Source organism: Pleurodeles waltl, chromosome 8 (assembly GCF_031143425.1).
Source record: "Pleurodeles waltl isolate 20211129_DDA chromosome 8, aPleWal1.hap1.20221129, whole genome shotgun sequence".
In the NCBI taxonomy this organism is placed as follows: Eukaryota; Metazoa; Chordata; class Amphibia; order Caudata; family Salamandridae; genus Pleurodeles; species Pleurodeles waltl.
This window is the reverse complement of record NC_090447.1, coordinates 1,041,550,309-1,042,127,024: the sequence shown is the minus strand read 5'-3', so window position 1 is coordinate 1,042,127,024 and position 576,716 is coordinate 1,041,550,309.

Here is a 576,716-nt window from a genome sequence, read left to right as displayed (position 1 = left end):
AAAAGAAAACCCAAGGCAAGATTTTATTTTTGAAAATAAAACCAAAACCACTGCCCACCTAACCATGTGAGTTTCCTCCCATGTCAAGCGGGTATGGAGCACTTTTCACTCACCTCACCACCAGTATTTGTTTCTCGCAGTGAAGGGCATTTCAAACAGCTAAATTGGATGGGTGGACATACAAACAAACCTCTTGATGGTGCTTACTCTATCGGGCCATTGGAGGAGTTTGAAAACAGTGGCGGTGGAGTAGTCTCCGCCTGACATATAAATCAAACTTTCAGTTTCTTTTTTGGAGCTCCGAATCCTCCAGCAGGACAAGGTTATCACTTTGTCTCACAAGGGCTCCACAAGACTCTGGATACCTTCCGGACAAGGTCCAGCTGAAATGGATTTGCTTCTGCTGAGAAACTCCAAGTGAGAGAAACCTGTTTCACACTTTGAGCAGATTGGCTTGGCAGGTTTAGAAGGTCTGGAAGACAAAAAATGTTAATATCCCCAGTTTTCAGAGGTGATATGAGAAGTCCAGCTAGATGCAGGCAAAGATCACAGGACCTCAGGAACAACTTTTTGGGTTCAAGACTCCCCCAAGCTGAGATCATCAGCAGGGTCCATGTCAGGTCCAGTTGGACGCAGTCAGCCCTGTGGCCCTGTTGCTTATACAAGAAGTCAGCCAGCTGACCCTTGGAGTCCTGTTCTTTGCCCTGGGTATAGGTTAGAGCAAGCCCATCCCTTGAGATCTTTTCACAGGTCTCAAACAGCAGGTGCAGTTTTTCCTCTGTTAACTCACAGGTCCAGAATGTTCTGAAGACGGTGTCTAGGTGTTCCACATTTATGCCACAGGGTAAAATTCTTATTGGTACCCCTACCCAGGTTTGCAGCATTTCCTGTCTTCTCTACTGCAAACAATATCTCATTGTCTCTCACTTACTAAAGAGATCGAGAAGCCCTTTTCCCCCATGCCCAGAGCCTGTTATTCCACTAGCAGTCTGATCAGGGTAATTAGCAGCCCCTCCTATTCTGTCATTCCAAACCAGTACTGGAGGCATCATCATCCCACAAGGTTTGGTTCCTGACTGACAATGAGGACAAAGGAAGAGGCCTATTCAGGTGTCATCTGACATCTGCTAGTAACAGGGGAGGCCCCTTTGAAGTAAATAAGGTTGCTAGACTGAATCCAACTGGTCTTACTTCTAAAGCAAAAAAAATCTTCCCATACCCAGACCATTGACTCTGTTCTGGGACCAGTTGACACAACTAACTGGGGCTACTCACCAGCTGGATGACAGTTGGTGGGATAATGTAAAACAGCCTCCACGACTTTGGGGCAAGGAAAAGGTGATGTTCTAAAAGTATGTTTTCCTTAAAATTCCAAAGACCAACAACACCATTTAGTTGTTTAAAAAAAAAAAAAAAAACATAACAAATTGTAATTTAATCATTTTCTAGCTTTAGTTTCTGGTTTGTAGTGAACACTGAAATCTCCCAGGAAAAGGTTTGCGTTGGTTGGCATAAGAAGCGTTTAATATCTAATTGAAACAACAACACAGTTTAGATAGAAAGACCCACTTTATGTAAATCAGTACTGACGCTGCTCCTCATGGGAACAGTCTGTCCCAAATTCCAGACCAGGTCCCCTCTTAAAGTTACCACAAGCATTCCCAGACTGCTTTTAACCTACTTAGGTCTCATCAGTGTGTTATAGGTTGAGTCATATAGCACAGTGACCATGGGGGCATTGTCTAGGCATACTTATCACACTTAAGGCATGAATTAGAACAATAATAGAGTGATGGATGGTAAATTTGAATTAATCTCAGCCACTGGCAGTTGCTCGGGACGTGTTAAAGTCCATTGTTTTGTACCTAACATTGCACTCTAGACGAAGGCCCACGTTATGCAAATCAGTACCAATCCTGCTCCTCCTGGTAACAGTATGTTCCAAAGTGCCAGAAAAGGACCCCTGCAGAAACAAAAACAAGCAACCCAGCCTGGTCTCGACCTACTTAGGTCTCAACAGTGATATATATCTTGAGTCTTATTGTATAGTGAGCAGGGGTCCCATGTCTGGGCATACTCATGGCACTTAGGGCCGAATATACAAGCCTTGGACCCTCCTTGCTCCAAATTAGCATATTTTTTTATGCTAATATGGCACAACGAGGCAAAAATCACTGTGCAATATTTACAAATTGGCGCAATGCATGTCCTGTGCCACTTTGCGACCCCTTGCGCCACATTATGCCCATTCCAGGCATAATATATGAAAGGGGGTTCTGGCATTAGGAGTTAAAGATTTGAGTTGAATGAGATGGAAGGCATGAGTGTGAGTAGAAGTATTTGCTGTAATGGAAGGTGTAGTCGATTTTGATTTTAGATGACATGATGCCAGTGCACAGTGATTTCAATGAACGTCACCACCGTCTCTGACTAGGCGATTGCATAAGTGAATTAAATGTGGATATAAGAAAACACACCAAGACATATTTATTTTGCAAACTACTTTTTCTTGATTTTATGAGTTGAAACTTTCATTTGCACTAAAATGGATCAGCTAGCATGATACTTTACTAGAATATACTGATGTGAACAGGTTGTCTTTCTCGCATGCTGTGGGAAAATTACCTTTATGCCATCTGCTCCTGGTTATTATCCCTGTACATTAAATGATAGTTAATTGTTCCAATTCTTCAGTTGTGATATGGAAGTGCGCTAAGTATATCTTTCTTAAATTATATGGCAACTCACACGGTCTCTCTGCATGTTGTGGCATCAAAATTCAATGATCATTTAAAATATATAGACACCATTTTGAAGATCGAGTATTTCAATTCAACATATTTTGTTGTACTGTGATTGTTAAGCTTTGCTGCATTATTTGAATATTGTGAACTTCCTATATATTGGGCTACCATAGCTTGTAGAGCAGTTATCTACACATGAGATAGGTTAATCTTGTGTATTTTTTCGACATGACGTTAGTCTCTGTTTCTGATAATTGGCCATGTATGAGATCACAAGTCATACACGTGTAAATTTTGTTTGTGATTTGTTACATGAAAAAAGCTATATTTGATGATCGAAAGCACGTATAAGTTCTTGCAAACAGAGGCACCATTGGGAAAGAGGGATATTTGCAAAATAAAAGAAATCAGAAAAATAGTTGTGTAGCATTCAAATTTTTTAATCACCTACTATAAGCAGCCAGCACATCCATATTTACAAAAAAAGGCACGGAATGCAGTGCAGCAGACAAAGATATTGCACTGGGTGCGTGACAGGGAGGGAACAGGAGAGCGCCATATCTACAGAGATATGTCTCTCTCCTCACCTCTCCCTAGCACCAGTGCAGATGTTTATTGCTGTCGTGTGCCCCACACACAAACCTTTGTGCCATAGTGCAAGGGTGTGCTTGAGTCTAGCATAGGTTTTGTACTGGAAGGGTACCCTACCAGCACAAAATATTATGTGTAGACACACTTTAAAACTTTTCTCACTTGTATGTGTGCTGCACAGTGTAGCATGCATGTAAAGTCGGAAGAGAAAGGAAAAATGAAAACATTTAGGCCCTCATTCTGACCCTGGCGGTCTTTGACCGCCAGGGCGGAGGACCGCGGGAGCACCGCCGACAAGCCGGCGGTGCTTCAATGGGGATTCCGACCGCGGCGGTAAAGCCGCGGTCGGACCGGCACCACTGGCGGGGTCCCGCCAGTGTACCGCGGCCCCATTGAATCCTCCGCGGCGGCGCAGCTTGCTGCACCGCCGCGGGGATTCTGACCCCCCCTACCGCCATCCAGATCCCGGCGGTCGGACCGCCGAGATCCGGATGGCGGTAGGGGGGGTCGCGGGGCCCCTGGGGGCCCCTGCAGTGCCCATGCCACTGGCATGGGCATTGCAGGGGCCCCCGTAAGAGGGCCCCTACATGTATTTCACTGTCTGCTGCGCAGACAGTGAAATACGCGACGGGTGCAACTGCACCCGTCGCACAGCTTCCACTCCGCCGGCTCGATTCCGAGCCGGCTTCATCGTGGAGGCCTCTTTCCCGCTGGGCTGGCTGGCGGTCTGAACGAGACCGCCCGCCAGCCCAGCGGGAAAGTCAGAATTACCGCCGCGGTCTTTCGACCGCGGAACGGTAACCTGACGGCGGGACTTTGGCGGGCGGCCTCCGCCGCCCGCCAAGGTCAGAATGAGGGCCATATTCTCTTAAGGCCTCCTTTTAAATGTCAGTAGCTTTTGGTGCAAAATCTAGGGGGGAGATTCACTAATATTTTGGGCTCGGTTAGTGTCACAAAAATATTTTTTCTAATTTACTTTCCAGTACAAAACTTGTTTTGCATTGGAAAGTACCCTAAAATTAACGCAAAGAAGCACTAAGCACTGCATTGCATTACTTAGGGCCAAAGGGACTTTCCATGGGTGGTACTTGGGCATTCCCATGCAACCACCTATGCTGTTTGACGCAAAACTCATATCTACTAACATTAGTAGACAGGGTTTTAAGCAAAAAATTACCACCTCTTGAAAGCAGGTGTTAAATGGAGAAATGTTTTCATATCTGCATGCTTTTACATTTTTTCAGACTTTGCATGTGTGCTGCACTGTAGAGCACGCATACAAAGTAAGAACAGCTTTTAAAATTATCTAAGCAGAGTATTTTGTACAGGAAGGGTACCCTCCCTGTACAAAGCCTATGCTAGACTCACTCTGTGAGAAAACTGGGTTGATTGCAGAAGCACCCAGTAAGTTTTCCCCAGATTTGTAACTGATACTGGTGTTTTCTGACTGTGTCCTAAGCACTGCTGACCAGTCCCAGGACCAGTGCTCTGTTTAAAATGGTATATGCAGATTAGGCCTGATTATAATTGGCTCTGCCAACCTGCCTATAAGTCCCAAGATAGGGCAGCCATAGGTGCACTGCTGGAGTGTCCAGTGTCATTTTAAAGGCAGACCTGCCTTGCTGGTTGCCCCAAATTCGACTTTGGAATTAACACTTCCAAAGTCATAAACTACCTATTTTTTAACTCTAAGTCAGTCCTAAGGTCTGCCCTAAGTGCCTCAAGTGTTGGGTGCAGTTTTAATATAAGAAGGGACTCTATAAAAGGTGATTTATAAGCCCGGTTAGGGGAAAACAGACAACGTTGGTTTCCTCAGAGTAGTGCATTATCTATATATGCAAACATTGGAGACTTTATTTAATATTAATGAAGTCTTATTTCCAATAGAAAAGAGCTAAATCTATTACCTTTAGTATCAAAATAACATTAGTAGACAGGGTTTTAAGCAAGAAATTACCACCTCTTGAAAGCAGGTATTAAATGGAGAAATGTTTTCATATCTGCATGCTTTTACAATATTTCAGACTTTGCATGTGTGCTGCATTGTATAGCACACTTACAAAGTAAGAACAGCTTTTAAAATTATCTAGGCAAAGTATGTTGTACAGGAAGGGTAGTCTCCCTGTACAAAACCTTTGCTAGACTCATTCTGTGAGAAAACTGGGCTGATTGCAGACACCTCTTAATTTTTGTCCCCATTTGTAACTGATACTGGTGTTTCCTGACTGCGTCCTAAGCACTGCTAACCAGTCCCAGGGCCAGTGCTCTGTTTAAAATGGTATATGCTGATTAGGCCTAATTATAATTGGCTCTGCCGACCTACCTATAAGTTTCCAATAGAAAAGAGCTAAATCTATTAAGTTTAGCATCAAAATAAAAGTTAGAATAAATCCAGCAGCGTGCCAAGGTTAGATTTATTATAAACTAGTACAAAGAAAGAGTTTTAGAACTCTTTCTGAAAGTTACCAACATCAGCCCTGTAGTGCCCTTTCCTAACTGGTCAGTCTCTGGGAGGCTGAGCCAAGCTGCATTAATGAGGTGTGAGGTGGCCTGGGATGAAACAATGGGAGCATGTGGTAGGAGGAGAACAGCTGTAGCTGATGACAGAGCAGGATGGGGGAGAGTGGCCAAACTGGATTTCAAAGGAGAGAAAGCCACCTGGGACAGAAACTGGACCTCCCCCATTTCCTGTTGCCCCAGCCAGATGATGGCCCCACTAATTAGATTAGGAAATGGGATGATGGGGTGTGTTAGGGAAACGTGCCCACATCAGTGGGTGGGCTCAGCCAGATGTAACCTTCAAGGAGAGATTTCCTCCATGTTGTATTTTTACAGAATATTTCTTTCTGATATGGATTTTTTGCCACACTTCATAGGGAATGGTCACCTCAGAGGGTGGCACCTTTTCACCATTGGTCAGAGGCACCCCATCTTTACCAGCCCAGAAACAAGGATAAATATGGCAGAGCTGCCCAACAATTGAGATCATTACTAGAAGAAGATACTGGAGAAGGATTGCCCTGCTGATCCCCTGCTCGTCACCTGGAAAACTGCACTCACAAGGACTGCACCTGCTACACACTTTGGTCTTCAACAAGAAAAATGTTTTGATTTGCTTCTGCAAAATCCAGGAGTGGACTCCATGTAAGCTACAGGTACAAAGGGGATGACAGAGTCCCCTGCATCAAGTCCTGCAAGAAGAGCCTAGCTAACAAACGTCCAGTGGCCATTTGAGAATTCTGACCAAGTGCATTATGGGAACTGAGTCCCAACTTCAACGGAGCAACTCAGAGCTTCTGGAACCTTGGATCAAGTTTGTGGACATGTCAAGGACCTGAAAAGTACCTCTGGAAGAAGATTCAGACGTTTGAAGAAGTTTGGAGCATCTGCTGAAAAAGCTCTACAAGTTGAAGAGGTTGTAGTCCCAGACCCCAAGTTGCAAACCAGAGCCTCTGCACCCTTGACTGGTGCTATGGACCACTTTCCTGAATCGAGACACACTTCTGAAAGTAAGCTCAAAATTGTTACATTGTGGGTGACTTTGTCCCTGTCCAGTGCAACCTTTTTTAACCCTTTGATCGATATTTGCTTCCAAGTGCTAGTTTTACTTTTAATCTGTAAAAGACCATGGGGGTCATTCTGACCCCCGCGGGCGGCGGGAGCCGCCCGCCTGGAGGGAGCCGCCATATGGCCGCTCTGCGGTCGAAAGATCTGGCGGAGGCCATTCTCGCCAGACGGCCGCCCGCCGCCCGCCAGCCCAGCGGGAAACCCCTCCCCACGAGGAAGCCGGCTCCGAATGGAGCCGGCGGAGTGGGTATGTGCAGTGGCACCCGTCGCGTATTTCGGTGTCTGCAAAGCAGACACTGAAATACAAAGTGGGGCTCCCAGGGGCCCCACAACACCCCATACCGCCATCCTGTTCCTGGCGGGCGACCCGCCAGGAACATGATGGCGGTATGGGGTGTCAGAATCCCGCTGCGCCGCCATGGAGGATTCTGCAGGACAGTGGAAAACCGGCGGGAGACCGCCGGTTTTCCTGTTCTGACAGCGGCTGAACCGCCGCGGTCAGAATGTCCTGAGGAGCACCGCCAGCCTGTTGGCGGTGCTCCCGCATCCTCGGCCCCGGCGGTCCTTGACCGCCGGGGTCGGAATGACCCCCCATATCTCTGTTTCCCTACATTGGATTTTGTTTGTTTGATGTCATTTTAAACATACAAATATTTTCTATTTTTATCAATCAGTGTCCGATTTTTATTGTGTTTTGTGTTTTACTTGGATACTGTTTTGTTGATGTTAAATGCTTTACACACCTGTCTCCTAAATTAAGCCTAACTGCTCGTGAGCCAAGCTACCAGGGGTTGAGCAACAATTAACCTATTGAGTCCTTGACTGGATCTAGTGGGAGATTGTGGCCTACTGCTAAGTGTAGATTTATACCTGTCCTTACCAATAACCCACTTTCCAACACACGTTCACGGTGTATGCATGGCGCTTGGCAGCACAAATCTGTATCACCGATGGGAGAGGGGAGGAGAGTGACTGATATTGAATATGGCACTCTCCTGCTCTTTCCCTGTCACCCAATGCAGCGCTGCATCTTTGGGTGCTGTGCCGTCTTGCCTGAGAGCCTTGAGAATCTGGGCTCCTGCCTGCTGTTGTTTTCAGATAGGGTTTTGCATCAAAAGGCATGGGTAATTACATGGGAACATCCGCGTACCACTCATGTAATGCCTCCTTGGCGCTAAGTAATGCAAAGCGGTCTTTTGCACTACTTTTAGGATTCAGAAGTGGCCTCACCAGAGTCAGCCTTGTGGTGCTCTGATCTCAAAGCTGGCAACCCCTAATCCTAAACTGTTGACTTTTTCCACCTCATATCCCTCCTCTGGGGATTGGTACCGCCAGAAACCAGAACTGGTAGGATGCTTGTAGAAGCCACCTCCCCTAAGTTCTCCTGATACTGTGGGGCGTCCATCAGTGGATGGGCTCATGGTACAGACCAAGTCCCACTGTTTGTGCTCACTCTGAGAGCAATCTAAGCACTGGGGCTCGGAGCAGGGAACCCTGGGCCTCTGCCCCCATTCCTGGCCTGATTTTTGCAAAGGACATGTGACCCTTCCCTCCCTTTTACACCAGGACTTGCCTTGCTCAATAAGACCCTTCCCCTCACTCTGGTTGAGAAACTCTGAACCATCTTCTTTAGGATCACTTACTGAAGCCATCCCAGATACTCTGGTACTCACTCAGAGGTCTGCCTCCTTTGCAATTTCCTTGGGGTCAGATAATTTACAATTACCAAGGTGTTGGCATAGCTCTGGAAAACAGCAAGGGAGCATGTGCTCTCTAACAATCAAATTGTTCAGACCCTCAAAGTTTTCACCATACTTCCCTTCACCCAACCATCCAGTGCCCTGCAAAAGTGACCCACGAAGTCTCCCAGGACAGGTGAGGCAGTTTCTGACCCTTAACCTCTACCCACACTCTTCAGGGGTGAATCCATACTTCTTTACCAGGCCTTCCTTCATCGAGGTATACCTCTTTCTGTCACTCCCTTCTAGGGCCAGTAGAGTATCCCACTGATGTATGTCATCCCCCTCCTTGAAGGTAGGTACCCGGACTCTGGGTATGTTGACTGTATCTTTAACACTGGACACAACTATTTTGCTACCACCACTGGACTCTACTTGTTGTGCTTGTACACCCAAACAATTAAAACTATGCTCATGGGTAACTTCAGTCTCCTCAAGAGCATGCTCTTCAATGGTGAAGGCCCTCTCAGCTTCCACCTTCCTCTCCTCAGCCAAGTATCTGTCAGTCACAGCTCTCTCTTCTCATCTCTACACCCAGCTGAGCAAGCTATAGCTTCAGATCTCTCTTAGCCGGTCTGACCTTGAGCACCTCAGAGGACAGGGTTTGGGAGGTGACACTGCACCCAGCTATAGATCCAGCAAGGCACTCCCTTTCCATGGGGTCTCTTCTCTCCACTGGAGCCTCTGCCCTGTCATTTTTTGCCTCCTCCCCTTCCTTCTCAGTGACACTGTCCTCTGGGGCCTCTGGTTTGGGATTCAGGAGATTCCAGGTCTTTGGATTCTTTATGATTGCAAAGGGGTCCTCCTCAGAGTCCTCCTCAGATCCCTCTGCTGTTGCCTTGTCCTGGATCACCTCCTCAAAAGCGTACAGGGCTTCCAGAAGATCCAGTCATGTGGATCGCCTCAAGACCTTCAGCCCCCTTGCTTGAAGAATTATTTCAGTTCACTCCTAGTGCAATATGCCAGGAGATTGCGGTCTAGGATTGACCTCCTTCTGCTAAGGCAACACTGATGCATCAACAAGAGCCCCAGTGAAAGAAGATGAAGCAAGAGTAAAATTTAGAAAAATTACCAATTGAGAGAAAAAGGAGAAAAACTTTTATTGGTGTGAGCATACATCAATTTACTTTGAGGCACCCCACAACTACAAGTGTTATCCTCACCTTTAATCACCTATGTTAGAAATTGGGTCTCCAGTTGCCAGTGGTATGCACCCTGTCCATGTGGAGACCACAGTCCTAGTCTACACTCTGGTAGCTTGGCACAGAGCTGTCAGGCTTAACTTAAGAAGTAATGTGTAACGTATTTGTATAACACTTAATTAAAGTAACACAGTGAAAGGCACCACAAAAGACTCCATATCAGTTTAGAAACATAGAGAATATTTATCTGAGTAAAACGATACAAAACCAACAAACATCCAATAAGTAGAAGTTGAGATATTAATTTTTAAAGATTATGGCTCAAATGTAAGAAAACTGGTGCTGCATTGAATACAAAGAGGTGCTAGGCCTTTTTAAATCTGGGCCTAAATGTGAAAACAGTGCCTAAAAGTCACTAGCAGGCAAAAGGTTACTTGAAGTCACAAGGGACTAGTGCAAATCCAAAGTTCAGGTCAACCGTGATGGCGGGTAGGCGAGCTACAGAACCCACTAAGGTCTGCTGAAACAGTAATTGTGATGGAGCAAAGTGTCAAAGTCAAGAGCAGGATCTGTCAGTTTTTGCAGATACTTGCTGCAGAACCCACTTCTGAGGCCCATGACTGGAGGGGGCACCTCAGGCAAGAGTAGAACCCACATATGGCAGAGTCCAGCAGAACCGGAAGAGTTGTAGGCCATCTTTGATGTCCCTGAGACTGGAGAGAAAAGGGAGAAAGCCAGCATGTAAATGTTATACCCCAGTTCCCTGTCTATGTGACTGTCTGGAGGGAATACACAAAGCCCAGCTGTTACCACTCCCAGATGTATATTTAGAGACAGGCAGAAACAAACCATGGCTAAAGTAAAACAATGCCGACTTTTTAAAAGTGTCATTTTCAGACTTACAATTTAAAATTCCAGCTTCACCATAAGTTGCCATTATAAATCCTGAGACACCAAACACCACATTTCTTGTGTACTCAAATGAAAATTATACTTAAAAGATATTGATGTTTTAATGGGAGAGATAGGCCTTGCAACAGTGAAAAATGAATGCTTCACTACCTAGACATGTTAAACTTAAAAGTAGATGTTCATCTTTTTAAATACGCCACACCCAGTCCTTGGGGCTAACCAGGGCCTACCTTAGAGGTGATTTATATGCAATAAAAAGGAAGGTTTGGGCCTGGCATGTGGATGCACTTTCCAGGTTGAAATGGTAGTTGAAGATTATACACACAGAGGCCCTCATTATGAGTGTGGTGGTCTTAACACCCACACACTAGGGGTGGTGGTCTTACCGCGACAGATCTGGCACATTAGGAGTTCGGCGGTTTGGCTGAAGACAAACTGCCACAACGCCACTTGTCCCACCGGTGTGGTCAGACTAGCACAGCTGTCGGTGAGCTCCTCTGGACCGGAGGCATGCCTAAAACTGCCGGACGTATTACGAGGCAGCAATCTTTTGGGCTTTTTGCTGCTGTCTTCAGGCCATGAAAACCCTGGCGGTAACACACCCAGCGACAGGAATCCCCATTCCTGTTGCCAGCACACGCATCCCCACATATCCACACACTTGCAAACACATGTCCACATACTTTCAGACACACACTCCCACCAAACCACATGCATAAATAGAGACACCCCCACCCAACCGCATGCATACATACAAACAACCCTAGTCGCTCGCACACAGACACACACTCCTAGCCAACTGAACACAAAAAGACATGCACCCCCACCCAACTGAACACAGACATGTACCCCCACCCAACTGAACACAGACATGCACCCCACCCAACCAAAAACAGTCAAGCACCTCAACTCACTCGCATGCATATGCACCCTCTCCCTATACATTCACACACACACCCCTCTGCATATATTCACACACACACCCCTCTGCATACAATCACACACACACACCCTCTTCACATACACACACACCCCCTTTGCAAACATTCACACACACCCCTCTGCATACATTCACACACACACACACAAACACACCGCTCCGCATACATTCACAAACACCCCCTCTGCATACATTAACACCCCCCCCCTCTGCATACATTCACAACACACCCCCTCCGCATACATTCACACACACACTCCCTCTGCATACATTCACACACACACCCCCTCTGCATACATTCACACACACCACCACGCACGCATAGTCTCACACACATGCACACATGCACACCCATTCTGACACACACGCTCACACACATACATGCACACACCACACACATGCATTTACCACACTCACACACTCCCACTCCAGGCCTACCTGCCTGGTCTGCACAGCAGCCCACATCAAGGTGGTTGTCTGGGAGGGGCTGGATGTCGGCAGTGGGGCACCACAGTGCAAGGACCATCATGCCATACTACTGCTCATAATATGGTGGGTGCTGGAATTTTTTCCTTATGCAGGGTCATTCCCAATCTTTTGCCTCCTGCCTCCTATTTTTTAGGACCTGTTGCTGTTGGCTTTTGAACTCTGGGAACTTTACCACTGCTAACCAGTGCTAAAGTGCATATGCTCTCTGTGTAAATTATATTGTTGATTGGTTTATCCATGATTGGCATATCTGATTTACTAGTAAGTTCCTAGTAAAGTGCACTCAAGGTGCCAGGGCCTGTAAATCAAATGCTACTAGTGGACCTGCAGCATTGGTTGTGCCACCCACATAAGTAGCTCTGTAATCATGTCTCAGACCTGCCATTGCAGTGTCTGTGTGTGCAGTTTTAACTGTAAATTCGACTTGGAAAGTGTATCCACTTGCCAGGCATAAACCTTCCCTTTTCTTACATGGCAGACACCCCTAAGGTAGGCCCTAGGTAGCCCCAAGGGCAGGGTGCAGTGTATGGTTAACGTAGGACATATAGGTGGTCCTTACAACCCTGGCGGTCGGTGTTAAAGTGGCGGTAAGACCGCAAACAGGCCGGTGGTAAAAGATTTGCAATTACGACCGTGGTGGAAACCGCCGACAAAGACAGCCACTTTAACACTCCGACCGCAACGGCGATACAAACAAACAGCATGGCGGTCACCGCCAGCAGACAGGCGGGAGACAATGTACCGCGCACACTATTATGACAGGCCAATCTGCCACCTTTTCCGGGGCGGATTCACTGTGGATAAAAACAAGGCGGAAACAGGAATCCCAAAGGAAAAACACTCACCTCTACACACCCCACAAGGAACGAGGACGCCATGGACACGGAACTCCAAATTCTCCCTGCAATAGTCTTCCTGCTCCTCTACCAGGAGCATGAACGCCGGCGGCGAAAACCACGGTGAGTACTGCACCTACGACACAGGGAACGGGGGGAGGGAAAGAACAGGGACACACACACGCAACACCCCCACCCTCACCCACTACAACACACACACTAATGCATATCAATACATCACAGTTACACCCCCCAAACCCCCCGGAAGAATGCAAAGACAATAGAAAATGAGTGTAACCATTGTAATATATTAAAAGCAAGTAGGCAGAAATATATATATAGATACACCATGTACATGATATATACCAAGCATAGTAGTCCAGGTAGTGCTCTAAGAAAGTCCGTGGAACACTGGGACCACACGGTATGGGCGAGGCCCACACAAGATCCCCGACCATGATGAAGAGAACACTGCAGGGGCATCAGACAGCAACTAAACAGGCACCTCAGGGGGAGGGAAAGGGGAGGCACCTCAGCCGCATGAGTGCACGACGCAAAATCCACGAGGGGGCCACATGCCCACTGTTACATCCTGGGAGTGCAAAGCCACAGTCTCTCAAGTCTCTACAGTGGGTGGTTTGACCACTGTTCAATCCTGGGGAGTACAAAGGCACAGTCACTCAAGTCTCTACAGTGGGTGGTTTGCCCACTGTTCAATCCTGGGGAGTGCAAAGCCACAGTCTCTCAAGTCTCTACAGTGGGTGGGTTACCCACTGTTACATCCTGGGGAGTGCAAAGCCACAGTCTCTCAGGTCTATACAGTGGGTGGGTTGCCCACTGTTCAATCCTGGGGAGTGCAAAGCCACAGTCTCTCAAATCTCTACAGTGGGTGGTTTGCCCACTGTTCATTCCTGGGGAGTGCAAATCCACAGTCTCTCAAGTCTCTACAGTGGGTGGTTTGCCCACTGTTCATTCCTGGGGAGTGCAAATCCACAGTCTCTCAAGTCTCTACAGTGGGTGGTTTGCCCACTGTTCAAACCTGGGGAGTGCAAAGCCACAGTCTCTCAAGTCGATAACAGTCACCACTGGTTCTGGAGGGGGCATGGTGCCCAGAGTGCTTCATCCTGCTAAGGACAGAGGCAGTGGATGGATCTCTCCACTGGTTCTGGAAGGGGCATGGTGCCCAGAGTGCTTCATCCTGCTAAGGACAGAGGCAGTGGATGGATATCTCCACTGGTTCTGGAGGGGGCATGGTGCCCCGAGTGCATCATTCACCCTGTGACGGACTCAGTTGCATGAGTGCCCTTGCCGCCCACAGGTCAGCGGTGCTTGAGACGGCAGTGCCCTGTTCAGCGGTGCTTGAGACAGCAGTGCCCTGTGCAGCGGTGCTTAAGATAGCGGTGCCCTGTTCAGTGGTGCTTGAGACGGCGGTGCCCTGTGCAGAGGTGCTTGAGTTGGCAGTGCCCTGTTCAGCGGTGCTTGAGTTGGTGGTGCGCTATTCGCCGGTGCTTGAGACGGCGGTGCCCTGTGCAGCGGTGCTTGAGATGGCGGTGCCCTGGTCAGCGGTGCCTGAGAGGGCGGTGCCCTGTGCAGCGGTGCTTGAGAGGGCGGTGCCCTGTTCAGCAGTACTTAAGACGGCGGTGCCCTGTGCAGAGGTGCTTGAGTTGGCGGTGCGCTGTTCAGCGGTGCTTGAGACGGCGGTGCCCTGTTCAGCGGTGCTTGAGTTGGCGGTGCCCTGTGCAGCGGTGCTTGAGATGGCTGTGCCCTTTTCAGCGGTGCTTGAGTTGGCTGTGCTTGAGTTGGCGGTGCGTTGTTCAGCGGTGCTTGAGACGGCGGTGCGCTGTTCAGCGGTGCTTGAGACGGCGGTGCCCTGTTCAGCGGTGCTTGAGTTGGCGGTGCCCTGTTCAGCGGTGCTTGAGATGGCGGTCTCCATTGCAGGGTCTCAGCTGCTGGCGGTCCTTCATGGCCCAGCTGGGCTTTTGTTGGCGGTCCTTCATGGCCCAGCGGGGCTTTTGCTGGCGGTCCTTCATGGCCCAGCGGGGCTAGTGCTGGCGGTGGCCTCCTGGGCAGCTGGGCTGGTGCTGGCGGTGGCCTCCTGGGCAGCTGGGCTGATGCTGGCGGTGGCCTCCTGGGCATCTGGGCTGGTGCTGGTAGTGACCTCCTGGGCAGCTGGGCTGATGTTGGCGGTGGCCTCCTGGGCAGCTGGGCTGGTGCTGGCGGTGGCGTCCTGGGCAGGTGGGCTGATGCTGGCGGTGGCCTCCTGGGGAGCTGGGCTGGTGCTGGCGGTGGCCTCCTGGGCAGCTGGGCTGGTGCTGGCGGTGGCCTCCTGGGCAGCTGGGTTGGTGCTGGTGGTGGCCTCCTGGGCAGCTGGGCTGGTGCTGGCGGTCCTGTCCTGAGCAGCAGGGATGATGGCAGTCTTCTCCACCGTGCTGCTCTTCCCAGACTTGCAGGGTTTCTTGTGGCCCTTCCCCACCTTGGAAGGTGTCACAGCTGACTGCACACTCCCACCGGGACCCCTGGGAGCAGCTCTGGTGGCTGGAGTCTTCCCCCTCTCCTTCCGGGCACTGGCCAACTTCTGATGGTTCACAGGTGGGGGACTGTCTGTGCTGTGGCTCCGTGCCACACTGGCTGCCCTGGTGGCCTGTGAACTCCAGACTCCTGTGTCTACAGGCACCACTGGTCCTGGAGATGTTGTGGCTGAGGTGCTAGTTCGGGACCTATGAGACAGACGGGGTGGGGGAGGTGTGGGAAAGAGGTCAAGGTTGGACAGGAAAGGTTTTTTTGACACACTGGGACGGGTAGCTGGAGGGGGTTTGGGAGTGGAGGAAGAGGTTTTGGTTGTAGGAGGTGTACGTTTGGTGACTTTGGGTGAAGGTGCATGCGCAGGAGGCTGTCGTGAGGTGGATGGCTGTTGGGTGGGTGTGTGCCAGCATTTGTGTATCTTGGGAGGTGGCGTCACAGATACACTGGGAGAGGACACAGGGGTCGTGTGAATGGTAGTGGGGGTGTTGACTGCACGTGAGCGGGGTGTGGTGTTGGGTGTGCTGGAGAGGGACGTAGTGGCTGTAGAGGTAGTGCATGTAGGTGTTAGTGTAGACGAGACTGGGAGGGAGGAGGTAGATGAGGAGGAGGGGGGGACAGTGGAGGCAGTGGATGTTGGTGTGTCTGCATGTGTCTGATGCTTGCGTGAGTGCCTGTGGGATGTGTGTTGCTTATGTTTGCCAGAGCTTCCCTTGGGTGTTGAGGTGTTTGCATGCTGGTCTGTAGGTGTGCTTGGGATAGGCAGAGGTACAGGGGATTAGGTCTGCGTGGATGAAGTTGGAGGGGGGGAGGCTTGACACAGGGACAATGGCTACCATCAATGCTGAGGCCAGAGTCTGAAAAGCTCGCTGAAGGGCTGCCTGACCAGAATGAATGCCCTCCAGGAATGCATTTGTTTGTTGCAACTGCCTCTCTACACCCTGGATGGCATTCAAAATGGTAGACTGCCCAACAGTGAGGGACCTGAGGAGGTCAATGGCCTCCTCACTGAGGGCAGCAGGGTTGACTGGGGCAGGGCCTGAGGTGCCTGGGGCGAAGGTGATGCTCACCCTCCTGGGTGAGCGGGCACGGGGCAAAGGCTGAGGGGCTGCTGGGAGGGCAGTGCTGGTGGGGGGGTGGCGGCTGTACCTGTAGATGCGGGGGGCACAGATGTGGCCACCATCACAAGGGAGCTCCCATCAGAGGACGAGTCCGTTTTGCTGGTGTCAGCTCCTGTCCCTGCCGTGGCGCTCCCCTCGCCCTCCGTCCAACTGGTGGACTCTGAGTCCATAGTCTCACCCTCCAGGGCCATGTGGGATGCAGCTCCCTCATGCTCCGGTGCCACTGTTCCTCCGCCTGATGATGCTAATGCACACAAGAACAGGGAGACCACAAAAAGGGGGGAGACGACAGAAGAAAGACATGTTGAGTGCATGCATTACCGCTACCGTTGGCGGCCACAACAGACACAGAAGCCCCCTGCACTATGCCACGCTCTCGGGGTCCACTGTTCAATTCCAGGGAAATGGCCTACAAGGCTATGGATGACATCTGCACACATAGATGACACCGGGGCATGACTAGGTGTACTTGGCACTCTACAGAGGTGGGGTGGGGTGCCACATGGCCTGCCTTGCGGAGGGGCGTTGCCTATGGAACTCGCCCTGGCCTAGGGAAACCCACAGCCCACCTCCCCCACCCAGACACCTCCACTGCGTGCAAAGTCAGCAGAATGAGAGTGTACTCACCCCCTTGTGTCTGCTGTGATGCCCTCAAGCGCCCATCCAACTCCGGGTAGGCCACCGCCAGGATCCTGAACATCAGGGGGGTCATGGTGCGACGGACACTCCTCCCACGTTGGGAGGCCATCCCCAGCTGAGCCTCCGCCATCTTCTTGCTCTAGTGGCGAATGTCCTCCCATCTCTTACACCAGTGGGTGCTTCGTCTGTGGTAGACCCCCAGGGTCCGGACGTCCTTGGCGATGGCACGCCAAATATCTTTTTTCTGGTGCATGCTGACCTACATGAAATGTACAGGGGAAAAAGAGAAGTTATTACCAACTGCACCGTCAAAATGATTGGCCCCCATCCCTACCCTTGGCATGTGGCACATGCATTCACCGTCTTTCATGTACACAGCACTCTCCCCCCTTCCTTCTTACATCCAGCCCTCTCCACACAGGCATAGCCCATACAGCATGCTCCCTGTGTACTTACCTGTTAGTCTGGAGGACCGTAGAGTAGCGTGTACTGGGGGAGGATACCATGCACAAGCTTCTCCAACTCCTCCGATGTGAAGGCAGGGGCCCTTTCCCCAGACACTCGAGCCATTGTCTTTTCCAGACCGAGGTCACAGCAGCACTTGCAGTGTAGGTCCTCTCCTGTCGAAAATCAGGTATCGAGTGATTGAACAGATAGAAAATGGTGGTCACATCCGCGGCGGTGCGTACTGTCACCGCCGGTGTACATCGTCATTGTCTCCTGGGACCCATAGGGCCCAATGTTAACCAATGCAGCATTGTGCCGCGGTCTTCGACCGCCAACCGCAACGGTGTACAACGCAAGCGCAGTTACCTCACATCCCATTGTCCCACTTTACAGGTCAGGCAGCCGCCATTTCAGGGGCCCACATGGCTTAATTTTCAACTGCGTCACACATACCTAGGCCTAGACTCTACACACATACAGGCCATCTTTTGTGTAGGAATGGTGTTCGGTGTAAACTGTGGGTATGTACCTCTGAGTTGGTTGACTCTGTGCTTGCTGTTCTCCTTCATAGGCACCATCCGCTGGGACATTAGAGGAGATGGCGGCATCCTCCGGTGTACCGACCGTTGGTGGACCTGTCGACAATGGAGGAGCGATATGTGATAATCAAATACAGGCTTGACCGTGCCACAATCCAGGAACTGTGCACCCAGTTGGAGCCAGACCTGATGTCAGCAATCCGCCATCCCACAGGAATCCCCCCTCAAGTGCAGGTGCTGTCAGTGCTCCATTTTCTTGCAAGTGGGTCTTTTCAAACAACAATGTCCATAGCATCAGGGATGTCCCAGCCTATGTTTTCCAACGTATTGTCCAGAGTGTTGTCTGCCCTTCTGAAAGATATGCAGAGCTACATTGTTTTTCCTCAGGTGGAGGATTTGCCTACAGTGAAATGTGATTTCTATGCCGTGGGACATATCCCCAACATCATAGGTGCCATTTACGGGAGCCATGTGGCTTTGGTCCCCCCCCCCACAGCAGTGAACAGGTGTACAGAAACCTGAAGAGTTATCATTCGATGAATGTACAGATGGTATGTTTGGCCGACCAGTACATCTCCCATGTGAATGCCATGTTCCCTGGCTCAGTGCATGACGCCTACATCCTGAGGAATAGCAGCATCCCTTATGTGATGGGTCAACTTTAGAGGCACTGTGTGTGGCTATTAGGTGAGCACCTGGAAGCAAGACAGTGGAAATGGTTGTCTGGGTCTGGGGATATCCCTCCAGGTTAGTGTGTCTAGCAGTTGTCCCTCACCATTTGCAGGTGACTCTGGTTACACCAACCTGTAATGGCTACTGACCCCAGTGAGGAATCCCAGGACAAGGGCAGAGGAACGCTACAATGAGGCTCATGGGCGAACTAGGAGGGTGATCGAGCGGCCCTTCAGCCTCCTGAAGGCCAGGTTCCAGTGCCTCCATATGACAGGTGGATCCCCATTCTACTCACCAAAGAAGGTGTGCCAGATCATCGCGGCCTGCTGTATGCTTCACAACTTGGCTTTGCGACGACAGGTGCCTTTTCTGCAGGAGGATGGTCCAGATGGCAGTGTAGTGGCAGCTGACGAGCCTGTGGACAGTGAAGATGAGGAAGCAGAGGAAGAAGACATGAATAACAGGGACTCAGTGATCCAGCAATATTTCCAGTGAGACACAGGTAAGAGTACAGACCTGCCTACTATATGTACTTTAACACTACTACCTCTCTACTGTCTGTCGTTTTCACACAGTGTATGGTCACTGAGTTGTCACTTTCCCTTACGATTTAACAGATGTGGGTCCCACTGTGTGACATCTGCTTAGATTCCTCATGGACTAGAGCTGTGTGACATAGCTATGTTGAATTTACAATTGAAAGAACATTTTGGGGGTCATTCTGACCATGGCGGTAATTACCGCCATGGCGGAGGTCGGCGGTAGCACCGCCAACAGGGTGGCGGTGCACCGCTTGGCATTCTGACCGCGGCGGTTCAGCCGTGGCCAGAAACGGAAAGTCGGCGGTGTACCGCCGACTTTCCGCTGCCCGTCAGAATCCTCCATGGCGGCGGAGCGCGCTCCGCCGCCATGGGGATTCTGACACCCCTACCGCCATCCTGTTCATGGCGGCTCTCCCGCCATGAACAGGATGGCGGTAGGGGGTGCCGCGGGGCCCCTGGGGGCCCCTGCCGTGCCCATGCCAATGGCATGGGCACGGCAGGGGCCCCCGTAAGAGGGCTCCAAAAAGTATTTCAGTGTCTGCCCAGCAGACACTGAAATACGCGACGGGTGCAACTGCACCCGTCGCACCTTCCCACTCCGCCGGCTCAATTCTGAGCCGGCATCCTAGTGGGAAGGTTGATTTGCCCTGGGCTGGCGGGCGGTCTTTTGGCGGCCGCCCGCCAGCCCAGGGCAAATATCAGAATCACCGCCGCGGTCTTTCGACCGCGGTGCGGTGTTCTGACGGCGGTACCTTGGCGGACGGCCTCCGCCGTCCGCCAAGGTCAGAATGACCCCCTTTGTCACTGTAATTGCTAATACACTATTTTGAAATCACAGACAGACTCCAGATTGTTTTGTGCTTTAAGTGTGTTTATTTGAGTGCTCAATATTGGAGGGGTAGTGAAATGGTGAGGGGTGATGGCGGAGGAATGTCCATGGCAGAGTCCAGTCTATTAGTCACACAGGTGCATTGCCCATATGGGCATAGGAAGTGGAGCTGGGGCAGTTTAAGTATGGACGGGGTGACACAGTGGGACAGTAGGATGACAATCAGGGTGGTCTCATTTCTTGGCAGGGGGCTTGTCATCATGCTCTGTCTTTGTCCTGGATCTCAGGGACCGTTTGCAAGGTGGTTCTACATCTGCAGGGGGTGGGGTGCTGGTGTGGTGGTCCTGTGGTGGGGCGTCCTGTCCACTAGCGCCGGCGGAGGTGGTGGGTAGTTCATCGTCCATGCTAGTGTCAGGGGCCCCATGTAGTGCCACAGTGTCCCTCCTGGTGTTGAGTACTTCCTTCAGCACACCTAAGATGGTGCACAGGGTGGAGCTGATGGTTCTGAGTTCCTCCCTGAAGCCCATATACTGTTCCTCCTGCAGGCGCTGGGTCTCCTGAAACTTGGCCAGTACCGTTGCCATCGTCTCCTGGGAGTGGTGGTAGGCTCCCATGATGGAGGAGAGGGCCTCGTGGAGAGTGGGTTCCCTTGGCCTGTCCACCCCCTGTCACACAGCAGCCCTCCCAGTTCCCCTGTGTTCCTGGGCCTCCGTCCCCTGGACCGTGTGCCCACTGCCACTGCCACCAGGTCCCTGTTGTTGTTGGGGTGTTGGGTTATCCTGGGTTCCCTGTAGTGGTGGACACACAGCTGATTGACGTGTCCTGGGGACGGAGGTATGGGCCCGCTGGGTGGGTGCTGTGCTGGTGTTTCCAGAGGGGGGAAGGTCTGTGGTGGCCTGTGACTGGGTGAACGGAACCGACTGTCCAAAAGGTCCCCGATGGGCCGGGCTGGACATCTAGATCCAGTTGTACAGAGCTGCTGTCATCACTGTGGGCCTCTTCTGTTGGTGGTGTGGACATGTGTGGACCCTCCTGTCCTGTGACGTTGGGTAGGGGTCCTGCAGGGGTATAAAAGGATGTTTATTACATCTGTGTGTGTCATGGTGTGCAATGGGTGGGTGTCCATGTACCCCAGTGCTTGCATTACTGTGTGGGACCTTGTGTGATGATGGTTTAGGGGGGTGTATGGGTATGTGCAGTGGGCATGCTTTAGTTGACCCTGTCCACTATTCTTCGCCATAGCTCCATCTTCCTTGCTATGGAGGTGTGCTGCACCTGTGCTCCGAATAGCTGTGGCTCTACTCAGACGATTTCCTCCACCATGACCCTGAGCTCCTCCTCCGAGAACCTGGGGTGTCTTTGCCGTGCCATGGGGTGGTGTAGGTGATGTGTGTGGTGATAAGTGTGCTGATATGTAGTGGTGTGTTGTGTGAGGTGCGTGGAAGTTCTGTGGGTGATGGTGTTGTGTGCCTATGGATACTGTTGTTCTTGCTGGTGCTGTCTCTCTCTGGCCTTCTTTCGGAATTTTTTGTCGTAGGGGTTTGTGGGTGATGTGGGTGTGTGTTTTATATTGTATTGGGTATGTGGTGTGTGTATGTATATCAGGTGTGTGTATTTCGAATTGTCCAATGTGGCTGTCTTTTGTATATGTGTGTGTATTTTGAGCGCGACAGTGAATTCGTGTTTTGTGATAGTGTGGGCGTATTTCTGTTGGTGTGACGGTGGAGGTTTTGTTTTCACCAGTTTATCACTGACCTTTGGTGTGGCGGACTTGTGTGGGTGTCTGAATTTTGGCGGATTCTGAAATGTGGGTCATAATAGCTGTGGCGGAATTCCGTGGCCGCAGCGGTGTGTTGGCGGTCTTCTGCACGGCGGTAAGCGGCTTTTACCGCCAATGTTGTAATGATCGCCATAGTAATGTTTTTTTTTATGTCCTAACAGTAAAATCATACTAAATTAGTTTTTCACTGTTGCAAGACCTGTCCCTCTCAGAGGTTAACATGGGGGCTACCCTCAAATCTGATTAAAGTGTAGGTTACCTTTGGAAGCGGATGGACATGTGAATCTCACAATCTAAAAATACATCTTTTAGTAAAGTTGATTTTAAGATTCTGTGTTTGAATATGCTACTTTTAGAAAGTGAGCATTTCCTTGCTTATACCATTTCTGTGACTCTGCCTGTTTGTGGATTCCCTGTCTGGGTCAGTTTGACAGTTGGGCTGGTTGCACCTCACATTAGACAGTGACACAAAAAGAGCTGGGGTGTAGTCTGCATTTCCTGATAAGCCATCTGTGCTAGGAGGGAGCGGAGGAGTGGTCACTTACCCCTGAAAGGGCTGTGCCTGCCCTCACACAATGCAGTCTCCAACCCCATGGTGAGTGTCTGGGGCCTGGCCTGGTAAAGGCAGGATTTCACATTCAAAAGAGACTTTACTTTGAAATAGGCCTATTTCAAAGGGGAACTTGGGAATAAGAAGGGCACCCAAAACCACAGACTTTAGAACACTTATGGAAACCAAGAGGAACCTCTGCCTGGAGAAGAGCTGAGGAAGAACAGCTGCCCTGCCTGTGACTGTGCTTACTGGAGCTATCCTACAGTTGCTGCTTCTGCCAGAGTAAGAGGGCAAAGACTGGCCTTTGTATGCCTTCCATCTTGTGAAGAACTCTCCAAGGGCTTGATTTACAGCTTGCCACATGCTGTTTGAAGTCTCAGGGACATCAAAGACTTCTCTCTGCTGGCACCTGGAGTCTCTGGAGAGACTCCTGCTCTGCCTTGTGGTGCCCATCCAGTTCCTGGGTCCCCGAAAGGAGAAGCTGGCAGCCTAAGAGGGGAAAAGATCGACGTAACCCCGATCTACGGTTGAAGAAAAGACGTGCCGCCGGCTCCGCGGCTGAAAATCTATGCTCGCTGAAAACGCAACTGAAGAGTTGATGCACGGAGCTGGAGAAATGATGTGCAGCATCGCTGACAGAGGCTGGGAGATCGCAACCCGCGCTGCATGGTTTTCAGATCATCGTGCAGCTGGATTTCCGACGCAAGCACCGTTGGGTGTGTAAAAACAACACAAGGCCTGCCTGGACCTGAGAGTTTTGACCGGATTGACGCATCGCTCTACTGCAGAGAGAAGAAATGATGCACCCCAACCCGACGAAAGGAGACACAACGCAAGGTCTCACTTGTGAGTGAAATCGACGCATCACAAGCCCTTTTTGATGCACACTCTCCCGTGCTGGGCTATTTTTTATGCATCCAAGGCACATTTTCACGCTAACAGTATTAGTATGTGTTTAAAACTACATAAAGACTCTTTTCTCTTTTTAATTGATGAGTTAACTTGTGTATTGTGGATTTTTGACATTTTGGTCTTGTTTTGTTTAGATAAATGTTTTCTATTTTTCTAAAACTGTGTTATGTCATTTTGTAGTTTTTTCATTAAGTTACTGTGGGGGTGATTCTAACCCTGGCGGTCAGTGATAAAGCGGCGGCCAACCCACCAACAGGCCGGCGGTCCAAAAAATGGAATTCTGACCCTGGCGGGAACCGCCAACACACCCCGCCACATTAACACTCCACCCGCCACGGCGGTACAAACAAACAGCGCGGCGGTCACCGCCAACAGACAGGCGGCAGACAATGTACCGCCCACACTATCACAACTCACCAATCCGCCACCTTTTCCGGGGCGGGAGCACCGCCGATAAAAACACGGCGGAAACAGACTACGAACGGGAAAACGCGCACCTCTACGCACTCCATGAGGAAGGAGGACAGCATGGAACCCGAATTAAACATCCTACCTGCTCTCGTCTACCTGCTCATCTACCACGAGTACGAAGGCCGGCGCAGACGACAACGGTGAGTACTGCACCTACGACACAGGGGAGGGGGGAGGACGAAAGGTTACGGCACACACATATGCGACCCCCACCCCCCCCCCAAACTATGTACACACCAATGCAGAGCAACAAGTCACAGTGACACCACCCAAACCCCCTTGAAAAAAGCAAGGACATAATTAAATTGTGAATCGAAATTTATGGAAATAAAAAGCCACTGATAAGTCATGGTCAAATAGCAATAACAATTTTAAAAAATCAATTCAATATTTAGTGCATACGATAAACCGAGGCAATTAGTCCTGCACATCTAACGAAATACCAAGTGTCCGTGGGCCAAAGTGTATCAACACAAGGGCAAAGCCCACACAGGAGACCTGAGTCCTTTGGAGAGAACACTGCAGGGGCATCTGATGACAAAACTACAGGCACCTCAGGGGGAAGGGAAGGGGGAAGTCTCTACAGTGGGTGGCTTGCCCACTGTGCCATCCTGGGGAGTGCAAAGCCACAGTCTCTCAAGTCTCTACAGTGGGTGGCTTGCCCACTGTGCCATCCTGGGGAGTGCAAAGCCACAGTCTCTCAAGTCTCTACAGTGAGTGGCTTGCCCACTGTGCCATCCTGGGGAGTGCAAAGCCACAGTCTCTCAAGTGGATAACAGTGGGTGGCTTGCCCACTGTACCATCCTGGGGAGTGCAAAGCCACAGTCTCTCAAGTCTCTACAGTGGGTGGCTTGCCCACTGTGCCATCCTGGGGAGTGCAAAGCCACAGTCTCTCAAGTCTCTACAGTGGGTGGCTTGCCCACTGTGCCATCCTGGGGAGTGCAAAGCCACAGTCCATCAGGTGGATAACAGTCTCCACCGGTCAAGGAGGAGGCATGGTGGGCACAGTGAACCGTGAACAGTAGCTCGAGGCAGATCTGGCACTGTCATTGTGCCAGTGGTGCTTGAGACGGCGGGGCCCAGCGGAGCGGTGCTTGACAGGAAGGGCCCAGCGGAGCGGTGCTTGAGACGGCGGGGCCCAGCGGAGCGGTGCTTGAGACGGCAGGGCCCAGCGGAGCGGTGCTTGACAGGAAGGGCCCAGCGGAGCGGTGCTTGAGACGGCGGGGCCCAGCGGAGCGGTGCTTGACAGGAAGGGCCCAGCGGAGCGGTGCTTGAGACGGCGGGGCCCAGCGGAGCGGGGCTTGAGACGGCGGGCCCAGCGGAGCGGTGCTTGAGACGGCGGGGCCCTGTTCAGCGGTGCTCTTCTGCACGGCGGGGCCCTGTTCAGCGGTGCTCTTCTGCACAGCGGGGCCCTGTTCAGCGGTGCTCTTCTGCACGGCGGGGCCCTGTTCAGCGGTGCTCTTCTGCACGGCGGGGCCCTGTTCAGCGGTGCTCTTCTGCACGGCGGGGCCCTGTTCAGCGGTGCTTGTCCAGTAATTCAAGGGAGCCAGACCTGGCCTGGACTCCCTGCTCAGTCGCCCTCCGACCGTGCAGTCGCAGGACCCTTCGGTGACGGAGTCCTGGGCCCTTTGGTGTCCTTCCTTACAGCCGGGATGGGGCTTGTGGGGCCCTCCTGCTCCGCGCTCCTGCTGGCTGACTTCTCCGCCCTGCTGCCCTTTCGCTCCTTAGAAGAGGCTCTCTGGCCCTTGCCTCCCCTGGATGTTGTGGCAGGTGAAGTGGCCGAACTCTGGTCCTTGATGGCAGCCGTGTCAGTCCTCTCACGGCGGCCCTTGAATTTCCGGGTCTTCTTGCCTGGGGGGGGCTGGCTGTCCCCTTGCTGCTGATAGAAGTGTCACTGCTGCCAAAGGGTGGACTCCAGAACCATGCACCACAGTGACACTCGAAGCTGGGCTGGTGGTGGCTGAGGTGCTCTTGGGACTCTTAGCAGATGGAGGGGGTGGGTCAGGGGAGGGAAAGAGGTTAAGATTGGAGAGGTAAAGTTTTTTAGGACCAAGGTAAAGGGTGGGAGTAGTGGTGATGGGAGTGGAGGAAGAGGATGTGGTTGTAGGAGAGTCAGGTGTGCGGTCTTTGGGTGCAGGTGAATGTGACGTAGGCTGTCGTGAGGTGGATGGCTGTTGGGTGGGTGGCTGCCTGCGTTTGTGTGTCTTGGAAGAGGGGGTGACAGACACAGTGGGAGAGGACACAGGGGACGTGTAAATGGCAGTGGGGGTGGTGACTGCACGTGTGCGGACTGGACTGGAGGGTGTGCTGGTGATGGAAGCACTGGCTGATGGTGGTGTGCATGCAGGTGTGAGTGTAGACGTCACAGGGAGGGAGGAGGGAGACGAGGAGGAGGGGGACAGGGAGGTGGTAGTGACTGTTGGCATGTCTGCATCTGGATGTTGCTTGGGTGAGTGTTTGTGGGATCTGTGGTGCTTGTGTCTGGATGAGCTGACCTTGGGTGTTGACGTGTGTGCAGGCTGGTCTGATGGTGTGGATGGGATAGGCAGAGGAACAGGAGACAGAGACAGGCTGGAGGCAGTTAGAAGAGGGAGGCTGGAAACAGGGACAATGGCTGCCGTCAGTGCTGAGGCCAGAGCATTGAACGATCGTTGATGGGCAGCCTGACCCGAATGAATGCCCTCCAGGTAGGCATTGCTCCGATGCACCTCCCTTTCTACCCCCTGGATGGCATTCAAAAGGGTAGTCTGCCCATCAATGATGGTCTGAAGGAGGTCAATGACCTCCTCACTGAGGGCAGCAGGGGTGACAGGGGCAGGGCCTGAGGTGCCTGGGGCGAAGGAGATGCCCACCTTCTTGGGCGAGAGGGCACGGAGCGTAGGCTGAGGGGCTGCTGGGAGGGCGGGGCTGGTGCGCTGGGTGGCGGCTGTACCTGTAGAGGCGGGGGGCCCGGATGTTGCCGCCACCGCTAGGGAGCTCACATCCGAGGATGTGTCGGTGTCGCTGGTGTCACCACCGGTCCCCGTTGTGGTGCTCCCCTCGCCCTCCGGATCACTGGTGCCCTCGGTGTCTGTACCACGGCCCACCGGGGCCTTGTGACTTGCAGCTCCCTCGTGCTCCGATGCCAAATCTCCTCCACCTGATGATGCTAATGCACACATGCACAAGATGATCAAGAAAAAGGGTGGGGGGAGAAATAATAAAACAGGTTGAGTGCATGCAATGTCAACACCGTTGGCGGAGAGGACAGACACAGGGGCCTCATGCACTACGCTGCGCAATCGGGGTATACTACTCAGTACTTGTGACCAGGCCTACAGGTCTATGCACAACAAATACACACATGGATGATGCAGGACCATGGATAGCTGTACTTGGCACCCTACAGAGGTGGGGGGCGGGGGCACAGGGCCATGCCTAAAGGAGAGGACTACACTACAGAAAACGCCCTTGCCTAATTTCACCCACAACCCTCCTCCCCCACCCAGACGCCTCCACTGCGCAGAAAGATAGCAGAATGTGCTGATACTCACCCCCTTGTGTCTGCTGTGATGTCCTCAAGCACCCATCCAAATCAGGGTAGGCCACCGCCAGGATCCGGGACATCAGGGGGGTCAGGGTACGACTGGCACCCCTCCTAGGTTGGGAGGCCATCCCCAGCAGTGACTCGGCTGTCTTCCTGGTCCCGCGGCGGATGTCCTCCCACCTCTTGCGGCAGTGGGTGCCCCGTCTGACGTGGACCCTCAGGGCCCGGACTTCCTTGGCGATGGCACGCCAAATGTCGACTTTCTGATGGGCGCTGACCTATTTGATATGTACAGGGTGGGAAAGGAAATTTCATCATTTATCTGCATGTTAGACGTGATTGCCCCCCCCTCCCCAAATTTGCCATTTGGCACATGCTCTCATCTGGTCTGGAGGACCGTAGAGTAACGCATACTGGGGGAGGACCCCATCCACTAGTTTCTCCAACTCTTCAGACGTGAAGGCAGGGGCCCTTTCCCCAGTCGCAGCAGCCATTGTATCTTCCAGACCGAGGTCACAGCAGCACTTGCAGTATAGGTCCTCTCCTGTGGATGATCAGGTCTCGAGTGATTAATCAGATAGAAAATGGCGGTCACGCCCGCGGCGGTGCGTACCGCGACCGCCGGCGCACCTCGTCATTGGCTCCAGAAACCCATAGGCTTCAATGTTAACCAATGCGGCTTTGTATAGCGGTCTTCGACCGCCTACCGCCACGGTGTGCCACGCCAACGCATTGACCTCACATCCCATTGTCCCACTTCACAGGTCAGGGAGCCGCCATTTCAAGGGCCCACATGGCATAATTTGTACTGCGTCACACAGGCCTAGGCCTTGCATTGCCACACATACACGCCTTTCAATACATAGATAATCGTGTGCTATGCATGCTGTGGTGAACGTACCTGTGATTTGCTTGACTCTGTGCTCCATGTTGTCCTTCCTAGGCACCGTCCGCTGGGACTTGCGAGGAGAAGGATGAATCCTCGCGTGTACCGACCGCTGGTGGACCTGTCGACAATGGAAGAACGCCATATCATACTACGATACCGACTTGACCGAGCCACTATACATGAACTGTGTGCCCAGCTGGAGCCAGCCCTGATGTCCCCCATCCGCCAACCCACAGGAATTCCCCCTCTAGTGCAGGTTCTGTCAGTCCTCCATTTTTTGGCAAGTGGCTCATTCCAGACAACAGTGGCCATGTCATCTGGAATGTCTCAGCCTATGTTTTCAAAAATTTTGTCTAGAGTGTTGTCTGCCCTGACGAAACACATGCGGAGCTACATTGTATTCCCTGAGGAGGTTGATTTGGCCACTGTGAAGGGTGATTTTTATGCCCTTGGACATATCCCCAACATAATTGGTGCCATTGATGGGACCCATGTGGCTTTAGTACCCCCAAAAGACGATGAGCAGGTGTACAGAAACAGGAAAAGTTACCATTCTATGAACGTCCAGGTGGTCTGTTTGGCTGACCAGTACATCTCCCATGTGAATGCCAAGTTCCCTGGGTCAGTGCATGACGCGTATGTGATGCGTAATAGCAGCATCCCTTATGTGATGGAACAGTTACAGAGACAACGTGTGTGGCTAATTGGTGACTCTGGTTACCCCAGCCTGCCTTGGCTATTGACCCCAGTGAGGAATCCCCGGACCAGGGCAGAGGAACGGTACAATGAGGCCCATGGGCGAACTAGGAGGATCATAGAAAGAACCTTTGGCCTCCTGAAGGCCAGGTTTAGGTGCCTGCATATGACAGGGGGATCCCTGATGTACTCACCAAAGAAGGTGTGCCAGATCATCGTGGCCTGCTGTATGCTTCACAATCTGGCATTGTGACGTCAGGTGCCTTTTCTGCAGGAGAATGGTCCAGATGGTGGTGTTGAAGCAGCTGTGGAGCCTGCGGAGAGTGAAGGGGAGGAAGACGAAGAGGACGACACAGACAACAGGGACAGAGTTATCCAACAGTATTTTCAGTAGCACACAGGTAAGAATCACCCACGCCATTTAACATTTACTGAAAGCCCCCTGCATCTTTACTTTGTGTATTTCCCCCCAGTTCTTTTAAACTGATGTTTGATTTTCCCTTCCCTTTTCAGTGCTGTATGACCCACTGCGTGACTTCTGCTTGGTTAGCCCATGGACTAATGCTTATTGACATCGATATGTTGTCATCACAAAAATAACTGAACATTATTGATCAGTAATGTGTTATACATTTGTAAATAATACAGGCTGACTCCTGAATGATTTCAGTGCAATGAGTGATTTATTTTTAGTGCTAGATATTGGTACATGATATTAAAACGGTGATGGGTGAGGGTGGAGTTATGTCCATGGCAGAGTCCAGTTCTCAGTTTCACAGGTGCATTTTCCATATGCCTGTGGAAGGATGGAGCAGGGGCAGTTCAAGGTTGGACAGGGTGACAATGTGGGACAGTGGGATGACATCAGGGGGTATCTTATGCTGGCGGGGGTCTTGGCATCCTACTCTGTCTTCCTGTGAGATCTCAGGTTCCTCTTGCGGGGTGGTTGTTCTTCAGCAGGAGGTGGGGTTCTGGTGGCCCGTCGTTCTGTGGGGGCCTCCTGACGACTAGCGCCGGCGGAGGTGGTAGGCTGTTCCTGGCTAGTGACAGGGGCCCTTTGTGGTGCCACATGGTCCCGCAATGTGGTTTCTATCCGGTTGAGGGCCTGGACTATGGTCCCCATAGCGGTAGCGATGTTCCTTAGTTCATTGCTGAACCCCATGTACCGTTCCTCCTGCTGTGCCTGGATCTCGGTGAACCTGGCCAGTACCGTCGCCATCGTCTCCTGGGAGTGATGGTATGCTCCCATGATGGTGGTGAGGGCCTCTTGGAGAGTCAGTTCCCTGGGCCTGTCCTCCCCCCCCTGTCGCACAGCAGCCCTCCCAGTTGCCCTGTTTCCCCGGGCCTCTGTCCCCTGGACGGTGTGCCCACTACCACTGCCCCCAGGTCCCTGTTGTTGTTGGGGTGTTGGGTCAGCCTGGGTGCCCTGTAGTGGCGGACACACCGCTGCTTGACGCATCCTGGAGACAGAGGCATGGGCCCGCTGGGTAGGAGCTGTGCTGGTGTTCCCAGAGGGGGTTGGGTCTGCTGTGGCCTGTGTCTGTGTGTGGGGAACCGACTGTCCAGAGGTCCCCGATGGTCCAGGCTGGTCATCAGGTTCTAGGTCAACAGAGCTGCTGTCCTCGCTGGGGGCCTGTTCTGGGGGTGGGATGGACAAATCTGGACCCTCCGTGGCGGTGTGTGGGCGTTCGGGCCCTGCAGGGGTAAAGGAGTATGGTTATTGTTTCTGTGTGTGCCATGGCGTGCATTTTGAGTGCCCTTGTCCACCAGTGCTGGCATTCCCTTGTGGGAGGTGTTGTGAGGGTGGTGGGGGGGGGGGGATGGGTATGTGCAATGGTCATGCTTTGGTGGTGGCTGTCTATGGTTTGTCTTGGCATTCAGGGGTTGGTGTTGTTTAGGGTGGGTTGTGCTGGTGAGACATTGGCAGGGAGGTTGTGTGCTGGGGGGTTGAGATTGGGGGTGAGGGGGGGGTTGGCATGCTGGTGGTTGGGGGGGGGGGGTGAAGTAGTTGAGATTCGACTTACCAGAGTCCATTCCTCCGTGTACTCCAGCGAGGCCATCAGGATGCAGGATGTTTACTACCTCTTGCTCCCATGCTGTGAATTGGGGTGGAGTGGGTGGGGGTCCGCCGCCAGTCTTCTGCACAGCGATGTTGTGTCGCGACACCATCGAGCGCACCTTCCCCCGTAGGTCGTTTCATCGCTTTCGGATATCTTCCCGATTTCTGGGATGCTGTCCCACAGCGTTGATCCTGTCTACGATCCTTTGCCATAGCTCAGCCTTCCTTGCTATAGTGGTGTGCTGCACCTGTGTGCCGAACAGCTGGGGCTCAACCCTTATAATTTCCTCCACCATGACCATGAGTTCTTGGTCCGAGAACCTGGGGTGTCTTTGGGGTGCCATGGGGTGGTGTGGATGAGGTGTGGGGTGGTGTTTGTGGTGATGTGTGGTGATGTGTGCGTAAATGTGGTGTGGGTGATGAAGTTGGGTTCCTGTGTGTGTTGGGGTTTTCGATTGCTGTGCTCGCTCTCTCTATCTCTATCGCCTTCTCTCCGATTTCCAACTAGTGGGGGTTTGTGGGTGATGTGGGTGTGTGTTTTATAGTTGATTGGATGTGTGGGAGTGTTGTTTGTATGTGTCTCAGGTGTGTGTAGTTCAAATTGTCCAATGTGGCTGTGTTTTGGAGCTGTGTGTGTATTTTGAGCGCGGCGGTGTGTACCGCCAATGGAATACCGCGGTTGAAAGACTGCCGCTTGGATTCGTGGGTCAGAATGGCATGGGCGTGTTTGTGTTGGCGTGACGGTGGAGGTTTGGTCATCTCCAGTTTTCCGCGGCCCGCTGATGAGGCGGCCTACCTTGGATGTTTCACAGTTGGTGGTCAGAATGACCGTGGCGGTTTGCCGCGGCGGTAGAATGGCGGACTTCTGACCGGCGGTATGACCCCCTGTGTGTGTTGGTGCAAATACTTTACATCTAGCACTCTGAAGTTAAGCCTACTGTTCGGCCAAGCTACCAAGAGGGTAAGCAGGGGTTAGCTGAGGGTGATTCTCTTTTACCCTGACGAGAGTGAGGGTCCTTGCTTGAACAGGGGGTAACCTGATTGTCAACCAAAGACCCCATTTCTAACAGTGGGCAGAGTACTTCCAGCATGGCGGTGCTGGCGCAGGAACTGCTCTCACCGGCCGTAGGTCAGGTTCATGGTGTCAGATTTCTGCCTGTTTATGGGTGGAAATCCGTTGGTGACACCTAATACAGCGATCACTGTACCGCCATCACTGGTGGTCTTTTGGCCTTGCAAAAAGACCGGCAAAGTCATAATGAGGGCCAGACTATGCAGTGGCAAGCCTGAGACAAGTTTGAACGGCTACTGTAGTGGGTGTCACAATCAGCGCTTCAGGCCCACTAGTAGCATTTAATTTACAGGCCCTCTGCACATATAGTGCACTTTACTAGGGACCTACAAGTAAATCAAATATGCTCATTTTAGAGAAGCCAATGTTACTACATTTTAAGAAGGGAGCACATGCACGTTAGCACTGGCTAGCAGTGCTAAAGTGGACAGAATCCTAAAGCCAAGAAAACAAGGTCAGAAAATGAGGAGGAGGAAGGAAAAAAGTCTGGGGATGACTGTCCAGAAAGGGTCATTTCCAACAGAGGTCCAACTTTGTTGTAGGGTGCAGAGGTGATCTAAATTTGCCCTGACAGTATCTTGTATGATATCCTCTGCAGTTCTGGCCACTTTCTCTCTCTTTGTTGCTTTGTAGTGATAGTGGTGTGATGTTCATGTGTGTGTCTTCCAATCTATCTCCCACAGAGTCACTGTTTCTAGAAGCCAATATTTGATGCCCCATTTCTTGAGTTTTAGCCCCTAAGATGGGAAAGATTTCCTTTTGGCATTTGTGTCTGCTGAAAAATCTGCAGTAAAATAGACTTATTTATCCTTCTCAGTCATACAGTCCATGGGTGCATTTATCTAGCAGTATCTGTCATGCTTGTTCATGTAGGGAAAGCAACTTATGATTGGTGAAGACCTTTCTGTGTCTCTGTTGGATGGAAGTCTGTTCCAGATGTGATGATTTGCAGTTACAGTGGGCCGGGAGTTCAAGCCCCTGAAATGGGGAAGGACTTCAATCAAAAAGCCTTTCACATCATCCTTTTCCAACTTCTTTGATATCCCATATAATCTAACATTGTGATGTCTTTGTTGATTCTCAATATCTATCAACTTCTGTTTCATGTCCTTTGCACATGGTCTTCCTGTGATCCTTCCCTTCCACCCTCTTGTGGCAGATTCCCATTTCCACCTAGATAGTCTATATTTCTACCTCAGGATCTGTCATTGTTGTATCCAGGATGACCAACTGAGCTCCGATCATGGTAATTTTCTTTATTTCTATGTTGCTGAGGATCTGTCATCCTGGCACATCCCATCAGTTCAATGAAAGTAATTGCTGCAAGGCTGTACCAGTAGCCATTGCATTGATGGAGCAAGTGGTCAGTAGAAATACTTTAAAAATAGTCTGGGGAAGTTCAGGATGGGCCACCAGAAGGGGGAAGGAAATTACAAAATATGTATTGAATTTTTTCTCAGGATGTCAGAAATCTGCAAAAATTGGACTAGGGCCAGTGTCAGCCAAAAGAGGAGGCATCATTAAGCTGTTGACTAGGTTGAAAATTTCTTTGGCAGGATTTGGCAGGATTTATGCTGTTGCAAATTTTGTTGGACAAAGCTTCAGCCCTAGCCTTCATCATCAATTTGTGATATGTTTTTACCACTGACCTATACTGTGCTTTTGTGGAGGAAATATAGGTTTTCCTCCAAGCCCATCCAAGAACTTTGCAATGTTTTTAGCAGTAGTCAGAAGATTTCTTTTTGGTTGGACCTGGACATGCAGGGATGAAAACATCAAGAGCTGAGCTACGCCAGGATTTTAGCATGTTACCGGCAGCCTCCATATTGGAAGTCAACTGAGGATAGCTGATCTGAATGAAAGTACTAAGGGGCAGATTCATAGAAAGTGGTGCTGCACACAGTTCAGCACCACTTTCCCTGCACCCCTTAGCTCCACCCTACCGCCACCATGTGTGTGCTGTATTTAAAATACAACGCACCACGGCACAGGTTATGGGGCAATAGTGTCATTTTTTAGGATGCTATTGATGTACTTTGCAGGAGTAATGCCAAACTATTGGCACTACTTCTGCAGAGTACTCAGGGGCCCATTCTAAAGAATGGAAGCCCTCTTTTAACGCCTGCTCTTAAGGAGGCGTTAAAGTGCCGTAGAAAATGGTGTAAGGAAATCTCATAGATTTCCTTACTCCATTTTTCCAGCTCCCCTAACAGGGAAACGACACCTTCGCATACATAATGCCTGGCGTATGTATAATGTAGCATCAACGGTTGCATAGTGGCGCAATGCATGCAATGTGCCACCCTGTAAATAAGGCGCAGGGAACTTGGCCTCATTGGGTCATATTAACATACAAATAAATGATATTAATGTGGTGCAAGGTGATGCTAGGGGCCTAGAAATATGCCCCTAAATTCCAATAAGCATAGTTTGTGCCAAGGTTGTTTCAGGGTTGTGTCATGAATTGAGGTGTGATCCTGGTGTACAATGAAGATGAACATAGGGACCACGTAGTGATCAGTCCAGGTCATTGGCTAAGAAGTTAAGACCCAAAAATTACTTAAATTATGAAAAACAGGATCAAGAAAGTGGCCAGCAGAGTGTGCCTGTGACTAATTGAAATAGTTGCATGGCTTAAATGTCATCAAGAATGTTGCAAATGTCACTGTCAAGAACTGAGACGAAGTGAAGGTTCAGGTCAGCCATAATATTTAAGTTGTGGTGTTTTATAACTAGCAGAGCCAGGGAATTTGTAAGTGCTTCTCTCAACATTTTAGTGGGGCCTGGATGACAGTAAATTAGCAGCCCAGTGAAGGTGACATTTTTGTTGAGAGAGATTTTAAAAAGGGCACTATATTTCACAGTCTTGAATAAGACTCTGTATTAGACTGCAGTCTAATGATGTTTTAAAGATAATGGCTATACCACCTCCCCTGCCACTGGTTCTGTTGCAATTCTTAAAAGTGTAACCAGGTGGAAGTGTTAATGCAGGCTCTGCTACCTTAGACTGCCCTAGCCAGATTTCCATAACAAACAGTGGGGCATATTTATACTTTTTGGTGCAAAAGTGCACTAACGCAGTTTTGCATCAAAATGTTTTGCACCGGCTTGCACCATTCCTGAGCATCAGCGGGATACCATATTTGGGCACGGCCATTGCACCCAGTTCCTTGTAGGGGGGCCCATTTCAGGGACCCCAATGGCACTTTGAAAAATTAAATAAAATACTAACCTGTACTTACTTATACTTACCTGGGATGGGGTCCCCCATCCTCTGCTGCTGTCCCTCTGCTGTGGGTGGGGTGTCCCTGGGGCCTGGGGAAGGCACCTGTGGGCTTATTCCAATGGTGTTCCACCATGGATATAGGCCCACAGGCCCCCTAACACCTGCCCTGACCCAGGTGTTAAATAATGGTGTAAAGCAAGCCCTGCCCCAATTTTTTGACCCCTCCTCCAACCCGTGCATGATTTTAGCAGGCGGGGATAAATATGTTGCTAAGGTAATAGAGTCATTTTTTGTACGGGAACGCCTACCTTGCATCTCATTGACACAAGGTAGGTTTCCACGTTCAAAAAATGACTTTAACTCCATAACTTTGGCGCTAGACGGGTGTAGTGCCAAAGCATGAATACAGAGTTAGTTTTTCACCAAATTTACATTAAAAAATGACGCAAAATCGACACAAAACAAGTATAAATATGCCCCAGTATGTCAGGTAAGTGGTCATAAATAAAGTCCAAATTATCCATGTAGTAGTGACCCAAAGTACAGCAATTAATGGTGAATAACTTAAAAGTGATGGGGCATGTTTTGGGTGTGCAAACAGTTATTAGGTAGGAACTGCTTTTGGGAGCAGAGTTTAGGAGAAGAGTAGATTAGCCTGTACGAATTGGGAGGGGCAGGGTACCTGGCCCCTGGCCCCTGGTGCTGTTCACGCACAGATGGGCACAGACGGGCTTGCCTTTGGTGCACCTTCTGTGCTCCAGTGGTGCTTTTAATAGAGATAAAAATGATGTCAATATAAGCTATGATACATGTGCGCATAACAATAAACTTGCAGTACTATTGTAGATTCTACCCGATGTGACTTTCGCATCAACCTTGAGTCAGAAATACGTGGGCAGGCAGGCCCTGTGACCCAGGCCTGAAACTACTGATTGACAGGGTACAGGGGGGGTGACACATCAATCCCTTAGTAACATCACCACAATGGTCATACGAGATTGGCCCAAATAAAATACATTGGTCAGAGGGAAGTGCTTTCCCAAAACACCATAAAAGTTAGATGCCACATGAAGTTAGGAATCAGCACACAACACACACACAACATGCAGTGATCACGTGCTCCGTCTTGCTGGTTATCTGGACATGTTACCTACTGGCCCGCAATTTATCCACACAAGGTTGAGATCCACCTGAGCACTTTATCAGATGGTCAGATTTAAAACTCCGTGATTAGGCCTGGTTTCCTTTTTTCAAAGAATGCATAGAATTGTTTAATAACCCCTCAGGAATTGTTTATAAGAGCATTCAGAACTCTGTAACTTTGAGAGACAATCAATCACCCCCAACTCTGTATTGTGTTCTCCTGGCCACTGTGTTTAATTAAATTAACTGTTCCTGTTTTTTCAAATGCCTCTTGTCTTTCATTTCTTTAAGGTAAATCAGCATTTGAGCAACATTTTTGGTGAGGGAGACAAGAGGGATTGGTCCACTGAGCCCAGACTGGAGATGAAGGAAGAAGACCCTACCCATACGGATTCACATCTGTGCAAACAACAGAGGTGAGCAGATGCTGCAATTGTTTGAAAGTTCTCCTGAATCTGTGTGGCGGAGAGCCATCCTGAAGCTGCTGTCAGTGGGTAAGAGACAACACCTGATCCTTGGTCCCAGCATTTGGCTTATGGCAAATTTGGGCCCACTTGGACCACTGGGCAAAATACAGATGGTACACCTAGCACAGGGTGTGATATGGGGCTCTGCTTGGTCTTCTGGGTGAGATACAGATGGTGTGCATGACCTTAGGTGAGATATAGGGCTCATCTTGGACTGCTGGGTAAGATACAGATGGTACACCTGACCCCTGAGTGTGACATAGGGATGAGTCCTCAACTCTTGGACCACTGGGCTTTACGCAGTTGGTACACAAAGGCTTTGAGTGTGATATAGGGCCAACACCTAAATCTTATTTATTAGCCTAAAGCATTTTTCTCAGCACTACCGGTCTCTAAAACACTGGTGGTGTCTGAAAGAAGTGAGAGGTGTTATTTGCTTGGACCGCTGGCATAACCCTCTGGGATTCTGAGATGTAGCTTCCTTCAAGACTGGTTCCGTTTGCATGTTTTGCATCCAACGCATCTCCCTCGAGGGTGGCCTTTTTTAACTTACGTTGCACCAGGTTAGCAGTGTCTCTCTGGGGTTGCTCCTGTTTTTCCCCTTTCCCAGTGGGCTGCTGCATGGGGAGCATGGGTGGTGGCCTGCCCACCTCGAGCTCTAGGACTCTCTCCACTTGGTCATTGGGGCACCTCCTTAGGGTGTTGTTTTATGTTTGGGTGTTGTTTTATTTTTGGGGGGTGCTGAGTCTCCCATAACGGTAACTCACTTGGGTACTGCATTCAGCAGTATATAGAGGCATATCTGCTCTCTGTCTAAATTTGTATTATTGATTGGTTTATTCTTGATTGGCAGACTCAATATGCTAGTAAGTCCCTAGTAAAGTGCACCAGAGATAACAGGGCCTGTAAATCAAATGCTACTAGTAGGCCTGCAGCACTGATTGTCCCACCCACATGAGTAGCCCTGTCAACATGTCTCAGACTTGCCATTGCAGTGTCTGTGTGGCAGTTGTGAACTACAGATTCAACCTGACAAGTATACTCCTTTTACAGGCCCAAACCTTCCCTTTAACTAGATGTAAGTGATCCCTGACATAGGCCTGAGGGATCCCCCAGGGCAGGATGCAGTGCATCTAAAACATGGGTACTCACAAACTTTTTCTCGGGGGCCAAAATTGCAGTATGGTTTGCGGCCGAGGGCCGCACTGAAGTGACAGCGGGGGGCGGGGCTTAGAGGGGGCGGGGCTTAGAGGGGGAACAACCACCCCACCCCCTTTTTCAAAACAATGCCCCTACCCCAGTAACACACACAGCGCGCACACATACAGCGCCATCTGCTCTCACCCCTACCCCAGTAACACACACAGCGCCATCTGCTCTCACCCCTACCCCAGTAACACACACAGCGCCATCTGCATACAGCGCCATCTGCTCTCACCCCTACCCCAGTAACACACACTGCGCCATCTGCACACAGCGCCATCTGCTCTCACCCCTACCCCAGTAACACACACAGCGCGCACACACACAGCGCCATCTGCTCTCACCCCTACCCCAGTAACACACACACACACACAGCGCACACATACAGCGCCATCTGCTCTCACCCCTACCCCAGTAACACACACAGTGCCATCTGCTCTCACCCCTACCCCAGTAACACACACTGCGCCATCTGCACACAGCGCCATCTGCTCCCACCCCTACCCCAGTAACACACACAGCGCCATCTGCTCTCACCCCTACCCCAGTAACACACACTGCGCCATCTGCACACAGCGCCATCTGCTCTCACCCCACCCCAGTAACACACACACACAGCGCACACACACAGCGCCATCTGCTCTCACCCCTACCCCAGTAACACACACAGCGCGCACACACACAGCGCCATCTGCTCTCACCCCTACCCCAGTAACACACACACACAGCGCACACACACAGCACAATCTGCTCTCACGCCTACCCCAGTAACACACACTACATTAAAAACAAATAAATAAATAACCAAAGAGCCTTACCTGACTCAAAGCACTGTAAAGATGCCACAAATGTGGAACAGCAGGCAGGCAGGCGGGCAGCAGACGTGGAGCCGGTGACAGGAAGCAGACGACCAAAGCCCCATAAAAGTTAGCTGCGAGCGCTGACTTTTATGGGGCTTTGGCTTCCAGGATCGTCAGGGCAACGGCATAAACAATGGCCGCCGTATGTAAACATAGAGGAGGGCCGCGGGAGCATGCTCCCGCGGCCCTCTTCTATGTTTACATACTGCTGCCATTATGATATGGCGTTTGGTGTGCGTCTCGCGGGCCGCCAAGCTAGGTCCGTGGGGCCGCTGGCGGCCCGCGGGCCGTACTTTGAGTACCGTTGATCTAAAAGGTAGGACATGTACAGGTGTGTTTACATGTCCTAATAGTGAAATACTGCTAAATGTGGGTTTCACTATTACAAGGCCTATCTCTCCCATAGGGTAACATGTGGATTGCCTTTAACTATTGTTTAAGTGCAGTTTCCCATTGGGAGCAGATAGAGATTTGGAGTTTGGGGTTGCTGATCTCACAATTTAAAAATATATCTTTTGGTGAAGGTGGTGTTTACATTGTAAGTTTGAAAATGCCACTTTTATAAAGTGGGTAATTTCTTGATTAACCATTATGTGCCTTTGTCTGTCTGTGGAATGCACATATGGGTCAGGAAGACAGTTGGGTTGTTTATTAGTTCACTCTAGACAGTCACACAAAGTGAGGTGACTTGTGCCCTGCATATCCTGATGGGTCTTCTTGGGCTAGAGTGGTGGAGGAGCTCACACTTGCACCTGAATAGGGCTCTGCCTATCTTTACACTATGCAGTCTCTAACCCTCAAGCAAGAGTGTATCTGGAACCAGGGCAGGAAAGGCAGGGAATTGTGCACTACAACAACTTTCCTTTGAAGTTTGCCTAAATCAAAGGCAGAAATTAGTATAAGTATTGGAGCCAAAACCCCAGACATTTAGAACATGTTTAGATTCAACTCTCTCAAGAGCTGTGAGGAGGATTACTGCCCCTTTGCTGTCTGTGTTTTGCTGGATTGGCCTGCAGTTGCTGCTTCTGATTAGGAGAGGACAAAAACTGAACTTTGTTGTGTATCCTGCGTCCTCCCAGGGACATCATCAAAGACTTCAGCTGCCAGTGCCTGGGCTCTTCTGCTGAGAGTCATGACTTGCTAAGTGGTGCCACATCCATCGCCTGCTTTTCTGACACATCACATCTCCTGCAGATTTATTTTTGACGCATACCAGATTCAAACTAGCCTAGCTGATATAGGATGTTACATTGAAACTGGTTCCAGAATTCTTGTTTCTGGTTCTGGGAAGACATGGCCTGGAGGTTTGGGCTGGACTGCTCCCATGGGGAACATGATCAAGACTAATTTGCATGTGGCTGGGCCCAAACTGCAAAGGCATGCCATGGCAAGCAAAACAACTGATAGATTAACCTAAAATCTGTGATTGAGGGGTGAATGTTTGATTTGTTCTGCATTCTGTTCATCATCTGTTGTTTTTGCGTTTGTTGCTCCAAGTGGGAAGGGTATGCCCAGACTTGGGTCCTGTGCTTGCTAGACCACCAGATTCAAGCTATCCTGGCTGATGAACGGTGATACCCTGAAACTGGTCCCAGGATGCTTGTTTCTGGTCCAGTGAAGATGGGACCTAGCAGTTCAGGTTGGACTGTTCCCATACGGAACAGGGTCAAGACTGATTTGCACATGGCTGTGTCAAAACTGGAATAGCATGGCAAGCAAATAAAGTGATGGATTAAACCCAGATCTGTGACTGGGAGTGAATGTTTGATTTGCTCTACGTTCCGTCCATCATCTGTTGTTTTTACATTTATTGCTTCAAGTGGGAAGGGTATGCCCAGTCATAGGTTCCATGCTTGTTATTCCACCAGATTCAAGGTAGCCTGGCTGATGAAGGTTAATACTCTAAAACCATTCCCAGGATGCTTGTTTCTGGTTCAAGGAAGACGTGGCCTGGCAGTTCGGGCTGGCCTTTTCCCAAGAGCAACAGGGTCAAGACTGATTTGCACATGGCTGGGTCCAAACTGGAATGACATGGCAAGCAAAACAATTGATGGATTAAACCCAGATATGTGACTGGGGGTAAAAGTTTTAATTTGCTCATCATTCTGTCCATTACCTGTTGTTTTTACATTTGTCACCCCAAGTGGGGAGGGTATGCCCAGATGTGGGTCCCGTGCTTGTTATGCCACCAGATTCCAGCTAGCCTGGCTGATGAAGGGATATACCCTGAAACCGGTCCAAGGATGCTTGTTTTTGGTCCAGGGAAGACTCAGCCTGGCAGTTTGGGCTGGACTGTTCCCATTGGGAACAGGGTCAAGACTAATTTTTACAAGGCTGGGTCCAAACTGGAATGGCATGGCAAGCAAAAAGACTGATGGATTAAACCCAAATCTGGGATTGGGGGTGAATGTTTTATATACTCTGCATTCCGACCATAATCTGTTGTTTTTGCATTCTTCCGAAAATCTTGACATGATCCGGTTTCTAGGGCTTGCTTCACTTTTGTCAGCACAGTGTCCTCATTGACGGCCTCAATGATCTGCTTCAGGTTCATGGACTTGGGGCAGCTGGCAGTGACCAGCATTTGCACATGTGCTTCCCTTGCCTCGTCATTCTCTCCTGAGTGTTCATCAGCTGGCTCTGGGGAGTGCCGAGAAAGGAAGTTGGCTGGATTCCTTGCCCCCGGTCAATATATGACTTCCCTTGAACAGTGGATGGAGGTCTGTGAAAACTCTGAACGGCCTTCCACAGAAGTACAGATGGAAGTGTCCGCATGCCCACTTTATCATTAAGGCCTCCTTTTCAATCTGTGAGTAGCACTGTTCTGTCAGCGTTAGGACCTTGCTTGCATACGCAAGGGAGGACCACTGCCCCGGTCAGTCTCTTAGGTCACCACTGCGCCTAGTCTCACCAGACTGGCATCTACAATCAGCTATGACCTTTTCATCAGATTAAAGTATGCCATGGTGGTGTCGCACAAAAGTGCTGTCTTGAGTGCTTAGAATGCCTCCTCTTCCTTGTCTCCTCGTGTCCAGGAAGTTTCAGTCTTTGTGAGGGCTCGTAGGTGTTCCAATTGTGTTGCCAGGTTAGGTATGAATCTGCCACTGTAAGTGGCCATCCCTAAGAAGCTCCTCACTTCCATCATGGTTTTTCGAGCAAGGGCTTGTTTAATGGCATGTGATTTTCTCGAATCAACCTTGATGCCTTTCTGGTTGAACACATATCAAAAAAATATAATTGACTTTTGGAAGAAGGACCATTTCTTCCTGTGTAGTGTTTTCTCCACATCCTGACAGTCACCTAATGGTAGTTCCTCAGTAGTGGTGGAAAGTATCAGGATGTCATCACTGACATTCATGACACCCTGTAATCCGAACAGGGTCTTGCAGATGGTGTCTTGGAATATTTCCACTGCGGATGAAACCCTGAAGCTGAGGTGTTTATACCTCCAGAGCCCAAAATGTGTTGAAAACTTTGTAATGTATCTGCTCTCCTCCTCGGGTTCGATTTGGTGATACGCAGCATTTAAGTCCAACTTTGAGAACTATCCCGACCCATTCAGATCAGAGATTATGTCATTGTTATGTGCATCTCTCTCTTAATTGCCATGTTCAAAAGGCACATGTCTATGCATAGGTGGATCATCCCAGGTTATTTGGACTTTTCAGCAATAAGTGGCAACACTCAGAGAGTGGATCTGAAGTGGTTCAGCTTACCACAATTGGAACATGACTTCCCTTTGGCTGGACAGTCTCTGGCGGATGTTCCCCTCTACCGCAGTATTTACACCGCCTTCCTCGCATTATGAGTGCAAACACCAGAGACTTAATTTATGACTGTGCGTGTGTACTATGTCCGCCCTTTTCACCTTCACCACAGGAGTCTTATCAGACATTTGTGTGATTTGCAAGTCCATTTCCACTGCTCTAGGGGCCGACAGGTCATGCGATTGTGCCATGATCAAAATGTCCTCTACACTGATGTTGGGCTGACTCAGGATGAGGCCCCTCAGGGTTTTGCTTTGTCAGCTTGGAATGGTCTGCACCTGTATCTCCTTTGGTGGGTCATCTCCTATGCATGTGCTTGCAAGTTCCTGAGCCAGGCATAGAATTGATTGATGGACTCTCCGTCGCTCTGATGTGCCTGTCAAAATTTAATTCTCTCAAAGTCTGGGTTGAGTTGCTGGTCGAAGTGGGCGTTGAACACTCACTGGTGTATCATAGTCATCAACTTCCTCCATGTTGGGGGAATGTTTAAACAGCTTATAAATCTTGTTGCCCCCAAAGTATAGTAAAAGTGACCTTTTTACTGCTCTGTCATGTTCTTGTGTCACTATGAAGTAATTCTCCAGCCTGCCAAGCCATATCTTCCATAGCAGGGAAGCAGTCACCGGGTCTGCCAACTCACTGAAGGGCAGAAGGGCTCTGACAATGGCATATTGCTGTGGTGCCTGTATTGGGTTTGCTGCACATACTTAGTCATCTGCCTTGACGTCTTCCATGGCAGCCCTCACTAGGCAGACAGTTTGGGGCCCACGTGTGTTTTTAGACAATGAGCCGTGTAAATGTGTGTCCCTTTGATGTAGCTGCACTCACAGGCGTGATCTGCAGATGCTGTGTAGTATCTGACCTCAGCTTGTGGGGGAGGATGTCTTTTGTTTTTCTCTCCTGTTTATTATTTGTTTTTCTTTTGGTTCACTGTTACAGTTTATTTCAAGAAATCAACTCTCATACATGTCTGTAGTCACTGTTGTGACTGTCTTTATTTTATTGTTATTGTTTTCCTATCATGTCCTTTTTCCTTTTTGTCTTACCGGTGCAGACTGTGATGGCATTGACAGCCCCAATCCCCTCTTCCTCATTGCTGGCAGATGAGGTTGTTGGGATGGCACTGGCTCGTCAAGAAGTGCCTGGGGAGTCGTCGCTCATGGGTTGGGCCACAGTCAGCTGGGGTGGGTGTCTGAAGGAAGGCCCTTATCGTGGCTCTGGATATGCCCAGGCACGCCAGTGACAATCAGCAGTCCTCGGGCAGCGTCATCAGCGATCTTGCCAACAGTGCAGGATGCTTCATCTGGGTTCTTCAGGCAAGGTGTTGGGCCACAGCTGGGCCTGCGCTGGGCCATGTTGGCATGGGCAGGATTCACTGATGCTTCTGTCCATGGGTGGGAGCAAGCTCAGGCGAGACCCCTCATCCCCAGTGCGGCAGCCTATGCCACGCACTACATGCAGGGGCCTAGGCAGTGAAGTGACCACACACACACATGCTGGGTACTTCCAATGCAGAAGGGGTCACATGGGTCCCCTCCCCAATTTTTTCATAACTTTTTCACTCCATGACCACCGAACATGCTCCAGACATGTCCAGGTCGGCGCTGTCAGTCTCATGGGCTACTAGACCATCACAGAGTCACTACAAAGACTACATGAAAGGCCCCACAATCATAAGCATCCTTAATGAGGACTCAGACAATAGTGGGGACTCCTAATGACAGTCACTGGGGCATTTCGATTGCAGATGTAACACACTCAAATAACCCTCAAACACAACTAGCACCCACGTGCAGAAATAAAGGCCCATATTTATACTCGGGGTGCGCTGAATTAGCGTCAATTTTATAAGCTAATTCAGCCCAAACCTAACTCCATATTTAGACTTTGGTGCTAGACACGTCTAGCGCCAAAGTAATGGAGTTAACATTGTTTCATAGACCGGAAAACCTACCTTGAGTCAATGAGATGCAAGGTAGGCATTTCCGTCCATGAATGGATGATATGGACTTTGTGCCATATTTATCCCCTCATGCTAAAATCCAGCACAGGGGATGGGGGCCTTAAATAATGGTGCTAAGCTTGCTTAATGCCATTATTTAACACCTTGGTATGGGCAGGCGTAAGGGGACCTTTAGGCATATTTCCATGATCAGAGACCATGGAAATTGCCCCGAGTACCCTTCCCTGGCCCCAGGGACACCCCCACCCACCCTCACCCACACTAGGAGGACACCTAAGGATGGGGGACCCATCCCAGGTAAGTCCCGGTAAGTATATTGTTTTTTTCAACACCGCTCTGAGGCCCTGACTTGGGGCCCTGGCACGGCACTGTCCCCAATGGCCATGCCCAGGGGCATATTTGTACTTTTTGGTGAAAAACTGCTCTAACGCAGTTTTGCACCAAAAAGTTTAGCACCAGCTTGAACCATTCCTGAGCACCAGAAGTGCCATATTTATGGAATGGTTCAAGCCGGTGCAAAGAGGAACTAAAGTAAAACAAAATGACTTTAGCTGGCTGGGGCGGGTGGTATGGGAGAAGGGGGTTTTGCACCAAAAAAATGACATTAGGCTAGTTAGAGTAAAAAAAGATGACTCTAACCAGCTTAGCGGCATTTTCTGATGCAAAACCATCCATACCACATGACTCCTGTCTTAGAAAAGACAGGAGTTATGCCCACCAACCCAATGGCCAGCACAGGGGACCAGTGTCCCCTGGGCATGGTCATTGCACCCAGTGCCATGCCGGAGGCCCGGAGTTGGGCCCCCAGTGGCACTTACATTTTTTTTTATAAATGACTCACCTATACTTACCCTACTTACCTGGGATGGGGTCCCCAATCCTGCGGTGTCCCTTTGGTATGGGTAGGGGTGTTCCTGGGGTGTTTAACCATGGAAATGGGTACACAGGTCCCTTAACACCTGGTCGGCACCATTATTTAGCCCCTTCTCCCAGCCCGTGTGTCACTTTAGCACGTGGGATAAATTTGGGGCTATGAGGTTGACACCATTTTTTAGATGGGAATGCCTACCTTGCATTTCATTGACACAAGGTAGGTTCATGCATCTAAAAAATGGTGCAACCTCCAATATTTTGATGTTAAGACAGGTCTAACATCAAAATATAAATATGAATTAGCATTAAAAAATGACACAAATTTGGCACAAATGGGGTATGAATATGCAACCTATAGTTCCATTGAAACCAATGGGAGCCTCCTTTAAACTCCTGCTCTGAGTAGGTGTTAAAAATCCCAGAAAAAATGATGCAAGGAAATCTTTTAGATTTCTTTGTGCCATTTTTTCATCCCCTCCTAACAGGGGAACACCCCCTTGCATACATTATGCCTGGCACAGGCATAATGTGGCGCAAGGGGTTACAAGGTGGCATAATGCATGCATTGTGCCACTTTGTAAATATGATGCAGCGCTTTTTGGCCTTCCAACACCACATTAGCGTAAAAAAGATGCTATTATAGCATTAGATTGGCGCTAGGCCCTCTTAAATCTGGGCCTCCGTCAGTGCTTAATTTGTGCTTGTTGTTTCCGGTGCGAGTACCAGCACTTATTTTTCAGGGCCGACACTTATTTTTCTGCTTTAAGCATTTGCTGCGAGCAAAAGACATATATGGGAAAGACGGAGGAAGAGAAAAACAAAAAAGCGTCACAAAGGGAGAAAGCAGAAAGCTGCACGAGTGAGCTGGAGGGGCAGGGAGTGGCTGTAAATGAATTGAAGGGGCCCAAGATGGCTTCAGGATTACGCTGCCTTAGTATTCCGTGTTCGCACATTTAATTGCAGCAGCCGCGAGTTTAAGAGGAGGGCTTTGGGCACTTGCGCGTTTTTATTTACAAATCAAGAACTGGCATCAGTCTCATTCCAGAGGAAGTGACCCAGCTACTACCTATATAAACTTTAAAGAAGCATAACTCCCGCTAGCATTGAACCCCAGGCCTCATCTCATAGAGGACACATTTGGACAAGGCAACACTCGGTTTTGAATATATTATTGGTAAGATTACCAAAGAGTTGAGAGGATTTGGGGGTCCGTGTGTATTTTTAGAACAACATTATATTACGGTTCCTTTCATATGATACGTTCCTCGCCGACCAGTTGGTTTTAGGTGATGGTATGTGTTATGTCGACAACATTTAATAAAAGAGTTAAACCTAAAAGGGAAAGCAGAAGGACACCACCATGTATGTGCCTTTCTTTCAGAGGAAAATGATACACATATCACCCCAGTGCCTACTACACAGACTAGTGGGGTTTAGAAAATAAATTATTCGTCATTTATGTGAAACAATAAATCATAAGTGTTTTATAAACAACAATTTACGTTAATCTATCAAATGCTGTTTGATTATCTTAATTGATTAGTGCCATAAAATAATTGTACAGTTTTACAAGTGTAACTAGTCATTTAATATCGATATGTTTATAACATCTTTTTAAAGTACTCCTTTGGATACTTCATCAAAGTGAACAACTATTCTCCTTCCTAAATTTAGATCAAGAGATCAAAGTAAATATTAACATTTGGAATGAGTCTGTAATTTTTATACACATTTGTATATTGATCTATTTGTAAGACTAAAGATGTGAAGGGAAAATTCGCAGACTTGGGGTTAAATGTTTTCTTTCTAATTTCAGTACAAACTTAAGTTAGAAAATTAGCTATAATTGCACTGAATTTTCGGTAAACTTGTTAGAGAAAACATGCAGGTTCAAGACATAAACCAACAATAATAATTTATTTAAGGAGTTGTCAATGGTTAGAAAGTCACTGTAATGTTGAAATACGACAGACCTCAAGTTAAAAAAATGCCCATTTGCTAGGAGTGTAAATTAGCCCATTAAATTAACAGGCCATATACTAAAAACACAGATATAGCAAAAACAAATAAAAGTCCACTATTATACAAAATTAAAAAGCAATCAATGCTAACAATTCATCACAGAAATAGCCCCGACGACCAGCTCCAGTAAATCCCTCAACTCAAAAACAATGATTTACGCATATGTTCAGCAGTTTTTAAAAAGGCTCAAACTAAGGGCCATATTTATACTCCGTTTGCGCCGAATTAGCGTTGTTTTTTTCGACGCAAATTCGGCGCAAAACTAACGCCATATTTATACTTTGGCGTTAGACGCGTCTAGCGCCAAAGTATGAGTAAAGAGCGTCATTTTTTTGCGTGAACGCCTTTCTTGCGTTAATGAGATGCAAGGAAGGCGTTCCCGTCTAAAAAAATGACGGCGACGCAAATGCGTCGTATTTATACTCCCGGGCAAAAATCACGCCCGGGAGGTGGCGGGTCAAAAAACACCGCATTTGCGCCACTATTTAACGCCTGGGTCAGGGTAGGCGTTAAGGGGCCTGTGGGATCAAAATGAGCCCACAGGTGCCCTCCCCTGCCCCCAGGGACCCCCCCTGCCACCCCTGCCCACCCCAGGAGGACACCCAAGGATGGAGGGACCCACCCCAGGGACATTCAGGTAAGTTCAGGTAAGTATAATTTTTTATATTTTTGAATTTTTTTGTGTGGCATAGGGGGGCCTTATTTGTGCCCCCCTACATGCCACTATGCCCAATGACCATGCCCAGGGGACATAAGTCCCCTGGGCATGGCCATTGGGCAAGGGGGCATGACTCCTGTCTTTACTAAGACAGGAGTCATTTAAATGGCGTCTGGGCGTCGAAAATAATGGCGCAAATCGGGTTGAGGCGATTTTTTTGCCTCAACCTGACTTGCCCGATTTTAAGACGCCCTAACGCCATTTTCCCCCTACGCCGGCGCTGCCTGGTCTATGTGGTTTTTTTCCACGCACACCAGGCAGCGCCGGTCTGCTTGCGCCGGCTAACGCCATTCCATAAATACGGCGCCCGCATGGCGCTTCAGAATGGCGTTAGACGGCGCTAAATCTTTTTACGCTAAACTGCGTTAGCGCAGTTTAGCGTCAAAAAGTATAAATACGGGCCTAAGAGAGGCACAAAGGGGCATATTTATACTCCGTTTGCGCCGAATTAGCATTGTTTTTTTCGACGCAAATTCGGCGCAAAACTAACGCCATATTTATACTTTGGCGTTAGACGCGCCTAGCGCCAAAGTATGAGTAAAGAGCGTCATTTTTTTGCGTGAACGCCTTCCTTGCGTTAATGAGATGCAAGGAAGGCGTTCCCGTCTAAAAAAATGACGGCGACGCAAATTCGTCGTATTTATACTCCCGGGCAAAAATCACGCCCGGGAGGTGGCGGGTCAAAAAACCCCGCATTTGCGCCACTATTTAACGCCTGGGTCAGGGTAGGCGTTAAGGGGCCTGTGGGCTCAAAATGAGCCCACAGGTGCCCTCCCCTGCCCCCAGGGACCCCCCCTGCCACCCCTGCCCACCCCAGGAGGACACCCAAGGATGGAGGGACCCACCCCAGGGACATTCAGGTAAGTTCAGGTAAGTATAATTTTTTATATTTTTTAATTTTTTTTGTGTGGCATAGGGGGGCCTTATGTGTGCCCCCCTACATGCCACTATGCCCAATGACCATGCCCAGGGGACATAAGTCCCCTGGGCATGGCCATTGGGCAAGGGGGCATGACTCCTGTCTTTACTAAGACAGGAGTCATTTAAATGGCGTCTGGGCGTCGAAAATAATGGCGCAAATCGGGTTGAGGCGATTTTTTTGCCTCAACCTGACTTGCCCCATTTTAAGACGCCCTAACGCCATTTTCCCCCTACGCCGGCGCTGCCTGGTCTACGTGTTTTTTTTCCACGCACACCAGGCAGCGCCGGTCTGCTTGCGCCGGCTAACGCCATTCCATAAATACGGCGCCCGCATGGTGCTTCAGAATGGCGTTAGACGGCGCTAAATTTTTTGACGCTAAACTGCGTTAGCGCAGTTTAGCGTCAAAAAGTATAAATACGGGCCAAAGGCTCCTCAAGCTGTTGCAGAAAAATCAATGCACCTCAACATCTCGTAATGTTTTGTATTCGTAATAGAGGGATTAAGTACTGCTTGGTAAGGGGAACATAACATTTACAAAAGAAAACAAAGTGAAGTCGGGACTGAGGGGAGTTCTCATCACCGGGGCACAAAACGATATTGGCAGGAGTAAATTGCCGCAGGGGAAAGCAAAACTGCCACCTGATCGAACCTGTTCAAAACCGCATGAGCAGTGCCCGCTTCCAGGAATTCTGAACAAATGTCAAATATGGGGCAACAGCATTCAGGGCTTGGACAAGGCAAATGTCCCTGATGGATGGTTTCATAAGTTCCACCTACTCCTGATGGTTCCTCCTGAATGACAAAAACCTGATCCGCAGGTTCAGTTCTCCCATAAAACTAAGAAAGGTCATAATCAGCAATTGTTGGCTATTGACGATCCTGGCCAATAACACAGCGTTGTCTGCACAGAGCAACACAGGCATTGGTTTAAAACCTACAACTGGAACATCAGCGTGCCTAGAAAAAACTGAAGCTTATTAATGTAAAGCAGAAAAAGATTTGGAGCGAGCATGCACCCTTGTTGCACCCCTCGCCTAACAGCGAAGTTCGGGATGCACTCTTTCTCGCTACCAAATCTTTCTTCAGATTTCAGATCCCAATAGAGGTGGCGTAAAAATGCAATAAGGTCAACCTCCACCCCCAGAGCTGTCAGCCTTGCTTACAATTTGTACTGATTTACACAATCAAAAGCAGAAGACAGATTCATGAACGCTATCTCGATGGAAGCACCCTTTGCCACCTTATATTTTGCTACCAACAAGTGGAGGTTAAAACTCTGTTCTACTGTACGTAGGCCCTTACAAAATCCATACTTGGCAAGGGAAATAATAATATTGCACGAGACCCAGTCCAACAGGCGGTCCAAAGCAACTCGCCCAATTAATTTTGCTACTGAACCAAGAAGAAAGATGGGACGATAACATGTGGCATCATCATGCTTGCCCTCCTTGAATACGGTTACAATGATCAATTATTGCCAGGACTCGGGAATACCAATCTTACATAGCGAGTTAAATGCATTGATAGGTAAGGGTGACAGGAATTCTGTGACGGCCTCAAATAGGGCCATAGGGACCCATCCGGCTCGAAAGCCTTATTGGCCAGACTACTATAAAAAGCTGTAAGAACCTCCCACTCAAAAAGGTAATGCCCAGGGGCTGGGGGACACCTTGCAACCATTCAGCATCCTAATTTGAAAAGGATAGATAAATGCATCTGATATGTTCTATCAAGTAGTCAGGGCTGACACGGGCAGTTATTATATCAGGGGGGCCCTTGTGGCTGAAGAAGCCCTAATCATTTTTGCCACTTTTTCTCGACTTTATGGGTACTCCTGTTCACAAAATAGTAGTGCAAGATCCACTAGCTGACATATGAAGTTAATAAAACGTTTATAGCTTAAACGGTATGTTTTCAAGAATTTCCTGAACTGATAGAATAAGTGTGGTTTTTGATTAGTTTAAGATATAGAGTATTCCAAAATGTATCTCATCCAATGAAAAAGACTTCAGGGATTGAGACAAGTAATGTCTGTTCAAATTGCAAGTGACTCGCTGGTCTAAACCAAAAAAAATGAGGAACTCAGGATTATTTGTATAAAAGAGTTTGAAGCAATAGACATTGCTTTAGAATATTTTGGGGCATATTTATAATCCCCTAGAGCCACCTTGCGCCACTTTAGCGTCATTATTTTTTATGTTACTGTGGCACAACAAGGCTAAATTGCAAAGGGGATTTTAGGGGGCTGAAAAAAGTTACAAGGAAATCTATGAGATGTTCTTGCGCCATTTTTTAACGGCACTTTTAATGCCTGCTCAGAGCATGCCCCAGGAACACCCCTTCCACACCAGAGGGAGGCCATTGGATAGGGGACCCCATCCTGGGTAAGTAGAGGTTTTAAAAAAAAAAAAATTCTGTGCCATAGGGGGCCCCTTACAAGGGGCCCTCTGCCTGGCACTGGGTGTGATGGCCCTGCCCAGGGGACACTGGTCCTCTTGGCCGGCCATTGGGGTAGTGGGCATGACTCTTGGCCTTACTAAGACAGGAGTCATGTTTGGGTGGTAGTGCATCAGAAAAAGATGCTAGGCTGGTTAGCGGCATATTTATTGCTGCTAACCTGTTGTGTCATTTCTGTCCCACCAACACCTTTTCCCATCTCCCCTTTCCCCCCACCCCCAGCTAGCATCTTTTCTTTAGACTCTAATCTGGCTTATGTGCCTGGCTGGCACTATGGAATCTCGCTAGCTGGCGCTATGGATTTTGCTGTAAAACTGCGTTAGCCCAGTTTTGTGGCAAACTCCATAAATATGGGCCTAAATTTCTCTTGTGAATTACAGCATCCACTAGGCCAGTAAGGAAAACATGGATTCAAGCTACATGTTAAGGATGACTGCTATAGGTCTTACATCTGTAGATTAATATGTCAAAATAACCATTTTGATAGGTAGGAATTCTGGGCCAGATGTGTGAAACCTGTTTGCATTTCTTAAAGGTCCAAATCAGTATTTTGGGCCATTAAGAAATGCAAACTGGGCTGTTTTAATGTACAAAGCCCTTTAACTGCTTCTGTGCCGGGGACGTAATGGTTACGTCCCGCGGCACAGTGCTCCTGTGCTGATGGCGTAACTATTATGTCCCGGCACTGGAGCTCAGAGGGAACGCTAGCGCTCCCTCTGTGGGATTCCCTTCACCCTTCCAATCGCTTTCCCTTCCACCCCGACCCCCCCAATCCCCAGTGACGTCTGATGAAGTCAGCACGCAATCGCCTGCTGACCTCATCAAATGTCACCTCCCATTGCGCTGGAAGCATGATTCCAGCGTGATGCGGAAGAGAAATGCTCAGAATTTCTCTTCCACTCGGGAAGAGGGGGCAGGCAGAGGCATGAAAGGAAAGGAAAGGCCTTTCCTTTCATGTCTTTGCAAGCATTTCTGCTATCGGGCAGCAGAAATGCCCACTAGACACCAGGGTTTTCTTTTTTTATATTTGGGGAGTGACCCCTTGCCCCCCCGGGGCCCATATAATTAGGCTGATCAGCCCCCGGGGGGGCAGAAACCACTAGACACCAGGGATTTTTTTTATGTTTATACTTATGCATAAGGGGAGCCGCCCCTTGGGCAAATGCCGCTCCCCGGGGGGGGGGGGGAAATATTTTTAGGCCTTTTCTGTCCCCCCTGGGGGCAGATCGGCCTATTATAATTAGGCCGATCTAACCCCAGGGGCAGAAACCTCTAGACACCAGGGATATATATTTTTTAATTTACTTTATGTTTTTATGTATGGGGAGCGACCCCTTAGGCAAAGGTCGCACCCCGTAGGAAAATTGTATTTAGGCCATTTCTGCCCCCCCCAGGGGGCAGACCGGCCTATTTGTATTAAGCCAATCTGCCCCCAAGGGGGGCAGAAACCACTAGACACCAGGAATTTTTATTTTTTTGCATCAATTTCACACAAGGGTAAAGGCAAGGGTAGTTCCCCTGGGGGACAAATTTATTTTAGGCAATTTCTGCCCACCTTGGGGGCAGATCGGCCTATTTTTATTAGGCTGATCTGCCCCCAAGGGGGGCAGAAACCACTAGGCACTGGGTATTTTTTCTTTGTGATAATTTCACACAAGGGGAGCGACCCCTTAGGCAAGGGTCGCTCCCCTGGGGGGGCACATTTATTTTAGGCCAAAAAAATAGTGGGGTGGTGGCTACTAACCAGTATGGGCCTGGTTATGCCCCGTGCCAACTGAAGGGGGTAACTGTCTTTCAGCTCTCCCCACACACTAAAACATCTTATCCCATGGCAAGCAAGAGGACATTTGATTATTTTGGGGTTTGGTTTTACATTTGGGCCATGAGATCATGGCTAACTCTCAAAATCATCCCACTTGGAATGGTGAGGGCTGCACGTTTTGGACTTTGGGATGCTGCCATGTAGAAAAATCTGCAAGACCTGTGCACATCTGAAAACTGAACATCTGGTTGATTACAGAGTGGTGTGCTTCACATGCACCCGCACCATTTTCTTACCCACAATGCCCTGTAAATCTCTAACTTTGCTGGAAATCACAAATTTTTCCCATATTTTTGTGATAGAACTTTCCAGAATCTGCAGGAATCCACAAAATTCCTACCACCCAGCATTGTCTCATCTATAATGATAAACATTCTACTGCACTTGTCAGACTAAAAATGTTTTGTTTCAAACTGCCCTTTTGGACCTGCTTTGGGTCCCCCTCAATTTCAACATGTTTTTGGGTCTTCCCTGTCACAGGCACTTGGTCCACCTACACAAGTGAGGTATCATTTTTACCGGGAGACTGAGGGGAACATTTGGTGGCAGGAAATTTGTCCCGGTGCGGTGATCCCACACAGAAATGTACAAAAAATGTGATTTGTTTTAGCTAAATTTGAGATTTGCTGAGGATTCTGAGTAAGAAAACATTGGGGGATCCACACAAGTCACACCTGCCTGGACTCCCTCAGGTGTCTAGCTTTCAGAAATGTCTGGGTTTGGTGTTTGGTAGGTTTCCCTCGATGGCTGCTGAGCCCAGGACCAAAAACAGGTAGTTTTGAATTTGATAATTTTGATGTGTTCAGATAGTGTTTAGGGGCATTTCCTTTCGCGGGCATTAGGCCTACCCAAACAAGTGAGGTACTATTTTTATCAGAAGACTTAGGGGAATGCTGGATGGAAAGAAATTTATGGCTCTGAGATTCCAGAACTTTTTGTCACCGAAATGTGAGGAAAAAGTGTTTTTATGGCCAAATGTGGTTTGCAACGGATTCTGGGTAACAGAACCCAGTCAGAGTCCCACAAGTCACCCCATTGTGGATTCCCTTAGGTGTCTAGTTTTCAAAAATGTGCATGTTTGATAGGTTTCCCTAGGTGCAGGCTGAGCTAGAGGCCAAATTCTACAGCTAGGCACTTTGCAAAAAACACATCAGATTTCAATGTAAAAATGTGATGTGTCCATGTTGCGTTTCCAGTCGCGAGCATTAGGCCTACCCACACGAGCAAGGCACCATTTTTATCAGGAGACCTGGGGGAACACAGTGTTATTTCCCCTTGTCTTTCTCTATATTTTCCCCTTCCAAATGTAAGACAGTGTGTAAAAAGGACATCTATTTGCGAAATACCCTGTAATTTACATGCTCGTATGGGCACCCCGGAATTCTGAGATGTGCAAATAACCACTGCTTCTCAACACCTTATCTTGTGCCCATTTTGGTAATGCAAAGGTTTTCTTGATACCTATTTTTCACTCTATATTTTAGCAAATTAATTGCTATATACCCGGATAGAATGAAAAGCAATTGCAAGGTGCAGCTCCTTTATTGGCTCTTGGTACCAAGGGTTCTTGATGAACCTACAAGCCCTCTATATCCTGCAACCAGAAGGGTCCAGCAGACGTAACGGTATATAGCTTTCAAAAATCTAACATTTCAGGAAAAAGTTACAGAGTAAAATGTGTAGAAAAATGACTTTTTTCTTACCTCAATTTCAATATTTTTTTATTTCAGCAGTTATTTTCTGTAGGAAAACCTTGTAAGATCTACACAAATTACCCTTTCCTGAATTCAGAATCTTGTTTATTTTTTAAAAATATTTAGTTTTCCGGGATCCAGCATTCATTTCACAGCCATTTCTGTCACTAACTAAAAGGAGACTCACAGCACAAAAAATTGTAAAAATGGGGTATGTTCCAGTAAAATGCAAAATTTGTGTTGAAAAATTTGATTTTCTGATTCAAGTCTGCCCGTTCATTAAAGCTGGGAAGATGGTGATTTTTTAATGCCATTTTCAGGGGAAAAAACACAAGCCTTCTTCTTCAGCCCTTTTTTCCCATTTGTTTGAAAAAAATTAAGGCCCGTATTTATACTCCGTTTGCGCCGAATTAGCGTCGTTTTTTTCGACGCAAATTCGGCGCAAAACTAACGCCATATTTATACTTTGGCGTTAGACGCGTCTAGCGCCAAAGTATGGGCAAATAGCGTCAATTTTTTGCGTGAACGCCTTCCTTGCGTTAATGAGATGCAAGGAAGGCGTTCCCGTCTAAAAAAATGACGGCGACGCAAATGCGTCGTATTTATACTCCCGGGCAAAAATCACGCCCGGGAGGTGGCGGGTCAAAAAACCCCGCATTTGCGCCAGTATTTAACGCCTGGGTCAGGGTAGGCGTTAAGGGGCCTGTGGGCTCAAAATGAGCCCACAGGTGCCCTCCCCTGCCCCCAGGGACCCCCCCTGCCACCCCTGCCCACCCCAGGAGGACACCCAAGGATGGAGGGACCCACCCCAGGGACATTCAGGTAAGTTCAGGTAAGTATAATTTTTTAATTTTTTTTTTGTTTTTTGGGTGGCATAGGGGGGCCTTATTTGTGCCCCCCTACATGCCACTATGCCCAATGACCATGCCCAGGGGACATAAGTCCCCTGGGCATGGCCATTGGGCAAGGGGGCATGACTCCTGTCTTTACTAAGACAGGAGTCATTTAAATGGCGTCTGGGCGTCGAAAATAATGGCGCAAATCGGGTTGAGGCGATTTTTTTGCCTCAACCTGACTTGCCCCATTTTAAGATGCCCTAACGCCATTTTCCACCTACGCCGGCGCTGCCTGGTCTACGTGGTTTTTTTCCACGCACACCAGGCAGCGCTGGTCTGCTAGCGCCGGCTAACGCCATTCCATAAATACGGCGCCCGCATGGCGCTTCAGAATGGCGTTAGACGGCGCTAAATTTTTTGACGCTAAACTGCGTTAGCGCAGTTTAGCGTCAAAAAGTATAAATATGGGCCTAAGTTTTTGCTGTATTTTGGTTAATTTCTTGGTCTCCTCCAGGGGAACCCATAAACTGGGTATCCCTAGAATCTCTAGGATGTTGGGAAAAACGGACCTTATTAAGTTGCAAGGAACAGGTGAAGTACATCCATTCATGGTTGAATTTAAAATGAAACCTGGGAAAAAGAGATCTTTTAATCCCACGGCCAACTCTAGATAGGTAAATACCATCCCAAAAAAAGGAGATCTGGACCCAGAACATTTTTGTTTTGTTGAGGAGGGGAAGAATGCTCATTTTCCTAGACACATCCCTGGCGAGGATATCCACCCCAAGGGCTGAACAGTTATTTAGTGTCATTTTTCTGAAAAAAAGCTTAGAAATTGTTTTGGAATTTTTATTCTTTTGCATGTTAGTGCTGGTAACAACGTTAGAAATGTTTCCTTACTCTAAGTATGTTTTCTCTATGCTATAGATACTAGAAATTGAACTCAGGTTTACATTGATCTTGTTCTTTGACCCTGACAAGATTTTGGACTTGTTTTTACTTTGGAAGGACTCATATCCTTCCCAACTAATAGCCCAATTTCCAGCACATAATGAAGCAAAACTGGAAATCCCAAGAGTTTACAGTTGATCAGATGTGTAACTCTAGCAACCCAGCAGTGCCCTATCTGAAAGTTTAAATATCAGACTGGTGTGGATTGTGATATCATACCACTGTAATTGAACCTCTAAATTAAACTTCAACTTAAAAACAACAAAAAAGACCTTCCTATCTTAGGTTCCTCTCTTGAATGAATTGCCAAGCCAGCCTCTGAAGAGAAGAAAAACTCTATGAAGTTAGCTAGTCACAGCGATTATGCTCAGGACAGTATGGCCTCAAGGACAATATGAAACGTTGTACCAATAAGTGAACCAAGCATTTGTTGTATAAAGTCACTTATCAGAAAAAATAACTAGAAATGTCATGGTAATATAGCAATGTGATTGTTCTTCTCCAGATAGGTCCATGTCCCTATACTGTCCTAGAGTGAAAGAATTATCGCATGAGCTCTCTAATGCCACTGAAACACAACATGATTGTATGTTATAACGTGTCATTTTGTACTGGTTGGCTATGAGCACTTTTCGATCACTGAGACTTGCACTTTTTATTACTTTGTATGGCATATAGGGCTTGATTCATAAAGCATCATTTGCAAGTATAGTGAAGTTACACATATGTAAACTCATTGTGCTGAACATTACAAACAAGTTCTTAACTGCGTTTTTAATATATAAATTATGGATGAGCTGCTGTACACTTTAATTTGAGGTTAAATATTTTTTCGCGTAGGCTCTTATTATTATAATGAGACTACTGGATTTTGAGCAGTAAGATCGCCCACAGTGTGGGAGACTGAGTCCGACCCACGGTGGGTGACACCTGTCGCTCTAAATCCGGGTTTTGCTCCGGCTCCTCATCTCTACCAGAAGATAGGGATGATTGGGCAGCCGAGCGCATGACATATAAGGCTTCTCAGGGAAGTCGTGGTCACTCAGGTCACATCCAGTTCTCTCATTCACAATACAGTCTCATATATAAATGAAAGACAGTAGCAGTACGTTTCAATGATAGGTTTAAAAAAAAGACTGCATCTTAGATAGCAAAGAGTGAGCTGCAATTACCAGGATGACACAACATGACAGTTTTAAAATGGTGACGAGAAGAGTGAAGCATAAGAATAACGCTATCATATTGTCACTAGGATTGATGGACTATTTCCTATCTAAGTCATAATCTGAGCACAGCATGTTAAGCTCTAATTCTGCCTTTCAGGTTCCCCCTGGGAGGACATCAACCCTCATACCTGAGCAAAGGCCTGTAGTCTGCGTTAGCATCTGTAGCGAAGCATTCAGCAATCAGAATACAGTTGTGGTTCCCTGGCTTGAATCTCCCTCTTAATGTGTAATGAGACTAGGACGTGTTTTTATAATAACACAGCTGATGTTCTAAGAAAATGTCCCTATGTAAGGATGTGTATTTTCTACGAATGTTGGAGACTAAACTTCTACCATGTTCACCGGCAATGTACCAAACTGTAGCCTTGAATGAAGCACAGAGTGATCAAGAATGTCTTGTTTGAGAACACAGTGCTGAACTAAGCAAAAACTGTTAGATAGATGAAACTAAAACAAGACCATAAAACTGGTTATTGTAAAAATAACAATGCAAAGCCAAATAAAATATCTAGGTTAAAGTGCACAGCGGCCTAAGGTGTCAAACTAACATGCATGGAGCTATTTCTAAAATGGCTATACAACAATTTCAATTTAAGGGGAGGCCCCAGACTGCCTCGTTCCAAGAAGGCTGCACCTGTGTGAAGCTCATTGGCCTGGAGAAAAAAATCCATCATCTAAATCTGATGCTACGTGGCCCCCTTATAAGTTTATAACATGCCCACACTGTGATGAAACAGAAGCCCATGCTTTGTTAGAAAACTCAGTGCATATACCAGAGCAAATTTGTTGATTGAAGGGCATTGTTCTGGCTTTCTTTGGTGCCACAGTCTTTATTACAGGACCCACAGGAGCATCACTTCACCACTGCCTGTTTGGGAACCTCCCAGCTGGAAGGTGCTGGATGCTGGGTGATTCTTCAGTCATTAGAAGCACTCAAATCTCACACCAAAGCTATGTATCAGCAAGTGAGCTTTCAGAGGTTGGGAGAGCTTGCTGCTACCATTCTCTTCACAACCCACCTGTGTCCCTTCTTTTCTTCTTCTGCTCCGTAGCAGTGGTCATTCCTGACCTGGGGACACACAGACCTGTTTGTGACTCTAGTCACCTAGTGAGTGGCAGAGCAGTCCAACACTGAGTCTCTTTATCCGCCAGCCAGACCCAGCTGGCTCCAACAGGCATCCTGGACTATCTGGTGATTCAATAGACACAACTTGGTGGACCCTTCTGCCTGATCACACCCTAAGTAAAAGGGGGGAAAACATTGTCCTTACAATTAATAAATCACCTTTTAGACAGTTGTGCCCTCACCAGGTATGCAACACCAACTTGAGTTTCACTTTAAAAAGCGTTTAGGCAGCCACCATGCACTTTGAAACTCTGCTAAGCCACTATGGGCCAGATGTACCAAAATGCAATTTTGCATTTCGTAAACTGCAACTTCATAGAAATCACTATTTAGGAAATGCAAATGCTATGTACTAAGACCCATATTTATACTTTTTTGGCACTGCTTTTGCATCACTTTTTGATGCAAAAGCGGCGCAAACTTACAAAATACAATTATATTTTGGAAGTTTCTGCTGCTTTTGCGTCAAACAATGATGCAAATGCGGTGCAAAAAAAGTAGAAATATGGGCCTAAGATACCAATTTCCTAATAGTGATTCCTCCAAAGTAAGAATCACTATTAGGTAATTACAAATAAGAAATCCCATGTGTGACAGTGGCCCAGTTTTGCAGTTCCTAAATAGTGATTTCCTAATAGGAAATCGCTATTTGGAAAATGCAAAACTGAGAATCGCCATGGGATAAAGGCCCCCTAAAATGCACCCCCCAAAAAAGTGATGCACATGTAGTGCACACATATGCCCAAGGGGCATGTGTCTACTCTATTGCAATTTAAAAATACATTTTGGATTTTTTTTTTTTTTAATTGCACATGGTTACAATCAACTTAAATTCGATGGTAATTGCATTCCCTTTCGGAAATGCTTTGTACATCTGAAATTCCTATTTGTGATTTGCTATTCAGATGATTGCAAATGGCGATTTCTACTCAGTAGAAATGACAATTTGTGATTCCGTAAAATGCTTTGTACATCAAAAAAGGCCATTTTGCATTTCTTAATAGCCAGAAATAGTATTTGGACCATTAAGAAATGCAAACTGGCTTTGTACATCTGGTCCTATGTTCTCTAATGTAAAATCACACCACCAGCTTGGTTCTCTAACTTCCTTCTACTGCCTGTCATTGAATGGAACATGTGCATGTCTTCCTCCAGATCTCTACAATTTGCTGTGTGAGCACCACAATAACACATTTTCAGTGACAAACAGACTCACATGAGCACAAGGGCTGGGAGGCAACTAACAGCCCTTTGTGATTATAATAACAACCACTGTGCTCTGGCGGGACCTGCATGCTCCAGCAACTTGCAAAGCCCAGAAAGGCTAGAATTGAGCCTAAACTATCAATTAACCCCAAATACTCCACCATTATGAAAAAGGATAGCTCAGTGATTTCAGACGGAGCCCAAAATTCCCCTGCATCTCCAGAGGAGGTTGATGTCAAAATTCAATTTAATAAGTATGAGAAAAGGTTGCTGTCCATTGACAATAAAATCTACTCACTCACCAACAGAATGGACCAAATGAAGACACATCTAGAGAAGCAGGAATACAGACTTAACACAGCTGAAAAAGAATCTCACACCTTGAAGAAGACACTAACCTTAGGAAGAAAGATTGCTAAACATGAAAAAATGCTTAATGCCATTATTGCCAAAAATCAAGACCTGTAATCCAAGTTATTTAGGAACAATCAAACCATTCTGGGTGTGCTGGAATCAACAAACATAGGCAAGATGGAAGACTATATCTAAAGCATGGTATTTGTTGCTTCGTCCTGCACATCTTCTGACACCTCTTTACAGTGCAGCATGCCTATTGTTCTCTGGCCCTGCAAAGGACCCCCCCTTGATCCTCAAAGTGCTCCATCATTGTTTGTCTGCAGTGCTTCAAGAATCATTAAACAGTTCTCAAGCTTACAACAGAAATGTTTGACCTGTTTATGACAGCAACGCAATCTCAATATACCCTGACTTTACTCACATAGTACTGGAAGTAGGTTAGGAAGACCTACAGATAAAACACAAGCTGAAATAAGCAGGTGTAACAAATGCTATTTTCTACTCAGCACGCTTCAAGATGTTGTACCTCAAAAAACAGACATTGTTGCCAGCTTTCAAAATGCCTCATTCTTTCTTAAAACTTAAAAAAAAGTACTGGCTTTTTAGAATTGCCCAACACATGATTGAGAAATGTTGAAAGTCTCACTGACAGGAATTGCAAAAATGGGTTACCTTCTTTGATGCCAACAATGGATGCACTATTTATATGCATCGCTGAGGCAGGCCACTTTGATGTGTATGTTATGTTTGCCAGGGCACTTGTTAGAAAGTATTTGAGGATTAGCAGCACAAATATAACAACAAATGTAATTGTATGATCTGCTTTCTATTTAGCACATCACAAGTTGTGTATAAACCAATATTCACACCAGACAATAGAGCCGACCAGCTGGCACTAACTGTTAGATGGAGTAGCTAGGCCGGCACTGAGGGTTCCCCCCGGGGAAGGCTCCAGTTTTGCACTATGCAACTTTCTTTGTTCAGACGGCATGTTGTTTACAGTGGCAGACAATGATGGCTAAGAGGGGGGCATAGTTGCTATTCGTTTTTGGGGCAGCTAGTCTGGGTGGAATTTCCTTGAAGGCTAACTCAAGATGGAAACTTAGGGTACACATTACAACCCCAAATGAGAACATTACACATTTTGACAATTACTCTTCAGTACAACACTAGCACCTCTTTACCCACATCAGCTACATTTTGCATCATCAACTATCTCTATACCCAATTCTACTAAGGCCCACCTTTTTATAACCTATTATGAAAAAGGACTGAATAACCCACAAAAAGCTCTTAGATTCTAACCTACTTAGACTGCCACAAAGTGAATGTGACTTCACCATTGGAGACTCACATGAGTATTCAGAACAAGCAGAATGTTCTTAGCAAGTAGGTGAATATGTCCTCATACCCATCATATTCCAGAAACACAACGATTCTCTGTAGGTGAGGGCACATTTTAATTCCCTTCTTGCCATCAATGCCTCCACTAACACCCAGAGCAGATTTAACATCTTTCAGGGCATACTCAGGAATAGACACACAACTCTCATTAATATGTATGTGTCTAAGCTAGAGGACCTCTATTTTGTGCAAAAGATCTAGAAGTGGTATATCTACTTTCCCTCAGTCTATAATTTGGGGCAGGATTTTAATTTTTATGCTTGATTAACTTCTTGATCTTGACATACCCTGGAACTGCTGCATTATTGGTGTTGACTAATATACTTTTATGACACAATTTACCTGACAGGCGCTTGTCAGGACAAACTGTAACTCGAGATGGTCCTTACATTTTCTCAGTACACAATTCTGGATCAAGACTAGGCTACTTAGTTACTACTAGGAACATTAGCAGTTGGAAAGAATTTGTTTGTGCCTAATACCAGCACTCTCCGATCACTCACTAGTATCATTTGCTATCCACTTCAGACACACAGACTACAGCTTTCATTTGAATCCTTCCACTGGGTCCCTACCAGGCTCAGATTTTGAGGAGAAGATTATAAGCATGATTTCTAATTATTATTATTTCTCACTTAATCAACAACTCTTGCACTATAAGAGTAGGTTTCAAAACTATTGTTGGGGGTCTGAATTACTAATAAGTAGTGATATATGAAAGTACATAAACAAACTTTTTAACAGACTAGACCTTGTGAGCCACTTTAATGACATTACTTTCATGTGTTCAGTTGTTGTAGTTTACATACAAAGTAGAACCTAAGATTAGGTTGTCTCTACACTGTGGTGATTGTGCAGGCTTTATGGCAATTTATCAACTTAAAAGAGTAAACCTGGTGGATTGGAATCCTCAAACCACATTACATGAAGAAAGTGTGTTCTGGGTAATGACCAGCTCTGTGAGAACTGCAGGAGTATTTGTGGGTTCCAAATCTTTTTTTCACCATGAATAGATTCGTTCAACAATATATTTCATGGTTTTATTAAAATAAGCATTCTATCCTAGTGCAAACTGTGTATGGTTGTAGCTATAACAATAAACAAAGCAATGACACTCATTATAAACAAAATGTTAAACATAATTGCAACATTGTAACAGTATCTCAAAATTTCCTTGCATGACAAAGATGGAATAAGTCCCTTTTCTCAAACTCCCCCCTTCTTCTGTTAAGTTGTCTTGGCACCAGGAGGCCTACTCAAGTCTCTACAGCGGCATCTCACTTGGATATCTTAGCAGCACAGCAGGTGCTTTTGTTCTGTATTGAGAAATTTGTCTCTGAGCTTGTGTTTATAGGGTACCCAGCAACCTAATAAGACCAGGTTGCCTCCATGATGTCTGTGGCTTTCATAAAAATATTTATATTTGTCTGGACCCAACAAAAATACACAATTATTTTGAAAAAGACAGGCCTTATACAGAATGAAGTCAAATGAAAGAACGAACATATTATTTTGTTGCACCTTCACTAAATTATGTAAAAGAATATATTTATGTTAATACATAAATAAATAATTGATGCACTATCAAATATTAGAAAGCAAAGGTTATATACAGTATACGTGTGCAAGCAATACAAAATGTAACCGTGAATGCCATCTATCTTGGTGGGAACCTGAGCTATTCTATATGATACAATAAAAAAGTTCCAATAATATATGCAGTATGTATTTATAAATGTGAATTGAGCAGTTAAATAAATGAATATATGAAATACAGAACATGCAATGAGGGGGTTCCTAAGCAATAAATGTGAAGATTACATCATCCCAGCAGTGATAATGAATTATTCCCAATGACTGTGTGTGCATTATGTCTAAAATATCGTGTGCATAATTCGATCATACATTTTTGGTAAAAATTCAAAAATTAATCCAAAAGGTATGAAAAGCAGAAAAAGATAGCTTAAAACGGCTATACAAAGAAAGAGCAGCAAGGTCTAATTGTCTTTCTCTTGTTATTACTTAGTTCATATTATTACAAAAACAGATGGAAACTTTCAAACTTGCAACTTGGAATGTCTACTCTACAGAGTAAACAATAATGTTTTTCAAGTCTCACTTGTAACCGAAAAAGTCAGAAATATGAAACCTAAGTGCAGTGATTTTGATACTAACCGACGGGTGATTATGATGAAGACATTATGGTGGTCATCATGACATGGGCGGTGAGTGATACCAGGTCAGGCTTCAATTGGGCACATAGCTCTGTGATTGTGGCTACATTATATATGTAGTGTCCAAAGCACTACGTTCAGTTCATGCACCTACATGTGGAACCCGCTATCACTTAAGCACCTCCGTGTGTTTATTCTTTGTGAATAACATGCCCATTTATAAATAACATCCCTTTACAATACCAATTAGATACAAGTTGGAGAACTCCATGTCCCTATTTCCTGACTCCTCCGATAGCTTTGTATCTCTGGCAATATAATGAGATTACCAGTAAACAAAAACCTTGAGTGTAAAGCTTGAAATCTTACTAAGTTTCAGTATAGATTCGAGTGGTTGACAAGAAAAGATGAAAATCCTATTACCATTAAACTTACCCTTTAAGATTGTCTTAGTCCGTATTCTCAATTTTCTCAATTTATCATTCTCCCTTTGTACTCGGGCACTCACCCTGCAAAAGTAACCATTTAATATTACAATCTCCCGTTTGTCTATCTCCTGCCCTACCCCAGATAATCAACTGCCTATACGAGCTCTAAATAACACCGCATACCCCGTATACAAATAGCCCCAATGCTCACTATTATTCATGCTGCTTCCTTCTATCATTCCCAAATTCCATTTTGTCCAAGGAACTCATTCTCTAATCAACTATGGTCCCCTATATCCACTAACAAAATCAGTCTCAATTGAACCACCAAAATATCCTACCTCTTATGATCCCCTTTTTCAACAAGTAAGTGTCCCAGACCCCAAGCATTTCCCCTGGCAACTGACCGGTAAACTTCTGCTCGTGCAACATTGCCAGTATGCTTCCTGTAATTAGTTTAGTCTGTTTTCTACTTGCCCCTTAAACTGCATTAACCATGAAAGAGGACTATACCTAAACAATTCCAAAGACTTAAACGATCCCATGAAGATAGAAACAGGACAAGTTCCACACGTCAGTAATTAATATGACAAAACAATACTACCATCTTACAATAAATTATGCTGCTGGTAAAACAACACAATTCCTTCACTTTGACAGTAAATTATTCTGATTCTAAGTATTAATGCTAACAAAGTACCCATGAATCGCTACTCACACGCCAGCTTGCAGGTCCACTTACATGCTATCAGTTTTATCTGTTCCTAAGGAGATATATATTAGTATGCTGTTAAGGAGATATATATTAGTATGCTGTTAAGCACAAAAATACTTATTGATCCATAATGATAGTAAATATACCAATGCAAATATGATTTTAAAATCCACCTTATAAATGGAATCTTTACCGACAATTATCAATTTGTCAGGAAAAGGGCCTCTACGAAACATGTAATCACGCCCTACTTTTTGCCAAGACGACAATCCTATCCCAAGTAGGTTCTTTAGTGGTGGATCACTACTTGAATCATGCCTAACAAAACAATGTCAAAACATGTAAAAAAACAAATAAAAAAACGACATCGGGCCCATTTGCCATCTGACCCATGTACCTAATATTCTTACCACCAATCTCGTTATCCCCACTTACCCCTTCATACTGCTGCTGCTCAAACTATATTTCTTCTATATACGGTGATCAGAACTAATCATCATTTTAAGTCTCACATGTTGCCTCTATAATTTAACTTCACAGTTTCCTCATAATATTTCACAAACCAATGATTAAGTCCCCCAAAAATATTCCAACTCCTGATCAATGTTTAAGCCATACTCCACCACTCTCTCAACTTCATAATCCATAACGATTCTCTCTTTGCGATGTGTATGCTGTCTTTCCTGGAGGCACATATAAGTGATACATCTTCTATCATTCATCTTTTGCATGTCACTTACTTGCTCGGGATTTCAGTGAGATGTGACTGGTAAGTAAGAACCTTCCACACTAGGACTACATGTTCATCTGGGGGTGGAATCTCAAACATACTTATGAATCACTACAACACATTACCCTGATACTCATTGCCTGTATGACAAAAAAATGCATTCCATTTATAATCTAACCCTTACTATGAAATATTACTTTCTTCGTTGCAGGTGATGCTGGGAATGCTCTCTTTCCCAATTTCCTCACACTCGACGGATGTTCAATCATGCTACCTACACAATTTGACATATATTGGTGTCATGAGTCATTATTGAATGCACGGTTAGGATCCTCAGTGGCAATTCAGATGGCTTGACTGTAAAGGGATGGTGTTGGTGTACTCTCCTTATGTTGTGTGCAAGATCATTGTAGTCGGGTAAAGTACAGAATGGGGCACAGGGTGTACATAATAATATGGTGTGCTTGATCCCTGCTGTAGGAGGGCTGATTTTTGCTTCATTTATGCCGTTTTTAATGTGTCAGTTATTGTTAGGGAAATAATTTGGGCTATATGTGATATTCAACTGTTTGTGAGGAAAACTGAAAATAAATCCCTGCTTTCTTTTGTAAGAATGTTCTCTATTCTGTGATAAAACTGTTTTTTATTTGGCTCAGGTGACACTAAACGTATTGGCTCCTAGGAAGTGGAGTGCCATTTTTGATTCTTGTTTGGTGCGGCCGCAGAGATTGTATTATGGTAAATTAGCACTCAAGCAGCTGAGACAACCAGTGCCCTTCCTCCTTTCCCCTGATTTTCATTGGTATTTGATGCAGCTTCTGCCGCAGGTTCGCCACTGATGCACACAGCAGGCACACTCCTGGTGCACCAGAGGTACCCCAAAGGCAAGCTCATCTGCACCTGTCACCCAGATAGTACCTAACTCCAGAACTCCTGCCCCATTCATCCCACACCCCGTCCAATAATTAGTTATTCATCTGAAGAGCTTCTCTTCCTCTGCAAAATAGGTAAGGAAACTGCCTGTTCTATTTTTGACTTTAGTTCTACCAGTAATGTCGGCCCCTTTACCTGTAATGAGTGTTCTTTCTTAGGGACTAATAGCAGGGTTGAGGGAAATCCAATCACAGTTATCATGATGGACAATTTCATTAGCACTAGAGAAAAAGAAACGTGAAGCTCTGCAAGTATTCAAATAGTGAGGACAACTAGGAGTATAGATAAATAAATGGGAGGTAGTATAAAATGTGTACTAATGAATGCACATTCTCTAATTAGAAATAAATATGAATCTGCTGGCGTTATCTAGAAATTGCATTTGTCACTGAAACATGGGCTGATGCTATATTGGGCCTCGACCTAGTTTCTGCCATTCTGAATGCCTGTTCTATCCACATTGTAAACCGTATGCTCACATGGAGTAGGAGATTATCTGTCATCTATCACAGGTTTCTGGAGGTTGTATTTCAGACTGCGACCTCCACTGACTGTGAAAATTTGAGTTAACTAAGAATTACTCATTTAACGATGAGCTAATTTACACACATTCAGGCCCAAGAGCTAATTGTGTTCAAACAATTAGTGCACTAACGGAATCCTGTTTGCACTTGTCTAATTTAACTGTATTAGGGGATTTTAACTTCTTTCTTGATACACTGGGTGATAATAATAATATGCTGAATGTTGATTTTTTTTCATCTCGTTCACGCTATCATCCACTCGGCTGGCCATATTTTGGATGTCATTTTTTCTAATAACTCATTACATACAGATGTACCTCTTACTTGGTCAGACCACAATGCAGTCTGTTTTATTCAGTCACATCTGAGTACCTCCAAATAATTGATAACACTGTTAAATTATGAGTATGGCATAAAATCGATGCTGATATATTTAAAGTGACATATTTGGAAAAACATCCCAGCTTATCCAATGACCTGGGTCTGGCATCCTTAAATTGGCACATTGGTACACCAAATTGACTTTACAAAAAAATGAAAGTGTTATAGAAGCAAGCCCTCTGGCTCCTATAAAATAAGACAGCATGTTTAAATCCGGATATTTCCCCAGACACTTGCAAAAGGTTTTTTTATTAACTCTAAAAATGAACTCTGTGCTGAACCTGCTTGAGGTTAGCAGCTACTGTCCCATTTCTAGACTGCCATTTCCAACCACAACTGTTGAGAATGAATATGAAGTTCTCTTCGTTTTAAACACCAACAAAGATCTCAATCAATTGGGCTCAGAACAGTCACGGCATGGAATCTACCCTGATTGAAGCAAAAGAAGGAGTTGAAGCAATTGTGGATAGTGGGGGAAGTCAGCGCTCATCCTGTTACCTTAGCTGGCTGCATTCAAAATGGTTAATCAGTCATTTCTTTTAACCTGTTATTGATAGTACAGGGATGAAGGACTCTGCTTTGGCTTTATTCAGTTCCTTTCTCTCTGATAGAGAATAGTTAGTCACTCTTGGGGACCATAGTCCTAAACCTTTCACTATTCCCTGGAGAGTTCCTCAGGGCTCACCATTAAGCCCTACACTTTTTAATATGTATGTCATATCTTTGGATCAATTGATTTGTTCCTTTGGTTTCTCCTTAATATTGTATGGGTACAATGCCCCGATTGTGGTTGTGATTGCAATTGATCACTATGAGGTTGCTAATAAGTTCAATGATTGCATGTTAGAAGTTGGAAGAGCGACAAAAAAGAACTGCTTCAAACCTAATTTGGATAAAACTGAGGTTCTGTTGTTTAGTAAGGATGCACCCTTTGGTCTCCTTGATGGTGGCCTCAGAATGTAGGGCTTCTACCATCCCACTCCAAAAAGGTTAAGAATACTGGGGTAATGTTTGACAATACGCTGACTTTCTAAAATTAAATCAATCATGTTACCTCACCCTGTTTGTATGTCTTGAGAATGCTGGAGAAAAAGTTTCCTTGTATTCCTTTGGATCTCCAGAAGACACATAGTCACATTAGTTTTATCAAAATTCAATCACTGCCTTTCTCTCTACATCAATATTCAACCGAGATGGTAAATAAAAATAAAAAATCCTTTATAATCATACTGTAAACCTTTTTTAGGGATTCTAAAGTCACAGTATATCTGTTAGGTACTATATAAACTCCATTGGCTACAGGTTAAGAAGTGGACTGCTTTTAAATCCATGTGTATTGTCCATAAGGTTCTTCATGATTATGGTTCAGAATATCTCAAGCATGGTTTTCAGTTGAATGTCCCCACAAGAGGATTGTTTAATGAACACCAAGTCCTTCGGAATGCTGCTATACGTCTTATTTTTAGGATTCCAAAGTTTCAGTCCATCTCACAGGCACTATATGAACTCCACTATCTCTGCACAAGCACACTTTGTTCCACCTTTGCAAGTAATTTGATGGTACCTAAAATCAAGAAAGAAACCTGGCGGATGGGGAGGTAGGACAAGTTTTATCTTCACAACTATAAAGCTGTGGAATAGTCTGCCACTGTATCTAAAGACTAAAAAATAGCATAATATATTGGAAAAAATCACTTAAATTGTGGCTGTAGTCAAACCCCTAGTTCCAACATGTACTTGGCAAGATGTTACAGATCTATTTAATTTGACTATTGTAGGAAAGTCCTCCTTTTTGCCCTGGTCACCCTCGATCTTTTTCAAAAGATACTGGTGGTTATTGACTCTTGAATGTGCCCCGGGTACTGCTAACCAGTCCCAGGGCCAGTGCTCTGCATAAAATGGATTATGCAAATTAGGCTAATTATAGTTGGCTATACCAACCCACCTATAAGTCCTAGAATATGCCTGGGTATGTAGGTTTAGGGACGCCAGCATAAGTAGTGCAACCATAGGTGCACTTCTGAGGTGTTCAGCGTCATTTCAAAGGCGTGCCTGCCTTGATGGCTGCTTCTGAGTTAAAGTTAACCACAAATTCGACTTTGGAATTAAAAGTACCTCCAAAGTCTTAAACTATAATATTTTCACATATTAGTCACCCCTAGGTTCCCCCAGGGTTTGGGTGCATTATGACCTTTAAACAGGCAGTTTATAAAATATATTTTCTAAGTCCTGGTGAGGAAAAAAATAGCTACATTTGTTTTTCCACATTGTAGCAAATGGGCTCCATAGGATGACATGAGGAGACAATTTTAAAACAATAAATTATTATTTTCCTTAGAAGTAAGCAAAATATGGCATGTCTAGTATCAAATAAAAAATTATAATAAATCCAACAATGTTCTATTGTTGAATTTAATATAACCTGAGCCTAGAAAAAATTTTGGAACTCTTTCTAAACGTTACCAATTTCAGCTTTGTAGTGGCCTTCTCTGATTGGCCAGCCTCTGGCAGTCTGGCCAGACTGCCTTGATAAGATGTGAAGTGGTCTAAGCTGAACACAAAGGAAGTGCCTGGGAAAGGAGAACTGCCTCAGCAGATGGTGAAACAGGATGGGATGAGAGTGGTGAAACTGTACTTCAAAAGAGGGAAGGACATTTAGTCCACCAATTGGACCTCCCCCATTTCCTGCAAAACCAGACAGCCAGGTGCCCCCTGATTAGATTAGGAGAAGGCTGGATAGGGGTGTGCTAAGAGAAATTTAGCCACACCAGTAGGTGGGTTCAGCCAGACCAAACCTCTGAGATTGAATTTTTGCCATCTTTGTAAAATGTTGCTCCCTGTGATTGATTTTTGCCACACTTCCCTGGAAGTGGTCACTCAAGAGGGGACTGGCCTGCGTGTGATTGGACAGAGCCCCCACCTTGCTTTCCACGCAAGGAGCAAGGAAAAAACTGTCAGAGCTGTACCCCTCGTCAGATCTCTACAAGGAACATGACAAGAAGAAGGACTGCCCTGCTGGACCCCTGAGCTGCATCTGGACAAAGCACTCTGAAAAACTCCATTAGCTGCACAATTGGGCTTCACCACTAAAATAGATGACCAGAGTCCCCTGCATCAAGCCCCGAAGAAACTGTCCAGCTGAACCAGTGGTCATTTTTGGTTGTGAACCAGGTGTATTCTGGGAGTTGAAGTCCTAAACCTCAAGGAGCAACTCAGAGCTTCTGGAAAATTGAGGTGAGTGGTGGACTCTTAAAGGACCTCAAAGATCTTCTGGAAGAAGATCCAGAAGTATGGAGAGGTTTGTAGCACTTTTGGAAAAAAGCTCCATAAATGGACAAATCCAGTGTCATCAGTCAAACCAGCTTATGTAGACAGCGACACGGCCTGACTTGCAGTTTCATCCTGCTGAAAATCTACAGAGCCCCAGACTTTTAGGATTTGACCGGGGGCTCATGAAAAGACAATTCAATGACAGCGACTCGAAATTGACTTGCTGTGAAGGGTCGTCTGACATCAGAGAAAAAAAGCTCCAAAAAAGTTTCTAAGTCTGAACATAAAATTTGACTGTGACTTCCCACACAGCGTTTCTGAAGAGGGCTCCAGGGAGGTTGGCTTCAATATCAAGTTTGTCCTTGATCAAGATTTCCATCACAAAAATTAGACTAAGTACAAACGTAGAATTCTTCACCAAGGTCTCCTGCAACACGAATCTGAAAGGGCTCCAGGGTGGTCGGATCCAACATGTGACTTCCGCCTGGGGAAAAAAATCTTCCAGAAAAAGACTATGTCCGAAGGTAAAACTTTGACTGAGGCCTCCCGCTCACTGTAGACAAGCAGGGCTGCATCACGGTCGGCCTCAAATTTTGACATTGCCCCAGTCAAGTGGCACCAGATGTTCAGATTAGCGCTTTTATTTTCTATGAACTAAAAAACATTTAGGGACAAATGTACCAAGTATTTTTCTAGTCGCAAATGGTCCGAGTCGCAGAATCTGCCCGTTTTGCTAATAGAAAAATGCCTTTAGGGATGCATAAAGCCCAAACTGCGATTCAGTAACTTGTTACCAAATCACAATCTGGGTTTTTCAATTCGGTTTTAGGAAGGGGCGTGTCCATGGCGTCCCTTCCTAATACCGAATCTAAATATTATGTATGATCGTTTTGGGACCGTGAATGTGGTTGCAGAACAATTGCAGTTAGCACCAATTTCAAATTGGTGCTAACCCATTGGCAAAGGGGAAGTTCCTTTGTGAATGCATGCAAAAACATTTTTTAAGAGCAGGTAGTGGTCCTACATAAGTAGCAAGATAGTGTAAAACAAAACAGATAAATAACACAACAGACAATTAGAGACATAACGCCAAGGGAAATGTTTGTCATTAAAGTAACTGTGAGATTACAAATCCAGGGTGAACATCATGAATGACATGCTGCGCATTCTTGTTGCAGATGTTCCGGGCCCTAATGCAGCAGAAAGTGGAAATGGGGGAGTGACAAAAGTCAGCCATAGTCCGATTCAAACACCAGTGAGTCCATCATAGAAGCACCAACTAGACGCAGGGGAAGAGTGCTACCCTCTGAGTTTACCCTGGACTCCGATGAATTGCAGGAAGAAGATAGAAGCACTGACAAATAGCAGTCCCTGTTCCAGTGTCAGTCTACTCCCCTCAGGAGGGGTTGAGAAGAAGGCAGACAGTGCACCAAGGAAGGTGAGGCCCCATCACTTTTTGGTGGCCTTGAGGCATCCATGCTGAAAGTGCAGCGCCTGCAATGTGAAAGCATGAGATCAATGGACAGGCAGTTGGTGTCTATCGATCCCAACATGGAATCAATGCACAGGCAGTTGGTGCCTCTAAATAACAACATGTGCAAGCTGAATGAAGGACAGCAAGCTACAGCAGAACGCGTAGGGGAGATAACAAATGCCATTAGGGAACTCTGCACTGTAATGCAACAGGAGCATGTCAGCCACCGTAGGTGCCATCACCAAATGATGGGCAGGTTGGATGGGTTCAACAGATCTGTCAATCGGCTCACTACCACAACTGCTTTGGTATCACGATGTGCTGTGGGCATGCAAGTGGAGATGGCACATTGCAGTCAGGAAGTTGACCGAGGATTGGTGCAAATCACCAATGTATTGGAGACAATGCAGACAGTCTGGTGAGCTACAAACAGAGAACTGTGTGGTGGGCTTAGTGAGGAACTCTCTAGCCCTAGCAGTATCACAGCCCCTGTGATGGATCCTAGGCATCTCAGTTCCAGACACAGTACTGTCTGTGAACCCGCAACAAGAGGTGCCTCTGGGACCACTGAACACTCAAGTGGAGTGCATGGATGTAAAAAATAATGTGGAGAAGTACAGGGGACTTGCATATCATATAGCAATGCATTGATACTATGATATCTATACTGTAGTGTCACACTGTAACTGGGACCTGATTGTGTATTCTGTATATCCATGTCCTATTCACACATATATTACCTGAAGTCAAGGCAATAAATGTGATACCTACAGCAATAAATGAAAGTAGACGTGGTGTTGTCATTAGTTACATCAGAAATAGTTGCATGTAATCTCAGCAGGTCTTTGTCTGCCCTCTGCTACACTGGTTCTGTCTGCTGGGTGAAGGGATGGCAAGGTGTTGTCATCCTCATCGGAGTCTGGCTCTGTGGGTTCCACTGGTATACCTCTTGACGTTGCTATGTTGTGCAACATTGCACTTGTAGCCACAATTTTGCACATCGTTTCTGGACTGTAGTGCAGTGCGCCACAACTCTTGGGCAGGCATTGGAAATGACTCTACAGCTGGCTGAAGGTCCTCTCAATGATGCTATGTTTCCTCCTGTGTGCTGCATTGTATCTCCTTTCACTTGGTGTGACAGAATTGAGATAGGGTGCATGGAACTCAAGTAAATCCAGCCATAAGTATTTTTGATAGAATAACTCATTGTTTGACTTGTATGCCCTGGGCCTTGGCAATGTAAAAGCTTTTTAAGTATGTTATCCACATTTTATACGTTGTATTGTGAATCATGATCCTATGTGTGTATTTGCATTGCTTTTATGGTACTTGCTGCTGAAATAAAGCTCAAATGATGATGATGATGAGATAAGGTGCTAAGATGACAGGAGAGTAAAATGAGTTATAGTTATCTGTGACATCACATAGATGTTGTGCAACATTGTTCACTGTTACATTACCAAGTAGGTATCCTTCACCAAACTCCCCAGCAAGAAGTCTTCTGTATATTCTACTGTGTCTGAAGATGTAGGAATCATATGTGCTACCTTGGTATCTGGCCACAAGATCAGTTATTATGTTGGAGGCATTGCATATTACCATTATGTTCATGGAATATGTTCTCTTCCTATTCCGATACTCTGTGGCAGATGGTGGACAGATTGCTGCATGTGTCCCAACAATGCAGCAAATGACATGAGGGAATTGGGCTAATCAAATTTGGTTTGTTGCAAATCCTGTGGGGTGTTAGGTAATTTTATGTGCAGATGGATTTTGGTTAACATGGCATTTAGGAATGCATTAAAAGCACACTTTGAGATACATCTCCAACTGCTTCTATGACCCCTGATAGCTTCCTGAGGCTGAGAGGGGCAGGGAGCATAATACCTGCACATGAGTGGGTATGGCATTGGTTCTGTGTGTGTCGCTGCAATAGGGGTTGTAAATCAGCTACCAAGTCAAGTATTATGGCAGAGTTCAATCTGTACTTGTTGAAAATATCCTCCTCTGTCTGTTCAAATAGAGTAATGCGCACTCCAAAAATGTGCTCATGTCTCCTCCTCCCTCTCCTCAAACCTGTCAGGATCCTCATCCTCCTCGTCATAACGTAGACTGCAGCCATTGTTGAAAAGAGCTAATGCATCTTAGGCCTCTTTATATAGGTTTCACCTGTTTACCGCCTGATATCAATTCAAGGTAAATTGCACATGCAAAAACCTATTTTGTGACTAATCACAATTTGTGAATGCTAGATACATTGAATTGTGATTCGGTATTTGCGAATCACAGTGTGTGATTCGCAAAATCTACTTGCAATTTTAAGGAATCATTTTTTTTTGCAGCAATTCCCAGATGGGGCACCTCGGATGCGTGCAGAGTTGGGTTGACTTTGACCCCGAGGGACGATGCGTGGAAAATCCGGTGGCATGGTATCAGAAAACCATACTGCTTGGGGTTTGCTTCATTATCATCCTCAGTAAGCGGGTGTTGAGTGTCGTTTTTCCTGCGACGATGTATCGTTCTCCAAGCCGCCATACAGGTGGAGTTTCGATTTCAGCTGCGAAGCTGGCGGCGCGTCATTCAAAACTGCATTTCAGAATGTGCATTGAAAATTTCCCTTCACAGCATTCTGTGCAGGAATTTTCAGTTCTTGTCTTCCAACCTCACCTGTCAAGGGTCCAGGGACAGGATAGGTCACCACTTGGCAGTACAGGAGTCTCAGCAGAGAGTCCACATGCTGGCAGGGGAAGTCTTTGATGGCCCTGAGACTTCAGCAACAGTAGGCAAGCTCGGTTCAAGCCCTTGGAGATTCTTCTCAAGTAGGAATGCACAGGCAGAAGCAGCAACTGCAGGATAGCCCAACAAAGCACAGTTACAGGCAGGGCATCACTTCTCCTCAGCTCCTCAGCTCTTCTCCTTGGCAGAGGTTCCTCTGGCTTCCATAAGTGATCTCATTTTCAGGGGTTTTGGGTCCACTACTTATACCCCTTTCTGCCTTTGATGTAGGGAAACTTCAAATGAATGTCTCTCCTGTTTATAAGATCCTGCCTTCCCTAGGTCATGCACAGACACATACCAGGGGTTTGGAGACTGCATTGGGTGAGGGCAGGCACAGCCCATTCAGGTGTAAGTGACCACTCCTCCTCTCCATCCCAGCACAGATGGCTCATCAGGATAGGCAGGCTACACCCCAGCTCCCGTTGTATCACTGTCCAGAGGAGAGGTGCAAACAGCCCAACTATCAAACTGACCCAGACAGGGAATCCAGAAACAGGCAGAGTCACAGAATGGTTTTAGCAAGAAAATGCCTACTTTCTAAAAGTGGCATTTTTAAACACACAACCTAAAAACAAACTTTACTGAAAGATGCATTTCTATCTGCTCCCAAAGGGAACTTGCACTTTAATTATATTTAAAGGCCCCCCTCATTGTTAACCTATGAGAGAGATAGGCCTTGCACAGCGAAAACCAAATTTGGCAGTATTTCACTGTTAGGACATATACAACCCATTAGTATATGTCCTACCTTAAGCATACACTGCACCCTGCCCATGGGGCTACCTAGGGCCTACCTTAGGGGTGCCTTACATGTAAGAAAAGGGAAGGTTTAGGCCTCGCAAGTGGGTACACTTGCTAAGTCGAATTGGCAGTTTAAAACTGCAAATACAGACACTGCAGTGGCAGGTCTGAGCCATCTTTTCAGGGCTACTAATGTGGGTGGCACAACCAGTGCTGCAGGCCCACTAGTAGCATTTGATTTACAGGCCCTGGGCACCTCTAGTGCACAGCACTTGGGACTTACTAGTAAATCAAATATGCCAATCATGGAAAACCAATTACACATACATTTTACACTTGCACTTTAGTACTGGATAGCACTGGTAAAGTGCCCAGAGTTTCAAAAAAGCAAAAACAGAGTCCTGTACACATCAACAACCTGGGAAACAGAGGCAAAAATTCAGGGGAGACCACACCAAGGATGCCAAGTCTAATACGTGTCACCTCCAGCTGAAAGTGTGGAACAACTACCCAACCTCATGGTGAGTTCTCATCGCTAAGGGGGAGGAATCTGGACAGACCATCAGCATTGCCTTGTTCTGTGCCAGGGAGGTGTTTCATCATAAAGACCATCCCCTGTAAGGAAATGGACCACATAAACAGTTTTGGATTCTCACTCCTCATCTGCATTAACCATCTGAGGGGCCTGTGGTCAGTCTGAACCTGGAAGTGAGTCCCAAACAAGAAGGGTCTTAGCTTCTTCAGGGCCCAGATCACAGCAAAAGCTTCACGCTCTAGTGCACTCCACCTATTTTCAGTAGGAAGTAACCTCCTGCTGATGGAGGCTACAGGTTGATCTAGGCCCTCTTCATTAAGCTGTGAGAGTACTGCTCCTATACCATGCTCAGAGGTGTCTGTTTGCCCAAAAAACTCCTTGGATTAGTCAGGTGCCTTCAGCACAGGTGCTCTGCGCATGGCAGCCTTCAGGGCATCAAAAGATGTCTGGCAAGCCTTTGTCCATATCAACTTACTTGGTTGCTTCTTGCACGTCAACACATTCAAGGGGGCAACAATGGTGCCATATCCCTTGGCATACCTCCTGTAATAGCCAGTAAGGCCTAAAAAGGCCCTCACCTCAGTCCAGGTCTTGGGAGGCTCCCAAGCCAGAATGGTGTCAATTTTTGGCTGTAGAGGTGCCACCTGGCCACTCCCTACCTGGTGTCTTAAATACATCCCTGAACCCTGCCCTAGTTGGTAGTTACTGGCCTTAATAGCGAGGCCTGCTTTTTGCAGGGCCTCCAACACTCTGCAGAGGTGCTGCAAGTGTTCCTCCCAAGTGGAATTGAACACTGGAATGTCATCCAGGTAGACTGCACCAAAGTCATCCAACCCAGTAAACACCTGGTTGCCCAACCTCTGAAATGTGGCAGGGGCATTCGTCATCCCAAATGGCATCATTTTAAACTGGAAATGCTTGTCTGGGGTAGAAAATGCTGACCTCTCCTTTTTCCCCTCAGTTTGGGCAGTCTGCCAATACCCAGATGTCAAATCAAATGTGCTGAGGTATTTGGAACCTCCCATCTGAACAATGAGCTCATCAGCTTGGGGGATGGGGTGCACGTCAGTTTAAATGATTACTTTGAGACCCCGGTAGTCCATACAGCATCAAAGTTCTGGGGTGGCACCAGGAGTAGCAGCCTTTGGGACCAAGACCACAGGGGTGGCCAAAGGACTGCTATAAACCTCAGTTACCCATGGGGTTACCATATTACACATCTCATATTTGATGCTAGCCCTGACCTTATCAGTCACCCTGTAAACCTTCTCTTTAATAGGTGGACTGTCCCCAGTGTCCACATCATGTGTACACAAGTGTGTGATCCCTGGGATCAAGGAGAACAGGGAGGCAAACTGACCCATACCTGACCCAAAACGTGGTAACAGTCTATCTGTTGTTCTAAGGTTTGGGAAGGGGTGGGGTTCACTCCCTCCACAGACCCATCTTTCTCACCAGCAGACAGGAGGTCAGGAAAAGGCTCACTCTCTTCCTCCACCCCATCATCTGTTGCTAAGAGCATGGACAATTCAGTCCGCTCAAAGTGTGGCTTGTTATGGGGTTCCTGGGAGTCCGCATGTCCACCAGGTAGGTGTTTTCGCTCTAGCGCTCCACCACATCAAATGGCCCAGTCCACTAGTCTTGGAGCACCCTAGGCTTCACTGGTGCCATCACCCGCACTTTTTGTCCAGGTTGAAACTCAACCAGAGTGGCATTCTGGTCATGCAAACATTTCATGTCTTCCTGGCTTGCTTCTGATTTCTGAAGGCCAGCTTGTAACTAAATACATCCTGGGGAGGTTTACTGGGGGCTTACTCCAAGCCCTCCTTCACCAGACTCAAAGGTCCCCTGACAGAGTGGCCATACAGTAACTCAAAAGGACTAAATCCATGCCCTTTTTGAGGCACCTTTCTGTAGACCAACAGAAGGTATGGCAAGAGGATGTCCCACCTCCACCTCAAGGGCTCTGACAGACCCATGATCATGCCTTTTAAGGTGCGGTTAAATCTTTCAACCAGACCATTGCTTTGGGAATGGTAAGGAGTGAAGAACCTATACGTTACCCCACACTCCTGCCACAGAGACTTCATAAATGTAGCTATGAAGTTGGTACCCCTATCAGATACCACTTCTGTGGGGAACCCCATGTGGATAAAAACCCTCATCAATGCACAACCCACCATAGGGGATGTGATTGATCTCAGCAAAATGGCTTCTGGTTACTAGGTAGCATGGCACACCAAGACCAGGATGAACCTGTTGCCCATGGCTGTCTTGTGATCCAGAGGTCCAAAAATGTAAATGCCCGCCCTTTTAAAGGGGGTACTAACCACTGGAAAATGTTGAAGGCGAGCCTTGCACTTACCCCCACTCTTGCCACTTGCATGACAAGTCTGGCAAGACCTAAATTATGCATCTGAGGTCCTGCGCATTAGGGGCTAGTAAAAGTGGCTGACAAGGCTATCAAAGGTATTGTCTTGCCCTAAATGTCCATCTAAAAGCACGTCACGAGCCAGACCCAGTAGGAAGGCTCCAAAGCACTGAGGTACCACCAACACACTGGCTGACCAAGTCTCAGCAACCTTAAGCTCACTATACAGGAGGCTGTCCTCCCAATATGTCAGGTGAGATCCTGGCTCTTTGCCAGCTGCCAGGTCTGCAGCCTGCAGTTGCAAACCCTCAAGAGTAGGGCATACCTTCTGTGCCTCACAGAATGCCTCCCTGGTGGGTCCCCCTTCCTACTGCCACTGTGACAGCTAAGGGACCTCCCCCAGCTCAGCCACCTATTCCCTTGTAGCCTATGGGCTGTCACCTTCAGGCTTCATCTCCTCCCAGACCGTGGGAACTTATGTGGTCAGCTTCCCGCACCCCTTGCCCTTCCTCTTTTTGGCTGTCCCCTGGGCCAATGTTTTAGGCTCCAGGGGCTTCTGACCACACTGATGGGCTGTCATTGACCTGGTAGATATGCATACCCACCCAGGCAGACCCAACATCTCCAAGTGTGACCTGTGTTCTACCTGCCTCCAAGGGGAATCCTCCAGGTCATTGCCAAACAAACAATGCACAGGCATGGTTGGACTCAAAGCTACCTTCAAGGAACCTGAGACAAACCCCTCCCCCATTTAAAGAGAACCTGTACCACTCTGCACAGGCACTCTGAGTTGTCCACTGCAACAACTTGGTGAAGTACATGGCGGTATATCTAGTCTTCAGACACCAGGTGACTCCTCACTGTAATCACACTGGCTCCTGTGTCTCTCAGAGCCTCCACCCTCCATCCATTAATGGTCACCCACTGCCTATAGTTTTTAGTGTTCTCAGGCACTAGGGCTCTCTGGACCATCTCACTGTTCTCTAATGAGACAAGGGTCATCTCAGCTGGCTCCCACTCACCTGGAACCAACTTCTCCCCAAGCGCTACACTGGCCAAACCTTGTGACTGAGCACCAATGGGTGCCGGTTTATCCTTGGGACATTTGGGATCCCCTCTCACATAACCCACTTGGTCACATGCATATCACTTTCCCTTTGGAGAACCATGGTTTCTTTTTACTGGGGTACTTGGAATTCTTACCCTGGAAACTAGGTTGGGGCCCTTACAAGAAATCCCCTGTTTACCCTTACCCCCCCCTTTCTTCTGAGAGGGACCCTGCTCACCCTTGGCGTGGTCTCCCCTGTACCTCCTTTGGACTCCGGTGCTCTCCCAATAGTCTGCTTCCTGTGCAAGCTTCTGGGATCAGTCAGCCTGCTGTCAATCAGGTGCTGGCGCAGCTCTGGAAATCATAAACTGTACAAGTGCTCCCAAGCAATTAAACTGTAAACCCCCATATACGTTGTCACCTTACTGCCCTTCACCTAATCATCCAGTGACCTGCAAAAAGAATCAACACATTTCAACCATGTTTGGGATTCCTTATTCTCATAGGACCTAAACTTGTCCTTATACTGCTCAGGGGTGAGACTATACCTTGTGAGTAGGGCATACTTTATGATAGAATAAGTGAGCCCCTGAGGATCCCCTAAGGATGTCAGAGTATCCCTCCCATCTACCTCGAAGTGCTTCCACAGACCCGTCCCTCAATGAGCTTCAGGGACCAGATTCATATAGAGAGCAGACTCATACCCCTTGAACCACAGGAATATTTCATCCTCCCTTTTGTAATCCTTCATAAGGTCTTTAGGAATGTGCACCCTCCTCTCAGGCTGCACTCTGATATTGCTGCCACCATCCCTACTGGACTGGCTCCTCTGATCCAGATCCCTCAAGCTGAGCTCATGAGTCAACAGTATCTTCTTCTCCTCTATGGCCATCCTCCTTTCTTCCATCTCCTTTTGCATCCTAAACCTTTCCAACTCCAACTGGTGAGCCCAGTCTGCCTGTCTGTCTTGTAACTCTTCAGGAGTCAAAATCTTGGATGGCACACTGCTATCTGCCCTGGAGAACCTCTTTCTGGACATAACAAGTCCACCCCCTATACCATTGTGTATGGATTGCATCTCCTCATCCTCACCCTCATCTTCCTCCTCTGTGCGCCCCTCAGCTTCCTTGGCTGTCACCCAGTCCCTAAGTGCCTCTGCAGCTCCTCGTTCTTGGTGGAGCCCTTAATGAAACAGGAAAGATTCATGCAGAACTGCTTCAACTGAGCAGCTGTATATCTCTCCGGTTTCTCTAAGTCAAAAGTAGCTCCATCTAATGCATCTCCAGATTGAGACATGATGAATAATCAACAGAAGTGCAAAGTTCCAAGGCAGAAAAAGAGTTCTCAATGAAGTTCAAAAGTCAATCAAGGAACACCAACAATATAGAAGTAGGAAAAAAACATCCAAAAAGAGAAAAAGCAAAAACCAGCTGTATGTGGTCACGTAATGGTCTGCACTGAAAACAGTAGTGTACACTTAATCACTGTATGTCAAGTACAAATATAAGTCCAATCCCCACCACTTTAGAAGCAATGTGTGAAGTATTTGTACCAACACACACAGTAATACAGTGAAAACACTACAGAATGGACACCACACTAGTTTAGAACAACAGGTAATATTTATCTAAACCAAACAATACCAAAATGACAAAAATCCAAAATACGTATGTCAAGATTTGAATTTAAAAAATAATAAGTCTTAGGCCCTCATTACCACCCTGGGGGTCGGTGATGAAGCGGCAGTAACACTTCCAACAGGTCGGCGGTAAAAATGTAATCATGACCACAGGGGAAACCAACACATACAGCCACATTAACACTCTGACCTCCATGGCGGTAGCAAGAAACACTGCGGCGGTAACTGCCAACAGCCAGGCGGAAGACAATGTACCGCCCACAGCATTACAATCCACCCATACGCCAGCTCTTCTGGGGTGGTACCAATGCCATCAAAAGCATGTCGGGAACAGAACACAGAAGGGAAACAACTTACCTCTCGAAACTAAAGGAAGAACCAGAACACCATGAATTCCGAACTGCAGGTGTTCCTCATGCTGGTGTATCTTCTCATACACCAGGTACATGAATGCCGGCGACGATGACCATGGTGAGTACTACACCTAGCACACAAGGAAGGGGGGGGAAGAGAGTGACACACACCCAACACCCCCAACCTCACCCTCACTCTCAACACTATACACACACACACATGCAACAACATTACATATACACCCCATAACCCTCTGGAATAATGCAAGGACAAAAGGAATGGAGTAAAATGAGTGTAATATTAGTAATTCTTAGAAATACATTCATAAAGAAAAAATATTATGTACAATATATACAATATATACAAAAGGGGGGACAATGCCCACTTAAAAATTGTCTATGGCCCACTAGGCCAAAACACATTGGTCAAGGCCACACTTGACTCCTGCCTCAATACGGAGATAACACTGCAGGGGCAGCAGGTCGAAAACATACAGGCACCTCAGGGGGACAGGGAATGGGGGGCACCTCAGCCGGAAGATGGTACAACGCCACTGCTCCTGGAGGGGGCTCCATGCACACAGCTTGGCCCATGGGGAGTGCAAAGCCACAGTCTCTCAGTGGGTGGTTTGCACACTGCTTTGTCCTGGGGAGTACAAAGCCCCAGTCTCTCAAATGGGTGGTTTGCCCACTGCTTGGTGCTTGGGAGTGCAAAAACACAGTCTCTCAAGTGGATGGCTTCTTCCCCTGATTCTGGAGTTGGCCTTGTGCCCAATGTGGTTCATCCTGGCAATGAGGGGCTGAGTAGATGGCTTCTTTGACTGGTTCTGGAGGGGGCCTTGTGCCCAGTGTGCTTTATCCTGGCAAGGAAGGGCTGAGTGGATGGCTTCTTCCAGTGGTTCTGGAGGGGGCCTTGTGTCCAGTGTGCTTCATCCTGGCAAGGAGGGGCTGAGTGGATGGCTCATTCCACTGGTTCTGGAGGGGCATTGCGCCCTGTGATGCGATGTTTTGGAGTGCAAGGTCACAGTCTCTCACCTGGGTGCCACAACAGCTTTTGCAGGGGCAGAACGCACTGCAGCCCATGTAGTCACCACTACACACTGCTCTCCGGCGGTGACGGCTGCTCAGTGTATGCCAGTTGCGCTGCAGGTGGCGGTGCTGGCAGTTGTGGTGGTAGCCTCCAGGCCTTCACCTGCAGCCTTGGACGGCTGCCCACTAAGGCTGCTGCTGCTGCCAGTGGTGCTGCTTGCGGTGGGGCAGGTGGTGGTGCTGGCCGGGGTGCAGGTGGCAGTGCTGGCCGTGGTGCAGGTGGCGATACTGGCAGTTGTGTTGGTAGCCTCCAGGCCTTAACCTGCAGCCCCGGATGGCTGAAGTGCCATGGCTGCTGTTCTGTGCCCTCCACCCTTGGCAGATGGTGGTGCCTTCTTGCTTCTGCCAGCTGGAGTCTTTGACTTGGCATTGCTGGCTGGTTGTGCCTCCTTCCCCTTGTTGGATGCTGTCCCCTTCTTGCCCTTGACAGGTGGCGGACCCTTATTGGCCTTGGCAGGTATGGGTGGCACACTGGCTGGGCTGAAGGGTGCCTCCTTAGAGCCTCTTACAGCTGCAGAAACCACAGTGGCCGTGGACTGCGTGGCTGAAGTGCTGGGCTGGGATGTGGCCACCATGGCCCGAGTTGAGGGGCTGGGGGAGGGGTAGCGCATAGGTCAATGGTGGTGAGGAAAAGCTTCTTAGGGACACTGGGGCGGGAAAAGAGTGAAGGTTTAGGAGTGGTTGTAGGAGGTGTCAGTGTGCTGTGTTTGGGTGCAGGTGCATGGGCTGGATGTTGTTTTGATGTGGATGCCTGTTGGGTGTGTGTGTGCTTGCGTTAGTGTACTTTCGGAGGAGGGGTCACAAACACAGTGAGAGAGGACACAGGGGATGTGTGCATAGATGTGGGGGTGGTGACTGCCTGTGACGGGCATGTAGTGATAGGCGTGCTGGTGATGGAGGTAGTGGATGAGGATGTAGTACATGCAGGTTTGAGTGGAGACGCGACTGGGAGGGGGTGGACAAGGAGGAGGAGGGGGACACAGTAGAGGCAGTGGATGTTGGTGTGTCTGCATGGGGATGATGCTTGTGTGAGTGCCTGTGAGATGAAGTGTGACTGCTGGTCTAAAGGTGTGCTTTGATAGGCTGGAGTTTAGGGGATTGGGACTGGCTAGAGGAAGTTGGAGGAGGGAGGCTGGAGACAAGGACAATGGCTGCCATCAGTGCAGAGGCCAGAGCCTGGAATGCTCTCTGTTGGACCACCACGCCAGAGTTAATGCCCTCCAGGTATGCATTTGTTTGTTGGAATTGCCCTGCTACACCCTGGATGGCATTCAGTATGGTTGACTACCCAACAGTGAAGATTCTCAGGAGGTCAATAGCCACTTCACTGAGGGAGGCAGGTCTGACTGGGACAGGGCCTGAGGTCCCTGGGGCGAAGGAGATGTCCACCCTCCTGGGTGAGCGGGCATGGGAAATATGCTGAGGTGATGCTGGGAGGGCGGTGCTGGTATGGGGGTGGCAGCTGTACCTGTTGTTGGGGTGGGCACAGAGTTGTCCACCATGGCCAGGGAGCTTCCTTTGGAGGAGGAGTCGCTGTCAGTAGAGTCCCCTCCTTTCTCTGTTGTGGTGCTCCTCTTGCCTTCTGTCCTACTGGTGCCCTCACTGTCTGTGGATTCGGCCTGCAGGCCCATGTAGGATGCAGCTCCCTCTGTCGCCGGTGCCTCTGCTCCTCCGCCAGATGATGTTAATGCACACAAGGACAGGGTGACAAAACAAGAAGGGGGGGGAGACAGAGGATACACTTGGTCAATGCCAGCAACAACACTACCGTTGGCGTACACAACACACAGGGATCAGCCCTGTGCACTAGGCCATGCACTACCAGTTACAATGCTAGTCACCAGCCCATGGCATACAATGCCCTACATCATTAGCTGCACACCTGAAAGCCACAGGTCCCTGCCCAGTAGTAGATGCCCACTAACACTATTGGGGTTGGAGTGCTTCAGGGCCTACCCAACATAGGACTTACCCTGCCATGTTCACCCTGGCCTAGGGGCACCCACAGCCCACATCCCCCACCCAGGTAAAACCTTAAAACACATGCAAAGTCATGATTATGAATCTGTATGCACCCCCTTGTGGCTGCTGTGATTCCTTCAAGCGCCCATCCAACCCTGGATAGGCCTGTACCAGGATGCAGAACATCAGGGGGGTCAGGGTACAACAGGCACCCCTTTCTCATTGGGAGGCTAGCCCCAACTGGGCCTCCGCCGTCTTCCTTGCCCAGCGGCACAGGTCCTCCCACCGGTTGCGGCAGTGGGTGCTCCGCCTGTCAAAGGCCCCTCAGGTTCTGCACCTCCTTGGAGATGGCACCCTTTTTCTGATGGGTGCTGACCTGCAGAAAAAATACAGCAGAAAAGGTATTAGTCATACTGTCTGGCCTGTCACACTCATGGCCTACCATATACCTCCCATCCCCTAACGCACAGACATTGACAACCAGACATGCAGCACTCGGCCCAGGACCCCTCATGCCCCCCTACAAGAGGCTTCCACACACAGTAATCTATACATTCATGGGCCAGGCACCATGCTCACAGTGTACTCAACCTGTTTGTCTGGAGGACCATAGAGTAAAGCAGCACTTGCAGTGTAGGTCCTCTCCTGTTGAAGGTCAGGTAGCAAGTGAGTTAACAGATAGAAAATGGCGGTCACGTCCACGGCGGTGCATACCATCACCGCTGGTGTACATCGCCATTGCCTCCTGGAACCCATAGGGCCCAATGATAACCAATGCGAAGCTACACGGCGGTTGTCAACCACCGACCGCAACGGCGGAATTACCTCATTTCCACTTGTCTCTCCTCACAGGTCAGGCAGCCGCCATTTCAGTGGGGCACAGGCCATGGCACCTAACTGCGTCACAGCAGACATTGGCACATCAACTGACTCTCAAGTTCAAATACCTTTTCTGTAAAGGAAGAAATGCATAATTATTTTAACATACGTGTGAATATGACCCTCTGCTCACTGTTTTTCACCCTAGAGTTCAAACGCTGAGGATGAATAGGAGATGGAGACATCCCCCTGTGTACAGACCCCTGGTGGAGCTGGCGACAAGGGAGGACAGGCACATTATCCTGACCTACAGACTTGATAGGGCCACAATCCAAGAACTGTGAGGCCAATTGGAGCCAGACCTGATTTCAGCTATCCGCCACCCCACAGGTATCCCCCCTCTAGTGCAGGTCCTGTCATTGCTCCATTTCCTGGCAAGTGGGTCCATCCAAGCGACAGTGGCCATGGCATCAGGGATGACTCAGCCAATGTTCTCAAATGCGCTGACCAGAGTGTTGTCTGCCCTGCTGAAACAAATGTGCAGCTACATCATATTCCCCCAGGTGGAGGATTTGGCCACAGTGAAGGCCGACTTTTATGCCCTGGGATATATCCCCAACATAATTGGTGCCATTGATGGTACACATATTGCATTTGTCACCCCCACCCTGGGAAAAATGAACAAGTGTTCAGGAATAGAAAAAGCTTTCACTCTCTGAATGTGCAGATGGTGTGTTTGGCGGACCAGTACATATCCCATGGCAATGCCAAGTATCCTGGCTCTGTGCATGATGCCTTTATCTTGAGGAATAGCAGCATTCTATACGTGATGTTCCAACTCCAGAGGCACCAGGTGTGGCTTATAGGTGAGCCCATGGTCCCCACCCAGTTGATGTAGGTGTATGGGTGTGGGTTTGGCCTAAAGGGAGAATGTGTGGCTAACAGATATCCCTCAATATTTACAGGTGACTCTGGTTACCCCAACCTCTCATGGCTACTGACACCAATGAGGAATGCCAGGACAAGGGCAGAGGAATGTTACAATGAGGCACATAAGTGGACACGGAGGATCATTGAGAGAACCTTTGGCCTCCTAAAGGCCAGATTCCAGTGCCTCCATCAGACAGGTGGATCCTTGTACTACGCAACCAAGAAGGTGTGCCAGATCATCATTGCATGTTGCACAACCTGGCCTTGAGGCACTAGGTGCCTTTTCTGCAGGAGGATGAGCCTGAAGATGATCGTGTGGCAGCGGTGGAGCCTGTGGACAGTGATGAAGAGGAGGCAGAGCAAGAAGATGTGGACAACAGAAGTACACTCATTCGACATTACTTCCGGTGACACACAGGTAAGACACTGTAACCTCTATGGCCACTTTTGGCATCTCTATTCTCAGATGTCTGTGTCCCACTCTGGATCCTGGTGTGTTTACTGCTGCCCACTGCAGGATATACCTATGTTATTATTACAGTAGATTTGAAATACAGTTTGTGAAACTAATATATTTGTCATTTAATCAACAGACTCCATAATTGAATTTGTTCAAAGGGTGTTCATTTATGTGCTAATAAGTGTAGGGGGTATTGCAATGGGCTGGGTTGCTGAAGGAGGAAAGTCCAGGGTCCAGTCCAGTCTATTTGTATCACAGGTGCATTGTCCAAGGGGGCATAGGAAGGGAGCAATGGCAGTTCAAGGTGGACAGGGTGACAGAGTAGGACACAAGGGTGACAATCAGGAGAGTCTTATTTCCTGGTGGGGATCTTGGCAATGTTCTCTGGCTTATGCCTGCATCACAGCGACCGTTTGTGGGGTGGTTCTCCTTCTGCAGGGGGTGGGGTGCTGGTGGCCTGTTGGTCCTGTGGCAGGGCCTCCTTTCCACTAGCGCCGGCGGAGGAAGAGGGCTGTTCATCAGTGTGGCTAGTGTCAGGGGCCCGTTGGTGTGCCACTGCCTTCCTCATGGTGTTGGCCATGTCTTCCAGCACCCGTGTAATGGTGACCAGGTTGGTGTGGATGTCTTTTAGGTCCTCCCTGATCCCCAGGTACTGTCCCTCCTGCAGCCGCTGGGTCTCCTGCAACTTGTACAGTATCCGGCCCATGGTCTACTGGGAATGGTTGTATGCTCCCTGCCAGTGCTTCGTGGAGGGTGGGTTCCCTGGACCTGTCCTCCCCCTGTCGCATAGCAGTCCTCGCACTGTGTGCCCACTGCCACTGACCCCATGTTCCTGATCGTCTTGTGTCTGTGGGGTTGCCTGGGGTCCTTGTAGTGCTGGTCACAATGCTGATTGATGTGTCCTGGGGACAGAGGTATGGGCCCGCTGGGGGGATGCTGTGGTGGTGTTTCCTGAGGGGGATGCTCTGTGGTGGTTTTGGACAGTGGCTGGGTCACCGACTGTCCAGAGGTCCCTGATGGGCCAGGTTGGTCATCGTGATCCCGGCGTGCAGAGCTGCTTTCATCACTGTGGGCCTCCTCTGGGGGGTGATTGGATGTGGCTGGCACCTCCTCTCTGGTGACGTTAACTGGGGGTCCTCTGGGAATGTAAAAGCAGTGTTATTGTATCTGTATGTGCCATCTTGTGCATGGATATGTTTCCCTTTATGGTTGGTATTAGCAAGGCAGCTTTGGCTTGTGTGAGATGTGATTTGGTTGGCTAAGTGACTGTCACTAGTTTGCATGCTATGGTGATGGGTGTCCATGCAAGTCTGTGATGGGGTCCATGCGTTGGTGTGGCATGCAGGGCTTGGTATTGGGATGGGTGGGTTGTGATGGCGAGGTGTATGTGAGGTGGTGGAGTGATAGGGGTGAGGGTAGGGGTAGGAGTTTGTAATGGCATGCAAGTGGGGGGAAGTAGTAAAGATTTGACTGAGTCCAGTCCTCCTGCTACTCCTGCCAGGCCCTCAGGATGCATGATCGCCAAGACTTGCTTCTCCCACGTTGTTAGTTGTGGGGGAGGATTTGGTGATCCACTGTCAGTCCTCTGTACAGCTATCTGGTTTCTTGCAACCACGGAACGCACCGTCCCCCCGTAGGTCGTTCCACGTCTTCCTGATGTCATCCCTTGTTCTGGGGTGCTGTCCCACGGTGCTGACCCTGTCCACGACTCTCCGCCATAGCTCCATCTTCCTAGAAATGGACGTCTGCTGCACCTGTGATCCGAATAGCTGTGGATCTACCTGGTTGATTTCCTCCACCATGACCCTTAGCTCCTCCTCTGAGAACCTGAGGTGTCTTTGTGGTGCCATGGGTGTAGTGTGAGTGGTATGTGTGGGGTTGTGTGGGGTGATGTGTTAGTGTGTGTGCTGTGAGGTATGTGGATGGTGTATGGGTGGTGGTGTTATGTGGCTAAGATTCAGTGGGTGCTCCTGGCTTGTCTCTCTCTCAGTTGGCAATATTTTTTTCATTGTAAGGGGTTGTGGGTATTGTGGTTGTGTGTTTTATATTGGATTGGGTGTGGTGTGTGTATGTGTGTCAGGTGTGTGTAGCTTGAATTGTCCAATGTGGTGTAGTTTTGTTAGTGTGTGTGTATTTTGAGCACGGCAGTATGTATCGCCAATGGTCTACCGCGGTTGAGTGACCACTGCAATTATTCGTGGGTCCTGATGCTGTGGGCGTATTTCTGTTGGCGTAACGGTGTGGGTTTTGGTACCACCAGTTTATCACTGACCTTTGAGCTGGCAGACTTGTGTGGGTGTCTGTATGGTGGTGGATTTTTCTGTGTGGGTCATAATACCTGTAGCGGTATACCGGCACGGTCATGGTATGTTGGCAGCCGTCAGCACGGCGGTAGGTGCCATTTACCACCAATGTTGTAATGAGGGCCTTAATCCTTAGAAAACAGTGAGAATGCTGTTTTTACACAAAGAACCTGGTTAGCATAAAAAATAAAGCCGCACAGGGAGCGTGCATCAGAAAAGGGTAGCAATGAGTCACTTCCGTACTTGCAAGTGAGGCCGTGCGTCCTTTACTTCTCCAGTCAGTCAGGTTGGCAATGCATAATTTTTCACCCTCGCAAGGGAGCGATGTGTTGATTTCCAGACGGGGCACCTCGGATCCATGCAGAGACGGGTTGGCTTTGACACCCAGGGACGATGCGTGGAAAATCTGCTCACATGGTATCAGAAAAACGTGCTGCGCGGGGTTTGCCTCGTTATCAACCTCTGTAGGCGGGTGGTGCATGTAATTTCCCCAGCAGCGATGCGTCAAGCTACCAGCCAGGATGCAGGTGGAGCATCGATTCCAACAGTGAAGCCGTGGCGCATTTTTTATCAGCCGCATTGCAGAAGGTGCATCAAAAACTTCCCCTCAAGGCATTCTGTGCGTGGATTTTCAGTTCTTGTCTGCCAACTTCACCTTTCAAGGACCCAGGGACTGGATAGGGCACCACTTGGCAGGGCAGGAGTCTCAGTGGAAAGTCCGGGTGCTGGCAGGGGAAGTCTTTGATGTCCCTGAGACTTCAACAACAAGAGCCAAGCTCGGTTCAAGCCCTTTGAGATTCTTCTCAAGCAGGAATGCGCAACAAAGTCCAGTCTTTGTCTCCTTTCACAGACAGAAGCAGCAACTGCAGGATAGCCCAACAAAGCACAGTCACAGGCAGGGACAGCACTTCTCCTCAGCTATTCAGCTCTTTTCCTTGACAGTGGTTCCTCTTGATTCCAGAACTAATCTAATGTTCAGGGGTTTTGGGTCCACTACATATACCCCTTTCTGACTTTAAAGTAGGCAAACTTCACAGGAAAGTCTCTCTTGTTTGTAAAATCCTGCATTGCCCAGGCCAGGCCCCAGACACACACCATGGGGTTGGATACTGCATTGTGTGACAGCGGACACAGCCCATTCAGGTGAAAGTGATCACTCCTCCCCTCCCTCCCAGCACAGATGGCAAATCAGGATATGCAGGCTGCACCCCAGCTCCCTTTGTGTCTCTTTCCAGAGGAGAAGTGCAGCCCAACTGTAAAACTGACCCAGACAGGAAATCCACAAAGAGGCAGAGTCATGGAATGGTTTAAGCAAGAAAATGCCTACTTTCTAAAAGTAGCATTTTCAAACACACAGTCAAAAAACAAACTTTATTAAAAGATATATTTTTAAATTTTGAGTTCAGAGACCCTAAAATCTATATTTCTATTTGCTGCCAAAGGGAATCTGCATTTAAAGGCACCCCCCCCCATGTTAACCAGTGAGAGGCCTTGCACAGTGAAAACCGAATTTGGCAGTATTTCACTGTTAGGACATATAAAACACATTAGTATATATCCTACCTAAATCATACACTGCACCCTGCCCATGGGGCTACCCAAAGCCTACCTTAGGGATGCCTTACATGTAAGATAAGGAAATGTTTAGGCCTGGCAAGTGGGTACACTTCCAAGTCAAATTGGCAGTTTAAAACTGAACACACAGACACTGCAGTGGCAGATCTGAGCCATGTTTACAGGGCTACTAATGTGGGTGGCACAAACAGTGCTGCAGCCCACTAATAGGATTTGACGTACAAGCCCTGGGCACCTCTAGTGCATTGTAGTAGGGACTTTCTAGTAAATCAAATATGCCAATCATGGGAAGCCAATTACACATACATTTTACATAGGAGCATTTGCACGTTAGTACTGGATTGCAGTGGTAAAGTGTCCAGAGTATCAAAACAGCAAAAACAGAGTCCAGCGCACATCAACATCCTGGGAAACAGAGGCACAAAGTTAGGGGAGACCACACCAAGGATGCCAAGTCAAACATGTACAAATAAAAGAACCTTTAGGTATTCATATAGTATTTGCGAAAGGTGGTTTGAGGGGTATATATGTCGTGCATGTCTAACAACATAGGTATGGGGAAGAAAGATATGGGTGGGTGATTGAAGGTTTGTTTTTAGTGATAGAGGGTGATTCCAATCTTAATTGGTACCTCATTAGTATTGTCTAAAAGTGTCAGCCCCTATAGCAGGTGGTGGGCATTATGGAGACAACAGGTTTCTTGATGTGGAGTCAGAGATGGGATCTAGGAACCTCTCCAAGATAGATTTCTGCCAGATGTTTCCTGAATAACTTCTCCTTCACCGGCCTCCTTTTATCTGGCTACTTTATTTTATTATTCCCCTCACTGTGTGCCTCCTCTCCAATGCCTAAGTGGATTTTATCTTCCTTTTACAAATTGTGGTCTGCCTTTTTGCAGAAGAATATGGAGGCGGTGGGATATTAAAGATGGACAGGAAAATAGCACAGACTGTGGTGTGGCCACTGTTTGTGGTGTTGCAGGAAAAAGATTGCAGCTGTTTACAATTGGGGTCAGATGTATGAATTTTTCCCCTTCCATGTGGTGGTCTTCATCCAACATGTGGTTATCTCCATTGGGGTTGCAGTAGCATCTGCCCCATTTGAGGGGGTCCCCACCAAGTGTGTGGAATATAAAAGCTACTAGTATTACCTTTGTGGTCATAAAGTATGTTCATGCACACCCACAGGGTGGAGACATGCAAGTTAATATCCAGGTGTAATTTTGCACTCAGAAATGGTTCATAGCAAAAAGTAGTAGTTATTCCTGCGTGTAAGAGCAAATTTATATGTGAATAAATCTACATGTGTAAATTTACCTTTGTGAATATGGCATAAAAAGCACATTTATACTTGTTTTGGATGATTGTATATCTCACCCCAGTATCAAAGTGTGCATAGGGTCAAAGTATAAAATATATGCTCCATTCCATGATGCAAGTGTTTATTCATGTGACTCACCTAACCTTATTAGTTGTTTTACTCATTTGTGGTTGTATTCCTTTCAATTCTTTAGAAACTCCCAATATTTGAAATTTCCCAATCATTGATGGCATTTCCACTCGAAACAGCCCCCCTTCTTAAGCCCAGTTGAAATTCACACCCACTGAAAGTCTGCAGTTTTGATAGATTTCCCACATTTATGCAGGCGCATATCTGTAGGTTTGTGCTTCCTTCTGGGTGTTTTCTAAATCATAAAAACTCTACCCTTAAGCTACATATACCGGAGTTTCCAAGGTTTTTTAGGTACAGCACGTATTGCTTCTTTGTAGTGAAGACATATTTAGACATTTGTCTACATTAATGGCAGTCTTTATTCCCTTTCTCTCCCTTTCCATCTAACTGCAGCTTGTTATCCTCAATGAGGCTTAATTATTGCATTCCAGTGATTCTGTGCAAGTTAAAGAAATAACAAAGAGATAGTACACAGCATTCTGACTGGTGACTATTTATGAAAAAACACGGCAGTTTGTTCATTTTTCAGAAGGGACAACAACCTGTTACTCTAAATCATACTTTTTCTTTAGTTTTGCTACATACTCACAGTTATATAGTGAAACTTTACTGAAACTATTCTTGTGGCGACAAGATCCAGGCTACTTTCAAAGTACTTTTCGAGCTTCCTTAAACACCACCTATTATAGGTAAGTGCATGTGGTATATTATTTGCGTTCTCTTTTCACATCGGAAGTTAAAAATAATATGTTCACATTATTTTACTATAGAGCCGAAAAGCTTTTAGGACACTTACCAAAGTATTCCCATTAGGAACAGGGAATTTCAAATGACCATGAAGACACCGACATCTAAAACAGCTCAATATTCACTTCTGTTTTTCTGCAACAAATCAACAGAGTGAACAGAAAAACTGAAATACAAATGTGCAATTTTAAAAATCAAATACTACACAATGGCTAGAATGATCAAGATGTTCACACTAATTTACATGCAGGAATAATGCTCATTTTGTGTTTGTCGTTGTCAGTCACTCTGATGGTAATGTGTGGGTTTACGTTGAAATTATGATTCTAGTCACCTCAGTTAGATGTTCACTACATCTCTTTTAAAGCCCATTTATGAGAGCTTTCAAAAGAAACAGAATGTAGACTCTACAATCAATGTAAGCAACATTATAGGAGTAGTATAACCACATACAACCATTATTCCAACATTGAATATGGAGAACATATGAAGACGTTTTCACAAAGCAAATGACTGAATTGAACTACTTTGAAAAAAGGAAGAAACTAAGGGGCATATTTATACTCCGTGCCAAATTTGTGTAATTTTTTGGACGTAAATTTGGTGCAAACTTAACTCCATCTTTATATCTTGATGCTAGACCTGTCTAGAATCAAAATATAGGAGTTAACGTCATTTTTTGGATGCGTGAACCCACCTTCCATCAATGAGATGCAAGGTAGGCGTTCCGTCCACAAAATTGCTCTAAGCCCGTAGCACCATATTTACCCACCCCCCATGCAAAAATGATGCACAGGCGGGAGGTGGACTGAAAAAACGACATTAACCAAGTTTTGCATCAAATTTTAATGCCTAAGTCGGACCAGGCTTTATAATGAGGCACATACACCACTATTTAATGAAAATTAACAGAAGGAACGTTTGCTACCTCCGTGACAACTTGGTAGTTGTATTGCTCCAGCTAGGCACACACCACAGATGTCCACAACGACAGCTGCTCCCTCCACCTCCACAACAGAAACCCCAAACACCACCACAGTACCCACAAAGGCAACATAGAAGGCAGGAGAGGATATTTAGGCAGAAGACAACCCTTTTTGGCCTCAGAGAGCAACACATCATCAGGACTTACCGTCTCAACCGGGAGTCCATTCTTCATCTGCTGAACCAGATTGCACCAGACATTACAGCAAGGCTGCAAACTCCCTACAACATACCACCCATCACAAAGCTCCTCACTGTGCTGCCTTCTGCATATGCTGGCTTCTGGATCCTTTCAGACAACAGGGGCACTAGCGGTTGGTGTCTATCAGCCATCAATATCTGTTTTTCTGCCTAAGGTCCTAGATGCCATCATCAGCCTCACACCCCACCACATCTGCTTCCCAAATACCCAGCAACTGCAGCAGGGAGACCAAGCAAAGATTCTATCTGATTGCTGGGTTTCCACATGTGCTGAGAGCAATGGATTGCACCCATGTACGACTGGTGCTACCTGCAGCCACGGAACACCTATACCAGAACCGCAAGTATACACATTCAATAGATGTTCAGGCCCTTGTGGACCACCAATATCTCAGCCAAGTACCCCGGCAGCGTCCATGATGCTTACAAATCCCAACACTCCACCATCAACAAGCAGTTCCAGGATGAACAATGTGAAAATGGTCTACTTGTTGGTAAGTCAACCAACCAATCAATACACGAACAACACACCATCCCTGTTGGACAACAACATGTGACCACAACAAAGACGCATGGGAATGGAACAACAAATGTACTGACAACAACACATATGCAACATGCCGCAATACACCACAATGATTGGACATCACAAACGCAGACACCAACATGCACCTAACACAGCCACAAACTAGCAGCCACACCACGCGAAAGACCAGTAGAGCTATGTCCCATTTGCATACAGAAGAAGACCACAAACCACTGCAAGTGTCCACTGTTTGACTACTAAGTATACTTCACGCATAATAGACCAAACCAACAAGATCTCTGCCATGTTAATGGCCTATGGCATGAGCATGTAAAGAAAGTCACACCCAGGCACATCCCCACCTCATTCATGGTGTGCAAGACTCAGGCACAATGCACATCAAATACCACCCAAGTGGTGCCAACTACAATTTCATCCCTTCTACACATGCCTGACATACCTGTAGGCTGCACATACATCTGTTAAATGCATTGTATTACACACATTGGAAGACTAATGTACCTGCCATTATAGATAATAGGGCAGGCACATGAGAAATGATGCCACAACTACTCAACTGACACCTCACATGCCCCACTTAGCGTCCCCTAACACCATCATGCCTGTACTGTAGACTAACAATAGTACACCATGGTGCAGATTCACTGCTAAACTACAATGTACATGGATGCCATAGTAGGCCCCTGTAGGAGTATGAAGGACATGGCATTACATAAATGCACTGTACTAAGTGACACTTCAGAAAAATAGCTGGGCCCCCTCTCAATGTCTGCATTGTGCATGTGTAGTAAGTCTAGCTGAAAATCCAAATACTAAGAAGTTAGGACATACACCAGAACCAAATGTGATCATCATACTAATATGTGATACACACCCTCAGACACCTGGACACACATCACAAGTTTGTTGTCTGGCAGAGGCCGTTTGTGGTCTAAACCCTGCTGGCCCAATTAGGAGTTCACTGCCGGGCCTGTGGGCTGAAGCATTATTTTCTGTATGCCGGTCCAGCTGGGAAGGGGGCCGAAATATTGCAGCTTGTTCATGAGTGATCCAGGTGCAATGTGGCATTGGGGCAGATGCAGCAGCACCAGTTGTGGTTTTTACTGCATGTAATTTGTGCATTGGAAAGCACTACACGTCTGTCCATGTAGACTCCTGCATTGTCCATGTCAAGTTCATGGTCAGTGCAGGAGACCCCAGGGGCCACCTGACAGCCCCATTCCACCAGCACTTGCATGGCAGTGAAACTGCCATGCAAAGTCTGGCATATCTGGGAGTCGAAATCCAAAGGTCAGCGCTGACTTGGTAGATTAGGACCCCTGGAACTGCCAGGCAGCTGGCTGGTGGCAACCTGGCAATGTTGGCGGTCCAACCGTGGTGGGTCCACCACGGTCATAATGTGGCAGTCATACTGCCACAACAGCCGCAGTCCAACTGCCACTGTGAGTCTGGCATTCAAGAGACCACCTGATTTGTAATGAGGGCCATGATTGTTGACAAAATCATCATCTGCCACTAATGCCTACTAAGTGTTGCACTGCATGTGTAATGTCACATGGCTACATCAACAGAATAGTCTGGCTTTCTTGGCTACACATCTGACACCATTGTGCTGCAAGGAAGTGGTAGCTTCCATCTAATATGAGGAACCTGATACTAAAATGGACTACACAAAACATGTTACATACATGATGAGCATACGTATTGGAATCCAGATGGTCATATACAGGTCCCTGAGTCAGTACCCAAAAATGACATTGTTAGACATTTCATCCTTGGCGTGGTCTCCCTTAACTTTTTGCCTCTGTTTCCCAGGATGTTGATGTGTGCTGGACTCTGTTTTTGCTGTTTTTGTTACTCTGGGAACTTTAACACTGCTAACCAGTGCTAAAGTGCAAGTGCTCTTATACAAAATGTGTATGTAATTGGTTCATCCATGATTGGCATATTTGATTTATTAGTAAGTCCCTAGTACAGTGCACTAGAGGTGCCCAGGGCCTGTAAATCAAATACTACTAGTGGGCCTCCAGCACTGGTTGTGCCACCCACAGTAGTAGCTCTGTAAACATTGCTCAGACCTGCCACTGCAGTGTCTGTGTGTGCAGTTTTAAACTGTAAATTCGACTTGGCAAGTGTACTCACTTGCCAGGCCATAACCTTCCCTTTTCTTACATGTAAGGCACCCCTAAGGTAGGCCCTCGGTAGCCCCAGGGGCAGGGTGCACTGTACGGGTAAGGTAGGACATATAGGCCCTCATTCTGACCTTGGCGGTCTTTTCGCAAGACCGCCGAGTTACTGCCGCGGTGAAGACCACCGACCGCGGCGGTATGCCGCTGTGCGTATTCCGACCGCTGGGAGCGTTCCGCCGGGAAACCGCCAGCAGCCACACTGGCGGTCGGCGGGAAAGTGGAGACTGGTCAACCTCCACCGCCACGCCAGCAGAACACCGCCCACAGAATTACGACCCACATATCTGTGTGGTGGTCTTCTGTTGGCGGTGTTCTGTTGGCGGTCACCTCCCCATGGCTCCCGTCGCCTCCCGGAGGACCAACGCACAAGGTAAGTTGATCGTCCGTTAGGGGAGGGGGTGGAGGGGTGTTGTGTGATGTGTGCGTGCATGGGGGTGTGCGTGTGAGTGTGTAGAGGGGGTGTGTGAGTGCGTGTATGCGGGCGGGGGGTGCTGCTGTGTCTATGGGTAATGTGTGCAGTTCGGCGGGTGCGCATGTCTGCCTGTATGTGTGCGGGTATGTGTCCCCGTTGTGTATGTGTGTGTGTAGGGGGTGTGTGCATGTCGGGGTGCATGTATGTGCATGTCGGGGGTGGGGAGGGGGTTCGTACCACCTCTGGGCGGTGGCAGGGGGGTGGAGGGTGTGGGGGGAGGACTCGTGGGGGGTAGTGGGGGGTGGGGGAGACCCCTATCAGTGCCAGGGAAGGAATTCCCTGGCCCCGATAGTGCCTACCTCCATGGTTCGCATGGCGGTTCCCGACCGCCAGAAACCGCGGCGGTAAGCAGGGTCATGATACCGTTGGCGGTCTTGGGACGACCGCCGGGCCGGAGTGCGCAAACTCCAGCCCGGCGGTCATGACCGCCGTGGCGGTCGGAGTGGGGAAGTGGCAGTCGATCGCGGCGGTGACCGCCGCGGTCAGAATGCCATTTTTTTGACCGCTGGTCTGTTCGCGGTCCGACCGCCGCCTCTCCGCCGACCGCCAAGGTCAGAATGAGGGCCATAGTAATGTGTTTTACATGTACTGACAGTGAAATACTGCTAAGTTAGTTTTTCACTGTTGCAAGGCCTGTCCCTCTCATAGGTTAACATGGGGGCTACCTTTAAATATAATTAAAGTGTAGATTCCTTTTGGGAGCGGATAGACATGTGGAGTTTGGGGTCCCTAAGCTCACAATTTAAAAATACATCTTTTAGTAAAGTTGATTTTAAGATTGTGGGTTTGAAAATACCACTTTTAGAAAGTGAGCATTTTCTTGCTTAAACCATTTCTGGGACTCTGTCTGTTTGTGGATTCCCTGTCTGGGTCAGTTTGACAGTTGGGCTGGTTGCACCTCTCACTAGACAGTGACACAAAGGGAGCTGGGGTGTAGCCTGCATATCCTGATGAGCCATCTGTGTTGGGGGGGGGAGTGGTCACTCACACCTAAAAGGGCTGTGCCTGCACTCACACAATACAGTCTCCAACCCCCTCGTGTGTGCCTGGTACCTGGCCTGGGAAAGGCAGGATTTCACAAACATGAGAGACTTTTCTTTGAAGAAAGCCTACTTCAAAGGGCAAAAAAGGTATAAGAAGGGCACCCAAAACCACAGACTTTAGATCACTTCTGGAAACCCAGAGGAACCTCTGCTTGGAGTAGAACTGAAGAGCTGAGGAAGAAGAGCTGCCCTTCCTGTGACTGTGCTTTGTGGAGCACTCCTGCAGTTGCTGCTTCTGCCTGTACTAGAGGACAAAGACTGGACTTTGTGTTGCCTTCCTTCTTGTGAATAACTCTCCAAGGCTTGATGTAGAGCTTGCCTCCTGTTGTTTGAAGTCTCAGGGACAGCAAAGACTTCTCTCTGCTAGCAGCTGGAGCCTCTGCTGAGACTCCTACTCTGCCAAGTGATGCCCATCCAGTTCCTGGGACCCTGAAAGGAGAAGCTGGCAGCCCAAGAGTGAGAAATCCACGCACCGACCGCCGTGCGGGGAAAAGATCGAAGCAACTCTGATCTGCGGCTGAAAAAATGACGCACCGCTGGCTTCGTGGCTGAAAATCGACGCTCACATTCAACGCAACCGGAAGAAATGACACACAACATTTCTGACGGAGGCTGGTGAGATCGCAACCCGTGCTGTGTGGTTTTCGGATCATCTTGCAGCAGGATTTCTGATACAAACATCGCTGGGTGTGCAAACATTATGCAAGGCCGGCCCGGACACAAGAGTGCGGTTTGAATTGACGCATCACTTTCCTCCTGAGACAAGAAACAACACAAGCCGACTCGACTGAAGGAGAAACGAGACAAAGTCATATGGTGAGTTAAATCGATGCATCACAAGCCCTTTTTAATGCACACTCACCTGTGCGGGGTTATGTTAGACGCACTCAGAAACATTTTCACACTAACAACATTAGCATTGTGTTTAAAATTACATGAAGACTCTTTTTGGTTTTGAATTGATAACTTGTCTTGTGTATTATGGATTCTTCTCGTATTGTTTTCTTTTGTTTAGATAAATATTTTCTATTTTTCTAAACCTATGTTGTGTCATGTCATTTTATAGTGTTTTCATTAAGTTACTGTGTGTGTTGGTACAAATACTCTACACCTAGCACTCTTAAGTTAAACCACCAAGGGGGTGAGCAGGGGTTAGCTGAGGGTGATTCTCTTTTACCCTGACTAGAGTGAGGGTCCTTGCTTGGACAGGGGGTAACCTGACTGCCAACTAAAGACCACATTTCTAACACACATGTACATCAACACAGTCAAATTGTACCATATTACAAGACCTGGAACATACACAATACCACAAACAACTCTGATTCACAACTCAAACTGCAACAACCTCTGCCATTGAATATTCCAGATCCCTCTCAATTCTTCACTAAATTTCTCCCTCTTATCTTTGCAGCATACCAAGGTTACGGCATTCACCTGTGGGTCATGACCCCATTTGTAAATCCAACTACCAATGAATAGCGTTCCTACAAAGAAGCTCACCGAAAAAAAAACGCAATGTGGCGGAGAGTACATTTGGCCTTCTCAAATACCAGTTCAGGTACCTGGACATAACAGGAATAAGCGTGTATGCTTCCCCACTGGTATGCAAGAACATACTGGTATGTGCTATCCTGCACAACATGTGTGTCAGAAACAATATCCCCTGGGATGGACAAGTATATGTCCACAATGAGGAGGAGGAGGAGGATGTGGCTGAGGACCTTAAGAGGGACCAACTAAACACAGCGGCAGGAGTTCACAGGAGACAGACAATTGTTGACAACTTTTATACCTAGTCAACCAAAAAAATACTTTGTAAATACCTCAATAAATTCTGTTTAACAATGTAATCCTTGGTTTACTCATTGTCCAATACATATAGCATTGGAAAGTGAATCTAACCTCAGGGAGTGTCAGAAACACAAAAACAACAAGCATGGTATACACATCTTTGGTAATTTAGGTGGGGGGACTCCATCTCGCATATGTGAGACTCCATCTCACATATCGGTGACACCCAAATCCCTGGCATATGACTTCTGAAGGCCAAGATCCATGCACCAATGCATATATTGTTATATCATATGGGCAATGTGCAATTTCATGGGCCATTCACCAACACAACACCATCCCTAACAGGTTGCATGCAAGGAGGCCACACATAAGGTAGAGGTTGTCAAGAAATGGAGGTTAAGTAATGTCAGAACTGAACATTGTCACTACTCTGTTTGAGAGAAGATTTGCCTGCACCGTACACGTGTGTCAAGGGGAGGGCATCATAGGTAACATTGCTTCTTCAGTAATTGCCCATGGAATTTAGTCAATGCTGGAATCTGAGTCTGCACAATGTGTCCATGGGAATATGTACTGGCACTGCAATAGGCCACATCCCTGACACATGGAGGACTGTAAATCATGTATTGCACATATATACATTGGCTGGGGAATGGTCAGTGGCTTGGCAGTGACAGAAAGCACATGGGGTGTTGAGTCCATATACAAACACATAACACATTGTATGGTCAATGATTTTCAATAGGAGAATGCATCTGCTAAATGACAGTCTGGCTGGAATGTAGGCTGAGTGTGTAAGACACCCTATCTACATATGATGCACACCTGTCACAGAAATGGTCTTGATTCACACATGCCTTCTGCTAACAATGAGAAATACATGAAGACTGATGTTTGGGTGTCCATCGAAGATAGCAATGGGTGTGCCATTATCCACAATGATTGACCTGTGTCTGCATGTCTACACACTATGCCCCGTATAAAAACATTATACCTCACACAACAATACAAACCATTCATTGTCACTTACATGACAGATTCATTGCATGGTACCAAATGTAACTAAATAGCTTATACATGTACTGGCCTCCAATATCACAATCATGTGTGGCATGTGAGAACATGTGCAGCATTGTCCTATACTGTCAGAGACCCACATCACACTGAGTGGGAGTAGACACAGCAATATTGTTAGTGTTGGAAGTGGCCTTTTTGCAGGGTCATCCCCAGACTTCTTGCCTTCCTCCTTCTTTTTTCTGACCTCATTTTTGCTGGCTTTAGGACTCTGCACAGTTTACCACTGCTAATCAGTTCTAAAGTGCATATGCTCTCTCCTTAAAACATGGTGACATTGGCTCATACCCAATTGGCTTATTTAATTTATTGTAAGTCCCTAGTCAAGTGCACTACATGTGCCCAGGACCTGTGAATTAAATGCTACTAGTGGGCTGCAGCACTGGTTGTGCCACCCACATAAGTACCCCCCTAACCATGTCTCAGGCCTGCCTTTGCAGTGCCTGTGTGTGCAGTGTCACTGCAAGTTTGACTTGGCATTTAAAAGTACTTGCCAAGCCTAAAAAAAACTTTTGCTAAATATAAGTCACCCCTAAGGTATGCCCTAGGTAACCCATTGGCAGTGTGCAGTGTAGGCAAAAGGCAGAACATGTACCTGTGTAGCTGACATGTCCTGGTAGTGTGAAACTCCCAAATTTGTTTTTACACTGTTGTGAGACCTGCTCCTTTCATAGACTAGCACTGGGGCTACCCTCCTATACTGTTTGAGTGGCAGCTGCTGATCTGAAAGGAGTAGGAAGGTCATATTTAGTATGGCCAGAATGGTGATACAAAATCCTGCTGACTGGTGAAGTTGGATTTAATATTACTATTTTAGAAATGCCACTTTTAGAAAGTGAGCATTTCTCTGCACTTAAATCCTTCTGTGCCTCCCAATCCACGTCTGGCTAGGTTTAGTTGACAGCTCCCTTGTGCATTCAATCAGACACACCCCAAACACAGGATACTCAGCCTCACTTGCATACATCTGTATTTTGAATGGGTCTTCCTGGGCTGGGAGGGTGGAGAGCTTGACACTTCCATGTCAAAGGACGGCAGCCTGCCCTCACACAAAGGACTACCACCCCCCAACTGGGACCCTGGCAGACAGGATTAAATTGAAAGGGGACCTTGTGCACTTCTAAGCTACTCTTTGAAGTCTCTCACACTTCAAGGCACATTTAGGTATTTAAACAGGGCCTCTGCCCCTACCAACTCAGACACTTCCTGGAGAAGAGAACCTGAACCAGAACCTGCATCCTGCAAGGAAGAACTGCCTGGCTGCCAAAGGACTCACCTGACTGCTTTCTGTGAAGGACTGCAGCCTTGTTTTTGCCATACTGCCTTGCTGCTCTCTGGCTGTGGTGAGAAGTACTCTCCAAGGGTTTGGATAGAGCTTGCCTCCTGTTCCCTGAAGTCTCAGGACCAAAAATACTTGATCTCTACAAGAAGGACTCCTTGTGCAGCAAAAATCGATGCACAGCCTGCCAGAAATGACGCACGGTCTGTATTGCAGTGAAAAATTCACCGCACGCCAAACCGAAATGACGTAGCCCGACTTCGCAATAAGAAGATCAATGCAGTGCCAGCGTAGCGACCAGAAATTCAATGCACAGCCCACTGGATCGATGCACAGCCGAACCGGAACAACACAGCCCGACTTCCAGAGAGGAATCGACATAGCACCTGCCATGTGGTAGAAATTTCCACACAACGCCCACCGGATCGACGCAGCCCCTGTGACTTCATCCTGTCAGCACCAGAAATCCACGCATCGTCCCCGGGGTGTCCGAAAACCCCACAACCTGAAGAGGATCCACCATTGAGCACCAGAAATTGACACATAGCTGTCCCTGCGTGAAACTAAACGAAGCATCGCCGTGTGCGGCCCAAGATATCGATGCACACCCCCTTTATTTCCACGCATCTCCTCCTCTGCGGTTCTTTGCAGAGATTTTGCACGCAAACCAGGTACTTTGTGCTTGAAAGTGACATTTATTGCTTTTTAAGGACTAAAGACACTTTGTTTCACTTTTACAGTGATACCTTGACATGTACTTATTGCATTTTAATCGTTTTTACCTGTATCTTATCAGATAAATATTATATATCCTAAACCCTGTGTGGTGTATTTTTGTGGTGCGGTACTGTGTTATTGCATGATTTATTGCACAAATACTTTAAACATTGCCTTCTATGTTAGGGCCTGACTGCTTAGTGCCAAGCTACCAGAGGGTGGGCACAGGATTGTATGTGACTTACCCTGACTAGAGTGAGGGTCCTTGCTTGAACAGGGGGTAACCTGACTTCTAACAAAGACCCCATTTTTAACAGTTAGCATCTGGAAACGGATAAATACAGCAATAAGCAGATAACACACCTCAACATCAGTCAGTCATGGTAAGATTCAGCTAGGTTGTGACATGCTGGGAGAATTATATTGCCTTGTTCAAAGGTGGATGTGGATAGACAGATCTGAGATACCCACAAATTCTTGCTGATACAACACCCCGTATCACGTGGAGATTAATCAAATTCTGTGGCATGTGTAATGGCATGTGTGTCTGGCACTCATTACATCTCACTAATATCACCAATGGGAAATTGACTACTAGGTTCACAGTTGTAGGAGAAGGGAGTATCTCCACATTATACAAGTCACATGTTGTATCCTTTTCCAATATCACCTGACAATGTTGTTGTAGAAGATGTGTACAAGGTGCTAGCAGACAAAAGACTGGGAGCAACGAAGGACACAAACATACCTCACCAGTCATAGCCGATAAAAGAGATAATGACCAGAAAAACACCAAAACAGACACTGCAATACAACAATGTCTACATGTCAAACTTTAACGGATGCACAGAGAGGGTGGGCATGTTAATACATGACACAGACATATTTGCCACTACTATACCATGATATTTGCCCTTCACATGTTACCACAACAGGAGACAGTCACATAAACTCCACCTGTACCATGTCATTTGTCCAACTTCTATGTCACTACAGTTATGCAACTCCTAACAGGCTGAACAAACAGGCTGAACATGGACACAACTTTGGACCCCAAATCATCCATTCATGTCGTACATGTGTAAGCACATGATCTATGTACCTGAGAGGTGAAGGCTGACTTCTCGTACTACATTAGAATTCATTACAACCAGGTCTGTATGACCACATTTGTGCATGCCTCTTCTAGGGAGTGTGCATAGGCTGGAAATTCCAGCTTAATAAACCCACGCACCACTGCTCTGACAACATCAAAGTATGATAATGTCAGATGCTTGATGCACATGCACAGGGGGGAGAGTGAAGTGGACCACCATAAACCTGCACCTTCACATGCAACCATGGGTTTGTGTTGCCACAAAAACTCACATATTGAAGATGGGTAGGCCTGCCATCTATTCCACACTGCAACACAGTGATATGGCATTGTATGTGACAGTCATAACTGACATGATGTTGACAGATCTGAAAATACATCTGGAGGCAGGCACACATATCCTAAAGATCTCTGCAAATATATACCACCATAATGGGCCAACCATGGTAATGTGAATGGATTCAGTAGCAAAGCGAACCTCGCAGGAAAAAAATGGCATAGGTGTCACAAAACATGTGAGATTATAAATGTACCCATCAAATGTGTACTCACATACAGAACATAGGTGCCAGTGATATAACTACACAGGCAATAGTAAAAAAAAGACAACTTCTGACTATGTAGGAAGATGTCAATGTGAGCTTGCACATCCCCTTGACACATGTCTATACAGACACATGGCATATAGCATTGTTCACCGACACACGTGTCCATAACATCTGCAGCAACTAAGATGCATGGGAAAATCCATAGCACATGTGTAGCTGTCCTATAGCTAGTTCACTACGATAAGTAACCAGTGAGTAGACACACATGCACACTCAACTTGACAGGGGATACGTGATGCCAATGCAGTCCCAGTCCGCTGCATACTCTGAGTGCAAAATGAAATAGTTGACACATGCCTTAGCATCTGTTTGACACAGGGCCTAAATACAAATATGTTTGCAGGTATGTAGATATGTATTGTCCACAGATATAACTATGTACTCCATCTGCTACTCACTAGTCCTACACTCATGTTAACACATAGCACACATGTGCCAACATACATGTGGACACATGCACATATGCGCAAATTATGAGTGAGTGCTTACAGCTGAGTCATGAATACATATATTGGTTGCACATACCACTGACACACCAATGACATTCATTTATAGACTTGCATATGTAGCCAAAAAACATATACAGCATAGTATACCAGCCCATGTAACATGTGGAATGAATCAGGGTGCGTTCAAAGGCTACAAAGGAAAAAATGACGCAATTCCGATAGGCATTAAAACACTGATGCCAATGCATCAACACTACACCGCAATGTTGTGAAAATGACACCTGAGCTGTGAGTGGCAATTCAACGTTACCACTAATCGCATTGCACTGTGGGGAAAAATCGACGCGTGTACGACGCTAAAAACATTACGCACATGCCCAGGAAGTGAGGTACAAGGATATCCTGCCTGCAAGCATGGTACAGTAATGTAGTTTTACTTTCACTTCACAGTCTGTTCCCATGTGTCTGTGTGTGGTTGTGTTTTGGAGGTGCTGGTGGATTTGTGGTGTGTTTGGAGGTCTTGTTGTGTTCCTTCTGCTGTGACCTGTGTTTTTGGTGTCTAAATTGTCTATTGACTTATTTATATTAATAGTGTGCTGTTTTAGTCATTGTAGTGGCTGATGAAGTGTGACACCTTGAAACCGGTCCCAGGATGTTTGAATCCTGTCCAGGGAGGACCTGGCTTGGCAATTCAGGCTGGACTGTTCCCATAGGGAGCAGGGTCAAGACTGATTTGCATCTAGTTGGGTCCGAACTGGGGTAACCTGGCAGGCAAAATAACAATGGATTATACCTAGATCTATGATTGGGGGTGAGTGTTTGAAAAGTTTCAACAGTCCATCCATCGTTTTATTTTGTGATCTTGCCTTATGATACTTAAGTGGCTAGGGTATGCCCAGACATGAGTCTCTTGCTTGCTGCAACACTGGATTCAAGCTAGCCTGGCTGATGAAGGGTGATACCCTGAAACAGGTCCCAGAATGATTGAATCCTGTCTGGGGAAGACCTGGATTGGCATTTTGGGCTGGACAGCTCCCATAGAGAGCAGGGTGAAGACTGATTTGTATATAGCTGGGCCCAAACTGGGTTGACGTTGCAGGCAAAATAACGATGGATTACACTCAGATCTGTGATTGGGGGTGAGTGTTTGAAAAGTTTTAACACTCTATCCATCATTTTATTTTGGGCTATATCCCTGCATACCCATCACGAAGGGGCATATGTAAGTGCCCCTAGTGGAACATTTGGGCTGCCATAGTATTATATGATTGAAGGTAAGGCAGTGCTAACCTGCCATATACCCCGCTTAGTCTTCATAAAGTAGTGCAATGCATGTATTGCACCACTTTAGTAAGGCTTAGCACACATCATGGCAGTCCCAGCCACAATGTATGCAAGGAGGCCGTTCTGGTGCAAAGGGGTCCTCCATATTAGCAAAAAGAAGTCAGTGAAACTGCTGCACACCATTTGTGGTGGATTTCTTAATGTCTGCTCTTTGCAGGCGTTAAAAATATGCTCTCATCATGATCAATGGACCCTTGGGTGCTTAGCAGGACTCGGGAAACAAATTATGATGCTAATCCTGCAAAGCGCCAGACTACTGCCAAACAGTTTTGACCCTACTCCTCCTAACTACCACCATGGTGCACAGTCTATTTGAGATGCCGTCCACATGGTGGTATCAGGAGTACACTAGGACCCGCACTTCAAAAGGCCCAGCACAAGGTACTGCACCACTTCCATATAAATGGCCCCAAGTGTAGGGATGCATGCACAGTTTAACTTTTTAAATACATGGTTAGGAAAGACACCTATGCCATGAAACAGGCATGAAAGGATGTGTAAAAATTAGTTATGGAGGGCAAAATCCAGACCTCAGTGTCACGACAAATGGTCCAAAGTATGAATTCCAAAGACTCTGTAGGGCTTCTGAGGGAAGGTGTGAAATTTGTGAATAGAAACATTTGAGAAGGGCTCTATGTACTCAGCAGAAGTTTCCATGATCTGTAGCATCTCCTGCTGAGTCCATCATTGGCCTTCACATGTATACATGACATTGGCCCACACTGCCATCATGCTGTGACTTAATTATGACTACGCACACACATGGATATATATGAGTAAGGGGTGCACTAAGGCCCACAAGGACAGTATAGATGCACTAGGTGCTGCAATACTGTAGTCCTATCAACCTCTTGGTGTTATTATGCAAGGCAATGGTAGGGAGCCTGACCATGCGCTGGGTCCAGACCACTGGCAGCTCCATTTGACCTGTGCATTGTGTATCAGAGTCAGCCTATATGATCTTTATTACCAGACACATGTGCTGGGTCTGTTCCACTGGCCTGCTGCTCCTCACTGACAGTATGGGGCTGCACTGCTTCAGCTCCATCATTGGCACATCACTCACTAACCTGCAACACCATATGCTGACTCTGACCACTGAGCAAGTGCACGTGTGTTGAGCCATGTTCATATGCCTGTGTACTCATCTGTCACTGGTTCAACCATGGTATACCATGGCAACAATGGCAGGGCACACACCATTGGCAATACATTCATGTTTCAGATCAGTCAATGTGCAGGTAATTACAACTGTCTTCACATGAGTCCACTCCCATTGCAATTTTTATTGTGTGACTGCCTTGTGATGGCACACACATTTCACTTACTTCACTGAAGGATGTATGATGTCAATCCTCAACACCTTGGAAAACCCACTCAACCCCAGGGCAGACATTCATCAGTTTGCAACAATTATGATATAGATCTATACTACATCTGATGTAGGCTGACATGCTATGTGTGTGATAATGAGCCAGCAACAAACATACAATGGCCCTCAGGTTGCATATACATGTACAAGCTGTCCCAAATGGTAACGGAGGGGTTGTGCTAACAAACAGCTGCATGACAATGCCATGTACACATGGTGCTGTGAAATGCACCACATGAGTGTCATGGACAGTGATGGTTTGTAGATGTGTGGGTCTACCTCATCAGAGAGTATGTGTGAATGAGTGAACACAGTTGACTGTCAGATTCACTGGTCTTCCATTAAGATGACTTCATCACATAGCCTAACAACTTTACACCCAACTATGTTTTCCATTTGCATTAACTAGGATTTACACTAAGCAATGTTAAACATTCATGTCTTACTGATGGACCTGCCCCTTACACCATCGGAGAGGTGGCGAGATTTGAAGACCCGATGCATCCAGTAAGTGTCATTTTGTGGCTCCTGTCAGCTACTCCAGGGTTTGGTGTGAGTCAGTTAGAAGAGTGGAATGCAATGAGTGATGTAGTTTTCTGGGACAATGACCAGAAATCATAGAAGGATGGATGGTGACACCATGAGGCATGTGTAAGAGGTCCAAGCACCACCGGAGAGTCTATATTTGAGAGGTTCTGGGTATGCTATACCCTGCCCCGTTTATACATGGTGGGCTTAGGACACATTTTATGACTTGTCAATACGCCCCCTTCAGATGCAGTACTTTGCGTGAAAGGAGCATGCAGTGGATGTTGCAGTGGCTGTGCTATTGCAATACCCAAGGCAATTAGACGGTGTCCCAGATCTATGCATTTTCTTATAGTAGAGGAGGTAGCAAATCCTGAAAACACACCAAGTTGTGGCTTTAGCAGGCCACAACGAGCTAACATATATGTTATTGTGCCCCACATACTTTGCTCTTTCAGTGGGTGCTGCATTTGGCAGCACACATCAAAATTGCAAAGTCCCTGTGAAGATTTTGTTTGTGTAGGAAGGTATCCCTCCATGCACAATTACTATCTCCCCCTCAACGCAGCCAGCTAAGCACCATGGGGTAAGGGTGGCTAGGTCAAGTACTGGAAACAAGATTAGCGCCCGTGTAGGTGGCAACACAGTGATATGCCCTCTTCTATTCAATAGGGCTCATCCCTGCTTTGTGAATATGGCAGAGTGCTGTGCTTCCAATTGTCCGTCAGCATGGTGCTCCATCACATTCCCATCATGTATGTTGTGGGGCTGTGCAATGAGAATGGCTTGCATGAAATTGTGTGTAGAAGGACTAGTAATGGCTGACCACATATTTATGGATGTCTGCTATCATAGGTCACAGGCTAGCTATATATGCACTTAGCATGTCTGTTGTAAACAACCTTGTCACAGCACCATACTTAGCAATGTGTGCCATACATAGCTCACACTTGAAAACAAGATGCCACAGATGTAGGTTTCCAACTGCATTACTCTCTAGGAGGATTCTGTAGTAGATATACACACACCACAGGTGCCGCAATACCCTCCAGAGATGATGAGGTAGTGGACCAGCAAGAAGACATAATGTCCTGAACTGCAGTAATCAGTGTACACAATGTGTGGACAACTCCACTCAAGATGTTTCAGGTCAAAGTCGATTAATCTCCTAACACCAGATGTCAACCGTGTAACCAATAGGGTGCAGCGACCATGTAAATTGTGTCTGATGTAGGTCACATCACTGATGCATAAAAAGTCAATGCTGTGTGTGTAGCTGGTGCTGTGAGGATATTTATCATGCATCTGTTGATGATGTGACACACTCCTGGATACAGTTGCAGCATCCAAAGATGTAACACAATTACTGTGGCCTTCAGGGCTTCCATACAGCCACCATGTGAGTACTACTGAACACACGCAGGACTACATGGCACAGGGAAGGGGGCTCCACTGCTATCATGGCTTGACAATAGTGATGTGAAGGTCAGGGTTTGCCCAACCTTTCTCATGGCAAGATAGCATAGTTGTACATGTGGCCACTGCATGGGAAATGCAGATGGACCATAGTAAGGTAGGCTCAGGCCAGGCTTTACACCTGGACACATGAATGTAGATGTACTACAATATAGAATACCAGCTTTGTAGTTGGCAGCCCCCTAACAACTGGCCCACCCCCTCACTCCATGATGAGTGCTCAGGACTTGGTGCTTCACCGGGGGTGCTGAGATGATGGATTGCATGCCCAACCCCCCTTCTGCTCAGGGAGACAGGAAATCCAAACTTGTTGAGACACGTGATGTCAAAGTGTAGATGTGAGTGATGTTGAGCAGTCCATTGTAAGTTCCTATCAGCTGTGGCCCCTCTTGATTTACAATTGATTGACATCAACCTGCTGACATGTACAGCATACTGGTGATGTATGGTTGAATGTAGATGACGTGCATTTCAATTTTTTTGAGACATGTGTGTAGCACTGTATGTGTGATCAGCTGTAGCAGTGCAGGCTACAAATCTGTACATACACCACCCAATGCTGATACTGATGGTTGCTTGTCCTCATTTTACAGCTGCCAACATGACCAATGATGAAAGGCACCAGTTTAATCGGAGGTCCAAACGCTACTGCCACATCCTGGAGTTGCATGCAGGATACCACCGCATGACACACAGTTTCCGTTCCGAAAAAACCTCTGGGGAATGGCATGCATTCCCACATGGAGGACCCACTCACCCACCCAAGACAACGGATGGAGCAGGCACATCATCGTTGCAGGGGCTCCCAGCTGCACCCACCCCATCCACATCTGCAGCACCAGTCGCCACACCCACACCAGTTTTGGCACCACCAGCCGCTGGGCCATCACAATTTGAACAGGACTTACGTCAGGACATTAACCTGAAAATCGAGCATTTGGACAAATTGGAGGAGGCTCTGGCAGAGGAATGCAAACTCATCAAGTATATCAAGAAGAAAGTGAAAAAGTCACAGAAATTAACTTGGACTGTGATGGACTACCTCCCAGTTCTTTCCCCTCCCTTTTAAAGTTGTACCATATTTTAGTTTGAGTTTTATGTAGTTAGTGATAGGTTAATGTGGTGTAGCCATTGGTCATGATACGTGTAGTTGGGGGGTGGGTTTCTAAGCTTAGGTTTTCATTGGTGGGTTGTTGGCTGGGAGGTCATATTTGTTTTTTATAAAAAATAAAAAAATATATATATTTGTTTAGGCCATAGGATTAGTTAGCACATGTGTAATGGTAATTGTTGTCCTACTTGTTTCTTGTTTCTTAAAGAGGGGTGGGGGGCAATGTTTAGAGTGTGGTGTTTTATGTGTAAGTTAATTTTAGCATAGGTTAGATAGATTTAGTTGTATGATAAGTATGGTTAGTATAAGTTAGTTTAGGTTAGGGTAGGCTTTAGTTGTTTTTGAGTAGTTAATTTTTAATAGTAAATACCTTGTTATCATTACAAACAGTTTGTATAATTAGTGTGAGTCTCAGGATTCTCCCCATGAGTATACTGGGCAAATTGGGGAAGTGGCCTAGGGAATATGTCCTGCCTTCAAAAGCCTAATTTACCATGTGCTACCCCTATTTAAAGTGGAGCTGTGACATTGACTGCAACAGCAAATCTACTAGTCCATGCATCTGCCTTACAGTGTACCCACCACTCATGATGACTATGTATACTATGTATTGAACAGGTACGTCTAGTACTTCAGCTGTCAGTGTTGGGGCCTTGTTGTAGCAATGTTGGGAACTGTGACACATCTGACAACAGCCACAATTGGAACTCTATCCTGCAAGACTGACCGGTGGACATCACTAATGAGGTTAGCTACCTCTGTACCAAACCAATAAGTTCTTCTGGAACTCCCAGCTGACAATATTGCCCTATTCTTGCTTTTCTGTCATACCTACCATACATGGTGAGGGAACCATATCTGTGCCCTTCATTTGTTACACACTAAGGGGCATATTTATACTCCGCTTGCGCCGAATTTGCGTCGTTTTTTGCGACGCAAATTCGACGCAAAACGAACTCCATATTTATACTTTGGCGTTAGACGTGTCTAGCGCCAAAGTTCATGGAGTTAGCGTCATTTTTTTGCGTGAACACCTTCCTTGCGTTAATGATATGCAAGGTAGGCGTTCCCGTCTGAAAAAATGACTGCGATGCATATGCGTCGTATTTATACTCCCGGGCAAAAATGACGCCCGGGAGTGGGCAGGACTAAAAAATCCGCATTTGCGCCGGATTTTAGCGCCTGGGTCAGGGCAGGCGTTAAGGGACCTGTGGGCTCAGAATGAGCCCAGAGGTGCCCTCCCAAGCCCCCAGGGACACCCCCTGCCACCCTTGCCCACCCCAGGAGGACACCCAAGGATGGAGGGACCCACCCCAGGGACATTAAGATAAGTCCAGCTAATTTATGTATTTTTTTTTTTTGTGGCATAGGGGGGCATGATTTGTGCCCCCCTACATGCCACTATGCCCAATGACCATGCCCAGGGGACAGAAGTCCCCTGGGCATGGCCATTGGGCAAGGGGGCATGACTCCTGTCTTTGCTAAGACAGGAGTCATTTCAATGGGGGATGGGCGTCGTAAAAAAATTGCGCAAATCGGGTTGTGGCAAATTTTTTGCCTCAGCCTGACTTGCACCATTTCTGGACGCCCATACGCCATTTTCCCCCTACGCCGGCGCTGCCTGGTGTATGTCGTTTTTTTTAACACACACCAGACAGCGCCGGCGGCTAACGCCGGCTAACGTCATTCAATAAATACGGCGCCCGCATGGTGCTTCAGAATGGCGTTAGCCGGCGCAAATTTTTTTGACGCAAAACTGCGTTGGCGCATTTTTGCATCAAAAAGTATAAATATGGGCCTAAGTGAATTGCTTGAAGGTGATGAGACCAGCATACACATTTGTAATGTTAGGATGCTTGTGTGTAGTTTTTTTCCCCCACATTCCGGCACTCCTGTACTGATATTCTGTGACCAATGACATGGATTCACACATTACAATCATGTAACTGAGTCGATGGATCACAATAGACATAGACATGCTAATTGTGTACAAGGTGTTTATTTAACAGTGGAAATGTGGTAGTGAGATATTTAAAATAATCAGGTCAGTGACGCCATTTGTGAAATCCAGATATTTGTGAAACAATACAAGTCCAGGGGTGACGGCATGTCATGAGACATGCATTGGAGTAGTGTCGATAAGTGTGGAGGAACAGAAATTGCCAATTGGTAAGTGAGAGATAATGACAGTCCATAGCAGACAGGTCAACAGATGGTGGGTGAAGAGTGCAAATATCCTACTGTGACAACACTGGCATGATCTTTAGTCCAGAACTAAGGAGAAAACTGCCCATGTGGCATAGACTGGTGATACCAGGTACTTTTCCAAGCAAAATTTGTTTGTTCCACATCTTCATCCTCTTATGTGTATGGTTGCTCCTGTGCCATTGGTTTTGGTGGTGGAAAGGTAGAGGGGGCCACACACACTTCAGTGGTTACAAATATGGAGTCCCAATTCCAGGCACCTGCCATTTGTGGAATGACACATGGCATCACAACAACAAGGAGAAACTGCTGATTTTTCAAAATAGCTGCAACATCCTGGTGGTAGGGAGCCATGTCTTGCACCTTGCATTGGCAGTGCAGGAGCCCGCATTGCCAGGCCCTTTGTGCTTTCCACTGCATGATTTGCAGTGACAGTTGCAGCATGTTCTGTCATACCCAATTCACCCCTAGATTGGGGGTGGCTCTATTTGATCCAGCAGCAATATTGTGGTTGCTTCCCCACAAAGATTACACGAGGAAACAGATTTCCACTCGCCATCCCATTGTGAAACTCGCAATGCCAAACGCAGAGTGAAGACCACACTGGCAGTCTTACTAACGGCAGACTTGCCCATGCACCATGCCCTGCCCGTCAATATGATAATGTGCACCATGATGTTCAAGGACATATACCACATGTTGTGTTTGTGTGATTGTTTCCTCATTTCTATGTGGCTCACATGGTTGTGTCACAGTTGTTGTGGGTTCAGCCTGTATGTGTTGCATTCTACAGACTGCAATCTGTAGTGCAAATTTGTCTCTAGTGGCACAGTTCTGATCAGCGCCAATATGTGTAGCTTAACACTGCACCTAGTTAGTTATGCAGGGTAGTGCCAAGTTTACTGTGATACAGGACCACAGTAGAAGAAGAAGTAGAAGAAGAAGTAGAAGAAGTAGTGGCTGCCTTGTGGGGATGTCTTGTTTATATGCAGGGTGGTGTATCTTCCTGAGCATTTATGAGTAATGTCAGCTAAGGTACCATTTTAATTCATGTTGTAAAATGCAGCACACATGTGTTTTGGCAATGGGACATGGCAGTGGCAAAGCGTTTCTGCAAATGACACCACCATGACATAACCCCAGGAACGATATTGACTTTCTTCATCGTCTCTGATGTCCAGGTTGTGTATGTGTTATAGTGCATGGCACAACCAAGGTGTGTGTACATGTGTTGCTTAGGTTTGAATATTGCATCTTGATTCACGGGCAATGTGTCCCGCTGTACTCCTTTTGCATGCATTGAGTGTGTCCTAGGTGCCTATCCCTTCTGGAATTAGTACAAATGGCAGTCATTTTCTCCATGCAACTTACCCTGCATTTGTGGTGGTTGTTGGAAGTCTGCGCTGTCTTGTCCTTGTATTCCTGTGACCAGCTCTTCCGGGATGACAGCTGCAACCATCTCTTCCATGTCATTCAGGTCCTTCTGTGGTGTAGGACTTCCAACTCCAGTTTGCAGTGCTGCCTTTCTGTTCCTGGCCATTTTCTCCTTAGTTCTATGCTTACAATCATGCCTGTGCTTTTTGCACTCTGTGACAGTTTGCTTTACCTCTGCCAAACTGTTGATTTTGTCCACTATTTGATGCCATATTGCCTCTCTCTTACCAATTGGCAAGTTGGAGGTGATGAATAGCTGGTGTTGGTGCTCCGTCACCTCTCTGACAAGTATCTCATGTTCCTCCTCACTGAACCAACACTTGTGCTTTTTCTTTTCCTTCCCCTGGGACTTCTGTAAATCCTCCTGGCTGTTCCTGGGTTTATGGGGTCACCCTGGAGCCTGTCCTGGCCTTCTGCTTCCATCTTCCATTTAAATTGCAGTTGTTTCTGCTTTAACATCTAAAGTTGATGCAAATATGGTGTTAAAATGGGGCAAATCCGTTTGTGACATATTTATGTGCCGCAAAACGTGTTAGAGTCAGTTTTGCAGCATTAACGTCAGTTTGCCTTACGACAAGGCGCAAGGGTTAACGTCAACATTTTTTACTTTAACCATTTATTAGTGCCATTGTGAGTCATAGTATAAAGATGACGCCTAGATGGTGCTGAGAAATGGCACAAGCCAGAGCTAAACTTGTTGATGCAGAACTGCGTTTGCGCAGCTTTGCATCAAAAAGTATAAATATGGGCCTAGGTTCTGTAACTCTGTCTGTGAGAAAGGCGGTTTTTGGTTGAGTAGGGAGAAACCGTGCTCAAGCAACAGCCACAATCCCTGTCAGGATGAAACACTAAAAGTCACTAAATTGACCTGTCGGTTAACCATCTGGTAGCTTGACACAAAAGCAGTTACATTTAACTTAAAGACAATGTACAAGCTATTTATGCAATATATTGACAGGAATAAAGTGACAACACAACACAAGATAAATCCCACACCACTTTAGGAAAATTAGAGACAATTTTAATAAATTAAGTGACACCAAAACAACAAAAATCAATCAGAAGAACTAGAGACATGGAATTTTCAAAATGTATGGAAAAATAGTGCTTAAAAGTACAAAGAACCAACTGTGATTATCTGGTCCCGCCAAACTGGAATAAAGTCATATTTTCAGGTGGACCGCAGTGGATCCCAGGCAGATACAGGGACCAGGTTAGGTCCATTGAGAATTTTACTCTATATCGTTGATGTGGGTTGTTGCATCATGCAGTTGCGGTTTCAAACAGGGATGCAGGGTTTGCCTCGAGTTGCACTGTACCCCAGTTTTTTTGAATGAGGAGCTCTGACACCTGTAATGAGAGCTGCAGTGCACTGCATCAGTTACAATAAGCAGCTGCAAGGGCTGAGTTGAGTTGCATTATGCTGCATTAGTTCTGATGGGAACCACATCTAGGCTGGCAGAGCATCTTTATCCTTTATCCCCACTTCCAAGGGCCTGGTACCAGAGAGGCACCGCCTGGGGGGGTGGTTAGGAGTCACTTGCCTTCCTGCCATGGTCCCAGTCTGTCTGGGAAGTCCTTTGTGTGTGAGCTGAGCAAGTGTCTTTCAAATGCAACTGTGGTAGGTGACAACTCTGCCCCCTATCAAGTCAAAGACGGCCCATCCTACCAAATCCCAGGCTCTCTATTGTGATGCTGTCAAGGAAGAATACAAAAAGGCCGGCTGCCAACTATACACAGTCATTTGAGCCAGGAAAATTCTGCAGGTACCAAATGGTTAGGAAAAGAGACAGCCCACTTTCTAAAAGTTTCATTTTTAGAATTGTGACTTAAAATCGAACTTTACCATTAAAGAGGATTTGAAATTACAATTCGATAGGCACCAAACTTGACTTTCCTACCTGCTACCAATCAAATGTTAGCACTTATTAAATGTAATAAGGTAACCCAATGTTAGCCTGTGGGAAAGATAGCCCTGACAGTATGAAAATCAATTGTGAAGGTTTTTCACTACCAGAACATCCTAAGGCCAAAAAGAACATTTATTAGATGATCTTGGTACACTTAATTTGTTTGGATAGCCAAACCTATTCGATAATCTTGGTACCACTTAATAAGTTTGGATACCCAAACCTATTCGATGTTAGCCATATTACTTTTGGAAGCCACTAGACCACAGAGAAAAACACATAAATTGATGTACCTTAGGAAATTCATGTCACAACACTTTGATTAACAAGAATATCCTAGGAAGTGATTGTAAAGTGGGTGGAAATTTTTCAGTTTGAAAATAACATGCACTCCTGAGTAGTATTAACACAACTACTATCACTATCACTACTGCTACTGCTACTACTACTACTACTACTACTACTACCAATAAAAATAATAATAATAATAATAATAATAATAATAATAATAATAATAATAATAATAATAATACAGCAATTCACTTCTTAAGCGCAGATGTTAGACCTCCCCAGTGTGTGTGTCAGCAGTTGGCCTATACTGAGGAGGTATATAAAGGCCCCTCTGGTGGTTCATTTTATTTTATTTTAATGTCAGGCTGCTTGGGGCCGAGTTTCCTGAGCAACCTGGGTGTTTTTTACAGTAATAAATCTCATGACGCATCTGACTTTCTGCTCCCCTGGAGGGAGGATGGGGGTGACGACTCCGAATCTAACACCCCGGTAGGGTAGAAAGCGTACTAGACAGCAGGGTCATTTCGTAAATGGCCACACTACAAAAGGACACAGACATTCTTTCTGCCTCAAGTGGGGTAAAGCTGGGTGGTAGGAATGTTGTGGATTTGGGTGAAATCTGTAAGTATTCATCACAGAAATAGAGAGACAATTTGTGATTTCAGGTACCTTTTGAGGTTTTCAAGGCACTGTGTATAAGAAAACCTCATGGGGTTCACACAAGGCTCACCACCCTAGAATCCCCTCTAGTTAAAAAAAAAAATCTGTAGATCATAGGTTCTCATGGGTGGTCCCTACAATTTGAATCCTATTGATCTTTGCCCTTCTGATCCTCCTGGTCTTGTTCCTCCTGGCACCTGAACCAACTTCTGAAATTCACTTCCTAATCCTTATTTTCCTGTTTCAGATCCTCCTCATACTTCTCTTGCCTCCTGGTCCTCCTTTTCCTCTGTTTCGCCTTCTCTTCACCCTACTCCCTACTATCCTTCTATTTGAGTCTCCTTGTCCATGTACTTTTGCTCATCCTGGTCTTTCTCTTTCTGACTGTGTTCTGGTCCTCTAGGGCTTGGGTTATGAGAATGTGGGCTTCACTACCATAAATCCATTTTCATGCAAGATACTGTGGCCCATATTTATACTTTTTGACGCTAAACTGCGCTAACGCAGTTTAGCGTCAAAAAATTTAGCGCCGTCTAACGCCATTCTGAAGCGCCATGCGGCCCCGTATTTATGGAATGGCGTTAGCCGGCGCTAGCAGACCGGCGCTGCCTGGTGTGCGTGGAAAAAAACCACGTAGACCAGGCAGCGCCGGCGTAGGGGGAAAATGGCGTTAGGGCGTCTTAAAATGGGGCAAGTCAGGTTGAGGCAAAAAAATCGCCTCAACCAGATTTGCGCCATTTTTTTCGACGCCCAGACGCCATTTAAATGACTCCTGTCTTAGTAAAGACAGGAGTCATGCCCCCTTGCCCAATGGCCATGCCCAGGGGACTTATGTCCCCTGGGCATGGTCATTGGGCATAGTGGCATGTAGGGGGGCACAAATACGGCCCCCCTATGCCACCCAAAAAAATAAAAAAATATAAAAAATTATACTTACCTGAACTTACCTGAATGTCCCTGGGGTGGGTCCCTCCATCCTTGGGTGTCCTCCTGGGGTGGGCAGGGGTGGCAGGGGGGGTCCCTGGGGGCAGGGGAGGGCACCTGTGGGCTCATTTTGAGCCCACAGGCCCCTTAACGCCTACCCTGACCCAGGCATTAAAAAGTGGCGCAAATACGGGGTTTTTTGACCCGCCAACTCCCGGGCGTGATTTTTGCCCGGGAGTATAAATACGACGCATTTGCATCGCCGTCATTTTTTTAGACGGGAACGCCTTCCTTGCATCTCATTAACGCAAGGAAGGCGTTCACGCAAAAAAATGACGCTATTTGCCCATACTTTGGTGCTAGATGCGTCTAACGCCAAAGTATAAATATGGCGTTAGTTTTGCGCCGAATTTGCGTAGAAAAAAACGACGCTAATTCGGCGCAAACGGAGTATAAATACGGGCCTGTATATGTTAAAGACTTTTCAGTAAAGGAAAGACTTACGATCACTACAGAGTGTGGGTGCTGACTGGTTTCAAGCAATCTGTAGGTTTTGAATATATATCACAGTTGAACATTGTTGGTGAACAACTTTATAAGGCCACATAATCTTTTATCTGTCAGCTGATTAATACATGTACAATGCAGGAAAAATCAATTATCATGCAAGATCCATGAATATTTAAAAAACAAAAGGGCATTTATACAATACATTTTTCAATAAAATTATGAAATATAGCTGTACCTTACAAAGCATATAAGTCTAGGTTAATAAACGGTGCTTCTGGTGGTCTATCATCCATGATGTTTATAAAGACCCTTTTCGGCAACCTTGGATACTGCTATCGTACATTACAGGTATGATTAGCATGTTAGACCTTCATAGCAGTAACTTCCTCGGGTATGAGAGCAGCAATCTGGTACTGATATTAAAAATGTGGCCATTGTTGTAAAATCTGAATATCATTCAATATTCATTATTCAGTGTTCAGCAGTAGCGGGGTGGATGTGGATGAAGTTTAAAAACAGAATGGGAAAAAAAAACATGAAGTGAATGTGAAAGAGGCGACATAAGATCTACTGCAGCACATACTCACTCATTCTGGTGTTTACTCCCAATGTCCTTGCAATAGGCATCTGTATTTCTCCCAAAAAAGAGCGACCAAATGCCCTTAAAGTCCTCCATTTGGTCTTGTGAATTTCAGATCATTTGTTCATTTGAAACCACTTTATCACTCTTAGTTAACCATTCACATTGATTAGGCTGTTGCTGTGAGCAACAGAGTCGTAGGCCCTCATTACGAGTTTGCTGGTTTATTGGCATGACCGCTGCGGTGGCGGGCACACAAAGACCGCCAGTGTTGGTGGCATCCTGTGTACCCTATTAAGAGTCCTCAATGAAGACCACCAAAATAGAGCCACAAATCCACCACCGCCAGTCCCACCACAAGCACCGTCACGCCGAACACATTCCGCACTCCAGATTATGACCCACAAATCAGCACAGAGGTCATTGCATGGCAGAAAACCATTGGCAGTGCGAACCACCAGGGTCAAAAACTCACCTCCACCAGAACACAGCACCACATTGGACAGTATGAATATCCCACACTTGAGTCACATACACACATCACTCATCCTGCTCACTGCACTATATAACACATTCTCACCCCCCCACAATCCTTTGCAAACACAACTACTAACACACACAGCGAGGAGCACACTAATGGAGGACACTGCATGTCAATGCCATAGGCACCATTACACTTGCACCAGCAAAACAATACACACATTGCCACTGCATAAAAACACCAGATACCACGATCACACACAACCAAACACACCCCATCCCACCAACCACCCTACACTGCACACTTGCACACAACACACACCACCACCCACAATACAACCACCATGTCATGTCAAAAGCACCCACGCTTCACAGACGATGAGCTGAGGGTCATGGTGGATGAAATCGTCAGGATAGAGCCATAACTGTTTGAAGCACAGGCCTAGAAAACATCCATAGCCTGGAAAATTGAGTTATGACAGAGAACTGTCAACAGGATGAACTCAGTGGGCAACCATCTGCGCATAAGGGAGAACATCTGGAGCAGGTGGAACAACCTGCGGGGGAATGTGCTTTCTAGGACATCACAACTACAAATTGCTGTACAGAAGACTGGCAGTGGGCCCCCACCTTCTCCTCCTGTGTTTGCAATGTTGGTGGAGAAGATATTGGACCTCCTGCATCAAGAGGACTTGACTGGAATACCGGGAGGACTGGACTCTGGTAAGTGACTAACACTTCCCTGGCACCAAATACTACTCCCCAGTATGCTTTCTGACCACCCTATCACTCCACAAGTCACCCTATCTACCACTATTCCTCACAGCCAATCACCACACACCCCTCCACTGCATCCCACACCACCACCCAGCCACTATGCCCACACAGTCTCTCTCAAGTGCACGGATAGAACTGCCAACAACAATCACTACAAATCCCACAATTCACCACCCCATCTACAAATACACCTGCTATGTCCACTGCACAGGGCAACTCCTGCATGCATAACTATTGCACCTGCAGCACCAACTGGATGATTCGACTGAGGACCAACACATGGCAATGACAGAAATGCAATCCCCTTTGCTCAAACCCCAATGGAACAAGGGACCTACTTCACAATCCACTATCTAAACAATGCCTTCAGTGCTGCATCTGTCATTGCCATAACTGGGAATCAAGTCAAGCCACTGTATGCATGAGATAAAGAGACAACTAATCACATCTCCAGCAGGTAACACTCTTTCTCTCCATCCACAGATACCCCTGTCACTGCCACCATGGAGACCGTGGGAGAGAATGCCAGTCCTCCTCAGAATGAAGGCCCCAGTGATGACTATGCCTCAGGATGTCTGGACATAGACAACGTACCTTACCAGGGATGTCTGAACATTGACATCTTACCTTATTGGGGACACCTGGTCAGTCCAACACTCCAAGCCTCACCCTGCCACATCCAATACCCCCCACCTTGTGGCAATAACAGCACTGCCAACCCCTCAACCCCAAACCTGAGTTACAAGGACTGGTCAATCAGTAGTGTGTCCCACAGTACAGGGACCAGCGTCAACCCCTCAAACCCAAGACAATGAAGGACCTGGTGACACTGGGAGTGGGCACACCGTGCCAGGGGCACAGGCACAGGGGGCAGGGACCTGGCAGGGTGCCTGTGGGCCAGAGGATAGGGCAGCCAAGGGAGCCAACTGACCAGGACTCCATCTCCCAAGTCCTGGAAGCATACCAGCAATCCAAGGAAAAGATGGCCCAAATACTAACCATCTTGGAGGCAAACTAAAGGCTGCAGAGGGAATACCATCAGGAGTCCCTGCAGCAGTCTCATACACGCAATGCTTCCATGTTCACCATTGCAGGGGTGCTCAAAGACCTCCCCAAAATCCTGCGTCCCATCTCCACCCAGCAGCAGGCCCCTTTCACTAGCAACCCCTTATCTGAGCCATTTACATCAACAGCAGCCAGTGGATTGGAGATCCTTCCAGGGGAGCCACAGCCCACTGAAAGTCCTCTCTCTGTAGCTGAGGACCCCCACTGCAAGTGTGGTTGTCCATCCAAGCATCCGGCTGGAGCAGATGCCAAGACCAAACCCACTGCCAGGAAGTGACCCTCTCCTGGACATCCTCCCTTGTGTGCCACTGACACACCCTGTTGATTGTTCAATGTCATTTCTCCATGTTACCTATGGCCCTTGGATACTGGACCTGTATTACCTACAGCTACGCCATCCACTTTGATGATTTCATCCACCATGACTCCTCTCATCAACTATTGGACAAAATATGCAGAAATAAACTCTGTAGAATGCAGCAAATGCATTTGTGTCATTATTGTGTGATGCTAAAATGTGTGTTCAGCTAAATGTCATATGTAGTAGTACCCCTCAAACAACAGCCAGTGCAAATTACAGTAGAAGGAGGCATCCTCTGCAGGGGACCTCTGCAGAGGTGTCACAATAGTCAGTTGAACGAGAGACAGTAGTCCAGCCACACACCAGAGTAGATCCAGTATCAAATTTGAAAAAGGCACAACACAGGGACACAAATCAGGATGGGAGGCATGGTAGCACTCTAAGCACATATGGGGGGTTATTCTAACTTTGGAGGAGTGTTAATCCGTCCCAAAAGTGACGGTAAAGTGACGGATATACCACCAGCCGTATTACGAGTTCCATAAATCCGTCACAATAATTACATGACTAAATAGCTGTAGATGACAACTGTAATGGGCTCCACTCAACAACGTCAACTGTTAGCAAAGGCAACTTGAAATGAATGGCTCAGGCAACTGCTAGAAGAGGAAAGGATACACTGTACACAGTCCATGGCTGGACTCACATCTGGACATGGGATTACAGGACATATAGCACACTACAAGATTGTCCTCAGAAGATGTATACCTAGCATCCTGCAAAGGGGACATATGGCTAAGTTGAGAGCAATTACACTGCTCCTGACATACAATCAGTTGTCTATCACCACCCACACATAGGAATGGGCAAATGGTACATCTGCACTGATGTAAATGGCCAGGAGGGGCATTGTCATTAATCCAAATGCAAGTATATCACCTGCTACAACACACACAATACACTTGTATGTCACTGGAAGTACTGATTGATCAGCTGTGTCCTAGAGTGTGCTGCACCAACCTCATCTGCCTCCTCGTTACTTTCCGTATCACCTCTACCACCCACTGGTCCAGCAGTCACCTGCTCATCTGTCAGTAATGGTATGTGATGTCGTAGGGCCAGATTGTGGAGCATGCATTAGACAACTATATTCTGGCACACCTTTTGGGGATTGTAGAGGAGGGCACCTCCAGAGACATGGAGACACCGGAATTGTGCAATAAGGAGGCCAAACGTCTTTTCAATCACACTCCTCATTCTACCGTGGGCCTCATTGTAAAGCGTCTCGGCATCCGTGGCAGGGAACCTCACTGGTTTTAACATCGAGGGCAAGTTAGGATAGCCTGAGTCACCTGTAAGAATAACGGCAGGACATGTTACAAACCGGGGCAGCCACAGTAAAGAATGTGTTAAAAGGTGCTACAACAAAGACACACATCCATATTGATACCTACCAGTGAGCCAAGCCCTCTCTCTCTGTAGACGTGCCATCATGTGTGGGACATTGCTGTTCCTCATTATGTAGGCATCATGCTCAGATCCCGAAACTTGGCAGGCACATGGGAGATGTACTGGTCCGTCAAACACACCACCTGCATGTTGAGAGAGTGAAAGTTTTTCCTGTTTCTATATACTTGTTCATTTTGTTTACAGTTGGAGGAACCAAAGCAATATGGGTGCCATCAATTTTTCCTATGATGTGAGGAATGTGTAGAAGGTCATAGAAGTCTGCCTTTACAGTGGCCAAATCTGGAGTTTGGGGGAACCTGATATAGCTCTCTACATGTTTCACAAAAGCAGACAGTACATCCTTCAAAACTAAACTGAACATGGGCTTTGACACCCCTGAAGCCAAACCCACTGTTACCTGAAAGGTCCCTGTGGCAAGGAAGTGTAGTATCGTCAAGACTTGTACTGTGTGAGGGATGGCATAGAGATTGCGGATAGCAGGCATTAGATCTGGCTCCAACAGGGTACAGAGCTCCATGATGGTGACACGATTCTACAGATGATAGGTCTGGACGATGTGTCTCTCTTCCAAGGTAGCAAGGTTGACTAGCGGATGGTACACAGGTGCATTTCTCATTCTCCTCCTTACATGGTATCTAGGATGGAGAGGTGAGAAAGTAGAATGTGATTTGCACTCCACACATGTTAGCTGTACAAAATGTTGTGTCACATACCAAACTATGCATACATGCCTGCAAAGGTGACACACACTGCATTGTGTATGAAGGAGGGCCATTTCTACAATCCGTGCTGGCCATTGTTGGCCTTGCACATTGTTTGTGCCACACAACACATGTGATGTCCCATGTTGTGTGCACATTTGAGTCCTGCATGGACCATGTTTATAGATGCTACAGTGATCTCGGATGCAACACCGCGTACGAGGCTGCTAGTAGGTGAACATGCAGTTCATGTGATCTCCACCCATATTACAGCACTGTGCGTTGAATGTGAAATGTATGTGCCAATACATAATGATACAACATGGGCCTGTGCAGCATTCTGGACATATATGTACCATGATGCACTTATTTTTCAACAACAAGCCATTTACTGTACATAAAATGGCAGATGCCTGTCCTGCAGAACAGGACAGATGGAAGTGATGCAAGTCTGCCAGAGTATTCCTTCACTTCGGTAGGCGGTTGCCACCGCCTTGCAACATCTCATGGGTTATCAGTGTTGCCCAAGGGGGACTGGGGCTAATGATGATCACCGGTCATGCATGCGGTGGCGTGACCACCATTTTCTATCACCTAGCTCACTTGACTCCTGACACTTCTGCAAGCAATGCCTTCAGTATGTGAGCTGCTCTGTACTGTCTCTGGGAGCTATCATGCCACAACCTGCAGGTGATAGGGCCCTTGCCTTTACCCAAGAAGATCTGGAGAAGCTGGCTGAAGGGGTCCCACCTCTGTATGGACAACTGTATTGGGCCCCAGAGGAGCAGGTGAGCTTGATGCCATTGTCGTGTGGGGTAGGGGTCTATGTCATTCTGAATGGTATAGGCATACCATCGACAGAGTGCATGCATGATGAGGGCATAAGTATTAGGAGTGTGATCCATTACGATGGATGTGGATGTCAATGTGCTGTGTCTGATGTGTGTAGACCATTACTGTCTACTTTGTGCCAGTCCTAATCACTTTCTCCTCTTGTCTGTGTCACCCATTGAGGTCAGCAGGGATTTAGCATCCATCACCAAGCCAGTGCGGACCCTGGGGGTCCATAGCCGGTGAAGCACCCATTGTCGGAAGCAGTTTGAGGACCTGATTCGCTGGGCCCGGAAGACCGCGGGGTCCCAGCTGGGGCTGTCCTCCCAACGATGGAGGGGTGACCGTCAGACCCTGCCCCCCTAATGGCCCGAATTTTGGCAGTGGCCTACTCTGAGGTGGATGGGTGCTTGAGAGCAGCACAGCAGCCACAAAGTGGTGAGTACTGACTGTTACCTCGCCCTTGTCAGGCTCTGAGTTAAATTCAGTGGGCTGCTACTGGAATACTGTGATTGTGGACAATGGTAGACGCACAGCAACAATGGGTATTAGTAACCCGCCATGGTAAACATGATTTATGTGTGACAAGACAATGCTGTCACTGGATTGAAATGTCACATTTCCCATGGTTGGAGCTTTTTTATCAACATAAGGATTGTGTCTAATAAGCTGCACCCATCAGCATCAGTGTATCAGAGGTGAAAGTGCAACCTTCTCTGTGTTGGTCTCCTATATGAACTGAGAATATCTTGGTATTGTACAGTTGCTGCCATGGACTGATTGTGGATCTCTCTTCACAGTTCCACCACAAGAAGGGACTTAGTGGGACAGGAGTATTGCCCTGAGAGGTGACTATGCAAACATATGTCACCTTCAGAGTGTAGGGATGTGTATGGAAACAACAATGGGATACTGCTACATCAGATTACATGAGGGCAGATTGTACAGTAATTGCTGCTATTGTAGATATCATTATGTGGACTTGGCAGTACAACCATGGGATAGTACTTGATGTGGTAAGTGCCCTGGGAGATCTCTGAAATACCAACATTGTGTATTCATGTCATTTTTTAGATGTCACTGCCAATTCCTCTGCAGCACTGCCTTCTTCCTGTCCATATCTGTACTTGCATGAACATCTGATGTTCACTGTCCATTACAGCTTTCCAAGGGCAATAGATATTATCAGACTTGGGCCCATGTTTATACTTTTTTTGCACCGCATTTGCATCATTTTTTTACGCAAAAGTGGCACAAAGCAGCGCAAATGTGGCACTAAAAAAGTATAAATATGGGCCTTGGAGTGCAATTGCAATGGCATGCCCCGGCCATGAGATGTTATGTGAGACATGCACATGTTCATATGTGTTTATGGAAGTTATGTGTTGACCATTTTCCATCCCCTTTTCTCTCTCTCACTCCCTCACTTTCTTTCCCTTTATGTGCATCAGCATAATTTGGTGAAGGAGAACTGGCACAGGCGAGTGGGGAAGCAGCAGCCCATGGGATCCAGGAGGTTTATTACAGCGAGGCCGAGGGACCCAGTGGAATGGAGTGCGAGGCGAGTGCCACAGGGGATACCTGATCGTCTACATCATCCTCGGAATTGTCCTCCTGTTGACACTTTCTGGTGGTGGTGGACCTATCTGGGACCACCCCAGCACCATTATTGTCCACCACCCCCTTACTCGCACTGCCCTCTTTGTATCTCCCCACCCAGTTGCCCATCCCTGCTCACCCAGGAGGGTGGGCATCTCCTTCACTGCAGGCACACCTGCCACAGCCCCAGTCAGCGGTGCTGCCCTCAGTGAAGACGCTATTGACCTCCTGAGGTCCATTTTTGTAGGTCAGACCCCCATCATGAATGCCATCCAGGGACTGGCGGCTCACCTGCAACAGAGCAATGTATTCCTGGGAGGCATTCATGGTGCCTTTGCTGCCCTGCAGAAATCCTTTCAGGCTCTGGCCTCCTCCCTGACCGCAGCCAGTGTTCCTTTGTCTACCATCCCCCTTCACCTACCTCTTCCCAATCCCAATTCCAATCCCCTCTCCCCACACTCATCCAGAGCACACACATGCATCCACTACAACAGAGACGATTCCACATGACAAATGCGAGCACCACAAGACCCAGCAGCAGCATGCACACTTACAACATCGACCTGCAGACACAACATCCACTGTCAGCACAGACACCTCCACCTCCACCTCCCCTCCATCACAGATACTTCACCACTCACACCTGCTGGCATGACATCAACACTCCCTGATACACCACAACCTCCATATTACACGTAGTCACCACAATAGTTGACCCCCAGACATCCACCCCAGTCACTATATCCACACTCACCACAACCACTGACACCCCCAAATGCAGCACATCCACCATTCCTGAAGCCACCACCCCAACACACAGTCACCTATCCAACATGGGAATTCTCAGCACCTCCTCCCTGCCTCCTCCCAAGACACCTAAATGCCCACATTCACCCACCCAACAGACACCCAGCATACATAAGCATTCCACTCAAGTACCTGGACCCATGACACACACAGACACATCTGACAACCACTCTCACTCCCTCCGCTCCCAAACGCTTTTCCCATGACCGCCCTTGTGTCCCTAAGAAATGTTTCCTTTATGAGTTTACCCATCTCCCTGACCCTCTCTCACCCCATCAATCCCTAAGCACCCTCTGTCCCTGCCCAAGTCCAGCCCTTCAAGGCCCTCTGCCTCCTCCTGTGCCCCCTTGTGCTGCCCATGCTCCTTCCCCTACTAAGAGGTCCATCCCCCAAACCCAAAGTCCACCCTCCCAAAGCCAAACCTAAAGACCCTCCACCAAAAACCAAACCCAAGCCCCCCAACCCAAGCCCAAACCCAAGGACCCTCTCTCTAGCCCAACCCCCCGACCACCACCTCTTTACCCCAGAGGTACCTGCCTGCCCCCTTGGTGCCCCAACCTTGTGGATGTGATTTTGCAGTCACAAGTCAAGTTGGGGCACTGAGATGTGCCATTTGTGTCACAGCACGGAGACACATGGAATTGTCAATGGCCTTTTGCCTGTACATAGTTTTTTAATTATATTTCAAATTGAATACATCAGGGCCAACCTGACGTTGGTGTTGGTGATGATTTACTTATCCTGCCTTTCATTCAGCATGTCTGAATGGTGTATGTGGGCTTTGGTTTGTGGGTGTATGAGTTGTGTGTGTTGGTAATTCTGGCTGTGTCCCTGGAATGCATGTGTGTGTGTTGGGTCCTGCCATTGGTCCAGCTGCTGATGATGTTTTTTTTGTGTGTAATATGATTGTGTGGTTCCATGCATGTGTGCAGCTGAGTTGAGCATTGTACATGGTGTGATGTGTTGTGGTGGTGCTTTGTGCCATTGTGTGATTGTTGTATGTGGCCTTGTGTGTGTGGTGATGGCTATGCCATCTGCATTGTGTTTTGTGTGGGCATGGTGTGACATTTGGTACAGTGTGTGGGTTTGTGCTGTTGTTGATTGGTTGTGTGTTGTCTTTGCATGTTGTTGTCAGCATGTGTTGTCATGTGTAGGTGTACAGTGCAATGTGTTGGCAAGCATTTGGGTAACTGCAGTTATGATGTTGTGGGAATCGATGGTGTTGTGTAAATGTGTGTTGGTCCGTGGTAGTGATGTGTGTGTACAGGGTGGTGTGTGTGTGGAATGTCTATGTTGTGTGTGGTGTGTGCGTTGTTCATGTGCGTGTGTGTGTTTTGTGTGTAAGTTTGTATGTGTGTGTAGGTGTATGTGTGTGTGTGTTCATTGGTATGGGTGTGTGGTTGCATGTGTGTCCATCGCTAGCCGTTGATATGTATTGTGTGTGCATGTGTTCTAATACCTTTCCCTCCAGTGTGTGCTAGGTGTGTGTACTTGTGGTTGTTGTCCTCTTCTTCATCACTGTCACTGGTTCTGAAGACGCAAGGAGCATTGGGAAGACTCCAAGTTCTGATTCCATGGCGTCTCTGGTGGTGTATGTGCTCATGAAGGTGAGTCTCTCCTTTTATATGTTTTGTTCCCGTCAGGGTTTTGGTGGTGGTGAGACTGCGGCAGAAATCCTGGTGGTGCGCAACCTCATAATATCTTCGCCTGGAACATGGTCCCCGCCAGCCTGGAGATACCTACTGCCATCCGTCACGGCCCGTTCGCACTGGCAGTATGGCGGTCAATTGGATGTGCTCAGTTCAGAAGTCCACCATGTTCTTAACATGGCAGTCTTCTCCTCCGGCCTGGCGGCGGTGCGACTGCCATCACTACCATGGCGGTCCTCACACCGACAAATTCGTAATGAGCGCCTTAGTGTCCAAGGTTTGGCTATAAGTAAAGCTTTTATTATTAAAGATCTATTTTGGTCTGTCAAGGGAGACATATCTGGGTGTTGTGTGGCATGACTATCAGTTTTGCCATGGAAAACGGTAATTATAGTATTGTACTACATGTGCGTCTAATTCAAGACAATAGTCAGCTTATATGTGGGCAGTCATAGAGGATGTGAACCTCGGCCACATCTCCAACAGTTAAACATGTATCGTAAGCCTGTGGATGCTAGTTTCTGTGGTGCCCATTAACTGTCCTGGAGTGTTTTGAAGAGGCAAAACTTAATTCGAAATTCTCTGGTTCCTTTATCTGTACTTTCTGTCTGTTCAGCCTCTACATCGTCCATTTGCACTAGTCTCTACCTTTTAGTGTGTAGTTGTAATGGAAGAGGTCTGGAAAGCTGTTGATGTATCAAAAGATTAAAGAAGCCTGCTGCAATCCACTTGTGTAATCCCTAGTGCTATTTGCCGGTGCCAGTGCAAGTATTGTTGGATGGAGGAACCAGGCATACCCTTATTGTGCCCCCCCAATTTGCAAAATAGGAAGTGTCACAATTGTCTGTGTTTCCATCTTTGGGACTTGGTGAGTGAAATTCCTCCCGCAGCATCTCAAAGGATTTCGGTTTCAAGTGGCCTGATGTCAATATCTGATCTAAGGAGGGGATTCCTGTTTTTCTCCATACTTTCCATTGAATGTGCTGCCCTCCTACACATATACCTTGCTGTTCCATAACATTGAGTGAGCATGGAGTCTAGCATTGCTTTTCAGCAGTATATGGTAGTGATACCAGATTTGTATCAAAGGTTGAATCATAATATAAGATGATAATGAGGGTGATCTTTTTACCTTGGAGACTGAGCCATCCTTGCATTGTATCACATTCCAGTTTTTAACATCATTGTCAATAGTCTGCGACAGAGAGGTCTTATCCTCAAAACATGACATACCAAGTCAGGGGTACATAAAAGGACCACCCCTTTTTAATGGCTCATATGTACCCCTACATTGGCAAATTGAAGTGAGGCCATTTATTGTAGTCCAAATTCATTTTAGTTATAAGTGGGTCCGAGTTATGTGTAGTAGATATCCTCCGTTATAGACCCCTGTTAAACTCTTCTGATGAATATTTCCAAACAGCCTCTCTGCTTTTCTTGGAACTGATTCTCTATGATGTCAGCTCTGTTGTGGTCCATGACATGGGTGGAGCTTCACTTTTGTCCCAGGTGTCGTTTTCATATATAAAAAAATTCAACTAAAAGGTTCATCAGCACCAGAAGTGAGCTATCAAGATCTGTGAGTGTTAGTGGAATTTCATCTGCATTCTGCAATATCTGTAGGAAAATACCATCTTGCCTGGCATGTTACCCCCATTTTTACATGTATGTCAGTTTGTTTTTGCCTGTCCCACTGGGATCCTGCTAGCCAAGACCTCAGTGCTAATAATTTGTGGCCTGAATGTGTATACCTGTGTAGTGACTAACTGTGTAACTGAGGCTCTGCTAATCAGAACCTCAGTGCTTATGCTTTCTCTGCCTTTAAATGTGTCACTATAGGCTAGTGACCACTTTTACCAATTTCAATTGGCATACTGGAACACCCTTATAATTCCCTAGTATATAGTACCTAGGTACCCAGGGTATTGGGGTTCCAGGAGATCCCTAAGGGCTGCAACATTTCTTCTGCCACCCATAGGGAGCTCAGACAGACCTTTACACAGGACTGCCATTGCAGCCTGAGTGAAATAATGCACATGTTAATTCACATCCATATCTACTGCACTTAAGTAACTTATAAGTCCCCAATATGTCTAACCTTCACTTGCGGAAGGTTAGGTGCAAAGTTACTAAGTGAGAGGGCACCCTTGCACTAACAAAGGTGCCCCCACATAGTTCAGGGCCATTTTCCTGGACGTTGTGAGTGCAGGGACACCATTACACATGTGCACTACATATAAGTCAATACCCATATGTAGCTTCACCATGGTAACTCCAAACATGGCCATGTAACATGTCTAAGATCATGGAATTGTCCCCCTATGCCAAATATGGTATTGGGGAGCCAATTCCAGGAATCCCCGGGGCTCCACTACAGACCCCGGGTACTGCCAAACCAGCTCTCTGGGATTTCCTCTGCAGCTACTGCTGCTGCCACCCCACAAACAGGGTTATGCCCTCTTGGGATCTGGGCAGCCCAGTCCCAGGAAGGCAGAACAAAGAATTTCCTCTGAAAAAGGATGTTACACCCTCTCCTTTTGGAAATAGGTTGAAAGGCTGGGGAGGGGTAGCCTCTCCCAGCCTCTGGAAATGCTTTGAAGGGCACAGATGGTGCCCTCCTTGCATAAGCCAGTCTACACCGGTTTAGGGAACCCCCAGTCCCTGCTCTGGTGCGAAACTGAACATAGGAAAGGGGAGTGACCACTCCCCTGTCCATCACAACCCCAGGGGTGGTGCCCAGAGCTCCTCCAGTGTGTCCCAGACCTCTTCCATCTTGTTTCCAGAGGTGTCAGGGCACTCTGGAGGCCTCTGAGTGGCAAGGGCCAGCAGGTGACGTCAGAGACCCCTCATGATAGGTGCTTACCTGACTAGGTGGCCAATCCTCTTCTGAGGGCTATTTAGGGTCTCTCCAGTGGGCTTTTCCTCAGATAATGACTTGCAAGAATCCAGCAGGACTCCTCTGCACTTCTTTTCGACTTCTGCCAAGGATCAACCGCTGACTGCTCTAGGATGCCTGCAAAACTGCAACAAAGTAGCCAGAAGACTACCTGTGACAATGTAGCGCCTAATCCTGCCGGCTTTCTCAACTGTTAACTGGTGGGTCATGCTCTGGGGGCTACCTGCCTTCACCCTGCACTGGAAGCCACGAAGAAATCTCCTGTGGGTTGACCGAATCTTCCACTGCTTCAGTAGGCACCAAATTTCAGCGTTACTGGTACTCTGGGACCCCTCTCGTCCTGACGAGCATGGCCTCTGGAACAAAGGTGGTGGACCCAAGTGACCCAGACTGTCCAGAGGTCCAACTGTCTGAATTTGGAGGAGGTAAGTCCTTGCCTCCCCTCTCCAGACAGTAATCCTGTGCACCGCGTGATCTGCAGCTACAAGGGCTTCCGTGCACATTTCCAAGAAATCCTGCATGCACAGCACTTTGTCTTGCGATGTTCAGGTCCCTGAGTTGATCTCCGGTGTCATGGGGCCTCCTTTTGTAGTGTTGAGATGACCGCCATGTTCAGACTTCTTGAACCTGTGTTCAAGGACTTCTGCGGGTGCTTTCTTCTTGAGTGAGGGCTCGCTACGTTTCTGAGGGCACCCTCTGTCTCTTCTCCAAAGTGGCAACATCCTGGTCCTTTCTGGGCCCAGTCAGCACACTTTTTCTCTAACCGCGACTATTGCAGCCAGCAAGGCTTGCTTTGCGGTATTTTGACAAGAAAACACTTCTGCATCCTCCAGCATGCCGTGGGACATCTTCTGCACAAAGAAGAACTTCCTACCTCCTTTCGTTGCTGCAGAATCTTCAGCTTCTTCCAATCAGAGGCTGCCATTTTTCACCTGTATCTGGGGTTTAGTGGGCTCCTGCCCCTCCTGGACACTTGCGCGACTCTTGGACTTGGTCCCCTTCCTTCGCAGGTCCTCAGGTGCCGGAATCCGTCTTCAGTGCTGGGCAGTCTGAAGAAGTCCTTGCAAAATACTTTATCACGACTTTAGTGTGTTTCTAGGAATATAGTAGTACTTTACTCCTACTTTCCAGGGTCTTGGGGTGGGGTATCTTTGACACCCTTAGTGTTTTCTTGCACTCCCAGCAACCCTCCACACACTACACTAGCCTAGGGGTCCATTTCTTAGTATATGGTTTGTGTTGCCCATAGGCCTGTTGCATCCTATTGTATTGTACAGTGTTTGCACTACTTTCTGACTGTTTTTCTTACCTGATTTGGTTTGTTGTGTATATTTTGTGTATGTTACATACCTCTTACATACCTCTTAAGGGAGTACATCCTCTGAGATATTTTTGGCACATTGTCACTAAAATAAAGTACCTTTATTTTTAGTAACTATGAATATTGTCTTTCTTATGATATAGTACCTATATGATATAAGTGGTATTGCATGAGCTTTGCATGTCTCCTAGTTCAGCCTTGGCTGCTCTCCTATAGCTACCTCTATCAGCCTAAGCTGCTAGAACACTATTAATCTACTAATGAGGGATAACTGGACCTGTCACAAGGTGTAGGTACTACTGGTACCCACTATAAGCCAGGCCAGCCTCCTACAATATCTGATGGTGACAATGGCATAGATATACCAAGTATCTTGGAAATTAGTGAATGGCTCTTGCTAGTGGCTCCAGCACCAGTAGGGCAGGAAGGGTGATAGGTGGCATCCTTTGCAGGTTTCTCTATTTGCAGGAAATGGATCTGTTGTACTTTGGCAATGAACTCATATCCCAGACCTAGGGACTGATTTTGATCTTGGGAGATCTGTCCCTGACGTCACTTATCCCTTGGATTATCCATCCTACAAGACGGTCCACCCATACTATTTAGATGCTGGTGGGGCTACAGAAAATAGTCCACCCATGTACCTTCATCTCTGCCAGAATTGTCCACCTGCGTTGATAACGCAAATAGGTAAAAGTGGCTGTCAGAGGGAGTTCAACCGATATTTCTGCCGGCCCAATCGCAATGTGCCTTCCCGCTGACGTAACTGTGGCAGGTAAACGTCCACACCTGAGTTGCAAAGTTTCAAAGGGAAAATAGACACTTATCTTTTTTTCATTTGTCAACTTCCCTTTCTGCCATGAACCCAATCATCCAAATCCTTCCTTTATTGCTGCTACTTAACTAGGAAGCAAATTAACCCCGCTGTGGCCGGAATTGAAGGTAAGCGTCTTTTTTACTGGTTTTCTTTTGAATTGTCTGTTTACATTAGCTCTGGGCTCATGCAATTTTTACATTGTACTTGTAAGCAATTTACGACAAATGTGTAACGCATTTGTGTGCAATGTTGTTTATGGAATTTAAAATATCACACCTGTATTAAACTAATTTCATTATTGTCAAATTTGGTGCAAGTATCCTTCATGATAATGGACACCTACACAAAAAATGACATTAAACACAATTCATAATGTGTTCACACAATTGTGTTTCTTCATTTTTTATAAACTATCAACTTATAAACACGAGCTTTACACAATGTTGAATAATTTAAATGTAATATATATAAGTAATTGCACTAGACAAGGTAAAACGTTTTGTTTACAAATTTATGTAAAATCAATTTTAGTCCTAAACTATTTTATGTATTTACTTATGTAACATTTCTCCTTTTCTAGTGCCTTTTTTGTATCTCAGTAAATTTTAATTATCTTATTTTTTGTAAGGTGTAATACATATGTGTTTATGTATTTGCTTATTAAGTTTAAATAAACACCCCTGTATTGAAACTTAAAAACAAATATTTAATTTTATTATTGTTGTACCTTTCTATAATCGCGGTGAATGCTTGCACCAAAAATGTTGTGTCCATCACATTATTTTTTTACTAGTTCATGAACAAATAAGACATTTAAGAAAGGTGTATTTTCTATCATAATTGTAAGCAAAAATATGTCAAACATATTTTCATCATTAATATAATTATGAGTTAATGAATTGTAAATGAAAAAAATGTATGGACAAACTTTGGCAAATTAAAAATGTGTTATTAATAAATGAGATTCTTCTATCATAAACAGTTTAATCAACTCAAAACATGTAAGGAGAGCAGAAGGCTTTCCCATTACAACAGGCTGTGGTTGTGTTGCCCATAACTTGTCTGCTATACAGACTGCCAAAGGATAACCTTCTCAGGAAGGGGCATCTATTGGGCACAGAGGAGGCACTTCAAGGATCTTTCTTGGGAAGGGTAGGTTTAGGTTTGACAGGGGTTAAGAACAGATAAGATGTGAATTCTGGAGGAGGAGTACAGGTAGGACGAGTCAGGGAGGATTGGGTTTTGGAGGTAGAGGGTGCTGGAGTGTTTGGCAGTTGCTTATGGGTGTGATATATGTTGTGTATGTTTGCATGGGATTTTCTGGCAGGTGTTTGGTATTCGGTGTGTGTGCATTTGGTTTTGGTTGGGTGTTTTTGTCTGTAGGTGTGTGTTTGTGTCAGTGGGTTGGTTTGGATGAGTTTGCTGTTGAGGCGGTTGGTGTGCTTGTGGTGTGTGTGTGTCTGTATGGTTGACAGCTGCAAGTGGGCCTGGTATGTGTTGTGTGTTTAGATGTGCATGGTTTGGCTGTTGGTTGGCATTCTGGTGAGTGTGTGCATTTGGTTTTAGTTTGTGTTGGTTTATATGTAGGTGTGCTTTTGTATGAGTATGTTAGTTTGGACAAATGTGCTGTTGAGGTGGTTGGTATGTTTGTGGTGATTGTGAGTGGGGTGTGGTTGCTGGTGTGGTAGTGGTTGTGGTGTATGTGAGTGGGCTGGTGGTTGTGGGTGTGGTAGTGGCAGTGGTAGTTTTGGGTGTGCTGGTAGGTGTGGTGATGGTTGTAGGTGTGGGTGTAGTGGTAGTTGAGGTGCTTGTGGGTGTGGTGGTGGTTGTGAACATGGTGGTGGTTCTGGGCTTGGTGTTGGTTATGGTGGTTGTAGGTGTGATGGTAGTTGTGGGTATGGTGGTAGTTGTGGTGCTTGTGGGTGTGGTGGTGGTTGTGAATGTGGTGGTGGTTGTGGGCTTGGTGGTGGTTATGGTGGTTGTAGGTGTGATGGTAGTTGTGGGCGTGGTAGTAGTTGTGGTGCCTGTGGTTGTAGTGTCATTAGTGTTTATATGTTTGTGTATTTGTTTCTGTTTGCTTTTGTTTATGTGTGTGATTGTGCTGCTTGTGTCTGTTGGAGTGGGTGCCTGCAAAAACGTGAGTGTGTTTGGGACCTGGGTAGGAGTTTGGATTTGGGTTGACAAAGGAACCTGAGTTGGGACAGAAGGTTGGGCTGATTGGTGGGCTGTGGTCAGTGAGGAGGATATTTTTGCAAGCGATCTCTGAATGACAAACATTGAACTCTGAATGGCATCCAGAAATGTAAACATTTGTGGCATTTGGCAGTTAAGGGCCTGAATGGCATTCACTATTGCAGTCTGGGCTACAAAGATGATGCACAAGAGATCAATAGCCTCCTCACTCAGTGCAGCCAGGGTGATGGGGGAAGAGGGTGAGTTGCCGGAAGAGAAGGAGACCCCTGACTTTCTAGGGGGTTGGGTTTGGCCAATTGGGAGGGGAGCAAAAGGGAGGGTGGAGATGGATCTCTTGGTAGTGGACAAGGATGAGACTAGTACAGTTCCCATAGGGTCCACCACCACTAGGGATTGGTTGCTTGTGGAGGCCTCCAAAGATGATGACGAGGTGGTGGCCTTCCTTACAGTCACCTCACCCCCCATGCCACTGTGTCTATCGGTGTCAGATGTTTCACCACCAAAATCACAGTGGCCAGCTGCTTCCCAGCTTCCATGTCCCCTTCACCTGCTCTTCAAGATGCTGTAAAGACATTTACAGTACTTTTATTGCATATATGTAAATATAACTGATCATTAATTTTTATCTAAAATACTTTTCCAAATGTTCATATCTTATCTGTTTCGAGGCTTCTAAAATTTGGTTTAGTTTTGTCATTATCTCATGCATGTAGGGAACATCTTCGGAAAACATATGGTCACACTTTTGTTATTTCCCATTATTTTTTATCATTTCTCTTAACTATTTTCAGTTCAATCCAGGCATTGTTTAACACCTCCGAATGGTTCTGATTTGTTGTTTTGAATAGTGAACTAATGTCAAAAATCCCTTTGTACGTTGTGTGTACAAGGCAAGAAAAGCTGATGTATTTTTATTTTTTTTAAATAAAAATATGAATCAATGTGTGTTAACATTTTCTGCAATGTTGTGCCAGTATCTGCATAAACTTATGGTATATTTGTTTTGTTTTCTCTTTTCACCTTGCTAACACTTACTTAAAGTAACATAAGTATTTTTAAAATGTTACAATTTATTTAATGGATTCAGTACCTAATTACTTATTAATGTGTCTCACCCTATGTATTTTCTTATGTTGTTGAAGAAATTCAAAAATAATGTTGTTGGTATTTTCAAATTACTTCTGCACCATGAATAAATACATAGGACTTGATACATGTTCAATTCACTTCACTACAGATAGAAATATTTAAAATATGTTCTCTGGAATATCTTCATTTAATTATATTTCTGAAAACAATGTGAACATTTAAAAAAATTAAAACTGGTTTTCAGGTTACTCAAATATTGGTACAACATTATAGCAACATCTAACTTACATTCAGTCATAATAAATTAAAAAAGCGTACTGTAAAATATTGACCTTGGACTAGCTAGGACAAATTCTCTGTGTTCTATGTGATGGAACATTTAGGGGGTCATTCCGACCCTGGCGGTAAAAACCACCAGGGTCGGGGTCCGCGGGAGCACCGCCAACAGGCTGGCGGTGCTCCTTTGGGCATTCTGACTGCGGCGGTACAGCCGCGGCCAGAAACGGAAAGTCGGCGGTGTACCGCCGACTTTCCGCTGCCCATGGGAATCCTCCATGGCGGCGCAGCTTGCTGCGCCGCCATGGGGATTCCGACCCCCATATCTGCAAAAGTCCCTTTCAGGAATCGATTTTTCATCCTTAAAAATATTTCAGCATTAACAACAAATGTCACACATGGGTTCACACTCCTGTCAGTTATTTAGAAATCGAGTATGCCTATAAAATACATTGGGGGTTATTACAACTTTGGAGGAGGTGTTAATCCGTCCCAAAAGTGACGGTAAAGTGACGGATATACCACCAGCTGTATTACGAGTTCCATAGGATATAATGGACTCGTAATACGGCTGTAATAACCCCCATATTTCCAAAAACTGACTGACTTACATGCACATTGGTGAATGTGTAAGACATCTTTAAAAATTGTCACATTTTTAAACAAATTGGCATGTTTTCAACATTAAAAACATTTACAAAGAGTTAACATTCAAATGTAACCCATTTCTTCTGATGTTTCGATCATTTTGGTTTACATGTTTAATAGTGATCGCTCAAAATACTGACTAACAATTCAGAATTTTGAGACATCCACCGTATTGTAGGGGCATTTACTGCTATATCACTTGTAATGAGAGAACATACAAACATTCACAATTGTGAAGGAGTATCACACCTGACACAAAACATATTTTTGTCCTGTTTGGTACAACTGTCCTTCAGGAAATGGCGCTCTACACAGGGTCACCCCCAAACATTTTGCTTTCCTCCCCTGCTTTTTGCTGGATTTTTGCTGGTTGACCTTAGTACTTTGTGCACTTTACCTCTGCTACCCAGTGCTAAAGTGCTTGTGCTCACTGTCTTACACATGGTTTGATTGGCATATATCTGAATGGCGTATTCAATTTTGCATGTAAGTCCCTTGAGATTGGTATACCATATACCCAGGCCTGTAAATTAAATGCTGCCAGTGGGCCTTCAGCACCTATTGTGCCACCCACCTAAGTAGCACTTTAAAATATGTCCCAGGCCTGGCATTGTAGCCTGAAGTCAGTGTTCCGCTGCTATGTCAATTTGCCATGTAAAACCCATTGCTAACCCTTAAACGCCCTTATTTTTTTTACATATATCACCCCTAACGTAGGCCCTATGAAGTCCATAGGGCACTGTTCTGGGTAATTAAAAGGTAGCCCAAGTATGTTTGAGCCTTACATGTACTAGTAGTGAAAAACAAGTCAATTTGATTTTCACTACTGTGAGAACTACCCCTCCCATAGGATAACATTGTGGATTCTTTTCAACATTTAGGGGGTCATTCTGACCCTGGCGGCCGGTGGCCGCCAGGGCCACCGACCACGGGAGCACCGCCAACAGGCTGGCGGTGCTCCCACGAGCATTCTGACCGCGGCGGTTCAGCCGCGGTCAGAAGCGGAAAGTCGGTGGTCCCCCGCCGACTTTCCGCTGCTCGGGGGAATCCTCCATGGCGGCGGAGCGCGCTCCGCCGCCATGGGGATTCTGACACCCCCTACCGCCATCCTGTTCATGGCGGGAAACCCGCCATGAACAGGATGGCGGTAGGGGGTGCCGCGGGGCCCCTGGGGGCCCCTGCAGTGCCCATGCCAATGGCATGGGCACTGCAGGGGCCCCCGTAAGAGGGCCCCGCAAAGTATTTCAGTGTCTGCTTTGCAGACACTGAAATACGCGATGGGTGCAACTGCACCCGTCGCACCCCTGCAACTACGCCGGCTCAATTCTGAGCCGGCGTCCTCGTTGCAGGGGCATTTCCTCTGGGCCGGCGGGCGCTCTTTTGGAGAGCGCCCGCCGGCCCAGAGGAAATGTTTGAATGGCCGCCGCGGTCTTCTGACCGCGGTGCGGTCATTTGGCGGCGGTACCTTGGCGGACGGCCTCCGCCGTCCGCCAAGGTCAGAATCAGGGCCTTAATAAGCTATAATTTCTGAACCAGGGGTGATAGATATGTCATGTCCGGTATCTATGAACTTATGATTATCCCTCTTTAATAGTAAAGTTGGATTTACCATTACAACGTTTTGAAAGTTGGCATTTTCTTGCCCTTAGCCCACTGTGCCTCCAACTTGCCTTAGGTCACATGACTGGGTATAACTAACAGCTGAGACATTGTGAATTCACCCCAGAAAGTCACACAATAGTGGGATTAGCAGAGACTGAATAGCCCATTAACTGACATGATTGGGGTGTAGTGGATTCTATTGCCTTTTACTGGGAATCAGGAGGTAGCTCAGCCTTCTGGCTTGCAGGCCTGTGCCCCCGTCACCCATAGACTTTTAACCTGCTTAGCCTGCGCTGTTTTAGCACATTTATTTAATTATTTCTTCCAAAGTGGCTTATATGTTCATAGTTGAGAAGATGTTTTGATTTCACGTTATCAGTGCCACTCTGTGAAGGTGTCACTATCAGTGTCAAAGAAAAGTGATACACCTAGGTTTTCAAATCATGTCCCTTTCCCATTTACTTTGGAAAAATTGTTTATTTAATTGCCGCCCCAAGCATGCCTCTTTATCTATTGTTTGGGAACATACCTGTGTCAGGGGTCCTACAAGATCTGTATAAATACATCTCACACAGACAAATTTATCGAAAGGATTCCTACCAGATGTCATCACATTTTCTATGCTACACGTCGCCTTGTTGCAGTCCGAGCCTTTATTTCCCACTGGAGTGTGATCTAGAGATCTCATTCCAAGGTAATGAGGGTTGGGGGCTCCTCTCATGAAAATGGTACAGGCATATTAGGTTTAACACACCTAGCTCTATTTAGGTTATTGATTAGGTTAATCATGCTAGGGTACTAGGGCCTATTTCACATCTCATGTTATTGCATGATGGTGGGGACCTTTATACTCATCACTCTTGTTTTTCCAATTCTGTTTCTTGCATTGTTCATTATCCTAATTATTGCAGCCCATGCAATTTACAGTAGATTGCAGTCTTGTTATTAAAAGCTGCTGAATAGATTACTGCATCTCCTTTATTGACTGTGTGTGACTGAGACTCATTGCTAATGTGAGAAAAGGGTAATCTCAGTTTAACCACAACTCCCCCGAAATGTCACACTCTTGAGTCTATGCGTAAAGTCTACCACAAATCACCTTTTTCTGTTTGGGTATTTAGTGAGGTACTGCTTGTGAACCGGGAGGGTTGGGCCGACAGTTGTGACTTGTTGTAGGATTGGCCTAGTTACCTACAAACAAAAGTGCTGTCATCCCTAAACCATCAGTATTGCCTAGAGCAAGAGTCCAACTATGACAAGGATTCATGAATGATGCTTTTTTGGCACTAATATATAGATGCCCTGAGTATCTCTGTCTCACACACAACAGGTGCCCTAAGTACCATTATACAGGGACGTCTATGGTCTTTGGGATAATCCTCCTCAGCTGAACAGGGAATATCTAACTAGGCTGTAGATTGTTCAAGCTCAAACTCTTGAAAGGACTTACTCCCCATTTGGTGTTCCATCTGTTACCCATTTCATAATATGGCTGATGTCATAGATATTCCTGAACATGTCAGACATGCATTAACTCTCCATCTAATAGGGCATGGCTTGTCAGATGAGGGCAGGGGTGTTACAGTCATTGTAGAAGCTCATGAAGCATGCCAAACAGAAACATTCTATCCTGGGTCACCTTTCCTGAGGAGAACCCTAGAACATACACATTCCACACATACCAGTATCTTCAAACATTGATTACTTATCAAGAACATTAGAACTGGTTTAATGTCGCCCAACCACACGTAATACAACCCGTGAGACTAGGTCCTTTAGGGAATGACAGACCAATGTGGCCTATGTTTGTCACATATACACCGCACTCCGGTATACAAAACATGCATACAGCTGATCTGCGCAATCTTTACAATGAGCTAGTACGACTTGTTCAGTTCATAATTTGAACCTTGAACACAGCACCAGCACCTGCTGGATATCAAATGGCCACTACTGGGATTAATCTACAGAGAGTATATTCTATCTTGGGCAAATTGCCCACGGAGTGAGAGACAATCCCATTCTGGGTAGCCCAGAAAACTAATCAGATAGAAGCAGTGTTTTCCCGTACGGGGTCACAGGAAAAACATAGAACTATATTTAAACTTTCTTATGCAAAACTGCGTTTGTGCAGTTTTGCATCAAAAAGTATAGCACTGGCTTGTGCCATTCCAGGTCACCAGCCGGGTGCCAAATTTATGGAATGACACAATCCAGAGCAAAGAGTGGGCTAGTGTAAAAAAACAATGACTTTAGCCGGGTGGGGGTGGCGGTATGGCAGAAGGCGATTTGTGCACCCCCTACATCCGAATTATGCTTACTGGGAATAGGCCCATGTCCCAAAAACCGTAAAGAAACACTCAGATGCATAGCTCTAGCACTGGTGATGTACAGACGCCTCATAGCTATGCACTGGAAAGCTCCGGTCACTCCGGTATCGATCAATGGCGTGCTGAACTTCTGCGCTGAGCCAAGGCCGAGGCGCAGACGCTGCAGCTTCTCTTGGACAAAGGGGTCCCGGTCAAAGGCCTAAACACTTGGAACTCCTTCGTAATAGCCATAGAAAGCAAAGACGACGAGCGACCGCCCTGAATATTTGTCTAATCGACAACGCCCGTGCGAAAGAGACGACCAACACTTCAAAATAACCAGACATCACCACAAACACTACAAAGTCGTAATACATCACACACAATGTGACACTACCACATGTGAATGCCCAGTCACACTACCAGCAAATAAACATACAATAAATAAAAAAAAGGGGCACGCAATGACAGCACTAGAGACGAACTAACTAAGTGAGGGCGCATGCGCCTGTATTACCTGCCCTCCAGAGAGACCCGCGGCCTTGAACGTTCTTGCCTGCCTGAAGATAAGCCCGCCCCAACCCCCAACCGCCTGTGGACTTGATCCCCCTGGGGGCCTCTGCCTGCCCCCGGACAGCACGCCAGGCGGCGGAGCTAACGCTCAGGGATGGGATTGTTGGAACATGAATGGGGGTCTGTGGCCTCTCGCCCCTATATCCCACCCTCATATCCTCTCCCCTCCCCGTGCGCTCTCACTGGGCCCCCGGCCCTTTCACTGTGCTCTTCTTTTACACCCCCTTGTTTGTAGATTTTTATTTCACAAGGTGGATTAGAATAACGCTTTGCTCGGGCCCTGGCCCTTCGGCCTGGCGCGCACCCATGCGGGGGTTCCCGTGTTTGCGTGGGCGGTCGTGGGGAGTGGCACCAGCCCGGGAATGGTAAATGTGGCCGCCAAGGGTAGAGTCGAGTGTATTACCCCTTGTACCGCATCAAAATCACCTGTATCTTTCTTTTGTGTTTATCTGTTGAGTGATATAACAATAAAAATATATTTACAAAAAAAAGGGGATTTTTGCACCATAAAATGACGTTAGGCTGGTTAGAGGCAAAATAAATGTCTGTAACCAGCCTATCATCATTTCTGACACAAAACCATACATACCACATGACTCCTGTCTTAAAAAAGACAGGAGCCATGCCCACCACCACAATGGCCAGCACAGGGTACAAGGGTCCCCTGGGCATGGCCATTGCACCCTGTGCCATGCAGGGGGCCCCAAGTTGGGCCCCTGATGCCACTTTAATAAAAAAAGTACCTATACTTACACTACTGACTTGGGATTGGGTCTCCCATTCTCCAGTGTCCCACTGGTGTGGGTGGGGGTGTTCCTGGGGCTTGAGGAGGGCACCGGTGGACCCATCCCATGGTGTTCAATCATAAAAATGGGTCCACAGGCCCCCTAACGCCTCCTCTGACTCATGTGTTAAATAATGGTGCAAAGCAAGCTTTGCAGCATTATTTAGCCCCTTCTCCCACCCGTGTGTCATTTTAGAAGAGGGGGATAAATACGGGGGTATGGGGTTAGCACCATTGTTAGATGACGCAAGGTAGGTTCACGCATCTGGAAAATGGTGCAAACTCCAATGTTTTGACGTTAGACAGGTCTAGCGCCAAAATATAAATATAGAGTTAGTTTTGCGCTGAACTTGCATAAAACAAAATGATGCAAATTCAGCACAAATAGGGTATAAATATGCCCCACAGAATTCTCACAATGTGTTTGCCATTCGGAATGGTTCCCTTAGTGGGTGACTGTGCCACATGGGGTACAGACTTTGCTGTGATTTAGATGACCACACATGGTACCCTGACACTTGCCACTTTACCAGAAGTGTTGAAACAAATTCAGAATGAACATGGGCTGCACCAGCTCTAGATTTGGGGATGAAACTGATGCGTAACTTCAACACAGTCTCCTCAATCATACTCAGTAACTTTAAAGGGGAAGCTGTAGCATTGGCTATATGCCAGTGGCTCTGAAAGATTCCACACTTGGAACAGGAGAAACATCTACTGAAAATAATTTCCAATACCTATACTAGTTAAGGATGGGATAGTTTGGGAGACAAGCCGAAAAAACCTGAAACACAGTGTACCACCCCTAAAGAAGGACACAGGAGGTTTCTAAAAAGTGCTGGGATAAACAAAAGCAATTTAAAGACAGATGAAGTCAGAGAGCAGAATCTCCACACCCGGAAAACTCCGAAAGGAGATATAATCTCAGAAATAGAGAAAATATAAAAGCTCCTGAGAGATACACTCATTCACGTCCCTGTCTTTCCTTTCAGGACATAACGGATAGACGTATTGAGAGAGTGGGCCGGTCAGAGCAACATCCTGACTACATGAAACAGAAGAAAGACACACCAGGATCTTCGGACAAAAAAGAAGACAAGTCCCCACAACAAAAGCCACAGTTTAAAAAGTTGGCAGCACTTTCAGTTAAAAATGCCAGTAAACTTGAGGACATTGCTGAAGAACAAGATGTGGGCTGTGACACTGCTGGACAGCGCGCCAGAAGTCAAAATATTTCACCAGAGTCAGAAAGGTCATCTTATTGATGTGAAAGCCACTAGCAACTTAATTGCTGTTTAGACTGCGGACAGGCACGTTCTCCCGCCCGACAGGGTTTATGATTTAAACATTCAAATTGAGGGAGACATAGAGTGCACCATTAGTGTGTTATTCTGGAATGAACTTAGTTGGCCGGAAGGAACTGGCCATCTGAGCACGTCCGCGAGTTCCCACATGGGGAAGATGTAATTTTGCCTTCTTTCTCTGATCTTGTTCCAGAAGTGATAAAATATGCCTATGCTGTCAACTGGGCTTTAGCGTAGGCACCTGCGATATACCGCAACCATGTAAGTTGCGATAAGGATCCTTCTTAATATGTAATACCAACTAAGACTACACCCCAGCCTCAGCCCCCCCAATATCCCATTAAACACAAAGACAAAGCTCAAATGAGGGAGCTCCTCACTCAGCTGGAGTACCAGGGCTAATTGAGCCCCGTGTCTCTGCAATGAATAACCTGTTATTCCCTGTTGCAAACCCAGACCATTCATACAGAATAGTCTTAGATTACAGACACTTAGGGGGTCATTCTGACTTCGGCGGGCGGCGGAGGCCTCCCGCCAAAGTTCTCCCGACAGAATACCGCAGAGCGGTCAAAAGACCGCCGTGGTAATTCTGAGTTTCCCGCTGGGCCGGCGGGCGACCGCCAGAAGGCCGCCCGCCGGCCCAGCGGGAAACCCCCTTCCACGAGGATGCCGGCTCTGAATGGAGCCGGCGGAGTGGAAAGGGTGCGACGGGTGCAGTTGCACCCGTCGCGATTTTCAGTGTCTGCTATGCAGACACTGAAAATCTTTGTGGGGCCCTGTTAGGAGGCCCCTGCAGTGCCCATACCATTGGCATGTGCACTGCAGGGGCCCCCAGGGGCCCCACGACACCCGTTCCCGCCAGCAAGGTTCTGGCGGTCAAAACCGCCAGAACCAGGCTGGCGGGAAGGCAGCGCCGCCATGGAGGATTCCTCAGGCCAGGGGAAAACCGGCGGGAAACCGCCGGTTTCCCTTTTCTGACCGGTATTGGCCTGGATGCACCGCCAGCCTGTTGGCGGTGCATCCGCGGTCCCCCTTAAACAGCCATCCATGCACATACGCAATATGAAACTCCCACAGCACAGCACTAGTTTACAACATAGGGGCATATTTATACTTTTTGAAGCAAAACTGCGCTAATTCAGTTTTGCATCAAAAAGCTTAGTGCTGGCTTGCGCCATTGTACAGAGACAGCCAGGACCATATTTAAAGAAAAGTGCAAGCCGGTGCTAAGCTTGGGCTAGCATCCAAAAAAAATGCTAGTTAGGTGGGGGTGGCAGTATGGGAAAAGGAGGTTGTGCAACAGAAAATGAAGGTAGGCGGGTTAACGGCAAAAATAATAATGATAACTAGCCTAGCATCATTTCCTGAGGCACAACCACCCAAAAATGACTCCTGTCTTAGTGAAGACCGGAGTCATGCCCACCACCCCATTAGCCAGCACAGGGACCAGTGTCCCCTGGGCATGGCCATTACACCCAGTGCCAGGCAGGGAGCCACAAGAAAGGGCCCCCAATGGCACTTTAGAAAAATATTTAAAAATACTTATTTTACTCAGCTGGGATGGGGTTCCCCCACCCTATGGTGTCCCTCTGGTCTGGGTGGGGGTGGGGGTGTTCCTGGGACTTGGGGTGGGCCCCTGTGGGCCCATTCCATGGTACCTTAATGCCTGGTCTGACCCAGGCATTAAATAATGACGTTAAGCAAGCTTATCATAATTATTTGGGTCCACCTACCCTCGTGCATCATTTTTGCATGTGAGGATAAATATGGCACGAAGGGCTTAGAGTCATTTTTTGGATGGGAATGCCTACCTTGCATCTCATTAAGATAAGGTATGTTCATGCATCCAAAAAATGCCCATAAGTCTGATATTTTGAAGTTTAAATGGCGCAAACAAAGTATAAGTATGCCCCATAGTGCGTAAAAAATACAAAACAACCTTGGATATCTCCAATTTTTTTTTCTGCCAAAACGTAGCTTATAAAAATGTTTCTGTCGTTTGCCCAAGGGCTGTTCTCAGCCCGTGTAACATCAATATTGCATGATACTGATGCCAAGGCATTGTCCTATGTAGATGACATCTATCTCACAGATGACGACGTCAACATTCATCTTGCCTGGGTTGATCAGATCATTCTGGGATTCGCAGCCGTTGGTTGTAAATTTACAGATATGAGCTATCAAATGAGGGCAAGGTCCTAGCCCTTCACTTTTTACAAAAATGTGTTCAACTCCAGCCATTAAATACTATCAAGAAACTACACTCTTTACTTGGTTTCTTCAATTGTTGCAGAACATATATTCCTGATTATGCACAACGCATCAAGCCACTTTGGGGGTCATTCCGACCCTGGTGGTCATGGACCGCCAGGGCCGGGGACGGAGGAAGCACCGCCAACAGGCTGGCGGTGCTTCAGGGGCAATTCTGACCGCGGCAGTAAAGCCGCGGTCAGAAAAGGGAAACCGGCGGTTTCCCGCCGGTTTTCCCCTGCCCCAGGGAATCCTCCACGGCGGCGCTGCAAGCAGCGCCGCCATGGGGATTCCGACCCCCTTCCCGCAAGCCTGTTCCTGGCGGTTTACACCGCCAGGAAGAGGCTGGCGGGAACGGGTGTCGTGGGGCCCCTGGGGGCCACTGGCATGGGCACTGCAGGGGCCCCCTAACAGGGCCCCATTAAGATTTTCAGTGTCTGCAAAGCAGACACTGAAAATCGCGACGGGTGCCACTGCACCCGTCACACACCAGCAACTCCGCCGGCTCCATTCGGAGCCAGCTTCATCGTTGCTGGGGCTTTCCCGCTGGGCGGGCGGGCGGCCTTTTGGCGGTCGCCCGCCTGCCCAGCGGGAAAGTCAAAATGACCGCCGCGGTCATTTGACCGCGGTACGGTCTTTGGCGGTCTCCGCCCGGTGGGCGGCCCCCCGCCGCCCGCCGGGGTCGGAATGACCCCCTTTATGATTTAATACGCCCAGATTTTTCTACCAGACACTGGAGAGTAGAATACACATGCATTCTTAAAGGATTGCAACAGTACATGAAAGAAGCAAAACACTTACACACCAGTGATAACAAAACTAATTTGGTCATCAGAGTCATTGCTGGTACCAATGAGTTCACTCATGTCACCTTTCTGAAAGTGACACAGTGCCCATAGCATATAAATCACATTCCAATGCAGAACAACACTTTGAACCCAGAGAATTTTTTTTAAATGCGGGACTGATGTCTGTCATCAAGGAGAGGCCACTTGCCCAAGGAACTGCATTATTCTCGTTACCCCAGTGCCAGCCTTAGAGGCCATTACCAAAGCTAGTGTTCCTAACGCTAAAGCATGAAATTCACTTTGGATTCAGTGGGCAACTTCCCTGACTGCCACCAATGTTGATTACATCTGTGATCCAAAACTTCAAACACAAGAACTTTTCCAATATGAACAGGAATACCCTGCAACTCTATACATCTTGGCAGTTAACAGATACTATACTGTCATTTACAGAGATGGTTCAGCACTACCAGCTGTAGGTATTATTCATCAGTACTCACCCGCTTTCGCAGCCATGAGCCGATTGATGGATGATAGTATATTCCACCCTCAGAATACCTACAAGCAGACCCTGCAGGATTGCACAGCTCAGCTGGCTGAACTTAAAGCCCTCATTTTAGCACTGGAATGTACAGATCCAGGACAACTCACATTGATTGTTTGTGATTCGTACTACTGTGTCTAGTCCTACAATGATTATCTTAATCATTGGCGAGTGAACGGGTTCGGAGACTCCAAATGGAACACCGTAAAACACAAAACTATGTGGGGGAGGGTAGCTGATCTTAACGATAAGCTACCTAATGCTCATGTAGTCCATACATTGAGCCACCAAAGGGTAGGAGCACACATTATTGGGAACACTTTGGCTGATTAAGCAGCCAAATTTGCAGTAGATACGGCTTCTATTGCTGCAGTGACTCATTCCTAGACAATAATGGATAATTAAATATTGCCTGCAGTGAAAGCTTCAGCCGAAGGCAAGCCTCTCCCAAATGCATACCCTACAAAATATTCATACCACATCAGTGCACAGAATGTTGGGAGATCGAGTCATCCCGAACCATGACCAGAGATTAGATATAATCAAAGCAGCGCATGAGGGTGTCGCCTCTGCACATGTTGGTGTTGCGGCCACAATAACACACTTACAGAAATGCTTCTGGTGGCTAGGTCTATACAAATAGACCAAGCAATATGTTCTTTGTTGTGCCATTTGCCAGCAAATAAAGGGTTCAAATATTAAATGCCCACCACAGACATCCCTCTTAGTTTCCAATAGGCCACTACAATGTGTGTACCTGGACCATTGTGGTCCTCTACAACCTGATGGTGCATATAAATACATCTTAGTCGTTCTAGATTCTTGTTCTAGATTCCTGTGGGTATGGCCTCAGTGGTTGGCTGAGTCTGGAACTGTTATAAAAGACTTGCTTAGTCTCTTATAAGGGACAGTAAGGGACAGTACACTGTCCATCACTCAATTTCTCACATGCAGCACTCAGTATACAATTTATTTTCTGTAGTGTCCATGCTCATTTAGATATGTGGCCAGTATCATTTTTTATAGTAAAGAAATGGGTACTTAAGCGCATGATTTTGATCACTGTGATCCTCAGTATCCAGTGGCCAGGCATTTTCAAGAGGCACATTTTAGTTATTGCACCAAATCGAACTTATCTGCCTTTGAACATATTGCCCAGAACTCCATGGGAGGAGACTGCACATTCAGAATAAGGAAGAAAGAGTCCCCACTGATCATTGATCTAGGAACTATGGCGCCTAGTGACTAACCACAATTAGGATTTAAGTGTACATCTACGCAAAGACTGAATTATGCTGTAATAGTAGTGCTCTAGTTGTCCTTGATACTCTTTTGAAGATGCCTGTGCTGACTTTTGCAATATTCTGACTTGATGTACTAGATATATTGTTTAGCTCTTTTATCTCCTGGTTTTGAATCTGTTATGTTGTGTTTTGCTTACAGGAGGAAAGGAAGGGGCACCCATCTGGCTCTCACCAAGTGTCATCTGGAGCTGGGTACCCCTACACTTTTCTTCATTTTTACAGTGGTGGTGTTGTAGCACATCAAGATAAGATTTTGCACTTTTGATCTATGTATATTTGTGTTTTAGGTTGCCACACTATGCACATCTGCGGCCATATACAAGCAGTTAGCACTGATTAATACATTAGTCAAGCTATTAGGTTTTTGTGACCACATGTAAATCTTATTATTTTTTAACATTTTGGGGGTCATCATGACTTTGGTAGTCTTCCATGAAGACCCCCAAAGCCATGGGCACCAGAAGACCGCCAGAGCTGACAGTCTTCCGCCCACCATATCACGGGTGCTGCTGGATTTCGATCACACTTTGGGCAGAAATCCAGCAGTAGATGTGTTGGCAGGCAGAGGCGCTTGAGTGGTTCCACCACCTGCCCCACCCCACTAAAAGGACTCTACCAGCCGTATTAGGAGCAAAAATATGGACTGGCGGTGGCCTCATGGCGGGGCGCTGGCAGTGGTGAAAGCTCCCCTTTCTGTTCCCTGCCGGACGACCTCCTCACCGGACCAGATAAGCTGATCATCCGACAAGGGAGGGGGTGGGATGTGTTGTGTGTGCTTGTGTGAGTGTGTGGTGTCTGTGTGTGTGCATGAATAAGTATATGCGTGGTTATATGTGTGTCTGAATGTAGAAGTGAGTGCATGTGTGCATGTAATTGTGTATGTATGTAATTGTGTATGCAAGTATGCAAGTAGGATTGTTGTGGTGAATGCGTGTTTGTCTGCGTGTGAGTGTGTGTGTTTGGATGGGTGTGAATATGCGTGTTTTGATGGGTGTGAGTATGCGTATATCAGTGCTGAGGTGAATACGAGTATGGATGCATGTGAATGAATGCGTGTATGTAAGTAGGTAATTGAGTGTATGCATGGTGTGTTTGGGTGTCTGTGTGAGTGTGCATGTATGTGGGGAGGGTGGTGGGGGCCCTGTGTCTGGAGGGAGAGGGGGTGGGCAGTGCTGTATCTGGAGGGGGTGCGGGATGTTGGGATTGCTGGGGGAGGGGGAGTCGTCTACCAGTGACAGGGAAGAAATTCTCTGTCACCAGTATCCTTTCCGCCAGGGTTTTTGTGGCAGTGTTACCGCCACGGAAACCCTAGCAGAAAGGGGGCTGTAATACCACTGGTGGTCTTCTGTGGACCGCTGCGTCGGAGATACTCATCTCTGGCCCGGCGGCTTCGACCACCCTGGCAGTATGAGTGGAGATGTGGCAGATTGGCAGAGGCCAACCCCCACACTTATAATGTGTCAGTCTTCACTGCCAGCCTGTTGGCGGTGAAACCCCCAAATTTACCCTGGCGCTTTGAAGACCGCCAGGGTCATAATGACCCCCTATATTCTGCTTGATAATTTGCTTTGTAGCCTTGTACTTTTTCGGTAGCCTGATTTGCTGAATCTCTGAGGGCTGGATCTGGGGCAATCCCACGTTGTGTGTGTGCCAGATGAAATATGGCTATATATGTTTCTTGTGGTCACATGCTGTAGTCTCGGGGTACCTAAGCCACAAAAATTTTTTAATATTGATAATATGATATTATAGTACTTTATTCCCTTTCTTTTTGAGCTTGCGCACCCTCCCAATAACCAGGGTCACAGCTGTGATTTTCCATGTGTGGTAACAACTTGCAACATTTTATAGAATTAACGTCATTACAAGTTTGGCGATCTCAGGACTGCCATGTTGGCAGGGATGGTCATACTGCCAGCACTGCCACTACAGTCAGGGTGCACGGATGACAGAAGGCATCTGAAGGCTCCGCTGGACAGATTACGAGGTTAAACACCGCCAAGGTTTCCGCTGTGGTTGCACCACCACGGAAACCCAGGTGGAAACTAAGGGGGTCATTTTGACCTTGGCGGACGGCAGAGGCCGTCCGCCAAGGTACCACCGCTGAATGACCGCACCGCGGTCAAAAGACCGCGGCGGCCATTCAGACATTTCCTCTGGGCCGGCGGGCGCTCTCCAAAAGAGCGCCCGCCGGCCCAGAGGAAATGCCCCTGCAACGAGGACGCCGGCTCAGAATTGAGCCGGCGTAGTTGCAGGGGTGCGACAGGTGCAGTTGCACCCGTCGCGTATTTCAGTGTCTGCTTAGCAGACACTGAAATACTTTGCGGGGCCCTCTTACGGGGGCCCTCTTACGGGGGCCCCTGCAGTGCCCATGCCATGGACATGGGCACTGCAGGGGCCCCCAGGGGCCCCGCGACACCCCCTACCGCCATCCTGTTCCTGGCGGGAGACCCGCCAGGAACAGGATGGCGGTAGGGGGTGTCAGAATCCCCATGGCTGCGGAGCGCGCTCCGCAGCCATGGAGGATTCACAAGGGCAGTGGTAAACCGGCGGGAGACCGCCGGTTTACCCTTTCTGGCCGCGGCTGAACCGCCGCGGTCAGAATGCCCTCGGGAGCACCGCCAGCCTGTTGGCGGTGCTCCCGTGGTCAGAATGACCCCCTAAGTGTATAAAAGGAGACACCCACCTTCAGGAAGCCATACTCATTCAGAACCACCATGGAGCTAGAACTAGACATCATCCTGCTGCTCCTGCTTGAGCAAAGACTTCAAAATCTTTGCTGACGACAATGAAGTCAAAGGTAAGTACACAGACTTACCTGCTGTTGTATATTGTCAATATATGTACACTCATACAAACAGGAAGGGGGAGCGAGGGCCACACTCACATGTAACAGCACACTGACACACATACTCACATATGGACACACACACACACAAGAGCATACACATGACACACGCTATGGCCACCTCACACACACACACAGACACACACATGTTACAAACACACACATCTACACTGCACAGGCCCAGTTTCACACAGTACCACCCAACACCACAATACGTCACAATAAATCCACAACCTCACCATCCCCAGTGCATTGGCAAGCACTCACAATCGACACTACCCAGAGACACATACAACACAACTTACAACTAACAGGGAAGAAACACACATAATCACACAACCTTACAACTCACCAGTCGACACATACATCATTTCGTATCCATCAGATCATGCACAAAAAATGCACATAGTCAAAGCACACAAAGCCACACAACACACCAATAAACACATGTCAACGCAAACACCATTCAAAACCATGACGATGATATGTTTCAAACATACACATACCCATCACACAATACACCCTATCACATGGGGTCAAAAGCACTGCATGCACACACATACACACACACACACATATACTGCACAAAAAATACAGGAAGCACGAGCACCACACACATACAAATACTCACACACAAACATTGTCAGCCATGAACAACTGCATCTCTATGAAAAGAAATACAGGAGAAAGATGTAACCTCAAAACCAACAACTGGTTGGTCGTTTTGTATTCTGTAAGAAACCATTTAAAATTCTGAGGCCATAGCCCAGTCCAAATGGGCCATTAGTGTGCACACAATGCACATATGTGTGCACACTAATTTGACTCCGGACTGCCATATAACCTCCACAGATAGGGGCATCAAGGGGGCAGGCAGGCACCTCAGGGATTTTCTGGGGGCTGGAGGGGGGGTTTGGGTTTAGGCTTGGGAGGGGGCCTTTTGGGATTTTGCTTTGGGGGTGGGTTTAGGTTTAGGCTTGGGTGAAGGTTGGGTCTCCGTGGGAGGGTTAAACTTCTTGGCGGGGAAGGAGCATGGGTACTGGCACGGGGCCAGAGGAGGCCTTAGACGTGGAAGGGACAGACTTGGTGAGGGACACCGAATATTTAGGGGTTTCACAGGGGGAAGGGAGCAGTGAAAAGGGCAAACTCTGAAAGGATAACTTTTTTAGACACATGGGGATGGTCATAGCAAAAGGGTTTGGGTGGGGAGGGAGAGGGAGTGGCTTTGTGAGGTGTTGGTGTGGATGTCTTGGGTGCAGGTTTGTGGGTGGTATGCTTGTGGGAAGTGGGTGTCTGTTGGGTGGCTGAGTGAGGGTATTTATGAGTCTTGGAATGACGGGGTGGAGGTTCTGGGGATGCTCTGGTGGGTAGGTGACTGTCTGTTGGGGTGGTAACTGCAGGTACAGTGCATGTGCTGCAGGTAGGAGTATCTGTGGTTGTGGTGTCTGTGGATGTGGTGACTGGGGTGGATGGCTGAGGGTCTGCTGTGGTGCTGTCTGTGGGAAGGATAGGTGTAGTGGCTGGATCTTTGAATGTTGGTTTGGTGTCTGCAGGTGTGTCAGGTGTGCTGTCTGTGATGCTTCGGGTGATGGGGGTGTCAGGGCAGGTTATGACTGTTGCTGTGTGTACAGGCGTATGTTGCTTGTGTGCATGTCAGTGGTGTGTCTTGTGGTGCTTATATTTGTCTAGCTACCTTTGGGTCTTGAAGTGGATGCATGTCTGTCTTTGTATGTGCTTTGACTGGGTTTGTGAAGAGGGGTTTGGGATTGGGAAGAGGAAGGTGCAGGAGGGGGCAGGTGACAAAGGGTGACTGCCTGCCATCAGTGTGGAGGCCAGAGCTTGAAATTATCTCTGTAGGCCTGCCAGTGCACCATGAAAGCCCTCCAGGATTGCATTTCTCTGTTGATTCTGAGTTGCCAGTCCCTGGATGGCATTCATAATGGTCGACTGACCCACAGAGATGGACCTCAGGAGGTCAATAGCCTACTCACTCCGGGCATCAAGGCTAAAATGTGCAGGGGCAGAGGTGCCTACAGCAAAGGAGATGCCTACCCTCTTGGTTGAGCAGGCACGGCCAACTGGGTGGGGAGCTACAGAGAGGGTGGTGGTAGTAAAAGTGGGTGATGGTCAGAGATGGTGCTGGGCTGATCCCAGCTGGGTCCCCCACCATTAGGGAGTGTCTACTGAAGGAAGATTTTGAAGATGAAGACATGTGTCCTGTCTTCCCCGTGGCACTCCCCTCGCCCTCTGGGCCACTGGGTCCCTCTGTGTCGGTGGAATCTTGACTTGGGGTGTCGTAGCCAGCAGCTTCCACACTCGGCTGTGCCCCATCTTCTTCACCTGCTGATGCTGAGAAACAGAGAGAGAGGTAGGGTCACAACATTCTTTTCATACATATACATCACACTATACATAGCACTAACATGTTAACTATGTGTAATACACCCCCGGTTTAAACAGTTTTGTGTCAACATCATGTCACAACAACATACAATCCACAACCCTACTTGACAACAATGTCAAATACCACATAAGCCACCTATCTCACAACATCACCAACCTATCAGTACAGCTATCACACAAACAGTTCCAGCACAAGATGACTTGCCAACATGAAATTGGGTCCCTACCCACAGTATCACTGTTAATCAACAAACCAGCAATGGGAATTTGTGTTAACATTGATTTCTACTCAACACATACTCCAAATCTACACATACGCATTGCATTACCAGATGTCATTTTCCAAGATAGGAACCTCATCAAATGCCAATCACAAGTCAGCATGTTGCTTACAAATCAAAAACATTATATGTCAGTATGTTTATAACTTTCACAACTGAAAGTAGCTCAGATGCACCTACTCTATTTGTTATATCCGAATTTAGAGTATGATAGAGTCTAAACCCATATCACCAACACATGTAACAACTGTGTTGTAGAAAAGGATGATACAGACCTTGTAGACCTCCTTATCTTAGTCATTCTCTCCTTGAAAACAAAGTCACATACACTAACATGGGCCTACACAGCACACAGGAGTTACCCACTGACAATCCCAGGTAGCATAACAACATATAAACACTGGACACCTGTCAAACATGAGTAATCTTACATCTGTTAAGTAAATTTAATCTGACATAATCCACTTCTGAGGTAACCATGATAGAGCTATACTGATTGGGGCAAGCCTATTGACTCACAACATATACAATTGATTGTGAACTACCACATCTGCAACACAATTAAATCAGTGCATATTAAGGGTTGCCATACTAGAAGCCTTCAAAACATATCCGCAATAGCAAACATAGGTATGCTTAGGTTTAATCACAATGCAGATATGTTGCAGAAATTATCAATGTACACATGATGTTGGCTAAAACAGTATATATTGTATCCTCTGTAGATTTTGCCCTGCCCTATTTAGCTTGTTTACAACACATTGGCTAAGGGAATTGCTGGGTAGCCACTTACCTTTCAAATAACATGCACATGGTACTAATATTGGAAACTCTCTTGTCAATTGTTAGACCTGACAGTCTTAGGGTGGTCATTCCCCAACTTTTTGCCTGCCTCCCTTAATTTTTAGACACTATTTCTGCTGGTTTTAGGACTCTACACACTTTACTACTCCTAACCAGTGCTAAAGTCATGTGCTCACTCCCTTAAACATGGTAACAATGGTTCACCCCCCATTTGACATATTTGATTTACTTATAAGTACTTAGTAAAGTGCACTCCATGTGCCCAGGGCATGTACATTAAATGCTACTAGTGGGCCTGCAGCACTGATTGTGCCACCCACATAAGTAGCCCCTTAACCATGTCTCAGGCCTGGCATTGCAAGGCCTGGGTGTGCAGTTTCACTTCCACTTCGACTTGACATATAAAATTAATTGCCAAGCCTTAAATTCCCCTTTCTCTACATATAGGTCAACCCTAAGGTAGGCCCAAGGTATCCCATAGGAGAGGGTGGTATGTGGGTAGGCACTAGGTAACCCATAGGGCATGGTGCTATATGGATAAAAGGCAGGACATGTACATATGTGTTTTATATGTTATGGTAGTGAAAAACTCCTAAATTAATTTTCCACCACTGTGAAGCTTGCTTCTTTCATAGACTAGCATTAGGACTTCCCTTGGATACTTTTTAAGTGATAGATTCTGATCTGAAAGGGGTAGCCAGATCATATTTAGTATGCCCAGAATGGTAATAGAAATTCCTTCTTATTGATGATGTTGGATTTAATATTACTATTTTAGAAGTGCCACTTTTGGAAAATGGGCATTTATCTGCATGTAAAATATCTGTGCCTTAGACCCTGTCTCCAATCAACATCTGGCCTGTGCTGGTTGGTAGATCCCTTGTGCATTTCAGCCAGACAACCACAAACAAAGGACACATCTGCATTAATCTGCATACTGAATGGGTCTTCCTGGGCTGGAAGGGTGGTAGTCCTGACACTTACATTTCAAAGGCCAGTGGCCTGCCTTCACACAAAAGACTAATAATCCCGACTGGAACACTGGAAGACAGGACTGGGCTGAAAGGGGAACTTGTGCACTTCAAAACCACCTTTTAAAGCCTCCCCCACTTCAAAGGCATTTTTGGGTAAATAATCTGAGTCTCTGACCCCATCAATTTAGACACTTCTGGATTTATTCCTGAACTCTGTTAGAGGAACTGCCTGGCTGCCCAAAGGACTCATCTGGGCTGCTTTACTGAGAAGGACTGCTGCCCTGCTGTTGCCCTGCTGCCCTGCTGGCCTCTGACTTTACTGGAAGGACTCTGAATTCCCCCAAAAGTGAAATCTGAATGGCTTGGATTGAGTTTGCCTCCTGTGTCTGAAGTTTCAGGGCCAACAAAGACTTCATCTCTACAGGAAATTCCTTGTGCATCTAAAAATCAGTGCAACGCCTGCCGAAGTTGATTCAAAGCCTGCATTGTGACTAAGAAACTGCAGCACAGCCGACAGGAATAATGCAGCCCTGACTTCTCAACTAGAAATATGAATCAGCGCCTACCTTGCACCAGAAAATTCGACACAGTGCCTGTGCCTTCTTCCAGTGCATCAAGGATTTTCAACACATCGTCCTTGGGTGTCAAAATATACCCACATCGCAGTGAGGAACTAAGACTGCGTGTCAAACAACGGCCCAAACCCTTGCAGCATGGAAATAAACCAACCATCATCTGTGCTGTGTCAGAAAATCTGACGCAATACCTTATTGTTCCACGCATATCCTCTTTTGTGTTCTCCATGTATCGTTATTTTTGATGCATACCAGGTACTGTATTTAACAAAGACACAACTGTTAATTTCTAAGGATTTAGACTATTTAAAAAAAAAAAAAAGTGATATTTTAAATTGTGCCTACCGGATCTTTGTCTTTTTGACCTTATTTTATGCAGATCAATATTATCTATTTTTCTAAATCTGTTTGGTGCATTTTTGTGGTGTTTTCACTGTGTTACTTTATGATTTATTGCACAAATACTTTACACATTGCCTTCTAAGTTAAGCCTGACTGCTCAGTCCCAAGCTACCAGATAGTGAGCACAGGATAATTTGGATTGTGTTGTGACTTATTCTGAAAAGGATTGTGGCCCCTATTTGGACAAGGGTGAATACCTCTGCCAACTAGAGACCCCATTTCTAACATCAATTATGTGGGTTGCACTAGGAATCTAGTACTACCACTTTGATTTCCAACATGTGTTTTATCCATTCTGATGAAACATTACATGTGCCAATATTTAGTCCTCACTTGCCGATGGGGACACCAACTAACAGCTCTGTGTAAGTGTAGCAAGTATGGCAAGTGAAATATCAGACTGAGATCACAGCCTCACATTACGTTGACATTCATTTCACTACTCAGGATTAGTAGGACTGTGTTTAAGCTGTCAGACTCTATGTTGCACAAAGAGCTCAATCAAGGAGCGTTGGAATGGATATAGGCCAAAGACATGGACAACTTCCCATCAGGATATTGGGTCGATGGATCAGTAGGTAGCAAGGATCAACCAGCAGGGTAGATAGAGCCATATGGTGGTACACACATGACACAATCACATGTGCATCACCATACTCTTTTCTGTAGAAAGGATAACGTAGGTGAGTAACATATTCAAATACACAATAGAATGTGCATGCCTGTGAACCAATGTTATCACCTGTACTTCTAGGCATTCATAGGAAAGCCTTTACCTTTTGCACTTACAACTTTGCGTTAGCTTGGATTCCTACACATCATATACTGACCTTGCAGAGGGATATAAATCTGTCTAGCCAGTACTTATCCCCGTCCAACTCATAGTAGCCCACCACCAAAATGAACACAATTAGGGGGGTCCAGATCCTTCGGCCACCCCTCCCTCCTCAGGAGGGCATCCCCAGCTGGGCCCCTGCGGTCGTCCAGGCCCAGCATCTCAGGTTCTCATCCGGGTTCCTACAGTGGGTGCTCTGCCACCTGTGGACCCCCCAGGGTCCACACGTTCTCGGTGATGACACACTAGATCCCCTTCTTCTGATGGACGTAGACCTGCATGGATGACACAGACAAGAGGAGAAAGTCATGTCCACATGCATCATCCCAATAGAAGAAAAGGGAAAACTTGAGTTAGTGCAAGTAGCTCAACATACTCTTACTCATACTTCAAACTATTTTTCAAGTACTAATCTACAGTCAGGCCATGCGTGAAGTGGAGCCAGCCATAAAACATGCATAATCAGTAATGGCTGTTGGCTAGAAACATATGACAAGACCACAAGAATGTCCTTAAAATGGTATTGGACAAAAAATGTATGTCACACCACCATTAATGTGAATGCTGTAATGTAATTTTATTGATCAGGCAGCATACATCACGCACTACCTAATATGTATCGGACCTACTGATCTTTCTAAGCACGTCTGCACATATCCATCTACCCACACATAATAGCTGTTTCATCCATTCATGCACATTTTAACTATATCATGAGACACTCTACCATTCACACATTGATTTTGCATTTGACTCACCTGCTCCTCTGGTGTACCATAGAGCTGTTCATCCAGGGTTAGGACCTCCTCCACAAGCTTGTCTAGCTCTTTGGGAGAAAAGGCAGGGGCCCTATCACCTGCAGGATATGGTATGATTACTACCAGAGGCAGTACACAGCAGCTCAGGTTGTGGAGGTCTTGCTGGCAGCAGTCAGCAGTGTCAGGAGTCAAGTGAGGGATTGTACAGATGATGGTGGCCACGTCCACCACGTACACGACCGTCACCATCGGCAGACATCACCATTAGCCCAAGTCCGCCAAAAGCAGCAATGTGTTCCAATGTCAAGGTCCACCTCGGTTGTGACCGCCTACAGCCATGGTGACATCCGCCGGCGGAGTTAGGTCACTTCCTCCTGTCCAGTACAGTAGGTCAGGCATCTGCCATTTTAAGGCTTATATATGTACGGAAAGTAAAGGAAGGTGTGACATTTACTAAAAACTAGTGTCTATGATTATGTTTTAATTGCTGCCTTCATGTTTATATCTATCAATGTGCATGTGATTATTAAAGGATGTGAAAAAGAGGTATTCAGGGTTGTGGACATGAAAATGTGCTGTAAATATTCTAATATCAACCTAAATATAGTATAGGTGCAACTAATATGTCTGACACTCAAACTAGGTTGACAGTTCAATTACTGTCAGTGACATTTTTCTCCATGTAAAGTACATATGAGAGTTTAGGGGATCTGAATCAAGCAAACAGCATAACTATGTGCTGCAAACCAAATATTATATGTTTCATGTGACATGATATTGATAAATGTGTGACGTTTATGTGATCAGATTCATGATGTATATATTGAGTCATTCAAATACGGTCTGTAATTGTCCCACATAGTCTGTAAGTGTCCCACAGAGTTACCTTGGCATAGTTACCCTGGCATGAGGAGAATAGTTACCCTGGCATGAGGAGAGAAAGACAACCTCCAGTGGACCACTCAGTATCAGACCTGCAAACCATAGAGGAGAGACATGTAATCCAAATATATTGCCTTGATAGGCATAGAATCATGGATCTCTGTTGTCAGTTGGAGCCAGATCTGATGCCTGCCAATCGCAATCCCAATAGCATACCTCCCATCATTCAAGTCATGTCAGTGTTACACTTGCTGGCCACTGGGTCCTTTCAGAATATAGTGGCCTTAACTGCAGGGATGTCTCAGCACATGTTTAGGCTGGTTTTGAAGGCTGTACTATTTGCATTGTTAAAACACATGGACAGCTACATCAGATGCCCCCAGCGTCAGTATTTGGCCCACGTGAAGGCTGATTTTTATGTTTTGGGACACATTTCACATGTGGTTGGAGCCACAAATGGCACCCATGTCGCCTTGGTTCCCCAATTGCCAGTGAACAGGTATGTAGGAATAGGACAAACTTCCACTCCATCAATGTCCTAGTGATCTGTTTGGCTGACCTGTACATTTCACAAGTATGTGCAAAGTATCCTGGATCAGTCCATGATTCCTTCATCAAGTAGAACAGTAATATTCCATTGCTGATGACATGATTATACTGGTTGGTTGATAAGTCATAGATTTCATGTGTCTGCAACATTTGTTATGCTACAATATATGTGGATGTCTAAAATGTATGTTTGGCTTGTTGTACCTATTCCTTACAGGTGACTCTGGATACCCAAACCGTCCTTGGTTATTGACAGCAGTGAGGTACCCAACCATGCCAGGAGAAGTCTGCTTCAATGAGTCCCGCGGAAGGACAAGGCATGTTGTGGAGCGGGCTTTAGGGCCCCTGAAGGCAAGATTTTGCAGTATAGACAAATCTGGAGGAGTCCACCTCTACTCACCTAACAAGGTATGTCAAATTATTGTTGCCTACTACATACTCCACATCCTTGCCCTGGGACGTCAGATACCATTCATACCAGATTAGAGGGAGCCAGCAGATCCTGTGGGTAGAAATGCAGACTTGCCAAGTGCGGATGAGCATGATGAAGATAAGTTTGGTGACATCACAGCAGATCTCATCAATCAGTACTTCAACTGACTAAATGTATGTAATGGGATGTTACACTGGAAATTCCATGGGGTGTTAATGAGGTTATGCCTGACATGTCATGGTCTGTTATTCACCATCCGTGAGGCCTTAAGTGAATCCAATGTGAATGACTCAGATATGCATGCTGATTGTTACTTGGCATTGTGTACAGAACTGTTATGTATCTAGTCTAATGGTTTGTACCCGCACAAGCAAAGTCACATTTGTGCTCATGAATTGGCAATGTGATGTATGTGTTCTCTGTCATATATCTTATCTTTGTCAATCACAGATTTGCAGAATGGTTGTTTGGCTTATTCTCATTTGGAAATCGCAGACAGTGCCACATGCAGATACCTTTGCAGGCTGACATGAGAAGTGGACATGGATTAAGCCAGGTACTCTTTAGCATGAGATTTGTGGAATGTGAGTTCTATGCCCAGACTGTCAAGACAGTGGTATGGAAGTGTCCTTTTCCACCATGAAGACCTGTTTGGTATTGGAGCTGGTCAAATGGTACCATGTGTACATGTGTGTCTAACACATGTCATAATGTGGTGTACAAACCCTCTACCATTACAATGGTTTATGTTGTATGTGCACTACCTTGTACATAGCTGTTATTGTGTTTCCACTTTGCAGACCATTGTGCATGTGTCTGAAGACTGATATAGGTGAGTGGCAAACCTACAGCTACCTGATCATGGTAAGTGGAAGGTTCCAGGACTGGGGACATCAGTATGGATCCCTGTCTGGGTGATGAGCTGACAATACATTGAACCAATCTGTTTGTCTCCAGGGATGTGGAAAGACTGACATGTCCCTAACTTAAGTATTCTGTGGGTTGGTAGTGAATGACACCTAAGCTGAAACTCTGCACTCCACAGCAGTACTTCTCTCTATGTGCTGATTGCTATTCTCAAAATACATACGTGGAGATGTATAATACAGCTGATTTGTATCATGTCTATGTGACAATCTCAATTCAATATGTATTCTGGTTATACAGTATATGTGTGATGAGCATAACAAAGGTTTTACATTACAGCCAAAATTTATGCTACAATAGTCGTCATACATGACATTTGCATGTGGTTGATACATCACACTTGTACAGGATCTGTGCGTAAGTGGTATTTATTGGGAAGTACGCAGCATATGAGTGATTTGAAACAAAAATAATACAATGAAAACAGTGAAGGGTTCGATAATAGTGGATGAAAACATCAGGGTACCTGCTACACCACTTTGAGACAAGTTCAGTGTCCTTGCACCATTGGAAAATAGAGATAGGTTCCAGAACACTCAACAGGGTGTATCTGTGGTACACTAGGGGAACCAGTCAGTAAATGTTCACTTCCTGGCAGTGGGTTTTGTCTTGGCATCTGTTCCTCCTGGATGTCTGGTTGGACGTCCACGTTTGCAGGGGGTTTCTTCAGCTACAGACCGTGGGGTGTCAGAGGCATTCCCTTCCCGTGGCAGGGCCTCAATTCCAGTAGCAGTTGCAGATGTTGAAGGGCCTAACAATTAATTACTAGAGGAAAAGGATTGATGTTGGGTGAAAGACCTACTCAAGGTAGTGTAAATGCCCCTCAGCAACCCAGCAATGGAAGCCAGGATGGCATTTAGGGCCTGCCACTGCTGCATAACTTCCTGTTGGTTGTCACTCTGCAGGTGTTGGATTTCCCGCATCATGGTCTCAGTACCTGGCCCATCATGCCTTGGGAAATTTAAAAGGCTCCCAAAACTTGGGAGATGGTCTTCTGTTCAGTTGTGTCCCCTGGAGACCCCATACTCTGGCCCACACAGTCCCACCCACACACCCTACCCCCCCATGCCTGTGCCCCACTCTCACTCCCACTGGTGACAGCACTCTCAATGTCAGGGGTGACAAGAGGAGACTCAGGTACCTGTATTGGGGGACAAACAATGAAAGAGACTGTACTTGGGACACATGTTTTGGGGAGTGGATGTGGGCAGGGTAAGGTTGACAGTTGTTGATTGACCAGATGTCCCTGATGGGCCAGCTTTGTCCTCATTGTCCAAACATCCAGGGGTGTTTTCCTCACTGGGCCCTTCATCTTGAGGGCTAGAGGTAGTCTCTTGTGTCTTCTCCATGTTGAGAATGGCAAGGTTACCTGTAGGAAAAGTGGAAAACACAATTGTTATAAGTGATGCAACATGTGATGTTTAACTTTGACCACTAGACATGCTATGTGACATGCACACAATGCCTTCACATGAACCCCTGACATAACAATGACAGCTGCTTCTAAATCTTATTTCTAACAAAATGAGACACTGAGGCTTGTATTTAACAGAAAATGGTGCAACGCCGTGCTGTGCCAAAATTGGCAGCTCCCACGCTGCATCACTTTAGATACGCTGGGATATGTCCTATTTATTAGAATACGGCGCACCCCTGTGTCCCCCCCCCCGTGCTGGTGCTAAATTGAGCTGCCTAATGCCAATGCAGGCATACTTGCACCACTGTGCAAGGAAGTCTGCGTTAAGGGGTTTGATTGTTTATGTGAGGGAAGGTGTCCCTTCCTGCACATAACCAATCATTTATGGTGTTTTGGCACCTCTGTGTGTGCTGCAGAATTACACCTTCCTGCACATAAACAATAATTTCTGGCATTTTGTTATTTCTATGTATGCTGTAAAATGCAGCACACATAGAAAACCAAAAAAACGAAAGTGTTCCTCATCATGCCACTAATGCAACCCCTGGAGTGGAGTTAGATTTTGGCACTGCCTCAGGTTTATGAAAACACGTAAATCTGGGGCAGCGTCAAAATGCAATGGGTGTTGCTGTGGCATGCCCACAGCAACACCCATTGCATGCCCCTTTCACGCAAAGTGCTGCTTGTGAAGGGGCCATATTTACAAGGTGGTGTTAAGCTACAAAAAGTGGCTTAACGCCACCTTGTAAATACGGCGCAGGGCACAGCAGCACTGGAGCATCACGTAAAGTGACACTCCGGTGGCACTAGGGGCTCATAAATATGCCCTTGAGATTTCCAATTTTCTTCACCATGCTCCAAGCTCTTTCCGTATGCTAGTGTTTAGATGACTGCGGATGCCCTCATATCTTGCCTGACTAATGACATAAGTAAGTAAATTTTTTGCCTTGTAATCTATATGGCATCATAGATCCAACTAAAAGCTGAACAAAGCACAATGGTATGAGAGCTGGCACAGAGTACAGGAGTTAGCATTAGTCCTGGGCTTCTCTCTGGATGTACTGCATGTACATCCAGTTTTGCCTCTAGTTACCCCCCAATGTGAGTATATGACATTCCTAGGAAGCTTTTCTCAAAGGCCTGTTTGGTTGGGGACACAGTTGTGGCTATGTTGTGCTTGTAATGGGAATAGTAGTGGGCCATTGCATTGCTGTCATTGACATAACCTGTTACATATTTGAGCATTCAGGAATGCTTACAATGAAAGTTGGTTTTACATCCTAATCATCTTAAATTTAGTGCACTGTTCTGATTTTCTTCATGGGGAAATATTGCATTCTGGGAGTTGCAGTGATGTCAGTTTCCAGTACCTCACATGCCATTTCCAATGACTGTGACCCCCAGGTGAGTTTAATAGACATTTGGCATTTCAAAGAGGGGTATTTTGACATTTCGACAGAGTGGTGATTGGTGGTTTGGTCATTGAGGAGTGGAAAGGTGATCAGTAAGCATGCAAGACGTAACATTTTTTGGACATGTATGTTGTGGTGACTTACCTGACTCCGCTCCCCCAGGTATGCTTGTCAGGCCCCCAGGATACAGGATGTCCAGGACCTTCTCCTTCCAAGATGTGAACGTAGGGGAAGAGGTGAGGCCCCACTGTCAGTCTTGAGGACAGCTGGTGCCTGGCAGATATGGAATGTACTTTCCTCCTGAGGTCGTACCACATCTTCCTAACGTCCTCCCTTGTGCACTGATAGTTGCCTACAGAATTCACCCTGTTGACTATCCTTTGCCATAACCCTACTTTCCAGGGTATTGATGTTTGCTGGACCTGTGCTCCAAAAAGGTATGGCTCTACCCTGACAATTTTGTACACCATGACAGGGACTCAGGTAAGTCATTTACAATTAACCCATATCCATCACACCTGTAATGCATGTACCACCCCACCCCTCCAACAGCCACGAGGACCACTACCTCACCAGGGCCACATTCACAGCATCCAGTCACCCTGCATGCCCACAAACCCACTAACAGGCCCACATCCCTCCCTCTGTGCACAGCCACCTACCCCTGCAAGGAATCACAAAGGCACTTCACCACCCACAATACACCTCCACATCCTAAGCAAAATGCAATGGCAACCTCACAAAGGCACCCTGCTTGGCACAAAAGTGGAAAAACCTGCACAAAACAGCTCAGACCTGTGCACCCCATCCGATCATGCAATTGTAACAGACATGTCCATTCCCCCCAACAGGCACCACCACCCATGCCACCCTGATGGATAGGACAAGGAGTGGCAGTGCCCCACATGAAGACAGAGGCACCACCCAGGACACTGGAGAGGGAACCTTGGACATTGATGAACACCCTGGCCCCTCACACAGTCCTGGACACCCCTGACACCCCTACCATGTTGGGGCTGCCAGAATCACCTGAGAAAGGGGGCAAAACAGGATTGTCATTGACAACACTCAGTGGCAGACAGCCTGGCTGGCTGCTATGTGCCAAAAAGTGTCAGACACACCTAACTATGATCCATCCTCCATCCCCTTGTAGTTGTTCATTCTTGTGTGGCACACTACTGTTCCTCAGCACAAAGGAAACATGGACTGATCAAGGGATAATGGCATTCACATGTGAGATGTACTGGTCTGCAGTATACCCCAATTGAATGTTTATGGAGTGAAAGTTCTTCCGGTTTCTGTACACCTGTTCATTGACTCTTGGGGGGATGAGAGCAATGTGGGTTCCATCGATCGCACCTATCATATGGGGTATGTTGGCAAAGGCATAGAAATCCGACTTGATGGCAGGGAGGTCAGCACTTTGGGGAAACTTCACATAGGACTGCAGGTGTCGTACAAATGCATTCAGGAATCTGTACAGTATAATGCTAAACATTGGCTGTGAAAAACCTGCACCCATGCCCACTGTCATTTGAAATGAGCCCGTGGCCAGGAAATGGTGTGCAGAGAGGACCTGCACTTCAGTAGGGATATCATGCTGATTACGATTAGCCGGTCTCAGTGCTGGATCCAGTAATGCATAAAGTTCATGAATAGTAGCATGAGTGAGTCTGTAATTGCTAATGATTTGATGTTCAACCACGGTCTGCAAATCAACAAGTGGTCTGTACACCGATGGGGCCCTCCTTCGACACAAGTGTCTGTACCTAGGAGGAATATAGAACACATGTGAGGAACACACATATATCTGCCCACAATGTTTCCTATTCAACACAGCTGGCATGTTTGTCGACGACACATATGCATAGTAGGTGTCACACTGTAGTACCATCCTCAATGATACATCAGGACTGTTCGGGTGAGTAAATGTATATATTTGTTCATGCCTATGGGGGTTTGGGGATAATAGGGCCTGCATGGGGCAGATGAGGATTTAAAAACTGAATTGTTAAATCCAAAATGTCTGCCTTCAGTAATCCAGAAATGTTGTAGTGGAAGTGACCTCACACAGCTAGCGGTTGACGTAATAGCGTGAGGCGATGTTTACTGCTGTGCGCAAATTCATTGGTTAACATGGTTGTCAATGGGGATTATTAGTGTATCATAATCGCTGTCAGCGGTGACGGTGTACACCGCGGTGATGCGTGCGCTAACTCGTCACCCCAACTTCACTTGACTCCTGGATCTCGTGCATGCAGGTACTCCACTGACTGTGCTGCTGAGTCCTGCCTCTGGTCATGGAAATGGCATGTGTGGCAGGTGAAAGGGCTCCAGCCTTCACCAGCGAGGAATTGGAGAAGCACCTGGACGGGGTCCTGCCCCTGTATGTCAAGCTCTATGGTCGACCAGAGGTACAGGTGAGTAGGAGGATTGGGGGGCATGGATGTGTGTAATGGTGGTACATGGCTGTAAACATGTGTGCACGTTTGACACTGTGTAGTTCAGGGTTCCTGACATGCTGCATGTGTGTGTGCTGTTATACATGTCCGTCCTATAGGGGACGCATAGCCAGCTGTAAGTAATGGCCATTGTCTGACCTCTGTGTTCCTTTTTCTGTGTGTCCCATATAGGTCAGCGCCCATCAGAAATGGGGACTATGGCAGGCCATCGTAAGAGAGGTGCGGTCGTTGAGGGTCTACAACCGGCGGAGCACCCATTGCAGGAAGCTTTGGGAGGACCTGCGGCACTGGGTGAGGAAGATCTGCGAGGCCCAGCTGGGGAAGTCCTCCCAACGAGGAAGGGGTGCCTATCGGCACTGACCCCCCCTTATGCAACACATTCTGGCAGTGGCATACCCAGACCTGCATGGGCGTTTGAAGGCTGCACAGCAGTCACAAGGGGGCGAGTACAGAAACTATAGTATGGCTCCCTGATGGATGTGTGAATGTGTGGTGGTATGTATGCTGTCTAGTGGCAGGGACTCTGACTGATGTCCATCTACATAATGGCCCCTGTGGGGAGTAGGGTTATAAGGGTCACGTATGCAGTACTTCAGGCCCTTCAGTGCTGTGGGGGATGGCTGTAGAGCAGGGTTGTGGCCACTAGTCAGGGGCATAGCCATGTGTATAGTGGCAGGTGCTGCATGGTCTAAAGGTTGCAGGGTGGGTGTATGTGTGAACCACTTATGTACCTCCATTCAGCTATTTACAAAAGTCTCTCTTGTTTTGTCTCTCCATACTTGTTCTCTTGTGTTGTCTGTGTACATCAGCATCATCTGGCGAGGGGGCTGGGGCACCAGAGAGTGGGGATGCAGCGGTTCATGGTTCCATGGAGGCAGAGTCATCCGACACCAAGGGGACCAGTGAGTTGGGGAGGCAACTACCACTGGAGATAGTGACTCCGATAGCTCCTCTGATGCCAGCTCCCTGGTGGTGGCGGACCCTAGTGGGCCCACCCATTCTGTGTTATCTTCCGCCACCCCATGCCATCACCGCCCTCCCATTTGCTCCCCACCGAGTTGCCCATGCCTGCTCACCCAGAAGGATGATCATCTCCTTCGATCAGGCACCTCCTCCACTGCCCCAGTCAGCCCTGCTGCCCTCACGGAGGAGGCTATTGACCTCCTGAGAACCATCTCTGTAGGGCAAACAACCATTGTCAGTGCCATCCAGGAGCTAGCATCAGAGGTGCAGCAGACCAATGCCTATCTGGATGACATTCACGGTGCCGTGTCTGGCCTACAGAGATCTTTTCAGGCTCTGGCCTCCTCTTTGATGGCAGCCGGTGTCCCTAGACATTCCGCCCCCCCAACCACCTCCACCCCTTCCAGCACCCCACTCCCTTCACCCCTCCAGAGCACACATTCTGACACGCAGGAACACTCCTCAACATACAAGAAGCACACTTCAAAACACAAACACCACACCTCCCAACAAAAGGCATACACACAGCCAAAATACACATGCACACACACCAACTACCACTTCCCCCAGTGTGTCCGCATCTTCCTCCTCCCTGTCTGTCCCCTCCACATGCACACCCACATGCACTGCACTCTCATTCAATGTTGCTGACCCTCTTCTTGTAGTCACCACAAAATCAGACATCCATTCATGCACCCTAGACACCACACCTGCACTCACCACAACGGCTTTAGTTGACACATGCAGCACACTCACCAAACGTGCAGACACACAGACAACATACATTTACACTGCCAGCCTGTCTTGACCCACTGTGTCCACCCCCTCCTCCCAAGACACTCAAACACACCAAAACACCTACCCATCACACATCCACCACACCTCAGCATACTGTCCAGTCACCTGCAGCCATATCATGCACACCTACTCCTGTCACGACCACTCCCTCTACCTCCTCTCCCACACCTTCCTTGAGGTCCACCCCAATTGCCCCTAAAAAACTTTTCCTATCCCATGTTGACCTATTCGAACCCACTGGCCTACCCCGTCTCGTCCCTAAACGTGCACACCTCCTTGCCCTGTGCACTCCTCCAACGTCACAGCCCACCCCGTCCACCCTTCCCATTCCTGTGCTACCTCCCTTGTGAGCAAGAGACCCCATGCTGGCCCTGGAACATCTGCCGCACCCCAGGCCAAGTCCACTCCACCTGCTTCAAGGTCCAGATCCAAGCCCCCTCCACCTTCCAAATGTAAAGACAAGCCCCCCTCCCAATCATAAGCGCTCACCCCAACACCCCCTGCCCCTGTTCCCTGAGGTTCCTTGATGCCCCATTGTTGCCCCTTTGTGGTGAAGTACCTTTGCACTTGTGGGAGTCAAGTTGGGGCCAATTTGGCACATCGGACTACCTACTCTGGACTGGCCATTGACCTTGTGTTGTACCTATGTTGCTCATTGAGCTGAATTAAAAATCATGTGTGGCCAGTGTTGTTTATGGCACACTCAGGATCCGTGGTTCATCGTTTCTTTGGTTGGGGGTGTTGGACACATGTGTGTACTTTGGGCAGGTTGGATTTGCCTTTTGTTGGGTACGTACCTCTTGCTGTGGGGTGTATGGCTTGTGCTGTTGTGAAGGGTTATGGGTGCGTTGCGGGGTGGGTGGAGTGGGTGGGTATGTAACTGTGCCTTTTCTTCCCTTGTTTAGTAGGTTGTGGTACCTACCGTTGTATTTGTCGGCGGTCTCGTCGTGGAGGTATATGGCAAGAAGCAGGGCTGGCATGAGCTGCAACTCTCTCTCCATGTCTGCTTCGGCGTGTTATGTGTGCCTCCGGTGTCTGTTTCCTTTTATTTGGTTCATTTCCGCCTGGCTCTGCGTGGTGGTGGTTCCCGTCCCAGAACTGACGGCGGTCTAGTGCTTCATTATTTGATGAGCAGGTAGGGCCTTTCCGTAGGCCTGTGGGCGGGCTCTGCTGCTGTTGTCGGCACTCCTCTGCTGGCGGTGAGTAGTTTTCATGCTGCTTGTTTTAAGGTGGTTCATAATTTGGTGGTCCAGACCGCACAACTGTTGGTGGTTGTTACCCCCACCGGTGCGGTGTTTACCGCAGTGTTCATAATGACAGCCTTAACCTTTAGAAATTCACATTTCTGGTTTCTTACATTTGAGTTCTAATGTTTTGGTGTAATTGTAAATACAAAAATATTCTCTATAGTCATAAATTGGTGTTGGCTTTTTATTATGTGTTGTGTTTTACATATCTACTGTTTTGTGGATCTTATTTGCTTTGCGCACCTGTCTCCTAAGTTAAGTGTGACTGCTCGTCAGCCAAGCTACCAAGGATTGAGCAAGGATTAATATATTGAGACTTTGAATGGACCTTATTTCTGATTGTGGTGTTAATACTAGCTACTAACTGTAGGTACCTACCACCACCTAATAATAAACAAGTGTAAAAATGTTTTATTTTTATTTTAAATACGTCCTTTTTATATAATTATTGATGACAATAATTATGTTAGCAATATTATTGTAGTCAATATTGTGTGAATCAATATTTTTGACATACTATGGGGGTCATTATGACCCTGGCGGAAGGCGGAGAAGCGGCGGTAAGATCGCCAACAGGCTGGCGTTCTTTTTTTTTTGGGATTATGACCATGGCGGTTACCCCCATGGTCATCCGCCGGTTCTTCGTTCCGCCCGCCGGGCTGGAGACCTGGGTCTCCAGCCCGGCGGCCGTCACTATACCGCCGCCGGTATTTTGACTAGGCTTACCACCGTGGATTTCCTGCTGCTGGAACCGCCATGAAATCCATGGCGGTAAGCACTATCAGTGCCAGGGAATTCCTTCCCTGGCACTGATAGGGGTCTCCCCCACCCCCCCACCCAACTCCCTCCCCTACACCCCGCACCACCCCTTCCACCCCCCAAAGGTGGCAGTGCCCCCTCCCCACCCCGACCCCCCCCATCACATAACTCACACACACACGACACGCACGCAGGCACCACCAACACACACACGCACACACACCGACATACATGCCTACATCCACACACACAGTCAGACACGCACACCCACATACAAACATACACGCACACATCCATACAGACATACCCACAGACATACACGCACTCAGTCCCAAAATACGCAACACCCCCATAAGCATACACGCACTCACCCACCCCCTCTACATACACAGACGCACACCCCCATGCACCCACACAACACTCCCCCACCCCCCTCCCCTAACGGACGATCGACTTACCTTGTCCGCCGATCCTCCGGAAGGGGACCAGAGCCATGGGGGCAGCTCCGCCGACACCACACCGCCAACAGAACACCGCCACGGTGAATCACAGGACGGGATTCGCTGGGCGGTGTTCTGTTGGTGTGGTGGTGGAGGTGGAGCAACCTCCCCTTCCCCGCCTCCCGCCAGTATGGCTGTTGGTGACTCGCCGTCCGTAAATGGACGGAGAGCTGCCAACGGTCATAATAGGCCAAGCGGCAAACCGCCACCACTGGCGGTCTTCCGCACGGCGGTCTTGTAAAAAGACCACCGAGGTTGTAATGACCACCTATATGTTTATTTATGGTAACAGTATTTTTGTTTCCTACACGTGTGGGTTCGATATAAGTAAAAATTGCAATTTCAAACAATGATATTGGTGTCCTTGATATTTGAGGTTTTATTAGTTAAGTATAGTAAGGGCATATTTTTGTTAATTATATTTTTTGTATTTATTTATGCAAAATATATCCTTACTTTTTGCAGTTACATGTTCTATTCTCCTTACCCATTACATTGTAAATCATTGTGTGAGGAAGAATTTCAGTGCTGCTCTTTCTCTCTTTTTCTCATTATATGTTTTATTCGGAGATATCTTGACCGAGCCTCTTTTTCCTTCATGCTGTTCTAGAATTCTGAGTTATGTTGATAATCAGAGAGCATAGTTGGTTTGGAGAGTGCTGAGAGCGGGTAACTTGTCACCTTGTGAAAGGTATCTCTCCTCTACTAAATAACCAACGAGAGGTTCAGGCAATCAATAGTTTCTCTCATCAATCATTTTGAAAACTAAAGACCTGAGTATTAATAATGCCCAGCACTGTAGAGACTGCTAGCAGGTGTTTAACCGCTTATTAAAGGACTTGCATTGCCCTTATGTAACGCAACTCTTCACAAGGGATTGCAAAGTTTATGGTATTATAATGGTATTCAAAAGGCCTCGCAAGGGGCTATTTGCAGGACTATGTAAACAATGTGACGCACTGCAGCTGCTTGTGCTGCATTACCTTAAATATCATTGTGTTAATTGTGGTAGGCATTCTATGGGTGGAGCATGGGAATTGCCTCTCATCCACCCATGGAATCCGACACAATCTCAGATGTACTAAAGGTAGTAAACCCGGGATTGTGAAAAAGTGGTGAAGCTACCACAAAGAGGTATAACAAGGAGAAAGATCTTTATTTCTCCTTGTTATTTCCTCTTTCTGTATGTGCTGCATTGTGCAGCACACATGGAAATCGCCTTTAAGGATTATTTTTTTTGTGTAGGAAGGTATATCTATGCAGTTTTGGAGTCACAGAAGTTTTCTGTCCAGGAGGAATATTTTATAATATCTTGCTGATCCAATTGTGTTTCCTTTCTCTTTTTAACATTTATTATTTGATTTTACAAGCAAAAATAGACATTTTCTATCAAATGGGGTATGTTGGTTGTGTGATGACATTATGATTTTAAAGTGAACAACTGCACCTAGGAAACTGTTATCCCTTTCTCAATGGTTCTGTTCATTTGGCAAAAAAGAAAGAAGAGCAAAAAAGATGGCCATGATTTATTTAGCAACAAAAACGTTGTGACAGAAATCTACTTGCTTGATTTTAGTAATTGCAGCTCGCTTTTAATAGATTTTTACATTTTCCTGTTGTTCAGTAAAGGAAAGACTAGTAAATTATTTTACATATCTGTGTGAGAGATATATATATTTTATTTTCCATTGTATTTATCTCTAAATTATTCCATTATATTTTTATCCAATCAGAATATAAACTATTTAGCATTATTCTCTGGAAGAAAATGAAAATGAATATGTCTAATAGAAACCTTAGAAAGTAAGGAAAACATCACCTCATGAACACTTGAAAAATAGAAATGTTTCTAGAATCAAAAACATGGGGCCTGATAATGAGGCTGGCTGTCCAAGGACAGCATGCCTCGCAGTGATGGTCAGACTGCCGCAACTATGGTGGTCTCACCACCACATTACAACCATGGCTGACAGACCTGCCAGGGGACCACCATCTCCGCCGGGAACATGTTTCCTGACAGGTCAATGTCTGCCGGAGTTGTAATTGCTGAATTCAGTGCCACCTCGCTGATTACAACCGCACTTTCTGCCAGCCTTTCCATGGCGGGGACCCCACCATGGAAAGGATGCCAGAAAGACAGTGCAGGGAGTCATGGGGGGCCCCTGTACTACCCATGCCTATGGTATGGTCAGTGCTGGGCCCCCTTGCCAAGCACCTTTGAAATGTGCACTGTCTGCTTTGCAGACAGTGCGCATTCTGAGGGTGCAAGATTGCTATGATATTGGCCTCGGACCAATATTGTACCACTTTTCATGTCGGGCAACTGGCTGGAACATTATAATGCTCTTAGTGGGGGGGGGTCACTGCCATGGCATTGCCATCCTCCCAGCGAGTTTGGGGGTCCCTCAGTGGAACCACCAAACTCATAATGATCATCATGATTGAGAGATGATGCTCCCCAAGAGGGGGACAAAATATTTTTAGGGCCTTTCTGCCCCCCCCCCTGGGGCAAAAAAACCCTAGACACCAGGGATAAAAAAAAAAAATTGTTTATTTTTTTTATATGTGGGGAGCAACCCCTTAGGCAAGGGTTACTCCCTGGGGGAGGCAAATTATTTTCAGGCAAGACACCAGGGATTTTTTTTTTTTTATACTTACCCATAAGGGGAGCGGCCCCTGAGGGACAGAAAACCTCTAGACACCAGAGATATATATATATCATCATCATCATCATCATCATCAGCTTTATTCGATCAATTGACCATAAAAGCAACATAAAAACGAAGATAGTAGATAGTACATGAATAAATAAATACACATCTATAAATTAGTTTAAAAACATTAAAACAGTAATAAACTTGAATTACACATAAGACTCTAGAACTTATCTATAAGAGAAATGAAACCTTAGGTTGCTTTTTGGAGATGACATTGTATACGCCAAGCTGTTGCTAAATACTTGCTTACTGAAAGAATTACATCGGCTGAATTATGGCTTTTTAGAACCCGTAGAGCCAAGGAACAGTTCTTAAATCCCATAGCCCTGCAAGTATTGCGAATCCATTTTAATCGCGGAATCGCATAGGCTGGACAAAAGAACATAAAATGCTCAATGGTTTCTAAAGTGCTGCCACAAGCAGTGCATATATTGGGAAGATTGATCGGCCCCCACCTATGAGTCAATGACATCAAGGGCAAAGAGCCAAAACGAAACCTTGCATTTAAGCTTTTGCCCTGCAACTCCGGTATAATATCCAGATAAGATTCAAACTTTGGAGACCGTTTAAAATCATTAAAAGAATTGGTTAAACAACCGTGAGATTTGCAGGCTATATTGTTGTCCCTAACATAAGACCAATAAGTTAGCTTTAAAACATTTTTATGCCGTCTCTCTAGTTTGTGGGGATTTTCCCAATAGTCACCCAGACCCAACAACCGAAGCCAATGGGCCACATGACGAATCCAGGGAAGAGTTTTAGCATTTTGACATTTTAATAGGTCGAGTAATGAGGTCTTATATATATCTAGTTCAGGGGTAATCCATAACCTGATCCAATAAAGGAGGGGTCTTAAAATAGCTAGATCTGCTACTCGACTTAACCCCAAATCTAGAAATAATGGAAGCAGGGGTGTGGTGCATGGACATGCAATTAAGGCCCTTGCGAAATAGTTTTCCCCCAATAAGATATATATATTTTTTTATGTACTTTGTTTTTTTTGTATGGGGAGAGACCCCTTAGGAAAGGGTCGATTCCCTGGTAGGCAAATTATATTTAGGCTATTTCTGCCCTCCGTGGGGGCAGATCAGGCTATTTTTTGTTAGGCTTGTGGCAGAAACCACTAGATACCAGGGATTGGTGTGTTTGTATGTGTGTTTTTTGTTTGGGGGGCAGCCCCTAGGGCAACGGTCGCTCCTCATGGGGGCACATTATTGTTGTCCATATCTGCCCCTCCTTGGGGGCAGATCAGACTATTTTTGGAAGGCCCATCTGCCCCCAAGTGGGGCAGTACGCCCACCAGCGACCAGAGAAGATTTTTTTTTCAAAACAAGAGGGTGGGAGTATGGCCATACCCCCACCCCAAATAAATGGGGCCAAAGTTGTTCTGCCCACCAGTGAGAAGATTGGGCAATTACCCCTGATCCACACCCTGAGGGGGCAGAAAGTCTACTAGATGCCAGGGAATAAAAAAAAAATTGTGGAGTGGTGGCTACCAACCAGTATGGGCCTGGTTATGCCCCCACCCAAGCTGAAGGGGGTAACAGTCTTTTAGCTCTCCCCTTCACACTAAAGCATCTTATCCCACGGCAAGCAAGAGGACATTTGATTATTTTGGGTTTTGGTTTTACATTTGGGCCATGAGAGCTTGGTAACTCTCAGAATTGTACCACTTGCAATAGTGAGGGCTGCACTTTTTTGACCTTGGGATGCTGCCATGTATAAAAATCCACAAGACCTAGACACATCTGAAAACTAAACATCTGGTTGATTCCGGGTGGTGTGCTTCACGTGCACCCGCACCATTTTCCTACCCAAAATGCCCTGCAAACCTCTAACTTTGCTGGAAATCACAAATTTTTCCCACATTTTTGTGATGGAACCTTCTGGAATCTGCAGGAATCCACAAAATTACTACCAACCAAAATTGTCTCATCTATACCGCAAAAAATTCTGCTGCACTTGTCAGCCTAAAATACATTTTTTCAAACTACCCTTTGGACCTCCTTTGGTTCCCTCTCAATTTCAACATGTTTTTGGCTCTTCCCTGTCACTTGACCCACCTACACAAGTGAGGTATCATTTTTACTGTGAGACTGAGGGGAAATTTGGGTGGTAGGAACTTTGTTTCGGTGCGGTGATCCCACACAGAAATATGGGAAAATTAGATTTTTTAGCTAAATTTGAGGTTTGCTGAGGATTCTGGGTGAAAAAACTCAAGTCACACCTCCCTGGACTCCCTCGGGTGTCTATATTTCAGAAATGTCTGGGTTTGGTAGGCTTCCCTCGATGGCTGTTGAGTCCAGGACCAAAAACGCAGGTGCCCCCGCAAAAACAGGTAGTTTTGTATTTGATAATTTTGATATGTCTAGATATTGTTTTGGGGCATTTCCTGTCGCGAGCACTAGGCCTACCCACACAAGTGAGGTACCATTTTTATCATGAGACTTGTATGAACGTTGGGTGGAAGAAAATGTGTGGCTCCTTTCACATTCCAGAAGTTCACCGAAATGTGAGAAAAAAGTGTTTTTTTGGGCCAAATTTTGAATTTTGGGTAACAGAACCTGCTGAGAGCCCCACACGTCACCCCATCTTGGATTCCCCTAGGTGTCTAGTTTTCACAAATGCGCAGGTTTGGTAGGTTTCCCTATGTGCCGATTGAGCGAGAGGCCAAAATCCTCAGCTAGGCACTTCGCAGAGAACAGCTCTATTTTCTTTGGGAAAATGTGATGTGTCCACATTGTGTTTTCGGGCATTTCCTGTCACGGGTGCTAAGCTTATCCACACAAGTGAGGTACGATTTTTATCGACAGACTTGGCGGAACGCTGAGTGGAAGGAAATTTGTGGCTCCTCTCAGATTTCAGAACTTTCTGTCATCGAAATATGAGGAAAAAGTGTTTTTTGGCCAAAATTTCAGGTTTGCCAAGGATTCTGGGTAACAGAACCTGGTGAGAGCCCCACAAGTCACCCCATCTTGTTTTCCCTAGGTGTCTAGTTTTAAAAAATGTGCAGATTTGGTTGGTTTCCCTAGTGGCCGACTGAACTAGAGGCTAAAATCCACAGCTAGGCACTTTGCAAAAAACAGGTCCGTTTTCTTTAGGAAAATGTGATGTGTTCAGATTGTGTTTTGGGGCATTTCCTGTTGCAGGCGCTAGGCCTACCTACACAAGTGAGGTACCATTTTTATCAGGAGACTTGGGGGAACACAGAATAGCAAAACAAGTGTTATTGCCCCTTGTCTTTCTCTCTCTTTGTTTTCTCCTTCCAAATGAAAGACAGTGTGTAAAAAAGATGTCTATTTGAGAAATGGGCTGTATTTCACATGCTATTATGGGCACCCTGGAATTCAGAGATGTGCAAGTAACCACTGCTTCTCAAAACCTTATCTTGTGCCCATTTTGTAAATACAAAAGTTTTCTTGATACCTATTTTTCACTCTTTACATTTCAGCAAATCAATTGCTGTATACCCAGTATGGAATGAAAACCAATTGCAAGGTGCAGATCATTTATTGGATCTGGGTACCTAGGGTTCTTGATGAACCTACAAGCCCTATATAACTCCGCAACCAGAAGAGTCCAGCAGATGTAACAGTATATTGCTTTCAAAAATCTGACATTGCAAGAAAAGGTTACAGAGTAACAGGTGGAGAAAAATTGCTGTTTTTTTTAACCTAAATTTCAATATTTTTTACTTTTAGCTGGTATTTTTTGTAGGAAACCCTTGTAGGATCTACACAAATTACCCCTTGCTGAATTCAGAATTTTGTCTACTTTACAGAAATGTTTAACTTTCAAGGATCCAGCATTGGTTTCATAAACATTTCTGTTTTCTGATTCAAGTCTGTCTGTTCCTAAAAGCTGGGACGCAGGCCTGGCAGCAAAGGGGTTAAGCATGTGTCAGGCCTGCTATTGAATCCTGTGTGTACTGTTTTAACATTTTTCCAGGCCTAAACCTTCCTTTTTAATACATATGAGTTACCCCTAGGGTAGGCCCTAAATAGCCTACAGTGTAGTGTGCAGTGTGTTCTAAACTTTGGCCATGTACTTAATGTTTACATGTCCTAGTAGTGTAAAACTCTTACATTTTTTTTCACTACTGCAAGGCCTTCTATTCCCTTAGGATAAAATTGGTTTAACTTACTGCATTAAATAAGTGATAACTGTCCCAGAAGATTGAGTGAAGATTGCGGGGTCCTTTCCGGGTCTAATCAATGAATGCATCACAGGTCCCAAAGGACTGAGGGGGTCATTCTGACCCTGGCGGTCGGTGATAAAGAGGCGGCCAACCCGCCAACAGGCAGGCGGTCAAAAAAATGGAATTCTGACCCTGGCGGGAACCGCCAACACAGCCTGCCACTTTAACACTCCGACCGCGACGGCGGGACAGACAAACAGCACGGCGGTCACCACCAACAGGCAGGCGGCAGACAATGTACCGCCCACCCTATCACAACTCACCAATCCGCCACCTTTTCCGGGGCGGGAGCCCCGCCGATAAAAACACGGCGGAAACAGACTACGAACGGGAAAATGCTCACCTATACACACTCCACGAGGAAGGAGGACAGCATGGAACCCGAATTACACATCCTACCAGCTATTGTCTACCTGCTCATCTACCAGGAGTACGAACGCCGGCGCAGACGACAAAAGTGAGTACTGCACCTACGACACAGGCGAGGGGGGAGGAGGAAAGCTTACGGGCACACACATGCACCATACACCCACCCCACCACCACAACTACCTACACCCCAATGCCGAGCAACAAGTCAGAGTGACACCACACAAACCCCCCAGAATAATGCAAAGACACAATTAAAATAATCTATAAAATATATGTATAAATAGCTCCATTGAAGGTATGGGAAATATGCCATATAAAAGATACAAAAATAAGGAATGAACATATTCTACAATATCTACATAGGCAAAAAGTCCTGCACATTCCGTCAAAGTTCCATAGTCCGTGGGCCAATGTGCACAAACACATGGGCAAAGCCCACACAGGAGACCAGATACCATTGGAGAGAACACTGCTGGGGCATCAGATGATAAAACTACAGGCACCTCAGGGGGAAGGGAAGGGGGGGAACCTCAGCCACATGAGTCCACGACGCCAGATCCACGAAGGGCCTCCATTCCCACTGTGCCATCCTGGGGAGTGCAAAGCCACAGTCTCACAAGTCTCTACAGTGGGTGGCTTGACCACTGTTCCATCCTGGGAAGTGCCAAGCCACAGTCCATCAGATGGATTACCGACTCCACTGTTAATGGAGGAGGCATGGTGCCCAGAGTGCTTCGTGAAGCCCTGCTCGACACAGAACCGGCACTGTCAATGGGCCAGCGGTGCTTGAGACGGCGTTGCCCAGCGGAACGGTGCTTGACAGGAAGGGCCCAGCGGAGCGGTGCTTGACAGGAAGGGCCCAGCGGAGCGGTGCTTGAGACGGCAGTGGCCAGCGGAGCGGTGCTTGAGATGAAGGGCCCAGCGGAGCGGTGCTTGACAGGAAGGCCCCAGCGGAGCTGTGCTTGACAGGAAGGGCCCAGCGGAGCGGTGCTTGAGACGGCGGTGGCCAGCGGAGCGGTGCTTGAGATGAAGGGCCCAGCGGAGCGGTGCTTGACAGGAAGGCCCCAGCAGAGCGGTGCTTGACAGGAAGGCCCCAGCGGAGCGGTGCTTGACAGGAAGGGCCCAGCGGAGCGGTGCTTGAGACAGCGGTGGCCAGCGGAGCGGTGCTTGAGATGAAGGGCCCAGCGGAGCGGTGCTTGACAGGAAGGCCCCAGCGGAGCGGTGCTTGACAGGAAGGCCCCAGCGGAGCGGTGCTTGAGACGGCGGTGGCCAGCGGAGCGGTGCTTGACAGGAAGGGCCCAGCGGAGCGGTGCTTGAGACGGCGGTGGCCAGCGGAGCGGTGCTTGAGATGAAGGCCCCAGCGGAGCGGTGCTTGACAGGAAGGGCCCAGCGGAGCGGTGCTTGACAGGAAGGCCCCAGCGGAGCGGTGCTTGAGATGAAGGCCCCAGCAGAGCGGTGCTTGACAGGAAGGCCCCAGCGGAGCGGTGCTTGACAGGAAGGCCCCAGCGGAGCGGTGCTTGAGACGGCGGTGGCCAGCGGAGCGGTGCTTGAGATGAAGGCCCCAGCGGAGCGGTGCTTGACAGGAAGGGCCCAGCGGAGCGGTGCTTGAGATGAAGGCCCCAGCGGAGCGGTCCTTGACAGGAAGGGCCCAGCGGAGCGGTGCTTGACAGGAAGGCCCCAGCTGAGCGGTGCTTGACAGGAAGGGCCCAGCGGAGCGGTGCTTGACAGGAAGGGCCCAGCGGAGCGGTGCTTGACAGGAAGGGCCCCTGTTCAGCGGTGCTTGTCCCGGCGGGGCCCTGTTCAGCGGTGCTCCTCCCGGCGGGGCCCGTTCAGCGGTGCTCCTCCCGGTGGGGCCCGTTCAGCGGTTCTTGTCCCAGCGGGGCCCTGTTCAGCGGTGCTCCTCCCGGTGGGGCCCCGTTCAGCGGTTCTTGTCCCGGCGGGGCCCCGTTCAGCGGTTCTTGTCCCGGCGGGGCCCTGTTCAGCGGTGCTCCTCCCGGCGGTGCCCCGTTCAGCGGTTCTTGTCCCGGCGGGGCCCCGTTCAGCGGTTCTTGTCCCGGCGGGACCCTGTTCAGCGGTGCTCCTCCCGGCGGGGCCCCGTTCAGCGGTTCTTGTCCCGGCGGGACCCTGTTCAGTGGTGCTCCTCCCGGCGGGGGCCCGTTCAGCGGTTCTTGTCCCGGCGGGGCCCCGTTCAGCGGTGCTCCTCCCGGCGGGGCCCGTTCAGCGGTGCTCCTCCCGGTGGTGCCCCGTTCAGCGGTTCTTGTCCCGGCGGGGCCCTGTTTAGCGGTGCTCCTCCCGGCAGGGCCCCGTTCAGCGGTTCTTGTCCCGGCGGGGCCCTGTTCAGTGGTGCTCCTCCCGGCGGGGCCCGTTCAGCGGTGCTCATCCCGGCGGGGCCCCGTTCAGCGGTTCTTGTCCCGGCGAGGCCCTGTTCAGCGGTGCTCCTCCCGGCGGGGCCCTGTTCAGCGGTGCTTGTCCTGTGTGTCTAGGGAGCCAGACCTGGGCAAGACTTCCCGCTCATTCACCATCTGAACTTGCGGTCGCGGCGCCCTCCTGTGATGGAGTCCTGGGCCCGTGGGTGTCGTCCGTCACACCCGGAATGGGGCTGGTGGGGCACTCCTGGGCAGCTCGCCTCCTGCTTGACTTCTCCGCCCTGCTGCCCTTGCCCTCCTTCGCTGAAGCTCTGTGGCCCTTGACTCCCTTGGATGATGTGGAAGGTGACGGGGCAAGGCTACTGTCCTTGGTGGCAGACGTCTCAGTCTTGTCGCGCCGGGCCTTTTTCTTTTTTGTCCTCTTCCCAGGGGGTGGGCTGGCTGTTGCCTTGCGGAGCTACATTATTTTCCCTGAGGTGGGCGAGTTGGCTACAGTGAAGGGTGATTTCTATGCCCTTGGACATATCCCCAACATCATTGGTGCCATTGATGGGACCCAAGTGGCTTTGGTTCCCCCCAAAGAAAGTGAGCAGGTGTACCGAAACAGAAAAAGTTATCATTCGATGAATGTCCAGGTAGTCTGTTTGGCTGACCAGTACATCTTCCATGTAAATGTCAAGTTCCCTGGGTCAGTGCATGACGCGTATGTCATGCGAAATAGCAGCATCCCTTATGTGATGGAACAGCTACAGAGACACCGTGTGTGGCTAATAGGTGACTCTGGTTACCCCAACCTGTCGTGGCTACTTACCCCAGTGAGGAATCCCCGGACCAGGGCAGAGGAACGGTACAATGAGGCCCATGGGCGATCTAGGAGGATCATAGAAAGGACCTTCGGGGTCCTGAAGGCCAGGTTTAGGTGCCTGCATATGACAGGGGGATCCCTCATGTACTCACCAAAGAAGGTGTGCCATATCATCGTGGCCTGCTGTATGCTTCACAATCTTGCATTGCGACGCCAGGTGCCTTTTCTGCAGGAGGATGGTCCAGATGGTGGTGTTGTAGCAGCAGTGGAGCCTGTGGAGAGTGAAGAGGAGGAAGACGACGGGGACGACACGGACAACAGGGAGACAGTTATACAACAATACTTTCAGTAGCACACAGGTAAGAATCAGCCACCCCATTTTACATTTACTTAAGGCCTCATGCGTCTCCACTGTCTGTGTTTCCCCCCAGTTCCAGTTAACTGATTTGTGACTTTCCCTTCCCTTTTCAGAGCTGTATGACCCACTGCCTGACTTCAGCTTTGTTTGCCCATGGACTAAAGCTTATTGAAATTGGTATGTTGTCATCACAAAGTAACTGGACATTATAGCACTGTTATGTGTAATACATTTGTTAAGAATACAAGCAGACTCCTGTTTTTTAAGTGGAATCAGTGATTTATTTTAAGTGCTACATATAGGTACATGATTGGGAAACGGTGATGGGTGGGGGTGGAGTAATGTCCATGGCAGAGTCCAGTTCTCAGTCGCACAGGTGCATTGTCCATATGCCTGTGGAAGGATGGAGCAGGGGCAGTTCAAGGTTGGACAGGGTGACAATGTGGGACAGTGGGATGACATCAGGGGGTATCTTAGGCTGGCGGGGGTCTTGCAATCCTACTCTGTCTTCTAGTGAGATCTCAGGTTCCGCTTGCGGGGTGGTTCTTCTTCTGCAGGAGGTGGGGTTCTGGTGGCCTGTTGTTGTGTGGGGGCCTCCTGTCCACTAGCGCCGGCGAAGGTGGTAGGCTGTTCCTGGCCTGGGCTAGTGACAGGGGCCCTTTGGGGTGCCACATGGTCCCGCAATGTGGTGACGATCTGGGTAAGGGCCACGACGATGGTCCCCATTGCGGAACCGATGTTCCTCAGTTCCTCCCTGAACCCCATGTACCGTTCCTCCTGCAGTTCCTGGATCTCCTGGAACTGGGCCAGTACCGTCGCCATCGTCTCCTGGGAGCGGTGGTATGCTCCCATGATGGAGGAGAGGGCCTCTTGGAGAGTCGGTTCCCCGGGCCTGTCCCCCCCCTGTCGCACAGCAGCCCTCCCAGTTCCCCTGTGTTCCTGGGCCTCTGTCCCCTGGACGGTGTGCCCACTACCACTGCCCCCAGGTCCCTGTTGTTGTTGGGGTGGTGGGTCAACCTGGGTGCCCTGTAGTGGTGGACACACTGCTGATTTACGTGTCTTGGAGACAGAGGCATGGGCCCGCTGGGTGGGAGCTGTGCTGGTGTTCCCAGAGGGGGTTGGGTCTGGTGTAGCCTGTGGCTGTCTGTGGGGAACAGACTGTCCAGAGGTCCCCGATGGGCCGGGCTGGTCTTCTGGCTCCAGGGAGACAGAGCTGCTGTCATCGCTGGGGGCCTCTTCTGGGGGTGGGATGGACATCTCTGGACCCTCCGTGGCAGTGTGGTGGCGTTCGGGTCCTGCAGGGGTATAAGAGTATGGTTATTGGTTCTGTGTGTGGCATTTCGTGTGATGGGTGGGTGTCCGTGTACCCAAGTGCAGACATTCCCTTGTGGGGGCTTTTGTGAGGGTGGCTTGTGGGGGTGATGTGTGTGTACAGTGGGCATGCTTTGGTGATGGGTGTCCATGCTTTGTGGTCGCATGCAGGGCTTGGTGTTGGGATGGGTGGGTTGTGATGATGAGCCTTTTGCTAGGGGTTGGTGTGATGGGGGAGGGGGTGAGGGTGGGGGTATGATTTGGCATGCAGGTGGGGTGGGGGTGGGAAGCAGTAGTGAAGATTTGCCTTACCAGAGTCCATTCCTCCGCCTACTCCTGCGAGGCCCTCAGGATGCAGGATGTGCAAGACTTCCTCCTCCCACGCGGTAAATTCTGGGGGAGTAGGTGGAGGTTTGGTCATCGCCATTTTTTCGCTGACCTTTGGTGTGGCGGACTTTTGTGGATGTCGGGTTTTTGGCGGTTTGCCAGTTGCGGGTCAGAATGACCGTGGCGATTTGCCGCGGCCGTGGCGGTGTTATGGCGGTCTTCTGACCGGCGGTAAGTGCCTTTTACCGCTCAGGTCAGAATGACCGTCTGAATCTTGATAAATTAGCATAATCGAGAAACTGGGTATACTTGGTTTGCTCTTTTAAGGGTTCTGTACTTATTAGAATAGCTAGCACAGTTGGCATATATGATTCTTGTCACAAGTTTCTCTGGAACTACAAATCCCAATGAATTACCCTGAAGGCCACTTCCGGGCCAAAAAATGCTGAAGGTGTGTGCAGCTGTAGAGTCAGCTGTGCACAATGTAAGCCCTGAGGACAGTGAAGCATGGAACTATGCCAGGTCTATACTTGGAACTGAAAGCTGACAGATGTACTTTGCTCCACTATAGATATGTTATGTTTTGTTAGCAGAGTTGTAGAGCACTTCGTTACTCGGAGTGTACCTGCAGTAGTATTCCAGATTTACTGTGGTCCCATATTCCTAACTGAGGCCTACAAAATTTGTCTAAGGCGCCACATTATCAGCTTCCTACTAAATGGCTAATTCTAAATGTTCCTGCCTCAAATCATCAGTAAGAAAATTCCAAAGCACCTATTGGCGCTCTTTCTAATCTTGGGATCACAGTGAGAGCAGGTTCTGATGATTTAAGAGATCTACTAGGATGATAGAGCTCAAGCAAGAAGTGGAGATAGAAGGGTCCTTTCAGATTCAAGATCTTTTGGCAAGAGCATAGGGCTTTAAAAGAAACTCTTCACTTTATAGGAAGCCAATGCCATTTCGTCCGAGTGGGCCCCACTCGAAAAATCTAGGAATTTTCAGCAACAATCGGGCTTCCCTGGTTGGACCCCTTGGAGACTCTCTATGCTGCCCTGAGTGGCTCTCAAAACAAGTACATTGCACTAGTCCTGCCTCAACACCAAAATTGCTTGGGCTACAGTTTTCCTGGCAGCATCTGTGAGAAAGGCAAGGATCTTGTGGAGAGTGTTTAGAATACTGAAGCATACCACATCAAGAATGGCCATCCGGCTGTCAAAATAGAGAGTATTGTCAAACCAGATGCTAAGAATTTTAACTCTCTGTTTAGTGGTTGGAATTGGTCCCACAAGCAGAAGACCAAATTGAAGGTTAATTACCTGGAACCAGAACCTCATTCTTTTCTACCATTACTTTTAAGACAGTTGTGATCCATCTATTCCACTAGCCCCAGCAAACATGATCTAAAGGTGTCTTCAGAGGTTCCCTCATCTTTTGTCAGGGTGATGATTAGCTGAATATCATCTACATCTGATACAATTTTAATGCCAAAGCATTCAATCACATCAGCAAGAGGGCCCATATAAAGAATGAATAAAGTCAAGCTTAAGGCTGAAACCTGTGGCACGCCCTGTTGTAGATATAAAGCCTCTGATGACCATGGCTGTTAAGTCACCTGGAAGGTGTAATTTTTCAGAAAGCATGCCAATCACCTCAAGGCAAGACCACCAATACCGCACAGCCAGAGTCATTCAAGAAGAAGACTGGGGGATACAGTATTGAAGGCTGAACTCAGGGGTAGCATTACCAGAGCAGCCATCTTTACCTAATCTGCAATGCATCTTAGAGGCTCAGAGGTGAACAGCAGTGTGGATTCCATGCTGAACTAAGGGGGTATCCAGGTTCGATCTCATGCAGAAACTGTTTGTCTTCAATAAAGATCATCATTTGCAGATTAACATGTTTCTCCTCTGTCTTGGAAAAGAAAGGAAGAAGGGAGATAGGTAAGATATAATGTGGGTTTCCTCAACAGAGGTACAATGGTGGCATGTTTCCATTTGGAGGGGAGCAGACCTCATCAAAAGGACCAGTTAAGTAGTTTGCACAGAACTGACAGAATTGACTCCGTACTGCACTTCAATATCCTCAGCAGGGCTGTATCGAGATGTGACCCAGATTTTACTTTGGGCAGAAAGGCGTGTAAATCTGTCAAAGATAGACTGTTTAGACCTTCAGCCGACTTGGGCGGTGAAGACCAAATGACAGGACTTGGGGGCCTCACTCGCTTCCTTAGGGAAGTAAGCATAAAAGCATAATAGATGGTCTGACCTGCTCTAAAGAGGATAAAGAATTCACTATCTGGAAAACTTCCTGCAACAAATTCTTGGCTTGCTCAATCCTCTTGGCATAAAATAGACTCCGTGTGAAGCTGATGTGTTTTTGATAGTCTTTTAGCGACCTAAGGTAGTTAGCTTTATCAGAGGTACAATAGTTCCAATCAGTTATATGATCCAGGTGTTCACAAGACTTTTTCATAGCTAACAATTCAGCACTGAACAGTTCAACTGAAGGCTTAGAGAGAGCAATCTTACTGCTCTTTAGGGGGGCAATGCTGTCACAAGCCTCAATAATCCAGGTTTCTACCCGCCTATAGGCTAAGTTGAAGGAGTCTTTGAGAATCAGATGATTCGATCTGTAGGCCATCGTAAAGGCAGCTGAGGTGACCTTGGACCGTTTCCAAGTTATTGGGCTTTTTTTATGCTACAGTGGTGCAAACAGTTCCCAAAACAGTGCTGCATTTACAAACTGGTTCAATGGTACTATTGCATCAGTTTGTAAGCCTTGTGCCACATTATACCTGTGTCAGGTATAATGTATGAAAGGTAGGCATTTCCCAGTAAAAAGCCCAGCTGAAACGGTGGAGTGTAATCAGCATCATTTTTTTTAAGCCTGCTCAGGGCAGACATTAGAGTGATGATGTGCTGTTTGCAATGGGGTTCCCTTAGCATTGCTGGACTAGTGTAATCATTTTTGATACCAGTCCAGCAATGCTAAGGCTTAGCACCACAATTGCATCATCATTTTTGACATAGTTGTGGACACTGTGCAATGGAGCACTGTACTGTAAATACATTGCTCCCATGGCTTCATTAGGTGGCACCGGGCAGCACAAGAAAACTGGCACATCAATCACGATGCACCAGTTTCTTGTTAATGAGGCCCATAGCGTCTAAAATATTATCCTGTTGATGTGTAGACCCCTTAGATCAGTTGAGTGAACTGCAAATATTTAAATCTTCTATGAGGGACGCTGACAATTGCAGAGTAGTATATCCAAAGTGTAAGTTGAGGTTTCACAAAATGAGAATTTTAGAGTAGCATAGTGCATACATGGGTAAAATATCAGTGCAGTGGAGGACTGAGCCACTGGGCCCGGAGGACTATAAGTCAGGAAACCTGCTAAGGTGCAGTTCCTGGATAGAGATAGTGAGAAGGCTGCTTTGCAGCCACCAATTTCTATTTCAGATACAGTGCAGGGAATATGCTCTTTAAATATAACTGTAATTCCATCTCTGCTTTGGGAAAGGTCTATAATGCCTCATAATAGAACAATCTTGTGGAATGTTCTTGAGAATATCAGGGGCTAACTGGGATGTGAGTCTAGTTTCCACAAGAAAGAATGCTTCCGGCTAGTGGTCTAACAAGAAATCATACATCTCTAACTTGTGCTTTGGTAAGGAGCGGCAGTTCAGAAGAGAGCAGCTTGCTACTTGTGCATAATGACCAACATTACTGTCCTTAGTTCCCTTGGTAGTAAAGTTTGACAGGGTAAACCACACTTACCAAAATTCGATTCATCTTCGGCCAGGTCCATAGTACATTTACAGATTTCACCAATGACTGGGGCCAGTAGGCAGATTTCATTTGCAGTGAAGCGCAAGGTAGTGAAAACTGAACGGGCAGGGGCCCTGGCACCTGGCACCATCCAGGCACAGACAGATGCCAACTGACTTGCCTGTGCCACACCTTCAGTGTGCCATCGGCAGGTCCGCACACTTGTCATTATTAAGTAGCCTTCCAACAGGAGGGCATGGCTACAACATGACAGGATCTCTGAAGACTAGTGGAGGCAAATAAAAACTGAACAAAGTCCCGAAACTCCACTCCTACCTGGTAGACTACCCTGACAGGAGGAGAAACTGGGAAATAATAATGATGAGGTAAACATGTATAAAGAAACCATAAAACCAATGAAAACCAAAAGGATAGACCTAAGATGACCACCGACCAGGACAGGAGCCAGGCACTTCCCTGTGCCTAATACACTATAGGGAAACCAAAAGCAGACACAGGGTAAAAAAGCTGAAAATGTCGAGACCACTCGTAGGGACTTCTCAAGCTGAAGCCAAACAGCCCACCTAGAGGTGCGGAATCTGCTGTGTCCACGCAGCTTTCGTGATTAAGTAGCCCGTCTGCAGAAGTGCATGGCTAAGATGTGGCAGGATCTGTAAAGCTCAGGCAGGGGCAAAGAAAAACTGAACAGAGTCCGGAAACTCCACTCCTACCTGGTATGCTACCTGCCAGGCAGAGAAACTGGAAAAATAAAGTGAAAAACTAAAACAATAATGATAAAATAAAGATGTAGAAAGAAAGCATAAAAGCAATTAAAACTTGTGAGCCGACCTAAGATGGCTGCCGACCGGGACAGGAGCTAGGCACCTCCCCACGCCTAGTACACTACAAGGAAACCAAAAGCAGACACAGGGAAACAAAGCAGAAAATAGCAAGACCACTCGCAGAGCCTCCTCAAGCAGAAGCCAAACAGCCCAGCTAGAGGTGAGGAATCTCTTACTTGATACTTGATTTAGGCTGGTCCCACAGCAACATCTCACAGAGCGTGTAACACGCTGGTTGCTCAGCTGCATCCTATGGAGCTCATTTATCAACAAAGGAATTTCTTTTATCCAATGAGTGCCTTTAAACAGGTCTCAAACTGTCGGTGGAGGCCAATAGTGATCACCTCGTATTTTTTCTGTTTTAAGGTTTTCCCAGCAAAATAATGATGTGTCGGGTGATGTAGACCCATTACAGTAAAATGGGATATCATTAACAATACCAAGCTGAAGTAAACCTATACTTGAGGGGTGGCAGACATAAACTTCTCATTTCCACTCAAGTTCTCTAAACTTTTTCTTTTAAATGTTGTAATGTCCTGAGGAGACTCTAAAAGCAAGAGAGCTGAAACGCAACACTCTACCCTAGGGGGTTTAATACATTTATACCTTGGAGGAGTTAACTTTTTAAAAGTTGGAACCCTCGCTGTAAAAACAACACTCAACCTGTGTTTTTTAATGCTCAATAATGGAATATGGACGATCAGTTTTGGGACATCACCCGTCGCACTGTTTTCTTTAATGAAGCAAGTTGGAATAGAGTGCTGTGTATTTCACTTTAAAATGTTTACACATAAAAGGGCTTTGAGTGTTTAATTTTGAATCATGTGGGCTTGATGTCAAGTCATGTGTTGTCTTGATGTATTTGATTTAAGGTATTTCTTTTTCTAGATGCAAAAGTCATGAATAAGATGTTGAAATTACAAGTGGTGATAAATCTATGTTATCATGCAAATTGAATTCTTGATCATAAATAAAAATGTGTTGTGTAAATTGTTTTGCAGTAGGTACTTTCAGAAAGTTGGCATTTTCTTGTCCTAATCAGTTGGTGACCGCAGCCTGTTTCCTTTGTCACAGGACTAGGTGTAGCTGGCAGTTGGTCGTTGTGTATTGCTCCTTGATAGTAAGACAAAGGAGCACAGGTATTGGCAGTAGAGCCATCTCTAACTTGAAGAGGGGAGGAGCTGTCATCTACCACACTTGCACATCACAAAGGCTCTGCCTGGACACTCTCATAAAGGATTACATACCAGTCTATTGTGACCCCAGAATCTGGGGCCAGGGCAGAAAGAAAGGAAATTCCAAACACCTCTGGGGTGGAAGCCTCCAGAACCTTCTTCTGCTTCAAAGTGGCAAAACCAAATCGTCAGTACAACTCTCGACCTGTGGAAGACTCAGAAAAACTGTTGTGTTGCTCTCCAATAAGGATTGTTACTTTGTTGCCCTGCTGCTGCCTGCTGTCCTGCTACCTGAATGAAAGGAATGGACCTGTGTCTCGAACTCAGGACCACCAAAGTGGCTCTAAAAGCTAGTTGGCTGGCCTCATGATCAGAGTCTCAGAAACAGAAAAGGCTCCAAACAACTTGAACCCAGCACTTGAACACTGTCTGCCCTGAGTACTACTACCCAAGTGATGCCGCCCCAGGGCTGGACCCTTGTAAGTAGGCCTGAAACTGCTGTGACAGCCTAGTTGTGGTCCTATGAGCAGAACTGATGCAGCACAATGCATTCACTGGCAGCCTCATCGGAAGCACCACTGCACAACAAATCTCAGACACATAGGTTTTCATACAATTCTTTAATTGGTAGTGACCTCAAAGGGTCCAACTCCCAATTGGCCAGATTGTCCCCATCCCTGGAGTTACTGGTTCCCTAGCACAGGGAACTCTGGAGGTGAGATATAACTGTGCCTTATGATATAGTACAATATTATGCCACCTCAAGAGTTCCTGAGTGTTAGAAAATGGGTCTCTACTTGGCAGAGGTATGTACTGTGTCCAAGTAAGGACACAAATCCTATGCAGGGAAATCAAATACACATCCTATGGTAACCTGTGCTCACCCTCTGGTAGTTGAGCAGGCAGGCTTCACTTAGAAGGTAATGTGTAAAGTATTTGTGCAGCACTTATTTACAATAATTGTGAGAAAGTAGCCTCTTTGTAGCATGGTTACCCCCATTTTTGGCCTGTTTGGCAGTGTTTATCAGTGTGTTTTTACTGTCTCACTGGGACCCTGCTAGCCAGGACCCCATTGTTCATAGTTTTAGACCTGTTTGTCAGTGTATTTATACTGTCTCACTGGGATCCTGCCCACCAAGACCCCAGTGCTCATAGTTTGTGGCCTATGTGTGTTGTCAGTATGCTTGACTGTGTCACTGGTGTCCTGCTATGCTCTCTCTGTGCACCAAATTTGTCACTATAGTTTAATGGCCCCATATTCCAATTCTGATTGGCACACTGGACCCCCCTTATAAGTCCCTAGTATATGGTACCTAGGTACCCAGGACATTGGTGTTCCAGGAGATCCTTAAGGGCTGCAGCATTTCTTTTGCCACCCATAAGGAGATCATACAAACCTTTATTCAGGACTGACACTGCAGCCTGAGTGAAATATGGCACACACTATTTCACAGCCATTTTCACTGATCTGGTATTGGGGGGGGCAATTCCATGCACCCTGGTGCTCCATCATGGACGCCTAGTACTGCCAAACCAGCTCTTTGAGGTTTCCACTGCAGCCCAAGCATCTGCCACCACATAGACAGTTTTCTGCCCTCCTGTGGATTTAGCAGCTCAATCCCAGGAGAGCAGAACAATGCATTTCCTTTAGGAGAGGGGCATTACATCCTCTCCCATTGGAAATGGGTGTTAGAGGCATAGGAGGGGTATCCTCCCAGAGCCTCTGGAAATGCTTTGAAAGCACAAACAGTGCCCTCCTTGCATAATACAGTCTACACCAGTTAAGGGACTCCGAGCCCTTGCTCTGGCGTGAAACTGGACAAAGGAAAGGGGAGTGACCACTCCCCAGTCCATCACCACCCCAGGGTGGTGCCCAGAGCTCCTCCAGAGTGTCCCTGGCATTAGCCATCTTCGATTCGAAGGTGTTTGGACCCTCTGGAGACCTCTGAGTGGCCAGTGCCAGCAGGTGACAACAGAGACCACTCCTGATAGGTGCATACCTGGGTATGGAGCCAATCCCCCTCTCCAGGCTATTTAGGGTCTTTCCTCTCGGTGTTTCCTCAGATTCAGTTTGCAAGATTCCTCCAGGACTCCTCTGCATCCTCTGCTTCAGCTTCTGACTGTCAGATCAACTGCAGACTGCTCCAGGAACTGCTGTAACTGTAACAAAGTATCCAGGAGTCTTCCTGTGACCTGCAACTTCAGCTCCAGCCAGCAATTGCAACAGTTTCCAAGGTATGCACGCTCTAAGGACTGCCTGTCTTCACTCTGCACCAGAAGAACCAAAGGAATCTCACGTGGAGTGATGGAGTCACTTCCCTGCTTCAGCATTCCTCTCTCTGTAATGACAACCGGTGCTCTGGGACTCCTCTCCTGTCGATGAGCATGATCCCTGCAACACAGGTGGTGGACCGAAGTGACCAAGACTGTCCAAAGGTCCAGCTGTTCAAAGTTGGTGGAGGTAAGAGCTGGCCTACCCTTGTAGCGAGAGTACCCTTGAGCACCGCATCTTCTGCAGCTCCTTGGGCTTCTCTGCACTTCTTCCAAACGTTCTTAATGCACAGTGTAGCCCAGGTCCCCAGCACTCCATCCTGTGATGCACAGCTCTCTGAGCTGTTCTACAGAGGCGTGGGATCCTCCAGTGTAGTGCTGCGATGACCGCACTTTGCAACTTCTTTGTCCCCATGTTTTGGGACACCTGTGGGTGCTGCCTGGTCTTCTGAGGCTCTCTGAAGTGCTGAGATCCCCCTCTGTCTCCTCAGTCTGAGTTGAGACCCCCAGGTCCCTCCTGTGCTGGGCAGCTCCTCTTTGATGGAAACCATGTACTTGCGTGAACCAAGGCTTGTTGACAGAATCTAGAGAGGCAAACAGCCTGCATCCAACAGCTCGACGTGGGACATCTCTTGCACCAAGCATGGACCCACAGCTATCCTCTTTGGTGCATTTCTGTACTTTTCTTCCAAATGGAGAATCCACTTTTGCACCTTCTTCCAGGTGGGCAGGGGCTCCTGTTCTTCCTGGACTCTTCATCGTCTTCTGGACTTGGTCTCCTTTCTCCACAGGTCTTCAGTGTAGGAAAGTACCATCTTGCCTGGCATGTTACCCCCATTTTTACTGTATGTATGTGTGTTTTTGCCTGTGTCACTGGGATCCTGCTAGCCAGGACCCCAGTGCATATAAAGTATGCCCTGTATGTGTTCCTTGTGTGGTACCCAACTCTATCACTGAGGCTATGCTAATAAGAACCTCAGTGTTTATGCTATCTGTTCTTTTAAAATTGTCACTGCAGGCTAGTGACTAATTTAACCAATTCTCATTGGCACACGTTTATAATTCCCTAATATATGGTACCTAGGTATCCCGGGTATTGGGGTTCCAGAAGATCCCTATGAGCTGCAGCATTTCTTTTGCCACCCATAGGGAGCTCAGACAATTCTTATACAGGACTGCCACTGCAGCCTGAGTGAAATAACATCCACATTATTTCACAGCCATTTTACACTCCACTTAAGTAACTTATAAGTCACCTATATGTCAAACCCTCACTTGGTGAAGGTTTGGTGCAAATTTACTTAGTGTGTAGGCACCCTGGCACTAGCCAAGGTGCCCCCACATTGTTCAGGGGAAATTCCCTGGACTTTGTGAGTGCGGGGACACTGTTACACACGTGCGCTACATATAGGTCAACACCTATATGTAGCGTCACAATGGTAACTCCGAACATGGCCATGTAACATGTCTAGGATCATGGAATTGCCAATTCCATGCATTCCCGGGTCTTGGCACATGACATTCCCTTGGCTGGGCATTTGGGCCAAAGTAAAACTTGGGAGAGGCTTGTTCCCCTGTTTCACTGGCCTCATATGTCAGAGGACACAAAAGAGTTTTGTCGTTCTTGTGTGACCTGCCAAGCCAGTGGCAAGACTGGTGGCACTCCGAAGGCCCCCTTAATCCCACTTCCTGTTGTTGGGGTGCCCTCTGAAAGGGTAGGGGTTGACATGGTTGGCCCCCTTAACCCTCAAACAGCTTCAGGCAATAGGTTTATCCTTGTGGTAGTGGTCCATGCCACTAGGTACCCTGAAGCCATCCCCTTAAGCACCTCTACAGCTCCTGCAGTGCCAAAGGCCCTCCTGGGAATATTTTCAAGGGTGGGCTTCCCTAAGGAAGTGGTGTCAGACAGAGGTAGTAACTTCATGTCTGCATACCTCAAGGCAATGTGGAAGGAGTATTGTGTAACATACAAGTTCACTGCTCCTTATCATCCACAAACAAATGGTCTGGTTGAGAGGTTTAATAAAACTCTCAAAGGTATGATAATGGGACTCCCTGAAAAACTCAGAAGGAGATGGGATGTCCTGTTACCTTGCCTCCTTTTTGCTTACAGGGAGGTACCTCAAAAAGGAGTGGGTTTTAGCCCCTTTGAACTCCTCTTTGGGCACCCTGTGAGAGGTCCCCTTGCTCTTGTTAAGAAGGGTTGGGAACAACCTTTAAAAGCTCCTAAACAGGACATTGTGGATTATGTACTTGGCCTAAGATCACGAATGGCTGAGTACATGAAAAAGGCAAGTAAAAACCTTCAGGCCAGCCAGGAGCTGCAAAAGCAATGGCATGACCAGAAGGCTGTCCTGACTCAGTACCACCCAGGACAGAAGGTGTGGGTATTGGAGCCTGTGGCCCCAAGAGCACTCCAAGACAAATGGAGTGGATCCCATCTAATTGTTGAGAAAAAGGGTGAGGTTACCTATTTGGTAGACCTTGGCACTGCCAGGAGTCCCCTTAGGGTGCTCCATGTCAACCGCCTGAAACCCTACTATGACAGGGCTGATCTCACCCTGCTCATGCAACTGATGAGGGACAGGAAGAAGAGAGTGACCATCTCCCTGATCTCTTCTCCACCACTGAAGCAGATGACTTAGTGGAGGGAGTGGTGTTGGCAGATTATCTTACTGCTGAGCAGAAAGATAACTGTGTAAATCTTTTAAGTCAATTTTCTGAACTCTTCTCACTGATACCAGGTACAACTACTTGGTGTGAGCATATATTCGACACTGGAGACAGTTTACCTGTCAAAAGTAAGAGTTATAGACAGCCTGGCCATGTCAGAGACTGCATTAAATAAGAGGTTCAGAAAATGTTAGACTTAGAAGTGATTGAGCCTTCAGAAAGCCCATGGGCTAGCCCAGTGGTGTTTGTGCCTAAACCCCACAGTAAGGATGGAAAAAGAGAGATGAGGTTTTGTGTTGACTATATAGACACTAGCCAAGGTGCCCCCACATTGTTCAGGGCAAATTCCCCGGACTTTGTGAGTGCGGGGACACCGTTACACGTGTGCACTACATATAGGTCAACACCTATATGTAGCATCACAATGGTAACTCCGAACATGGCCATGTAACATGTCTTGGGTCATGGAATTGTCCCCCCAATACCAGAATGGTATTGGGGGGACAATTCCATGCATCCCCAGGTCTCCAGCATAGAGCCCGGGTACTGCCAAACTAACTTCATGGGGTTTTCTCTGCAGCTACCGCTGCTACCAACCCTCAGGCTGGTTTCTGCCCCTCTGGGGCCTGGGCAGCACAGTCCCAGGAAGGCAGAACAAAGGATTTCCTCTGAGAGAGGGTTTACACCCTCTCCCTTTGGAAATAGGTGTGAAGGGACTGGGAGGAGTAGCCTCTCCTGGCCTCTGGAAATGCTTTGAAGGGCACAGATGGTGCCCTCCTTGTATAAGCTAGTCTACACTGGTTCAGGGATCCCCCAGCCCTGTTCTGGCGCAAAACTGGACAAAGGAAAGGGGAGTGCCCACTCCCCTGACCAGCACCTCCCAGGGGGTGCCCAGAGCTTCTGCAGTGTGTCCCAGACCTCTGCCATCTTGGATGCAGAGGTGAGAGCACAATGGACAGCTCTGAGTGGCCAGTGCCAGCAAGTTACGTCAGAGACCCCTCCTGATAGGTGCTTACCTTTCTCTGTAGCCAATCCTCCTCTGTGGACTATTTAGGGTCTCTTCTGTGGGTATCTCACCAGATAACAAATGCAAGAGCTCACCAGAGTTCCTCTGCACTTCCCTCTTCGACTTCTGCCAAGGATCGACCGCTGACTGCTCCAGGACGCCTGCAAAACCGCAACAAAGTAGCTACAAGACTACCAGCAACATTGTAGTGCCTCTTCCTGCCAGCTTTCTCGTCTGTTTCCTGATGGTGCATGCTCTGAGGGCTGTCTGCCCTCACCTTGCACCAGAAGCCAAGAAGAAATCTCCCGTGAGTCGACTGGTACAGTAGGAGCTTTGCATGTCTCCTAGTTCAGCCTAAGCTGCTCTGTTATAGCTACCTCCATCAGCCTAAGCTGCTAGAACACCTCTAATCTACTAATAACAGATAACTGGACCTGGCACAAGGTGTAAGTACCACGAGGTACCCACTATAAGCCAGGCCAGCCTCTTACATTCGGTTTCAGGAATCCACCGTTGCTTGCTTGCAGTCTTGCTTGGTTCTTGCATAATTCTTCATCACAACTTGTAGTGTGTTCTGAGGAAACTTGCTCTACTTTACTCCTGCTTTGCTGGGCTCGGGTGGGTTACTTTACTTACCTTTGGTGTTTTCTTACACTCACTCCACCCCTCTACACACTACACTTGCCTAGGAGGTATTTTGATATTCACAATCCACTAGTTTAGTATATGGTTTGTGCTGCCCCTAGGCCTATTGCAATCTATTGTTTTTTCTACTATTTGCACTATTCTATGACTGTTTACTTACCTGATTTTGGTTACTAGTGTATATACTGTGTATAATACCTCCAGAAGGAGTAGTGCCTCTAAGATATTTTTGGCCTTGTGTCACTAAAATAAAGTACCTTTATTTTTGGTAGCACTGAGTATTGTCTTTTATTGTGTATACATACTGTGTAACTATAGTAGTATTGCAAGAGCTTTGCATGTCTGCTAGTTCAGCCTTGGATGCTCTGCAACAGCTACCCTAAGACAGCCTAAGCTACTAGACAGTGCCTATGTTTCACTAATAAGGGATAACTGGACCTGGTATAAGGTGTAAGTACCTTAGGTACCCACTAAAAACCAGCCCAGCCTCCAACAGTAATACAGTGAAAGACACCACAAAATAACTCAACACCAGATTAGAAAGATAGATAATATTTATCTGATTCAAACAAGACCAAAACAAAAAAAAACAATCATTACAAGCTGAGATATGATTTTTTAAAGATTAAATGTGAAGACGGTGGTTAGAAGCCCATAGCAGTAAAACAGCTACTTGAGGTCATAAGGGATCAATGCAAATCCAAAATCTAGGCTGACCGTCATGGAGGGTAGGATGGGTACAAAACCCATGCAAGGTCCACTGAACACTACCTTTGTTGGAGCAATATGTTGACAGTGAAGAACAGTGTGTCAATATTTCTACAGTGTTAGAGGCAAAACATCGCTTTTTGAAGTTTGTAGCTGAGGAACCCACTTCAGAGGCCCAGGATTGAAGAGGGACGTCTCAGGCAAGAGTAGGACTCACAGATGGCAGAGTGGGTCAAGACGCATCAGGAGAGTTGCAAGCTGTCTGTGATGTCCCTGAGACTGCAGAAGAACAGGGGGCAAGCCCTTGGAGACTTTTGGATTCAAAGATGTAGAGAGCAAGTCCAGTACCTCTCACTGCAGGACGAATGCAGCAGGCCAACACAGCAGAACAAACAGGAAAGAGGCAGTACCTCCTTCAGCATAGCACACAGCAGTAAGGCAACACAGCAATGCAGTTGCAGAGTGGCAGTCCCTCCTCGCAGCACAGCAGTCCTTCCTCCTTGCAGATTGTTCTTAGTTACAATAGAGATCTGATTTGGTGGGGTTTCGTGTCCAGTATTTATGCTGTTGTGCCCTGGTTCTGGAGGTGGGAGAACCTTCCAGGCATTCCTTTGAACTCCACAAGATCCCTGTCCTGCCCTCCCTGGCTCCAGACACTCTACAGGGGCTCATACAGCCCTTTGTGTGGGGAAAGGACCAGCCCTATTCAGGTGTAAGTAAGACAGTGCTAAGCTCTGAAGCCCCATCAAGCCAGTTTATGGTCCATAAAGGTCCATTAAGTCACACCTGAGCTCCCATTGTGTGACTGTCTAGAGGGAATGCACAAAGCCCAGCTGTCATCTATCCCAGACGTGAATTGAGAGACAGACAGAGGCACAGAATGGTTAAGGTAAGAAAAAGCCAACTTTCTAAAAGTGGCATTTTCAGACTTACAGTTTGAAATCTGATTTCACCATAAATTGTGATTTTAAATTGTGAGTTCAGGGTCACCAAACTCCTTATCTCTATATTTTCTATTCGGAAATTACACGTAAAAGATGATTTAAGGCACTCCTAATGTTATCCTATGGGCGAGATAGGCTTTGCAATAGTGAAAAACAAATGTAAGAGTTTTTCACTATCTGTAAATGTTAAACTTAAAAATACATGTCCAAGATTTTAAATAAACTGCATCCTGCCTTTGGAGCTGACTAGGGCCTACCTTAGGGGTGACTTACATGTAATGACAAACATTTGCTATGCAACGGGTCTCGTGTTTGCTTGAGTTAGAGCTGTTTGCGTTTTAAACTCCTAACCGGACTTTCCTTGCCACGTAAAATGAAAAGTAAAACAGTTTCACATAAGCGAGCCCACGGCCACCATGAAGTGTGAAGGAGACTTACAAAAGGAAACAGAAGTTCGCTCACAGTGAAACGTATTGGCAAAAGTGAAATCATCCATGTAACCGGCAAAATGGCAATAGCCATGTAAACGGCAAAAGTGAGATTAGCCATATAACAAGGCCGATGTCATGCAAAGTATGTGACTGCCGCCCAGCAAGATTGCGCTGCCTGCGAAATAGAGAGAACAAAGTAGTCCAGAAACCATACAGAAAATATGAAACCTTGTATGTTTTCAGTAGTTGGCCGGTGCTCTCGAAGTGGGATAAACACCGGAAAGGCATGGCATATGCACTAACCAAACTGATAGGCATGGTTAAAAGCCATAGAGAGATTACACCAGCACAGAGTGCTATGCGCTCGACCCTAAAAGGAAGCTTTGGAACTGACAAGAGGGTACACTTGCCAGGTTGAAATCGAAGTTTAAAACTGCACACAGGCTCTGCAGTGGCAGGCCTACGATACGTTTGACTGTTTATTTTAGTGGATGGCACAATTAGTGCTGGAGACCCACTAGCAGCATTTTAAAGGACCTGGGCACATATAGTGCACTTTACTAGGGGCTTACAAGTAAAGTAAATATACCAATTGTGAAGAAAACAATGTTATCATGGTTAGAGTACAGAGCACCTGGAATTTAGCACTGGTCAGCAGTGGTAAAGCACCAGGAATCCTATAAGTCGGCAACATTGAATCAGAAAAATAGGTGGAAGAAGGCAACACGATTGGGGATGACCCTCCAGAAAGTACATTTGCAATACTGAAAAATTGCAGAGAAGGCCAAAGTTGCACATCATTGTACTCAAAAGCACTCCCCACCAACAAACACCACCGGTACACATGTGAACCAGCACACGGCACGTATGTCTCAATTCACCAAAGTCGGTGCATTCCTCATAATACAGACGATGCATAAACTATTGGCAATCTCCCTGTCCTAAATTTAAACTGTAATTGAAAAAAAATAGTCACCCAGAAAATTACCAGAACTCTCCTCCTGAATTACATTAGCACAAACAAAATCAGATCAATCTGTGAAGGAAGGCTAAACAATTGTGGAAAGTCTTAGAAGTGTATACATTTCTAAACGGGCATACTAGAGCTAGAATGAAAGCCAAACAGATTCTGAGAATATGACACTGGTAAGAAGAAATAGTCATTGATATTTATGACAAGCTATGAGGTATGGATTTGCTTGAGAATAAGTACTTCGTTTGAACTCTGAAGTATATACTACCTCTATGAATGAAATGCTTTGACTAGCAAAAGGACCACCGGAAATCGTTGCAGTAAAATGCATAAAATAATTAAGGGTAATTTTATTTACGTTCTCTTTATTATGTACCCAAAAACTAGCATCACGGTAAATCGCATTGTGAAATCCAGTTTCTTGAAACATCAGTGAAATTCCTTTCAGATTATTGGCCTGTGTTATATATCACTTTTAATGGGGTGTATTTAACCTTGGAAGGTTAAGCTCCACCATAGAGCACTTTTTAAATGGAGTAATTAATAATAACTAGCATTTACAAATGAAGGCTTTCCTCTAAGCCAGCCAGGGATACGGAATAACAGTCTGACAAACGCACTATCTCGCACCTATTAGAACAAGGAAAAGTGCACGGTGAATTAACAGTGCCCAGAAATCGTTGCATACATTTAAAATGACCTTCACTTGGGAATTCCAATAATGCAGTGCCATTTAAAAAAACGACACCACATCCAAACAACATAAGTGTCAGATTGCGACCATGCTAAAACATCAGGGAACTAGAAAATATATTTTAACCGAACATTTGACTGAATACAAACCAGTAAATTGCGATATATTTATTCTGTCAGAAGCCAAAATGATGTATTTCTGCACTATTTCTGAGGTCTTCGCGGTATATTTACTAAGATTTTACGCTTTGTATCACAAATGTGATTCAAATGGACGCATTTTTTTTGCGTATTTAGGCCCATATTTATACTTTTTTAGCGCCGCAATTGTGCCGTTTTTTGACGCAAAAGAGGCGCAAACTTACAAAATATAATTGTATTTTGTATGTTTGCGCCGCTTTTGCATCAAAAAGCGGTGCTAAAAAATATAAGTATGGGCCTTATTTTCTAGCGCAAGATTTGTTTTATAGCTCTGCTGTGCGTTATTTAGTGCCAAGGGGGTGTGATATGGAAGGTACATGGATATTCCCATGCAACCATCCATGCCTTTTGATGCAAAACCCTATCTGCAAACAATGATACACAGGTTTTTGCACAAAAAGTTAATGCAATGTGAAAGCAGGAGTTCAAAGGTGAAACGCTTTAATTTCTTCTTTCTTTATTGACTTTGCACAAGTGCTGAACTGTGCAGCACACATACAACATAGTAAAAGTTTTAAAGTGTGTCTATGCATAGTGGCATTTTTACAAGCCCCTTGCACCTACTTATGCCACATTACTGTAATGTGGCGTTAAGGATGCATTTTTGTCTCTCCATATTTTAAAACTGGTGCAATGCATGCATAGAGCCACTTTGTAACCCCTTCAGCCACAATATACCTGCATCAGGCATAAAGTATGCAAGGGGGGCATTCTTCGTTAGAAGGCCCAGAAAAATGTCACAGTGAAATCTGTAGGATTTCACGGCGTCATTTTTAGCATCATTTTTTAACGTCTAAAAGTGACACTCCCATTGTATTCAATGGGCCTCCCTTGACTTTGGTGGATTAGGACCATAATTTTTGGTGCTAATCCACCAAAGCGTCACAATAGTTTCAACATTTTTTATGCTATTGGCCTAACATGCGCCATGGTGCACCATATTGTAAATACAGAGCACACATGGTGTTGGTATGGGGGTGCAATGGCAAGCAAGAAAAGTGGTGCATCATCTATGATGCTCCACTTTCTTGTAAATATGCCCAACATTCCCCTTCCAATACAAAACCAATGCTAGACTTGCACACACACTATTGTATTATGGCGCAAAGGTGTGTGCGTGGCATACAATAGAAAATGGCTGTGCCGGACCTAGGGAGAGGGGAGAAGAGTGACATATTTCTGCAAACATGGTGCTCTCCTGCTCTCCCTCTCCTTCTCACTCAGCACAGAATTTTGAGCTGCTGATTTGCAAAAGAACATATGAAATCTGGGCCTTTGTTAGTTATTTGTGTGCATAGCTGGCACAAATTCTCAAGTTGCAGTGTGCTTTAATCTGTTTATATTTGTCACTGGATCCCAAGTTACTGGCAGAATACTGGTTAATGGACCAATCATTCTTTGCAGTTTTTAAAGCTTTTAATGCCACAACAAGTGCACTATATCAGTCTTATTGAAAGTGTATCTCTGAAGATGACTACTTTGGCTCAGTGAAGTATTACAGCTACGTGAACATTGAGGCTGTTTCCTTTTTAGGTAATGCTGCCCACCTTGACTTTATAATGAAGAAAATTGAAAAGCAAATCCTTGATCTATTAATAGACCCATGAAATGAGTTAAAATAGATATTACATCATTAAGTAGAGGGTGACAGTAATTTGCTGTATAAAGACACGTCTAAAAGTGTGTCAAATGATAATAATGGAAGCATGTGAGGTAACCAGATGTTATGTTTAAGTTATTTATATGGTGAGTACTCTGCCGTTAATTTGCCCATGCTAAAAGAACAGATAATGGAAGTAATGTCGAAAAATGACAAACATTTACCCCCGGTCAGAAATCTGGGCCTAAATCCATTGATTTTCGCCCACCATTCCACCCCAGTTAGGACTCAGCCATATGCAAATCAGTCTTGACCCTGCTCCCCATGGGAACAGTTCAGCCTGAACTTCCAGGCCAAGTCCTCCCTGGACCAGAAACAAGCATCCTGGGAACTGTTTTGGGGGCTCATCCCTCATCAGCCAGGCTAGCTTGAATCCAGAGGCACAGTGAGCCTGGAGCCTACATCTGGGCATACTCAGCGCATGTAGGGTGGCAAATGCAAAAAGAGCAGATGATGGCCGGAATGCTGAACAATGTCAAATATTCACTCACAGTCAGAGATCTGGGCCTAAATACATCGTTTTTGTTTCTCACCATGCCACCCAAGTGGGGACCTATCAAAATGCAAATCAGTCTTGGCCCTGCTCCCCATGGGAACAGTCCAGCCTAAACTGCCAGGCCCAGTCCTCCCTGAACCAGAAACAAGCATCCTGGGACCGGTTTTGAGGTATCGCTCCTCATCAGCCAGGATTGCTTGAATCCAGTGGCACAGTGAGCCCAGAACCCACATCTGGGCATACTCAGCTCACTTAGGGGGCACATGCCCATATTTGACACTGTTCAGCATTCTGTGCATCATCTATTCTTTTTGCGTTAATTTGCCCATGTCATGCTAATAGTGTTCTCTATCACTTGCCTGGCCTCAATGAAGAAGAGATCTTTCAATTTCTCAAATAACCCCTTATGAATCTCAAAGATTAATCTCAAATGTTCTCTGGGGTCCCCTGTCAGGGACAACACTCCCTCAATACATTCTGCCACCAAGCCATAGATCTAGCTAATAATCTCCTAAGAGTTTTCCACACTACCCAATTTACCCCTAAATCTGTTGCTAGTGACTCTCAATCTTCTATCTAGTGACTCTCTTATGTTGTCAGATTGATCTTAAATGTTTAAGGTAAGCTTGGGAGTCAAAGAACTGTGGTCATTACCTTGACATAGAGGCCCATATTTATACTTTTTGACGCTAAACTGCGCTAACGCAGTTTAGCGTCAAAAAATTTAGCGCCGTCTAACGCCATTCTGAAGCGCCATGCGGGCGCCGTATTTATGGAATGGCGTTAGCCGGCGCTAGCAGACCGGCGCTGCCTGGTGTGCGTGGAAAAAAACCACGTAGACCAGGCAGTGCCGGCGTAGGGGGAAAATGGCGTTAGGGCGTCTTAAAATGGGGCAAGTCAGGTTGAGGCAAAAAAATCGCCTCAACCAGATTTGCGCCATTTTTTTCGACGCCCAGACGCCATTTAAATGACTCCTGTCTTAGTAAAGACAGGAGTCATGCCCCCTTGCCCAATGGCCATGCCCAGGGGACTTATGTCCCCTGGGCATGGTCATTGGGCATAGTGGCATGTAGGGGGGCACAAATAAGGCCCCCCTATGCCACCAATTTTTTTTTTAAAAAATAAAAAATTATACTTATCTGAACTTACCTGAATGTCCCTGGGGTGGGTCCCTCCATCCTTGGGTGTCCTCCTGGGGTGGGCAAGGGTGGCAGGGGGGGTCCCTGGGGGCAGGGGAGGGCACCTGTGGGCTCATTTTGAGCCCTCAGGCCCCTTAACGCCTACCCTGACCCAGGCGTTAAAAAGTGGCGCAAATGCGGGGTTTTTTGACCCGACCACTCCCGGGCGTGATTTTTGCCCGGGAGTATAAATACGACGCATTTGCGTCGCCGTCATTTTTTTAGACGGGAACGCCTTCCTTGCATCTCATTAACGCAAGGAAGGCGTTCACGGAAAAAAATGACGCTATTTGCCCATACTTTGGCGCTAGACGCGTCTAACGCCAAAGTATAAATATGGCGTTCGTTTTGCGCCGAATTTGCGTCGAAAAAAACGACGCACATTCGGCGCAAACGGAGTATAAATATGCCCCAGAATCACTATCATTTTCTCTAGTTGTGGCCATACATTAAGGTCCAGCAAAATGTAATTGTAGGAGGCTGACTCTCTATATACTGTACAAAAATGGCATACTCTGTGTAGAGAATCCAGGCAACCCCACCTTGCTATCCAGAGGTAAAAATCAGACCACCTAACGCTCTGTTTTTGTGGTAGTGTGGACACGCAGTTAGGCCTATCTTGGAGATGTGCCAAGCATTTGTTGTACTGATGGTATCAATTCAGGTGAACACACATACAGAATAATATCTCAAGACCAATATACAAAAATACTTCAGATTTTTATCAAATAGTCAAGACAAAGATCATCAAGTTATGTAACGTACTTCCTTAGTTATGATTTTTCAAAGTTTAGAAAATGTTCTGTTTTTGTGCATAATTACACACCATAGGAATCAATGAGAAAAACTTTTAAAAAAAAAAACTTATAAAATTAGGCAATGTTCCCAAAAGTGTCACCTTCTACTTTTAGGCCAAGGCCATCAAGTTGTCCTGTGGGTAAGCAAGAGAAGTTTAGTCAGTTCTCAGTTCAAGCCAGAACAGTGACTGAATTTCTTGGAGGTGGTGCACAACAGTGAAGGTGACCACTTGGAAATACCCTTCACAGATGGACTTCAAGGTAAGTCTGGTGGATGGCTGGAGGAAATTGGCACCCTGTTGCAATACCCCCCTAATTGTGTGCCTGGTTTCTGGATGCAACTAGGACTGGAGTGCTCTAGGATCCTGCTAACAAGGTCCCATGTCTCAGTGTTCTTTCCCTGAAATTACAAAGTATTGATACAAATGGAAAACCATTAGCTGCCACTATAAGTGGTACTTAGGTAACCATGGCATGGGGTACTAAGAGAAGGGCCCTGAGGGGAGCAGCACAGTTTGTCCCACCGTCATGGGCCATGCACCCAGATGCACCCTGCACTGCCATTGCAGGCTTAGTGTCTTAGTGCTATCCTAAAATGCAAACTCAACTTGGCCCACAACCTGTGTGCCCTTCCACTACACAGTGTGTGCAATATAGGTATGTCACCCCTCTGGCAGGCCTTCCAGCCCTAAGGCAGCATGCACTATACTATGGGCCTCATTATGAGTTTGGCGGGCTACAGAGGTGTTTCCGCCTGGTGGCCTGACGGGAAACTCACCACAACATTGACACTGGCTCGTAATCGAGCCAGCGGAAATGTTGCAGTGCGTCAAGTGTGACAGTAACTGTCACATTTTTCACTGCCTGTAAATCAGGCAGTGAAAAGCGTGACGGGCTGTCCATGGGGGCCCCTGCACAGCCCATGCCAAGTGCATAGGCCATCAGGTGGCCCCCAGAGGGACCCAACACCCCATCTCCCCCATCCTTTGCTTTGCAGTGGAACCACCATGCAAAAGGTTGCGGATATGGGATCGCAATCCCCAGGGTAGCGCTGCCCTAGAGGATTAAGACCATCGGCACCGCCAGGTTGTTAGCCGGCCTAAAAGTGGCAGTGTCCTCAGTCAGACCGTGGCACTTTCATCACGGTTGTAATATGGAGGTCGGTCCACCACTTTGGCGGCGGTCCAACTGTTACTGTGAGTGTGGCGGTCTTATGGCCGCCACACTTATAATGAGTGCCAAAATGTGTGGCCATAGATGCAAGAGCAATGTGACCCTAGTGTGTCCTTGCCAAACCTTGGACATAATAAGTGAACAGATCAGCCATTTTAAATGCATGTCCTAGGCACTGGTCAGTACAAGTTTCACATCTACATGATGGCTACTCTGAATCCTCGGTTGGTTGGTATCAAACGACTCAGAATGATAAATCCAATCTGGTACCAGTATTGGATTTATTTGCTAAATATACCCAGGTGCTGCCTTAGAGGTGACCCCTGCAAAGCTAACTAACCCTTCCATGGTTGCTGGATGGTCAGAACCAGCCTGCCACCTGAAGACAAGATTCTGGAACCCTGCAGTGAGGTCTCCTTTTCTATGGGTCTCAGAACAAAATTCTTCCCGGAGGGAGGTTTCACACCTACCTCCTCAGGAATATGCACTGCTCTGTTAGCAAGCTTCAAAGAGCTTACCACCTTTGAAACTCAACCCCCAGGCCTGCTACTAACAGCAGATGGCCGCCCCCATTGCAAGGCCTCACTTTTGGTGGGAGCAACATTGGGAAAACACACAAAGGACAGGAAGAGTGGCCACCACCAGCTTGCACCACCCCTGAGATGTTGCATGCAAGGTGACCCCTTAATTTAATTTTTTTCCATCTTGCGTGGTATCAAAATAGCCTATATGTGATAGGGAAGTGACCTTTCCCCATAGGAAGTGGTCACATAGTGGGTTTAGCCACCCTAAGGTAGATGACCCATTGGTCAATATTAGGTACTTCCCTAAATGCCCTCTAAATAAAGTATTTAGTGGGCACCCCTAGACCAGAGATTCAGATTTCAAATACACAAGAAGACCAGCAACAGAGAAGACTCAAGGCTTCTGAACTAAAATCCTGCTGCATCAGGAAAAATGTGCCAAATCATGCCTTCTAAAGCAAGGACTCGACAATCACTGTTGAGGAGTTGCTTGGACATTGGACAGACTCTAACAACCCCCAGAGGACCTCCACTCTTCTAAAAATCACTGAAGATCTCCCTTCAGAGTGACAGCATCACTCTTTTGCATCAAATACCCAGACACCAGTGAAGTCCAGTTCACGGACCGGCTGCTGACCAAGGAACTGGATGCCCCAGCCAGACCTAATTTCAGCCAACAAAGTCAGAGAATGAAACCTGCAAGTGTCCCAGTTTGGAGGGACTGCATCCTCCAGTGGCTGAACTGTGCAATAGCCTGTGATACTGGACCCCCAACATCGGACACCCAGACTGCAAAAGGACCAGGAGGAAGCCCCAGGACTTCTCATCAGAGTGACCCTATTGACCTGCAAGAGATCCTCAAAGAGACCCAACACCTGCTTTTGAGGGCACCTTTGCGCACAGCTCTTGGCTCACTTATTCACTCCGCACCCAGTCTCCATGTGCCCTGCATGGAAGATCCAGCTGTGTTCTTAGGGTCTCGCACCCCTTGCGACCTTGACACTCAAAGGGTACCCACTGGACTCACCTTGAAGTCCACCCGTGCAGTACCTTTCCAATTGGTCCCCCATAGCGGCCTTGCACCAGCTTCAAAGAATTTCCACAGCTGCTGCCACTGGAACCGGGTGTCAAAAACCATTGGGGAAGGCCCTTGTAACCCCACTATACCTGGGCTATCTAACAATACTCATATTTAAGTGGTATAGAGTAGGGAAAGATAGAAAAATACTCAACTCCACAGTGAAAACATTAATTAATCACTGGATTTTTATTTTTTATTTTTAGCAATCACACTTGCATTAATTTATATTTATCCCACTTTGCCTCACTATTCCTCCTAAAAAAGCATATGTTATATAGTGTTGACACAATAAGCATCACTAAAACATATATATATATATATATATATATACACATTACATCACAACAGAAATATATGCAACACAAATTCCAAACAAAAGGCCTTACTCATTAGGTGTGGTATACTATTGTATCTAATTCTTTCACTTAATACATTTCTAACACTCCTCGGGTTGTTGCTCGACGCGTTTTGCCCCTTCATCTAGGTGCCTCGTCAGGACATAGGAAGCGGTACCTATATAAAGAATATCAAATATGTTTTCAATAGTAGTGCCTATATTATCAGTGATACCACCAAGGTCATATAACACCCTGTTCAGCTACAAGTATATTCTTCATCTTGTGGGCAATTCCATATTTTTTTTTTAAACTAAAAACTCTTTGGAGCTTATTAAAAAATTAACTTGCAAATATATATATATATATATATATATCGTGCAATACAAGATTTTAGAATAATATGGTGTATATTAAAAATTGTATGGTGTGGTAAACACTACATTCCCAAAAATACTAAACCCAAAAAGTGGTTTATTAAAGTAAATCACCCAAGGTGAAGCATGAGCCCTGTGGAGAGGTGCGGACTGAACATCGATAGTGTGATATGGAAGCACCCACACTGACCTTTAGCTCGGTCACAGAAATTAATCTAACCATGAAGCATGAGCAAGACCACCCAAAATGCTTCCTGAACACATATCAATGTGAGCGCAGGGCGGCGTCTTTATGGCTCATGTTACGACGTGAGCTTCAAAGACTTTTAAGGGAACCTGTTGTACACATTAAAATAAACCAAATTATCCCATGTGTGGTTTCCATTATGCCTCTGGCTAGTATAAATTCCTAAGTATATCAGAACAAAAAAACATAATTCTTACTTCGATCCGTGTTTATGTAAGTCCTACAAGTCGAGAAGCCTCAGGGACGTCTGTAACTTGCTGAACAACACAGCCGTCATCCACCAGTCTGGCGTGGTACCGAGAAAAAGCTAATGGAGACAGAAACGCTAAGCTTGCGTGTGTGCATCGGCCATCATTAAATGCTCACGTAAATGCTCATGTGAAAGGGTCACTAAGAGTATTTACAAAGAATGACCCGTTTTGTGAAACTGCGGCCAGCAATTAGCTGGCGATGTTATGTCACTAAACAGATGGTGATTCGGAATGCAGAAAATGAATGCAAAAAGTGATAGTATTGAGGGAATGAGTATTGGCATCACCGGTATTTACGCCATCTCAACATACATGTACACAGAATGTATGTGCAAACCCAGGCCATTTGATTATTTTAAGATTCAAATTTCTAACGTCGTATCAAGGATCACATTTCGTTAACATCATTCAAACCATATCTGGCTGTGCCATACTTTTCAACGAATCTTGCTTCCATTTTCTCTAGAATAGATGTTACCCTCATTCCTTGGCTCTTTGTCTCTGCTACAATAGTACTGACCACCAGCTGTCTTCCTCTTTATGATCTCTACTCATATAATGTTCTATGGGGGTGGGGGGAGGGCGGCTCGTACAGAGCATTTGATTTTAGATCTATGTTGTAAGATGCATGATTTGACTGGTTGTACAGTTCGACCAATGTATGTTAGCAAACAAGTGCATCCTATGCGGTATATAACACTTTTTGTGTTGGAATTAGAAAAACTGAGTTGTTTATGTATTTTGCCATTAATCTCAATACTTTTGTATTCTCTGTATACGTACAGGCCATACATGTGTTGCACCTGTAATGTCCAACTACAGGGGGAGATTCAACATTTCTTTAGGATCTTTTTTCTTTGTATCTGGGATAGAGGCATGAACCAACAAATCTCATAAGTTAAGCCTCTTTTGAAAGAAAAAAGGGGTTTTGGGACACCAAATGGGGCTAGTATTTTCCAATTCCTCTCAATAATTGATCTTACTCTATTTGCTTTTAGGTTATATGTTAAGATGCACGTCCAAATTATTACGCTCCTTAGATGTCAGTAATTCTTCTCTAGTGGTGTACCATGCTCTCTTACAAGCTCCTTTTACTAGCTTCCTAGGATACCCTCTGTCAATCAATATAGACACCAAATTCTCAGCATTTGTAAAATAATCCTCCTTGTTTCTAAAATTTATTTTCTTGCAAATAAACTGACCATACAGTAAATTCTCCTTCAGTGTACGGGGATGACTGCTGGAAAAATGTATTCTTATCTGTACATTTTATGTATAAGTTTACTTCGATGTGACTCTCTCTTGACTCTATCCAAAGGTCCAAATAGTTTATATGTCTGAAATTACTGGTCATGGTAAATCTCAAATCAGGCGCACATTGTTTAAGCCACAAGAGGAAGGTGGAGAAGAGCTCCCTATCACCTTCTCATATCATAAAGATCTCATCAATATATCTGAGCCATTGCATGACATGCTTTTGGAAGGGATTATTGACATCATAAATCCATCGCCTCTCAAAGCAGTCCATAACTAAATTAGCAATCTCCAGGGAAAAACTACAACCCATCCTTACGCCTTTTATCTGTAGATATAAATCATTCCCAAAGTTTAAGAAATTTCTTTTGAGTCAATGTGAAGCAAGGGTCATAATGAATGATGTGGGTACCTTATATGGGGGCGGCCTGAACTGTAGAAAGGTTCTTCTTACATCCAGGACCTCATCTTGTGGAATGTTAGTATAAAGAGCTTCAGTGAATAGTGTTACTGGTATTTGTGTTTGCTCAGTAAAATTGGTTCCTTCAAGTTTATTTATCATATCCATGGAGTCCCGTATGTAAGCCTGAGTAGCCAAGACAAACAGTTTCAAGAAAATATCCACAAACTGGGCAAGTGGTTCAAGTGTAGATCAACATGCCGAGATTATTGGTTGACAAAACTGGGAGCTGCCCGAACTTCTCCAGCTTGTCCGCAGGGCTCCACGACGACTTCAAACTACAACCGAGAGGAGACATTGGTAAACCCCTTGCCTAATTATTTATGCATTTGTTTTATAATTTCTCTAAGTTATTCTTTTGAGTGTATGTTTTCCTTTATTGATACTGTAAGAACAGCAAATGTGTTGTGCTTCTTCAAGATTAGCCTAACTGCTTGACCAAGCTACAATAAAAATTAGAGCATTAGGAAATCTAGCTTACCTCTGTTAATAGACGTGTAGTTGTCAAAACCCTCTGCACAGTGTACTACGTTTTCCACACTACATAGAGGGCCAGCCTCCTACAGTCCCCTTGGAGGCTAGAGGTTGCAAGGGGTAAGAAACCCCTAGAGCACAAGTGGCTTGTCAATGTAGGTGATAGGAAGTCCAGATGCAGTGCAGATAGGTCAGCCAACTGTTTTGCATCTTAGGGTCCTTGGAGCCAGGAGCAGGTCACTTGGAGATTGGTTTGCAGATCGCATGGCCACTCTGGGGGGTAGTTCTTGGCTGTCCTGAAGTCCCTTGACAGGTGCTTGCATGTGGTTTTTATGGAGTACAAAGTGAAATTTTCATCTGGGTGTGAGACATTGGGGATCCAGTACCCCAAGTATTGATACATTTCAGGCCCTGAAAGTTCTCAGGGCCATCAAGCTTAGTACACTGGTAGATTTTAGCCTTTGGTTTTATCACTTGCATGTTGGTCAGGCTGCTGTGTTTGCTTCGTTGGTCCGCGGCAAGTCAGTAAACTGGAATTCACTGGTTCCTTGCCTGCAGGGTGCAGCAAAGTGATACCTTAACTCTGAGGGAGGTAATTGGTGACTTTTAGAAGAATGGAGGTCCTCGTGGTATTTGCAGAGTCTTTCAGGTATCCAGGCAGCACTTAAGCAGCGATTATCGAGTCCTAGAAGCAGCAGGCAGGGCTTGGTGTGTTTTTGTTAGTGCAGCAGGACTTCTGTTCATGTGCTTCTGGTCTTCTTTGTTCCTGGTCTTCTTGTCTCTGTGAAATCTGATCTGTTGGTCTAAGGATGACCACTAATTACTGCATTTAGGGGATGTTTGGAGGAGTACCTGGTAGCGGCTAATGGGAACCTACCTTAGGGTGGCTACACCCACTAAGTGACCACTTCCTGTTGGAAGGGGTTACATACCTAACCCTAATTGGCTATTTTCCTGCCACTCAAGATGGAGAAAAATGAAATGGAGTGGTCACCTCTTCTGCCACACCTGAGGTGTGGTCTAGGCTGGGATGAACACTCCTCCTAATCTTGCTAGGTTCCCCACCAGTTTTCCCATTCAAAGTGGGGGGGAGGGGGCATTGGGTGGCCATCTGTTGTTAGCAGCAGAGACAAAGGTAAACATTCAAAGGCAGTAGAGCCTTTGAAGCTGACCACTGATGGATAGTGCCTGCCTTGAGGAGGAGGGGTAACACTTCTACCCAGGAAAAGCTTTTTGTTCTGGCTCCTAAGACCAAAATAATCTCACCCCAGGAGTCCAGAATCCTATATGGTGGTGCCAGGGCAGTCAGGCCCAGTCATCAAATATGTCAGGGCTGTCAGGTTTTTTTGTGGGGGGCACCTCTAATATCCCCTCTGGGTACTTTTTATAACACATGCAATCTTGGCATTAGTGTGAGTTTATTATCTTGCGCTGTTTGAAACCAAACATCCCAGGGTTCAGAGAGACCATCATGTAGCTGGGCAACATGTACTGACCAGTGTCCATCACATGCATTTACTATGGCTCACCTGTACACTTACTATGTCTTAAGGTTTGGCAAAGACACAGTAAGGGCATATTTGCTCATGCACACATATGACCTCACATGCATTATTGTGTACCCTGCCTTAGGGCTGTAAGGCCCATCAGAGGGGTGACTTGTCTATATTGCATGCAGTGTTAGTGGGCATGGCACTCTGGGTGAGTGGCATGTTGAGCTTTCAATTTTTAGATTCACCTTCTCATGCACTTGCAATGGCAATCTGCTTGAGGTTGGTATGGGGCCTTTCAGAGTGCACAATTGGTGCTGCAGCTCTGGGGGACCCTCTTCAGTACCCATGCCCTCTGTATCACGGCTTCCATTTAATAGGAACTTACAAAGGTCACTGAAGGGCCAAACAAAGTACAGTTTTGGGAAAGGAGATCTGGCCCTAGGAACATGTTCAGCAGGGGCCCAAGGCACTTACAGTGTGGAAGCACATCATTTTCCAGGTAAAATGTGGGGGGCAAACATGTCAAAATAGGCTTTTTCTCCCAGTAATCAATAACATTTGTGGAGTTAAGGCAGTTAAAAGTGTATGACCCTCCCCTATCAGAGTTGGGTCTACCGTTGCAGGTTCATAACCCCTGGTTTAGAGTAAGTACATTCATTTAAACTGCAGTAGGTGTCCATTTCTTGATGGGGAGAATTTGAGAGCTGGGACTAACCATAGGTTGTCCTCTTAAGTCCAGATGGACATATCCTCTGTGCTCAGTGGTTCAAAGTGACAGTTGAAGTCACCCCCTACAGTTTTCTTGGAGCTGGTTGGCAATGCATCTCGGTGAGCATGAAGATATTCTAACAGTTCCTTGTTGCATCCCATGGACCTACAGTAAACATTGACAAGATAACAAGATTCACCGTTGGAAGTTGTTGAACAGACACGTAATAGGTATGGGTAATCCACCTAGATCTCTCTCAACACACTCAGCACTGTTGTCCTTACCCAGATGGTGAGTTCTCCTGATTGCCTTCCCTTTCCTGCTGTTACAGCTTCCTTTGAGAAGTTAACATAGCCTACATGGTTACGGAGTTGAAGGGACCATAAGCCAGATGTGCTAAAATGCTATTTTGCATTTCCTAAATAGTGACCTCATAGAAATTGCTATTCAGGAAATGCAAAAATCTATATACAAAGATACTGATTTTCTAATAGGGATTCCTATAATGTAGGAATAGCTATTAGGAAATCGCAAATAAGAAATCCCAGGCCATTTGAGACAATGGGCATGTTTTTGCATTTCCCTTGAGACGTTAACATAGCCTACCTGGTAGTGGGGTTGAAGGGACCATGGGTCAGATGTACTAAAATGCAATTTTGCATTTGCTAAATAGCGACCTCATAGAAATTGCTATTCAGGAAATGTAAAATGCTATGTACAAAGATATTGATTCCTACAATCGCAAATTTAAAAAAAATGCCATTAGAGACAAGGACCGATTAGGAAACTGTGTTTTGGGAAATGCAAAACAAAGGATGGTTACGGTGAAAGGACCTCCCTTGGTGCACCACAAATATAGCTGTGCACCAGTAGAGCACACATTTGCCCAAGGGGCATGTGTAGCTCCATTGCACTTTAACAAAAAGGATTTTGGGGTTTTAAAAAAAAAAAAAAATGCACATGGTTACTATTGACTTAAAGTCAAAAGTAATTGAATTTCCTATTTGTAATTTCCTATTCAGGTGATCGTAAATTGTGATTTCTACAGGGTAGAAATCACAATTTACGATTACTTAAAGGGCTTTGTACATCAGAAAAGCCCATTTTGCATTTCTTAATGGCCCAAAATAGTGATTCGGACGGTTAAAAAATGCAAAACGGCTTTGTACATCTGGCCCCATGGCTTTGGCTTTGAGTGGTGGGGCATAGCTCCTCCTCAGTGTCTGCACTGTGAGTTAAAATGCCAATGGCATTAATGTCCCCCTTAATATTTGGACCAGCTTGACTAGCACAATAGCCTATGCTGACAGTGAACTTGCCTTCCTCATTGTCTCAGTCCTGCTGACCACTGTAGAATATACTATGGGGAGATCAGTCGCCCTATTTTTCACTGATCTAGGTTTACGGTCCCTCTCATATACTCACCCTTACCCTGCACTGACCCACGTGCCCCCTTGCATTCTAGGGCCTGATCATCCCTACTATTGTTTGCATGAGGAGTGATTTTACTGCTAAATCCTCTCTCATCACAGGAAAAGGCCTATGTTTCATTGTGTAGCACATTCCAAGGCAATATCTTTTTGTCTGCTTCAGAGGAAGTTGATGTTTAGCCCTTGTATTCCCAGTCAGCGCTGCATTTCCAGTTATCATGCGTACCGTGTGGAGGGCACGGTGATTGGAAGAGTGAGTCTTTGACCATTGTTTCATGAGACTAGTCTCAGTCACTATTATTGCATATCTCACTGCATTATCTTCTGGTATTATTGTATACTCTTCTGTTTGTTTGTTTCTTGTTTCAGACTACCTGATTATTGCCTATTTTATTGATTTTGTCTGATAGATTTTGCTTCTCTTTGTGCATTTCCTCTCTAGGTTGTTTCCTTCTTGTATTTTTCCGGAGGAGTTTTCTTCTCACTTAGCAATTGCCTCTCATCCAAATTACATTGTATCTATTTTTACCTGATCAAATTGTAAACAAAAAAAAATGTGTTGAGCCAGTGAAAGCCAAAAAAATGGAGGATACGCTCCAAACTTGCAGTGCCTTTAGTAGAAAGTATTCCTAATGGTAACATACACTAATGCAATTTGAGCGCAAATGTACTCAGAAGTGCATACAAATCTCCACCACCTCAGTTTAAGGTTTGAGTCAGAATAATAATACATTATGACGCTAACGTTCTTACATGTATCTTACAACTGTATGTTACATCTGGTGGAATCTCTGCACTTGGACGGAGACTCCATATGGTAGTGAGTAGGAAATCTCTGCACATTGGGTGGAATCTCTGCTCACAGGATGAAGACATTTACAATGCAGTGAGTAGCAAACCTCTGCATGGCAGTTAATAGAAAAACAACATGGACCTGAAATTGGGCACTGTCTCCATTATTTTCTGTGGGAGGATTTTGCAGTACCAGTGGTTGTCCATTTGTTTTGCTGCACTTAATTCAGCTCTTAGCTTAAGTAATCTGATATTATTTGGGGTTCCTTTTTGCCATTAGTAACTTTAAAACTTTTGAAGTGCTGTTTGAGAATGACAGTGGACAGGTACACATTTCTCACTAAACCCATCCCACACCATCCCTTAACCTGTTATGTTAACCCTTCCAATGTTCCCCCTTTTCCAGCCACTCCATTCTGCCCCATCTACATTTACTACTAAAACTATGTATTTATGTTTGGAGCATCCGCTCCCCTGACAGAGATCTTCACACAGAAAGAGACAGGATAAGATGTAAATTTCATGTGTATGTTAGTGAAAAAAAAATATATTATGTTTCGTAGTAATGTGTCATATGGTAGTACTGCAGGGTGCCCGAAGTAATGACCTCCAACACCCTGGCATATGTGTAGGCTGCCAGCAAAACTCTACATTGACCCCTAGTTCATAGAAACATCACATTTTAACCGTGCATTGTTTTATCAGACAGCCAAGGTCTAGAAATAGAATTACATAGTCAGAATACTGACCCCAACATCATAGTAACATTCTATATTAATGGTACATTGTTTCATCAGATGGTCAGGCTTTTGTAAGCTAGAAATGAAAATACATAGTCAGAAAACTGAGGACCTCATTCACAAAGATAAACATACTCCTTTGTGTAAGTTTTTGATCATTTTGTATTGACAATATGAATTACAAGTAGTATCTTTACAAGTGTGTAGTCTCAGCACACAAAAACATAGGATTGTCCCATCTTTTTATGTGCAGAGACTCCACACACATAAAGATACCACTTGTAAATCCCTTTGTGAATACTCACACAAAAATGTAAGATATTCATTATTTTTTTTGACAGGGGCCCCATCTCCCGGCGCCCAGGCATGTGACCTGGGCCCACCTCATGGTACCCAGTGACAATGTTGGGGACTGTGTGGGGAGCCGGAAGGCTCCCACATTCCCATCTGACTCCCCACCTCCTGTGGGAGCTGACATTGCTGTCATAGAGAGGGAGCTGTTAAAGCAGCACAGATGCAGACAGGGAAACAGAGGAACCCTCCACTCACAGCAAGTGAGAACAGTTTGACAGCTCTCACTTGCAGCTTGTGGAGTGTTTTTTCTGACATGGCGGCAGCTGAAAAAGATTTCGCCAAGTCAGGGCAAACAGCTATGTCCCGGGTGTGGGCACCCTGGGAGATGTGTACATATATATAAATATATACACATGGAGAATCTTCACAAAATTTTCCACAAAAAAAAAGAGTTGCAGTGATTTTTCTTGCGCACAGAAGGTTTTGGGGTGATCTGCCAAGCAGGGGCCAAGAAAAAGGGTTAAGCCAAAAAGTTGTGTTTCCCATGTAAATTCCCATTGGACCGTTAGACACGTCTACAGCCCGAACCACTGGACGGAATTATACCACATTTGGCAGAAAGCTAGCTTTCGGTATGCAGATTATGCTTTCGCTTATTTTGTGTAAATACATTCAGTAGTTTTTGCGAAATTTAGGGACATTCAAATTTCATGAGCTTGTGCAGGGAAATGCACATCTCTGATTGGCTGTCAAAACGTCAAACCAGTGTTGGCAGCCATCATGGCACAGACTTGAGTCAAGTCCTAGAAAAAAAGTAAAAAAAAAAAAAAAAAAATGAAAAGGGGCCAGGGTACAGACACCCTGACCCCTGCAGTGAAAGGTAGGTCGTAAAGGGCATTTTCTTAAAAAAAAAAAATAAGGAGTCATGGTCTCAGATAGCTTATAAAGGGCTGAACATAAAAAAACATGTTTGGGGGTTTGAGTCCGGCTTGAGTCATTCTATTTTTTTTTAAAGTGGAGACAAATAACTCATTCTATGTATATCAGACATCTCTCTCCATCTCACTTTCTTCCGCTCTCACTGTCTCTCTTTTAAACAATTCTCCCATTCACACACCCACTCAGACACTTCTGCACCCACTCACAGAGCCATTCAGACACTTATGCATTCACTCACCCATCCACTCAGACCTTCACACAACCACTCACAGAGACACTGGTACACTGATGCACCCACTCACAGACCTGTGCACATACTGACGCACACACTATAACAATGATGTATGCACTCTCACAACCAGACAGTCTGAAAGCCACTTTTACCCCCAATACAGCCTCTCACGCCTATTCTCACACTCAGAGAGGCTACAACAAACATCTGCAATGCATGAGCAAAGGCTCGTGCACAGCATCAGGTTGGGTGGTTAGTGGGGTTGGCTGCAGGGGCTGGCTGAAGGCCATACTCTGCAAGGAGAAGGCTGGTATGGTGTAAGGTTGGGTGCTTATAGGGGGTTGGCTTCAGGTGCTGGCCGCAGATCAGGCCCTGTGGCCAACTGCCGATGCGTGTAGCCTTTGGCCGCGCACATCAGTGGTTCAATGAACATATAGCAATGAAGATTAGTATCTGTTAAAAAAGCATAGAAATTCAATTAAAAAAACAAAGGTTACAGGGATGTTATAGTTAGGTTCTGAAATTCGCACCCTAAGGTAACTATGACACGCACCTTCGCAGTGCACAGTTAATTAATCCACATATTGTGTCAATAATGATATATTCTATACCATCTTTCATAATCTCAATGCAACATTGCAATAAAATTATTGATGACACAACAGCACGTGGCGAGGGCAAAAGTTATAGCTACCTTGGGGTGCGAGTTTTAGTACTTTGAAAGAACTCTAACCATAACTGCTGAATTTCTATGGTTTTGTACGTGTAAATTCAGAACCTAAATATAACGTCCCTGTAACATTTGCTTTTTTTCAGTGAATATATATATATATATATATATATATATATATATATATCCCCAACACCAACAATTGCAAAACAATTGATTTGTATGCACTCCAGGAGAGTTTTATTGCTTCTATTCAAGAAAAGTGTAAGAAGACACCACCAACGCATTTCAACCTCTCGGTCTTGATCACAGTTTACAAAAAAGCCTTCCCATGAGTCTCTATTTATAGTTTGTTTTCCTACCACCACCCAAGTGCATTATGGACATGTAGTCCCCTATAAAAACTCATAACAATTACAACATAATCAGAATTCACTAAACTTCACTATTACTACTAAACATCAAAAAAGAAGTTGAATGATTAAATATTGAAAAATCTCTAAGTCCAAGGAAGATTAATGATAGTTTACATATTTACAGAGAAATAAATAATGATTGTGAGGTAGATGTTAACATACTTGTCATTTCAGTGGGATGTTGGGCTGATAACTAGATTTTATGAACAGTATATTGTTAGCAATATTCACATTATAAGATTAACAATGTTCCCCCAATTTACAGAACATTTATCTTCCTTGTGTCCATCAATCTACTCTGTATAGCTGGTATATTATTTGAAGCCTCATATTCTTTGCTTCATATATATCCCTCATCCAGACAGAATACTCATCTTAATACATGTGAATCCCTTCAATCTCTATACTTTCAGCCTCATGTTTCCCTATGGTTACGATGTCTATTACCTCACAAACATTAAGGGGGTCATTACGACTTCGGCGGTCTTTTTTCAAGACCGCCGAGGGACCTTCGTGCGGAAGACCGCCTGTGCATGCGGTTTGCCTCTCGGCCTATTATGACCGTTGGCAGCTCTCCGTCCCTTTACAGATGGAGAGCCGCCAACAGCCATACTGGCGGGAGGCGGGGAAGTGGAGGTTGCTCCACCTCCACCGCCACGCCAACAGAACACCGCCCAGCGAATCACGTCCTGTGATTCGCCGTGGTGGTGTTCTGTTGGCGGTGTGGTGTCGGCGGAGCTGCCCCCATGGCTCCCGTCCACTCCCGGAGGATCGACGGAACAGGTAAGTCGATCATCCGTTAGGGGAGGGGGATGGGGGGGTGTTGCGTGCATGCATGGGGGTGTGCGTGTGTGTATGCAGAGGGGGTGTGTGAGTGCGTGTATGCTTGCAGGGGTGTTTTGTGTATGGGAATGAGTGCATGTATGTCTGTGGGTATGTCTGTATGGATGTGTGCATGTATGTTTGAATGTGGGTGTGCATGTCTGACTGTGTGTGTGGATGTTGGCATGTATGTCGGGGTGTGGTCGTGTGTGTGTTGGTGGTGCCTGCATGCGTGTCAGGTGTGTGTGAGTTATGTGATGTTGGGGGTCGGGGTGGGGAGGGGTGCCCTTCCACCTTTGGGGGGTGGCAGGGGTGGTGGGGGTGTAGGGGAGGGAGTCAGGGTGGGGGGTGGGAGAGACCCCTATCAGTGCCAGGGATGGAATTCCCTGGCACTGATAGTGCTTACCGCCAAGGATTTCATGGCAGTTCAAACCGCTGGAAATCCACTGCGGTAAGCCGGGCCCAAATACTGCCGGCGGTATAGTGACGGCCGCCGGGCGGGACGGAGAACCTGTTGGCGGTCTTACCGCCGGTTCTCCGCCATCCGCCAGGGTCGTAATGACCCCCTAAATGTTTATTCATACTTCATAATGTCACTACATTGGATGGCCTCTAATTGCACTGATTGCTTTTATAGCCACAAGTCATCATAAATGGTAATGAAGTTCTTCATCAGCATTTAGTCCCCTCAGAGTATTTGTTTTAAGTGGTACCATCAGGCTAGACTCCAACTGTCTAAGCCTGAGCTCACGATCCCCTCCTCTTTCATTTTGCTCAATGGTCGCGATCCCGATGAACTTCATATTCAACCAAGTTTTTCCTTCATGTGTGACTAAATGTTTAGCCAGAGCATAGTTGACATCCTTGTTTTGCACAGCCCTGATGTGTTCAAGTATACTTTTTTTAAAGGACAGATTCTACTTCCCACATAGCGAAGACCACATTCACATTCAATTATGTATACCACGTGAGTAGTTTCACATGTAAATCTCTTTGTTATTCTTATTGATCTTCCTTTAGAATCTGGGTATTCCTTCGTATTTACACCTATCCGACAGGCCTTACACTTCCCACAGCATGTAAACCCTATTGTCTGAGTCTGTAACCAATTCAAAGGTTTGTTTAACTGGAAGTGACTGTTCACCAGAAGGTCTCGTATCGATGGCACCTTCCTGTATGTTACCGTAGGTCTTTCCCCAATCAGTTTACCAATGTCGGGATCCTTCCTTAAAATCTCCCAATACCTATTAAGTATTTTTAAGATCAAATGATTTTCTTTACTATATGTCATGATCATCCTAATAATGGAGTTCTTGTTGTCCTTCTTGAAATTAGATTTGTTCAAAATTTCATCTCTCGTTTTAGATCTAGCTTTGCGTTCTCCCAAATTTATCTCTTTTAGTTCATATTTCCTCTGTACAAATCTTTGTCGAGTTTCTCTAAATTTCAGTTCCATCCCATTGTATATATATGTGTGTGTGTGTGTGTGTATATACAGTATATATATATATATATATATATATATATAAATATATATATATATATATATATATATATTACCTAATGGCAGTCACCACTAGGTAGTTATAGTTAGGACCATGTTTCTATAGACAAAGCACTTTTTGACTTGCCAATATCTTTGGCACTATTCACCATTTAACAAACCTTCACAAAATATTCCCCCAAAAATGTACAGGGGATTTTTGTTGCACATGGGAAGTTTTGGGGTGATCCGTCAAGTGGGGAACTGAGAAAAACAGGGGGCAGGGAAGTCAAAAAACATACATTCCCTCACCATGTTTCTCATCAATAATTTTACTGCAAAAGTTATATTGATATTATCAATGATATATATATATTATTTATGCATAGCTTGCGCCCCAACCATGCACACTTTTTTCATGAAAACATTTACTGCAAATATTACATAAATATTATCAAAAATGTCAAAAGAGAAAAAGGGAGGGTCTCTGTCCGGGTATGAGAGTAGGTGTGCAAGGGTCTATGTGGGTGTGAGAGTAGGAGTGAGAAACAGGGTGTATCTGGGTATAAAAGTGGCTGTGAGAGTGTCTATGTGAGTGGTTGTGTGAGTGTCTGTGTGAGTTGTGAGTGGATCAGTTAATATCTGAGATGGGTCTGTGAGTGGGTGCTTGACTGTATACGTAGGTCTGTCAGTGGGTACAAGAGTGTCTGCGTAGGTCTGAGTGGGAGCATGAGTGTCTCATTGGTTATGTGAGTGGGTGCTTGAGGGTCTGACAGGGTCTGTGATTGGCTGCACCAGTGTATGTGGTGTCTTTATGGGTCCTTGAGTGGATGCGCCTGATGGGTTTTTTGAGTGTGTGCGTTGAGTGCCTCTGTAAGTATGTGCATGACTGTCTGAGGAGGGAAATGTGTGTGTGAAAAAGAGCCTCTTTTTACATGGGCAGCCTTCCACTTTTTGCCTGGAAAATGATGTGGTTTCAAAATTGGAAGTCCCCTATGTCCCCGCTAAACAAGTTCCCAGGGCCAGATCTCTTTCCCCAAAAACGGTATCATGTATGGCATTTCAGCTACCCTTGTAAATCCTTAGTAAATGCTACCCCTGGTACCCATGGTATGGGTACTGATTAGGGTCCCCCAGAGCTGCAGCACTACTTGTGCCACTCTGACAGACCCCACACCAGACCCAATGCAGAATGGCATTGCAAGTGCATGCCAAGGTGTAGTTAAAAGTTGCATACTCAATATGGCACTCACTAAGAGTGCTGTGTCCACTTTCCCAGCAGGCACTATAGGTAAGCCAACCCTCTGGCAGGACTTCCAGGCCTAAGGCAGTATACACTAAATGCATGTGAGGGCATATGTTTAGATGAGCAGATATATCTCTACTGTGTCTTCACAAACCACAAAGAAATAGTATGTATATAGGGAAGCCATAGCAAGTACATTTGCTGGGCAATGCTCATTATGAGTTCCCCAGCTACATGATGCACTCTCTGAATACTGGGTTGTTTATTATCAAATAACTCAGAATAATAAACCGAAACCGATGCCAGTGTTGAATTTATTATAACATGTACCCAAAGGGAATCTTTGAGGTTCCCCCTTCAAAACCTAGTAGCCCTGGCATGGTTGCTGAACTGCTTTTTACTAGCCTGCCACCGCCAAACACAAATCTGGACTCCTGGGGTGAGAGCCTCTGCTCTCAGGAGCCAGAAGACATAGTCATTCCTGGGTGGCGGTGTTATACCTCCTCCCCTAGGCAGGCACCCAGGCCCACTGGTCAGCTTCAAAGGCTTTATGGCCTTTGAAACCTGACCTCTGGCTCTGCTATTAGCACTTCGAGTGGGAAAACCAGTCGGAAAACTTGGTCACAGTAGAAGGAGTGGACCCCTGAGCCTGCACAACCCCCCCAGATGTAGTGGGCAAGATGATCACTCCATTTCATTTTCCTCCATCTTGGAAGGCAGGAAAATTGTCTATCACGGTTAGGGATGTGACCTCTTCCCACAGGACGTGGTCACATATGGGTGTAGCCACCTAATGTAAGTGGCCCATTGTACTCCCCTAATCACCCTCCAAAATCAGTAGTTAGTGTGCCTCCTTAGGCCTGCAGATCAGATTCGATAGTCATGAGAATGCCAGTGAAAAAGAAGACTCAAGGCTCGAGAACCGAAGTCCTGCCGCAACAAGAAAAAGGTGCCTCACCCTGCCTGCTTGTACAAAGAACTCAACAATTGCTGCTGAGAGGTTGACTGGACATCCAATGGACTCTAAGAAACCCAAGAGGTCTTCCAACCTCCAGAGTGATGAAATCACTCCCCGCACCCAGCAAGCAAGATCCAGTGAAGTCCAGTTCACTGACCGGCCACTGACCAATGTACCAGACAAAGAAGCCAGACTAAATTCTACAAGATGGACCCAAGGATAAACCCTGACAGTGTACCAGTTTTGGTGGCACTGCAATCTCCAGTGGTTTGGATGTGCCATAGCCTGGTGTACTGGACCCCCAGTGTCAGACACCCAGAGGAAAAGTACACTCTGAACCGTCCAAGGATCAGAAGAAAACACATGTTGAGGGACTTCTGGACACCCAAGAACTACCCACAGGATGGCCCTGCTGACCTGCAATTCACCCCCCAAGTGACTTGCACCTGGCTCCAAAGGTTCCTTTATGCACAGTCCTTGGCTGACCAATCTGCACCCAGCCTCTGTGGCCCCTGCATCAGAAAGCCAGCTGTGCTCTAGGGGGCCATAACCCCTTGCAACCTTTACACTCCAAGGGGTCCCACCGGACTTACCACTAAGTCCTCCTGTGAAGTGTGTTTCCAAGTGGCCCCTTCTTTGTTCTGCTCCAGCTCCGAGAATTTCAGCCACTGCTCCCGCTTCAACCCGGAACCTTCTGAACTTCTCCGGCTGGCCCGCAGGGCCTCTCAATGACCTCAATCTAAAAACAGAAGGTGAAACTTTTGAGTGAGAGCATTGCCTGATTTTATATGTACTTTTTAAAATGTTTCCCATTGATTCCTATGGTACACAATAATGCACAAAAATATTATTTTTTCATAAACTTTGAAAAATCATAACCTAAGGCATGAAGCCTTTGTCCTGAGGAATAGCAGCATCCCAAATGTGATGGTCCAACTACAAAGGCACATGGTGTGGCTAATAGGAGAGCCAGATCCCCCACCCACTTTATGTCAGTATATGCTTCAGGTGTTCTCCCCATAGGATTGTGTAAGGCTAAATGTTGTCCCTCAATACCTGCAGGTCACTCTGGCTACCCAAACCTATCGTGGCTGCTGACCCCTGTGAGGAATGCCGGGACACGGGCTGAGGGCCGTTATAATGAGGCACATGGGCAACCAGAAGAATAACCTAGCGGACCTTGGGCCTCCTGAAGGCCAGGTTCAGGTTCCTCCATCTTACAGGTGGATCCCTGTGCTATTCACCCGGAAAGGTCTGCCAGATAGTAGTGGCATGCTGCATGTTGCACAACCAGGCCCTCAGACGAAATATGCCTTTTCTTCAGGAGGAGGGGACTGGAGATGACCCTGTGGCAGCAGTAGACCCTGAGGACAGTGAGGATGATGAGTTAGAAGATGAGGATGAGGACAAAAGAACGGCAATACTTCCAAAGACAAACAGGTGAGATAGTGGAACTGACCATTACTCTGACTATTGATTTGTCTGTGTGCCAGTGGCATGATGGCATTCACCTCCATTGCATCTCAATTTACTGTCACCTATGGCTTCTTATTTTTCAGATGTTGGTGATATGACAACATTGTCCTGATGTGATCACTGCAGACAGTTCCAGGTCATTATTTGTCAGCTATCACAGTGTTCAGCTCATTTGCAGTGGATGTGACTGTTCCCACAAATGCACATTTAAGACACATAAAACGGTGTTACTCAAATTGTGTTCAAGGGTGTTTATTGTAGTGCTATAAAATTGGTGGTAAAATGCAATGGAATGTGGTGATGGTAGAGGAAAGTCTAGGATATTGTTCCAGTCTGTTCTTAGCACAGGTCTGGTGTCCAATGAACCATAGGAAGGGGCGCAATGGCAGTTCAAACTGGACAAGGTGACAGGGTGGGACACAAGGGGGACAATCAGGAGAGTCTCATTTCCTGATGGTGGTCTTGGTCTTGACAAGTTTCTCTGGTTTCTGTCTGGTTCACCGGTAACGTTTGCGGGTTGGTTCACCTTCTGCAGGGGGAGCGGTGCTGATGGCTTGTGGGTCCTGTGGCAATGCCTCCTGTCCACTAGAAGCAGTGGATATTGTGGGATGGCCAATAGACTGGCTAGGTGTAGTGGCCCGCTGCTGTGCAGTCCATTCCCTCGTGATGTTGGCCACGTCTATCAGCACCCCTGCTATGGAGATCATGGTGGTGTTGAAGGCCTGCAAGTCCTCCCTGATATCCTGCTGGTGTTCTTCCTGCAGCCGCTTGTTCTTTTGCATATTGTTCAGGATCTGGCACTTTGTGTCCTGGGATTGTTTGTAGTCCCCCAGGAAATTGGTGAGTACCTCCTGGAGAGATGGTTCCCTGGGCCTGTCCTCCCCCTGGTGCACAGCGGTTCTCCCAGTGCCCCTGTTGCCCTGTGCCCCTGTCCCCTGAACGGTGTGCCCACTGCCACTGACCCCAGGTCCCTGATTGTCTTGGGTATGTGGTGTGGACTGGTGTCCCTTTACAGGTGGTCACACTGCTGATTGACGTGTTCTGGGGACAGAGGTGTGGATACACTGGGTGGGTGCTGTGGTGTTGGTAACTGATGGGGGAGGCTCTGTGGTGAACTTGGAGTGGAATGACCAATGTTCCTTGATGGGCCAGGTTGTTGATCCAAATCCTGGAGTCCAGAGTTAGTATCATCACCAGGGGCATCTTCTGTTGGGGGACTGGATAGTCGTGGCACATCCTTTCCACTGAGATCGGCTGGGGAACCTGTGGGGATGTAAGTGATGTATTATGCTTCATGCCTGTGATATGTTCTACATCTCTAACTTCCCCTCTATGGTTGCTTTTGCCCTGCCACCTTTGATTGTGTATAGTGATGTATTATGGGATTGTTAGTTCCCCTATGCTGTGCATGATTTGGTAATGGGTGTCCATGCATGGCTGGGAGGGCTGTCCATGCATTTGTATGGCATGCAGGACTTGCATTGTGGTTAGTCATATGTGTAGGTGCAGTGTGTGGGTAGAGTGGAGTGATGGGAGTGACGGTGAGTGGGTGTGATGGCATACAGGTATTAGGGTGATAAGTGGCAAATGTTGACTTAGAAGGGTCAGTCCTCCAGCTACTCCAGCGAGTCCCTCAGGATACAGTAATGCCAAGACTTGCTCCTCCCATGCTGTGAGCAGTGGGGGTGGAGGTGGGGGTCCACCGCCAGTCCTTTGTATGGAGAGTTGGTGCCTTGCTGACACGGAATGTACCTTCCCCCATAGGTCATTCCACCTCTTCCTGATGTCGTCCCTTGTTCTTGGATGCTGTCCCACGATGTTCATCCGGTCCACGATTCTCTGCCATAGCTCCAACTTCCTTGCAGTGGATATTTGCTGTACCTGCGCTCCAAACAGCTGTGTGTCTACCCTGACTATTTCCTCCATCATAACCCACAACTCCTCATCTGTGAAACTGGGGTGCCTTTGTGGGGCCATGGATGTTGTGTGGTGTGTGCAAGTGTGTGGGTGTTGGGTGGTGTGATTGGGAGTGCGTAGTGGAGTGCATGAGAGATCTATGGTTGTGGGTGTATATGTCGCAGTGGTCTTGATGTCTGTCTGGTGGCAATGATTTGTTTTCATAAAGGGTTGTGCGTAATGTGCGTGTGTGTTTTATTGTGGTATGAGTGGGTGTGTGTGGTGTGTGTATGGGTGTCAGGTGTGTGTTGTTTGAATTGGTCAGTGTTGTGTAGTTTAGTATTAGGGTGTCCATACTAAGCCCGGTGGTGTGTACCGCCAATGGTTTACCGTCGTTGAATGTCTACCATGGAGATTCGTGGGTCATGACGTGGTGCGCGTTGTTCTGTTGGCGTAACGGTATAGGTGTTGGTACTGACAGTGTATCACTGACCTTTGGGCTGGCGGATTTGTGTGTGTGGCTGTATTCTGTCGGTTTGTGTGTGTGTGTCATAATATGCAATGGCAGTATGCTGACGGCCATCAGCGTGGCAGTTTTTACCACCAATGTCATGATGATGGCCTTAATCTTTCAAAAGTAATATCTTCAGTTTCCCTTATCCGATTTTATTAGTTTTGGTGTCAAATTGAAGATAACAATATAATCAGTTTTTATTAATTGGTTTTGAATTTTTAAACTGTTTACTAGTTTTATGATTTTTAAATATTTTACACACTCTGGCGGTCATTATGAGTCTTTCGGTCTCTTGATCACTAGATGTAGGAGGCTGCCCTGGTTTGTAGTGGGTAGTTGCACCTTATACCAGGTCTAGTTATCCCTTATTAGTGAAATGTATTAGTGTTCTAGCAGCTTAGGCTGATAGAGGTAGCTGTAGCAGAGCAGCTTAGGCTGAACTAGGAGACATGTAAAGCGCCTGCAATACCACTATAGTTACACAGTACTGATACACAATAAAAGACAATACTCAGTGTTGCCAAAAATAAAGGTACTTTATTTTAGTGACACAAGGACAAAAATATCTTAGAGGCAATACGCCTTCTGGATGTAAGTATTATACACAATATACACTAGACACCAAAATCAGGTAAGTAAATAGTCATAGGATAGTGCAAACAATAGAAAAAACTATAGAATGCAATAGGTAGAAATAGGCCTAGGGGCAACACAAACCATATACTAAGAAAGTGGAATGCAAATCACGAATTGCCCCCTAGGCAAGTGTAGTGTGGAGAGAGTGTAAGAAAACCACAAAGGTGAGTAAAATACCCCACCCCACAGCCCAGGAAACCAGGAGTAAAGTACTGAACGTTCCCTCAGGACACATTACAAGTCGTGATTACACTTATTACAAGAACCAAGCACGAATGCAAGCAACAAATGGTGGATTCCTGGGCCTGAAGACCTGTGAAGAGAAGAGACCAAGCCCAGAAGTCGCAGAAGAGTCCAGGAAGGACAGGAGCCCCTGCCAACCTAGAAGATGATGCAAATGAGGATTCTCCATTTGGAAGAAGTGTTCAGAAGAGCAACAAAGAAGATGGCTGCGGGTTCCTGCATGATGCAAAGGATGTCCCACATGGAGATGTGTTGCAGTGCTGGATTCATCCAACAAGCCTTGGTTCAAGCAATGTCGCAGATTGCATCAAAATGACTCTGCCAGGACCCAGGAGGGACCTGGGGGTCACATCTCAGACTGAGGAGGCAGAGGGGGCTCCCAACATTGGAGTGAACCCAAAGATGACCAAGCAGCACCCACAGAGGTCCCAGGACACGGGGACAAAGAAGGTGCAAATTGCGATTGCTGCAGCACTACAAAAGAAAGTCCCATGCAGCTGGAGAACAGCTCAGCGAGTTGAGCATTGCAGGATAGAGTGCTGGGGACCTGGGCCAGGCTGTGCATGAAGGATTCTTGCAAATAGTGCAGAGAGGCCTTAGAGGGTGAAGATGACGGGGTGCACAGGGGTACTGTTGCAAACGGGGAAGGTAAGCTCTTACCTCCTCCAAATTTGGGCAGCTGCACCTTAGTACATTCTGTGTCGAAGAGGTCCACCACCTGTGTTCCAGGGAACGCACTTGTTGTTAGGGGAGGAGTCCCAGAGAACCAGTCATTGTCTTAGAAGTTGCCTGCTGGAGCAGGGAAGTGACTCCGTCACTCCCAGGGGATTTCTTTGATCCTTCTGGTGCAGGGTGAAGACAGGGTGTCCCCAGAGTGTGCACACTGTGGGAACTGTTGCAGTTGCTGGCTGGAGCTGAGGTTGCAGAGTTGCAGTAGCCTTTCTGGATACTTTTTTGCATCCTGGAGCAGTCTACGGTTGATCTGTGGTCAGAGGATGAAGCAGGAGCTGCAGAGGATTCCTGGTGAAAACTTGCAAGCTGAATCTGAAGAGGAACCCACAGGAGAGACCCTAAATAGACCTGAGAGGGGGATTGGCTATCTAACCAGCTATGCACCTATCGGGAGTGGTCTCTGACATCACCTGCTGGCACTGGCCACTCAGAGATCTCCAGAGTGCCCCCCACCTTGGAAAACAAGATGGCTAACTCCATGGACACACTGGAGGAGCTCCAGGCACCACCCCTAGGGTGGTGATGAACAGGGGAGTGGTCTCTCCCCTTCTGTATGTCCAGTTTAGCTCCAGAGCAGGGACTAGTGGTCCCTGCACCAGTGTAGACTGGCTTATGGAAGGAGGGCACCATCTGTGCCGTTCAAAGCATTTCCAGAGGCTATGAGAGGCTACCCCTCCCAAGCCTGTAACACCTATTTCCAAAGGTAGAGGGTGTAATACCCTCCTCCCAAAGGAAATGCTTTGTTATGCCTTCCTGGGACTGAGCTGCCCAGACCCCAGGAGTGCAGAACCCTGTCTGTGAGGTGGCAGCAGCTGTAGCTGCAGTGCAACCCTCAGAGAGCTGGTTTGGCAGTACTAGGGGTCCATGGTGGAGCCCCATAGGATGCATGGGATTGGCCCCCAATACCAGATTTGGAATGGGGGTACAATTCCATGATCTTAGACACCTTACATGGCCATAGTCAGAGTTACCATTGTGAAGCTACATATAGGTATTGACCTATATGTAGTGCATGCGTGTAATGGTGTCCCCGCACTCACGAAGTCTGGAGATTTGGCACTGGGCAGCGTGGGGGCACCTCTGCTAGTGCAAGGGTGCCCTCACACATAGTAACGTTGCAGCTAGCCTTCAGTAAATGAAGGTTAGTCATATAGGTGACTTATAAGTTACTTAAGTGCAGTGAAATGGCTGTGAAATAGTGTGTGCACTATTTTACGCAGGCTGCAGTGGCAGTCCTGTGAAAGGGTTTGTCTGAGCTCCTTATAGGTGGCAAAAGAAATGCTGCAGCCCTTAAGGATCTCCTGGAACCCCAATACCCTGGGTACCTAGGTACCATATACTAGGGACTTATAAGGGGGGGGCTCCAGTGTGCCAATTGGAATAGGTAAATTAAGTCACTAAACTATAGTGACTAATTTGGAAGCAGAAAGAGCATGAGCACTGACATTCTGGTTTGCAGAACTTCAGTGACACAGTTATTCACTACAGATAACACACACATTAGGCCATAAACTATGAGTACTGGGGTCCTGGCTGGCAGGATCCCAGTGAGACAGACAAAACACACTGACCAATAGGGTTTTAACTATGAGCACTGGGGTCCTGGCTAGCAGGATCCCAGTAAGACAGTAAAAACACACTGACACACCCTCACAAACAGGCCAAAAGTGGGGGTAACCATGCTAGAAAGAGTACGGACCGCCGCCAAATGTGGTCGTCCAAACAGTACATTATGACTCTGGCGGTCGTGCCACCGTCGGACCACCAGGATTAGTTGTCCTGGTGGTCTGGCGATTGTGGCAGTCCTAATCTGCAAGGGCAGCGCTGAAGGCTATGCTGCCTGGGGATTGCGACTTTGTTCTCTGCCAGTGATTTCATGGCTTTAACACCCATGAATAGGTTGGCAGAGAACGGGTGCAGTCAAGAGACTGCCAGACTCATAATGACTGCCTTTCTCTGTGGGTTAAGCCTTGCTGCTCATTGCCCAGCTACCTAGGGTTGGAACTATTTGGGGGAGTTGTGACTTATTGCTAAGTGTAGGTACTTACCTTCCCCTACCAATAATCTACTCTCCTACAAATATATATACATTGAAGATAAGTCCAATGTTTGTGGTGCCCTGGAGTCCACCGAGACTCCTTGATTGAGAAACTTCAAATTTTAAAGGACGCTTCAGGCAATGCATTTCATTTGTAGTCCACACTGTATTCTTTCTTTAAACAATTTGTCTTTCATACAAGCCAAAACCTTTTTCTTCAAAACAATTTCTATTTTATATGCCCAAGCCAACACATGTTTCGTCAATGCTGCATGTGTAGCTGCTGAGTTCCCCAGGGCTAGAATAAATCAAACAGTTTTGCTCAACTATTCTCATCTCAAATTGGATACAATCACCATTGTGACATAAGGTAAGGAAGGGACTGTAAGTTACAAAATGACACACACTGAGATCCTCTATGCCATGTCCGTAGTGATATATACACCTGTTCTTAGTAAGTCACTCATATCTTATTGTGAATATGAGTAACATATGATCTCCTCAGTGATTTTACAATTTGATTTCCAAATGTTTTGGACATATTACCCATAATAGCCCACATGCCACAGTACAAGAAACTAATGTACAAGACACTTGAATATATAAGGAAAAAATACTTTAGGGTTATTACACTTGTAAACACTAGGAATGCTTACTGCCACTCAGGTTGGTGAGCAGGTTGGTCCTAGTCTCCTCCTGGTTTTCAGAGCGCTCTTTGGTCAATTTTTGTTTGTCCTCAGTTTTGGAAAATGGCCATCTGGACACCTCTACTACCACAGCCATGGATCCAGGTGTGGATGGATATCTCTTAGGGGTTCAGGACTCATTCAGGCTGGGTCCAGGTCTGGTTCAAGATGGTGGGAGCCTGTTTTGTCTCTGTGGCTCTGAACTGAATGCCAGCAATTAACTCCTGGGGACATTCTTAAAGTCCTAGGTGCATGTGTATATTTATGACTCAACAGCAGGGCTGGCATTTGAGCGTTCAAGCTAGGGTCCAGGCACCAAAGCAGTCCTTTCAGGTACAGCAGCAGTCTGGCAGAATGTACATCTGGTCACAGCAGCAGACAGTCCTCCAAGAGTACTTCTTCAGGTCCAGTAGTGAACTGAAAAGTGATTCCAGGTGCCCCGTTTTTATTCCCTGGTGTCCTTCTCCTAGTCTCAAAGGTTCTATGAAGTTCTAGAGAGTTCCTTCCTGCTGGCTTCACTGACAATACAGTGTTGTTAAGCCTATTGTGAGAAGACAGGGCACAGCCTTTTCAGGTGCACAAGGAGCTGTTCTCAGCTTCATCTGTCCATTCTGCCAGTTGATGGCTCATTGAGTCTCATCTAATCCGACTGTTGTGTGACTGTCTGGGGGAATTCACAAATTCTAAATGTGAACTATACCCAGTCGTGTGACCCAAGACAGACTGATGGCAAAAAGGGCTGAGTACACGGAATTGCCAACAGTCTAAAAGTGGCATTTTCAAACAAAATTGTAATGAAACATTGACTTTACCATTACAGAGGGTTTATCATTACATTTCAGTAGGTACCAAACATGACATAACTACCCTCTCTCATTTAGGGAAGACAGATTATTAACTGTAATAAGGAATTCCCTCTAACAGGATATATATAACTTAAAAGTACGTGTCCTACCTTTTAGTTACATATCACCCTGCTCTTTGGGCTACCTAGGGCCTGTGTTAGGGCTGAATTATTTGTGACATTTAGAATTTGTATAGTGAGTTTAAGCTTGGCAAGGAGGTTTGAATGTCAGGTAGACATGGCAGTGTGATATTGCATTCAGGATGCAAAGGCAGTCATGAGACATTTTTTAAGTATAATTTAGGTGGGTGGCACATTGAGTGCTGCTTACCCACCAGTAGCATTTAATGTACACTTATACCACTCTACATGATTAAATATGACAATCTGGTTTATGCCACTCAAACCACATTTAGGAGAGTGAGCACAAGCACTTTAGCACTGGACTAACAGAAGTAAAAATCCAGAAAAATTGAGGTAAAAAGGCAAAACGTTTGAGGGAAGACCATCCTAAGGTTGGCAAGTCTAACACTTATCTAGTAGCAAATTAACAATTTCACTCAGCGAAATGGGACTGTTCATGACCTTACAAGAAGCGGTAATTAATTTGTTCCAATGTATCTAGCCTTTACTATACTCCAAGTTGTTTGAGAAAACCTCTGGTTCTATCACAAGTGTTGCGAGTGTTTCACTAAGGCACACTTAAACTCTATACTTGAACAGAGCGGAAATATTTCATATAATCTGATCTCAACCTGACCTAAGGAATGCACATAAATCTAGCACAATTTCCAGGTAATTAAATTTCAGTTTATAAATATCCTTTATCTAAGTAGTTACTCCCATGCCCATCAGGAATAATATCTAAGTCTTTTACTTCGATCTTTGTGAACCGTTCTTGATCAAAGACTCCACGAGATTCCAAAGTAAACACTGTATCTAAATTGATGAGTAAAATTTAACACAGTTCATTGTTCCCCTATGCTTTAGATCTGTCTCTAAAACCATCAAAATGCAGTTTTCCTCTATTTTAATATAAAAAAAACTTATCACATTGATTTTTGGAATTGTTTTTACCTGACAGTCAAAATTTGGCAAAGTGGCCCTTCTTATTGCCCAGTCTACATATAACATTCAATGAAGAATTATCTTTATACCTAGCCATGTGCCTGACCACTCTGTACCTATAGCAAATACTCATAAAGGTAGAAAAGGTGGATTTACTTTTTTTTATTTTGATCAACTTCCTTTGTCTCAACTTTATTTATATTAGAATTTTTCATCTTTGTTCATTTCCATTAGACATGATATAGAGTGTTCTAATTGTTTAGCAGCTGACATTACTTCATTGATTTTTGGATCGTCTTTCAGCCATATCCCCTGTCTGACCTTGTCAAGGCGGAGGTTTAGTATTAATTGCTCCCAAATGTGTTCCTCTGAGGGCTGGCCAAAGTTTCAAGAAGAGACTAGCTCCTTAAAGCAGTCATATAGTTATTCAGACTAGCTTCCTCATTCTAAAGTGATACCTTTCTAATATGGTGCTAGCCTTGAGGAGTAAGTGGTTTTCCAACGTTTTAATCTACATTGTAGGAAAGTGGATTCATATTTGAGGTGATTGATCATCATCTTCAAGGAATAGTAATACTCCTTTTCAGGGTGAACCCACAAAGTTACTAAATTAGCCTAAGCTCCTCCTACTGGTAGCTGTTGCACAAAACCTGCAGACCTAACTGAGAGCAATCTGAGGAGCATATATACAGTACAAAAATAATAATAAATTAAAGATACTAAGCTATACAGATGCCAATCCAAATACGAAAAATAGATATAGGGCCAAAAAACATCAAATTCCAATGATAGACTACTGAAGCGGTAGACAAAGACCTACGTGTGAATTGATGGCAACTGTGATGGAGCCCTGTTCTGCTAGGTCTACAGATTTGGTCCAGAAAAAATCTGGAAGGGAAAAAGGTTGAGAAAAAGTTTTGAGCCTCTCTTCAGAAAGGGACTTTTTCATTTCTTAAGAAACTTTTTTCCATCTGATATGGCGCACCACTTAAATATTAGTAATTGCTGTGGAACTGAAGGCCAGGTTCCTGAAGCAGGTTGGTCCAGATGGAGCTCTGGAACTTTGGAAAATTCTCACAGAACATTTTTTAAGTTCCAGCACAGAGACGTTTTGGGGGTGCAGAGACATTTTAACAGGGTGAAGATGAAATCCAATTCAATGCTGTGGATATACCTGTTGAACACTTTAAATTATTTGGGTCTTGCTGAAGCTGTGAATGAAAAGTTTTCAAAAGTTTACAGACAACCTTCTAGTGCCCAAACAACCACAAGACTATAGTTGGAAGACCGACCCGGACCACATAGAAAGGGACTTAGAGACTCAAAGGGAGTCAGCCAGAAGCCAATAGCAAAGCCCTGTACAAGTCCAATTGCCACTATTCAGCTGGGCACTTCAGAGAACTGGCCTGCTGCAGCTTGTTGTGGTCCTGTAACTACACAAGATTTCATTCCTTGGACACTTGGAGACCTCTTGATTGTCCTAGCTGCAAGGAAGAGCAGGGACAGTACTTCAGGGCTACTCTCAGGTCAGGGAGATTATGTCCAGTCTGCTTTTGATCTTTTAAAGAGCAAGGAAGTATTTAGGGAGAGTACCTTGGTGTGCCACCCATAAGGTTGACACTTGTCAGCAGGCGAGGGTGTTACTGCCTCATCCTTAACCAATTGCTTAAATGTTCCTGGGGGCTACCTTGCCCTGTTTTTTAACAGTTCCTGTTTGCCACAGCACAAACAATTCCCCAGCGCCCCACAGTCTTGAGATTCAAAATGGAGAAAACCTTTCTCCCTGCTGGAAAGCCTGTGTCCCTAACCAGAACCGTGGCCAGGGTGATGAGCAGCCCTCTCCTCTGTGGTCCCTCAAAACTTATTCTGGTGGTAGTTTTCCACCCACTGGGTTTGATGACAGCTTGACTAAGGGGAAAAAGGATAAGACCTTTCCAAGTGTCACCTGGAATTCAGCTTTGACAATTAAGTCCCAAGGCACACCTAAACTGGTCCTCCTGCCACAGAAATCAGAACACCTCCCCATGCCCATGCCATTGTCCTTTCTCGAGAAGCAGTTGACACACCTCTTTCATACCTTATTCAGCCAAGTACAGACAAAGTAGTCGCAAGAGAGTTAATGCAATGAGGTTTTAGCAACTTTAGGCTGCGTAAAGGTAAGTTTATCATGTGGAGTTAAACTGGCAGTGCTGGCGGTCCGACCCTGGCGCAACTGCCACAGTCATAATGTGGCAGTCTGACCACCACATTGGCAGCAGTCCAACTGCCACCATGACCCTGGCGTGTCTTAAGACCACCAGGGTCGTAATGACCCCCAAAGTGTCACCCACACAAGACACCCCTCAAAACATGTTCCAAGACAGACATTGCAGTCCAAATGCAGTATAAAACCCCAAATTTGACTTGACAATATAACCCAGTTGTCAAACTTTAAACTTCCCTTTTATTGCATATATGTCCCCCCAAAGGCAGGCCTTAAGATAAAAGCGAGTTGCCTTATTATATTCAATACATGCAAACATTTGATTGAGGACAGATAAGCATTTCATCGTTTTTATCTATAAAATTGTAATAAAAAATCCTACTTTTAGAAAATTGACATTTGCCTGCACTTAGCTATTTGGTGCCTGCAGTCTCACCTGGTTTACATATTTGGGTGAAACTGACAAACTTTGTGACTCCCCCAGACGGTCACACAATAAAGGGTTACATGTGGCCGAATGGGCCAGAATAGGCCATCTGCTGGTGTGATGGGGGAGGAGCTGAGCACAGCCTCGCTAGCAACTCAATAGGCTGTGCATTGACTGCCACAAAGGGCTTGTCACCTTCATATTGTCTCTGCAGAAATTCTAAGTAATTCACAGGGAAACCTCTATACATTTTTTTCCAACTTCAAAGAAAGCATTGAATATAAAAGTAGCATTCTCAGGCACACTTTTCATTTTACTCCTGGATCTGTGGAAGGTCTCTCAAAGCACTGCTTGCTGCTGTGATCTGATGTGCATGTGGCTTGACTGCTTTACTATACCAAGATGTACTGCTTTGCTGCCTGAAACTTGCCTTGAACCCTCAGAGGGCAGCCTTGCTGTTTGATACCGGCATCTTCACCTGAGCCAAGGACTACAAGAGTGACTCCAAGGGGCATATTTATACTCCGTTTGCGCCGAATGTGCGTCAAAATTTTGGACGCACAATCGGCGCAAACCCTGCCCCATATTTATACTTTGACGTCCGACCCGAGGGCGTCAAAGTTCCACCATGTGCATCATTTTTTGGAAGGGGGAACCAGCCTTGCGTTAATTATATGCAAGGTAGGCGTTCCCTTCCAAAAAATGACTTTAAGGCCTGTGCCCCATATTTATACTCTGACGTCATTTTGACGCACAGGAGGGGGCAGGCCTTAAAAAACGGCGCACAGCCTGATGGGTGCTGTTTTTTAACGCCTGGGTCAGGGCAGGCGTTAAGGGACCTGTGGGCTCAGAAGGAACGCAGAGGTGCCCTCCCATGCCCCCAGGGACACCCCCTGCCACCCTTGCCCACCCCAGGAGGACTTCCAAGGATGGAGGGACCCATCCCAGGGAAGTTGAGGTAAGTTGGGGTAATATTTTTTTTCGTTTTTTTTTTTGTGGCATAGGGGGGCCTGATTTGGGCCCCCCTACATGCCACTATGCCCAATGACCATGCCCAGGGGACATAAGTCCCCTGGGCATGGCCATTCGGCAAGGGGGCAAGACTCCTGTCTTTGCTAAGACAGGAGTCATGTCAATGGAGGTTGGGCTTAAAAAAAAAATGGCGCAAATCGGGTTGAGGCCTGAATTTTGCCTCAGACCTGACTTGCCCCATTTTTTGGCGCACAACCCCCATTTTCCCATACGCCGGCGCTGCCTGGTGTGAGTCATTTTTTTTGACGCACACCAGTCCGCAGCGCCGGCTAACGTCATTCAATAAATAAGGCGCCCGGATGGTGCGTTGGAATGGCGTTAGCCGGCGGTAAAATTTTTGACGCACAACTGCGTTGGCGCAGTTGTGCGTCAAAAAGTATAAATATGGGCCCAAGTTTGCTAGTTTGCTGATCTCCTGTTCAGAGCTAAAGGGATATAAAAAGCTCCCACCTTTTTTAATCTGCACTTTGTCCCAGCCTGAGTGAGTAGTGAACACCCAACTAGTTTCCCACACTTTCTGGACACTTGGTTGTGGTGCTAAAGGTACCAAGATAGCTAAAAGCTAAACTTGAGAACATTTGTGGCTAAAACATCTCTGAGAGCTGAGGAAACACCTAGACCAACCTGCTTTTTGATCCAACCAAGGTGCATCACTGGTCTGTGTGTCTTTGCAGCTGTTCCAGATACCTTCTTTTCCACAGAAGCAAATCGTTGTCAGCTGTCCTTACCCAAAGGGTTGTTCAAACTACTGGAATTATCGTTGGCTACAGCCTCCTACCTCATCCAGCTCAAAATCGCTGACTTCTAAAAAAAATTACTAAGTCGGAACGTAGAAATCTTCACTGCGACTTCGTCCAGAGGCTCTCTGACAATGATACTTCTTTCTCAGACATTGCCTGCAGCCTTGACCCGCTGAACATTACCTTCTCTGAACTTTGTTTTCTTGAAAATTGTTCTAAGTCCGAAGGTAAGCACTGGCCCGTCCCAATTCTCTTCTTGTATCTTAACCGCACTCCACTCCAGTCAGTCGTATTTTTTTACTTTGACCCAGTCCAGCATGACTAGATGTCTGTGGTTGGCATTTTGATCTTTCAAGAGCCCGTTTGTACTAAAAACTTTAAAAATTCATAACTCCTATTCTACAGATTTTTTGTCAATTTACTACAATATACTGTTCTAATTTGGTGTGGATTTTTCCTTATGTTATGTTTTCACATTGTTATTGTTTGTTGGCTGCACAACTAAATTACAAGTTGTCTCCAAGTTAAACCTGACTGAATCTTGTTCCAAGCTACCCAGGGATAAGCACAGATTAGTTGGTGACTTTTGTAGTTCACTCTTTAAAGGACTGCGGCTGTTGCTTGAAAAGTGTTCACACCACACTCAACCTACAATCACACATCACACAACCACTCCTAATATTTCTGCAGTTCCCGAGAGCTCTACTTCATTTCTAATAGTATGCTCCATGATTTTTCAAAGAAAACAGTCTGAAGGCATGACTGGTCTCACATCTACTTTAAGAGAACTAGAGACACTATCCCACCAGAGGGAAACAATTCTCACAGGATGATGACCGACCTGGTCATCAGCATTCAGCACTCTGAGGAGCACATTTCTAATGATCTGCTCTGCAGATATCAGTTGACATGTCACTGTAGAAATGTTGGCTCCTTTGTCCTCCACCCTATTCCCATTGATAGAAGGCCACTGCCTGTACTTTTTTGTATTATCAGAATTTGGTCCATGGGCTGCATCTCTTTTTTACAGAGGGACATTAGGGTAATGTCTGACTACTCCCCAGTGCTCACTGGGGTAACTTCCCCCATCCCTAAATTGGAAATTCTGAGGTCTCCCTACCTACGGCATGTTTTTTTTTAGAAAAACAGAATATCCTTTCTTATGCCTTGTCTATAGAAAGTCATAACACAATGGGATTCATTGCACCAAATCCCCCTTCCTTGGCTTTGATGCAAAATGGGAATCACTCTCATTAAAACTCATTTGGGGCCTTTAGAAAACATGTTTGTATTATCCAATCTCAACCATCTTTTTGTGGACCCCCCAGCTACTTTTGTAGATGCTCTACAGAGACACAGGCTATCTTCCTTCCCTAACTCTCTGGAAACGGTGAACTTAGATTCAGGATGTGTTCCTTCATAAGCAAACTATATAGGCCATTAGAATTGTGTGTACCTTACTGCCCTTCACCCAAAGATCAAGTGCCTTATTTCATAAGTTTACAAAATACTGCCTAGCCTATTGTAGCTCTTTCTGGCTATCTCCGAATGTTAGGCAATATTTTTCTGGGGTTAGAAGACATTTTTGTTCAAGGGTGTCTTTCAAAGGGGCATGCCTAATCTCGTAAACTGCATCTAAGGCCAATAGAGTATCCCTCCAAATAATGAGCATGTGCTTCCACAGGCTAAACTCCAAGTCTTCTTCTGGGATATTATGCGTATGCAATAAGGCCTCATATGCTGCACACCATTTAGCAATATCCCCCCTTACCATATAATTGCCATTGTGTCATTCAAGGCAATGCAAGGCAATACTAAGGATTATATCATATATAATCCCGCCCCCCTGATATTACTCATAAAAAAAATGTTGTCCGAAGATTTTCATTTTTGATTTGTATTTTTGGATCATTAGTGAAGCTTAGGTAGACATTGCTGATCCGAGCCATATTGTTCTAGATGACATTTTAAAGAATGGTGGATGTGTTGCAGTTATGATGTAATATTTCAGGAACCATGAGACATGAGACCTATATACATAATTTTGGTGTCGAAACATAGGTTTTGAGGGTCAAGCAGTTTTATAGAGACAGAAAAGAACTCCTTGGAGCAAAAATTTCGCCATTTTCCAAAAGGGCAGCTATAATAGAGGAAGAAGAGAAATATATAGAAAGGAAACAAATAATAATGTTTTTTAATCATGCTATGTATGTTTATGATCTGTATATGAAAAAAATTATGTTTAGCACTCCTGTTTCAGACACATTTTCATGATTAACTTTATTTATTTGCTTCAGCAATCATTTGTGGTACATTGCAGAATGTTGAACATTTGAGAAAAGTATATCGACAGGGACATTTTTTTGTAGCATGAGTTCCATGAGTAGAGGCTTTAGAAATTGTGGAGGTTTCATCACCCCATCAATATCTTCCTAACCAAATTCATACTTATCTTTCTCTACATATGAAGATCCAAAATATTTACACATCTCCTGATCAAGTAGAATGTTCTTTTAATGTGATCATGAACAGAATATGACATCAGGGAAAGGGCACTTAGGGGGACTGATCTCTTGAACTCAATGTAACGAAGATTGTCAAATGTGTGTCAGTCAGAACTCATTTTCCACACTCACAAGGTATTTTTCCATGTCTTTAAAGCCATATTCTTCTTCTGTCTCAGCAAATCCTTTTAGAAACTTCACAGGTTTATCAGTTAGAGCTCCAAGCTTTGTTCGAATTTTGCATACTGTCATCAGTCGTGAGGATAGGCACCTTGATAATAACTCTGGGCACCTCTAGGTCAAGCTTCTTGTACAGAATATGAAGTGGGAATAAGGCTTTCATTACAACCCTGGAGGTAGGTGATAAAGAGGAGGTACTACCGCCAACAGGCTGGTGGTAATTACTGCCAAATTAGGACCATGACGGTGATATCTCCCATAGACAGCCAATATACCACACCAACCGCCAGGGCGGAAGCAACAGCCACCACAGCAGTAGCTGCCAACAGCCAGGCGGAAGACAAAGTACTGCCCGCCATATTTTGACACAGGAAACCACCAACTTTTTTGGGGAAGTACCAACACTAACAAAACCCTGGGGGAAACAGAGCACAAAAATCAAAGGACACACCAATGGAGATACACAGAAGAACCACACTGCCATGGAACCCGATGCAAGTCTTCCTGATGAGCTTCTACATTATGCTCCACCTGGAACACCAGCGCCAGTGAAGATGACGACGGTAAGTACAGCCACCTAGCAAACAAGGGAGGGTGAGAGGAAAATGAGAGTGACACACACGCTGTAGGAAGGTAGCCTCTTTCTAGTCTTGTTACACCAACTTTTGGCCTGTTTGTGAGTATATGTCAGGGTCTTTTTACTGTCTCACTGGGATCCTGCTAGCCAGGACCCTAGTGCTCATGGTGAAAACCCTATTTGTCAGTGTGTTCTATATGTCTCACTAGGATCCTGCTAGCCAGGGCCCCAGTGCTCATAGTTTGTGGCCTGAATGTGTTCCCTGTGAGGTGCCTAACTGTGTCACTGAGACTCTGCTAATCAGAACCACAGTGCTTATGCTCTCTCTGCCTTAAAAATTGTCACTGCTGGATAGTGACCATTTTTACCAATTCTGATTGGCACACTGGAACACCCTTATAATTCCCTAGTATATCATACCTAGGTACCCACGGTATTGGGGTTCCAGGAGATCCCTATGGGCTGTAGTATTTATTTTGCCACCCATAGGGAGTTCAGGCCAGTCGTACACAGGACTGCCACTGCATCCTGAGTGAAATAATGTCCACGTTATTTCACAGCCATTTTACACTGCACTTATGTAACTTATAAGTCACCTATATGTCTAACCCTCACCTAGTGAAGGTTAGGTGCAAATTTACTAAGTGTGAGGGCACCCTGACCCTAGCCAAGGTGCCCCCACATAGTTCAGGGTAATTTCCCCGAACTTTGTGAGTGCGGGGACACAACTACACGTGTGCACTACATATAGGTCAATACCTATATGTAGCTTCACAATGGTAACTCCGAATATGGCCATGTAACATGCCTAAGATCAAGGAATTGTCCTCCCATGCCAAATCTGATACTAGGGTGCCAATCTCATGCATCCCCAGGACTCCAGCATGGACCACAGGTACTGCCAAACCAGCTCTCTGGGGTTTTCACTGCAGTTACCGCTGCTGCCAACCCACAGACAGGCTTCTGCCCTCCTGGGGTCTGGGCAGCCCAGTCCCAGGAAGGCAGAACAAAGCATTTCCTCTGAGTGAGGGTGTTACATGCTCTCCCTTTGGAAATATGTGTTAAAGGCTGGGGAGGAGTATCCTCCCCCAGCCTCTGGAAATTCTTTGAAGGGCACAGATGGTGCCCTCCTTGCATAAGGCCAGTCTACACTGGTTCAGGGATCCCCCATCCCTTGCTCTGGCATGAAACTGGACAAAGGAAAGGGGAGTGACCACTTCCCTGTCCATCACCACCCCTGGGGTAGTGCCCAGAGCTCCTCCAGTGTGTCCCAGACCTCTGCCATCTTGAATGCAGAGGCGTGAGGGCAAAATGGAGGCCTCTGAATGGCCAGTGCCAGCAGGTGACGGCAGAGACCCCTCCTGATAGGTGCTTACCTGACTAGGTGGCCAATCCTCCTCTGAGGGCTATTTGTGGTCTCTCCAGTGGGCTTCTCTTCAGTTAACGAATGCAAGAGCTTACCAGAGTTCCTCTGCATCTCCCTCTTTGACTTCTGCTAAGGATCGTTCTCTGACTGCTCCAGGACGCCTGCAAAACCACAATAAAGTAGCAAGAAGACTACCAGCAACATTGTAGACCCTCATCCTGCTGGATTTCTCAACTGTTTCCTGGTGGTCCATGCTCTGAGGGCTGTCTGACTTCACCCTGCACTGGAAGTCAAGAAGAAATCTCCCATAGGTCAACAAAATCTTCCCCCTGCTACCGTAGGCACCAAACCTCTGCTTCAACAGTCTTCTGGGTCCCCATTTCATCCTGATAAGCATGGTCCCTGGAACACAGGAGCTGGATCCACGTGACCTCGACAGACCAGTTGTCCATCTGTTCAAACTTGGTGTACATGAGTCCTTGCCTCCCCACGCCAGACAGTAATCTTGTGTACTGCGTGAACTGCAGCTGCTAGGGCTTCTGAGCACTTTTTCAAGGAATCCTTTGTGCACAGCACAGCCCAGATCCCCAGCACTCTGTCCTGCATTGCTCAACTCGCTGAGTTGACCACCAGCTTCATGGGACCCTCCTTTGTAGTGTTGAGACGACTGCCGTGCTCAGTTCTCCTGGACCCATGTTCAAGTGCTTCTGTGGGTGCTGCCTGCTTCTGCATGGGCTCCCTCTATTGCTGAGAGCCCCCTCTGTCTTCTCCTCCAAGGGGCGACCTCCTGGTCCTTCCTGGGCCCAGGCAGTGCCCATGTTCTTCAACTGCAACCTTTGCAGCTAGCAAGGCTTGTTTGCAGTCTTTCTGCGTGGAAACAACTCTGCATCCTCCAGCATGCCATGGGACATCTTCCTTGCAAAGGAGAAGGTCCTGGCATCTTCAGTTGTTGCAGAATCTTCAGCTTCTTCCACCTAGTGGCAGCCATTTTTTTACCTTCATCTGGGGTTTAGTGGGCTCCTGCCCCCCCTGGACACTTTTGTGACTTTTGGACTTCGTCCCCTTTCTTTACAGGTCCTCAGGTCCAGGAATCCATCTTCAGTGCTTTGCAGTCAGTTGTTGTCTTTGCAGAATCTCCTATCACAACTTTAGTGTGTTTCTGGGGAAGTAGGGTAACTTTACTCCTACTTTTCAGAGTCTTGGGGTGGGGTATCTTGGACACCCTTAGGCCCGTATTTATACTCCGTTTGCGCCGAATTAGCGTCGTTTTTTTCGACGCAAATTCGGCGCAAAACTAACGCCATATTTATACTTTGGCGTTAGACGCGTCTAGCGCCAAAGTATTGGCAAATAGCGTCATTTTTTTGCGTGAACGCCTTCCTTGCGTTAATGAGATGCAAGGAAGGCGTTCCCGTCTAAAAAAATGACGGCGACGCAAATGCGTCGTATTTATACTCCCGGGCAAAAATCACGCCCGGGAGTTGGCGGGTCAAAAAACCCCGCATTTGCGCCACTATTTAACGCCTGGGTCAGGGTAGGCGTTAAGGGGCCTGTGGGCTCAAAATGAGCCCACAGGTGCCCTCCCCTGCCCCCAGGGACCCACCCTGCCACCCCTGCCCACCCCAGGAGGACACCCAAGGATGGAGGGACCCACCCCAGGGACATTCAGGTAAGTTCAGGTAAGTATAATTTTTATATTTTTTAATTTTTTTTGGGTGGCATAGGGGGGCCTTATTTGTGCCCCCCTACATGCCACTATGCCCAATGACCATGCCCAGGGGACACAAGTCCCCTGGGCATGGCCATTGGGCAAGGGGGCATGACTACTGTCTTTACTAAGACAGGAGTCATGAAATGGCGTCTGGGCGTCGTAAAAAAATGGCGCAAATCGGGTTGAGGCGATTTTTTTGCCTCAACCTGACTTGCCCCATTTTAAGACGCCCTAACGTCATTTTTTCCCAACGCCGGCGCTGCCTGGTCTACGTGGTTTTTTTCCACGCACACCAGGCAGCGCCGGTCTGCTTGCGCCGGCTAACGCCATTCCATAAATACGGCGCCCGCATGGCGCTTCAGAATGGCGTTAGACGGCGCTAAATTTTTTGACGCTAAACTGCGTTAGCGCAGTTTAGCGTCAAAAAGTATAAATATGGGCCTTAGTGTTTTCTTACACTCCCAGTGACCCTCTACACACTACACTAGGCCTGGGCTCCATTTGTGGTTCGCATTCCACTTTCTTAGCATATAGTTTGTGTTGCCCCTAGGCCTATTGCATATTGTATTCTACAGTGTTTGCACTATTTTTTAACTGTTTACTTTCCTGATTTTGGTTTGTGTGTATATTTTGTGTATTTTATTTACCTCCTAAGGGAGTATATCCTCTGAGATATTTCTGGCACATTGTCACTAAAATAAAGTACCTTTATTTTTAGTAACTCTGAGTATTGTGATTCTTATGATATTGTGCTATATGATACAAGTGGTATAGTAGGAGCTTTGCATGTCTCCTAGTTTAGCCTAAGCTGCGCTGCTCTAGCTACCTCTATCAGCCTAAGCTGCTAGATCACTACTAATCTACTAATAAGGGATAATTGGACCTGGCACAAGGTGTAAGTGCCATCAGGTACCCACTACAGGCCAGCCTCCTACACACGCACAACACACACCTGACACACACACGCCATACACACAACCAGCTGCATTACAAAAAACAACTTGTCCCCAAAAGTCTGCAGAACAATGAAAGGACAATAGGAATTGACAAAAGTGATTGTAATCAGTTCAACAAAAAATGAGCAATAATCCGATTTGGCCATGAAATAGATGTGTACACTTGTATAAAAAAGAGACACTGCCCAGTCCATAGTTCAAAGGGCCCACATGGTCACAGGGCACAGTCCAATGCCCGATTCAAATCCTGCACCAATCTGGATAGAACACTGCAGGTGCATCAGTTGTCAAATAGGCAGGCACCTCAGGGGGAAGGGGGCACCTCAGCTAGATGCAGGAACAAGCCTACTGGTTCTGGAGGGGGCAACGTGCCCATTGCCTTGTCCTGGGGAGTGCAAGGCTACAGTCTCTCGAGTGGGTGTCTTCCCCACTAGTTCTGCAAGGGGCATCATGCCCATTGCTTTGTCCTTCTGAATGCAAGGCCACAGTCTCTCAAGTGGGTGACTTGCCCACTGGTTCTTGAGGGGGCAACATGCCCTGTGCTTTGTCCTGGGGAGTGCAAGGCCACAGTCTTTCTAGTGGGTGGCTTGCCCACTGGTTCTGGAGGGGGCAATATCCCCTGTGCTTTGTCCTGGGGAGTGCAATGCCACAGCCTCTCGAGGGGTTGACTTGTCCACTGGTTCTGGAGGGGGCAGCCCGCACAGTAGCCCCAGAGGGTGGAGTACATGGTGGGCGCCGGCGGTGATGGCCAGCCCCTGCACTCTGTGATGACTGCACTGTGGTGGTGGTTGGGGGAGGCTCCTGGTTAGCCCTTGGACTCTCTGATGGCTGCACTGTGGTGGTGGTTGGGGGAGGCTCCTGGTCAGCCCCTGCACTTTCTGATGGCTGCACAACAATGGCTGGCGGTGGGGACCCTGTGACATCTGGTGGTGGTGGCAGTGTTTGGCTGGCAGCTTCCGCTGGGTAGATTTCCTCTGCTCCTCCTGGTCATGGGTTGGGGATCCCTTACCCTTCCTGGTAGGGGTGGATGGGCTCTTCCCCCTCTTTCTGGTGGTACAGGCTCCTTCCCCTTTTATCCAGCTGGCGCAGGCTCCTTCTTCTTCGGTCCAGCTGGTGCAGGCTCCTTCCCCTTCTTTTCAGCTGGTGCAGGCTCCTTCACCTTCTTTCCAGCTGGTGCAGGCTCCCTTCACTTCCTCACAGCTGGTGCAGGCTCCTTCCCCTTCCTCACAGCTGGTACAGGCCTCTTCCCCTTCTTTGCAGCTGGTGCCAGATTCTTCCCTTTAATCCTAGGTTGTGCTACCTCCTTCCCTTTCAGTACTGTTGGTCTGGTATCCCTACCTCCATGAGTAGGTGGTATTACCACTGTCCCCATGGATGTTTGGGTGAGGTGCTGGGCTGGGTCCTTGCTACCCTGCCCAAACGTGCTGGACGGGGATGGGAGGGGGAGGGAAGAGGTCAATCATGGAAAGGAAAAGCTTTTTAGGCGTGAGTAATGGGAGTGGAGGATGAGGGAGTGGTCGTTGGAGGTGTTTGTCTGCTGGATTTGGGTGCAGGTGCATGGGCTGTTTGCTGTTGTGAGGTGGATGAATGTTGGGTGTCCGAATGCTTGAGTTTGTGTCCTTTAGGAGGGGGACAGACATGGTGGGAGAGGACACAGGGGTCGTGTGCATGGAGGTTGTGGAGGTGTCTGCCAGTGAGGTGTGTTCTGCCTGGTGTGGTGATGATGATGGTTGTGCATATTGATGTAGTGCAGGCAGCTGTGAGTGTACATGCACCGGGGTGGCAGGTGGAGGAGCAGGAGGAGGGGGAGACAGTGGAGAAAGTGGATGTTGTCATGTCTGCAACTGAATGGTGTTTGTGTGAGTGCCTGTGGGATGAAGTGTGGTGCTTGTGTTTGCCTCTGCCACTCTTGGGTGTTGTCTTGTGTGCATGCATGTTTGTGTGCTTGGGATGGGTTGGGGTTGAGGAGAATGGGACTGGGAAGTGAAAGTTGGAGGGGGGATGGCTGAAACAGGGACAATGGCTGCCATCACAGAGGAGGCCAGAGCCTGTATTGATCTCTGTTGTGCTGCCAATCCACTGTGAATACCCATCTGGGATGCCAGCCCCTGGATGGCATTCACAAAGGTTGACTGCCCTAAAGAGATGTATCTCAGGAGGTCAATAGCCTCCTCACTCAGGGCAGCAGGGCTCACTGGGGCAGGGCCGGAGATGCCTGGGGCGAAGGAGATGCCCACCCTCCTGGGTAAGCGGGCATGGGCAACTCGCAGAGGGGCTACTGGGAGGGTGGTGCTGGTATGGGTTTGAGGCTGTACCTACAGCTGGGGTGGTCACAGAGGTGTCCACCACCACCAGGGAGCTCCATTCGGAGGAGGTATCAGAGTCTGTGTTGTCCCCTCCAGTCTCCGTCGTGGTGCTCCCCTAGCCCTATATCCCACTGGTGCCCTCAGCATTCATGGACTCTGTCCTCCAGGGTCCTGTGGGATGCCACTCCCTCTGTCAGCAGTGCCTCTGCTCCTCTGTCAGATGATGCTAATGCACATAAGGACAGGATGACAAAACAAGAAAGGGGGGGAGAGACAAAGATACACAAGGTCAATGACTGCACCAGCACCACCGTTGGTGTACACAGCACCCTCACACACAGGGAACAGGCCTACGCAATATTCATGGCACTACCAGTGAAATGACTCGTCACCAGGAATGAGGAGGGACACACACCGCAAACTGCAGCACACACCGACGCAGCCCTGCCCAGAAGTGAATACTAACAAGCTAGATAAGCAGTATTTTACATTCAAACCCTTAGCCACCAGAGGACCTACGCTGCTATGTCTGGCCTGGCCTAGGGGCACCCAAGAACAGACAACCACCACCCGGATATTACCCTATGTAATGTTAGCCACTGTACTCACCACCTTGTGGCTGCTGTGATGCCATTAAGCACCCATCCAGCTCAGGGTAGGCTACTGCCAGTATGCGGGTCATCAGAGGGGTCTGGGTCTGACAGGCACCCCTTTGTCATTGAGAGGCCTCCGCGGTCTTCCGTGCCCAGCATCTCAAGTCCTCCCACTCCCACTGTTTCCAGCAGTGGGTGCTCTGCCGGCCACAGATCCCCAGGGTCCACACCTCCTTGGTGATGGTACGCCATATTCCCTTCTTTTGATGGGAGCTGACATTTATTAGCAATAAACACAGGGGAACACAATTAGACAAACAGTCCAGCCTGTCACACAAATGGCTCACCATACCCGTTTGTTTCAGCATTGTCACACACATAGCCCAGCCCACAACATGTACACCACCAAGAGGACATCAACCCACCCCCTTACACGAGGCCTTCACACACAACTCCATGCATTCATGCCACATGCATTGTGCCCAAGGTGTACTTATCTGTTGGTCTGGCTTTCCAAACAGCTGTCCGTACTGGGGTAGAACCCCATTCACTAGTCACTCCAACTCCTCAGAAGTGAAGTCTGGGGCCCTTTTCCCAGTCTCACGGGCCAGGGTAGGTTCCAGACACAGGTCACAGCAGCACATGCAGTGTAGGTCCTCTCCTATGGAAGGTCAGGAAACACGTGAGGAATCAGATAGAAAATGACGGTCACGTCCACCGCGGTGCATACCTTCACCGCCGACATAGATCCCCAGTGGCCACTTTCCCCCATATGGCCCAATGTTAACCAATGAGGAATGGCACAGTGGTTCACGACCTCCTACCGCCACAGTGCACAACGTCGCGGTGTTAACTCACTTCCACCTGTCCCTACACACAGGACAGGTGCTCACCATTTAAAGAGGGGTGAACAGGCCTATTGATAATTACTGCATCACAGGATCAATAGGCACATACTTTATAAATTACACTGTCCCATAACATGGTTTCACGATGTGGACTGCTGTTGTGGCTCCATTGTTCAGGTTGTGACAACTACTCACTCTTGTGTTCCTTAGATACCTACCACTCCGGATGAATAGGAGATGGAGACGTAACCCCATGTACAGACAACTGGGGGACTTGGCTTCGCTGGAGGACAGGCACATAATACTCACCTATAGACTTGACAGGGCCACAATCACAGAGTTATGTGTGCAGAATTGGAACCTGACCTGATATCAGCTATCCATCATCCCACTGGAATCCCCCTCTTGTGCAGGTTCTATCAGTGCTCAATTTCCTGGCAACTGGCTCTTTCCAAGTGACAGTGGCCTTGGCAGCAGGAATGTCACAGCCAATGTTCTCAATTGTGCTAGCAAGAGTCTTGTCTGCCCTGATAAAACACTTGTGCAGCTACATTGCTTTCCCCCAGGTTGAGGATTTGGCCATGGTGAAGGCCGGGCTTTATGCAATGGGACATATCCCCAATATAATTGGGGCAATTGACGGAACACATATTGCATTTGTAAACCCCGCCAGAATGAACAGGTGTTCAGGAATCATAAGAGTTTCCACTCCAGGAATGTGCAGATGGTGTGCTTGGAAGACCAGTACATCTCCCACATCAATGCTAAGTATCCAGGGTTGGTGCATGATGCCTTTGTCCTGAGGAATAGCAGCATCCTAAATGTGATGTACCAACTACAGAGGCACTGGGTGAGGCTAATAGGTGAGCCCTGGTTCCCACCCAGTATATGTTGGGGTATGCCTATGGTGTTGGCTATATAGGATAGTGAGTGGCTAAATGTTTTCTCTCAATATTTGCAGGTGACTCTGGTCGCCCAAACATATAATGGCTTCTGACCCCTGTGAGGAATGCCAGGACAAGGGCTGAAGAGTGTTATAATGAGGCACATGGGCAAACCAGAAGGATCATTGATAGGACCTTTGGCCTCCTGAAGGCCAGGTTCAGGTGCCTCCATCTGACAGGTGGATCCCTGTGCTACTCACCCAAGAAGGTCTGCCAGATAGTAGTGGCATGCTGCGTGTTACACAACCTGGCCCTCAAACGGCATGTACCTTTTCTGCGGGAGGAGGAGACTGGAGATGCCCCTGTGGCAGCAGTGGACCCTGAGGACAGTGAGGATGAGGAGGCTGAGGATAAGGATTTGGACAAAAGAACATCAGTGATACATCAGTACTTCCAATGACACACAGGTGAGATGGAGCAACTTCACGTTTCTATGAGTATTGGTGTATTCTGTGTGGCATTAGCATGCTAGCATTACCCACTTCTTTGCCCTACTTACTGTTACCTATGGATATTCATTTTGCAGATGTTCGTGATATGACAACAGTGACCCCCTGACCTGCCTTAAGGCCAGGAGTACAATCGACAAGGCAGACAGCTCCACCAGCCTGCATCTGTGACCCAAGACCCCGCCCTTGCTGCTGTAGAAGTTCGAGGACCTCCACCATCCGAAGGCAACTGCCTGCGCCTCATCCCTGGTGCCTAGTGGTAGGCGTACTCTATTTTGTATTCTGTTTTTGCATTTAGTTTTTTTTTGTACGGTTGTGCTGCTGCTTATTTTTGTGCTTTTCTGCCCGTTTTTGCCTTTATTTCTGCACGGTTTTGCTTTTCCTGCTCTTGCCGGTTTCCCTCGTCCCTGCCTCCCAGCTGCTCCTCCCTCCCACCTCCCCTTCTTAATGGCGCCTGCTGCGCTGTGCCGAGTATGACCCCCTGACCTGCCTTAAGGCCAGGAGTTCACTCAACACGGCAGACAGCTCGACCAGCCTGCCTCTGTCACCCAAGTCCCCGCCATTGCTGCTATAGACGTTCGAGGCCCTCCACCACCCGCAGGCACCTGCCTGCACCTCCTCCCTGGTGCCTAGTGGTAGGCATATCTTTCCGTTTACTGTATTTTGCATTCTGTTTTTGCATTTAGTTTTTTATTCCGTACTGGTGTGCTGTTGTGCTGATTTCTGTGCTTTTCTGCCCATTTTTGCCTTTCTTTCTGCCCGGGTTCGCTGTTCTGGCTCTTGCCGGTTTCCCTCGTCCCTGCTGCTGTGTCCCCTGCAGCCCTACCCCCCACACACCCCCATTTGCCACTCCCTCCCACCTCCCAGCTGCTCCTCCCTCCCACCTCCCCTTCTTAATGGCAGCCGGAGGCGCGCCAGAGGCAAGCCCGTCTGCGCCCGTCCGTGCCCGGACCGTGCACAGCACCCGTCTCCCTGATCCACGCACCTCCGGCACCCCCATGTGCCTCTACTCCACCACGGAGCTCCTTGCTCTCAACCCCTGCCAGCACACCACCTGTGCCTAGGCCGACCCCAGACACACCCAGAAACCTTTCACATGTCACTCATGCCACTTCTCCTGCACTCAAGCCAACAAGCACCACAACAACACCAAACACCCCAATCACCTCAGCTGCATCCTCCTCAACACCCGCTTCCACAAGCAAGCCATCGAGCTTTGGGACCTAATCACAACAGCCTCTTCCGACATCGCCTTCCTCACTGAAACATGGATGAACCCCTCATCGGAACCCGACATCTCCACAGCCATCCCGGAGGGATACAAAATCACCCTAAGCGACTGTATCAAAAAACCAGGAAGAGGAATTGCCATAATACACAGAAATTCCATCAGGATTTCCACCAACAACAACGACACCCTGGACGCCCAGAGCACCTACACTTTCAGAAACACATCAACGCCAACACCATCTTGGGAGAAACCCTCATCTACAGACCACCAGGCCCATGTCCCTCATTCTGTGACACCATCGCCGATGCAATCAGCTCCCACGGACTACCTGCTCCTCGCCAACCTAAACTTCCACTTGGAGAGCACTAGCGACTGCAACTCAATTTCCCTGCTGGACAACCTCGGCCTCAAACAACTGGTCACCTCACCCACCCACTCAGCCGGTCACAGGCTTGATGCCATATTCTCCTCCAGCAGCCACATCGCCTTCACTCACACCACCAAACTCCACTGGACTGACCACCACTGCGTCCACTTCTCCTTCCTGAAGCCCACCACCCACCACCAACAATATCCTATCCCTTACCGCAAGTGGAACAAGATCTTCAAGGAACAACTGATCTTCAACCTCACCCAAGCTACACCACCCACTACCAACGACCCCAACGCACTGCCCTCAACCTCACATGATGGCTCGACGTATGCGCAAACTCCCTCGCCCACTCATAAAAACCAACAACACCTGCATCAACAAGACAGCTTCCTGGTTCACCACAGAACTTCAGACCTCCAAACGAGAATGCCAGAAAATTGAGAAAGCCCGGTGCCAAGAACCATCAGAGAGCAACTTCTCCGCCCTCAAATCAGCCATGCTCAAACACCACCAGCTCATCCGGACCACCAAACGATCCTTCTACAAAGAACGCATAGACAACAACGCACACAACAGCAAGGAACTTTTTACCATCATTAAAGAACTCACCAAACACAAATCCTGCGCCATCAACCCTCCGCACTCGCAAGACCTCTGCAACTCCCTCTCCAGCTACTTCCACCACAAGATCGCAGACATACACGAAAGCTTCATATCGTCGCCACTCACCATCACCACCACTGACGCAGCCAACCCCACAGCACCCTGCTGCACCAACGTGCAGAACACCTGGACCTCCACCAACGATGAAGAAACCAGCAAAACCATGAACTCCATCCACTCAGGCTCCAGAACAGACCACTGCCCCCTCCATGTTTTCAACAAGGCCAGCCAAATCATCGCTCCCCAGCTCCAGGCCATCATCAACAGTTCCTTCGAGACCGCAACCTTCCCAGATATTTGGAAACACACCGAACTCAACACCCTGCTCAAAAAACCCAAAGCAGACCCCAAAGACCTCACAAACTACCGACCTATCCCTCTACTCCCCTTCCCTGCGAAGGTCATAGAGAAGATAGTAAACAAACAACTGTCCCACTTCCTGGAGGACAACAACATACTCGACGTCTCCCAGTCTGGATTCCGCAAAAAACACAGCACAGAGACCGCCCTCATCGCCTGCACTGACGACATCAGGACCAGACTGGACAAGGGTGAAACCGTTGCCTTCATCCTTCTAGACCTCTCCACAGCATTCAACACCTTATGCCACCAAACCCTTTGCACACGTCTCTTCGATGCCTGAATTCACCACAAAGCCCTGGACTGGCTCACCTCCTTCCTCTCTGAAAGAACCCAAAGAGTTTGCCTCCCACCATTCTGGTCTAAAGCTACCAAGACCATATGTGGAGTCGACCAACGATCCTCACTCAGCCCCACCCTCTTCAATATCTACATGGCTCCGCTTACCAGCATCGTCCGCCCCCACGGCCTCAACATAATTTCATATGCCGACGACTGCCAGCTCATCATCTCCCTCACGAGGAACCCATCTACTGCCAAGAACAACCTACACGCCGGACTCCTCGCCATCGCCAGCTGGATGAAAGCAATCCACCTCAAACTGAACTCAGTAAAAACCAAGATCATCATCTTTGGACCCAACAAGACAATGTGGAACAACTCATGGTGGCCTACCACCCTAGGACCACCCCGGACACCCACCACCCACGCACACAATCTCAGCATCATACTAGACTCGTCTCTCTCCATGACTCAGCAAATAAACACCATATCATCCTCCTGCTTCAACACCCTCCGCATGCTACGCCAGACCTTCAAGTGGATTCCAATAGAAACCAGAAGAACGGTCACCTACGCCCTCATCAGCAGCAGACTGGACTACAGCAACGCCTTCTACGCAGGGACCACAGCCAAGCTTCAGAGAAAACTCCAGCGCATCCAGAACCCCGTCACACGTCTCAACCTCCCCACCACAAACACATCTCCACCCACCTCAGATCCCTACACTGGCTGCCCATCAACAAAAGGATTGTCTTCAAAATCCTAATTCACGCTCACAAAGCCCTCCACAACACCAGACCGGCCTACCTCAACAAACGAATCAACTTCCACCCCAACCCGCCAGCTCCGCTATGCCGACTTCATCCGCGCAACAGTCCCCTGCATCCAACGCACCACCTCCGTCGGCAGATCCTTCTCCATCCTCGCAGCCAAAACCTGGATCTCCCTCCCCACCAACCTACGCAAGACCCAGGACCTCCTAACTTTCAGAAAGCACCTCAAAACAAGGCTCTTTGAGCAGTAACACCCCCCTCCACCCGCAGCGCCTTGAGACCCTACCGGGTGAGTAGCTCACTTAAGAAATTTGATAGATTGATTGTCCTGATGTGTTCACAACAGCCAGCTACAGGTCATTCATTCTATGCTCATACTACTTACAGTTCATTTGCAATGGCTGTAGCTCTTTCAATCAATACAAATTAGCAATACATGAAATACTAGTAGTCGAGTTTAATCCAAGGGTTGTTTATTGTTGTCCTAATATATAGGGGGGAAAGTGCAATGGAATGGGATGATGATGGTGAAAAGTCCAGGGTATTGTTCCAGTATGTTTGTACCACAGGTGCATTCTTCATGGGCACATAGGAAGGGGAGCAATGGCAGTTCAAGGTTGACAAGGTGACTGAGTGGGACACAAGGGGGTAAATCAGGAGAGTCTCATTTCATGGTAGTGGTCTTGGCAAATGTCTCTGGCTTCTGTCTGGTTTGCAGGGAACGTTTGTGGGGTGGTTCACCTTCTGCAGGGGAGGGGTGCTGGTGGTCTGTTGGTCCTGTGGTGGGGCCTCCTGGCCAATAGCAGCAGCAGAAGTGGAGGGCTGTTCAGATGACTGGCTAATGGCAGGGTCCCACTGGTGTGCTGTTGCCTCCCTCATGATATTGGCCATGTCTTCCAGCACCCCTGCTACGGAGATGAGACTGGTGTTGATGGCCTGCAAGTCCTCCCTGATCCCTTGATACTGTCCCTCCTGCAGCTGCCTGTTCTCCTGCATGTTGTCTAGGATCTGGCCCATCGTGTCCTGGGAATGTTGGTAGGCTCCCAGGATCTCAGAGAGTGGCTCCTAGAGAGTCTGTTCCCTGGTCCTGTCCTCCCCCTGGCACACAGCAGTCCTCCCAGTGTCCCTGTTGGCCTGTGCATCTGCCCCCTGAACGATGTGCCCACTGCCACTGACGCCAGGTCCCTGATTGTCTTGGGGGCAAGGTATGGCCTGGGGTCCCTGTTCAGGTGGGCACACTGCTGATTGATGTGTCCTGGGGACAGAGTTATGGGGACGCTGGGTGGGTGCTGTGGTGTTGGATCTTGATGGGGAGGCTCTGTGGTGGTCTGTGAGAGGGCTTTGGTGACCGGCTCTCAGTGGTGTTCGATGGGCCAGGTAGATCATCCAGATCGTGAAGTCCAGAGTTACTGTAATCACTGTGGGCCTCTTCTGTTAGGGGACTGGACAGTGGTGGCACCTCCTCTCCAATGACATTGGCTGGGATACCTGTGGGGATGTAAATGATGTATTATGCTTCAGGTGTCTGACATTTGTACTTCTGTAGCTTCCCCTCAATGGCTGTTGTTCCCCTGCAAGCTTGTACCTGTGTATGTTGGTGTATTGTGGTCATGTTAGTTCCACCTATGCTGTGCATGCTTTGGTAATGAGTGTCCATGCAGGGCTTGGAGGGGTGTCCATGCATTGGTACAGCATGCAGGGCTTGGCATTGGGATTAGTGAGATGTGATGGTGGAGTGTGTGGGATGTGGCGGAGTGATGGGAGTGAGGGTGATAGTGTGTGATGGCATGCAGATATGGGGAGTGATAATTGTTAAAAGTAGACTTACCATTTCCTATTCCTCCTCCAACTCCGGCGAGTCCTTCAGGATGCAGTAATGCCAAGACTTGCTCCTCCCATGCTGTGAGTTACGGGGGAGGAGGTGGGAGTCTACCGCCAGTCCTCTGCATGGCAAGCTTGTGTCTTGCTGCTACGGAACGTACCTTCCCCCGTGGGTCATTCCACCTCTTCCTGATGTCATCTCTTGTTCTTGGATGCTGTCCCACGGCTTTGACCCTGTCCACGATTCTCTGCCATAGCTCCATCTTCCTTGCTATTTATATCTGCTGCACCTGTGCTCCAAAGAGCTGTGGCTCTACCCTGACGATTTCTCCCTTAATTCTCTCTCAGTGAAACAGGAGTGATGTTGTGGTGCCATGAGGGGTTGTGTGATGTGTGTTGGTGAGGTTGTGCTGGTTATTCTGTTGGGGTGTGTGATGTGGAGTGTGTGAGGGGTGTATGGGTGTGAGTGGTGTGTGTGTCTAGTTGTCTCTGTGCTGTTCGTGTCAATCTCCTGGCAGTAATTGTTGTTTGTAAAGGGTTGTGGGTACTGTTGGTGTGTGTTTTATAATGTTGTGGGTGGGTGTGGTGTGTGTATGGGTGTCAGGTGTGTGTTTTTAGTAATGGCCAATGTAGTGTTGTTTTGTATGTGGGTGTCCATTCTGAGCGCAGGAGTGTGTACCGCCAATGGTTTACCGCCGTTGAATATCTGCAGTGGTGATTGGTGAGTCATAATGTGCTGGGCGCTGTTCTGTTGGCGTAACAGTGTGAGATTTGGGACCGCCAGTTTACCACTGACCTTTGGTTTGGCAGATTTGTATATTTGGCTGTATTCTGTCCGATTGGTGTATGTGTGTCATAATAACGGATATTCACCAGTGCGGAGGTAAGTTGGCGCCCGTCAGTGCAGCGGTATGCGGCATTCTCAGCCAATGTCATAATGAGGGCTTAAATGTTTTCTAGTGCTTAGAAATCAAAAACACCACTCTGGACCTCTGGTTGCTCTGCACTGGGGCAAGGTCAAAAGATTAGGCCGACTGCAATGGAACCCTGCTCTGCTACACTGATCGTGAGGCCTTGGTTAAAGTTTTACCTTCACACTTGGAAAAATGTTTGTAGATTTCTTACTCACCAGACAATGTCACAAGTGTAGGCTGACCTCGCTGGAGGCCTCTTTTTTACGCATCGCTGGAGGCCTTGTTCAAGTGCTCTACGTTCAGATGTAGAATCTTTTTCAGGATGGCAATCTTCACCCAGGACCAAGTCGAAAGTTGAAGCCAACATCAATAGAGCCCTCTTCAGATACACTGTGCGGGAAGCCTTGGTCAAACTTTTACTTTCGGACTTAGAAACGTTTCTGGAGCTTTTCTTCCTCGAAGACTGATGACCCTCCTCAGCAAGCCAATTTCGATGCAACATTGGCAGATTGCCTTTCCATAAGCTCCCTGTCAAATCTTTGAAGTCTGGAGCTTTTCGTGGGGATATAGCTGCAAGTCAGGCCTGGTCGCAGTCGATGTTGGTTGGCTTGACTCACAACGTCGGGTTGGTCTTCTCATGGAGCTTTTTTCCAAAGTTGCTCCAAACTTCTCCACATTTCTGTATCTTCTTCCAGAAGTAGTTTCAAGGTCCTTTAGGTGTCCACAACTCACCCCAAGGTTCCAGAAGCTCAGAATTGCTCCTTGGGGGTTAGTACTCTGATTCCCAAAATGCACCTGGTTCAAATCCTTAAATACCCATTGGTCAGCTGGTCTAATTTTGCACGGCTTGATGCAGGGGACTCTGGTCACCTTTTTACTATCTGTAGTTTACAGGGAGTCCCTTCTTGGAGTGGTAGAAACCCGGCAAAGTCCTTTTCTTGGTGAAGCCCAAAATGGTGCAGTCTTTCTGAGTGCAGTGTCCAGGTGCAGGCCAAGGGTCCAAGCGGGGAAGCACTTCTTCTTGTCATTTTCCAGTAGGGATCTGAAGTGTGGGACAGCTCTGCCATATTTATCTGTGATCCTGGGGTGGCAAGCAAGGGGTGCTCCTGTTCAATCACATGCAGGCCACCACCCTCTTGAGTGACCACTTCCTGGGAAAGGTTGGCAAAAATCAATCCCAGGAGCATTAGGTCTCCCAATTCCAAGATGGCATAAATTCAATCTTAGAGTTTAGATCTGGATGAACCCACCCAGTGGTGTGACTAACTTTCCTTTAACACACCCCTTTCCACATGTCTCTTTATCTACTCCGGGGGCACCTGGTTGTGTGAGGCTGTAGGAGATGGGGGGTGGAATTGCTGTCCAAAAATTTCTTTCCCTCCTTTGAAGTCCAATTTGGCTGTCCTCCCCATGTACTGTTCTACCATCTGCTGAGGCAGATCTCCTCCCACCAGATGCTCGCTTTGTTTCAGCCTAGGTCGCTCTATACCTCATCAAGGAAACCTGGCTCAGTCTGACAGAGGCTGACCAATCAGAGAAGGGCACTACAGGGCTGAAGTTGGTAACTTTTAGCAAGAGTAATAAAACTCTTTCCCTGTTCAAGTTACATTAAATTCAAAAGTGTCAAGTTATTAGAATTGTTACAACTTTTAATTTGATAATGAACTTGCTGTTTTTAGTTCCTTCTTATGGAAAATAGGACTTTATTATTTCAAAATAAAGTCTCTCCATGTTAACCTATGGAACCCATTCACTACAATGTGGAAGACAAATTTGGCAATTTTTCCCTCACCAGGACTTTTAACTTCTTCAGCTCACGCTTCAGCCACTGGCCAACGCACGCACCCCCTCCCTGGTACGGGTCATGACCAGTAGCTGGTGCCAGGGAGGGGTTTTAAAAATCCCTTGGGAGACAGGGCTGGAAAAGGCCTCCCCAGTCTTCAGGAAGTCGTCATTTGAAAGGGGAGATTCTCCCCTTTCAAGCAAGGCCTTCCTAAAATGGTTTACTGGGTGTGGGTCACAGCCGTGCTGGTATCCACAGCCAGGAAACCCCACTAGACACCAGGAATTACAGGGGGGGCAGCCTCCTCTTAAATCAGCCCTTCCCCCCAGGGCATATAAAAAAGTAAATAAATATATATAGATATTTTTTAAATGAAACTGACAGAGGGTCGCCCGTGAGCAGAGCTGACCACCTTTGGGGGCAACTTTTTTTAATGATTGCCCCCCATGGAAACCATACAGCTATTAAAAAATATACATAGAGCTATATATTTATAGATCTATATATATACAAGAGATTACTTTCGTCAATGTGTGTGGTTTATTAATATAAAAGTATAAAAGTGATCTCTTTTTATATGTACATATTGCATATTCTTCTGAAGTGAAGAATATTGTGACCCAATATTGGCATTTGGTACGGGCGGACAAGGTGATTGGTCAGATAGTCACCCTGCATCCGAAAATAACATATAGAAAGAGCAGCTCCTTACAGGATATGTTGGTGCGTAGTTATCAAACAAAAAGTAGGGAGACCCTTTCAGATAAGTAATAAGGTTTCTATAAATGCGCTAAATGCAAAGCCTGTAGGAATAGTGTGAGCTGCAAAACGTACATGTTACCTACAGGAAAGGAAGTGAAAATTAAGAAATTCTTGAATTGTAATTCAGATTTTGCTATGTATGTTGTCACTTGTTCATGTGGGTTTCGGTATGTGGGCAGCACGATTTTTCCAATTAAAAAACAGATTTTGGGTCATTGGCATGCCATCAAGAATAATGATGTATTTTATCCAGTGACCCGCCATTGTAATTTGGTGCATGCAGAAAAAATTGATGCAATGTCATTCTTTGGATTAGATGGAGTGCTACCAACCCTGAGGGGGGGTGAGAGGGAGTGGCGACTCAGAAGAATGGAGTCTAAGTGCATAATCAGATTACATAGTAGATATCCGTGGGGTTTGAAACACGATGAGGAACTTTATGTGCATATTGGTTACATTTTTACAGCGTGCAATAATGCATTAACTGGTCATCTATGGAACTGAGCCATTTGGGATTTGTAATTTCAACTTGCTTTCGAGTATTGGTCTTTACTCCCGAAATGATATATGAACATGATGTCCATTAGATGTTTTGAAAGTAAAAAGACAATGTGTGGACTTAATCTTAGGTGGTCACCAGTGGTGGATCAATAGTAATGCTACCACTGGATTTGCCAAGTCATTAAATGTATATTGAATTGTTCTTTTGGAAATTAAAGGTTGTAATTTAGAATATAGCATTTTGGTTAAGATTTTTCGTTCCACACATTTGTTTGGGCTATTTTGATTTATATGTTGGATTTATTTAGGATTTCTTTCATGTCTAGCAGAGCCAATGGTATATTTTCTACAGGAGAGGGGGCTTCTGTAATAACTTGGGCTAATGAAGAAGACCAGAATGGTTGAAATGTGTTGTCATTGCAAGTTGTTATTCTTACAAGCCTTAAGTAAACATCGAAGTTTGTTTGGAGTGGCATTTTGCTATTGAGTTGTTTATAATTAATTGTGGGTCCTGCGCCCGTAGCGGTGCACTGACTTCGTGAGGCGAAATCAGGGAGAACGGCAGGAATTGGTTTGCACATATATATATATATATATATATATATATATATATATATATATATCCAAACGTTGTCAAAACTTCACAGAAACGAATGTCCCACGATGAAGAATAACAAGCCGTGATTCAAAGTTGAAAAGAGCGTGCTTTATTAAATAATCCTAACGCGTTTCGAAGCAATGGCTCCTTGCTCACAAGTCATATATATATATATATATATTCTCCACCAGTTGTCTTGCAGCACGCATCTTCAAAGCATTGCACATACTCCAACCGACACCTTTCAACCTTAGCTTGTAGGCAGCAATAAAAAGGTCAAGCTAACTCTTATGATTATGTTTCTGCTAGAGAAGGATCAGACTTCTGACTAGTGGCAGTTTTGATGCCATGAAGTAACACAGAAGGTTTATATGCCTCCTGAAACAATCACATCTGTATTTTATGTGACTAGCTGAGTGGATTAGTAAAGCCACCCATTACCTGAGCAATAATACAAATGAAATGTATGTCCGAGGGGGGCTATGGAGAGATGAAGGATACTTTTGCTGGATGGTAGTGAGGGAATCCAAGGAGGAGGTCATGGGAGTGGGAGCACCAATAATTATTGTCGGACTGGGAATCACAGGTGCTAAAGACTGTGAAGATGGGTAAGTCACCAGGTGAAGTAATAGTGTGTCTTTTTTGTTTTCTTGAGTGTCTTGAGAGAAAGTGCTGATTAAGGGAAGAAGTGAAGGTAAGGTGACTGACCTTTACTGTTGCACACATCACACACAAACCCACCAGCAATTTTGTGACTGTCTACATAGGCTAGTATTTTAGAAGGACAGTTTAGCCAGTAGCAGAGATGGCGTCTCATTGGATGACTGCTGCTGAAGCCCTAACTCGGGTTGTGGAGGACAGATCTGACGTAGGATCAGAAGCTGAGACATCAGATACTGAGACAGCATCTGAGGGATAGGACAATGGAACAGACTCGGAGAGTGATTTTTCAGTCCGAGGAGTCTCATCCGACAACTCCTGTTCCAATGATTCTGAGGGAGGTGATGAGGACAGTAGTGCTGTCCCTTCGCAAGCACAGTCTGTACAGCGGGACAGTAGCAGGTTAGCCCAACCCAGAGAGCAGGTGCAAGCGGCAGCAAGCACAGAGAGAGTGCTCTCTTGGAAGCGCCCCAATTTAGTTCAGTCCCACCACCCAAATCCTGTTGGGGAGACATCAAAATGATCTATCCCAAAGCAACCTGGTTTTGTGAGGCAGGCAGCTGCATTTTTGGTCTTGGTGGCCACATAGGAAAACCTACCAAACCCAGACATTTCTGGAAACTAGACACCTGGAGGAGTCCATGGAGGTGTGGCTTGTGTGGATTCTCAAAGTTTTCTTACCCAGAATACTCTGCAATACCCTGTGAAAAGTTGAATAAAAACTATAGTTTTTCTTGCATTTCTGTCTCACAAACTAGAGGAATATGCTGGGATTCACAAAATTCCTACCACCCAGTGTTTCTCCACCGGTCTTGATAAAAATGCAACCCCACTTGTGTGCCTCTACCTAGTGCCTGCATCAGGAATGGATCACCCCAAGGTCAACAACTGCCCTCATATAAGGACTAACATTGAACGTTCTGTGATCCTTTCCTGTCAAGGACACTAGACAGAAGTAAGGAACCGTTTTTATCGGGAGGCTTGGATGATTGCTGGGTGGAAGTTTGTGACTCCCCTCAGCTTCCAGAACTTTCCATCAGCGAAATGTGCAGCAAACGTGTTTTTTTTAGCCACATTTTGAGGCGCTTGCAAAAGATTCTGGGTGACAGAGTATGATGAGAGCCCCACAAGTAACCCCATTCTGGATTTCCCCAGGTGTCTACTTTCCATAAATGTATAGTTTTGGTAGGTTTCCATAGGTGCTGGCTGAGCTACAGCCCAAAATCCATAGCTAGGCACTTTGCAAAAAACAACATTTTTCAATGGAAAAATGTGATGTGTACATATTGCGTTTTGGGGAGTTACCTGTTGTGGGCACTAGGCTTATCCACACAAGTAAGGTGCCATTTTTATCAGGAGACTTGGGGAACAAAGAATAGAAGAACAACTGCTATTGCCAATTGTCTTTCTCTAAATGTTTGTCTTCCAAATGTAAGGCAATGTGTGAGAAAGAAGTCATTTTCAGAAATGCCCTGTAATTCACATGCTAGTATGAGGACCCCCGGATTCAGAGATGTGCAAATAACCACTGTTTCTACACTCCTTATCTTGTGCCTATTTAGAAAATACATAGGTTTTCTTGATACCTATTTTTCACTCATTATATTTTACCAAATGAATTGTTCGATACACGGTATACAATGTGAACCCCTTGCAAGGTGCAGCTCATTTATTGACTTTGAGTAGCTTGGGTTCTTGATGAACCTACAAGACCTATATATATATACCCGCACCCAGGAGGGTCCAGCAAACATGACACTATATTGCTTTCAAAAATCTGTCATAGCTGGAAAAAGTTACAGGACAAAAAATAATCAGAAAGGTCTGGTTTTTTCACCTCAATTTCAATATATATATATTTTTTCACCGGAAACTTTCTGAAGTAAAATCTTGAAAAATCTACAGAAATGACCCCTTGCTGAATTCAGAACTTTGTCTGCTTTTTAGAAATAATTAGCTGTCTGGGATCTACCATTGGTTTCACACCCATTTCTGTTGGAAGGAGGCTGAAGCACGAAAAATAGTGTGTGTGTCCCAGTAAAATGCCAAAACTAGTTTGAGAAATGTGTTTTTTATTTAAGTCTGCCTGTCCCTGAAAGCTGAGAAGATGGTGATTTAGCACCGTAAGCCCTTTGTTGATGCCATTCACAGGGGAAAAAAACAGATGCTTTCTTCTGTGGCACTTTTCTCCCATTTAAAAAAAAACATACTTTAGTTGTATTTTGGCTAATTACTTGGTCTCATCCAGGGGAACCCACACACTCTGGGCACCTTTACAATTCCCAGAGTGTTGGAAAAAAAGGATGCAAATTTTGTGTGGATAGCTTATGTGCACAAAACGTTATAGGGGTCTAAGCACGAACTACTCCAAATAGCCAAAAAAGTGTTCAGCACTGGGGGAGAGGCAGAAAGACCCAGCAGCTAAGGGGTTAACACATCTTTTATAAAGTCCATGGTTACAGTTACACAGCACCCAACCCTGGGGACACTTAGGGCATACCTTAGGAATTACCTATATGCAAAGGTAAGGTAGCTCAGAACTTTGGAAGTACTTTTTATTTCAAAGCAAATTTGGGGGTAGCTTTAACCTAAAAGAGCAATTGTAAATCCTTTCCTTCTAAGGTGAATTTAAAGTGGTGTGCTGTCGCACTCACAAAATTTTACAGCAGGAGCTGCTTACAAGTTCCTGCTCCGTGCTATGTCATTATAACTTGTTGCTACACCTGTCCTATTCACTGAAGGTATTAGCTTTCTACTTTTGCACTTGTCATAAATTGCACAGACAGTCATGATATGTAGCCAAGTTTTCTCTTTGCCGCAATGTAGTTCATAAAACATGATTTGGAAAAGATAGGAGATTTGCAAAGCATAAATCTGTTGTTTCATAGGACTGTCTTCAACTTGTTCGCTTATATCTTCAAAACCATCATCAATGTTGACAGCTTCTATTCCTGACTTATGAACTTTAGTTAACATCAGGCATTCTTGTTGACTTCCATGATTTGTGGAGCTCTGGGGCATCACAACATTTGCCAATGTTTATTTTAATGGTTACTGTTGATTTTACTGCATTTTGTGATCTTACTTAGGCAGCAAGATGTCAAATCAGCTGAAAACACCATATGTGGCTCATTCTTTTTGACTGAAAAAACCTAATTCTATCATTTGGATGGGCATACACATCTGCTGCAAATATATTCACCTCACAGGTTAGATCAGCTGCTTGGCAGAAAACGTCCTCTTGGAAGAAATAAGTTGCAGATAAAAACATGTTTGCCCTTTGAGATTCACAGACTCTGTACTTTGTTCTTTCATCAGTTTGTTTTGTCCTTATTCTGGCTAAACTGCAGATAACACATTAAAGATCCTCTGCATTCTGATCAGCTGTTGGAGACCGATGAGTGGTAGCCATTGATCTTTTAAATGGATGGGCATTAGGTTTGGTTGTTGTTCCTTTCTCAGAAGACTGAGATTCTTGTTGTGATTCACTGGTCTCTGCTATTTTCTGACTTATTTTTTCTAGGCTTTTTCCCTTTGTACATGCCTTTTAGCACTTGTTGATACAATAATAAAATATTTGATCCGCTTCACCCATCAGTTTCAGTTCTGCACCATCTCAAACTCTCTTCTGTCCAGCCATAGTTGATGTCAGCTTTTCTTTTGGATTAATTTGGCATATGACACATTTTTCTTTGTTGAAGGAGTCCTCAGGTTTTGTAGTTAGCAGCACCCTGTCAGAAGGTAAAGATCATCTGCTACCACCTGCTTCACTCATGTTTATGAATTTGAATCAATGGAAAACCTGAAATAAGAATAATATTAAAATGAATGATCAATATGATGGCAAAAACACATTATAATAGAGCTGCCATTTTGAAAAATGGGAAAGGGTTGTTCTGAGGAGTTATTTTCCATCTCTATAAGACTACTTAACCACAAAAATGTTTTGACACCAAAATGAAATGTATAGGCCTCTTGGTTCCTGAAATACTACATCATCACTGCAACACATCCGCCATTTTGAAAAATGTTGTACAGAAAAAAATGGCCTTGATTAGCAATCTCTACCCAAACTAAATTACTTCTCTAATGATACAAAAACACAAACCAAAACTGATAATCTCTGGACAACAATTTTTTACAGAGATATATCAAGGGGCCAGGGCTAATATCCTAAGCCACTCAAATTCACCTTGTGTAGGTCTGAAAGGGTTAGTAATTCTGAAGTAACACAAAGCAACGCAAATCACTTCCTTGTTTTAGTCTACATTCAGAAGACTGTCCATTGGTGGAGTCTAGGTATTCCCACACATCCATCAATGAATTTTGGTACATTCACAGTTTTAATAAGGATAGCAAACCTGGGAACATGTCAAAATGCTATGCCATCCCAATAGAGGTGTAATGAGGACAAAGATGTTAGTTCTACTTGTTGGTTCCTCTTCCTACATGTTCTGAATTTTACACCACCGATAGAAAGAGAAAAATGCCTCTGAAGATGGTTTTGTGCAGGAAGGTGGCACTTCCTGTACAAAAACATCCTGCTTGCAATGCAGTCACCCTTCTACCATGGCACAAGCGTGTTTATGTTGGTACACATGCAGAGAGAGAGCAGGATTATGCCATATCTTAGTTAATGTGGTGGATTCCTGCTCTCTTTATTTGATGCAGCACAGCAAGCTGTCTGCCTCTAGTTCTTTTGGAATTCAGACTTGTTGTCTACTTTCCCATGACATGTCTGAATCATTGCCTCCATCATCACTGGACCATGATGCACTTGCAAACCTCAAGTCCTTCTTTGCTGGCTCCTCTTTGGGTCCTCTCTTAGCACAGCATAGACTTTTTCTATTCTAGGAAAACCTTTTTCTAACCAGTGCAAGTGCGTGGCTGCATCATTTTATTCAGAAGTAAAGGCTGTTGGTGCCTTCTTTTCTTCAGCAGTCAGACCAATTTTTTCTCCTTAAGGAAAAGGATAGCTAGCTGAAATGTAAGGTCCTCTCTGACTGGCTGCTAGCTAGCTCTGATGGGCACAAACTGTGAGACAACAGACTGATCCCTGCCTTGGACAATACAGGTGATGCTGCTTCATGTAGAGAATCCCACTCTGGCACTGGGGCCCCATGAATGTACTCTATTTTTCTTCACAACTTCATCCTCATTATTCTCAGACATGGACTTTAGCTGACAAACCTCTCCCCATGCTCTGAAGGCAATATGTTAATCCTCTTTTGTGGACTCCATTTCAGCTTCAGCCCTCAACAACTGCACATGGTCCTCAATCCTCCCATGCTAAGGCTTTCCAGCTTAGCCAAATCTACTTTCATGTTTCCAAAACCTTAACATGCAAAACGTTAGTAAAAGAACCATTTTATGAATAATACAAAATGACACAATAAAAAAACAAAAACAATAGGCAATTAAAAATCCCCCCAAAAAGCCAAATTTGGCTCACAATTTAAAATAGATTTTTTGCTTTCAACTTGCATTACTGTGTGGTACTGTACAACTCAATTCACTGATCCCACCACTGAAAATAAATGCAAGAATTTGGATTGTTCTTTGGATTGAGTGACTGCCCACCTAAAAGAATAACATCACTCCTTGTCAGGGTGTACGCTCAAAGTCACTAAATTAACGTGAGTTCAACCTCATGGTCCCTATGGTGTATGGAACAGGATCGCTTTTTATCAGAAAGAAAATTACCAAATACATCCAACAAAGAACCCTCCGCTCAAGACTGGCAGCCCGCCTTAGAACACCACCATACAAGAAAAAGACTGTAGGTGGTACATCCTTCTCCGTCCAAGCAGACAAACTATGGAATTCATTACCCCCCAACTATAAGAGCCACAGATAACTTTCTTGTCTTCAGAAAACTACTCAAGAGTTGGCTCTTTCCTTCATAACCACCTTTTTCAAACAACTATGAACTGCACATGCCTATGTGGATAAATATTTTTTTCAGATTATATGTATATTTCTATTTATTTATAGTTTCTTTGGAAAATATGTATTGCTACTGTCATAAGAATAAAATACACACACACTCTTTAAACCTGTCTGACTAAGTATTTTTTTACCCATGATTCTAATTATGTATTGTATGTGCATATGTGTGTGTATTCATGAGTGTGTGTGTGTGTGTGTATATATATATATATATATATGTGTGTATGTATGTGTATATGTTGTTTCTGTGCTTGGCATGTTCATGGATCATTGCATGGCTCCTGGTTTTGGGTTGTTATACTAGATATCTATGAATTCCTGCTCTCATCTTATCACACTTATCTACTCATCACTCTTATGTCATGTCTCTATCAAACTATCCTCCATTCTCACTCTGACTCATCCCAAATCCCTTCTACCACTTTCATCTCCTAAATATCGCTGCCTAAGCTCTTCCCTCCACCTCCACATCTAACTCACCAAACCTCACTCTACCTCTGTGACCTCCCACACAACCCTACTAAATTCTCCTGCATTCATCTCACCCTGCTACTATGCTCTCCCTAACCCTTCCACATACTCTTCCCCCTCCGCCCCCCTTTATTCATCCCAAGCCTTTGGGTTGAGTACATGAAGGATATACTCCCAATTAACACTTCTGGATTTCTTTCCTCCTCCACCCCTCCATTAATCCAGTCAATCTAACTAACAAACTCTCATATCCGCGGCTCAAATTAACTCATAATAATACTAAAACTGTACTCATTATTAAACGATACTAATCCATCACTAATTCTTGTTGGGTTCCGGAGTAGAGTGCTACTCATCGAAAAGCGCTTTGATGCCTCGTCAGGGGTAGTAAGAGCTATATAAATACGATTACAATACAATACAATACAATTATTGATTGTTTATATGCAGGAAGGGACACCTTTCTGCTCATTCCCATGGTGCAAGGGTGCCTGTATTGACTTTAGGCAGCAAATGTTAGCACCAGTGCTGGGAAAACACATGGGAGTGCCATATTGTATTAAATAAGGCACATCCCCACATTTTCCTGCATTTCTGAAGTGACGCAGAAACTCTGGGCAGTGTGGCCCGATGTTTAAAGGCTTAGGGGTGAATTAATTAATATATAAAATCATATTTTTTATACCTATTGGGGGGTTGACAGGTTCCTGCAGCAGGTTTAGAATGACTGCTGCCAGGCTACACAGGATAGGTGTGAATCCATGTTGCTACTATAGTGAATGGCACAATAAAAGCTGACGTTCAGAGGTGGCATTTACCTTTTCATGCCAGGGGTATATTTATGCACTGTTGGACCTGAACCTTTTTGCAGGCTCATCCCCAGACATTTTGCCTCCTTCCTCCTATATTTTCTGACCTCTTGCTGTTGGCTCTAGTACTCTGAGCACTTTACCACTGCTGATTAGTGCTAAAGTGCAGGTGCTTTACCTTCTGAAGTTGGTATAGTTGACTTATACTTAACTGGCACATTTAATTTACCTATACAGCCCTTGTCCAGTGGTATCTCTATAGCCAGGGCCTGCAAATTAAAGCTACTAGTGGGCTTGCAGCACTGCTTGTACCACCCACAGAAGTAGCCTTTCAGACCTGTCTCACGCCTGCTAGCGCAGGACCTACTTGCACAGTTTACTGCCACAGGGACCTGACATCTAAATTTAATTGCCAGGCCCAGAACTCCCCTTTTAATACATGTACGTTACCCCTAAGCTAGGCCCTAGGTATCCCTATGGGTAGGGTGCTATGTATTTAGAAGGCAGGACATGTGCCTGGTTGTGTGGAGCGTCCTGGTAGTCACAAACAACCTATTTGGTTTCTCACTGCTGTGAGTGCTGCCTTCTCATAGGATTGCATTGGAAATTCCCTGCTTTATGTCTAGGGGTATTGCCTCATTTATGAGGAGTAGCGTAGGCATGTTTGGTATGGTTGTAATGATAGTTAGAAATGCTGCTTACTGGTGTAGGTGGATTTTTATTATCATCACAGAAATGCCACTGCTAGAAAGTGAGCATTTCTCTGTGCTTATGACTCTGGTGTTTTGCAGCTTGACTCCAATCCAGGTCTGGGCAGAGTGACAGTTGGGCTTTGTTCATACTTTTCAGACAGTCTGTAGACAGGGAGGGTGGTGGTGTCACAGAGGTGCATCAACATTTTGAATGGTCTTCCTGGGCTGAGAGAAGGGGAGGCCAGGCATTCCTGCATTTGTAAAGGTTGTGCCATGGCTTCACACAAAGGGTTTGTTTACCCCCAACTGATGTCTAGAGCCTATGCTGGAGGAGAGAGGAGACACTCCTAGAACCAGTTGTAACTGGTTGGAACCTACTCTCCTCCTCTTTGTTAACCCTTTGCAAAACAGAGTATAAGCACAGGGGCTTTTCCCCATGAAAGAGAGACACTCTGGATTTTAACATGCTTGTAACTGGACACAGAATGCTGCGGGAGGGACACAGCAGCAATCACCTTAGACTGCTGCTGCTGTGCGGACCTGTGACCTGCTTGGTCACTTGGAGGAACTGCAACTGACTGCATGCCTTTATCCTGGCCTGTTGCTGAGCCCTGCCACCCTGTGCTCCATCCTTGTGTCCTCAGAGGCTGAGTGCTGTGTCCCCTGCCCTCTGCAACCCTTGAGCTGCTGTAGAAGTGCTTTACTTTTGTGAAAATAGCACCTGGAGAAGCGCTCTGCCTGCTGTTTTGGCACCTGGAGAGCACCTCACTTTGTTGGTTAAAAGCACCTAAGCAGTGCTTTTTTTTAATCTGTCCCGCATTTTGGAAGGGCTTATCGGATGGCAGAAATCACTGTCATGACCCGGGCATTTATAAAACAAGAGCGCACCAAAAGCACGCCATGTCCTCTGCCCCGGGGCACCATTTAGTGAAAGACTAGAGCGAGCGGGCTGCTAGTGGTGCCCCTGGGGCACCAACTGGACCAGATTGTTGCCAGATCTCACCGCCGCAGCCCAGAGCAAGAGGCACACTTGTGTACCAGGATCAGGCGCGGGCGTGCCGTAGAGTGAGGCGTCGGGCTCAGAAGAGCTTGTGGTGTGCCTCCTTCTTCTTCGCCAGTGGAGGAGATTAGTCTTCCCCTTCCCAGAGGAGCCATCAGCCAGACTCCCGCCCGACTGCAAACGAGGTACCTGTGGCCGGGTGGGAGCTTATTTTCAGAGCCCGCATGCTCGGTGGGACCGGGCCCTCCCTCTGTATTGCCAGAGGGCCCCTGTTTTTGCTGGGCCCCCACTAGATAATGTGGACTCGCACGCGGAGCAGAGGCCTCATCGGAGGCCCCCACACCGCTGGGCCCCTATTTTCCTTATTGCCCAGCTTCCCTTCCCCCTTGAGGGCCAGTCGTGGCCCAGCGGGGGCAGCAGAGATTATCAGCAAGGGCCCTTGTGTAAAAACAGAAGGGGTGCGTGTCGCCCCCTGCCACAAACACAAAAATGGCCCCCGTTGTAGTGCAGAGGAACGCAGCCCCCTCCCCCATTTTTCTTCATGGCACTCGAGGTGCCTTCATCATAAAAGCAGGTACTTTAAATGACCAAATGTTCATTATGAATTCTCTGGTAATGTGATGCTAACCTTTTTTATATAATTTGCAATACATTTGATAATGTTCCTTTTATGGGCATTCTATGTTAATACATTTTTATGACTTGCTACGTATTTCCTAATGTTCCTGGTATGGGCATTTATGAGAATTTTATGATGTGCATTATTGTAGTAATGTTTTTTTCTGACAACTGCTTATGTTGCAGACTAATGAGCAACCTGTGTGTTATATGTGACTATTGCAGATTTCTTCAGAATAATAGTACTGTGTAACGTTCTGAGCAGGGTATTACTGACATGTTGTGTTTGGTCTAATGATGTTGTGTACAATACAGTTTACTTTTATATAACTTTGTGATGTATTTCCTTTGTGGTGGGGATAGTGCGTCACACGTATTGTGCGTGTATGTTGTACAAGCACTTTACCCATTGCCTCATAGGCCTGACTGCTCGTGCCAAGCTACCAAGGAGATGAGCAGGGGTTATCTAAGGTGTGTAACTCCCTTGTGGTGACTAGAGTGGAGGGGTTCTGCCTGGCTTAGGTGCATACCCTAGCCAACACGAAAGTTAATTATACCAATTGGGTTTAGAACAATATGTTTAAAGGGCTAGGACAGGCTCTATAATAATGGATCACAGAGTAAAGTGAACAGAGTTCTAATGTCAGCAAACAGAAATTGGAGGGGGCATCACCGAAAAGATAGTCATTTTCTACAAACACTTCAAATTTATTTAAACATTCTGCCTCATCTTCATCTAAATGTGGCTAAAGCATCTTGTTACTTGACACTTAAACAGTGTTGGTGTAAATCAGTGTTCCTTTCAGCTGTGAGATTAGACACGTGGAGAAGTGTGGCTCAATGGTTAGAGCAGCAGACCTTGATGCAGAAATCAGGTCCGGGACCAGGATTCAAATCCCGCCTTGGCGGGTCTTGGGCTCAATTTCCTCCGACCTGATAATTCTCGCATTGGTGCCTAATCTAATTCATGGGTCCCACTCTGTAACTCTGGGCAATAGCTTGCTTAATCTCCACAACGGCCCCAACAGCACTGGGATGCCTGGCTTCACCTTGGAGGTTGCCCAGGAGTGGGCACCTCACAGGGAAAAGCCAGGAGGGGTTCCACAGCATTATGCGTACAGCGCCTTGAGACCCTAACGGGTGAGTAGTGCGCTATACAAGTACGAAGTTTACAGACCCACAAACCTTATATTAATACCCGAATATTTGTTTCCACTTTACCCCCATAAATGAGCAGTTATCCAAGCACGGAGAGTCAAAAAAGTGGAACTATAATGTCCTGCGTGTCTGGGGCAAGTCAAAAAAGTGAGCAGAACAAAGAGAATGGTAGAATATGTATAGATCACAATAGAAAAATTGAAGTGCAACAACCACTGTAGAAGATCTTAAGCACAGTTTTATTGGGCTAAATCATAGTATACACATTGTTAAACGAAGAGTGAAGAGAGAAGGATCACTCTGCAATTTAAAAAAATACAAATAATATAAATTGCTGTCTAAGTTAAATCATTTCTTCTTCCTTTTCTTTTGTTGCAGTAGTAGTTGAGAGCAATCACAATAATATATGATCTGGAAATCTGACACACAAAGATTGCCAATGGAACACTATTGCTGCCAAATTATTATACACCGCACTGCTCTATAACATCTTGGTATCATGTCACATATTGTAAAGTGTCATTTATATGCAGCAAGTGATGCAGTTCTCCATATCTAAGAGCAAGTGTCTGCTTCTACTTAGCATTCACTCAGGGATCAGCAAAAACTAAGCAGGGCCTTCCAGACTGCCCGCAAGCACCCAATCATTCCTTTGTGCTCACTCCAATGTTGAAAGGTATGAATGCAGATGCACAATGCATGTTTACTGCTGGTTTAAGATGATGAGTTATACTGTAATTTCCCATTATGAAAGCTCTAGTTCTATACAAATAAGAAACAAAGTTAATTAAGTGAGTGGAAACTAAATGTGCACTTGAAACTAGAATGTAAGAGTCATGTTGAACTTGTAATTTGTGTTGTGCTGCAGAAATAACATTCAAATGTGGGGACAGTTTGATGCCACATGGTTGTACACTAGTGACTCTTACCACAGTACAAAGTAGAAATATACTGGTGTATCATTAACTGCACTGTAATACTGCACTCTGATGAAGAGCTGGGTATTTTAATTCTAGTAAATTTCCAAGGTGGATTCAGTTTCAAAAATGTGTTTGTTTGGTGTTCTCTCCAGAGTAGAGGTCAAGGATGAACTTTATTCAATAAGCATTCATCTACCTTTGCTTAGTTCAAAGTTAACTTCAAATCACTTGTGGAACATTCAAGTCCATCCAGGAGATGCACTTAACACAGCAAACACATAATTCATTTGTTAAAAATACAGAACGTTGGATGTGTAGTGTACACAATACCTTTAGATAACACAAGCTGTCACTTCCATTTCTTCAAAAATACTTTGCAGCATGTGTATTGCATATTCAACGGGTTACACAACATGGTTACATTAATAATGGGTCAAGATTCAGCAGGCTTTTATTAGGTGGTAACTGGGAACATGGCATTGCTGTGTGCTGGGCTGAGGCTGTGGGGGATTTGCAATGGGTCTTGAGCAAGGTAGGAGTATGCTATCTATGTTTTCCTTGCAAAAGGAAGAGGGCTTGTAAAGGGTAGAGGTGCTCATGGCTGCTGTCCCTGCCAAGTCCTTCTCCAATTTAACTAGTCAGATATTTGAGTCTATAAAATTGTTTGTGTGTTCCTGCAACGAAAAAATATAAGCGTTGGGGCACTGGGTCTGTTGTAATCTGGCAGAGTGGGTATTTCCCTCAGAGACACGGCACTGTCATAATTGGGACATAGTAAACTAGAGGCTATAAGGCGCATGAGTTTTATTTAGTCAGGGTTGGAGACATAGGGGGTCATTCTGACCTTGGCGGTCTTTTCGCAAGACCGCCGAGTTACCGCCGCGGTGAAGACCGCCGACCGCGGCGGTATGCCGCTGTGCGCATTCTGACCGCTGGGAGCGTTCCGCCGGAAAACCGCCAGCAGCCACACTGGCGGTCGGCGGGAAAGTGGAGACTGGTCAACCTCCACCGCCACGCCAGCAGAACACCGCCCACAGAATTACGACCCACATTTCTGTGTGGCGGTCTTCTGTTGGCGGTCTTCTGTTGGCGGTCACCTCCCCATGGCTCCTGTCACCTCCCGGAGGACCAACGCACAAGGTAAGTTGATCGTCCGTGAGGGGAGGGGGTGGGGGGGTGTTGTGTGATGTGTGCGTGCATGGGGGTGTGCGTGTGAGTGTGTAGAGGGGGTGTGTGAGTGCGTGCATGCGGGCGGGGAGTGCTGCTGTGCCTATGGGCAATGTGTGTAGTTCGGCGGGTGCGCATGTCGGCATGTATGTGTGCGGGTATGTGTCCCCGTTGTGTATGTGTGTGTGTAGGGGGTGTGTATATGTGCATGTTGGGGGTGTGTGCATGTCGGGGTGCGTGTATGTGCATGTCGGGGTGGGGGTGGGGAGGGGGTTCGTACCACCTCTGGGGGGTGGCAGGGGGGTGGAAGGTGTGGGGGGAGGACTCGGGGGGGCAGTGGGGGGTGGGGGAGACCCCTATCAGTGCCAGGGAAGGAATTCCCTGGCCCCGATAGTGCCTACCGCCATGGTTCGCATGGCGGTTCCCGAACGCCAGAAACCGCGGCGGTGAGCAGGGTCATGATACCGTTGGCGGTCTTGGGTCGACCGCCGGACCGGAGTGCGCAGACTCCAGCCCGTCGGTCATGACCGCCGTGGCTGTCGGAGTGGGGAAGTGGCGGTCGGTCGCGGCGGTGACCGCCGCGGTCAGAATGCCATTTTTAATACCGCCGGTCTGTTCGCGGTCCGACCGCCGCCTCTCCGCCGACCGCCAAGGTCAGAATGAGGGCCATAATCTCTATAAAAGCCTAAATATTGCCACTGCCTTCCATTCCCGTCTATGCCTGAAATTGTGAATTAGCCCATGAATTCTTGTCTAGCTGGGCTGTGGTGAGGGAGATAATGGTGCAGTGTTGGACATCAAAATGACAGTGCAAGCACTACCATGCTGGAGTCCATGTTTCCCTTGTTAATTTTACTGACCCTGCTGACTGCAATTCTGTAACTTGGGATATCAGATCATCTATGGAAAAGTATCTGTCCTTTGTGCTTCAGGTCAGAAACAGGGTTGTTGGTCGAGGAGCTGAAACCCCGTTCAATCAACAATCACAATCTTTGTTAAGGTGAACCAAAAAAAGTCACTAAATCAACCTGTGTTTGACCCTCTGGTAGATCTAAAAAATCAGTCAGGATTAACTTAGAGGAAATGTGTAAAGTATTTATGCATTATCAAACAATTCTCACACAAATCTAGAAAAATAAAGTACAATTTAAAAATACCAAAACAACAACAAATCAATCAGTAATAGTGGAGATATGCAGTTTCAAGTGTGAAGGTAAGTTTAGTACCTAAAAGCACAAAGTGCCACTTGCGGATCTCTGGTTATGCAAGAGTGATTTAAGGTCACAAGTTCAGGCCATCTGTTATAGAGGATGGGCCGGATACAGGGACCAGGTTAGACCCACTGAACGATTTACCTTCTCAAGTCTAGTGTGAAGGGGACAGTCCATGGTGGAGGAAGCTGCGAGTAGCAGGTAGAGTGTTGTGGAAGGTCATCTTTGAAGTGTGAAGAATAGGCTGGTCTTTGTGGACAGCACAAAGATCCTATCAGGCATCATGGGCAGTTATAGAAGGCTAATGTGGAGTCCTTTTTCTGTGAGTTGGGCCAGTACCTTTGAAGTGCAAGTGTGTTAGCCAACAGCTCTGCCCCACCATTCTGCCAGGGAGGGCTTATCCTACCAATTCCCATACCCTTTTTTTGTGATACTCTCTGGGAGGAATACACAAAGGCCAGTTGTGTCAGGATATAGGCTGCAGGCACCAAATGCTCAGGATAGGAAGATGACAGCTTTCTAAATGTGGCTTTTTTTTAAAACTGTGACTGAAATCCAAATTTACCATTAAAGAGGGGTTTAAATGTTTCCTCAAAAACCAAACATGAAATTCTTAGCTGCTCCCACACAAAGGTTACTACTTAATAAATGTAATAAGGTAACTTAATGTTATCCTATGGGAGAGGTAGGTCTTGTAGTAGTGAAAAGCAAAGTTAGGAGTTATTTATACCAAGACATGTGAAACATGCCCAACTATTTAAATGTAATGCATTCTGTACTAAGGGTTGTTTGGTGCCTGCACTAGGCGTGACATGTGTATTAAAAAGGTAGGTTTAGGCTGGCAAAATATGTATTTTACTTGGTTGAAATGCCATTTTAAAACTGCACAGATATGCTTCAATGGTATGGCTGGGATATAGTTTAAAGGTTACTAGTAGCATTTAATATATGGACCTTGGGTGCCTATAGTACCACTTTGCTAGGGAGTTATAATTAAATTAAACGTGCCAATTAGGTGTGTGTCAATTTCACCATGTTTAAAAGAGAGAGCACAAGCATTTTAACACTGGTTTAACACTGGTTAGTCAGCCGTAAAGTGTACAAAGTCCTAAAAGCCAGCAGAACTGGTTTCAGAAAACAGGAGAGATAAAGGCAAAAAGGTAACCCTGCAGAGAGAAGGCCAAGTCCAGCAGCAAACGAACAATTACAATTGTTTGTTATTCATAAAGGTATTTTATAGGTAGTATATTTATGAGTGTGCATTTTCTGTACATATAGAACAGTGCATTCTTTTAATATGTGTAGACTCCATAATCGTAAAGATGTTACTCATAAAATACCTTTGTGAATAGCAATCAATCATAAACTTAAACAAAGTGTACATTTATCTTTGTGAACCACACCCTTGATATATATTTCTTGTATAAATTACAATCTTGAATCTCAATTCTTGGATTTGCAATTCCAGTTTTTGACTATTGAGCTATTTCTTCTGTGCATTGCACATCTTATAAAGACTTTCATCTATTCTATGCTCAATGTCACAAAGGTTAGTGGGTATTGGCTTTAAGGTTTACCTTTAAATTAATTGGATTTTTGCATCAGACTCTCTCATGTTTTCTTTTCAATCTCTCACAAAGACCAACAGTACTAATAGTGTCTTTTCCAGCATATTTGCATTGAAGGATTTGAACTTATTTTAAAGGTGCACTTGCACACGCCTCCACTGCGACTAGTTGAGTCTCTTCACAATAATCAGAAATAGAATCATAGCACATCTTTGGAGGTTCTCTGTCTTGTAAATATAATTTCATTGAGTTGGTGATTACCTAAAAGGCAAAGATAAATTTACAGATTTACCAACAAAATGCTAACTGAAGTGCATTTCTTTGCTTCTCTTATCATTCGTTCTTTGATTTAGCTTTTAATATCTTATATAAGGATTTTAGGGTGCATTGCTTCACTCTGGTGAACTAATCATTGCTACTTCTTCTCCAAATATTGCAATCAATTGTACTGCAATATAATTTGTTATGCATCAGATCACACATTTAGGGGAGTGCAGAGTTCATATGCTTTCCCGGAGTTGGATGCAGAAGAGTTACTTATATTCCGCATTAAGTTAGGGGTCATTTGTAAATTTGAAGCACATTTGAGGTATGTAGAGGGGAAAGAACAACTTCTGATACATAAAAACTTATGTCTACTACATTATACCCTCTACTTGTCTCTTCTGTTCCAGCTCTATGAATAAATTTCATCATAGCAACATCATCTGATCATAGCAACATGCATGTGTCATCTGTGTCATGCATTTCCCGTAACTAAGAAGCTGACAATAGCATCAGGTAATAAACTTGGAACGTTCTTCACTAAGAGTTGCTTTGAAATGTGATTTGGGGATTCATTGCAATAACTGATCCAAGGAACTATAGATAAATTGGTATCATTACGGTTGGTTACTAGAACACCACAAGTTTATCACCTTCTCATTGACAAGAACCTATGCAATGTAATCAATCTGAGTGGTCCTGATGATATAAAGACTGATTTAGATTTCAGTGAACGAGTTACTCTGTCTGCTGAAATCTAAATATTATTGTTTTCTATGATCTAAATCAGGCCCATTGTTTGAAGGTCCCTACTTAGTTGGAAGGAAGTGATACTTAGCCTGTTCTAAGCTGTTTCTGTGTGGCTGAATTTTTGGTTTACTTAATTTAAACTGTAGTGTATTAATCATTTTCTTTTACAACTGTAGTGTACATTTCCTTAACGTAACCTGACAGATATGTCCGGCAAGGTTAATAACTTTACAGAATATCTGCACAGCAGAATATACCCTGGGATCAAAAGAGACCAATGAATGAATGCATGCTTGACGCTCAAGACATAATGCACGTGAAATCATAGAGGACATCCTGCGCTGAGCTCTCTCAGGTCCTAGATACAATATCTGCTCACATTTGCAACTGCATATTATATATAGATTTCTTTTGGTTCACATCTCCTCTCAAAAGGGCCCACACTATCTTAATCAGGAGCACTAGTTTATCGTGCTCCAATATTCTACCAACTTTGGGATTATTGAAGTGATATTTTCTAATCAATGCAGTCTATTCAGCTTCATGTCAGTGCTGTAACATTTGAAACCAACTAAAACAGTGAACCCATCTACTTGCTGCTGTTCTGACCATTCATGGTTTCTTTGATCTTCTCGTTAGAGACTGCTGCATGGATCTTGTTGGTCCATAATGAAGGAGGAAATCAAACAAAGAGCAGGAAAAAAGACTAATTTTGTTTAGATTTTCTAAAGGCTGCTCTAATTTCAGTGACTTCTTACGAATGATTATGTGTAAGACAGGAAAAAGGTGATGGAGCACAAAAGTTCTAGAACAGGCTCTTCACGGCATGCCAATACATTCGCTAAGTATTAATAACAACATTTAAGGATTAAGCTTCTAGGACCAATGTTATGATTATTCCTAGAAGTACCACTAGCGCATGTATCATTAATTCCCAGATGCAGATTTAGAACATCATTAAAAGTTATCCCATTCACATAGCGAAGAGAAATAAAAGGTAAAAATTGATGTGTGATTTCATATTTCAAGGCCCTTTTGCTTGGACAAAATCCACCAAGTTTAACCTGGTGGATTTGTCTCCTATATAGTGTTATTACTCCATCCCTTATAATTCTGATATGGTGGACAAAATTCACATTGGCTTCTCATCCATTTCTCATCCTATCCCTTACCACATGCACTTCATGAGGCAAGGCCTCATCACTACCAGACATATCAAGCACACTCTAAGTGAAGAAATAACAGTTCCACCCCCTTTTACTATGAAAGTGAGATAAAGGCAAAGCACACCCTTACATACCAAACCTCCACAGCCACTCTTTAAAAGATAAAGAGGGTGGACGGAAAGAACATAAGTATTAAGACGAGGAACTAAGAATCAGAGTAATGAAAGTTACCGGAATATAATTCAAACATTTCTCCCCAATTGGTATGAAGTGGGAGCAAAAATATTGCAAGACTAGATCAAATGGGTTTCTTGATTGACTTTATTTTATATCATTCAAAGTGAAGGTAGGTTATGTTTTCCTATCCTTTATAGATTGTATCATGGAAGTCTTTCTAATCATATAATTCATGCTTAAAATAGTTAAGTTATTGCTAGAATCAAGAAATTGATTTATAATAAGTTAAAGGTTGTGCATAAAATACACACAAATTGAAAAAAATCTGGATTTAATATACCAAAGAAATATTTGCCAGCAACTTTCCACGAGCCAGTTGAGAAGATCTGCTTTGATAAATCTGAAACTTATTGACATGAGACCTTTAACCCCCTCACTTCTAAGCCTTTTCCCCGGTACTAATCATTTATTTAGTTATTTGGTGTATTTTGAGCATAGGCCTCCATAGCCTTTTGCCCACATAGGCTATCCGTGCCAAATTTGTGTCCACTTTTTCCAAACATCCTAGTGATTCTCCAGCTTTTGTAGATTTTGCTAGAGGGGACTACGAAATTACCTAAAATATGGTTACATTTAGTTTTTTGTGGGGAAAATGTGAGGAAAGTGCTGCAGAAGATAGTGTGTATTTTTTCTGCAAATTACATCAACAAAAGGATTGTGGTGCTAAGACTCCCTCTTCACAGCTTTCAGGAAAAGGCATATTTGATGAAAAAACTAATTTTCTAACACAGTTTTGGTGTATGATGGGGAGATAGCCCATTTTTAACTATTTTTTGTGCCTTCAACCTCCTTCTGGTTTGTGGTGGAAATGGGCATGAAACTGATGGTGGATCCCAGAAAGTTACACATTTCTAAAAATTAGACAAAATTCTAAATTCAGCAAGGGGTCATTGTGTAGGCCCACCAAGGTTTTCCCAAACAAACCAAGTGCTGAGATAATAAATAAAATATTAAAAATGAGTAAGAAAAAATGGGCATTTGTGACAACATTGTCATTTGTGATTTCTCATCACGATGGCCAATTCAAAAAAGCTATATACCATTACACCTGCCAGACTAATCTAGTAGTGGGGATATATAGGGCTTTAGGTTTTCCAAGAACTAAAGGTACATAGAGCCAATAACTGAGTTGCACCTTGCAATGGTTTTTCATTGTGTACCCGGTATAGATCAATTCATTTGTTTAAACATAAATAGTGAAAAATAGGTATCAAGGTAACCCTATTTATTTCCAAAAGGGCACAAGAAATGGTCTTTAAAAGCAGGACTTATTTGCACATCTCTGAATTTGTATGTACTTATATTACCATGTGAGTTAGAAAGTTTTTCTCAAGATCACTTCTTTCTTGCACATTGTCCTACATTTGGAAGGTGCAATTGCAAAGAAATAACAATTGATAATAACACTTTTTCTACTATTCTTTGTTCCTCTTAGTCTCCCAATAAAAGTGGTACCTCACGTGTGTGGGTAGGCCTAGTGCACGCAGCAGGAAATGGGCCAAATCTCAACATGGATACATCACATTTTTCTACGCAAAACTGATCCTTTTGTTGCACAAAGGGTAGCTGTGGTTATGGGTCCTAGCTGAGCTGGCACATATGGAAAATTCTGTAATCTACACAGAGCCACACACCTCTTTCCACCCAGCATTCTCTGAAATCTTCTGATAAAAATAGTACCTCACTTTTGTAGGGAGGCCTAGTTCCCACTACAGGAAATGGCCCAAACCTCAACATGAATACATCACATTTTTCTACACAAAACTGATCCAGTTTTTTTCAAAGTGGGTAGCTGTGGTTTTTGGTCCCTAGCTCAGCAAGGACCCAGAGAAACCTAGCAAACCTGTACATGTTTGAAAACTAGACTCCTGGGGGAATCTAGGATGCGGTGACTTGTATGGCTTTCACCAGGTTGTTTTACCCAGAATCCCTTGCAAACCTCAAATTGTGACTATAAAATATATTTTACTCGTATTTCTGCATTGAAAAGTTCTGGAATCTCCACAGACACAAACTTCCTTTCATCTAGCATTCTCCTAACTCTTCTGATAAAAATGGTCACTCACTTGTAAGGGTAGGCCTAGTACCTGCAACACGAAATGGTAAAAAATGCAATACGGATACATCAAAAAAATTTACGCACAATGGGCTCGTTTCTTGCAAAGTTCGTGGCTGTGGTTTTTGGGCCCTAGCTCATCTGGTACCTAGGAAAACTGAGCAAACCTGCACATTTCTTAAAACTAGACACAGAGGAGAATCTAAGATGGGTGACTTGCATGGATTCCATCAAGTTTTCTTACCCACAATGCCCTGCAAACCTCAAACTTTACCTGAAACCAGACATTTTCCTTATATTTCTGTGATGGAAACTTCCAGAATCCACATGAATCCACAAAATTCCTACCACCCAGCATTGCCCATTGATGGAAATGATGCACCAATTATGTGTATGGGTCTAGTGCCAGTGACAGCAACTTATCAAACCAATGACAGTGGAAGCCCTAGCTTGGTGACTCCTATGTTATTCATTGGATACGTTCCTGTCATTGGCACTGGGCTCTACCACACAAATGATGCAGCATTTTACTGACAGATGGAGGGCAAAGCTGCGTGGTAGGAATTTTGGGGATTACTTTGGCTTCCAGAAGTTTCCATCACAGAAATGTGAGAAAAAATGTCTCACATTTTAAGGTTTTCAGGGCATTGTGGGTAAGAAAATGGTGTGGGATAGGTGTGAAGCATGCCATCATGGAATCCCACAGATCTGGGAAGTGTTTCCAGGTGGCAGCCTGTCCAAGGCCAAGATGTGCAGCTGTTCACCATTTTAAGTGGGATGATATCGGGAGTTAGTCAAATATTCCTTGTTCATTTGTAAAAAACATCACACAAAAGGAGCAAATATTTTCTTGCTTGCCATTGGCATGGTATGCTTTAGTAGGCAGAGGAGCAGAAAAAACTGTTTCCCTACTTTTGAGGGGGGCATGCCTAAGCCCTTGCTGGACAGGCCCCACTCCTAATAAAAAAAGTAATCCCTTTAAGCCTAGTGGGTATTTGCCCCATCTACCCCATGAGGGGAGGAAAACTGTACCCTTTTTTTAGGGGGTGGGGGCAAGCTATGCCCTTGCTGGGCAGCCCTCACCGATACAAATAAAAAAATAAAATAAAATGTCTAGTGGGCTTTCTGGCCCCTATGGGGTCAGGTAGGGGTAATGACCCCCATTTGCCTCCCCCCCCAGGGGCAGAAAGACTTTTTCCTTTTTTGGGGGGCGGTGACAGCATGGCCATGCCCATGCTAGGCAGCTCTTGATAATACAAATAAAAAAAGTAATCCCAGGGGTCTAGTTGGCTTTCTGCACCCTGGTGGCAGATGTGGTTATTGCCCCCATCTGCCCCCTGGAGGGCAGAAAGTCTGTTTCCTTATTTAGGGGTGGGGACATGCCCATGACCATGCTAGGCAGTCCCCACTGATAGAAATACAAAATATTAATCCCTGGTGTCTAGTGGGCTTTCTGCACCTGAGGGAGATGGGGCAGAAAGACTGATTCTCTTTTTAAAGGGGCATGGCCATGTCCATGCTGGGCAGCCTCCATGATACAAATAAAAAACATCCATGGTATCTTGTGGGTGTTCTGCCCCTACTGGGGGACAGATCAGTTAATTGCCCCCAACTGCCCTCCTGGGGTGGCTTAAAGACTGTTTCTCTTTTTTTTGGGGGGTGGGGACATTGCCATGCCCTTGCTAGGCACACCCCACTGATATAAATTTAAAAAAGTAATCCCTGGGATGTAATGGGCTTTGTGCCCCCGGGGGTGCAGAGGGGGTAATTGTGCCATCTGCCCCCAGAGGGGCAGAAAGACTGTGTCCCTCAGAATGGGGCATGGCACCCATTCTGAGCAGCCCCCACCCCTGCAAATATTAAAAAGTAATACCTGGTGTGTAGTTGTTTTCTGCCCGGGGGCAGATGGGGTAACTGTCCTCACCTGCCTTCTGAGGGGCAGAATTACTGTTTCCCTTTTTTGGGGTGTGGTGGCATGGCCATGCACATGCTGGGCAGCCCCTCTCCTACAAATAAAACAAAAGTAATCCCTGGTACCTAGTTTTCTACCTCCCATGGGGGCAGATTGGCCTATAAATATAGCTGATCTGTCCTCCAGGGGGTGAAAATGGCCATATTGATGCCCCCATAATGGAAAGCAACCCCTGCCGTAGGAGCAGCTCATGACATGTTATATACAGATCCCTGGTGTCTAGTGGTTTTCTGCCCCCCTGGGGTCAGATTGGTCTAAAGATAGAGCCACTCTGTCCTTGGGGGGTGCAGAAAACAGCCAAAATAGCTCCCCTGTAAGGGGAAGTGACCATTGGCCAAGGGGCCACTCCCTAACATATATATTTTTTAATCCCTTGTGCCTAGTGGTATCCTGCCACCAAGGGGGCAAATTGGCCTAAAAATATGGCTGGAAATTACCAAAATTTATTACCAATTGTGGAGAGTGGCCCTTGCCTAAGGGGCCTCTCCCTGCCACAAAAAAAAACCCCTGGGGTCTAGTGGAGTGGATCCTTGCTTGGGGATCACCCTCCTTGGGTCATCCCTAAGCAGGGGTCAACTTGGTAAAGGAACCATTGGAAAGGGGAGAGATTCATCCCTTTCCAACTTTACCTCTCCTGTGTGCTTCGATGCTCAGGGGGACGATATAGCCCTGCGCGCACTGAAGCAGTGAAAGTGAAATGAGCCAATTGGGTCATTTTCTTTCACTTTCAATATAATTACGTCAGTACGACATGCACTCCCATCGTCAATACAGTGAAAACAAAGAAATGCCCCAGGCAGCCAGGGGATGTTCTTCCCCTGCTCCAGAGGCAAAAAAAATAATCTCTGCTGTAAACAGCAGGTGGATTTCCTGCTCATGTGCAGAGAACAGAATGGTTCCATCCGCAGCACACGCCCACTGTGGCTGAGGACGGAACCATTCCGTACGCAATAAACAAGTGGATGAAACACATTTGTTTTGGGTATCAATATGCACTGTAATTCTTTTCATGCACGCATAATAATTCCCTGTCAGAGCATTCTCACATAGAAATGATTCTCTGTCATGCCGGTGCCCCTTTGCTATGCTAATGAGGTGAAAGAGAGTGAACAAATGGAAATGTGCAGTTTCTTTCCTGTGACCTTTCTCTTTGTGATTTGTAGATCTGTCAGTTTTAACCTTTCAGTGATACAATGGCTTTTGTCAATAAAGCAGTCCTGGCACTACCATTTTAATTGAAGCGTTTGTATCAGACATGATAGAAAAACATAAATAGAAAATAGCTACTACTCATGTGACTAGCTTTGTGATACAAATAAGAATGATAACTACTATCCCTATAATGTATCTAACCATTTATATCCCAGAATTTTATTAGAATACAGAACTACTTGCTGAAACTAATTGTATAAATTATGCAGAAAAGACTGTCCTGTCACTCTACTTGTTTCCTTATTTTTTTGTTACTGTAATGACCAAAGTTAATTAAATAAAGGAAACACATACCCTTCAGCCAGTTGGTGTGTGTATTAGTTCCTAAAGAAACACTCTCAAGGCAGCGCATACTGCAATTCCCCAAGACAATAACAAGGTAATTCTCTGCTATTTTTGCTATGTACATACTAATAGATAACAATATTTTTACACCTTGTTTCCTGCATGTGGTTTGCCCTGATTTTTTTTGCCTTTTGGCCATGTTTTGCTGACTTTAGGGCTCTGGGCACGTTAACACTGCTAACCAGTGTTAAAGAGCAGACGCTCTCTACTTAAAATATGATAATATTGTAACATTGGCTTATCTACAATTGCCATATTTAATTTGCTTACAAGTCCCTAGTAAAGTGAATACATGTGCCCATGGCCATTACATTTACTGATACTAATGGGCGTGTAGCACTGATTGTGCTACCCACTTCAGTAGTCCCTTTAAACATGTCTCAGTCCTGCCATTGCAGAGGCTGTGTGTGCAGGTTAAATTGCCTCTTGCCAGGCCCCATCCTTACTTTTAAATATATGTCACCACTAGGATAGGCACTGGACAACTTAAACGTAGGATGCAGTGTATTTAAAAAGTTGAACATGCCTTTTTTAGATTTACATGTTCAAGTACTGGAAAACTTGAATTTGTTTTTCACTGCTGCATTTCTCCCATAGGTTATCATAGTGATTAGATTATTACATTTTATAAGTGTAATGTCCAATTGGGAAGAGATGGTGCCACCAAGTTCGGTGTGTCTGGAACCACACTTTAAAATCCCAACTTATTGTGACATTGACAAATTCAAATTCAAAAAATTCCACTTTTATAATGTTGAAATTTTCTCACTTTAACAATCTGGGATAGGTGGCAGTTGGGCTTGTGCATTCCCTCTATACATCCACACACAAAGAGAGCTTAGGTGTGAGTGAGGCCATCAACATCATGATGGGTCATCCCGGGCACAATGGGAGGGAGGAGCTGACACTCCTGAATAGGCTGTGCCTATCCCCACACAATGGGCTGCATAACCCACCTGTAGTGAGTCTGGAGCAAGGGCAGGAGAAGAGCAGGGACCCTGTGCACTTCAAAGTCCTCTCTTTGTAGTCTCCCTCACTTCAGAGGTGTGACTTGGTATAAGTAATGTACTTCAGATACCACAACCTCAGTTTATCTCTGGACCTGAGGATGTTCTGTCAGGACTGCTGTGCTATTGAAGGACCTGTCACTCTGCTGGGAACTGCTGGTCTCTGCTGGACTCTTGCTTTGTTCTGCCTGCCCTGCAAGCTGCATCTGCACATTCTCCAAGCCAAAGTGACTCCAAGGGCTTGCTGACTTGCCTCCTGTTCTGAAGTCTCAGGGACATCACAGACTTCTCTGCTTCCTAAATAGCACCTGGCCTTTGCTTGCTGCAGGTCTTGCTCTGCCAAATGGTGCCTATCCAGTCCTGAGCCCTGGAAATTGGTATAAAGTGCTGCAACAACCATAACCTGCATATTGATGCCATTGTGTTGATCAGAACCAACACATCTCCTTCATTTCCGATGCATCACCTGCTTCGAGGACATTACATTACTGGCTGTGCTGCTCGATAAAGATGCATCACCTACATCAGAGGAAAGCTGCCGCCTCGGCATTTAGATTTGCTTGAGTTGGAACCAATGTATCACCTACATCCAGCTGGATCAATGTTAATGTATTGCCTCCTCTGCTAGCTGCATTTGGTCACCTTGGCAGTGCAACAAGGTACTTTTTCAGCAGGAGAAGTTTGGTCCCTGTAACCAACCTACGTTCCATCATGGTTGGCCTGAATGTTTGGGTTTACCACAGCCAAGCATGATTGGTGAGCCTTGGTTGGCACTTTATGATTTTAATAACTATATTTGCATATATTCTTTAAAATACATGTATTGACTTCTACTTATTGGATTTTTGTTGTTTTTTTGGTCTTGTTTTGTTCATTAAATTAAAATCTATTTTTCCAACATGGATTATGTTTGCGTTGGATTTTCATTATTTTACTGCTTTAAGTGGTGCACTAATACTTTACACATTGCCTTCTAAGTTTAGCCTGTTTGCTCCGTGCCCTGCTACCGGAGGGTTAGCACAGTTTAATTTATGTCATGTAACTGATTTACCCTGATTAGGATTGTGGTTTCTTCTTGGTCCCTGCTTGGACAGGGTGCATACCTCTACCAACTAGAGACCCAATTTCTAACAAATATCTTCCATGTTTTAATGTAACAATATTGACAGTTTTTGAGGCAATATAGCCCTTGTCTGATAACCGAGAGGGAGTCAAGCATTGTTTTACTCCTTGTTTACCACTGTGCAAATTCTTGTTAAATTATCAAACATAAGCAAATCATCTTTACTCTTTTCCTCATGATGTAAGCAGCATTTTCAATCAACTTACAGAAACAATTCATGTTTTTTTCGACCTAGTGCCTTCTTTACATAGACTTTACTATTCAGCCAAACTGTTGAAAAAATTCAATAACATCTATATAGACACCATTGCAAAAAATTTATTTCAGTGTATGTTTTACATGATATCTTGAAGGTGGTCATTCATAAAGGGTTAAAGTGTGCTCCTTTTTCTATGAATTAGCGATTTTTAAAATGCATTAATTTAACGTGGAATTCCAAGTTTGGGCATTAGCTGCAGAAAGCCATTTCAGAAATAGTCAGGCTGGCCCATAGGGTGATCAGGCAGTGTCTGGTGGGCTGGTTTGACATATCAGTGTGTGGGCTGTTTTTTTTAGAAATTTGTGGGCCTATGTTATGACCAAGCGAACTGGCTTTTAATTTTGATGTCTCTCATAGTACAACAAGGATTGCCTGGAGCAAACACAAATCCATACAGTCTGCCAAACCATGCAGAATACCCATTCTGAGTATCTTTCCATGTTGAAAATTGGCCTGATTTGCAAATGTGGGCCACTTTTTCTGCTACCTGGTCAGCTAACGAGGGCTACTATTAATTTGGTGCTCCAGCCTATTATTTTTACAGCCCGACACTGGAAACAGCGGGCAGATATTGCATCTCTCTTTCTGCGATCTTCTATCTGCAGCATACACAATAATTTAGAGACATTGTCAGCTATATACATGCACTTTAATAAGTGTAATGTAATATTAATGTAATTTATAACATGCACTGCTCCCTAAAAGGTGTCCTAGCACTACGAAAGTAATGATCAACAGGGAGCAAGATTAAGATTAAGATTTGCTGGAAAAAAACAAGTATTTCAAACTGTCCAGAAAAAGAGCAGCTGATTGTGTGTCAAAGTTGGACAAGTAGGTAATTTAAAGAGGTATATGATATAACTAAAAAAGCAGAGCCACCTTCTTAAATGATACCTAGGTACTAAAAGAAGAAAGAAGTTGGACATGGGCAGTAGGTAGTAGAGAAGACAAGAGTTTGACCAGGGTAGAAGTCTAAATCTGTGGTTCTAACTTTGACTTCTGTCAACCCCAACTTAATCATTACTGGATCGCAAGATACCCATTGAATCATTATTGGAATATTAGGACCACATCTGAATCATCGTTAGAAATAGCAGACCCCTGATTAAGCATTTTTGAAACAACATATAAAAATACATTATGGCACTTTCATCAAACAAATACACAATTGATGAACTGGTTTATTTAATTCTCAAACAGATATAAAAAAAAATAATAATGGGAAGGATGAAGATTTTCTAAATTTAATTGAGGCTACTCATCCTCCATATGATAATCTTATTGATGCACTTGCACTGCTCTCATAAATTAATCTGGGGATACAAACTTAACTTTTAGCCTCCAATTCTAATTCCTTTTTTGTAGAGTTTTTTTTTCAATTTTTCAATTTTTAATTTTGCTTCTTTATTTACATACACTTTATGAATCTATTCATATTATTTTATTTCCCAAGCAGTTGTATACCCCTAGATCACAGGTTAAGAGCTCCTGATGTGGATAACTAAAAATAGATGCCTACACACAAGGGGGGGGCAGGTATGTTCAGGGAGGCAAATAAAACATCTATGGAAATGTTTTAACAAAATAAAGCATTGGAAGAAATTTTATTAACCTGGGCTGAAAAAAGGATAGGTCCTGAACAAACGGGAAAGTGAGGTCCTGAATGGAAGGAGATGACGAAGGAACAGAGCCTAATTGAGTAGGCCAGAAATCATCAGGTGGTGCATTAGGAGAATTGCAGTCAGAAAGTATTAGGATGTATATCTTGGCAAAATTTAGCTTATTAGAGTTGATGTCCAGCCACACAGCTAATGCTCTTATAGAGTTACAATATCTGTGGGCAGACACCTGCATGGTATCAAGAGAGTCAAAGTAACACATAAATCCGAGAGCAAAGAAGCCAATGAGCTGAGCCAGTGGATGTACACAGAGGTTAAAAAGAGGAGTAGTCAGCAAGGAGAATTTATGGACTCCATGTGGAAGAGATTTCAAATCAAGGAAACAGAGAGCTAAGTAAAATGAATGAGCTCTTTAAAACTACCAGGACTTAAGTCATGCAAGCTCTAGAAAGTGCAATTGAATAAAAACAGTTATGCAGCTGTGCTCATCACAAATGCACAGCTTCCTGATAAAGGCCCTCATTACAACATTGGCGGTATTGACCGCCTACCGCCATGGTGACGGCAGCCGACATACCGTCGCATTGGCTACCAGCCGCCCACCTGCATTATGAACATAGATGGAAATCTACCAGAAAGCTGGCGGAATACTGTCAGCTGTCATGGCAGCGGACAGTGGTCTGGTGATGCTGCTGTCAGCAGCAGCACCACACTAGCAAAACACCGCCGACCATATCATGAGCAAGCACCACATCCTGGCTCCTGCTGGAGGAACCCCTGCAAGCAGGTAAGTCAGGTTCTCCGACAGGAGAGGGGGTGGGGATGGTGTCTGCGTGTGTGGGGGTGTTGTGTATGGAGGGGGTGTGTGTGTCTGTTTTTGTATGCGTAAATGCGGGTGTGAGTTGCATTGAATGAGTGCTTGAAAGATTGAATGTGAGTGTATGTGTATATTGTGTGTTGTGAATGCGTGTGTTCAACAATATATGTTGGTGTGTGTTGGAGTGTGTGGGTATGTATGTGTGCATGCATGGGTGGATGTGGGTATGCGTGTGTGTATGAGTGTGTATGTGTGCACGTGAGGGTGTGTAAATGTGCACTCATTATTACTCTGGAGGTAAATCCCGCTTGCCGCCAAGCTGACGGCCGCCAACTTTCCTCCACAGCGGCAGATGTCCGTTCACTAAATTGTGACACACACACACTAATCCAACAGAATTCAGCCACAAACACAAATCTGCCAGCCCAAAGGTCAGTGATAAACTGCCGGTATCAAAACCCACACCATTACGCCAAAAGAACAACACCCACCACATTATGACCCACAAATCACCCCAGCAGACAGTCAACGGTGGTAAACCATTGGCAGTACATAGCACCGCGCTCACAATCGCCACCCACATACAAAATAAAACTACATTAGACAATTCAAACAATGCATACCTGACACCTATACACACACCACACCCACAACACTATAAAACACACACCTAAATTACCCACAACCCTTTATAAATACAATTCATTGGCACAAGACTGACACCAAGACCACTGACACAACTACATACACATACCACATACACCTACACATCCCAACACATTACCCAACACAACCTCACAAACACACATCACATAACTCCCAAGGCACCACAAAGGCACCCCCGTTTCACTGAGGAGGAGTTAAGGGTCATAGTGGAAGAAATCATCAGGGTAGAGCCACAGCTGTTTTGAGCACAGGTGCATCAAATATCAATAGCCAGGAAGATGGAGCTATGGTGGAGAATCCTGGGCAGGGTCAACGCCGTAGGACAGCACCCCAGAACAAGGGATGATATCAGGAAGAGGTAGAATGATCTACGGGGAAGGTACATTGCATAGCAGCAAGACACCAGCTCGATATCCAGAGGACTTGCTGTGGACCCACACTCCCTCCCCCACAACTCATAGCATGGGAGGAGCAAGTCTTGGCAATACTGCATCCTGAGGGTCTGGCTGGAGTCAGAGGAGGACTGGACTATGGTAAGTCAACTTTCAACAATTATCACCCCCATACCTGCATGCCATCACATACCCTCACCCTCACTCCCATCACTACGCTACATCCCACACACCCCACCATCACATCTCACTAATCCCAATATCAAGCCCTGCATGCTGTACCAATGCATGGACACCCCTCACAGACTTGCATGGGCAGCATAGAGAACTAACAATCCCACCATACACCAACATACACAAGTCAAAGCTGGCAGGGCAACACCAACCATAGAGGGGAAGCCAGGGATGTATAATATGTCATACAGATTAACAATAACACATAATTTACATCCCCACTGGTACCCCAGCCAATGTCACTGGAGGGGAGGTGCCAACACTATCCAGTCCCCCAACAGAAGAGGCCCACAATGAAGACAGTAAATCTGGACTTCAGGATCAGGATGATCTACCTGGCCTATCAGGGACCACTGGACAGCCGGTTACCCAAGCCCAGTCACAGTCCACCACAGAGCCTCCCCCATCAGGAAACAACACTACAGCACCAACCCAGCATACCCAAACCTCTACCCCAGGACAGGTCAATCAGCAGTGTGCCTACCTGTACAGGGACCCCAGGCTACACCTCGCACCTAAGACAATCAGGGACCTGGGGTCAGTGGCAGTGGGCACACGGTTCTGGGGTCAGAGGCACAGCCCAACAGGGACACTGGGAGGACTGCTGTGTTCCAGAGGGAGGACAGACCCAGGGAACCACCTCTCCAGGAGGCACTCTCTGAGATCCTGGGGGCCTATCAATACTCCCAGGACCCGATGGGCAAGATCCTTGAAAATGTGCAGAAGAATAGGCAGCTGCAGGAGGGACAGTACCAGGGGATCAGGGAGGACTTGCAGGCCATCAACAACAGCCTTATCTCCATAGCAGGGGTGCTGGCAGACATGGCCAACATTATGAGGGAGGCAGTCTGACACCAGCGGGCCCCTGCTACTAGCCAGTCATCTGAACAGCCTTCCAATTCCACTGCCACTAGTGGCCGGGAGGCCCCGCCACAGGACTCACAGGCCAGCAGCACCCCTCCCCCTGCAGAAGGTGAACCACCCCACAAACGTTCCCTGTGATCCAGACAGAAGCCAGAGACATTTGCCAAGATCCCACCAGGAAATGAGACTCTCATGATTGTCCCCCATGTCCCACTCAGTCACCCTGTCCACCTTGAACTGCTATTGCCCTTCCTATGTCCCTTTGGACAATGCGCCTGTGCTACAAACAGACTGGGACAATACCCTGGACTTTCCTCCATCATCACCCCATCACATTACACTTTCCCCTCTATATATTAGCACTTCAATAAACACCCTTTGATAAAAATGTTGAGTATTTCACATATGTATTGATTGAAATAGGTACAAACATTGCAAATGAACTGCACATAGAATGAGCATACAAATAATGACCTGTAGCTGGCTCTTGTGATCACACCAGGAGCATTTGTCAAATCACCAAAATCTGCAAAATGAATAGCAAAAGGGAACAGTAAATGGGCATAGAAGTGAGAAATACCAGCATGGCAATGCCACACAGAATACAATCAAGTCATTGAAATGTACAGTTACACTGTATCACCTGTGTGTCATTGGAGGTACTGACGGATTACAGATGTTCTGTTGTCCTCATCCTCATCCTCTGCCTCCTCATCCTCACTGTCCACAGGGTCCACTGCTGCCACAGGGGCATCTCCAGTCTCCTCCTCCTGCAGAAAAGGGATGTGGTGTCAGAGGTCCAGGTTGTGCAACATGCAGCATGCCACTACTATCTAGCAAACCTTCTTGGGTGAGTAGCACAGAGATCCACCTGTTAGATAGAGTCACTGGAAACTGGCATTCAGGAGGCCAAAAGTTGTCTCAAGTATCCTTCTGGTTCACCCATGTGCCTCATTATAACGTTCTTCTGCCTTTGTCCTGGCATTCCTGACAGGGGTTTTCAGCCATGATAGGTTTGGGTAATCAGAGTCATCTGCAAATATTGAGGGGAAATCATTTAGCCATGCACTATCCTATATGGCCAACACCATATCCATACACCAACATATACTGGGTGGGAACCAGGGCTCACCTATTAGCCACACACTGTGCTTCTGTAGTTGGGCCATCACATTTGGGATGATGCTATTCCTGAGGACAAAGGAATCACGCACCGACCCAGGATACTTCGCATTGACGTGGGAGATATACTGGTCCGCCAAGCACACCATCTGCACATTCATAGGGTGGAAACTCTTACGATTCCTGAACACTTGTTCATTCTGACGGGGGGACAAATACAATGGGCCTGATTACAACTTTGGAGGACGGTGTTAATCCGTCCCAAATGTGACGGATATACCACCTACCGTATTACGAGTCCATTATATCCTATGGAACTCGTAATACGGTAGGTGGTATATCCGTCACATTTGGGATGGATTAACACCGTCCTCCAAAGTTGTAATCAGGCCCAATATGTGTTCCGTCAATCGCCCCAATTATATTGGGGATATGATCCCATTTCATAAAACTCTGACTTCACTGTCGATAAATCCTCAACCTGGGGGAAGGCAATGTAGCTGCACATGTGTTTTATCAGGGCAGACAACACCCTTGTCAGCACTATTGAGAACACTGGCTGCGACATTCTTGCTGGCAAGCCCACTGTCACTTGGAAAGAACCAGTTGCCAGGAAATGGAGAACTGACAGCACTTGCACAAGAGGGGGATCCTAGTGGGATGACGGATAGCAGATATCAGGCAAGGCTCCAATTGGGCACACAGCTCTGTGATTGTGGCCCTGTCCAGTCTATAGGTGAGTATTCCATGCCTGTCCTCCAGTGTATTCATCCACAGCGGTAGGAATCTAAGGGACAAAAGAGAGAAGAGGCTGCCACAAACTGATCAATGGAGCCACAACAGTAGTCTGCAATCTGTAAACATGTAATGGGTAAGTGTGATTTGTCCAGTATGTGCCTATTTCTCCTGTGACGCAGCATCATTCCTTAGGCCTGCCCCACCCTGAAATAGCATCCACATGTCCTGTGTGGAGGGACAGGTGGAAGTGAGGTAATGCTGCTGATGTTGTGCATCGTGGGGGGAGGCAGTCGGGAACTGCTGTGCAATTCATCATTGGTTAAAATTGGGCCCTATGGGGTACAGTGGCCAATGGTGATCTACGCCGGTGGTGACGGTATGCACCGCAGCGGATGTGACTGCCATTTTCTATCTGATTCCTCATTTGTTTCCTGACCTTCCATAAGAGAGGACCTTCACTACATATGCTGCTGTGACCTGTGTCTGGAACCTACCATGGCCCATGTGACTGGGGAAAGGGCCCCAGCCTTCACTTCAGAGGAGTTGGAGAGACTGGTGGATGGGGTCCTACCCCAACACAGACTGCTGTATGGGCCTCCAGACCAACAGGTGAGTACACTCTGGGCACTAGCATTGTGGCATAAATGTATGGAGATGTGTGTGAAGGCATCATGTAAGGGGGAGGGATGTCCTCCTGGCTGGGGGCACATTGAGTGCTGGGCTATGTGTGTGCCAATAGTGCTGAAAACTGGTATGGTGGGCTATTTGTGCTAATAGCTGGACTGTTTGTCTAATGGTGTTCTCCTGTCTGTATTGCCTCTGCAGGTCAGCGCCCATTAAAAGAAGAGTACATGGTGTGCCATCGCCAAGGAGGTGCGGACCCTGGGGGTCTATGGCAGGCAGAGCACCAACTGTCAGAAAAGGTGGGAGGACCTGAGACGCTGGGCACGGATGACCACAGAGGCCCAGCTGGGGATGGCCTCCCAATGAGGAAGGGGTGCCCGTCGAACCAAGACCCCACTGATGGCCTGCATACTGGTGGTGGTCTATCCAGAGCTGGATGGGCACTTGAGGGCATCACAGCAGCCACAAGGGGGAGAGTACAGTGGCCATCATTGAACAAAACTGCTGGGGGTGGTATCCGGGTGGTGGGAGTGTGTCAGTGGGTGCCCGAAGGCCAGGCCAGACACAGCAGCATAGGTCCTCTGGTGGCTAAGGGTCCGAAGGGGAAATACTGCCCACCTCGCTTGTATGCATCCACTACTGGTGAGGGTTGTGTCGGTCCTAGGTGTTCTGCAGTTGGTGGTATGTGCTTCTACTCATGCCTTGGTGGCTAGCAATATCACTGGTTGTACAATGCATAGTGCGTAGGCCTGTACCCTGCGTGTGAGGGTGCTGCGTACACCAACAGTGGTGTTGGTGCAGTCATTGACCCAGTGTATCCATTGTCACTCTCCCCCCTTTCCTTGTTTTTTCATCCTGTCCTTATGGGCATCAGCATCATCTGGCAGAGGAGCAGAGGCACCAGCGATGGAGGGAGCAGCATCCCACAGGACCCAGGATGCAGAGTCCACCGACGCTAAGGGCACAGTGGGACAGAGGGCATGGGGAGCACCACGGCGGAGACTGATGGGGACAATACAGACTCTGCTACCTCCTCCGATGGGAGCTTCCTGGTGGTGGAAGGACACCTCTGTGACCATCCCAGTTACAGGTACAGCCGCCACCCTCATACCAGCACTGCTCTCCCAGTAGCCCCTTAGTGAGATTCCAGGAGGGTGGGCATCTCCTCCACACCAGGCACCTCGGCCCTGCCCCAGTGAGTCCTTTTGCCCTGAGGGAAGAGGCTATTGACCTCCTGAGATCCATCTCTGTAGGGCAATCAACCTTTGTGAATGCCATCCAGGTGCTGGCATCCCAGATGCAACAATCTAATGCATTCTTGGAGGGCATTCACACTGTGGATTGGTGGCCCAACAGAGATTGATGCAGGCTCTGGCCTCCTCTCTGATGATAGACATTGTCCTTGTTTCAACCGTCCCCCCTCCAACTTTCACTTCCCAGTCCCATTCTCCTCAACCCCACCCCATCCCAAGCACACAGCCAGACGAACATGCACACAAGACAACACCCAAGTCTGTCACAGGAAAACACAAGCACCACACTTCATCCCACAGGCACTCACACAAACACCATTCCGTTGCAGACACAACAACATCCACTATTTCAACTGTCTCCCCTCCTCCTCAACCTCCCACCTAGTTATGTCCACACTCACACCTGCATGCACTACATCATAATCCACTATCTGCATCATTATGACACCAAGCAAAACACACACCTCACTGGCAGACACCTCCACAACATTCATGCACACGTCCCATGTGTCCTCTCCCATAGTGTCTGCCCCCCAAAGTACACAAACGCAAGCACTCAGACACCCAACAGCCATGTACCTCACAACAGCATACAAACCATGCACCTGCACCAAAATCCAATGGACAAACACCTCCAACAACCACTCCCTCATCCTCCACTCCCATTTCTTCTCCCTCTTCCCACACCAATGTCCCTAAAAAGCTTTGCCTTTCCAGCATTGACCTCTTCCCTACACCTCCCATCCTCCACGTATGGCCAGGGTATCAAGAACCCAGCCAAGGACCTCAGCCAAACAGTCCACAGGCACAGTTTCATCAGCACCTACTCAGAAAGGAAAGGATTCCAAGTCACAAATACTGAAGGAGAAGGAGCCTGCCCAGCCAGTAGAAAGGGGAAGGAGCTTGCACCAGTCATCAAAAAGGAAGAAGGAGCCTAAACCAGCCATCAAAAAGGGGAAGGAGCCCGCACCAGTCAGCAAAAAGGGGAAGGAGCCAGCACCAGCCATCAAAAAGGGAAAAGAGCCTGCACCAGCCAGCAAAAAAGGCGAAGGAGCCTGCACCAGCCAGCAGAAAGGGGAAGGAGCCTGCAGCAGCCAGGATAAAGGAGAAGGAGCTTGCACCAGCAACTGTCACAGAGCCCCCACCGCCAGCCGCGGTTGTGCAGCTATCACTGAGTGCAGGAGCTGAGCAAGAGCCTCCCACTACCACCACCACCACAGTACAGCCATCGGAGGGTGCAGGGGCTGAGCAGGAGCCTCCCACTACCACAACCACCATAGTGCAGCCATTGGAGGGTGCAGGGGCTGAACATGAGCCTTCTACTACCCCCACCACCACAGTGCAGCCATCAGAGGGTGCAGAAGCTGAGCAGGAACCTCCCACTACCACCACCTCCACAGTGCAGCCATCGGAGGGTGCAGGGGCTGAGCAAGAGCACCCCACTACCACCACCACAGTGCAGCCGTCACCGCCAGCGGATACCACATCCACATGATCCAGCCTCCATGGGTTGCTGTTCAGCCTGCCCCCACCAGGACCAGTGGGCAAGTCACCCACCGAGAGACTGTGGCCTTGCCCTCCCCAGGATCAAGCACAGGGCATGTTGCCCCCTCCAGAACCAGTGGGAAAGTCACCCACCTGAGAGACTGTGGCCTTGCACACCCCAGGACCAAGCACAGGGCATGTTCCCTCTCCAGAACCAGTGGGCAAGTCACCCACCCGAGAGACTGTGGACATGCACTCCCCAGGACAAAGCAATGGGCATGTTGCCCCCTCCAGAACCAGTGGGCAAGTCACCCACCCGTGAGACTGTGGCCTTGCACTCCCCAGGACAAATCAATGGGCATGTTGCCCCCCTAGAGCCAGTGAGCAAGTCACGCACCTGAGAGATTGTGGCCTTGCACTCCCAAGGACCAAGCACAGGGCATGTTGCCCCCTCCAGAACTAGAACTAGTGATCTTGTTTCCCTATCCAGCTGAGGTGCCCCCCCCCCCGGGGTGCCTGCCTATTTGCCAACTGATGCCTTGCAGTGTTCTCTCCGTATTGGTGCAGGGAACGATTGGGGTCTTGGACTTTGCCATGTGGCCATGTGGACCTTGTGAACTGAGGAATGGGGTGTGTCCCTTTTTTGTACATTTGTACATATCTGTTGCATTGCCAAACTATTATTTTTGATGTTGATCTTTTTACAAACACTTTAGTCAATTCCACTTGTCTTTGCATTATTCCTCCAATTTACGGGGATAATTTATTTTCTTGTGCAGCTGGTTGTGTGTGTAGGGTGTGTGTTGTGCATGTGTGTGTTACTCTCCTTTTCCACCCCCCCTCTTTTGTGTGCTAGGCGGCTGTACTCACCGTCGTTGTCTTCGCCGGCATTGGTGTTTGTGGTGGAGCATAACGTAGAAGAGCATCGGGAAGACTTGCAGTGCTTGTTCCATGGCAGCGTGGTTCTTCCCTGTGTCTCCAATGGTGAATCCTTTACCTTCTGAGCTCTGTTTCCACCAGCCTATTGATGGCATTGGTACCGCCCTGGAAAAGGTGGCGGTTTGGCATGTCATAATATGGTGGGCGGTACTTTGTCTTCTGCCTGGCTGTAGGCGACTACAGCCTTGGTGACTGTTGTTTCCCCACTGGCGATCAGTGTGGTACATTGGCTGTCTTTTGGAGATATCACCGCCATGGTCACAATTTGGCGGTACTTACTGCCAGCCTACTGGCGGTATTACCACAACTTTATCTCCGACCGCCAAGGTCTTAATGAGGGCCATAATGTATGGTAACTAGAGAATTGTAATTTAGAATCATCTTTAATTGTAAAGTCAAATTTAAAGTCACAATTGTGAAAATGTCACATTTATAAGTGTGGAATTTACTTTTCCTTGCCATTTGGTGTCTGCAGCCTATGACCTAGGTCACATGACTAAGTATAGTGGGCAGTTGGCCTTTTTGTACTCCTCCCAGACAGTGACTCAACAGAGTGTCTAGGTGCTGGCAGGATGAGTCATCTGAAGAGGATGGGTGGGGAGGAACTGTCAACTACCACACGGGCACTTCACAGGGGCTGCCTCAGCACACTCACAAGGCATGTTACACTGGCCTGTTGGTACTCCAGACATCCTGGGTCCATGGCAAGGATGAAGTAAATTCCAGAATTATATGTGTGGATAAGTGTAGACATATTTCCCACTTCACAGCAAGCTTGAGGTCTAAATATTGGATTTAGAGACCAAATCTTCAGTACACTCCTGGACCTGTGAATGCTACGGAAGAAGACTGCCCTTCTGCCAGAGGACTGCCCTGCTGCTTTAGGCCTGCGCTGCTCTGAGAAAGAAGACTGGACATACTTCTCCATCCCAGGCAGAGTGACTCTAATGGTCAGTAGGCTGACGTTCTGTTCAGACCAAACGGAACATAATAAACTGCAGAGGCCTCCTTGCAACTGTCCAGCTGACCTGATGAATTGGACCAGCCTGGATCTGCAACTGGACCTGCATGAGCCATGCTGGTGTCACCAGGAGTGAGTTCCTGGTCCCAAAGAGGTACCTCCCTAGGTCCTGGGCCCTTGAATGGCATTAGAATCTGGCTGTGAAGCAAAGGAAAATTTTGAAGGTTTTGGGCTCTTCGTGCTAAGATGTGACAACCACCAATGTGAAGTTCTGGTGGAGCTGACTTTTTGTGCTAAAGCCACAGTCAGCGATGGCTGACAAAGTGAGCTATGTATTTCACACTAAAGCATCAACATCCAGCAGTGAGCTCCAATGCAAAGTTCCAGTGATGGCCACCCACAATACACAGCCTACTGTAAGTGCTACAGCAACGATCATCAGTGACTCTTTCTCTACTCCTCACTGTCTTTTCCACTACTAACTTGACTCTTCGGGCCACACTTTGAGAACTTAACATGTGGGACTGACCTGGTCCCAGTATTATATAGCTTGTACTCCATCTTGGTCAGCCTGAACTTGTGACATTCCTCTGATCTATCATGACCAGATACCAGGAGAGGAATTTTGTGATTTTAGGAGATATAATTACTGGAAATCTCCAATTCTACTGATCAGATTTGTGTCCATTTGGTCTCATTTCATTTATTACATTAACTCTATTTTTCTAAAGTAATTTGGAAGATCCTATATGTTTTACTTTATCGCTGTGCGTGTGCTGCATAAATACTTTACACATTGCCTAAAAGTTAAGTCTGTCTGCTTTTGTGATAAACTACCAGAGTCAAGCACAGAATAATTTAATGAATTTTGTGGTTCACCCTGACAAGGATCGTGGCTGTTGCTTTAGAAGGGCTCACACATCCTTCAACCAACAATCCAAATTCTCATAATCTCAAAGTGCTAATGACATTGTAAAATTGGAGCAGATACAGTGAAAATTGCCCTTCATCAACACACTTTCTCTAAGTGAAGTTAATTACAGGTAAAATGCTGGGTTGTGACACATTTGTTAAAATTCTTTCTAAAAGTAGGAGTACATCTCTATTGCTGATGAAAGAGTGTTTCCTTTGTAGTGGATCCAAAATCCTGGAAAAGCTCCTTATTGAAATTCCTTAAAGTCACTGGAATGGTATAGGGCTGTGGGGTGTCAGAAATGTCACAAAGAAGTATCATTGTTGTATTTATTTACTTTTGGTCAACAAGACACCTATAATGTGGATTTAATCATCTGTGCTAAGTGCTATTTTGTGGTTATACACAGGATGGGATGTGTAATGGTATGATATTTGAAATTTTTTGAAAATAGTTGCGAACTTTTAAATTTTTTAAATATATGTCTCAATAGTATAACATTGTCTACATTTTTACCTTTGTTTTAGATGCTCTTCCTTTTTCTACAGTGCAACCTGGATCTTTCTTAGCATCTTAGTAAAAGTGTCTGGTCTTGTTGGGTTGTTGACCTAGGGTTCCAAGATGCAGATACTATCAAAGCATGACCATAATTTAGAAATTAGCTTCAGAGAGTTGAATCTCCCTCGAAAATTGTGCTATAATTTGGTTGTAGTTCATCCACAGGGGGCATATTTACTATGGACTAAGAACCTGCACTTTCCTTGCATGATTCATGTCATTGCAAGGCAGTGGGTGTCCTTAAATGGGATTTACCAAACTACACAAGGGGCTTCTTGCACTGTTGCATTTCACGTCGTTTGAAACAAATGTAACACAACATAGCAGCTTGGTCTGTGATGAGCTACATTTCATTCTAGTAGGGGTTCAATTGTTGGAGCATGCACATTCTCATGTATTTACTTATGGAATGTTGACACAAAAAGGTGGTAAACCTAGGATTGTGCCAAATGGTGTGCCTGCCACATTTATTAAATATAACTAGAACCTTAAATTTTGATATTAAAATTCATATTTTTCCGATAAAACATTCACACTTTTGCATAGAATTGTACAGTACCTTTCATTTTAATAACACAATTCATTTTACACCACACCAAAGTGTGAGTTGATTTTACACCACTGTGATCTACGCAGTTTACAGTCTGACACTCCATCTTATGATACTCCATTATATGCCACTAAATTCAACATTAATTCACTGCATGTTACTCTAATTTACTCCACCCTATTCCTCTGAATGCCACTCCAGTCTCCATCACTATATTAAATTCTATTATACTTATTACCACAGTATTCTATTACACATTTTTGTATGCCAGTTGACTGGCCTACCCTACACTGTACTGCTCAGACCTGTGCACTCTTCAACTGTACATAATTAAATTTTAAGCTCATCCAATATATGTTATTCCACTATGCTCCACTTTATGATACACTACTGGAGTGAATGCTATTCCAGTGTATGCTACTCCAATGAATAGCACTCAGAGCTTAATTTAAAAGAAACTGATGCATAGTGATCAATGCACCAGATTTATTATGCCTGCTGCACATCCCCAAACGGCACCATGGATGCAGTGTATTTACAATACAGAGCTCCATGGCACATGTTTTCACAGATGCATCAGACATTCTGCTGCATCTGTTGGTGCTAATGTGGCACATTGTTGAAGGTGCATCATTAAACTAATATAACTCCAGCAATGAGGGGAAAGTCCCATTGGAAAAGCCCTGCATCAATTGTACGCCTCCTCTGAGCAGGCTGTAAAAGTGTGATACAGTCAAGTTGTAGAGTGACGCAGTCAAAAGTTGCTAATTTCACTGAATCAGTTCTATGTGGTTTTTTTCCCCCTGGTAACACCTACCCTGCATACATTATACCTGGTGCAGAGCTTTACAAACGACCAATGCCCCAGATTGTAAATATGGAGCCAGTGTGCACTATTAGCACCACTGCTGCATCAAAAAAAATGATGTGGGGTGGCGCAAAGGGCTTGTAAATGAGGCCCAAAATTCTACTAATTTGCAAGATATGTCACTGCAGAGTACCGCTATGTACTGTATGACATTTCACTATACACACTTTCTGCACCACTCCGCTAAATGACACTAATAGGGGTGGTGCAAAGGGCTTGTAAATGAGGCCCAAAATTCTATTAATTTGGAAGATATGTCACTGCTGAGTACCGCAATGTACTGTTTGATATTTCACTATACACACTTTCTGCACCACTCCGCTAAATGACACTTTAGTGTAGGTTACTAGGCTCTACTCTTCTATAATTCACCCTAGTTGAATTGTATGACATTCTACTGTCGCTGCTTCACTGTATGTTACTCCAATGCATGTCTCAAGACTTAACACCTGTGAACTCTACGTCATTACAGTAAATGCTACATAATTGTATTGTACTGCACTGTATGGCACTATACCTTAAGCTCCAGTATACCTGTACCCTATTGCATTGAACACCTCTGTAGTATACCCTTTTGCACTCTGCACCACTGCACTGTACGGCACTCCAATAAACACCACTCTACTTTACGCAATTGTACTCTACAACACTACACTGCATGGCACTCAACTTTACATAAGCCACCTGTACACCACTCAACTGTATGACACTCCAATGTATGGCACTCTACTGTACCCCCCCCTTGAATGTATGCTATTCTAGTTAATGCCACTCCACTGTACCCCTATCCACTGTGTGCTACTCCACTGTTTGCAATTTTAGTTTATGAAGTTCCAATATGTGCCCCCACACGAGATAACACTTCACTTTATAGCACTCCACTGTGTGCCACTACAGTCCTGAAGTATACAAATAAACACTAAACTAGTTGCAGGATCTAATTCCACTTTAAAACACTCCACTCTATATGATCCCGATGTGTACCACTGCACTGTAAGTTTCTACATTAATTGGCACTGCATAATACTCCACTCTACTGTATCCATCTTCACTGTACTCCACTGTCCTTATGCAACTCCACTTTACGCCACTTTGCTATATGTCATTCTCCTACTCTAGTGTATATAATTCCGCTTCCTTCCACTCCAGGATACCAAAATATACTGTTCCACACTACATTTTACAACACTATCCTACACTATATTCTACAATAACATTCAACTTTACATCACTGCACTGTACCAATAATATTACACATTTGTTACTTACATTCGAAACCATTGAAATTCACACAATAAAAAGGTTAAAGAAAAGGCTGCCTATGACCATCCATATGGGTGACTTCTATGTATTAAAAAGGATGTTTTATGTCTGGCAAAAGGTTTATTTTAATGAAATGGCAGGATGTGCACATGCACTTATCAAAAATTCCATTGAATGCTCGAAGGCGAAATAGTACCCTGCAGGCTCAGCACACAATCTGCCCCAAGCATGGACATATTACAAAACTGAAAAGGGTTATTTTGCCTGGTCAAAATGGCAGCTTAAAACTGCATTACAGGCTGCAATGGCAAACCTGGGGCATATTTACAAGAGCTACTTCAGTGGGTGGAGCAAAGAGTTCTTCAAGCCCACTAGAAGCATTCGTTTTCAAGCCCTGGGTACATATAATATCACGTGCTAGGAACATAGATATCATTTAAATATGTCAATCAGGTGTAAGCTAATTGCCCCATGTTTAGCACTGGTTAGCAGTGGTAAAGGAGGCAGAGTCCTAATGTCAACAAAAATCAAATTCAGAAAACAGGAAGGGTGAAGGCATAAAGTTTGGGGGTGACCCTGCAGAGAGGGCCAGGTCCAACAATGACATAGATCAGATGTTGTTAAAAACTCTCATTGCCATCTCTAAGTCTGTAGCAGTTGTTCAGTTCATGTCTGTTGCAGTTATAGATATAGAAACACGAATCGACATGCAAATTCCTCCGTAGCTTTTTCACCAACATTAGCCATTGTATACAATCACCACAATTCTTGTTACTACATATGTGTCTTGTCACAGTGATCATTAGCAACAGGTTTTCATGGATTGTTTATGCAGAAACACATCATTAAATTCTAAGGATATTGCTCAGTTAATCCTTCAAAATCTGACTGTGATACCTTCATATACCCCACGATTCCATACACAAACGCAAATATTATTTACTGAATAATAATACAGACTCTAGTGGTCACCCATGTTTTTACTGCCACGTTTCTTATTGTGGGCCATCATTCACATTTTAATCAATAGTAATAAGAGATAATTATCATGACCTTGTGGCTGGGTAGTGCATATTATATTTTACATGTTTTAAATGTTGATTTCTAATAAGGATGGAACGAAAAGGGGAATCCCTCTATTACATATACAATACAGTGCCCAGTGCTAAAACATAAAAGTGCTTTCAGTTGTTAAAAAATGTTTACATCATATATAGGTACAGACAATTGAGCTGCAATAGACAACGTCAGTACATTTTAAAGATGTACATGGGATTATTCACTGGCATTCATAGCCAAAGGTGTGGTACATCCTTTTTTTATTATGTACTTTGACTCTAGAATAGGTAGGCACTGATGTTATCACCACCTCAAGGGTTTTTAAGAACCATGGGCCAGATGTATCAAGCTTTTTTTGCATTCGCAAACGGTGCAGATTGCAAAAATCGGCAGTTTGTGAATGCAAAAATGGTCCCTGCGATGTATGATAGGCATTTGCAGTGTGAAAATACAGAATCGCAAAAATTTTGAATTTCTGTGCATATGACATGGTTTTGCGTGTTGCAATCAGCGTATCGCAAATAGGGACATGAAATGCCGAATCACTATGTGCAAGACACAAACTGCGACACAGTTTAGCGAATCGCAGATAGCGAACCACAAAATCATGGTGCAATTTGTGATACGCTGATTGTGACACGCAAAACCATGTCGCAATGGGATGCATCAAAAAGTCACAAATTGCGAAAATTCGCAGAATGGCCTTTTGCACATGCAATTTACCACTAATTGAAATCAGGTGGTAATTAGGTGTAACCTATATAAAGAGGCCCAGTATGACTCAGCCGCTCTTCCACAATGGCTGCACTCTACGTGATGGCGAGGAGGATGAGGATCTTGGCAGGTTTGAGGAGAGGGAGGAGGAGATAGGAGCACATTTTCAGAGTGCGCATAACCCTTTTTGACCAGACGGAGGAGGAAATCTATGAGAAGTACAGGTTAAGCTCAGCCATGATACTTGACCTGATAGCTGATCTACAACCCATACTGCAGCGCACCACACACAGGACCAATAGCATACCCACCCATGTGCAGGTATTATGCTCTCTGCACCTATTAGCCTCAGGGAGCTATCAAGGGGTCATAGCAGCAGCATGAGCAGTCTCACAGAGTGCTCTCTCACGATTCTTCCAAGCATTTCTAAATGCCATGTTGCGCAAAATACAAGAGCACATAAGATTCCCCAACAATCCACAGGAATTACAACAAACGAAAATCAATTTTCATCAGATTGCACAATTCCCTCATGTCATAGGTGCCATCGATGGGACACATGTAACAATCTATCCACCATCAGCCACCGAGTATGTTTATCGGAACCGTAAATACCGTAATTCCATGAACATACAACTGATTAGAAATGCCTCTAACATCATCGCTGATATTGTGGCCAGATACCCAGGTAGCACACATGACTCCTACATCTTTCGCCTCAGCGGGATTCATACAAGACTGCTAGCTGGGGAGTTTGGCAAAAGATACCTGTTGGGTAAAGTAATAGATGACTATGTTGCATTGAAGTAATAATGACGTCAGATTCCAATAGTACTCATTTTACCCTCTGTTCATTCCAGGAGACAGTGCCTACGCAGTGTGCACCTACATACTGATGCCCTACCTGAACCCTGAAACTCCTGCAGAGAGGAAGTACAATGCTGCACACAGGGCAACCCGCAATGTGGTGGAGCGGACTTTTGGTCTCCTGAAGAGCCGCTTTAGGTGCATCCATAAGAGTGGAGGGGCACTACAGTACAGCCCAGAGACAACATATAAAATAGTGGCCACATGTGCAATGTTGCACAACATAGCAACAAGAAGGGGCATACCAGTTGAACCAATGGAGCCGGACTCAGATGAAGAGGGTGATCCCTTATCCCCCCCATCACCCAATAGACAGGACCAGTGCAGCAGAGGGCAGGCAAAGATGTGCTGACATCACGTGCAACCATTTCTAATGTAAGCAATGACAACACTACTGCAATTTTATGTCTTTCTGCAGTTAGCAACTTTATTACCTTGACTTCAGGTAACATATGTGTCAATAGGACATAGCCATGAACCATAGGCTACCATGTGCAAATAACAGTGTCACACTATTAGCTTCATAGTATAATTGTACATGTTACGGTAGTCCACTGTAGGCCTTAACATCACTTTCTACATTAGCGCACTCCACTTGAGTGCTCAGCGGCCTCACTGGCACCTCTTGTAGCGGGTTCACTGGCAGTACTGTGTGTCTGGTACTGCGACGTCTAGGGTCCATCACAGGGGCTGTAAGACTAATGAGGCTTGAGAACTCCTCACTGTCTCCACCACCCAGTTCACTATTTGTAGCACTGCATGCTGTCTGCATTGCATCCAGGACATTGGTTATTTGCACCAATCCCTGTGCAACGTCCCGACTGCAGTGTGTCATCTCCACCTCTATGCCCACAGCACATCGTGACATCATGGCTGTTGAGCTAGGAGGCCGATTGACCAATCTGCAGAACCCATCAAACCTTCTCATGAATTGTTGATGGCACCTCCTGCTGAATCTCAGTGCCGAGGTCCCTAATGGCATTTGTCAAGTCCTTTGTGTTTTCAGCTGCTGTTTGGTGTCCCTCTTGCAGTGACTCCAAATGCTTGTTCATTGTGGCCATGTTCTGATTGAATGACACCAACTGCCTGTGTATTAACCTCATGTGTTTGCATTGCAGGCACTGCACTTTCAGCATGGAAGCTTCAAGCTTCAAAGATTGATGGTCCCTCTCTTTCCCCTGTGCACTGTCTGCCTGCATTGTGACACCTCCTGAGGGGAGTTGACTGACGCTGGGGCAGGGACTGCTGTGTTCCTGTGGATCTATCCTCTGAGGGTGGAGTGGGGAGTTCATCCGGCATCTCATCTGAGTCCAGGTTGTAGTCTGGGAGAGGTAACACCCTTGCCCTGCATCTGGTTGGTGCAATACTGAGAGACTCACTTGTGTTGGAGTCGGACTGTGGTTGTGTTTCAACATCCCCCACATTTCCACTTTCTGCTGCAGCAGGACCAGGGACATCTGCAACGATAATGTGCAGCATGTCATTAACATATATATCACAATAAGTAGCACAATATTAAAATTTCTACTCTGACCGTATCGCTGTGACGTGTGTGTATTATTTCTCTATGTGGCTTAACACCAAGTTGTTTTGAATGTGGTTTACTGACCTTTGGATTGTGGCCTATCACTCCCATAAGGCATTGTTGTGTTGTATGTAAGATGTAGCATGGACTACTTATCATGCTGCATCAGGCTAATAGCTATTTCTAGGAGGCATTTGTACATGCACACATGGGGATACACATCATTACTGCCCTTACCTTTGCTGGTGCTGGGTGTCCCTGAGGTGTCGATGTCAGTGACACCACTGCCGGCTTCGGGAAGCAGTGTGGACTCCACCATGTCTTCCATTGATGTGGACGGTGTCTGGATGGGTGGTCTTCCTGCGGTACTCCTTGCCTCCTTTAGCCTGGTGGCTACCCTTTCTTTGGCACGGGAACACAGGTCATACCATCTCTTTTGAATTTCCTCCACAGAGCGCTGCACAATACCCACTGCACAGATTTTGTCTGGATTTCCAACCAGAGTTTCCTTTTCTCACTTTCAGGGACCTGTAGTGAGTTCTTCCCAAATAGTTTGTCAAGGTTCCTGACAACCTCCTCAGTGAGCACCTCCAGTTCCTGCTCACTGAATTTGTGCTTGCGCTTCCTGTCTCCCTTGTCCTTCACCTTCCCATCAGTGGCCATGTCGCAATTTGGTCCTGGCTGGATCACAAGGTTGGCTCCCTAGTAAGAGCTGTGTCTCCCTGCCTGCTCCTGTGGGTGTGGCTCCTGGAAACAGCATGGGCTGACTCACTTCCTGATTGTGATGTCATCAGGCTGTTACAGTTTTCCGTTTTCACAATTTACGATTTTCAGATACCGAATCGCAAATGATTTGTGATTCGGTATTTGCTAATCGCAAATTGCATTTGCAAATTTTAAGAAATCGCAAATACCGATTTGCAATTTTGATACATCCCATTTTGCATTTCTAAAATAGCGATTTATTAAAATTCGCTATTTAAGAAATTCAAACCGGGAGCTGAGACACCTGGCCCTTAGTTCTTTCCAGTTACGGTTGTGTGACTCACAAAAATGTTTGTCTGTGATGTATGTGTTATACAGGTTGGTTCAGCATATATTTCTTTACCAGAAAAACTGTACTTCCAATATACTATTTAGTGCAGAGGCATATGACAACATATATATAACGAAGTCTGTCTGCATGTGATATGTTTTCTGATGTGATGTGTCTGTTTAGTCAATCGCAACACATTGCTGTGTCAGTTGTGTCTGAAAAAACTCTAAACCTGGGCTTTTAGCTCGCTCATTATTTACCATTTGTTGGCATCATTATCACTGTCCTTTGTTGTTTTCTACTTCAGCAGCATATTTGAGGCACCACCTCCTGCATCACTTCCTTTTCCTTCTGTGGTGCATGGAGCTCGAACATATAATGTTTCTAAATTAGTGTCCCTCCACTCCTCGTGCTGTGATTGAGGTATTGTTGATTCTTTTTTGGCATTTTTGTATAGTGCAAACTCAGCCCCACCTGTTGTAGTTTATCAGCAATTAGATTAACCATTAGCAGAAGACATCTTGTATTTAGCAACTATTGTGAACATTTCGCGGAAACCATTTTGTATTCATGACAGCCATTTTCTCTGCCACATGCTGCCATGTGCTCACCATGTGCTATGTCCTACCTTTCTGTTAACTACTCTTGAAAATCTGCCTAGTGACAAATTATATTTAGCATCTCCCACTTTCGCCCTATAAGGTCTGCAGCTGTTAGTCCTTGAAAGCTGTTAGCCCCTCCTACCTGTGCATTTCCACATGACCTTATATGTATAGAAGTCTTGCTTCTATAATTGTACCACCTCCTTTTAGCCCCTGCATGGATATAAAAGGACCATGCTCTCTCAGTTCAGTGTGCGACTTCAAACATTACCGAAGGGTGCTGTTTGAACTGTAGTACCACCTCATGAGGTTTAATAAACTTTTGCCTTTTATTTCAGTTTCTGTGCCAACTTCTTCCTATGTGGTCTGAGGACTTTGTGCAGAGAAGGGTGAACCCCTTGCACTAGCAGGCCTTGCTGAGGCTTACTTCAACAAATTGGCGCCCGAACAGGGACTCATAGGCGACTCGGACGCCCAACGGATTGGTCGCGATGAAGGATTGGGATCTCGCTGCGGACGATCAATGCCTGAGGAGACCCGAGTCTTGGCAACCACAGCGTTTTTCCCTTCCTTCTTACTTGACCATCCAGGTGGCACCGGTCCTTGACTGAGATCCTTTTTGTTCATTCGTCATGCAGTGACCATTTGTTCGATTTTAGAACTTGGCAGTTGGAACCTGGACACCCTGTGATTGGTAAGAGCCGTTTTACGGCACTTGCTGTACATTTTGATGCCTTTGTTTGGTAATGAAGTTTAGCACTACTTACTGTGGCTCTCGTGTTTTGGGTGACTAGTCATTTTGTGCCCTTTGAATTGATATATAAATTGCATTTTATATAGGCAGGTAATGAGGAGAATTTTCTCCAATTTAATTTTGATTTGAAAGGCACCTTAAGTGCTACTTTGATTATAATACTGCATATTCTGCACTATTTTTGGCATGCATGTTTTTAGCACACTTTGTAGGATGTGTTGCTTTTGTAATGGTACCAAATTGAGACTGGAAGAATCGCAACTGGCACCCTCAGAGGGGACGCCCAATAGAGATATGTATGTTAAATATGGTCTTTCTTCTATAATGTACAGCACATTATGGAATAAATACACTCGTGCGGATCCTGAGTTATGTTGGCCTACGCATGGGTCATTTGATTTTGCAAAAGATTGAGTATGTGGAACAATGTATGTGTAAGCGAAGTTCTAGGCAAGAGATGTTTGACTGTGTACGAATGTAGGAGAAAGAAGTGCGTGGACGAGTGAAGCGTGAGCAAGCCTTGCTGGAGAAAGAGCAATGGAAGAATGTATATGTGAAAGCATTGGAAATGAGAGAGAAAGAAAGAAATTACTTAAAGGCGATAGAAAAGAAAGAACGTAAATTACAGGTAACTGGCCAATACACTGTTAGGCAACCTCTCTATCCTATCCTTAATAAACCGCATGATGATTTTTTATTACTAGATCGCCCTCCACCTCTGTATGTCGTTCCTTCTGCCCCTCATGAGTTAGCTGAGGTCTCCGGTTCAGAGCAACAGAAGATACGAGACAGTCGCTCTATGTTGCCTGCTGACTGTGCGTCTGAGCTTAAATCTATTGCTCCTAAAACAATTCGTAGCGATGTCTTTGCTTCTGAACTTTTAGATAACATGAAAGGGTGGACGGAAAAGGAGCAGATATATTTTACTGAGGCATTTGGCACAGAAGTTATTGAACTATTTCGGAAATATTCTGATGAGTTAGAGCCCGATGATGTTGCAGCTGATCATAAGCAAATGTGTGATGGTCTTTTTGTCTTCTCCCAGGTGGCTGATGCAATCAGGCGTTTGGTGAAATTATGTGTTGCAGCAGACCGTTTGCGAGAGGAGAAAAGGGCCGTGGACGTAGTTGCACGGACATCTCAGACCGGCGGGGTGCCAGCTTCCATCTTTGGAACAGATAAGGTTATGATAGTTCACGCAAAACCAATGCGGGAGGCCGCGCCTTTGTATGTTCCTCCTAAAGGATCAGGTACAAGTGATGATAAAAACTTCTGTTGATGCTAAGGGTTATTGTATTTATAATTGAGTGTATCTCCTTGGAATAGGGCAGATGTAATGGCACTTAAAACAGCATTACCTGACCCGCGGAAAAATACAGCCGCCTTTTATGAGGAAGTTGAGGGAGCAATTAGTTCTTGTACTATGACTTTGGACAACTTGATTATTTTGTTTTGCCTGAAGGTGTGGCTCTCATACAATATGTCGATGATATTTTGTTGGCAGCTGATACCCCTGAGCAATGTGAAAAGTGCACTTTGTCCTTACTTTCTTTTCTTGCTTCACACCATCATAAAGTGTCCCGAAAGAAATTGCGATATTGTAGACCAAGGGTAACCTATTTAGATCACCTTTTGTCTAAGGAGGGCCGTGCACTTACATCAGATCATATTCAAGCAATTTTAGACACACCAGTACCCTCTCCTCAGAAAGATGTTCATGCATTCCTTGGGCTTACTTCTTTTTGTAGGCAATGGATATTAGGGTTTTCACACATTGTCAAACCTTTGCTAGCACTTTTGACTAAAGATAGTCCAATGCCCCTCCCATGGACAGATGAATGTGAGACTGCTTTCCGGCAGCTGCAACAAGCCCTTTGTACATCACCAGTGTTAGGTACTCCAGATTACATGAAGCCTTTTGCACTTTACGTACATGAGAAAGATGGATGTGCATTGTCAGTTTTAGTACAGGCACATGGCGATAAGCAGCGTCCCTGTGCATATTTTTCAGCAGTACTTGATCCTGTCGCTTGAGCGTTGCCTGGGTGTTTCCGTTCAGTTGCGGCTAGTGGGGATAGTTTTGTCACATAAGCTGTTGGTGTTAATACCCTATGTGGTTGATGCTCTTTTAAATCAAACAAAGACGTAACATTTAACTAGCGCTCGCCTGATAGGATATGAATTGACATTGATGGCTCCTCACATTACATTGAAGAGATGTGCAACACTAAATCCAGCCACTTTGTTGCCATATCCGGTGACTCAGCCTCAGTCACAAGAAACACATGATTGTATATTCCTTACCGAAGAACAGACAAAGGGTCGTATTGATTTACAAGATACGCCCCTTCCAGATGTAGACGGGGAATTGTGGGTTGATGGGTCTTGTTTGAAGTTGCCAGACGGTACTACCTCAGCTGCATATGCAATCACCACAATACATACGGTCGTGGAGTCAGCTTGTATACCACAGAAGTCAGCTCAAGCAGCTGAACTAATAGCTTTGACACGAGCATGTGAGCTTAGTACTGACTTATGTGTGAACATTTATACAGACAGCCGCTCTGCTTTTGGAGTGGCTCATGATTTTGGTTTGCTTTGGAAGGAGAGAGGCTTTCTCACATCCCACGGGATGCAGATAATGCACGGAGAATTAGTGCATAACCTCTTGACTGCATTGATATATCCAAAGAAAATAGCTATTGTGAAATGTAGTGCACACAAGAAAGTGATCAATAAGATAGGACAAGGTAATGCCCTTGCGGACCCGTAGCATGTGAGACTGCGATGCAGCGAAGCACTACTTCTATGTATGGAGTGAAGTCACAAGCTGAACGTTGGCATAATGCTAGACAAGATGTATTAGATATACAGAAATCTGCTTCTGTGAAAGAACGTGAGCAATGGTCTGAAGAAGGAGAATTGGATGATGAGGGCTGTTGGCGGAATAAGCAGATGGATAAATGGAAATTGACTATAGCTTTTGTACAACCTATGGTTCAGATGGCACATGGGCTGGCACGTGTTAGAGCTTCAACAATAACGAAGTTGCTTACGCAAGTTTGGGAGCATCCAGAAATTTCCAGTACAACTAAGAGATTAGTACAGTCTTGTTTGATCTGTTTACAATACAATCCTGGAAAAGGGACACGAACTTCTGCGGGAGGGTTTGCTACACCAACTGAACCTTTTGAAGTTCTACAAATGGATTATATTCAGCTTGAACACTGCAACAATTTAAAGTATGTCTTGGTGGTGGTATGTGCCTTCAGTAAATGGATAGAGGCGTACCCCACAATGCATAATACTACCATTACCACAGCGAAGGTGCTTTTGAAATAATTTTTCCCTAGGTTTGGTGTTTGCAGACTTTTATGGAATGATAACGAACCTCATTTTGTTGGGGAAGTTATTAAGTATGTCCTGAAAGGATTAGGGATCAAACAGAAGTTCCATCCGGTTTTCCACCCACAATCAGCAGGGTTGGTGGAAAGGTATAATGTTACTTTGAAGCTGAAGTTAGCGAAGATACAGGCTTCCACATCCTTAACTTGGACGGATGCATTACCATTGGCATTATTGTCTATTAGGTCAGTGCCATACTCTCGAATTGGCCTTACTCCCTAAGACAGTGGTTCCCAAACTGTGCGCCGCGGCTCCTTGGTGCGCCGTCAAAATTAGCCAGGGGCGCCGCACACAGTCTGGAAACCACTCGGAGGTGCTTTTAATCGGTAGCTTTTCACCGTGGTTTTGGAAACAAAACCCCCTGCATTAATTATTGTGACCAGCGGAGGGCGCCAGAGTACCATTAATAATATCCCTATGACAAAAGAAAAGAAACCATTTAAAATAAATGGTTTTCAGGAACCTGAACGAGAGAATTAAGAAGTCAAACTGTAAATAGTGTAGGTACAGGTACAGGCTGGGATTACGTTCCCCCACCCGCCAAAAAAAAGTAACATAATGGGGAGCCGTGGCCAACACGGCCAATAGGTCAAAGGAGCCGGGGATCGAAAAAGTTTGGGAACCACTGCCCTAAGATATAGTGTTTGGAAGGCCAATGAACATTTGGGGAGTTCCTAAGCCAAATTCTGTACATGATGTACCTTGTGTCCTGATGGATGATTATTTGGCACAGTTAACCGACAATTTGGTTTCTATTCATCAACAGGTTCGAGAAGCACTTCCTGACAGATCTACAGGTGAAGGCCAGGAACTCCGACCTGTTGACCAGGTGATGATTAAGTCCTTTGAAAGATCAAGCAGCTTGGAACCAAAGTGGCGAGGCCCAGAACAGGTGCTCTTTGCAACAAGGACAGCAGTTCGAGTGACGAACCGAAAGAATTGGGTCCATAGTACTCACTGCAAGAGAATGCTACCTACCTTGGTGGAACCTGCTGTGCTGACGATCATCGAGAGATTTTGACTACGGAGAAAGTCCGTGCTATATCACCTGACGAATCTGCGGAGTTCTTCCCGGACCATACGACTTCTGGAGTGTCGCGATATAATTTGAGACCGGGAAAGAATCTGATTTTTTTTTTTTTAAACTGGTTGAGCTACTGCCCTGGGTTAGTGAAACGGAGAGCCAATGTGACAAGGGGGGGATCAGCCATGCATTAGAGTAGTGACACCCGTCTTGGCCCGTGGTGAAGAAATCAGCAGCTGCCCAGGGATAAGAGCTCCGACGATTGTTTTTAATTAATTTCTGAAATAATAAACTGATCATTAGTACTATGGGGTTTGTTGTTGTTTTGGTGGTTATAGCAATAATCACCTGGTTTGTTGAAAAGAAGTCTCCTGCTCGTGAGTTTTTTGTTGCCACTACTCTAGTACCAGAGGATCACTATTACTTTACGCTTCCCTATCAGGAGCAGAAGCACCGTCAATCGTACTTCAATAATACTTTCATTCAGATGTTGCATCATACTCATAATGCTACAAATACTACTAACTGTTGGGTATGTGGAATGATACCTGCGCATCAAAAGAAAGGAGGAACACCTTTCATTCCTCTCCCTTTTTCACACAATGGTTCTTGTCAAGCTTGGTACACGCTTTTGTTTGCATCTGGAAAATGTACAGAGGGCGGACTTTTTTTTTTTTCGCCTTAATAAAGTATGCTACCAAGACAAAGATGGGTATCCCCAAGCCAAAGGAACTAAATGGGAATGGGAAGAGTATCAACCGTACAATGTTTCAACACCATGGCGGTCATTCTGACCCTGGCGGTCAGTGTTAAAGCGGCGGCCAACCCGCCAACAGGCTGGCGGTCCAAAAAATGGAATTCTGACCCTGGCGGGAACCGCCAACACAGTCCGCCGCTTTAACACTCCGACCGCCACGGTGGCACAAACAAACAGCGCGGCGGTCACCGCCAACAGCCAGGCGGCAGACAATGTACCGCCCACACTATCACAACTCACCAATCCGCCACCTTTTCCGGGGCGGGAGCCCCGCCGATAAAAACACGGTGGAAACAGACTACGAACGGGAAAACGCTCACCTATACACACTCCACGAGGACGGGGAACAGCATGGAACCCAAATTAAACATCCTACCAGCTCTTGTCTACCTGCTCATCTACCACGAGTACGAACGCCTGCGCAGACGACAACGGTGAGTACTGCACCTTCGACACAGGGGAGGGGGGAGGAGGAAAGCTTACGTGCACACACATATGCGACCCCCCCCCCCAACTATCTACACACCAATGCAGAGCACCAAGTCACAGTGACACCACCCAAACCCCCCGGAATAATCCAAACACATAATTAAAGTGAGAATCAAAATTTATGTATAAAAGAGGGTCATTGAAGTCATGGTAAAATAGCAATATGAATTTCAAAAAATCAAGTAAGAACCTTGCGAAACCGATAAACATAGGCAATAAGTCCTGCACAGTCACTTAAATTTCCACTGTCCGTGGGCCAAAGTGTATCAACACATGGGCAAAGCCCACACAGGAGACCTGAGTCCGTTGGAGAGAACACTGCTGGGGCATCAGATGACAAAACTACAGGCACCTCAGGGGGAAGGGAAGGGGGGGCACCTCAGCCACATGAGTCCACGACGCCAGATCCACGAAGGGTCCACCATGCCCACGGTGCCATCCTGGGGAGTGCAAAGCCACAGTCTCACAAGTCTCCACAGTGGGTGGTCTGCCCACTGTGCCATCCTGGGGAGTGCAAAGCCACAGTCTCACAAGTCTCTACTGTGGGTGGTCTGCCCACTGTGCCATCCTGGGGAGTGCAAAGCCACAGTCTCACAAGTCTCTACAGTGGGTGGTCTGCCCACTCTGCCATCCTGGGGAGTGAAGAGACACAGGCCATCAGGTGGATGACAGACTCCACAGGTAATGGAGGAGGCAGGGTGCCCCGAGTGCAGCGTGAACACTAGCTCGACACAGAACCGCCACTGTCAATGGGCCAGCGGTGCTTGACAGGAAGGGCCCAGCGGAGCGGTGCTTGAAACGGCGAGGCCCAGCGGAGCGGTGCTTGACAGGAAGGGCCCAGCGGAGCGGTGCTTGAGACTGCGAGGCCCAGCGGAGCGGTGCTTGAGACGGCGAGGCCCAGCGGAGCGGTGCTTGAGACGGCGGGGCCCAGCGGAGCGGTGCTTGAGACGGCGAGGCCCAGCGGAGCGGTGCTTGACAGGAAGGGCCCAGCGGAGCGGTGCTTGACAGGAAGGGCCCAGCGGAGCGGTGCTTGAGACGGCGAGGCCCAGCGGAGCGGTGCTTGACAGGAAGTCCCCAGCGGAGCGGTGCTTGAGACGGCGGGGCCCAGCGGAGCGGTGCTTGACAGGAAGGGCCCAGCGGAGCGGTGCTTGAGACGGCGAGGCCCAGCGGAGCGGTGCTTGACAGGAAGGGCCCAGCGGAGTGGTGCTTGAGACGGCGGGGCCCAGCGGAGCGGTGCTTGACAGGAAGGGCCCAGCGGAGCGGTGCTTGAGACTGCGAGGCCCAGCGGAGCGGTGCTTGAGACGGCGAGGCCCAGTGGAGCGGTGCTTGACAGGAAGGGCCCAGCGGAGCGGTGCTTGAGACGGCGAGGCCCAGCGGAGCGGTGCTTGAGACGATGGGGCCCAGCGGAGCGGTGCTTGAGACGGCGATGCCCAGCGGAGCGGTGCTTGGCAGGAAGGGCCCAGCAGAGCGGTGCTTGACAGGAAGGGCTCAGCGGAGCGGTGCTTGAAACGGTGAGGCCCAGCGGAGCGGTGCTTGACAGGAAGGGCCCAGCGGAGCGGTGCTTGAGATGGCGGGGCCCAGCGGAGCGGTGCTTGAGACGGCGAGGCCCAGCGGAGCGGTGCTTGACAGGAAGGGCCCAGCGGAGCGGTGCTTGAGACGGCGGGGCCCAGCGGAGCGGTGCTTGAGACGGCGAGACCCAGCGGAGTGGTGCTTGACAGGAAGGGCCCAGTGGAGCGGTGCTTGAGACTGCGAGGCCCAGCGGAGCGGTGCTTGACAGGAAGGGCCCAGCGGAGCGGTGCTTGAGACGGCAGGGCCCAGCGGAGCGGTGCCTTTCTGCCCGGCGGGGCCCTCTTCAGCGGTGCCTTTCTGCCCGGCGGGGCCCTCTTCAGTGGTGCCTTGCTGCACGGCGGGGCCCTCTTCAGTGGTGCCTTTCTGCCCGGCGGGGCCCTCTTCAGCGGTGCCTTGCTGCACGGCGGGGCCCTGGCAGGGCCCTCTTCAGTGGTGCCTTGCTGCACGGCGGGCCCTCTTCAGCGGTGCCTTGCTGCCCGGCGGGGCCCTCTTCAGCGGTGCCTTGCTGCCCGGCAGGGCACTCTTCAGCGGTGCCTTGCTGCACGGCGGTGCCCTCTTCAGCGGTGCCTTGCTGCCCGGCGGGGCCCTCCTTAGCGGTCCTTGTCCAGTCAATCAAGGGAGCCAGACCTGGCCAGGACTCCCTGCTTAGTCGCCCTCCGGCCGTGCAGTTGCTGGACCATTCGCTGACGGAGTCCTGGGCCCGTGGGTGTCCTCCCTCACACCCGGGATGGGGCTTGTGGGGCCCTCCTGGTCCGCGCCCCTGCTGGCTGTCTTCTCCGCCCTGCTGCCCTTGCCCTCCTTCGATGAGGCTCTCTGGCCCTTGCCTCCCCTGGATGTTGTGGCAGGTGACGGCCCAGGACTTTGCTCCTTGGGGGCAGCCGTGTCAGTCTTCTCGCGGCGGCCCTTGATTTTACGGATCCTCTTTCCAGGGGGGGGGCTGGCTGTCCCCTTGCTGCTGGCCGATGTATCTGTGCTGGGAAAGGGTGGACTCCAAAACCCGTGCACAATGCTGACACTTGAAGCAGGGCTGGTTGTGGCTGAGGTGCTCTTGGGACTCTTAGCAGATGGAGGGGGTGGGTCAGGTGGGGCAAAGAGGTTAAGTTTGGAGAGGTAACGTTTTTTAGGACCAATGTAAAGGGTAGGTGTAGTGGGTATGGGAGTGGAGAAAGAGGATGTGGTTGTAGGAGAGTCAGGTGTGCTGTCTTTGGGTGCAGGTGCTTGTGACGGAGGCTGGCGTGAGGTGGATGGCTGTTGGGTGGGTGGCTGCCTGCGTTTGTGTGACTTGGAATTGGGGGTGACAGACACAGTGGGAGAGGACACAGGGGACGTGTAAATGGCAGTGGGGGTGGTGACTGCACGTGTGCGGACTGTACTGGAGGGTGTGCTGGTGATGGAAGTACTGGCTGATGGTGGTGTGCATGCAGGTGTGAGTGGAGACGTCACAGGGAGGGAGGAGGGAGACGAGGAGGAGGGGGACACAGGGGTGGTAGTGACTGTTGGCATGTCTGCATCTGGGTGTTGCTTGGGTGAATGCTTGTGTGATCTGTGGTGCTTATGTCTGGATGAGCTGCCCTTGGGTGTTGAGGTGTGTGCAGGCTGGTCTGATGGTGTGGATGGGATAGGCTGAGGAACAGGAGACAGAGACAGGGTGGAGGCAGTCAGAAGAGGGAGGCTGGAAACAGGGACAATGGCTGCCGTCAGTGCTGAGGCCAGAGCAGTGAACGATTGTTGATGGGCAGCCTGACCCGAATGAATGCCCTCCAGGTATGCATTGCTCCGATGCACCTCCCTCTCTACCCCCTGGATGGCATTCAAAAGGGTAGACTGCTCAACAATGATGGTCTGTAGGAGGTCAATGACCTCCTCACTGAGGGCAGCAGGGGTAACAGGGGCAGGGCCTGAGGTGCCTGGGGCGAAGGAGATGCCCGCCTTCTTGGGCGAGCGGGCACGGAGCGAAGGATGAGGGGCCGCTGGCAGGGCGGAGCTGGTGCGCTGGGTGGCGGCTGTACCTGTAGAGGCGGGGGGCCCGGATGTTGCCACCACCGCTAGGGAGCTCCCTTCCGAGGATGTGTCGGTGTCGCTGGTGTCACCACGGGTCCCCGTTGTGGTGCTCCCCTCGCCCTCCGTATCACTGGTGACCTCGGTGTCTGTACCATGGCCCACCGGGGCCTTGTGACTTGCAGCTCCCTCGTGCTCCGATGCCAATTCTCCTCCGCCTGATGATGCTAATGCACACATGCACAAGAAGATAAAGAAAAAGGGTGGGGGGAGAAATAAAAACAGGTTGAGTGCATGCATTGCCAACACCGTTGGCGGAGAGGACAGACACAGGAGCCTCATGCACTATGCCGCGCAATCGGGGTACACTACTCAGTACTTGTGACTAGGCCAACAGGTCTATGAACAACAAATGCGCACATGGGTGATGCTGGACCATGGATTGCTGTACTTGGCACCCTACAGAGGTGGGGGGCGGGGGCACAGGGCCATGCCTAAAGGAGGGGACTACACTACAGAAAGCGCCCTGGCCTAATGTCACCCACAGCCCTCCTCCCCCACCCAGACGCCTCCACTGCGTGTAAAGATAGCAGAATGTGCTGGTACTCACCCCCTTGTGTCTGCTGTGATGTCCTCACGCGCCCATCCAAATCGGGGTAGGCCACCGCCAGGATCCTGGACATCAGGGGGGTCAAGGTACGACTGGCACCCCTCCTACGTTGGGAGGCCATCCCCAGCAGTGACTCGGCGGTCTTCCTGGTCCCGCGGCGGATGTCCTCCCACCTCTTTCGGCAGTGGGTGCCCCGTCTGTTGTGGACCCCCAGGTCCCGGACTTCCTTGGCGATGGCACGCCAAATGTCGACTTTCTGATGGGCGCTGACCTATTTGACATGTACAGGGTGGGAAAGAAAATGTCAACATTTTCTGCATGTTAGATTGGATTGCCCCCCCTCCCCAACCCTGCCATGTGGCACATGCTCTCATCTGTCGTGCCTTGCACTCCTCATTCGCTCCCCACCCCACCATCTTACATCCACCATACACAACCCAGGCATAGCCCATTCAACGTGCACCCAATGGACTTACCTGTTGGTCTGGAGGACCGTAGAGTAGCGCATACTGTGGCAGGACCCCATCCACAAGTTTCTCCAACTCTTCTGAAGTGAAGGCAGGGGCCCTTTCCCCAGTCGCAGCAGCCATTGTATCTTCCAAACCGAGGTCACAGCAGCACTTGCAGTATAGGTCCTCTCCTGTGGATGATCAGGTCTCGAGTGATTAATCAGATAGAAAATGGCGGTCACGCCCGCGGCGGTGCGTACCGCGGCGGTGCGTACCGCGACCGCCGGCGCACATCGTCATTGGCTCCTGAGACCCATAGGGTTCAATGTTAACCAATGCTGCTTTGCGCCGCAGTCTTCGACCGCCTACCGCCACGGTGTGCCACGCCAGCACAGTGACCTCACATCCCACTGTCACACTTCACAGGTCAGGCAGCCGCCATTTCAAGGGCCCCCATATCTTAATTTCTACTGTGTCACACAGGCCTAGGCCTTGCATTGCCACTCATACAAGCCTTTCAATGCATAGCGATTCGTGTACTGTGCAAGCTGTGTGAACGAACCTGTGGGTTGCTTGACTCTGTGCTCCATGTTGTCCTTCCTAGGCACCGTCCGCTGGGACTTGCGAGGAGAAGGATGAATCCTCCCGTGTACCGACCGCTGGTGGACCTGGCGACAATGGAAGAACGACATATTATACTTCGATACCGACTTGACCGACCCACTATACATGAACTGTGTGCCCAGCTGGAGCCAGACCTGATGTCCCCCATCCGCCAACCCACAGGGATTCCCCCTCTGGTGCAGGTTCTGTCAGTACTCCATTTTTTGGCAAGTGGGTCTTTTCAGACAACAGTGGCCATGTCATCAGGGATGTCTCAGCCTATGTTTTCTAAGGTTTTGTCCAGAGTGTTGTCTGCCCTGATGAAATACATGCGGAGATACATTGTTTTCCCTGAGGAGGGTGATTTGGCCACTGTGAAGGGTGATTTCTATGCCCTTGGACATATCCCCAACATCATTGGTGCCATTGATGGGACCCATGTGGCTTTAGTACCCCCAAAAGACGATGAGCAGGTGTACAGAAATAGAAAAAATTACCATTCGATGAATGTCCAGGTGGTCTGTTTGGCTGACCAGTACATCTCCCATCTAAATGCAAAGTTCCCGGGGTCAGTGCATGACGCGTATGTCATGCGAAATAGCAGCATCCCTTATGTGATGGAACAGCTACAGAGACACCGTGTGTGGCTAATAGGTGACTCTGGTTACCCCAACCTGCCTTGGCTATTGACCCCAGTGAGGAATCCCCGGACCAGGGCAGAGGAACGCTACAAAGAGGCACATGGCCGAACTAGGAGGATCATAGAACGGACCTTCAGGGTCCTGAAGGCCAGGTTTAGGTGCCTCCATATGACTGGTGGATCCCTAATGTACTCACCAAAGAAGGTGTGCCAGATCATCGTGGCCTGCTGTATGCTTCACAACCTGGCTTTGCGACGCCAGGTGCCTTTCCTGCAGGAGGATGGTCCAGATGGTGGTGTTGTAGCAGCTGTGGAGCCTGTGGAGAGTGAAGAGGAGGAAGACGACGGGGACGACACGGACAACAGGGACACAGTTATACAACAGTATTTTCAGTAGCACACAGGTAAGAATCACCCACGCCATTTTACATTTACTTCTGGCCTCCTGCATCTCTACTTTCTGAGTTTCCCCCCAGTTCCTTTTCACTGATTTTTGACTTTCCCTTCCCTTTTCAGAGCTGTATGAGCCACAGCGTGACCTCTGCTTTGTTTGCCCATGGACTAATGCTTATTGACACTGGTATGTTGTCATCACAATGTAAATGAACATTATTGCACCGTTATGTGTAATACATTTGTAAAGAATACAAGCAGACTCCTGACATTTGAAGTGCAATTGGTGATTTATTTAAAGTGCTGCGTATAGGTCCATTATAGTAAAACGGTGATGGGTGGGGGTGGAGTAATGTCCATGGCAGAGTCCAGTTCTCAGTAGCACAGGTGCATTGCCCATATGCCTGTGGAAGGATGGAGCAGGGGCAGTTCAAGGTTGGACAGGGTGACAATGTGGGACAGTGGGATGACATCAGGGGGTATCTTATGCTGGCGGGGGTCTTGGCATCCTACTCTGTCTTCTTGTGTGATCTCAGGTTCCGCTTGCGGGGTGGTTGATCTTCAGCAGGAGGTGGGGTTCTGGTGGCCTGTTGTGGTGTGGGGGCCTCCTGTCCACTAGCGCCGGCGGAGGTGGTAGGCTGTTCGTCGTCCGGGCTGGTGACAGGGGCCCGTTGGGGTGCCACATGGTCCCGCAATGTGGTGACTATCTGGTTGAGGGCCAGGACGATGGTCCCCATTGCGGTACCGATTGTCCTGAGTTCGTCTCTGAACCCCATGTACCGTTCCTCCTGCTGTGCCTGGATCTCCTGGAACCTGGCCAGTACCGTCGCCATCGTCTCCTGGGAGTGGTGGTATGCTCCCATGATGGTGGTGAGGGCCTCTTGGAGAGTGGGTTCCCTGGGCCGGTCAACCCCCTCTCGCACAGCAGCCCTCCCAGTTGCCCTGTTTCCCCGGGCCTCTGTCCCCTGGACGGTGTGCCCACTACCACTGCCCCCAGGTCCCTGTTGTTGTTGGGATGGTGGGTCAGCCTGGGTGCCCTGTAGTGGCGGACACACCGCTGATTGACGCGTCCGCGAGACAGAGGCATGGGCCCGCTGGGTGGGAGCTGTGCTGGTATTCCCAGAGGGGGTTGGGTCTGTTGTGGCCAGTGTCTGTGTGTGGGGAACCGACTGTCAAGAGGTCCCCGATGGTCCGGGCTGGTCATCAGGTTCTAGGTCGACAGAGCTGCTGTCATCACTGGGGGCCTGTTCTGGGGGCGGGATGGACAAATCTGGACCCTCCTGGCCGGTGTGTTGGCGTTCGGGCCCTGCAGGGGTAAAAGAGTATGGTTATTGCTTCTGTGTGTGCCATGGCGTGCGATTTGTGGGTGCCCTTGTCCCCCAGTGCTGGCATTCCCTTGTGGGAGGAGTTGTGAGGGTGGTTTGTGAGGGGGGATGGGTATGTGCAGTGGTCATGCTTAGGTGATGGGTGTCCATGGTTTGTGGTGGCATTCAGGGATTGGGGTTGTGTTGGGTGGGTTGTGCTGGTGAGACATTGACAGGGAGGATGTGTGCTGGGGGGTTGGGGGTGAGGGCGGGGGTGTGGGTTGACATGCTGGTGGGTGGGGGGGGTGAAGTAGTTGAGATTAGACTTACCAGAGTCCATTCCTCCGCCTACTCCAGCGAGGCCCTCAGGATGCAGGATGTTCAAGACCTCTTGCTCCCATGCTGTGAATTCGGGTGGAGTGGGTGGGGGTCCGCCGCCAGTCTTCTGCACAGCGATGTTGTGTCTTGACACCATCGACCGCACCTTCCCCCGTAGGTCGTTCTAGCGCTTTCGGATGTCTTCCCGGTTTCTGGGATGCTGTCCCACAGCGTTGACCCTGTCGACGATCCTTTGCCATAGCTCCGCCTTCCTAGCTATTGTGGTGTGCTGCACCTGTGTGCCGAATAGCTGGGGCTCTACCCTTATTATTTCCTCCACCATGACCCTGAGTTCTTGGTCCGAGAACCTGGGGTGTCTTTGGGGTGCCATGGGGTGGTGTGGGGTGGTGTTTGTGGTGATGTGTGTGGTGTGTGTGGTGGTGTGTGGTGTTTTGTGCGTGGATGTAGCGTGGGTGATGATGTTGTGTTCCTGTGTGTGTTGGGTTTGTCGATAGCTGTGCTCTCTCTCTCTCTCTCTCTCTCGCCTTCTCTCCGAAATTCTAGTAGTGGGTGTTTGTGGGTGATGTGGGTGTGTGTTTTATAGTTGATTGGATGTGTGGGAGTGGTGTATGTATGTGTATCAGGTGTGTGTATTTGGAATTGTCCAATGTGGCTGTGTTTTGTAAAGGTGTGTGTATTTTGAGCGCGGCGGTGTGTACCGCCAATGGAATACCGCGGATGAAAGACCGCCGCGTGGATTCGTGGGTCGTAATGGCATGGGCGTGTTTGTGTTGGCGTGACGGTGGAGGTTTGGCCATCTCCAGTTTATCGCTGACCGCTGATGAGGCGGCCTTCCGTAGATGTCGGGTTTTTGGCGGTTTGGCAGTTGTGGGTCAGAATGCCCGTGGCGGTTTACCGCGGCCGCGGCGGTAGAATGGTGGACTTCTGACCGGCGGTAAGAGCCTTTTACCGCCGAGGTCAGAATGACCCCCCATATGTCTTCACAAATATAAGAGACTCTGACAAGAAAGAACAATTTGTGATTTCTGTTACAAAAACTAAAGCAGATTTATGTATACGTAGCATTGGGCGAATTCCAGTGGGGATAAGCGAATGCACCTTGATTTTAACTATTGAGGGTGTAAATAATAGTAGTTTTACAGCTTCACATAATACATTTTGTTTGTGGTAACTATGGATATCACCAACTACCTGTTGGGTGGTCAGGTGTGTGTAATGATTGCAATATTTTTCACATGCTATATCTGTATTCAGTGTGGTCCAATGTTCTGCTCCATGTGTATTACTGCTTGTATGCCTACCAAAAGAAATATTACAGAAATGAAAGCACAACACATGTTAGATAAGGAAATAGCTGAAATGATGAGCATAAATATACAAGATGAATATTTAGATTATCCCAGACAGACTAATGTCTTCAGCTAATGCTGAAAGGGTCGTCTGTTGTAGTTTAGGAGTGATTAGATTAAGCATTAGCAGAAGACATCTTGTATTTAGCAACTATTGTGAACATTTCGCGGAAACCATTTTGTATTCATGGCAGCCATTTTCTCTGCCACATGCTGCCATGTGCTCACCATGTGCTCTGTCCTACCTTTCTGTTAACTACTCTTGAAAATCTGCCTAATGACAAATTATATTTAGCATCTCCCACTTTCGCACATGCCCAGTAAGGTCTGCAGCTGTTAGTCCTTGAAAGCTCTTAGCCCCTCCTACCTGTCGACTGTGCATTTCCACATGACCTTATATGTATGGAAGTCTTGCTTCTATAATTGTATCACCTCCTTTTAGCCCCTGCATGGGTATAAAAGGACCATGCTCTCTCAGTTCAGTGTGCTACTTCAAACATTACCGAAGGGTGCTGTTTGAACTGTAGTACCACCTCATGAGGTTTAATAAACATTTGCCTTTTATTTCAGTTTCTGTGCCAACTTCTTCCTATGTGGTCAGAGGACTTTGTGCAGAGAAGGGTGAACCCCTTGCACTAGTAGGCCTTGCTGAGGCGTACTTCAACACACCTAAAGGAGCTGGAACACTTTACAAGCTTTTTTTAAGTCACCGGAAGGTTAAGCGATTTGCCCAAAATCACATGGTTTTTAGCAGATGTCAAGACTCAAATCTTTTTCCCCAGTTCCAAAGTTGGCAGCTTTGCCCATAACGCCAGATCCTTCCTCTTTCTTAATTTAACCTACTTGTTTCTTTTTTGGTCTCCTCATTCTTTTGGATTTTGGGTTCCACAACGCCTCTGCGAACATCGGTTGTATCAGACAAACTCTTTCACATACGCTCTCTCCCTCTTATTGAGACACACTGATGCATGCCCACAATGTTCATCCATCATTGTTTTGTTCTCAGTTTTGCATTCATTTGCTAATTATGCAGCTTTCAGTTTGCAGAAATTCCTGGCTCTCTGAGGCATATACAAATTGTATACACAAAAATGTGCACACCCAAGACGCAGCCTAGAAATTAATATTTTACTTAGCCTGTATAGTATTTTTTTTCCAGCAAGTTGTTATGTAGTTTGCTTTGTAATAGTTATTATACAATCTGTGCTGAAGAACAGCTCAGCATGTGGACCATGTAGATTGAATACATACACATAAGTGTGTGACAACAGTGTCAGTGTAAAAACAACACTAGTTCCTTGAGGCAAAGGGGTTTTGTGCACCTCGCAGCATGCATACCAGTTCGAGCAGGGGAGATTCCCGGCAGCTGCCATCTGTGGAACTATATATGGAATGACTGCAGCAAAGAGGAGCTGCTGATTATTGAGTATGGCAGCAACATCCCTGTGGTAGGCAGCCATGTCTGCCCTGAGGGAGTCCAGCTTGTTGTCATTCATGCAGCTGCAAGATTGGGAGGGCAGGTGTTGTGGCAGCTCCCTCACAGCAGTGGTGAGGCCCCTCACACAATGTTGGACTCCTTGCAGTTGGGATTGTGTGACTTATATGGCTGCTGACTGTTCTGCAGGCATCATCATACACATGTGCATCCCCTCAAGGCTGGCAGCCATAGTTTGCATCCTCACCCGCACCTCCTTGGCCAGCTCCCCTGCACTCCGACTATTGTCCTCTCAAAGGTGGTCCCTGTGTCATCCGAGTCCTTAGCTGTGTTTGAGCTGGCAGGTCGTATTATTGGGGTGGTGGGTGGGTACTCTGGGATGGCTACTACATGTGTGCTCCTCCTTGCAATTGGAGGTGGGGTCTGGAAGGTTCCCAGGACATCTTGGAGGGTTTCCTGGCAGATGGTTGTCAGCTCATCATCCAGGTCATCAGGGTAGTCCAGGACAGACAGGTCTACAGGAGAGCCATCATCCTCTGCAAAGAGATATTGTACATTTAGTGTGTCTGTGTTGTGCCAGTTGTAATGTGACGTCACTGACTTGCTATTCGTGGTACATTGTTGTCTTTGTTCCCATGCATTGTTCCTGTCACTAAGGTTTGCAGTCTCTCAGCCCTATGCCCCACCTGCATGTCACATGTAGTGTGAGCAGTTTGGGCAATGGTCTCCATCACATCCTCTAAGTGTGGTTTCTGTCCAAATTGTGGCTTGCCACCTTCTTCTCCTCATCAACCCTCCCTCTGCTTCCATTAGCATGGTGAGGCCTTGCAATGATTGTTGGTGTGCTGATGTCATGTGCACCACATATAACAATATGGCCCTGTCTCAGTCTATAATTTTTCACATACACCTATATGGTGCTGAGACCTAGCACCATACAATGTATTGCATTTCCAGGAAACGATACAGGGGTCACCATTGGTAGTTTCGCATGTTGATGTTTGCATATGTATGCTACATTGTATTGCACTGATGGGCCTTGCAGAGTTCCATTTCCTCTTATGACTGTGCAGGAGTGTTTGCCTAGCTACACACATATGTCCTCCCCTTCAATGCTGTTGTCTTAGCACTATGATACCTGAGATGTTGGATGGTGGCATTGCAGCTATTGTGACACAGGCACAGGGGTAAACCCTGGAATGGGTAGCATGTGTATGAGATTACTACTGTGTACATCACAATGTATGTGACAGTGCCTGATGGTTATTGAGTCTATGGACATTAGCAGTTGGCAGGAGTTGCACTTGGATAGGGATTGACGAGGATTGATCACATAGTCATACTGAACCCTCATTTTGAGTGTGCTTGTGCCATGGGCATCTAACTGCCATTTCCTAATTGACCAGCGCACACAGCACAGGTAGTAGTGGCAAGTGTTGTCAATGGTAAATGCCGCTTAAGTCAATGGCCTGAGACTGAGCATTGTCCTCTAGTTTACATTCTGACAATACCAGCTGTCCTGTGACAGCAGACCAGTTTTACGTTCTACTCTACCCTCCTGGTCTGCATCAGCATTTCCAGCAGCCTTGACATCGCGGTGTACCCCCATGCAAAGGTTTTTGGTGTTGTGTTGTGCTGTGCCCCTGGATGCCTCTGCACAGCCCATGCACCTGGCATGGCAGTGCAGGGAGTCCCGTGATGTGCCTCTTTGCCCTTTCCACTGCTTGATTTTCAGGGCTTACATGCATTGTGTAGTAGATATGTGCCTAACCCTTCTTGCACTTGACATTTAGGCATTTTTGTCCCCCATGCAACTTACCCTGCTTATGTGTTTTTTCCTGGTAGTCTGCGCTGTCCTGTCCTGCGATACCAGTGATGATTTCCTCCGGGATGACAGCTGCAACCATCTCCTCCATCTCATCCTAGTCCACTTGCGGTGCTGGACTCCCATCTCCGGTCTGCAGTGCTGCCTTCCTGTTCCTTGCCATTTTCTCCTTTGTCCTGCGCTTGCAGTCATGCTAGCGTTTGTTGCACTTCGTGACAGTTCTCCTGACCTCTTCCACACTGTTAATCTTGTCCACAATCTGTTGCCAAATTGCCTCTCTCCTCCCAATTGGCAATTTAGAGGTGATGAAGAGTTGATGCTGGTGCTCCATCTCCTCTCTGACCAGGTCTTAATGCTCCTATGTGCTGAAGCGATACTTCCTCTTCCTCTTGTCTCTCCCCTGGGTCTTGTCTGTGTCTTCCTTGCTGGTTTCTAGTTGTGTGGGGTCTCCCTTGGCTCTCTCCTGGCTTCTGAGATCTATTTTGGGGCTCCTTAGCACTGTTTGCTGCATTTGCTTCTCTTTTTGATGCTATTGGGGTGAAAAATGGCACATATCGGTTTTGCGACGTTTTACCATGTCGCAAACCGGAGTCATTTTTCCTGCAATAAGGTCATTTTGCCTTACGACTAGGCACAATGGTTAGCATCAGGAAAAATGACTTTAACCTGTTCTTAGCGCCACCCAGCGTCAAAGTATAAATTTGACGCCCGGGTGGCATTAAGAAATTACGCTAGCCAGCGCTAAACTTTTTGACTCAAAATTGCATTAGCGCGGTTTTGCATCAAAAAGTATAAATCTGGCCCTAAGTATGTCTATGAGTGGGTGCATCAGTGTCTGAGTGGGTCTGTGAATGGGCGCGAGAGGGTCTGAGTGGGTCTGTGAGTGGGTATATGAGCCTGACTGGATGAGTGAATGGATGCAAGAGTTTCTGGCTACATCGATGAGTGACTGATTTAGAGTATGAATAAATCTTTCAATCGTTTTTTTGTTGTCACCTTTATAAGCAAATTTGTCATGAATTTACATGGGGGTCACTCTCCGTGTTGTGAGTTAATTGTGAATATCACGCAGAGTGAAAAAAACATTCTAAGTTAATAACGTGACGTTCAAACACTCCCATATCCCAGACAAGGGGTAAGGGTAACTCCACCTAGACCTTTTATGACAGTTTTCATTTCAATTTTCAGCTTGTGCACTGTGTCCCATTCCCAAAACTGGCAGCTGCAAATTCCTACTCTAGTTGCAGTCAGCCAGTCACTGCATTCCTCTTTGCAAGTGCATTTGCAAATACGTTGTGATCCTCACAAAAACATCACAATCTCAGATGCACCATTTTGATTTCTCTTTAATATCTCAATAACTATCAAATAACCAAAAGCACAATTTGCATACCACAGCAAGCTTTTTGCCAAATTTGGTTGAATTCTGTCCAGTGGTTTGATGTGTAGGCATGTTCAAAGCTTCTATGGTAATTAACATGGGAAATGCACATTTTTTGACCCCCCTCTTTCTCTTAGAACCCGCTTGATGGATCACCCTGAAACTTTCCAGGCACACTTTATCTTAAAATTTTGTGAAGATCCATCAAATGAGGCCAAAGATATAGGCAAGTCAAAAAATGTTTCTTCAATGGAAGCATGTTCATAACTATAACTACATAGTGGCAACCACCAGTCGGTAGTTATAGTTAGGACAGTGTTTCTATAGGAAAAACATTTTTTGATTGCAGGAGGCTGGCTCTCTATACAGTGTACAAAAATGATGTGCACTGTGTAGAGAATCAAAGCAACCCCACCTTGGTATCCAGACTTAGAAAGCAGACCACTTAATGCTCTGTTTATGTGGTAGTGTAGGTGGGCAGCTAGGCTTATTTTGGAGATGTGTTAAGCATTTGTTGGCTCACAGTATCAATAAATGTGGACAACACACTCAAAAGAAAAAACTAAAATGTGAAAAAAAAACTTCAGCTTCCCCTAATCTGTCTATATGCTCATCAGTTATTGTAATTGGGTGTGCCTCAGTTTTTCTTATAGAGTTGAGAACCCTTTCCTCCACAAAGAACCTAATTTTCTTTATCTCTCCCTTGGAGTGAGGTTTGGGGATAAAACCTACTGCATATTATTATCCCAGGCAGCACAGGATAACGCTACCCCTCCCTCTGTGACTAATGTTGCCTCTGTGGGTTCACTGACATAGTCAGGGCACACCTGTGATCCCATCTAGAGATTGGCAACTGCATTTACTGCAGGTGAACTTGAGGCATGTTTCTTGTTTTTCCAGTGAGGGTCTCCAGTTTGCTGCCCTTTGTTTTTGCATTCATAACACCAAGCCTTGTTGAAGTGAATTTAAGCGGCGCAAATGCGGTGCTAAAAAAGCATAAATATAGGTCTGAGTATTTTATTACATGTGTGTGAGTACTGTGTGGCTACAGTGCTATTGCATGAGCTTTGCATGACTTCATTTACCAATTTTAATTCGCACACTGGACCCCCCTTATGAGTCCCTAGTATATGGTACCTAGGTACCCAGGGCATTGGGGTTCGAGGAGATTCATATGGGCTGCAGCATTTCTTTTGCCATTCATAGGGAGCTCAGACAAACCCTTACACAGGACTGCCACTGCAGCCTGCGTGAAATAACGCACACGTTATTTCACAGCCACTTTCACTGCACTTAAGTAACTTATAAGCCACCTATATGTCTAAACTTCACTTGCTGAAGGTGAGGTACAAAGTTACTAAGTGTGAGGGCAGCCTTGCACTAGCAAAGGTGCTCCCACATAGTTCAGGGCCATTTCCCCAGACTTTGTGAGTGCAGGGACACCATTACACGCGTGCACTACATATAGGTCAAGACCTATATGTAGCTTCACAATGATAACTCCAAATATGGCCATGTAACATGTATAAGATCATGGAATTGTCCCCCCATTCCAAATCTGGTATTGGGGAGCCAATTCCATGCATCCTGGGGGCTCCACCATAGACCCCTAGTACTGCTATACCAGCTCTCCGAGGCTTGCACTGCAGCTACAGCTGCTGACAGCTCAAAGACAGGGTTCTGCCCTCCTGGGGTCTGGGCAGCCCAGTCCCACGAAGGCAGAACAAAGCATTTCCTCTAAGAGCAGGGTGTTACACCCTCTCCCTTTGGAAATAGGTGTTACAGGCTGGGGAGGGGTAGCCTCCTCCAGCCTCTGGAAATGTTTTAAAGGGCACAGATGGTGCCCTCCTTGCATAACCCAGTCTACACCGGTTCAGGGACCCCTTCTCCCCTGCTCTGGTGGGAAGCTGGACAAAGGAAAGGGGAGTGACCACTCCCCTGTCCATCACCACCCCAGGGGTGGTGCCCAAAGCGCCTCCAGTGTGTCCCAGACTTCAGCCATCTTGCTTTTCAAGGTGTGGGGGCACTCTGGAGGGCTCTGAGTGGCCAGTGCCAGCAGGTGACATCAGAGACCCCTCCTGATATGTCCATACCTGATAAGGTAGCCAATCCCCTTCTCAGGCCTATTTTGGGTCTCTCCTGTGGGTTCTCTTCAGATTTGGCTTATAAGTTTCCTTCAGGAATCCTCTGCGACAACTTCAGACTCTTCTGACCTCGGATCAACCGCAGCCTGCTCCAAGAAATGCTGTAACTGCAACAAAGTGTCTACAAGAGACACATTTCTTCAGCAACCTCAGCTCCAAGTCAGCAACTGCAATGGTTGCCATGGTGTGCATGCTCTGGGGATTCCCTGTCTTCAGCCTGCACCAGAAAGACTGAAGAAATCTCCTGTGGGGTGAAGGAGTCACTCCCCTGCTCCAAGCAGGCACCTTCCAAGGTGATGACCAGTACCGTGGGACTCCTCTCACGGCAACAAGCATGCTCTTAAGGACACATAGGGTAGACACCATCGACATAGACTGTCTTGAGGTCCTGCTGATGCAATTTGGAGGAGGTAAGACTTTGCCTTCCCCAAGAATGACGGTACCCCTGTGCATTGTGTCTTCTTCGCCTCCTTAGGCCTCTGTGCACTCTTTGCAAAATTCCTTCATTCACAGCCTGGCCCACACCCTAGCACTCCACCCTGTGACAATCAACTTGCTGAGTTGTTCTCCGGTGCTGTGGGAGATTCTTTTGTTGTGCTGCATCAACTGCATTTTGCACCTCTTTGAGCCAAGATCCTGCGGCTTCTGGGGGTGCGGGCTGGCATCCTGAGGGATCTCTAAAGTGCTGAAAGCCCCTTCTTCCTCCTTACACAGAGTTGAGGCCATCCAGTGCCATTTTGATGAGAAATGCACTTCTGTCATAGCAAAGGCTTGTTGGCGCCTTTCAACACGAAATCTCACCTGCAACGATTTTCACACCACGGGACATCTTTTGCATCATGCAGGAACTTGCTGACATCTTCCTAGAGTGCATTTCTGCAGTCTTCTACTAACCAGGGACTCTTCTTTTGGATCCTTTTCTGGGTTGGCAGGGGATCTTGTCCTTCCTGGAATTCTTTCGCCTTCTGGACTTGGTCCTCTTCCTTTGCAGGTCTTCAGGTCCAATAATCCACCAGTTGTTCTTTGCAGACTTGGTTGGCTGTTGCAAAATCCCCAAAATGAGGTGTAGTGTGTCCTAAGGAAACTTGCAGTACTTTACTCCTGCTTTTCTGAGCTCTGGGGTGGGGTAATTTACTTACCTTCACTGTATTCTTAATCTCTTAGCGATTCTGCACACCCTACACATGTCTAGGGGGGGAATTTGTGATTCACATTCCAGTTTTGTAGTATATGATTTGTGTTACCCCTATTTCTATTTTCTCCCATTGCATTCTATAGGATTTCCTACTGTTTGCATTGTTCTATTTACTTGTCTAACTTTGGTGTTTAGTGTATATAATGTTTATAATACTTACCTCCAGAAGGAGTATTGTCTCTAAGATATCTTTGGTACTGTGTCACCCAAATAAATACCTTTATTTTTGGTAACATTGAGTATTGTCTTTATTTGTGCATAAGTACTGTGTAACTATAAGTGGTATTGCATGAGCTTTGCATGTCTCCTATTTCAGCCTATGCTGCTCTGCTATAGCTACCTCTATCAGTCTAAGCTGCTAGAACACTACTACTTCACTAATAAGGGATAACTGGACCTGGTATAAGGTTTAAGTACTCAAGGTACCCACTACAAACTAGGCCAGCCTCCTACACATAGTCACTGAATAAACAAAAGTTTGCAGGGACATTATAGTTAGGTTTTGAATTCACTCATACAAAACCATGAGAATTAGCAGTTATAGTTAAAGTTCTTTCAGTTCTAAGCCCTAAGGTAACTATAACTTGTGCCCCTGCCATTCACAGCTTTTTCTTCAAACACTTGACTGCTAATGTTTCATTTATAGTTTTAAGGATGTTATAGAAGTTATCATAATTTCTGTAATATCTGTGGTAAATAGCAGTGCGTTACGAGGGAGCGAGTTATAGTTACCTTAGGGTGCAAGTTATAATTACTTGAAAGAACTCTAATTGTAACTGCTGAATTTCCATGGTTTTGCGCCAGTAAATTCTGGTTCAGTGAATTTTAAGTTTTTTTTTTTTTTTAAATCAATTTCCTCACTATAATGACCGTTTAACCTTTGTTTTTTTCATTGAATTTCTATGATCTTTTAATGTAAAGTAATTTCATTACCATTCATTAATCCTCTAACAACCCAACACTACTGTGCACAGTCTTCGGCCATGTGACCAACCCTATAGCCACCCAATTCTTCAGCCCTGTGCAGCAGTGGGTGGCCAAAGGGTCTGGCCTGTGACTAGTCCCAGCAGCCAACCCCTATAACAACCCAACCCTGCATGGCCCCCCTTCCCAGACCAATCCCAATCCCCGGGGCTCAGCCTAAAGATTTCATTTATCTTTTTGGGGAGGCAGACACATGGTCCCCTTCCCAGGATTATTTATGTGCTGGGGATCCCATTCCCCACAGTCCGACCTAAACATTTAATTTTTTTAGTGGGACGAGGGTCACACGTGCCCCCTTCTCCAGGCCGATCTTTGCCCTGAGGACACCACCGCCCAGGATGCTGCCTAATTATTTATTATTTTTTGGGGGGCTACCTGGGCTGATCTCAGCCCCAGAGACCCCTACCCATGGGCTGTGTGGTCCCCAAGAAATAGCCCCATGGAGGTGATGCTTCCCCCACTCAATTAGAAATTTGCCCCAGGGAGGTGGCAGTCTCAGGGGCTGCAGGGGACCATGTGGCCCCCACACTAAATTTGAAAAGAGCCCCAGGGAGGGGCCAGTCCCCAGGACTGCGGGGGCCCATGCAACCCCTGCATCCATTTTAGCAAGTGCCCCGGGGAGGTGGTGGTCCCCTGGGCTGTGAGGGGTTGAGGAGCTTCCAAAATATGAATGCCCATGGGATGCGGCCCACCTGGGGGTTCTAAAAAATATTTGTTCTTTTTTGGGCGGCCATATGGGCTGATCTGGGCCGTGGGGACCCCTACCACTGTGCTGTGTGGTCCCCCTCCAAGGAATAACCTGGTGGAGGTGGTGCCTCCCCTACTCAATTAGAAGTTTGCCCAAGGGAGGTAGCAGTCTCAGGGGCTGCAGAGGACCATGTGGCCCCCACGGAGCCCCAGGGAGGGGGCAGCCCCAGGGCTACAGGGGACCAATCACCCCCTGCACCCATTTTAACAAGTGCCTCAGTGGGTGGTGGTCCCCTGTGCTGTGGGGGGGCTGAGCAGCTTTCAAAATATTAATGCTCCTAGGATGTGGCCCATCTGGGGTTTCTAAAAAATAATTGCAGCAAAATTTGTTTAAAAAAAGTTTTTTTTAGCCAGTGGGGGTTCCCTCTAGGATGCCAACACCAGAGCTAAGGGGTCAGGGTGACTCTACCCTTGCCCCTTGTCTTTTTTTTCTTTTTTTTCTTTTTTGTAGGACTCAGCTCAAGCCCAGTCCCAAGGTGCCTGCCCATACTTCCCGGTTGAGGTGTTACCAGCCAATCAGAGCAGTGCATTTGCCGTGCACGAGCTCTTATTCTTCACAAAAGTCATTGTGACCTCAGATATACAAAGTTATTTCATTTTGAATACCTCATAAACTACTCTATGGATTTAAAGCAAATAAGCAAAAGCGTAATCTACGTACCACAAGCTAGCTTTCTGTCAAATTTAGTTAAAATCCATCCAGTGGCTCACGCTGTATCCTGGTTCAAACGTCTTATGGGAATTAACATCAGAAACACAACTTTTTGACCCCCGACGCTTTTTCTTCGCCACCACTTGACGGATCACACTGAACAATTCTGTACGCAACAAGAATCCCTAGGATCTTTTTCGGGAAACCTTTATGAAGATTCGTCAAATGGTGCCCAAGATATAGACAAGTCAAAAAATGCTTTTTCAATAGAAATATGGTAGTTGCCGGTAGATAGCTATGGTCAGGACAATTTTTTCCTGAGACAGAATTAATTTTGTTTTGCCAATAAATTTGGCGCCATTTGTGAATCTTTACAAAATGTTCAAAACATATACTTTGTTCAGCTGCTCTCTTGAAAGTTTCAGGGTGGCCCGTCAAGCAGGGGCCAAGAAAAAGGGGAGGGGGTTCCAAAACACTTTTTCCCCATTTTACATCAATGGGATTTTTTCCAGTGTTTGAACATGGCTACAGCCAGAACTGCTTAACAGAATTACACCTACTTTGGAAGAAAGCTAGCTGTTGGTCCCCAAAGCGTGCTCTTTGTGATTTGGTGTTTTTTTAAGAGATTAAAGAATATTGCCAGCTCAGGATGCAGATCCTCTTCAGATTCAAGTGTGCCCATGCAGAAATTTGATTGGCTGTCTACACTTCAACAAGGAAGTGTTGGTAGCCACTTTGGGACTCAACTTCAGCAAGCCCCATAAAAAAGGGAAAAAAAATAGAAAAGGGCCAGGGTAAGGTCACCTGAGCCCTTAGCCTTGGTCTAGGGGTCCCTCATGGACCACATCACGTCTAAAAATCATTTTTATTAAATATCGGGAAAAATCAGAGGATCCGGATCTGTAGATTTTCGCAACATTTAAGAGCAGTCTCCCACCCTTTTTAATTTATTTTCAACCTCTGGTGGGCCAGGTCCTGTGGTTATTAGGGGCTTTAAAAAGGAGGAGGGCACATGAAGCCCCCCTCCTAGGACTTGTATTAGCCTCAGAGACCGCTCCTTCCCTGGGGTGATATCTGAGAAATATGCGGCGGCTCCGGCCTCGCTATGCACAGCTAATTGGTCCAGATATTACAGCACTCATGACAATTTTTATAACTTTTATAACGTCAGTAAAAATATCAATGAAACATTAGAAGTTAAAATATTGAAGAAAACCCTGTGCATGGCAGGGATGTGAATTATAATTACTTTAGGTCTTGAGTCATAGTTACTTGAAATATCTCTAGCTATAACTAGTGAATTTCTGAGGTTTTGTGTCATAAATTCAGAACCTAATATAACGCCCCTGTAACATTTGATTTTTTTAAAGTAAATTATTAAGATTTGTTAAGGTGTTTTAAATTATGTTTCCTAACTATAACGTCCCTATAACTTTGTTTTCAGTGTTTTTTTTAAATTTCCATCAGATCCACGTATGTGCCTCGACTCATGCCAATTTTGTTCTAAACAAAAGTAATTTTAAAAATGGCTGACAACACTTCTTTGTTAAAGTATTGGCAGCCAATCAGATCTCAGCACAAGATCGGGAGGATTCGCTAAGCCTTTGTGCCCCTACACATACAAATTTGAATATATCCTGATAACACCCATCTCCCTGCTGCAAATTCCAGGTGCATTCCCCATTAGCATTGATGCTGGTACATGGGTTCAGGAACACCGCATTATAGATCCACTCTCTCTGCTTCAATTATGTGAACACGAACCAGCACTCCAGAGTGGCTTCAAAACAAAATGTATTTAAGCAGTTCCAGAACTAACATGCTCGATAAACACCTTCATGAAACTAGTGCACCCCAACACTCCACAGAAACAATTAAAAACAGCTCCATTGAAATAAAAGACATACTACCTGAAATTGGCAGCCACGTTCAAAATGGTACAGCACTGATATTTCAAAAGTGAGTGTTAATAGATTACAATGCTATAACCACAGCTTCCTAAAACAAATATACAAATGTCCATTAGCATTAAGTACTTCACTGAAAATGAATACAAGTACAATAATAACTAATGCATCACATGATCAAATACTCCAAAAAGAAATAATTAGCAACTCAAAATTCATAAATATTTCTGTAAATGCCTAAATAGTCTACATGTCCTTACAATGTCAATGATATTTAAAATGTATCCCTGAGTGTCCCGGGGCAAAACATAAGTAGAGAATTACCTGTCAATCCACGTATAAACTGTTATACAAAAGATTCCCAGTTCGTTGCAAATAAATTTAAAAGTGCATACATGCAAACACATGATGATGGAATATAGTAATTACCTGCATTATTTCACTGATGACAATGGATGGACATCCCATAACAGATATTGGCTCTGTTTTTTATTTTTTTCACCTTAATACGCCAATGAGCGAGTGGACGATTGCTGATGAAGCTTTCCTCAGTACATGATAAGTGTCAAAGGAAGAAAAAAAAACAAATGATGTAGGCCAAAGAGGAATGCCATTTACCAAAACAAATTATAACAATCTGGCAATCCATTAGAATTGAATCTGAAAACATACAAAAATGATACACAAACACATTGGAAAGTCTAACAAAAAAGATTATTAGAAAGCAGACAGTTCCTCATCTTCAGTATGACCCTTCATGTACTTTGCATCCAAATTCAGACTGTATCTGCACTGCAACTGTCTCAGGATTTTTTTCTGCTACCTCCTCCTGCCTTTCCTTATACCCTGTAAATGCCAAAAAAATGTAAAAGGCCAAGGTTCTGGTTATTTTGTCTATCAAAAACTTTCACTAAAAGACATGCATTATTGCAATTATTGCAATTTCTTATTGCCCGTATATTTTCTAATTATGTCTACGCACTGGAAAGATGGTACTTCCTACATGAACACTTTCACAAGGAGAGTGGATTACATAAATGCAAGAATTACTAGCACATGTCAAATGTTGCTGAATCTCTTTAAACTTTCCGGTAGGTAACTTGAAGTTCTTAAAATTTAAACCGAACTTACAGGCCTTGCAATTGTTGCATTTAAAAAAGAAAAGTTCTCGATTGTAACCAACTACTGTCATCTCTGGGTTGTATATAATTAGATGTCAGGATGTCCTTTAACGATCCTGCCTTGTGGTAAGTAATCCACTGATTACTAGGTACTTATGCACCCAAAATTGAATCTGTGTAACTAGATGCCAGTGTTTACTCGTAATTGTATTGCTCTCTTTACTTGCCTTATTGTATTTACAAAAGAAACAAGAAGTGCCATCTTTTAACTTCCCAGTCTGATCACAAGAAAATCAGCAAGGTGAAATAATCATTTGTTTGTGATGCGATTCTTTGAATATTGTTTGACAGCAATACTGCAATAGAACTGTGCATTAAAGTAAAAGAAAATTGTCAAATGTAATCATCTGTGCACCACTTAAACAGAGTATTTATTTCATTCTCAATAAAATGTAAGGGCTAAGTAACTGGAAATCAGTTTTCCACTACCTTTTATGTAATGTACTCATGAGATCTATGCAGTTTAATGAACATATCATTTGAGTCCCTCTGTCTTCTGATTCACAATTCTTTCATTCAGATAAGGGTTTCAAATAACAATGTTGATCTCGGATTTTCCTTATTTGTCCATATATTTTTATATTCCCACCCATGGTGGAAAAAGCAGATTAGAATGTTGTGATTTGGAGTGGCATTTAAAAAAACTAGTGAGATAAGATTGTTATGCTTTTCAAGCTCCTTTACCTACTCTTTTCATTTGTGACTTTCTTTTTCTATATTGCCCACACTGAAAAAGTCATAAGAACATTGCAGATAAAATAGAATGCCCTAGTCACACCCTCAAGGTGCTACTTCCATTGCACTAATTCAAATATTTGATTAATTGAGGACCAGTATTATACATTTATTATTATAATATTTTGAGAAACAGTTTGTGGAATACAGTAATACGCCAATGACTCTATTACTATTTCAGAAAGTTGAATCTGTTTAACTAGATGCCAGTGTTTATTCGTAATTGTATTGCTCTCTTTACTTGTCTTATTGCCCACACTGAAAAAGTCATAAGAACATTGCTGATAAAATAGAATGCCCTAGCCACCCCCTCAAGGTGCTACTTCCATTGCACTAATTCAAATATTTGATTAACTGAGGACCAGTTTTATACATTTATTATTATTATATTTTGATAAACAGTTTGTGGAATACCGTGATACGCCAATGCCTCTATTACTATTTCAGAAAATGTGTGACTTTGTAGTGTGGTTAGTTTTACGTATCTTTTGCGCATTAGCTTCAGGCTTTAGGCCTTTGTGCACTTTGCCCTGAATGTATTTTATTCATTTGCTGACAGCTTAGAGCCTCTGTGCACTTTGCTCTAAATGCTTTTTATTAGGCTTCGTACTGTTATTTTTCAAATAGCCAGTTCTACAGTGTTGTTTTTTATTCATATCACACTGTTTTGCCTACTTCAGCACTGGAGTTCTCCATAACATATTCACTATGTGCTTCAGTCAAGGATACAGTCTGGTACATTGCCGATAGACGTGGTAGGAGTTTAGATTTGGCATTCCTGCGTAGGGACATTTTGGGGGTTATTCTAACTTTGGAGGAGGTGTTAATCCGTCCCAAAAGTGACGGAAAAGTGACAGATTTACAACCAGCCGTATTACGAGTCCATTATATCCTATGGAACTCGTAATACGGCTGGTGGTATATCTGTCACTTTACCGTCACTTTTGGGACAGATTAACACTCCTCCAAAGTTAGAATAACCCCCTTTGTGATCATGATGACATGTTGGTTATAAAATCACTTCCTTGTCCCAATACACGCAAGAGGGAGATTTCGACCAGGGAACCACAACTAGACGCTGACTGCCTTGTTGCAGATGCTGAACCAGATCACAGGCCTTTGCTCAGGTATGAGGGCTGATGTCTCCCCAGTGATTCGGAAAGGCAAGCTAGAAGCTTAACATGCTGTGCTCGAAATAGAACAAGCAGAGGGAGAGTAGAAACTGTTAGGCACTATGATAGCTTTGTTCTTATGTTTTACTCTCCTGGTGACTATTTCAATCCTACTGTGTTGTATTGTTCTGGTTATTGAGGCTCACGCCTTATTATCTAAAATACAGTCGTTTTATTAAAACATTATATAAAACTTATACTGTCTTTGTCATTTGTATATGAGATCATATTGTAAATGAGACAGTTGGTTTGGATCTGAGTGACTACGACTTCCCTGAGAAGTTCCAAAGATGTCATGCGCTCAGCTGCCCAATCATTTCATCCCCGTGGGAGAAATGAGGCACTGCTAGTTAGCCGGAGCAAAAACCGGATTTAGGGTGACAGAGTTCCTTACACGTGGGTCAGACTCAGTCCCCCACACCGTTATCGATCCTGCTGCCTGGAAATCCAGTAGTCTCATTTAGGATAATGAGAGCCCACGCGACAACTTAGCTTGCATTACATGTTACATTAGAACCCTTAAGATACCTAGTTAGTTGAAGGTTAAACTTAGGGGTTTCAAGATGGTGCTGATGAGGTGGTGTATTTACACATCACAGACTGTCTACATAATTACGTAACCACAATTTTGTCAAAGAGTTTTTATAAAACCTTTTGTTAATAGCCCACATCTTAATATTTGAGTTTCCTACAGCTTTACTATAGGAGAACTCTGAGAAGCAGTTCAGCATTGCAAACTGTAAACTGGTGGATGCACAGGATATCAAAGAGAAAGAAAAAACATGCTCTGGTGATGAGTATTCCAGTTTTGTCTGTCTGTATATCTGCATGTGTGGAAAAAGAAACCCCCATAGGTTCAAAATCCCTTAGAAATCCATAAATGTATGGACTTCATAGACTTAGGACTTGATGCATGATAGTGTTGCATCGCTCTTGCACCATGCAAAGGGGCGTAGGGGCAACACAATACTATATTAGATTTATCAAACCATGCAAAGCCACTTTCCCTGCCTTGCATTAAACTGCCCCGATAAGGCATTCAGTGAGTGAAGAATGGGTATTCCCACTCATTCACTCATAGATTTTGTCACATTCCCACATTTACTTTTAGTCATAGACCTGGCAATGCGTCAAAATGCTACATCCCCTTGGAGAAGATGTAATGAGGAGAAATATCTTTATTCCTCCTACTTTTTTCCTCTTTCTGTCCGTAATGCTTTCTGCAGCACACACAGAAAGACATGAATGCCTCTGAGGATTGATGTTGTGCAGTAAGGTGTCCCTTCCTGCATAAATACAATCATTCCTGCAATGCAGCCACCCTTGCATCATGACATAAGAGTGCCTGCATTGGCGATAGGCAGGAAGAAGTACGTCAGAACAAGAAAAGGACAGGAATGCACATATAGGTGGTCATTCCAACCCTGGCGGTCCATGACCGCCGGGTTGGAGGACCGCGGGAGCACCGCCGACAGGCCGGCGGTGCTCCAATGGGCATTCCGACCACGGCGGTAAAGCCGCGGTCGGACCGGCAACACTGGCGGTCACCCGCCAGTGTACCGCCGCCCATTGGAATCCTCCAAGGCGGCGCAGCTAGCTGCGCCGCCGAGGGGATTCCGACCCCCCTACCGCCATCCAGTTCCCGGCGGTCCGCCCGCCGGGAACCGGATGGCGGTAGGGGGGGTCGCGGGGCCCCTGGGGGCCCCTGCAGTGCCCATGCCACTGACATGGGCACTGCAGGGGCCCCCGTAAGAGGGCCCCTAAATGTATTTCACTGTCTGCTGCGCAGACAGTGAAATACGCGACGGGTGCAACTGCACCCGTCGCACAGCTTTCACTCCGCCGGCTCGATTCCGAGCCGGCTTCATTGTGGAAGCCTCTTTCCCGCTGGGCTGGCGGGCGGCCTGAAGGCGGCCGCCCGCCAGCCCAGCGGGAATGTCAGAATTACCGCCGCGGTCTTTCGACCGCAGAACGGTAACCTGACGGCGGGACTTTGGCGGGCGGCCTCCGCCGCCCGCCAAGGTCAGAATGAGGGCCATAATGTTAAACACACCACATTCCTGCCCTTGATCTTTCACACAACGCAGCACAGTAAGGTGGCTTGCTGTGTTGCGCTGAATTAAAGTGTGATAAATCTTGGCCCTGATGTTTTGCTAGGATTCACAGTGCCTAATATTAAATAAGTGTTCCTGATGACTCATTGCAAAGGCAAAAAGAGATGCATCAGTGCTTGTCACGTAGAAGGCACCAGATGCGTTCACAATATTAAAAGTTATAAAAAATATGTCCAGCTCATGGGTTTTTAATGAGTAGCTGTGTTTTAGTATTGACGTATGTTAGAAATGGGGTTTTTGGTTGGCAGTCAGGTTGCCCTCTGTCCAAGCAAGAACCCTCACTCTAGTCAGGGTAAGTCACACACAATCCAAAATCAGCCTGTGCTCACCCTCCGGTAGCTTGGCACGAGCAGTCAGGCTTAACTTAGAAGGCAATGTGTAAAGCATTTGTGCAATAAATCATACAACACCATAGCATAACACCCCAAAAATACACCACACAGTGTTTAGAAAAATATAGAATATTTATCTGGGTAATTGCAGGTCAAAACGATCAAAGTTGCAATAAGAATTTGTAAGGATATCACTGAAAAGTGATATTAAGTGTCTTAAGTCTTTAAAAAGCAATAAAGTGTCTTTCAAGCACAAAGTACCTGGTTTCTGGTGGAAAATCTCCTCAGAGGGCCACAGGAGAAGAGATGCGTGGAAAAAGGGTGTGTGCGTCGATTTCTCCTCAGCACACAAAGACTTGCGTCGTTCTTTTCCACGCGGGGAAGTCGGGCGTCGTTTTCCGGCGCGCAGACAGTCTCTTTTCGTGGATCGCGGGGATTACCAGATGTCCCGGGTATGTGCGTGGATTCTCCTGCTTGTTTTCCGGCTGCGCGTCGTTCTGCGGGGCTGCGCGTCGAAGTTTTGATCTCACGGTAGGTGTCGCGACGATTTCTCCTCGGAAGTCGGGCGGCGTCGTCCTTGCGAGGCCGTGCGTCAAAGTTTCGCGCTCACGGTAGGCGTCGCGTCGATTTCTCCTGGAAAGTCGGGCGGCTTTGTCCTTGCGAGGTTGTGCGTCGAAGTCTCGATCGTCCCGAGGGCGTCGCGTCGATCAGCGTCGGTGTGCGGCGTTTTTCTCGCCGCGAAACAAGCTGTGCGTCGAAATTTTCGGCGCACGGAGCGTCCAAGTGAAAGGAAGAAGTCTTTTTGGTCCTGAGACTTCAAGGAACAGGAGGCAAGCTCTATCCAAGCCCTTGGAGAGCACTTTCACAGCCAGACAAGAGTTCAGCAAGGCAGCAGGGCAACAGCAAGACAGCAGTCCTTTGTAGAAAGCAGACAGGTGAGTCCTTTGAGCAGCCAGGCAGTTCTTCTTGGCAGGGTGTAGTTTCTGGTTCAGGTTTCTTCTCCAGCAAGTGTCTGATGAGGTAGGGCAGAGGCCCTGTTTTATACTAAGTTGTGCCTTTGAAGTGGGGGTGACTTCAAAGAGTCTCTAAGAAATGCACCAAGTTCCCTTTCAGCTCAATCCTGTCTGCCAGAGTCCCAGTAGGGGGTGTGGCAGTCCTTTGTGTGAGGGCAGGCCCTCCACCCTCCCAGCCCAGGAAGACCCATTCAAAATGCAGATGTATGCAAGTGAGGCTGAGTACCCTGTGTTTGGGGTGTGTCTGAGTGAATGCACAAGGAGCTGTCAACTAAACCTAGCCAGACGTGGATTGAAGGGCACAACAAGATTTTAGTGCAAAGAAATGCTCACTTTCTAAAAGTGCCATTTCTAGAATAGTAATATTAAATCCGACTTCACCAGTCAGCAGTATTTTGTATTACCATTCTGGCCATACTAAATATGACCTTCCTGCTCCTTTCAGATCAGCAGCTGCCACTTCAACAGTGTATGAGGGCAGCCCCAATGTTAGCCTATGAAAGGAGCAGGCCTCACAGTAGTGTAAAAACGAATTTAGGAGTTTCACACTACCAGGACATATAACTACACAGGTACATGTCCTGCCTTTTACCTACACAGCACCCTGCTCTAGGGGTTACCTAGGGCACCCATTAGGGATGACTTATATGTAGTAAAAGGGGAGTTCTAGGCTTGGCAAGTACTTTTAAATGCCAAGTCGGAGTGGCAGTGAAACTGCACACATAGGCCTTGCAATGGCAGGCCTGAGACAGGGTTAAGGGGCTACTGAGGTGGGTGGCACAACCAGTGCTGCAGGCCCACTAGTAGCATTTAATCTACCTGCCCTAGGCACATGTAGTGCACTCTACCAGGGACTTACAAGTAAATTAAATAGTCAATCATGGATAAACCAATCAGTAGTACAATTTACCCAGAGAGCATATGCACTTTAGCACTGGTTAGCAGTGGTAAAGTGCCCAGAGGTAAAAAGCCAACAACAACAGGTCAGAAAAAATTGGAGGAAGGAGGCAAAAAGTTTGGGGATGTCCCTGTCAAAAAGCCAGGTCCAACATGACCCCCTACCAGCCTAAAGCCAGGGGAGAACAATCACTATCCTGATGTACTTCCCTGTTTGAGGCGACAGAACAAGGACCCAGGCCCACAACAGCAGGGGCATGCTCCAGTTCTTCGCCTTCCTGACTCCAATTGGATCACTCTGCCCATACTCTCAGGGCCCACTAAGCCAACCCATGGGGAACCTTTCTCCTTACCTGCGGATCCCATCTGTGCAGCACCTAACCTTACTTTGCTCACAGATGTATCCCAGGAGCAGGATAGTACCACCATGACCAACACAGTGGTGTTGCCCACTCTACCCCTGGGGTGTGACACTTGTCCCCTCCCCAGGGATAACTCTGTCCACCCGGACAGCAAGCCACAGTGGTTACTGACAGTTGCCAGGGATGAGAGCCAGGCCCCAGGCCTCTCAAAGCTCTCCAACCACTGTGGCTGTGGAGAGTGGGGGGTGGTAGCCCCAGGTGCTGGGCACCCTTTAACCACTCTCCCCTTCACCAGGTCAGGGATGACAGCCTGAACCTGGTCCTCCCCTCTGGGGCTCTGTACCCTCCCTCCTGGAGCGGTACCCCCAGAGTCCAACATGGTCAGGGTGCTTACAGAAGTCGCCCTGTACCATTCCTCCACCAGTGCAGGGCTGTTAACCTGCAACTGACCCTCCAACCTGGGGTCTGTACCTTCAGGTTGGACTAGGGCCCGGGGTGAGGCTTCCCTCCCCCTGCCCTCCCTTCTGGGGTCCAGCACCCTCCAACTAGGAGTGGCCTCCTCAGAAGACAACATGGTAGGGGCACTGTTATCAGTAGCCCCTCCCTCCAGGTCTGGGGGGACACCCTGAACCTGGTCTTCCAGCCCAGGGTCTGTACCCTCAGACTGGATCACTGCCTGGCAAACCAGGACTTCCTGGGAGGCACACCTACCCCCCACCAGGTCAGAGTTTAACCTCTGCACCTGACCGTTCAACTCAGAGTCACCACCCTGAAGTTGAACAACTGCCTGGCATGCCAGGACTTCCTGGAGGGCACACTGACCCTCCACCAGGTCAGAGTTTAACCTCTGAACTGGGCCATTCAACTGAGAGTCACCACCCTGAAGTTGAACAATTGCCTGGCGCACCAGGACTTTCTGGGAGGCACACCTACCTCCCACCAGGTCAGAGTTTAACCTCTGAGCCTGGTTCCCCAACCCAGGGTCAACACCCTGAGGTTGGGCAATTGCCTGGCACGCCAGGACTTTCTGGGGGGCACATCTACCCCCCACCAGGTCAGAGTTTAACCTCTGAACCCGGTTATCCAACCCAGAGTCAGCACTCTGAGGGTGGACCACTGCCTGGCAGGCCAGGACTTCCAGGGAGGCACACCTACCTCCTATCAGGTCAGAGTTTAACCTCTGAGCCTGGTTCCCCAACCCAGGGTCACCACCCTGATGTTGGACAACTGCCTGGTACACCAGGGCTTTCTGGGGGGCACACCTACCACCCACCAGGTCAGAGGTTAACCTCTGAACCTGGATATCCAACCCGGAGTCACCACCCTGAGGTTGAATCTTTGCCTGGCATGCCAGGACTTCCTGGGAGGCACACCTACCCCCCACCAGGTCAGAGTTTAACCTCTGCACCTGATTAGCCAACCCAGGGTCACCACCCTGAGGTTGAACCATTGCCTGGCATTCCAGGACTTTCTGGGGGGCACATCTACCCCCCACCAGGTCAGAGTTTAACCTCTGAACCCGGTTATCCAACCCAGAGTCCCTACCCTGAGGTTGAATCTTTGCCTGGCATGCCAGGACTTCCTGGGGGGCACTCTCACCCCCCACAAGGGACACGCCGTCCCCAAGGGCCACACAAGAGTCTGGTTGGCGCAGGTCTCCCCATCCGGCAGAGTCTGGGTTTCCCCCAAACCAGAAACGGTCTCACCTGGGTCATTCCTGGGGGGCTCTGCTCTCAGAGCCGACCCCTGACTTTCAAGATCCTCCCCTGGGGTCTGCCACCCCCTCTCAACCCTATGTCTGGACTTCTGTACCCCCTCACTAGGAGTGGTACTGCCAGACACCAGAACTGTTGGGATGCTGTCTACAGTCATCCCCCCAAGTTCTTCTGACACTGCGGGGCTTCCCTCAAAAGGTGGCCCTACGGTACAGGTTAGGCTCTGAGACCTACCTGGGACACTACAATCCTCTCCCACCTCACTTGGTCGGGAACCACCTAGACCACTCCCCTCAGGAGCACCCCCAAATGCCTCTTCAGACTCTCTGGTACTCACCCAGAAGTCTGCCTCCATTGTAAGTTCCCTGGGGTCAGAGAACTCACACTCCACCTGGTGTTGGCGTAGCTCTGGAAAATAAGGACCAGACATATGCTCTCCAGCAATTACATCACTCTGCCCTTCACGTGTATTAACCACAGTACCCTTCACCCAACCACCCAGTAACTCAGCCTTGGAAAAGCACTCTACATCACCCTCCTGAGACTGGTGAGACAGTATCTGCCTGTCCCTGACACTCAACCCATACTCTTCTGGGATGTCTCTACACTCTATATCCAGGACGTCCACCAGGGGGGAACCCTTTTCTCTGTCACTCTCTGCTAGAGTCAGTAAAGTGTCCCTCCCCCCAGTAGGAATATGACTCCCTGTGCCAGTTCCCCAATCCTTCTCAGGGACCCTGTGCATAACGGGAACTACCTCATACTCTTGAACCACCTGGGGTGTGTCAACTCCCTTCTTCAAGTTGGGCCCCACATCTCTGGGCTTGTGCCCTTCTTCAGCAGTACTGGATGCAAGATTTTTGCTGCCACCATCTGAACTGGACTCAGCCCTTTCGGCCTCCAGTTTCAGCTCTTTACAGCTCAGCTCTTGAACTGCAATCTTTTCTTCTTCCAGGGCTAAGAGACTTGCTGCTTCAGCCCTTTCAAGAAACTCATCTAGTTCTTCCACCCACCGCTCTCGAGCTCGGAGCCATTCTGCTCTCACTGGATCTCTTTCCTCATCTGAGTCGTCATCCTCCTCATTTGAGTAGTCCCCCTCCTCATCTGAGGGGTATTTAGTCATTTGGTTTTTTTCTGCCTCTCTCTCTGCCCAGACTATGTAGGCATGTAGCATTTCCATCTTAGTAGATTTCCTTGATACAGGAAGGCCCCATTTTCTGCAAAGCCTCCTTAAGTCAGCCTTAGTGAGGTGGTCAGTAGGCACAAAGAGTGAGTAGGTAAGCAATCTCATTGCTGACAAGCTCTTACCGGCAAAAACCAAAATCCAAAGTCCAAAATATCAATAGTATATCCAGGAGGACATCAGAGAACCAAAAGCAAAAAAAGATGAAAGATCAAGTTGACCTTCAACTGTGGGTAGGTAGTGAAATACTTAGCTACTGTATGTCACTGCACAAACACAAGTCCTATCCTCACCGCTGATCACCAATGTTAGAAATGGGGTTTTTGGTTGGCAGTCAGGTTGCCCTCTGTCCAAGCAAGAACCCTCACTCTAGTCAGGGTAAGTCACACACAATCCAAAATCAGCCTGTGCTCACCCTCCGGTAGCTTGGCACGAGCAGTCAGGCTTAACTTAGAAGGCAATGTGTAAAGCATTTGTGCAATAAATCATACAACACCATAGCATAACACCCCAAAAATACACCACACAGTGTTTAGAAAAATATAGAATATTTATCTGGGTAATTGCAGGTCAAAACGATCAAAGTTGCAAAAGGAATTTGTAAGGATATCACTGAAAAGTGATATTAAGGCCCTCATTACAACTTTGACGGGCGGCGGAGGCCGCCCGCCAAAGTTGCGCCGCAGGAATACCGCACCGCGGTCTGAAGACCGCGGCCGGCATTCTGAGTTTCCCGCTGGGCGGGCGGGCCGCCGCCTTAAGGCCGCCCGCCAGCCCAGCGGGAAACAACCTTCCCACGAGGACGCCGGCTCGGAATCGAGCCGGCGGAGTGGGAAGGTGCGACGGGTGCAGTGGCACCCGTCGCGTATTTCACTGTCTGCAATGCAGACAGTGAAATACAAAGTGGGGCCCTCTTACGGGGGCCCCTGCAGTGCCCATGCCATTGGCATGGGCACTGCAGGGGCCCCCAGGGGCCCCACGACAAGCCATACCGCCATCCTGTTCCTGGCGGCCGAACCGCCAGGAACAGGATGGCGGTATGGCTTGTCAGAATCCCCTCGGCGGCGCAGCAAGCTGCGCCGCCTTGGAGGATTCAAACGGGCCACGGGAAACTGGCGGGAGACCGCCAGTTTTCCTGTTCTGACCGCGGCGTTACCGCCGCGGTCAGAATGCCCTGCGGGGCACCGCCAGCCTGTCGGCGGTGCTCCCGCGTGCCGCGGCCCTGGCGGTTCTATACCGCCAGGGTCGTAATGAGGGCCTAAGTGTCTTAAGTCTTTAAAAAGCAATAAAGTGTCTTTCAAGCACAAAGTACCTGGTTTCTGGTGGAAAATCTCCTCAGAGGGCCACAGGAGAAGAGATGCGTGGAAAAAGGGTGTGTGCGTCGATTTCTCCTCAGCACACAAAGACTTGCGTCGTTCTTTTCCACGCGGGGAAGTCGGGTGTCGTTTTCCGGCGCGCAGACAGTCTCTTTTCGTGGATCGCGGGGATTACCAGATGTCCCGGGTCTGGCCGTGGATTCTCCTGCTTGTTTTCCGGCTGCGCGTCGTTCTGCGTGGCTGCGCATCGAAGTTTCGATCTCACGGTATGTGTCGCGTCGATTTCTCCTTGGAAGTCGGGCGGCGTTGTCCTTGCAAGGCCGTGCGTCGAAATTTTGGTCTCACGGCAGGCGTCGCGTCAATTTCTCCTCGGAAGTCGGGCGGCGTCGTCCTTGCGAGGCCGTGCGTCAAAGTTTCGCGCACACGGTAGGCGTCGCGTCGATTTCTCCTGGAAAGTCGGGCGGCTTTGTCCTTGCGAGGTTGTGCGTCGAAGTCTCGATCGTCCCGAGGGCGTCGCGTCGATCAGCGTCGGTGTGCGGCGTTTTTCTCGCCGCGAAACAAGCTGTGCGTCGAAATTTTCGGCGCACGGAGCGTCCAAGTGAAAGGAAGAAGTCTTTTTGGTCCTGAGACTTCAAGGAACAGGAGGCAAGCTCTATCCAAGCCCTTGGAGAGCACTTTCACAGCCAGACAAGAGTTCAGCAAGGCAGCAGGGCAACAGCAAGACAGCAGTCCTTTGTAGAAAGCAGACAGGCGAGTCCTTTGAGCAGTTAGGCAGTTCTTCTTGGCAGGGTGTAGTTTCTGGTTCAGGTTTCTTCTCCAGCAAGTGTCTGATGAGGTAGGGCAGAGGCCCTGTTTTATACTAAGTTGTGCCTTTGAAGTGGGGGTGACTTCAAAGAGTCTCTAAGAAATGCACCAAGTTCCCTTTCAGCTCAATCCTGTCTGCCAGAGTCCCAGTAGGGGGTGTGGCAGTCCTTTGTTTGAGGGCAGGCCCTCCACCCTCCCAGCCCAGGAAGACCCATTCAAAATGCAGATGTATGCAAGTGAGGCTGAGTACCCTGTGTTTGGGGTGTGTCTGAGTGAATGCACAAGGAGCTGTCAACTAAACCTAGCCAGACGTGGATTGAAGGGCACAACAAGATTTTAGTGCAAAGAAATGCTCACTTTCTAAAAGTGCCATTTCTAGAATAGTAATATTAAATCCGACTTCACCAGTCAGCAGGATTTTGTATTACCATTCTGGCCATACTAAATATGACCTTCCTGCTCCTTTCAGATCAGCAGCTGCCACTTCAACAGTGTATGAGGGCAGCCCCAATGTTAGCCTATGAAAGGAGCAGGCCTCACAGTAGTGTAAAAACGAATTTAGGAGTTTCACACTACCAGGACATATAACTACACAGGTACATGTCCTGCCTTTTACCTACACCGCACCCTGCTCTAGGGGTTACCTAGGGCACCCATTAGGGATGACTTATATGTAGTAAAAGGGGAGTTCTAGGCTTGGCAAGTACTTTTAAATGCCAAGTCGAAGTGGCAGTGAAACTGCACACACAGGCCTTGCAATGGCAGGCCTGAGACAGGGTTAAGGGGCTACTGAGGTGGGTGGCACAACCAGTGCTGCAGGCCCACTAGTAGCATTTAATCTACCTGCCCTAGGCACATGTAGTGCACTCTACCAGGGACTTACAAGTAAATTAAATAGTCAATCATGGATAAACCAATCAGTAGTACAATTTACCCAGAGAGCATATGCACTTTAGCACTGGTTAGCAGTGGTAAAGTGCCCAGAGGTCAAAAGCCAACAACAACAGGTCAGAAAAAATAGGAGGAAGGAGGCAAAAAGTTTGGGGATGTCCCTGTCAAAAAGCCAGGTCCAACAACGTAGCTGTGACTTGTTTAAAATTTTACAGAACTGTGACACACACAGGTTCAGTGGTAGTCTATTAGTTAGGTTGATGGAAGACATTATGGCCCTATTTATGAGTTTGGTGGATGGAAAAGCCCATCTGTCAAACTCCCTACAGGGTGGCTGTTGCCTTAGTGGCTAGCCCCCAACCCGCTTATTTCTGCCCCTTAAGACTAGGTGGAAACAGGCGGCAGCATCGTCTCCAGCTTGAAATCGAGTCGACAGCAACGCTGTTGCCTGCAGGGTGCACCAGCCCCCCAGCAATGTTCACTGTCTGCACAGCAAACAATGAACATTTCAAGGGTGCTGGGCAGGGGGACCCCTACACTGCCCATGCCAAGTGCATGGGCAGTGCAGCCCCCCGTGGCACCTGCACCTGTTTTCTGTCAGCCTCTTCATGGCAGTAAAACTGCCATGAAAAGGCTGGCGGAGAACAAGGTCGTAATCCACAGGGCAGCATTGCATGCAACGCAGCCCTGGTGGATTATGATCTCCACCCACCGTTAACCAGTCAGGATCACCTACAGACTACTGCTTGCAAAATGTAGAGATCACTGCTGGCTCAACTGTGATCTCTGTAATTTCAGTGACACCACAGTCATGATTGTTCCTCTGAAGGTAGAAAACATTTGGTGTATGACTGCTGTATGTTTGACTTTGACAGCCATCCAGCCAATATTTTTTTTCAAAAACAAACTCCCAAGGTGGGAATTTATTTTTAAAAAACAAATAACTGATAACCCCCAGTGTAAATGTGTTTAATGGCAAATGATGAATTTGATGAGTCTGATTTTCTACTTTTTATTTTTCTAGAACTTGCAATACCCATTAACATTTAAGTTGAGCCTGATTTAGCCTAATATATGCCTTAAACTTAGCTACAACTGTAGAAGCACAGGCCCAGATTTATGAAAAAGTGGTGCATCAGCTCTGATGCGCCATCTTTTTTTGCAGCCCACTACTGGGACCTAACAACACCATTGTTGCACCATATTTAACATAGGGTGCACCATGGCAGTAGTTAAAACAATAGCATAAAGATGTTTTTACGCTATTGGGGGGCTTCGCTACACTAGCGTCAAACATTTTCACATTAGTTTAGCAAAGTGCAAGGAGGCCCATTGATTTAAAAAGGTGAATCATTTTAATGCCTGCTCTGAGTAGGTGTTAGAAATGAATGAAAGAATGGCTCAGTGAAATCTTTTTTTCAGGCATCCTAGCACTGGAACACCCCCCTTGCATACATTATGTCTGACGCAGACATAATGTGGGGCAAGGGGTTACATAGTGGTGCAATCTATGCATTGCAGCACTTTGTAAATATGGCACGGGGAAAGGCCACCTGAGCATGAAAAAAATGGTGCCAAGATGGTGGTAAAGCGGCGTAAGAGGCTCTTAAATAAGCCCCGTGTTTTTTTCTTTCTTATTAGCTGTTATTTTATACTTTAACAGCTATTTTGAATTTTGAAAAAAACCTCAGTGAGACAGGGATATGCTGGTAAATGTGTCTTACAATCTCAGGTTTTTAGAGAAAACAATTGAGAAAAGTGTCAACATCGAACATTAATAACATCTGTCAAACTACTCTCCAGTGGGAGCTCTCAATCTCCTGGATAACGTTAATCTGCAACACAATGTAAAATGAAACAATTCAGCACGAGTCTTTGCATAGCAGCTGATTATTTACATTTGTTTTAGAATATTTGCTGATTGTTCTATAGTTGTAAGGAATCCTTAAGTATTCCTAAATTAATCTGAATTTCCCTTTAATGAGGGTTTTCCGGCATAGCATCACATTTCCAACAGCCTCTGTTTTATAGCCTTGTATGCGTTGATTAGTACGACGTCTTGAACTGGAAGAGTATTCACTAGCCACCAACATTTTTGAGGAGGTCTAATTTTGAAATTTCTTGGCTTCTACATCAGTTTGATAATGATTTAAATTGAGAAATTCAGAAACATACATTGCTATTAAGAGCCAATACACAAAATGTACAAGAAATGGGTTGTATTGTCATTTTTTCTAATCCACACTACCCACAGATCAGTTATTATGACCAGTGATATGACGTAATTTCCAAAATGATAATTATCTCCGGAAGAACCGGATGAAGAAAAATACTCCAACAGAAATACTTCACAAATAATAATGAATCGGATATGATAAAGTTTTTAGGTAATACTTTAAGCGGGCATCAGATTTCCTCAGTAGTATGATTCCACAAATGGGCGGGAGGTAAACTCTGTTCCTCCAGCAGAGTTCATTGAGTTTTGCCCCCTCTGCACTCCACTTGGAACGCGGAGGACCAGAAAAAATTCAGCAACCGCCATGGCAGAGATTTTTCTCACACCCAGGTCGCTAACGTTAAGAAGCAGGGACCAGATGTAGCAAACATTTTCGAGTCGCAAATGGCCGGAATCGCTATTTGATACCTCACAAAATTCAAAATGGGATGCAAAAATCTAATTTCCGAAGTGCAAATAGCGATGCAAGCCATTACTGACTCGCAAAATTTGCGACCTGATTTTGCGACCCGCAAATAGGAAGTCGCAATTTGCGAGTCGCAAACCATATGAAAAACACAGTCGCCATTCGCGACTAGTCGCAAAAAGCCCATTTTGCACATCAAGATTACCACTGATTTAGAGCAGGTGGTAACCAGAACCAAAGAATAAAAGGAGACCCAGAAGGCATCTGGGTTACTCAAAATGGCTGAACTGTATGTCATAGCATGGAGGAGGAGAGTCCACACCGCCCAGCAGAGGAAGAAGAGGACGCAGAGACAAGAGAGGGTATACCGAACCAGGCAGACACTATTTCAACAAACTGAGGAGGAGATTTATGACAAATATAGACTGAGCAGTGCTGCAATCTTAGAATTAATTGAACTACTCAAACCGCAGCTTTAATGACAATGTGCGGCAGTGCCATCCCTACACATGTGCAAGTGCTATGCTCACTGCACCTCTTGGCCTCAGGTAGCTATCAGGGGGTGATTGCAGTGGCAGGTGGGGTATCCCAGAGTTCACTCTCACGATTCTTCAGATCATTCCTAGATGCCATACTCACATAGAAGTCCAGATATATATACCTACCCAGGAATGAGGCAGAAATTAACAGCACCAAGTTGGACTTCTACAGAATTGCCAACGTCCCCCATGTAATAGGGTGTGTGGACGGTACACATATACAAATCTGCCCTGCTGCAAATCTGGAATATGTGTTCTACAATAGGAAATGTACCCACTCACTAAACATCCAGGTGGTATGTGACGCCCAAAATGTCATTACTGACATTGTAGCTAAATTTCCAGGGAGTACACATGACTCATACATATTCAGGCACAGTGGGATACACCAATGTCTAGAACGTGGGGAGTTTGGAGACAGATATCTATTAGGTATTGGTGACTACACCCTGAAGCCTTACATACAGGTCACTGTGGAAACCATTCATGCCCTGCTAACATTGATTATTTTTGTCAAACAGGTGACAGTGCATATGCTCTAAGACCATGGATACTTACCCCGTACCTAACACCTGGCAATGAGAGGTGTTATAACGGTGCCCATCGGCAGACCAGAACTGTCATCGAGAGGACATTTGGATTGTTAAAGGCAAGACTCGGGTGCCTCCACAAAAGTGGAGGTGCACTCCAGTATGTCCCAGAAACAGCATTCAAGATTGTCTCCGCCTGTGCAATCCTACACAAGAGTGGGCTACATCTCACCCCTGAAGACACAGATTCAGAGGATGAGGAGAAAGAGCTACCACACCAATAGCCTGGGGATAGAAGCATTGCAAATCAAGGCAGACAGAGACAGAACCACATTGCAACCCAATACTTTGGCAGGTACGTGGCAACCGTCACCACACTCACTAATGTCAGACACACATAGCCCAGTTGTGTAGTGAAACAAACAAAACCTTTTTATTTCTAAGCTATATGGGGAAAGAAAAGTGCTGTCTTGTCCAAATGTGATGAGGACACATTATACGTCATGTGCCTCATGAACCGTGCTGTATGGTGGCTCACACCCTCCTCCTTGAGCGCCCAGCATGGCTCATCCCTGGTGGGTCCCCTGACCCCTGCCGTGCACTTCCACTCCGTAGCACACAGGACTTACTGGCAGACACGCTCCACATCGCCAGCAAAGTGCCCAAGTTCAACTTTCAGGCTTACTGTCCGTCTAGACAGGTCAGTTGTGTTGGTTGCAAGACGCCCAATGGATGCAGCCATGTGGTCAAATCGTGCCACTGTGTGGCGCTCCCTGCGCCTTGCATACTGTCGGTCTGCCACTAGTTCTGTCACCAGTTGGCGGATGGCCTGTGTGAGGTCCCCCAAATGATCGTTCATCCTTGCGAACTGACTGTTCACATCAGCCAGCCCAGTGGTCATGCTGCTCTGCATCCTGTTTAGGGTTCTTGATATTGACCTCAGTTGTCTGTTTTGCAGGCGCTGACCATTGATGAGGGATGCCTCCATTCCTGCGAAGCCTGCTTCCCCTACCTCCTCCTGCGGCACCGCCAGAACTCTGCGTCGCCGTCTGCGCCTTTGTCCTGCTGCTGGCTCTGATTGACTCGCTGTGGGGCTGGGCCCTGGGGTTGTGTCAGCTGCCCCCATTTCCTGTTCATGTTCCTCAATGGACCCTGGTGGTGTTCTGCTGGTCCCAGGAATTTCAGCAGCAGCCTCCTGCAGTGTCTCTGGCCCATGCTCTCCTACCTGCCTGGTGTAGCTGCTGGTGGTGTCTTGTGGGAGACCTGTGGGACATAGGGAATACACTGTCAGTCTCTCACATCTGTTGTATGCCTCATAATAAACATTTGCCTATATTCTGACTACTGTACTACATTTCCAAAAATGCACTATTCTAGAGGTTGCTAGACTGGAATGGAGCTACTCTGGTGGTGCCTGCTGCTGTGTACTGGGAGAGTGTGTATACTGCATTTGTAGGTATCATAGCATATCTCATGGTACTCACTTTTGGATGTCCCTGGTGCAGAACTGTCCACTTCTCCCATTCCAATGATGACCTCTGGCTCCAGGGTCTGCTCAACCATTGCCTCCATGGTTGTGGGTGGTGGGACAGTGGATGGGCCTCCTCCGGTGACCCTCATCTCTCTCAGCCACTCTGCAACCCTCTCCTTCGTCATAGAGCACAGGTCACACCACCGTTTCCTGATTTCCTCAAGGGTGTGGTGGCTCACCCCTATGGCATTTGTCCTTTCCTGGATTTGCTGCCATATCATTTTCTTTTGAGTGTCTGGGACACTCATGGCTGCCTTCCCAAATAGTTGGTCGTGGTGCAGGCAGCATTCCTCTGTCAGCACCTCCAGCTCTTTATCAGAAAATTTGACCTTCCTTCTCCTTCCAGCACTGCCCGTCTTTTCCATTGTGGCAGCAGCTCCTCTCTCCTGGGTGTGGCACAGCAGATTGGAAAGGGTGTGGTCCTCCCTCCGCCCAGGTGTATTTGATGACTTCCTGGTTCTGATGTTTCCAAACTGTTGTGCAGCACCTGCAGGCAATTTGCGAGTCAGTCCCAATTTGCGACACCCTTTTCGCAATTTGCGACCTCGCTAGAAACGAGTTCGCAAATTGTGGTGCGACACCTATGCGACTCGCAAATTGGTATCGCAATTATTTCTTGGATTTCATTTTGCGAGTCGGAAATAGCGATTCGCATTGAATCACTATTTCCAACTCGTAAATTTTAACCTACCTACATCTGGCCCCAGGAGTCAGAAAATCTAGTTCTAGCCTGCCTTCCAGAGAGATTTCTCAACATGGGCAGTCGCTGCAGGCCTCTTGTCTTGAGAAAGCTCCCACTCATGTTGAGAAAGCTGCCCAAGCAGCAGAAAGAAGTAGCACCCTGTGGCATCCCACGTTGTTCTGTTTGTGAAAAGTGTTTAGCCTAAGAAAAGCTCTCAGTGCTAAAAATCCGCACGTGCAGCGCTATGTATTGAATTCTGCCACTTGCTGAACATCTTAGAAACTTGCAGAGTTTTTTTAGGTAAGCTCGCGGAATTCTGCGGAGTGAAACTCAACGAGTTCTGCTTCACTCTACTCATTTGACAAATTCGGTTTCCTCTGAAAATTTATAAAACAATCATTTTTACGTTTATCTGTGGAAATGCAGCTGTATCAGTAACACCAAGATTCTGAAAGCAACATGTTAGTGAGATCCAGAGCATTAGTTTCCAGTAATCCATTTCACAGCCTCTTTTTCACATTACCTTCTGCGTGTGAATTGCTGAATCTTTTGTTCCCTTCCTACAGTGTTTCCTTGCACATTACTGGTGAAGCTAATTTTCTGGGCAAAAACAGAACATTTTGGCTGTGTATTTTGAGATGACTTCTATCTCTCTGTTGCAGAAAGACATCTAGTGCTCCAAGAGATTACCTTCCATTAGGTATGCAAACATTCACTTAATAAAGGAAGTACAATGGATATGCTCTTATTTACCTCAGATGTGCATGATGTAAGCCAAGTAGTCAATGGAAGTCTCATTTTGTCAGCATTCTTGCACCCTTGAGGAGCATAATTCAAAGGACTTTCAGGATGATTTAAAACCCATGGAATTCCTGAGATATTCCCAAGGCCATGGGCTTTTGACTAGTAACATAACTGCCTTTTGATACTTCGTAGCCAGTAGAGGGAACAGGAACATCATTGTGGTGTTGTTTGGATCATATTGCCACCATACCACCATTATTGCAGTAACACCATCCCCTCTAGCTAGAGGCCATAGCAGACACCAGTGCTAGGGTATCGGGAATTATGCCTAGGTGAAGGCCGTACCTCATTTAGGGATCATTGTGAACCTAAATATAATTACTATAACTGCAGCAAATGTGATGAAACAGCTCTGGTTATATGTTATTGTCTTGTCATAAAAGAGGGACTGTTGTCCAACTCACCACCTGGGTATAACTTTATATGGATGATTGTTATGAGATTTAAAGTGTTTAATATTGGTTTCAAAGCTACTAGATTACATGACTCTATTATTCTGTATTTGCTACAGTTTAAATAAACATTTTAAAACTCTAAATGATAAGGATCAACACTAGCTTCACATTGTAAGAAAGAAGTACCATCTTGCCTGGCATGTTACCCCCATTTTTTACTCGTATGTATGTTTGTTTTTGTCAGTGTCACTGGGATCTGCTAGCCAGGACCCCAGTTGTTGGAAAATGGGTTATTGGTAAGGGCAGGTTTTACCTCCACTTAGCAAGAGGCCACTAACCTCCCCTTAGGTCCAGTTAGAGCTCAGTAAATTAAACCCAGCTCAACCCTTCGTAGCATGGCAACGAGCGACAGCAACTTAGGAGACAGAGGGGGTGATTCTAACCCTGGCGGTCGGTGTTAAAGCGGCGGCCAACCCGCCAACAGTCTGGCGGTCAAAAAAATGGAATTCTGACCCTGGCGGGAACCGCCAACACAGACAGCCACTTTAACACTCCGACCGCCACGGCGGTACAAACAAACAGCGCGGCGGTCACCGCCAACAGGCAGGCGGCAGACAATGTACCGCCCACACTATCACAACTCACCAATCCGCCACCTTTTCCGGGGCGGGAGCACCGCCGATAAAAACACGGCGGAAACAGACTACGAACGGGAAAACGCTAACCTCTACGCACTCCACGAGGAAGGAGGACAGCATGGAACCCGAATTAAACATCCTACCTGCTCTCGTCTACCTTCTCATCTACCACGAGTACGAAGTCCGGCGCAGACGACAACGGTGAGTACTGCACCTACGACACACGGGAGGGGGAGGACGAAAGGTTACGGCCACACACATATGCGACCCCCCCCACCCCCAACTATGTACACACCAATGCAGAGCAACAAGTCACAGTGACACCACCCAAACACCCCTGAAAAATGCTATAACATAATCAAATTTGGAATGAATATTTATGTACAAAAAAGCTCCTGAAAATTATCGTACAACCATGAAAGATATTTACAAGAAAACAAATGATATACACATCCTGCACATCCTACGAATTCATCATGTCCGTGGGCCAATGTTCTGAGAAACAAGGGCAAAGCCCACACAGGAGACCTGAGTCCTTTGGAGAGAACACTGCAGGGGCATCAGATGTAAAAACTACAGGCACCTCAGGGGGAAGGGAAGGGGGGGGCACCACAGCCACATGAGTCCACGACTCCAGATCCACGAGGAGCCACCATGCCCACTGTACCATCCTGGGGAGTGCAAAGCCACAGTCTCTCAATGTCTCTACAGTGGGTGGGCTGCCCACTGTACCATCCTGGGGAGTGCCAAGCCACAGTCTCTCAATGTCTCTACAGTGGGTGGGCTGCCCACTGTACCATCCTGGGGAGTGCCAAGCCACAGTCTCTCAATGTCTCTACAGTGGGTGGGCTGCCCACTGTACCATCCTGGGGAGTGCAAAGCCACAGTCTCTCAATGTCTCTACAGTGGGTGGGCTGCCCACTGTACCATCCTGGGGAGTGCAAAGCCACAGTCTCTCAATGTCTCTACAGTGGGTGGGCTGCCCACTGTACCATCCTGGGGAGTGCAAGGCCACAGTCCATCAGGTGGATGACAGTCTCCACTGGTCAAGGAGGAGGCATGGTGGGCACAGTGAACCATAAACAGTGCTTGAGACGGCGGTGCCCAGCGGAGCGGTGCTTGAGACGGCGGTGCCCAGCGGAGCGGTGCTTGAGAAGAAGGGCCCAGCGGAGCGGTGCTTGAGAAGAAGGGCCCAGCGGAGCGGTGCTTGAGATGGCGGTGCCCAGCGGAGCGGTGCTTGAGAAGAAGGGCCCAGCAGAGCGGTGCTTGAGACGGCGGTGCCCAGCGGAGCGGTGCTTGAGACGGCGGTGCCCAGCGGAGCGGTGCTTGAGAAGAAGGGCCCAGCGGAGCGGTGCTTGAGACGGCGGTGCCCAGCGGAGCGGTGCTTGAGAAGAAGGGCCCAGCGGAGCGGTGCTTGAGAAGAAGGGCCCAGCGGAGCGGTGCTTGAGATGGCGGTGCCCAGCGGAGCGGTGCTTGAGAAGAAGGGCCCAGCGGAGCGGTGCTTGAGACGGCGGTGCCCAGCGGAGCGGTGCTTGAGAAGAAGGGCCCAGCGGAGCGGTGCTTGAGAAGAAGGGCCCAGCGGAGCGGTGGTTGAGACGGCGGTGCCCAGCGGAGCGGTGCTTGAGACGGCGGTGCCCAGCGGAGCGGTGCTTGAGACGGCGGTGCCCAGCGGAGCGGTGCTTGAGAAGAAGGGCCCAGCGGAGCGGTGCTTGAGAAGAAGGGCCCAGCGGAGCGGTGCTTGAGATGGCGGTGGCCAGCGGAGCGGTGCTTGAGAAGAAGGGCCCAGCGGAGCGGTGCTTGAGACGGCGGTGCCCAGCGGAGCGGTGCTTGAGAAGAAGGGCCCAGCGGAGCGGTGCTTGAGACGGCGGTGCCCAGCGGAGCGGTGCTTGAGAAGAAGGGTCCAGCGGAGCGGTGCTTGAGAAGAAGGGCCCAGCGGAGCAGTGCTTGAGACGGCGGTGCCCAGCGGAGCGGTGCTTGAGAAGAAGGGCCCAGCGGAGCGGTGCTTGAGAAGAAGGGCCCAGCGGAGCGGTGCTTGAGACGGCGGGGCCCTCTTCAGCGGTGCCTATCTTCACGGCGGGGCCCTCTTCAGCGGTGCTCTTCTGCACGGCGGGCCCTCTTCAGCGGTGCCTATCTTCACGGCGGGGCCCTGTTCAGCTGTGCTCTTCTGCACGGCGGGCCCTGTTCAGCGGTGCTCTTCTGCACGGCGGGCCCTCTTCAGCGGTGCCTATCTTCACGGCGGGGCCCTGTTCAGCGGTGCTCTTCTGCACGGCGGGCCCTGTTCAGCGGTGCTCTTCTGCACCGCGGGCCCTCTTCAGCGGTGCCTATCTTCACGGCGGGGCCCTGTTCAGCGGTGCTCTTCTGCACGGCGGGCCCTCTTCAGCGGTGCCTATCTTCACGGCGGGGCCCTGTTCAGCGGTGCTCTTCTGCACGGCGGGCCCTGTTCAGCGGTGCTCTTCTGCACCGCGGGCCCTCTTCAGCGGTGCCTATCTTCACGGCGGGGCCCTGTTCAGCGGTGCTCTTCTGCACGGCGGGCCCTGTTCAGCGGTGCTCTTCTGCACCGCGGGCCCTCTTCAGCGGTGCTCATCCAGCAGGTCAAGGGAGCCAGACCTGTGCTGCACTCCCTGCTCAGTCGCCCTCGGACCGTGACGTTTCTGGACCCTTCGGGGACGGACTCCTGTCCTCTTTAGTGTCCTCCTTCCCAGCTGGGATGTGACATGTGGGGTCAACCTTCTCCGCGCTCCTGCTGCCCTTCCGCTCCTTTGATGGGGCTCTCGGGCCCTTGCCTCCCCTAGATGGTGTGGCTGGTGAAGTGGCCGCACATTGCTCCTTGGGGGCAGCCCTGCCAGTCCTCGCACGGCGGCCCTTGTTTTTGCGGGTCCTCTTGCCGGGGGGGGGGGCTGGACGTGTCCTTGCTGCTGATCGATGTGTCACTGCTGGCAAAGGGTGGACTCCAGAACCCATGCACAACAGTGACACTCGAAGCTGGGCTGGTGGTGGCTGCGGTGCTCTTGGGTCTCTTTGCAGATGGAGGGGGGAGCTCATCGGAGGGAAAGAGGTTAAGATTAGCCAGGAAAAGCTTTTTAGGTCCAAGGTGAAGGGTAGGAGAAGTGGTGATGGGAGTGGAGGAAGAGGATGTGGTTGTAGGAGAGTCAGGTGTGCTGTCATTGGGTGAAGGTGCTGGTGCTGTAGGCTGACGTGAGGTGGATGGCTGTTGGGTGGGTGGCTGCCTGCGTTTGTGTGTCTTGGAAGAGGGGGTGACAGACACAGTGGGAGAGGACACAGGGGACGTGTAAATGGCAGTGGGGGTGGTGACTGCACGAGTGTGGACTGTACTGGAGGGTGAGGTGGTGATGGAAGCACTGGCTGATGTTGGGGTGCATGCAGGTGTGAGTGTAGACGTCACAGGGAGGGAGGAGGGAGACGAGGAGGAGGGGGACACAGAGGTGGTTGTGACTGCTGGAATGTCTGCATCTGTGTGTTGCTTGGGTGAGTGTTTGTGGGATCTGTGGTGCTTGTGTCTGGATGAGCTGCTCTTGGGTGTTGAGGTGTGTGCAGGTTGGTCTGATGGTGTGGATGGGATAGGCTGAGGAACAGGAGACAGAGACAGGCTGGAGGCAGTCAGAAGAGGGAGGCTGGAACCAGGGACAATGGCTGCCGTCAGTGCTGAGGCCAGAGCAGTGAACGCTCGTTGATGGGCAGCCTGACCCGAATGAATGCCCTCCAGGTACGCATTGCTCTGTTGCACCTCCCTTTGCACACCCTGGATGGCATTCAAAAGGGTAGTCTGCCCAACAATGAGCGTCCTCACCAGGTCAATGAGCTCCGCACTGAGGGCAGCAGGGGCAACAGGGGCAGGGGCTGAGGTGCCTGGGGCGAAGGAGACGCGCGCCTTCCTGGGCGAGCGGGCACGGAGCGTAGGCTGAGGGGCTGCTGGGAGGGCGGTGCTGGTGCGCTGGGTGGCGGCTGTACCTGTAGAGGCGGGGGGCCCGGATGTTGCCGCCACCGCTAGGGAGCACCCATCCGAGGACGTGTCTGAGTCGCTGGTCTCACCACCGGTCCCCGTTGTGGTGCTCCCCTCGCCCTCCGGATCACTGGTGCCCTCGGTGTCTGTTCCTGGGCCCACCAGGGCCTTGTGTCCTGCAGCTCCCTCGTGCTCCGATGCCAAATCTCCTCCGCCTGATGATGCTAATGCACACATGCACAAGAAGATGAAGAGAAAGGGTGGGGGGAGAAAAAAGAAGACCAGGTTGAGTGCATGCAATGTCAACACCGTTGGCGGAGAGGACAGACACAGGAGCCTCATGCACTAAGCCGCGCATTCGGGGTACACTACTCAGTACTACTGACTAGGACAACAGGCCAAGAGACGTCAAACGCGCACATGGGTGATGCTGGACCATCAATGGCTGTACTTGTCACCCTACAGAGGTGGGGGCCGGGGGCACAGGGCCATGCCTAAGGGAGAGGACTACACTACAGAAAGCGCCCTGGCCTAATGTCACCCACAGCCCTCCTCCCCCACCCAGACGCCTCCACTGCGCAGAAAGATAGGAGAATGTGCTGATACTCACCCCCTTGTGTCTGCTGTGATGTCTTAAAGCGCCCATCCAATTCAGGGTAGGCCACCGCCAGGATCCGGGACATCAGGGGGGTCATGGTGCGACTGGCACCCCTCCTAGGTTGGGAGGCCATCCCCAGCAGTGTTTCTGCGGTCTTCCTTGTTCCGCGGCGGATGTCCTCCCACCTCTTGCGGCAGTGGGTGCCCCGTCTGTTGTGGACCCCCAAGTTCCGGACTTCCTTGGCGATGGCACGCCAAATCTCGATCTTCTGATGGGCGCTGACCTATTTGACATGTACAGGGTGGAAAGGAGGAAATCATCAATGACCTGCATGTTAGATGTGATTGGCCCCCCCCACCAACTTTGCCATATGGCACATGCTCTCATCTGTCGTGCGTTGCACTCCTCATTCGCCCCCCACCCCACCAACTTACAAACACCCCAATCCACACAGGCATAGCCCATTCCATGTGCACCCGGTGTACTCACTTGTTGGTCTGGAGGACTGTAGAGTAGCGCATACTGGGGGAGGACCCCATCCACGAGCTTCTCCAACTCTTCAGACGTGAAGGCAGGGGCCCTTTCCCCAGTCGCAGCAGCCATTGTCACTTCCAGACCGAGGTCACAGCAGCACTTGCAGTATAGGTCCTCTCCTGTGGATGATCAGGTCTCGAGTGATCAATCAGCTAGGAAATGTCGGTCACGCCCGCGGCCGTGCGTACCGCGGCGGTGCGTAACGCGACCGCCGGCGCACATCGTCATTGGCTCCTGAAACCCATAGGGTTCAATGTTAACCAATGCGGCTTTGCGCCGCGGTCTTCAACCGCCTACCGCCACGGTGTGCCCCGCCAGCGCATTGACCTCACATCCCATTGTCCCACTTCACAGGTCAGGCAGCCGCCATTTCAAGGGCCTACATGGCTTAATTTTGACTGCGACACACAGGCCTAGGCCTTGCATTGCCACACATACACGCCTTTCAACCCATTGCCATTCTTTAACTGTGCAAGCTGTCTGTACGTACCTGTGGTTTGCCTGACTCTGTGCTCCATGTTGTCCTTCCTAGGCACCGTCCGCTGGGACTTGCGAGGAGAAGGACGAATCCTCGCGTGTACCGACCGCTGGTGGACCTGTCGACAATGGAAGAACGCCATATAATACTTCGATACAGACTTGACCGTGCCACTATCCATGAACTGTGTGCCCAGCTGGAGCCAGCCCTGATGTCCCCCATCCGCCAACCCACAGGGATTCCCCCTCTGGTGCAGGTTTTGTCAGTCCTCCATTTTTTGGCAAGTGGGTCATTCCAGACAACAGTGGCCATGTCATCTGGAATGTCTCAGCCTATGTTTTCAAAGATTTTGAGCAGAGTGTTGTCTGCCCTGATGAAACTCATGCGGAGCTACATCATTTTCCCAGAGGAGGGTGACTTGCCTACAGTGAAGGGTGATTTCTATGCCCTTAGACATATCCCCAACATCATTGGTGCCATTGATGGGACCCATGTGGCTTTGGTACCCCCAAAAGACGATGATCAGGTGTACAGAAACAGGAAAAATTATCATTCGATGAATGTGCAGGTGGTCTGTTTGGCTGACCAGTACATCTCCCATGTAAATGCCAAGTTCCCAGGGTCAGTGCATGACGCGTATGTTATGCGAAAAATCCCCTATGTGATGGGGCAGCTACAGAGACAACGTGTGTGGCTAATTGGTGACTCTGGTTATCCCAACCTGCCTTGGCTACTGACCCCAGTGAGGAATCCCCGGACCAGGGCAGAGGAACGGTACAATGAGGCTCATGGGCGAACTAGGAGGATCATCGAAAGGACCTTTGGCCTCCTGAAGGCCAGGTTTAGGTGCCTGCATATGACAGGGGGATCCCTGATGTACTCACCAAAGAAGGTGTGCCATATCATCGTGGCCTGCTGTATGCTTCACAATCTGGCATTGCGACGTCAGGTTCCTTTCCTGCAGGAGGATGGTGCAGATGGTGATGTTGAAGCAGCTGTGGAGCCTGCGGAGAGTGAAGAGGAGGAAGACTCAGAGGACGACACAGACAACAGGGACAGAGTAATAGAACAGTATTTTCAGTAGCACACAGGTAATAATCACCCATGCCATTTTACATTTCCTGAAAGCCTCCTACATCTCAACTTTGTCGATTTCCCCCCAGAACTATAAACATGATGTTTGATTTTCCCTTCCCTTTTCTGTGCTGTATGAGCACTGCGTGACCTCGGCTTGGTTGGCCCATGGACTAATGCTAAGTTACCTCGGTATGTGTAATTCACAATGTTAAAAATACGTAATTGATATGTAATGTGTCATACATTTGTAAATAAGACAGGCTGAGTCCTGATTGATTTCAGTGCAATGTGTGATTTATTATTAGTGCATAGATATTGGTACATGATAGTGAAACAGTGATGGGTGGGGGTGGAGTAATGTCCATGGCAGAGTCCAGTTCTCAGTCTGACAGGTGCATTGTCCATATGCCTGTGGCAGGATGGAGCAGGGGCAGTTCAAGATTTGACAGGGTGGCAATGTTGAACAGTGGGAGGACTTCAGGGGGTATGTGATGCTGGTGGGGGTCTTGACATCCTACTCTGTCGGTTTTTTTGATCTCAGGCTCCTTTTGCGGGGTGGTTGTTGTTCAGCAGGAGGCGGGGTTCTGGTGGGCTGTCGTTGTGGTGGGGCCTCCTGTCCACTAGCGCCGGCGGAGGTGGTAGGCTGTTCCTGTTCCTGGCTAGTGACAGGGGCCCTGTGTGATGCCACATGGTCCCGAAACGTGTCCTCTATACGGTTCAGGGCCTGGACTATGCTCCCCATAGCGGTTGAGATGTTGGTGAGTTGGTCGCTGAACCCCATGTAGCGTTGCTCCTGCTGTGCCTGGATCTCCTGGAACCTGCCCAGTACCGTCGCCATCGTCTCTTGTGAGTGGTGGTAGGCTGCCATGATGGTGGTGAGGGCCTCTTGGAGAGTGGGTTCCCTGGGCCTCTCCTCCCCCTCCGTCGCACAGCAGCCCTCCGAGTTGCCCTGTTTCCCTGGGCCTCTGTCCCCTGGACGGTGTGCCCACTCCCACTGCCCCCAGGTCCCTGTTGTTGTTGGGTTGGTGGGTTACCCTGGGTGCCCTGTAGTGGTAGACACACCGCTGCTTGACCTGTCCTAGAGACAGAGGCATGGGCCCGCTGGGTGGGAGCTGTGCTGTTGTTCCCAGAGGGGGTTGGGTCTGCAGTGGCCTGTGTCTGGGTGAGGGGAACCGACTGCCCAGAGGTCCCCGATGGTCCGGGCTGGTCATCAGGGTACAGGTCGACAGAGCTGCTGTCATCACTAGGGGCCTGTTCCGGGGGTGGGATGGACATTTCTGGTCCCTCCTGACCGGTGTGTTGTCGTTCGGGTCCTGCATGGGGTAAGAGGGTATGGTTATTGTTTCTGTGTGTGCATTAGCTTGCGTTTTATGGGTGCCCTTGTCCCCCAGTGCTGGCATTCCCTTGGGGGAGGTGTTGTGAGGGCGTTTTGTGGGGGGGGGATGGGTATGTGCAGTGGTCATGCTTAGGTGATGGGTGTCCATAGTTTGGGGATGGCATGCAGGGGTTGGTGTTGGGTGGGTTGTGCTGGAGAGACATTCTCAGGGAGGATGTGTGCTGGGGGGTTGGGGGTGAGGGTGGGGGTTAGCATGCTGGGGGGGGGGGGTGAAGTGGTTGGGCTTGTACTTACCAGAGTCCATTCCTCCGTGTACTCCAGCGAGGCCATCAGGATGCAGGATGTTTAGTACCTCTTGCTCCCATGCTGTGAATTCGGGTGGAGTGGGTGGGGGTCCCCCGCCAGTCTTCTGCACTGCGATGTTGTGTCGCGAGACCATCGATCGCACCTTCCCCCGTAGGTCGTTCCATCGTTTGCGGATGTCGTCCCTATTTCTGGGATGCTGTCCCACCGCGTTGACCCTGTCCACGATCCGCTGCCAGAGCTCCGCCTTCCTAGCTATCGTGGTGTGCTGCACCTGTGTGCCGAAGAGCTGGGGTTCAACTCTTATAATTTCCTCCACCATGACCCGGAGTTCTTGGTCCGAAAAGCGTGGGTGCCTTTGTGGTGCCATGGGGTGGTGTGTATGAGGTGTGGGGTGGTGTATGTGATGATGTGTGTGTTGGTGTGTGGTGCTTTGTGCTTCTATGTGGTGTGTGTGATGTTGTGGTGTGCCTCTGTGTGTCTGGCTCTCTATTCTCTGATGTGTCTCTCTCTCCTTCGTCTCTGGTTTTTGTTGGTAGGGGTTTGTGGGTGATGTGGGTGTGTGTTTTATATGGTATTGGATGTGTGGGAGTGGTGTGTGTATGTGTTTCAGGTGTGTGCCTTTCAATTTGTCCAATGTGGTAGGGGTTTGTAAAGGTGTGTGTATTTTGACCGCAGCGGTGTGTACCGCCAATGGAATACCGCGTTTGAATGACCGCCGCGTGGATTTGCGGGTCATAATGGGATGGGCATATTTCTGTTGGCGTGGCGGTGGAGGTTTGGTCTTCTCCAGTTTACCGCTGGCCGCTGATGTGGCGGACTGCAGTGGAGGGCGGATTTTTGGAGGTTTTGCAGTTGTGGGTCAGAATGTCCGTGGCGGCTGACCGCGGCCGCGGCGGTATTGTGGCGGCCTTCTGACCGGCGGTAAGCGGCTTTTACCGCCGAGGTCAGAATGACCCCCAGAGTGTAAAGCATTCAAATTTAAAAAAACAGTAATTTGAATAAAACACAGGAAACTGTTTAAAAATCTGAAACCAATTTATAAAAATAGATTATATTTTTATCTTTAAAATGACACAAAAACGAATAACATCGGATAAAGGGAACCAGAGATAATTTTTAAAGAATTAGGCAGTCATTACAACATTGGCGGTAAAAGCCGCTTACCGCCGTGCAGAAGACCGCCAACACTCCGCAGCGGCGGCGGAATTCCGCCACATCTATTATGACCCACATCTCGTAATCCGCCAAAAGTGAGACGCCCACACAAGTCCGCCACACCAAAGGTCAGTGATAAACTGGCGAAAACAAAAACGACAACGTCACTCCAACAGAAATATGCCCACACTATCACGATACATGAATCCACGTGGCGGTCTTTCAACTACGGTATTCCATTGGCGGTACACACCGCCGCGCTCAAAATAAACACACTTTTACAAAACACAGCCACATTGGACAATTCTAAATACACACACCTGATACACATACACACAGCACTCCCACATACCCAATACAATATAAAACACACACCCACATCACCAACAAACCCCTATGACCAAAAATTCAGAAAGAATGCCAGAGAGAGGCAGCACCAGCAAGAACAACAGCATCCACAGACACACAACACCATCACCCACACAACTTCCACGCACCTCACACAACACACCACCACATATCACCACACACTCCACCCCACACATCAACCACACCACCCCATGGCACAGCAAAGACACCCCAGGTTCTCGGAGGAGGAACTCAGGTTCATGGTGGAGGAAATCGTCCGGGTAGAGCCACAGCTATTCGGATCACAGGTGCAGCACACCTCCATTGCAAGGAAGATGGAGCTATGGTGAAGAATAGTGGACAGGGTCAACGCAGTGGGACAACACCCAAGAAATTGGGAGGACATCAGTGTTGGACTTTTGCTTATGCAGGGTCATCCCCAGGCTTTTTTGCCTCCTGCCTCCTATATTTTTCTGACATGTTGCTGTTGGCTTTTCAACTCTGAGCACTTTACCACTGCTAACCAGTGCTAAAGTGCATATGCTCTCCTGTTTAAATTGTATGTAAGTGGTTTATCCATGATTGGCATATTTGATTTACTAGTAAGTCCCTAGTAAGGTGCACTAGAGGTGCCAGGGCCTGTAAATCAAATGCTACTAGTGGGCCTGCAGCACTGGTTGTGCCACCCACATAAGTAGCTCTGTAATCATGTCTCAGACCTGCCACTGCAGTGTCTGTATGTGTATTTTTACACTGTAAATTCGACTTGGCAAGTGTACCCACTTGCCAGGCCTAAACCTTCCCTTTCCTTACATGTAAGGCAACCCTAAGGTATGCCCTAGGTAGCCCCAAGGGCAGGGTGCAGTGTATGGATAAGGTAGGACATATAGTAATGTGGTTTATATGTCCTGACAGTGAAATACTGCCAATTTCGTTTTCACTGTTGCAAGGTCTGTCTCTCTCTCATAGGATAATATGGGGGCTACCTTTAAATATGATTAAAGTGTAGATTCCCCTAGAGAGTAGATGGACATGTGGAGTTTGGGACCCCTGAACTCACAATTTAAAAATACATCTTTTAGTAAAGTTGATTTTAAGATTGTGCGTTTGGAAATGCCACTTTTAGAAAGTGAGCATTTTCTGCTTAAACCATTCTGTGACTCTGCCTTGTTTGTGGATTCCCTGTCTGGGTCAGTTTGACAGTTGGGTTGTTTTTCACCTCACACCAGACAGTGACACAAAGGGAGCTGGGGTGTGATCTGCATTTCCTGATTAGCCATCTCTGCTAGGAGGGAGGGGTGGAGTGGTCACTCTCATCTGAAAGGACTGTGCCTGCCTCTGACAATGCTGTCTCCAGCCCCCTGGTGTGTGTCTGAGGCCTTGCCTGGGCAAGGCAGGATTTCACAAGAAGGTGTGAGTCCCCTTTGAAGAAAGGTGACTTCAAAGACTAAAATGGGTATAAGAAGGGCACCCAAACTTACAAACTTTAGAAACACTTCTGGAATCAAGAGGAACCTCTGCCTGGAGAAGAGCTGATAGCTGAGGAAAACGTGCTGCCCTGCCTGTGACTGTGCTTTGTGGAGCTTTCTTGCAGTGCTGCTTCTGCCAGAGTAAGAGGGCAAAGACTGGACTTTGTGTGCCTTCCATCTTGAAGAAGAAATCTCCAAGGGCTTGATGTAGAGCTTGCCTCCTGTTATTGAAGTCTCAGGGATAGCAAAGACTTCTTCCTGCCAGCACCTGGAGTCTCTGGAGAGACCCCTACTCTGCTCTGTGGTGCCCTTCCAGTTCCTGGGACCCTGAAAGGAGAGGCTGGCAGCCTAAGGACAAGAATACACGCACCGAGCGCCGTGCGGAGAAAAGATCGACGCGAATCCGATCGCGGCTGAGAAAACGACGCGACGCCGGCTCCGCAGCTGAGAAACGACGCCGCAGGAAACGCGACCGGAGAATCGACGCCCGGAGCAGGAGAAACGACGCGCAGCATCGCTGACGAAGGCTGAGAGATCGCAACCTGCGCCGCGGGACTTTCGGACCGTCGCGTGGCTGGCTGTTTCGACGCGCATCGCCGTGCCGAGTTGTTTTCGACGCATATAACCGTGCAGGGTTATTTTCGACGCACACCGCCCGTGCAGGGTTATTTTTGCCGCAAACCAGGTACATTTTCACGCTAGCAGCGCTAGTGTGGTGTTACAACTACCTAAAGACTCTTTTTATTTTAAACCTTTAAAAAATCATAACTTGACTTGTGTGTGTTGGTACAAATACTTTACGCCCAGCACTCTGAGGTTAAGCCTACTGTTCTGCCAAGCTACCAAGGGGGTAAGCAGGGGTTAGCTGAGGGTGATTCTCTTTTATCCTAACTAGAGTGAGGGTCCTTGCTTGAACAGGGGGTAACCTGACTGTCAACCAGAGACCCCATTTCTAACATTGGTGACCAGCGGTCGGGATTTGGACTTGTATTTGTACTTGACATACAGTAATTAAGTGTACACTACTGTTTTGAGCTCAGACCACTACGTGACCACATACTACTTGTCTTGTGATTCTGCTTTTTGTTCTCTGATGTCCTCCTGGAAGTATTGCTAATATTTTTGGACTTTGTTTTTTGGTTGTGAAGCCTTTGCAGAATGGAAGTCAATTTCTGGCACCTATTTATGTATAAAAAGTGGCAGCTTAAAGCATTCTGCATGGAAAGGGGACTGGCTGTGAACAAGAAATCCAGAAGGGAGGATCTTGAGTCAGCCCTGTTTCAGTATGAATTGAAACGTTGTCAGGCAACACCACCAAATGAGTCGGAGGAGGATAACTACTCTGAGGAGGAGGACTACTCCAAAGAGGAGGGCAGTGGCCCTGAGGAGGGAACAGAAAGAGATGATTGGCTCCTAGCTCGAATCCGGAGTCTGGAAGAGCTAGATGCAGAGCTTAAGAGGGCTGAGGAGAAGAGAGCCTTAGTCCTGGAAGAAAGGAGGAGGGACTTAGAGATTAAAAAAATGATTTATGCTTACGAGCTTAAATTGAAAGAGCTGGAAGTCATGAGGGCTGAGTCCAGCTGGAATGGTGGCAGCAACAATTGTATATCCAGTGATGCTGCAGAAGTGCACATGCCCAGAGAGGTGGTGCCCTACTTGAAGGAGGGAGTTAACACACGCCAGGAGGTTCAGGGGTATGAGGTAGCTCCAGTGATGCACAGGGTCCCTGAGGTGGATTGGGGAACTGGCATGGGGAGTCATATTCCTACTGGTGGGAGGGACACTCTACTGACTCTAAGTGAGAGTGACAGGGAGAGGGGTTCCCCCCAGGTAGAAGTCCTGGTTATGGAGTGTGAAAACATCCCAGAAGAGTGTGGGTTGAGTGTCAGGGACAGTCAGGTACTGTCTCACCAGTCTCAGGAGGGTGATGTGGGGTGCTTTGTCAAAGCAGAGTCACTGGATGGTTGGGTGAAGGGTACTTTGGTTAATTCATGTGAGGGGCTGAGTGATGTAATTGCTGGAGAGCATATGTCTAGTCCTTATTTTCCAGAGCTATGCCAACACCAGGTGGAGTGTGAGTTCTCTGACCCCAGGGAGCTTACAATGGAGGCAGACTTCTGGGTGAGTACCAGAGAGTCTGAAGAGGCATTTGGGGGTGCTCCTGAGAGGAGTGGTCTAGGTAGTTCCCAACCAGGTGAGGTAGGGAAGGATTGTAGTGTCCCAGGTAGGTCCCAGTGTAGTGGGATGGGTGAGGGACCCCATGTCCAGTCTCAGAGGAGAGGGAATGGGGATGGGTTGAGGCCCAAGGTGCCCGAGATCCGGTCCCAGGTCCTGGAGGGTTCCCTGCGGGAACACCAGGAGGGGAGCCTAGCCTGTACCATAGGGCCATCTGTTGAGGGAGACCCCACAGTGTCAGGAGAACTTGGGGGGGCCGCTGTAGCCAGCGTCCCACCAGTTCTGGTGTCTGGCAGTACCACTCCTAGTGAGGGGGTGCAGAAGTCCAGACAGAGGGTTGAGAGGGGGTTGCGGACCCCAGTGGAGAACCTGGAGGGTCAGGGGTCAGCTCTGAGAGCAGAGCCCCCCATGAATGACCTTGGTGAGACCATTTCTGGGTTGGGGGGAATCCAGACTCTGTCAGATGGGCAGAGGTCAGGAGGCCTGCGCCAGCCAGACTCTTGTGTGGCCCTTCGGGACAGTGTGTCCCTTGAGGGGGGTAAGTGTGCCCCCCTGGAAGTCCTGGTGTGCCAGGCAATGGTTCAACCGCAGGGTGGTGACTCTGGGTTGAATGATCAGGTTCAGGGGGTAAACTCTGACCTGATGGGGGGTAAGTGTGCTCCCAAGGAAGTCCTGGTGTGCCAGGCAATGGTTCAACCGCAGGGTGGTGACTCTGGGTTGAATGATCAGGTTCAGGGGGTAAACTCTGACCTGATGGGGGGTAAGTGTGCTCCCAAGGAAGTCCTGGTGTGCCAGGCAGTGGTTCAACCGCAGGGTGGTGACCCTGGGTTGGATGACCTGGTTCAGAGGGTAAACTCTGACCTGGTAGGGGGTAGGTATGCCCCCCAGGAAGTCCTGGTTTGCCAGGCAGTGATCCAGTCTGAGGGTACAGACCCTGGATTGGGAGGCCAGGTTAAGGGTGTCCCCCCTGACCTGGAGGAAGGGGCTACTGCTAACAGTGCCCCTACCATGTTGTCTTCTGGGGGGGCCACTCCTAGTTGGGTGGTTCAGGACCCCAGAAGAGAGGGCAGGGGGAGGGAAGCCTCACCCCTGGCCCTGGTCCAACCTGAAGGTACAGACCCCAGGTTGGAGGATCAGTTGCAGGTTAACATCCCTGCACTGGTGGAAGAATTGTGCAGGACTGCTTCTACAAGCACCCTGACAGTTTTTGACTCTGGGGGTGCCGCTTCTGCAGGGAGGTTACAGAGCCCCAGAGGGGAGGACCAGGGTCAGGTTGTCATCCCTGACCTGGTGGAAGAGAGAGTGGTCAAAGGGTGCCAGGCACCTGGGGCTACCACCCCCCACTCTCCACAGTCACAGTGGTTAGAGAGGCCTGAGGTCGGGCTCTCATCCCTGACAGTTGTCTGGGGCCACTGTGGCTTGCTGTCCTGGTGGACAGAGTTGCCCCTGGGGGGGGGAGGACGAGAGTCACACCCCGGGGGTGGAGTGGGCAACACCACTGTGTTGGCCCTGGTGGTACCATCTGCCCATTGCAATACATCTGTGAGCAAAGTAAAGTTAGGTGTTGCACAGATGGTGTCTGTAGATGTGGAGAAGGGTTCCCCATGGGTTAGCTTAGTGGGCCCTGAGAGTATGGACAGAGGGATCCAACTGGAGTCAGGAAGGCGTAGAACTGGAACATGCCCCTGCTGTTGTGGGCCTGGGTCCCTGTTCTATCGCCCCAATCAGGGAAGTACATCAAGGTATTGATTGTTCTCCCCTGGCTTTAGGCTGGTAGGGGGTCGTGTTGGACTTTTGCTTATGCAGGGTCATCCCCAGGCTTTTTTGCCTCCTGCCTCCTATATTTTTCTGACATGTTGCTGTTGGCTTTTCAACTCTGAGCACTTTACCACTGCTAACCAGTGCTAAAGTGCATATGCTCTCCTGTTTAAATTGTATGTAAGTGGTTTATCCATGATTGGCATATTTGATTTACTAGTAAGTCCCTAGTAAGGTGCACTAGAGGTGCCAGGGCCTGTAAATCAAATGCTACTAGTGGGCCTGCAGCACTGGTTGTGCCACCCACATAAGTAGCTCTGTAATCATGTCTCAGACCTGCCACTGCAGTGTCTGTATGTGTATTTTTACACTGTAAATTCGACTTGGCAAGTGTACCCACTTGCCAGGCCTAAACCTTCCCTTTCCTTACATGTAAGGCAACCCTAAGGTATGCCCTAGGTAGCCCCAAGGGCAGGGTGCAGTGTATGGATAAGGTAGGACATATAGTAATGTGGTTTATATGTCCTGACAGTGAAATACTGCCAATTTCGTTTTCACTGTTGCAAGGTCTGTCTCTCTCTCATAGGATAATATGGGGGCTACCTTTAAATATGATTAAAGTGTAGATTCCCCTAGAGAGTAGATGGACATGTGGAGTTTGGGACCCCTGAACTCACAATTTAAAAATACATCTTTTAGTAAAGTTGATTTTAAGATTGTGCGTTTGGAAATGCCACTTTTAGAAAGTGAGCATTTTCTGCTTAAACCATTCTGTGACTCTGCCTTGTTTGTGGATTCCCTGTCTGGGTCAGTTTGACAGTTGGGTTGTTTTTCACCTCACACCAGACAGTGACACAAAGGGAGCTGGGGTGTGATCTGCATTTCCTGATTAGCCATCTCTGCTAGGAGGGAGGGGTGGAGTGGTCACTCTCATCTGAAAGGACTGTGCCTGCCTCTGACAATGCTGTCTCCAGCCCCCTGGTGTGTGTCTGAGGCCTTGCCTGGGCAAGGCAGGATTTCACAAGAAGGTGTGAGTCCCCTTTGAAGAAAGGTGACTTCAAAGACTAAAATGGGTATAAGAAGGGCACCCAAACTTACAAACTTTAGAAACACTTCTGGAATCAAGAGGAACCTCTGCCTGGAGAAGAGCTGATAGCTGAGGAAAACGTGCTGCCCTGCCTGTGACTGTGCTTTGTGGAGCTTTCTTGCAGTGCTGCTTCTGCCAGAGTAAGAGGGCAAAGACTGGACTTTGTGTGCCTTCCATCTTGAAGAAGAAATCTCCAAGGGCTTGATGTAGAGCTTGCCTCCTGTTATTGAAGTCTCAGGGATAGCAAAGACTTCTTCCTGCCAGCACCTGGAGTCTCTGGAGAGACCCCTACTCTGCTCTGTGGTGCCCTTCCAGTTCCTGGGACCCTGAAAGGAGAGGCTGGCAGCCTAAGGACAAGAATACACGCACCGAGCGCCGTGCGGAGAAAAGATCGACGCGAATCCGATCGCGGCTGAGAAAACGACGCGACGCCGGCTCCGCAGCTGAGAAACGACGCCGCAGGAAACGCGACCGGAGAATCGACGCCCGGAGCAGGAGAAACGACGCGCAGCATCGCTGACGAAGGCTGAGAGATCGCAACCTGCGCCGCGGGACTTTCGGACCGTCGCGTGGCTGGCTGTTTCGACGCGCATCGCCGTGCCGAGTTCTTTTCGACGCATATAACCGTGCAGGGTTATTTTCGACGCACACCGCCCGTGCAGGGTTATTTTTGCCGCAAACCAGGTACATTTTCACGCTAGCAGCGCTAGTGTGGTGTTACAACTACCTAAAGACTCTTTTTATTTTAAACCTTTAAAAAATCATAACTTGACTTGTGTGTGTTGGTACAAATACTTTACGCCCAGCACTCTGAGGTTAAGCCTACTGTTCTGCCAAGCTACCAAGGGGGTAAGCAGGGGTTAGCTGAGGGTGATTCTCTTTTATCCTAACTAGAGTGAGGGTCCTTGCTTGAACAGGGGGTAACCTGACTGTCAACCAGAGACCCCATTTCTAACAATCAGGAAGAGGTGGAATGACCTACAGGGGAAGGTGTGTTCCGTGGTCTCAAGACACCACCAGGCGGTTCAGCGGACTGGCGGCGGACCCCCACCTCCTCCCCCACAACTAACAACATGGGAGGAGCAGGTCTTGGCGATTCTGCATCCTGAGGGCCTCGCAGGAGTAGGTGGAGGAATGGACTCTGGTAAGTCAAAGCTTTACTATTACATCCCCCACCCTACCTGCATGCTATCACATACCCCCACCCTCACCCTCACCCCCAGCACCCCTACTTCTCACAAATGTCCCAACATCACAAACCACACATCCCAACACCAAGCCCTGCATGCAACAACAAAGCATGGACACACATCATCAAAGCATGCCCACTGCACATACCCATACACCCCCCTAAACCATCATCACACAAGCTCCCACACAGGAATGCTAGCACTGGAGTACACGGTCACCCACCCATTACACACCATTACACACACAGATTTAATAAACATCCTTTTATACCCCGTGCAGGACCCCTACCCAACAGCACCGGACAGGAGGGTCCACACATGTCCACACCACCAACAGAAGAGGCCCACAGTGAAGACAGCACCTCTGTACAACTGGATCTAGATGACCAGCCCAGACCATCGGAGACCTCTAGACAGTTGGTTCCCCTCACACAGGCACAGACCACCACAGACCTTCCCCCCTCTTGAAACACCAGCACAGCACCCACCCAGCGGGCCCATACCTCTGTCCCCAGGACATGCCAATCAGCTGTGTGTCCACCACTACAGGGAACCCAGGATAACCCACCACCCCAACAACACCAGGGACCTGGGGGCAGTGGTAGTGGGCACACGGTCCAGGGGACGGAGGCACTGGAACACAGGGGAACTGGGAGGGCTGCCGTGCGACAGGGGGCGGACAGGCCAAGGGAACCCACCCTCCACGAGGCCCTCTCCTCCATCATGGGAGCCTACCACCACTCCCAGGAGACGATGGCAACGGTACTGGCCAAGTTTCAGGAGACCCAGCGCATGCAGGAGGAACAGTATATGGGCTTCAGGGAGGAAATCAGAACCATCAGCTCCACCCTGGGCACCATCGTAGGGGTGCTGAAGGAAGTACTCAACACCAGGAGAGACACTGTGGCACTACTAGGGCCCCCTGACACTAGCATGGACGATGAACTGCCCCCCACCTCCTCCGGTGCTAGTGGACAGGACGCCCCGCCACAGGACCACCACACCAGAACCCCACCCCCTGCAGAGGGAGAACCACCCTGCAATCGGTCCCAGAGATCCAGGACAAAGACAGAGCACGATGCCAAGACCCCCGCCAAGAAATGAGACCACCCTAATTGTCATCCTACTGTCCCACTTTGTCACCATGTCCATAATTAAATTGCCCCAGCTCCACTTCCTATGCCCATATGGGCAATGCACCTGTGAGACTAATAGACTGGACTCTGCCATGGACACTCCTCCGCCATCACCCCTCACCATTTCACTACCCCCTCCAATTTTGAGAATTTAAATAAAGACACCTAAAGCACAAAATGATCTGGAATCTGTGATTTCGAAATAGTGTATTAGCAATTACAGTGACAAAATGTTTTTTTTAAATAGTAATGTCAACATACCTATGTCACACAGCTCTAGTCCATGAGGAATCTAAACAGATGTCACATAGTGGGACCCAAATCTGTGAAACCGTAAGGGAAAGTGACAACTCAGTGACCATACACTGGGTGAAAACAACAGACAGTAGAGTGGTAGTAGTATTGAAGTACATGTAGTAGGCAGGTTTGTATTCTTACCTGTGTCTCAGTGGAAATATTGCATGATCACTGAGTCCCTGTTGTGCATGTCTTCTTCCTCTGCTTCCTCCTCATCACTGTCCACAGGCTCCACAGCTGCAATAACACCTTCATCAGGACCATCCTCCTGCAGAAAAGGCACCTGGCGTCGCAAAGTCAAGTTGCGAAGCATACAGCAGGCCACGATGATCTGGCACACCTTCTTTGGTGAGTAGAATAGGGATCCACCTGTCATATGGAGGCACCGGAACCTGGCCTTCAGGAGACCGAAGGTCCGCTCGATCACCCTCCTAGTTCGCCCATGGGCCTCATTGTAGCGTTCCTCTGCCCTGGTCCTGGGATTCCTCACTGGGGTCAGTAGCCATGACAGGTTGGGATAACCAGAGTCACCTGCAAATGGTGAGGGGCAACTGTTAGACACACACTAACCTGGAGGGATAACCCCAGACCCAGACAACCATTCCCACTGACTTGTTTCCAGGTGCTCACCTAATAGCCACACACGGTGCCTCTGGAGTTGACCCATCACATGAGGGATGCTGCTATTCCGCAGGATGTAGGCGTCATGCACTGAGCCAGTGAACATGGCATTCACATGGGAGATGTACTGGTCTGCCAAATATACCATCTGTACATTCATAGAATGATAACTCTTCCGGTTTCTGTACACCTGTTTACTCCTGTGGGGGGGGACCAAAGCCATATGGGTCCCATCAATGGCACCTATGATGTTGGGGATATGTCCCTGGGCATAGAAATCACCTTTCACTGTAGGCAAATCCTCCACCTGAGGGAAAACGATATAGCTCTGCATGTGTTTCAGTAGGGCAGACAACACTCTGGACAATACGTTGGAAAACATAGGCTGGGACATCCCTGATGCCATGGCCACAGTTGTTTGAAAAGAGCCACTAGCAAGGAAATGGAGCACTAACAGCACCTGCACTTGAGGGGAGATTCCTGTGGGATGGTGGATTGCTGACATCAGGTCTGGCTCCAACTGGGTACACAGTCCCTGGATTGTGGCACGGTCAAGCCTGTAGGTGATTATCAAATGTCAATCCTCCATTGTCGACAGGTCCACCAACGGTCGGTACATCGGAGGATGCCGCCATCTCCTCACATGTCCCAGTGGACGGTGCCTATGAAGGACAACAGCAAGCACAGAGTCAAACAACTCAGAGGTACGTACCAACAGTTTACCCAGAACACCAATAATGCACAAAAGGTGGCCTGTATATGTGTTGAGTCTAGGCCTAGGTATGTGTGACGCAGTTGAAAATGAAGCCATGTGGGCCCCTGAAATGGCGGCTGCCTGACCTCTGAAGTGGGACAATGGGATGTGAGGTAACTGCGCTGGCGTTGTACACCATCGCGGTAGGCGGTCGAAGACTGCGGCGCAATGCTGCATTGGTTAACATTGGACCATATGGGTCCCAGGAGCCAATGACGGTGTACGCCGGCAGTGACGGTACGCACCGGCGTGGACGTGACCGCCATTTTCGATCTGTTCAATCACTCGATACCTGATCTTCGACAGGAGAGGACCTACAATGCAAGTGCTGCTGTGACCTCGGTCTGGAGGAGACAATGGCTCGTGCGTCTGGAGAAAGGGCCCCTGCCTTCACATCGGAGGAGTTGGAGAAGCTCGTTGATGGGGTCCTCCCCCAGTACACGCTACTCTACGGTCCTCCAAACAAACAGGTAAGTACACAGGGAGCATGCTGTATGGGCTATGCCTGTGTGTTGAGGGCTGGATGTAAGAAGGAAGGAGGCGGAGTGCTGCGTGCATGAAAGACAGTGAATGCATGTGCCACATGGCAAGGGTAGGGATGCGGGCCACTCACTTTGACGGCGCAGTTGGTAATGACTTCTCTTCTTCACCTGTACATTTCATGTAGGTCAGCACCCACCAGAAGAAATATATTTGACGTGCCTTCGCCAAGGACGTCCGGACCCTGGGGGTCTACCACAGACGGAGCACCCACTGCCATAAAAGATGGGAGGACATTCGCCGTTGGAGAAAGAAGACGGCGAAGGCTCATCTGGGGATGGCCTCCCAACGTGGGAGGGGTGCCTGTTGCACTATGACCCCCCTGATGTTCAGGATCCTGGCGGTGGCCTACCCGGAGTTGGATGGGCGCTTGAGGGCATCACAGCAGACACGAGGGGGTGAGTACACTCTCATTCTGCTGACTTAGCACGCAGTGGAGTTGTCTGCGTGGGGGAGGAGGGCTGTGGGTTTCCCTAGGCCAGGGCGAGTTCTGTAGGCTAGGCCCCTCCGTAAGGCAGGCCCTGTGGAACCCCACCCCACCTCTGTAGAGTGCCAAGTACAGCTATTCATGCCCCTGTGTCATCTATGTGTGCAGATGTCGTCCATAGCCTTGTAGGCCATTTCCCAGGAATTGAACTGTGGAACCCAAGAGCGTGGCGTAGTGCAGGGGGCTTCTGTGTCTGTCTTGTCCGCCAACAGTAGCGGTAATCCATGAACTCAACATGTCTTTCTTCTGTCTCCCCCCCCCCCTTTTTGTGGTCTTCCTGTTCTTGTGTGCATTAGCATCATCAGGCAGAGGAGCAGTGGCACCGGAGAACGACGGAGCTGCATCCCACATGGCCCTGGAGGGCGAGACTACGGACTCGGAATTCACCAGTGGGACGGAGGGCGAGGGGAGCTCCACCGTGGGGACAGGAGCTGAGACCAGCGACACGGACTCGTCCTCTGATGGGAGCTCCCTTGTGGTGGCGTCAACATCTGTGCCCCCCGCATCTACAGGTACAGCCGCCACCCCCCCTACCAGCACAGCCCTCCCAGCAGCCCCTCAGCCTTCGCCCCGTGCCCGCTCACCCAGGAGGGTGGGCATCACCTTCGCCCCAGGCACCTCAGGCCCTGCCCCAGTCACCCCTGCTGCCCTCAGTGAGGAGGCCATTGACCTCCTCAGGTCCCTCACTGTTGGGCAGTCTACTATTTTGAATGCCATCCAGGGTGTAGAAAGGCAGTTGCAACAAACTACTGCATTCCTGGAGGGCATTCATTCCGGTCAGGAGGCCCTTCACCGAGCTTTTCAAACTCTGGCCTCAGCACTTATGGCAGCCATTGTCCCCATCTCTAGACTCCCCCACCCCAACTTCGTCCACCCAGACCCAATCCCCTGTACCTCTGCCTATCCCAAGCACACCATCAGACCAGCCTGCACACACCTCACCACACAAGGGAAGCTCAGGCAAACATAAGCACCACACATCACACAGGCACTCACGCAAGCAACACACACATGCAGACACACCAACATCCACTGCCTCCAGTGTGTCCCCCTCCTCGTCGTCTCCCTCCTCCTTCTCAGTCTCGTCTACACTCATACCTGCATGCACTACCTCTACAGCCACTACGTCCCTCACCAGCACACCCACCAGCACACCCTGCTCACATGCAGTCACCACCCCAATACCATTCATACATCCCCTGTGTCCTCTCCAAGTGTGTCTGTGACACCCCCTCCCAAGATACACAAACGCAGGGACACACCCACCCAACAGCCATCCACCTCACAACAGCCTCCAGCGCATGCACCTGCACCCAAAGTCACCAAACGTACACCTCCTACTACCACCACCTCTTCCTCCACTCCCAAACCCCCTCCAGCTACCCGTCCCAGGATCCCACTGCAAGCCCCAGCACAGCTGCCCAGGAGGCCACCGCCAGCCCCAGCCCAGCTGATCCATGAAGGACTGCCAGCACAAGCCCCGCTGGGCCATGAAGGACTGCCAACACAAGCCCCGCTGGGCCGTGAAGGACCGCCAGCACAAGCCCCGCTGGCCCCCATGAAGGACCACCAGCACAAGCCCCGCTGGGCCATGAAGGGCCACCAGCACAAGCCCCGCTGGGCCAACATTCCTCAAAAATGGCTGAAAGTGATTTTTGGAGGTTACATCTGGCTGAGCTCACCCACTGGTGTGGCTAAAAATCCTAAACACACCCCTCTCCTGCCCTCTCCTAATCTAATCAAGGGGGCACCTAGTTGTCTGGGGTTCCAGGATGTGGGGTGTTGCTGGGTTGCTCCAAATGTCCTTCTCTGCCTTTGAAGACCAGTTTGGCAGCCCTCCCCCTTCCTGCCTCACCATCTGCTGAGGGGAGATCCCCTCCCACAGGCACATCTCTTTGTGTGAAGCCAGGCCACTTCACACCTCATCAAGGTAGTCAAGCCAGGCTGCCAGAGGCTGGCCAAACAGAGCACAGCAGCAAAAACAATGCAGGACTGAATTTGGCAACTTTTCAGGTAAAGTTTTAAACTCTTTACCTGAACAAGTTATATTAAATCCCACAAATGGAAGCCTGCGTGAGATGCGGCTGAAAAGACGTGCCACCAGCTTCGCTGCAGAAATCGACACTCCACCGGCATTGCGGCTGGAAAATCGATGCACGGAGCTGGAAGAACGATGAGCAACACCCGCTGACGGAGGCTGTTAACTTTGCAACCCACACTGTGCGGTTTTGTTGATGCTGTGCAGCAGGATTTTCGATGTAAACTTTGCTGGGCATGGAAATACAACACAATGCCTGCCTGGACCTGAGTGCTGCCCGGATCAACGTATTGCTCCCCTGTGAGGAGAAAAAACGACACACGCCAACCCGATTGGAGAAGGAGAAACAAAGCAAATTGATGCACTGCTTACCTTTTTTGACGCACACTCGTCTGTGCGTGTTATTTTGACGCTACCCAGGTACTTTTCAATCCTAACAGTGTTTTTACTGTTTTCACAAGGATTTAAGACTCTTTTTGCTTTTTACTTAATAACTTGACTTGTGTATGTTGGATTTTTGTCATTTTGGTCTTGTTTTGGTTAGATAAATATTTTCTATTTTTCTAAACCTGTGTTGTGTCATTTAATAGTGTTTTCATTAAGTTACTGTGTGTGCTGGTGCAAGTACTTTACACCTAGCTGAGGGTGAATAGCATAGGCATAACGTATGCAAAGGCGGCATTCCCCCATTAGGGGGGGGCAAAAAAATCTGACAAATTTATTTGCATAATTTTTTTCCGGGACTTTTAACACCTGCTTAGAGCAGGTGTTAAAAGGAGGCTTCCGTTGGTTACAATGGGTCTCTGGGTGCTTTGCAGGATTAGCATCAGCATTTTTTACGCTAATCTTGTAATGCGCTGGACTAGCATAAAAAAATCTGGCAATAGTCTCCTAGCTACTGCCATAGTATGCTGTATTTTAAATATGACATACACATGGTGGTGTTAGGGGGGCACTAAGGGGTGCAAGAAAAGTAGTGCTGCATTGTTTGCAGTGCCACTTTTCTTAAATATGTCCCATAGTTCTGTTTTTTGTAGCAGGCACATTAACCCTCAATGTTACTTTATGTTGAGTCAAAGATGCCACTAGGCAAAATTCCCATCACAAGAGGTATCTTGACATTTTAATTGTTTCCTGATGTCTGGATGCACAAGAAACTTTTCAGCAGGTGCTTTTATATCGCATGTTTCAGACGTTATTGCTAAACACGGCGTCGCCTCTTTCCCCCCTCCCCGAGGTCAGCGCCCGTTGCAGCGGCACTGTTCACACCCTCCAAAAGCTGGCACTGCTCCTAACTGTTCCCACATCACATTACCTAGGAACTAAAAAACACGGGAAATACATATAAAAAATCCCTGATTAACGTTTACTTTGATGGCATTGTGCAGTTGTTCCCAGCAGTTCTTGTAGCAAATTCTTTTTTTCATTCGTTAGTGGTCCTGTATTGAGATACACAATTTTTTTTCATCCATGGAATTTTCATGAGCAGCACTTCAATGAGAAGAAATACTCACAGTTCACTGTGTTACATATACTGAACATACACTGACAGGCCACATAGAAATTCCGTCCGGCATGGACATTATACATGGACTTCATTTGGTGGGCGCCAGGGGTCACAACTGTGACCCCTGAAGTGTCCTTTGTGACCACGATACTGCATTTGCGACCCCTGTCTTCGGGGTTGGCAAAATCTGTGCTACAAACACATTGACAGGCAACCCTAATGAACGTCAGTTGGGGCTCCACTTTCCTTGTTTTTTTGTCATTTTATTTTACACTAATAGTGAGCAATATTATAATATTCTCTGCTATTGTAATAAAAATGAAGTACAATTAGCTTAAATAAGACTCTCCCTGGCAGCTGAGGTAAGCGAAAAATGCCTTTTAATGCATGTTTTGTGCATGTTTGCAAGTGAGATTGTGTTTATGTGACTTTGTTTATGTATGATTGTGTGCATGTGTAAACGTATGTGTGAGTGAGCATAATGGTCAAATGTCATGTGATGTCACTTCCGCTACCCCAGGTCTTTTGATGAATTAGCGCTCACGTTTCATAACCAATCATTTTGCTCATCTCAATGAGTAGGGTCGATTTCCAAAGTCCATTTAGCTGCAAACCTAAGTTTGTGGCTCAAAATGCATGGAATAGTGCCTGCTAGGCATTTAAAAAAGATTACATACCAGGAATACGTTCATTTACCCCTGTGGATTTGAGTGCCACAACGACTTAAATTCCGTGAGAGTAGCTTCAACTCAAGGGATGAGGGGCCTTATTTATACTTTTTGGTGCAAAACTGCACTAAGGTAGTTTTGCCCCAAAAAGTTTTGCACCGGCTTGCACCATTTTTTAGCACCAGTTGGGCACCATATTTATGGAATGGTGCAAGCCGGTGCAAAGGGTAGGCTAGCTTAAAAAAAAATTACGTTAGGCAGTTTTGAGTCAAAATAAATGATTCTGACCAGATTAGCATCATGTGTTGACGCTAAGGGGCATATTTATACTCTGTTTGCACTGAATTAGCGTCATTTTTTTTAACTCTAATTTAGTGCAAAATTAACTCCATATTTATACTTTGGTGCTAGACCCATCTAGCGCCAAATTTATGGAGTTAAAGTCATTTTTTGAAAGTGTAAACCTACCTTGCCTTAATGAGATGCAAGGTAGGCGTTCCCGTGCAAAAAAATGACTCTACGGCCTTAACACCATATTTATACTCCCATGTAAAAATGGTGCAAGGGAGGAAGGAGGGGTCAAAAAATGGGGCAAAGCTTGCTTTGCCCCATTTTTTAAGACCTGGGTCAGGGCATGCGTTAGGGGACCTGTGGCCCTATTTCCATGGTGGAACACCATGGAATAAGCCCAGAGGTGCCCTCCTTAGGCCCTAGGGGCATCCCCACCCACACTAGAGGGATTGCGAGGATGGGGGACCCCATCCCAGGTAAGTACAGGTAAGTGCATTTTATTTTTGAAAGTGCCATAGGGGGCCCTGAAATGGCCCCCCCATACATGGCACAGGGTGCAATGGCCATGCCCAGGGGACCCCTGTCCTCTGTGCTGGCCATTGGGGTGGTGGACATGACTCCTGCCTTTTCTAAGGCAGGAGTCATGTGGCATGGTAGGTTTAGCACCATAAAATGAAACTAATCTGGTTAGAGTCATTTTTTTTTACTCTAACCTGCCTAAAGCCATTTTTTGGTGCTAAACCCTCTTCTTCTATACTGCCAGCCCCACCTGACTAAAGTCATTTTTTAAAACTCTAGCCTACCCTTTGCACCGGCTTGCACCATTCCATAAATATGGTGCCCGGCTGGTGCACAGAAATGGTGCAAGCCGGTGCTAAACTTTTTGGTGCAAAACTGAGTTAGTGCAGTTTGGCAGCAAAAAGTATAAATAAGGGCCATTATTTTGTAAGTTTGCGCAACTTTTGCGTCATAAAATGACGTTAATGCGGTGCAAAAAAAAGTTTAAATCAGGGCCTTGGTGCTAGATGGGTCTAGCACTAAAGTATAAATATGGAGTTGGATTTGCACCGAGTTAGAGTAAAAAAAATGACTCTAATTCGGTGCAAACAGAGTATAAATATGCCGCAGAGTATAAATATGCCCCTAAATATGGCGGTAAGGCCATAGAGTCATTTCTTGCACGGGAACGCCTACCTTGCATCTCATTAAGGCAAAGTAGGTCTCCACTTTCAAAAAATGACTTTAACTCCATACATTTGGTGCTAGAGGGGACTTGCACCAAAGTATAAATATGGAGTTAGTTTTGCACCGAATTAGAGTAAAAAAAAAATGACACTAATTCAGTGTAAACAGAGTATAAATATGCCCCGAGATGTTTGTTTTAAACGCAGGATTAGTCATATTAGTCTGTGAACACCAACAAGCACATTAGTTTGTAAGCCTTCACAAATTGTGTATAAATCTTTCCTACCCCGGAATGTGTCGGAAAATTACAGTGGGCAAAAATTAGAGTAAAACCCGGTCCAGGTTGAGAATGGAAATGGGGGAACTTCACGCGAATGTGAAGAAGGGGCTTTCTTGGGAAAAAGCAAAAATTATACTGTCAATTGCACATGAGGGCAGGGTTTCTTCCAATGGCGGCCTGTATTGTGTGTATAATTCTGTATTCTGGGGATGCTGAAATGTAAAAAAAAAATCACAGGTTAAAAGTCACATAGTAGAAGAAATGCAGGGAAGTTTTGTGAATTCACAAATGACGAACTTCTGCACTTGTGCAAAGACGTACTTATATGTGTGTAGAGGTAAACTTTTTTTCATAGGGTCGGTAGAATTTTATCTGCACAGAATATATTGCTGTTACCTGCTTCGAGTGCTCTTAATTTCAATTGCTGAGGGAGGAGAGGAAACTAAGGTGAAAAGTGTCATATGTCACAATTGCATGCCTGCGAACCAGCAGATGTTTCAACATTAACGCCTTGACTACTAAATATATTCTTGACATCCAGTATCCACGCCTTTACATCACATTTGTCGATACAGGCTACGGAATAACATTTGTTCTTAAAGCTGATTCCCTCGGAAAAAACACATATCTGATTGTAAGGAAAACATCTAATTTTGTTTCAGGTTGATCTAACACATATCGAGCAGTCTCTTCAAATGTCATCTGGGAATCATTCCCTGGGACAATTTAAAGTCAGATGTTGTAAAAATAATGCACCATGAAGCACTACCAGCCGCTGCCTGCATTGTAAGCAAAACTCATCAACACCTAACCTTTAAAATCGCCCTTGCTTTTTTTCAGCAGCTTAAGTAAACAGCCGTTCAAGGTGCAGCTTTTAAAGGAAACTGTAAATTGTGCCATCTGTGAAGAAATGCACCTGCTTGTTAGAGAGCTATTCTATCTAGTACGCTGTGTGATTTTTACTACTGTGTAATCACATCTTTCAGGAAGGAAGCGCTGCAAAAACGGCAGACGCGTCGCAGCAGAACAGGAGGCTCTCTGTTCAAGACTGTTGTTAAGTGCAGAGACACTGGATCAAGTGAAAGGTAAAATAAATAGTACCTGGAGGCAAGGTCAGGCATACTGTTGCGAGCTCGAACTCAGTCGAAATACTTAGCAAGCGCCCTCTGAGAGATGAGTGTTGCTCCGTGTTACTTCATGGTGGCCCAGATAAATTTTTTCGGTGCTAAAGTGCTGCGCTATGCCGCCGAGTTCACTGAGAGTAATATGGGACTTATAAAACAGCTGGTAGTACGATACCGTCTCCTAATCCAGAGATTTATACGAGGAGCTGCGCTGGCACAGTGCAGAGTTTGTGTTTGAGGCGTCTAAGGTTCCCACATATGGCTTGGAATTCCTCCGAGTTCACGTATGAACGTGAGACAGCGCAAGTCGGAAACAGAGAGGCATTCTCTAATCACAGTTTCAAACTTGTACTTTCTGCATTTTATGAGTTAATGCAGAGATTTTGTAAGTTATGTGTATTAACTTAAATGCAATGTTTTACTGCGGTGAAGTGTGGATAGATGATCTCGGAAATACAGCAGTGCTTAATTTGTGCTTGTTTTTTTTTTTTTTTTTTGTCCTCATTCACTTGTCCAGCCTCTCGATGAGGGAGATCAGTTCAACTAACATTCAATCTCCCCTAGAGACTCCTGTCCAGAACAGTCCGCATCTCTGATTAGCAAAGCCTTACCGGCCCGCCTTCAAAGCTGCCGGAAAACCCACCTTGGTGTAATCACAGGACAAAACCTCATTCTTGCGATTCCAACCATCTTTTCATTGGGTCCCAAAATTTGTACTTTTTATTTGCTTCCTCTTTATCCCTTACATCTAAAGTTAGATTATATATTAATGAATCCTTCCACTCTAGCACTGTCGGGGGAGAAGCACTTATCCAATTCTTACATATCTCCCGCCTTGCCAACAACATCATATAGAAAAGTAATTTGGCATTATCTTTTGTTAGATTCCTGGAATCCAATTGACAACCAAAAATAACCAAGAAGGGGCTTACCTGGCACTTTAAAGGTATAATTTTGTTCACTATCTCACCAACCTCTTTACAAAACAAACTGAGCTGGGGACACTCCCAGAACATGTGAATGTCGCCTGCTAGATCCATGCCACACTTTTTGCAGCTAATCGAGGTACCTTCCATCAATTTAGACAGTTTCCCTGGGGACCAGAAGGCCCTGTGAATGGAAAACAGATGATTTTGTCTTAGACAGGCAGTTTTAACTGTAGAATACAATAATGTAATAGATACTTACCATACTTCTCTTATCTGTACTCCTGGCAAGCATTCTCCCCAGATTTCTTCAGGCAAGAAAAATTCTCCATCCACCATTTCAATCAATGTCCAATACCATCTTGCAACTTCTTTCTTTCCCGAAAGGTCTTGATATAGTAATTCTTCCAATTCGTTAGAACCTCCCACCTCTTCTTTGACGCTCTTCACCCAACTCCATATTTGCAGGTATTTAAATTTGGAAAGCTATCCATCTACCTTTATATTAAGGTCCTCATAGGGGAGTAACTCCCCGTCAGTAAAAAGCTGTCCCCATTGTACAAGCCCAGCCTCCTTCAAGGGTTTAGCCAAGGCATCTCTAGTCCATTCCGGTGAGCCCAGAGCATCCCAAAGAGGCGCATATTTACCTTAAAACAGTAACTTGGTAGCCCTCCTTAGATCATACCAAACTTTAGCAGAGTCTTGCAATATTTTAAACCTCACCTTTTTGAAATATTTAGGATCCCCAAATTTATTGAGAAACCCTGACTGTGTATCATAATTGGATTCCACCATAACTTTAAGAGCCTGCCCCAACTCTGAAATCTTTGACCCATTCAATGCCCCTCTCATGTTCTTAATGAAAGCCGCCCAAGCATAATATTGAAGATCCGACAACGCTAACCCCCCCCATCTCCTTCCTCCGTCTCAATTTCTTCCATGCAATTCGCACACCTTTAGAGGCCCAAATAAAGCTGCTAATTCTACCCTGTAATTTACCCAGCCATTCTTTATTATATTTCAAAGAGACCGCATTGAAAATAAATAATAACTTGGGTAATATCGTCATCTTCACTAAATTAACCCTCCCGAAAATAGTAAGAGGTAGATTAGCCCAACTCTTCATTAATTTACTGACATCTAACATAACCCTCATAAAGTTAACCTCTGCTATTTTGTCTATATCTTGTGTGATCACAACGCCCAAATATTTCAATTCCTTCTTAATTAATACACTCTCCTCTCACATATTCCAGGTAATAATTTCAGTTTTTTCCTTATTAACCGGATATCCAGCAATTTCCACAAATTCCCTTGTCAGTTCTTCCAATGCCGGTAGGGTTTGCGGTAGATTCGCTGTGTACACCATCAGGTCATCTACATACAGAGCAACTTTCCTACTCCAAGCCCTACCTCTAAACGGGACAATCTTCTGTTCTCTTCTAATCTTGCAAGCCAAAGGTTCAATACACATGTTAAATAACAATGGTGATAGTGGACATCTGTAGGAAAGTACCATCTTGCCTGGCATGTTACCCCCATATTTCACTGTATATATGTTGTTTTAGTGTATGTGTCACTGGGACCCTGCCAGCCAGGGCCCCAGTGCTCATAAGTGTGCCCTGTATGTGTTCCCTGTGTGATGACTAACTGTCTCACTGAGGCTCTGCTAATCAGAACCTCAGTGGTTATGCTCTCTCTGCTTTCTAAATTGTCACTAACAGACTAGTGACCAATTTCACCAATTCACATTGGCATACTGGAACACCCTTATAATTCCCTAGTATATGGTACTGAGGGACCCAGGGTATTGGGGTTCCAGGAGATCCCTATGGGCTGCAGCATTTCTTTTGCCACCCATAGGGAGCTCTGACAATTCTTACACAGGCCTGCCAGTGCAGCCTGAGTGAAATAACGTCCACTTTATTTCACAGCCATTTACCACTGCACTTAAGTAACTTATAAGTCACCTATATGTCTAACCTTCACCTGGTGAAGGTTGGGTGCTAAGTTACTTAGTGTGTGGGCACCCTGGCATTAGCCAAGGTGCCCCCACATCGTTCAGGGCAAATTCCCCGGACTTTGTGAGTGCGGGGACACCATTTCACACGTGCACTATACATAGGTCCCTACCTATGTATAGCGTCACAATGGTAACTCTGAACATGGCCATGTAACATGTCTAAGATCATGGAATTGTCACCCCAATGCCATCCTGGCATTGGGGAGACAATTCCATGACCCCGAGTCTCTAGCACAGGCCCGGGTACTGCCAAACTACCTTTCCCGGGGTTTCACTACAGCTGCTGCCAACCCCTCAGACAGGTTTCTGCCCTCCTGGGGTCCAGCCAGGCTTGGCCCAGGAAAGCAGAACAAAGGACTTCCTCAGAGAGAGGGTGTTACACCCTCTCCCTTTGGAAAAAGGTGTCAGGGCTGGGGAGGAGTAGCCTCCCCCAGCCTCTGGAAATGCTTTGATGGGCACAGATGGTGCCCATCTCTGCATAAGCCAGTCTACACCGGTTCAGGGATCCCCCAGCCCTGCTCTGGTGCAAAACTGGACAAAGGAAAGGGGAGTGACCACTCCCCTGACCAGCACCTCCCAGGGGAGGTGCCCAGAGCTCCTCCAGCGTGCCCCAGACCTCTGCCATCTTGGATTCAGAGGTGTGCTGGCACACTGGACTGCTCTGAGTGGCCAGGGCCAGCAGGTGACGTCAGAGACTCCTTCTGATAGGCTCTTACCTGTGTTACTAGCCTATCCTCCTTCCTAGGTAGCCAAACCTCCTTTTCTGGCTATTTAGGGCCTCTGCTTTAGGGAATTCTTCAGATACCGAATGGCACCCCTCGCACAACTGGCCCGTCAGCACAACCTCAGCATCCTCTCCTACGCCAACGACACCCAGCTCATCCTCTCCCTTACTAAAGATCCACACACCGCCAAAGCCAACCTCCACGAGGGACTAAAATCCATCGCCGAATGGATGAGAAACAGCCGCCTGAAGCTAAACTCAGATAAGAAGGAAGTCCTCATCCTCGGACACTCCCCCTCAGCCTGGGACGACTCCTGGTGGCCCACCGCACTGGGACCCCCACCTACTCCAGCCAACCACGCACGCAACCTCGGCTTCATCCTTGACTCCGCCCTCACCATGTCCAAACAGGTCAACGCAGTCTTCTCCTCCTGCTTCAACACCCTCCGCATGCTCCGTAGAATCTACAAGTGGATCCCAACGGAAACCAGAAAAACGGTGACCCAGGCCCTCGTCAGTAGCAGACTTGACTAGGGCAACGCACTCTACACAGGCATCCCAGCAAACGACATCCAACGACTCCAACGCATCCAGAACGCATCCGCCCGGCCTGATCCTCGACATCCCCCGCCAATGCCACATCTCCCACCACCTGATGGACCTCCACTGGCTCCCTGTGGACAAGAGGATCACCTTTAAACTTCTCACCCACGCGCACAAAGCACTACACAACGCCGGTCCCGCCTACCTGAACAACAGACTCAACTTCTACGTCCCCTCCTGCCAACTCCGCTCTGCCAACCTCTCCCTCGCCATTGTCCCCCGAATTCAACGCAAGACCTCCGGAGGCAGATCCTTCTCCTACCTCGCCGCCAAGACCTGGAATTCTCTCCCGACTTCCCTGCGCCAGACCCAGGACCTCCTCACCTTCAGGAGACTCCTCAAGACATGGCTCTTCGACCGATAGCAGCTACCACCCCCCCTCATTCCCCCCAGCGCCTTGAAACCCTAACGGGTACATAGTGCGCTTTATAAGTTTAATGATTGTTTGATGATTGAAGAGCTCATAAGAGTTCCTCTGCATCTCCCTCTTCACCTTCTGCCAAAGGATCGACCGCTGACTGCTCAGGACGCCTGCAAAACCTCAACAAAGTAGCAAAGACGACTACTGCAACCTTGTATCGCTTCATCCTACCGGCTTTCTCGCCTGTTTCCTGGTGTTGCATGCTCTGGGGGTAGCCTGCCTCCTTCTTGCACCAGGAGCTCTGAAGAAATCTCCAGTGGGTAGACGGAATCTTCCCCCTGCAACCGCAGACAACAAAAGACTGCATCACCAGTCCTCTGGGTCCCCTCTCAGCACGACGAGCGTGGTCCCTGGAACTCAGCAACTCTTCCCAAGTGACTCCCACAGTCCAGTGACTCCTCAGTCCAAGTTTGGTGGAGGTAAGTCCTTGCCTCTCCACGCTAGACTGCATTGCTGGGTACCGCGTGATTTGCAGCTGCTCCGGCTCCTGTGCCCTCTTCCAGGATTTCCTTTGTGCACAGCCAAGCCTGGGTCCCTGACACTCTAACTTGCAGTGCACAACCTTCTGAGTTGTCCTCCGGCGTCGTGGGACTCCCTTTTCTGACTTCGGGTGGACTCCGGTTCACTCCTCGTCTAAGTGTCTGTTCCAGTACTTCTGTGGGTGCTGCCTGCTTCTGTGAGGGCTCCTTGACTTGCTGGGTGCCCCCTCTGTCTCCTCATCCAAGTGCCGACATCCTGGTTCATCCTGGGCCACAGCAGCATCCAAAAACCCTAACAGTGACCCTTGCAGCTAGCAAGGCTTGTTTGCGGTCTTTCTGCATGGGAGCACCTCTGCAAGCTTCTTCACGACATGGGAAATCCATCCTCCAAAGGGGAAGTTCCTAGTCCTCTTCGTTCTTGCAGAAACCAAAGCTTCTTCCATCTAGTGGCAGCTTCTTTGCACCCTCAGCTGGCATTTCCTGGGCATCTGCCCACTCTCGACATTGTCGTGACTCTTGGACTTGGTCCCCTTGTTCTACAGGTACACAGGTCCAGAAATCCACTGTTGTTGCTTTGCTGGTGTTGGTCTTCCTTGCAGAAACCCCCTATGACGACTTCTGTGCTCTCTGGGGGTTACAGGTGCACTTTACACCTACTTTTCAGGGTCCTGGGGTGGGCTATTTTTCTAACCCTCACTGTTTTCTTACAGTCCCAGCGACCCTCTACAAGCTCACATAGGTTTGGGGTCCATTCGTGGTTCGCATTCCAATTTTGGAGTATATGGTTTGTGTTGCCCCTATACCTATGTGCTCCTATTGCAATCTACTGTAACTTTACATTGCTTGCATTACTTCCTTTTGCTATTACTGCATATTTTTGGTATTGTGTAAATATATCTTGTGTATATTTGGCATCCTCATACTGAGGGTACTCACTGAGATACTTTTGGCATATTGTCATAAAAATAAAGTACCTTTATTTTTAGTATATCTGTGTATTGTGTTTTCTTATGATATTGTGCATATGACACCAGTGGTATAGTAGGAGCTTTGCATGTCTCCTAGTTCAGCCTAAGCTGCTCTGCTATAGCTACCTTCTATCAGCCTAAGCTGCTAGAAACACCTCTTCTACACTAATAAGGGATAACTGGACCTGGTACAGAGTGTAAGTACCCCTTGGTACCCACTACAAGCCAGGCCAGCCTCCTACAACATCCCTGTCTAGTTCCCCTCCCAATTTTGAAAGGGGCGCGTTAAAGTACCATTGACCAAGATTTTTGCCTCTGCATTCTGGTATATTATCTGCAATGCCTTAGTAAATTTCTCTCCCAAATTAAAAACCTCACAAAAGGTACCCAGATACGCCTAATTAACTCTGTCAAAAGCCTTTGTGGCGTCGATCATCACTAGGGCCAATGGTTCCTTACATACTTTAGCTATGTCTATGGAGCCTATCAGGCTCTGAGTCAACTCTTGCATGTATCTCCCCTATACGAATCCTTTTTGATCTTCCTGAATCAATTTACCTAAAGCTCCCCCCAGTCTCCTTGCCAGAACTTTTGTAAATACTTTATAATCGCAGTTTAATAGGGAGATCGGCCTATACGAGTCAAAGCTTTTGGGGTCCTTCCCTGGTTTTAAAATCAGAGTAATAATGGCCTCCTTCCAAGAGACGGGACACATACCCCTTTCCAATAAAATATTATTACACAATCCAGTTAGGAATTTTGTTATACTACCTCCTAATGCTCTGTAAATCTCAAAAGGTAATCCATCTGGCCCTGGGGCTTTCGCCAGCTTCCCTATCTGTATACATTGCTCCACTTCTTCTTGCCCGATAGGATCATTCAGAACTTTATTATCCTCCTCCTCCAGGGCAGCTAAGTCCAAATCCCTCAACCATGTTTTAACTTTCTATGATGACACTTCTAAGTCTTCTGTATAAAGCTCCTTAATGTGATTTCGAAAGACCTCCCGGATCTCGTCATTACTATTACTGATGAGTCCTGAATATTTATCCTGAATCCTAACCACGTTGTTCCTGCCTAGATTTGTCCTTATTTTCCAGGCCAACAATTTCCCACAATTCTCCCCATACTCAAAGTGGGTAGCTCTATTTGCCACACACCTTTCCTTAATCCTCTTAACCACCACTGCTAAAATGTCATACCTTAACTCTTGATGTAATTTAGCGAGTTTTCCAATTTTTCCTTCTTTCGGAGCCAGATCTATCAGCTCCCGCTCCAATTGTTGTATACGCTCTTCCAACCGACTAATCTCTTCCTTATACTCTTTCCTTTTAACACAGGCCGCTCTTATCAACCTACCTCTCAGGAAGGCCTTGAAAGCATCCCATACCATTGCTAATGACGATGACCCCACATTAAACGTAAAAAATTCCTCTGCATCTGCTCTTAATCCTGCAACTATATCATTGCCCAATAATAGGGTTCTACCTAACGTCCACCTATCCTGGGCTACTCTACCTTTTAACCGAATACTCAAACTAACTGCAGAGTGATCCGATAGATGAACTCCAACATGAACTATTTCCCCTACACAGTCCCTTATCCTCCCATCTACCAAAGCATAATCTATTCTTGATTGGTGACTATATTTTTTGTTATTGTATGTGCATCCCCGTTTTAATCCCATCCTTTCCCTCCGTACATCATGTAAGCCCAACTGCGACATCATGATTAGTAGACGGGAACGCATCTTTTTTATTGAATATCGATCTACTACCTGAGGATCTATCAAGTTGGTAGCTTAACACTACATTAAAATCTCCTATCCATATTATTGAATCGGAAAATTGAATCAACTGTCGAAATAGGTCCTCCAAAGGAGCAGGGTCATCTTTGTTAGGCCCATAATAAGCCACCAAAGTAAATGTAAAATCAAACGCTACCAGTTTTCCGATAACCCACCTTCCGGCCTTATCGACTGGTCCACACTGAAAGGAAATCTTAGCGTGATTTTTATTTATGATAGCCACCCCTTTACTTCCCCCGGCCTGAGTAGTACTCGAAATTTGCTGTACCCACCTACATGGTCTAAATACCTTAATGCACTCTTTGTTAGACAGATGTGTTTCCTTCAAAGCTAACACATTAAATTGGGCATCCCTAAAGTATTGCAACAGTCTTTTTTGCCTTTTTACTACACGGAGACCATTGATATTCCAGGACAAAAGTCTCAGCTCATTCTCACCCATCATCTAAACCGCAAAGGAATCTACTGAATGAGGATATATTTTTTTGATTTTTCCCCCATGCTCCCCACCCTGTGATTACCCCCACCTCTCCCCACCACCCCTGAGCTAACCCCCAACTCCACCCCCTACTCCCTAGGAGAACCCACCCTATTCCTTATCTAGGCGAAATCGCCTCAGGAGGACTCCCCGGACCCGTGGATATTAATTGTGAAAAAAAAAGAAATTCACTTTCCCCCTACCTTAGTCTCCTTTTTCCAAAGTTTTGATCAGCTCATCTACCTCTTTACAATCTCTAAAATTATAAATTTTGTTGTTCGCCATTTCTTTCAAGGTAGCTTGGGAATTTTAATTGGGCGGTGGCTCCAAGCCCCTTTAAAACATCAATTCTTCTCCCCAGTTCCCATTGCTTATTTAAAGTCACACTTGACTAATCTCAAAATTCGTGCCTTCCACCGTTAACAACTTCTTTCTTTTTAGTCCGGCAGACAGGATACGCTCCTTAATCGCATAAGTCTGAAAACAGACCAGGATTTATCTGGGCTTATCCTTATTAGGGAGTTTCTGAAATGGATCCCTGTGCACCCTTTGAATGTCTCTCGCGATGGCTTCTTCCGTATCTTCAACCTGTACTCCTAGCTTGATCAGGTGAATTACAAACCCTTTCAAGTCCCCGCCTTCCATACCTTCTGGTACCTTTAAGAACCTCAGATTATTCCTTCTCTGATTATTCTCCAGAGATTCCAACTTTGACAGGACACTTTCTTCTCCTGTTCTTAAACTCTGTATTTCCACCTTGGTTCCTTCCACCGCTGTCCTCAAATCTCCAACTTCCTCCTCCAGGGCAGCCGTCCTTCCTGCCAATTCATCTATCTTCTCTCCAAGGGTCTCACACAAACCTCTTATCTCCTTTTGATTAGCATTCGAGGTCTCAAAACCGCCCTTGACCTCCAGGGAAAGTGCTATCAGCATTCCTGTTATAGATTGCTCAAGGGGTTCCTCTGCCGAATCTCGCTCGTGGCCTCCTATACCCCGGGGAGGAATTCTCATGGGAATCTCGCGTCTCTGATCCACTAGCTGGTGCCCCCAATCCAAGCCGAGCTGCTGATTGCCCCCTTTTGGTCCTGGTAGATTATCCATATCAGATTCCTGCGATCCTCCATTCTGCACCCCATTGGTACAATGAACCACTGCATGCTGCCCAGGGGGCCTAGGGACTTCCAACTCGCCCCCATCTGTTCCTTCCAGAACTTGAAACCTATTCGAACTACATTCAATTTGCCCAATTCGAGTTGCCCCATCTTCCAGAACCCCCCGTTGGTCAGACTCACTCCCCTCTATACTTAAGGTACTGGGTAAAACTCTAAAATATGTTTTTAAGGAGGGAGTAATCCTGCGCTCCTTGTTCAGTAAATTCCCTCCTTTTAAACTCGGAGGGACCTTTCCACTCCTTCTATCTTAGCTCCTGATTTGATTCTCTTGGTCAACAAAATTTTCACCAGTATTCAAACCTTCTCCCTTAAACCCCGGGATCCTCTTGCCGCTCCTCAGAGAGTATGCTAGGCCAGGTTTACTTACTCCTGCTGCCCCTCCTGCTGTCTCTCCTGTCCTTTTGCTCAACCCCCTAGGGCCATGCATTCCGATAAAATTATTTTTCTTTACCTCTGTTCCTCCATGCATGAGCCTAGATGGGGCAGTCCTACAACTGGGGGGGCGCACATTACCTTGCCTGCCTGTCTCCTCTGCCGGCCAGGGGTGTACCTCCTGTCTGCTCTCTGAAGAATCTCCCGCCTCTAAGGCGTCACCGCGACTTGTGCTGCCTCTGCCTCCTCTTCCCCGGAGGGGGATCCTTGCCACTGCTTCCCTGCCGCGCTGGACCTCACGCTCTGCTTGGGACCACAGAGCCGTCGCCGCCTGGCTCAGGCTCCCTCTGTGCATCACCCCCTCCATTGTGGCCTGTCGCGTGCAAGTTCTGGTAAGGGAAAAAGAAACTGACGCGTTTTCCGCACCTTGTTTTTAATGCCACATAGTTTTCACCATAACAATGTCGGGCCCAGAGAGATCTTCCCGTGGCCCGCACTCTAGCCGGCCGCCATGTTCTCCTCCTCCTCCCTTCAAAAAGGGCCACATATGGCTTGGAATTCCTCCGAGTTCATGTATGAACGTGAGACAGTGCAGGTCGGAAACAGAGAGGCATTCTATAATCACAGTTTCAAACTTGTACTTTCTGCATTTTATGAGTTAATGCAGAGATTTTGTAAGTTATGTGTATTAACTTAAATGCAATATTTTACTGCGGTGAAGTGTGGATAGATGATCTCGGAAATACAGCAGTGCTTAATTTGTGCTTGTTGTTTCCGGTGCGGAGCACCGGCACTTATTTTTAAGGGCCGGCGCTTATTCTTCTGCCTCAAGCACTTGCTGCGAGCAACAGACACATATGGGAAACACGGAGGTAGTGAAAAACGAAAAAGCGACACAATTGGAGAAAGCAGAAAGCTGCAAGAGTGAGCTGAAGCTGCAGGGAGAAGCTTTAAATGGATTGAGGAGGCCCAAGATGGCTTCAGGAGTAGGCTGCCTTAGTATTCTGTGTCCGCGCATTTAATTGCAGCATCCCCGTGTTTCACAGGAGTTCTTTGGGCACCAACACGTTTTTATTTACAAATTAAGCACTGAAATACAGGGCAGTAATTACCTCTTTCTATGTTAATGCATGTGCACACAGACTTCTTTTGCACTGTATCAGCACAGAAAAGGGAAACAGTATATGGACATATGACCACTCAAATTTAAAAATACAGGTGTTTGGTATTGCATTGAGCTAAAGCACCTATTTCATGTCAGACCTTGTGGCATAACTATCGCTAGTCAAGTGGGTGCATTGACATTGGGTAACGAGGGGTGGATTAATGAAAAGTGGCACTGCATCTAGTGCAGAGCCACTTTTCTTGCACCCCTTAATGCCACCATGTGTGCACCGTATTTACAAAACACGGCGCAACATGGCGTTAGTCAGGGGACTAGTGTCATAATATTTGACGCTAGTCTGGTGCTTTGCAGGATTAGCATAAAAATTATGACGCTAATCTTGCAAAGCACCCAGGGGCCCATTGAAGACAATGGGAGCCTCGTATTAATGCCTGCTCTTAGCAGGCATAAAAAAATGCTGATAGAAATGCCACAAAGAAATCTCATAGATATCTTTGCGCCGTTGTTTTGCCCACCCTAGTGCTGGAACGCCTCCTTGTATACATTATGCCTGGTGCCAGCATAATGTGGCGCAAGGGGTTACAAAGTGGCACAATGCAAGCATTGCACCACTTTGTAAATATGACACAGTGTTTTTGGCCTTCTAACAACACATTAGCATCAAAATATGATGCTAATGTGGTGTTAGAATGGCGCTAGGCCCACATAAATCTAGGCCAAAGAGTGTCAGGAGTTGTTAGAAATGGGGTTGTTGGTTGAGTAGGGTGTTAACCCTGCTCAAGCAGCAGCCACAATCCCATGGTGAATTACAAAAGTCACGTAATTAACCTGTGCTTAGCAGACTGTTAGCTTGGCACAACAAACAGTCAGGCTTAACCTAGAGGCAAAGTGTAAAGTATTTATGCAGCACATAAACAGTGATAAAGTTTAAGGTAAAAGTTAGTAAAGGTCAAAGTGCCAACCAAGGACATCTAGTCGTAAGAGGCTGGGTCAATGTAAAAAAATTATTTACATCTGTGAGGGAGTATGGGTAAGATTAAAAAATTGGATTTGGCTCAGTTGCCACTTACCATCGGACTTAGATGAAATTTCAGCAAACATATTTTGACCCTGTTCCTCTTGACCTTGTTCCTGAAGGGAACAGTCCAGCCCGAACTGCCAAACACACCAAGAACATGGTAAAGACTGATTTGCATATGGATGGGTCCAAACTGAGGTGGCATGGTGAGTGAAAGAAAGATGGATTAAACAGTTCTGTGACTGGGGGTGAGTGTTTGCATTGTTCAGCACTCTGTCCAGCATCATTTTGTTTGGCTAATTTATAATAAAAGAGGCATTTAAGTCTTGGTGTTGGAAAGTGGATTATTGGTAGGGGCAGTTAAGTACCTACACTTTTGGATAGGACACTAACCCTCACTAGGTCCAGTTATCTCTCAATAACTTAACCCCAGATCAACCCTTGGTAGCTTGGCAATGAGCAACAAGGTTTTAGTTAGGAGACAAAGGTGGTCATTACAACCCTGGTGGTCGGTGTTAAAGCGGCGGTAAGACCGCCAACAGGCCAGCAGAAAAAAAATGGAATCACGACCGTGGCGGAAACCACCAACAAAGACAGCCACTTTAACACTCCGACCACCATGGCGGTACAAACAAACAGTACGGCGGTCACTGCCAACAGACAGGCGGGAGACAATGTACCGCCCACAGTATTACACCCTACCAATCCGCCACCTTTTCCAGGGTGGATTCACCCCAAACAAAAACACGGCGGAAACTGGACTTCGAAGGGAAAACGCTCACCTCCACACACCCCACGAGGAACCAGGACGCCATGGAACCAGAGCTTCACATTTTTCCAGCCTTTATCTTCTTGCTCCTCTACCAGGAGCACGAACGCCGGCGGAGAAGACCACGGTGAGTACTGCACCTACGACACAGGGGAGGGGGGAGAGTTAAAACAGGGACACAGACACGCAACACCCCCACCCTCACCCACGATAACACACACACTAATACAGCATGATCCATGACAGTTACACCCCCCAACCCTCCCGGAAGAACGCAAAAACAAAAGAAAATTTGTGTAACCATTGTAATCTATTAAAATCCAGTACACAAAAATGTATACACACTATAAACAAATATATACACCAAGAATAGAAGTCCAGGTATTGCACCATTTAAGTCCGTGGAACACTGGGCCCACACTGCATGGGCGAGGCCCACACAATGTACCCGAACATGACGGAGAGAACACTGCAGGGGCATCAGATAGAAATAAAACAGGCACCTCATGGGGAAGGGAAAGGGGGGGCACCTCAACCGGTTGAGTGTACGACGCCAAATCCACGAGGGGGCCACATGCCCACTTTTCAGTCCTGGGGAGTGCAAAGCCACAGTCTCATAAGTCTCTACAGTGGGTGGTTTGCCCACTGTACAGTCCTGGGGAGTGCAAAGCCACAGTCTCACAAGTCTCTACAGTGGGTGGTTTGCCCACTGTTCTATCCTGGGAAGTGCAAAGCCACAGTCTCACAAGTCTCTACAGTGGGTGGTTTGCCCACTGTACAATCCTGGGGAGTGCAAAGCCACAGTCTCTCAAGTGGATAACAGTTTCCACTGGTTCTGGAGGGGGCTTTGTGACCAGAGTGCTTCATCCTGCCAAGGACTGAGGTAGTGGATGCCTTACTCTACTGGTTCTGGAGGGGGCTTTGTGCCCAGAGTGCTTCATCCTGCCAAGGACAGAGGTAGTGGATGCCTTTATCCACTGGTTCTGGAGGGGGCTTTGTGCCCAGAGTGCTTCATCCTGCTAAGGACTGTGTGAGTGGATGCTTTTCTCCACTGGTTTTGGAGGGGGCTTTGTGCCCAGAGTGCTTCATCCTGCCAAGGACTGTGTTAGTGGATGTCAATCTCCACTGGTTCTGGAAGGGGCTTTGTGCCCAGAGTGCTTCCTCCTGCCAAGGACTGTGTGAGTGGATGTTTTTCTCCACTGGTTCTGGAGGGGGCTTTGTGCCCAGAGTGGGGACGGGTAGCTGGAGGGGGTTTGGGAGTGGAGGAAGAGGTTGTGGTTATAGGAGGTGTCCGTTTGGTGACTTTGGGTGAAGGTGCATGCGCTGGAGGCTGTCATGAGGTGGATGGCTGTTGGGTGGATGTGTGGCTGCGTTTGTGTACCTTGGGAGGTGGCATCACAGACACACTGGGAGAGGACACAGGGGATGTGTGAATGGTAGTGGGGGTGGTGAGTGGACGTGAGCGGGGTATGGTGGTGGGTGTGCTGGTGAAGGAAGTAGTGGCTGTAGATGTAGTGCATGCAGGTGTGAGTGGAGACGAGACTGGGAGGGAGGAGGGAGACGAGTAGGAGGGGGACACAGTGGAGGCAGTGCATGTTGCTATGTCTGCATGTGTGTGATACTTGTGTGAGTGCCTGTGGGATGTGTGGTGCTTATGTTTGCCTGAGCTTCCTTTGTGTGTTGATGTGTGTGCATTCTGGTCTGATGATGTGCTTGGGATAGGCTGAGTTACAGGGGATTGGGTCTGGGTGGCGGAAGTTGGAGGGGGGAGGCTAGAGACAGGGACAATGGCTGCCATCAGTGCTGAGGCCAGAGTCTGAAAAGCTGGCTGAAGGGCTGCCTGACCAGAATGAATGCCCTCCAGGAATGCATTCGTTTGTTGCAACTGCCTTTCGACACAATGGATGGCATTCAAAATGGTAGACTGCCCAACAGTGAGGGACCTGAGGAGGTCAATGGCCTCCTCACTGAGGGCAGCAGGGGTGACTGGGGCAGGGCCTGAGGTGCCTGGGGCGAAGGAGATGCCCACCCTCCTGGGTGAGCGGGCACAGGGCAAAGGCTGAGGGGCTGCTGGGAGGGCAGTGCTGGAGGGGGGTGGCGGCTGTACCTGTAGATGCGGGGGTACAGATGGGGCTCCTGTCCCCGCCGTGGAGCTCCCCTCGCCCTCCGTCCCACTGGTGTCTTCAGACTCCGTTGTCTCGCCCTCCAGGGCCATGTGTGATGCAGCTCCCTCCTGCTCTGGTGCCACTGCTCCTCCGCCTGATGATGCTAATGCACACATGTACAGGAATACCACAAAAAGGGGGGGGGAAGACATTAGAAAGATATGTTCAGTGCATGCATTACCGCCACCATTGGCGGACACGACAGACAGAGAAGCCCCCTGCACTACGCCGCGCACTTGGGGTCCACTATACAATCCCTGGGACATGGCCTACAATGCTATAGACGATATCTGCACACATGGATGTCAGAGGAGCCTGACTAGGTGTAGTTGGCAGTGTACCCAGGTGGGGTGGGGTGCCACAGGGTCTGCCTAAAAAAGGGGACTTAACTAGCACACTCGCCGTGGACTAGGGAAACATACAGCCCACCTCCCCCACCCAGACACATCCACTGCGCGCTGAATCAGCAGAATGAGTGTGTACTCACCCCCTTGTTGCTGCTGTGATGCCCTCAAGCACCCATCCAACTCCGGGTACGCCACCGCCAGGATCCTGAACATCAGGGTGGTCATGGTGCGACGGGCACCCCTCCCACGTTGGGAGGCCATCCCCAGCTGGGCCTTAGCTGTCTTCTTGCTCCAGCGGCGAATGTCCTCCCATCTCTTACGGCAGTGGGTGCTCTGTCTGAGAGAGACCCCCAGGGTCCGGACGTCCTTGGCGATGGCACGCCAAATACCCTTCTTCTGGTGGGCGCTGACCTACATGAATTGTACAGGTGAAAAAGAGAAGTTATTACCAACTGCACCGTCACAGTCATTGGCCCGCATCCCTATCCTTGCCATGTGGCACATGCACTCTCCGTCGTTTCATGCACGCATCATTCTCCCCACCCCTATCTTTCATCCTCACCACTCCACACAGGTATTGCCCATACAGCATGCTCCCAGTGTACTTACCTGTTTGTCTGGAGGACCGTAGGGTAGCGTGTACTGGGGGAGGACCCCATCCACGAGTTTCTCCAACTCCTCCGTGCTGAAGGCAGGGGCCCTTTCCCCAGACGCACGAGCCATTGTCTCTTCCAGACTGAGGTCACAGCAGCACTTGCAGTGTAGGTCCTCAGGTATCGTGTGATTGAACAGATAGAAAATGGTGGTCACGTCCGCAGCGGTGCGTACCGTCACCTCCGGCGTATATCGTCATTGGCTCCTGGGACCCATAGGGTCCAATGTTAAGCAATGCAGAATTGCGCCGCGGTCTTCGACCGCCTACCGCGACAGTGTACAACGCCGGCGCAGTTACCTCACATCCCATTGTCCCACTTTACAGGTCAGGCAGCCGCCATTTCAGGGGCCCACATGGCTTTATTTTAACTGCGTCACACATACCTAGTCCTTGCCGCAACACTCATACAGGCAAAATTCGGGTTATGAATAGTTTTCTGAGTAAGCTGTGTTTACGTACCTCTGAGTTGGTTGGCACTGTTTTCGCTCTTGTCCTTTATAGGCACCGTCCGCTGGGACATGTGAGGAGATGGCGGCATCCTCTGGTTAACAGACCGCTGGTGGACCTGTCAACAATGGAGGAAAGACATGTGATCATCACCTACAGGCTTGATCGTGCCACAATCCTGGAACTGTGTGCCCAGTTGGAGCCAGACCTGATGTCAGCTATTCGCCATCCCACAGGAATTCCCCCTCTAGTGCAGATGCTGTCAGTACTCCATTTCCTTGCAAGTGGGTCTTTTAAAACTACAGTGGCCATAGCATCAGGGATGTCCCAGCCTATGTTTTCCAACGTGTTGTCCAGAGTGTTGTCTGCCCTGCTGAAACATGTGCGGAGCTACATCGCTTTCCCTCAGGTGGAGGATTTGCCTACAGTGAAAGGTGACTTCTATGCCCTGGGACATATCCCCAACATCATAGGTGCCATTGATGGGACACATGTGGCCTTGGTCCCCCCACACAGGAGTGAACAGGTGTACAGAAACCAGAAGAGTTATCATTCGATGAATGTGCAGATGGTGTGTTTGGCAAACCAGTACATCTCCCATGTTAATGCCGAATTCCCTGGCTCAGTGCATGTCGCTTACATCCTTTGGAATAGCAGCATCCCTTATGTGATGGGTCAACTCCAGAGGCACGGTGTGTGGCTATTAGGTGAGCACCTGAAAGCAAGTCAGTCGGAATAGTTGTTTGGGTCTGGGGATATCCCTACAGGTTAGTATGTGTCTAACAGTTGTCCCTCGCCATTTTCAGGTGACTCTGGTTACCCCAACCTGTCATGGCTACTGACCCCAGTGAGGAATCCCAGGACAAGGGCAGAGGAACGCTACAATGAGGCCCATGGGCGAACTAGGAGTATTATAGAGCGGACCTTCGGCCTCCTGAAGGCCAGGTTCAGGTGCCTCCATATGACAGGTGGTTCCCTATTCTACTCACCAAAGAAGGTGTGCCAGATCATCGTGGCCTGCTGTATGCTTCACAACTTAGCTTTGCGACGACAGGGGCCTTTTCTGCAGGAGGATGCTCCAGATGGAGGTGTTGTGGCAGCTGTGGAGCCTGTGGACAGTGAAGACGAGGAAGCAGAAGAAGAGGACATCGACAAATGGAACTCGGTTATCCTGCAATACTTCCAGTGAGACACAGGTAAGAAAACAAACCTCCCTACTACATGTACATTAACACTACTACCTCTCTGCTGTCTGTCCTTTTCACAGAGTGTATGGTCACTGAATTTTCACTTTCCCTTACGATTTCACAGATGTGGGTCCCACTTGTGACATCTGCTTTGTTTCCTCATAGACTAGAGCTGTGTGACATAGGTATGTTGACATTACAATTGAAAGAGCATTTTGTCACTGTAATTGCTAATATACTATTTCAAAATCACAGATAGACTCCAGATTGTTTTGTGCTTTAAGGGTGTTTATTTAAGTGCTCAATATTGGAGGGTGCTGTAACATGGTGAGGGGTGATGGTGGAGGAATGTCCATGGCAGAGTCCAGTCTAATAGTCTCACAGGTGCATTGCCCAAAGGGGCATAGGAAGTGGAGCTGGGGCAGTTTGAAGATGGACAGAGTGACTAAGTGGGACAGAAGGATGACATTCAGGGCGGTCTCATTTCTTGGCGGGGGTCTTGGCATCGTTCTCTGTCTTTGTCCTGGATCTCAGGGACCGTTTGCGAGGTGGTTCTCCCTCTGCAGGGGGTGGGGTGTTGGTGTGGTGGTGCTGTGGCGGTGCCTCCTGTCCACTAGGGCCGGCACAGGTGGTGGGCAGTTCATCGTCCAGGCTAGTTTCAGGGGCCCCTTGTTGTGCCACAGTGTCCCTCCTGGTGTTGAGGACTTCCTTCAGCATCCGTACGATGGTGCCCAGGGTGGAATTGATGGATCTGAGTTCCTCCCTGAAGACCAAATACTGTTCCTCCTGCAGCTGCTGGGTCTCCTGAAACTTGGCCAGTACCGTTGCCATCGTCTCCTGGGAATGATGGTATGCTCCCGTGATGTTGGAGAGGGCTTTGTGGAGAGTGTGTTCCCTGGGCCTGTCCTCCTCCTGTCGCACAGCAGCCCTCCCAGTTCCTCTGTTTCCCTGGGCCTCTGTCCCCTGAGCTGTGTGCCCACTACCACTTCCCCCGGGGCCCTGTTGTTGTTGGGGTGGTGGGTTAACCTGGGTTCCCTGTAGTGGTGGACACACTGCTGATTGACGCGTCCTGGGGACAGAGGTATGGGCCTGCTGGGAGGGTGGTGTGCTGGTGTTTCCAGAGGGGGGAAGCTCTGTGGTGGCCTGTGACTGTGTGAGGGGAACCGACTGTCCGGAGGTCCCAGATGGGCCGGGCTGGTCGTCTAGATCCAGTTGGACAGAGGTGCTGTCATCGCTGTGGGCCTCTTCTGTTGGTGATGTGGACATGTGTGGACCCTCCTGTGCGGTGACGTTGGGTAGGGGTCCTGAAGGGGTGTAAAAGCATGATTATTGCATCTGGGTGTACCATGGTGTGCAATAGGTGGGAGACCGTGTATCCCAGTGCTTGCATTCCTGTGTGGGACCTTGTGTGATGATGGTTTAGGGGGGTGTATGGGTATGTGCCGTGGCCATGCATTGGTGATGGGTGTCCATGCTTTGGTGTTGCATGCAGGGCAAGGTGTTGGGATGGGTGGTTGGTGATATTGGGACATTTGTGAGGAGTAGGAGTGATGGGGTGAGGGCGAGGGTGGGGGTATGTGATGGCATGCAGGTAGGGTGGGGGATATAGTAGTTAAGGTTTGACTTACCAGAGTCCAGTCCTCCAGCTACTCCTTCGAGGCCGAATCGCCAAGACTTGCTCCTCCCATGTTTTTGGTAGTGGGGGAGGAGGTGGGGGTCCGCCGCCAGTCCTCTGAACCGCAAGGTGGTGTCTGGATACCACGGAACGCACCTTCCCCCGTAGGTCGTTCCACCTCTTCCTGATGTCATCCCTATTTCTTGGGTGCTGTCCCACTGCGTTGACCCTGTCCACTATTCTGCGCCATAGCTCCATCTTCCTAGCTATGGAGGTGTGCTGCACCTGTGATCCGAATAGCTGTGGCTCTACCTGGATGATTTCCTCCACTGTGACCCTGAGCTCCTCCTCAGGCAACCTGGGGTGTCTTTGCTGTGCAATGGGGTGTTGTGGGTGATGTCTGGGGTGGTGTGTGTTGTGATATGTGGGGTGATATTTAGTGGTGTGGTGTGTGGGGTGCATGGATGTTATGTGGGTGATGGTGTTGTGTGCCTGTGGATGCTTAGTTGTAGATTGTAGTGTCTCTCTCTGGCCTTCTTTCTGGATTTTTGTCGTAGGGGTTTGTGGGTGATGTGGGTGTGTGTTTTATATTGATTGGATGTGTGGGAGTGGTGTGTGTATGTGTATCAGGTGTGTGTATTTGGAATTGTCCAATGTGGTAGTGTTTTGTAAGAGTGTGTGTCTTTTGAGCTCGGCGGTGTGTACCGCCAATGGAATACCGCGGTTGAAAGACCGCTTTGTGGATTCGTGGGTCATGACAGTGTGGGCGTATTCCTGTTGGCGTGATGGTGGACGTTTTGTTTTCGCCAGTTTATCACTGACCTTTGGTGTGGCGGACTTGTGTGGGTGTCTCAATTTTGGCGGATTCCGAGCTGTGGGTCATTGACTGTGGCGGATTTCCGCTGCGGTGTGTTGGTGGTCTTCTGCACGGTGGTAAGTGGCTTTTACCGCCAATGTTGTAATGACCCCCAAAGTGTGTAAAGCATTAAAATATCATAAAACAGTAATTAAATAAAACACAGGAAACAGTCTAAAACTCCAAAACCAATTTATAATAATAATAAATATTTGTATTTCTAATTTGACACCAAAATTATTAAAATCAGATAGGGAGAACAAGAGATATTAATTTTTAAAGAATAAATGTTTTTAGCGCAAAGAAACACAGTGCTTGGGACAGGCTGAGTTACAGGGGATTGGGTCTGGGTGGCGGAAGTTGGAGGGGGGAGGCTAGAGACAGGGACAATGGCTGCCATCAGTGCTGAGGCCAGAGTCTGAAAAGCTGGCTGAAGGGCTGCCTGACCAGAATGAATGCCCTCCAGGACTGCATTTGTTTGTTGCAACTGCCTTTCGACATAATGGATGGCATTCAAAATGGTAGACTGCCCAACAGTGAGGGACCTGAGGAGGTCAATGGCCTCCTCACTGAGGGCAGCAGGGGTGACTGGGGCAGGGCCTGAGGTGCCTGGGGCGAAGGAGATGCCCACCCTCCTGGGTGAGCGGGCACAGGGCAAAGGCTGAGGGGCTGCTGGGAGGGCAGTGCTGGAGGGGGATGGCGGCTGTACCTGTAGATGCAGGGGGTACAGATGGGGCTCCTGTCGCCGCCGTGGAGCTCCCCTCGCCCTCCGTCCCACTGGTGTCTTCAGACTCCGTTGTCTCGCCCTCCAGGGCCATGTGGGATGCAGCTCCCTCCTGCTCTGGTGCCACTGCTCCTCCGCCTGATGATGCTAATGCACACATGTACAGGAATACCACAAAAAGGGGGGGGAAGACATTAGAAAGATATGTTCAGTGCATGCATTACCGCCACCATTGGCGGACACGACAGACAGAGAAGCCCCCTGCACTACGCCGCGCACTTGGGGTCCACTATACAATCCCTGGGACATGGCCTACAATGCTATAGACGATATCTGCACACATGGATGTCAGAGGAGCCTGACTAGGTGTAGTTGGCAGTGTACCCAGGTGGGGTGGGGTGCCACAGGGTCTGCCTAAAAAAGGGGACTTAACTAGCACACTCGCCGTGGACTAGGGAAACATACAGCCCACCTCCCCCACCCATACACATCCACTGCGCGCTGAATCAGCAGAATGAGTGTGTACTCACCCCCTTGTTGCTGCTGTGATGCCCTCAAGCACCCATCCAACTCCGGGTACGCCACCACCAGGATCCTGAAAATCAGGGTGGTCATGGTGCGACGGGCACCCCTCCCACGTTGGGAGGCCATCCCCAGCTGGGCCTTAGCTGTCTTCTTGCTCCAGCGGCGAATGTCCTCCCATCTCTTACAGCAGTGGGTGCTCTGTCTGAGAGAGACCCCCAGGGTCCGGACGTCCTTGGCGATGGCACGCCAAATACCCTTCTTCTGGTGGGCGATGACCTACATGAATTGTACAGGTGAAAAAGAGAAGTTATTACCAACTGCACCGTCACAGTCATTGGCCCGCATCCCTATCCTTGCCATGTGGCACATGCACTCTCCGTCGTTTCATGCACGCATCATTCTCCCCACCCCTATCTTTCATCCGCACCACTCCACACAGGTATTGCCCATACAGCATGCTCCCAGTGTACTTACCTGTTTGTCTGGAGGACCGTGGGGTAGCGTGTACTGGGGGAGGACCCCATCCACGAGTTTCTCCAACTCCTCTGTGCTGAAGGCAGGGGCCCTTTCCCCAGACACACGAGCCATTGTCTCTTCCAGACTGAGGTCACAGCAGCACTTGCAGTGTAGGTCCTCAGGTATCGTGTGATTGAACAGATAGAAAATGGTGGTCACGTCCGCAGCGGTGCGTACCGTCACCGCCGGCGTATATCGTCATTGGCTCCTGGGACCCATAGGGTCCAATGTTAAGCAATGCACAATTGCGCCGCGGTCTTCGACCGCCTACTGCGACAGTGTACAACGCCGGCGCAGTTACCTCACATCCCATTGTCCCACTTTACAGGTCAGGCAGCCGCCATTTCAGGGGCCCACATGGCTTTATTTTAACTGCGTCACACATACCTAGTCCTTGCCGCAACACTCATACAGGCAAAATTCGGGTTATGAATGGTTTTCTGAGTAAGCTGTGTTTACGTACCTCTGAGTTGGTTGACACTGTGTTCTCTCTTGTCCTTTATAGGCACCGTCCGCTGGGACATGTGAGGAGATGGCGGCATCCTCCGGTGTACAGACCGCTGGTGGACCTGTCAACTACGGAGGAAAGACATGTGATCATCACCTACAGGCTTGATCGTGCCACAATCCTGGAACTGTGTGCCCAGTTGGAGCCAGACCTGATGTCAGCTATTCGCCATCCCACAGGAATTCCCCCTCTAGTGCAGGTGCTGTCAGTACTCCATTTCCTTGCAAGTGGGTCTTTTAAAACTACAGTGGCCATAGCATCAGGGATGTCCCAGCCTATGTTTTCCAACGTGTTGTCCAGAGTGTTGTCTGCCCTGCTGAAACATATGCAGAGCTACATCGCTTTCCCTCAGGTGGAGGATTTGCCTACAGTGAAAGGTGACTTCTATGCCCTGGGACATATCCCCAACATCATAGGTGCCATTGATGGGACACATGTGGCCTTGGTCCCCCCACACAGGAGTGAACAGGTGTACAGAAACCAGAAGAGTTATCATTCGATGAATGTGCAGATGGTGTGTTTGGCAAACCAGTACATCTCCCATGTTAATGCCGAATTCCCTGGCTCAGTGCATGACACTTACATCCTGTGGAATAGCAGCATACCTTATGTGATGGTCAACTCCAGAGGCACCGTGTGTGGCTATTAGGTGAGCACCTGAAAGCAAGTCAGTGGGAATAGTTGTTTGGGTCTGGGGATATCCCTACAGGTTAGTATGTGTCTAACAGTTGTCCCTCGCCATTTTCAGGTGACTCTGGTTACCCCAACCTGTCATGGCTACTGACCCCAGTGAGGAATCCCAGGACAAGGGCAGAGGAACGCTACAATGAGGCCCATGGGCGAACTAGGAGTATTATAGAGCGGACCTTCGGCCTCCTGAAGGCCAGGTTCAGGTGCCTCCATATGACAGGTGGTTCCCTATTCTACTCACCAAAGAAGGTGTGCCAGATCATCGTGGCCTGCTGTATGCTTCACAACTTAGCTTTGCGATGACAGGGGCCTTTTCTGCAGGAGGATGCTCCAGATAGAGGTGTTGTGGCAGCTGTGGAGCCTGTGGACAGTGAAGACGAGGAAGCAGAAGAAGAGGACATCGACAAATGGAACTCGGTTATCCTGCAATACTTCCAGTGAGACACAGGTAAGAAGACAAACCTGCCTACTACATGTACATTAACACTACTACCTCTCTGCTGTCTGTCCTTTTCACAGAGTGTATGGTCACTGAGTTTTCACTTTCCCTTACGATTTCACAGATGTGGGTCCCACTTGTGACATCTGCTTTGTTTCCTCATAGACTAGAGCTGTGTGACATAGGTATGTTGACATTACAATTGAAAGAGCATTTTGTCACTGTAATTGCTAATATACTATTTTGAAATCACAGATAGACTCCAGATTGTTTTGTGCTTTAAGGGTGTTTATTTAAGTGCTCAATATTGGAGGGTGCTGTAACATGGTGAGGGGTGATGGTGGAGGAATGTCCATGGCAGAGTCCAGTCTAATAGTCTCACAGGTGCATTGCCCAAAGGGGCATAGGAAGTGGAGCTGGGGCAGTTTGAAGATGGACAGAGTGACTATGTGGGACAGAAGGATGACATTCAGGGCGGTCTCATTTCTTGGCGGGGGTCTTGGCATCGTTCTCTGTCTTTGTCCTGGATCTCAGGGACTGTTTGCGAGGTGGTTCTCCCTCTGCAGGGGGTGGGGTGTTGGTGTGGTGGTGCTGTGGCGGTGCCTCCTGTCCACTAGGGCCGGCACAGGTGGTGGGCAGTTCATCGTCCAGGCTAGTTTCAGGGGCCCCTTGTTGTGCCACAGTGTCCCTCCTGGTGTTGAGGACTTCCTTCAGCATCCGTACGATGGTGCCCAGGGTGGAATTGATGGATCTGAGTTCCTCCCTGAAGACCAAATACTGTTCCTCCTGCAGCTGCTGGGTATCCTGAAACTTGGCCAGTACCGTTGCCATCGTCTCCTGGGAATGATGGTATGCTCCCGTGATGTTGGAGAGGGCTTTGTGGAGAGTGTGTTCCCTGGGCCTGTCCTCCTCCTGTCGCACAGCAGCCCTCCCAGTTCCCCTGTTTCCCTGGGCCTCTGTCCCCTGAGCGGTGTGCCCACTACCACTTCCCCCGGGGCCCTGTTGTTGTTGGGGTGGTGGGTTAACCTGGGTTCCCTGTAGTGGTGGACACACTGCTGATTGACGCGTCCTGGGGACAGAGGTATGGGCCTGCTGGGAGGGTGGTGTGCTGGTGTTTCCAGAGGGGGGAAGCTCTGTGGTGGCCTGTGACTGTGTGAGGGGAACCGACTGTCCGGAGGTCCCAGATGGGCCGGGCTGGTCGTCTAGATCCAGTTGGACAGAGGTGCTGTCTTCGCTGTGGGCCTCTTCTGTTGGTGATGTGGACATGTGTGGACCCTCCTGTGCGGTGACGTTGGGTAGGGGTCCTGAAGGGGTGTAAAAGCATGATTATTGCATCTGGGTGTACCATGGTGTGCAATGGGTGGGAGACCGTGTATCCCAGTGCTTGCATTCCTGTGTGGGACCTTGTGTGATGATGGTTTAGGGGGGTGTATGGGTATGTGCCGTGGCCATGCATTGGTGATGGGTGTCAATGCTTTGGTGTTGCATGCAGGGCTTGGTGTTGGGATGGGTGGTTGGTGATATTGGGACATTTGTGAGGAGTAGGAGTGATGGGGTGAGGGCGAGGGTGGGGGTATGTGATGGCATGCAGGCAGGGTGGGGGATATAGTAGTTAAGGTTTGACTTACCAGAGTCCAGTCCTCCAGCTACTCCTTCGAGGCCGAATCGCCAAGACTTGCTCCTCCCATGTTTTTGGTAGTGGGGGAGGAGGTGGGGGTCCGCCGCCAGTCCTCTGAACCGCAAGGTGGTGTCTGGATACCACGGAACGCACCTTCCCCCGTAGGTCGTTCCACCTCTTCCTGATGTCATCCCTATTTCTTGGGTGCTGTCCCACTGCGTTGACCCTGTCCACTATTCTGCGCCATAGCTCCATCTTCCTAGCTATGGAGGTGTGCTGCACCTGTGATCCGAATAGCTGTGGCTCTACCTAGATGATTTCCTCCACTGTGACCCTGAGCTCCTCCTCAGGCAACCTGGGGTGTCTTTGCCGTGCCATGGGGTGTTGTGGGTGATGTCTGGGGTGGTGTGTGTTGTGATATGTGGGGTGATATTTAGTGGTGTGGTGTGTGGGGTGCATGGATGTTATGTGGGTGATGGTGTTGTGTGCCTGTGGATGCTTGGTTGTAGATTATAGTGTCTCTCTCTGGCCTTCTTTCTGGATTTTTGTCGTAGGGGTTTGTGGGTGATGTGGGTGTGTGTTTTATATTGATTGGATGTGTGGGAGTGGTGTGTGTATGTGTATCAGGTGTGTGTATTTGGAATTGTCCAATGTGGTAGTGTTTTGTAACAGTGTGTGTCTTTTGAGCTCGGCGGTGTGTACCGCCAATGGAATACCGCGGTTGAAAGACCGCTTTGTGGATTCGTGGGTCATGACAGTGTGGGCGTATTCCTGTTGGCGTGATGGTGGACGTTTTGTTTTCGCCAGTTTATCACTGACCTTTGGTGTGGCAGACTTGTGTGGGTGTCTCAATTTTGGCGAATTCCGAGCTGTGGGTCATTGACTGTGGCGGATTTCCGCTGCGGTGTGTTGGTGGTCTTCTGCACAGTGGTAAGTGGCTTTTACCGCCAATGTTGTAATGACCCCCAAAGTGTGCAAAGCATTAAAATATCATAAAACAGTAATTAAATAAAACACAGGAAACAGTCTAAAACTCCAAAACCAATTTATAAAAATAATAAATATTTGTATTTGTAATTTGACACCAAAATTATTAAACTCAGATAGGGAGAACTAGAGATATTAATTTTTAAAGAATAAGGGGCATATTTATACTCTGTTTGCGCCGAATTAGCGTCGTTTTTTTCGACGCAAATTCGGCGCAAAACTAACGCCATATTTATACTTTGGCGTTAGACGCGTCTAGCGCCAAAGTATGAGTAAAGAGCGTCATTTTTTTGCGTGAACGCCTTCCTTGCGTTAATGAGATGCAAGGAAGGCGTTCCCGTCTAAAAAAATGACGGCGACGCAAATGCGTCGTATTTATACTCCCGGGCAAAAATCACGCCTGGGAGGTGGCGGGTCAAAAAACCCCGCATTTGCGCCACTATTTAATGCCTGGGTCAGGGTAGGTGTTAAGGGGCCTGTGGGCTCAAAATGAGCCCACAGGTGCCCTCCCCTGCCCCCAGGGACCCCCCCTGCCACCCCTGCCCACCCCAGGAGGACACCCAAGGATGGAGGGACCCACCCCAGGGACATTCAGGTAAGTTCAGGTAAGTATAATTTTTTATATTTTTAAATTTTTTTTGTGTGGCATAGGGGGGCCTTATTTGTGCCCCCCTACATGCCACTATGCCCAATGACCATGCCCAGGGGACATAAGTCCCCTGGGCATGGCCATTGGGCAAGGGGGCATGACTCCTGTCTTTACTAAGACAGGAGTCATTTAAATGGCGTCTGGGCGTCGAAAATAATGGCGCAAATCGGGTTGAGGCGATTTTTTTGCCTCAACCTGACTTGCCCCATTTTAAGACGCCCTAACGCCATTTTCCCCCTACGCCGGCGCTGCCTGGTCTACGTGGTTTTTTTCCACGCACACCAGGCAGCGCCGGTCTGCTTGCGCCGGCTAACGCCATTCCATAAATACGGCGCCCGCATGGCGCTTCAGAATGGCGTTAGACGGCGCTAAATTTTTTGACGCTAAACTGCGTTAGCGCAGTTTAGCGTCAAAAAGTATAAATATGGGCCTAAATGTTTTTAGCGCAAAGAAACTGAGGGCCACATGTACGAAGCTAAAAAATTGCGAGTCGGAAATAGCGACTCAATGCGAATTGCTATTTCCGACTCGCAAAACGGGATGTAACAACAAATTGCGAGTCAATTTTGTGATTCAGTGCCGAGACCCATCGCAAATTGCGATTTCCTAAATTGCACATGGGTGTGTAACAGAATCCCAAATTGTGACTAAGTCGCAATTAGCGAACGGGTGCAGAAAAAAAGAGAAATAATACTTCCTGGTGCTGGATGATGACCTCAGAACCAGGAAGTACCCCCCATGGAAGTGGGAGGAGTCTAACAAGCACATACAGCAGAGACACACCCACCTGAGAGGAGCAACTGCAGCCATTGCAATCCAAACTAAGGAGGCAACCACTGTAGGGAGGAAGAGAAAGCTCAAATTCTCAAACAAAGAGTTGGAGGTCCTTACTGAGGAGTGCTGCCTACACCATGAGGTCCTGTTTGGGAAGGCAGCAATGAGTGTCCCTGACTCACAAAAAAAGAAGATTTGGCTAGACATACAAAGCAAGATAAATGCCATAGGAATTAGTCATCGCTCCATCTAAGAGGTTCGCAAAAGATGGTATGACCTCAGGTCCAGAACCAAGGAAAGGGTAGCAGAGCGTTTGAAGTAGATTCATGGAACAGGTGGGGGACCATCCACAGTACCACCACCCACGCAATACAGAGCATGGTGAAGACCACTCTGGAGCTAGAGACTGTTGTAGGATTTGGGGACCTGGACAGTTCAGCACCTGGAACCTCCAAAAGTAAGTAGCAAATCTCATTTATTTACACTATTCAAGGTACCATGCACACAACCGCAGTCCACAAAAGCATGCATCGTCCAAATTGTCCCATACCGATATGCCAACCTCAAGGTCAGTGCATTATATCTAATGTAGTACATTAGTCCAAATTTTGAGGAATATTTATTTTGAGAAGCCACACATCAGAGAGGCACTGACAGTGTATCCCCTGTGTCCCACAGGTCTCCCTCAAGTAACGACCGATGACCCTAGTGTGGAGGGAGATGATGATGCCACCATGACAGCAGACGAGGCAGTCAGCATTTCCGCAGGGGAGTGCAGTACCATACCGATTGTTCACCATGCAGTGAGACCACAGAGGGGACAGATGTGGACAATGAGGCAGTAAACCTGACACCGGGGCCACAGATAGGTGAGAGTCGGCCACTTCGAACAGCTGGGTATGGGCGTAGAAGGCGTCGTCTGACACATGATGCAGGTGAGGAGGATGTCATGACAGGACAATTCCTTGGACTGGAGGCATCCCTACTGAGCAGTCACCGCCTGCAAGACAAACAAATGTGGATGATGAACCAGAACCTGCACCGAATGCAACAGACCCTCACACAGGGATTTGGAAATGTAGAGAACCAATTATCCCACATGAACACCAACATGGTCAACCTCACCACAGCTATCAATGACCTGTGTAGGGAAATAGTTGCGGATCGGGCCCATGCAAGGCTCAGAGATCTTTACACAGCTGCATGTTTGGATCGGCTCAGTCAGTCCATTGGCCGCCTAACAACAACAACTACCTGCCTGTCAAGGCACATTGTCACACTCCAGGTAGAGCTAGGCCATTTTGCTGGAGATGTTGCAAGGGGACTAGGGCGCATTATTGCTGAAGTTCACCTCATTCATACCTCCCAGGCAGCATTAGGTATTGGTGACACCCCTCAGGACAATGAGGACATATCAAGCATAAGCAGCGTTTGTGCCTCAGATGCCTGCATCCCCCATAGTAGCAGTGCCCGCCAGACATCAGTGGACCAATCAAGAACAGGCCATGGTGGTCATAGCCGTAGGAGGGTGTGATGTTGTCTCCCTAGGTTTAGCCTAAGGCACATTAGTTTAATGTGTCAGACTTTGTTACATTATACTTCTTTACTGCTAGCTTTATGCCACTCCTGACATTAAAAGTTATTTTTGTTTTGCACAGCCTGGCTATGTGTGTCTTACATTTGTGAGAGCTGTTACGGTTGGCACTTACCTGCCAAAGTAATGAGTTGCTATGTGATTATGTCTCCGTCAGCCCTCCATTGCGATGCTACCGTCCCCAGGCTGTAGTTGTGGTGGCTCCTGCTCCTCATCCTCTGAATCTGTGTCATCTAGGGTGAGATGTAGCCCACGTCTGGCTGGTATGTTGTGTATGACGACACATGTTGCCACAATCTTGCGTGCAGTCTCTGGAGCATACTGGAGTGCACCTCCACTTTTGTGCAGGCATCTAAAACGTGAATTCAACATGTCAAAGGTCCTCTCAATCAAAGTTCTGGTTCACCAATGTTGTAGCACCTCTCATTCTGATTGGCAGGTGTTAGTTATGGGGTGAGTATCCATGGCCTCAGAGCATATGCACTGTCACCTGTGTAACAAAACAGCATATGTGAGCATGGCTTCACATGGTTATGCATTGAAATGTATTTCTGACATTGTGTGTACTACACAGTACCTAATAAATATCCTTCACCAAACTCCCCACGTTCTAGGCGTTGGTGTATACCACTGTGCCTGAATATGTATGCATCGTGGGTGCTCCCTGGAAATGTTGCCACTATATCAGTTATGACATTATGGGCATCATATTCCACCTGGATGTTGAGTGAGTGAGTACATTTCCTATTGCAGAACACATATTCCAGATTTGCAGTAGGACATATGGGTCCTGTCCACACACCCTATTACATGGGGAAAGTTTACAATTCTGTAGAAGTACAATTTGGTGTTGTGTATTTCCTCCACAGCCTGGGAAGGTATGTGTATCTGGACATGTGTGCGAGTATGACATCTAGGAACTTTCTAAAGAATCATGACAGGGCACTTTGGAACACCCCACCAGCAACTGCAATCACCCCCTGGTAGCTAACTGAGGCCAAGAGGTGCTGTGATCACAGCACTTGCACATGTGTGGGGATGGATCAGCTGCACAGGGTTTGGCGTTCTAGCTGAGATTTCAGCAGTTCTATAATCTCTAAGATGACTGCGCGGCTCAGTCTATATTTGTCATATATTCCCTCCTCAGTCTGTTGATATATGGTCTGCCTGGTTCTGTATATCCTCTCCTGTCTCTGCCTCCTCCTCCTCTGCTGGGCAGCCTGGACTCGCCTCCTCCATGCAATCACGCAGAGTGCAGCCAGTTTTAAAAACCCAGATGCTTTCTGTGTCTGCTTTTATATTTTGGTTCTGGTTACCACCTGTTTGGAATCAGGGCTAATCTGGGTGTGCAAAACGACCTATTTGCGACTATTCGCAATTTGCAAGTGCCTTGTACATTCTGTTTGCAACTCACAAATTGCAATTTTTTATTTGCGAGTCGCAAACTCGAGCCGCAAATATTTGCGATTCGGCAATTGGTCTGATCGCTATTTGGGATTCCAAAATGGCATTTGTACATACCATTTTGCATTTTGCACGGTCGCAAATAACACTGCAACTGATTTGTGAGTCTCAAAACATACGTAAATGTGGCCCTAAAAGCGCTAATCTGGACATCTGGTCTCCCTTGGCTGTGGCAAAGTCAAAATTTGAGGCCGACTGCGATGTAGCCCTGCTCGACTTCAGCAAGCAGGAGGGCTCAGTCAACAGTTTACCTTCAGACTTAGCCTTTTTTGTGAAGATTTTCTTCACTGGGACAAAGTCGCAGATTGGATCCAACCTCCCTGGAGCCCTCTTTAGATACATATCGCAGGAGACCTCAATAAAGAATTCTACCTTTGGACTCAGTCGATTTTTTCAGGATGGAAATGTTTGTCCGAGCCAAACTTGACATTGGATCCGATGTCCCTGGAGCCCTCCTTGGATACCCTGCGTGGAAGCCTCAATCAACTTTTTACATTATGACTTTGTCACTATTTTTTTTAGCTTTTTCTCTTGGACATCGGATGACCCTCCACAGCAAGCCGATTTCGAGTTGATGTTGTCGGATTGCCTTTCCAGGGCACCCCAGTGAAATGCTGCAAGTCTAGGGCTTAGGAGTTTTTTAGAGGGACAAACCTGCAAACCGGCCCGGTCAAGGTCAGCATATGCAGGCTTGACTCAGAACTTTGGGTCGGTCCCTTTATGAGCTTTTTGCCAAAAGCTCTCCAATCTTCTTCCAGGAGGTCTTTGAAGGTCTGTTAGGAGTTCACAACTCGCCCCAAGGTTCCAGAAGCTCTGAGTAGCTACTTGAGGGGTAGGACTCAAACTCCCAGAATGCACCTGGCACAAACTCCAAAATGACCACTGGACAGTGGTCAGTTTCTTCAGGCTTTGAATCAGAGGGCTCTGGTTAGCTATTTTCTATCTGTAGCAAACAGGGAGTTCTTCTTGAACCAGTTGAAGCCAGGCAAAGTCATTTTTGTGGTGAAATGGAACTGTGCAGCTGGTGCAGTCCTTCAGAGTACAGTGTCATGGTACTGGTCAGTGGTCCATCAGGGCAATCCTCCTTCTTATTGTCTTTGTTCCTGGTAGGGATCTGAAGTGGGGGGCAGCTCTGCATTATTTATACTTGATCCTGGGGTGGAAAGCAGGGGAGGAGGGCAACTGTCCAATCACAGGCAGGCCACTACCCTTTTGGATGGCCACATCCTGAGAAGTGTGGCAAAAATCATCCCAGGGAGCAACATTCCTCGATAATCCAATATGGCAGAAATTACATTTTGGAGGTTAGGTCTGGCTGACCCCACCCACTGGTGTTGCTACAGTCCCTTAGCCCACCCCTTTCCTGCCCTTTCCTAATTTAATCAAGGGGGCACCTGGTTGTCTGGGTTTGCAGTAAATGGGAGAGGTCCTGAGCTGCTCCACATATCATTCCCTCCTTTGAAGTCCAGTTTGGCTGCTCTCCCCCATCCTGTTTCACCATCTACTGATGCAGATCTCTTCCTCCAGGCACTTCCTTTTTCCTCAGCCCAGGTCACTTCACACCTCATCAAGTCAGCCTAGCCAGGCTGACAGAGGCTGGCCAATCAGAGAAGGGTACTACAGAGCTGAAGTTGGGAACTTTCAGGTAGAGTACTAAAACTCTTTCCCTGAACTAGTTATTATTACATTCAACAATAGTAAGTTGTTGGACTTATTGTAACAATACTTTTGACACCAAACCTGAAATAATTAGCTCCTTTTGAGACTTTATTAATTAAAAATATAGGCCCTCATTACGAACATGGCGGTTCAGCCCGCCAAGCCGGTGGTGGCAGAAAATACCAGCATGGAGGTCTGAACTGCCATATTATGAACAAGGGAGGGCTGCCACAGGCAGCCCTCTGCCACCGCGAGGCTACCGCCGACAGGCAGCCTGACGATAGCAGATTATGTTATCCGACAGGGCAGTGCTGCCCTCCTGATAAACAACCCTTGTTCCTCCAGCCTTTGGGAAAGGCTGGCAGAAAGGGTGCTCTGGGGCACCCGGGCAGTGCCCCACCATGCAGATCCCTCCCCGATTTAAGGGCAGTGATCTGTGCAATGGGTGCTGCTGCACCCGCCTCACAGCAGTATTGATGATGGCTCCATGTGGAGCCCTCAGCAATGTCCCGGCCCAGTAGAATGTATATTATTTGGCCAGCAGGGTCTCAAGGGGGCTGGCGGTCTGTGATAAGACCGCTAGCATGAACATGGCGGGATATCCTGCTGTTTTCATAGTGACCCCCATAGTCTCCATGTTAGATACTCATTCACTACAATGAGGGGAAAACTAATTTGGCTATCTTTCCCTCACCAGGGTTTATAAAACATCATTTATAAGGTCCCTGCTTATAGTTACATAACACACAGCCCTAGGGGCACTTAGGGCACACCTTAGGGGTGACTTGTATGTAAAAATAAGGTAGTTTAAGACTTTGGAAGTAATTTTAATTCCAAAGTCGAATTTGCATTTAACTTTAGTGTAAAAGCAGCCAGCAAGGCAGGCCTGCCTTTGAAATGACACCGGGCACCTCAGCAGTGCACCTATGGGTGCACCACCCATGCTGGCGTCCCTAAAACCACATGCCCTACCATATACTAGGGACTAAAAGTTAGGTTGACATAGCCAATTATAATTGGCCTAATTTGCATAATCACTTTACACAGAGAACTGGAACTGGTTAGCAGTTACCCAGGGCACAGCTAAGAGTCAGTAACAACCAGCATCTGTCCAAGAGGTTTGGAGGTGACCAGGCAAACAGGAGGACTTGCTTATACTTGGCAATGGGGTTATTTTGTCAAGTCAAATTGGCAGTTCAAAACTGCATACAGGCTGTTAAGGCAGTCCTGGGACATGTTTTAAGGGGCTACTTAAGTGGGTGGCACAATTTCTTCTACCAGCACACTAATCTCTTGTGCTCAGACTTCTCTTTTTTCCTACAAATTACTAATATAAGGAAAATACACTCATGAATATTACTTTCCTAATAAACAGCAAATGATTGGAATGTTGTGCCTGCCTTGCTATGTGCTTCAAACATCTTGCTTTCAGAACACTTCTGAAAATCTGACTTTTCAACCTTTACACTACTTCAGCCTTGTGCTTCTCAGCTAGATTTGTAGTATCTCAGTGCCTTACTATTGTGCACTTAATAATAAGTAACTCAAAAATGAAAACAAAATAGTAAAAGAACTACCCAATATTCAGAGTTAAAATATACAAATCACAATAAAAATAGCGTTACAATTTTATCAGATTTGTATTTGGAGCCTTGTGATACTAAGGGACCTGACTCAGTTAAGAGGACGGGCTATGAGTGGTCTTTTTCATCTGTTGATGTAGATTTGGCACGCTTTAAAAGTCAAGCTTCAGTATATAAAGAATTCCTGAAGGAAGTTATTTTACCAAGTTTCTGCATATCATATATATAACATCCCTCCCTACCCCCCCCCACCCAAATTGACACAGTGAGAGAATCTGTTTAGAGTTGAAAAGAAGGACATTATGGAGAGTTACTAGATTCTACCACAAGATATTTGGATATCAGGTACATTCTTTGGTTTTTGGCAACCATCTCCCTGATAGTTGCCTCTATCACAATATCGGCCTACTGGAGAGGCTTACAAGCAGAATCTAAGAGAGGTTACACATTCTCTAATGTGTTGTGTTGTACTGAATAGTGATGGATCCTAAAGCTCAAGCATTAAATATAAATCAACATAGATGAGCCTCACTCATAAAAGATCTTTCTTCCATTTTGTTTGCGACAGAATGGATAAAATGGGCCATAAGTTGTGGTTAACAGATACTAATTGCTGTATAACAAGTAAGGATCAATAAGCAAATGTAGTTGCAATTGAACTAATCAAAAAAGGAGATCACCACTGCCCGGAGTATTGCAATTTTCTATGAGAGGTGGAGAAATGGAGAGCACCTTTTAGCAAGCATATATAATGGAAAGCTGATTAGCAGACATTTTACTTTGATTGTATGGTAATCTAAAATTCAGCCGGAATGTCATTAAAATGATAACATTCTCTACCAGACTTGTATTACATCATAAGAATTATAAAAGCATAATATCCTCTGTGAGGTTAACCTAGTCAACAGAGGGTACAAATTAGTTAACCACCACAACATTCACCCCCAACTTTTTAACAAAGCTATCAAAAATATCATAAAGGAAAATGTTTAATTTTAACTATTACACCTAAAACATAACTAACCTTACATAAAACAAGCGCAAATACAGAAAACAAACTTCAGCAATTGAGAGAATTTAAACAAAAAAAACACTCAGTCAAGAACTGCTTAGGCACTTTTTGTATTATAGTATAGTACGACTTTTCCTTGTCATTGCCTCACCACTAGTTTTGTCTCTTTCTTTACAGTGCACATCTTTAGCTTGTTTATTACCTTATAATACAAACCCCACAGCATTTTCCACTTTCACCACACCTTCTACTACTAGTCACTCCTTACTTAAAATCATCACAGCATTATTTGTCACTACTAAAGTTTGAATCTCCTTCGGGAAAAACTAAAGGATATTTTACCTGAACCACTCGCTTACTCTGGCCTCCCCACCTTTCTCCTCCATTCAGTTCTTTCATAATATTATATCTGCGCTTCTCCTGCAATTTCTGAAATTCTGAATGTATCTTGGCATCCATTTTCTCTACCCCCGAAAACGTTTGCTTACTCATCCATGCCAGACAAAATATAGATCAAAGTGTCCCCCCTCTCAGTACCTATAAAGAACTGACACCCCTGACCAAATGCACACTGGTATTATATGTCTATAACATGATATCAAAAGCTTTTCTGATGTCCACCGTCCCTTTTCTGGCCCTCTGTGTATTTGTAACCAACTTTGCATTTTTGTGTTTGACCAAACTGTGAGTGATACAGTGCAATATATTGATATTCCAAGGTGGAGAAACCCTTTCTCACTTGTGCAGAGATCTTGTGGTCACCCACAGTACTGGCCAGGGAAATGAGCAGTCCCCTCTTTAGTGCCTACTTCAAATCAGTTCTGGGACTAGCTTCCGTCCCACAATGTTTGGTGCCAGCCAGGCTAGTGTAGGCCTTGACAAGTTTGCAACTTTAGGTCTCCCCTAACACTAAACTATGAAGGGCGCGCTTTACTTCTGTCCCTTTCAGGTTACTTAAGGTACTGGGACCATTCCAACTGTACTTCCTGAGTTGATAAGGATGAAATGCCCATACCCATCTCATCCTATGACCAGGCCTTAGACATTGTTCTGTTCTGGGAGCAGTTTTCATGCCACATTAAGCTCAACCACTTGTTGGCAGCTGCCGAAGAGCTAATGCAAATTAGCCTCCAGGAACTGATGTCTACCGTCCCTTTTCTGGCCCACTGTGTATTTGTAACCAACTTTGCATTTTTGTGTTTGACCAAACTGTTGTCCTGTGAGTGATACAGTGCAATATGTTGATATTCCCAGGTGGAGAAACCCATTCTCACTTGTGCAGAGATCTTGTGGTCACCCACAGTACTGGCCAGGGAAATGAGCAGTCCCCTCTTTAGTGCCTACTTCAAATCAGTTCTGGGACTAGCTTCCCTCTCACAATGTTTTGTGCAAGCCAGGCTAGTGTAGGCCTTGACAAGCAAGGAGTTTGCAACTTGAGGTCTCCCTTTACACTAAACTATGAATGGGCACGCTTTACTTCTGTCCCTTTCAGGTTTCTTAAGGTACTGGGACCATTCCAACTGTCCTTCCTGAGTTGATAAGGATGAAATGGCCATACCCATCCCATCCTATTACCAGGCCTCAGACATTGTTCTGTTCTGGGATCAGTTTTCATGCCACATTAAGCTCAAGCACTTGTTGGCAGCTGCCGAAGAGCTAATGCAAATTAGCTTCCAGGAACTTCAGCCAAGGAAAAGGTATGAATTAAAAATCTGACTTCACCAATGAAGAAGACTTTTAATAAATATAAAAAATAGCCTTTTCATATGACTATTTTAGCAGGATCCTATCAAACCTTACAGATTTAGGCCCGTATTTATACTCCGTTTGTGCCGAATTTGCGTCGTTTTTTTCGACGCAAATTCGGCGCAAAACGAACGCCATATTTATACTTTGGCGTTAGACGCGTCTAGCGCCAAAGTATGGGCAAATAGCGTCATTTTTTTGCGTGAACGCCTTCCTTGCGTTAATGAGATGCAAGGAAGGCGTTCCCGTCTAAAAAAATGACGGCGACGCAAATGCATCTTATTTATACTCCCGGGCAAAAATCACGCCCGGGAGGTGGCGGGTCAAAAAACCCCGCATTTGCGCCACTATTTAACGCCTGGGTCAGGGTAGGCGTTAAGGGGCCTGTGGGCTCAAAATGAGCCCACAGGTGCCCTCCCCTGCCCCCAGGGACCCCCCCTGCCACCCCTGCCCACCCCAGGAGGACACCCAAGGATGGAGGGACCCACCCCAGGGACATTCAGGTAAGTTCAGGTATGTATAATTTTTTATATTTTTTAATTTTTTTTGGGTGGCATAGGGGGGCCTTATTTGTGCCCCCCTACATGCCACTATGCCCAATGACCATGCCCAGGGGACACAAGTCCCCTGGGCATGGCCATTGGGCAAGGGGGCATGACTCCTGTCTTTACTAAGACAGGAGTCATGAAATGGCGTCTTGGCGTCGTAAAAAAATGGTGCAAATCGGGTTGAGGCGATTCTTTTGCCTCAACCTGACTTGCCCCATTTTAAGACGCCCTAACGTCATTTTTTCCCAACGCCGGCGCTGCCTGGTCTACGTGTTTTTTTTCCACGCACACCAGGCAGCGCCGGTCTGCTTGCGCCGGCTAACGCCATTCCATAAATACGGCGCCCGCATGGCGCTTCAGAATGGCGTTAGACGGCGCGAAATTTTTTGACGCTAAACTGCGTTAGCGCAGTTTAGCGTCAAAAAGTATAAATATGGGCCTTAATTCTCTAATCTGTGCTTTGCTGCTTTCTAGATTCTAGCTAGAGTCTTGCCATTGAAAATAACTTTTGGATCCCCATCACTGGAGGAAAGAGTCAACTTTAATTTTGCACATGATACACTTTTAAATGTCAGTTACTCTTCACTGTGGGAAACAAGGTGGATTTAGGAGTGACATAATATTTTAAATCAGGGTTTCTTACTTGTCAGAAAGGATTACTTTGACAGGTTTAGCAGCAGTTTTTAGGCTGCTACTATCAGGCTACGCATGGTAGTCTTGAAGTCATGTCTTAAAGCCAAACCTATTGGTAATACAGTATCCAGATGGCATTTAAATTCCAGTCCCTAAGTGTGTTTCCTATGCATTACACTAGAGACCTCTAGGCAAGGTAAACATGTCAATTAAGGATATTCCAATTTAACTAACTGTAAAGGACGAGTTGGTAAACTGAATGAAGCAAATGCTTACCTTGTGGTTTGTGATGTTTACTTGCAGAGACATTATGGGCCCAACTCATCACACCCTATCACTGCTGCAGTGGAGATGAAGAACATCAAGGATGATGGATTGGGACTAAGGAGGGGGGCCTTGTAGATTGATGGTGCAGGGAGGTTTGATGAGAGAGCTGTCGATAGGAGAGAAAGTTGGGAGACTAAATCAAATTGGTTTCCTACCACCCTTAGGTTCTTCAGAGCTCGTGCCTCCCACCCCCCATGTTCCTCAATGTACCTGCAAGTCAGCTTTCTTGATTTCTACACCCATAAGTAGTCACTTGTTCTTTGCCATTGTTGGTTCTGATACTAAGTAAGCAGTCGCTTTTTTCTTCCATATAATTGTTCATCGAGGAAATCTAGTGACTTTAGAAAATACACACAAATGTTAAACAAGGTCACAACATTATTTTTATATGATTATTAGACAGATTTATACAATTGGCAATTTGTATATCTATCACTAATACCTCTGAATTTGTGATTTGTTCTTATGTTTTCCTGCAAGTGTTTCGCCGCATTTGTGCCCTCAAAGTGATGCACTATTGGTTATTCTCTTCATTCAAGTTAGTTGTGAGCTCAAAGTCTCATCAGTCTTTTTCTGCACATGCTGAGCTATTGTGCACATAGTTCATTCCTTATTTGTTTGTTATTTTAAGCTTGGGTACCTCTGGTGGTAACTGTGTTTTCCTTTTTCCCTTTAAGACACTTTTGGATAAGATTCCAGTCTGTGAGACCAACAGATGATCTGGCAATTCCAACAATGATTCAAGGTGGGGCAAAGAAAATCCACAGATTCCAAGTGAGAGGTCATTCTTTGCGGTGGGGTGTTGCCTCTTCGATGTCTTGATACAAAGCAGGGCTCAGTTCCTTGGGCATGGTTTTAAGTAGTGGCCATGCCCAAGATGGCCCCTGAGATGTGTTGAGATCATATGAGATCTAGGCAAATCTCATTGGATACAGTGAAGAACCCAGTACAGTGCTACATGGGATATGATTACCAACACAAACCATGTGCAGACACTTAACACAATACTGCTCAGACCATGAAATGGTGATCAGTGGTATACTTCCAAACATTACGTATTGTTCATAAATTATGCATGTTTTGGAATAGATGGGAAGTCTAAAAACCCCAAAGTATGTGGGGGACTGAGATCTAGTACAATATAATATAACTCAATGTGTTCCATAGAGTCAGGTCATTATAGGAAAGGACTCACACCATAATGGCCACACTACTCCACCCTAGGTGTGTTTGGAGTGTTGGTATGACAGTAAGGCTTGAAGTGAAATGGGTAGCTAATGGAATCTGATTACTTGGGGGTAGTCCATGACAGTACACCATCCCAGAATTATCCCAACACTGGAAAAATGGGATAGGGCTCAGCAGTATTGTGCATGAGAAAGCTGTGAATCAAACGGGAGGCATTCCATTCATTAGACACAGGTTCCAAGGACCTTTCCTCGGGGCCATAGCACTTCCGGTGTACCTGAAAATAGAACGTATCCCAGGAATGTTTAAAATCAAGAATTGCATGCACCTCATATTCATGGTGACCTTCTATTTCGATGAAAGAAGGCATGTGTTCTTAACCTAGTGTCCAGTTGCTGTTTTTACTAAGGAGACATGGAACACAGGGTGGAAACCCATAGTGGGTGGAAGGGCCAATCGGAAAGATACAGGGTTTGGAACATGTGTGATGGAATAGGGAACTACATAGGGAGGCAGATTTTTTTTCTTTCCATGGAGGGCCAATTTTTATTTTTACGACAACCACACCCTGTCCTCTGTGACACTCGCAGTTTCTTGGCTGCATTGTTTGTCTGCTCCATTTGTGTAATGATTCCTTAGCTAGGGATGGATGATAACAAGTGTTCTGGGATAAGTCTTGAAGGATAGCTTGCAGTTCACAAACTACTTGGACTGAAATGTTTCAAAGCTTTCCCAGGGTATTGTGCATGAGTGATCTCCTTGTATATGATAGAATGTGGACATTTCTAGAGAGGCATGTCCAGAGTTATTATAGGTAAATTCCACCACACATAGGTAGGTGGACCAGTCCTTTCCCATAGTGAATACAAGACAACATCAGTGTTGTTCCATTTTTTGATTTGTTCATTCAGCCTAACCATCAATTTGTGGATGGTGGCTGATGGATAATCATGCATCCATGCCTAAATATCAACATAACAGGACTCAGAAGTGGGACACAAATTGTGAAACTCTATCCATGATGATGATGGATTGTAGTCCATGGTGGCAGACAACACAAGTCATAAACAGGAAATCGACTTCAGAAGCAGTAGAAAATGTATTTGACATTAATAGGTGTGCCAACTTGGACAAATGGCCAACTACTGTCAAGATTGTAGTGTAAGCAAGTTTAGTTTTAGGAAAATCCACTACAAAGTCCATTGAGTTGGTATGCCAGGGCCATAGTCATATGATAACTGGTTGTAATAGTCCAGCCAGGGGCTGGTGAGTACCTTTCCCTGAAAACAGGTCTGACAGGTGTCAATAAATCCTTTCTCATCTTTAGGTAAGGATGGCCACCAGAAATGTCTTTATTTTGTGTTTTTTATTGTTTAAGAATGTCAGTATGAGTATATTGTTACACAGCAGCAGTAAACAAAGATAAACAAAGGGCAATAGTTCACAAGTTCCCCACATTATTATCCATAGGGCATAAAAACTAGAGAATTCGACTCAGAGCAATCCAGATAGACAAAAACATAATCATGCTCAACAGTGCATTTGAACGGTGGCAAAGGAGACATAGGGAGAAGATGGAGGAAGCAGGGATAGATAGTACTAATAATAATGAAGATGAGATCAACACGATAGGGAGGGGGAGGGAAAAAAGGGCAGAGAGGGAGCACAGTGTTTAGGTCAATTTGCCGCTAGGGGGTATATCAGCCATCATGATTGGATCACGGTCTGAGATGAGCCCGCCATGCATGATCATTGAGCTCCTATGCGTTGTCTCTCCCACTGGTAGGAGTCTATATGGGTAGAGGATCTGCAGAACTTTCGCAAGTGTGAACTGTCCCATGTCTGAGCCTGCTGGATAAGGTATATTCAAAGGCAAGGGGAGACAGTAATCTGACTCTCGGTTGTCCCTAGAGAGAAATCTATGGAGGCCTTTGCAGAGAGAAGTGATATATCTCCAGTTTGTTCAGGGGTTGGGGGAAGGGGGGACTAGAGGTGAGAGAAAGGAACAGGAAGAGAGGGAGAGACGGGGGAAATGGGGGGGCTGGTGTCGTAGAGACAGAAGAGGTTATGGGTAATATATGGGGGGAGAGTGAGGGAGAGAGGGGGGAGGGATGGGGAAGAGGAGGTCAGGTGAGCAATGGCAGCATCTCCAGGATGAGGGAGAGAGGGAAAAAAGGAAAAAAGAGGAGGGGGGTTGTGGAAAAAGGAAGAGAAAAGAAGAAAGTTGGAGTGGGGGAGAGGGAGTGGAATGTGCGGGGAGTGATGGTGGCGGTGTGTCCGGAACGTTTGAGAGGTAGGGGGCCCACACCTGAGTAAAGATGACAGCCTGGTCTTGAAGATTATATTAGTAATCACCACTGTCCATTCTTCAAGCGTGGGGGAGGTGACAGATCTCCAGTGCCATAAGATACATATTTTTGCCGTTGCTAGCGCTGTATCTAATAGCCATTTTTGCGGTAGTGTTAAGACCGGGATGGAGTTCATGTCATGTAGCATGATAAGAGAGGGGGTTAAAGGAGTTGGGAGCGACATGGATTCTGTCAGGGTGTGTTCAACAACTGTCCACAGAGGTCAGACCGATGGGCAGCCACTGAGGACATGAAGCAGATCACAGTGTGTTTCTGTGCAACACCAGCATATTGCATGTGGAAGGAGGCCAGTCTTGTGTAGTTTTGCCAGGGTCCAGTACCAATTGTGTAGTACCTTGAAGAGACAGCCCCGTCGGATAGTGTCAGTGTGTTGGTGCATACAATGCTGGAGTTGTTGGTATCTCCATTCTTGTTCTCAAAGGGTTTAAGCTCACCGTCCTCTAGCACCTGTGCTAGGCAGTCTATTCCAGCTTCCCTCCATTCTGGCTAGTGAAAAGCCTTTCCACCTATGCACAGACCATCATTGTACCATAAAGGGGCCTGGGCGTGGAGGAAAGGGTGGATCCCCATAAGACGATGGGCCCTCTGCAATGCAACACGTGTCGCCTTCAATATTGGATTCAAATCACTAGAGGATTGGGGGGTCATGTGATAAAGCCCATCAAGGCCTCCATTATGGGAGAGTAGTGCCATCTCTACTGGAACCGACAGCGGCGATTCTGTGAGGCCAGGTAGGGTTGCAGCTAGTGGGGACAGGTGGAGAGCTAGGGCATAATGCTCCACCGAGGGGAGCCCCATTCCACCGTGGGATCTGCATGCTATTAGCTTGGCTGGCGCCAGCCGTGGGCACATAGAGCCCTACACAAAGAATCTGATTGCAGTGTCAATCGATCTCAACATGGTGAGAGGTATCTGAAGGGGCAGAAGACCCAGAACATAGGTGAATTGCGGCACTGTGACGATCAGTACCGCCTGCAACCTCCCCACATGGATTTGCCCAGTTGGGTCCATTTGTCAAAGTCCAGTCGCATATGTGCAATGAGGGGTCCAGATTGTCTGCCGCCATACATTCCAGGCCACGATTGCCTAGGACTCCTAGGTATTTGATGTGCTTCGGGGTCCAACGGAACAGGAAGCCCAAGAATGCTGCTTTGGTTGTCACCCGCCAAAGGGAGAGGGCCTCGCTTTTGTCCCAATTTACCCAGTATCTAGAGAGGGGTGCAAAGACATCTATAATCCCCATCAGGGCTGGTAAAGAGTGTTCAAGGTCGGTTAGTGTCAGTAGGACGTCGTCCGCATACAGATAGAGCTTGGAAGTACCTCCCGGCAGAGGGAGACCTGCTATCAGTGGGGAGGTGCGAATGGCAGCCGCCAGCGGCTCCAACGCTACAAGGAACAAAAGGGGGGATAGAGGACATCCCTGACGAGTTCCTCTGCGGATGGGGAAGGGATCCAAAAGAAAACCACTGCAGTTGACCTGCGCCGTAGGGTGCTCATACAGCAATCGGACTTTGTATTGTATTGTATTGTAATCGTATTTATATAGCGCTTACTACCCCTGACGAGGCGTCGAAGCGCTTTTCGATGAGTAGCACGTTACTCCGGTACCCAACAAGAATTAGTGATGGATTAGTATAATTTAAATAAGGAGTACAGTTTTAGTATTATTATGAGTTAATTTGAGTTGCGGATATGAGAGTTTGTTAGTTAGATTGACTGGAGTAATGGAGGGGTGGAGGAGGAAAGAAATCCAGAAGTGTTAGTTGGGAGTTTATCCTTCATTTACTCAATCCAAAGGCTTGAGATGAATAAAAGGGGAGCGGAGGAGAAAGAGGATGTGGAAGGGTTAGGGAGAGCATAGTAGCAGGGTGAGATGAATGCAGGAGAATTTAGTAGGGTTGTGTGGGAGGTCACAGAGGTAGAGTGAGGTTTGGTGAGTTAGATGTGGAGGTGGAGGGAAGAGCTTAGGCAGAGATATTTAGGAGATGAAAGTGGTCGAAGGGATTTGGGATGAGTCCGAGTGAGAATGGAGGATAGTTTGATAGAGACATGACATAAGAGTGATGAGTAGATAAGTGTGATAAAAAGAGAGCAGAAATTCATAGATATCTAGTATAACAACCCATGCAATGATCCACAAACATGCCAGGCACAGAAACAACATATACACATACATACACATATATATATATATATATATATATATATATATATATATATATATATATATATATATATTTATACACACACACACATGAATACACACACATATGCACATACAATACATAATTAGAATCATGGGTAAAAAATACTTAGTCAGACAGGTTTAAAAGAGTGTGTGTGTATTTTATTGTTATTGGTTTAGTTTCTGTAAAATGAGCATCGTGGCCTACCCAACCGGAGTATTTTATACGAGTATGTCAGTAAGCGTTACCTAGCATGTTTTATATGCCCCGTTTATATTGTACACTAAGGGTACGTGATGGGCCACGGGGTAAGCGTCTCCAGCAACCTTGTGTGCCTTTGGCAATGTGATTGTTACTAGTGCGTCTTTGTGGAGATGTCCTTGTGCTTCTGAGCATCAACAACGCACCACCGGAATCGGCGGTAAACGCATTGGGGTCGTTTTGGAAAGCTGTCCATCATCCTGGTAAAAGGCGGGAATTCCTTTACCTACTTCGAGGGTGGACAGGGCGTGGCTCAGCAGGTGGAGCTTACAGGTGCTTTATAAAGGGAGAACCTTCTACTCTGTGTCTCCAGCAGAGGAAGATAGAACCCGAGCGTCACAGTCAGATACAGATTACGCTACAGTACATCATCAGTTCACCTCCAGGAAGGATTCTAGATCTTTTCTGCTATGGGATCTCTGAGCGTACAGCCTTGCTTTATCTTTGCCAAGCCCAAGAGTTAGGGTGGCTTGTCCTTTCCAGAGGCTGAGCTTCAACTGCGGCACCTGCTACGTTTATATTTCTAAGTGCTTCCTGTTGAGGTTTAGTTTCTGTAAAATGAGCATCGTGGTCTACCCAACCGGAGTATTTTCTATGAGTATGTCAGTAATCGTTACCTATCATGTTTTATACGCCCTGTTTATATTGTACACTAGGGGTACGTGATGGGCCACGGGTTAAACGTCTCCAGCAACCTTGTGTGCCTTTGGCAATGTTATTGTTACTAGTGCGTCTTTGTGGAGATGTCCTCGTGCTTCTGAGCATCAACAACGCACCACCGGAGTCGGCGGTAAACGCATTGGGGTCGTTTTGGAAAGCTGTCCATCATCCTGGTAAAAGTCGGGAATTCCTTTACCTACTTCGAGGGTGGATGGGGCGTGGCTCAGCGGGCGGAGCTTACAGGTGCTTTATAAAGGGAGAACCTTCTACTCTGTGTCTCCAGGAGAGGAAGATAGAAACCGCGCGTCACAGTCAGATACAGATTACGCTCCAGTACATCATTAGTTCACCTCCAGGAAGGATTCTAGATCTTTTTCTGCTATGGGATCTCTGAGCGCACAGCCTTGCTTTATCTTTGCCAAGCCCAAGAGTTAGGGTGGCTTGTCCTTTCCAGAAGCTGAGCTTCATCTGCAGCACCTGCTACGTTTATATTTCTAATTGCTTCCTTTGAGGTTTAGTTTCTGTAAAATGAGCATCGTGGCCTACCCAACCGGAGTATTTTCTACGAGTATGTCAGTAGGCGTTACCTAGCATGTTTTATACGCCCCGTTTATATTGTACACTAAGGGTACGTAATGGGCCACGGGGTAAACATCTCCAGCAACCTTGTGTGCCTTTGGCTATGTGATTGTTACTAGTGCGTCTTTGTGGAGATGTCCTCGTGCTTCTGAGCATCAACAACGCACCACCGGAAATCGGCGGTAAACGCAGTGGGGTCGTTTTGGAAAGCTGTCCATCATCGTGGTAAAAGGCGGGAATTCCTTTATCTACTTCGAGGGTGGACGGGGCGTGGCTCAGCAGGCGGAGCTTACAGGTGCTTTATAAAGGGAGAACCTTCTACTCTGTGTCTCCAGCAGAGGAAGATAGAACCCGCGCGTCACAGTCAGATACAGATTACGCTCCAGTACATCATCAGTTCACCTCCAGGATGGATTCTAGATCTTTTCTGCTATGGGATCTCTGAGCGCACAGCCTTGCTTTATCTTTGCCAAGCCCAAGAGTTAGGGTGGCTTGTCCTTTCCAGAAGCTGAGCTTCAACTGCGGCACCTGCTACGATTATATTTGTAAGTGCTTCCTTTGAGGTTTAGTTTCTGTAAAATGAGCATCGTGGCTTACCCAACCGGAGTATTTTCTACGAGTATGTCAGTAAGCGTAACCTAGCATGTTTTTAAACGCCCCGTTTATATTGTACACTAAGGGTACGTGATGGGCCACGGGGTAAACGTCTCCAGCAACCTTGTGTTCCTTTGGCAATATGTTTGTTACTAGTGCGTCTTTGTGGAGATGTCCTTGTGTTTCTGAGCATCAACAACGCACCACCGGAATCGGCGGTAAAACACATTGGTGTCGTTTTGGAAAGCTGTCCATCATCCTGGTAAAAAGCGGGAATTCATTTACCTACTTCGAGGGTGGACGGGGCGTGGTTCAGCGGGCGGAGCTTGCAGGTGCTTTATAAAGGGAGAACCTTCTACTCTGTGTCTCCAGCAGAGGAAGATAGAACCCACGCGTCACAGTCAGATACAGATTACGCTCCAGTACATCATCAGTTCACCTCCAGGTAGGATTCTAGATCTTTTTCTGCTATGGGATCTCTGAGCGCACAGCCTTGCTTTATCTTTGCCAAGCCCAAGAGTTAGGGTGGCTTGTCCTATTCCAGAAAGCTGAGCTTCAACTGCGGCACCGCTACGTTTATATTTCTAAGTGCTTTCTGTTGAGGTTTAGTTTCTATAAAATGAGCATCGTGGCCTACCCAACCAGAGTATTTTCTACGAGTATGTCAGTAAGCGTTACCTATCATGTTTTATACGCCCTGTTTATATTGAACACTAGGGGTACGAGATGGGCCACGGGGTAAACCTCTCCAGCAACCTTGTGTGCCTTTGGCAATGTTATTGTTACTAGTGCGTCTTTGTGGAGATGTCCTCGTGCTTCTGTGCATCAACAACGCACCACCTGAATCGGCGGTAAAACGCAGTGGGGTCGTTTTGGAAAGCTGTCCATCATCCTGGTAAAAAGGCGGGAATTCCTTTACCTATTTCGAGGGTGGACGGGGCGTGGCTCAGCGGGCGGAGCTTACAGGTGCTTTATGAAGGGAGAAACCTTCTACTCTGTGTCTCCAGGAGAGGAAGATAGAAACCGCGCGTCACAGTCAGATACAGATTACGCTCCAGTGCATCATCAGTTCACCTCCAGGAAGGATTCTAGTTCTTTTCTGCTATGGGATCTCTGAGCGCACAGCCGTGCTTTATCTTTGCCAAGCCCAAGAGTTAGGGTGGCTTGTCCTTTCCAGAAAGCTGAGCTTCAACTGCGGCACCTGCTACGATTATATAGTACACTACGGGTTCGTGATGGGCCACGGGGTAAAACGTCTCCAGCAACCTTGTGTGCCTTTGGCAATGTTATTGTTACTAGTGCGTCTTTGTGGAGATGTCCTCGTGCTTCTGCGCATCAACAACGCACCACGTGAATCGGCGGTAAATGCAGTGGGGTCGTTTTGGAAAGCTGTCCATCATCCTGGTAAAAGGCGGGAGCGCGTTCAGCCTTGCTTTATCTTTGCCAAGTCCGAGAGTTAGGGTGGCTTGTCCTTTCCAGAAGCTGAGCTTCAACTGCGGCACCTGCTACGATTATATTTGTAAGTGCTTCCTTTGAGGTTTAGTTTCTGTAAAATGAGCATCGTGGCCTATCCAACCGGAGTATTTTCTACGAGTATGTCAGTAAGCATAACATAGCATGTTTTATACGCCCCGTTTATATTGTGCACTAAGGGTACGTGATGGGCCACGGGGTAAAAACGTCTCCAGTAACCTTGTGTTCCTTTGGCAATGTGATTGTTACTAGTGCGTCTTTGTGGAGATGTCCTCGTGCTTCTGAGCATCAACAACGCACCACCGGAATCGGCGGTAAAACGCAGTGGAGTCGTTTTGGAAAGCTGTCCATCATCCTGGTAAAAGGCGGGAATTCCTTTACCTACTTCGAGGGTTGACGGGGCGTGGCTCAGCGGGCAGAGCTTACAGGTGCTTTATAAAGGGAGAACCTTCTACTCTGTGTCTCCAGCAGAGGAAGATAGAAACCCGCGCGTCACAGTCAGATACAGATTACGCTCCAGTACATTATCAGTTCACCTCCAGTATGGGTTCTAGATCTTTTTCTGCTATGGGATCTCTGAGCGCACAGCCTTGCTTTATCTTTGCCAAGCCCAAGAGTTAGGGTGGCTTGTCCTTTCCAGAAGCTGAGCTTCATCTGCGGCACCTGCTACGTTTATATTTGGAAGTGCTTCCTTTGAGGTTTAGTTTCTGTAAAAGTTAGCATCGTGGCCTACCCAACCGGAGTATTTTCTACGAGTATGTCAGTAAGCGTTACCTAGCATGTTTTATGCGCCCCGTTTATATTGTACACTAAGGGTACGTGATGGGCCACGGGGTAAACGTCTCCAGCAACCTTGTGTGCTTTTGGCAATGTGATTGTTACTAGTGCGTCTTTGTGGAGATGTCCTTGTGCTTCTGAGTATCAAACAAACGCACCACAGGAATCGGCGGTAAACGCATTGGGGTCGTTTTGGAAAGCTGTCCATCATCGTGGTAAAAGGCGGGAATTCCTTTACCTACTTCGAGGGTGGACGGGGCGTGGCTCAGCGGGCGGAGCTTACAGGTGCTTTATAAAGGGAGAACCTTCTACTCTGTGTCTCCAGCAGAGGAAGATAGAACCCACGCGTCTCAGTCAGATACAGATTACGCTCCAGTACATCATCAGTTCACCTCCAGGATGGATTCTAGATCTTTTCTGCTATGGGATCTCTGAGCGCACAGCCTTGCTTTAGTTTCCAAAGAAACTATAAATAAATAGAAATATACATATAATCTGAAAAAATTATTATCCACATAGGCATATGCAGTTCATAGTTGTTTGAAAAAGGTGGTTTTGAAGGAAAGAGCCAACTCTTGAGTAGTTTCCTGAAAACAAGAAAGTTATCTGTGGCTCTTATAGTTGGGGGTAATGAATTCCATAGTTTGGCTGCTTGGACGGAGAAGGATGTACCACCTACAGTCTTTTTCTTGTATGGTGGTGTTCTAAGGCGGGTGCCAGTCTTGAGCGGAGGGTTCTTTGTTGGATGTATTTGGTAATTTTCTTTCTGATGAAAAGTGGTCCTGTTCCATGTATAGCTTTGTGGGTGATACAAAGCAGCTTGAAAGTGCATCTTCTGGCAACGGGTAACCAGTGTAGTGCTCTCAAGGCAGGGGAGATGTGGGCTTGCGGCTTTATATGTAGTAGTAGCCTGGCTGCGGAATTCTGGATACGTTGTAGTTTTTTCATAACAGATAGAGATGATCCATGGTAGAGACTATTGGCATAATCCAGTTTGGATAATACAAGTGAGATAGTAGCTTGCACCTTGTGTGGAAATCCGAGGTGAGGGAAAATGCATCGTAAAGTCTTTAAGGTGATGAAGCTTGTGCGTGCTAATTTTTCTACTTGGGCATTCATAGTTAGTTTGGAATCCATGGTGATTTCTAGGTTTTTCACTTCCTTGGATAATTGAGGAGGTGGTCCGAGATCGTCAGGCCAGACGCACAGAGGGTCATAATGTTTCCAGTCACCACATATGAGTATTTCAGTTTTGGAGGTATTTAGTTTGAGATGGCTCCAGGTCATCCACTGATCAACGGCTCTGAGGCAACTGAAGATTTGAGAGTTTTCAATGTTTTTGGGGTCTTCTAATTGAAGTAGTATTTGTGTGTCATCTGCATACTGTAGTTGCAGCATGTGAGATGGAAATCATTGATCAGTTCTGGTAAAGATATCATGAAGATGTTAAAAAGCAAAGGTGAGATGATTGACCCTTGGGGGACCCCTGTTTTTGTGAGGTAGGGTTCGGATGAGAAGGGGGGTGAGTGGATGATATTTGCTCTTTTTTGGAGATAGGAAGTAATCCAGTCGAGCCCAATCCCTTGTATGCCGGCTTCGTGGAGTCTTTGAGTTAGGGTGTCATGGTCAACCGTATCAAAGGCAGCTGAGAGGTCCAAGAGAAGTAGTGCAGCAACTCCATTTCGGTCAACTGTGTTTTTAAGATCGTCCCAGATTGCCATGAGTGCCGATTCAGTGCTTCTTCCTGGGCGGAATCCAGTTTGGAAGTCTGAAAGTATAGAATTGTCTTCAATGAATTGTGACATCTGGGCGAATTAATCTCTTTCTATCAATTTGCCCAGGAAAGGTCCATTTGTGATAGGTCTGTAGTTGTTGGGGTCTTGCGGGTCTAGATTTGTTTTCTTTAATAATGGTCGTATGTATCCCTTTTTCAGGTCTGTAGGAAAAGTTCCTGAAGTTAAAGAGTTGTTGATGATTCTTCTTACAGGTGTGGCAGCGGAAGTAGATAGCAGGATGTTCTTGAGGATCTGTGGTGGGCAAGGGTCAGAAGGGCAACCAGAAGGTCTGCTTGCTTTGACCAAATCCATAAATTCATCCTGGGATATTTGTTTGAAGGACTGTAGAGGTTGGGATGGTTTATTCTTAAAGGGTATTTTAGTAAAGGGGTTGGTGCTGATGGTTTTCTTCTGTTTTAAATAGGAGTCCAATGTCTCTGCCTTGGTTGTGTAGTGAGTTGCCAATTTGTTTGTGAAATCTTGAGTGGTGGGATGACTTCTTTCCATGCATGTGGGTTTTCGAAATTCATTGAGAATTTTGTAAAATTCCTTGGTTGTAGATTGAGCATTTAGAATTCTGTCTGAGTAGTATCTTTTTTTAGCTTTTTTGATTGATGATTTGTATATCCTGTTAAGTTTGTGTAGCTGCAGTTTGTCTTGACTGTTGTTTGTTTTGAGCCAGGTCTGCTGCAACTTTCTGATTTGTTTCTTTATCTTTTTAAGTTCTGTGTTTCTCCAAGGTGTTGGTTTTCTTTTGTCATGTTTAGTTTTTCTGAGTGGTATTAGGACATCAAAAGCTTCCTGTAGCCACTCATAAAGTTTAGGTACAGAATTGATTGTATCTAGATCTGTGTTTGCTGTTAGTTGTGTTTCTAAGTGATCCAAATTGAGTTTTCTCCATGGCCGATAGGTGTATGTATGTAAGTGGTTGTGGGGTGTGTTGATTTGTGGAGTTGTCTGTCGGAATGTTATCAGATGGTGGTCTGACCAGGTGGTTGGTGTGATGCTATGAATAGTAACAAGTTCAGGCTTAGCAAAAATTACATCTAGGATGTGACCAGCGATGAGTGTGGGATTGTGTACAATCTGATGTAGATTTAATGTGAGTAGGCCAGTGGTGATAGCTTTTGGATGGGGCATATTGGGTTTGTCAAACCAAAATGTTTAGATCCCCAAGAATGCATAGATTGGAGTATAGTGTAATAAGGTTTGAGACTATGTCAAGAAAGGCATCTGGGAAAGTGGAGTTGTTAGGTGGAGGTCTGTAAAGGAGGAGAAAGTTACAGGTGGAAGTTGGAGTAGGGTGGCATCTGGTAAGGGGGGCTTCACAACCTTGTATGGAGATGTTGTCTGTTTTACTGAGGATTATTGCCTGTTTGAATATAATAGCTAGTCCACCTCCTCTCTTGCCTATACGGTTTTGTGTGATGGTTTGATAGCCTGGAGGAAGGGCTTCGTGCAATACTGGTGCCATGTCATCTCCCAACCAGGTTTCCGTAATGAATAGTAAGTCAGGTTGTGTGTCTGTGTGCAGGTCGTAGATGTGGTGCTTGTTTTTTTAGAGTAATCGAGCATTTATGAGCTGGCAGTTTAGATAGGGTGTGTTTGTGGTAGTGTTGTTTTGTTTACTAGAAGGGTAAGTAGTATAATGTGAGCTTGAAGCAGGAGAGTTGCTAGTTGTGTTAACTGTTTGAGGCTCACAATAGTCTTGCTTTTCAACATAGTGTTCCTCTTCCAGCAGGTTAAGGAGGCATTTTGTTGGGTCTGTGTGTGTGGGTGGTGAACTTGGTGGCTGAGAGAGCCATGAGGAGTGTAGTGTTTTTTGTGGGGTAGTTTTATTATGAAACAAACAAGGGGATGCGAGGTTGCTATGAGTGGCCTGTTTTTTATTTTGTTTGCTTTTGTTTAGTGTGGATGGAGTATGGGTTAGGGGTGGTGGCGGAGCATGTGGATCATGATGTAAGGCTCTAAATTGTGCAATGGAGGAGAGGCGACTGAATGAAGCTTGCTGGGATGGGGTGCTTGTGGTAGGTGTTTGTGAAGAGTGGGGGGGTAGGGGTGGAGATAGGATGGAATTTGTATCCTTTGTGTAGTCTTGGGGGTGAGAGTGGGTATGATGATGAGTGTAATGTAAGTTTGTGTTGCTTTGATGTGCTGATGTTTGTGGTTGGTATTGTTTTTGTGGAATAATGAGAGGGGCTATTGGTGTAGTTGTTTTTGGTGAGGGACTTGTATGTGAGTTAGTGCTGTTAAGTGGAATTTGAGTGTTAGATGGGGTGTTGATGTGTTTTGGAGATGAATGTATGAGGTGTATATGAGGTGATGGATGTGTGTCAGGGAGATAAGTATTAGTTGAGATGACTGGAAGAGGTAATATGTGTGGTGGAGTGAAATATGGGGATTGTATGGTTGTGTGTAATTGGTGAGCAGAGGGGAAGAGTGTGTGTAGAAGATGTGTTTGAAGGCAGGGTTTTGGCATTGTTATGAGTTCAGGCGGTCTCTGTGAAGCGAACAGCGGATAGTGTTTTTGGTTAGTATGTGTAGAGAGTGTGTATCTGGGAGACTGAAACTGAGAGAATTGTATGTTGTAGTTTTGTATTCTGTGGGCGGTGGCAGGTAGTGTTAGTGGGAGGGGACAGAGTAGTGTTTGCTGTGAGTATGAAGGTGTTTGACTGTAGTAGTTATGGGGTGTATGTGTATATGTGTTGTATATAGGGTATTGTGTTGGGTGGTGGGGCAATGCAATATGTCTATGGTCAGTTTGTGATGCATGAGTTGGATATCTTTGCAGATAATGTGTTTGCATGTTGAGGGATGTGTTGGGGCAGAAACCATTCCTGGTGGAATGGGAATTGGGCAGCATTTCTGGCCCTAGTCCCTACCTGTCCCGAACAGACCCAAACAGACAGCTGCCTTTGTCCTCTCCGCCCTTTGCCTCGACGCCCAGGCTGAGACGCCCTGAATCCTAGCCTTTTATAGCCCTACTGGCCAATAAGAAGCTGGTCCTAACCCTAGCCAATCCAATTTTAAACCCTGATTTAGCCAATTAATGGGAGGCCCAGCCCTAATCACCAGTCACAGCCCTATTTCCTGACCCCCAATCACAGCCCCAGCCCTAAAACCAACAGCCAATCAGAATCCTAGCCCTATCCACCAATCACAGCCCTAGAACCAACAGCCAATCAGAATCCCAGCCCTATCCACCAATCACAGCCCTAGAAACCAACAGCCAATCAGAATCCTAGCCCTATCCACCAATCACAGCCCTAGAACCAACAGCCAATCAGAATCCTAGCCCTATCCACCAATCAAAGCCCTAGTACCAACAGCCAATCTGAATCCCAGCCCTATCCACCAATCACAGCACTAGAAACCAACAGCCAATCAGAATCCTAGCCCTATCCACCAATCACAGCCCTAGTACCAACAGCCAATCAGAATCCTAGCCCTATCCACCAATCACAGCCCTAGAAACCAACAGCCAATCAGAATCCTAGCCCTATCCACCAATCACAGCCCTAGTACCAACAGCCAATCAGAATCCCAGCCCTATCCACCAATCATAAAATGCATCTCTGGAGCTAGCAACTAATAAAACACCATCTCCCAAAAACCAATCACAACAGCATATGCAACAACCCCGAGGAACCTATATAAGGAGCAAGTTAACTAAAGTCCAGTCCCTGGGGCCTGGGGGGAGGCTATTGCTGCTCTATTCAGTATCTCCTTGGATACAGACAGGCTGAATCCACACTTCCAAGTTAGCAGAGTCTACTTTTCAGGTGAGGGGGAGATTGTTTAAGAGACAAACACTGCAATAGTTCTGGGCGCACACTCTAAAATTGAGCTTTTTTAAGGCAAAAAATACAGGGGGGCAGACAGCTTTTAAGCACAATTTAATTCACACAAACAGATTAAAAACAGTCTCCTAAAACCACACTCTGAAAGATTTATGTAGTCTTTTTACTAAGACTAGGGGTGAAACAAAAGGGGGGCGGGGGGGAAGGGGGCGGGGAGCCACAAACTAGCAAGGGAATTCACACAGTCACAGCAAAAACGATTTTGAAACAAACACCACTTTAAAAGAGGCCAGGCTGCCTGAAAACACAGAGAGTCCACAGTAAAACAAACACTTTTTGAACAATTAATACTATTTGACTAGAAAATATCTTTGGGCTCCTTACCTAGGTCTCTTTGCAATCCTTGAACACTGGGCTGTATCAGGACACAGGAGAGATGCACAGAGGAACACAAAATGGAGGTGCCTGTCTTTGGCCTTCCCTCCACAAACTTAAGGAGCCAGAGCAGGTGGGGGGGGGCGGGTCTCAGGTGCAGCAGAGACTCAGGGAGCCAATCAGCTAAGTCCAGTCCCTGGGGCCTGGGGGGAGGCTATTGCTGCTCTATTCAGTATCTCCTTGGATACAGACAGGCTGAATCCACACTTCCAAGCTAGCAGAGTCTACTTTTCAGGTGAGGGGGAGATTGTTTAAGAGACAAACACTGCAATAGTTCTGGGCGCACACTCTAAAATCGGGCTTTTTTTAAGGCAAAAAATACAGGGGGGCAGACAGCTTTTAAGCACAATTTAATTCACACAAACAGATTAAAAACAGTCTCCTAAAACCACACTCTAAAAGATTTATGTAGTCTTTTTACTAAGAATAGGGGTGAAAAAAAAGGGGGGCAGGGTGGGGAAAAAGGGGGGGGGGGGAGCCACAAACTAGCAAGGGAATTCACACAGTCACAGCAAAAACGATTTTGAAACAAACACCACTTTAAAAGAGGCCAGGCTGCCTGAAAACACAGAGAGTCCACAGTAAAACAAACACTTTTTGAACAATTAATACTATTTGACTAGAAAATATCTTTGGGCTCCTTACCTAGGTCTCTTTGCAATCCTTGAACACTGGGCTGTATCAGGACACAGGAGAGATGCACAGAGGAACACAAAATGGAGGTGCCTGTCTTTGGCCTTCCCTCCACAAACTTAAGGAGCCAGAGCACGTGGGGGGGGCGGGTCTCAGGTGCAGCAGAGACTCAGGGAGCCAATCAGCTAAGTCCAGTCCCTGGGGCCTGGGGGGAGGCTATTGCTGCTCTATTCAGTATCTCCTTGGATACAGACAGGCTGAATCCACACTTCCAAGCTAGCAGAGTCTACTTTTCAGGTGAGGGGGAGATTGTTTAAGAGACAAACACTGCAATAGTTCTGGGCGCACACTCTAAAGTCGGGCTTTTTTAAGGCAAAAAATACAGGGGGGCAGACAGCTTTTAAGCACAATTTAATTCACACAAACAGATTAAAAACAGTCTCCTAAAACCACACTCTGAAAGATTTATGTAGTCTTTTTACTAAGAATAGGGAGGAGAAAGAAGGAAGGAAAGAAGAAGAGAAGGTACAGAAGAGGGGAGGCAAACAAGATGAAGCTAATATGACAGTAATAGCAGAGCTAGTCCCAGTGCAGGGGGAGAGGGGAGAAATGTGGAGAAAAGAGGGGGAAGGGAAGGAGGAGGAAAAGGTTGGAGCAAAATTAGAGCCCCAAAGGTCCTAAACTGTAATCTGCGAGTCTAAGCCTGAACCCTAAGAGCCTCGACGCCTGACCAGCGGGACCCCAGCCGGGGAAGGGGGGAGCACGGTACGGAACCAGCTCCGCCCTTGAACGTAAACATCCCAGGGCCATGGGACCAGAGTTATTCCACATGATAGCCTCCGATATGGGCTAGTGCCGCTCGGTGCCACTGGAGGGCTAGCGTGTCAGAGAGTGCCGCTGCGATCCCAGCAGGCCTCCCGGGGGCAGGGTGGCGAAGGAGGGAAGGAGCGCCGTGGGGCCACTATGGCGGCAACGCTGGCGCATGCGCACCGGGGGAGGGAAAGGTGGGGCGGAGAGAAGCAGAGCATAAGCATTGCTACATTATCACACTTCACTTAATCACTTAAGGTACATGCAGGTGGCAAACAATCAAACAAGCAACCAATTATTAATGCAATATAGGATGACAGATTAACTAACTAACTGAGGGGTTGCCAAGACCACAGAGCACACAAGGTCTATTGTACCAATTGTCCCGACTGGGACTGGGCAACCCTATTAACTTATGTGGTGTATCTATGAGGCCCACAAAAAAGCATTGCGGTACAATTACAATTACACAACCAACATTATACAGCAAAGTGAATCGATACTCATCCAGCCATCAGAGCAGCAAAGTTTCTGTTGGTCCAAATCAGGGGGGGTCAGGAGCCTCCGTCCCTGTACCATCCTGTAGCCCAGCAGAAAACAGCAAGGTCAAGATGTGGCTGCAGGGGGCTCCAGAGGGGAGCAACACTTGTCCCTGTCTGCCACTTGTGTGTGGAGTGCCATCACATGCAGCCACTGCCCTCTGTCATCATGGCTGTTCATGAATCGTTCCAAGTCTCGTCCTCTGGGGTGGAAGACTGTAGGGTGGCAGTCTGACCCTGACCCTCCTGGGTCAGGGCCTTGAGGCAGTGCATTCTGGTCCGTTACAGGTGAGTTTTGAGGTGGAGTTGGGGTAAATTTGTCCATAGGTAGCAGGCCACCCAGGAAGGATCGTAGATCCTCAGGGTCATAGAAGTCTTGGGACACACCGTTTTTCGTAACCCACATTCTCACCGGTTCGAGCAGGCCATATTTCACCCCCATCTGGTGTAACCTGGGTCGGAGGGCCAAAAATGCCCTCCTGCGCTCACTGGTTTCCTTGGAGAAGTCCGCTGATATCCGGATCTCCTGGTCATCCATCTGACAAGGCCCTTGTGTGCGTGCTCTTTGTATGAGCTGTCGGGCTTGCATGTGAAGGAGGAGGCAGGCTATGATCGGTCGGGGACGAACAGTCGTGTCAGGTCTCTTGGGACCGAGCCTGTGAGCCCTTTGGAACTCCAGGGGAGGGTCGAAGGTTATGCCTGTGAGTTTGGGCAGCGTCTCCTGTAATAACGAGTGCATATCCTTGCCCTCGATTGCTTCAGGAAACCCTAGAAATTGAACGTTATCCCTCCGGCTCCTGTCTTCTAAGTCGGTCCCTGTCTTCTAAGTCGGTCAGCTTGCTGCGAAGGTACAGGAGTTTCTGGTCCTGAACCCGGGAGGTGGCAACTTGGGCTTCCACCATTGTCACCCTTTGCTCCAGCCCCATCTTGCGGAACTGGAAGTCTGCAATGTCCATACGGATGGATTTTGTTTCTGCCGTTAGTGAGGCTATTGCACTGTCCATCCCCTTCAGCCTATGACCCACCGCTGATATCTCCTGGAGGATACGGCCCATGGTGGACTCCTGAGCTGAGTCCGACATGGTATGGTTCCAGGCAGGCTGTTGGGTCACTGGGGCGGGGGATGAAGTCTTTGAGTGAAGTAAGGCCTCAGAAAAGAGCAGCTGCCTCTCTGGTTTGCCTGGGTTCTTAGCCGACAACCTGCCGCCTGGCATCTCTGGCCCCACTGATGAGCCTAGGTGCTGTGTCGAAAGAAGCCAAGGGAGCAAGCAGTCCTCCTCTACGGGTAAAGTAGGTCAGAATCTGCGTGCCAAGATGAAGGGGAGAGGAAATGAAGGGTCTCTGCCCTTTTAGCCAGACATCTAGTTGTTGTCACATCTCAGGCGGAACTCGTTGCATAGTCCGTGCTCACAGAGAAAAAATAGGTTTCAACCCAGTGAAAAGTATGCGTCTGTCTGCTTCAGTGGGGGTATGCCAACAAAGAGAGTTCCTTCCTCTGTGCTCGGGGGTTTGAGAACCCCGTGGGGCAGAGTTCACATGTCACCCAGTCCATTGTGGGTCTATTCCTGGCTGTTATTGTTGCACCCCTCTCCGCCTGTTGCGCTCAGTGAGGGGGGGAGGGAGGAAGGCAGGGGTCTTGTGTGATGGACGGTGTTAAAACAGAAGGCTTCCAATAAGGCCGGCGGGCCCTCCAAGAGTTGAAGTGGCAAATGGGGGAGGGCAGGGGATCAGACAAGGAAATGTCATCATAGTAGGCCAACCAATCTACGCCTGTGGTAGTAGGGATCCTCTCTGGCCCTGATAATGACTCTCAGCCCTCATCCCCTGACGCCATATCCTGCTCCGATGGGGACTATGCAGCCAAGGTCCCTTGGGCGACGCTGATAGTATGTAGGTGTGCCCCCTGCGGCTAACGTGCTGGCTCTGATTAGATTAGATGGGCCCCCCGTGCTGGGAGGGGAAGGAAGAAGAAGAGTCGTCCCCTCAGCCCAGCCGCCACCCCTCTCCTCCCTGTTCTTCGGCAGGCCTGTCCTGTGTGTTGCAGGGTAGTTCAGAGGTCTCCGTCACCGCCGAGGGAAGGAAGGAGCCCTCCCAGGGGTGAGGGTAGGATGAGTGAAGGAAGACAAGAGTGAGGCCCCTGGTGGAGGCGACCAACCTCCAGGCTCTCAGCGCAGCGCGATCTTCACCAGGCACAAAAGTATTGTGGCTCCCGGTGCTGACCCCCAATCCAAGCACTCCGGGGTGGCACCAGGAAGAATGGCACAGGTTACATGGAAGGCACGGGAGGGTGCCGCTCCAACTCCTGCCGTGGGCCGCATATTAGCGGCAGAGTAGTAGCAAGCCGGTGAGGGGGCTGCAGTGGGCGGTGCCGGGGTCATTGAGCGTGGGAGACCGCGGTCCAGAGTTGCACCGCAGGCTGCGACTCTGTAGCGCCGGGGTTCATGGGACCACATACCTGCTTCGTCCTGGGGATCGTCTCCCCCGCAGCGGCATCCTCCGCTAACTCCTCCATCGTCGTCAGAAAGGTCCTGTGCTTCCGCAGTGCTCCCCTCCCTGGCTCCAGTCCCGCTGTTCTGCCGAGCTCTCCTCTCAGGCAACCATCTTCATCCGTGGCCAGATCTTGCCCCCCAGAAATGTCTTTTGAGCAATGGCAGGGTTTTTTATCAGCCATAATGTACAGCTAATAAGTTATCATGACACAACTGCAAGGTTTGTCATTGAAGATCTCCTTCTGATGTAGAGAGACAGTCATCACACAAACGTAGCCTATCCTGAAATGTTGGATCAGTATTCTTTTCAACCATTGTTCCTTGTGCTTACTTTTTGTCATCGTTAGATAGAGAATTCTGAGGTTACTACTAGCCCTTGAAAGCAGGTAGTCAGCAAGATTGGTTTTGAAGGTTCCAGGGAATCAGAGACGTCCAGCTCTCTGCAGTGAAAAAGTGCATTTGCCTTGGTACCCTTCTTTCCGTGATAAGAGGTGATCACAAAGTTGTAATCATTAAAATGAATGTCCATCTCAGTTTTCCTGCGGTGAAGGCTCAGGCTTAGTTAAGAAGCTGAAGGTTCCTATGATCTGTAATGATTGTAACCGGATGTTTAGCCCTAACAGGGTTTGACACCATTCCTCAAAAACTGCCTTTATTGCTAACAGCTCCCTATCAGCAAATAGGTAATGTGTTCTGCTGGTAACAATTTCCAGGAATTAAATTATATAGTTTGTATCTGATTGTGACCTAGTTTCTCTGTGAAAGTATTCAACCCAGAACCCTTTGTGAAGCATCCACCTCTATTGTGTAAGGGTTTTCGGTGTTTGCATGTGCAAGCACAGGGGCTGTTGTAAATTTGATCTTTAGGGTCTGAAAGGTGAGTTCTACTTTATTTTTATTGGTCCAATTAGACATCACTCCTTTGCGCAGCAGTCAAGTGATAAGTGTAATGGTTTTTGAGAATATGTCAATAAAACAGAGATAAAACCAAATAGGAAGCACTGAATTTCTTTTATGTTTGTTGGTGATGAGCAACTTAAAATGGTTGCAATCTCTTTAGGGTCCAAGTCGATCCCTTCAGGACTCAGAATATAATCTGAAAACTCCACTCAATCTGTGTGAAACATGCTCTTTTGGTGTAAAGGTTATGTTTCCTGAGTTGTTTAAGCATGACTCCCACCTGCTGTATGTGTTCAGATGTGTATCAAGAATAGATGAGGATATCATCAATATACAGCAGGAAACATCAATTAATTCTCAAAGTAATTCATCTATAAAAAAATGGAAAGCTGCTGCGGCATTGCAGAGTCTGAAAGGCATGATTTGGTAATCAAAGAAGCAAACCTTGGTCCTAAAAGCAATTATCTATTTGTCACTCCTTCAGACTCTGACAAGATGATAAGCATAAGCCCCCTCAACTCCAGTCTTATATAGACTAGAGATTAGAGGTAAAGTATATATATATATTTTTTTTACTGTTATGTTATTTAAAACAAACACCTGTTTGCCTCCTGTTTTGTGGCATGAAAAGCAAAAATTATGAAACCAGAGAGTTTGAATGTCAAATAAAGCTGTTCTCAAGTTATAATTCAAGATGCGAGTAAAGGTGTTAATTTTCACTTCCAGTTAGATCATATATTTGACTATAAGGTAATTTAGTTCCTGGAAATAGATACATCTGACAATCAAAGTTACAGTATGGCTACAAGGTGTTGGCCACTTTTTTATCAAACACATCTGCAAGATTTTCACATTCTTCAGGAAGACCCTCTATTACAGAGAAACTGGGCTCATCTTACTGGGTGGGTGGAATTGTGTGGGTTTCATTCTGTAGAATTCCACTCTACTCTACTTCCACTCCACTTCCACTCCACTCCAATGCATACTACTTGGTGGTCTTACAGACTTTAAATTAATATATCCCTCCAATTAAAAATTCCACCTACCCTAGTTCCTGCATCACAATACCTTAAGCTGTAATGATGCTCTCTGGAACGAAGTGTTTTGAAGGGAAACAATGTTGTTGACAAAATTTAGATTGTGGGATTATGATTCCTGTGTTCCAATCTACATTGCGGTTGTGTTTCATGAGCTATGGTAACCTCAAGAAATCTAAGAACTGTAGAGCAGTGATCAAGTCAAATGCAATGGTTTCACAATCAAGATTGTTACACTTCATTGTCAAAGTCTCAGTGTTAGATTGTAGCATATCAGAAGTTAATTCCTTTCTATCCACTGCCCTGACTACATCAGGTTAGTCTTTTGGAAACGTTTTTATACCTAGGGAGTTGTAAAATGTTATTTCCATGAATGAGCCCTTCTACTTATCACGTAGCTCTGGCTTCAAAGGTCAGCACTTGAGGGATACTCAGATGGTAGGTGACTGGGGCAGCGAGGAGGTTGAACTCAATGACTAACCCAACAGGCAGACCTCATTTTCTACCAAGCTAGCTTAATTTCCCCTGGTTCAAGAGTGCTGATTGTTGCAGCATTTGAATATTTCTTAGGAAAGCTAGGTTTGTTGGTCTAATTGGGCATTCTTGTACAAAGTGACCAGTCTTACCACAGTAAAAACATTGATATCATTTTCTACTTTTCTTCCTTAGATAGGGAACATCTAGTCCCCTGCACTTGCATAGGTTTAAAGTGTTTATTGGTTTGGAGTTTTCAGTACGACTCCCATTTCAGACCACAAAAATTGTGTGTTCAGGTGTTCTTCCTGTTTCTGTTTTTTGTTTCCTTCAGACAGTGGTTTAATGTAAACACTAAGGGGGTCATTCTGGGCCAGGGTCGGCGGGAGCACCGCCGACAGGCCGGCGGTGCCCCGCAGGGCATTCTGACCGCGGCGGTTCGGCTGCGGTCAGATGCCGAAAACCGGTGGTCTCCCGCCGGTTTTCCGCTGCCCTTGTGAATCCTCCATGGCGGCGGGGATTCTGACACCCCCTACCGCCATCCTGTTCCTGGCGGGTCTGGCATGGGCACTGCAGGGGCCCCCGTAAGAGGGCCCCACTTTGTATTTCAGTGTCTGCTATGCAGACACTGAAATACGCGACGGGTGCCACTGCACCCGTCGCACCTTCCCACTCCGCCGGCTCAATTCTGAGCCGGCGTCCTCGTGGGAAGGATGATTTGCCTTGGGCTGGCGGGCGGCCTTTTGGCGGTCGCCCGCCAGCCCAGGGCAAATCCCAAAATACCCTCAGCGGTCTTTCAACCGCGGAGCGGTATTTTGGAGGGGGAAGTCTGGCGGGCGGCCTCCGCCGCCCGCCAGACTTAGAATGACCCCCTAAGTTTATGAATATTTTACAGTCATCTAGTATATGGTACCTAGGTACCAAGGGTATTGGGGTTCCAGGAGATCCCTCTGGGCTTCGGCATTGCATTTGCCACACATAGAGAGCTCAGACAATTGTTACACAGGACTGCCACTGCAGCCTGAGTGAAATAACGTCCACGTTATTTCACAGCCATTTTACACTGCATTTAAGTAACTTATAAGTCACCTATATGTCTAACCCTCATTTAGTGAAGGTCAGGTGCAAAGTTACTTAGTGTGAGGGCACCCTGGCACTAACCAAGGTGTCCCCACATTGTTCAGGGCAATTTCCCCGGACTTTGTGAGTGCGGGGACACCATTACACGAGTGCACTACATATAGGTCAATACCTATATGTAGCTTCACAATGGTAACTCCGAATATGGCCATGTAACATGTCTAAGATCATGGAATTGTCCCCCCATGCCAAATCTGGTATTGGGGTGCCAAATCCATGCATCCCCGGGGCTCCAGCATGAACCCCGGGTACTGCCAAACTAGCTCTCTGGAGTTTTCACTGCAGCTACCGCTGCTGCCAACCCACAGTCAGGCTTCTGCCCTCCTGGGGTCTGGGCAGCCCACTCCCAGGAAGGCAGAAGAAAGGATTTCCTCTGAGAAAGGATGTTACACCCCCTCCCTTTGGAAATAGGTGTTAAGGGCTGGGGAGGAGTAGCCTCCCCCAGCCTCTGGAAATGCTTTGAAGGGCACAGATGATGCCCTCCTTTCATAAGCCAGTCTACACCGGTTCAGGGATCCCCCAGCCCGTGCTCTGGCACGAAACTGGACAAAGGAAAGGGGAGTGACCACTCCCCTGTCCATCACCACCCCAGGGGTGGTGCTCAGAGCTCCTCCAGGTTGTCCCAGACCTCTGCCATCTGGAATGCAGAGGTGTGAGGGCAGTGTGGAGGCCTCTGAGTGGCCAGTACCAGCAGGTGATGTCAGAGACCCTTCCTGATAGGTGCTTACCTGGTTAGGTGGTCAATCCTCCTCTGAGGGCTATTTGGGTCTCTCCTGTGGGTTTCTATTCAGATAACGAATGGAAGAGCTCACCAGAGTTCCTCTCCATCTCCCTCTTTGACTTCTGCCAAGGATCGACCACTGACTGCTCCAGGACGCCTGCAAAACCACAACAAAGTAACAAGATGACTACAGCAACATTGTAGCGCCTAATCCTGCCAGCTTTCTTGACTGTTTCCTGGTGGTGCATGCTCTGAGGGCTGTTTGCCTTCACCCTGCCCTGGAAGCCAAGAAGAAATCTCCTGTGGGTCAATGGAATCTTCCCCCTGCTAACGCAGGCACCAAACTTCTGCATCACTGGTCCTCTGGGTCTCCTATTATCTTGATGAGCGTGGTCCCTGGAACACAGGAGCTGGATCCAAATGACCACGACAGTCCAGTGGTCCTTCTGTCCAAAGTTGGTGGAGGTAAGTCCTTGCCTCCCTACACCAGACAGTAATCCTGTATACTGCATGATCTGCAGATGCTAGGGCTTCTGTGCACTTTTGCAAGGAATCCTTCATTGCAAGCACAGCCCAGGGCCCCAGCACTCCATCCTGCATTGTTCAACTCACTGAGTTGACCACCGACTTCGTGGGACCCTCCTTTGTTGTGTTGAGATGACCACCATGCTCAGATCTCTTGAATACCTGTTTAAGTGCTTCTGCGAGTGCTGCCTGCTTCTGCATGGGCTCTCTGTGCTGCTGAGCGCACCCTCTGTCTCCTCCTCCAAGGGGCGACCTCCTGGTCCTCCCTGGGCCCAGGCAGCACCCATTTTCTTCAACTGTGACTCTTGCAGCTAGCAAGGCTTGTTTGTGGTCTTTCTGCATGGAAACAACTCTGCCTCCTCCAGCACACCGTGGGACATCTTCTGTGCAAAAGAGAAGGTCCTGGCTTCTTCTGTTGTTGCAGAATCTTCAGCTTCTTCCACCCAGAGGCAGCCCTTTTGCACCTTCATCCGGGGTTTAGTGGGCTCCTGCCCCCCGGACACTTGCGTGACTCTTGGACTTGGTCCCCTTACTTTACAGGTCCCCAGGTCCAGGAATCCCTCTTCAGTGCTTTGCAGTCAGTTGTTGCCTTTGCAGAATCTCCTATCAAGTCTTTAGTGTGTTTCTGGGGAAGTAGGGTAACTTTACTCCTACTTTTCAGAGTCTTGGGGTGGGGTATCTTGGACACCCTTAGTGTTTTCTTACACTCCCAGCGACCCTCTACACACTACACTAGGCCTGGGGTCCATTCGTGATTCGCATTCCACTTTTAGAGTATATGGTTTGTGTCGCCCCTAGGCATATTGCATCCTATTGTATTCTAGTGTTTGCACTACTTTTCTAACTGTTTATTTATCTGATTTTGGTTTGTGTGTATTTTGTGTATTTTACTTACCTCCTAAGGGAGTATATCTTCTGAGATATTTCTGACACATTGTCACTAAAATAAAGTACCTTTATTTTTAGTAACTCTGAGTATTGTGATTCTTATGATATAGTGCTATATGATATAAGTGGTATAGTAGGAGCTTTGCATGTCTCCCAGTTCAGCCTAAGCTGCTCTGTTATTGCTACCTCTATCGGCCTAAGCTGCTAGAACACTACTAATCTATTAATAAGGGATAACTGGAACTGGCACAAGGTGTAAGAACCATCAGGTACCCACTATAAGCCAGGCAAGCCTTCTATACTAGCTAGCTTAGAGTGCCTCACTTGAAGCTCTAACCTCACCAGAGTGGAAGGTGATTATGGCAACCTGAACATAACACTCTGATCCCCCAAGGAATTGTGGAAACATATCTTAACCTTTTGCTGTCTTACTCATGCATGCCCAGGGAGAACACAAGAGAACAGGGATCAACAAAAGTTCATTTTCTGCCCTCACCAACCTGGGGGAAACAATGTTGGTGTTTTTTAATACTTCAAGGGGTATTTCCTGTAGAAAGGGTTAGAGAACAACGTAGGAGTCCTCGTGGCCTACTGTGAAGGATTGGTTGCAATTTTACTTGGTCAATTGAGACAAAAAATTGTCTTTATAACTAGCAAGTAGTGGCAAAAATCACAGTTTTGATACCTTGAATGCCATGGACTGGCACTGATGCATGATATGATAGGCCAAACTCCTTCTCCACTGCAATCTTTTCTCGATGCAGATCCCCAATATTTGGAATCCAGCTGGAAGGTACTATTTGCTTCCTCAATCCATCAGTGTCAGAATATTTACTAGAATGTTTATCTCAGAAGTCTTGGAGTTCATGTAAGATAGCAAACCTTTATTTATCGGTCGTGACTGGAGTGCCCCTTTGACCCATCTGGGTCAGTGCATCATTTATATATTCACACTGTGTTAGAGGCACAGATGGAATGATAAATCTGGATGCAAGAAGCTCTCGCAGAATGGGCAACACAAGCACTAGAATATCTTACACTATGTTCCTAGCCTTGAACAGAATATACAGATTACGTGTTGAGGAAAGCTAACTCAAACAAGCAATTCATACAATGTATTTGTAGAAGAATATTGTGCAAGCTTAAGTGTGTAGAATGTCACTGCTAAAAGTGATGTCAGCTAAAGTATTTAAATTGGAAAATATAAAGCAACACTAAAGTGGAGAACCCACCTAGGTCCAAAAGGGCCTCACTACAGTGCCATATGATTATGAACACAGAGCCGTGCAGTGACACTTAACACAATATCTCACAGACCATGAAAGAGTGAACAGTGGTATACTTTCTACCATTATTACTATACATAGGTCATACATGTTTTGAAATGGATGGAGAGACTAAGGGGGTCATTCCAACCCTGGCAGTCATCGACCGCCAGGGTGGAGGACCACGGAAGCACCGCCAACAGGCTGGCGGTGCTTCCCTGCCCATTCTGACCGCGGCGGTAAAGCCCTTCCCGCCACCCTGTTTCTGGCGGTTTTTACCGCCAGGAACAGGATGGAAGGAACGGGTGTCGTGGGGCCCCTGGGGGCCCCTGCACTGCCCATGCCACTAGCATGGGCAGTGCAGGGGCCCCCTAACAGGGCCCCAGCATGATTTTCACTGTCTGCTTAGCAGACAGTGCAAATCGCGACGGGTGCTACTGCACCCGTCGCACCCCTGCAACACCGCCGGCTCCATTCGGAGCCGGCTTCTATGTTGCAGGGCCTTTCCCGCTGGGCCGGCGAGCGCTCCTTTGGCGGGCGCCCGCCGGCCCAGCGGGAAAGCCAGAATGGCCGCCGCGGTCTTTTGACCGCGGAGCGGCCAAATGGCGGTGACCGCATGGCGGGTGGCTACCGCCGCCCGCCGCGGTCAGAATGACCGCCTAAATGCCTCATTTACAAGGCTCTACAGACACACTGCTCCACAGGAGTGTCATTTTGTTTTCCATTTCTAAAAGGTCAAGCAAAGCCACCTTGCGAGGGTTTTCATGGCCTTGTAAATATGGGTCCTTTTCACACATAAAACTGCATGAAAGGGGCGTTCCGTGGGTGTTGCTGTGGGTGTTCCCATGTAACACCAATGGAACACAAAGGAATCTGATGCATTCTCTGATTTACAAGCCTTGGAATGCTTCAAATTCCTATGCATCTCACAGGTTTTGTAGAAGTGATGCAACAAGGAGAAATATCTTTCTTTCTCCCCGTTTTTTTCTCTTTCTGTGTGTGATACATTCTGCAGCACACATGGGAGGAAATCGCCTCCATTGATTATGCAAATGTGTAAATTGGAGAAAATAAGTGTGAAGGCATAAACATGATTAAGAGCTACCTAATTACTATTTTATTATGTTTGTGGGTCCTGTCATATATAAAACTAAGGAAGGAAATAATGTTCTTCTATATCTCAAGAGATCAATTTAAAAGGATGTCTATATGTTTCTTGCCAACAAAGTAGTTTCAGATGAGCTAAGGCAATTGCACAACATTGTAAATGGCTACGTCTAGTGTCTGTCTGGTGCAATCTCTCTCAGGGGCCATGCACTAGTCTCCTTGCACTTTATTAGGTAATGGTTAGCTGACCTTTTGAAATACTGTTTTAAAGACTCTTGGCTTAATTATGAACTCTTGGCCTCCATCCCTGTCATTAAAAGGAAACCAGCCATTCTACCGTGGCTGCCCAATGATGAAGCATGCCACCCAACTTGGTGGTTGAGGTCTCTTGCTACTGAATATTCATATTCCATTGACCTTTCTTGATGTGGGTGTGATACCTACTGTATCTCCCATTTGACGCATTTAGGAACTACATACTCTGTACATTGATTCACATAGGGATAGCCCTTAGTCCCTCTCTTTTTATAGACTTTTTTCCCAGTGCCAATGGTATTTTAAAATGCTTTCTCTGTACACATTTGGCACCCTTTCTGCAGTCTCATCACAACTAAAATATCTTAGAAGATCTCCGTCAAAGAACCCCCTCGAGAGGTCTGCTGGGCATTGCAGCTCTGACCCAACTAGGAGCTGCCCAATGATGAGTGCACCACAGAAGGAGTAGGTCTGTCCCTCAAGCAAAGAGATCTTGAGGCTCAGTTAGCCTACATAACTTTAGAGGCAGAGGTGTTGGCCCTAGAGAAGAAGTGGGGAAGGGGAGGAAAGAAAAGATGGTGGCAGTGAAGAACAGTATGAGGTGTCCAGAGGTGATGGATTTTACCCATGGCTACCCAAGGGAATTGTCTCTAAAAGCAAAGTGGGTGATGACATTGACAAATGGCTGACAGCATTTGAAAGAGTCCATAGGATGAACAGGATTAGCCCACAGTATTTGGGTTTACTTTTGTGGGAGTTGATTCCAGTAGCAGGAAGGTATACGCTTCTGACCATAGAGGTGGATGAGAGACCTACTCACACATGAAGAGATGTCCGGTCAGAAAGTTTGGCCTCACCCCAGAGCATTATAGAATGAAATTCAGAAACACCCAGAAAGTTAGCACCCAGTCATGGGTGGACTTTAGAGACACATCAGTTAAGGCACTATAGGGCTTGATACAAAGTAAGTACCTATGAGGGTCTATACAATGTAGTCATGAAGGAGCACATCTTGAGTAATTGTACCTCAGAGAATTGACACCAGTATCTGGCTGACTCTAAGCTATCTAGCCGTAGGGAACTGGATGAGACAGCTGATGAGTGGGTGGGAATCAGGTTATCAATGAAACACTAGAGGGGTGATTATAGAAAGGACGACAGGTTCCCTCCTTGAGGAAAAGCGCTGGGAAATCAAAATCAAAAATCAAAATAGTCCTCTAAAGATCCACAACAACCTGCACTAGGAGGGGGCCTGGGCCATTCCTCTTACAAGGGAAGGGGGTATCAGGGGAAACACTTTGACCCGCAAAGGCCAGGAAGTTATTTGACCCTTTAAAGGCAAGGAACTGTTCTGACACAAAAGAGGAGATGCTGTCTGCTCAAAAAAGACCCCAGTGCTTGGCAGTCCCAAGAGGTTGCTGATGTAGGTGTGAGGGTAGAAATTGGCTCAGAGATAGAAAAGGGGTTCACAGAGGTAACTTTAGTGTCTGTGGATGGGGTGGAAGTTGCAGACCTGGCAGCCTTACCTTCAAGCATGAAGAAGTACAGGCAGAGGCCTAAACACAACAGAATTAAGATTGAGGCTCTCAGAGATACAGGAGCAAGTGTGACTATGGTTATGGACGAACTTGTTTCTCTAAAGCAGATCAAACCCAGTGTATTTCACTAGGTGACCTATGCAGACAGCGGAGCCAAGGTCTACCCCATGGCTTGGAAAGAGGAGGTGTGACTGACCCTAAGAAGTAGATGTGTCTGCTTCCCTTGCTGTAGAGTGTGTACTGGAAAATGATCTTGAAGTGACTGAATGGTCAGGGGGGTGGAAAAGGAGGTCCATATACAGATGTTGGACCTCCTTTAGTTGGTATGTACTGTGACCAGGTCACAGACTGCACATTAGGGAAGTGTTGGACATTTGGACCCTTGAACAATAGACCAAGCTTCCAGAAGCAAGGGAAAGGGTACTGGGTCTCTGTGAGCCAGTCCAAAGAATTCCAGAGATGCAGGAGGAATTTAAACCTGAGCGGGAGGATCTGCCCTCTGAAGTAGGGACTCCACCACTGCAAGATCTGTACAAATGGGCAAAATTGCAGTGAGGTGGTAGAACTAACAGAGAAGAATTGCATCAGGGACAGATAGAGTGTCCTACTCTTGAGAGCCTGAGGCTGACTGCCTCCAGGCAAGAGCAAGTGATGTCAGTGGATTCTGCAGGGTCTACTGGAGAATAGAATCCTCTACACTGATGCAAGAGACCCCAAACCAAGGGTGACCAGAGAGTGTTAGACCCCCAGAAGTATTAAGAACTTCTCCCTACTTTGAGCCATGATTTACCCTTGGCAGGACAGTTGGGTCAGGCCAAAACCTGAAATAGGCTGGTTAATAATTGCTGTTGTTCTAACATGTCTGCAAAAGTAAAGGAGTTCTGTAGCTCCTGTGTCACCTGTCAGGCCAGTGGCAAGGCAGAGTGGAAAGTCAAAGACTCCGTTAATATCACTGCCACTGTTCAGGACTCCCTTTGAGAGGGTGGGGGTTGGCATTGTTGGTCCCCTAGACCCATACACTGCCTCAAGCAACATATATATCTTGCTGGTAGTGGACCATGCCAAAAGATATCCAGAGGCACTACCCCTCTGGAGAATTACTACTCCCACAGTGGCTAGGGCCATACTTGGTGTGTTCACCAGAGTAGGTTTCCCTCAGGTCCCTACATTTTATGTCTGCCTATTTGAAGGCAATGTGGGATGAATGTGGTATTACTTATAAGTTCACCACCCCATATCATCCCCAGACCAATGGTCTGGTGAAAAGAGTTAATAAGACACTAATGGCCATGATCATGGATTAGTCTGACAAACTCAGGGAGAGATGGGATGTTATCCTCCCATACCTGCTGTTTGTATATGTAGATGTGCCACAAAAGTGGTCGGCTTCAGACCCTTTTTAGTTACTGTTTGGACACCCTTTAAGAGGGACATTGTGTTTGGTGAGAGTGTCCTGGGAAGAGCCCCTCAAGGAATCAAAGCAGAATGTGCTTGGTTATGTGCTAGGTCAGCAGACTCACATGGCAGAGTGAGCGGATGATGAAACCAAGCAGCAACCTGGAGGCCAACCAAAAGCTCATGAAGCTCTGTTATGACCACAAGGCTATTATTCCTGAGTACCAATCAGGTCAGTTGGTATGCGTGTTGGAGCCTGTGGCTCCAAAAGCCCTCTAGGAGATGTGGACTGGACTCTACACTATTTTGGAAAAAAAGGTAAGGTCACCTACTTGGTGGACCTTGGCACCTCTAGGAATACCACTGGACCCTGCATGTCAATAGATTGAAACCCCACAAAGGCAGGGCAGGTATTATCATGCTGATGGTCACATATGAGGGAAGAAAGGAGGAGAGTGAGCATCTGCCATATCTTTCCTCTATCCATGTGCAAGATGGGTCAGTGGAGGGAGTGGTATCTGCAAAATGATTGCAAACATGTGATGAAGAATCTGCTGGGCTGTTCTCCATGACCCCAGGACTCACCACTTGGTGTCCATGACATTGGCAGTGGTGACAGCCTAACTGTCAAAAACAAGCTTTACAGATTGTCTGACCAGGTCAGAGCCAACATTAAGGCTGAAGACGCCAAGATGCTGGAGCTAGGGGTAATTCAGCACTTAAGTTCCTGGGCCAGTCCAGTGGTACCGGTACCCAAGCCTAAACTCCAAGGGGAGAAGACTGAGTTAAGATTCTGTGTGGACTACGGAGGTTTCAATGTAGTGACCAAACGAGATGTTCACCCCATACCTAGAGCTGATAAGCTCATTGATAGGTTGGGGCCTATAAAACGTACCTGAGTACATTTAATCAGACCTCAGCTAACTGGCAGATTGCCCTAAATCCAGGAGCAAAGGACTGGTCAGCATTTTCCACTCTGGAGGGCCACTTTCAATTCAAGGTGATGCATTTTGATTTGAAGAAGCCCCCTGCTACCTTTGAAAGGTTAGGGATTATAGTCCTGACTGGGTTGAAACGTTTTAGTTCAACATATCTTAATGGTATAGCTGCATTCACTTCCACCTGGGAGAATCACCTGGTCCACCTGAAGAAAGTGCTTCAGGCCTGATTATCAAGGTAAGCAAATGCAAGCTAGGGCAGAGTTCAGTGATGTACCTAGGCCATCTTGTTGGTGGAGACCATGTACTGCCTCTCTAGCCCTGAATCCAGACCATCCTGGACTGGGCGGCTCCTACAAGCCAGAATCAGATCAGTACCTTTCTTGGTCTGACTGGTTATTATAGAAGAGTTGTGGAGATTTATGGGACCATTGTGGCTCTCCTGACAGAATTCACTTCAAAGAAATAGCCCAAAAATGTCTTGTGGACCCCATAATGTCAGAAGGCCTGTTTGAGTAGCTCCCCCTTGCCCCTGCAGTGCCTGGATACCACTGTGGTGATTAGCGTGCTTTATAAAGTCTGATGGAAGGCCTTTAACAATCTAAAGGAGGCTATGTGTTCAGCACCAGTGTTACTGGCTCCTGGCTAAAATTAGAAGTTTATTGTACAAACAGAAGCATCAGAGCAAGGGATTGGGGCCGTGTTGGCACAAGTAAGTGGTGAAAGCCAGGATCAGCCAGTTGCCTTCATCAGCAGGTGACTACTCTCCAGAGAACAAAGATGGAGTGCCATTAAGAGGGAAAACTTTGTTGGGGTCTGGTCCCTGGATAACTTGAGAACATACCTATTTGATACTTATTTTCATGTTCAAACTGACCACAGACATCTCTGATGGCTCATGCAGATGACAGGGAAAAACCAAAGCTGTTGAGGCGGTCCGTTTCTTTAAGGGGGTGGACTTTACAGTGGAGCACAGACCTGGAAGTGCCCAAGCCAATGCATATTGACTTTCAGGCTCTCTCACATAGCTGATGAGGACTATGAGGGTTGAGGTTAGTTACCTTTCACCTTTAATCTGGGGGGTCAGTGAGAGAAAGCCATTGCTTATGTTCTGATGACCTCCATTTTTAATGGATAGTGGTGGTTACTAATTCTAATTATGCCCTGGGCTCTGCTAACCAGTACCAGGGTCAGTGCTCTGTTTAAAAGATATATGTTAATTAGGCAGAATTATAATTGGCTCTGACAACTTATATGTAAGCCCATAGTATATGGTAGGGCATGTAGGTTTAGGGACCCCAGTGGAGTTCAGGCACTTATGGGTGTACTGCTGTAGTCTCTGCACTCATTTTAAAGACAGCCCTGTATTGCAGGCTGCATTTAAAACAAAATTAAGCCAAAGTTCGACTTTGAAATTAAAAGCAATTACAAAGTCTCAAGCTACCGTTGTTTCTTACCCATGTCGCCCCTAAGGTCTGCCCTACGTTCCTCAAGTGTAGGGTGACTTCTAATTATAAGAAGGGACATTATAAATGATGCTTTATAAGCCCCAGTGAGGGAAAAACTGCCAATTTTATTTATCCATATTGTAGTATATTACCTCCATTGGCTAACACGGGAAGGCATAATTTAAAACTAATAAAGTGTATCTTTTGATAGGACTGTGCTAAAACCATGCTTCAAAGTGTCAAATTAACAGTTAAGATAAATCCAACAACTTGCCAATGTTAGATTTAAATTAACAATTGTAGGAAAGGAGTTTTAGAAGTTTTTCCTAAAGTTACCTAAAGTTAGCCGTTAGTAGCCTCTACTGATTGTTTAGACTTTGACAGGCTGGCCAGGCTGCCTGGATGTGGCACGTAGTGGCCTGGGCTGAGACAAAGGAACCATTGGGTGGGGTGAGAACTGCAGCAGCAGATGCCAGAGCAGGAAGGGGGCTGGGTGGCCAAAGGGGGAAAAACAGTTGGGACTGAAGCTAGACCTCCCCCATGTCCTGCACCCTGAGCCAGATGAGAGCCCCTGTAATTAGTTCAAAAGATGGTCTGAAAGGGGAGTGTAGGGAAAAGTTAGCCACACCTGTGGGTGGGTTTAGTCAAACCCAAACCTCTAGGAGAAATTTCCTCCATCTTGAAAGTTTGAGAAACAAGGCTTTCTGGGACACAAATGTACCACATTTCACAGGAAATGGTCACCACAGAGGGTGGCACCTTGCACTCCATTGGTCAAGGATGCCCCCCGCTTGCCAGTCCAGAATCCTGGATAAAAGTAAGTAAGCTGCCCAACAACTTAGATCAATGATGGAAGAAATGAAGGATTTTCCTGCTGAACCCCTGGTCTGCTCCAAGAAAGACTGCAACCTGAAGGGCTGCACCTGAAACACACTCTGGGCTTCACCGCAAAAATGACTTTGCCTTGCTTCTAAAGATATAGGAGTGGAATCCATGTAAGCAACAGATGCAAAGGAAATAGCAAGAGTCTTCTGCATCAAATCCTGTAAGAAGAGCCCAGCTGACAAGTGTCCAATGGATTTGTAAGGATTTGACTAGATGCATTGTGGGAATTTTAGTCCCAACTCTCCAAGGAGCACCTCAGAGCTTCTGCAACCCTTGGTTGGTGTTATGGACCCTTCAAAAACCCAAAGTTACCTTCTGGAATAAGATCCAGAAGTTTGAAGATATTTGGAGCATTTTTGGAAATAACTCCATAAGGTGACCCACCTGTCGGCAAGCGACAAGCCAGCAATGTCAGACCATGACCCATCCTGAATTTCAGGTTTGCCCCACTGAAGCTCCAGAGCTGTTTGCTGTTGACAACCAGAACCAAGACCTTCAGGCAGTCACTGATTCCTTGTGCTAAAGCAAGCTGCAGTCATTGGACCGCAAGCTTTTCTGCCAAGGAGCCTCACTTGACATAGAAGGAAAAAGAACCCCAAAAAATAATCAGGGCCTGATTTAGAACTTGGTGGAGAGGAAAACTCTATCACAAATGTGAAAGATATCCCATCCATGTATTATGATACCATAACATCCATTACACTGTGTACAGAATATCCGTTACATTTGTGATGGAGTATTCCATCTGCCAAGATTTAAATCTGGCCCCAAGTCCAAACGTAAATTTTTAACAGCTCAATTTATCCAACTTGGGTTCTATCGTGGTCAGCCTCAAACTTTGACTTTGACCTGGTTCATCATGACCAGATAGCCACAGCTAATGCTTTTCACTTTTAAGCACTAGAAAGCACAATTTTTTATTTATTCTTTGAAAATTTCATATATTCGGTTCCCTGTATTAGATTTTTATCGTTTTGATGTAATTTTAAAGCTATAAATTGTCCCTATTTAAATTAGTGTTGGATTTTTATTGCATGTTGTGTCTTACTTATTTATTGTTTTGTTAATAATAAATGCTTTACACACCTGTCTCCTAAGTTAAGTCTAACCGTTCGCGGGCCAAGCTACCAAGGGTTGAGCAAGAATTCATTTATTGAGACCTTGGCTGGACCTTTGTGATTGTGGCCTTATTGCTAAATGTAGGTACCTACCTGCCCTTACTAATAAACCACTTTCCAACAGTTGGAAATGTAATAAATATGTAGAACTGCTAGGTAACATATGTCTTGATGCAACTCTGCATATGAATGTGGTACTAAAGCAGTGATACACTTCTTTCTAATCATTTGTGTATATTCTTTGTTTTGTATTGATCGTAATAAGGATAAGTAGGTTTAGGACTAAGCAATGTCACTATTACATAAGCAAGGCATCACGCACCATGTTGCCTTTGCACTTGATGTCATGTAACAACTGGCAATCGCCCCAAAAGACAGAAGGGTTTCTTCCACTAATATGGCTTTTTCAGTGCTAGACACAAAACTGTGCAACTGGCTTCCTTGGTATTTGCAGTAGCTCTTGTTAACGTATTACCTATTTTGCTGGACATATTCTTTGTTTTGCTGACATTGGTCTTAGTTTTTATCTTAGTGGCAAGATGCCATTCCATAAACGTCCACCTAAAAAAAATAAACTTTTATTCATTCATTTAATCATGCTTGTTTTGCTCTGTTTGGTACGCAGTACAAGCACTTAGGACCTGTTTTAAGAAAAGTGGTGCTGCACTGAGTGCAGCACCACTTTTCTTGTGACCCTTATTGCCCCCCAACGCCACCATGTGTGTGTTATATCTAAGATACAGCACACCATGGTGGTAGTTAGGTGAACTAGCATCAACATTTTTGACGCTAGTTTGGAGTTTTGCAGGATTAGCACAAAAAATGTTGACGCTAATCCTGCAATGGCCATTGATGCCCATTGAAAACAATGTCATGCCTCTTTTAGGTTTCTTTGCACCATTTTTCAGCCCCTCTAATGGAGAAACGCCCCGTTGTATACATTATGCCTGGCACAGGCATAATGTAGGGCAAAGGGTTACAAAGTGGTGCAATGCATGCATTGCACTGCTTTGCAAATCTGCTGCAGCGATTATGGCCTCATTTGGCCACATTAGAGTAAAAAAAAAATGATGATGATGTGGCGCAAGGAGTCAGTAGGGGCTCCTAAATCAGCCCCTTAGAATCTATGGGTCAATTTTTTAAATAACATTTACAGACAGAGTTTTAGTATGTTGCAGATTTTCTCAGTTGTGAAAATCATAAAGGGTTGACTCCCTGCAATGAGAGATTTCTAGGCACATTTCTGTTGAACATTTGTGAAATCAATTTTGCATTCAAAAGCAAGTGTAGGGCACGGACTGTATTTTTTGTTCTTTCTCCCTCTAAGGGACACTTTTCCTATATCACACCAAATTTGTTTTTCTGCTTTTTTTCCCCTACTGTGCTATCTCAGCCCTGAGAACCAATTCAGATGGGCGAGGTGTTATTGGAAAGGGAGAATCTTATGGTAACTTTCACAAGTAGATCTCTGCTTTGAGATTGATTTAGGAGGTTCATCGCCATGAAGATATATACCCGCCGGACACCTTAGGGGGGTATCCCCTTGGGCAAGGGCTTGTGACCTCTACAAAAATGTAAACCTACACAGCCTTTCTGTCCTCCAGGGATAAATGGGGGCCATTACCCCATCATTCCTTTTTGGATTTGTAGGGGTGTGGGCTGCCCAGTGTAGGCATTGCCATGCCCCACCCCACCAGAGCAGGGACAGGAAGCCCACTAGGCACCAAGGATTACTTTTTTGTAATTATGTGTGGGGGCTGAAAGTGCACTAGATACTAGTGAGTATTTATTTTTAATTGTAGGGGTGGGTCCATGTCTCCACCCCCCAAAAAAGCTAAACAGTCATTCTGGGGTGCCCAGGGGGTAGATGAGAACATTTATTCCCAATTGCCCCACTAGGGGGGGGGGGCAGAAAGCCCATAAGATACCAGGGATTTATTTTTATTTTTTATTGTTGGGGTGGGGCAGTCCAACATGGGGAAAGTCATGCCCCACCAATAAAAATGTCCTCCTGCCCCCCAAGATTGGCAGATTGGGGCAATTACCCCCATCTCCACCCCGGGGGGAGGGGGCAAAAAGCCCACTAAATACCAGGGATTACTTTTTTTAAACCTTGTGTCCATCAAAGAGCTCAAAGCTGTCAAACACCACAGTGCTTGTGTGCTTAGGACGGCTCCAAGCCGTCCATGCACAGAAAAATACCTCTTCATAGGGCTATAGAGAGATTTTCTTTCTGCCAAAACATCCTGGGGAGCTGTGGAATAGCTTCCCCAGCTCCCAAGGCTGTTATGGGTTTTCAGTGAAATTACGATCAGCGTGCATGGTGCATTGACAAATTTTCACTGAAAATGAAAGTGAAATGAGCCGATTGGCTCATATCACTTTAACTGTCTTGGTGCTAAGAGGGCTCTCAGCCACCCGAGTAATGAGGCATATGAAGAAGTGTCATTGGAAAGGGGAGAGTCTCTCCTTTCCAATGGTACCCCTCTCTAGTGTATCCCTGCTTGGGGATCGCAAGAAGAGGGCAATCCCCGAGCAGAGATCTACCCACTAGGCACCAGAGAGAGGAGAGCAGGCCCTTAAGCAAGGGCTTTAGCTCCCCCCACATTTTTGGGGTCTATTCAGTTTTTCTGCCCCCTCCGAAGGGGACAGACAGGGGAAATAGCCCCTGATCTGCCCCCTGAGGGTCAGAAAACCTACTAGGCACAAGGGATCCTTTTTTGCTAATATTGTGGTGTGGAGGCTGCCACAAATGGACATACCAATGCCCTACAGGCCCTCAAAATAAACATGTACTGCCCTCCTTGAGGGTAGATGGGGTTATTACCCCCGATCAGCCCTCCCAGAGGGGTAGAAACCCACTGGACACAAGGGAAGATTTTTTTTCTTATAAAAGAAGGGTGAGGGCATGGCCATGCCTCCACCCCTAATAAATGGGAACAAATTATTTCTGTGTACCTGGGGGTAGATGGGGTATTTATCCTTGATCCAACCCCTGGAGAGCAGACAGCCCACTAAATGCCAGGAGCTGCCCACCACCATGGACATGAATATGCTCACCACCCCCAACCGAAGTATTTCTGCCCCCCCATTCAGTAAAGAATCTCATTCCAATGGCGAGCAAGAGGATATTTGCCTCCTTTGGGTTTTGATTTTACATGTGGGCCAAGTAATGTTGGCTAACTATCAATATTGTCCCACTTGCAATCTTGGGTGGCTATACTTTTTGAATTTGGGTACTCTGCCACCTGGAAAAACCAACCAGAACAAGATACTTCTGAAATCTGAACATCTGGGGGTAATCCAGGTTGGTGTGTTTCACATGCACCCACACCATTCTCTTATACACAGTGCCCTATAAATCTCTAAATTTGCCTGAAATAATGCATTTTCCCTACATTTTTGTAGTGGAAACTTCCAGAACCCGCAGGATTTCAAAAAAGTCCTACCACCCAGCATTGCCCCAACTGTACTGATCAAAATTCTTCCCACTTGTGTGGGTGCCTAAAGCAGAGTCAGCCTAAAAATGTATGAATTACAACTGCCCTTTTGGACACGCTTTGGTTCCTTCTGAAACTCTACATGTGTTTGACACTTCCTTCTAGCAAGCACTTGGCCCACCTAAACAAGTGAGGTATCATTTTTTTGGGAGACCGAGGGGAATGCCTGGGTGGTAGGATATTTGTGCCGGCATGATGATACCACACAGATATTTGAAGAAAATGTGATTTGTTCTAGCTAAATTTGAGGTTTCCAGGGGATTCTGGGTAAGGACACTTTGGGTGATCCATGCAAGCCACACTGACCTGTACTTCTTTGGGTGTCTAGTTTTTAGAAATGTCTGGGTTTGGTAGGTTTCCCTAGATGGCTGCCGAGCCCAGGAACAAAAACACAGATGCCCCCCTTGCGAAGAAAGGGAATTTTGTGATAGATAATTTTTATGTCTCCACAATATGTTTTGGGCCCTTCCCTGTTGCAGGCACTAGGCCTACCTACAAAAGTGAGGTAGCATTATTTTAGGAAACATGGGGAAATGTTGGGTAGTATGAAATGTGAAGCTCCCCTCAGATTCAAGAAATTTCTAGAAATGTTAGGAGAATATGTTTTTTTAGGCTTGCAAGGGATTCTGGTTAACAGAACCTAGTGAGAGCCACGCAAATTACCCCATCATGGATTCCCATGGGTGTCTAGTTCCAAAAAATGTATATGTTTGCTAGGTTTCCGTAGGTGCTCGCTGACCTAAGGCCCAACATACACAGCTAGGCATATTGCAAATAAGGGTCAGTTTTGGGTGGTAAAATGTGATGTCTCCATCTTGCGTTTTGTGCCAATTCCTGTTGCGAGCACTAGGCCTACCCCACACAAGTGAGGCACCATTTTTATTGGGTAACTTGGGGGAATGCTGGGTGGAAGAAAGTTTGTGGCTTCACTCATATTCCAGAACTTTCCATCATAGAAATATTAGTAAAATGTGTTTTGTTAGGCGAATTTTGAGGTTTGCAAGGGAGTCTGTGTAACAGAACCTGGTGAGAGTCACACTAGTCACCCCATCCTGGATACCCCTAGGTATCTAGTTTTCAAAACTGTACAGTTTTTCTAGGTTTATTTATGTGCTGGCTGAGCTAGAGCCCAAAATCCACAGCAAGGAACATTGCAAAAAAGGGCAGTTTTTAGTGGAAAAAATGTGCTGTGTCAATGTTACGTTTAGATTGTTTCTGTTGTGGGCACTGGGTCTACTCACCCAAGTGAGGTACCATCTTTATCAGGAGACTGAGGGGACTACAGAATAGCAGAATATGTACTATTAGCAATTGTTTTTCTCTGCAATTGGGCCTTCAAATGTAAGAGAGTGTGTAATAAAGAAGTAATTTCGAGAAATACCCTCTAATTCACATGCTACTATGGGTACTCCCAAATCTAGGGATGTGCAACTAACCACTGCTTCTCAACTCGATGGGCCTGATTCACAAAGGTAAACTTAAACTTTTGGTCTAAGTTTAGACTAAAAGTCAAGGTTTGTGGCTATTTGGTATTCACAAAGGAAAGTTGCGAGTCAGATCTTTCCATCCGCATTCGAGGCAGATGATCTGCACATTGAGTGAATGATCTGCACTCATGGTGGCTAATCTGCACTCGTGGAGTATCATCCGACTACAGGGTGGAACAGATAATCTTTCATACTGACATACCTATGTCAGCTCCTAGAATCACCCCACCCAGCACCAGGTAAAACACCTTAGCCCACACCCAATGCCAGCCTTGCTGCACACAAACAAACCATTTCACACCTTTGAACATGTCTCTGAATGTGTTTGTTTGCTTGGCTCTTGCTATGGACAGGATGGTTTGAAAAGAAGGAGGAGAGTAGAGGGGATCTTCAGGCAAAGGATAAACCTCTTCAGGATGTCCAATCAAGATGTCATAACTAGATACTGTTTTACCCATGATATTATCTTGGTGATGGTTTGTGAGTGGGAGCAGTATCTTGATTCTGTGACCTGCCACTCCCATGCAATCTCATCCTATGTCTAGATCCTAGCAGCCCTCTATTTATTTGCTACCGGGTCATTCCAGAGGGACTTTAGTGACCTTGTGGGCATCTCCCAGGCAACCCAGTCCAGATGCCTGCATTAGGTACTGAGTTGCATCAATAGGAGAGCCCATCACCAGATGTAAATGCCCCATATGCAGGTCAGAAGGCAAAGGGTAGCTAGGGATTTCTACCTCATGTACCACTCCCCAAATGTGCTGGATGCAATTGATTGCACTCATGTTGCTCTTTGGCTACCTCACCACAATGCACACATCTTCTGCAACAGACACCGCTGGCATTTCATCGCTGTGTAGGGTGTACTTGATGCAAGTGTTAGCTTCATTGATGTACAAAGAGTGTTCTCAGGCAGTACCTATGACAGCTATGTATTCCACAGATCACCCCTTGCCCGGTGGATGACAGTGGGACAATTTGGCAACATGTGGCTACTGGGTAACTACCAAGCATCACACAAGTAAGAGATGTATACTGTTTTTTTTTTTAATATGCACAGCCATTAGACAACACTAATCATCATGCCATATACATGCCCCCAAGAGACACAGTATGTACTATTTCATACATCACGTACTGTACAGATGCAAGAGGGACATTTACAAATATTACTTCACTTCCTTGCTTAGGGATGCTGCATATGCACTCTTCTCTCAAGCATGCAACCACTGTATATCAGCAGAGGTACAATAGGGCACACAGACGTACACGAGCCATAATTGAGCGCAGTTTTGGTCTCCTTAAGTCAAGATTCAGATGTCTTGACCACACCGGGGGTCCTGCTGCTGTACCCCCCTCAGGTTGTGTGCAAGATTATAGTAGCCTTTTGTGTTTTGCACAAGATAGTATTAAATCATGGCTCACACATGCCTCTGAACACTATATTTGGACAAGCACACATTTGTCCAAAACCAAGGTATGAATGTAACTGACCAGCTGGTTGACACATTTTTCACCTGAGCAACGTGTTGAGTCATAGCCTTCATTTGGTTTGCAGATTGTTGTCAATGATGATAGTTGGACCTTCAACACTCTGTCCATATTTTCCATTCCGAGACTACTTTGCAAGCCATACATGTTGTCTGTAAACAACAGCCATTGCCAAGAGTCAAAAGGCTGCCCATGCAATATGTTATGTGCACATTCAGGGATTAGTGTGCATGTGTGAGACCTCCCTGGACAGCTTCACAAGAGGGGTCTACTTCACAAAGGGCCTCTGCCCCCAGTGTGAAGGTGTCAGAGTCACCAGATCCTCGGGGTCTGTGCACGTTCCCAACACTTCCACCACAAGACAGCTCCAATACTCTGATTAGATTTATCACAGAGTCTAAGAGAGTCCAAGTGGGGAAAAGGGGATTAGGACGGGAACAGCTGGGAAGGAGACCTGTAGGAAGCAAAAGGTTAAAACACAACATCAAAATTACATCTCATGAATTCAGTACCATGCTATAACTCTAAGCTTCGTCTTTTCCAAAAAACATGAACAACCCTAGAATAGTCCTAACAATGACTAGGCTTTAGATGACCGAATACCTGAGGAGGAAACAGGAAAAGTTAAATAGGACTTTCAGATTCGAGTACTTTCTTTAGCATGACAATCAGGAAACACTCTGAGCAATTTCTAAACAACTATATGAATCTCCTTTTAAGAATACATATCAGGAACACACAGCATTACATCTAGAATTCTGGTATTGTTGTGTTCATCTCAGAAAAAACATTGGGAAGTGAATTGCGCACATTGCAGATGTTTATATGAGTATTAAACACCATAAAGGATTGTGCACCATGAAATCACACAAAGTAGATTCAAGGAATAAATCATGCAACGTGTCAACTTGAAATGCTACCAAGAAAATGTCTTAGAATAGTAGCGCACAGTAATTTACATTATTTATACACGAGGAAAGAATTGCGCGTCTTGCCGATTCAAATGCTACCATACAAATATCAAGAAATGGTAGCGCACAAAGAACAACATGAAAAGCACTCAGGGAAAGAATCACGCGTCTTGTCGATTCAAATGCCACCATGTAAATGCCAGAAAATGGAAGCGCACAATGAACAGCATGAATTACACACGAGAAGTGAATCGCACGTTTCGCAGATTCGAATGCCACCATGTAAATGTCAAGAAAAGGTAGCGCGCAATGAACAACAAAGTTAAATGCTCATGAAACGAGTTGCACGTCTTGCCAACTCGTAAAACATCATGTAAATGTCAAGAAATATCAGCGCGCAATGAACAACCATGTAATAACGAAGACAAATCTTTATGGAATAAATTGCGCGTCCTCCCTATTTGCAAACCACCATACAAATGTCAAAAAATGGCAGCGCACAAGTAATCTGTTATTCATTTAAGAATTAAAATCAAGAATATGAAAATTCTCAATTACGGTGTTGGGAAATGTCCAAACACCGTCTTACCGCCTGGAAACAGTGATCACAAATGAGAGATGAGTGCAGAAGACTGGAAAATCCAAATAGGCCGCCGGGACAGGAGCTCAGGAAGAAGCTGATGCTCTGCACCGGGACCTCTGAATAGTGAGCACTGGAAGTTGGGCTGACTCTCTTTTATAGAGTCTTGGCCCAGCCTAGAACCACGCCCAGGCATGTTGCAGGGAAAGTCTCTAGAAGGCCCTGGAAAGGGACCACACCCTAACACACTCTGAATGTCTGCAGCAATACATTGCAAATGTACAGTATTTATAAGCACCTTAAAAATGAATCTTTTGGATGGAATTCTGCAATGCAAAAGGTTAAACAATAACATATCATCACAATGCATAAATTACATTATCTTGCGAGTGTTGGGTTTTTGCATTCTAGATGCCCGTAGAGCGCGCACTGTCCTGGTGTTGACAGTACTCCCCTCTCCCAGGCGTGCTCTAGGGCCTGGTTTATCTGGATTGAGACGATGAAAGCGTCTCACAAGTACTGGAGCATGAACATCAGATGCGGAAACCCATGAATTACTTTCAGGGCCATAACCTTTCCATGAGATTAAGTACCATAGGTTACGCCCTCTCAGTTTAGAGTCCAACACTTTCTTGACTTCATATTCTTCTTCCCCCTGTACTAGAATAGGAGCTGGATGAGGGTGGACCTTTTGGACTGCCCTTTTTAAGAGGGAAGTATGGAACACTGGATGAATCCGTAATGATTTTGGCAATTGTAGTTTATGGGTCACAGGATTGATTTGCTGAAGAGCAGTGTAAGGACCTATAAATTTGGGGTTGAACATGTGCTTCTTCTTGAAGTCTATATGTTTTGTGGAAAGCCACACTTTGTCACAAGGTTTATACTGCAGTCCCTCACAATGTTTCTTGTCATAATGCTTTTTGTATTTTTTTTTTGCTTTTTCTAAATGTTGTTGAATCGATTTCTGAGTTTGATGCAAATGTTGAATGATTTCTGACACAGCTGGAGTGAGAGAACTTTCTTGAGGAATTGTGATGGGCAAGGTGTCAGGATGATAGCCAAACAAACCAAAGAAGGGTGTAACGCCAGTAGAAGTGTGGAAGGAGTTGTTGTAGGCTAACTCAGCTAACCAGAGCATTGATGTCCGTGAATTAAGTGCTTTTTCAGCGTAAGCATGTAGGTATTGCTTCAAAGTCTGATTTAGTCTCTCCGTTTACCCATCTGTTTGAGGATGGTGGCTAGTAGATAGGGTAGATGTCACTTGGAGTGTTTTACACCATGTCTTCCAGAAGTTGGAGGCAAATTGCGATCCCCGATCGGAGAGGATCACTTTTGGCAGTCCATGATAACGAACCACTCTATACAGTAAGATAGTTGCCAGTTCACTAGAGGTGGGTAATTTCTTACAGGCAATGAAATGTCCATATTTCGTGAGGCTATCTACTACCACCAGAATTACTGAATGCTGTTGAACCACTGGCAGACCTGTAATAAAGTCTAAAGAGATGTGTTCCCACGGACGACTTGGGGTTGGGAGTGGGTGTAACAACCCTTTCGGTTTTGAATGACTTGTTTTAGTGCGAGCACAGACTTCGCAGTTGTTTACCATTGTTTTTACATCCTTTGTAAAGGTAGGCCACCAAAAATAGCGTTGGATGAATTCAAGAGTTTTAGGAGTACCAGGGTGACTTGCTGTAGGTATAACATGCAACCAATGAAACACTATCTTGCGAAGTTTGGTAGTGGGCACGAACAAACGAGCATCGTGAAAGGGTAATCCTTGCTTGATTGATCTTTTCAGATCTGCTTGGGCCCACGCCTGCCATTTTTCAACAGTGAATGAATTGCGGATGTCTTCAAAATCTTCTGTTTTTATGATACATAGGACCTTGTCAGGAGCAATGATAGCTCTGGAGGTTTGAACTGCAGGCAATGTGGTAGACTCTTGGCAGGACAAGGCGTCAGCTTTGCGATTATCTCTACCAGGCCGGAAGGTTACCACAAAATCAAACTCGGAAAAAACAGCATCCAGCGTAATTGCCGAGGAGTCAAAAGTCTGGCAGAACTCATGAATTGAAGATTGCGATGATCAGTATATACTGTGACAGTATATATAGCTCCCAACAAATGATGTCTCCATTCTTTAAAGGCGTCACGAATCGCCAGAAGCTCTTTTTGAGCAATGACATAGTTCTGTTCGGCTTCGTTCAACTTCCGAGACATGTAAGCTACAGGATGAAGCTGACCAGTATATTTGTTTCGTTGTGACAAGACTGCTCCTATCGCCACATCTGAAGCATCAGCTTCCACTATGAAAGGTCGATCCGCATCTGGATGAGTCAAGACTGGGGCAGTGGAGAAAGCTTCTTTCAAAGTTGAAAAGGCTTGGTCTGCTTCTGGGGACCATACAAATTTTTCTTTCTTTCTTAATAACTTAGTAATTGGAGCCACTGTCTGGGAGAAATGATTGATGAACCTCCGGTAAAAATTTGCAAATCCCAGGAAATATTGTACATCACGAACAGTCTTTAGGATGGGCCATTCAGATATGGCTTTTACTTTCCTTTCTGCCATCACCATACCTTGTGGGGTAAGGATAACCCCTAAAAACTCAACTGTGGTAACATGAAACTCACACTTGGGTAGCTTGCAACATAAATGGTGTTTACGAAGGGCTGCCAAACATTTCTTGATGTTGTACATGATCATTCTCATTGTCTGAGTAGATCAAAATGTCATCAAGGTAAACTATGGCAAAGATATCGAGGTACTCTCTAAGAACGTCATTTAAGAAAAATTGAAATGCTGCTGGAGCATTGCAGAGACCAAAAGGCATGACAGTGTATTCAAAAAGGCCATATCTTTTTTTGAATGCAGTTTTCCATTCGTCACCCTCTCTCATTCTGGCCAAATGGTAAGCACCTCGAAGATCAAGCTTTGTTTAGATTTTTGCTTTCTTTACTTGTTCCAGTAAGACCGGAATTAGAGGCAAAGGATATTTGTTCTTGATGGTGATTTTATTCAAGCCCCTATAGTCGATACAAGTTTGAAGCTCTCCGTTCGCTTTTGGAACAAAAAACAAAGGAGAAGCTGTGGGAGACTTAGAGGGGCGGATGAAACCATTCTCTAAGAATTGATCCAATTATTTTCGTAAATATTAATTTTCATGTTCTGACAGGGCATACACACGACAGTTGGGAAGTATCCCCCCTGGGACTAGATCAATTTGACAGTCATAAGATCAATGAGGAGGTAAGTTCTCTGCTTCCTTCTCATCAAATACATTTTCATAAGACGAATACTGTTTGGGCAACTGAACTTCTTTCTCTGTGCGGTAGCTATGTAAGAATGGCGAACTTCCGATTCTTGAGTCCTTTGGAGACAATGTTCTTTACATAGCACTGATGAGAACACGATCTTTCGTTCTGCCCAATTAATCTCTGGATTGTGAGGAGTTAACCATGGCAAGCCAAGGATGATCCCATACTGGGGAGCATGGATCAAGTCAAGGATGAGTTCCTCTTTATGTTTCTTTCTTTGATTTTTACCTTCACAAATTATTGTCAAGGGGACAGTCTGAAGACTTATCGGACCTCCAGTCAAGAGTTTTCCATCAACTGCCTGGATGGTTTCTGGGGTCTTCTTTTCCATACATGGGATCCCCCATGCACGAACCAATTGGGTGTCAACAAAGTTTCTGGTAGCCCCAGAGTTGACTAGAGCCTTCTTGAAATAGGTCTTTTTCTTGACCTGAACTCTTATTCCCAATTTTAGATGTTTGGATTGTGAAGGATCCACGGTGACACCAAAGAGCAACCCTTCTGTGCAACTTGGGTGCTTTAGATTTTCCGACTCGACTGATGCATTGGTTGCAACTTTCTGAACTGGGCCTCGCTTGCTCTTTGTTTTGATTGGACAATCTTTGGCGAAATGACCTTTCCGCCCACAATAGAGACATTGCCCATTTTTTCTGCGTAGGTCCTTTTCCTCTTTGGTCAAAGGTCTCCTGATGGTTCCGTTTTCCATCGGTTCCGGCGTTCTTTTCTCTCGGAGTTCTTGAGTCTTTGTTATCATGAGCATGCCAAGAATGTTTTTCAGTCTTTTTACGCGTTCCTTTTCGTTCATTTAAACAATGATCAAGCCTCAAGACAAGGTTTATTAAATCTTGACAGTTTGCAGGTTGTGGGTCGATTTGCGCTAAGATGTCTTTTAACTCCTCTTTGAGTCCCCTGTAAAACAAGGCCGCTTGTTTTTCTTCAGGCCAGGATGTCTCAGTGACCAGCCGATTAAAGTTGGCTAAATATGACACTAAGGTGGTCATTCCAACCTCGGCGGTAAAAGGCGCTTACCACCGTTCAGAAGACCGTCATAACACCACCGCGGCCGCTGTAAACCGCCACGGTCATTCTGACCCACAACAGGCAAACTGCCAAAATACAGACATCCACAAAAGTCCGCCACACCAAAGGGCAGCGAGAAACTGGCGATGACCAAACCTCCACCGTCACGCCAACAGAAATACGCCCACACTATCACGACACACGAATCCACGCGGCGGTCTTTCAACCGCAGTATTCCATTGGCGGTACACACTGCCGCGCTCAAAATACACACACACTTTAAAAATACAACCACATTGGACAATTCAAAATACACACACCTGAGACACATACACACACCACTCCCACACACCCAATTAAATATAAAATACACACCCACATCACCCACAAACCTCCACTCCTAGAGATTCGTGAACACGCACCGAGAAAAGACATCCGAGCACCCAGATTCCCAATTCACTGTCACCCAGCAATATTTGCACGCACTTCACACAACACAACAATACACATCACCACACTTAGCACCACACAATCCACCCTACACATCACCCACACCACCCCATGGCACTGCAAAGACACCCCAGGTTCTCTGATGATGAACTCAGGGTCATGGTGGAGGAAATTGTACGAGTAGAGCCACAGCTGTTCGGGGCAGAGGTGCAGCACACCACCATTGCCAGGAAGATGGAGCTATGGAGCAGAATAGTGGACAGGGTCAACGCTGTGGGACAGCACCCAAGAAATCGGGACGACATCAGGAAGAGGTGAAACGACCTATGGGGGAAGGTGCGTTCCATGGTATCCAGGCACAACATCGCGGTGCAGAAGACTGGCGGCGGACACCCACCTCCTCCCCCAGAATTTACAACATGGGAGGAACAAGTCTTGAACATCCTGCATCCTGAGGGCCTCGCAGGAGTAGGCGGAGGAATGGACTCTGGTAAGGCAAATCTTAACTACTTCTTCCCCCCACCCCACCTGCATGCCAACTCATACCCCCACCCTCACCCTCACCCCATCACATCCTACTCCTTGCAACTGTCTCACCATCACAACCCACCCATCCCAACACATAGCCCTGCATGCGTCCACAAAGCATGGACACCCATCACCTAAGCATGCCCACTGCACATACACATACAACCTCCCCCCCAACCACCGTCACAACAGCCCCCACAAAGGAATGCCAGCACTGGGGTACACGGGCACCCACCCATTGCACGCTATGACACACACAGAAGCAATAACCATACTTTTATACCCCTGCAGGACCCGAACGCCATGTCACCGCGCAGGAGGGTCCACAAATGTCCACTCCACCCCCGGAAGAGGCCCACAGTGAGGACAGCAGCTCTGTCTCCCTGGATCTAGATGACCAGCCCGGTCCATCGGGGACCTCGGGACAGTCGGTTCCCCTCACATATCCACAGGCCACAGTAGACCTTCCCCCCTAAGGGAACACCAGCACAGCACCCACCCAGCGGGCCCATACCTCTGTCCCCAGGACACGTCAATCAGCGGTGTGTCCACCACTACAGGGAACCCAGGCTAACCCACCACCCCAACAACAACAGGGACCTGGGGGCAGTGGTAGTGGGCACACGGTCCAGGGGACAGAGGCCCAGGGAAACAGGGGAACTGGGAGGGCTGCTGTGCGACAGGGGGGGGACAGGCCCAGGGAACCCACTCTCCACGAGGCCCTCTCCTCCATCATGGGAGCATACCACCACTCCCAGGAGACGATGGCGACGGTCCTGGCCAGGTTTCAGGAGATCCAGCTTCTGCAGGAGCAACAGTATACAGGGTTCAGGGAGGAACTAAGAAACATCAGTTCCGCCATGGGTACCATCGTAGTGGCCCTGAATGAGGTAGTCACGACACTGTGGGACACTGTGGCACCTCAAAGGGCCCCTGACACTAGCATGCACCAAGAACTGCCTACCACCTCCGCCGGCGCTAGTGGACAGGAGGCCCCGACACAAGACCAACAGGCCACCAGAACCCCACCCCCTGCAGAAGGAGAACCACCCTGCAAGCGGGCCCTGAGATCCAGACAGAGTAAGATGTCAAAACCCCCACCAGCAAAGGATACCGCCCTGATTGTCATCCCACTGTCCCACATTGTCACCCTGTCCAACCTTAAACTGCCCCTGCTCCACTTCCCACAGGCATTTGGACAATGCACCTGTGAAACTGATAGTCTGGACTCTGCCATGGACAATCCTCCACCATCACCCCTCACCGATTTGCAACCACCCATCCAATTTAGAGCACTTGAATAAAAACAGTTATTGCACAAAACAATCTGGAGTCTGGCTGTGATTTAGAACAAATGTATTAGACATGACCGTGCCAAAATGTTCATTCACATTGTGATGCTAACAAACCGCTGTCACACAGCTGTAGTCCATGGGGAAACAAAGCAGACGTCACGCAGTGGGGCCCACATCTCTGAAAACGGAAGGGAAAGTCACAACACAGTTACCATACACTGGGGGAAAAAGTCAGACAGTAGAGAGGTAGGAGTCAATAAGTAAATGTAATATGCCGGTGTCTACTCTTACCTGTGTGTCACTGAACATACTGCTGTATTACTGTGTTCCTGTTCTCTATGTCGTCCTCTTCAGCTTCCGCCTCTTCACTCTCCACAGGCTCCACAGCTGCTACAACACCACCATCTGGACCATCCTCCTGCAGAAAAGGCACCTGGTGGCGCAAAGCCAGGTTGTGAAGCATACAGCAGGCCACGATGATCTGGCACACCTTCTTTGGTGAGTACATTAGGGATCCACCTGTCATATGGAGGCACCTGAACCTGGCCTTCAGGAGGCCAAAGGTTCGCTCGATCACCCTCCTAGTCCACCCATGGGCCTCATTGTACCGTTCCTCTGCCCTTGTCCTGGGATTCCTCACTGGGGTCAGTAGCCAGGACAGGTTGGGGTAACCAGAGTCCCCTAATAGCCACACCCGGTGCCTCTGGAGTTGACCCATCACATACGGGATGCTGCTATTCCGCAGGATGTAGGCGTCATGCACTGACCCAGGGAACTTGGCATTAACATGGGAGATGTACTGGTCAGCCAAACACACCATCTGTACATTCATGGAATGATAACTCTTCCGGTTCCTGTACACCTGTTCACTCCTGCTGGGGGGGACCAAAGCAACATGTGTCCCATCAATTATCACCTATGATGTTGGGGATATGTCCAAGGGCATAGAAATCACCCTTCACTGTAGGCAAATCCCCCACCTCAGGGAAAACGATGTAGCTCCGCATGTGTTTCAGCAGGGCAGACAACACTCTGGACAACACCTTGGAAAACATAGGCTGGGACATCCCTGATGATATGGCCACTGTTGTTTGAAATGACCCACTTGCTAAGAAATGGAGTACTGACAGCACCTGCACTAGAGGGGGGATCCCTGTGGGTTGGCGGATGGGTGACATCAGGTCTGGCTCCAGCTGGGCACACAGTTCCTGTATAGTGGCTCAGTCAAGCCTGTATGTCAGTATGACATGTCGTTCCTCCATTGTCGACAGGTCCACCAGCGGTCTGTACACGGGAAGATTCCTCCATCTCCTCGTATGTCCCAGCGGACGGTGCCTATGAAGGACAACAGCGAGCACAGAGTCAAGCAACCCACAGGTACGTAACCACAGCTTGCACATAACACGATTCCCAATGCATTGAATGGCTTGTATGAGTGTTGGTGCATGGCCTAGGTATGTGTGACGCAGTTGGTAACTAGGCCATGTGGGCCCTTGAAATGGCAGCTGCCTGACCTGTGAAGTGCGACATTGGGATGTGAGGTCAATGCGCTGGCGTGGCACACCGCAGCGGTAGGCGGTCGAAGACCGCGACGCTAAGCCGCATTGGTTAACATTGAACCCTATGGGTTTCAGGAGCCAATGACGATGTGCGCCGGCGGTCGCGGTACGCACCGCCGTGGCCGTGACCGCCATTTTCTATCTGCTTAATCACTCGATACCTGATCTTCGACAGGAGAGGACCTACACTGCAAGTGCTGCTGTGACCTCGGTCTGGAAGAGACAATGGCTCATGCGACTGGGGAAAGGGCCCCTGCCTTCACTGCGGAGGAGTTGGAGAAACTTGTGGATGGGGTCCTCCCCCAGTATGCGCTATTCTACGGTCCTCCAGACCAACAGGTAAGTACACTGGGACCATGCTTAGTGGGCAATGCCTAGGTTGAGTGGGGTGGATGAAAGATGGTGGTGAGGGGAGCGATTGAGGCATGCATCAAACGACAGATGAGAGCATGTGCCACATGGCAAGGGTGGGGATGGGGGGCCACTCACATCGAGCATGCAGAAGGTGATCACAATTTTTCTCTCCCTGTACATGTCACATAGGTCAGCGCCCACCAGAAAGTCGCGATTTGGCGTGCCATCGCCAAGGACGTCTGGACCCTGGGGGTCCACAACAGACGGGGCACCAACTGCCGGAAGAGGTGGGAGGACATCCGACGCTGGAGCAGGAAGAGGGCGGAGGCTCAGCTGGGGATGGCCTCCCAACGTAGAAGGGGTGCCAGTCGTCATTTGACCCCCCTGATGTCCCGGATCCTGGCGGTGGCCTACCCCGATTTGGATGGGCGCGTGAAGACATCACAGCAGACACAAGGGGGTGAGTACAAATACATTCTGCTGACTTTGCGTGCAGTGGAGGTGTCTGGGTGGGGGAGGAGGGCTGTGGGTATCCCTAGGCCAGGGTGATTTCTGTAGGCTAGGCCCCTCCGTAAGGCATGGCCCTGTGCCCCCGCCCCCCACGTCTGTAGGGTGCCAAGTACAGGTATCCATGGCCCTGTGTCATCTATGTGTGTAGTTGTCGTCCATAGGCTTGTAGGCCATGTCCCACGGATTGCGTAGTGGACCCCAAGTGCGCGGCGTAGTGCAGGGGGCTTCTGTGTCTGTCTTGTCCGCCAACGGTAGCGGTAATCCATGCACTCAACATGTCTTTATTTCTCCTCCCCCCCTTTTTTGTGGTCTTCCTGTTCATGTGTGCATTAGCATCATCAGGCGGAGGAGAAGTGGCATCGGAGCACGAGGGAGCTGCATCTCACATGGCCATGGCGGGCCATGCAACTGACTCGTATTTCACCAGTGAGACGGAGGGTGAGGGGAGCTCCACAGCGGGGACTCGTGCTGATGTCAGTGAAAGCGACTCGTCCTCGGAAGGGAGCTCCCTTGTGGTGGCGGCAACATCAGTGCCCCCCGCAACAACAGGTACAGCCGCCACCCAGCGCACCAGCACCGCCCTCCCAGCAGTCCCTCAGCGTTTGCCCCGTGCCCGCTCACCCAGGAAGGTGGGCATCTCCTTCGCCCCAGGCACCTCAGGCCCTGCCCCTGTCGCCCCTGCTGCCCTCAGTGAGGAGGTCATTGACCTACTGAGGACCATCATTGTTGGGCAGTCTACCCTTTTGAATGCCATCCAGGGTGTACAAAGGGAGGTGCACCAGAGTAATGCATACCTGGAGGGCATTCATTCGGGTCAGGCTGCCCATCAGTGATGGTTCAACGCTCTGGCCTCAGCACTGACGGCAGCAATTGTCCCTGTCTCTAGCCTCCCCCCTCCAACTCCCTCCACCCAGACCCAATCCCCTGTACCTCTGCCTATCCCAGACACACCATCAGACCAGCCTGCACACACCTCAACACCCAAGGGAAGCTCATCCAGACATAAGCACCACACATCACACAAGCATTCACACAAGCAACATCCACATGCAGACATACCAACAGCCACTGCCTCCACTGTGTCCCCCTCCTCCTCGTCTCCCTCCTCCCTCCCTGTCACGTCTCCACTCACACGTGCATGCACAACATCTTCAGCCACTACGTCCATCACCAGCACACCCAGCAGAACACCCCGCACACGTGCAGTCACCACCCCCACTACCATTTACACGTCCCCTGTGTCCTCTCCCAGTGTGTCTGTCACCCCCTCTTCCAAACTACACAAACGCAGGCAGCCACCCACCCAACAGCCATCCACCTCACGACAGCCTCCAGTCCAAGCACCTGCACCCAAAGACACCAGACTTCACACTCCTACAACCACATCCTCTTCCTCCACTCCCATACCCACTACACCTACCCATCCCTCTCTTTCCAAATTGCTTTTCCTTGCCAACCTTAACCTCTTTCCAACAACTCCCCCACCCCGTCCATCTCATAAGACTGCAATCAGCACCTCAGCCACCACAAAACCGGGACCTGTGAAGACTGTTGTCCATGGACTGTGGGGTCCCCCACCCTCAAGGGCATCCAGTTCAGCTAGGAGCCAAGGCACAGCCAGACCACCACCGGAAAAGCATCCTAAGATTGCCAGTGGCCGGCGCGAGCGACCAAAGAACCCATGGACTAAAATCCCTACATTGGCTCCGGCAGGAAGTCGGGTACCACCTGGCACACCGCCAATGGTGGGAAAGGGCCACAAGCGTGCAGGGAAGGGTAGGAAGGGCAGCACGCCCGACAAGTCCAGCAGCAGGCCAGCTGGCCAGGAGGGCCCCACTAGCCCCATCCCAGGTGTGCAGGAGGACACACACAGGCCCGGTACTGCAGCCCAGGAGGGCCCCGCAAGCCACATCCCAGGTGGGCAGGAGGACACCCACAGGCCGAGAACTGCAGCCCAGGAAGGCCCCGCAAGCCACCAGACAGATGGGCAGGAAGGCCCCGCCAGCCACATGTCAGGTGGCGAGTGACATCCATGCCTGGGCCGGATCCGCTGACCAGGACACTCATCTCAAGCACCGCTCCGCTGGGCACCGCCGTCTCAAGCACCGCTGAACATGGCCCTTCATCTCAAGCACCGCTCCGCTGGGCACCGCCGTCTCAAGAACCGCTGAACAGGGCCCTTCATCTCAAGCACCGCTGAACAGGGCACCGCCGTCTCAAGCACCGCTAAACTGGGCCCTTCATCTCAAGCACCGCTGAACAGGGCACCGCCGTCTCAAGCACCGCTGAACTGGGCCCTTCATCTCAAGCACCGCTGAACAGGGCACCGCCGTCTCAAGCACCGCTGAACTGGGCCCTTCATCTCAAGCACCGCTGAACAGGGCACCGCCGTCTCAAGCATCGCTGAACTGGGCCCTTCATCTCAAGCACCGCTGAACTGGGTACCGCCGTCTCAAGCACCGCTGAACAGGGCACCGCCGTCTCAAGCACCGCTGAACTGGTCCCTTCATCTCAAGCACCGCTGAACTGGGCACCGCCGTCTCAAGCACCGCTGAACAAGGCACGGCCGTCTCAAGCACCGCTGAACTGGGCCCTTCATCTCAAGTACCGCTGAACAGGGCACCGCCGTCTCAAGCACCGCTGAACAGGGCATCGCCGTCTCAAGCACCGCTGAACTGTGCCCTTCATCTCAAGCACCGCTGAACTGTGCACCGCCGTCTCAAGCACCGCTGATCTGGGCCCTTCATCTCAAGCACCGCTGAACAGGGCACCGCCGTTTCAAGCACCGCTGAACTGGGCCCTTCATCTCAAGCACCGCTGAACAGGGCACCGCCGTCTCAAGCACCGCTGAACTGGGCCCTTCATCTCAAGCACCGCTGAACAGGGCACCGCCGTCTCAAGCACCGCTGAACAGGGCCCTTCATCTCAAGCTCCGCTGGGCCCTTCATCTCAAGCACCGCTGAACAGGGCACCGCCGTCTCAAGCACAGCTGAACTGGGACCTTCATCTCAAGCACCGCTGAACTGGGCCCTTCATCTCAAGCACCGCTGAACAGGGCACCGCCGTCTCAAGCACCGCTGAACTGGGCCCTTCATCTCAAGCACCGCTGAACAGGGCACCGCCGTCTCAAGCACCGCTGAACAGGGCCCTTCATCTCAAGCTCCGCTGGGCCCTTCATCTCAAGCACCGCTGAACAGGGCACCGCCGTCTCAAGCACCGCTGAACAGGGCACCGCCGTCTCAAGCACTGCTGATCTGGGCCCTTCCTCTCAAGCACCGCTGAACAGGGCACCGCCGTCTCAAGCACCGCTGAACTGGGCCCTTCATCTCAAGCACCGCTGAACAGGGCACCGCCGTCTCAAGCACCGCTGAACTGGGCCCTTCATCTCAAGCACCGCTGAACAGGGCACCGCCGTCTAAAGCACCGCTGAACAGGGCCCTTCATCTCAAGCACCGCTCCGCTGGGCCCTTCATCTCAAGCACCGCTGAACAGGGCACCGCCATCTCAAGCACAGCTGAACTGGGCCCTTCATCTCAAGCACCGCTGAACAGGGCACCGCCGTCTCAAGCACCGCTGAACAGGGCCCTTCATCTCAAGCACCGCTCCGCTGGGGACCGCCGTCTCAGGAACCGCTGAACAGGGCCCTTCATCTCAAGCACCGCTGAACTGGGCACCGCCGTCTCAAGCACCGCTGAACAGGGCACCGCCGTCTCAAGCACCGCTGAACTGGGCCCTTCATCTCAAGCATCGCTGAACAGGGCACCGCTGTCTCAAGCACCGCTGAACTGGGCTCTTCATCACAAGCACCGCTGAACAGGGCATCGCCGTCTCAAGCACCGCTGAACAGGGCCCTTCATCTCAAGCACCGCTCCGCTGGGCCCTTCATCTCAAGCACTGCTCCGCTGGGCACCGCTGTCTCAAGCACCGCTGAACAGGGCCCTTCATCTCAAGCACCGCTCCGCTGGGCCCTTCATCTCAAGCACTGCTCCGCTGGGCACCGCCTTCTCAAGCACCGCTGAACAGGGCCCTTCATCTCAAGCACCGCTCCGCTGGGCCCTTCATCTCAAGCACTGCTCCCCTGGGCACCGCCGTCTCAAGCACCGCTGAACAGGGCCCTTCATCTCAAGCACCGCTACGCTGGGCCCTTCATCTCAAGCACTGCTCCGCTGGGCACCGCCGTCTCAAGCACCGCTGAACTGGGCCCTTCATCACAAGCACTGCTCCGCTGGGCACCACCATCTCAAGCACCGCTGAACAGGGCCCTTCATCTCAAGCACCGCTACGCTGGGCCGTTCATCTCAAGCACTGCTCCGCTGGGCACCGCCGTCTCAAGCACCGCTGAACTGGGCCCTTCATCTCAAGCACCGCTGAACAGGGCACCGCCGTCTCAAGCATCGCTGAACTAGGCCCTTCATCTCAAGCACCGCTGAACTGGGCACCGCCGTCTCAAGCACCGCTGAACAGGGCACCGCCGTCTCAAGCACCGCTGAACTGGACCCTTCATCTCAAGCACCGCTGAATTGGGCACCGCCGTCTCAAGCACCGCTGAACAGGGCACGGCCGTCTCAAGCACCGCTGAACTGGGCCCTTCATCTCAAGTACCGCTGAACAGGGCACCGCCGTCTCAAGCACCGCTGAACAGGGCATCGCCGTCTCAAGCACCGCTGAACTGTGCCCTTCATCTCAAGCACTGCTGAAATGGGCACCGCCGTCTCAAGCACCACTGAACAGGGCACCGCCGTCTCAAGCACCGCTGATCTGGGCCCTTCATCTCAAGCACCGTTGAACAGGGCACAGCCGTTCTAAAGCACCGCTGAACTGGGCCCTTCATCTTAAGCACCGCTGAACAGGGCACCGCCGTCTCAAGCACCGCTGAACTGGGCCCTTTATCTTAAGCACCGCTGAACAGGGCACCGCCGTCTCAAGCACCGCTGAACAGGGCCCTTCATCTCAAGCACCGCTCCGCTGGGCCCTTCATCTCAAGCACCGCTGAACAGGGCACCGCCGTCTCAAGCACAGCTGAACTGGGCCCTTCATCTCAAGCACCGCTGAACTGGGCACCGCCGTCTCAAGCACCGCTGAACAGGGCACCGCCGTCTCAAGCACCGCTGATCTGGGCCCTTCATCTCAAGCACCGCTGAAAAGGGCACCGCCGTCTCAAGCACCGCTGAACTGGGCCCTTCATCTCAAGCACCGCTGAACAGGGCACCGCCGTCTCAAGCACCGCTGAACTGGGCCCTTCATCTCAAGCACCGCTGAACAGGGCACTGCCGTCTCAAGCACTGCTGAACAGGGCCCTTCATCTCAAGCACCGATCCGCTGGGCCCTTCATCTCAAGCACCGCTGAACAGGGCACCGCCGTCTCAAGCACAGCTGAACTGGGCCCTTCATCTCAAGCACCGCTGAACAGGGCACCGCCGTCTCAAGCACCGCTGAACAGGGCCCATCATCTCAAGCACCGCTCCGCTGGGCACCGCCGTATCAGGAACCGCTGAACTGGGCCCTTCATCTCAAGCACCGCTGAACTGGGCACCGCCGTCTCAAGCACCGCTGAACAGGGCACCGCCGTCTCAAGCACCGCTGAACTGGGCCCTTCATCTCAAGCACCGCTGAACAGGGCACCGCCATCTCAAGCACCGCTGAACTGGGCCCTTCATCACAAACACCGCTGAACTGGGCATCGCCGTCTCAAGCACCGCTGAACAGGGCCCTTCATCTCAAGCACCGCTCCGCTGGGCCCTTCATCTCAAGCACTGCTCCGCTGGGCACCGCCGTCTCAAGCACCGCTGATCAGGGCCCTTCATCTCAAGCACCGCTCCGCTGGGCCCTTCATCTCAAGCACTGCTCCGCTGGGCACCGCCTTCTCAAGCACCGCTGAACAGGGCCCTTCATCTCAAGCACCGCTCCGCTGGGCCCTTCATCTCAAGCACTGCTCCGCTGGGCACCGCCGTCTCAAGCACCGCTGATCAGGGCCCTTCATCTCAAGCACCGCTCCGCTGGGCCCTTCATCTCAAGCACTGCTCCGCTGGGCACCGCCTTCTCAAGCACTGCTGAACAGGGCCCTTCATCTCAAGCACCGCTCCGCTGGGACCTTCATCTCAAGCACTGCTCCGCTGGGCACAGCCGTCTCAAGCACCGCTGAACTGGGCCCTTCATCTCAAGCACCGCTGAACTGGGCCCTTCATCTCAAGCACCGCTACGCTGGGCCCTTCATCTCAAGCACTGCTCCTCTGGGCACCGCCGTCTCAAGCACCGCTGAACTGGGCCCTTCATCTCAAGCACCGCTGAACAGGGCACCGCCGTCTCAAGCACCGCTGAACTGGGCCCTTCATCTCAAGCACCGCTGAACAGGGCATCGCCGTCTCAAGCACCGCTGAACAGGGCCCTTCATCTCAAGCCCCGCTCTGCTGGGCCCTTCATCTCAAGCACCGCTCCGCTGGGCACCGCCGTTCAGGAACCGCTGAACTGGGCCCTTCATCTCAAGCACCGCTGAACTGGGCACCGCCGTCTCAAGCACCGCTGAACAGGGCACCGCCGTCTCAAGCACCACTGAACTGGGCCCTTCATCTCAAGCACCGCTGAACAGGGCACCGCCGTCTCAAGCACAGCTGAACTGGGCCCTTCATCTCAAGCACCGCTGAACAGGGCATCGCTGTCTCAAGCACCGCTGAACAGGGCCCTTCATCTCAAGCACCGCTCCGCTGGGCCCTTCATCTCAAGCACTGCTCCGCTGGGCACCGCATTCTCAAGCACCGCTGAACAGGGCCCTTCATCTCAAGCACCGCTCCGCTGGGCCCTTCATCTCAAGCACTGCTCCGCTGGGCACCGCCTTCTCAAGCACCGCTGAACAGGGCCCTTCATCTCAAGCACCGCTCCGCTGGGCCCTTCATCTCAAGCACTGCTCCGCTGGGCACCGCTGTCTCAAGCACCGCTGAACAGGGCCCTTCATCTCAAGCACCGCTCCGCTGGGCCCTTCATCTCAAGCACCGCTGAACAGGGCACCTCCGTCTCAAGCACAGCTGAACTGGGCCCTTCATCTCAAGCACCGCTGAACTGGGCACCGCCGTCTCAAGCACCGCTGAACAGGGCACCGCCGTCTCAAGCACCGCTGATCTGGGCCCTTCATCTCAAGCACCGCTGAACAGGGCACCGCCGTCTCAAGCACCGCTGAACTGGGCCCTTCATCTCAAGCACCGCTGAACAGGGCACCGCCGTCTCAAGCACCACTGAACTGGGCCCTTCATCTCAATCACCGCTGAACAGGGCACCGCCGTCTCAAGCACCGCTGAACAGGGCCCTTCATCTCAATCACCGCTCCGCTGGGCCCTTCATCTCAAGCACCGCTGAAAAGGGCACCGCCGTCTCAAGCACAGCTGAACTGGGCCCTTCATCTCAAGCACAGCTGAACAGGGCACCGCCGTCTCAAGCACCGCTGAACAGGGCCCTTCATCTCAAGCACCGCTCCGCTGGGCACCGCCGTCTCAGGAACCGCTGAAATGGGCCCTTCATCTCAAGCACCGCTGAACTGGGCACCGCCGTCTCAAGCACCGCTGAACAGGGCACTGCCGTCTCAAGCACCGCTGAACTGGGCCCTTCATCTCAAGCACCGCTGAACAGGGCACCGCCGTCTCAAGCACCGCTGAACTGGGCCCTTCATCACAAGCACCGCTGAACAGGGCATCGCATCTCAAGCACCGCTGAACAGGGCCCTTCATCTCAAGCACCGCTCCGCTGGGCCCTTCATCTCAAGCACTGCTCCGCTGGGCACCGCCGTCTCAAGCACCGCTGAACAGGGCACCGCCGTCTCAAGCACCACTGAACTGGGCCCTTCATCTCAATCACCGCTGAACAGGGCACCGCCGTCTCAAGCACCGCTGAACAGGGCCCTTCATCTCAAGCACCGCTCCGCTGGGCCCTTCATCTCAAGCACTGCTCTGCTGGGCACCGCCTTCTCAAGCACCGCTGAACAGTGCCCTTCATCTCAAGCACTGCTCCGCTGGGCCCTTCATCTCAAGCACTGCTCCGCTGCGCACCGCCGTCTCAAGCACCGCTGAACAGGGCCCTTCATCTCAAGCACCGCTCCGCTGGGCCCTTCATCTCAAGCACTGCTCCGCTGGGCACCGCCGTCTCAAGCACCGCTGAATTGGGCCCTTCATCTCAAGCACCGCTGAACTGGGCCCTTCATCTCAAGCACGGCTCCGCTGGGCACCACCTTCTCAAGCACCGCTGAACAGGGCCCTTCATCTCAAGCACCGCTACGCTGGGCCCTTCATCTCAAGCACTGCTCCGCTGGGCACCGCCGTCTCAAGCACCGCTGAACTGGGCCCTTCATCTCAAGCACCGCTGAACAGGGCACCGCCGTCTCAAGCACCGCTGAACTGGGCCCTTCATCTCAAGCACCGCTGAACAGGGCATCGCCGTCTCAAGCACCGCTGAACAGGGCCCTTCATCTCAAGCACCGCTCCGCTGGGCCCTTCATCTCAAGCACCGCTCCGCTGGGCACCGCCTTCTCAGGAACCGCTGAACTGGGCCCTTCATCTCAAGCACCGCTGAACTGGGCACCGCTGAACAGGGCATCGCCGTCTCAAGCACCGCTGAACTGGGCCCTTCATCTCAAGCACCGCTCAACAGGGCACCGCCGTCTCAAGCACCGCTGAACTGGGCCCTTCATCTCAAGCACCGCTGAACAGGGCATCGCCGTCTCAAGCACAGCTGAACAGGGCCCTTCATCTCAATCACCGCTCCGCTGGGCCCTTCATCTCAAGCACTGCTCCGCTGGGCACCGCCGTCTCAAGCACCGCTGAACAGGGCCCTTCATCTCAAGCACCGCTTCGCTGGGCCCTTCATCTCAAGCACTGCTCCGCTGGGCACCGCCTTCTCAAGCACCGCTGAACAGGGCCCTTCATCTCAAGCACCGCTCCGCTGGGCAATTCATCTCAAGCACTGCTCCGCTGGGCACCGCCGTCTCAAGTACCGCTGAACAGGGCCCTTCATCTCAAGCACCGCTCCGCTGGGCCCTTCATCTCAAGCACTGCTCCGCTGGGCACCGCCGTCTCAAGCACCGCTGAACAGGGCCCTTCATCTCAAGCACCGCTCCGCTGGGCCCTTCATCTCAAGCACTGCTCCGCTGGGCACCGCCGTCTCAAGTACCGCTGAACAGGGCCCTTCATCTCAAGCACCGCTCCGCTGGGCCCTTCATCTCAAGCACTGCTCCGCTGGGCACCGCCTTCTCAAGCACCGCTGAACAGGGCCCTTCATCTCAAGCACCGCTCCGCTGGGCCCTTCATCTCAAGCACTGCTCCGCTGGGCACCGCCGTCTCAAGCACCGCTGAACAGGGCCCTTCATCTCAAGCACCGCTCCGCTGGGCCCTTCATCTCAAGCACTGCTCTGCTGGGCACCGCCTTCTCAAGCACCGCTGAACAGTGCCCTTCATATCAAGCACTGCTCCGCTGGGCCCTTCATCTCAAGCACTGCTCCGCTGCGCACCGCCGTCTCAAGCACCGCTGAACAGGGCCCTTCATCTCAAGCACCGCTCCGCTGGGCCCTTCATCTCAAGCACTGCTCCGCTGGGCACCGCCGTCTCAAGCACCGCTGAATTGGGCCCTTCATCTCAAGCACCGCTGAACTGGGCCCTTCATCTCAAGCACGGCTCCGCTGGGCACCACCTTCTCAAGCACCGCTGAACAGGGCCCTTCATCTCAAGCACCGCTACGCTGGGCCCTTCATCTCAAGCACTGCTCCGCTGGGCACCGCCGTCTCAAGCACCGCTGAACTGGGCCCTTCATCTCAAGCACCGCTGAACAGGGCACCGCCGTCTCAAGCACCGCTGAACTGGGCCCTTCATCTCAAGCACCGCTGAACAGGGCATCGCCGTCTCAAGCACCGCTGAACAGGGCCCTTCATCTCAAGCACCGCTCCGCTGGGCCCTTCATCTCAAGCACCGCTCCGCTGGGCACCGCCTTCTCAGGAACCGCTGAACTGGGCCCTTCATCTCAAGCACCGCTGAACTGGGCACCGCCGTCTCAAGCACCGCTGAACAGGGCATCGCCGTCTCAAGCACCGCTGAACTGGGCCCTTCATCTCAAGCACCGCTCAACAGGGCACCGCCGTCTCAAGCACCGCTGAACTGGGCCCTTCATCTCAAGCACCGCTGAACAGGGCATCGCCGTCTCAAGCACAGCTGAACAGGGCCCTTCATCTCAATCACCGCTCCGCTGGGCCCTTCATCTCAAGCACTGCTCCGCTGGGCACCGCCGTCTCAAGCACCGCTGAACAGGGCCCTTCATCTCAAGCACCGCTTCGCTGGGCCCTTCATCTCAAGCACTGCTCCGCTGGGCACCGCCTTCTCAAGCACCGCTGAACAGGGCCCTTCATCTCAAGCACCGCTCCGCTGGGCCCTTCATCTCAAGCACTGCTCCGCTGGGCACCGCCGTCTCAAGTACCGCTGAACAGGGCCCTTCATCTCAAGCACCGCTCCGCTGGGCCCTTCATCTCAAGCACTGCTCCGCTGGGCACCGCCTTCTCAAGCACCGCTGAACAGGGCCCTTCATCTCAAGCACCGCTCCGCTGGGCCCTTCATCTCAAGCACTGCTCCGCTGGGCACCGCCGTCTCAAGCACCGCTGAACAGGGCCCTTCATCTCAAGCACCGCTCCGCTGGGCCCTTCATCTCAAGCACTGCTCCGATGGGCACCGCCGTCTCAAGCACCGCTGAACTGGGCCCTTCATCTCAAGCACCGCTGAACTGGGCCCTTCATCTCAAGCACCGCTGGCCCATTGGCGGAAGGGGCAGGCCCGCGTCTGTGTCAGGAAGGGCTGCACAAAGCACTCTGGGCACTAGTCCCCCTCCAGTACCAGTGGAGACTGTTATCCACTTGAGAGACTGTGGCTTTGCACTCCCCAGGATGGTACAGTGGGCAAGCCACCCACTGTAGAGACTTGAGAGACTATGGCTTTGCACTCCCCAGGATGGCACAGTGGGCACCCCACCCACTGTACAGACTTGAGAGACTGTGGCTTTGCACTCCCCAGGATGGCACAGTGGCCATGGAGGCCCCTCGTGGATCTGGCGTTGTGGACTCATCTGGCTGAGGTGCCCCCCCATCCCTTCCCCCTGAGGTGCCTGTAGTTTTCCTATCTGATGCCCCTGCAGTGTTCTCTCCGTTGGAGGCAGGTATCCTGTGTGGGCTTTGCCCATGTGTTTTGGCCCAGTGGCCCACGAACAATGGCTGATAGACATATCGGACTGGACAATTTATGTATATAAAGTTATAGATGTGTGATATATTTTATACTCAGTCTTACAATATAATTCAATATTCATAATCATTTCCTTTTGCCTTTGCATTCTTCCGGGGGGTTTGGGGGTGTAACTGTGATGTGTTGCTATGCATTGATGTGTGTGTTGTAGTGGTTGAGGGTGAGGAGGGTGTGTTGCATATGTGTGTCCTCGTAATTTTTTGCCTCCCCCTCCCCTGTGTCGTAGGTGCAGTACTCACCGTTGTCTTCTGCGCCGGCGTTCGTGCTCCTGGTAGAGGAGCAGGAAGACAATGGCTGGTAGGATGTGTAGTTCGGGTTCCATGCTGTCCAGATTCCTCGTGGGGTGTATGGAGGTGAGCGTTTTCCATTTGAAATGGCTGTTTCCGCCGTGTTTTTATCGGCGGGGCTACCGCCCTGGAAAAGGTGGCGGATTGGTGGGTTGTGATAGGGTCGCGGTACATTGTCTCCCGCCTGTCTGTTGGCGGTGACCGCCGCGCTGTTTGTTTTTCCCGCCGTGGCGGGCGGTGTTTTAAAGTGGCGGTCTCTGTTGGTGGTTTCCGCCATGGTCGGTATTGCATTTTTTTTACCGCCAGCCTGTTGGCAGTTTGACCGCCGCTTTAACACCGACCGCCAGTGTTGGAATGACCCCCTAAGTTCTGATTCCCTTGGCGTAAGTCTAATAATTCACGATCTGCTGACTGTGTTACAGTTCTACGATCGAAAACTCTCTCAAATTCACGAACAAAATTTTTCCAGTTGTACAACAGGGGACTATTTTTACGCACAAGAGGAATAGCCCGGGTAGCTGCATCTCCAGACAGATATGACAACAAGAAAGCTACTTTACACTGGGCATCGGGGAAAGTATGTGGTCTGCAGGTGAAGTGAAGTTCCACTTGAACCAGAAAAGATTGCGCTTTCAAGGGATCACCTGAGAAGCGTTCTGGGGGAGCTAAAGGAATGGCTGAAGGAACATTGAGGGAAATGTTAGTCAGATTACCTCCAGAAGTCTGAGAAGAAGTACCTGGCCAAGACACACCTGTGGGACTTTGTTCTTTCTTCTCAACCTTATTCTGTAACTGACTCACCCTCTCAGCTAGACTATTTGTCAAATCCTTTGATGATACCACTTCTGACTGGAGCTGGGTGATAGCCTTGACTATTTCGTCCAGTGTGGCCATGCTGAGAACATACACAAACCAGGAGGATAATAATTTGTGGGCTCACTATTCTGTCAGAGTCACCAGATTCTCGGGGTCTGTGCACGTTCCCAACACTTCCACCACAAGACAGCTCCAATACTCTGATTAGATTTATCACAGAGTCTAAGAGAGTCCAAGTGGGGAAAAGGGGATTAGGACAGGAACAGCTGGGAAGGAGACCTGTAGGAAGCAAAAGGTTAAAACACAACATCAAAATTACATCTCATGAATTCAGTACCATGCTACAACTCTAAGCTCCGTCTTTTCCAAAAAACATGAACAACCCTAGAATAGTCCTAAAACTGACTAGGCTTTAGATGACCGAATGTCTGAGGAGGAAACATGAAAAGTTAAATAGGACTTTCAGATTCGAGTACTTTCTTTAGCATGAGATTCAGGAAACACTCTGAGCAATTTCTAAACAACCATATGAATCTCCTTTTAAGAATACATATCAGGAACACACAGCATTACATCTAGAATTCTGGTATTTTTGTGTTCATCTCAGAAAAAACATTGGGAAGTGAATTGCGCACATTGCAGATTTTTATATGAGTATTAAACACCATAAAGGATTGGGCACCATGAAATCACACAATGTAAATTCAAGGAATAAATCATGCAACGTGTCAACTTGAAATGCTACCAAGAAAATGTCTTAGAATAGTAGCGCACAGTAATTTACATTATTTATACACGAGGAAAGAATTGCGCGTCTTGCCGATTCAAATGCCACCATACAAATATCAAGAAATGGTAGCGCACAATGAACAACATGAAAAGCAATCAGGGAAAGAATCGCGTGTCTTGTCATTTCAAATGCCACCATGTAAATGCCAGAAAATGGTAGCGCACAATGAACAGCATGAATTACACACGAGAAGTGAATCGCGCGTTTCGCAGATTCGAATGCCACCATGTAAATGTCAAGAAAAGGTAGCGCGCAATGAACAACAAAGCTAAATGCTCATGAAACGAGTTGCACGTCTTGCCAACTCGTAAAATATCATTTAAATGTCAAGATATATCAGCGCGCAATGAACAACCATGTAATAACGAAGTCAAATCTTTATGGAATAAATTGCGCGTCCTCCCTATTTGCAAACCACCATACAAATGTCAAAAAATGGCAGCACACAAGTAATCTGTTATTCATTTAAGAATTAAAATCAAGAATATGAAAATTCTCAATTACGGTGTTGGGAAATGTCCAAACACCGTCTTACCGCCTGGAAACAGTGATCACCAATGAGAGATGAGTGCAGAAGACTGGAAAATCCAAATAGGCCATCGGGACAGGAGCTCAGGAAGAAGCTGCTGCTCTGCACCGGGACCTCTGAATAGTGAGCACTGGAAGTTGGGCTGACTCTCTTTTATAGAGTCTTGGCCCAGCCTAGAACCACGCCCAGGCATGTTGCAGGGAAAGTCTCTAGAAGGCCCTGGAAAGGGACCACACCCTAACACACTCTGAATGTCTGCAGCAATACATTGCAAATGTACAGTGTTAATAAGCACCTTAAAAATGAATCTTTTGGATGGAATTCTGCAATGCAAAAGGTTAAACAATAACATATCATCACAATGCATAAATTACATTATCTTGCGATTGTTGGGTTTTTGCATTCTAGATGCCCGTTGAGCGCACACTGTCCTGGTGTTGACAGAAGGTGCCACTTCAGATGGTGAGTTCCTGTACCAAAGGAAACAAGTGCTGCTATGATATTTCACAGTGTAGTGATCCTGCCCCAGATATGGAGACTCATCCACAACTTTGCGGCCTCTGCCACAAGGGCAGAGGCCCTTTGTGAACAAGGTCCCTAATATGTGTGTGTGTGACAAATCATGTGGCAGTGTGGCCATGTATCTGACATATGAACACCATGGAGCTAGGGGGAAGGGCAGAGAAATGGATACTCCATTCTCATAGCTGCCATTTTTGGCAGTTGCTCATGGGATGTGCCACTCCTGGCCTGTGGTTAATTATAGTGGAGCCTGGGATATTTGTTCCTGTTTCACCATGGAATGACAGACTACGGCACCCAGAAATTATCATGATCATCTGGCCTGGATAGCACATCATGAATGGACTTGGCAAATTTAGAAGGGTTCTAGGATCACAAACTGTCTTCCTCATTAATCAGACGAACACCTACTTGTCACATTCATATTATGAAGCCATTTTGTATTGTTTGTAATGGAGAATGCATCACACATGCAGCTCTCATGAACCCCTATGATGGCATGTCACTGTCTCTTGTCAACTCTATAGGTACTATGTGGGACAAAGAACATGGAGTGGCTGCCACAATATGGGCAGGTAATGTTATTCTAGCGCACACACCATGCTCCAAATGTACATCCAGGCCTATTGCAGGTAAAAAGATACACTACCTTCAGCACACAGAGAATAAACTCCATTGTCCGTATTCTACAAAGTGCCTCAGGAATGTGCAAACACTCTGTGCAAGGCACTTCTTTATTACAGAAAAGGCAGCAGATGCTCATGCTGCCCTTTCTGCAATATGGATAAATCTGGTGGACATATAGGGCCTGATTTATACTTTTTTAGCGCCGCATTTGCATCATTTTTTTACGCAAAAGAGGTGCAAACTTCCAAAATTCAATTATATTTTGTAAGTTTGCGCCGCTTTTGCGTCAAAAGATGATGCAAATGCGGTGCTAAAAAAATATAAATCAGGCCCATAATGCCTGCACCAGCAACAGCAGGTGCCCACTCATTAGTATGGCGGCATAGCCCAATGCTAATGATGGAATCAATTTGCCACTGCAGCCATGCCAAAGATTAGATATGGGTCCAGAGGCAAAGAAGCTGTCAGGAGGTACACTTACAGTGCACCACATGAAAGGTGGGGCATTGTCAGTGCATCCCCTGATGTGAGCCCTCTGTAGGGAAAAGGGTAGTGCTACGGATCCCACAGACATAACTTTCCAGGTGGGAGTAGTCACTCACTGCACCAGGCCTGCAAGGGCATCTCTAATCCCCCTCAAATGTGCATGTGGGTTGATTTATGTACAGTGCTGCATGGAGCGGCTGCACCGCAGGGCAGCTAAAGTGTGTGGCTGATCTGGTGGCAGTGCATTCAAAGTAATGGGACACTCATCCCCGCTATGTACCTGTTTAAAGCTCTGTCATAGTGCAAACAGAGAAAGTGTGTCCTATGTGTAATAAGGCCGTAGTTAATGTGGACAGCAGCATCGATATGTTTCATTCGGCCCACATAATGCTGGGTCTACCGAACAAACAACCCCTCTGTGTGTATGTCCATATCAGAATCACTGAATGTGTGGATGCCTCACCACTCATTCAGTCATGTTGTGTGAGGATGATTCAACAGTGCAGCAGGATAGTGAGACTAACTGAAAATTACCTTGAAATGGATGTCAGCCCCTCCATATATTGAAGGGGGTTTGGAGTGTTGCTCACTACTAACTTTGGACAAAATCCCCAAAAACATATATGAGCCTGAGTCACAATGGGGCCCCACACTTGGAAATTTCATTGTGGAGATTCTGCCCCAAGTGCAATGACTGAGGGGTCTCTGCCACTAGTGCATAGGTAGTTTGCAGGGCCAGATGGGCTATGGGGATATCTGGCATTTCCCCAGGTGCCAGCGGGGTGGGGACTGGTTTTGTTACAGTTTGTTCGTTCTGAACTGGTACTGCAATATGTGACCCCAGAAACAAAGCTGCATACCTTCATGATCCACACACGTGTGTTTCCTGTCTCTGTGTGGAGGCTGGTCTGACACAGTTGTCAGTGCTGCTATGAGTTTCCAGTTCTGCACTGGTCCTCTGGCCCTTTGTGAATCTGGCCCTATGTGTCCAGGGATAAACATCACTACCTGTGCCTACCTTGGTGAAACAATACAGCCTGCTTTGATGTAAGTGCCATAGGTTGAACATATGTGCCATAAAGGGCCAGACTGTGCTGGCAAGTATTGCAGTGTAGTGTGTAACTACAAACTCTTCCCTTTCTCCATTTGCCTTCCTGCCCTTCCTACACATGTTTGCATAGGTGACACTTATTAGACCATGCTTACTGCCTTGAGTGCGAATTCTACTTCCAGAGTGTAGATTCTACACCCAAGTGCAAATTCTAGACAACGGGTGCGGAGAGTATGCTCCTGGTGCAGATTATTTGCACTCAGGGCATAGATTCCAAAGATGGGCTGGAACCCAATGCATTTCTCAAGGAAATGTCATAGAGGAAATGCAAGATAGGAAGTTCATGACAAGAAGTTGTAGGCAGGCATTTTACTGTCATTCCCACCTGGATATAGGATCCTCTGCCATCTTGCTGCGTTATTTACCCTAACTGCCCCCTACATGCATCAGGAACTTGATGAGAGGGCACCCCCTTCAGTGAACGTGAATTGGACAATTTAGCGGGGGTGCCGGACAATTACCCTCAGCTTTATGGAGGGCCCGAGGACCAGATGTGCAATGCAGAGCATGCCTGACTCTGGGAGAGCATCATGCAGCACTGCATTCCAGTGGGTGTGTACCACCAGCAGGACAAGACAGGCACAAGCGCTAGGAGGACCTGAAATACTGGGCCATACTGAGGGCACCGGAACTATTGGGCAAGTCCTCCCAGCCCCACGTGCTTGGGTCCCTTCTCATGCCACTGTACAGGAGGGTCCTGAGGACAGCAAGGCCAACACTCCATGCCCAGCTGGATGATTTGGAGTAGCCGATACCTGGGATGTGCATGGGCTACATTATGGCCCTCATTATGACATTGGAGGTAAGTACCACTTACTGCCATGCTGACTACCGCCAACATACTGCTGTGGCAGCGGATCACCACTACCCATATTATGACACACACATAGCAATCCGTCACTATACAGCCACACACACATGTCCACCAGATCAAAGGTCGGTCATAAACTGGCGGTATCCAAACCCACACCGTAATGCCAACAGAACTACGCCCACTACATTATGACCCACGAATAACCACGACGGACATTCAATGGTGGTAAACCATTGGCGGTACATACCGCAGCATTAAAAATACAAACACACATACAAAACAACACCACATTGGAAAATTCAAACTACACACACCTGACACCCATTCACACACCACACCCACACACCCACACCACTATAAAACACACACACACATCACCCACAACTCTTTATGAAGTCAAACCTTTGCCAACAGAGAGAGAGAGCAAGAGCACCCACACAACCAGAGCCACATAACAACATCATCTATACACCATCCACGCAACTTACATCACACACCCCAACACATCACCCTACACACCCTCACCCACACAACTCACACTACACCCATGGAACCACAACAACACCCCAGGTTCTCAGAGGAGGAGCAAAGGGTCATGGTGGAGGAAATTATCCAGGTATAGCCATAGATTGTGGACAGAGTCAACGCCATGAGACAGCACCCCAAAACAAGGGATGACATCAGGAAGAGATGAAACCACCTACGGGGGAAGGTACGTTCCGTGTCAGCAAGACACCAACTAGCTATTCAGAGGACTTGTGGTGGACCCCCACCTCCTCCCCCACAACTAACAACATGGGAGGAGCAAGTCTTGGCAATCATTGCACCTTGAGGGCCTGGCAGGAGTAGGAGGAGGACTGGACTCTGGTAAGTCAAATCTCTATTACTATCACCCCCCTACCTGCATGCCATCACATATCCCTACCTTTACCCTCACTCCCATCACTCCACCACCTCCCACACACCCCACCATCACAAACCACGCATCCCAATATCACCCCTTGCATTCAACACCAATGCATGGACACCCATCACAGACATCCATGGAAACTTATCACTAAAGCATGCACACTAGAGGGAAACAGCTAGCCCACCAAATAACAACTCACACAAGGAAAAGCTGCTAGGACAAAAACAACCTTAGAGGGCAAAACACCCATGCACAAGATGTCACACGTAGAAACAATAACAATGCATTTACATCCCCACAGGTCCCCCAGGCAACGTCACCGGAAAGGAGGTGCCAGCAACATCCAGTCCCCTCCCAGAAGAGGCCCACAGTGACTACAGCAGCTCTGGATGCCTGGATCTGGATGACCAACCTGGCCCATCAGGGATCTCCCGGCAGTCAGTTACCAGGCACAGTCCCATACCACCACAGGGCCTCCCACCTCAGGAAACACCAGCACAGTACCCATCCAGTGGGCCCATACCTCTGTCCCCAGGACACGTCAATCAGCAGTGCGTCCACCACTACAGGGACCCCAGGCCCCCCCACAAACACAGGATGATCAGGGACCTGGGGTCAGTGGCAGTGGGCACACAGTTCAGGGGACAGAGGCACAGGACAACAGGTAAGCTGGGAGGAGTGCTGTCTGACAGGGGGAGGACAGGCCCAGGGAACCGACTCTCCAGGAGGCACTCACCGTGAGGGTGGGAGCATACCACCATTCCCAGGAGACTACGGGCCAGATACTGGACAAAATGCAGGAGAACCAGCGGCTACAGGAGGGACAGTACCTGGGGATCAGGGAGGACTTGAAGGACACAAACACCAACCTGGTCACCATTGCAGGGGTGCTGGCAGACATGGCCAACACTATGAGGGAGGCAGTGGCACACCACCGGGCCGCTACCACTAGCCAAACCGATGAAGAGCCCTCCACCTCCGCTGCCGTTAGTGTGCAGGAGGCCCCACCACAGGAACAACAGACCACCGGCACCCCTCCCCCTGCAGAAGGAGAGCCACCCTGCAAACATTCCCTGCAATCCAGGCAGAAGCCAGAGACTATTGACAAGACCCCCACCAGGAATAAGACTCTCCTGAATGTCACCCTTGTGTCCCACCCTGTCACCCTGTTCATCTTGAATTGCCATTGCTTCCCTTCCTATGCCCCCTTGGACAATGCACTTATGATATAAATAGACTAGACTCTATCCTGGACTTTCGTCCACCATCACCCCAGCCCATTGCACATCCCCCTCTACTTATTAGCACTTAAATAGACACCCTTTGAAAAAAATACACGTATGGAATATGTCAAATGATTTAACTATGTATTTGTTTAACAAGGTATGAACACTGCAATACAACTGTACAGTAATGTATACATAGGAATGTCCTATAGTTGGCTGCAGTCAACACACCAGGAGTGATAGTGGGGCACATATATCTGCAAATAGAGATACCAAAGGGTACAGTGAGTGTCCATAGAAGTGGAAAAATCAGCCTGCCAGTGTCAATGTCAAATACAATAACTGTCTATTAAAGGTGAAGTTACACTGTCTTACCTGTGTGTCATTGGAAGTAACGACAAATTATTGCATTTCTGCTGTCCTCATCCTCATTCTCTGCCTCCTCATCTTCATTGTCCACAGCCTCATCCTCCTGCAGAAAAGGCACCTGGTGACGTGAGGCAAGATTGTGCAACATACAGCATGCCTCGATGATCTGGCAGACCTTCTTGGCTGAGGAGCACAGGGAACCACCTGTGAGATGGAGGCAACAAAACTAGCCTTCAGGAGAACAAATGTCCTCTCTATAATTCTTCTTGTTCACCCATGTGCCTCATTGTAATGTTTCTCTGTCCTTGTCCTGGCATTCCTCACAGAGGTCAGTAGCCATGAGAGGTTAGGATCACCAGAGTCGCCTGCAAATATCGAGGGACACCTGCTAGACACACAGTAACCCTTAGGGCCCATACGATACCCATATACCAACATCCACTGGGTGGGAACATGGGCTCACCTAATAGCCACACCTGGTGCCTCTGGAGTTGAGCCATCACATATGGGATGCTGCTATTCCTCAGGATAAAGGCATCATGCACGGACCCAGGATACTTTGCATTGACATGAGAGATGTACTGGTCCGCCAGGCACACTGTCTGCACATTCATTTAGTGAAAGCTCTTTCGATTTCGGAACACCTGTTCATTTCTCTTGGGGGGGACAAAAGCAATATGTGTACCATCAAATGCCCCAATAATGTTGGGGATATGTCCCATTGCACAGAAATCAGCTTTCACTGTGACCAAATCCTCCACCTGGGGGATAACGATATAGCTGTGCATGTGTTTAATCAGGGCAGACAACACTCTGGTCAGCACTACTGAGAACATTGGCTGTGACATTCCTGCTGGCAAGCCCACTGTCATTTGGAAGGAGGCAGTTGCCAGGAAATGGAGCACAGACAGGACCTGCACAAGAGGGGGGATCCCGGTGGGGTGACGGATAGCAGATATTAGGTTAGGCTCCAATTGGGCACACAGCTTGTGGTCCTGTCCAGTCTATAGGTGAGGATAATGTGCTGTCCTCCATTGTTGCCAAATCCACCAGGGGTCTGTACATGGGGGCATGTGTCCATCTCTCATTCATCCACAGCAGATGCAATCTATGGGGCAAAATGTTGAGCAGCTGGTCAGTATCTCAGATTTCCAAAAACTACACTTCTTTGCATGTTGTGATTGTAACAGTATATCGCTGGATAGGTCTAAATGGTGCTTAAGTGTACTGGGACGCAGTTAGGTGCCATGGCCTGCCCTCCCACCCCCCGAAATGGCGTCCGCCTGTCCTGTATGGAGGGACATGTGGAAATGAGGTAATTCCGCTGAAGATGTGCGCCGTTGCGGGAGGTGGTCGAGAACCGCCGTGCAATTCCTCATTGGTTATCATTGGACCCTATGAGTTACAGTGGCCAATGGTGATGTACGCCGGTGGTGACGGTACGCACCACAGTGGACATGACTGGCATTTTCTATCTGTTCACTCACTTGCTACCTGACCTTCAACAGGAGAGGACCTACACTGCATGTGCTGCTGTGACCTGTGTCTGGAATCAACCATGGCTTGTGTCACTGGGGAAAGGGCCCCTGCCTTCACCGTGTCAGAGTTGGAGATACTGGTGGTTGGGGTCCTCCCCAGTATCGAATGCTGTATAGGCCTCCAAACCAACATGTGAGTACACTGTGAGCACGATGCAGGGGGCATGAATGCATGGAGTGCTGTGTGTGAAGGCCTCATGTGGGGGGGTTTGGTGAAAGAGCCCTGGGCAGCATGCTGCATGTATGTTTGGCCATGTCTGTGCGTAAGGGGATGTGAAGGGCTATGGTGGGCCATGAGTGCAACAGCAGGACAGTCTCACTGATACCTTTACCTATGTGTTTTTCCCTGCAGGTCAGCACCCATCAGAAAAAGGGTATGTGGCATGCCACCACCAAGGATGTGCAGACCCTGGGGGTCTACAGGAGGTGGAGCACCCACTGTCAGAAATGGTGGGAGGACCTGAGACGCTGGGCACGGAAGATGGGGGAGGCCCAGCTGGGGATGGCCTTCCAAAGAGGAAGATGTGCTCGTCAAACCCTGACCCCCCTGATGGCCCGGATATTGGCAGTGGCCTAAACAGAGCTGGATGGGCGCTTGGGGGCTATCACAGCAGCCGCATAGGGGTGAGTACAGTGCCCCAATACACTAATTGCATGTGGTAGGGTGGCATCCATGTGGGGGATGTGGGCCTGTGGCTGCCCCTAGGCCAGGCCAAACATTGCAGGGTAGGTCCCATGTTGGGCAGAGTCTGATGTAAACTTCCTCCAACCAAGCTAGTAGGCATCCACTACTGGGTAGGGGTCTGCGGGTCTCAGGTATGCTGCAATTGGCGTTAGGTGTCCATGTCCATGGGCTGGTGACTAGCTTTGTGACTTGTGACTGGTGGCGCCTTGCCTAGTGCGTAGGACTGTTCCCAGTGTGTGTGTGCGTGTACGCCAACGGTGGTGTTGTTGCCGCCATTGACCAAGTGTATCCTTTGTTATTCCTCCCTTATTGTTTTGTCACCCTGTCCGTATGTGCATTAGCATCATCTAGCGGATGAGCTGAGGCACCGGCGACGGAGGGACCTGCATCCCACAGGGCGCACCAACAGCCCCAATGGGCAGCCGTCCGAGGCTGCAGAGGAAGGGCAGGTGCCTCCAACCACCACTGCCAGCACCGCCATAAGCACTACTACCAGCACCACTACCAGCAGCAGCAGCCCGAGTGGGCAGTTGTCCAAGGCTACAAGGGAAGGGCTGGAGACTCGCCCCACCCCTGCCAGCACCGCCACCAGCACCATGGCCACCACTGAGCAGCCATCATCACCGGCGGATAGTGTATAGTCCTGCATCCATGGGCTGTTGAGCGACCTGGCCCCTGCAAATCCTGTGTGTCTGACACCCAGATGAGAGGCTGTGACCTTGCACTCCCCAAGATCTGCATCACAGGGCACATTGCCCCCTCCAGAACCAGTAGAAGAAGCCATCCACTCACCCTATCCTTCTCAGGATGAAGTACAATGGGCACAATGCCCCTTGGAGAACAGTTGAGAAGCCATCCATTCACCCCATCCTACACAGGATGAAGCACACTGGGCACAATGCCCCCTCCAGAGCCAGTGGAAGAAGCCATCCTCTAACCCCATCCTCCACAGGATGAAGCTCACTGGGCACAATGCCCCCTCCAGAACAAGTGGTAGAAGCCATCTACTCACCCCATCCTCCACAGGATGAAGCACACTGGGCACAATGCCCCCCTGGATAACCAGTGGAGAAGCTATCCACTCACCCATCCTCCACAGGATGAAGCTCACTGGGCACAATGCCCCCTCCAGAACAAGTGGTAGAAGCCATCCACTCACCCCATCCTCCACAAGATGAAGCTCACTGGGCACAATGCCGCCTCCAGAACCAGTGGAGAAGCCATCCACTCACCCCATCCTTTCCAGGATGAAGCTCACTGGGCACAATGCCCCATCCAGAACCAATGGAAGAAGCCATCCACCAGTCCACTAGAGAGACTCTGGCCTTGCACTCCCCAGGACCAAGCAGTGGGCAAAGCACCCACTTGGGAGACCGTGGCCTTGCACGCCCCAGGACAGCGCACAGGGCATGTTGCCCCCTCCAGACCAGTGGTGTTGTACCATCTTCCGGCTGAGGTTCCCCACCCATTCTTCATCCCTCCTGAGGTGCCTGTCTATTTTTGACCTGATGCCCCTGCAGTGTTATCTCCATGTTGTTACAGGAGTGAGGTGGGGCCTTGGCCTATGTGTTGTGGCCCTGTGGCCCATGGATATTGAGGACTGGTCAGTGTCCCTACATTTGTAAATATGTATATACTTTTGGATTTGGATGCACTTATTCATAGTATTTTATCATATTACACTCACTTTCTTTAAATCATTTTGTCCCTGCATTATTCCTGAGGGGTATGGGGTAGGTATGTTATGTTGCTGCTTCTGGTTGTGTGTATATTGTTGGGGGTGGGGGGGGTGTTGCATGTGTGTGTCACTCTCTTTTTTCCTCCCCCTCCCTTGTGTGCTAGGTGGAAGTACTCGCTGTGGTCGTCTTCGCCGACATTGGTGTTCGTAATGAAGCAGAAGGTAGAGGAGCATGGGGAAAACTTGCAGCTCGGGCTCCATGGCATTGTGGTTGTTCCCTGAGTCTCCACAGGTGAGTCCTTTGACTTCTGAGATCTGTTTCTGCCAGGCTTTTGATGTCGTTGGTACCGCTCTGGAAAAGGTGGTGGATAGGCCGGTCATAATATAGTGGGCGGTACATTGTCTCCCGCCTGGCTGTTGGTACTTGTTGATTCCACCCTGGCGGTCGTTGTGTTAAAGTGTCTGTCTGTCTGAGCGGTTTCCGCCGTGGTCATGATTCCATTTTTTTCACCGCGGGTCAGTTGGCGGTATTACCGCTGCTTTATCACCGACCACCAGGGTCGTAATGAGTGCCTATGTGTCTGTTAGTATGATGTGAGGGGTGACTGAGCCATAACGTCATGTGCCTAGAGCACATTTGATGCACTGACCAGGGGAAATCCTGGGAATTGCAGTGTCAGTCAAAAATAGTGGTCAGGGGATTGGCCTCCACATCCATTGGAATCAGGGCCTGATCTTCCTCCTCCTCTACTTCCTCCTCCTCCTGTGCATTTCTGGCAGCTGACAAGACAGCTTGGAAGAAGAGTGAATTCTCGCCTCGGATCGCCCATCCCCCACACTGGTGATGGTCCTTCCTCCTGACTCAAGTCAGAGTCTTCAGCACCTATAAGGCAGAGGTTGCAACAGGCAAAGTATTTGCCTTAGAATATCATGTGGTACACACACGGATTGAGTCAAATTATCTTTACATCAAAGGATGTTACACTTGTGAACTGGTTTGTGCACACCTACATGTGACAGCTCACACTGTAGCATTGAAGTGTTAAATGCATATGCAGAATTCAAAACCAAGCTCACCAGCTCCAACTGCATCTGTGTGTGGTATTAAGATCCCCCTTGATGTCAGCTGCTGGACCTGGCTCCTTGATTGTGTAGCCGAAGATATAATCCTTGGTCCAGCAGCAGATGTATTGCTGAAGTAGCTATTTCTGCTCATGCCCTTCCTCAAGGATTTGGTTATTGTTCATGGGTAGAGTATCAATTGTCTACAACACTATGGTGGTCATTCCGCCAGGCGGGAACCGCCATTTGGCCGCTTCACGGTCAAAAGACCGCTGCTGGCATTCTGACCTTCCCTCTGGGCCTGCGGGCACTAACTATGTTAGCGCCCGCCGGCCCAGCGGGAAGGAGGGCTGCAACACAGAAGCCGGCTCCGAATGGAGCCGGCAGTGTTGCGGCCGTGCGACGGGTGCAGTTGACCCGTCGCGCTTTTCAATGTCTGCTAGGCAGACAGTGAAAAGCCGGCCGACGCCTTGTTAGGGGGCCCCTGCACTGCACATGCCAGTGGCATGGGCTATGCAGGGGCCCCCAGGGGCCCCAAGACACTCGTTCCCGCCAGCCTCTTCCTGGCGGTGACAACCGCCAGAAACAGGCTGGCGGGAAGGGGGTCAGAATCCCCATGATAGCGCTGCTTGCAGCGCTGCCATGGCGGATTAGCCCAGACGGGGCAAAATCGGCGGGAAACCGCCGGCCACGGTTTTCTGACTGCGGCTTTACCGCCGCGGTCAGAATGGGCTAGGAAGCACCGCCAGCCTGTTGGCGGTGCTTCCGTCATTCGTGGCCCTGGCGGTCTTAGACCGCCAGGGTCAGAATGACCCCCTATATGTACCTGTTGGATGACAGTGGGTTTACTTCTGTGGCCAGAATGTCTCCCAAACCACTGGATGGTGTCATCTGTATCACTGAAGTAGTTCTGCAGCAGCTCTAATGTAACATACATATCCATAGCTAAGTGCAAAGGAAGATGATTCTACATGTACATGTCTGGGGTATGGGCCAGTGATCTACAAGTTGCAGGCAGCCCTCACATCAACCAGGTATCACACTTACAGGCAAATATGTATTTAGAGGCTACTGCAAGCTATAAGATGGAAATAACTAGGTGTCCTGCCCTATCTACATTTGGACACACCTTCATTTTTAGGGCATCATGCATCCTAAGTATGATGTGCTATCTTTTAATTTGTAAAGGAGTCTTCCACAAAATACAGATCTGGTTTATCTTTGCACATCAGAGTTTGCCTGTGCATTGCAGACTACATGTTTGAAATGCACAATTATCAACTATAGGAGGCTGGCCTTGTTTGCAGTGCGTACCTAAGGTACTTAGACATTATACCAGGTCCAGTTATCTCTTATTAGTGAAAAATAGGCAGTGTTCTAGCAGCTTAGGTTGTCTAGGGGAAGCTGTACCAAAGCAGCCAAGGCTGAACTAGGAGACATGCAAAGGTCCTGCAATACCACTATAGTTACACAGTAATTGTACACAATAGAAGACAATACTCAGCATTACCAAAGATAAAAGTACTTTATTTTAATGACACAAGGCCAAACATGTCTTAGAGGCAATACTCCTTCTGGAGGCAAGTGTTATAAGTAATATATGCACTAGTAACCAAAATAAGGTAAGTAAACAGTCATAGAACAGTGCAAACAGTAGAAAATACAATAGATTGAAATGGGCCTAGGAGCAAAACAACCCATATACTGAAATAGTGGAACACGAATGTTGAATTTCCCCCTAGGCAGTGTGTAGAAGGGTACTGGGAGTGTAAGAAAACACCAAAGGTAAGTAAAGTACCCCACCCCAGAGCCCAGGAAGGCAGGAGTAAAATAGGGAAAGTTTCCTCAGAACACACTACAAGTCGTGATGAGGAATTATGCAAAAACCAAGCAAGACTGCAAGCACCAAACAGTGGATTCCTGGGCCTGAAGACCTGTGGAGAGGGGAGACTAAGCCTAGAAGTGAAGAAGAGCCCAGGAAGAACAGGAACCCCTGCCAACCTAAAAGAAGGTGCAAAATTGGATTCTCTGGTTAGAAGAAAGGTACAGCAGTGTACCAACAAAGATAACTGTGGGCTTCTGCTTGGTGCAAAAGATGGCCCACATTCAGCTGTTGGATGAAGGCTGTTAGCATCTCTGGATTCTGCCAACAAGCCTTGGTTCAAGCAAGTACGTGGTTTTCTTCAGAGGAGCTGCCTGGACCCAGGAGGGACCTGGGGGTCTCAACGTGGATTGAGGAGACAAAGGGGGCTCTCAGCACTTCATAGAGCCCTCTGAAGACAAGACAGCACCCACAGGAGTTTCAGAACACTGGGACAAAAAAGATACAAAGTGCGGTCATTACAGCACTCCACAGGAGATTCCTTCGGTTCTTCTGGTGCAGGGTGAAGAAAAGCAGTCCTCAGAGCATCCACACCTTGGAAAGTGTTGCAAATGGTGGCTGGAGCTGACGTTGCAGGTCACAGGAGTCGTTCTGGATACTTTGTTGCAGTTACAGCAGTTCCTGGAGCAGTCTGTGGTTGATCTGATGGTCAGAAGCTGAAGCAGAGAATACAGAGGTGCCTTGGAGTAATCTTGCAAACCAAATCTGAGGAGAGACCCTAAATGGCCCTGAGTTGGGTATTGGCTACCTACCCAGGTATGCACCTTTCAGGAGGGGTCTTTGATGTCACCTGCTGGCCCTGGCCACTCAGAGGTCACCAGAGGGTTCCCACACCTTGGAATCCAAGATGGCTAATGCCAGGGACACTCTGGAGGAGCTCTGGGCACCACCCTTGGGGTGGTGATGGACAGGTAAGTGGTCACTCCCCTTTCCTTTCTCCAGTTTCATGCCAGAGTAGGCACTGAGGGTCCCTGAACTGGTGTAGACTGGATTATGCAAGGAGGGCACCATTTGTGCCCTTCAAAGCATTTCCACAGGCTCTGGGAGGATAACCCTCCCATGCCTGTAACACCTATTTCCAATCGGAGAGGGTGTAACACTCCTCTCCTAAAGGAAATGCATTGTTCTGCCTTCCTGGGATTGAGCTGCTCAATCCCCAGGAGGGCAGAAACCTGTCTGTGAGGTGGCAGCAGCTGGGGCTGCAATGGAAACCTCAGGGAGCTGGTATGGCAGTACTAGGGGTCCACGGTGGAGCCCCCACTGTGCATGGGATTGGCCCTCAATACCAGATTTGAATTGGGGGAGGTCAGTTCCATGATCCTAAACACCTCACATGGCCATATTCAAAGTTCCTATTGTGAAGCTACATATAAGTATTGACCTATGTGTAGTGCATGCTTATAATGGTATCTCCACACTCACGAAGTCCAAGGAATTGGCCCTGGACGAAGTGGGGGCACCTTTGCTAGTGTAAGGGGGCCCTCACACACAGTAACTTTGCACCTAGCCTTCAGTAAATGAAGGTTAGACATATCTGTGACTTATAAGTTACTTAGTGCAGTTAAAAATGGCTGTGAAATAGTGGGTGCACTATTTCACTCAGGCTGCAGTGGCAGTCCTAAAGAAAGGTTTGTATGAGCTCCTTATGGGTGGAAAAAGAAATGCTGCAGCCCATAAGGATCTCCTGAAACCCCAATGCCCTGGGTACCTAGGTGCCATTTACTAGATACGTTTAAGGTGGGTCCAGGGTGCCAATCAGAATTGGAATATGGAGTCACTAAACTATAGTGACAAACTTAGTAAGTAGAGAGAACATGAGCACTGGAGTTCTGGTTAGCAGAACTTCAGTGACACAGTCTAGCATACTGACAACATATATAGGCCTCAAACTATGAGCACTGGGGTCCTGGTTAGCTGGATCCCAGTGAGACAGGCAAAACATACTGACAAACTTGCAGATATTGGGAGTAACATGCCAAGAAAGATGGTACTTTCCTACATCAACCAAGATATGGTTAAAATTCATTCTACTTCCTCACCAGACAGGGCAGAGTTGCCCACTGTGGACTGTGAGGTCAGACATTTCTCCTGTCCATTCTTCTTCTGGCCTGCGTTCCCAATGTATGTGAACGACATCATGGTCAATTTAACCTGATCCTGGATATGGTTATGTACAGGCAACATCCTGAAGTCATGTTTTTCAAGGTTTACTAATGAGATTGTGGTGGAAGGGAAGCAAAGTGAAATAAACATTGGTCGATGATCACAACATTGTGTCAAGTGGAGTGTAGGAGGCTGGTCTGGTTTGTAGTGGGTACCTACTGTACTTATACCTTATACCATGCCCAGTTATCCCTTATTAGTGAAATGTAGGCAGTGTCTAGAAGCCATGCTCTCTAGAGGTAGCTGTGGATGAGCAGCCAAGGCTTATCTAGGAGAGATGCTAAGCTCATGCAATACTACTGTAGTCACACAGTACTCACCCACATGAAAGAAAATACTCAGTGTTACAAAAATAAAAGTACTTTTTTTTTGGTGACACAAATGCCAACAATACCATAGAAACTATACTCCCTTAGGAGGTAAGTAATGCACAAATTATGTACATTAGTATGTAGAAATAGCTGTAAAAACAGTTAGAAAACAGTGTAAATAGTGAAAATCACAATAGTTAGAAATGGCCAATATTCATGGTCATATTTGTGGAGTATCACAGACATTGCTTATTTGGTGTAATTGCAAGTATCATCACATATAACCTGGCACTACGTTGACAGCCCATGGAGCAGGTGGGGCTCTATGGTGGAAAAGAAGTCCCTCTTAAGTCAGGTGAGTTGGAGGTGGGGTCTAGTTGGAACACCAGAAAGAGCTCTGGCCACCTCTATCCTCCTATATTTCGCCATCACCATCCTCTTCTCATCTTGCTACTTCTTTTTTATATCAGTGACACTCTGTATATCTTCCCCTAATGCAGTGGCAGCCGCTGCCTAACTACTGCCATAGTGCATCCATCCGTGAAGAACTGTTGCTATGGGGGGGGGGGGAACAATGCAGACTCTTGTAGATGCTGACTATGAATTTGAAGATCATAGTGGTCTCCGCATGTGTGTTGTTTCTCTTCCTCCTTAGAGGTAGCATTTCTTGTGAGTATTCAGTATACCAAATACAGGAGCTGCCCTGCAAACCCAGAACTTGGGGAATTAAATGTATTATTAACCAGAGTAGCTCCAGGAGACTCAATGAATCCAAACAGATTTAAATAAAATTAAAGAAGGTGCCAACACACAATATAATGAAAAAACAAACACAATTATGGAGCAATCACTTATAAATCATCAAAAAATGGCTCCACGGATCCACATACATAATCAACAGGGTTTGAACACAGAACCGATGGATCTAGAATTCAAACAATAAAGACCATACTAAGTCAGTGCAAACAAAAAAATCCTAATGGCTCATATCCAATTGGCTTCAAGAATCGTGAAATGCATTTCAACCCCTAGCTGTGTACAGGGTCATCATCAGGAAATATAACTAAAGGAGTACATATGATAATCTACAAAACAAAAGAGTGAAACTCTGATAAGGTACCTTTAATTCAATAATCATACACTTAATTTAAGAAAGTAACAGAGGGCAAATAATTACATTAGGTCCAATTAATCAATCCTTTAACAAAAAAGAGAATTCAAATTTCACACCAACTAAACCCATTGCATCATAGATGTCAAAAAATCTAAGAAAGAAACTAACCACCAATTGTGAAAAAAGAAAAGGGAGAAAAGAATCACAAAGAAACTACTAGTATCCTAAATGTCAAAAATCAAGGTAAACTCCTACATACCACATCAAATGCGTAGACTGATCACCAAATGAGAAAAGGGGCTGGGGTAGAAAGAAAAGAATCACAAAAATACCTACTTGTGTCAGGAACAAAAACTTCAATAAAAACTCCAGAATAAACACTGCAATTCCTGAGTAGGCATGTTCAAGACCTAAATACCAGATGAAAACATAAAACTACCAACAATTGCTATAAACAAAGAGAAAAAAATTGCTGTGCACAAATACATTCATAATTTATAGTCTACTAAAAAGCAAACCAACAATGTGCCGCCCAAACAAGAATTAATTAAGATGCAAGCACAAGCAGGCTCGATTTTTTTCACAGCCTCATAACTGCTATTATAAGATAGAAACCCAGCCACAGTCAAGTTGGCATGTATATACACACTGATCACTTCCAGTGTGAGTATTCAGAGCATACAGGTTCAGTATTGTTGAAAAAACAGACCCTTGGTTGTGTGCTGGTTTTTGATGCAGGGTTGCAGATGGCAATGATATGGTGCAGGTGCATGTAATTACAATGATTCTGGCCCAAAGTCGGATGATCCGCCCCAAGTGCAAATGATCTGCCCCATGGAGATTACCTTTGTGAATAATAAATAGACGTACACTTAAGCTCAGTTTTCAAAAGAAAATGATGGAGCATGACGCTGCACCACATTTGGCAGTGCTGTGCTCCGTAGTTATCAAACTGCAGGGATGCGCAGTATTTAATCAAATATGGTACACCCCTATGTTGCCCCTGCACCAGAGCTAATTTTGCTGCCGAGCACCAAGGCAGCCACCCTTGTGCCATGGTGCAAGGATGGCTGCCTTGCGGGGGAGATTATTTTTGTGCAGGAAAACACACCTTCCTGCACAAAAACAATCTTTAATGGGATTTGCTTTTTCTATGTGTGCTGCAGAATGCAGCATACATAGAAAGAGCAAAGAATGAGGAGAAAAATAAAGCATTTCTTCTCCTCCGCCATGCCAAAGCCACCCTTGAGTTGGTGTTAGATTTTGGCACTGACTCAGGTTCACAAAAACTTGTAAATCTAGGGCAGCTTCAAAATACAATGGGTGTTGCTGTGGCATAGCCCACAGCGACACCCATTTCATGCCACTTCCACAGAAAGTGCTGCATGTGAAGGAGCTGCATTTACAAGGGGGTATTTAGCCACAAAAAGTGGCTTAACTCCACATTGTAAATATGGCGCAGTGCAATGCGCCACCGGAGTGTCACTAAAAGTGATGCTTCTGTGGCGATAGGGCCTTTCAAATTTGGCCATTAGACTTTTGGTCCACAGTTAGATGAAAAGTCTAAGTTTACCTTTGTAAATCATGGCCCATATCTTGTGCTCATTTCAGAAATACATAGGTTTCCTTGGTACCTATTTTTCGCTCTTTGTATTTTTCCAATTGAATTACTGTATACCCGGTACACAAAGAAAAAACATTTCAAGGTGCAGCTCAGTTATTTGCTCTGGGTACCTTGGGCTCTTGATGAATGTATAAGCCCTATATATTCCAGCAACCTAAAGTGTCCAGCAGATGTAATGTTATATTGCTTTTGGAAATCTGCCATAGTTAGAAGAAGTTACAGATGAAAAGGTAGACATAAATGGCTGGTTTTATTTCAACTAAATTTTATTCTTTTTTTATTTCAACTGTTCTTTGGGAAAAACCTTGAAGGATCTACACCAGTGCTTGAAATGGAAAAATTAAAGTGTAGGTACTCTGTGCCAGAGTACCTGCTTGTTTCTGAGAAGTCCCTGTACTCTCCAATTAAAAGTATTGCATTTTTCTTGAGATGTGCCGGTACTCTCCCTCTCAAAATAAAAAAGTGCCGGTACTCAGTACCGGACAGTACCGGTCCATTTAAAGCACTGATCTACACAAATGACTTTCTGCTGACTTTGAAATAGTGTCTACTTTTTAGAAATGTATACCTTTCTGGGATCCCCATTAGTTTCATACCTATTTCTACCATTAACTGGAAGGAGATTGAAGCACAAATACATAGGAAAAATCATCTCTCGCCCAGAAAAATACCAAAACTATGTTGAAAAATGTGTTTTCCTGATTGAAATATGCCTGTTCCCAAAAGCCGGGAGGATGTTGTATTTAGCACCACAAACCATTTGTTGATGCCATTTGCAAGGAAAAAAAACAGTTGCTTTCTTCTGCAGCACTTTTTTCCCATTTTTCCCAAAAGACTTCAAATGTAGCTGTACTTTGGATACTTTCTCTGTCCCCTATGGGAGAATCTACAAACTCTGGGTAGCTGTAGAATCTTTAGTATATTTTTTTTTTAAAGAAACAGATTTGGCATGGATACCTTATGTGGACAAAACATTATGGGGGCCTAAGCTCAAACTATCCCAATTAGCCAAACAAGCCTTAGCACCGGAAACAAAACAGTTAATTGTAGGTGTGAGGGCTGCCCAGCATGAGCATGGCCATGTCCCAACCCTATAAAATGGGAACACAGTCTTTCTGCCTCCTCCCAGGGTCAGATAGGGGGAATTGCTCCCATTTGCCCCCTCAGGAGCTGAAAGTCCACTAAATACCAGGGATTATGTTCTTTTAAAATTGTTGGAGTGGGTGCAGCGAAGCATGGGCATGGACATGGGCATGGTCATGATCCCACCACCTTAAAAAGGGGGCACAGTCTGTCAGACCCCCCCTATGGCAGATTAGGGCAATTACAGAGATAAACCTCCCCCCCCCCCCCGGGTGCAGGAATCTCACTAGATACAGAGATAACATTTTTTCTAAATTGCTGGAGAAGGTGGCCCAGCATGGGCATGGACAAGATTCCATCCCCAAAAAAATAGGGAAACATACTTTCTGCCCCCTGGGCAGATGGGGCAATCACCCCCTGGTAAACTGAAAGCCCATTAGATACGTGGGATTACTTTTTTTAAAACAATTGTAGAGGTGGGGGCTACCTAGTAAGGGGGTAGCCATTCTCCCACCTCCATAAAAGTGGGGAAACATTCTTTCTTCCCCCCTGGGGGCAAATGGGGCATGATCTGCTCCACAGGGGACAAAAATCCCACTGTATGACAGCAGTATATATTTTTTATAAAATAATGGTGTGGGTCTTTCCCAGCCTAACATTAGGCCCCAATCTCACCCCTAAAATCACAACAATCTTTCTTCTCCCTGCGGACTGAAGCATCCTATCACAATGGCAAGCAAGAGGATGTGTGATTCTTTTGGGTGTTGATTTTACAAATGGGCCAGGAGAGTTTGGCTAACTCCGAGTATCATCCCACTTGCAATAGTGAACACCTACATTTACTGGAGTTAGGTAGGCTGCCACCTGGAAAAAAGCTACCTGACACAGACAGTTCTGAAAACTAGGCCCCTGGAGGAGTCCAAGATGGTGTGTTCCACATGCATACCATAACTTTTTCTTACCCACAATGGTCTGCAAACTTCAAAATTGACTAGAAACACAAAATTCCCCATTGTCCTTGGTTTGATTTGTTCCAGTCACTGTAATCAGGCTGAGGCACACAGGTGGCACAGCATTTTTATCTGCAGAAGTGGAGCAATGCTGTGTGGTAGGAATTTTGTGGATTTCTTCAGATTCTGGAAGTTTCCATCAATTTTACGCAACATTTTATGCAAAGAATTCTGTGTAGAACAACCTGGTGAGAGTGTCCCAAATCACCCTGTCCTGGAGTTCCCTAGGGGATGGGTCAGTTTTGCATGGAAAAAATATGTAAAAACAATTAATATACCCATGTTTCGTTTTGTGCCATTTCCTGTCACAGTCTCTAGGTATTTCACCAAAGAAGACAGATGCCGGTTCCTGGTTGGTGCAGAAGATGTCCCATGCCGGATGGATGGATGTAGTCTGGTTTGCATTGCTGGATTCCGCCAACAACCCTTGGCACACGCAAAGCTCGTTGTTAGCAGAAAAAGGCACTGCCTGGGACCAAGATGGACCTGGTGGATTCTACCCAGGAGAGGGGGACAGAGGGGGTTCCCAGCAACTCAGAGAGCCCACAGAAGACCTGACAGCATGCATAAGAGTCCTACAGCACGGGGACAAAGGAGGTGCAAATGGAGGCCCATGCAGCCCGACACAAAGGATTCCCACGCCGTCGGAGAACGACTCAGGAAACTGTGCATCACAGGATGGAGTGCTGGGGGCCGAAGATGTGCTGGATCCAGCCTGTCATCTGGAAAGGGGGTGCAAGCCAAGAACGGTCGTTGCTGCAGAGAGGTTCTTGCTGAAGCAGTGAAGTGACTCCATCACTCCACAGAAGATTCCTTCAGTTCTTCTGGTGCAGGCTGAAGGCAGGCAGTCCTCAGAGGATGATCGACCTGGAAACTGTTGCAGTTGCTGGCAAGAGCTGAAGTTACAATGTTTCTTCTTTGTTTCAGTTTTATAGAGTTCCTGGAGCAGTCAGCGATTGATCCGTCGGTAGAAGATGAAGTAAAGAATGCAGAGGATTCCTGCAGGAATCTTGCAATCCGAATCCGAAGAAACACCCAGAGGAGAGAACCTAAATAGTCCTGAGAAGGGGATTGGTCACCCAACCAGGTAAGTACCTATCAGGAGAGGTCTCTGACGTCACCTGCTGGCACTGCTCACTCTGATGCTCCCAGAGTTCCCTGACCATCCTGAAAACAAGATGGCAGAACCCAGGGACACTCTCAAGGAGATCTGGGCACCCTCACTTTGTCCAGTTTCGCACCAGAGCAGGGAGTGGGGGTCCCTGAACCGCTGTAGACTGGATTATGCAAGGAGGGCACTATCTGTGCCCTTTAAAGCATTTCCAGAGGCTCTGGGAGGATACCTCTTCCATGCCTGTAACACCCTTTTCCTAAAGGAAATGCATTGTTCTACCTTCCTGGGATTGCAATGCTCAAGCTGTAGGAGGGCAGAAGCCTGTTTGTGAGGGGGCAGCAGCTGGGGCTGCAGTGAAAACCTCAGAAGACTGGTATGGTAGTAACCTATCCTTCAACGTCTGAAGGTTAGACATATAGGTGACTTATAAGTGCCCTGGTGCAGTGAAAATGGCATGCTTGCACTATTTCACTTGGGCTGCAATGGCAGTCCTGAAGAAGTGTTTGTATGGGCTCCCTATGGGTGCCAAAAGAAATGCTTCAACCCATATGGATCCCCTGGAAACCCAATGCCCTGGGTACCTAGATACCATATACTAGGGACTAATAAGGGGGTTCCAGTGTGCCAATTTGGAGTGGAATACCTGGTTACCAGTATGTAAGTACAAATTTGGAACCAGAGAGAGCAAAGCACTGTGGTGCAGCGTCATGCTCCATCATTTTCTTTTGAAAACTGAGCTTAAGTGTACGTCTATTTGGTATTCACAAAGGTAATGTCCATGGGGCAGATCATTTGCACTTGGGGCGGATCATCCGACCTTGGGCCAGAGTCATTGTAATTACATGCAAAGCACTGGAGTTCTAGTTAGCAGGACTTCAGTGACACAGTTAAGCATGCTGATAAAAACATTGAAACAGACTGACAAGTAGGCCACCACCTATGAGCTCTGGGGTCCTGACTAGCAGGATCCCTGTGACACAGAAAACCACACTGAAACACACTGACAAATAGGCCAAAAATGGGAGTAACCATGTTAGAAAGAGGCTATTTCTCACATCATTGCTGCATTTTGGACCGTTTCCTGTCTCTAAACTAGGCCTACCCACCCAAAGGAAGTGTCATTTTTATCAGATGACTTAGGGAAATGGTGAGTGGAAGAAAATTTGTAGCTCGCAGCAGATTCCTGATCTTCTCATCACAGAAATGTGAGGAAACTCTGGCTCATATTTATACTTTTTAGCACTGCATTTGTGTTTTTTTATGCAAAATCGGTGCAAACATACAAAATATGCAAGCAAAAAAAGTATAAATATGGGCCGGTGTTTTTAAAAATGTATTGGTTTGCTAGGTTTTCCTAGGTGCCTGCTGAGCTAGGGCCAAAAAACCACAGGTACACAAACAGGTCATTTTTTGTGTGGAAAATGTGGTGTCCATGTTGCTTTTCTCAGGCCATTGCCTGTTTTGGGCACTATGCCTACCCACACAAGTAAGGTACCATATTTATTGGGAGACATGGGGAAGACATAATAGTAGAACAAGTGTTGTTATCAATTGTATTTCTCAGCATTTGCATCATCCAAATGTAATACAATGTAGAAGAAGTAAGTCATTTTAAGAAATACCCTCTAATTCACATGCTAGTATACGTTTAGATATGTGCAAATAAACCCTGATTCTAAATTCAATATGTTGTACCCATTTTGGAAATGCCTAAGTTTCCTTGATACCTATTTTTTCTTTATTTATATTTTACCATATGGATTGCTCTATACCCAGTACACAATGAAAACCCATCACAAGGTGTAGCTCATTTATGGGCTCTGGGTACCTCAAGTTCTTAGAAAACCCACAAACCCTATTTATCCTTATAACCAGAAGTATTTATCAGATCCAACAGTATATAGGTTTTGTAAATCAGCCATTATGATGAGAAGTTACAAATTAAAACGTTGTCACAAATTCCCTGTATTTTTCCTACTAATCTTCAATATTTGTTTTATTTCAACACTTGATTTCTGTGGAAAGACCTTATAGGATCTACACAAATCACCACTTGCTGAATTCAGAATTTTGCCTTGTTTTCAGAAACTTATAGCTCTCTGGGTTAAGCCATGGGCTTCACACCCATTTCCACCACAAACTGGAAGGAGTCTGAAAGCAAAAAAATAGGAAAATGTGCTACCTCCCAGTAAAATGCCAAAACTGTGCTGAAAAATAGTTTTTCTGAATCTAGCCTGTTCCTGAGAGGTGGGAAGATGGTAATTTTAGCACTGCAAACCTTTCCTTGATACCAATTACATGAAACAAATGAGACACTTTCTTCTGCAGCACTTCTTTCCTATTTTTCCACAAAAATACAAAATCTAGTTAGATCTTGCAACATTTTTCAGTCCTCTCCAGTGGAATCCACAAACCCATGCTACTTTTAGAATCCTTCAGATGTTGAAAAAAATAACACAAATTTGGCATGGATATTTTATGTGGACAAATTACCGGGAATAGATAAAACAGGCTTAAAACTGGGGTGGAAAAGACTTAGCAGCGACTGGGATAAATGTGGCCTGCTCCCATTTTTTCAAACTCTGAAAGTCTCATGAGATTGCAGTATTTTTTGCCCTTTTTTTTCTTTTTGGCCCCAGGAAGTGTCCTTTTGGGTCCCCCCATGGGGCCTATGTGGTCAGGGTATGCCCACCCTGCCCCAATTTAACCTTATTTTTTAACACCTTCAGGGCAGGAGGCCTCATACTGTAATGGCGGCCAGCAACATTTTTATCATGTTGTTGCTGGGAAATCAGAGCACAAGCTTTCACAGAAGTGTGACTCTACTGAGATTGCTCAAGAGAAGTAAAGCTCCCTGCACCAATCAGAACGCTCTTTTTGAATCCGATGCTCCCACAAGAGTCACTAAGACTCTCAGGAGCACAACTGCCAAAACATATAATTATATTTTACACTGTTTTTCAAAAACTGCTGAATAGGTTTACAGAAACATCACAAAAAGCACAATCTGTCGACCAAGATCTAGCTCCCCAATGAATTTATTGTAATTCTTTTCATCAATTTTTATTGGATCCGGTCTTAAAGAAGTCTTTGGAAAATGCATGGGTATTTAGGGCCATATTTACAAGGCCCTAGCGCTTCTTAGTGACACACTAGCGCAATTGCTTTTGTATGCTAATGTGATGATAAGGAGCCCATTGTCCTTAGACATATTTACAAAGGGGCGCAATGCTAGCATTGCGCCACTTTGTATCCCCACACCCACATTCTGCCTGCAACAGCCATAACGTATACTAGGGGGACATTCCGCCACAGGGAGGTCCGTAAAAAGGCGCAGTGAAATTTACTATCCACTGTGCCATTTTTTGCATCATTTTTAAGACCTGCTCATAGCAGCCGTTAAAATGACCTGCCATTAGCTTCAATGAGCCTCTCTTTACTTTGCAGGATTAGCATCACAATTTATGGTACTAATCCCGCAAACTACCACAACAGAATCATAAATTCGGACGCTATTGTATGAATGTGCACCATGGTGCACCGTATTGTAAATACGTTGCACACATGGTGTCGTTGGGGGGAAGAAAAGTGGCACATCCCAGCTGATGCACCACCTTCTTTTTCGTAAATCTGGCCCATATTGTTTTGGGACTCTGTTTTTTCTCGCACCCTAATTGATTGATCATCCTGAAACTTGTCATGCACAAACAGGTTAAAATGTAACACCTTTTTGGAAAGTTTTGTGGAGATTCGTCAAAAGGTGCTCAAATTATTAGCAATACAAAAGAAACGAAAACACTTTTCCTGTGGAACAGTAGACCTAGCTCTAACTACCTAGTGGTGACCGCCACTAGGTGAAAAGACATAGATCGATAGCTAGATAGATAGATAGATAGATAGATAGATAGATAGATAGATAGATAGATAGATAGATTGATTGATTCAAGGTATGTAAAATAATACACAAAAGTAAGAAACAATTAACATTACTATTGTCTGGCTCTGTAAATCCTCAAAAATCTACAAGAGTTGTGTGTAAATGTCCACGTGTCTGCAAAAGTTCTAGGTGCAACTGAAGATCTTCTCTTCTAAAAACCAAAACAGCCAAAATTTTACTTGCTTTATCTTTGTATAATGACTTTGGATAATAAGACCATCATGATTCAGGACAGATATTTATTTTACTGCATTCGAAAATACATTTCACTACAACTGATTTTCATAAAAGCAAACATTTCTTGTAGTATAAACATTTTTGTTGTACAATATCTAAATCCACTTACATAACGAAAGCGGAAGCTCCAGTTGTTAGTTATCGGGAAAGAAAGTGTTTGATTGCCTGCACTTTTTTATATAGCTAGCCACAACATCTCTCCGAGGAGGGGGAAGTTAAAATCAATAGCTTAATAGCATAAAGGAAAACAAGCTAGTGCTGAGTCAGTAACTCTGAATAGTGTCCGAAAAAATAAAATGGGTTATTTGACAAGGTGTGTTGGAAATAGAAAATGTGATTAGAGATGACATTTGGCTGCAGAGCATCTGAGCTTGTAAAAAATGAAGCTGTTCAGCAGCATGAAAGAGAAAAGAGACGGTGCTCACCCCATACAGGAGAGAGAATAGATAGTTGGCAGGAGGTGAACACAATACTAGTGTAGAAATAGGAAAAGTATGTGACTTGGGTAAAGACCAGTGAAGGTCAGATAGATGGAATAAGGAATACAAAAGATACACCTAAGTTCACTTGAAGATAGAAAGTGCGCATAGTCGGCAGCTGAAAATATAATAAACGTGGGCAACAGACAGTACGCTTTGAACTTCATTTAAAGATTTTCGTTCTGAAATTAGTGTAGCTAAGAGAGCATGATGTAATATTTCTTGATTTACCTTACTGTCACAATTAGTTATTCGAATATTTGAGAATACATAATAGCTGACCCTCTAAAAAGAGCCGCGAATTTGATGTACATTTACATACTTTGTACTAAGTGAAGTATGTTCATCAACAATATTGTCTTAGAGTAAAACAAACATCTATGCGCCCCTCTTCAGAGACGCATAATATACACAGAAAAAATAAGGAATACGCAAAAGACCAGGGTATTGCTCCTAGAAAGGCTTTGAGAATGAGCTCCAATGTCCATTAAAGAGAAACATAGGTAGGGGATTTATAGATTAATTTGCGTGCAGTAAATCAATATGCTCCGAATCGAATGGGCCAGACGGGGTCATTATAGCACACAGGCTATGAGTCAGTGCTTAATTTGTGCTTGTTGTGTCCGGTGCTGAGCACCGGCACTTATTTTTGAGGGCCGGGGCTTATTCTTCTGCCTCAAGCATTTGCTGCGAGCAAAAGACACATATGGGAAAGATGGATGAAGGGAAAAACGAAAAAGCGTCACAAAGGGAGAAAGTAGAAAGCTGCAAGAGTGAGCTGAAGGGGCAGGGAGTTGCTTTATAAGGGTTGACGAGGCCGAGGGGGCTTCAGGATTAGCTGCCTCAGTATTCCATGTTCACACATTTAATTGCAGCAGCCGCGTGTTTAAGAGGAGGGCTTTGAGCACCAGCACCTTTTTATTTTCAAATTAAGCACTGCTATGACTGCCCCAGTTGATTGCAATATGTAGGGTACCTTATGTTCATAACACTGCACCCTTGCTTGATTTCCTCGATACATAATGACATATCAAACCTTCTGAAATTTACCAGGAAAAAGGGCTGAAAAAACAGGACATGCAGGTTTTGGTAAGCAGAAAATCAGCATGTTATACCTCATTTTCACACCTGAAACTCGTATTTGGACTAACTTATAGCATGTGATAAACACCATTCCCTAGGATCTTTTTATTAATTGACTGCAATAGCTGACAATCCACTACCAGGACCATCATAATCAGGTCCACAAAAGATGACACCACAACCTGTAAACCTTTTTTTTTTAAAGATGAATGTTCCACATCATAAAAAGACATGCTTTATGTGTGTCGTCTTACGTGATGTTCAAAGTGGCACCAACATCTTTCATATAGGTAACTAGTGATGTTTAATCAGTTCTCTCCTTTTTGGAAGACAGAGGGTATACTTTTCTAATCAGTGCTACATGAAGAACTACTTGAAGAAGAGATTGTAGTTTAGGCTTACAATGTTTTTTAATTCTTAATCAGTATTTTTACAAAATGTCAGAAATCTTGAGAAATGCCAGCAGCCATAGCCTGAATCATCTGCATTGCAGCGTTCAATTCCATTTTGTATACCTTGTCCAGGTTTTTTATTCCCGCATTAATATACATGGATGAAGACTGGTCCTTCTGGGAACATACCAGTCCATATATTAGAACCTTGGATTTGTTTGCTGATAACATTCTGCTGCTATTGTAAATAATCCATCCTTGCTGTGGGTGTTGTAAATGTTAATGAATCTCCAACGCTAAACATGTTTTACTTTGAGTAAATCACCTGATATGATTCTTGAATGTATGTTCAAAGTCACTTTCATGTATGCTGGTGATAAGACCTCCGTAGAAAAATTAGAAAAATAAGAATCATAAGTACTAATCATTAGCATGAGAATGAAATGCTATGCCCAAGACTGTTGTTGCTTGAACATTTAAAAGCATGCTCTGAACTTTGCCTAACCTGTGCTGCCTGACTTGTAAAACTCACTATGCTGGCACAATTTCTGTTTTTCTCCTAAATGTTTCTTCTGTAACCTCATCCTGACATGTGACATGACATATTTCTTTAGACTATAGAAACAGTATTAATTGTACTCTTACCTATCTACTTAACTGCCTTGGAGTGTGCTTACATGTATTTAAAAGTAATGTTGATTCAAGAATGGAAACATTAACATTACATCAATGGTGTTAATTATGTGAGTGTCATACTTATGTGTGCAAAATTGTTCTTACAGAAATTAAACTGTATGGGAACTGAAGAGAATCTATCTAACCTTGCCATCCAACAAGACGAGGTGTTGTCAAAATAAAAGAACATCGCTTGAATATTTTTACATTGTAAACAAATGTACAAATCAATTCATTATAAAAAGTGTTCTAGGGAAAGCAGTGTGTGTGTCTTCCAGAATTAGAGATGAGAGAACAGAGGGCTATGCTGCGTCCATTAGAGAAGGATTGAGAGGTGACCACTGTGCCCATTGAGCCACCGTTCCATTACTGGTGCTGTAGCTGGAACTGAGAGCTATAGGTGACTATATAGACAAATGAATTACAAAGATATTGTGCATTTTAGGGATAGATCATACTGAGTTGACTACATCAGTTTAGGGAAATAGAATTGAGTGTAGAAAATATCATGAGAATTTTCTAGTTACTGAGCTATTATATCCAAGAGGGTTATTCTTTTGAAAATATTGTATTAGATCCTAGAGAGAGTTGATAAACTCTTTCAGTTCAGTACCATAGCTGTAAGCACATCAGACAGATAACCATGAGAATCTTGTGTAATGTAGCAGATTGAATGTTCTTTGCCAACTTTCACAGACTGAGAAACAGTAGTATTCAGACATAGGCCATCATTACAACCCTGGCAGTCAGTGATAAAGTGTTGGTAATACCGCCAACAGGCTGGCGGTAAATACCGCCAAACTATGACCATGGCGGAAAGAGCTCAGACAGACATCCACTTTACCACACTGACCGCCAGGGCGGAAATAATAGGCACCATGCCAGTAGCCTCCTACAGCCAGACAGAAGTCAATGGCGGAAACACTGCACAGAAGGGAAACGACTCACCTGTGGAGACTCAGGGAAGAACCACGCCACCATGGATCCTGGAGCCTGAACTGCATATATTCCCAATGCTGTTCTACATCCTGCTCCACCACCAACACCAACGCCGGCGAAGACGACCACTGTGAGTACAGCCGCCTAGCACACAGAGGAGGGAGGGAGGAAAAAAAGAGTGACACATACACGCACAACACACACCCCACACACATAACATACACACAGGCAGATGCAGTCATAAAACATATACACCCCGTACCCCTCTGGAAAAATGCAAGGACAACACGAATAGATAAAAGTGAGTGTAATAAGATAAATTAAGTAGTAATACGTGCATCCAATCTAAAAGTATATACATATTAACAAATCAAGGGACACTGCACAGTCCTCAATGTTTGTGGGTCACAGGGCCACATCACAAAGTCCAAGGCGCCACTTGGCTCCTGCAACAACACGGAGAGAACACTGCAGGGGCATCAGTTGGAAAATAGACAAGCACCTCAGGGGGATGGGGAACGGGGGACACCTCAGCCGGCAAATGGAACAACACCACTGGTCCTAGACGGGGCATAATGCCCTGTGCACTGTCATGGGGAGTGCAACGCCACAGTCTCTTGAGTGGGTGACTTTTCTACATGCTCTGGAGGGAGCAACATGACCTGTGCTTGGTCCTGGGGAGTGCAAGGCCACAGTCTCTCGAGTGGGTGACTTGCCCCCTTGCTTTGGAGGGGGCAACATGCCCTGTGCTTGGAACTGGGGAGTGCAAGGCCCCAGTCTCTCAGGTGGATGGCATCTCCACTGGTTCTGGAGGGGGCATCGTGCTCTGTGATCTTCATCCTGAGGTGGATGGGGTGAGTGGATGGCTTCTCCACTGGTTCTGGATGGGGCATCGTGCCCTGTGATGCAGGTCTTGGGGAGTGCAAGGTCACAGTCTCTCAGCTGGGTGTCAATCCCACAGGATTTGCTGGGGCAGCCCGCACAACGGTCCGTGGATGCAGGACTACACACTGTCCGCCGGCTGTGATGGCTGCTCAATGGTGGTGATGGTGATGTTGCCGCTGGTGGTGGTGGGAAGCTCCGGCCCATCCCCTGCCGCCCCGGATGGCTGCCCAATGCTGGTGGTGGTGCTGCTGCTGCTGGTTGTGGGGGGAAAGCTCCTGCCCATCCCCTGCAGCCTCAGATGGCTGCCCACTGCTGGTGGTAGTGCTGCTGCTGCTGATGGTGGTTGTGGGGGGAAGCTCCTGCCCATCCTCAGCAGCCTCAGACGGCTGCCCACTGATGGTGGTGGTGGTGCTGTTGCTGGTGGTGGTTGTGGGGGGAATCTCATGCCCATCCCCTGCAGCCTCGTACGGCTGCACCATCATGGTTGGTGGTGGGGGCTCTGACTGAGTCCCAGCACCAGGCCCCTTGTCCTTTCTGCCTGTGGGTGCAGGCCCCTTGACCTTCTTGCCAGCAGCTGGTGATGGCTCCTTACTCCCCCTGGCAGCAGCTGGGGTTTGCTCCTTGCCCCTCTTGGCAGCAGCTGGGGATGACTCCTTGCTCCTCTTGGCAGCAGCTGGGGATGGCTCCTTGCTCCTCTTGGCAGCAGCTGGGGGTGACACCTTTACCTTCACGGTAGCAGCTGGGGATGGCACCTTGACCTTCCAGGCAGCACTTGGGGCAGGCACTCTTTCCGTGTGGCTGCCTCATGCCCGGGATCTCTTCCCTCCACAAGTTGCTAGGGACACTACTGGGCCCATGGACTGGGTGGCTGAGGTGCTTGCCTGGGTTTACACACCCTGGCCAGACGTGAAGGACGGGGGGTGGAGGGGTAGATAAGAGTTCATTGATGGAGAAGAAAAGCTGCTGAGGGACAATGGTGCGGGAAGAGGGAGAAGGTCTGGCAGTGGAGGAAGAGGGAGTGGTTGTAGGAGGTGTCTGTCTGCTGTGTTTGGGTGCAGGTGCAGGTGCATGGGCTGGATGCTGTTGTGAGGTGGATGGCTGTTGGGTGTCTGAGTGCTTGCATTTGTGTACTTTGGGAGGAGGGGGGACAGACACAGTGGGAGAGGACACAGGGGACGTGTGCATGGCTGTTGGGATGGTGACTGCCAGTGAGGTGTGTGTTCTGATAGGTATGCTGGTGATGGAGGTAGTGGTTGAGGATGTAGTGCATGCAGGTGTAAGTGTTGATGCAACTTGGAGGGAGGAGGTGGAGGAGGAGGGGGCCACAGTGGAGGCAGTGGATGTTGTTATGTCTGCATCTGGATGGTGTTTGTGTTAGTGCCTGTTGGATGATGTGTGGAGCCTGTGTTTGCCTGTGCCACTCTTGTGTGTTGTCTTGTGTGCATGCTCGTCTGCCTGTGTGTTTGGGATAGGTTGGGGTTGAGGAGAATGGCATTGGTTGGAGGAGGGTGGAGGATGAAAGGGGGGAGGGTGGAAACAGGGACAATGGCTGCCATCAGAGAGGAGGCCAGAGCATGGATTGATCTCTGTTGGGCCACCAAGCCAGTGTGAATGCCCTCCAGAAATGCATTGGACTGTTGCATTTGGGCTGCCAGCCCCTGGATGGCATTCACAATGGTTGACTGCCCAACAGAGATGGATTTCAGGAGGTCCATAGCCTCCTCACTCAGGGCAGCAGAGCTAACAGGGGCAGGGCCTGAGGTGCCTGGGGCGAAGGAGATGCCCACCCTCCTGGGTGAGCGGGCACGGGCAACTCACTGAGGGGCTGTTGGGAGGGTGGTGCTGGTACGGGGGTTGTGGCTGTACCTGTAGCTGGGATGGGCACAGAGGTGTCCAGCACCACCAGGGATCTTTCATTGGAGGAGGTATCCTTGTCCGAACTGTCCCCTCCAGTCTCCGCCGTGGAGCTCCCCTTGCCCTCCGTCCCACTGGTTCCCTCAGCATCGGTGGACTTTGCCTCCTGGGTCCTGTGTGATGCAGCTCCCTCGGTCGCTGATGCCTCTGCTGCTCCGCCAGATGATGCTAATGCACATAAGGACAGGATCACAAAACAAAAAGGGGGGAAGAGACAAAGGAAACACTTGGTCAATGGCTGCCCCAACACCACCGTTGACGTACACAGCAACCTCACACACAATGAACAGCCCTACGCACTATGCAGTGCACTACCAGTAACAATGTTAGTCACCAGGACATCGGGAGGGACACACTCCGCCAACTGCAGCATACCTGGGACCCACACAGCCCTGCCCAGAAGTGGACGCCTAGTAGCTAGGTTGGAGGAATATCACATCAGAACCCTTCCCAACATGGGACCTACACTGCAATGTCAGCCCTGGCCTAGAGGCACCCACAGGCACACTTCCCCTACCCGGATACCACCCCACCAGGAGTAAGTAGTAATGATGGGCACTGTACTCACCCCCTTGTTGCTGCTGTGATGCCCCCAAATGCCCATCCAGCTCTGGGTAGGCTACCACCAGTATGCGGGCCATCAGGGGGGTCAGGGTTCGAGGGGCACCCCTTTCTCGTTGGGAGGCCATCCTCAGCTGGGCCTCCACCGTCTTCCGTGGCCAGCGTCTCAGGTCCTCCCACCATTTCCAACAGTGGGTGCTCTGGATGCCATAGATCCCCAGGGTCCACACGTCCTTGGCGATGGCACGTCATATACCCTTCTTTTGATGGGTGCTGACCTGCAGAGGAAATATACACAGGAAAAGGTATTATTTAGACCGTCCTGCCTGTTACACTCATGGCCCACCATAGCCCACCCAACCCATATACACAGACATGGCCCAGCATATATGCTGCACGTTGCCCAAGGCCCACCCACCAACCCCCCCTACACAAGGCCTTCACACGCACCACTCCATGCATTCATGACCCATGCATCGTGGTCACAGTGTACTCACCTGTTGGTCTGAAGGCCTATACAGCAGTCCGTACTGGGGTAGGCCCCCATCCACTAGTCTCTTCAACTCCACCGAGGTGGAGGTAGGGGCCCTTTCCCCAGTCACACTGGCCATGGTAGGTTCCAGACACAGGTCACAGCAGCACATTCAATGTAGGTCCTCTCCTGTTGAAGGTCAGGTAGCAAGTGAGTGAACAGATAGAAAATGGTGGTGACGTCTGCAGTGGTGCATATTGTCACCGCCGGTGTACATCACATTTGGCCACTGTACCCTCATACGGCGCATGTCAGCGGAATTACCTCACTTCCACCTGTCCCTCCATACAGGACAGGCGGACGCCATTTCAGGTGGGTGTTAGACCATGGATCATAACTGTGTCACAGATCACAATTTCACATTCTAGACATATGCCACTAATACATTAAAAAATCACATCATGCATTGAACTGTAGTGGCTAGAATGTACAGAGTATGACCGGCTCTTCACTCTTTTGCCCCATAGGAGATGAAGACATCCTCATGTGTAAAGACCCCTGGTGGAATTGGCATCAGTGGAGGACATGCACATTATCCTCACCTACACACTTGAGAGGGCCACAATCACGGAGCTGTGTGCCCAATCGGAGACTGACCTGATATCTGCTATCTGTCACCCCACTGGGATCCCCCCTACTGTGCAACTGCTATCAGTGCTCCATTTGTTGGCCAATAGTTCTTTCAAAGTGACAGTGGGCTTGGCAGCAGCAATGTTCTTAATAGTGCTGACCAGAGTGTTGTCTGCCCTGATTAAACACGTGTGTAGCTCATTTGTTTTCCCCCAAGTGGAGGATTTGGCCACAGTGAAAGCTGAATTCTATGCAATGGGACATATACCCAACATAATTGGGGCGATTGATGGAACACATATTGCATTTTTTCCCCCCCACCAGAATGAACAGGTCTTCAGAAATTGAAAAAGTTTTCACTCGATGAATGTGCAAATGGTGTGTTTGGCGGACCAGTACATCTCCCATGTCAATGTTAAGTATCCAGGCTCAATGCATGATGCTTTTATCCTGAGGAATAGCAGCATCCCAAATGTGATGGCCCAATTACAGAGGCACAGGTGTGGCTAATAAGTGAACCCTGGTTCTCACGCAGTGCATGTTGGTGTATGGGTATGGTGTTGGCCATATGGCATAGTGTGTAGCTAACAGTTGTCCTTCAATATTTGCAGGTGACTCTGGTTACCCTAACCTCTCATGGCTACTGAACCCTGTGAGGAATGCAAGGACAAGGGCAGAGGGACGTTACAATGAGGCACATGGGCGAACAAGAAGGATAATAGAATGTACTTTCGGCCTCCTGAATGGCAAGTTTTAGGTGCCTCCATCTAACAGGTGGATCCCTGTGCTACTCACCCAAGAAGGTCTGCCAGATAATCGTGGCATGCTGCATGTTGCACAACCCTGCCTTGAGATGCCATGTGCCTTTTCTGCAGGAGGAGGAGGCTGGAGATGGCCGTGTGGCAGCTGCAGACCCTGTGGACAGTGAAGATGAGGAGGCAGAGGATGAGGACAACAGACCTGCAGTGATTAGACAATACTTCCAATGACACACAGGTAAGACAGTGTAACTTCATATTTCACTGACAGTTTTGTGTTTGACATTGTCACTGGCAGGCTGTAAATTCCCACTTCTATGGCCACTCACTGTATCCTTTGGCAACTCTTTTTGCAGATATTGGTGTCCCACTATCGCTCCTGGTGTGTTCACTGCAGCCAACTACAGGTCATTCCTATGTATACATTACTGTACAGTTGAATTGTAATGTTTAACCTTGTTAAACTAATACATACTTAAATCATTTGACATACTCCATACATATTTTTTCAAAATGTGTTTATTACAGTGCTCTGAAGAAAAGTGAGAAGTGCAATGGGCTGGGTTGATGATGGAGGAAAGTCCAGGGTAGAGTCCAGTCTACTGGTAGCACAGGTGCATTGCCAAGGGAGCATAGGAAGGGGAGCAATGACAGTTCAAGGTGGTCAGGGTGACAGAGTGGGACACAAGGGTGACAATCAGGAGAATCTTATTTCCTGGCGGGGGTCTTGGCAATAGTCTCTAGCTTCTGCCTGGATCGCAGGGAACGGTGGAGGGGTGCTTCTCCTTCTGCAGGGGGAGGAGTGCTGGTGGCCGGTTGGTCCTGTAGCCGGGCCTACTGTCCACTAGCGGCAGCAGAGGTGGAGGGCTGTTCGGTAGTCTGGCTAGTGGCAGGGGCCCGCTGGTGTGACACTGCCTCCCCCATAATGTTGGCCATGTCTGCCAGCACCCCTGTAAGGGAGACCAGGCTGGTGTTAATAGACTTAAAATCCTCCTTGATCCCCTGGTACTGTTCCTCTTGCAGCCGTCTGTTCTCCTGCACGTTGTCCAGGATCTGGCCCAGCACATCCTGGGAATGTTGGTATGCTTCCAGGATCATGGTGGGTGCCTTCTGGAGAGTCGGCTCCCTGGGCCTGTCTTCCCCCTTGTGCACAGCACTCCTCCGAGCTTCCCTGTTGTCCTGTGCCTCTGTCCACAGAACCGTGTGCCCGCTGCTACTGACCCCAGGTCCCTGATTGTCTTGGGTTTATGGTCTGGTGGTCGGACCGGTGTATTGCAAGTTTGGCAGTCGTACCAACAAAAGCTCGCCAGTGCTCCGCTGCCACCGCCAGGCAGCACAGACCACCACAGTCATGAAGAAGCACAAACAGGCCAGCAGAGTCTATGTTTCTGCTGGACTTTGTACGAGGTTGCACACCGTAAAGAGTTTTAAAACTCTACATGAAAGTTGCCAACTTTAGCTCTGTAGAACCCTTCTCTAATTGGCCAGCCTTTGGCAGTCTGGCCAGGCTGCCTTGATGAGGTGTGAAGTAGCCTGGGCTGAGCACAAAGGATGTGCCAGGGGGAGGAGATCTGCCTCAGCAGAGAGAAAAACAGGATGGGGAGAGGAGACAAACTGGTCTTCGAAAGGAGGGAAGGACAATTAGAGCAGCTCAGGACCTCCCCCATTTCGTGCAACTTCAGACAATTAGGTGCCTTCTTGATTAGATTAGGAGAGGGCAGGACAGGGGTGTGTTAACATTTTTTAACCACACCAGAGGTCAGACCTAACATCCAAAATTCAGTTTTAGCCATGCTGGATTTTTAAAGAGTGCTGCTCCCTGGGATTGATTTTTGCCACACTTCCCAGGAAGTGGTCATCCAAGGGGGAAGTGGCCTGCCTGTGATTGGACAGTTGCCCCCCTTGCGTTTCACCTGAAGAGTAAGGATAAATATGCCACACCTCACATCAGTGCGGGAAGAAGATACAAGAGAAGAAAAACTGCCCTGCTGGATTCCTGGCTGGAACCTGGACACTGCACTCACAAGGACTGCACCAGCTGCAAACTTTGGACTTCAACAAGAAAATGACTTTTCCTTGCTTCTGCAACTCCAGGAGTGGACTCCTCATGTGTAAAGACCCCTGGTGGAATTGGCATCAGTGGAGGACATGCACATTATCCTCACCTACACACTTGAGAGGGCCACAGTCACGGAGCTGTCTGCCCAATCGGAGCCTGACCTGATATCTGCTATCTGTCACCCCACTGGGATCCCCCCTACTGTGCAAGTGCTATCAGTGCTCCATTTGTTGGCCAATGGTTCTTTCAAAGTGACGGTGGGCTTGGCAGCAGCAATGTTCTTAATAGTGCTGACCAGAGTGTTGTCTGCCCTGATTAAACACGTGCGTAGCTAATTTGTTTTCCCCCAAGTGGAGGATTTGGCCACAGTGAAGGCTGAATTCTATGCAATGGGACATATACCCAACATAATTGGGGCGATTGATGGAACACATATTGCATTTTTCCCCCCCCACCAGAATGAACAGGTCTTCAGAAATTGAAAATTATTTCACTCGATGAATGTGCAAATGGTGTTTGGCGGACCAGTACATCTCCCATGTCAATGTTAAGTATCCAGGCTCAGTGCATGATCCTTTTATCCTGAGGAATAGCAGCATCCCAAATGTGATGGCCCAACTACAGAGGCACAGGTGTGGCTAATAGGTGAACCCTGGTTCTCACCCAGTGTATGTTGGTGTATGGGTATGGTGTGGGCCATATGGCATAGTGTGTAGCTAACAGTTGTCCTTCAATATTTGCAGGTGACTCTGGTTACCCTAACCTCTCATGGCTACTGAACCCTGTGAGGAATGCAAGGACAAGGGCAGAGGGACGTTACAATGAGGCACATGAGCAAACAAGAAGGATAATAGAATGTACTTTCGGCCTCCTGAATGGCAAGTTTTAGGTGCCTCCATCTAACAGGTGGATCCCTGTGCTACTCACCCAAGAAGGTCTGCCAGATAATCGTGGCATGCTGCATGTTGCACAACCCTGCCTTGAGATGCCATGTGCCTTTTCTGCAGGAGGAGGAGGCTGGAGATGGCCGTGTGGCAGCTGCAGACCCTGTGGACAGTGAAGATGAGGAGGCAGAGGATGAGGACAACAGACCTGCAGTGATTAGACAATACTTCCAATGACACACAGGTAAGACAGTGTAACTTCATATTTCACTGACAGTTTTGTGTTTGACATTGTCACTGGCAGGCTGTAAATTCCCACTTCTATGGCCACTCACTGTATCCTTTGGCAACTCTTTTTGCAGATATTGGTGTCCCACTATCGCTCCTGGTGTGTTCACTGCAGCCAACTACAGGTCATTCTTATGTATACATTACTGTACAGTTGAATTGTAATGTTTAACCTTGTTAAACTAATACATACTTAAATCATTTGACATACTCCATACACATTTTTTTCAAAATGTGTTTATTACAGTGCTCTGAAGAAAAGTGAGAAGTGCAATGGGCTGGGTTGATGATGGAGGAAAGTCCAGGGTAGAGTCCAGTCTACTGGTAGCACAGGTGCATTGCCAAGGGAGCATAGGAAGGGGAGCAATGACAGTTCAAGGTGGTCAGGGTGACAGAGTGGGACACAAGGGTGACAATCAGGAGAATCTTATTTCCTGGCGGGGGTCTTGGCAATAGTCTCTAGCTTCTGCCTGGATCGCAGGGAACGGTGGAGGGATGCTTCTCCTTCTGCAGGGGGAGGAGTGCTGGTGGCCGGTTGGTCCTGTAGCCCGGCCTACTGTCCACTAGCGGCAGCAGAGGTGGAGGGCTGTTCGGTAGTCTGGCTAGTGGCAGGGGCCCGCTGGTGTGACACTGCCTCCCCCATAATGTTGGCCATGTCTGCCAGCACCCCTGTAAGGAAGACCAGGCTGGTGTTAATAGACTTAAAATCCTCCTTGATCCCCTGGTACTGTTCCTCTTGCAGCCGTCTGTTCTCCTGCACGTTGTCCAGGATCTGGCCCAGCACATCCTGGGAATGTTGGTATGCTTCCAGGATCATGGTGGGTGCCTTCTGGAGAGTCGGTTCCCTGGGCCTGTCTTCCCCCTTGTGCACAGCACTCCTCCGAGCTTCCCTGTTGTCCTGTGCCTCTGTCCACAGAACCGTGTGCCCGCTGCCACTGACCCCGGGTCCATGATTGTCTTGGGTTTGTGGTCTGGTGGTCGGACCGGTGTATTGCAAGTTTGGCAGTCGTACCAACAAAATCTCGCCAGTGCTCCGCTGGCACCGCCAGGCAGCACAGACCGCCACCGTCATGAAGAAGCACAAACAGGCCAGCAGAGTCTGTGTTTCTGCTGGACTTAGTACGAGGTTGCACACCGTAAAGAGTTTTAAAACTCTACATGAAAGTTGCCAACTTTAGCTCTGTAGAACCCTTCTCTAACTGGCCAGCCTTTGGCAGTCTGGCCAGGCTGCCTTGATGAGGTGTGAAGTAGCCTGGGCTGAGCACAAAGGATGTGCCAGGGGGAGGAGATCTGCCTCAGCAGAGAGAAAAACAGGATGGGAGAGAGGAGACAAACTGGTCTTCGAAAGGAGGGAAGGACAATTAGAGCAGCTCAGGACCTCCCCCATTTCGTGCAACTTCAGACAATTAGGTGCCTTCTTGATTAGATTAGGAGAGGGCAGGAGAGGGGTGTGTTAAGAATTTTTAACCACACCAGAGGTCAGACCTAACATCCAAAATTCAGTTTTAGCCATGCTGTTTTTTTTTAAAGAATGCTGCTCCCTGGGATTGATTTTTGTCACACTTCCCAGGAAGTGGTCATCCAAGGGGGAAGTGGCCTGCCTGTGATTGGACAGTTGCCCCCCTTGTGTTTCACCTGAAGAGTAAGGATAAATATGCCACACCTCACATCAGTGCGGGAAGAAGATACCGGAGAAGAAGAACTGCCCTGCTGGATTCCTGGCTGGAACCTGGACACTGCACTCACAAGGACTGCACCAGCTGCAAACTTTGGACTTCAACAAGAAAATGACTTTTCATTGCTTCTGCAACTCCAGGAGTGGACTCCCTGTAAGTTACAGGCACAAAGGAGCTGCCCAGAGTCTCCAGCATCGAGTCCTGCAAGAAGACTCCAGCTGACCAGTGTCCAATGGCCATTTGAGGATTCTTACAAGGTGCATTATGGGAATTGTAATCCCATCTCCCAGCGAGCAACTCAGAGCTTCTGGAACCTTGGATCAAGTTGTGGACACTTCAAGGACAGAACATGGAACTCTGGAAGAAGATTCCGAAGTTTGTAGACATTTGGAACAACTATTGTAAACCGCACCATTAGTTGAAGAGGTGCATTATGGGAGTTGTAGTCCCAGACCCCTAGAGGAAACCAGATCCTCTGAAACTTTGGCTGGTGCTGAGGATCACTTTCCTGTATCTAGAAACTCTTCTGAAAGTAAGTGTAACAGTGTTTCATCATGGGTTGCCTGAACTCTGGACTTTGTCCCTGTCCAGTGTGACCTTTTTTAACCCTTTAAGCGCTATTTGCTTCTAAGCGCTAGAATTACTTTTAATATTTATAAATTCATATCTCTTGATCCCTAAATTGGATTTTTGTTGTATTAGTGTCATTTTAAAGATGCAGATATAGGGGGTTATTACAACTTTGGAGGAGGTGTTAATCTGTCCCAAAAGTGACGGTAAAGTGACGGATATACCACCAGCCGTATTACGGGTCCATTATATCCTATGGAACTCGTAAAACGGCTGGTGGTATATCCGGCACTTTACCGTCACTTTTGGGACGGATTAACACCTCCTCCAAAGTTGTAATAACCCCCATAATCTATTTTTATAAATTGGTGTTGGATTTTTATTGTGTTTTGTGTTTTACTTATTTACGGTTTTGCTTTACATATCTGTTTTCTAAGTTAAGCCTAACTGCTCGTTGCGAAGCTACCAAGGGTTGAGCTGGGATTCATTTACGGAGACCTAACTGGACCTAGCGGGGCTAGTGGCTGTAGGAAAGTACCATCTTGCCTGGCATGTTACCCCCATTTTTCACATGTATGTAAGTTTGTTTTTGCCTGTCTCACTGGGATATTGCTAGCCAGGACCCCATTGCTCATAGTTTGTGGCCTGAAGGTGTGTACCTGTGTAGTGACTAACTATGTCACTGAGACTCTTCTAATCAGAACCTCAGTGCTTATGCTCTCTCTGCCTTTAAAATTGTCACTATAGGCTAGTGACCATTTTCACCAATTCTAATGAGCACACTGGAACACCCTTATATTTCCCTAGTATATGGTACCTAGGTACCCAGGGTATTGGGGTTCCAGTAGATCCCTATGGGCTGAAGCATTTCTTTTGCCACCCATAGGGAGCTCAGACAATTCTTACACAGGGCTGCCACTGCAGCCTGAGTGAAATAACATCCACTTAATTTCACAGCCATTTTACACTGCACTTAAGTAACTTATAAGTCACCTATATGTCTAACCCTCACTTAGTGAAGGTTAGGTGCAAAGTTACTAAGTGTGAGGGCACCCTGGCACTAGCCAAGGTGCCCCCACATAGTTTGGGGCAGTTTCCCTGGACTTTGTGAGTGCGGGGACAATATTACACGTGTGCACTACATATAGGTCAATACCTATATGTAGCTTCACAATGGTAACTCCGAAGATGGGCATGTACCATGTCTAAGATCATAGAATTGTCCCCCTCATGCCAAATCTGGTATTGGGGTGCCAATCCCATGCATCCCCAGGGATCCACCATGGACCCCGGTTACTGCCAAACCAGCTCTCTGGTGTTTTCTCTGCAGCTACCGCTGCTGCCAACCCACAGACAGGGTTCTGCCCTCCTGGGGTCTGGGCAGCCCAGTCCCAGGAAGGCAGAACAAAGGATTTCCTCTGAGAGAGGGTGCTACAACCTCTTCCTTTGGCAATAGGTGTGAAGAGCTGGGGAGGAGTAGTAGTGTTGAGATGACTGACATGCTCAGTTTTCTTGAAGCCATGTCCAAGTACTTCTGCAGGTGCTGCCTTCTTGTGCGTGGCCTCTCTGTGTTGCTGAGGGCCCCCTCTGTCTCCTCTCCCAAGTGGCGACCTCCTGATCCTGCCTGGGCCCGAGCAGCACCCTTTTTCTTCAACCACAACCTTTGCAGCTATGAGGTACTGGGTTTTTCAGAACCGGTACTGATCCGGTAACCCAGTGGTGCCAGGGTACACCCAAAGACCTCGGGTACTTTCCTGATTCAGACCACAGAAACTCAGAGTCTTCTAGGTGAAGTCAAAGATCGAATTTATTGGCTGCAACCAAGTAACAAGCGTCCTAGAAGTACAACAGCACGGTTTGAATGTTCTCAGGAGACTGTGTTTCAATGCAAAGTCAGGTTTCCTTATATACAGTTTTTTAAGCTTCAGGCAAACATTCTTGACATTTTGGTTGGTCATTCACATGTTTTCACTACAAAGGAAAAAACAGTGTCATGATGAAACCTCATATTTCATGTCATCCAACCCATAATAAATTACCCGGCAAGGCCTAGTATTTTACATCAGATAAGTGTGGACCCCTAATAAAAACGGGCACCTCCCCCTCGTAAAGTAAGAAGAAGAAAAGAGCAGGTGCAGGTGTGAGCAAGTTAGGCAGGGTGTGTGAGCGATAATAAGGGTTTTATGGCCTGGTGTGCCTTGATGCTATCTGATTCGGCCACTGGGAGAGGGACTGACCAAACAGGTTTGGCCTGAGGCAATAGTTCCAGCTTGCCCAGGTCAGAGAAAAGTCAATCAAGGTGTACGTGTCCTTGGAATCAAATCTGACTGTATTATAAGCCTATGTGAGGGCAACTTTTAAAAATGGCTGCCGTGTATAAAATGGGAGCCACGAGTGCAGGACGAAAATGACGATTTCGAGGTGAAAACGCTGCTGGAATTGAGCGAAAATGCTCATGCTTAGTGTACTAGTCATTATCGGTCTTTTGATACTAAAATCGTACTGCTGTGGCAAAGTAAATTACATGGGTCCAGAATTTTTAGAACCACAGCTAGCAAGGCTTTTTTGTGGTCTTTCTCCAAAGAAACAATTCTGCATCCTCCAGCACTCCGTGGGACATCTCCTTCACAAAGGAGAAGTTTCTAGCACCTTTCGTTGTTGCAGAATCTTCCACTTCTTCCCTCTGGAGACAGACATTTTGCACCTTCATCCGGGGTTTAGTGGGCTCCTGCCCCCGTGGACACTTTTGTGACTCTTGGACTTGGTCCCCTTCCTTTACAGGTCCTCAGGTCCAGGAATCCGTCTTCAGTGCTTTGCAGTCTGTTATGGTCTTTGCAGAATCTCCTATTATCAGTTTAGTGTGTTTCTGGGAAAGTAGTATCACTTTTTTCCTACTTTTCAGGGTCTTGGGGTTGGGTATCTTTGACACCCTTAGTGTTTTCTTACACTCCCAGCGACCCTCTACACATTACACTAGGCCAGGGGTCCCTAAGTGATTCGCATTCCACTTTCTTAGTATGTGGTTTGTGTTGCCCCTAGGCCTATTGCATTCTATTGTATTCTACAGTGTTTGCACTACTTTAATAACACTTTACTTACCTGATTTTGGTTTGTGTGTATATGTTGTGTATTTTACTTACCTTCTAAGGTAGTATATCCTCTGGGATATTTTTGGCATATTGTCACTAAAATAAAGTACCTCTATTTTTAGTAACCTGGAGTATTGTGTTTCTTATGATATAGGGGGTAATTCCAAGTTTGGCGAGCGGCGGTTGCCGCCCGCCAAACTTGCGCCGCCACTTGGCCGCTCCGCGATCAAAAGACCGCGGGGGCCATTCAGACTTTCCCGCTGGGCCGGCGGGCACCCGCCAAGGGAGCGCCCGCCGGCCCAGCGGGAAAGGCCCTGCAACACAGAAGCCGGCTCCGAATGGAGCCGGCGGCGTTGCAGGGGTGCGACGGGTGCAGTTGCACCCGTCACGATTTTCACTGTCTGCTATGCAGACAGTGAAAATCATGCTGGGGCCCTTTTAGGGGGCCCCTGCACTGCCCATGCCAGTGCCATGGGCAGTGCAGGGGCCCCCAGGGGCCCCACCACACCCGTTCCCGCCATCCTGTTCCTGGCGGTAAAAACCGCCAGAAACAGGCTGGCGGGAAGGGGGTCAGAATCCCCATGGCGGCGCTGCTTGCAGCGCCGCCATGGAGGTTCAGCCCAGCCAGGGGAAATCCGGCGGGAAACCGCCGGATCCCCTTTTCTGACCGCGGCTTTCCGCCGCGGTCAGAATGGGCAGGAAAGCACCGCCAGCCTGTTGACGGTGCTTTCCGTCGTTCACGGCCCTGGCGGTCGGAATGACCCCCATAGTACCTAAATGATATAAGTGGTATAGTATGAGCTTTGCATGTCTCCTAGTTCAGCCTAAGCTGCTCTGCTATAGCTACCTCTATCAGCCTAAACTACTAGAACACTACTAATCTACTAATAAGGGATAACTGGACCTGGCACAAGGTGTAAGTACCATCAGGTGCCCACTATAAGCCAGGCCAGCCTCCTACAGTGGCCTATTTCTAAGTGTAGGTAGGTACCTGCCCCTACCATTAATCCACTTCACAACAGGGGATCAGATTTGGGAGGGGATTTTGAGCTTGGGACGTGTGGCCTTCTTCTTGAGAGGGGTAGGCTTCATCTTTGGGGGGTGGGAGTCTTGCTACTTGCAGGGGGCAGAGGAGGCCTTAGAGGTGGGAGAGATGGCCTGGGAGCTGTATGGGGTCCTTCTGGGTCTGAGATGGGAGGTGGGGCAGGCCAAAAGTCAAATTAGATAAAAAGGTTTTTTGGGACACCTGGGGACAGTGATCAGAAGGGGTTTGGGATTTGAAGTTTGGGGGAGTGTTTGTAGGCTGTGTAGGTGTGGATGCTGTAGGTGCATGCTTATGGGAGGTATGTTTGTGTGTGCTGGGTGTGTGTTGGGTGTGTGAGTGTGGGAATTTGTGTGTTTTGGTGGGAAGGGAGGAAGAGGTACTGGGGATGTGGGAGTGGCATGTGTGTGTGTGTCTGTTGAGGTGGTGACTGTGGGTAGGCTGGATGTGGTGGATGTATGTGTGTCTGCATTTGTGTTGTCTGCAGGTGTAGGGCTTGTGGTAGTTATTCTGGGTGTGCCTGTGATTGTTGGTGGTGTGCCTTTCAGTATGCTTGATGAAGTGTCTGAGATGTTGAGGGTGGTGGGAGCGCCCAGAGATGTAAGGAGTGTTGCATCTGTAGGTGAATGTTGTTTGCATGTGTGCATGTGTGTTTTGTGGTGCTTGTGTGAGTTACTTTTGGGTGTTGAGATGGATGTCTGCGGATCTGTTTGTGTTCCTTGGGTAGGTAAGGAGAAAGGGGATTTGGATTGGGAAGAGAAAGGGGGGAGGGGAGGTGGGATGATTGGCTGCCCTCATTGAGGAGGCCAGAGCCTGAAATGATCTCTGTAGGCCAGCCATTGTACCATGACTGCCTCCAGGAGTGCAATTGTCTGTTGGAGCTGAGTTCACAATCCCTGGATGGCATTCACAATGGCTGACTGGCCCACAGAGACACTCCTCAGGAGGTCATTAGCTTAACAGGGACTAGGGCAGAGGTGCCTGCAGCAAAAGAGAGGCCCAATCCCTTAGGAGAGGGGCCACGGCCAACAGGGTAGGTAGCAATAGGGAGGGTAGTGATAGAATAGGGGTGGTGGACAAAGATGGTACAGGGGGTTGGCCCAGTGGGTTTGCCACCACTAGGGAGTGGCCACTGGAGTAAGAATCTGAGGATAATGAAGATGTAGATCTGCCCTGCCCCGTGGCACTCCCCTCACCCAGTAGGCCACTGGGTCCCTCTGAGTCGATGGTGTTTTCACCCAAGGTCCTGTGGCCAGATTCATTCCCACTTGGCCCAGCCCCATCTCCTCCACTTTCTGGTAATGATGCTGCAAGTAAAGAGAGGAATTGAGTCATGACATGTCCATGATAACAGTTAACCCACAACTCTGCTTGGCAAACAATACCACTGTGTCAAGTAAGCCCCATCAAATACTTGCATCTAAGTGGCACAAACATGTGCCATTACATATGCATGCATGCATGCCATGTGGATTTCCGAAAGTTGCCCACAGGAGAATCAGGATCTCAATCAACCACAATTTCATGGTTGAAGTCTTGGACGCACAATATCCATCAAACAACTAGAAGACATCTTCATCCTCAAAGCTGTCCCACATGCAAACGATTGCTTCAGTGAAAAGGGAGGGTCCAGACGGATGACTTCCTGTGAAAAATGCAGTTTTAAAAGAACTGTGGGAACTTAAAACCGGAGGGCCTGGACCCCAGTCCTCCCATTAGAAGAAGTACTGTATTATTGAATGGTAAGATCCCACATCTAAAGTATCTTCTGGTTGAAAGCACTGTATACGTTAGTCAAGTTCAACAGTCTTTATTTTGCAGTGAAGGGAATTGAAAGGACATCAAAGAGACAGTCTCTCAATTGGCACAATTTTTAGTATTGAGGAGATTAAATTCCAGTGTTCCACGGAGTTACGGCCCAATTGGCACGTTTCTAAATTGAGAGGAGATTAGGTTCCAATATTCAACAGAGTTGCAGCCAACACGTGTTTCGCCCCTTATTGCAAGTACGCCAGGGCTTTCTCAAGGCTGTAAAGAATATATATAGACAGTATAAGACTCAAGGTAAATCACGCACTAGAAAGAAGTGCTACCAAGGAGGTGAATGTCCTAAGTGCAGACGGATGAAACTTACATCCCTGTCTGCTGTGCTCCCAAATAGTGAGAAGAGTTGTTATAAGAGTTATGATAAAGACGAATCCCCTAGTGGTGTTCAATACAAGAGAACTGTTTGTTGTAGAAAACACCCTGATTGTTACGAATATTAGTCAATGTGTAAAAATGGAAACAACATGCGTGTTGCTATGCTCACTGCAACAGAAAGAGAAAACGGAAAAAATAAAAAATAACTAAATACATAACAAGAGAAATAAAAATAAGATGGAATGCTGGCCAAAATGAGAACCCCTAATAGGAATACTCCAGTGATGTAAAGGAGAGAAGAAAGAAAAACAGGATTAAGTAAGTGAAAAAGAATAAGCTGAGGATTAATACTATCATGTCAAACTAGTGAATACATGCAAAAGACCTCATTCAACTAATGGCAAATGACAGTATCCCATTCTAGAGTCCATTCCCAAATATATCACACACATGGTCATTCACACATTTCCCTGGCACATATGTAATGAACCATCAATGAGAAATGATGCCCTGAAATCTTGCAATGTTGCTTGCAAAATTACAATATCCTGGAGTAGGTGACATGGAAATACCAATGTCACACTAAACACAAATCAACACTGTACACTTCTCCAAGTGACATCTGTCCCAACAGAATCAAAGAGGTAGTATCAAGTCACTCAAATAGTCCACACATGAGGCATTTAAAGGAACACTGTTGAGGGCAGGTTCAAAAAGTCAGGGAGAGATGTCTCCAGAATACACACAACAATGATTCGGGAAGCCCCAGGATATACAACACTAATGCCTGACACCCATTACAATGACATCCTCTAAATATTTCTGTTGAAGACATTTGTCCTTTGCATGTTGGGGAGACACAGATCTTGCAGGAAGTAATAGAAGCCCCTCAACCTGTTGTACAATGAGAAGCCACAACACTATCCACATCTTGGACATGAAATCCTGGTGTCTGTCTGTGGATGAACGACTATACTCAAACACTCGCTATGTCAACATCACTGCAAGACACTCCATGATGCCTGCCAACAGTCAGGCCACAATCTTTCACCATTACACATCTTAACAATTAACTCTTCCACATGATTCTACATAAAGGGCATAGATATACAGAAGTGGTTATACACTCTGGGCCTTCCCGTCATGTCCCTCATTGCTGTTGCAGTTCTTCATGACAAATGACATACTATGACACATGAAATGATTTGTCAGACAAAAAACAATGGTGAGAAACTCCTGGCTGTGGTACAAGATGAAATTTTATCCCATTGTAAATGTGTAATTCTGCAAACAGGTTACCATATACATATATGTGAGGGAATACAGAAGTCATCCCATCAACACAGGTAGAAAATGCATGAAACTGCAGCTTGTAAATGTTTCCCAAAGAGAATGGGGCACATGCTAACATGTAGGCACAAGGAATGTTGTAGAAAGTGAAGACACATAAATCCAGCCAATTAACATGCCCCACTTACCAAGAGAAAGTATTTTGCTACACCAGCAAATAATTTGTCATGTAAGTCATGTCACATGTATGATGCACACCTAAACATCACACTGCAATGAGGCACCAACACCCATCACACACTGAAGATAAGTAGCTGTGAAATGTCTACATATACAAATACACAGACACATGACAGAGTATAGTGATCCATAACCTACTTACCTTTGGGCCTGTAACATGTAGGAATAGTGATCCCTTGGATACAAATTCCACTTTCTACAACAACAAACAGTGAACGAATGATCAATGTGCACAATGTACATTTGCGCTCCCTGCAAAGCAAGTGGTTTGTGAATTCACCCCAGTTTTGTCTTAGGACCCAGGTCCAAATGTTTAGGCACACCAGTTTAATACACTTGACAGGCAACACAAACAATCTCCCATCTACTGTGTGACACATGGCTCTTCCCTCGTTGTCAGGGGAAGCAGTTAGTACCTCTCCCAATCACCTGGCAATAGGACAGACAGGAATTTGTTGTGTACTTACCCCCTTCTGGCTGCTGTGCTGCCCTCAAACGCCCATCAAGCTCCAGGTAGCCCACCCCAGAATGTGGGCAATTAGGGGGTCATGATACTATGGGTACCCTGCCCACAATAGGAGGGCCTCCATGATCTTTCAGGTGCAGCGTCTCAGATCCTCCCACCTCTTGCGACAGTGGCCGATCCATCGGTTATGGACCTCCAGGGCCCACTCCTTCTTGGTTATGGCTCTCCTTTTCTTCTGATGGACATTGACCTGCATGGATGCAATAGACAAGACAAGAATCTATGTCAACAGGTCTCATCCCAACATTATGAGTCCCATAAATGTCAGTACATCAAGCTGACAATATTCTGTTTTGCCCATACTGCCCAAGTGTGGCATATACTAGCCATTGGGTAGAGTGGCATGACCACAAGCACTTCTCAGTCTGCTGACCAAACTACCACCCTCCCTGCTCAGGCCTACACTGACTAGGTAGGTCGACTGACATTTTGTGGGACATGATCTGGCAATTTGACTGAGATCTGATAACCTGTGTGATACATCACACCTCTCTGGCTTCGGAAAGGTAGACTCATTAGGCATGAATGCATCAAACACTAACAGTTTGGGAGAATGGACCTCTGCATACAGTCCCTAAAGGCTACTGCCGGGATACAAACTCAAACAGTACACATGGGTAACAATGAAGGGACTGGCATGGTGGGCACTGAAAGAGTCTAGCCTATCCATGTGTGGACAAGTGCAGATACACATGCAAACTCATTCCACTTTAGGGGCTAGGGCTCTTCTGGACATATGTGTCCATATTAGATAGATTGCAGCCAAAACAACATAGGCATGCATTGTCCATTTCCAGCTATGTGACCAGACCAGTGAAGCACATATCAGGCTTCCCCAGGAAAAAAACACACAGTTTGCACTTTTGAAGTCTCAGAAATGCAATGAACCTGCATGAAGGTGACAACAGGGCTGTGGGATTAAGGGACCTGTCGGGGGTCTGAGACACACATTGACAATGATGGCAAGTGCACATTAATCACAGATCAATAACTCTCCTCTAAAACCATTTACATTCTTATCAGAGAACAAAGGGGGTCATTACAACCCTGGCGAACGGTGTTAAATCGGCGATAAGACCGCAAACAGTCTGGCGGTAAAAATTTTGGAATTATGACCGTGGCGGAAACCGCCAACATAGACAGCCACTTTAACACTCCGACCGCCACGGCGGTATAGACAAGCAGCGCGGCGGTCACCGCCAACAGACAGGCGGAAGACAATGTACCGCCCATAGTATCACAACCCGCCAATCCGCCACCTTTTCCTGGGCGGATTCTCCGTGGATAAAAACACGGCAGAAACAGTTTCTGCAATGGGAAAACGCTCACCTGAACACATCCCACAAGGAAGGAGGACTCCATGGAGCCTGAACTCCAAATCCTACCGGCCCTTGTATTCATACTCATCTACGAAGACCAACACCTGCGCCGGCGACGACAACGGTGAGTACTGCACCTATGACATAGGGGAGGCAAAAGTTAAGGGGACACACACGCAACACCCCCACCCCCACCCCACCCTCGCATATTACAACACACACACCAAAGCATTTACAAAGATAACATCAACAACCCAAAACCCCCCCGGAAGAAAGCAAAGACAAAACGAAATCAGTCCAAACCTTGTAATGTATCAATATACATGTCTCAAAAATATACAGATATATTGGCTAACCATACAAAAGTATATACATTTCGAGAATTAGTGCATATATGCACATATAAATGTCCGTGCACCACTAGTCCAAAAATGCATGGGCGAGGCCCACAAATGATACCTGTCCACACACGGAGAGAACACTGCCGGGGCATCAGATAGAAATACTACAGGCACCTCAGGGGGAAGGGAAGAGGGGGCACCTCAGCCGGAGGAGTGCAAAGCCAGATCCACGACGGGGCTCCATGCCCACTGTTCCATCCTGGGGAGTGCAAAGCCACAGTCTCTCAAGTCTCTACAGTGGGTGGCTTGCCCACTGTTCCATCCTGGGGAGTGCAAAGCCACAGTCTCTCAAGTCTCTACAGTGGGTGTCTTGCCCACTGTTCCATCCTGGGGAGTGCAAAGCCACAGTCTCTCAAGTCTCTACAGTGGGTGGCTTGCCCACTGTTCCATCCTGGGGAGTGCAAAGCCACAGTCTCTCAAGTCTCTACAGTGGGTGGCTTGCCCACTGTTCCATCCTGGGGAGTGCTAAGCCACAGTCTCTCAAGTCTCTACAGTGGGTGGCTTGCCCACTGTTCCATCCAGGGGAGTGCTAAGCCACAGTCTCTCAAGTCTCTACAGTGGGTGGCTTGCCCACTGTACCATCCTGGGGAGTGCAAAGCCACATTTTCCAAAGCAGATAACAGCCTCCACTGGTTCAGGAGGGGGACTGGTGCCCAGACTGGATTAGTCTCCCCGTGGAAGGTCCTGTACCGTCCCTGGCCCACCAGCACATGGGATAACGATGCTTGATGTGGCGGACATTTCATACTTCCCCGGTGCATGCCCTGTTCAGCGGTGCTTTGCCATGGCGGTTCTGGACTGTTCAGCGGTGCTTTGCCATGGCGGTGTCTGGACGCTTCAGCTGTGCTTTGCAATGGCGGTGTCTGGACTCTTCAGCGGTGCTTTGCCATGGCGGTGTCTGGACTGTTCAGCGGTGCTTTGCCATGGCGGTTCTGGACTGTTCAGCGGTGCTTTGCCATGGCGGTGTCTGGACTCTTCAGCGGTGCTTTGCCTTGGCGGTTCTGGACTGTTCAGCGGTGCTTTGCCATGGCGGTGTCTGGACTCTTCAGCGGTGCTTTGTCATGGCGGTGTCTGGACTGTTCAGCGGTGCTTTGCCATGGCGGTTCTCGACTCTTCAGCGGTGCTTTGCCATGGCGGTTCTGGACTGTTCAGCGGTGCTTTGCCCTGGCGGTGTCTGGATTCTTCAGCGGTGCTTTGCCATGGCGGTGTCTGGACTGTTCAGCGGTGCTTTGCCATGCCGGTTCTGGACTGGGTATTGGTGTGTGGCATGACGTTCCATCATTGCCCAGCGGGGCTGTGTCAGCCGGGCCCCTCCTGGGCACTGACTTTGGCGGTGGTCTCCTGACCAGTGACGATACTTGGGCCCTCCTGGGCACTGACTCTGGCGGTGGCAGTGGTCTCCTGACCAGTGACGATACTTGGGCCCTCCTGGGCACTGACTCTGGCGGTGTCGGTGGTCTCCTGACCAGTGACGATACTTGGGCCCTCCTGGGCACTGACTCTGGCGGTGGTCTCCTGACCAGTGACAATACTTGGGCCCTCTTGGGCAATGACTCTGGCGGTGGTCTCCTGACCAGTGACGAGACTTGGGCCCTCCTGGGCAATGACTCTGGCGGTGGTCTCCTGACCAGTGACGACGGTGCTGGCGGTGGCGTCCCGACCGCCGGGAAGGATGCCGCCCTTTTCCGCCGTGCTGCTCACACTAGGCTGTGCAGACTTCCTCTGGCCCTTCCCCACCTTTGGAGGAGTCACAGCTGACTCTGCCATCCACCTGGAACCCCTGTGAGTTGTTTTGCCACCAGGAGTCTTCACAGGGTCCCGTCGGCCAATTTTCAATTTCAAAGCCTTTACAGGGGGTGGGCTGCCAGTGCCTTGGCTCCGGGTCACACTGCCGGTGCACTCCACACACATTGAACAGGCACCATTGGTATTGGAGGCTTTTTGGCTGAGGCGCTACGACGGGACTGATGAAATGGAGGGGGGGGCAAAAAGGTCAACTTTACAAAGGGACAGTTTCTGACGAACACTGGGATGGGTAGTTGGAGGGGGTCTGGGCTGGTCATCAGGCTCCAGTAGGGCAGAGCTGCTATCGTCACTGTGTGCCTCTTCTGTGGGTGGAGTGGAGATGTCTGGACCCTCCGGTGTGCTGACGGTCCTTCGTGATCCTGCAGGGGCATAAGAGTATGATTATTGCATGTGTGTGTGTCATAGTGTGCAATGGGTGGGTGAGCGTGTACCCCAGTGCTAGCATTCCTGTGTGGGGGCTTGTGTGATGATGGTTAGGGGGTTGTTCTGGGTATGTGCAGTGAGCATGCTTTGGTGAGGGGTGACCATGCTTAGTTGTGTCATGCAGGGGTTGTTGTTGGGATGTGTGGTTTGTGTTCGTAGTACATTAGTGTGGAGTTGGAGTGATAGGGGAGGGTGTGAGGGTGGGGGTGTGTGATAGCATGCAGGTAGGGTGGGGGATCTGATAGTTAAGATTTGACTTACCAGTGTCCATTCCTCCACTGACTCCTCCGAGGCCTTCTGGATGCATGATGGTCAAGACTTGCTCCTCCCATGTTGTTAGTTGTGGGGGAGGAGGTGGGGGTCCGCCGCCAGTCCGCTGTACCGCAATGTTGTGCCTGGAGCCCGCTGAACGCACCTTCCCCCGTAGGTCGTTCCACCTCTTCCTGATGTCCTCCCGATTTCTTGGGTGTTGTCCCACTGCATTGACCCTGTTGACTATTCTGCGCCATAGCTCCATCTTCCTGGCTATGGAGGTGTGCTGCACCTGTGAGCCAAATAGCTGTGGCTCTAACCATAGGATTTCCTCCACCATGACCCTGAGCTCCTCATCGGAAAAGCGGGGGTGTCTTTGGCGTGCCATGGGGTGGTGTGTGTGATGTGTGAGGTGGTGTATGTGGTGATGAGTGTAGTGATGTGTAGTGGTGTTTGGTGTTTTGTGCATGGATGTTGTGTGGGTGATGGTGTTGTGTGCCTCTGTGTGGTGGTATTGTCTATTCTGTGCTCTCTCTCTGGCCTTCTTCCTGTATTTTTGGTCGTAGGGGTTTGTGGGTGATGTGGGTGTGTGTTTTATATTGTGTTGGGTGTGTGGGAGTGGTGTGTGTATGTGTATCAGGTGTGTGTATTTCGAAATGTCCAATGTGGCGGTGTTTTGGAGATGTGTGTGTATTTTGAGCGCGGCGGTGTGTACGGCCAATGGAATACCGCGGTTGAAAGACCGCCGCGTGAATTTGTGTGTCGTAATAGCATGGGCGTGTTTCTGTTGGCGTGGAGGTGGAGGTTTTGTTTTTGCCAGTTTAACACTGACCTTTGGTGTGGCAGACTTGTGTGGGTGTCTGAGTTTCGGCGGATTCCGAGATGTGTGTCATAATAGCTGTGGTGGAATTCCGTGGCCGCGGCGGTGTATTGGCGGTCTTCTGCACGGCGGTAAGCGGCGTTTACCGTCAATGTTGTAATGACCCCCAAAGTCTCATTAAACTGCATATTAGCACATAGCCACTATATAGCCTCATTACAATATATGCTGGGATGCAGGGAGTGGGCACAGTGTCACAGCTGAATAGCAAAACCAATTCGACACAAGTCTACACTTGGACCCATACTTTGAGATACAGTTGACAGACACTGGTCTCTGCAGGCTGAACAGACATAACCTACATTAAACACCTTTCCCATCACGTCCATGCATGACAGTACATCATGTAGCCAACTGCATTTTGGCATGTGGTGTGTGTTGCAACCTGAAGTGCAGACTGAGTCAGGATATGCCTTCTAAACAACAATTTAGCAGAGGCAGATATGGGTTGGAATCACTCTGGCATACATTGCTCACTTCAGACACAACTGACACATACAACATGCCTACACACAGCTCATGCTGTCATGCAAATACATGCTGTCTCACATTGACAACATCCTTGTGGTAAGAGATGTCGGGGGTGGCTGTAAAGGGACCTGAACTATCCATGTGCATCTAACACAAGGTGGATTAGAGGTCACTCAATGCCACACACAACAATGTATTATAACTCAACTTCTAACACTGAACACAAATGCATGCACATTGACTCTCCCTTTGATGCCACACTGGCTGCACCTACATGGCCTTGAATTGACATTCTGGCACACATGGTGCAGTACTGAGAAAATGTGTACACAAGAGGCACTTACCCGCTCTGCTGGAGCACCATAGAGTTATCCATACAGGGGTAAGACCTCAGACACTAGATTTTCCACCTCCTCTGGTGATAAGGCTGGGGCCCTATCACCTTCTGGACATGGAATGATTGCTCCCAGAGGCAGTACACGGCAGCTCAGGTAGTGGAGGTCTTGCTGGCTGCAGTATAAGGATTCAATTGAGGGAATTTGCAGAACATGGCGGTCACGTCTCCCGCGTATGAGGCTGTCACGGCCGGCGGACACAGCCATTGGCCTGCGACCACCACTGGCAACAACATTAGCCTATGGCTGTGTCCGTTGCGTCTGCAACCGTCTACCACCCTGGCGGCGTCTGCTGGCAGTCGTGGATGGTTCCGATTGTCCAGTGGAGTAGGTTAGGCAGCTGACATTTTAGAGGCCAGAAATACATAATATAGGTCCAAATGATGCCTCACACCTCTGAAAATGTTTGTCTTTGGAGTAATTAGTGCTTGTTTGTCCTGCTCTGTAGTTCCTGCTACTCAAACACAATTGTTGTAAATTGCTAGGCACATATGTCAATTTGCATTGGGCCACAGCCCCTCAACCCCCACAAAGGTAATTTTTAAGCTTGGTGCCTCAAGTTCCAGTCCGAGCGACATTTTTTATGTACAAAGTGTTGATTACCAGATACATGATGTGTACACATGTGTTGGAAAGGAATGGGGTAAAATGTGACTTCTGTATGATTATCAGTTGTGATGTGTGCTCTGTATCATGTCCACATGTCTTGTCACATTTTATCATTGACATACATCCTGTATGTTAAAAGGGACACATTGGATAATTGCAATACCTAATTCTTGTCATACTTAGGTACCCAGTGAGGAGGAGGATGCAACAACCTCCTGTTTTTCGTCCACTGCCGGACCTTCAGACCATGGAATACAGCCTCATCATCCAGATCTACTGTCAAAATAGGCAAACCATGCTGGACCTCTGTCATCAGCTGGACCCAGATCTATGCCTGCCATTCATCATCCAACAAGCATACTGCCCATTGCACAAGTCTTGGCAGTGTTGCACTTCCTGGCCATAGGGTCCTTCCAAAATACAGTGGCCTTATCTGCTGGGATGTCCCAGCCCATGTTTAGTCGGGTTTTGAAGGATGTACTCTCAGCAATGTTGAAATGCCTAGACAGCTATGTCTGGTTTCTTCACCATGAGGACTTCGCCCATGAGAAGGCTGACTTCTATAGTTTGGCACACATCTCACATGTTGTGGGAACTATTGATGGTACACCTATTGCCTTGGTCCCACAGCATGGCAATGAACAAGGGTACTGCAACAGAAAGAGCTTCCATTTCATCAATGTCCAAGTTGTTTGTTTAGGGGATCTCTACATTACACAGGTCTGTGCCCATTTTCTGGGTTCAGTCCATGATGCCTTCATAATGCGAAGCAACACAATCCCCCAGCTGATGTCACAACTGTACCAAGTGAGGGCCTGGCTGGTTGGTAAGTCACATCTGTCCTGTTTCTTTATGTGCAATGTTTGCTGCACCAAATCCGATGAGAGGAACTCACAGTTGCACATATGTCCCATTCCATCACAGGGGACTCTGCATAACCAAACTGTCCATGGTTGTTGACGCTGGTGTGGAATCCAACTACGACAGGGGAAGTCCACATCAACAATGCCCATGGAAGAACACAGTGTGTTCAAGTGGGCTTTTAGTCTCCTGAAGGCCAGACTTAGGTGTCTGGACAAGACAGGTGGAGCCCTCCTCTACTCACCCGAAAAAGTGTGTAAGCTCATTATGGCCTGCTACATGCTCCACAACATTGCCCTGCAAGAGGAATATCCCATACTCCACAGATGAAGGGGAGCAAGCTGTGCCACGGGGTGGGAATCCTGAAATGCCAAGTAAGGATGACAGTGATGAGGAGGAAGGTGAAGCCTTGCAGTCAGATCTCATCAATCACTACTTTACCAAAGTGTAAGTATGTAATGTAATGCAATTATTGTGACTGTACAATGGACCTTAGTTGTCAGGATGTGTGGAGTAGGGTTTTTTTTTCAATAGCTAGGGGATCTCATGCTTTGCAGTATACAGCCAAGGGTTACGTGCTAAGTCAGACATGAACATTTCACTACCTTGATTATCTGCTGGGTTTGTGTCAGTCTCATTGCAATGTAAGTGTATCAACTAATGTTTGATATGAGCTTTTGGTCATAGGCATGAATTTCCAAATTAAAGTCCTTGTATTGGTTTAATCCGGGTGCCTTCACCCTGACATCCTCATGTGGACATTTCAGAGTTGTGACATTGGTAGGTATCTGATGCTGTTCCAACATAGGAAGTAGATATGGATTGATCCAGGTAATATTGGTCACAGAATTGGAGTGTAGGAGTCCTATGCCAAACCTGCTTGCACAGTGGATGGGTGTAAGTCTGAAGTGCACAATATGCAGATTTAACATTGTGTGGTGGGCCAATTGTCTAATGTGTGTTCTCATATGGCTTTGATATATCCTGTCCATGAGATATCCATGCTTTCTCCCTTCACATTTTGTAGACAATGCTCTTGTATGACCTGTATGTAGCTGTAGATGTGTTTCATCATTGCAGGCCACAGTGCCTTTGCCACAACACTGACATAGGTTTGTGTCATACCACCAGATGCCTGGTCATTAAAATGGGATGGACCTAAGTTCAGGGTTTGTTGCACTGCTCTCTGTCTGTACTATGGCTTATATTATGTTGGTAGACCTGGGTTTAGCATGTGATAAGGCTCAAGCTGGTGACAACATCCACAATTCTGTTAGCCTATTCTATAGGACGGGGTCTGACAAAGCCATTTCATCTGTGGTCTGAGGGACTGTACCTTGGTATATCTACCCTGACTCACTATAGTTCAGCTATTCTTGGCCATGACAGTCCAGACATTGTGACAGCCTATGTGTTGTACAGAATAATACAATGTTAGGTGTGACCGGATACTTGTATCACTGTGTTGCTAGTACTCCTCAGCATGCCACTACCTGTGACAAGTACCTTCTTCCATTTCCATCTTGTGTCTTCCTCATGGGCACCATGTGGGCTTACACATCAATCATTTCAAAATATGGAACAGAAGCAAGCAGGCAATTATTTTCTTATAGGTGAGTTTATTGACATAGGTGCAGGAATTAATAATGTCATGCAATACAAAAGGAATGTGAAGGTATCAGTCACACAGGTTGAGTTTCCTGTCCACAATATTTTCATTTCAGCTTAGCTACTCAATTTGGGTCTAGGTGGGTAGCCACATCACAGAGTGTACCATGGTCTGTATCTTGGTCCCTCACAGGTGAGTAAACTTCATTTGTGAGTTCACAGACAGATGCAGTATAGCATATGGACACCAGCCTGTTGATTGGTGTTAAAGGGTCTGGCCCTCCTGGGATTTAGCATCATGTTACTCCATGTACTACACACAGCATACATAGGTCATCCTCCCAGGTGAGTTCACTTCCATTGCGAGTTAGCAAACAAGGATATTTTAACAGAAGAACACTATGCTTGTGTTTGCTATTGGAGAGACAGAGCCACCTGGCCTTGGCAGTCATGTCACTCCCTGTACTTCATGCACTTGTTATATGTCATCCCCCCAGATGAGTGGACTTCATGTGTGAATTCCCAAAGAAGGGTATATGTGCAAGTGTACACTGAACATGTGGTTGGAGTGACAGTAAGGCAGTCTCCTGTGATTTGCAGCCATTTTATTTCCTGTATTACAAACTATACTTATGGCTTCCTCCCAGGTGAGTACACGTCAATGATTTGGTACACAGGGGTATTTTTGGGAGAACCCTGTTTCATTGCTTGGAGTTGGAGAAACAGTGTGTGCATTGCGTTACATTCCTGTCACTCTCACTGCTCCCCAATAACTGACAGATGTCTGCTCCCCCAGTGTGTACACATCATGAGATTTAAAAGTATTGTGGACTTCAGAGAAAAGGACACTGTTCTTGTGTTTGTAGTGACAGTACCAGTGCCTTCTGGACTAAGCAGTCCTAGTCCTGTCAATCCTTGTACTACACACAGTATATAGATGTTAACTACCTAGGTCAGTAGACTTCACAGAGGGTTGTGACACATGGGTCTTGGCTGCAAGGGACATTGGACTGGCTGAGTGGAGTAACAGTGACAGAGCCTGCTGGTAGTTGTACTCGTGTCAATGCCTGTACAGCACACACATTATACAAATGTCATCCTCTCAAGTGGATACACTTCAATGGGGAGTTGACAAACAAGTTAATTTAGAGAATGATACGCTGTTCTGGTTGTATAACAGTGACAGCTGGAATAATAGTGTTGTCAATCACTGTATTACACACACTATACACAGAAGTTGTTCCCATAGGTGAATCTACTTCACAGGTCACATGCCATATATATGGACAGGTGGACACTGGACTGGTGATTGGGGTAACAGCGAATATGGCAAAAGGTGAGCAGTGAGCATGCATGATAATATATTTTGGTTTCAACTTTTTCTGTTGTGACTTACCAGACTCCACTCCACCAGGTATTCCTGTCAAGCCCTCACGATGTAGGATGGGCAAGACATTCTCCTACTAGGATGTTGTAAGGGAGTAGGGGGGAACCACTGCCAGTCTTCTGGACTCACAGCTGCTGCTGGATGCCATGGACGCCCTTCCCCCTGAGGTAGTTTCACCTCTTCCTGATGTTGTCTCTTGTGTGTGGGGTGGGCATAAAGAATTCACTCTGTCGGCTACCCTTTGCCACATTTCCATTTTCCTGGTGATAGTAGTGTTTTGGACTTGGGCTCCCAATAAATGTGGCTCTGCTCTACTCTTATGATTTCATCCACAATGACTCTTAACTCATCTTAAATGAAACAGGGATTTTTCTAGGGTGACATGGTGGTGATAACAAATAAGGAGCGAGTTTATAAGTTTATGAATTTAGAAAGTGAAAATGGCTGTGATAGAAAATAGAAGTGTGTTGAGGGTGTGGGATTAGTCCTTAGGGAAAGTTGGAGGGGGTTCCTATTCTGCAGTTTAGTATTGTTTGAATGTGCTCTGGCTTCTGTGTTTAGCATTGGAGATGCAAAGGATTGTATTTTGTGGTGTGTTTTATAGTACACTTTGCAGGTGTGTCAAGTGTGGCAATGTGTGTCAGCTGTGCTGTTTTTTAAATCTATCAATGTGGTGTTGTATATTACTTGGGTAGCTGCAAACCACCTTGCTTCAGACCGCCATTGGCAGACTGGCATTGCTGACTGCCACTGCGACTTTTGACTTCTAGTATGGTCAGTGGGTGGTCAAAGGGCTGTTGGTCCTGGTGGTCGCACCACCTATTTTCATCCCTCAATGGTACTGGTGGCTGGCATTTTTGGCTGGATTTTGGTGGCCCTTCCTCTGTAACTCATGATAGGGTGGTCTTTAATACCACCAATTTGGGGTATTTGGTGACTGCCACTATGGAAGACTGTCGGTCCAACCACCAAACTCATAATGAGGCCCTGTTTGTGTTCTATATAGTTCACTCAAACAGCAGTTTACATTTTCTATCAACTCCAATGTGGCCATCCTTATGCACACAAGATATATAGGGCACAACAATTATGTTTAATGACATACTGGCGTTGAGATTTTGGTACCACACTAAGCACAACCCTAATCCTCAGTAGTGCTCACTATCATGTTGCAAGAGGTTTTGGCCTCTCAGCCATTGACAGAGTTTGCCATTATGCAATAAAACCAATATGCAAACTCAGCTGAATTCAGACATTTATTGTCTTTAACCTACAAGATTTGAGCTAGGTGTATTTTTGGGGCATCATCTTGCATGCAATCACTGTATGACACAAAACCAGATATCCAGATATTTAAACATGCTCTATCCCATGGCTAAGATACCCCAAAGAAGACAGAAATGTGGCCATTCTAGAAAGCAGAATATCAAAAGAATTATTATCCACTGTAAAGATCACAACATTGCCACATTCTCTTTTCTTACAGATTTACAACGTGCATGTACAAGCTGGTGATTTGAGGGCAAACATCTTCAACATATAATGTGACCATAGAAGTTAGTGAAATGCATTCACGGAAGAACATATGAGCAACATGTTGAACAGGGAAGAACATTGTGTTTAGTAACGTTTAAATTGACAATTTTGATTACAGTAACAAAAGTGGATCATAGGCTGCTTGTGGTATCATGGGCTAGAAAGGCGCCATGTGACTGGGTAGCTCATGTGACTGTTCCTTCCTGAAATGTAATTTCTTGTGGGCTGTGTTTTCCAGTTAAGCATGTGTCCCTTTATCTATGCAGCTACATCTTTCTAGCAAAAAAACTTGAGGATAATGCATCAAGAGTGGAGCATCTGTTTTGCTGAATCAATCCCACATTTTTGGCCTGAATGTCATGGGATACACATCTCAGACATTAAGGTGAGCTGCATTCTTCACCATTTAAAAACATTATTACCTTGATCAAGAACACCTTGTATTAAGTGTAAGAGGAATAAAAGATGGAAATGAAGCCTTCCGTAGCTTTTGTCAATATGCTATACCCAGCACGGTATTACCCAACTTAGCACCACTTATGTATCCTTTGCAAAAATGGTTGGGAGTAGCATTTTACAGGTCCAGTGTTCCTATATGAAAGTTTAGTGTTCTGTTTCTTCACATGATGATGAAAACTGATCTAAATGCATCTGCGAGCTCCCAAAGTTCACAGTATTGGAATTCCCCATGCATCTCTCCTGGAACTCCTAGATTCAGGACTCTTGCTCCACCAGAATCCGTTGCACAGTGGCTCCAGTACACTGCTGTTGCGGTGACATACAACTATTTCTGTGTTACCTTAGTGCAGGGCCACTGGAATTATTATTTTAAAGCCACTGCATTTAGAGCTGTGACACATTTGCCACTTAAGCCCTCATCTGCTGCATAATCAGCAGTTTTGTTTTTAATAAATGCATTTGTTTCTCTCTCAAACAGAACAAACAATATGAAAAATACGGCAACATGTGTCCCACTGCAGTGGATGGCCCTTGGCAAAGGTCAACTTTCAGTTGCTTGCCATGTTTCATTTTTTTGTATTGTTTGCAGAAGGCCAGGCCCTGTGGTCAACACTCTTTGTGCTCACCGAAAGACCATGCTCAGTGGGTGCTGGCTGTATACAGTTGGTCAAGAGCAGCAAACGTTTACATGCTGTATGTGATCAAAAATCCCCTAAAAGTGTGAGGAGTACAATCAGTCAAATCTATGTTTTTTGGACTCTTATTTACTGGATGATGTGGAAAAGCACATGGATAAATAGTAGATTAAGTTAGGTTCCACAGATTGTAGTTTTTATGAATCTTTAGAGTTAGGCTGAACCCTGTTGCTCCCAGCATGGCTACAGGTGCAACATTATAGAACAATTTTTGACCTGTAGTACACAACAGCTACAATTGCTAAATGGGTGGCACTGCAGGTATCTGCTTACACTGGTGTCAAAGACAGGTGCAGATTTGGTTCATATGTTCAGGTGTGAGACAACAACGTTTATGGAAACAATGCTGGAGCTTGATATCACTATGACCACACAGTTAATGCTTTTACCTGTACATAATGAGATGGGCACCTAGTCTGGTCAGTATTTTGTCTTTATAGCCATGGCAGTAGCCTATATCTGCATGACATCAGCATGGCTCCAGCCACATCCCTAACATTTAATCAATGGCTAACACAAACTGCTTTTGATGTATAATCTGGAAAGCAAAGGCAGGAAAGCCAGGGAAAAGTGAGGACATATCTGGAGCCCTCTACAGGACTGGGTTGGATCCCGGCAGTCTAATTAGCTGGACTGAATCGGTCATTCTGTGGTCTCTGGCAAAGGTCATCATGTTTTACAAGCATGAACTAGGTAGATCATCTTTTCATCAGGATTTTGTTAGGCTTCCTTGCATTTGGGGAACTCCCATCCCTTTTATCTGGGAGGAAGTTATTATATTGTTAGGGAACGTTTGTCAAAATACTTTCTTCAATTTCGTATATATTTTTGCACTACTGATTAAGGAATACCAACAATGTAATAATTAAATTGGAGAGGCTGGAGTTTTAGGTTAATGCTTGAGGCACACTTTGCACTTTATGTTCTGAACTGCACTTTCTCCCTTTTATCTTAACTCTAAATGGAAACGAAGGAAAGCATGCACTAATGACCATTGACATAGAAATGCTGACAAGCCTTATCAAGAAATTAAAAATGGAAGGGGCAGCTGGTCAGAACGGTATTCCAAACACCATGTTTAGAGGAGACCCTTCATTCTGGGCGTATTATTTGGCACTGCTTTTTAACAAGCTCCGAGGCACTACGGGTCTCCCAGATGCATGGAAAGGCAGCATCATTCACCCTATATACAAAGCAGGTAACCCCACAAATCCTTCAAACTACAGGCTAATAGCATTGATAGATGTGGAAGCAAAACTCTACGCATCCTGCCTACTGCAACAACTAGCAGAATGGATTCATGACAGACAGTTAATTCCACAATGCCAGACAGGTTTCAGAGCTGGTATGCGTGCTTCCGCCAACCTGGCAACCCTGGCCCTGCTGGGAAACAAAGCCAGGCTTAAGAAAAAAAGGCTACTTGCATGCTTTATTGATCTAAAGGCAGCTTTTGATTGCGCACCAAGAACCCGCCTATGGGAAAAACTGAAAGGGTGGGGCTTAACATGCAGCCTTCTTAGCGCAATGATGGACTTGTACACAGGTACTTGGGCGCAAGTGAAAATGGGAGAGGGCAGCCACCTCACCAACAGAATATTAACAGCAAAATGACTTAAACAAGGGTGTCTATTGGCTCCCACGCTGTTCAACATATATCTTGCAGACCTAGCCGAGGCTCTAGCTCCCGTAAATAGCCACCCGCCAGTATTGGCCAAGAAAGGAATTGCATGGCTACAGTATGCAGATGACATGGTTTTACTCAGCCAAACACCTGTTGGGCTACAGCATAGCATGGATGCATTTTATACATACATAACAATGCAAGGCCTAGAATTGAATTTGAGTAAAACTAAGGTTGTCCGCCTAGTTGACAGGAAGTTTAAATCTGCTTCATGGTTCATAAATGGATCCCGGGTGGAGGTTGCACCCACATATAAGTACTTGGGATTCACTATAGACCACCTCCTGACTTTCAAGCCGCAGCTTGCTGTCACTCAAGCAAAAGCCCTCTCATTGACCTGTGGTTTTAAAGTTCTATAACAAAAACTGAGCTGCCCTTCATACACTCACCTGCTTTCTGTCATGGCAGCGCAGCTAATGCCCACCATCACTTATGGCGCCAAAATTATGCTGGGGAAGGAGGCAGTCTTTTTCAATCAAGTCCAGACGAATGCCTATAAAACTGTTTTTCGAATCCCACGACCAGCATCTCCAGCTCAGGTTCGTTTAGAATTGGGTCTGAAAAAATATGAATTTCAGAGTAGATGCGCCTTCATTAAACTATGCTGGAGGATGCGTGCAGCTGAGACTGGTACTCTAAACAACCTATGTTGGATGGAAATTGAGGAGCAACAGCGACCCAATGATAAAAGCACCTGGGGTCATCACTTAAATAACTGCATTAAAGCACTAGGGGGCATATTTATACTCTGTTTGCGCCGGAATTGCGTCGGTTTTTTTGACGCAATTCTGACGCAAAACTAACTCTATATTTATACTTTGGCGTTAGACCCGTCTAGCGCCAAAGATCTTGGAGTTTGCGTAATTTTTTAGTGTGGACACCTACCTTGCGTTAATGATATGCAAGGTAGGCGTTCCCGTCTAAAAAATGACTCCGAGGCATGTGCGCCGTATTTACACTCCCGGACAAAAATGACACCCGGGTCAAAAAAAATTACGTCAAGCCGTTTTAGCGTCATTTTTTAACGCCTGGTCAGGGCAGGCGTTAAGGGACCTGTGGGCTCGGAAGGAGCCCAGAGGTGCCCTCCCATGCCCCCAGGGACACCCCCTGCCACCCTTGCCCACCCCAGGAGGACACCCAAGGATGGAGGGACCCATCCCAGGGAACTTAAGGTAAGTTCAGGTAAGTATTTTTTTTTTAAAAAAATTGTGGCATAGGGGGGCCTGATTTGTGCCCCCCTACATGCCACTATGCCCAATGACCATGCCCAGGGGACAGAAGTCCCCTGGGCATGGCCATTGGGCAAGGGGGCATGACTCCTGTCTTTGCTAAGGCAGGAGTCATTTCAATGGGGGTTGGGAGTAAAAAAAAATGGCGCTAATCGGGTTGAGGCGAAAATTTTGCCTCAGCCTGACTTGCCCCATTTTTTGGCGCCCAAGCTCCATTTTCCCCTACGCCGGCGCTGCCTGGTGTAAGTCATTTTTTTTTACGCACACCAGGCAGCTCCGCCGGCTAACGTCATTCCATAAATACGGCGCCCGCATGGTGCTTTGGAATGGCGTTAGCCGGCGTTAAATTTTTTGACGCACAACTGCGTTGGCGCAGTTGTGCGCCAAAAAGTATAAATACGGCCATAGGTTTGCTAGAAGCCTGGGACCAGAGCCCGGACAAAAAGGAGTTTTTTCGGAAGGCAAACACTGTCACTAAGAAGAAATCTTTAAATTCTGATAAACCAAAACTGGCAAGCAGACAGCACGCCTGGACTACAATACCATCAAACAAAACTTTACGGGCACAGGAATACCTATCAGCAACCTTTAACCAGTTGCTGAAACATCGGTTCATGCTTTTGATGGGTTGATGGAAATGAAGGACATGGTCCCTTCATGGAGACAGCAGGATCTGACACATTCCTGTAGACTGTGTGGGTACAGACAAGAGTCAATAGAACACATTTTTTGTGTGTGCCCAGCTTTGCTAGGCCTCAGGACATTTTGGTGGTCATTACAACCCTGGCGGACGGTGTTAAAGGTGCGGTAATACCGGCAACAGGCCCGCGGACAAAAAAAGGGAATCATGACCGTGGCGGAAACCGCCAATAAAGACAGCCACTTTAACACTCCGACCGCCATGGCGGTACAGACAAGCAGCGCAGCGGTCACCGCCAACAGACAGGCGGAAGACAATGTACCGCCCATAGTATCACAACCCGCCAATCTGCCACCTTTTCCGGGGCGTATTCACCGTGGATAAAAACACGGCGGAAACAGTTTCTGCAATGGGAAAACGCTCACCTTAACACATCCCACGAGGAAGGAGGACACCATGGAGCCGGAATTACAAATCCTACCTGCCCTTCTCTTCCTACTCATCTACGAAGAGCAGCGCCGGCGGCGGCGAAGACAACGGTGAGTACTGCACCTACGACATAGGGGAGGCAAAAGTCAGGGGGACACACACGCAACACCCCCACCCTCGCATATTACAACACACACACCAATGCAATTACAAACATCTCAGTAACAACCCCCAACCCCCCCGTAAGAATGCAAAGACCAAATGAAATCAGTTCAAACATTGTAATGTATCAATATACATGTGTCAATTATATACAGATATATATAAACTCACACAAAGGTATATACAGTCCGAGAAGTAGTGCAGATATGCACATCTCAATGTCCGTGCACCACTAGGCCAAAAATGCATGGGCGAGGCCCGCACAAGATACCTGTCCACAAACGGAGAGAACACTGCCGGGGCATCAGAGAGAAAAACAACAGGCACCTCAGGGGGAAGGGAAGGGGGGAGCACCTCAGCCGTATTACAGAACCACGCCACATCCACGACGGGGCTCCATGCCCATTGATGTATCCTGGGGAGTGCAAAGCCACAGTCTCTCAAGTCTCTACAGTGGGTGGGTTGCCCACTGTTACAACCTGGGGAGTGCAAAGCCACAGTCTCTCAAGTCTCTACAGTGGATGGGTTGCCCACTGTTATATCCTGGGGAGTGCAAATCCACAGTCTCTCAAGTCTCTACAGTGGGTGGTTTGCCCACTGCTTCATCCTGGGGAGTGCAAAGCCACAGTCTCACAAGTACATAATAGCCTCCACTGGTTCCGGAGGGGGACTGGTGCCCAGAGTGTTTCATCCTGTGAAGGACAGAGGTAGTGGATGGATCTCTCCACTGGTTCTGGAGGGGGACTGGTGCCCAGACTGGATTAGTCTCCCCGTGACAGTTCCTGTCCGTCACAGTCCCAGCTGCACATGGGATAACGATGCTTGATGTGGCGGTCTTTTCCTTCTTCTGCAGTGCATGCCCTGTTCAGCGGTGCTTGCCCTGTTCAGCAGTGTTTGCCATGTTCAGCGGTGCTTGCCATGGCGGTCTTTGCCCTGTTCAGCGGTGCTTGCCCTGTTCAGCGGTGCTTGCACTGTTCAGCGGTGCATGCCCTGTTCAGCGGTGTTTACCATGGCGGTCTTTGCCCTGTTCAGCGGTGCTTGCCCTGTTCAGCGGTGTTTGCCATGTTCAGCGGTGTTTGCCATGCCGGTCTTTGCCCTGTTCAGAGGAGCTTGCCCTGTTCAGCGCTGTTTGCCATGTTCAGCGGTGTTTGCCATGTTCAGCTGTGTTTGCCATGCCAGTCTTTGCCATGTTCAGCGGTGCTTGCACTGTTCAGCGGTGCATGCCCTGTTCAGCGGTGCTTGCACTGTTCAGTGGTGCTTTGCCATGGCGGTCTCTGGACTGGGCATTGGTGTGTGGCATGACGGTCCCTCATTGCCCAGCGGGGCTGTGGCTGCCGGGGCCCTCCTGGGCAATGCCTATGGTGGTGGTCTCCTGACCAGTGACGATACTTGGGCCCTCCTGGGCAATGACTCTGGTGGTGGTCTCCTGACCAGTGACGATACTTGGGCCCTCCTGGGCAATGACTCTGGCGGTGGTTTCCTGACCAGTGACGATACTTGGGCCCTCCTGGGCAATGACTCTGGTGGTGGTCTCCTGACCAGTGACAATACTTGGGCCCTCCTGGGCAATGACTCTGGCGGTGGTCTCCTGACCAGTGACGACGGTGCTGGCGGTGGCGTCACGGCCGCCGAGGAGGATGCCGCCCTTCTCTGCCGTGATGCTCACACCAGGCTGTGCAGACTTCTTCTGGCCCTTCCCCACCTTTGGAGGACTCACAGCTGACTCTGCAATCCCCCTGGGTCCCCTGTGAGCTGTTTTGCCTCCAGGAGTCTTCAGCCTGTCCCGTCACCCACTTTCCAACTTCAGAGCCTTTACAGGGGGTGGACTGGCAGTGCCTTGGCTCCATGTCACACTGCCTGCCCTGGTGGCCGGTGCACTCCAAGCACCTTGAACACGCACCACTGGTACTGGAGGCTTTTTGGCTGAGGCGCTATGATGGGACTGATGAATTGGAGAGGTGGGGCTGGGGGCAAAAAGGTCACCTTTGCAGAGGGACAGTTTCTGACGAACACTGGGATGGGTAGCTGGAGGGGGTCTGGGAGTGGAGGAAGAGGAGGTGGTTGTAGGAGGTGTCACTTTAGGTGTTTTGGGTGCAGGTGCAGGTACTGGAGGCTGTCGTGAGGTGGATGGATGTTGGGTGTGTGGGTGCCCGCGTTTGTGTACTTTTGGAGGGGGCATCACAGACACACTTGGAGAGGACACAGGGGACGTGTAAATGGGAGTGGGGGTGGTGAGTGCAGGTGAGCGGGGTGTGATGCTGGGTGTTCTGGTGCAAGTCCTAGTGCCTGTAGATGTAGTGCATGCAGGTGAGAGTGTAGATGACACTGGGAGGGAGGAAGGAGACGATGAGGAGGGGGACACAGTGGAGGCAGTGGATGTTGCTGTGTCTGTATGTGGGTGATGCTTGTGTGAGTGCCTGTGGGATGTGTGGTGCCTATGTTTGCCTGAGCTACTTTAGTGTGTTGAGGTGTGTGCATGCTGGTCGGATGGTGTGCTTGGGATGGGCTGGGGCACAGGGGATTGGGTCTGGGTGGAGGAAGTTGGAGGGGGAGGTTAGACACAGGGACAATGGCTGCCATTAGGGCTGAGGCCAGAGATTGCAGGGTTCGCTGAAGGGCAGCCTGACCAGAATGAATGCCCTCCAGGAATGCATTACCGTGTTGCAACTCCCTTTCTACACCCTGGATGGCATTCACAATAGTAAACTGCCCAACAGTGAGTGACCTGAGGAGGTCAATGGCCTCCTCACTGAGGGCAGCAGGGGTGACTGGGGTAGGGCCTGAGGTGCCTGGGGCGAAGGTGATGCCCACCCTCATGGGTGAGCGGGCACGGGGCAAACGCTGAGGGGCTGCTGGGAGGGCGGTGCTGGTAGGGGAGGTGGCGGCTGTACCTGTAGAAGTGGGGGGCACAGATGGTGCCACCACCCAAAGGGAGCTCCCCTCGCCCTCCGTCCCACTGGTGCATTCTGAGTCTGTGGTGTGGCCCTCCATGGCCATGTGGGATGCAGCTCCCTCGTGCTCCAGTGCCACTGTACCTCTGCCTGATGATGCTGATGCACAAAAGAACAGGGAGAGCAGAAAAAGGGGGGGGGCGACGACAGAAGAAAGACAGGTTGAGTGCATGGCATACCGCTACCGTTGGCGGGCAATACAGACACAGCAGCCCCCTGCACTACGCCGTGCTCCTGGCCTCTACATATTCAATTCCTGGGATCTGGACTACATGCCTATGGTGGACATCTGCACACATGGATGCCACAGCGGCATGTATACCTGTACTTGTCACTCTACTGCGGTGGGGTGGAGTGCCACATGGCCTGCATTACGGAGGGGCCTAGCCTATGGAAGTCGCCATGGCCTAGGGAAACCCACAGCCCTCCTCCCACACCTAGATCCCTCAACTGCGCGCAAAGTCCCCAGAATGATGTTGTACTCACCCCCTTGTGTCTGCTGTGATGCCCTCAAGCGCCCATCCAACTCAGGGTAGGCCACCGCCAGGATCCGGAACATCAGGGGGGTCATGGTTCGACGGGCACCCCTCCCACGTTGAGAGGCCATCCCCAACTGAGCCTCCGCTGTCTTCTTGTACAGCGGCGAATGTCCTCCCATCTTTTCCGGCAGTGGGTGCCCCGTCTCTGGTGGGCCCCCAGGGTCCGGACTTCCTTGGCGATGGCACGCCAAATGTCCTTCTTCTGGTGGGCGCTGACCTACATGACATGCACAAGGGAAGAAGAGAAGTCATTACCAACTGCACCGTCGATGTAAGTGTCCCCCCTCCCTACCCTTGCCATGTGGCACATGCATTCACATGCATTCATGTTCCATGAACTCTGCCCCCTTCCCTCTTACAACCAGCCCTCTCCACCCAGGCCTAGCCCATACAACGTGCTCCCTGTGTACTTACCTGTTGGTCTGGAGGACCGTAGAGTAGCGTGTACTGGGGGAGGACCCCGTCTACTAGTTTCTCCAACTCCTGAGCAGTGAAGTGAGGGGCCCTTTCCCCAGACGCAGCAGCCATCGTCGCTTCCAGACCAAGGTCACAGCAGCACTTGCAGTGTAGGTCCTCTCCTGTCGAAGGTCAGGTATCGAGTAATTGAATAGATTGAAAATGGCGGTGACGTCCACGGCGGTGACGTCCGCGGCAGAGCGTATCATCAATGCCAGCGCACTTGTTCATTGGCTCCTGGGACCCATAGGGTCCAATGTTAACCAATGCTGCATTGCCCCGCGGTCTACCACCGCCTACCGCGACGGTGTGCAATGCCAGTGCAGTTACCTCACAATACCATTGTCCCAGTTTAGAGGTCAGACAGCCACCATTTCAAGGGCCCACATGGCTTCATTTACTTCTGCGTCACACATAGCTAGGCCTACACTCAACACACATACAGGAATGGTTTTGTGTTTGGTGTTGTGTTCTGTGTATCTGTGGGTACATACCTGGAAATTTGATGACTATGTGGTTGCTGTTGTCCTTCCTAGGCACCGTCAGCTGGGACAATTAAGAAGATGGCGGAATCCTCCGGTGTACCGACCGCTGGTGGACCTGTTGACAATGGAGGAGCGACATTTAATCATCACCTACAGGTTTGACCGTGCCACTATCCAGGAACTATGTACCCAGTTGGACCCTGACCTGATGTCACCAATCCGCAATCCCACTGGAATCCCCCCTGACGTTCAGGTGCTGTCAGTGCTCCATTTCCTTGCAACTGGGTATTTTCAGACAACAGTGGCCATGGCATCAGGGATGTCCCAGCCTATGTTTTCCAACGTGTTGTCCAGAGTGTTGGGTGCCCTGCTGAAACATGTGAGGAGCTACATCATTTTCCTCGAGGTGGAGGATTTGGCTACAGTAAAAGGTGACTTCTATGCCCTTGAACACATCCCCAACATCATAGGTGCTATTGATGGGACCCATGTAGCTCTGGTCCCCCCCCCCACAGGAGTGAACAGGTGTACAGGAACCGGAAGAGTTATCGTTCCATGAATGTACAGATGGTATGTTTGGCAGACCAGTACATCTCCCAGGTTAATGCTATGTTCCCTGGCTCAGTGCATGACGTCTACATCCTGCGCAATAGCAGCATCCCTTATATGATGGGTCACCTCCAGAGGCACCGTGTGTGGCTATTAGGGGACTCTGGTTACCCCAACCTGTCCTGGCTACTGACCCCAGTGAGGAATCCCAGGACCAGGGCAGAGGAACGCTACAATGAGGCCCATGGGCGGACTACGAGGGTGATCGAACGCACCTTCGGCCTCCTGAAGGCCAGGTTCAGGTGCCTCCAAATGACAGGTGGTTCCCTATTCTACTCACCGAAGAAGGTGTGCCAGATCATCATCGCCTGCTCGATGCTTCACAATCTTGCTTTGCAACGCCAGGTGCCTTTTCTGCAGGAGGATGGTCCGGATGACGGTGTTGTGGCAGCTGGGGAGTCTATGGACAGTGATGAGGAGGAAGCTGAGGAAGAAGACAACGACAACAGGGAGTCAGTCATACAGCAATATTTCCAGTGACACACAGGTGAGAACATTTTCATTTTTACCATTACATTCACTGTCACACGTCTTCCTCTATCCTGTGTGTAATTTCATTGCATTATTTGGTAACTGAGTTGTACCTTTCCAGTATGGTTTCACAGGTGTGGTTACCAACGTGTGTTATCTGCTTGCATCCTTCAAGGACTTGTGATGTGTGACATAGGTATGTTGGCTTTACAACTAGAAACGCATTTTGACACTGTCATTGATAATACATATTACCAAATCACAGACTGACTCCAGATTTTTTGGTGGTTCAAGGGTGTTTATTGAAGTGCTCATAAATGGAGGAGGGTTGTACTATGGTGATGGGGGACAGTGTAGGAATGTCCATGGAAGAGTCCAGTCCATTGGTCACACAGGTACACTGGCCATATGGGCAAAGGAAGTGGAGCTGGGGCAGTTAAAGTATGGACAGGGTAACAAAGTGGGACAGTGGGAGGACAATCAGGGTGGTCTCATTTCCTGGCGGGTGTCTTGCCATCTTGCTCTGTCCTGTTCCTGGATCTCAGGGACCGCTTGCGTGGTGGTTGTCCGTCTGCAGGGGGTGGGGTGCTGGTGTGGTGGTCCTGTGGCGGGGCATCCTGTCCACTAGCGCCGGCGGAGGTGGTGGGCAGTTCATCGTCCATGCTAGTGTCAGGGGCCCCTTGGAGTGCCACGGTGTCCCTCAAGGTCTGCTGTATGTCCTTCAGCACCGCTACGATGGTGCCCAGGGCGGAGCTGATGGTCCTGAGCTCCTGCCTGAACCCCAAATACTGTTCCTCCGGCAGGCGCGGGGTGTCCTGAAACTTGGCCAGGACCGTCGCAATCGTCTCCTGGGAGTGGTGCTATGCTCCCATGATGGAGGATAGGGCCTCGTGGAGAGTGGGTTCCCTTGGCCTGTCCGCCCCCTGTCGCACAGCAGCCCTCCCAGTTCCCCTGTGTTCCTGTGCCTCCGTCCCCTGGACCGTGTGCCCACTACCACTGCCCCCAGGTCCCTGTTGTTGTTGGGGTGATGGGTTATCCTGGGTTCCCTGAAGTGGTGGACACACCGCTGATTGACGTGTCCTGGGTACGGAGGTATGGGCCCGCTGGGTGGGTGCTGTGCTGGTGTTACCAGAGGGTGGAAGGTCAGTGTTGGGCTGTGCCTGTGCAAGGGGAACGACTGTCCCGAGGCCCACGATGGTCCAGGCTGGTCATCAGGATCCAGTAGGGCAGAGCTGCTATCGTCACTGTGGGCCTCTTCTGTGGGTGTAGTGGAGTTGTCTGGACCCTCCGGTGTGGTGACGGTCCTTCGTGATCCTGCAGGGGCATAAGTGCATGATTATTGCATGTGTGTGTATCATGGTGTGCAATGGGTGGCTCACCGTGTACACCAGTGCAAGTATTCCTGTGGGGGGGCTTGTGTAATGATGGTTGGGGGGGTGTTCTGGGTATGTGCAGTGAGCATGCTTTGGTGAGGGGTGACCATGCTTAGTTGTGTCATTGAGGGCTTGGTGTTGGGATGTGTGGTTTGTATTATTAGTACATTAGTGAGGAGTTGGAGTGATAGGGGAGGGTGTGAGGGTGGGGGTGTATGATAGCATGCAGGTAGGGTGGGGGATATGATAGTTAAGATTTGACTTACCAGTGTCCATTCCTCCACCGACTCCTCCGAGGCCCTCTGGATGCATGATGGTCAAGACTTGCTCCTCCCATGTTGTTAGTTGTGGGGGAGGAGGTGGGGGTCCGCCTTCAGTCCGCTGAACCGCGATGTTGTGTCTGGAGACCGCTGAACGCACCTTCCCCCGTATGTCGTTCCACCTCTTCCTGATGTCCTCCCGATTACTTGGGTGCTGTCCCACAGCGTTGACCCTGTCCACGATTCTGCGCCATAGCTCCATCTTCCTGGCTATGGATGTGTGCTGCACCTGTGAGCCAAATAGCTGTGGCTCTACCCGAAGGATTTCCTCCACCATGACCCTGAGCTCCTCCTCGGAAAACCGGGGGTGTCTTTGGCGTGACATGGGGTGGTGTATGAGTTGATGAGAGTGGTGATGTGTAGTGGTATGTGGTGTTTTGTGCGTGGATGTTGTGTGGGTGATGGTGTTGTGTGCCTCTGTGTGGTGGGGTTGTCTATTCTGTGCTCTCTCTCTGGCCTTCGTCTCTATTTTTTTGTCGTAGGGGTTTGTGGGTGATGTGGGTGTGTGTTTCATATTGTGTTGGGTCTGTGGGAGTGTTGTTTGTATGTGTATCAGGTGTGTGTATTTGGAATTGTCCAATGTGGCGGTGTTTTGGAGATGTGTGTGTATTTTGAGCGCGGTGGTGTGTACCGCCAATGAAATACCGCGGCTGAAAGACCGCCGCATGGATTCGTGGGTCGTAATAGCATGGGCGTGTTTCTGTTGGCGTGGAGGTGGAGGTTTTGTTTTCACCAGTTTAACACTGACCTTTGTTGTGGCAGACTTGTGTGGGTGTCTGAATTTCGTCGGATTCCGACCTATATCTGAAAAACATTTTTAAGACACTGAACATACGCTCATGCACACCGGCCATTATAAGATGGCTTAGCGGACTTTCAATCCCGTTTTCTTGTCGAGTGACCAAATTCATGGTACAGGCTCAGAAAGAATTAGTGAATAAAGTTGAAGCCGAGTGTGAAAGGGCCATCATTTTATGATTAGTAAAGCTCCGAAAGTTTAGTTCCAGCCAGGCAACAACCCTAGGTACTACTTAGGATTCTCACTCAGCTTCACTCATCTAGCATTATAGTGTTCGTAAGGGAGCAAGAAAGTCTTAAAGTTAAGTTCCAAACCAAGGTTGGAATTAGTGGAGAACATTTTAGCTATGCACAACTCTTTACCATGATATGTTTTAGTTTCAAATAAGCTTTTATATTTTTATTATGGGTCTCTATTAATATAATGAGTGGGCAAAGTATTTATATTATTATGCATCTTGGAATTGCGATGGTTTTAATTAACAGAGTCAATAAACTTAAACTTGAAAATTGAAACTCCCTTTTATCTTAGAGAAATTTATTATGTTATTATGAACTTTTGTATAAATACTTTCTTCCGCTTATCATATTTTTGCTATAATGATTAAGGAATACCAACAACGTGCTAAATTAATCAGAGATGCTGGAGTTTTAGATTAATGCTTGAGGCACACTTTGGGGCATATTTATACTCTGTTTGCGCCGGAATTGCGTCGTTTTTTTTTACGCAAATCCGACGCAAAGCTAACTCCATATTTATACTTTGGCGTTAGAACCGTCTAGCGCCAAAGATCTTGGAGTTTGCGTCATTTTTTAGCGTGGACACCTACCTTGCGTTAATGATATGCAAGGTAGGCGTTCCCGTCTAAAAAATGACTCCAAGGCATGTGCGCCTTATTTAAACTCCCGTGCAAAAATGACGCACGGGAGTGGGCGGGTCAAAAAAAATTACGTCCAGCCGCTTTTGCGTCATTTTTTAACGCCTGGTCAGGGCTGGCGTTAAGGGACCTGTGGGCTCGGAAGGAGCCCAGAGGTGCCCTCCCATGCCCCCAGGGACACCCCCTGCCACCCTTGCCCACCCCAGGAGGACGCCCAAGGATGGAGGGACCCATCCCAGGGAACTTAAGGTAAGTTCAGGTAAGTATTTTATTTTTTATTTTTTTGTGGCATAGGGGGGCCTGATTTGTGCCCCCCTACATGCCACTATGCCCAATGACCATGCCCAGGGGACCTTAGTCCCCTGGGCATGGCCATTGGGCAAGGGGGCATAACTCCTGTCTGTGCTAAGACAGGAGTAATTTCAATGGGGGTTGGGAGTCAAAAGAAATGGCGCAAATCGGGTTGAGGCCAATATTTTGCCTCAGACCTGACTTGCCCCATTTTTTGACGCCCAAGCTCCATTTTCCCCTACGCCGGCGCAGCCTGGTGTGGGTCATTTTTTTTTACGCACACCAGTCAGCTGCGCCGGCTAACGTCATTCCATAAATAAGGCGCCCGCATGGCGCTTTGGAATGGCGTTAGCTGGCGTTAAAATTTTTGACGCACAACTGCGTTGGCGCAGTTGTGCGTCAAAAAGTATAAATATGGCCCTTTATTCTTTTTTTCCCTAAAAGGCACTTTCTCTAGTATGTATTGAATTATGAGAAATCTACTTGATACTATGAATTTGTCTTAGTGTTGCTGCAGCATATTTTGTCTCAGGATTATGCTTTGAAGGGGTTAATGAATCTTTTTGCTCAGCATGAGGGTGTGCAGATAGAGGCATACAACTTCACAATAAATTAGTTTAGAGTGACAGCCTGACCAATGTGGCCTCACAGGAAAAACTCCAGTTTCAAATGCAGTGCCAGGGTGTTTATTACAAATTAAGGTCCTCATTATGAACACAGCAGGAAAGACCGCACTTCCGGCGGTGGCGGTAACTACCGCCAACAGGTTGGCAGTCTGGACTGCCAAATAAAGAAGCACATGAAAAACAGGCAGCCTGAAAAAAACTCACTGCCATCACTGATGGAAGAGGCAGCCCATAGACCGACGGAAAGGCCCTACATGCCCACCAAATAATGAATCACTTGACCGCCTTCAGTTCCAGGCGGGAACCACTTGCACTCAAAGCCAGGCAGAAACAAACCAAATTAAAGGAAACACTCACCGGAGGCACACAGAACACGCCGAAGCAGACATGGAGAAAAAATTGGAAATCATGCAAGTACTGCTCTGTGCCATATAGCTCCGTGACCTTGACCGCCGATGAAGACAACAACGGTAAGTACCACAACTTACTAAACAAGGGAAGAAAGGGCACAGTTACATACCCACACAGTCCACCCACATCTGGGGGGGTTTGGGTGTCCATTTGGGAGGTGGAGGGGGTTTGGGTTTAGCCTTGGAAGGTGGGGGAGCGGGCTTTGACCGGGTGGTGGCAGATGGACCAGGGCCAGCACAGGGCCTCTTTCACACTGGGGAACGGGTACAGGAATAGGAAGGGTGGACAGGGGCAGACTTGGACGTGGAAGGAGTGGACAGGGCAAGGAGGTGAGCACAATTAGGGATGAGACACTGTGGGTGGGCCAGTGGGTTCAAAAAGGTCTACACAGGACAGGAAGAGTTTTTTAGGGGTAGTCTGTGTGGACCTGGACGGAGGTGTGGCAGTGGAGGTAGAGGGAGTGGTTGTAAGAGGTGTAGGTGTGTGTGGTGTGGATGCAGGTGCATGTATAGGATGCTGAGGTGTGTTGCATTTGTGTTGGGTGGGTGTCTGGGGATGTCTGAGTGTAAGGGGAGGAGGAGGGTAGACACAGTGGGAGAAGACAGGCTGCCAGTGTAAATGGATGTTGTCTGGGTGGCAAGTTTGGTGAGTGTGCTGCAAGTCTTACTTAAAGTCATTGTAGTGATTGGAGGTGTGGTGTCTAGGGTGCATGACTGGATGTCTGATGTTGTGGTGACTGCAAGAATGGGGCCAGCAACAGTGAATGAGGGTGCAGTGCTTGTGAGTGTGCATGTAGAGGTGACAGACAGGGAGGCGGGGGGAAGTGGACGTTGTTGTGTGTGCCTGTGTATGTTGGATGTGTGTATGCCTGTGGTGGGAAGTGTGGTGCTTGTGTTTCTCTGTGTGTTTTTTGTGTGTTGAGGTGTGTGCATGGCTGTCTGAACGTGTGCTTGGGATGGGTGAAGGGAGTGGGGTGCTGGAAGGGGTAGAGGTGGTTGGAGGGGGGACGGAAACACCAGAGACACTGGCTGCCGTCAAAGAGGAGGCCAGAGCCTGAAAAGATCCCTGTAGGCCAGACATGGTACCGTGAATGCCTTCCAGGTACGCATTGCACTGCTGTATCTGGGATGCTAGCCCCTGGATGGCATTCACTATGGTTGTCTGCCCTACAGAGATGGTTGTCAGTTGGTCAATAGCCTCCTCAGTGAGGGCAGGAGAGCTGACTGGGGCTTGGGATGAGGTGCCTGGGGCGAAGGAGATGCCCACCCTTCTGGGTGAGCGGGCACGGACAACTGGGAGGAGCGCAACTGGAAGGGCGGTGATGGTATGGGGGTGGTGGAAGATGCCAAAGAATGGGTGGGCCCACTAGGATCCACCACTACCAGGGAGCTCCCATCGGAGGAGGTATCAGAGTCACTACCTCCAGTGGTAGTTACCTCCCCTGTGGTACTCCTCTCGCCTTCCAACCCACTGGTGCCCTTGGCGTTGGTAGACTCTGCCTCCTTGGAACCATGGGCTGCTGCATCCCCACTTGCCGGTGCCACTGCTCCCTCACCAGATGATGCTGATGTACGCAGGCAACACAAGAGTACAGGGGTGGGGAGACAAAACAGGAGAGGAAAATATTAACACCTGAATGGAAGTACATATTTGGTTCACTCATACTCCCACCCAGCTAATACCTCAACTTGCAGAACCTACACCTATAGTCATGCCTATGCCCCTGACTACTGGCCCCAGCCCTAGTATGCAACCATCTTGCACATTACAGAAGGACCTGAGGAACTGCAGACCTGCCTCTTATCATCTAATTGCCCATGGTGGCCCCATCGCTATAGGACACCAGTCGGAGTCCCTGCCACTAGACAGCATACTTACTACAGTACCCTCAGACATCCTTCAAGGAGGCATAAATTGGTCTTGGTACTCACCCCCTTGTGTCTACTGTGCAGCCTTTAAGGTCCCATCCAAGTCTGGATATGCCACCGCCAGAATGCGGCGCATTAGGGGGGTCAGGGCCCAATGGGCACCCCTTCCTCGTTGGGAGGACTTTACCAGCTGGGCCTTGCAAGTCTTACTGGCCCAGTGCCACACATCCTCCGACCACTTCCTGCAGTGGATGCTCCACCGTTTGTAGACCCCTTGGGTCTACACCTCCCTGGCGATGGCCTGCCAGAGTCCCTTCTTATGTTGGGCGCTGACTTGTAGGGGACACACAGAAAAGAAAAACAGAGGTCAGACAATGCCCATTTGATACCGCTGGCCAAACGTCCCCTATGGGACAGACACTGTACAACATCATTCTACCAACTCAATCACACTGATTGTCAAAACTTCAATGCCTGTGCAGTGAGAAATGGTGCACACATGCATACAGGCATCCGCCACCATCACACATCCATGCACCCCATCCACCTACTCACCTGCACCTCTGGTCGCCCATATAACTTGGCGTACAGGGGTAGGACCCCATCCACCAGCATGTCCAGCTCCTCCGTGGTGAAGGCTAGGGCCCTTTCCCCTGTGACTCGTGCCATTTGGGAAGCCAGAGTCAGGACACAGCAGCACACTCAGTGGAGTACTTGCATGCACGGAATCCGGGAGTCAAGTGAACCTGGGGTGACGAAATGGCGTACGCTCCGCGGCAGTGTGCACGGTCACCGCCGGCGGCGATCATGATAGGCCCATATTCCCCATTGACATCCATGTTAACCAATGAATTGGTGCACAGTGGTGAACACTACCTTATGCCATTGCAACAACCGCTAGCGGTATGAGGTCACTTCCACTGCTACAAATCAGGATGACAGGGTGCTGCCATTTTGCAAATACTACGCAGATATTTTGAGGTCATGGGCCCCATGCAGGCCATATGAACCCTAGTCCTCATTCGATTACACAAATGACAATTTATTCACCACAACATTTCAGACGTATCAGTTAAGACGTCACTCCAGTTGTACATCCTACGCTGCTTATCTGTAACCTACATGTTGGACACCAGTGTTTAATACACAACAGGTGGTGCAAATTAATTTGTGCCCCTCACATGTGTTCTCTACTCCTCCTAGGTACAGACCTCTGTGGGGAGGGAGGGCCCTATCTGTGTACAGACGTCTTGCTGATTTGGAGACCATGGTGGAACGTCACATCATTATCAATTAAAGACTCACTTGTGCTACTGTCCATGAACTTTGTGCATTACTGGATCCTGTACTGAGAGCAGCAAATCGGAATCAGCATGCCATCCCTATTGAAGTGCAGATGCTCTCTGTACTTCATTCCCTGGCCACCGGCTCTTTTAAGGTGACAGTGGGCATGGGTGCATGGATTTTACAGCCAATGTTTTGCCTTATCCTGTCCAGATTTCTGGATGTATTTGTACAACACCTGCAGACATATGTGAAGTTTCCCCAAAGTGCTGACCTACCTGCCATCAAGTCAGATTTTTATCCAACATTCCCCATGTGATAGGTGCCATCAATGGCACCCACATAGCTCTCATCCCCCCAAGAGTAAGTGAACAGGTGTATAGAAACAGGAGGAACTTCCACTCCATGAACATACAATTGTTGTGTACTGCAGACCAGTACATTTCTCCTGTAAAAGCCATGTTCCCTGGATCAGTCCATGATTCATTTGTGCTGAGGAACAGCAGTTTGCCACGCATGATGGAACAACTACAAGGGGACAGAGGATGGATCATAGGTGAGTGTGGTTTATACTTTTACAGTACAGAGCTGATAGCCAGGCTGTCTGCAACTGAGGGTAGTTAGTTACAGTCCTGGTTCGCCACTTTTGCAGGTGATTCTGGCTACCCCAACATGCAATGGCTCCTGACACCTGTGAGAAATCCCAGGACAGATGCAGAAAGGAATTATAGTGAGGCACATGGTCGTACTAAGAGGGTGATTGAGCGGACCATAGGACTCTTGAAGTATGATTTTGTTGCCTCCATCTCTTTGGGGGATCCCTGTGCAATGGCCCTGACAAGGTGTGTAAGATAGTGGTGCCCTGCTGCATGCTGCACAACGTGGCTGTGAGGAAAACTACCCCAATTCTGGAAGAGGAGGATGCTGTCCAACCACCCTGCCACCTCAGAGGAGGGATGAGAGTAATAGTGAAGAAGAGGGGGAAGACATCAACTCTAGGACGCAGCTAATCCGGCTATACTTCCAGTGACTCTCAGGAACATTTCCTATGATGCTGATGCCTTCACTGCATTGTTTTAGGGTGACTCATGTAGTAAGTGCTGTTGTGTCCTTTACCAGTGATATGGCAAAATCATGACTGAAGTGGCAGATGCCAGTTAATGCTATGGAATGTACAGTATGACATACTTCAGACACTACAGTCTGTTAGATCCCCTCCTGCAATAAAATCGGCATTATGATGGTAACTCGCTAATGCATTCACATTCACAATTGACTGCTCATATTGATTAAGGACAGATATTTGGAGTGCACAGGTGTATTTATTCATAAGGCAAAACATCCATGAGTGTTGGGTCAGTGGAAGGGAGTGGGCACATGGTGAGCAACATACTCAGGTACATATGCTCAGCTGTTGGTAGCACAGGGGTATAATCCAGAGGGCATTGGAAGATGGTGGGATGGCAGTGGTATGTCAACGAGGTAACTCAGTGACACACAAGAAGACAGTTCAGGGAAGAGTCACTTCCTGGTGCTGGACTTGGTCTTGGCTGGTGTTTCAATGAGATCTCTGGGTCTGAGGGCACGTTTGCAAGGGTGAAGCTGGACTGCAGGGGTAGGGGTGCTGGTGTCCTGTGAGTCCTCTGGCAGTGCCACCAGTAGATGCAGCAGATGTAGATGGCAGGGCAGTGTCCTGGCTAGTGTACGGGGCCTGCAAGTGGGTGGAGGACTCAGGCTGGATGTTTGTCTGGTGCTGCAGCACCCCTGCAATGAAGGCCATGGTAGCACTGAGCCGTTTCCATTGCTCCATGGCCTCCTAGTGGTGTGCTACCTGCAGCCTCTGATGCTGCTCCAATGTGGCCAGGATCTGGTCTATCCTGTCCTGGCTGGGAATGGTGGTATGCTCCCAGGACCTCAGCAATGACCTCTTGGGCCACCCCTCATGCCACTGTAACCCTCCCACTGGCCCTAGCCCCCTGTGCCTGTGTCACCTGCGCAGGTCTGGCAGCCGCACTTGAAGTTGGCCTGTTATCATCCTGCCTGGTGTTAGGATGAGACTCGGGACTCTGTACAAGTGAGTAGCCAGTCTGTGGCCTGGTGACACTAGTGTGGGGTCGTTTGGCCAGAGCTGATGGTGGTGGCTGAGTGGTAGGGATGTCAGTGGTGCCCTCTGTGGGGCTTCTGGAGGGTGACTGTCCAGGGGTGTGGGATGGTCCAGGGATTTCCTCTGTGTCCAGACTCCCTTCTGCACTCTCCTGAGTGGGGCCTTCATCTTCAGGTGGAGGACTGGCACTCCTTGACATCTCCGTCTGGGTGTCATGGGTGGTGGTGCATGTGTGTAAGAATAGAGATGTGTGTGTCCTGCACTTTCTTGTCAATTACAGCACTGGTCAGCAGTAATTGGTGGTTGACATACCATGAAGTGGCATGCAGGGTCCCTTCATGTTCATTTTGATGCATTTATTGGGGGGGTGCATTGTGGGTGTTGTAGTGCTCCTGAGATTACATGCACGGGTTGGTGACTGTGCACAGGGGGATGGATGGTGATTTGTATGGGGAATTGTGGGCTTGTAGGTGACTTGGATGTGAGTGTGTGGGTGTTGTGGGCTGGGTAGGGGATGGGGTCCTAGTGGTAGTGAGAGGATAGGGGGATACCTGCATTACAAATGTGGTGACTGTTAAGGTATTGTAATTGACTTACCCGAGTCCAGTGCTCCAGTGAGTCCAGTGAGGCCCTCTGGGTGCAGGATAGCCAGGACCTTCTCCTCCCCATCGGTGTATTCGGGGGGAGGAGGAAGGGACCACCACCAGTCTTCTGTATGGCGATGTTGTGCCTGGATGCCATGGAGCGCACCTTCCTGTGCAGGTCATTCCATCTCTTCCTGATGTCATCCCAATGGTCGTTCAACATTCACTGTCTGCCGAGCTGATTTGTGCATCATTATATGGTGGGCGGGGTATTTGTCTGCATGGTAGTGGTGGGGTGAGGTGTACTGCCTTTCCACTGTCGTTGGCCCTGGCGGTGGATGGAGGTTGCAAGATGTTTGGAGGTTTGTCTTTTTGGCACCATTATACGGCGGTATGCAGTTCATCGCCACTGGCGGTCTTTTGTTTACCATCAGCACGACGGTCGGCGGTGATTGCCGCCAAGTTCATAATGAGGGCCATAAGCCTGAAAAGGACCATGCTGCAGCAAATCTAGTACCAGATTACGGTTTGACTCATGAGGGGGGATATAAAGTTAGGCATAGTGTTAGGGAGGTATGATAATTGTCATTCAATGTGCCCATTCCAAATGTGTCCGCCCTGAATTCTGTCCCATGGTTTGTACCGACGATTGATGAAGTTCCAATGTTTTTCCTGCAGCAGACTTAAGGGGTCATTATGAACATGACTGTCGTCCGCCATGGCAAAGCTGAACAGAAGACCACCATTGGCTGTGAACAGAAAACCGCCATATAAAGATGCCTGAAGCCGCCAAAATGTTTGTTTCCACCAGCCTCCGCCAGGGCCTTGTTGGCGGAAAGTCTGCACATCCCACCCCGCCACTGCCAAGCACACAAATCCCCCACCCCCCAAATAATGATGCACAAATCACCGCAGTGGTTAGTGGATGCCGAACAAACATTGGCGGTACAGACCGCCAGAGCCAGCAATGGGATCTACAGCCAGAAAGGCACACTTTGGCAAGTTTGAAACCCACACCCCTGACACACATACACAACACTATAAAACACTCACATACACACCTCACAATCCTTTGCAACACCAAGAGGATAAGCCAGACTGACAACTCGACATGCAGACACTGAACGCCACAACACACACCATGGCACCCCCTAAGCACCCACGCTTCACAGAAAGGGAGCTAAGAACAATGGTGGATGAGATACTGAAGGTCGAGCCACAAATCTTCGGGGCACAGGTACAGCACACACCCATCGCCAGGAAGATAGAGTTATGGCAGACCATATTGAATAAGGTCAATGCAGTGGGAAACCATCCACGCATGAGGGATGACATCCACAAGAGATGGAACATCCTGCGCTGGAAGGTGAGATCCATGGCATCAATGTACCACATTGCTGTCCAGAAGGCTGGTGGAGGACCCCCACCTACACCCCCGAATTCAGCGACTGGGAGGAAAAGGTACTGGCCATCCTGCATCCTGAAGGCCTCACTGGACTCACTGGAGAAATTGACTCGGGTAATTCATCTACAATTAACCCATGTCTACCACACCTGTATGCATGCACCACCCCACCCCACAACTACCACCAGGATCACACCACACCCTGGCCACAATCACCACATCCATTCACCTTGCATGCACACAAACACACCAACAGGCCCACATCCCTCCCCCTGTGCACAGCCACCCACCCCTGCAAGGAATCACAATGGCACTACACCACCCACAATGCATCACCACATCCCATTAAATATGCAATGGCAACCCCACAAAAGGTCCCTGCATGGCCCAACAGGGGAATAAACTGCACAAATTAGGCTAGAGCTGTGCACCCTCATCCGAATTAGTCAATGTAACATACATGTCCATTCCCCCCACAGGTACCACAACCCATGCCACCATGAAGGGAAGGACAAGGAGTGCCAGCGCCCCACATGGACACAGAGGCAGCACTCAGGACACTGGAGAGGGAACTGTGGACACTGAGGAGCACCCTGGTCCGTCACACAGTCCTGTACTGTCACCCTCCAGCAGCCCCACCCAGGATACCAATGACACCCCTACCACCCAGGCAACAACATCTGCACATGCCAATCAACCCCACACCAGTGTATCCAGGCCACAGATGGGTAGAATACAAGTACATAGGCCACAGTATCCACCTACCAACAGGCAGGATGACAATGGCCCCAGTACAAGTGGTACCGCCAGACCTGTGCATGGGACACAGGCACAGGGGGGTAGGCCCAGTGGGAGGGCATCAGTAGCCTGGGGGGAGGCCAAAGGATGGATGCTGCAGCCCAGGACGTGATCTCAGAGGTGCTGGGAGCATACCACCATACCCAAGACAGGATGGGCCTGATCCTGGCCACTCTGGAGAAGAGTCAAAGGCTGCAGGTAACACACCTCCAGGAGGCCATGGAGCAGTGGAAACAACTCAGCACCCAGCTGTGGAAGGCCTCCCAATAGACCCTGATCCCTCTAAGGGCCCGTATTCTGACGGTGGCCTATCC